Raw genomic sequence first — 553,183 nt, 5'->3', positions numbered from 1 at the left:
AATAGCCACCCAGAACTGAAAGAAATCCACTAATAGTGCTGCAGTACCCTTACAGTCCATATTCTTCAAGCAGTGTGAGGAAAGAAAAGTTTGGTGGTGCTGGTCTAGTGCATTTGAGTGGGACAGGTGTATACACCATGCACACCTTCTTGCTCTGCCTTGTGTGTGAACAAAGCTCAAAAGCAACCCAGTCCTTTCTGTCTGAGTGCACCTGTACCCTGCAGCAACCAGAAAGGAGGGGTGGGTGGATGACCTGATGTACTTGCAAGAGCCTGTCATCTCTGTCTCAGCAAATTTTGGGGCCTGAGTTTGTCATTAGTGGGGAAGCCAAGCCCAGATTTTAACCTCCTTGCAGCTCTGTTTTCCCTGTTTACCAGAGAAAATTATTTAATAAAAATTATTCCAGCGGGTTTACAGTGTAGTTTCTGTGAACTCCTTTAATAGTTAAGTACTGGAGGGGACGTGTATGAACTCTAAGCACAATGCACTTAAACCAAATATACATTTCTGTCTGTAAGACAGCTCTTCATCTTGCATGTAGATGAGCTCCTGGATAACAGGATAATCTATTTTATTTGTGGTTCTCTGTGCAAATATTCACCAATACATTAAGTGAAGAGCATGATGCATGCTCCAACTTTGTTATTCTTCTCAAAAATGGTAATATTGTACAGATAAGAAATGTTATCATTTCCTTACTATTCCATGATACAATAGATATGCCAGCTTACTAACAGGAAAGGGAAAAAAAAGCTTTTTTGTATTTCAAAGACTGTTAGACAACCTGGTGTGCCAAACTGGCTTCCCCAATCTCTGAAGTACACAACAAAATAAGGTTCTACAATGGAGTCTCTACCCCAAGCCACTCGCAGCACCCCTGCAAAGCACATTGTGTGGCTCCATTGGACACCTTCAGGCACAGCAATCCCATCTGTGCTGCACAGGCAGGGAACACACCTTTGCAGGAAAATATACTAGCTAGCAGCTGAGACATGACAGCTTCTTATAGCACCCCTCCACTGGAACAGGCCATAGGAGCATACCTTGTCTCTTCCAGGGAAAGCCAACAGGCTAATGTAAAGCCTCTCACCCAGGGCATACAGTTCACAGGCCATTTAGAAAGCTGTTCCTTTCTGTTTCTCAGCTGTTAGTTAACACCTTCCAGGTGAGACCCAGTAACTGGCTGTGTAAGCACTTCCAGTCAGTTCTAGGGCAAAGTCAAACAAGTTGGTTCAAACCACTGCCAGGTGGCTCAGCTAACTTGTTTTATTTTGTCCTGGAAGGCTCAGGAGTACTCACAGGTCAGGAAGAGTTGAGAGGGAGCTCCAAAATCTTGGATGAATGGAGCTAACTGGCATCCTAAGCATTAGTCCCTTTGAAGGCAAAGCCAAGACAGGTTAGGTTAAACACCTTGCCTTGACACAATCAATTATCAGGAAGACAGTATGCAAAAAGGCAGGAGGCAGCAGTCTTCTCCATCATGTCTCAGTGGTAAATCTTTAGACTAGCAGCCTGGAGATTTTCTCTGGCAGCTGACTTACCCCCTATAACCAAAGAGCTGCTCTGCCCCAGCATCTCGAGTGCAGGCCCACAGCACACTGACACAGCCACGCAGCCATGCCTTAGGCCCCCAGGGAAATCTCCAGGCTCTGCTCCCCCAACCACTGCAAGAGCCTATAGAGCACTCAGCAAGAGCATAGCCAGCAGATCCCAACTGTGGCCACATGATGCTATCAAAATGAAGCAGCAGGTATGGTTTCCAGCAACTTAAACACAATCAGAAACAGAATTCCAGAGCTAATGCCATCAGTAGAACTAATGTTACTTGAAGTCTTTAAAACAGACTATACCTTTTCTATGACCTATGGATCATGGTGATAATGGTTGGCCTGATTCAAGAACAACCTCTATGCCTTCATCTAAATTACAATTGGGCCATACTCAGAAAGTGGGAGAAAACACAGCAGAATGATCTCTGATCCTCTGTCCTTCCTATTTTGCTTCTTCATGTATCAGGCACAGATACTCAAGTGTATTGCACGGCCAACATTGGAACATATTCCAGCCGCCCTCACAGCGATGGCTCACTCCCTCGATGGCATACTATATAAAATTGTGCTTTGTAAATATATGCTGAAGGATTATTAGATTTTTTTTTTTAATGACAACATGAACCCAAACCCAATTCAACAAGACTTTTACTACTACAGTAATTTTAATCTCAAGCTTAGATACCAAACTTTGAGAAACAAGTACTTAAAATAATGAGCACAGGAGGCAATTGTCATCACTTTTACTTTAAAATACTGAGTTACGGATCCAGAGTGCCATCTACCGGGCTTCTCAGAGGATGACAAGAGTTCACAGAAAGGAGGGATATCCGAGTCGTGGTTTTCGTCTCCGATAGGGAACTTGTTTCAGTAGATAAAGGGGAAATGGTAGATATGAACTAATTTTCTCTAAACTAGAGCTTTTAACGCTGCCCAACGTCTCATGTTCATAAGCAAGATAACACGAAATAAGAGCCAAGTGACAATTGTCATGTTACCTGTGTAACCGGTTAAAAAAAAAAAATCCTATCCCTCTCAAGGTAATTATTCACAACACACTGACAAACCAGAAAGAAATTTCAAGGTGGATCCCCTGGAATCTATTCAGGCGCCAATATTATTCATTTTAAGTGACCAAACAGAGACTAAGAATTCATGGCTGCACCAAGCTGAGAGCAATTGCAAATGCAGAAGTGAGGAATAAAATTCAGGATGATCTCAGCTGACTGGTGAAATGGTGTAAAGTCAGGATGCTGATATTCAGCTGAACAAGTGGTGCAAGAAGAAAGAAGGGATCTAGCACACAGATGCAGAATAGGGAAGGACAGTGTAGGTAACAATGCAGAGACAAAAGGACTTGGTGGTACTTTTTCTTCTGAAAAGGATGTGAAACAGGTTATGGTGAACCTCAAACTAAAAGCCTAAGTCAACAGCACAACCATGTCACACACACAAAAAAAAAATGTCCCAAGCTGGGAGAAATGTCACTTGTAAGAAATGGAGGTGACTATTCCAACCCAGTTAGCAGTTGTGATGTATTAGCTTCAATTGTCCAACTTAAGACACCGTCTTCAGAAACTGAAGCCAGTCCTGATGACAGCAATAAGAACAGGATTTAGAAAGCATGTCCTCTGAGGAAAAAAATTAAGAAATCAGGGATGCTTGCAATCTATAAAAGAGGAGACTAAAAGAAGTGTTCCAGCAACTGATAAACCAAAGCATAGTATAGAAAAAATAAGACAGTTTCCCAGTGTCCACTGAGGAAGAAAAGATAGAATTCTGTTAATCACAACAAAGAAAATTTAGATTGGTGATTTAAGAAAAGCTTTTTAGTTGTTATAGTGGTGAAATGTTGAAATACTACAGTGTTGTCAGAGATCTTAAAAAAAAAATGCATAAAACAAATGCTTGTTCTGAAATTGATCATGCTTTCAGGCCCCTTTCACCACTGCATTTCAGTGTACTCTGATAACACACCAATTGTACCAGTGCTTAACTGAAACTAGGTTCTTTCAGTAACCCTGGCTCTAGAAACCTCATTCATCCACAACCTACAAATAGCTCTTTACATAATCTACTTACACTCATCTACTTATGAGCTGTCATTAAATATCTTCGAAGGGGTGATACAATTTGAACATACAATGGCCCACTTCATGTAAGTAGAAATTTAGAAATAGAGTTTTTATACAGATATCTAAGTGTCCAACAGTTCACACCTGATGAATAATTTACCTGAAAGACAGCAAACATTCTGGTCACCGGAGTCTACGTATAAAAGCCTGCTGCTCAAAGGGAGCACTGGTGCAGTGAAGTATCTGGCCCTGGCTTTTCTGTACCTTGCCAAAATACAGCCCTTTATAGACGCTGTGGAGGGAGTTATTAACACTAGGTGAGCCTCTGCTGTGTACAAGACCCACATTCCTCCTAGAAAACCTTGAAACACAGTGATGCTGCCTGAAGAATTTCCTGAGTTTCCTGGGATTCCTTTACTCATGGGATTAAAGTTCCCAGGTCTTGCAGAGGACCATGAAAGAGTGGCATCAGTCAGGCCAATCAGTCAGCCTTACCAACTAAGGCTCTTCCCAATGCCCAACAAATTCAATACATTACAGAATTCAGAAGACATACTTCATTGTCAGAAATAAATCAGAGAGCTTCACGGAAGACCTGATTCTCAGCCTACTTTTCCAATTATCTCATCCAGATGCCCATTCAGCAAGCCTGGAACATACTTTTAAAGCTCAGCCCACTCAGAAGCCCCTGTTGTAAGCCTGATACAAATAGCCATTTGCTAACTCCAGCTCTTGGTTACACTCCTGCCCCTTACTGACATGAAAGGGAGTCTTCCCAAAAACTTGAAACAAAAGGAAGAGACAATCTAAGGTTTTATTATAAACACAGACTTCCCACTGCCATACTGCATGCCACAGGACAGTTTTGGTTAAAGATGGTTGCTGGATTTCTGTGTATAGCCCTGCATTCCCAGCACCCGCACTAAACCTTATGGATCAGTGAAGGAGAACTCCACTTACCCCTTGGCACAGTGTGTTTAAATTCTCCTGGAGAGCACTGCTTTGCTAGGGCAAGGCAGTGGAGGGTGTGAAGGATCTTCATACTTGTTGCTAGAGAATGGCTCACACATTCTGGTTACTCAGCTCTCATGTTACCATTTGGCAAGGTACAAACATAAAAGGACATTATTTATAAATAATATTTGTTGTGAATGAAATTGGTAATAATCAAGGAGGATTATAGAAACACAGGCAACAAATTATCATGATTATATTTAATCATAGGAATTACTTTTACCTGGTTCAGATGCTTAGCTAGTTTGCATGAGCTAATTAGCCTCTTTGACCTATTCCAGAACTGTTCCACACTTGCAGGAACCTTTTTCCTGTTGCCATGATTGCAGAGAAGAGTAGCTACCCAAAAAAGCCACTCTGGACAATTTCCTCCTCTATTGGACTAGAGGAAAAGACTCTGCCTTCCCTTTTCAAATGTACATCCCCCATTTTCTTGTTTAGGTACTGGGGAGTCACACAGGAGTCACACACTAATGAGGCTTCCTCTACTACAGCTTTCTGAAAACACAGAGGTACAATATCATGTTACTAGAAATATAAAGAACACAATTTTTTCCACCTTTATCATATAGACACTGAACATGATAGAGCAAGGTGATGGAGAATGGGATGCTTTCAACAAGTAACTGATCCACCTGCACCTGGCTACATTTAGGGTTGCCTGTCGGGACTCATTCACATTAATGTGGAAAGGCTTCATATGGTTCCATGCCACTGATGTCACCTCCCACTAAATGAACCTTCTTCCTGCTTGTATGCTTGCTCTTAATCCTAATGCCCTACAAGTTTCTGTACTACTACAGAAAGGTGACGAAGCACAGAGTAACAGCAATCCTATTGCAGTGGGACCTCACAGTCCCAAGTCAGCCACCAGCTGTGGGGCTGGCCGAATCCCTCTAACATGGGCTTAACAGAGGGCGCATCCACAAAGGCAGTTCAGACCAGAGTCTCCCATATTTTGTATAGCCGTAACAGGCTTTGCACAGGCACTATTCAACATGGCAAACCTTACTCAAGTTTATTAGCAATTAAGAATCACTTTACAATCTCATTACTCCCCAAATTTCCTTTTGCTAAACCAGTCAGCCCACTGCTTTATTTAAAGCTACACTACAAGATAGTTTATCCTTCCCAGTAACTATTTCCCAGCTGTTGTTTATGGTCATCCCATTACATTCAAAGTTGAATTATGTTTTAACATGTATGGTATGTTTCAGTTGTGTAGGGTTGGTTATCTTTTAAGACAATAGAAATTTCTTTAGATGGACACAAAAATAGAGTAAGACTGGAAAGAACATCTACTATCATGGAGAGTCTTTATATTTCTTTAACCTTGCTCTCTTCCCATACACTTCACATACATTAAAGATCACATTCATTTGAAAACTCAGTTGCAGCATCCCTTCATAAATGGCATATTAAATTCCCTTTATTATTTCTTCCCAAAATACAAAAAACAAACTGCATTGTTTACTTCTCTTTTTTTTAGAGCATGAATAACAATGAATGAAATAAGTGGTTCCAAAACTTTAATAATTTCTGTACATTTCAGAACATGGAGAAAATGAGGACAAAAATAGCAACAAAAGAGAACATGTGCAAGCTTCATTGCAACCTCTCTGTGCAGTTGCTATGCAGCAATTGCCTTCCCACAAAGAACTTTGGCTTTTTTGCTTACTAACATTTCATCATTCAAGTAGATACAGTATGTTCAGATCCAAAACAATTTAAAAGAAGTCTTTGCTCTGAGAGCTGTCTCAGATAACCACTAATTAGAATGTACGTGCCCTCTGACTTGCTCATTTTGGAACTATATTAACAATAGGACAGAATATACAACATAAATAAGCAGCCAACACTGCCACAAAAAGAGAAAAGTCCTCTCTTCACCCTCATGCAAAAAACAGTGAAACAGTCAGGCACTCAGCCTAAAGGGGAACAAAAAAAAAAAAAAAGCAGCATTTTTTGGCAGTTAATGTGGGCAACCTTTGTCACTGCTGGGTTTTCCAACAGGTTTCTGGCCCACTGCTGTTTTATGCTCCTGTGTTTTGCTATGGATGTAGGCATATCGAAAGCTCATGTTGTAAACAGCCACCTGCTTACTCCTTCAGCAATAGTAAAACACTTAAAACTTTGAAAAGGGAAGTCATTTATTATGCACACACTGGGAAAAGAATCAGTAAATCAATGTTCTTTATATGGATTTAGGTAAAGAATTTATCCTCTTTCCTCCTCTTTCCAAGGACAAATGAGAAAAATTAAGTACTCTACAGGGGTCCAGGACTACAATCATAAATTAAGTTACCAGCACAGATTTTCTGGCTGTATCCCCTTGCCCATAACCATTATCCCATACACCATGTACTCAGTCTCATGTGGCAGGGAGAGACTGCACTGCTGCTGCACAGCCACCATTGTCCTCCATCACCAACACAGCTGCACACAACCCCATTTTCCCCACCCTGTTTATTACCCCCACTACCTGCTAACTAGGCTAAACTGCTTACAAGCTTATTGCCTGCACTAGGAAGTACATTCTGGCAGAGATACCACAAAGAAGCACCTACCAGAATAATGCTATGCATCTTGAGAAAAGGACAATCACATACCTTTATCTTCATCTCCCAGGGCAAGGGAACAGGTCCCTTCAAATGGACATTTGTAAGATCCCTACTTGGGTGGGCAGCCAAGGGGTTGTGTCTCCCCTGTCAGAGGACTCAGTCGTGGCCCATGGAGCACACACTGCCCAGCCGGAAAGGCTGCCTATTCCTTCTGGGAACAGCCCCATGCAAAGGCAAGGGCACAGATGCCACCCTCAAGGATGAAACTCACGAAACAGGATCTGGTGCTGAAACCGTAAGGTGTAACAGACAATATCCTGGCCTTGCTGAGCCACAATCAGATGTGTCAGTTCATTAATGTTTCTGCTGCAAAAGGTTTTCTTGGGATGAAGCTGAGATTTCACCCCATGGTTCTCCTGCGCCAGCTCTGTTCTTTTAGCCTTCTTCAAAACGCACCCTATGTCAAAATTCACCTATGTGAACTGGATAGGAAGACAGAATGCTCTTAGGATTCCTCTGCTTTTCTCAGCTTTAATGGTTCGTTGGATACCTCTCCTAAGAATAGTTTTCTGGTGGTTTTCTGTTAGGTTTTTCCTTTCTTATTACCAGTAAAATACTTGAAAACATATAAGTAAAGTCACATAGTTGTGCCTCGTAGCTTTCGGCAAGGAGAAACAATTACAGTACAAAGCATTCATATCAGCAGGCAGAGAGCACACTTGTATGAATACTTAGCATTTTCCCTCACAAAGCCGCCTAAACTGTCCAGAATGTTTTTAAAAAAAAAAAAAAAAATCCTGCAGCTACTGCATGGTTGAGTTGAAGATGATTATTAGAGTTAATTGAATTCTAGTATTAGTTTTCATTGCCCCACAGCCAGCATGCACTGTTCCTCACTAATCAGTGTAAGAGATTTTTATCTTCCACACAATACCATAAAGATTGTACACATATTTCAGAGCAAACCAATATTTCTACCACAGCAAAAGAAACCAAGTGCAGTGTTATCCTTCTAAGTGGTCATTCATTTAACAGAATCTGTGGTTGTTCTGTAAAGGTTAATTGATCCTAAACTTCATTAGACTCTTAGAACTCAGCAATACAGTTAGTAACAAAGTTAGCAACACCGTTTGTTCCCATATTTCTTGATTTTTCTACTTTTTGAATGAAGTTCAATCTATTTTTTTTTTTTGCTTTTACAAAAGAAATAGACTGTCATAGACAACTTTCACGGAGTTAATCATAATGTCCAATAAGACTAGCATGTAGAGACTTTCAGAGGTACTAGAAATTACTTGAGCTGCTACCAGTGAAAAACATAGCTCTGAAACAATCATTTAAACCACTAGAAGAAATACCTAAAACATCAGGTTACTTTTGAACATCTGAAACTTTGTTTCTAGTCTTTGCATTTCCCTGTCTTTAAAAGGATAACAGTAGTACTGTTTACATAGTCCAGAAAGTAATTCTTCTTGTAAAATGCTTCCTTATAAAAAGGACATAGTAATTCAATAAAAGGACATTTTAGAAGTAGTTAGTGAGGCAGTTCATTTAGAAACAACAATTCCACAGAGCGATAGATCAATTTAGGAAACAAGTCTCAGCCCCTGAAAATCAATAAGCCTTTCTATAACAGCAGCAGTATAAAGCAGCTTTATAAAGTAAAATCACTTACGATTATCAGCTTTGTAAGAATAGTCCACTGATTTCCTCAAACAACTCATCAGTTTTCAGGTCATACTTTTCATTCTAAAGTCAAGCAAAATCAGACTGACATCACCACAGAAACTTCCCACCTTCCTTCTCCCATTGATACCATCCCACCACATCCAATTTCCATTACTGTGTTGGTTGCCCCACTGATGCACACTAACTCCTTCCCACACCTCCCAGATACCACATAATCTTCTTACGAAAATTTTCTAACCTGTGCGTTTTCAGAATAGGTCACCCATGTGGGGATCCTCTCTGAAGATAGAGCTGCTCTCAGGAAGGCATTCATCGTGACTTGTAAACAAAGAATAAACCAGGGATTTCCATCAATAAACCCTTGGCTGTTACAGCCTGAGGGAAGAGCCCAGGTTCCCAAGCTACGATTTTGTTTTCTGATTTCATCTGAGAGCAGAGGAGACACCGTCCATTGACACTCTTATGAAGGCAGCTTGTTCACAGAGCAAAAGATTTGTGAATTACTACATGGCATTATTTCCTTACATTTACCTTGGTATTCCTACGTCCTTGCTGCAATGAAGCATCCCAACATTTATGCTCCATCCCCTGTGTGAGGAAAGGAAATATTTATTATTTCCTTAAGTTTGCCAACAGATGACTCCAGCTGCAGCTCATCGACAGCCTGCTGCCTGCCCAGCAAGGCACCTGGGGCAGCGGGGAGGGCTGGGGGGACGCCCTCAGCACCCGCAGGTGCCAAGGGGGCTGGTACACACGCGGGCTGGGGGGGTAACTCCTTTCGGAGGGGTCTGAAACAAAGCGAAGAAACTAACATGAAAAGTAAAGGCAGAAACCAAGCAGTCAGCATTTGGGCATTGCCCTGTTGATCTTAACTCTGCTTGCTTGGCCACACGCTGTCAGTACTGATGACAAGCAATAAAATGTTTTTTCCTTTAAATTATTGCACTACCACAACTAATAAAGCACAACAGTAGGTGGACCACCGCTGAGAAGATTGGTGTGGAGACAGCGCTGTGAAAGTGAGCCCTAAGCGGAGTTAGGTCGGTTGGACACAAAAGTCATGCAAAATGAGCCCTGGGCACGCAGGCTACCTGGGCGCTGGGGCAGACCCTGCTGCCCGACGAACCAGATGACCAAATTGGTCGCTTGGCACTTACCAAACCGTGCTAACTTTGGTGTCGCTGCGGTTGTTTCCCCCCGCTCCCCGGGGGACACGTTTGCAGGTTTCTCGGAGGTGGCTGTCCCGCCCGGCACACGCACCTGGCGCCACACGCAGCCCTCTCGGGCACTGCCGCCCTGCCGGGACCCCCCGCCCGCTCCCCGCAGGCGCCTCTCCTCAGAGAGGCGGCGACGGCCCCGGCACCTTCCCGCCGCCGCCGCGCGCCCCCCAGCTCGGACGCCCCCTCCCACCCCCGGGCCGGGGGCGGCGCATGCGTGCGGCGGCGGCGGCGGGGCAGAGCGGCGGGGGCAGCGATGGCCGGCGGGCAGCATCGCGGCGCGCCCGGCGGCCCCGAGCGGGTGGCGCTGAAGAAGGAGATCGGGCTGGTCAGCGCCTGTGCCATCATCATCGGTAAGGGCCCGCGCCGCCGCCGCCGCCCGGTGTCCCCGCGGGGCAGCGCGTCCCGCCGCTGCGCGCCCTTGGGCAGCGCTGGCAGCCCGTCCCGCAGCCCGTCCCGCAGCCCGTCCCGCTCGGCTGAGCCCCGCGGGGCGCTGGGGCGGGGGCTCGGGGCCGACCGGCGCGGCGAGGAGCGGCGATGCGGCGAGGCACAGCACCCGCGGGCAGGTGCACCGGGGCGACAGCTGCCCACCCGCGACCGGGACCAGGACGGTCACCGGGCGATGTTGCATGGGACGGCGCCTCTCGGCCAGCGGTGAGCTGGGTGGAGGGAGAGAGCGGTGGACGGGACGGTGCTCCATTATCGCCTATAATGCATGGTCCTTCTTGAGGTACCAACAAAATACGAGTAAAAGGCCCCGCTACCCCAGCCGTTCGGCCAAACACAAAATTGTGAGATTTTCTAAAGCGTTTTCCTGACGGCCTTTTGAGCTGTTAAGGCTTTATGTGGCTCTTGTTTCTAAGGCTAAAACAAAAGTTTATTCTTTTATCTGAGATTGGGGTCCTTCAAAGTGAAGGTGGGAGCTTGGGCTTTCAGAAAGCCACCAGATATCACGGGACCCACGATAGCTGTGCGGGAGTTGGCAGCACGGCCATCGGCAGCGATGTGCTCTCCCGCTTCCCGCGCCTGCTGATCGCTGGCAGTGCCTTTTCCAACAAACCTTCTGGTTTGTGTTCCAGAGCTGCCAGCCAGCGGGGCTGAGCCTGCTTCTCACGCTTCTCCCGTAGCGGAGCCTAAACCGATAAATCGAGGCAGGCTGTGCTCAGCACCTTCCCTCAGCGTGCTCTGTCGCTGTGGTGTTTGGGCTAGAGAAGTGGGGGCAAGCCTGGGGAAGGAGCAGTGTCCCAGCTGAGCCTGTACAAACCCAGTGAGCCTCAAAACCCCACGGGAAGACCCAGCCATTGCCTTCTCCACCATGAGCTGTTGGAAAGACTTGCAATGACGGCTGGGGCAAGCTCTGTGGCAGCGCAGGGAGATGGCAGTGGGCACCACAGGAGCTGCTGCATCCGTGGCAATACGCTGTGCAGTAGCAGAATTGGCTGGGACTTCCTCTTGTGTCTGCGCAAATGATGTCCTCAAGCTTGAGGAAAAGGACTTTACTGCATAAATCCTATAGGTTGTCATACTATCCTACTGCAATTTTGTACTATTAGCCCTGTATCCCTTTATGCCCCATTTAGGTGGATTGGGTCTTGCAAAAAAAAAAAAAAAAAAAAAAGAGAGACATTTTAATGCCATTGAACAGGATCTCTTGCATCGTGGGCAAGGCTATTATATAAAAGTATTTCATTCTGTTCCCATAGCGAAATACTAAAATCTAATGGGCAGCTATAACTGCAGTTTGTGGGAAGATGTGTTCTAGGTATACAGACATACCTTTACATTGAATCCCTTGGCATATTTAAGCGGGAAAATCTAGTTTCTGGATCTCAGTGGAACACCGATGACCTTGTGTAAGAGTGGCGTACCTGTGGGTATTCAATGAGGCACAGTGCTGTCAGTAAGGCACTTCCAGGGTTAGGTATCCCCTGAGTTGCTGCTGGCTGTAGGGACAATTTATGGCATCTATGTCATTTGTTCGTCCTGGTATTAGGTAATTGTATCTCGAGACTGCTACCCTGCTCTCTCAGATGACTACTCAGTCAACCTTTCATCAACCTGACTCATTTGCAACATGTTGCAAGCAGAATACGTATATATAACTCTTGTACAAAATAAATCTTGTGAAACAGCCTCTCATCTAATCAAAGACATTTGAGTAGAGAAAAATATTGACATTTATGATAAAGTCTAGTACTGTCAAGCAGTTTAAGTGTTATCGGCATTACCAAATGAAGCCTAAAAATTCTGCTGCAAATTCCATATTTTGATAAAAGAAGTTTGAAAAACAACCCTAGGATCTTATTTTGGGGTTTGATTTGTTAGTGTGCAGGTGGGTGAAATTATATCATGTATCACAAAGTCTTCAGTAACAAACTGATATATAGTAAGAGTATAGTATAGCTTTATAGATGTCACTACATAAAACATGACAGCCTGTAATTAGAGGACACTGTAAATTATACCAAATTAGCTTGCAAGCCATTATCGAGTTAAACAAGAGAAATGTTATTTAAGACTCTTGCAGCAAAAAACTAAACTACTTGATCTGAATTGGTATGAGGCAACCTGTTAGCTCACAAATTTTCTGTATGATAAAATTTAACATAAGGGGAAGACTTCTTTCCAAATGATTCAATGTGGGGAAAAAAATGGGTGCAGTCGGTGTCATAGCCTTCTGACCTGATGACAGACCAGGACTCATGTCATCATGGATTTCCCATTTCTGGGTGAGGGAGACAAGCCCTTTTCCCTTCAAGGGTTTAGACATCAGACTCTGATGTGTCCCATGGCAAAGTTCTTGAGAACACCAAGAAAAAAGAAGATTCCTTTGAAAAAAAACCTGTTCTTGCTCTGCATGGAGCTAAAAGAAGATTATGCTCTCTATGTTTCTTTAAATGTTCCTGTAGGTTATCTTTATGCAAATAGTGTATAAAAGCGCAGACACAAAAAAAATGTAAGAGGATGTTTTTGCATTATCAAATAAAAGTTTGATGCTGTGATCTGCCAGCATTACAGCAAATGCTCTGTTTTAGCTGACTGCTTTACAATTCTAATCAGCTGCAGGATGGATATAGAGAACGATAATCTTCTAGTAATTAGTAACAGGAAGAGGAAACACGAGGGAGTGTTTGGAAAATACTGTAAATATGAGCCTATAAATATGCGATTAATAAGCTCGTGGTTGCCTTCTATACACTAATTCTGCTTGTTTAAAATAAAGCATTATATGATTTGTAGTTGGAAGAAAAAAAAAACAGATCGTCTACTTTGTGCTCCCTAGCATAATGAAATGAGGGGAAAGAGAAGGCTTGGAGGAATGAACACTATTACCTGGTATATTTGAGAGTTTTCCAGTAATGTCAGGGTCTCTCAATATTTCATAGTCCATAAGGACCCCATGAAATTTCATAGTTGCATCTGAGGAAATAAAAACTACCTCTAGATGCAGGTACATCACTTCATCCAGCTTAAACATTACAGGCATCTGGGTGTTAGAGCTAAGGAGATGCTCAGTCTGCCCTGTGAACATGGGGCACGTACTGGTTCGGGGAGCAGTGACTCTGTTACGAGAGGGCAGAGGCAGCCCTCATCCTGCCATCCTGCCAGCTGCCCTGCAGCTGCCGTGGCCTGTGCTAATTCCATGCAGAGCAGGAGTTTCTTTTCCGTCTTCTTTCCATGTTTTGAATTAGAGGACAATTTTCTTACTACGTTTACAACTGAGATATTTGTCAATATAATGAATTGCTATGCCATCTTAATACACTCACAAAACATTCTTTCAAATTTTTATCCTCTGTTTATAGAGGTTTGAAAAGCTTTGCCCTAAGAAATACCAGTTCATCTAACAGAAAATATTCAGAAAAAATAGCAGAACAAATACCAGTTCATCTAACAGAAAATATTGAGAAAAAATAGCAGAACAAAGTACATCAAATTAGGAATAAAATATCCCTGTTTTATATCCACCCCATAGGGTGGTCTCCTGATTTCTCCCAGCAGCCTAGCTTTCTCACCACTCATAAGACTATCCTTCATTACTTTATTTGTTTATTGTTTGCATACAAACAAGCCTACTTAGAGAAGAAAGCTGTTTCCGAAGGTTGTTTCATGTTGAGGCAGAAGACACCTCTTTGGGATATCCTAATGTAAATGCAGGTACTAAATACAAAACCTTTCTATTTTAATGCTAAAAAGAGACTGATACTTAATGACTGTAAAGCTGAACACAGTGTTTAGTAGTAGTAACAAATCTTTTTGGCAATTCATCTCTGCCACAGAATTTTGGAAAGTGCCCGAGACTCACTGGAGGAGCACCCAAACTGCTCTGTGTTAAACATGGCTACGTACAGTGAAAACAAATCTCTCACAGGCTCCAGCTATTAATAATCTTCTAATGTACTCAATTACATTGCAAATTAAGTTTTCCAATACTCAGATGAAGTGATACAGCTTAAAAAGTAGTAACATATGTGCTTTATTATCTACTAAATAATAACTTACAGATACCATCTAATTGCTTGAAAACCCAGTTAGTACTTATTTAGCAGATACAGAAATCTAGGCTATATTTAATTCAACAGTTATTTTATGCACTTTCTACATAGATGGCTTTATATCTTATTTGTAGAGCTATATGATTTTTATTCAGTGCCTTCAATGAGAGTTTTGCCTATGTAGATGAAAAACTAAGTAAGAACCTCCATGACTTGGCTCTGTGTAGTTTCAGCCACATTCCACTGTTCCTTAGAAAAGTACAAGAATTAGAAACAGCAGCCTGATTAAAGTCCGATACCAGCCTGATACTTTTGGTCTGAATAATAAAATTCACCATTCTTGCATTAGAAATGTACATGCAACTATATACACAAATTGCATGTATATGACATTTAACAAGAGATGTTTGACTTTTTTTTAATACAGATCAAGTAATTTTATATAAAACAAATAGTTAAACAGCTCTCAAAACATTTGTTCATACAGCTTGTAAAACTGCATGAAAGTAGCCATAGGGTCGCGCTCATGTTACGAAGTCTGTTGTATACACGTGAATGATTTTATGTCAGGCTATATAAGACCCATTAGAAGACCTATAAATTGATCCACAATAAAATGTCAGCTAAAACTAAATACATCTTATTTTGCTGAGCATAGGCGGTCAAGTTATCTGTGTCAGCTGACTTTGGGTTGCTTAAAAAATGCTTGCAGTGTTTATTCTACTCACACACAAGCTTGGTGTAAGATCCTCTGTAAACAGGTTCCTGATTCAAGTCCAATGACAGTATCAAAACTGTTATCAGATGGCCAGCGAGCAATATGTTCAACTACTTCTGGAATTTGTCTGTTCTTCCATAGCTGATGTCAGTCAGTCACCTTATGGATGGTCTCAGCAGAATGCATGCAGGCTGAAAAGCCCCACTATGGTGGAGATGCTTCCTTATGTCAGAATTGTCCTAACATGTAGTGCAAATTACTGTCCACATCATGATAATCCATCAAGGGAATGACCAAACAAATTTCCTTGGTTGTCATTATACCTGCCTGGCATTGTATTTATTTACTAACAATTCTGTATGCATCTACAGGTAAGTTTTCATTTATATAAATATTACTTCCAAGGGCAGCGCTCCAAGATAACACCAAGTTCAGAGGTATAATTGCACTGGATGTGATTTTTCCTCCTTGCCATTAACAGAAAACTATTTACCAGCCTTCCTTGCCGCTATGTCTCTTGCTCTTCTGATGTGCCCTAAATCCTGCAGATGGTCTTTATAGACAGAAATTTACTACAGGATTCAGTAAGCTGCTAGCTTAACACTGGGGAACAGGAACATATGGAACTGGGAATAGCCTTCATACTCACGTTTTTCATTTAAAAAAAATAATAACTTAAGTGGAATTGGATAGGTATTAATGCCAGCTACTTGGTGAATCCTCTCCGATCACATTTCATACACCACCATTGCTTAAGGAGACTGGTTATTAGTCATGGAGTCAACTGGCACCCATCAGATCCATCTCTATCAAGTACCGTATCAAATCATTAGGAGATCATTCCTAGACAGCCCCAATGGACTTCACTAGAGTAGTACCCAAGTTACAGGACAGCAGCAGAAACAGAGATGTATGAGAAAGAAGAAAAACACCCACATTTCCAGGTGATTTTTTCCAATTTCTATGATCCTACCCAGGGTCACAGAGAATGGTGGTGGTGCAGCAAGAGTCTTCTCCCTCTCTGAATCTGTGAGAGCATTTCACTTTTATAGCTAGCTGAAGTTTCAGGACACATTTTGTTTCCTGACTTGTGAGAGTAATATAGATTACTTCAGTGGTTCTCTCTCTCAAAAAAAAGTGTTTCTAAAAAGAAAGTGTCTTCCTTATCTTTGTTACACACCTTGCTAACTAGTATTTTGAGCATTCAGTTCCACATAGCACTTGCTGACGTAGCACACAAAGTATTTACACGTAGATGACTGATTGTTTTTCAGGACAATAACTCAGGATCTAGCTCTGGACTATAGAGAAATGTAATTCAACATCTTGTTCTCTTATAAATGCAAATTATGGTTAAATAAAGGCAGGAGTAAATTTTTGTTCAAGATAAATGTCATGTCTTCCTTAGTAGCGAGAAACCACAGAGACACCTTTGAGTCACCTTTGTGAAGATTTTTTTCCATACAGTCCAGAGGCTTAGGCTGAGATTCATAACTACTGAAAATTACATGTCTAGGTTCCATATGTACATAAAAGCTGGCAGGTGTCTGTAATTTGGTATGATACCCAGTATGAAAGAGAGGCACATACTACTGAGTAAGGTCAGACCCTACATTTTGAAAGAAAGAAACCTAGGGATGCCCATGCAAAATGTGTTGTGCAAGTTACATTTATGGCATGATACATTTTAGGGATGATACCATGTTCTCGTGTTCTTTGAGGCTGTGCCAACATACAGTTATCCATCAGGATCATCTGGGGTAGCCTTTCACCTGAGTTCAGGGAGCTGAAAACAAGCTGCAGTTTCACTTGCAAGTAAAAACCATGGCAAAGTTCAAATTAGCTTGGTAAAAATCCAGGGAGATCCTGCAGCTTCTCTGGGCTAGCAGCTTACCTCTGAGACTGAGTTTACAGAGAGGCAAAAAGGAGCTCTAATTAGAGGTTCCTGGCAGGGAACAAAAAAAAAAAAAGAGAGAGAAAGAGAAAGAAAAAAGCCTTAACTTTATATTTTTCTTAATTGAGTCTTTCTGGGCATAGAAAACAGTTTTGGTTGTCCACAGATGTGTCTTTCCGCTGCAGTCTGTATCCAGGAGAATTAAGCATGTGAAGTCCCTCATGTACAAGGCAAAGAGCAAGAGCCAAAACAGCAGAAAAAAATAAAAAAAAAATGTCAACACGAACAAATCCTTCCCATGTGATCTTCAGGAACAGCAGTAGGGCATAATGAAGATCTTTTGCAAAAAAAATCAATTTGTACTTTATAAAGTCAGTGATAGTTGAGCAAAACTTGTAATGTTTGTAACACAATTCTGTTTCCAGGTTATTAACTGTCATGTATTCATTGACTGGTGGTTTTGGTTTGGGTGGTTTTAGTTTGGGTGGGTTTTGCTAGTTGTTTTTTTTTCCTTCTTACCTTCTAAAAAAGTAGAAAATTCTGATTGGGGTGCAATGACTCTGATCAGAAGGCCAAAGCGATGGGCTTTCTGCAATGGATGTCAGTAGTTTAGATATCCTGCAACAGAAACTCTCCTTCTTCCTTGATAGATGAAAAAACAAAGGTAGCATCCTTTGGTAGTGTCTCACTCCTGATCTGGCAGTACAGTGCCTGCTTTCAGCAGTGCCATAAATCTCCACTCGTGTTCCCTTTTCCTGTGCCTTGCAGCTCATTTCCTTCTAGCATAATGTAGCCTTTTCTGTTGAGAAAGTCTGTTCTGCTTTGGCAGGCTCACAACAAGCAGAAATGGTTTGGTAGAGGTTTAGCTTTTTTGTGTTTGGAGCTTTTTGTGTGCCAAACTTTTCCTTTCAAGACCCCGTTTTTTGTTGGGCTGCGGGGGGAGTTTCTACTAGCTGCCACACTTTTTTGTCATCTTGATTGCAGCATGATAAAATGAGAAGGCATTTGTCAGTACCAAAGTGCCCCAAATATAAAACATCCTAACAGTGTTGTTTTTTTCTCCTGGTCCTGAAAAACCCAGAAGTCTCCCAAAGAGTTCTTTAGCAGATGTTCCACGGCAAAGAGCAGGGAGCCAGCAATCCAGCATGGACTGAGCATCTCAGCATCCTAATTCCTTTTTAAATGCCTGTATCCCTCTCTGTACAGTGAGAAAGCATAGAGAATATGCAAGCCCTGTTCTCCTGCAGAGGAAAGCCATATATAATGGTAAATACATTTCCTCACATGCCAGCCACCACGAAATCTCTTTATGCAGTATTAGTTTGTTCTCCTGATGTGTTGTCCTGGCACTGGCCTCTGCAAGTCAGCACTGAAAAGCAAGATTAGAGGAGTGGCTGTCTACAAATTGTTCCCGTCCTCAAGAACTTGTAGATTCTGTTTTTCTGATTTCAGGGTAATGAATGGGCCAATCTAGTGTTAGGGTGAGCCGATTAAATTCTTGCTCCTGGACATGGTTCATCATCTCTTTCAGACAAAAGAGACAAATTCCACTGGATCTCAGAGAAATAAAGGTGGAGAGGAGTATACTGGTGATGTTTAAGCTTGAGGAATTTCTGTATCATTGAGTAATGGAATAACCCCCACAGCTGAATTGCTCTGATTCATTTAATACTTTCTTTAGAATACTGCCAAAACTTGCAGAAAAATAAAATCTTTCTGCATCTGAAAATTAAGTTGATATTTTTTATCTGATCCTTAAATACTGTTATAATCACACTTCAAACACAGGGCTTCAAGATCAATAGTGTAAAACATAGCATTAAAAATCAGTAAGACTTCAGAAAGGTTCTGACTCCAAGAAGTAGGTCAGTGATCTGGACGAGTGGCAGTTTTTTCTGCTGTGAAAAACAATAGCTCTTTCATCAATTGCATGGAGCCACATAATCTAGATCAGGCCAAACATCTGAATACAATATACCACAAAAATTATGTTCAGTCAATATAAGGACCTTATCTAGAGTCACAAAAGTCAGGAAAAATCAAGTTAAGGAAGAATCTCATTCTGTTGAATACACTGGGTCAGAGAACTAAAATCCACAATAGTATATGATCTATGACAATGAATGTCACAAGGCTGCCCATCACAAAACCTCTAGTTCACCTGTGACACTGGACAACTCAGACATGTTAATTATGCTACATTAGCTCTGGGTCAGATAATCACACAGGGATGAGCAGTCAGGCTAGAAAAAGTTGCTCTCTTTAAGAATAGAGATGCATTCAGACAGTGGAGCACAGAAGTTGAGCTCTGAATACTGAAATGCCTTCTCTAACTTAAGCAGTTTTGTAAAAAGGTCATTGCACTCGAATACATGTGCATGACGTAATAAGCTACAGGTCTGACAAGAAAAAGCATCATTAGTTGGCTAGTCTCTTGTAGTTCCTAAGTGTCTTCCAACTTTTTGCTGTTACATTGTGCAACCACCATGAGACAAGGAGAAAAAACTATTAGCACATGTCATATATGATGGGGTTTTAAAATAGTCCCATATTGTGCTGTGAGATCTCTCCTACACAGGCCCCATGAGGAACGCTGATGAATCCAGAAGAGCGTTCCTTGCCTCCCTGCCAACCCATGCTTTGGAAAGGATCAATATGTGCTTCTTCATAAACCTGAAGATAACAACTGCCAAGGAATATGAGGACTTACAGCTTTAAGCTGTGTGCTTTTATATCATAAAAATTCATTCTTTTGTACAAAACACCCAAGGGATCAGTTTTTCTTCAGGAGTTGCAAGGAATGGACCAAGAAGAATGAAAATGAGGGGTTGAGTTCCTTCTCTGGATTATTTCAAAATTCTTTAGCAGCTCTCCCGAGAGCTTAATAGAAGAGGGTTTGCTTGCTTGTTTTTAGGGAGGTCATCTCAGACTATATTGAATTTCCATTTCCCCATGACTTTTTTTTTTTTTTCCTCTGCCCAGATTTTGTCCTGTTTTGATAGCAGACATTTCTTTGGTAGTTTGGGTTTCAAGCCTTGGTTTATCACTAATTTAAAACAATGCAGACAGTTCTGATATCCATGAAAGGGAGATGAAACCATTTCAAAAATTGCATTCTAGGACTCCATAAACACAAAAGTTTCATTGTTTCTGGTACTCTGAAATGCAGTCTGAAAACGTGAAAAGCCATATGCTTTGGAAACATAAATAATCAGCTCTTTTTATAAGTGTCTTGAAAATAGTAATAACATTAGTTAGTACAAGAGAGCAGAAAGTCTCCAAGCTTGTTAAGCTTCCAAACACTGTACTTAGACTCAAGTAAATTAAAAAATAGCTGAATCAATATTTTAAATAATAAGGGAAAGAAGTATTTGATTCTGGGTAGTGTCCTCACATGCCTAGCCTTCAGCTTGGAAGGGATTTCTATTTGTATGATAGAATTAAAATATTTGTGATTAAAAAAAGCTGACAAACTACTTTTTTGTACTACTGCTAGTAGATCTTGTTGCAATAAAGCCATTTCTTACAGCGAACTCTGCCAGAAACCAGTAGGACACAACGTCTACATGTTTGTTGGTTGTGGACACGGCCAGTTCCCTAGCAACGCATTAAGATTTAAGCGGACTATTACAAAAGGTACCCAAATCCTGTACGTTACGAGTGCGTACAGAAGGAATAGCTCCCCTTCGCGCACTCAGGCTCCCGACGGAAGATTAAAGACCCTTTTCTTAACAGGTCCCGAGTCCCTAAAATCCTGCTGAAGTCAATGAGAGCCAAGGACTTCACAGCCTCACAGGGTCAGGCCCTAAATTAAATTAAAGCAGCTAGATAAACAGCAGATTAGTCCGTTATTACCCACATAACAGAGTGAGGCTGGCAGTCATGCCGCAGGGAAGTTGGGTGTGAATGCACCGTACTGTGTTCAGGTTGCACAGCTCAGCGGAGAGCGACGGGGACAACTGTAATCTGTTCTTGTTAATTAAAGTTATGGGGGCCCGTCTCACATACTCCTTTTGCCACAAATCTAATAAAAAAATTCTTGTCATTGACCAAACATGGTCAGGGCACAGGAGCTGCTCAGGCAGCCCAGCTGTGCTTTGTAGTGGGTAAGGATCATCGTCTTGATTTCAGAGACAGGGAAAGTAGCACGCAAAGACCAAAAGGAGCAAATTCACTTCCAGCCACCAGCTCACAGGACCTCCCTAAAGACAGGTCTCTGAAAACACCATCTATTGAAATCCCTACATTTCCCTTTGTGGCCTTCTGAGATAGTCCAAGGACTTCCCGGCTGAGATTTAGCTGCTCAAAAGCACCAGAACTGAAAAAAAAAAAAAAAAACAAACCAATGACAAAACTTCTGTAAAGCGATAAAGAACCTACTTCAAGCAGAGGTCTATTGTCTTGTTTTAATTCTTTCCTAGTTACCTAAAACAAGTCAAACATCTCCAATCTGTGGCTGAACTAGAACAGAAAGGGTATTGTAACCAGGGTCCTATACGTTGTGATGGCAGGAGTGTTCAGGTCTGTGTTAATCTGTATTTTGCAGGATTAGCTAATTGAATTCCATATTTCTGTGTAATCAAAACATTTTGTAAACAAGCTTTTCTATCCAGGGGGAAGGAGTGACATTTTTTGGATCACATTTTTATACAGCTGGTCAACTGCTTAGACAAACTTGATATATAAAGACATCAGTGAGCAGCAATTCTGAAGATACTTAATTTCAAGAGATAGTTGTGGTATTTGCTAATACAGGATTCATATGCACAAAAGAAAATTACATAGTAATATTGCTAACTCTTGAGATCATATTACAACAGGTCTGACATTTTCCTTAAATTCCCAGATTATAGATATTTAACAGCTTCAAGAAAAGCTGACATTTCTTTTGGAAATCAAGAAGTTTCTAGTTCTTGTTGGTAAAATTATCTAAATGTATTCTTTAAAAATAAATAAAGTCAAGATTCAAGTCAGCAACAATTTCTAAATACATGATGACAGCAACATGGCATTGCAAGTGATGCCTGTAGAAGTGTATACTAAGCTGGTAAGTATTTGTAAAGTTCATTTAAACTCAGGTTGAGATAGTTACTAGAGTGCACTTAAAATTAGGTGTGAGCTTTAAATCAAATATTGTGCAATAGTTGTGCACACCCCAGGAAACATAGTTAGCCTTTTTTGCCTTTAAATTCCACCTCAGTTCGTTGACCATAGTGAAACATAAGCATATCTTTGTATTCTTTGCCAAAACGGAGACAGAGCCATGTAGAGATGTAATGATTCCATGCTGATAGAGGTAAAACTAACTACACCAGAATTTGCTAACACAGATTTACAACCAGAAGAATGTAAACTTGAGAGCCTGAATGATTTCCGATCAAGGAGCTGTGAAACCTGCAAGAGCAGCAAGCTTTGCTAACGAGCTCATGTCTTGTTTACATCTGCATCCACAGTAAGGTTTATGTAAGATCCCAGGCAGTGGCAGTAGAGCTTATAGGAGATTCTTAATCAATCTTTCTTCCCAATAACGTAACCTGAGCTATAACACAACAGTTGGTGTATTTGGATGGCTTGTTACTGCTATTTTCATATTGCTTCATTTTAAATATGTGTTGCCTGGAATTTCAATTCAGGAAGGTTCTGTCAGCATTTAACTTCTTTACTGTTCAGGACAATGTTGAAGATTAAGCTTTACCCTAATGTTTAACATTCTTAAATTCCCACGATACCCCTTCAGAGATTAAGGATCAAGTGATGTCTCGGTTAGAGATGCTCTTCTTAATGGATCCCAGGTTATAATGTTGTCGCAGGTTTGCGGAAGCTACATAAGCATGGTCAAAAAATTGACCAACTGGCCTGACTCTGAGCACACTTTTGCAGGGCTGATCTTTGTGGGGTCAGAGCAGGATGCATAAAACCTGATAATTTGAGAGAAAACCAGGGGCAAGAGTGGGAATTAAGTTGTGCCTTATTGACAGTTGAGCAAATCAGTTCAAGCCATGTCTTTTCTCCAGACATGCTCATTCCTGTAACGCTGCCCCATGCATCCCGTGTCCCCCCCCCGCGTGTCCCTTTGCTGCTGTAGAGCCCTGGGGCAAACACAGCCCTCGTGCGAGTTCTTGGTAGCCATAGCTGAAGGTTGAAAGGGCCCCAATGCACCCAGAGAGAAAGTTTTAATTCACAGCATTCACTTTGCTGAATGTACATATATTAAAGGACGAACATTTTTCCCCAGCAAAAAGCTGCAGATCAATGCTGCGCGAGGTAAGCAGGGAGGTGCCGCAGCGGCTGGGGAGCAGGGTGGGGGTCAGGGAGATGGTGCTAGCTTCCAGGCTGGTTTCTTCCACAAGAGCCTAGACTCATCTAACAAAAAAGATCCTTCTGTGAACTTGTATTACTGTACTGTATGACTTTTGAAATTACATACAGCCATTTTATTGCATCTTTCTAATTAGGCAAATGATGGTACTTCCATGAGGACTGACAGCTTTCAGTAACGGACAGGAAGAGGCTTTCCCACTGGGCAGCAGTTGCTGATATATTTTCCAGACTGTTCAAGTAATCTGTTTACCATGCTCAGTCACAATGAGCAAGAAGAACAGAGCTAGAGGGAGGAAAAAAAAATAAAAACAAACAAACAAAAAAAACCCACAGCATTTTCCATGAAACAAATTATACTTAAGAAGTGGTGCAAGGGTCCCTGCTGTTGGCATGAGTAGCGCTGAGAGTCTGGGCTGGCAAAAAGCTGTATCACACTGTCCTTGTCTGACCCACAGTGCTCCCCAATACAGCTGAACTCTTTGGCTGTTATTAAAGTTAAGGTGGGGAGCCTTAGAGAAGCATTTTGTAATTGCTTTTCTTCTTGATAGATACTGAAAATCATTGCAGGTGCAGAGGGCACTGTGAGAGCCATCCCAGAGGCACAGCTGTCACTTGCCGGATTTCTCAGCCAAGGGACAAACATTAAATCAGCTGCATGGGCTGGCATCTGCTGCTTAAGCCACTATGGGGGGACCTTGCTCCACTATCAGTTGCTGTCCTTAAAATCAGGATTGATCTGGTAGTAGTCAGTCACACAGTGTCCAAGAGAAGACCCCCACCTCCTCCAGCATGCATGCAGGGCAGGGCATTACGAACTGCTCATTTCTGCATCAGGGGATTAAATGACATTTCTGCCGTTTGCAGGTAAAACTCCAAGTCTGGAGGATATTGAGGTCCAGATTGCACAGAAAGCAGATATCAGACAGATAACAAGGGCTAATACAGCATAAAGCTGCACTATTTATAGAGAGCAGTGTGCAGTGCTGCACTTCTTACCAGGACAACCCAAGGATTTTAGGAACAGTAGAGGGGTTTCATCCACATCCCTCTTACAGCTTCAACACAGGCTGAGCATTTAGTTTCTCTTTGGAAACTAGTGGAAGGGTTGAAGCCTTCTCTAACTCCACAGGAGTGCTTAGCTTCAAGGGTCACAGTAGCTCCTTTATGTGCCAGACTCCCATGGTCAAAGGGGTAGTCTGAGCCCCTGTTCCCCACAGCCCCCTGTGCTGCTGCCAGTGGCGATGCAGTGGGACCCACCAAAAAGGACTGCTCTGCAGCTCTCTCTTGGGGCCCCTCATCTTCACCTGGCAGCACTGCCCTGCCATAAACCCTACTCAAGGTCCCTGGTGCCAGGAAAGAAGGCAGGAAAGGAAGGTGCGATATGAAGGTCAGCAAAGGTGGCTGGTAGTAATCGCCACCTGGGCACACAGCCCTACTACTGCATAGGCTGCTTTCAGTGCGGCAGTGTGCTGGGGCTTGTTCGGTGTTACTCCTTTGAGAATATTCCAAGGAAAACACCACCCAGTCCCTAGGAGAAGGCTTTTCCCAATATTTCTGCCTTATCATTGCAGCATATAGAGAACGGCACAGGAGGCTGAGGTTTGCTCTCTGTGGTAATGAAATGCAGCCCACATATCCCAACACTGGCAAGAGAAGAGGAGAACAAGTCAGAAGTTAAGGAAGTGGAGAAATCAGACCAAGTACAAGAGTCAGAACAGAGGAGCAGGAAATAAAGCAGTGGACTGTGTGCCTGAAAAGAGCAGACAGAGCCTGCAGCCGCTGAAAGGATTAGCAGAATAAAAGGAGTTCTCAATTTAGAACAACAACAAAAATCCTATCATACAGGCTTTAACTTCTCCTTTGATATAAACACATTGCAGCAGCGTTACTCAAATGAAACGGAATAAAACCATGCACTAGCAGACATCCATCTTCTTTATTATTTCACATGCTCCTAAGAGGCGTGATCCCCGGCATCTCCTTACCTTTTATCTGCCTTAGTGCAGGTCTGTCCTCTGCGTGCGTCATCTAAATGTTTGGGATGCCTTTCCAGCGCAGGGAGGCATTACGCAGGTGGGGACCAGCGCTGACCGATGGGGACAACCATGTCTCCTTCCAGGTGCTAAACTGGGCCCTGCAATTTTGAACACACAGATTTGTAAATTAATCTATCGTACCCAGCGTATGCCCGCGTGCATACTCAGGAAAGCATGATGCTTGCAAGTCAGGGAATGGGATCAGAGTTTTTGATGCTGTTTTTGGTTAAGGGACCGTTTGCATTTGACTCTAAGTACTATAGTGATAATGTCCCACATCATAGCTTTTGCAATGAGGTCTTTAGAGTACAGATGTGCCCTTACTACAAGTGCGGTCAGTACCTGCCAATGTAACCTCCTGTTCAAGCAGCAGATTATTTTGTGATGATCATGTTACCAAAACAGAGGCTTAAAAGCTTTCTTGATGAAGTTTCTCTTGGTTAGCCTTCTTCTGTAGAAGAAAAGCAATTGACAAATTGTCACTAATATTTACAAAAAGAAGATAAAACAGCAACCCCTTTCAGAAAGGTAGAAATTTTAAACCGCCACATTTTCTGTTTTTAAGCTTATTGGGTACCTTGGCAGAGGTTGGGCTACTAATGGTCTGAGCATGGTCAGCCTCATACGGCGAGCAGCAGGCTTCAGCTGAACAGCAAAGTACTGCAGTCCCATAAATGCACCTCGCAGGTTTTGCAAGTACTGTTTTCCTCTAAAGCTGCTTTCCACTGCTCGTGGAAAGTGATTCCAAACTAACAGTCGTTATTAAGCAGTTTATACACCTTAAGCCAGAGCCAAATGGGCAGCTTACTACTTTTAAAGAACTATTCAAATGGCCCCAGATATATTAAAGGTCCTGGGAAGACTGAGGTTAGCCGTTCTCACGAATTTGCTTTGATTGCTCTTCTCTAGATTGAATTTTTCATCTGATTGCAACACAGCTGCCTAACACACCCCCAAAATCACCACAATGCAGCTGTCATGTACAAGCAGTATCCACTTGCTAGTTCTGCTCACCAGTGCTCTTTGCAATTTAATCAGTCTTATGTTTTCTTAAAATATCAAAGACAAGAAAACAGAGGTTCTTCTCTCTCAAGGGAAAGATACATGCCACCGTCTTGCAAATAGGTTGTTTATGGTAACACTGGGGAAAACAGCAAACCAAAAATATGATAGCCACAATAATATTCCCTAAAATTCACATTAAGAATGATATTCCATCCACGCTGCAGCTCCCTGAGCTATCCAGATAAAAGACGCTTTCCAGTCCCTCATGTTTCCCAGCTGATGGCACAGCTTGATTTTGCCTTTTTCCTGCCATTTGTGAGCTCCGTTCAGCGGCAGGGCCTGGCCCGGGCTGTGTCTGTGCAGAGGCCAGGGCAATGCCCGGCGTGGCCTGAAGGGGGCAGGGCGGGGCAGGGCGGGGCAGGGCGGGGCAGGGCGGGGCCTTCCTGGCCCCCCCGCCCCCCCCCCCGCACCGCTGCGCCCTGGTTTCCGGAGAAAAGGGAAGGGGTGGAAAAACCAACCAGGTTTCTTTGGGGTTTTACATTCATTGAAGGATTTTTGTTTCTTTGTTTTTTAAGTCAAACAGTTGTGCAGGAAACTGAGCCTGGCTTATTAAATACTCTAGTCAGTAAAAGGCAATACAATAAATTGCAAGCATCCTTGTGAGGATGCTGTGACTCATTTTAATATATAGATATTACATTTAAATATAGAAATATTTAAATGATCGTCAAACCTCCATAGTATATTATGCAATACCAAAATCTAACCCTAGGACTAAAACATCCTCTGTAAGGCCGCATCAGTTATTATTAGTGAAGTTATGCCTGAAATATTTACTTTCCTTTACTGAGTTTTCAGTTCTACCTACACCTTCGTTGTTAGAAAAAGCTGGTTCTTCAGGTCCTCGTGGATTACACCTGTATTTTAGTGCTCAAAGGCAAATATCTTCTTTATAAATCTATGACAAGTTAAAGAAAACACTTTTGTCAGTATTTTCAGTAGCCTAATTTTTAAAATCTTTAAAGTTGAGTGCAGCATAATCAGATTATAAATTCTTAACCCAGTAAAATCCACTTGGAATGCTGGAATTACAGTTTATAATGACTGGTCATGTTCTTACTTGCTAGGAATTTTAACATAAATATTTGAACTGAAGTCAGATTTTAAGATAATTTAATTTTGTTAAATACCAATCCCTGTAGACATTAAATTATCACTGTTATTTTTATAGCCATTTTTCAGTTTTTCTTTTGCAAGCATATTAGCAGAGGAGACATAATTCATTTTCCACTGATACAGTAGTTACATTTTTTACTCGCATATGAAGTTAAATGGCTATTATTTTAATGCCAAGCTCTATAGATTCTTTTATTCTTCATCCATTCTTCACTTAGAGTTTTCTGAACACTATTTAAAAGCCAAGAAGGTCAAGGCCATTACATGAAATAGCTAAAACACTGCCACATAGCCTAACTTCATGCTTGACTAGAGGTTAAGAAAACACACTTGGAGTGTTTGCTGGTTTTAATTCAACAGAATCCCTATATCCTAGTAATTTTGGGGGGTCTGACTGCTTTGTTGTTTCAGAACTTTCACTTAGCCTTTGTATTTTAAGGGGACGGACACACACTTATAATCTCTTGTATTAAATGCTATGCTTCTGTTAATAAACTGGAGAGGAGCAGGGCAAAGGCCAAGCATCACCTTGTGCTCATCCATCCCATTAAGTGCCACAGCACAGCTTTGGTGCACGGCAGCCATCACGCTCCTGGCAGTGCCGGCGCGTGGGTGAGGGCAGAGACCAAGGTCAGTCAGGGCAGAGAGGGGCAAGTTTATGTCCTGGAAATAAATAGAGCCAGTGGGACTGCCTGTGCTGCCACAAGATTCACAGTTAACACCAAAATTATGAGCTACACATGTTACTTCTGGGCTGGTTTTATAGGTGTGTCATGCCCTGAGTTCACAAACAGGCAGTGACAATCAAAACCAGTCACTAATGTCCTCAATTACAAGTGCTTAACTTCTGAAAGCCTGTTAGTAACTGGCAATTACCTGGACTGGAAGCTGCTGAGTTTAGCAGTTTTCTGCTAAATAAATATATAAATAAATATCCACGATGAGTTACATCATCATCAGTAATTGATATAATCCACCTCATTTAATTTGGACTTAAACAATTTGTAAAGCACAATTCCTTTTGACTAAGCTTTTTTTGTTGTTGCTAAACAGTAATCTCAAATCTTTACAATATTTCATACTCAATAAGATACATTTATTAACTCCCTGGCAGGATGCAAAGCTTCAGCACTTGTTTGTAAGACAGCTATTTTAAGCAATGACACAGACTGTCATCCTGTTGGCCTGAACAATGTCTGCTTAGAAGATGTGGGAGTCCTGAGAGGATGAGTAGATTTTTGGTTATTCTTCTGTTCACAGCTATCAGTGAAAACTGTCTTTATCTACTGTTGAGGATAGAGTATACCAATATAGCAAAAGAAAGCTGTAACTGAAACCAGGCTGGTCCCAAACATTTCATTTTAAAAAAACAACACACACACTCATTTTCTACAGCTTCATAAAAAAAAAAAAATGACAAACAATGGCTTACATTCCCCACATCAGCACTGAGAAAGGACGCTGGACTTGCCCTTCGTAGCCGATACCCAGACACATACTCAGACCATCTGTTATGACTGTACCAATGAAGCACCCAATATACAGTTGGGGATATAATCCTTGATGATGCTGACTACTGTCTTCCTAATTCCTACTCTGATTCAATAAGCATGGGACGCACCTCCGCAATGATGCTGAAGGAAGCAGGATGCCCGGGTAATGCAGGCTTTCCCTCTGCCAACCCTACCTGCCAGAGGCTGCCTTCGACCATCCCGTCTCTACATGGCGTTACCTGCAACGTGCCACCGAGTGCTGGGTGACACGCCTTGAGCTTTGGAGTACCATCTCCTGAGGACAATAAACAGCACTCGAGGAAAGCAGGAGTCTGGCAGGATTTATGCCCATGAACCATACACAGTTTTTCAGGACTGTTGCCCGCTGTAATCCTTCACCGAAAAAACTAATCACAAAGTGATTTACCTGACTGTGGCAAAAAAAAAAAAAAAAAAAAAAAAAAGTGCAGAATTTCTTTATTGTTAATATTTCGCTTTGTAGGGGAAAAAGCTGCTTAGACAAATTTCTTGTCCATATTACAGACCCATTCAGAATTTCAGATATATAATGTAGACCTTTAATGAAATGCACAAGCAGTAAAAAAGGCATGAGTGATATTTTTCATCGCTAACCACACAGGAAATTGCTTCATTTTATCAGAAATATGGTCTCTAAATACAATTAGTAAAGCCATTCCTAAAGAACTGCTGAATACTTTCAACAGGCTCCAAGATCCATTATTTTTACAGTCCACATGGATTGTATGCTGCAGATAAATAAAAGATGCCCTAAGGACTTTGTTTGCTAAGTGAATATGCAAAATATTGCTAGGTCCCTTTATTTTCTCACAAGCATGGTGATATTTAGTGTTTTCCTTCAAAGTGCAGTTCTTGAAGTGTTTTAATGAGAATTCGGCTTTTGTTTAAAAGATTAGTTTCAACTCCCATAGTTACATTGAAAAGCATTAAAAGCTGACCCCAAATGCACTCTCATAGTTCAAAAGCCAGAGGTGAACTGAAACCACCGGATTTTTCAGTAAATCCCCATGCCCTAATTTTCAAGGCAGTACCATGGTTCTTGAATGGTTTAGCTCTGCACGAGGCACTGACCTACAAGCAAAACAGTACGCTGCGTGTGTGAGCAGCTGGTCTGGGAAACCCATCCAGGGCCAGGTCTCAACGTCAAAGTTACAAGCACAGAAGATCCCAAACGTAATTAGGTAAAGGACTGGAAATTTGAAAGGACAGGGGTTTGGCATTCTGGTTAGCAAATCCTGGTGTGGGACCCACTAAGTCAGTGGAGTCGGAGTGTGGCTGGTAGCAGACTGAACTTGCTTCACACCCAGTTCACTGCCCTGTCACAACAGCTGGTTTCGGTTCATCCGAGCTGCAGCGGGCTCAGCGGCATCAGCAAGTATACTGGGTCACAGCCGCCCTGGCCATTTGGGCTGCGAGTGCAGCTCACAGAGGCCAGGCTGAGCTCCATTCTCAGATAAAACTCCCCAGCAGCAGGTTACAGCACCGCATACAAAGTGCGCCTAGGAAAAGATTTGTTCAGTCTTAAAAAAAATTAAAAAGCATAAATTCCTATACCATAGGATTTTTTTTATTATCTGCATCCTATTGTCTCACCATAGTCAGTTGCTGGAATATGCACTCTTTTCCATATACAGCACAATATTTTGTCATATCTAGGTGTTTGTTGCCTTTTTTCCCCCCCTTCCACAATAATTCTTGAAGTGGTATTATTCCATAAGAACCTTGGCTTGTGTTTAAAAATTATATTCCTAACCCTTTTGAGTTGTTTTAGAAAATTGTCAAAATCTGAACCATGAAGCCTTAAAAAAAAATATTCCAAAACACAGAAGGCAAGTAAAATAGCCTGAAATACACCACTTCTAAGATCTTATCCAGTGTCTTTTTTTTTTTTTTCTTGGACAATGTTGAGAGTGATTTCCACATCCTAGAAAAATAGGAAAGGAGGGGGAGGGAGGGGGGAAGAAGAAGAAGAAAAAAAAAAAAATGAGGAAGAAATGGCTGTGTCTTTTCACCTCTCCAGTCAAGTAACACATCCAGCAGCACTGCGCAGCTGAGCGAGAGCACCCCAGGGGCTTAGTGAATGTGTGCAACTAGCAGTGTGGGAGCAGATCACCCAAGGTCTCGCTGGCTCTGGCAGTCCTGCCAGGGTCATCTTTTCACACCAATGAGCAGCTCCTGAGCAATTTTATGGGCCAGTTTCTCTAAGTTAAGAACAAAAATGCTTTTCTTTAACATCAAGCAGGCATAGCTGTGAGGTCTACCTTTCTCCTCGTCCCCACCACAGACTACTGTTATTGTGAATAAGCAAAGAAATAAATTCACAGAATTTGTCAAGTTCAAGGCTCTCAAATATCTCTTTTACAAATTCTTGACTGACTAGAGCAGAAAGAGGATTTCGTTCCAGAGGTCAGTATTTTTGCAGAATGTCTCTTCAAGGCTCATTGGTGCTACACAATACAGTGCTGAGTTGGGGACAGCTTCTGTCCTGCATAAAACTGATATTTGATTAAGGTTAAGAATACGAGAGGGCTGAGCATGTGAGTACCATTTTTTTTTTTCCTTTATTATTAGCAGAAACATTTTCACATGCCAAGGGAGCGGGCTTGGGCCAGCAGACAAACGGGCTCATCATTCCACTCTCCCCCGCTTGGCACACTTCACCTGCCCCATTTCACATGGCTCCATCGCTCTCCATCCTCTGCTTTTGTGGCTGGCGTAATGCATTGAGCATCTGCAGTGGGCTTGGGGCACACAGCACCACGACACAAGTATGGATCTACCTTGCCCAGGCAATTGTGCTGTGTGAATGCATCAGTCTCTCCTTAGGCTTGCTCTGGAGGTGGCGAGAACATCACCCACATGGGAAGCTCATAATTTAGCGTTTTTAGATGAGGTGCTGTGTACTGTGATAATTTAGTATGGATTTGTTGGGATTGGTCACACAACTTCCAGTAACTGGCTCATACCTCCCACACAGGCTGTATTATTACCAACAAAAATTTATATCTATAGTTCTAGACAGTCTATTCTGTATTATATTCATAAGATGTGTCCATGGCATGAACATATATGCAATTCAAGCATTAGTTTCCTTTTGGTTCAGAAAGGTACCTTTGTAGCAAGAAACTCTAGTAGAGGCCATGAAGGAACAGAGAAAGTGGCTGTTTTACAAGAAGAAATTAATTTTTTCCATCTATTGACATCTTAGAAAAAAAATAAATGCAGTGAGTATCAGGAGTACCAGCACTAGTAAAGCTGAAACAAATTATCCCTGACATGGTAAGCACAGTAACGAGAGTCTCCCTGAACTGCACAGCCAATTCTTTCTTGCCCTAAAGTTGCTCACTAAATTCCCTCCAGTTCCTGCTGACCGAGGCTTATTTTGAAATACCTATTTGTAGGTAAAGCATCTGCCTTACTGCTAAGTCTCCTGGCCTAAGAGCTTCTGCTAAGGAACATGAGACCTCCTGAAAACTCTGCTTCTGATCAGGCAGTTTCTGACATCTCATTTTCTTGGAGTGTTTCAGCATCTCCACCATATCTATTTTTAAACACGTCCTACACCAAGTGAAGCAAAGGTACTTCCCAGGCACATTTACCACATTCATGGCAGGTTTCCATAAGAACATTTTGTTGTCGGAAAGGGCGTAGCACTTCCACTCCTGCTGATACGGCTTTTACACATGTTGCAAGAGCAAAATAATAGGAAATCCATCATGAGGTTGGAAGAGAATTTTGCCTTATCATATATTTGTTCATGAAGGATATTAGATTTTTAAAAATATGATTAACTACTTAATTTAACAAAAAGAATCCTGTGAATGTTTGTATGAAAGGACCATCCGGAAGGCTGCCTGTTCCTTCTTGTCCTGCTCCTTCAGGTAGCTGCACCCAGAAAGCATTATTCTTAAATTAAAAAAAAAAAAAAAAAAAAACCTAGCTATTTCCAGCTCAATACAGACTTGCACATGAGGAGGACTGCTTTGGCAGCCTTGCCATAACAGGAGGGCGTCACTCCAAGCCACGCTATGCCACGGACGCCTCCTCCTCATGGCAATTTGGGTTTGGCAAATTGGCAGCCCCTCTGCCAATGCCCCTCGCTGCCCAGCACCCGGTCAGCTGGGGACAAGCAGTGCCCTTTCCTAGCGGCAGAAACCCGATGCACAGAGAGATTCAGGGCTGTGACAAAGCCAAATGCAAGCATTTAAAAAACACACCATAGACTTTCTGTCTATGTATCGAGACTACACTTTATCACTGCCGTGCCAGACAGCTGTCGCCACCTTATCTCTGTGGTTGCACCTCACCAGGACTCGTCTCTCTTTTCTACGGGTCCATCACAGCACGACCTGATCACTCTGCTTCCCACGGTGCTGCCGACACTTATCTCCCCATTTCCCCAGCCTTCCCAGTCTGCCAGCAGGTCTGCCCATCACATTGAGGCAGCTGAGCAGGTACAGAAAGGCAGGCACGCAGTCAGCTCTCACCCCCTCACCAGGATATAAGCCATAGCAGCGCTCAGGGGTCGCCCCATCAGCCCCACACAGCACAGGTCTGCAGAGACATCACGCTGTAACATTGCACGTCAGCTTCAACATTTGCTAGATTTCTTGTCCGTTATTGGTTTGGGGGGTGCCATGCTGCGTCTGGATTTTATCCTTTCTCCACATACTGACACAAGGAAAAGGTGACAGAGTGTGGGGGTGGAAGCTCTCACCAAGAGCTTGCTGAAGGATGGGTATTTGCATCTGCTGTTTGCTGCCAAAAATAGCAAACCTGAGCTAAGGTAAAAGAGAGCACTGAGCAGGAGGAGATGGTGTGAGAGGAGCCAGGGGACTCATTTAAGGGTTATTCTGTCTTTGGGCAATTTCTGTTTGTTCAGTACTGGGGTTGCCAGAACAGGAACGAGTACTGTCCCATCTCAAAGAGGCAATTAAAACCTACAGACCTATTGTAATGAAAAGTGGTAAGTCCTAAATTCAGTATGCTCCCCAAAATACCACTGGCTCCTACCAAAACTGCAGTATTTTCAGGTGCATTGATCTGTGAAAAATAAATACACACAGGTATCTATGCTGGCAGGTAGAGGATCATTTTTAAGGGTCCTTTATAACTTAAGGCCTTTCTCCGTATGCACGAGTATGACTGTTACAACTGCAGCACACAGCAGTGCCAGAGACTTTGTCAAGACAGTTTTTAAACTCCTGAGGCAGGTATTTCTTTTTCAACTTAAATGCAAGATTTGTTATAGTTCCCAAACAGGGCACAACCAGTCTTCCAGAAAAAGCTTGTTTGTTTTAAATATGTTGCAATGCTTCAGCCAGCAGGAGAAACTATGACTAAAAAGCCTCATAAATTTTATCAAGTATTATGTATGCTTTAGCAATACATTAACTCCTCATCTATCTTCTTGAAAGTTTTCACCACTCCTCTCCAGCCATGTAGCTTCCCAGTAGGGAAGACCCAGAACAAATCTATTAGCACTATGAATAATATTGTGCAACTCATCCACATCAAAACCCATTCCTTCAGCGCAAGCTGCCATGATTAATGCTGTAGCAGTGGTTAGAGCTCCCTGTGCTAGTTCAGCTAAGGAATAGCTATATTTAATTTTACTGTTATTCTAGTGTGATCTACTTTTGATAACAGCTACATCCCTGATCTGATTTTTTTTTTTTAATGCATAGAAAGTGCTTCTGGTCCCAGAGGATGTCTATCCCACCTGCAGCAGGAGGTCTCAGGTGGGAGATGCCTCTGTGTTCCCCAGGGATTCCCTCCATGGCTAAAGATTTCAACACCGACAAGATTTTTCTAAGCTTTACCATCAACCTCCTCCATCACCATTTAAGCCAGTTATTTCTGGCGTAATCTTATCTGTGCATCACAGACATTAAAAAAAGCAGCCCATGCACACAAAAATGTATTCCTTACAAATAAGTCTGCAAATGTACAGACAATATCTTCTCTTATTCAGCTCCTCTCTAGAGTAAACCCCAGCCCCTCACATCATATTTTAAAGTCTCTGGACAGGGAGCCGCTGAGCTCAACCCAGCCACCGCCCCCGGCTCCAGGCGGGAAGGAGGGAAGAGCGTGGGCAGGCAGGGCTGGCTGTTCCCTTTCCCTTGCTCATCTCCCTGCTCCCACCCATTTTACACCTTCCCATTTCTCCATATGTGAGCCATGGTGCCAAAGGGGTATCCCTGCACCCTGGGCCCCAATTTGGGGTGGAGGGAGGGGATTTGCATGGCTGTCCCCTGTGCCAAAAGGAGAATTATAAATAGCCTTCGAGTTAACCTGTGATCGATTTCCTTGCACATGCAGCTCCTTCCTGAATACAAACCCGCCCCTGCCTTGCGCTTTGCCACTTTTTAAGTGAGCCCCGGGGAGATGGCCCCAGCCTTCATGCACTGCTGCACCCATCTGCATAGGAAGGTGTCAGACATAGCAGGAGGGTCCCCCCCATCACTGGTACAGAGGTACCCCATGGCTCACGCGCCAAAACCTGTCCTCTGTGGGAGCCGGTTGAGCACTGTCACAGACACAGACCAGCCAGCTACAGAAGTTGCTTGCTGAGCCCTTTAACAATACATTAGCAAATAATTTTTCATTTTACATGGCTTTCAGGGATGATATAAGATTTAATAATGTTGCTTTAAAGGCATTATCAAAATTTTGGTGCTATTCAGTATATTTTCTAAAATGGCAAGTGTGGCTTTCAACTTTCATCTAAAAAGAAAAGGACTCTGGCCTGCCCATGTCTGTGGAACAGCTCTTACACAGGGGAACATGGCCAGCTGCAAAGCTTACAAATTAAAACTAAAAGTTGAAAGATTTTTTTCAAGGTCATGCCTTTTTAAAACGCTTTCACAGCTTGTGGGGGGTCTGCATCAGTTTCTTTAATCTGTATCACTATTTCCTTACTGCTGTGCTTGGCCAGCCTTACTTGAAGCCGCTGCACCGCAAATTGAGCTGCCTGGGTGCACTTCGTAACATGGTTCAACTGCACATTGAAAAGCCAGTTTTCACACCGACACAGCCCTCCTATGCAGCACTGCCCTTTCACAAGCTGCCATGCCAGCAAACAGGAAAGGCACAGCCCATGTCCCACCACCCCATCCCAAAAATGTATTTTTGCTGCATTACATATTACTGTATTTAGTCAGATTCTCTGGTTTGCCATTGTGGTGCTATACTAGCACTTTAATGCTCAGGGAATAGCTTCACCTGTGGCAAGACCCTCACGCCACAAGCAGCCCATTGCTCCAAGAAGCCCAAAAGCCTCTGGGCAATCCGGCAGGGATTCGGCAGCAGCAGGGCTTCCCCCGTCACCTTCCACCCTTACGCTCTTGCTGGGAAGCAGGCACCTGCTTATCAGTTGCCAGAGTTGTCTATTTTCTACCTTCCAATTTCGTTTCAAAGCAGAGATAGAGTATCTGCTTCAACACACATGCTGCAAACGCACAGCTACGTACGAGCACAACCAGGGTAGACCAGCTGGATGAGCCGCACTTCCAGAAGATGCTTTAAGAAATGCGAGGACAGAACTGAAGCCAAATGCAGCAAAATTTGGCATAACTAGACATGTTTAGGGAACTTGCTGTACATTGCAACCTGAAAAGCATTTACAAAGCAGAGGGGAGGAAGAGAGCTTAGATTTGATGACGCGCAGGTTCAAAGGCTGCCAAGAAGCTGGTTTAGGTGACAATACCTCATTAACAACCAGTATCCTGTATTTTATTTTCATGTCTACACTGATAAGAAATGCTGTTCAACAGCATAGGCTGAAACTCAGCTTTGTTAGTGAGGATTTTAATACTAACCCATAAAAAAAGAAAGCCCTCAGCAAATACCTACAACAGCAGGGTCTTCACATCCTTTTGGGCAAAGAGTGCTATTCAGGTATTGCTCAAAAAGTCCCAAGATTGGAAAAAAAAAAAATTCTCCTTCCAGACCCTGAGCAGCTATGAAGCGCCTCTTGCAGAGCAGTTCCCGCTCGTCCGGGAGGACAACCATGCCCAGGCCCCACGCGAACAAAGAGCATCTGTGATAACCAGCACTACCCTTCCACACCCAGCACTACCTCAGCTTACACGCTAATTAAACAAAATGAGTAGGACAAAGTCCACATTGTCTGCTATTTCAGTCACCCCACAATATCCCTTTAAAAAAATCTATGGGCAATGACTAAGCAGTGCAGGTATCGCAAATATAAAATATTAATTAATTTCTGATATTTGAGACTTTGAGATGACTTTTCAAGCACAATCTTAAACCTGCCCTGGTGGCAAGAGCACCTCTTGGTCCCTACATTATAGGTAGTGCTACAGAAGGTTTTTTTGACTTCCCACACCCCCTGAAGATGGGCCTTATCTTGTTTAGATTCCTCTCCGGAGGAGATGAAAATCTTCATTACAAAGATACTTCTAACTCCTTTCGATAAAATACTTGGGCATGGTGGGCGACAGCAGCTGTCTGAGTTTATGCCAAAAAACCACTAGTTGCAAACACAGATGCTCACCCAAGTCTCACCATGCTTCAGCAGAGCTGAGCACGCACTTACCGTCCTTGATTTTTGATAAACAGCAACGCTTTCCCCGGGGCGTAATCAGATAAAATACAATCAAGCAAAACCTGGAAGAGAGGGTTTGGTGGGGGGTTCCTATTTGGTTGGATGGGGGCTGCGGGTTTGTTTGTCTTTCGTTAATAAAAAAAGACAATAAAGTGCATTTCTCACTTTCTTTTACCTCACTGCAAACCTTTTGTCCTTTCCAGGTAATATCATTGGTTCTGGGATCTTTATTTCGCCAAAAGGAGTTTTGGAGCACACTGGCTCGGTGGGACTCGCTCTCGTTATTTGGGTGCTTGGCGGCGGGGTGGCCGCCCTTGGCTCGCTATGTTACGCCGAACTGGGAGTCACTATCCCCAAATCGGGAGGGGATTATTCCTACGTCACAGAGATTTTTGGTGGGTTAGCTGGGTAAGTATCCTATTGCCATAAAGTAATTTGGAAACATGTTTATACGAAGTATATTAAGTGTGGAAAAGAGATCTGACTTGGAACAGACAGCGAACATTTGTCAATAAAATGCTTTTGCAAAGTCATTCTTTCTGCTCTCATTAGAAATACCAAATCACCCCTACGCAGAGCTACGGACACTTTCACATCTCTCTCTGACTCAATAAAGTCCGTGAAAAGAAAGAACAGCGCTGTAAATGACGCTGTGTCCAAGTGACATTCCTGCATGACAGCCATAAACGATCAGTACCTTGTACTGAGGAGCTTCATGCATCAGGGAAGCCCAGCTAGAGCTGCTTACCATAACCCAAAGCCCTCCTTTAACTGTAAGTGCAGAAGGCAGCAAATATTTCTATGGCATTACGTTGCGAGACCTTCCTGTAGTAGAATGCAGACAATCACTGGAGAAGGACATTTGCCCACAGAAGCGTCCCAGGCGCAGATGCCCACTTGCAGCACTGCCTCACTTACTGCAACTGTACAAAGTAAGTGTTGTAAAGTCAATAAGGGGGAAATGCTAACTCGGGGAATGATTTCTCTTTGAAAATACCGCGAAAGGAGCAGTGTGGCTAAGGGAGGAAGGGACAAGTGAGAAGAGGTCATCATTTATATTTGACTGTATATTTTATTGTGTCTTCAGTGAGAAAATGAAACCAACAGCCTGTACTCACAGCTCATGAGAGAAGCACCAAAGCTTTCGGGGCAGCTGGCTCATTTGCGAGTAAAGAGGCCATGCCACATGTTGGTGTTTTATTTGTGAAAAATAAACACCATAACTGCAAACTAGAGAAAGAAGAAGGAAAAAAAGAAAATAATATTCCTCCTCATTTGAGATGGAAAACAAGCTCATAGCAGTTGAGCTGGCTGCTGAGCTGGAGTAAATCAGCCCAGACCTAACACCAGCAGGCTGTCCCCCTGTCCCATGGGCTGTCCCCTTGCTTGTGCCTGCCTTGGCTCAGTGCCACCCAGGCACTGGGCACAATCAGCATCTGAAAACATGCTAGGTGACAAGGTAGTTTTCTGATGCTCATCAGACTTAAGCTGTTGCCTTATACTAGTTCTCATGAAAGTCCACGTTTCTTCAGTCAGAGGAATGGAGGAATTGCTCCTCTGAACATTGTCCCACTTTGCACAGAAAATTACACTGGCATCACAGCACAGATTGAGGTAACAACAACATGGGCTTGGTTAGCCAAAAATCTCAACTTGTCTTCACTGAGGTTTGTTCCCTCACGGGGCCAGGAGCTGCACGGGAAAGCCCCTGCTCCCCCAGGATGCTGTGGCAGGCGATCACCAGCTTCCCCCGTCACCTGCTCCCGGGAACAGGGTCTGCAAGCAAGGGCCATGAAAATGACAGAGCATGTAACTGCACAAGCAGCCACAAGTGCTATCCCAGGAATACTGCTGTGAGGGAGGTCAGAAAATATCAGTTTCACAAAACCAAAAGAATTGTACTTTCTAGGGGAAAAAAAGAAACTAATTAGAAATCAAGTACAACTAAACCTGGCTTTAGTTGTTCCTCAGCTCACTCTCTGTGTCATGTTCAGAGAATTTGCATGGTACCAGAAAGCACCAGGCTATGCAACTGCTGTAACAAACCACATACCTGTTCATTGATTTCTACCCAGCATTTACCTGGGGACAGAGCAACGCTCTCACCTCCCAAAGCAGGGAGCTCTGCTGTGGCAGCAGCTCGCTTGGTGTCCAGGCTTGTGATGCACAAGCAATATCAAAAAAGCACAACGTTGTCACCTGAAGGGAAGCAGTACTCCCATTCTCACTTTGCAAAGAGACTTTACCCTTTCTCCCAAGAAGATAAACTGTGTCTTATGTATTACAAAGGGTGGCCTTAGGCAAGAAGCCTCCAGGTAGCTTTTGGTGTTGTCACGGGCCAGCAACTAAGCACCACACAGCCGCTCCCTCACTCACTCACACCCGGGGGGATGGGGGAGAGAATTGGAAGAGTGAAAGCGAGAAAACTCGTGAGCTGAGATAAAGACAGTTCAATAGGGAAAGCAAATGCTGTGCGTGCAAGCAAAGCAAAACAGGGTACTCATTCACTGCTTCCCATTGGCAGGCAGGCGTTCAGCCATCCCCAGGAAAGCAGGGCTCCATCACACCTAACCGTTACTTGGGAAGACAAACGCCATCAGTCCGAACGTCCCCCCCTTCCTCCTTCTTCCCCCAGCTGTATGTGCTGAGCATGACATCATATGGTGTGGGATGTCCCTTTGGTCAGTTGGGGTCAGCTGTCCCAGCTGTGTCCCCTCCCAGCTTCTTGTGCACCCCCAGCCTCCTCGCTGGTGGGGTGGGGTGAGAGGCAGAAAAGGCCTTGACCCTGTGTAAGCACTGCTCAGCAGGAACTAAAACATCCCTGTGTTATCAACACTTTCCAGCACAAATCCAAAACACAGCCCCATACTGGCTACTGTGATGAAAATTAACTCTATCCCAGCCAAAACCAGCACAGGTGTAAAAAGGGGGGGGCTCAGACATGCTTTCCAGTAAGGCCAGGCTGGGATTGTGCCCTGCTGCACTTTGCTGAGCCACTACCTAAAGCCTGCAGCTTTGGGGAGCCCTCACAAACACTTTCAGTATTCGACTTCAGAAGTGCCCATTCCCCTGCTGGCACTTGTGCATGGGGCTCTGAGCTGAAAGGGGCCCTTTGGGAGCCTGCACTGTGCCTCCCCCAAGGAAAAAAAAAAAAACCAAAACACTGCTTCTCTGAAAGTTCAATTTTCTCTTCTGATTTAATCCTTCTACAGCAAGGAACATTAAATTCGGCACACAAATCTGGATGGTTTGGTCTATTCACATGAAGATGTTTTTTATAGGAGCAGGTGCCCTACCCACCCAGATCACGACATTTCCTCTTCACTTCTGTTTTCTTGTCCCTGCTCCCCAAAATCCTGCCTGTTTATTAGGTTTTCCTGCATAGGCACGAGGAACAAAGAAGTACTATTTGATCATAACAGCCATTGGAGTACTACATGCCCCAGCTTCTATGCCTGGCAGCATTGATAGTTGGTTTGTGAATAAAAAAAAAAAAAATCATAACACTGCTAGGTGTGATGTAAGAAGGTGAATGGAATAAGAGAGAGAGAGGCAGGACAGGGCCAACTCCTGAGCTGGCAGAAGCTCTGGCTGCAGAGCAGCAGCCCTGCTCCGAGTCCGAGTCCAACTAAAGGACAGTGCACAAAATGCTGCTGAAAGCAGTGGTGATGGCAAAACTCAGCTGGAGATCACCCTGCAGAAGGGACAACCCGCAGCGGCTCCGGCCAGGGGAGGGGAAACAGGCGAGGGAGGGCTGCTGTTGCACTGGGCTCTGGTCTGGCCAGGGAGCAGACTTCCCGCTTTCCTCTTCATTTAGAAATCGTCTTGGTTTAAAATAACGTTTGTGTATGAGCACGCTAACTCCGGGGAATGTGTCATATCCCATGCTGCTGGAGTCATCTGAGCACAGCTTATCTTACATGCATATGGGCTTGCATGTCTGTACAGGTCATAAAAAGAACATTAGCCAAAATAGTAAATAATAGGTTTAATATGCATTCTTGCAGAAGACAATGAATAAATTCACCTTCATGAAACACCCACTAGTGCATTTCTGATAAATACAACTTCTTCTGAATGCTCAGCAATAACGTTGCAACTAACACAGCTGCTTTACCAGCAGTGACTGATGACTGGGCATACGTCCTTACTAAAAATCAATAGTATTGAAATCAGCAGAAAGCTTTAAGCCAAAGCTTTGGTAAGTGTCACACCAAACCGCAAGTAGAACATGCTTCAAATATACTTCTATGTTTCCTTTTTGTTGCTGTTGTTGCAAAAATCTAAAGTTTCCAAAGGCAGTAATTCTTTCAGGAATGTAGGATAATATTAGTAATCAAACTAGCTCCAACTTGCTTAAACCCGTTCAGCTTTTCCCGTGATATGGTGATCTGTACTACAGCATCTATTTCAAACTGTTTTCTTTTGTTAATGATGCACAAGTAGGGTACACTCCAATTTTCTATTTTCACAGGCTGCTTTGTCTCCATGAGATTTTATATCCAACGTGAGATCCTCTTGGGAGTACAGGCACATCCCAAATACATGTTTGAGAACCAATTTCACCAAGTCCATTAGGCTATTAGAGACCCAGATCAAACCATGCTGTTCATTTCTTTCCACAGGTGAAGAAATTAGTATGCAGAGCTATCTGCAAAAAATTCAGTTTTGGTCCAAGGATGACTGGCACTTCCACATGAATGCCACACCTTCCCAAAAGCAGCATGTCCCACCACAGATTGTCACTTATTCCAGCGTGCTTCTAAAATGGGGAGGAATCTAATTAGAGATATTATCTAATGCACATGCACATTGAAGTTAATCAATGGCTATCCTCCCATCAACGGACTTTGGATCAGACTCAGCAACAAAAAAATGCAGCAGAGGCCGTCCAGCTAGCAGCTATTGATGCTCAGAATACAGGCAGGGAGGTTATTTTACCAACCCTTTCGCCATCAGCACATGCAGGAGCTCAGATTTCCCACACAAATGCCAATGCTCGGGGGGGGGAGGCGGGGGGGGGCCAAGGAGAGAAAAAAAAAAAAAATTACAAGAACAGCTATATTTTCCTTTTTCTCTACATTCAGCTGTCTCCAGCCTGTTTCTAAAGGTCTGATCACTTCTTAGTCAGCAAGGAGAGAAGATTTAACTTCTCAGATTCTTCTAGTGCTGTAAATTACTGAGCAACTGTGAAAGCTTATCAGATGGGGTTCAGCTCCTGACACCCTCAGTGCCACAACTCAGCCCTCGCGGCAGCAATTCCCCCATTTTCCATTTGAAGAGCCAGGCAAAGTAATTCCAGGTGTGCCACGATGACATCTCCCTGCTTTGAGCTGGACTTTGGGCTCCCAGCCCTGGTTATGCTCCCTCTGCACGACTGCCCAGGGCAGAAAGCACACCTCCAGCCCTTCGGCTTGCACCTCAATTGGTCAAATTGCATGCGCCACAATAGGAAGGACATCCAAAACTCAGTTATGTCTGCAGGAAATTTCAGCCCTGTGTCACTTTAATTAATTATAGCTGATCTGGAACAGTTGTTCTTTGCTAAGGAAATTGTACTCTTAACTCTTCCTACACAACAGATGATAAAAGGTGGTGCTTTAAAAGCAAAGACTTCCTAGAAGATTCAGAATGTTGGGTAATCATCTTGGGATGAATTCCTGCCTGCCAGCCACAGCAAACACTACCTCCCCACAAGCAATTTAACTCAAGAACAGCCATCCCCAGCCAGCTGGGCCTCTGGCTCCTGATCCTGCCCCCGGCAGCCGCCGACGGCGCTGCGAGAGCAAGGCAAGTGCTCAGCGGTGCAGCCCGGGCCCCAAGAGCTGAATGTTCAGGGACGTGAACATGATCTGAGTGACCAGCGTGGGTATCTTTTTCTCAGAACCAGCCTTTGGTTAAAACTTACCTGGAAAAACAAGATAGAAGTGGGCCTGCATCATAGGCAAGCTTCCGTCTTATTTTAATGCCATATCTCATTTGAGCTTCCCATTTGACAGTGCAACTTTGTCACCCTCTGCATTTACTTTAATTGGTGTTATCAGTCCTGCACATATTTCAATTTGGCACGAAACAAATTGACTATCAGAAATCTATTGAATTGTTCACATTCCCATTAAACCGTATTCTACCCAATACCAACTGTAACGCACTCCATATTACAACACAGAAGCAAGGGCCAATTTTGCCTGAAATACTGTTTTCAGCGTAATTCTCCCCACTGAACGTTTTTAGCTGAACACAGTTCTCGGCGTACATAAATTGTAAAGGCTAAGATAAACGTGATAGGGAAGGGCTGGTGGCCTCTGCCCACCAAACCCCAGGGCCCCGCAGGTGCGGCTCTGCCCGAGCCCTGGCAGCTGTCAGGGGCACTGCTGGGCACACACAGCTGGGGCTCATGCAGGGGCAATGAGAGTTGAACTTGACCTCACTCAGCACCACCAGCATCCTAAACCTATCCACAAATTATTATTGCAGTCTTTAAGTCATATTTAGTCTTCAGGGGGGACCGGCTGGGTTAACTCACCCAGCAAGCAGGGTCTGCAGAGCTGCCCCAAGCTGGGTACACCACCCACGGCACCAAATAACACAAAGCAATTACTGGAGGAAACTGCTCTGAACCACAATGAAAAACATTAGAAATTGAAAAAAAGAAAAAAGGAGTCACACAACAAAGTTAAGAGAAAGGAAAGAAACCCCCGAGTTTTAAAAACAATAGTGCCATTTCAGAAGGCAGCCAGCTCTTGCATCATGCCAGCTTACCAAATTAACTTTCTGGTAGTTAATAAGAAAAAGGAAGCATCAGATTGCCCCATACTTCTCAGAAACAACAAGGCAAAGTAAAGGATGGGACTGAGAGACACTCACCACCTCGGCCCAAGGAGCATCTGGCAAGCAGCACTCCCTCCCTCCAGGTTAAGGGCACCAGGAGGGACTCCCCCAGCTGTGCCAGATTTAAGGGGCTGACAGCAGGCAGCATGCTGGGAGGGAGCAGCCTTTAAAAGAGCAACTCACGTAAATTAGAAATTATACTGTCTTATTTAGAAATATTTTTTCTAATCCTCATTTGTGCTGGGCACCCCTCCACGTTACATTTATGCATGTATATGAATGAATGTGTATGTATCTGTGTGTGTATCTACATGGCAAGGATTTCGCTTTCTTACAATGACTACTTCTCACTATGGAAATAATACTACTTCAAATATTTTAAAGCACTAACCAGATCCACTGCTGCTTTTATAAGTGTTTTTTTTCCTTTTCCCAGAGCAAGGAACCAAAATATCTCACACTTTACATTTGCAAGGGTACCTCATTTGGTGCAATCACCTTCAGCCACAGCTGGAGGCAGCCAGCCAGCCTGGGTGGACCCCAGCTGAGGGATCACAGAATACTGCAGCACTGAGCTGCCCTGGCCCAGGTCACAGAGCCAACACAAATGGTGACAAGAAGCCCCCCAATGACTGGCGAGCAGCTGGTAGCAGCCCCAAGAGTGCAGCTGGCCTGCAGCTGGGGGCCCTGCCGGAACCCTTCGGAGATGCCTTCAATGTAGGGACTGCTGTCTGCTGCAGTAACATGTCAGCCCAGGAGCAACAAAGATGCTTTCACTTTGACATAGAGAGCTAAATCAAAGCGTGCCCACTGGGCATAATCCTCTCTCTTCCATACGTCCCTAAACCGTGCTTTGCTTAAAAACATTTAATTTAAAATCCAGATTGTGCTGGGAACATGAGAAAAGGGATGAGAGGCACAAGTAGGTGACTGCTAGGTGTGACCGGGACAAAGGTGCTCGGTCCTGATGCCTTGGGAGCCATCCCAAAGCACTGCAACACTGAGCGTGCGTTACCTCCTCCAGCACACCCCAGCGCTGCTTTCTTGTGCTTTTTCTTGTCTTTTCAGGTTTCTGCTGCTGTGGAGCGCGGTGCTTATCATGTACCCGACCAGTCTGGCCGTCATTGCACTGACCTTCTCAAACTATGTCCTGCAGCCCGTCTTCCCTAACTGTATCCCCCCCTATAATGCCTCCAGGATCCTCTCCATGGTGTGTTTACGTGAGTATTTGCTTCTCGTGCACACACAAAGCTTGCCTCGGTTTTACATGGGACCACTCGAGGGGCCGCTCCAGCCAGGCTGGGGTCATGGCCACAACCCAAAAGGCAAGCGGGGAGGTCCCAGGACAGGCACCGTGACCGGTGCGGGATACTCAGTCCCTTCCCACTTGCCCTCAGCAAGCACAATGGGCTGGAGCGGGGCATGACAGTGCCCGAATCCCTGCAGGTCCCAGGGAAAGTAGCTGCAGGTGAGCTTGTGGGATGGGACAGTACTGTGCTCCCTGCAGAGCTATGGGCACCCAGCACAGTGACCCACTGGCTTGGGTGACCCACCAGCAGATTACGCACCACCATTTGAGCCCTTCCTAGTCGTCTTTTACACTCACAAATGCAAGCGTGTAGGAACCGCAGCACGCCACCGGCTCTGCATTAATTACTTACGGAGCTGGCAAAAGCAAACCAGAGCTATGGAGACTGAAGACGTTCACCATTTCCATGAGGCGGTGGCGATCCCTGCACATTGAGCACGACTCAGGCACAGTTACCAGAGTTGGGGGGAGCCCCGACTGGCAGAGCCCAAGGGGAGAAGGCTGCTGGCTGCCAGGGGTGCCCCTGCAGCTGGGAGTCTCCTAGGGCAAGGCAACACTCCTCCTCACCCTCACTCCTGGCCACACTAGAGCTCCCCGCAGGAACGCGCACGTCAGTCTGTGTTTTTCAATGCTTTGACTGTGTGTTCTTAAATAAACATAATTTCATTTCACTGAATTCAGTCTTTTGCTCTCCAGTCCTCCTGACCTGGGTGAACAGCTCCAGTGTTCGATGGGCAACGCGCATTCAGGATATATTTACAGCAGGAAAACTCTTAGCCCTGGCCCTTATCATTATTGTGGGCTTCATACAGATCTTTAAAGGTACTCTGTGACACAGCTCTAACACGGGTATGGTACTGTTGATAGACTTGATTTTTCCCACTTACTGCACTGTTTCCTCCTTACAAACTGACCCGAAGGAGCGCTGGGTTTAGCCAAGCTGCGGGGCCGTATACTCACACAGCCATGGAAAGGATGGCTGTGAAATCAGCTGTGTCCCCTTAAACAAGTCCCTTTCTGGCCTGCCTTGTTGGTTGAGAATGTTTCGGAATAGTTACTGAAATTTTTTCATCATGTGTTGTATGTTCCTTAAATCTGAAGTACTCTGGGTGTAAAATGAATAAGCCATGCCTTGCCCAGGGCAGGAAGACACCTGCCTCATTTTGGGCACTAGTCCAATTTCCTACAAAAAGTCACTTATAAGATTAAAAATAGGTAAAAAAAGTCTCGCTGATTCACCAACTTAACAGAAAGCAGAAAACACAAAAGGCTCACATTGTTTTTGTCTTGTATATGATGAGTCATATAAAGGAAGATGAAATATGACATTCACAGCGAACACAAAACTTGTTTTCTCAGTGGTAATACTCCCACAATCTTGACAAATCTTCCAGCCCCATAGACATTTTATTTTTCAGTATTTCTACTAAACAACACCAAACGCTTGTAAAAGAAAACTGCATTAAGAACAGATAGGAATTTACCCCACCAAGGAGCCATCCTCAGACAGTGCAGGTTGGCAAAGGGTCCCGTGAGTCACAGCGGTGACACCGGGGCCACGGCACAGACGGCAGTGAGGGATGCCCGTGCGTACAGCCCGAGCTGCCTCCCCAGGACGCCGTCCCGCAGAAAGCACTGCAAGTGCAATGCCAGACCATGGTGACATGAAGAGCATGAAGTCCCAAATCCAATAAGGAATAAAGAATAAAAATAAAGAATAAAAAGCAAAAGTTCACCTATTTTCCAATGTCTCTGGTAGGTAGGGGTGGCTTAACCTCTTGCTTGTGCTCTCTGTGCAGGAAACTACAAAGAGCTGACACCAAGCAATGCATTCAATTTTTGGATGACTCCATCCGTGGGGCATTTAGCATTAGCTTTTCTTCAAGGGTCATTTGCATTCAGTGGCTGGAACTTCTTGAACTATGTAACAGAAGAACTGGTTGATCCCCGCAGGCAAGTATCCATTTCCATGTCATCTACATTTTCTTGAAGTGCTGAGATTTTGGAGCCATCTGGTAATATTATTCACGTAATAAGCTGCAGCCATGTCCTTCCATATCTATGGGACCAGTCTTTCTAAAGGAGAGAGAGATTCTTTGTTTAGAACAGATAGCAGGCAAGTTAAAGAAACACTGAAATTAAAAATACATTGCACAAGGCATTAACTGAATCAAACCAGCCTATAGACAAAGCAGTTTCTTTATGGCACTGTTCAATCATACAGTGCTTCTACAGCAGAAAATTAACCGTTGATGAGATGCCACACAAGTATCTATAGGGAGAATCACTTCTGTTAGAAAAACGTTGAATTATGCTGGAAGTTGCTTTGCTTTTTCACCCAAAGTGGATCTTCCACAGACACCTGGAAGAGAAGATTAGAAAGTCATGGTGAAGGCAGCTCCCTGCCCCAGCATGGCTGCGGGCACCTGCCCGCCGGGGCAACCAACGTCGGATCGCTGCTGGTCCTGGGTATGGGAAGGGGCTTGGAAATGCTTTATCATGAGCAGGCTGGGAAAGCTGGAGGGAAAGTGAATTTTAGTTTAGTAAAGCAAAGCTCAAATGTTTCAACATTTCTGAGCTGATGAAGTGGAATGACAAATGCCAAGAGCAGCTCTCGGAGCGTTAGTTGTTTCTGGGCATCCAAAGCACACAGCAATTAAATAAGGAGAAATCTGAGCTATTACACAGCCTGGATGGGAATGAATTCAAGCTGCAGCCTTATGAGTGGCTCTGCACACACCTTCACCCTAGTGACTGGCAAAGTGCATGTCCAGAGATCTTGGCAGGAATAAAGAAAGTGTGGTAATGTGTTCACTCAATAAAACATCAACATTTTAATGGACCACCACAATTTCAAAGCTGAATAATGAAAAGTTATGACTTAAACAAGGCAAATATGGCCTTAGTTGAGAAATAAAGAGAAAAAGGAGTGAATGGCCTTTTTAAAATTATTTTTGCAGTCTCTGAGGGGAAACTAAAATATAAAAAAATAATTGGATAACCAAAAACACTTCCCATTTTTACTACATCTGTTCAAAATCACAAAGGTTAAATATGTTTTTTAAAAACTTTTTTCCAAATCTGACACACAGAGAAAAATGCATTATTGCGCTAGATACAGAATGGTTCAGGTGTCCACCTCTAAGCAGGTCTCTGGATCGGAGGTCAAGTATGTCTGTACTACTGTAAGTTCCCACGGTGTTGTATGACCAGACCAGGTTTACGGCATGGGACAGGCCAAGGCAGCCACCTGAACAACAGGATCCCGTTCCTTTTCAGAGCAGGTGAAGGTAAAGCAAAACAAGGCATTTTATTCCACCACTGGTGCCTGCACATAGGGCTTTTGAGAAGCGGCTATTTCATTTTTCAGCAACACGCTGCCTCTGTCCCAACCAACAGCCCAAAGGGAGCACGTGGTATTTTTGTCCCAGGGAGCTCCCCTGCAGATGTGGCATTTCGTAGCACTTTTAGCCTTCTCCCACCTGCAGCGGGTCAAAGAGACGATGGAAACGCTGCTCTCCTCCAGGAAAACAGCCGATGAACCCACCCAGCTGGGTGACCTCCCCTGGGCCCCGTACACGGTTGTTGTGGTCTCGCTGTGCATGACTGTAATTTCTTACCTACCCTCCTAATTCTTTTATTAGGAACCTACCTCGTGCCATATTCATATCCATCCCATTGGTGACATTTGTGTATACGTTCACCAACATTGCATATTTCACTGCCATGTCACCCCAAGAGCTCTTGTCCTCCAACGCTGTGGCGGTAGTAAGTAAACCATTCCCTGAATGTCTAAAATACACTTTGATTTCGGTTCTGTGCTTTGCAGTGTATTTCAGTTTCTCTGCCTTCTGTTGCTTTAGACATTTGGTGAAAAGTTACTGGGCTATTTTTCCTGGGTTATGCCAGTCTCAGTGGCCCTATCCACATTTGGAGGAATAAATGGATACCTTTTTACCTCATCAAGGTTAGATGGAGTACAATTTTATGAACATTATCTAATTTGGGGAGGGGCTGTTTTAATTTCATTTGCTAAAGAAATGCTAGCTAGACGTTTTGGATGTTGTACAGCATGAGGTCGTTGTTGGGCGTGTTGGATACATTCAGTTATGAATTGCTCTGTTTTGAATCAGCAAATGTAATATTGAATCGTGGAATCTCTTGCAAAATAACCCTGATGAGCTACTGAAAGTGTCTGCAGATGTGCAGTAACTCACAGTAAGAGCCAAACACGGCTTTAGTGTGGAACCAAAGTCATTTTACATCAATAAAGTTCCAGCAGCTACAAGCTAAACTGTGCTTTGCTCAAAGAGGAATTTTAGGGCCTGGTGCTCTTCCCAGTTACATACATTTTCATTCCTGTGCTGGAAAAACTCCTTTCAGGCAAGATGCTTTGCATGCACACTGCTGATAGTGGGGCCAGAATCTGTAAAGTCTATTATGTTGTAGTCTATATGAAATCTATTTATATTAACTGAAGTCTCTGAACATAATTAAAAAGTTATAAAAATTTTTTGCGGAAACGACTCAAGTACCTTGGGAAAGTTATTTATATCTCAGCACTTTCATAAGTATAATGAGATGCAACAAATCTGAGTGCATATGTAAGAGGTTATGCACTTAAAAGTGAAATCTTAAGGCATGTTAAACCTTATCCAAAACCCTTTTGACACTGGCAACATTATCTATGAGGGTTTTTATACCTTGGCTGTGTATGGCTGATCACCACAGAACCTTCACAGTATTCATCCCACCCTGGGTAAGGAGGCAATGCTGGCCAGCAGACAGGAACTGGACAGATTTTGGTCCTCCTCCTCAGAGGTAATTCGGCATCTCAGAGCAGGTCATTTCACAGATTACTTTAGCCGTTAAAGGCCTCGTATACTGAAGGGTCTAGTTTAAATAACTTACGCCAGGTTACACCGGCAGTCTCTAGTCATCTCTCCAGTTGTGACTGGAGTGCGCGGCACTCACAGGCCACAGCTCCCTTCCATGGCAAGACCAATGCGGGCGGTTGAGATTAGAGATGTTATATGACTAGACATTGAAGAGATTGTTGTACACCCAGTGGATTCAGCATTACTATTCTTATTTCCAGGTTATGTTTCTCCGGTGCCCGAGAAGGCCATTTGCCAAGTTTGCTTGCCATGATCCACGTCAAACACTGCACGCCCATCCCTGCCCTGCTCGTCTGTGTAAGTTTTACCGTCCCTGCTCTGCCGCCCTGTAACCTGCTCTTAGAAATACTGAATCACAGAGGGGAGAGCTGGAGAAATCCTCGAGAGGCCATTTTACCCCAGAGGAGCAGAAGCAAGTAGGCCTGGAGTGCTGCTGGTGGGTGCTGGCTGAGCCGCTCCGGTGGCCCCAGAGGAGCAGCCTTCAGCCTCTGAAATACTCTCTCCCACTCCCAACCACCTGTGACACTGGGAGGGTTTCCCTCATACCTAACTTGAGCTGCAATATTATAAGCCCATTACCACTTGTCCTACCCACAGCAGAGGTAGAGACTGGCTTTTGAAACAGAGATACTTCATTTAAGAAAAGATGAGTTCTTTTGACCAATTTTGCCTGCTTTCCACAAACATTTGGAAATCCCCATGGTCACTGCTAATCCCACTTGAGCAGGGCTGGTTTAGATTCCTCCACCAAAGCTAGAGACATGGCAAGTCCCAGGGAGAGGACAAAATGCTCCAAAAGTTACTTACTCTGAACGAGCAAGACATCTTGTGAGGGATGATCAGGCAGTGCTCTGAGGACCGGGGTATTTCTTTTCTGTGGGCCAAAGAATTAAGTAGGGGTGATGATGCCAGTGGCCCTGAATAAAGCATCTGCTGGATGGTACATCAGGCAGACAAGAGGTCACTTGGAAAGATCAGAAACCAAGGGGCCAAGTGTTGGCAGGGCTCGGGGCTGGTCAGGTTGCCAGTGTGCTTCCGCAGGAAGATTTCTCTAACTTTTTATACAGCATAAATGTCCATGATACTAATGACTTACAGAAGTTACTATTTGCAACAAAGAGCTTTTTACAGTTTTACCAATAGTGAAGCTAGAATATGTGATGGGTTTTACTGTGGCACAGAAGATGTTAAAGAGGGAAATGATTCCTGGTGTTGCCGTCCCCGGCTGCATGGCCCAAGCAAGGGAATTCCCCAAAGGGCATTTGCTTGAAATCTTGGCTGCATCAGCGGCTGCCAACTGCAGATTTGCCACTGATATCAAAACAGTGAGGGTTTGACCCTAGCTGCACTAGAAAGGTGCACATTTGTGTGTCCCCCAGCTCTGACAGCAATTCTGGCACAATACACCCAGACCAAATTTCAGCAAATAAGCCTCCTGCACATTCCACTTTTATGACAAAATACCCGTCTAGTTGAGGCTTTATGGCATTCCTGGGGCCTAGTACCCCACCACAAACATTTCACGCGTTGCCTGTGCAGGGTTTCGGGGTAAACCGCTCACAGTCTGCCCTGCCCTGGGCAGCCAGAGAGCACTGGCCCCATCACAGGCTCCTGCCGGGCAGCTCAGCACTGCTGGTGCCGATGAAGCAGAACTCCTGTGTCCTTAAAAATGCATCAGCTGAAATAACACGCTGAGTTTCAGAGGCTGTTTTGCTGTGAAACAGCCCTGACACAAGCAGACTGCCTGAGCCTAGCTGGCCGATCAATCAGGTGTACGCCAGCCCCCCGCTGTGCTCAAGCCATCCCCTTGAATTACAGTGCAAATCACAGAACCAACGCTGCATATCAATTCATCATTTGAAGGAGTTTTAATGCAGCTCAGGATATATCAAATGCTGCTAGGAAATATTAATTTCTTAACAAATAGAAATATAAAAATAATACAGTGTAGGCAGCTACAATAGCAAACTGGGTCAGACTTTAGGCAAACCTAATTAATACATCAGGTTCCTTTTTCCCTTCCAATGAATCACACCTAGCGCTTTGCATGGAGAAAGGTTTCTTTGTACGCGCAGAAAAGCCTTTTTAACACCACCAGTGAGACCTGTATTTTTACTAATCCTTTCAAAAATGAAGGGGCCAAGCTAAACGTAAAATAAACAGACCGGGTTTTTTTTGCAAGACAGTGGGGAGCGGCCGGCTCTCCCGCCTGCTGTGCTGAGGCTGTGGCCAGGCGATGGGGGGAGCAGCACGCCCCTCTGCAGCCTGGTACCACTCGGGGATCACGCCCACGCCGTGAGCAGATCTGACACATCAGTGTCACCTACGCACGAAATCTCACTGCTCCGAGCGGCGTCGCTGCAAAACCTGTTCGTGGCAGGAGAGGGTCGTATGTGTGTACGACACCGCGAGACTGTCAGAGGAAAGCAGGGAACGTGTTATATGACACCGATACACAACATCGTCCTATTTCAAATCCATTCTGTGGTGAGACTGCTCAACGTGTTGAAATCCCCTGTCCCTGCCAAGCCTGTGAGGCTTTGAACAGGGGAACAGGGGGACCGAAGGGTTGTTTGATTGCAGTGGAGCATAACTCCTGGTGCCGGTGGCGCCGAAGCCCTCCCTCCGAGAGGACTTTGCTATTGAAACAGCTAATTAAGAAAAAGGGACATAAGCAAAACAAGAGTCTGGAGTAACACAGCCCCAAATCCTGTGCGCTCTCTGGAGGGATTTGGATATTTAGTTTCTCTCAGGCTCTGGCCACCAGCAGATGATGTTTGTAGGACCAGTACGTGGTGCAGGCAGGGGCTCAGCTCCCGAGGTACCGAGAGGCAGGGGTGCGGGACCCAAGGACCAACCCCCTGGCCCCCGAGCCAGCTCTCCTGGCTTTACAGAGTTATGCAGAAATACAGTACAAACAAGCAAGAGTAGGCATGGAAATTTCCACTATCCATCTGCCAGTTTCCAAACACAAGCAATGCTCAAAAGATTAATGATGCCGGTCATCTGTAGCACGAGCTGTGGGCTGGCGGGGGGAAAGGGCAAAGCTCTCATTCTTTATAATATACAGGGCACCTGCGACAACGTAGTGCACTGACCACAACGTGTTAGTCTGCAAGAAATCCTTCTTTTATCAGAACTCCTCTCCATAGGGTTCAATAGCTTTTAAAACACGCAACAGAAATGGGTGAGTGGGGCCCTGGGGAGCTCTGCCAGTCCTCCCAGCCCTGCCTGCCTGCCACGGGCAGCGGGGCCACCTCTGCCAGCACCCCGGGGTATTTATAAACAGACCCACTGGTCTCGGGCATGCACCAGGTAACCCCGAATCCCCATTCAGTCCCAGCCCTGGAGGCACAGCTCGGGGATAATGCACCAAACTGCAGAAGGGAGCAGACGCCCAGCGAGGGCCATAAACAAAAGGGGTTAACAGCTTTTATGGGTTTTTTGCTTGGTTTTATTGCTTTTAAGCTACCATTTCTAGTAATAACCCAAGTAAGACCATGCTTCTCTCTTTGCAGTGTTTGGCCACTCTTATCATCATGCTCGTGGGAGACACATACACGCTAATCAACTACGTGTCATTTATTAACTACCTCTGCTACGGGGTGACAATTATAGGCCTGATTGTGTTACGGTGGAAGAAACCCAAAATCTTCAGACCTATCAAGGTGACAATGTTAAAGCTCTTGATCACAATAGTGATGCAAAGGGCGGGACAGGCACACCAAGCCCTCTGTCCTCCCATTTTGAAGAACAGTTTCTTTTTTGATGTAGTGATAGTGCTTCAAGGTCCCAAACCATGTCCTAAAGTGCCGTTAGTGGAAAAACAGGAGGCACAGGCAGACCCCTTCTGAACTTGCTGGGATGGGCAGGAGGATGACAGTGGTGGAGGGAAGGGGGGCACGACCCACGGGGGGTCCTGAAGCCGCAGCGCTGCCCGCAGGCCCCCACGTTCCCCTGCCGCTGGTCGGCCACTGCTGTTGCTCTGCACAGTTGTGCTCTGCTCTGCTCTCTCCTGGCAGGTGAACCTCCTCATCCCCATCACTTACCTGGCGTTTTGGGCATTTCTGCTGATCTTCAGCTTATACTCTGAGCCGGTCGTCTGTGGAGTTGGACTCATTATCATTTTAACTGGAGTGCCAGTGTTTTTTCTTGGAGTCTACTGGAGAAATAAACCAAAGTGTGTAAATAGGCTAATAGGTAAGCCAGCGCCGTGGTGCCTCGCTGCGCTCCTGGGGCCGCTGGTTGTGCTCGGGTCTGCAGGGATCTGCTTAACCTCTGATGCATTGGCACTAAACCAGCCAGGGAACCACCCACCCGAGCCCGACCACCGCTCGCAGTCACGGGCAGCCCCTGGGCACACCGTGCCTCTGGGTTCAGCGGTGCTTTTGTGGCCAGACAGCACTTGCCTTTGAGCAACTGCTTTTCTCACTCCTGGGCGTTTGCCTTCTTTCGTGCCCCTGTGCATCTCCCCACCCACTCAGCTTGCTCACGGCAGCCTGTCCCGGAGCAGATGCACAGGGGTGTAACTTCAAGCATATGAAGACTAAATGAGCTATCACAAAAGGATTAATAAATGGCCGAGAGCTTTGCCTCCCTCCTGCCCTGCTTTCCTCCCGCTGTGCCACCAGCACGTCCCGCTGCACAAGCCCCGCGCGGCATGATGAATTATTTCATGCTCAAAAGATAAGAAAGCCTGACTTTATCATGCACGTAAAATTAAAACTGTACCTAAGTCTTCTATGTTTTGGTTGTGTTTGGTTTTTAATTGTTTTGCTCTAAGGTGAGGGCTTTCACAGAAGCAAGCCAGGCCCTTTGCTCAGACTGGATGGTTTCCACCGGCTGTGGCAGGGCTCCGCTGCCAGCAGCTCCCCGAGACCAGCGGTCCCCACCACTGCCGCAGGGCCGACGCAGTGCCAGGAGGGCTGGCAGGCGGCCCGGCCCTGCCAGCCTGCCATGCCCAGCGCTGGGCAGCTCTGCGAGGGGCCGGGGAAGGGCTGTGGGTAGGCATCCCTAAAGCTGCCCAGTCTTAACCTGCCCCTGCTTTGCAAACACTGTTTTGTGGCTGAGCGGGAGATAAAAAGGGTTGGAGGGGGCGGTCAGCTGTGTAGCAGGGTCGAGTGGCCCCGGCTGGGAAGATGCACGTTCGGTCACACGTTGCATCGCCCTGGCATCGCGCTTTTGTTTAGAAGAACTTGAGCATCCCCATTAACCACCCGCACGTTTGCTCTTCACAGAGTCCATGACGTGCTGGGGACAGAAGCTGTGTTTTGTGGTCTACCCTCAGGGGGGAGTTGCCGAGGAGGAGGAGGCACCCTCGGCCCGCTCTCGGCGACTGGCGAGCGAGACAGCCGCGAGGAAATAACGACATGGCCTCCGAGGCTGAAGTGGCTTCTTGTTTACATGCTGATTTTTGCAAAAAGTTTTTCTGTAAAAAAAAAAAAAAAATGTTTCTAGAGCTCCAATAGCGAAGCCCATAAAATGAGCTACACCCTTTATGGCATCTGTAGCTTTTAGTTTTTCCCTAAAAAAATAAGAAAAAAAAAGAGAAAGAAAAAAAAAAAAAGGAAAGAAATAAAATATAAAATAAGGCGCTGGTTGTTTTTTTCTGGCAGTGTACTCGCTCAGCAGGGGAAAGCAGCACAGATACAGCTCTGGAATACTGATTTTAGCAGCCATAAGGGTCCATCAGAGACATATGAATTTAGGCATTTCAAAAGCAGGGCAGCTCCTGACACAAAATCAAAGTGGAGAAATCAAGAGAAAGCAAGGAGACCCTGCGACACCCATCCCAGCGGGAAAATTCCTGTTGCTGTCCCTGGGTGGGGTGAATCCCCACGTAACACATGAGATTTCACAGTTACAATCCAAAAGATCACCCCTCCACATACCTGCAAGAGCACAGCGCATCTGTCCGAGCACCCGAGCACCCACACCATCGCGGCCGGCCGCGCCAGGGGCAGGGTCGTCGCACTGAACATCAACCAGCCTGGGCGGACCTTAGAGTAAAAGGTACAAAATCAACAGTCTGCTTGGGTGTTCAGACATCATTTGGTGACACAGAGAAAAAAATATAGAGAAGTAGTGATAAAATCTCAAGTATCTCAATTTTGAAGCATTTTTGCAAAGGTTGAGCCGGGCTCCTGTATCCCAGATGGGGCCGGAGCTCATCGCACCGCTGGGAGTTCTTGCGTGCAGCTCAGCACGATCCGGGTGCCAGCAGGGGAGGACGGAGATGCGGAGGGGTTTGCAGCGGGCTCAGCAGTGGGATCTCGAGGGAAACACAGGAACGAAGCCCGAGATTTCTCCTTTTTACTGAAGTGTCAGGTGATATCACATTGCTTCAGAGACAAATTCCCCATTTCAACTATGCTCAGCCAAGTAACAAGCCTAAATCTTTCTCACATCAGATGCTCTTTAGAAAGTGTTTTGCATATTTTATTTGTGGCAAACACTAGAAAAAATCTAGTTCACGTATTTAATTAATATACAGAGATTTGCTGCTGTAGCAATATGGCCACTTTCACACCAAAGAATCTTTTGAAAATGCAAAACGCAAGAACAGCTCTGAGCAATATTTTGAATTGCTACTATTCTTTTGCAACTTTTGAAAACAAAAACTATCATGTTCAGTAGCCTTGGTAACAGCCGTGTGAATTTAATTTTAAAAGGATCTTTCTATGCATTACAGGCCTTGGTATAAAAATGAAGGGTTCATTAATCTCTCAGTTTGTCAAGTAACACACGCTCTACAAAGATTTAAGAATAGACTCCAACTAAGGAGCAAGTTCGAGGAATGTATCTTTCCAACACGGTTCATTATTCAGAATTATTTTTTTAAATATCTATCCATCTCTCTCTGAACTTTCAGATGGTAGCCACTAAAAAGAAACACACCTTACATTCTCCTCTTTCTATAAAGCTGTTCATCCTAAGAGACTAAAATATATATTTAGCTAAAGAAACAGGTGTGGGTTTGTATGCACATATGCACACATGTAAAGAGAGATTCCACATTTTAAATAATGTTATGAATATATAAAGTTTGCTAATGAAAATCATATATATTCAGCTTGCCTTTTTTTTTTTTTTCTAAATCCACAGCACACCTCCCCGATTTCTACTGGCCAAGCGGCACCCAAACACTTAACCTGTGTCGGAGGCTCTCATGGCTGAGTCTTATTTTCCATAGTTCAAAATCCACTTTCAGTGGTATAATTTCCAACAGATTAATTTTTTCAATAACGTTACTATCTAGTGGGAAAATTAAATGTATTATAGCACAGGCAATAATGATTGTTTTCAGAACTGCTGAGTTTTATTTTTGTGGTTTTATTTTTGTTTGTTTAAATAATTAAGGTATGGAAATCAGCCAGCACGGAAACTTGGCAGTTCTTGAGACAACAAGTCTGTATGGTAATGAGGAGGAGGAGGAGGAGGAATAATAATAATAATAATAATAATAATAATAATAATAATAATAATAATAATAATAATAATAATAATAATAATAATAATGTGCTGTAACTGCTACCAAGGCTTTCCTTGGCTGTTGTTTAAGGAAATCAAAGGCAAAATTAAAGGACCAATTGCCTCATAGTTGTTAACTGGGTTAGGCTCAAATTTTCCCGGATTATACCGCCATGCTTTAAAACAATCAACATTTGGCCTTAAATCAGAAGGCTGAATTTAGAACAGGACGGTTTAGTAAAGCTTATCTTCGAATTACATGCCAATCCCCAAAAGCTGTTCCATGATGTCTTATTTCATTTTTAGGAACAGCTTCATCTGTGCTCCTAACATCACGTATATTATTTTTTAAAAACTTTGCAAAAGTTAGTTCCTAATGTGTGTAATTTCTAACCATAGAAATCAACGTACAGAACTAGAAAGCTAAATTCATATGCTAAATGAAATTTAGCACCGTGCTCAGCCCCGGGTAAGTGTGATTTTTCCAAAAGATGAAGCAACAGGCCCAAAGCAGACATAATCGCTAGTATTTTAAAGCCCACTGAACAAAAGAAAAACCCTGAGACAGCTGACACTACAAGCATGTCGAGAATATTGTCATACTTGATACAGAAAAGCAAGTTGTTTCCAAAAGAAAGGAGTTTAAAAAAAGCTTTAAAAGCAATGCAATACTATATAAGACTGTATCTTATATGCTAGCATGTAGCATAAAATATTAGAGGCTGCAATGCAGAAGAATCCTCTGTGCTCTTTGGTCTTTTAGCGCTGGCAATAACACAGCATTCAGAGAATTTCAGAGGGAAAAAGAGAATGCGAGTATTAACAAGAGTATATCACCTGTAAGTCAGCTTAATGCAAAGTCAATGAAAGATGTATCGGATTATTCTTATCTGCATTATCACAGTATTGAGAAAAGCAGGAACAGATCACAACGTCGCTGTGCTACGCGCTGTGCAAAACGGAGACGGGGAGATAGTCCCTCTCCCAAATAAGACGACGTTCAATAGGAAACAGGAGCTGGGAGGGCACCGGTGGGAAGCACAGGGAGAACGAGGCAGAGGTGCTGCTGCCGGCCTGGCCGCTCTCGACCATTTTCGTAGACTTGATAAGGAATTGATTGTTTTCAGTTCATGTTAGTACATAAGCCAGAGGAGTTTGACCTCAGCAGGGTCAAGGAAAGAGACTCGTATCAGTTCAGAGCTTTCATCCAACTCAAGGATTGATGAGTCACTGTGTACTTAATAATACATTTGAGTTGGAAGGATCTTTACAAAAAATGTATCCGAAAATATGCAGACAAGATTTCATAGCCACGCTCAATCACTTCTGAAAGCGCAACCCTGACTCAGCCTTCGACCACGGGCCTAGAGCTGGCGGCTCCAGAAGCCCACCACCATCGCCTGGTGACGAGCTGCGGTGCGTTGGGAAGCCCGGGACAGAGCCCGCTGCCGTTGCTTTTCTGTGAACAAGCTAATGCTGTGAAAGCAAACATGCCTCTCCATGAGAAGAGCATGAGCTAAATAAAATGACTCATCTGTGAGGGGAAAGCAAACAAACGAGCACAGAAACAAACAACCCACCCCCAGCAAACGCGCTGTCCCACGCTTCGTTTTCAGAGGCCTTTGTCAAGGTATTTCTCATGTTTCTCTCTCCTATTTGTGAATTCTTGAAACCTTGAAAACAAAACATGTTTGCTTTCCAGCCCCTTCATACCAAGCACCGAATGACAAGAATTTAGCAGTTATTCAGCTGCTGAGGAATTTTATGAGAGATATTGAAGTACATGTCATAAATGAAAATGTAAAAAAAATGAAGCTTGCTTGGAATTTGTTTTTTTCCTAAAGCTTTAGATTTCAGGCGGGTGTGCCCTGCCTCCACCTCTGACTCCAGCTGTGAATACAGGCAAAGCCGCTTTGGTTTTTTACACCTCCCCTCCTCGATCCTTGACACTTCTCACCAGTGCTCTAACTTCAATGAGAAACTTCTACGCTTGGACAAATGAAAAAGGAAAATCCAAGGAAAAGGATTAGAAAGTGACCAAGAGACTCTGAGGCCAAAAAGAAATTTGTCTTAAAGTCCTAAGGTAAGAGGTAGTGACAGAAGGGAGGGAAACCTAGACGGCATCGTAAGACAGGACACGTAGAATGAAGAGGGAATAAAACATAAACCTCTGCCGCTCGCATCGGCCTTGGTCACCATTTAATCCCTGTAGCCAAGAACACGAGAGCTGGAAGCTGAGAAGGGGAGGATGGCCTATGGACCAGAGCTTGCCAGGGTAACAGACCAACGACAGACAGGTGAAGTTTGCTACCTGCGAGGCTCAGGTGACGGGCAGATGGCCATTTGTGCTGGATTTTAAATCCTAACACCTGCCTGGGAGATTAAAACTCAGTTTCCTGCGAAAACCAAAAATCTTAAATAACCAAAAGCAGTTGTTCTTCTCCCTCTCAGAGGAAGGTCGGATTAAAAAAATACATAATTCCCTCAAGGCTTTTCGAGTTAGCTCCTTGGTTTGTCTTAAGACCTATCTATTGCACTGCACAGGCTGTCAACAAACTCTGCTGCGAACGCACAGGTATCGTTTATTACTCTATTTCCATTTTCCGGGCTATATTCATTTCGGCCTCGCTTACATCAGGATATGGTTTGTAGCATTGCTGCTTGTGCCGCTGTCATTGCAGCTGAATCAGCACTTCACGACGAAGCAAAGCAAACTCTTCCTACTAGGTCAGGAGGTACCACCCCTCTGCCTCAAGCTGTGGCCTCCCATCCTTCATGGCCTCGGATAAATCTGGACGACCATAAAGTCTGTCCAGTTCTCTTCAACACAGATAAAGATTTCCAAGTCTGTAGAGTAAATCTCCGTCAACACAAAACAACTTGGCCTCCGCCTTCTACTGAAAACCAGAAGGACAGAGCCAGCGGTACCCTCCAAAGCACAGACCGGGAAGGGGAAGGATCAGCAAAACAAGCTTTGCCCTCAGCGATGGGAATGAGAGGCTATACTTCAGACCTGATTTTTTTTTAACTACTGAGAGAGTCATACACTTCAGGGCTTCTTTTTCTTATTTGAGGTATTTGCATACATCCATTTTAAAGGCAGTTGTATACGACAGTGAATTGCTAGTGGTAAGATTTCCCATGTACAATCTAAAAACGTGATGCACCTCCACAGCTTCAGCTACCAGAAAAAATTTAAAAAAAAAACCAAAAAAACAAAAAAAAACAGAAAAAAAACCCAAAACCCACCCAAAACAACCAAAACACCACCAACAAAAAAACCCACCCTTCGTATTCATGTCAACACGCTGAGCCATGACTTGGCCTATGCAGAGTCAAAGGCTGTGGGAATGCAAGTTAGGCACCCTCAGTCTTTGGTGTTAGAGTGACAGTCAGAAACCCACAGTCTCTGGGCACGTGAATTTTTATTAAAAATTAAGAGATCCAAAGCACGAGCAAAGTATGACGATGCCCAGCATCTTACTTGCTTAGTATCATTGTCCAGGAACCAGCAGACACTGGCAACTATGATGCCATACCTGAACCATAGACCTGTACATATGTTACGGTAAAATGCTCTATCTAAATGAACATATACAACATGTAAATAAAAAAAAAAAAAACAACAAACAAAGCCAAGAACAGAAAAAGAAAACAAGTACATTTGAAGGATGTTACAGAGTCATACACAAGCTGGAAGGTGCCAGAATTTCAAACAGAAGTATTCCCCATGTTTCAATAGCAGTAAGAGAAAACATAAGGGGTCACTTTTCCCTTAATGCTGCCTGTGAGCTTCCATTCTTCTTAAACCAGTGTAGGTATTCTTCTCTATTCAGAGATTTTTTTTTTAGGGAGGTTTTTTTTGGCTGCTTGGACAGGGGAGTTTTGTATCTTAAAAAAACAAAACAAAACGATCTTAAATACTTTGTTTCCCTTCTGTCTACAAAAATCTTTAAAGAGTGCAGAAAAGCATCATTAAAATAACAAAAATCTGAACAAGTTTATTAGCTGATTAATGTTCGGTTGTATAGTCATTGAAGTGCGATATTTTCCACTGAGCAAAGAAATGCACCAACGAGCTTCCTGTTCACACGTCTGGCAGCGTAGCAGTCTTTCACCTTTTTTTTTTTTTTAATTTTAAGAAGTTCTGAATACAAGGAGGCAGCTTACGTGAAACAGAACTTAGGTGTCTTCGAGAATGGTTGACGCACTGCTAAATGCTTACAAGGGCTGGAGGAAGGGCAGACAGACACCAAGGCAGGCTTTGTGGTTTCTTCAGGTATTGACATTCCAGGACACTGCAACACACCTGGCTGTGCTCGCAGCGCAGACACAGAGACTTCTTCTGCAAAATTAACAGTAAATTTGTGACTTGTCCCTCCCAGGAATGAGCTAGGGGAGCCGGGAGAGAATACTGTCTTGCAGAAGACAAAATTCAGGTGCTTACACAGAGCACCAGGCTTCTCTCTCTCAATGCGAGACTCTAAATGCCAGTAGTGACGGCTGTGAACATTTCTGTACACTTCAAGCATCAAATTTTCATTAACCTGGATTTTTGTTAAAGTTTCTACAAATAAAACCTTCTCAATGAAATTTCCACTGAGTTACCAAATGGATCAGTACACAAAATATGTATGATATAGGTAAGAAATTATATGAAGTTAACACATCTTAAAATAAAATACAGTGTTAGCTGTTCAGGGTTGTTCCCAAAATATAGCCGTATTCTGAAGCACATATATTTCAACTTTAAGAGCCTTACAGTGGTGATAGTTTAAGGCATAGTATGATCAACATTATTTTATTATAGAAATATATTTCTGTAACAGAATATACACTTATTTCTAAGGTCCTTCATATCTGCACAATATTAACCTTGAAATATAATCTTCCTCCCAATTATAATTAACTACTTTACACATACAATTCTATGCATTTAAAATTACCTTTAGACAAAAAAAAAAAAAAAAGACACTAAAACCCGTAGCCGTAGATGCAAACAACAACCCTGGCAGTGTAATGACTACAGTACATGGCCTTGCAAAGGTGGAATGTACCTAAAAGGTTTACAAATGCTATAAAAGCCAAGATCTCTTTCAAAACTACATTCCCTTTGATGACATGAATTCTCATCAGAAAAGCACTTGGAAAAAATGAGTGAGCAGTATTTATTTAATGTAACTACAACTCTCACTTGTTGCGCATTTTGCCACAAGCCCTTCCTGCTATTAATGCCCTTCAGGAGTTTGAATCTTCTGCCTCTGGAATGCACAGTATGAAACCAATTTGCAACTGAAGAGGGGGAAAAAAAAAAAAAAAAAAAAAAGATTTCAATTTAATTCTTCCGCGTTACATCTCAGTAAAGCCAAAGTCCTATTCCTTGTTCTTTTTAAGGCAATCCCCCAAAGGGAGTCCTAGTAAAAGGCAAAATATAGCCCATTTAAAGGAAAAAAATCTTTGACACTTTGATGTAAACTTAACTGTTCACTGCGAAAGCCTGTTTGCCTTCACAGCCAGGAGGGTCCAGTGGACAGCAGAGCCCAGGTCCACCTCAAGTTTACAAATTCAGTTAATAACTTTGGGCAACTTGAATTCCTACAGCAATAAAGAGGCTTCAGAGCACTTGGGTATTTACGGAGCAGCAGCATCAACTTCCGTGTTAATTCCTATATAAAGCGTTTTAGTTTATCACTGCGGCACAGGGGAGCGGAAGCAGAGCTCTTGTTAGAGCGTGGGGGAGCCTGGCCAATGCCCCATCCATCGCAACAGTGCCAAGCTATCGCACAGTCACGTTCTGTCATTCTGCACCGAGTCACTCCTGGTTAAGCAATGTCACCCTCCTTCCAGGTAAATAACTTGCTTGCTTTTCATTACACTCTAAAAACCAAAAAGGCACCAGTTTACATTTAAGTGTTGTACAATCCACACAGTGTCAGCTTTGAAAATGGCACTGATCTATTTCAGTTCTTAAAAGAAAAAAATCAAACAAAATCTCTAAAAAATAAAAATTATTTATACATCTGAACCTAGGTAGCAGATTTACAAGCAAACTTGTGAAGCAGGTGTTATTTAAAAATAAAATAGAAGCCTGAACCCGACAGTCACCAAGTGCTCAGTGCTTCCTAGTGCAGCCAACGGGAGCTTTGAAGCCTCAGTATCCTTCAGGGCGCACCCAAAGTGGTATAATCATGAAAGTCCCTGAAAACAGAAGGGAGGAGGGGAAAAAGAGGGTAGGGAAAAAGCAAACAAGTCTTCAACCTTCATAACATCACTGTGAAGAGAACGTAACATACGACAACACAAAAAAGAAATATTACTGCAACTGGGGTTCAATGCACTCCACTTATACCGAACACTGCTAATCTCTTCTTACAAAGCTGTAGCAGATAAGAAACCTGGTATCATTCTGGGTATTCTATACAGAAACTTTGGTTTTAGTGGATGCCTCAAAGTACATATGGCCATCAAAACATTTCTGAAGGAAGCAAAGGAAGTGAACAATTTCTAAAAAGAGGAAGCTACAAAGGATTTTATTTCCTTCTAAGGATTTGTAATTAAAATTATAAATTTTAATTAAATTGTGATGTCTAAAAAGACAGCAATGTTATTTCTAGTTTAGTACTCATAGTTACAATGACTGGTGCCTGCCCCAGGTTCCACCAGAGTCCTCTCTAGTTTCAGTAAGACCACTTGAAAAGCAAAGAAACACTAATTCCCTGAATGCAGAGTGAATAAATGCACAGATGAAATACCAGAGGATGGAGGTGCCTCCAAACTGCAGTGACACATTCTTGCTCTCCTAGCCCCTGACATCGCATACTGGCCTACTTCTGCCCCACTGGAGTTTCAGGAATAGCAACCAAGACAAAAACTCGTCCCATTTAGTCTTGTACTGTACTCCCTGGGGGATTAAAGCACACTGGTTTTAAGAGACGAAGTTGAGAGCACAGACATACCACCTATCATCAAAGTGCACTGTCATACAAACAATGAAGTTACAAAATTTACAGGGCCAAAACAAAAATTTTTATTAGCAAACAAGTAAAGATTCATCATCACTGGTATTGATTTCAGAGAGGGGAGTAGAGGACTCTAACATTGGCACTTCCACAGAATGGCAACAAGCCGCATGAATACCCAAAGGCTCCTCCCGGTATGAATTAGGGCAACATCGGTTTTGTCCATCCACTTGGATATGAACATTCATGGGGCTGTCTGAATAAGCCGACTCCCACTTTTTTAAGGGTAACCTACATGGCTCTTCACTCAGCGGATGACTTCTACTTAAACTACTGCCCTCTGGGACAGTCCTCCTGGATGCTGATCCTCCATGGATCATTTCTGTAACACTTTCAGACAAAGGATCTCTGAAAGCCTTTCCTGAATCCACTTTACTGGACTGCTTAAGCTCACTGCCAGAGGTCTCAGCACCTAAAGATTTATCAGCGTGTCCAGCCTCAGGCTCTGCATGTGCAGCTGTGCAAGTATTTGGTAAGACATCAGAAGGCGATGGCTCTGTGACTTCAGTCTCTGGCTGCAAGCTGCTACATCCAGCTTCTTGTAGGCCCCTGGCTTGGCCATGGGCATCTGCCTCTAACCTAGGTCCTTCAGGGGAAGGTGGAGGACTCTGAATAGTCCCATCAGCACGGTTGATGATTCCATCACCCAGTGTAGTCTGTGAAGTGCGGGCAGGCGTCAGGAGTGGGATCTGTCCTCTCACCCGAGGTCTGTGGAAGAGTCTGTTCCAGAGCCTGCCCAAGCGCCGCCGAGACGAGCTCCGTCTTGATGAGTGTCGTCTCATCTGCCTCCTCATAGCTGTTCGAATGTTCTGCAGCACAGAAGCCTGTAACACAGATGTAACAAACTATGATTTCACACATACTCAAAAGACTCCTCCTAAACCCTGTTCTTTCCACTAATATCTCCACCTTACCAGAATTCTCAGGCTTGATCCCTACACTTCCTTGCTAAATGTGTATTTTCTAATGAACTATTTAAGAATTTTCTAATGAACTATTTAAGAATACCAGAGACAGCTCTGCCTGCACCAAAAGACTCTCCATTAAAGTGTTTCCTTTATGAGTTTAAGCTCTACTTGTCTGCCCAGGAAGATGCTCCACTCGCACGATCAGATCACCACTAAAGAACCAGACTGCAGATCATCGAGCCCTCTACCATCAGCAATAGCAGACGATCCTCAAAAGCTGATGACAACAGCAGAGAAGAAAGGCTGAGGCAAACTACTTCTCCACTTGAGGAACAAACTACAAGAGCTTTATCACACTAGGAACTGTATCACAGTTGGATACTTTCGACAGGGCACAGATTTCTGAGAACTCAGCAATGAAACAGAAAAATGACTTAATGGCTTCCCTGTGTGATGTATTTGTAAATGAAAAATAATCCCAGAATTTCCAAAAAATACTGCTAGAGACCTTACTTTCTTATCGCTTCAGGCACATTTACAGTTTCAGCTTGAAAAGCCTTTTTTCTATTTACTTTCTGACCTTTCTCTCTGTCTCTGTTCATTCTATCTTGATGTACAGCAAAACAGCATGTGCTTATCTCACTGCTGTTCCCTAGCAAACACATTTAATGTGTTAAACTACCCATAGCACCAAGATGTGTAACTGTGGTTCTTCATTTTTATATGACTTCCACATAATTAGCACAGCTACTGAAAGAATACAGTTCCAGATGGATTCTATCTAATTTATAGTAGTTTGGCTGTTGATAGGTTCATTGGCACTCGTGTCTCCATACTTGTGATGCATTGTACACAGGGAAGTCTTCGACTGGGGGGATAAGTCCTTGTGCAATCAGCTGCCCGTAGGAGGGTGGAGCTTCCCGCCGCACAAACTCTGCCTCAAGTCGTGTCATCTGGGTCTCAAACGCTCTGGAAACAGAACCAGAGGGAAAACATGGAAGAGAAGGAACAGTCAGTTTGTCCTGCCTCCCTCACATTAATGTATAAAAGCAGTGCAGAGGGCTTCACGCTAGCAGCAACAATGCAAACCTTCAACTAGGCTCCGTGAAAGTCTTATCAGGATGCTAACATAAACAAAAGGAATAAGAGTAGAGGGTATAAGCATCAGTGAATCAAATCAGCAAACTCTTTGGTGCAGTCCCAGGTTGGACTCTGTGGCAACTGAAGTTTTTTCAATCAGCCAGCATATGCTAGTAACAGTGGTAACTTGTTCAGCAAGGGCCCAAAGGTTATTTTTGGAAAAGACAACATTAAGAACTGGAAACAATCACACAACAGGGGCAGCTTGCAGCTGCAGAGAGCTTTGGCTGTCCTGCCAGAACCAAGGCACCGAGGTTCCCAACATAGCACAGCGGCTGGTTTCCAGCTCCTTAATCATGCAGATTTGATCAGGAGAGAATGTAAAGCACACTGTGCTGAAAACACAAACAGTGTCAGCAGCACGGCACAGAGCTGGTGCACATGACAAGAGATGGGCTTCCGAAAGCCCCTAAAGACTCTCTCCCAAAGGGCAGAACCAGGCTTGCACAAACACACAAAACACAGATGTGGAAACACATGCACTATCCATACAGCAAGGCATACAGGACCGGGAAAAGGGGCACAGCTCACACCAGTGGGAACAGTGGAGGTAAACAACTCCTGCTCGGAACAGGCCCCGCCACTGCAGGACATCACTTTTAGTGGAACTGAGAACTAGAGTATTTGGGGAGGGCAGGGGGAGAGTTACTCAGTTCAGTTATTCAGCAAAGACTTCACTGTAACAATTCAGCATTCAGTTTTTGGCAGTGCAAAGGGTTTGTTGCAGGAGGAGGAGGTGGGAGAGGAAACTGCTCAAAACAGTTTTGATTTAAGTTAGATACAGGTTCTGCCAGGCTGCACGATAAATGTGTATTTCTCATAGATCACAGAAGAGCTGACGTTCCCCTTACTGCTTCCCAAAATCTTAACTACTTTTCTCTAAGCCTAATGCTGTGACTGCTATTTAATTGTCCTCAATTCCTTGGATTGATTTCACAGTATTTTGCAAATTCTCTGGTTAACAATCAACTTTTTCCCCTTTAAACAAAAAGGAAAAATTCCCACAGCTACTAAAGCATCATAGAAGCAAGATGCTTACCTGTATTCCCTGGTCCTCAGAGAATATAATTTAAATGCACAACCCAGTGCTATCACCAGGAGCAAGCCACACACGAGACTCCCTATCAGAGCAGCTGTGATGACCTTCCTGGGAACGATCACCAAGCAGTTATGTTCATCGCTTCCATCCTGGCAGTCTTCTTGGCCGTCACATCGCCAAGTCTCAAAGATGCACAGATTTGTACCACAATGGAAGTTTCCTGGCTGGCAAGTAAAGCAGTTTTTTTCATCCGAGCCATCTGGGCAGTTCTTTTGGTTATTACAGCGGTCAAGTATTGAGTAACAAAGCCCACTGTTTCCTTCACATGGGTATTCGTTCTTCTGGCAAGCGGGACAGTTCTCCTCATCCTTGCCATTTGGACAGTGCCACCAGCCATCACAATGCTGCTTATCTGTGAAACACTCCTCATCGCTTCCACAAGGGTGTTCCCAAGGAAGGCAATAGCCTTTCACCTGATAGGTTGCATTGAACCCATGGCCAATGCTCTTGGAGCGGGCATGATATGAGACAGTGAGCTGGCCCTTTGACGACTCCACGCTCACTGAATGCCTATTGTTGTGGTACGAAAATGTCTGCATTAATTTATCACCTCTCTCTCCGATGCCATCATACACCTTTACATAGTCATTGTAGCCTAACTGCAAATCAAGCTGCAACAGAACATGTCGATTATCTTGTGTGTCCACGTACCATGTGCAACGAAGGTCTGATTTGCTGTGATCAGCACGGAATAAGTCTGGGGAAGCAAAAGATCCATAAAAATTACCCAGCTTTTTACCACAGGAAAGATCAGGACAATTATCTTCGTCCGAACCGTCACTGCAGTCCTTAATGGAATTACATCTCAGCTCATTCATCAAGCACTTGGTGGAGTGGGCTGCACTGCACTGGAACATTCCTGAGGGACAGATGCTGGACGGAGGCTCTGTTGGAGGGACAGTGCAGTTTCTCTCATCCGAGTTATCACCACACTCATCCATGGAATTACACTTCCAAGTACTGGGAATACACTTTCCGTTTGCACAATGGAATTCATCTGACTGGCATACAGCTTGACCTATCTTTCCTGTGAGAGAGGGCAAGGAGAAAAAAGTCAGTCTGATGTCACCTTTTAACGTCTACTACCCTGCATGTCACAAGTCAACTGGTCAGGCCAGCACACTTTAGGAATACTGTTAAAGAGCCAAGTGATAATAATATTAGTATTACCATGCTAACACCTTACAGTCATCGAGACTGGCCCAAGACTCCTGTCAACAAAAAATGTACCATCTTCAAGTTTTGCCAGAAGGAGTGTAAGTGAAGCCACCAAAACTGTAAGGTTTTACCTCTAATATAAGAAAGGCGAAATCCCTGAGCCTGTCCTGAGCTTGATGCATCTGAGTGAAAAAATATCCAAACATGGTCCCTTGCAGAGATGAAAGACGGAGGTATGGAAGATCCACACACTTTGTACTCCTCCCTCTTGGAAGATGGGCCAATCATCAACCAGTCTACTGCACACTTCGGAGAGTCTTCCAAATCAAAGTTCTTAAAACTGTTAGGAACAAAGGAAAACACAAGTTACAAAGAGGATATGCATCTGGAACAAAGCCAAACAGAGAAAAAACAGACTGTAACAGCTGACTTTCTGCACCAAGCAGTGCTGACATAAAGAGATCAAATTCAAAGATAATGAAACACCTACAGTATCTTGAGTACATATAAACAGAGCACTCAAATTCCCCCAATTTCAAAAAGCACCCATCTCACAGGGGTAAACAGCATGCCAAGTAGCTCCAAAAGCTGAAAGGATGATTCCTCTTTTACTCAGACTCCTTAACCAAAACTGCTTCCTAAAATACAGATAAGAGTAAAAGCAAAATTCCAGAATACATTATACAGAAGGCAGATTAATTTCAGCAGTCTTTTCCAACCTTAAAAGCTATGAAACTATGGGATGAGAGGAGAGACTGCTGTCTTGGAAAAAGAACAATAGGGAGCAGTACAAAGAACCCTAAAAGGATAAATATGAGAGACAAAAATCAACTCTTCAAGCTATGGATAGGCAGGGAGAAGGCAAGAAGAGAACAGGATTGCAAGGGGTGGAAATGGAACCTAAAGTCTAACACTACTATTTTTTAATTCAGAGACTAAAATATTCCTTTTCTGTGAATGCAAACGCAGACCAAGCAAGCCTACAACCTTTTACAGTCAAACCTCCAGCCCTTCTGCTGCCCCAAGCCCAGTGATGATTCAATAGGAGCTCACCTAGCGCAAAGAGGTGCCCCAGTTGTTTGCAGAACACTGAACACAAGCAGGTAACACTCCCTAACCTGTAGCTCAGGAAACATGCATTCAGTAATCTGCAATGACAATAGCATTGCACAGAGAAGCACACTCATTAGGAAAGGGCACACTGTTCAGGACACTTAGAAATGAATTCTGGTCCTCTTTCATATAACTCAACTACAGAAAATTAACTTGATAGAAGTTTGCGTGTACCCCATGCAAATACCTAGACAGAAGTTTCAGAAAGGCTGAAAACCTACTACAAAATACAGACCTCCTTCCACAAAGGACTTTTCACAAACACAAAAGACAAATTATTTGAAAAAGATAAACTGAAAGATAATTTTCCAATATCACTGTGTATTTACAAAAGACTGTCAATGCCTGCCAGATCTTGCTGTTTGAAGGTGAAAGGGAAAGAGCAGCAACTACATAAACCAGCCAATTAATTTAAGCAGGAGACCCTGCCTACACACACCTTTAGGTGCTGCCAAACATACTGGCTTAATAAGTCTCAAAAAAAATTATCAGCAAGAGAATGAGAAGTAAGAGAGCACTGAAAGTGTTAAGTTAAAATGGAAACTAAGAGATGTCCAACAACATATGTGCAGGCAAGGACAATCCACCCAGAAATGTGTCCTTCACCTTTTCTAACTCTTTTTCTCCTACCACGCTCTACGTGTCTTCCCTGCTGGGAAGAAATATTCCCACAGCACCTAATTCTCTGCTATAAGCGATCTCATCAAGCGTCTGAAACCAGCATATTTTGCAAGGAAGTTTTAGACAACTGTGCAGTCAGAATGAAAATATTTAAGTATTCAGCCACGCAAAGGTAAACTAAAGAGTATCTGTCCCAGGTGTTCTGCAAAAAACTTTTTAATGACCAAGAAAGTGTATGAACAGGCACTACAGCATGAAAAGGAATTATACAAAGCATCAGTGAAACTATGGGCACCCCCATCAAGTCTGTTGCAAGAGATGTAAGACAGCATTACTGAGCTACCACACTGGTTTTGCTCTCTTTAACTCATTTTGGTACCAGACATCAACAAGGGTTTCTATCATCTACTTGGAGGACTGTTTGTAGGGTTTTCTTGTCATAAAGATTTTTTTGATAAATATTAGAAATACCTATCTGCCCAACAACAAAATTTTTTAAGAAAACGGAACAGTCTCTAAATCAAGAAATGGAAACTCAGAACTGGGAAGGGGTGGGGGCAATGACTAGAAAACTTCTGCTTGTGCGATACAAACAAGATCATTTACTAAATCTTTTGATCTCTTACTTCTGTAGTTATTGTAGAAGTACCAGGACCAACCTTAAAGAGCTAAACAGTTTGTTCTCCTATCCTACCCAGTTCCCAGCACTCCAGCCAAGTCCCACAGCCGCTCATTTTCCCCACTCTGCTGAAAAGAGCTATTTTTGTCTATCAGGTAAATAATTCACCCATAGTGTTGCTACACAACACAGACTGCACACACCCAGGGGAGAATTTGCCTATATAATAAGCTGGCTGCACCAGCATTTCTTTCTAGGAAAAAAAAAAAAAAAAGAAAAAAAAAAGAAAAAATAAAGAAAATATATAATACTTTTAAGATTCCAACAAACAGAAAAATCAGCTACATGCACATGCCTTGTTTACCAACTCTTTTGCAGATGATAGCAATACCTCTGGAGAGCCTGCATTTGTGTATAATTAACAATGTCTTCTACTTGCACCTTAAGAATGTAGTACTGGACATTGCTAATAAAGGGCTTTTTTTGGTTTATTATAAGGAGTGTGGAAGAGGAAGAAACTGTAGTCCCACCTTCCAAAGCAGAAGCACAGGCATACAGACGATAACTGATTTTCCTGAGTATCAGTTGTGGATCTGAAATAGATCCAGAGCAGAATCCCACACTTCTCCACTAAGAAATCCAAGCTTTAGCCACAAAACCAACTGAGTACAAGGGTGATGAAACAGAACAGACTTGCAAGGAAGTATCATCTTTAACAGCCTCCCTAAAAACACCCTGCCTCTCAGGGATGCACGAGCTACTGAAACAAATGCCTTGGTATTCAAAAAAGGGCAATACAGAATATTCACAAGAATGAACTTTTAAAAAACAGTGACCATCTTAATCACAGGTGCCTAGGAGTTTCAAACACCATTGAATAAACACAATTTCCCTGAAAATATATAATAGATACCATAGCAGTTATAAAATTTCTTCTTCTAAGGGCAAAAGCAAAGTCAAAGCAATTATGTTCTACCTCATGCAAACCAATCAACAGACATATTTTGAACAAATTTTGCTTTGGCTAAGGCATTGTCACTCCCCTCCAGCATCCTTTTAAGTTCTATTGTCTCCACTGGAGGCAAATTTTGCCCCATTTAAATTGATGTTGATTTTACTTAAGACGAAAAGCACGATATATTTGAATGAGCCATCAAACCTCACCACACAAAACACGAAAAAATGTGAATACACATGTGTGCATGTATAAATAGATACAGTTGGTTTTCGCTTTGTAACACATGAGGAACAACAAGGTTTTGTGTCAGAAGTTTCTGCCACACTAATCTGACATTAAAGAGCCCACTGATTTATTTTACCTGAGAGTCCTGAATAGTGCATTCAACCTCTGCTACTTCATTTCTTTCATCGTCCGTAATTAGATCTAGCGCTGCTGTTGTTACAGTCTTCTGAAGAATAATTTAATCCTGCTACCCACAAAATAGAGCGCAGGGACATTTACTTATTCAGTTCAACTTTCTTAAATTGGAATGCAAATTTTTCTGTCAAAAGGATTAGCCCAATGGTTGAATGATTGAGGGTATACAGTGGAAATAAGGGACAAAGTCTTGTGCTCCTGCTGCTTGTAGGACTGTAGAAACATCTTACAGTCTTTGGAAAAGTACTGAATGAAGTCTGTAGTTACAGTTCTTGAGGGAGGTCTCAGGCCCTTCGCATCCAAAACCCACGTCATTTTCCATGATTAAAACAAGAAACAGTCATACTGAAACAGAGCGTACTAATGGACAACGTCATCCATACCTCACGCAGCACCAGTCAGTACTGCAGCATTTTTAAACATCTTGGGCAGGGAAGCACAAGGTTTGGGAGGAAAAGTGGGAGAAGGTAGAGAGGCTGCTGGCCCGTTCGGCCACTAATCCACTCCAGCAAACTCCTCCGATGCATCTGAAAGAGCGGGACATGGACCCAGAGGTCCATCCTACCACGCAAGCTGCAGCGCACGGCTGCACTAAACTCCAGCCTTTGCACCTCTCAAATACAGCCTTTCCTACTGTGCTGCAGCTGCTCCTTGGGATGCAAACATCCCCCTTCACCCACAAGCTTCACTTACAGGGCAGCACTCCTCTGTTCTGCCATCTCAGTGCTCGACAGCAAAGGGAAGGAGAGCCCGGCTTTCCTCCAGGCTTTTTTCCTCTCCGCGACCAGAGCGCACAGCCCAAGGTCAGAGGGCAGGGAGAAGAGGAGCACTCAGGCACAATACTGCAGGAGTCAAATGCTGGTGTTTCGAGTACTTAGAACTGCAATATTAACAAAGGGCAACATCCATCACTAAGACACAGAACATCCTTTAAAATGCTTTGGCCCTTAAGCTCTTCTCACTGCTACCTGTGGATCTCCAACCCAACACAGGAATAGAGGAGGAGATTGGTGTAAAAGATCAAAATTATCTGACCAAATTTTGCAGGTTTTCCTTCTTCTGAAAGATGCTATTCAAAAGCACTAACTCCAGTTATCTCGCTTTTGGAACATCTCTTCCACAGCTAATTCCTTTAAAAAAAAACAAAACCTAATTGTATACAAAAGTACAGGAGTTTAATAGGCTATTAAACACTGGAAGCATTCAAACTTTGAGGATCAGAACAACTCAATGTGAATTAAAAAAAACAGCACTAAATCTGTTTTTACAGAATTCTGCAGAAATACGTGAAATAATCTGATTTTTCTTTCAGTGGTATGATACTGAAAAAAGGTTACCTCCAATAGTGAGCAGGACTCCAGCAGCTTACAGAAAATTACAGGATCGGCCATATATATCACATCTTGCCTGTAAAATTACTCAAGTGAAGCAACAGTAGCCTACAATGATATTTTTCTATTAACTGTCAAGTATTTTTATATTGCTGGAAAGAACTTCATTAAACCAGCCTATCATAAATAGTCATTTACACTCTGAAAATATGAGAAATGTGTGCTACCTGCAAAACCAATGCTTAGCAGAGCTCAGCTTTTTGCCATCTGCACTGAAAAGAGCAGTAGCAGCTAGGAAAAAAAAAAAGTACTTTTATAAATAACGTAGGGAATTCCCTACAACCCTCTTAGTAATTTAAGCACGAGCAGCTACAGATTAAAGCAAAAAAAAAAAAAGCATTCTTAATAACTGGAAAAGGACAAACATGGGATGCTCAGGAACACAAACAAAAAAAGGCTAAACTGTTGGAGGCCCAGCAGATGTAAAATCTGAATGAAAGTAATTAGTAAATAAATAATTTTTTTAAATGTCCGATTTGGCCCTCTAAACTCATTAAAAAATAGGAGAATAAATAGTATGGGTAGATCAGTAGAGCACAGTCCCAAAATAAAACAGACCAGCCAATTAAGCAAGAAAAGTTACTTCTATTTGCCAACCTCTCACAGCAAGTGCAGACTGTGAACAACTGATGACTTAATTGGCTCATTAAAAACTTCTGCTTAACCACTGAAGCACAAGGACCTAGAAGTCAGGAAAGCTCTAGTCTATTCCCAGCTCCCAAGCACCGGCTAACTGTGTAACCTTAGGCAAGAGACACAGGGGCTGTGTTTTCAAAAGCTGAGCACATGCAACTGAATGAAATAAAAGGGTATTTATGAGTTTTTTTCTAATTAATGTCAAGTTCTGGAACACTGAGAGTTTGGTAAATAGACTATGAAGCAGTCCCTTTAATTCTTCATACAGTTACAGACCAGCAAGCCTTTACATGAACAGGCCTCAGTTTTACTCAGAAATTGAAACTCAGATGGTATCTCTGACATTTTTTTCAAAGCCAATGACGTGAATCACTGAAGTGAAAGCCAATGAAGGTGATCCTGCCTCAATTAATAAGAGACAGCTTGAGTGGATCACTAAGTAGATCACTTTTCAACACTCCTATCTTGAATTCTGAACACAGAGAACATTTTACTCTCAGTCCCATAAATTCCTATGATAAAATGCAATTCATTTATACTCTTACCACATCAGGCTAATTACAACCATCAGGTAACAGCAACTGCTAAACAAAAACGATTTTGATCTTTTTCTCAGATATGAGGAAACATACACATATAAAGCCTGTAAAGGATGGTACAAAGGCAGTTACTGCATATGGCATCTTTATCTGATCTTACAGGATTTTTATGTAGTCCTCTGCGAAAACAGGCATAAAAATACAGAACATGGGAGGAAAAATCAAGTAGTTTCCAAAACAACAACTAACAGACTGATTACCTGAGTCTATAGTGACACAACATAGTCCTGGAAAACAGTAGCTACACGCTTGTTCCCAGGTCTCAACAGCACCATTTCATCAGACACACAAACTTGGAAGAAAGTATCGAAATGTGCATAATTAACAGAGAGGTATAAGCACAAAGAACATATATTTCCTGTTCTTGTGAAGTCTCCCCCAAGGATTTCTAAAAAGTAAACTATAAAGCAAAACAGTAAGCATGGAAATGTGAGGATATGAAGAAAACCATTACAGACACATAAAAGGTAGGTATTAAGACAAAGCTTCTAAAGGACATGCCCACAGGAGCCAGCATCTTACATCCACATGTAGATCTGGGCACTGTTCTATTGAAAGCTGCTGAATAATAGGTTTATAAAAAACAACTACCGACTGCAAATGTTTTAGAAACCAAAACTACTTTCAATTGCAATTTTATCTCTTAATGACTCCTGCTCTATCTCAAATGTGATGCTTATATAACATTTCTGTCTTACTGTCAATGAGAATTCAAGATCAAAGGAAATGCATTCAGTGTAACATAACACAAACGAGGTGGGTTTTTTTTAAACCTTTCAAAATCCAGATGTTATCACAAGAACTGTGTTTGGTTTTCCTAGGAAAATTAAAAAAGCTACTCTTTTATGCCCTTATCAGCACACTGTTAGGACAAGAAGCATACCCAACTGTTAAGAGGAAAAAATGTTTGTATTTGAACCCTCTTTCCCAGTTTGCCTATGCCATGCTAACCTAGGCAAGTCAGCTGCTTCTTTTATATCCTTGGCATTACGAGGGCTACAACCTTCTAAAGAAATCCTCTGATGCTGTAACATTTCGCATTTCATACACTGGAGTGAGTCATTCCAAGTACATTTATAGTCAGAAATGTAACACCGCAACACTACTCCCTAGGACGTAAACACATAGCTCCCATTGTTTGCATGCGCATAGGAGGGCAGGATGCAGCAGTGACAAACAAACCCATTAAGAAGAAATTTTTCAAATCATATTGCTATGCACACATCTAAACTGTATACACACATTATTACCAGTTTCCTCATCTTACTTTCCTTTATTTCTTTAGCCTCTGTTGCACTCATACGTGCAGAAGAGAATCCTAATTCTAACTGGGAGCTCTGAGACGTTTTCATAGCATATATTGCAGTGCTATTCTCCAGAGCCAAGTCCTGTGTCTCATTTGTATGCTTCCTCAGAGTTTCCAACAATCTCTGCTTTGAAACAAATTCCCCAAGTCCAATACAATTTAATGGGGTTTAAAAGCGTGTTTCTATTTATGGATCTCAAATGCTGGCAGGTATCTACTTCCTTACTTTTGATGAGTAGCTCCTATTTTGAACTACGGATGGTGGAGCCCTCCTATTATTCCATCTGTGGCAGATTTGTTTTTAATTGCTGAGCATCTGCAGTTGAAGAGGTTTGCAGGCCTTTTAAGCAGCTGAGCAAAGAATGAGCAGATGGTGTCAAATACAACAGCACTAAAAACCAAACAAAAAACCCTTTCCTAGGTTTGTTTTTTTTTCATTTTTTAAATAAGAAATTCTTGGTTTGAGAAGGATACTACGATTAGCCCAGAGAAATTAAGCACATTCACAGTATGCTGATATTATAGCCTAAGCATCCTTAACAAACCATTTGTAATATGTTCTAGTCTTTTCTGAATAGTATTTTTACAGAACGAGCAGAAATTGTGCCACAAATGCTAACTATTATTTAATTCTGTTGGAAGTAAGTATTAAGCAGAAAAGCATGTGTCTTTTGGTTAACAAGTAACAATAAGCAATGATTATCTTCAACTGTCAATTAAACATAGCACCATTTCAAGACATTACAGAAAAAGCCATTTTTGCTCTAAGAATTTTACATATCCCACTGAGGCTGTTCCAGGTTTTATAGCCTTCACCTATTCCTATTTATAAGCAATGAAGAAAAGGGGGACTATTTAATGTGAGTAAATATATCAGTGTTTCCCACCTCCCCATCTATCAGAGGTGGATGCAATCTCACACAGGTATTGTGAAGATAAATATATTAAAAGACTACAAGTGACTTGTGTATATAATAATGGATGTCAGAAGTAGCCTACAGAAACAAGACACAGTGGAACATTTCTAAAATGAGAGAGGTACTCAACCTGCAATCATGCTCCAGTGTAATCAACTTCAGCTTCCTTCAACCATTCAGTAGCTCTGACAAACAGCCCCATACTGGTATATCAGATAAGAACTCGCATTTTGTTTCATTTCAGCAAAGCAATCCTTTATCTCCACAGAGTATCAAACCATACCTAATTGTTATCATGTCTCCACGATCTCCTTTAATGTACCAGCTGCAGTTTACAGCTGGAGGGTAGTTCAATGGCCAAGAAGGACTATAGATGACTCCCCGTCTCTCTGTGTGCTCTTCCAGTTTTCCACTGCAAGCAGCTGTTAATAAGGGGGGAAAAAATATTATTGTTAATGCTTTGCCTAATCAACAACTCACATTAGCTACAAGAGCTTTCATCACTTTCTGGGGATTTCAGACAAATGAGAGTCAACAGTTTTATCCTCTTACTGCTTTCTTCCCTGCCCTGGATTTTAATTAAGACACCCACTCTAAGTGTAGATAAGCATAACCTGCATTTCAATGCAGGATCAATCAATAACCTTGTATGAGTCTACCAAAGGCTACAATCAATATTACTGCATGGATCTGCCAGGAGGATATAATACAGACATCCTTCTTACCAGCTTCCCAAAGCCTGGGTACAGCACCCAGCAACTGAAGAAGATCCATATTCAGTGCAAAGCATCTAGAAGCTCATTTTGTTGTAACATGTTCCTGGACACATTGTTTATTCTCCTAACCATACAACAGACCTGCAGAATTTGTAATGGTTAAAAAAAAATCCCCAATAAAAAAGTAAACTGGACTCCGATGTCAAATGTTTTCATTGAACATTACTAAGTACTCTAAATTCCGTCTGAACTCCCATAGATAGGAGAAATTTTCCAGACAGGGAAAGGAGCAAACAGGGCTAAATAAAGCTCAATATTTTCAAAGCAGTTTCAGATCTTCCTATGGAAAGCAGCAGGCCAATTAAGGCTACATGAAATACTTATAATTTGTAATTAAGCAATTCAAAAAATGAAAGTGAAATGTTCCAAGGACAAGTGGGAAAGCTGTTCTGATGGGAAAATGAACTCTCAGCAGACTGCAAGAAGGGAAATTCTGTGTAATCCAATAGCTATTCTGAACATTCTCCAAAAATAGTTTTTAAAATATTTTTGAAAACAAATGACTATCTGGAGCATGACTTGTGGACTGCAGCTGAATATTCCAGTTTTTGACAGAAGCTTACTTTCTCGTAGCTTAAAAAGGTGGCAAGGAAAAATAAGGTTGCCTATGCCTCAAATTTCCTCATACGCATACACATCCAAATATACTGCGTTATAAATCACAGATTTACAGTATTACTTGAAATTCAGCCACATAAATGCATCATTTTCAATTCACAGTCGGGATCAGATTTAGCTGCACTGGCGGGATGAGGTGAAGAAGTGCTGGCAAAGCTGCCTGGCTGCAATCAAGGCAGGTGGCAGGGCTGCCTGCAGAGCTCCTGGCTGGGGCTGGGGCCAGGCCGCAGTATCCCCCCACCAGTAAATCTGTGCCCAGTGCTATTCTGTTTGTTCACAGTAAGCACTTTTGAAGTGAGAGCCACAGGAATATAAAAAGCGTGAAGTGAGTAACTTACCTGAGGCAAAACATATAAAAAGCCATTATTTTTACTCTCCAAGCAGGGCATTCCACTGAAATGTATGCATGTAATTCCTACTAGTTTAAAAGGCCACAAAAGCATAGAGAGTACATAAATACATGAAAACATCTATTTTCCAGACAAATATTTTGCAGTAAAGCAGTTATGAAAGACAAGAACGTTTTTGTTATCACACTTCTAAAACCAGAGAGGGCCCATGCTAGATGCTGGCAAAATATTGAGATGCAGAAGCAATTACAGAATTATAAAAGCAAATGTAAGATCCACAGGACTTTTCAACTCTAGTTCTCAGTTTGTTTGGGTCTATAAATGTGCTCCTCCACACACTTGTCACTGCATCAACGTATCACAGCAGCATAAGAGGACCTAGAGCTAGCAACCACATAAAAGGAGCTGGGAAGACTGCATTTCGTAACTGCCAGATTACTAAAACTTCTCAATGGGAAGGAAACAGAATGCACAAAGCAGAAAGGAAACACACCAGACAACACTAGCCAGAGGCTTCCACCAACAGTTCTGCAAATATTTCTGTTCCCCTTGTACCAAATACTGTTCTGGATTAATATCCCTTATTCATAGTATATGCGTTAGAACACAGAACAGAATCATCATCACACACAGCTTATTTTAGTTGCCATTATGAAGAAGTCCCATTGACATGCTGGTGACTCCGCACGAGCACTTCCACTCGCACATTCATCAGTGCGGTTAAGCAGAGCTTTTATTCTCCCACATGCTTGTTTCTCAGTTTTAGGAAGTATTTACAAAGATCCTGAGCAATAGTTATTTCAAGTATCCCAGCTTTTTTTTGAAGTAACATCACTAGTATTTTTTCTTTTGCAATAATGTATAGTTTCCTAATTTGTAAGCAATGGATCTGATGTAACATGACAGTTCAGGTTCTCAGTGAGAAATGCTTTTTCTTATTAACACTGCAGATCTGCTATGAACGCGGGACATAGAAAGAAGAACAGATAAAAGAAAAAGATTTTCACAGCTACAATTCTTCTGTTAAAATGGAAAATCTAAGGATGTAAGCAAGGTAAGGGCTGCACTGACACTATATGCCATTTTGGGCAGTTCATCTGGCAATGGTCATTGTTGCTCAAGACTTTCCCATGGCTTCACCCCTCTGACACACAACCACCATTTCAGACTTGCCCTACTCAAAATTAAAAAAGACAACTGCTTTGCTCTCACAAAGGCTCCTGATTTGAATGGACCACTAATCTGAATTCATAATGCCAAAACATAATTACACTATTTTAAGGATATGTCCACAGTCCCCTAAACCTACCAGAGGAAACTCAAGGGGGACACCCATCTACCCCCCCAAAATTACTATTGTGTTTACCCAAACCTTACTTAATTGCCTTGTGCTTCTGATGCCTTTCAGTTCCCACCAAAGCTCGTTACTATGGTATTTACAATAAATCAACAGATCTCCTTCCCAACCAGTCATCTGCCTCTTTACTCCTTGAGCGCTGAGTGCCGTGTGGCAGACAAGGTGAAGTTACCTGAGTGCTGCTTTCAGCAGCTGTACTTTCACCTGCATACATTTTGAAAGACAAACCCATACTAAACAAAGCCTCCAGTGCTCACAGCAAAACAGAAAAACCACACAAGGGCACAATTTCGTACTGTTGGCGTTTCAGTGTCAATAAAGGGGCCCCACTTCCCTCCTCAGCTCCTGGCCAAGAAGTTCGCAGGATCACATACCTGCATAAGTATTGTGTTATTAAGTTGCGCTTCAGCATGACAGTGTGATTCCTTAAGGAAAATAAACAAAAGCCTTTTCAAATTGCCAAAACATCTAAAGGAAGGGGAAGTCTCTAAATAGAAAGGTACAGTCCTGGATTCTGAAGGCCTTATCATCAGCAACAACACACAAGAAGAGCGGTGACAATATTTTTTCAACAAGCATTCTATAACTCTCTTTCTGCAGCCTTTCTGCACAAACCCAGAAGAAAAGTGAAGACCCAAAGCCCCAAACGGCTTCCATTTTCCACATTAAGGATTACTGAAGAAACATAAGAGAATACCAGTCCCTGGACTGGCAAACCGACCCACCAAAAATCTTCTGAGATTGTGCTTTTAAAAAAAGATGAATTCTCAAGACAGACAATAATGAATCTTTTATAGATTAAAAAAAAAAAAAACTTTAAACAAATGCCTGAAGAGGTTTGAGTTCAGAGAGTTTCTGTCAAGCAGGTATAAATCTCAATGAAGCTCTTTCTGTAGTAATCAAATGGATTTCTTCTACTGTAAACAGCAGTAGACTCCCCTGCCAGTTAAATATGCCACAAATACTTGCAAGAAAGTTTCCAAAACTTTACATGAATAGTATTACTCCTGTTTTTGCAAAAGCGACTGTAACAGAACATACATCGAGCTCCACCAGAGGACAGCGCTGGGGGCACTAAGCTGTGCAGGAATAAAATTTTCAGATGATCCCAGCAGAAAATAAATCCTGCCGTTTCACACCCTTCTATGACACCCCAGGGTCTGCCCCAGTCCCAAGGGACACATCCCAACCATCTGCTCTGGGATAAAGGATGGTTTGCACCTGCCACAAGGAACCTTCTCTCAAAACTGAACGCTTGGCAATATACAGTTCCTCAGTAGCTATGTCAGGGTCAGCAGGAAACTCTCCCCGAGTTCTTCAAATGCTCCCTCAAGTAGGGCTTGCACACATTGCTTAACGCAGTTCCCTTATGCCTGTGGAGAAAAAAGGACTTAAGGCACCCCTTTGCTTTATCCGGTCTCCAGCAGGCTGTTTCTGCCCCCAATACCAGAACCAGCAAAGGCACAGCCCAAGGGTTCAATTGGCTGACCTGACAAAATCCGAGCTCACACTCCGCTGGATCAACAGGCTGAACTGGCTCACTGCAAGCCCGGGGAAAGGGGGCTCGGGGGAGGACTGGTCCCTGTCAGCAGCAGCAGCTTTTCTGGCTTAAAGTCATTGTACAAATGCAGCCGAGATGGCGGCTCAACCTGCATTCTCCAAAACTCATTATTTCTGCTACTACTTGCTTTCTGAAAAGAAACCGCACTATACCTTATCATAGAGATCAACTCTGTAGTAAGCTGCTTTGTCAGGATATGTTTAGGACAGCAAGCATTCCTCCCAACTTTTATCAGGGCTCCCAAGGAACATCTCCTGCGAGACGATTCCTGGCAGGGTCACCTGCCTTACGACCGTGCTATCCTAACCTGTTATCCTCCAACGCACAGGTAAGAGAAGCTACACATGGATCACACTGCTGCAACAACCTTTTATGATCATTTTTTTCCCCTGCTCCAGTTATGCTGTCAGGAGGCAAAGTAACTCAAAACTATATCAAGACAAGAAAACATGAAGGCTACAATACTCTGAGGTTTTCAGCATACTTGAAAGATTAAAAGCCAAATGTTACAACTTTTTGTTTCTAGCAAAAGAACAGCATTAGAAAGCAGCAAAGCCAACTGGATGAAGTATTACATACTTCAGGCTGAGACAGTATCACCAGTCTAGGCCAGCCACTGTATAATTACTCAAGTGACACTTTGTAAACTCCTATAATTACTCAAGTGACACTTGTAAACTCATATACCATACAGCCAATGGATAGCAAACTCCATCAAAAGCCAAAGAACCATCCAGGCAGAACAGACTAGGACATAGATGACATTCTGGATTTTTTCCAATGAAAGAATGGAAATACTACATCGCAAACAACACATGCCCCATGTGGTTCATCCCCACTTCCCCTAAGCTAAATTTAAGGAAGTTACCTAACCATAAAATTACTACCTTTTCCTGATTTAAACCTTCTCTCAATACCCATGTTGACTTGAACGCTCAAGCTCCTACATTCATCAACCCACTGCTTTAGAATTATTTTTGCGTTTTCCCATTTCCTTTCCTCCTGTTTCCCTTACTTGGTTTTTCTGTTTTAATTTAGGTTGCAACCTCTTTGGGCATAAAGTATGCCTACCAACGTGACTGTGGATTGACAGGCACAAGAGGGCCCTTATCACTAAGAGGACCCTGATTGCAATGTTCCCGTAATGTCAGTAAGTCACAGTACTGCTATAGAGAAGGAAATTACACTAAGTGCTGTGATTCTCGTTGAATTTCGACTTTGACATTCATAAGACATTTTTAACATTCTTGTTTTAGCTCCCCCGGGAATGGGCCACTGTCCCTGGCTTGATATTCCCAGGCATATTTTCTAAACATAGAGTTTTCCCCTGAACATATCAGCACGTACGATGACCTTAGCCTCAAGCTTACGATTTTTTCCTAGCACAGTGACACTAATGGAGCCTATAACCCCAGGAAGACTTACAAGTCCTAAACTTCCTAAAACGTCGTCGTTACTCGCTCTCAAACAAAGGTCATACTGTTTTGTTAAAAGATCTCTTCACATCGGGAAGAAACAGTAACAACTCAAAAGAACAATAAATAAGAAAAGCATGTCTTACCTAATGAGGTAACAGCACTTTCTATTTTCCCAGTCAGGAAGAAATTCACTGTGTAAAGACAGAAAGATAAGGTTGATACAGGTTCCAGTGGCACAGGGCGGCAGTCAGTAGTTAACCATTTCTAGATGTTTCCTGGGGTGTTAATATAAATGCATTGCAATCTTCCAACAAGAACTTTGCTTATCTACACAGGCAAGTCATGTAATCAACTATTATCCTTCACTGTAGCTATAAGAAAAGTCAACGTGCAATGTTTGTTTAATATCTGTCAAATATGCTACCAAAAAAAACAACTGCCAATCTATTTTAGGTTGTCTTCTGCAGGATTTTTTTTTAATTGGGAAAGTCAAAAGAACAATTACACTAAAACATTCATCATCACAGCTAGTCACTTTACCTGCTTAAATGCTGGAAAATAACTAATGAGATTATTACCTTTTATTATGTCTCCTCTGCGTAAAGCAAAGTTTGTTCCTCTCAAGTAAATGTCACCTTGAAAATAAACCGCTAAAGCTAATATGATTACCTTGACTAATCAAAGGCAGTGAAGTTTTCAAAAAGGTCCGCTGGTAAAATCAAAACAGGATGAGGCGGTGCTTGCAACACACATCTGACTTACAAATTAGTTTCCAAATATTGTTCACTTTCTCAGAAGTCTCCTCTCACAGTATATACCGTTAGAGTGATCCGGTAAGAATAGTTATTGCCAAAAAAAAAATTTTCCTGCGTCATTGTTGCTCCAGAGGTCAGCGTTAACACGTAGTCCCATATTAGTTTCCCCATACGTTCTCTAAGGCACTTCTCTAACAATTAGAGCGTATTTCACTACCCGCTCTCATTTTAGCAGTATTCTATAATCTACAAAGACAGCCTATTAATAAAATGACAAATGTTTAATAGAATTAGAAAGTTTTAAAAGGTTACCAAAACCCAATTTACAACATCCCAGCCCAAGCACTCACTTTGGCTTTATTTTGCATGTGTTAAGTCCTAAATCTTTTTATAGTCGATCTGTTGGCAAGCATTTAGTAAAAAACATCATTAAAAAATGAACAATAGGAGAAGAGAGGAAGAGAAACCGTCCCTGTTCCCAACAGTCACTTGGGAAGCTGCTGACAATTAACACTATTTATGTCTCAGAGTAGCGTGTACAAGCGCGGGCCCCCATTGTCTTTAACACCGTCCAAACACATCACAAAACAATGACCCTTGCCCCGACCACCTTCTGGTATAACTTAAACCAGCACAAGAGGAAAAAAGTACCCACCACTAAAGGGGTGGAAACAGAAAAGCTAAAAACGATCCCTTAGCTTGCCAGTTCAAGCCCAGTCACGGTTTTCAGTCAGTGGTGGATCTGAGCTATCGCCAAATCGCAGCAGCCCAGGTGCCTACAGCAGTCCTTCCCTGACTTATGTCTGGATGGCCACAATTCAAGACTTTCTCCTTCCTGACGCCAGAGCTCCAAGGGCTACACGCAGACAGCAATTTTGCCAGGCGCACAGACTGCTACAGACCTCGGGCTGCGGCCAGGCCCTACAAGCCAGAGAGAATGGCCGCTCCTGGCATCATCCATCGCAGAGGACTCCAGGGTACTACCACAAGGGCAAGGGCAGCGACTTCTCGCTCCTTCTAAGCAGTTGCAGGATTAAGCTTTTAGTAACGCGCAAGGGAAGGAGGGCAACTCTAAATGGCAGCGTACCTATGCTGTGGCTTGAGAAGAAACAGGCCTGAGCTGCAGATTTGTGTCAATAAGCATTAACACGATGTTCAAAGGACCTTAACAGCACTGATTTTATTACATAATTAATGTACAGCAACATCTGTTACATGATAATAACACCATGCCATGGAATTATTTCCTTTGTTTCGCAGTGCTAGCTTGCTCGGATAGGTCAGCAAGCGCACCTAGGAGCAACACTACCATCCTGTACCAGGAAACGGCTCGGCTCTGTTAACTCTTGCACTGTGACAGAGCAGCACGTCCGTTTGTGACAAACCTCGGATCACAGCAATAATGGCGACACAACATTTTCTCACACAGTATTAAGGCACCGCTATTCCTGTAACCATAGTAATACAGTCATAAAGACTGAGAAGAAATTAACCAGTGATTAAGTCACAAATTTAATTTCATTAAAATTAAAATTTTTTTTTTTTCTCCAAAGAAAGTACATTAATATACTCTGCATAACTATTATCACCACAACTGAAAGGAGTGTTTGAAGATGCATTGTATGGAAACGTCTATGTCTGTACTACCATTCTACAATCTTTTTTTCATGTTTCCTATCCGAGTCTTCCCGATGGCCATAACAGAACACAAGCTCCCAAGCAGAGGTTCCCTCGCACGGCTGATGAGGGGCCCCTATCCCCTTTAAATGGAAATAAGTAGCATGAAGACAAGGGGCGTGATAGAGCGGAATTAGCCAAGTCAGAGCCACATCACTGTCTTCTCAGGACTGCTACAGACAGCCCTAGTTTGCTACCAGAAGGACAGTTACAGGCAGCTTTGCACACTGGGCCTGGCAGATATCTAAGAAAGACAACCCCCAAAAATGCTCTTTTACCTCTGCAAATGCAAAACGTCTACTGGCTGCTGTTGTTTGCTCTCGTTTTCGAACTCTTTCACACTATGAAGTCAGCAGTCAAGAACAGTTCTTTAAAATAAAGTCTAAGTTTCACATCAGGTACTTTCCCCAGCGACTGAATATGCTTACAGTTTCCAGTATCTGTTTTCCCCGCTCTCCGTCTCACTCAAACCAAACCACAAGAGCGCTGTAGATCAGCATTTTCTGAAGCACTCGGCTCTCAAAACTGTCAGAGGCCCAAAAGAAAGAACAGCCATTCCCTGCTGGTTTTCTTGTCTCTTGTCAAAAGAAAATCTCGTCAAAATAAAAACAGGTGAGAGACGAGGGGTATATTAGAAAGTTTTCTAGATGCTGTTTTTCTTAACTGTTGGGCAGAGTTAAGGGAAAACTAGAAAAAACAGAAGCAGTTCAGTTGGCTTGAACTCCACGTAGGAAACTTACTGTGCCATTCATTTGGATTGCTAAATAATTGTCAGGGTGAGGTTTTCAGCTGGGAAAGCGGTTATTTGGATCAAAAGGGAAATTTGCATCTTGGCACCTCCAAACCAAATGACAGCTACCAGGCTTTTCCCACAGCCAGAAGGAGAGACATCGGCTTCGCTGTTTTAATTACTTCCTATTCGATAACTTTCTATGTCCTCCAGAATTTCTCAAGAATGAAAAACAAAATGGCCTCATGAAAGAACACTTGCAACAAACCCAGTTCCAGTCTTTGGAGCAGCAGTTTACAGGTGGGGTCACGTACAGCAACGCTCAGTGGCAGTGCATTGATACAGACACCAAACACCACATACAGCCTACAGGAAAGCAAAAAGTAAAAGAAAAGACTGGCAAGAAGCAGGAACCAAAAATAATGACGAAAGGAAAGGACAGACAAGCAGGAAGTAAAATACAAAGAAAGTTAAAGCAGCAGCATTATATTCTCATGGGTTCCCTGAAGCAGAGTATCTTACAGGCTTCCCACCTCTCATGTGTCTCAACTTCCACTACTGCCAGCTGTGCAAAGAATAGGAATTCATTCCAGCTGAAAAGAAGAGCCAGACGGTGAAATTCTAGAAGTCATAGAAAGCAGAAATCTACTAAACCGTCAACCTGGCATTACCCACAGCTAAATACAAGAAGTGTTGTCGCTTGAACTCTAGAGTTTACATAGTCTTTTATTATCTTATTAGTCATTTTAATAATAACCGTGCTATTTCTGTGAAATAACAACAGCTTTAACAAAGGTCTGATCAGGCCATGAAAAAAACCCAAGAAATTCAGAGATATGGGGGAAAACTTGTATCTTTCTCTAACTTTCAATAAACAACGCAGCAGACGTTATCCTCGTGCTGTGCACATCTCTGACATCCCTTTAAGTCTCTGCAAAAAAAAGTTGTACTAGCTAGAACGGATGTTCAGACTGTTTTGTAGTTTAGATAGCTTTTTACATTGCACTTCCGCTAATTAAAATAGATACATTTGAAGTAACCAGAGCAGCTTTTAAACTTCAACTTCCTACATTTTTCTAGGCAAGCACTGATGTTAAAAAAACGCTTTTACAAAAATAGAATGAGCAGTCTGGCCACAGATTCTGATCATTTATGTACCGAATGCTAACTGCTACTTGGGATTATTAAAAATGAACTCTAATCCACATTAGTAGCAAACAGCTGTGGTTTTAGCACATTCAAGAGTTTAGCAGATAAGTGTCAGGACAGGTCAGAGCAGCCCCAGCACGGCGAGGCTGCGCGCAGCGCTTCCGACAGCGCTGCTCCATCAGAATCTTCCGGCAGCGCGCAGGAACGGAGCAGTCAGCTTTAATAACTCCCAATTTCTACGTGCCCCTGTTAAATACGCGGGGCCTTTCGCTCGCTTGTTCTAGTCACAGGCGTCAACGCTTCTCCCTAGCAAAAAGCATCTTTCCTGACAGAGAGGACTGACAGACTGGAAACCAGTAATACGCTTCATCACGTTGCCATAACTTAACACCTGCTGCGAAGCAGAGCGGAGAGCAGTCGCTTCAAGCAGAAGGGAGGGAGGAGAGCAGAACATGGCAGGGAAGCGGGAGGGGGGGGGATGTTTCTCCACCCTGCCACTCAGGGAAGTGACAGGCAGGCGGGAGAGGCGACCGAGCGCCGGGCCGGCGAGGCGGCACCGCGGGCAGTTTCGTAGCGGCCGCGGGAGCCGCTGCCCGCATCGCGCCTCGCAGAGTGAAAGTCTGGAGAAGGCACCGACACCATCTAAACTTTTTTTTTTTTTTTTTTTTTTTTTTAAGCGCTATGCGGGGTTACCGCAAAGGTTTCAAAGCCAAGGGCAAAAGGCTGGTTTCAGCAGGGACCGGGCAGAACTCCGCTCGGCCTCCCCGCCGCCGGAGAGCGGCCGGGCACGGCGAGCCGGGCCGGCGCCCTGCGGGACCCGCGGCCGCGCCGCCCCGTTAGAAAGCGGAGAGGCGAGGGGGGGATCCGCCGACCCGGCTGGCGTGTCCTCGCCCCGTCCCGTCCCGTCCCGTCCCGTCCCGCTCCCGCCCCGGTAACTTCCCCTCGCGGAGGAGGGGGCCCGGCCGCCCCGCCGCAGGTGCCCGCGCCCCCCGCCCGCCCCGCCCGGACATGCCCCGCCGCTCGGGGAGCGGCCGGCCCCGCACTCACCCAGGCAGATGGCGGTGAGCGGCACCAGCGCGCCCTGCCGGAGCTCCGCGGCCGCTGCCTTCTCCATGGCGGGTCGCCGCCGCCTGCCCTTCAGCGCGGGGGGAACCACGGCAGCTCCGCGCCCGCCTCGCCTCTACGCCGAGCCGCGGCAGCCGGCGGCGCGGCCGGCCCGCGGTGCCCCCGCAGGCCGGGGGGCCGGGAGTGGCGCGGGCGCCTGCCGCCGCCGCCGCAGCCCCATGGCCGGCCCGCGCTCCCGGCTCCGGGGCAGGTGGAAGAGGACAGACCGCAGCGCCAGCGCCGCCGCTCCGCCGCCGCCGCCCCACGTGACAGGCCCGCCGTGCAGCCGCGGCGGCCGGGCCGGAGGGCGAGGGGAGCGCCGCCCCGCTCCGCGCCGCGCACACCTGAGGGGCCGCCGCCAGCCGGCGCGGGCGGAGCGCGGCCCGGAGCGGAAGGGAAGGCGAGGCGAGGGCCGAGCCCGCCCGCGCAGCGCCGGGCCGCCGGGCTTCCTGTCAGGCACGGGGCGCCCCGCTCCCGCCCCGGCCCCCGCCGCCGCCATGGCGCGCCCCGGGCCCGGCGCCGGGCGGCAGCGCAGCGCCCCGCGGGGGCTGCCCCTCCGCCGGGCGGGCTGCGGGGAGCCCGCGGCCCCATGGCGGGAGGCCGCGCCCAGCGCCGCCGCGGCCCGCCGGCCCCCCCTGCCGGGGGAAGCGGCCCCGCGGCGGGCGGAGCTGCCCCCCGGCCGCCGCAGCCGGGCTGGGGGAGCCCCCGCGGCCCGGCCGGGCCGGTGCGTCCTCTCGTGACGGAGTTGGCTCTGCAGCTGTGCTGCGGGCCCCTGCGCGGCGGCGGGGGCTCGGGAAGGCGGCTGCTGGAGCCGCCGCCTCCGCGGCTCCCGAAAGCGGACGCGTTGAAGGCTTTAAACCAGATGTCATGGGTAACGTGCGCAGGGAGAAGAACCCCCCCGAGAAACTCGGCTGTCCCCGGAGCTCTCCGCTCCCTCCAGAGCGCCCTGCAGGCCCCTCGGCCGAAGGGACGGGACCCAGATCCTTCTGGGCCCGGCCGAGAGTGAAGCAAGTATCTGGTCATGCAAACAGGGCTACGTATCCACAGCAAGTCCACACAATTTGGATCAATATAAGCGATGTAAACCATCCTGTTCCACTAAAAACGGACAAAGTCTCACGTGTTTACAACAAGCAGCAAGATGACAAAGTTAACTGGGAACTGCATGAGCAGAATAGCAAAACAGCGAAAGATGAAAGATAGCCTCCTTCAGGTGACAAACTCCTAAAAGGAACCAGCTCTGCCTCACGTATTTCCTGAACTTTTCGTTGTTTTCCCGTTTGCAGGCGCTCACGTCCTCTCCCAGAAAACCAGTACCAGCTCCTCTGTCGGTGGCACAGCTTCTCTCTTCCAAGGAGCAAAGCCCCGACGACGCTGCCGCACTGCCCTGACAGGAGTGCTGCAGCCTGCTGAGCAGCCGCTTAATCCAGCTACAGATACCAACAATACAAAACTCCATGACAGCACCTTTTCTTAAACTACACAAACGACAGCTGTGCCAGAGGGCACAGTTTGGTCCTCCAGGGCAAAGATGAGGTCTTGCTGCATTTCACTATAAACACAGAAAAATTCCCCTACCTGCTTTAAAAAAATTGCATCTTTGCATTCTGTGGCTGTATCACATGAGAGATACCGGACGCGCAGGCTGTGGCTATTTACAACAGAAACTCTCCAATCACTAAATTAAATATTGCTTGGTAAAATCAACATCACGAAACAATCAATAGCATACGTTGTTGTACCCAGTTTCCCATGAAAGGGATGCAATTCCCGAGTAAAATTCCTATTTCAGGGGTTTCCACCCAACATGAAGGTCTAACTGCGCTAATGACAGGCTGGCCTGCCCTCCAGGGCGAGTTGCGGTAGGTGCAATTCAGTTATAGAAACAGGGACTCGGTTATTCTGTCATCGATGGGCCCAGGTTCAGCTCCTCACTCTGACTAGACCTGCTGGAGCGATCGCATCCGAAGGGCGACATTCCAGGGGAAGAATAAGAAAACCAAGAGACAGCAGTAAGAGGAACTGGGACGCCGAGGTAAAGCTGAGGCGTTTGCTAGCGGTGAACATCACCTTTTAGCAGCACACACGCCACGAGTAAGATGCTCACTAAGGAGATGCAACAACATAAATTACAGTTGCTATGCTCTGCTGAAAGCTTTGTGCTGTTTCAAACTTCTGATTGTCATCTTAAGAGTCATGTTTAGATCGGATACTGCGCAAAACCAGGTTAAAAATAAGCCCGCGCAGGAATGCTAATAGGCTGGTGTAACGACAAAAGCGGACGTGGGGAGGGAAGCGAGCGGCTGGGGGGGAGCTGGGCTTCCGGAGCCCGCGACAGGTCACTCGCCCAGCTGCGACCATCAGCAGGGCTGTCACACTAACGGCCCGTTTGAGGCACGCCCAGGTACATGTTCAGACAGATATTTCAGGTATTTGTTAATTATACGTGCCCCATCAAGGAAAACAGCTGCACAGTTCTAAATGTCTGTTTATATGGTTAAAATATGAGAGAAAAGCATACTTAATTTGCCTGGGGTGCCATGCAGTTTAAAAATATTAATTAGAACTATGACCCTCATTTGCCCATAAGCTCATGAGCGTAATTTTAAACACACAGCTCAGCTAAACAAACGCTTTCAAACGTGTCTACAATAAAACCATTCCACAGAGCTACTCTCATGGCACCGTATCTTGTTTAAAATTAATCCACTCAGCAGAAAGTTTCAGAGTCAGATTTGGCCAGGGAAATAGAGAAAAAGACCAAGTTATAACATGGGAAAGGAAACACCAGATAAGAAAGAAAAGGCAGAAAAGGATGAGAAAATGTCAGGCCAGGCTGAAAATATTTTAGGGCAATGGTGATGACAGATGCTTTCTGGAGCGTCTACGGGAAGCAGATCGCGTTAGATGTAGAGAGCACATTAAAGTTGAAGCACAGACTCAGGTTCCCTTTTGCCGATTCTTATTTGATAGTGAAAAACTCTGGCAGAGTGCTGAAACAGAGGGCTAAGGGCTTTAATGCCTGGAAGCACCACAGTTCACCAAAGGACATCTCTCAGCACACTGAGATACTGCTTTAGGCCTTTTTATTTCAACAATATAAAGTGTGGCTACAGTAATATCTCGGGGGTTCAGGTGATCCTTATCCTCGCTGAGCTACAGGCTTGTGCCTTATCTTAGCAGCCCTTTGATGGAATTAAAATAATTGTAATTCACATTTGTCTATCACTCTGGATCTTAATGGATGCCTAATGGATGATAGGCCTGAGGATCAATAGTATCACATCTTGTCTACTTGGGATGAGAGAACTGGATGTTAAAATAAATACTTCTACTATGCTAAAGATGTAGAAATAATAAGCAGATCAATGCAAACACAGTTTACCCGTAGGTGAAAAGGCCCCGTACGCAGCACAGAGGGGACCGGGCTGTTCTGCAGATGCAGCCTGCTTTACAAGTACACGTGTCTGTGCGCTTTTTAAGTAGCATAAATCACACAACGTTTTCCACAACTAAATCCTTCCTAATCTAACCAGACAATTCTTAAACCTTTAATGGGCCCATGATTGTAAAATCATTTCGTCTGGGTTTTTGAGCAGTAATCTTCAAATTACGGGTCTGTAACAGCAATAATGGAATGTGTCATAAAAGAGTTTTTGCTCAGTGAGTCTATTATTGTAATAAAATAATGTATCTAGTCACCTCTACATTCCGCATTAACCCTTTTTATGGTAATTATGAGTAAAGTGCATCTCTTATTTCCATTAAATAATATCCTTGCATCTCACTGAAACAGTAGACTACATAGGACAAAGCAAAGCGACAGATGCACATTCTTTTTTAGCAGATTCTATCCACGCCACTAACTCGTTGTTAAGATAAAACCCACACAGTTTAAGAATTATTCTTACACTTTGGTGTTCACGTGAGACTACCTTAAAATTCTGAGTCCAGCTTTTCAGTCACACACTTTTGTGTTCACAGAAATATATGTACAAATTAGAAAATTATATATGAAATTACATATACATATGCTCCTGCATCTACTGGCATAGGGGAATTCATGATCATATTACACCATCCCCACAAACACCTTGAGAACATAACCAGCAGAGCCCCTTCTAGGTGCTCTACTTCAGGATGATTTGCGGATCATTTTAAAATTACTTTAAGAGTTGCACCAAGCTAAACCATCGTTGCAAGCCAAGTGTCAAGCCTTCATATCTCATTTCAGAACATGTGATATGGAAATGGCTCTAGGAAATTTCATTAGTAGAAGTTATACATTATATACGCTGGAGCTATAGGCATGTTCGCTCATTTTAATGCTTTTGACAGAATTGGATCACAAAAAAAAAAATCACGTAACATCACCAAAATAAAGTTCTGATAGAGTTTTACCAAGTGTAATCGAAGGATATTACAAGTCATTTTTTAAAATATGCAGTAAAAAGATGAAGACATCATAAAATGATATGCAATGTTGACAAAGAGATTATGGATTTCATCAATATTAGTACTAAGAATGTTAAAATAACTTGGAACCTTATCCTGTCCGTGTGAGTAATCTCTGTCTTAGCCTGACTACATATAATTTTATTGCATTTTCCACATCAATTCCCTCTGTATCTAATTTTTGTAACTCATAAAACCTTATGCTTCTTTTATAAGCATCTCTTTGGATTAATTTGGTTGAGATTTCTTTAAACTAAGACTATAATTTTACCTGTTCCACAAGTTCTTTCTATGCATTTGTCTCTTTTTCACCATAAATCGGTTTGAATGCAAAGGTGGCACGTATGGAGTTGTGTAGATAAGCAAGCCTGCAATCCCATATATTTTAATGACTGCTGTTCTCTTTTGAAACCTGGCATTAAAGAACAGTTGGTTAGAAAACATTAGGTGTGGTAACATGCATTATTTGTCTCAGTCTCACATAGTTTACCACCAGTTTTATTTTTACAAGGGTTCATATTGCACCACCATACAACATTATCTGCCTGGATTTAATAAGGTTTACATTTAGTGACAACTACACTCACCCTGAAAGGGAAGAAAATTCTCAGGGGTACTTCACTGCACCAACTTTAATACTATTCCTGTCTTGGTCTGTTATAGATCATTGCTAAACTTCAGAGTGAACTATTTTCCTTACTCTTCTTCAGGAATTTGTTATTTATGTGTTCCATGAAGAGCTGAAAAAACCCTGTTGTAATTCACATTCATTTTATGAAATGTGATGGGAATAAATATAAGCAACTTGGTATTACAGGAAAGCGAATCCAAATTGTTTGATGGACAAATACTATAAGATCACCAATGTACAGGCATTTTTCCAAAGAGAGTGCAAAGCTGCGATATTCCTCTGTGACACTCAATGTTCAATGAAATCCTGAATTTGTATCAAGCAGACCAGATTATGAGTAGCAATTACATTAGGGTAATTGCTTGAAAAATAAAATCATTCTCTCTTGAAAGGGTTCAGTTGTCTTTGTAACTACTATCAAGGCAGCATTAATTGCATCTTTAATTTTTTTTATACTTATAACTTTGCTCTCTTAACAAAACTGAAGGTCTACACAACCTGCTCCATTAAGTAAATTAGGCCTCGTTTTTATTTAGCAGTGTTATTGAGATCAGAGTTTTGAAGCATGCGGCATAATTACAGAAGAGGATTAGAATTGCCTTCATTTCTAATCCTTACAGAAATAATTTGAGGAAGTTTATCAGGGTTCCTTATCAAAACCGTTAAGCTGCACTTTATCACTAAGCTCCACGGGACAGCAAGTCATTCTGGACACCTGAAAGAGAAAAAGTCAGGCCAAGACCAGCACAGTTTCATTTCTCTCTTAGTTTTGTCTTTAACTATTTTCAGCGTGATTCAGTTTTAAAAGGATAATCTCATGGCGCCGTTTTACGCCAGCAATTATGTCGGTTGTTTCACAAGGCTTTCGTCTGTCCCCTGCAGCACACTCCCCGCCTCTGGTCCCCGGGACCCTTTGAGCACCTTCCCCGTCCCGCTGCGTTGCACAGAGCTTCTGCAGCTTCCATGACTACAATGAGTTCCTACAAATTTAGTTCACTTGTGACTCCACAGTAAAAGGCTATTCAACACCACACCTCCTACCTCCCCAGTGACTTTATCATTTAATAACTGTATTTGGATTGATTTAAACTGTAGTGATGCTAGTTTTTATTATCTGCGTACTGGAAAAGCACTGCAAGAGAACAGTGAGTCCCCTGATCGACTAAGATGCTGAACTGATTTCTTGCTTCTGCCTATTGCTTCGTATCTATTGACGAGCTGAGTTTGGAGGATTTCATTTAGTTTATGATAAATCCTTTTATGTTTCGGTTATGTTAGGGGCTTACTCTCTCTGGTAGCTGGAGTCATTAAAGGATTTACTGTTCTCCTTGACATATGAAATCTTTGGTATACGAGGGCTAAAGTAACTCAGAAGTGAGTCTCTTCTGCTTGTAAATGATAGAAGAGCAATGCGAAAAGAAGGCTGAATCACGTTTTAGGTGTGTAAATGTGTTTTCAGATTCCCTTTCACATACAGAAATTCAGGGAAATAACAGGCTCGGTAAGGCCTGAAGCTGTCTTCTTCTCCACAGAAGAAAATAAAACAAACTATCAATACAGCCTTAGCCAAACATACACTAGCTGCATGAATTACTCCAGACTTATTTTAGAATTTAAGTAGGAGATCGAACAGATTGGAATTAGAAACATGAAAGCTCCTCTAAGTCACAGGACGAACACAGTGAATGTGCATTAAAACTATCTCCTAGGGAGAGAACAAATATTTCGTTTGCTCAGTATGCATATTGTTATCAGAGCAGATGAAAATAGCCACATGAGGTTGCTCAGCAATGTGCTTCCAGCCTCCAGTTCTGTTTAAAAAAACCCAAAGAATAGAAATTAAACAAGGTGTTGCACGCAATCAGGCACCTCTAAAATTGAGCATGCATGGAAAAGCAAAACATATAATTAGGACTGAACAGACACCTTCAAATGAGTTCGGTGACTGGCTTTTGTACTGTGTGGAGAAGGGCTGGACGCCACTGCAACGCAGATGGGGAGGCTGCAGAGCAGCTCCCCTGTCATGCTACCCTGTACAGTTCCCACTGCCAGCCTAGAAAATGCTCTCTGGTGTAACATTACCCATTGGTTGGGAACACTAATAATATTTAGAGCCATCTTCCATTCATTCTCATGACTGGGAAACTTGTGCAAAGACTTCAGACTGATATAAATTAGCCAGAGCATGATGTTCAGCAAGCTGATGCTTGAGGAATGGTGCGGCAAGTAACTCGGAGCTGGTGCTCTGCCAGTGCCGCCTGCAAGCGCTGGGGTAAAAATCACTGCAATACCCACAGTACAATTCCGAACTGGACTCTGAGCACTACAGAGATTCCGCTGTAAACCGAATATAGTTATAGTCTATACTATCCAGTACACTTATTACAGGCTGCCATTTTACTTGCATCCAATTACCAGTTCAGCAGGAAAAGCACAGCAGAGGGTGAGGATAACCAGGCTTCCCATGTTTCATTACCAATTAAATATTTTTTCTTTTTTTTTTTTTCTACTACTCATTGCGTTACCAATACCTAAAATGTAGCTGCTATGGCTACTCTTTTTCATTAAAATTTGGCCCAGATATTTCCTTAGAGGCTTTATTTGGTCCTAAAGAATGTAACTTGTGTTCCACCTGTCCCAGGGGTTGTCGCTAACACTGATTTATGGCTTCATTTCCCTTATTTGTCTACGTAGTTATATTTTTAAAGCTCCAGTGGCATGTTTTTGAGTATAAATTTCTGTTAAACCCACTCGCAGAAAGCATTGCAGTTCTTATTCACTGCAATACCCTGCATAGCTTTAAAGTTCTGATGATTTTACAGTATGAGAGTGTCTTTGGAATCAGCTAAAATCATTATTACTAACAATTCTTTCACATTTTTTTCTGCAAGTTCGCAATACATATTCATAGCGCAGTGATTTCTGGGTTCATAAAAGAGCAAATTACAGCTTATTTCCCAAGTGATTGCAAAGCTCTTCTTAACATGCATAGACAGAAAACACAGCAAAAATTTGGAACTATGCATCAGTGAGGCTGTTCCACAGGAAGAATGAGAAAGGATGTAAAGGAACACGTGAGCTCACCTACAAAATTCTCCCCATTTTTCACAGGGATAATACAGCCAGACTCATAGTACTGCATTAACACGCACATAAGGATGACACTGTATTGGCTCATCAGGACAATAATCTGTTCGGCTAATTTCACTAAAAGCCAAAGCAAGTTTAAAGCACCAGGAAACAGAAATACCAACATGTGCTCACATGTGAATGTCAGATCATTATGCAGACTGTGTGCAAATACCATGAAAAGGACACAGGACATGTTGAGTCCATTGCTACTAAGTCATGAGGTATGTTTCCATGATACAAAAAGCTCTGCTCTCTTTGCTGTGTCACACTGACTAAACAAACAGTGTCTCTGGCACCTCAGTCATTCTACCAACTGTTAGCAGCAACAGCAAGAACGGGTATTTATTGTGTAAACAGTGTCCCAAACAAAATCTGGAAGCACGTCATCAGGGATGGTGGGCTAGTAGCTACAGATGGGAAATTATACCTACCCTGAAGGTGTAATGATTTCATCTCTGTTCCTTGCTGCTTAGGCTACTTTTTCGTATTGAACAGCGTACAAAATCTTTAAAAAGGAAAAGCTGTCTGAAGCGTGCAAGTGAACTCTATGTGATTAATATAAAACCAAATAACATTTTGACAAATCAGCATGCTAATTCGACCACATTACTGAAAGAGGTGAACAAAACAAAAAAGAGGATAAACATAAACCATGGAACAAAACTCATGTCAGAGATTTGCAGAAGAATCAAAGCTGCTTCAGCCTTCAGTGGAGCTTAAAACCATGAAGTCAAATTTTCTTTTGCATAAAGAAAACGCCATAATCCAATGTACCCTTTAACTATGACTCAGTCTGTGCAGCAGAGCTAGGGATGCCAGTTGTACGTTCTGACCAAATCATGTAAATAAAAGAAGAACCTGTAGTAAATGGGCTGAAGAATGTGAAGGGAAAATCATTGCAACAATTGTGTAAGAACCACATCATAAGAAAGTAGCTGAACGAACAAGACAGCAGCCCCGTGGATTCATATATACATAGTCTACAAGTGTGCCTGGAGAGAGGGAGGGGGGGGGAGAAAAAAAAAAAAAAGAGTATGAGGATACCTAGTGATTTAGAGGATCAAAACTGTTTTAACAGAGCATTGGTACTTGTTTTCAGAAAAAAGCTTTCAAGAGATTTTTGAGAAATCCTTCACACAATTTAAGACCTGGACCATGTAACTGTATACATTTTTATAATACACCATCATATGTAAATACAATGCCCAGCAGAGGCAGTAAAATATTTGGCAAAAATTGAAAGACAAAGTCAAGGAAAATATGAGAAAATTCCTGCCCTTGCACTTCCCTTTTTCTGAAGGTAGAGTCATCCGAGATCCTCTTTCATATGCATCAACCTCTCACAGGGGATCAATGGTACTTCTCCCGAGCCGACACTTGTTTATTTATCCTTGAGGGCAACAGTAGCGTGGTTGCATGCACTACTGCCCCAAGATGTCATCCCTTCCCGGAGTTTGTACGTGGCTGTCAAAACATTCCAGTTATTCCCTTAATTGAGTGGGAGATGAAGGTGCCAGACAGAGAAGCCAACTAAATTAATGAAAAATATTATTTTAACAGAAATAAGGAAATAAAATTGAAAAAAGTTGCAATACAACAACTTCAGATAATATCCACCAGTATCTGTAGTAGTAGGCAGATGAACGGGAATGTTACAAAATGGTACCTACTTAAAATCAGAATTATGTGAAGGTAATTTTACCTTTCCTAAATATATAATTTCTGTACAGAGTTCTCAGTCTGGGAAATCTCAAAAGTAAGCACATGTTCCAAAGGGGCTGGGGGGGGGGGGGGGGGGCTTGTGGGGGACGAGAATACTGCAACAGGCAACAATAACAAAAACCAATTTATAGATGGGTTTCTCTAAATTTATACATTACATGTTTATGAATTCTCTTGAACAGAAAGCAGTCAAACTGGTAGACAGAACCAGCAGGGTCACAATTTCTAAATTAAAAGTAGCTAACAGAAAAGTACTTTGATCTTGTATAGATTTGAGAGGAGTTCAGGGTAATGCAATATACATACCACAGAAATTCCCATGATACCCAGACTGGCATATGCATTTACAGCTATCAGTGTTCAAATATCCTTCATTATAGCACTGTTTCCCATGGCAGCATATTCTTGGGTTTGTCCATGTCTGGGGAGGTGCTGTGAAGATTAAATCAGTTTTAAAACCTATTTGAATAAAAATTTGTTTATACTTAAATTTGTATTCACTTTGTCAGAATCATTTATAGACAGGTTGTGTTGATTTTTCAGTTACTAACTCAACCAACCAGTTGCTTTGGGAGTTCACTGTAATTAGCTTTTATGAATCTATCATTATTCACAGACCATCTTGGAACAAATGAACAAAAATAATTTTATGCATTCATGTTGTTGAGCACTGAAAACATGGCAGCTCACATATAATTTTCATGCAACTTCGGAAAACCTATGCATTTTAAAATACTATTCTGCTACAGTAATTTGTCAGCTTTCGTAAGTGACAGTAATTACGATAATTTTTATTTTTTTAATCTTACTTATGCAATGCTCTTCTGCTCTAACTACAAAAAAAATAGTGGTAGTTATGTCCATAAAAATGGCATTGTACTAGCTTGAAAAAAATAGTGATCCAAAGAGATAAAATTTAACACCATTTTTTCATTAGCAAACACGGCATTGATCCATTTCCACAGCCACAGGTGTGTAGCAATCACAAATTCAATTCTTCTTGTCTCCTCTATCTCAAAGAACTCTTGTATACCGATTAGTTCATTCGTTCTCAATCCTACATTCACTGAACTTAATGGCAAAGCAGTGCCCATTGATTGCAATGATACAGAGGTATGAATCACAAAGTCTTCCTATTTCTCAAAAGCGAGGCACACTAGCAAATATTTAACTGCCAAGCGATTTTAAATATTTCATCCCATGTCTATAGATTTACTGAAAGTACAGTAATCCCAGTTGGAAACAATTACAATTACTCACTGCAGTGCCCACATTTAGCTCGGCACAAGTCTAGCTGTATTTGCAGGCAATTTACTTGATGCATTCCAGCACAGAAGGGCTCGGTAGAATGTCTGCAAAGCTCTGTAACGTCCAGAGTTTAGGGGACAACAAGTTAATGCAAAAAAACATTAGCGATACATAAATCTTGATGTGCAAGCATTCACAATTTTAACATAAGCACAATATAACTTTGTTTCAGAAATATTTGTATTTACTGAATAAAGTATGCTGTCTTCCTTATAGGCAATTTTCACTCCAGTGGTCATTACTGAATATTCTTCCTGAAGTTCTTCACAGGGAAGAACAGACACAGAGCAAAGATCTGGATCAATTTCAGATTGTACAGTACCAACCAAGAGCTCTGCAGCCAAATTAGCTATGATCAGTGTCAGGCAGGCCTAAAGCCAGTGGTGCCAAGACAGCCCCCAATCTATTTTTATGCTCTCCTGAGGGCCCCGCGTTCGGAGTTGCTGAAAAATGGAAACCAGCAGCAGCTGCATAATCAATTTATGTGAAATCGTTTGGAAATTATTAAGTCAGAGATTCAACAAGATGGTACAAAAGAAGTGACTAAATCCTTCTCTTATTTCTAGTCACGTAACACTGAATTTGGACCACTGCATCTAAACTACAATGTTATTGGTCTCACTAGCACCTTTTTAAGAGATATACTAACTCATAGCAGCCTTGGGCTCTAATCATTCCAAATTTGTGTTTGCAACTACTAATTCATTAATTCTCCCCTAATCTTCCAGGTTCTGTTTCCACAGACTGCAGCCAGAGAGACTGCCAAAAGAAATGGCAATTGACCTCATGGGAAACAATATTAAAGGAGCACATGAAGTTCATCCTGTTCTTGCTGCTTAGAACGGGGGCAGATTTTGGCCATGGCAACCAAGACTCATTTTGACCAAGTGCCCCAAGTTAACTATTCACCGAATAGTTTATTTTTCTGGGTAGTCAAAGAACTGCAAGACACAGAGACCTGTATATCTTTTCAGCTGGTTAGAGTTGAGAAGTAAAAATCTTGAGCTTTTTTTTTTTTTTTTTCATTCAATATGCAAACCTTACATATTTAGTTTCATTTAAGGAATATGCTAGAAATACCTTGGCTACATTTTCTCAGGCAAAAGAAAAGGATGTCATGTGATAACGGTACCTGAACAGCCTGCATAATCCCAATCTTCATCACATGTGTGTGTGCAGTTACAGTGATTAAGGACACACAGCTCTTACACTTTAAAGGACATTCTATTAGGAAACAAAAGAACAAAGTTTAGAACCCAGCTAATATAGATAATACTGTACAAGGACTGGGTTTGGGTTGCTTTAAAGGTAGGGAAATAATAGGATATTGATACCCTGCTCAATTAAGAAAATGCATCCCAAAGCATTCTATGATATTTATTATATAAACATAAGTCAAATGACCATGAGAAGCACTGAATAAAAGAGCATAATCCATACCAGAGAAAAAACTGAGTGAGTCTGTTTTGCCTGAAAATGACATGCAAATTAAAATGTTAATTAAAAAAAAAAAAAGGTCTAGTACTGAAAATAATAGCCACTTCAGGCTGGCCAAACAGAACTGACTTAACATGTTTTTGACAATTTCTGTTACTGACAGTAAATATTTAGTCTAACAGAAAAGCACTATGTATAATATAATTAATCAGAAATAAACACACAAAGTTAATTAAATAGTTTATATCAGACATTTTTCCAAATATTAACCCAAATCCATAATAACTAGGGACACTGAAATAAATTATTTCTGGGCTATGATGTTCTAGTATGTTCATTCAGCAAGATATGTCAAATGAAATTATAGGTATAAATTATAGGTATATTATTTGCTCTTACGATAGTTTTGACCATTACACTTTGCTGTCACAGGAGAATAAGAGAGAAAGATTTTTAACGTATACAGTATACATACTAAAAAGCACATTTGTTTAAAAAATCATCCAGAAACAATACCTAATCAACCTTTATGTATTAAAAAAGCTGCAATTCAGACAATTTCAAAATACTTCCTGTGTTAAAATATTATCAAGAGATTTTCAGAAAAACTCAGCACTCAGTTTCCATTGACAACAATGAGAGCTCAACACACGCTTTGGTGGGAATAACGTGAGGGCTAATTGTGTTTAGTCGTATGTAAGCAAAGAATAATCACAAATTCTACAGTAGATAAGGACAGACCTTGTTGTTTTGATGGCACTGCACAGTTAATAACACAGGAAAGACTCTGCCCACACAGCTTGGGTTGATTCATCTTTTCCTCCCTTCATTATGAATCAGATTCTTTATTATCTTTTTATTGAATGAAAACCTGACTACAGCACAGTCAGTGGGAGTTCTGCCATTGACGTCAGTGAGGTCAATTCTTCATTACCTCACCAACTAATATTAAAAATATCATTGTATATCTAAACCTTAATTATAGCTTAACTACAGTTTTTTGAAGGAAAGAAAAGACCTGTTGCAAAAAGGAAGAACAGTTGCCTCCCTGTTTCATATACCTCAGGCATTATCTTTCAAATGACTTAAACCAGAGATAAGTTGCTGGCTTTTCTGTTCTTGCTGAACACATTATAACTTGCATGCTGGCCTTTCCAATGCATGAAACAGAAGTTCCCACAACCACGTTAGTAGTATGCATGTGCCTGTGCAATCTTACCTCTCCGGGATTAGAAAAGCAATGTCCTGGAACATGGCTCATGCAGATGAACCCAGAGCAAAGCACTCACCTGCACGGATCGTGCTGCAGGTTCCACAGGTCCATCTGCAACATCTGCACCTCACTACCTTAATCATAATGAGAGATGTGCAGAGACCACAGCCATTAATAAATACCTTCAAAATATACTACATTTCAACCCATTTGAGGACTGAAAGGCTCTTTGGCCAAACAGGAATGGTACACGTATGAAGCCTTAACATTGTAGATTTTATTTCATAGGTGTTAACAACAGTTGCCCTTTGCTCAAGGTAACTGTTTTTAAACTAGTTCTCAAAATGAACAATAAGGCTATATACACGTAACAGAGTTTTAGGCAACATTTTTACAGACATGTATTTATTACTGCAAAGTCCATTTTCACACCACCTGGATCACACTTAGGACATGGGTCTCCTGTGACGTTAGGCTGCATAGCTTTCAAATCTATACCACTCCCACACAAAAACAAGACATAAAAATTAATTTTTATGTATACCCTTTTATTAATCCATTTATACCCTATTGGAATGGAAATAGAAGGTTAAGCTGAAAATAAACTGAATTGTAACGGCTTCACCATCTAATAAAACAAATCCAAATTGCCAAGATAGGCAATATACATTTAAAACATGAGAAGTGAAAACACCTTCAAGAAAAACTTCTCAACACAAGCCAAGCATAGCTAATGAAACTACATTTTTCAGAGTGGTCAAAAAACATCTCCAAAACGGCCTCACTTCTCCCACTGGTCCCACAGAACCCCACATTTTGTTGCCATGGATTTCAGCCACATTTTTTTGAATGAAAAATTCTTCATTTTGCTGCAGGAAGGCACACAATTTGCCATTTTCTAGCTAACCTGTCTCCCTGCTTGAAGAATCTTGGTTTTCACTCTGAACTGAAATACAGCCAAGCGTTTAAAAACATTTTTTTTCTTCTATTCAGGTGTACTTATGAGCTGGGTTGACTGGAGAATGGAGCAACACAGGTCCTAAACGGGAAGAATGTAAATTGCTCAGTGCCCATCTCTTACTCTCTCTGCTGCTGCCCTCTGTTGTGTTTTCTGTCTTTTAAGTGAGACTATGGGATGCCTGCCTCTAAGTTCACAGGCCTGTTTTACCTCCATAACAGTTTGGACTGTAAATATCAATAGCAGAATACATGAGGGACTGATCTGCTGGATGAGGGAGGCAAGTCACTTTCTTCTCAATATGCAGTGACATTAAAATGTCTTATTTTGTAAGAATAGACGATGGAAATCTTACAACGAGCCTGCAAGTAACAGGTATCATTTCTGCAAATTAGTTACAAATTAAACCATCCATCCCAAATTTTTCTACAAGCAGCAAAGTAGTAACTGGAAAGTGTCTTTGTTTTCCAATATGCAGACTACAGTATCCCAAACAGTTGTGTCCGTCATCCCCGTCCCATCCCCCCCTGCCCCCAAAGTTCAGAGCTGACATACTACACTCTGGCAAATCCTTTCATGACACATACATCGCATCACATTATACAGGCATGACACTGTGTAACTGGACATGCCTGTCGAAGCATGACACATCACAGAACAGCGTGTCAGGCGATACGAAAGGGCAGTCTTACAAACTGGGGTTAACAGGCAATGTGGCTTCACTCGATGTTTTCATCAACTGTTTTCACCCAAATCTTTGCGAATAATGTGCAGGCAGCAATGCCAGCTCACAGGCAAACTGGAAAATATCTCCCCCTAAGCCTATAGTCACTGCTGCAATAAACAGCCACTAAACATTTGACTGCCTCTAATATTTTCCTTCTTTAGGCAACTGTCCCTATGATAAAGATGTCTCTGATATGCACATCTGCCTGCAGGAGTCACTTCACTTTTTCCTATTCACAGACACGGAGAAATGAAAAATTAAATTTGATCAGGTCTGTATGCGAGAGTTCAAGACCTGAGCTGGAAATCACCAGAGGCTGGTAGGGTATCCTGGCAAAATATCACTGCATGTTTGCCCTATGCTTATGTTCTGCCCTAGACACGTGCTATTGGCCATGGTCATAGAGAGGACACTGGGCTAGGTGCACCTTTGGTCTGATTCAATTTGAGCATGGTTATTTTCTTATATTAAGTGACACAACGTACTCACCTTCACTGAGTCAGTAGCATGGAGTCACCATGACTGTGACATGTTCTGGATACAATTTCACAGAACAAGCTGGTTATGAAACTCCTAGGAAAATTATTAGTCACAACAGCACAGGAGTTAAAAGATCTTCCAGAGCAATTCCTGCCACTTGGAGAATTCTTTAAAATGTCAGACCCTGGCTTTTTATTTCGCCATTTCACATTATTTTTATATAAATGCTAAGCTGTTGAGATATTACTTCACGTGTTATTCTTCTATAGCACCTTGATAGAATCTCAGCAGCTGATGCTCAAAAACAGGTTAGTTTTGTGCTCCTGATTCAGCTATAAATCAATAATGGGTACAAATTATGGAGTTTTTGCCAACTGTCTAAGATAAAAGATTATTAAAAATACACTTACCAGGATAACTTAAATTTATTACCCTACAGCTCCTTAGAGGTACTGTATATCCTGTGGTTAAGTCAAATAAAGTATGCCAATATATCATCTTTTTCCACCTCTGGTGTACACCTTACACATGCAAGTCAAATATTGAGTGTTCAAATTATGTCAGACACCAAAAGGGAAAAACTGCAGCAGCAGCAGCTGAGAACAAAGCTAGAATCTAAGCTGACACCTCTCAAAATGTAGTTCCTGGGCTTTAAAATTCACTTGGCCCAATCCAGAGCTCTATAAAGCACTGTTACTTCAATAGTTTAGTCTCCTATTTAAAAAATAAATATTCTAATTCAAACGTATTTTCCAGTGATGTAGCTGCTGTTAGAAAACAAAAGGAAACATATTTTATTTGTGAATATACAGGCAGTCGGATTCCTTGTTTCTCTTTCTCACCTCAGTAAATTCACCACCACTGGGATAAAGCATGAAAAGCTGCTAGAACACAAAATTCTCTTCCAATTACATACATAAAAAGATATTTTATTTATTCATCCAAAGTTAATTTTTAAGGCTTTCATAAAAGCCTGGAGCTATGGTCTTTTCTATTACAGATGGAAAGTGTTTCATTCGACTAATTCAAGACAAGGCTTCACTTTCAACTCGTAACACATGAGAACGTTATGTGAAAACCATTAAGCAGGTTCAGGCCAGAGCACTGGAGCCACCTGACCAAGTTCTTTTGGCATGTATTTTGCATGTTTAGTATTTAAACCACACAAGAGCAAGTCAAAGGCAGGCGTCACATAAACAGCCACTGAATATACAGAGGCAACATATTTAATTATAAAAACTCTGCCTTTCTAAACTGAAAATCTTTCTGCGGAGATTGAGACGGCACTGTACTACTTGCATGGGGCTTTCGTTACAGACTACATGTGAACAACCCAGAGCCTCCTGACCTGTTCGTGAATCCACATCTCACATATTTTGTCCTTGCCCACACAAGCTACAGAAATTAAGGTAAACGTGAGTAATGATTAAGAAAACACAGTGCATTCTAGGAACCATTAGGGAAAATCATGGTTAAATTACCTACGTGTAATGTTCAGAGAGAGGACCCAAACAGTTACTGCTCAAGAACTTACACTGTTTACTTCATCCCAAGTTTTCAAAGGCAGGTGGATTTACTCTCCCAGCTTAAATAATAAGACAGTATACTTGCTATTGGCAATTAAATTATTCTTTGGTTCCACCTTAATATGATTTCAGAGATTGATTAGAGCTCTAAAAATGTTAAACACTGTATGCTCTGTGGACCAGAGCACAATTAACAATTCTAGGGATTTGTGTCTATCGCATGAATTGGCCAGGGTCGTATACGAGCTCGTTTAATATGCTTTTACAAAAGGTTCTAGTTTATCATACCTAACTGGCAAGGATTCCCTGTCTTTACCAGCTGTTAATTTGTTCCATTTAAAGGAGGCAGTCATTATGGGAACGTGTCATAAGAAATATGGTATGCATCCTTTCTTACAGATTGTGGCCACTTGGTTGGGTTTGGCATCAAAAAGCAGCATTTTTTACAATTAGAAAGATCTTAAAGTATTTTCTAAATACTCGTCATAAGCTACCTATTGCACTTACCTCTTCTCAGGCAATATCAATCCTATATTGATACAATAATCACACACCTTCATGCAAAATGTTGCAATATTTTGAGAGACTAAAAAAGGAAAAGTCTCTTGACAGAAAAATACTGGCCTGTAAAAACATGTATTACATACATTTCTGTAGGTAAACATAAAATAATCTGAATAGCTAATAAGCACCTTCAACAAAAAGACTAAAACAGTCCTACATACTAAATTTTCAAGGAACACCTTTACTTAAACCCTTCAAAAGTTTTACTTGCAAGCTGATTTTCTACCCCATCAATGAGATTTAGTCAGTCAGGCCCCTTTTCCCAGAAACAGTCCCAATGCATCTGTGAACATTGCCAGCACTATTGAAGAGGCTTAGTACCAGCATGACCTAACTGCAGAAAGACTGAACTTACTGAGAAGAAAAATAAAAACAACGCTTTAATAATATTGATTTTATCCAAAAGCTCAAAGTGCTTCATACAACATTAATTAACTCTCCCAGCAACTCTGTGAGATCACTAAGTATTATTATAATTTTGCAGATGGCAAAAGAGATCAAAAGTTAAGAGCAGCGTGTCCAGAGCTGACCAGCAGCCAAAGAGCAGGTCTCTCGATGCGCTAGGTTGGTCTGACCAGGCTTTCTTCCTTGTTGGCTATTAAACAGATCGCGCTTGATTATATGTGTATTTTCAAATACAAAATTGCAAATACCAGTAGTGTAAGGGCCAGGGGGTCTATGAGCACCACTTGCTGTATTTTAGAGCAGTTGATGACATGATTGTATACAGAGTACAACCACTTTACTTCACTGGTTATTGATGTGACGGTATAACATTTGGGTGGGGAGTAGAAGGAAGCTTATTCAGATCACATTAAAAATAAAAATGCAAATATTTTGCAAAGACAGCTGTTACTACCTGCTACCTGGCAAACCACATATAAGCTTTAATGCAGTTTTAACACTATTGACAAATCTGTACCTACAATCTTACTTTAGATTTAAGTGGCCTTCATCTGGCCTATTCCCACATGTAAACATAAAAGAAAAAACAAAACCAAAAAAACCATACACACTCGACATGCGCACGTAACTTAAGCGTTAGTGATTTGTTTAGTACTTTTAAACTACCTTAGAAACGTATCTTTGTAGAATTTCACATGATAAATAATGCAGAATCTTTTTGACATGACTAGTATTCTGACATTTTAACAGAGGTTTGGGTTTTTATCACATGCATTAAAACACTTTACACAATCTCATTGATGAGTATGTTTCTTGGGTTTCTTGCTCTAGCTCTCAACTTAGGAACTAAATATTACTCGTAACAAAAGAACAGCTAAAGGCCTTAATCCTGCAAAAAACTTCTGTATGGGAGTAGTTTCACTGAAGTTAGCTGGACTGACTGAATAGTCCAGCTGACTACTTCTGCAAGGCACATGAGTGAGGTGATGTAGCGCTCAGCCAAAACTGAGACCAATTTCAACAGGCATAGGCAGCGCTTCCATTTGTGAACTGGAAGCTACCCATATTTCCTGCCTGCAGACACTCAAAAAACTCGACCTTTTTGGAGACAGTTGAATTTTACATGCTCTGTAGACAGCACTTACCCTTCCTCCTTGCAATTGTACACAAAGTACGAAAGGTAGTGCAAAACGTTGGAAAAAGTGAATGAGGAAAGCAGATGGACATATACCTTTTTAGGCTGACATATTACAGTCTGAAAGTATCCAAGGCCCGTCTACAAGGAAAAGGCTGGTGGCAAATCTTGGAAATAACTGAGCACTGAGATATTGTTACTGTCAGGAGAACAGGCACAGCTAAGTGAATTTCATGTTGTTGAATTTCTTATTAATGTTGTTACCCAAATAAGCAATACAGCAAATTGTCCAGCACAGCAGGCCCTTCTCCCATACCCCCTGGGCAGTCAGTGAAAGCTCCGTGGTCAGATGAAGGGATTTCCTGAATACATATTTAAAACATGCAAGTATGAGCCAAAACAAGTAACTTATATGATGTATTTCTATATCACTAAATCTATGCCAAAAAAAAGCAGCCACAGTTCACTCAATTTGCTTATATATTGGCTTAAAATATTACTTCCTGCCTAAGTATGCAGATCATCCTAGAAATCTATTACAGAAACCAGGGGTCTGTATTTGTGACTAATATATAAAAAATGGAGTCAATCTTACAGAATCCAGATGAATCAGGTCTATGCTTGTGAACTGATTCAGATTCCAATTTTGCTCTCCTTCCTTCAACAATTTGAGGGGTTTTTTTTAGGGTGCCCATGTTGAAGTACACAGTGACCAGCCCACTCTGGTGCCATCCTGGCTGGCTCATCATGCCATTCCTGCTGATGCATCAAAAAAAGAGTGTTAACGATTTTGATACAAACTCCTAGATGCTTATTAACATCTCATCTACAAGCTAAAGAACAGAAACTAGATGGAAACTAGCAGAGTAAGAGCACATACAAATATCCAGAATAAAGAACCCCTAAGCTCGCTCTCTCTACGGTGCAAGAGCTGAGAACAAGTCTGTTTGGTCACAAACAGCATGTGCAAAAACTACCAGAGTATTTGTTTTTCTTTGTTCTTATTTGCAGGCACTATTCCCCTAATGCACAAAAAAGCTGCAAGTAGAGGAAGCGGGGCCCTAACAGGAAAGAAAGAGGTGTCCAGCAAATGCTGTCCCAACACCCAAATCCCGAGGAGAGGCTGTGGGGTCCGCGCGCAGGGAGGCCACGGATGCGCCTCTCCCCTACACACCGCCCAGCGCAGCGGCAGGTGCCCCAGCCAACCCTTCCCTCCAGAGCAGAGTTTGGTCCCGTGGTCTCACTGTTCGTGACCACAGGATTTATTTGACACTAAACTGCTGGGTTTTCTTGATACTAAAATTCCACAGGTCCATGGACTCTGCACCTCATCTGTGGCTCAAAATCAGTGCTAGAAAATTATGTGATTTTGTATCAGCTACAAAGGTCAAAGGAACAGAAACATCCTCACAAGATTTTTATTTTCAAAATTCTTGTTTCTTGCAGGATCCAAACTGCCACTGGTTGAGGAGCAGCAGGGGACCTGGCTGACAGTCACTCCAGCTTCTTTTCTCCAAATCTTCCTTAATTTGCACTTTCCAATTGTCTTAAACTCTAGTACTTTTTGTTTTCTTTTAGACAATGCCAATCTATGGGAGGTTAATCCCAAGATACTCCTAATTCTTAAAAAAACATAATTGCAAATTGCAATTATGGTTTACTTGTATTTATCACATATCAAACACTATCTATGTTGTATTTTTACAGTAAAATACTACTCAAAGAAAGATTCCTGCAGGTAAATGTTATAACCAAAGATGCTCATCCCGGGCATTAGACTTACACATTGCATTTGGGGCTACTGACTGCTGTGATTTGGCCGCAGATCTGAGTCCTGAAAACCTGATCCTCCAAATATGCCTCTGAATCCATTTACTCCCATCACTGCTGTGTGAGCCAAAAACAAGGTCCGAGGGTATGGCTGCTAGGCTGGGACTTGCGTTAATAGGTTTTAAGCCTTTCGTCTTCAGATCCGAGGACGAAATCTGCCTTTGTTTACAGTAACACAAATTTGGAACAATTTCACTGAACCTAATTCACAAGCCCAGCAGGACAGGATTTGGCCTTTGATTTTTAAAGATGCCTAGGAAAACCTTCTGTCCCTCTGCTGTGTCACTGATTACATGGAGAACAGCACAGCGCACTCGTTACAGCTTTCACTTGGAAAAGCCAGCCTTTACCTAACAGGAGCACGTAAGAAGAGGTGAGAAGCGGGTCTCGGCGCTGACGGGTGGCCAAAGCCTCAGCATCAGACGCCTAGCCGACAGACACTCAGACTATACGAGAGGGGAAGGGGAGAAAAAAAAAAAAAAAAAAAAAAGAAAGAAAGAACAGCTTCGTTTACCTAACTGAGAGGCTATTGGAGATCTGGCGACAAGAAGAAAGAGAAATTCGAGGGAGGCATTTTCTGGTCCCTCTGTGCACAAGGGCCGGGCGGTTGGGGACGCACGCCCCCCCGTCAGGCGCGCGGGGGGCTGCACAGCCCAGGACGCACAGGGCGCCCGAATGGCGACACCGTGACTTTTGTTGATGTCATGGCTTTTTCCCTCCCGGAGCACCGGAGCCGCCGCGCGCGCCCCCTCCCCGCAGCGCCCGGCCCCGCCCGGCGGCGGTAAAACGGCGCCCGCGGGCAAAAGACGGGACCGCCCCGCGCAGGCACCGCTGGGATTCGAACCCAGGATCTCCTGTTTACTAGACAGGCGCTTTAACCAACTAAGCCACGGCGCCGGGCGATAAACCCCGTCTCCGCGCGGCCCCAATACATCGGCCCCAAGCCCCGCTGCCTGCGCCGGTACCGCCGCCGCGACCGGGCCCGGCCCGGCCCCGCTGCCAGCGCGGCCCCGCGCCGCCCGGAACTGCCCTGGCCGGCCGGGAGCACCGGCCTCCGCTCAGCTCCTGCCACGGTTCCGACCGGCAGCTGCAGCTGAGGGGGGCGAAGAGCGCCTTGTGCTGCGGCCGCGGCCCTGCCAGACTTACCGCTCGGTGCGCGAGTGTAAACGGCGCGCACACGCTAGCGTTTGTTTCGGCACAACACACGCAAAGCCTGAGAGAAAATACATAAATGTCAGCATTTCAAAAAAACATTTAGGCAAGATTGCTTACTGTTAGGCTCCAGTCCTGCCTTATCGCACAGAGTCTCGATTGCCCGAGGCTCACCGCAGAAGACACCAAGGGAAGATCAGGCCTCGATTACACGCTGCGATCACATACAATGAAGGAGAAATTAAACTACGATATGCATACGCACACACTGCTTATGTGCTTTATGATCTGTGCACGCACGTAACACTGGAGCGCCTGGCCGACCACGCACGTGTTCGTACAAGCTCAATAATCAGAAAAAGCACGTTGGGGAGTTTTCTACAGAGCTAATCGGAATTCCTCACACCCAGCCGACGCTGCCGCCCGTCACCCGCACAGGGCAGCAAGGGGGGACGCGCCACAGAACCGGGCGGTGCGACCAGGTGGGAACGGGCCGCCAACACGCGGGGCCTGGCCCACAGCCCGCGCTCATCGGGAAAGGGTCACCCTCGTGAACAGACCTGGCGCGCCATCAGAATCTGCAAAGCGTAGAGATTGCTTTGGCAATTCAACAGGCATCCAAGGCATATTTATGGCCAACTTACAGGTGTTACTCTTCAAATAACTCCTACAGAAGGGCAGCCATGCTGACTTGGTCTAAAACAGTCTTACAAACTTTCTCATCAGGTTAGAACAGCCACCGAGTGAATTAGACTACAGGGGTACAAGAGCCAGAAAAAATGCAGATAAAACTCCATCTGATGAAGGGTCTGTAATTATCACATTCTCCACAAAACCTCTGCTGCATACAAATAGGAGCCTACCGCTGCAGGCGAGATCGGTTCAGGGCTGAAGACAAGCTGACTCCCATGGCACCCAAGCACTAAACAGGTGATGGCAGTGGACAGAAAACAGCAATAAGTAATAAAACTTACTGATTTTATTAAAACCAGAATGTAAGAATGCATTTTGCCTTGGTTATCTCAATTTGGGAAACAGAAAGAGGATGCCTTCAAAAGAAAATTTCCAACTTATTCACATTACAAATGCAAAATGCACCAAGCCTCTATAGAGCAACTGCTTTTTTTCCTGTTTCAGCGGAAAATAATTAGAGCTTTGATTTTTCCAGCTGAAAAGGGTAAAGAAAGAAACAAAGAACACTTTCAATTCTAATACAACATTAATTACTCTAGGACTAATCTTTTCTAACATACAGAAATTAGTTCAGTATTACTAACTACATTAAAGCCAAATTAATTCAACTATAAAACAGGCATATTTTATGTGATCTGTTAAAAAAAAAAAACGAAAACGAGGAGTGTAAACACAGCATTTTCTTTTAGCCCCTGTAACAAAACAATATTTAATTTAACAATAATATTTAATTAAGGAGTGAAGAGGGGAAAAGAACACTGGAAAATAATACAATTTATCACCTAATACTTATTCAAAGCCATAAATCTGTACAAAACATACTATTCCCTAGAAATATTTTTCATTTAACCTTGGATTCAAGTGTAGTTGTTGCTGCACAATTCACATAATTAAACACGGGAAAAAATCTACCTACTTAGATTTCTTCGTATTCTACAGCTTGACTGCATTCCAGGCTGTCACATGCCCAGTTCCAACTATTTTCCCCACTTTAAGTTCCTTTTAGAAAAAAATGTTGAAAAGGTTGGAAACATTATTTTTAGGAATAAGGCTTCCAAACATTTTGAAACCCTTAATCTTTTATTAATTGACATTCTCACATATACTGAATAGATATAATCCTCTCAGGGTTGCTCCTAAGAAAAGGCAGAAAAAAATATCACGCTCCTTGCTGGGGCGAGCCTCTATCACACAGAACTAATTTGTGCTACATCATGTCAGACACGAACCACAACTTACTCTCAACACTTGAAAGCTCCTTTACCAAATTTTTGTAAGGGGGATGACAAGTTAGAAAAAAGTTCATGGTGTTACTCAAAAAACTCTTTCTGGTGTCCACTGACAGCAAAGATGCTTTGCTTGCCATAGTAAAGAAGAATCGTTTATCTAAAGAATGGAAGGAAACCTGCCAATAATTTACATATCCACATACTTTGTTTAGTAAATTGAACTTGGAACTAGTGCATTCATTTAAAATTGTTTAAAGTTTCCCAAAGGACAACTAAGTAATTTTATTCTCTAGTACCATGCAGCATAAATAAGATTTCTGCTCCTGGGGATTTTCTTCTTTACCTGATACGTCACAGCTATTTAACGGATTAGTACAATGTATTTCATTATTCTTCATACAGAATATTACGGTAGAGCAAGGTTAGAGGGAAGTCTTAGCTTTATATGTGTATTACATAAAGATGGACAGACACTCAATTTATACTTAAATGTGTTAACATCCCAAGACTGCAAGATGAATTTAAACATCAGGAGAAACAGAAGGTGGCAATGGCAAAATTTTTCTCACTGGAGAAGACAGATAACAGAATACACACTTGGATATCATCTCAGTCACTACACTGCAGGCATAAGAAAGGTTTTTCAATGTTCTTCACACTGGTGCAAATATAACAAAAATGGCATTTCAGTTAATCATCTGTGACAGATGTGCATCATTTCAACTCATGAAAGTACCGCTCTCTATACACACATGTATCTAGGCCTGATTTTTGAGATGCACTGAGTGTGTATAGCTGTTGTAAACTTGACACAGATAGCGCTGCTCAAAATTCATTCTTGTGCTGAACGGGTTGGAGTTGTTTTCCTGAAAAGAACTATATTTTACGTGAACTGTGATTTTATTTTTTTCAGCTAATACAGTATCATACTTTACTTTTTGGGTGGCTTGATGGATATCCAGTTTTTAGCTGTTCTGTCTTTGTGATAATCACTAGGTGGTTTAGGCCTTTTATTGTTGACTTTTTTTTTTTTACGTGACCATTATCTGACTAAAGGAGAAATGTAGAAAGAAAAATAAAAAAGAAAGGAAAATTGGTACATAACAGTAATTTTAAGTGAACTATTAACCCACCGTAGTTGGTACAAATAAGTATTTCTGCTGACTACACACATACTCGTGAAGTTTAATCCACTTGTATCAGAGTCAACGTAACATTGATTCCCAATTCACTACTTGTGAAACTATTTACAAAAAATTTGAGGCATTTTTCTAGTTGTTTGGTATGCTTTAAGTATTGCTAAAATACACCAAAAAATCCTTTCATGTACCAATTTTAACCATATTCTCAAATTTTTGTTAATTGATACTTTTAGGAACGTATACATTTTCACTGCTGGCACATTTATAAAGCTTATTTAAAAGCTTAAAAAGCTGCACACTGCTTTTGAATACCTGCTATTCAACAAGAAAGTCTGATAAAAATATTATAGAGATAATAAAAAAGTTAGTTCTTTTTCGTGCAGTGTCACTTAATGGTTATTGACAAGGAGAAAAAAATATACACAAGATCTTGCAAATCCACTACCAAAACCGATTGAGGGGCTGTAATAAAAAGCATGTTTCAATAGCATTAAGCTTGTTAATGTTCTTCTTTCTTAACATCTATTTATAGTTAATGTTTTAGAAGTCAGAATACATACAGTCTCACCTTTAAAAAGGCACTCCTCAGAATTCGTATAAGCTGATTTCTGTCCAGGAGCACATGAATATTACCTGCCTTGGTTTAGTAACACTCCTATATAAGTGGCCAATTACTCTGCAGAAGCATCAGGTGTAGAAAACCAAAATATATTTGTTTTTAAAAGTACACATACATGGCTCTGTTTTCTAAAAATAAAAATGCACCTGTATATGAAAACTGGTGTCCTTACCAAAATCAAATTTAAAAAGAACCATTATTACTACATCCCACTCCCAAAAAAGGATTTGACAATCTTTGCAAATAGAGAACAACCACAATCATTTTGTGTTTTCAGCCTAGAAATCTGACAGCTTTCCTTTAACATTCAAATTTTCTTTCTGAATAAAGTATATGAGGTGCGGTTAAAAAACAAAGTGATAGAACCTGAGCAATTTTTGAGCCTCTTGCTTTTCTGCTTTCTATCACTGAAGTAATATGAGCCATTTTTTCAATATGCCACAATCTCAAAGTAGAATCCTGAGAAAAAGATGCAATTATTTTGATGTATTTGCATATTACCAAAAGAGTGATTTACATCATTTCCATAAGGATGAAATCTCATCTCATCTCATCAGATGAGCCCTCTCAATATGAGAGCTAAACTCTCTCACATTTAAATATCATGTCTTTGGAAACGATCTTTAGCAATCCTAAAATTGCCTGCACATTTTAAAATAACCAAAAATAAACATACTTATCAAATTCTTTCAAAGATTTTCTGTAATTACTTGAGGTAAATACTGATTACAACTTAGCACTTTTATGAACAACTTCACCATTGTTAAATTTCATCCAAAAAAAGCTGAAAGCAAGAGATGAGATTTTCACATCCATTTATAAGTTAGCTTCTGCAAGCACATCAAGAATTAGTGATTACCTTTGAGGCTGAAAGAATCCATTTCTTGTTTTTGCTAATCACAACATCTGTCATCCAGTCCCAATGACCCTACAGTAAAGCACAATTTACCTATAACACAAGGAAAACTTTATTATTTTTATTATAATAAAAAAAAAATCTATTTGTACCATAAATCCATTTTGAAATACAGTGAGAAAATTCTTATCTAGAGTGCCTCACGTCCAGTCAAGAAAAAAAATGTTGTTATGAAGTTCATACTTTCCTACACGTACCTGAAAACAGTGACTGTTTCGATCTCTGGAAACAGAGTGGCTGTTTCGATCTCTTCTGAGTTGTAGCACTCAGAAGAATGACAGCTACACAATTACCAGGGGTTTGAGCTCCACTTAAGCATAGGACTTTTCTATTTTTTAAACAGTTTTATAAAGAATTGTAAAAAGAGAGTTGACTTCTAATACTCATTACCTAAAAAAAAAAATCTTGAGGCTGTTTATCATGCGATAAGGTAGCAAAGAGCATTGAGTTGGTGTAAGACTAGAAACAGGTTAAAATCTAAAATGAATTATTTATTCCAGCTAGGGAGGTTATTCAAACATGAATGGTATTAACAGATAAAATTCCTAGAGTTTAGGAACGCATGCTGTCATTTTGATAGACAAATGCCACACCTGAGAAATACAATAAAAAGATCAACGTATATTTTTCCAGCATAGAGAAGTAGTCAAACATGCATACATAAAATGTGGTTTTTATAGCAGAATCTTTAAAACATGTTTTTAAATTTAGTTATGAGCCCAGAATATAATTATACCAAGGCACGGATACTAAACTGGAATTCTCCATAGTTACAAAGATATTAGCATTTAAACCCATGCCTTCTTTTTTATGGGAAACTGAGTTACTTACAGTGATTGCTGTCAACTGGGAAATTTGCAGTAGCTGTATTATGTAAGGCACCGATGCTGGTGGAGAATGTGTCCCGTTACTGCTCAAAAGGCTTAATCAGTACAGTTCCAGTTCCGAAGGGTAGGTAGCTTACATTTAAGGTAACGGGTATGAGGCACAGGCTTATGAGCTCTCCTACATGAAGACGCTATCTTGAATGCGACAGCAGTTGAAAGCTATTTTTAAGCCCAAGGTTTTCAAGGAAAGTGGTCTTTTCTGAGATCATCCAGGTGGGTTTATTCATGAGTTTTTTAACTAAGCCTCGAATAGCGTATGCAGTAAGTAAAAAAGTCTATTAAAATCATATTTTCGTAAGATAGGAAAGAGCCAAAGTTGCAAATCTGAACTCTGACATTGCTTGACTTCTGTGAAATTACCATTTGCAAAATGCATGCACGTAACTTTATGAATACTGGTAATCCTTTTCTATGACTCACATGTCTGACCATTAGTTCAAGTCTTGTGGATTGTTTCCACTAAAATAAGAAACGAATGAAAGGTATTGTAATACAATATGGTATGTTTGCAAAAAATAAAGTCATGATGGCACAAAAAAACCCTAATGAGAGTTGGACTTTTATTTCATGCAGGTATTACTTACCACCCCAAATTTGGGTTGTATTACCATGGATATGGAAGAAAAGAGGAGGCCTAGCTCTAAGCAGGGATAGCTAAATACTGAATAGCTACCTCATTTACAGAATTGTCCATCCTAAAAAGTACTGTAACATGGTGGACCACATCCCCATCACTATAAGCAGTATTGTAAACTATGTAACCTAGGGACTGAGCTAAGCTTGACAACCTCAACACTGATATTTACATTTTTTTTTAATGCTTCCTTTTTAGTATACTGTTTTCTGCGCACATAAGCAAGCATGTAAATGTACAGATATACCAGAGTGTGGCATTTCAAAATGAATATATGCACTATCCAGGCTCTTGTTACTTGCTGGAAGAAACTCCCTCCTAAAACATAGGTACAACTCCATTCAATATAATCCTTAAATGAGCTTGTTCATAAAGAGAAATGTAATAACTTATTAACAACTGACTTGACAAAGGTAATATCTTTGTAGCTAATTGTGTAAGAATAAACTGTTCTAGGAAATTAAATCACACAAATCCAGGAGATATTCCTGCCTGTATCTAAAAAGGACGAGCACAGGTATTTGGCAGACAATGAAATATACAATGCTTTTAAACGAGCAATACATTTTACACCTTCTCATCAAACTAGTGACCAAATAAGAGCTCAGTACCTTTAAGCTTAGCTTTTTATAGCCTGCCTCTGTATCCCATATAGCTATAGTTTCATCATATTCACCAGACAGAACAAGTGATGCTGAAATATAAAATCAGAATACTGTATTTTATCTTTGCTTTGTCATACAGACTTATAAAAGAGGCTCCTTGTAACAGGGAGTCAGACTTTATAAATAAAAATTTAAATAATGAGCTATTAGTCATGCCTTAACGAGATAGCAGAAGTTCCTTTCTGCTACTTGCTGTTAATGTTCTTAATTTTGTAAATATTAATAGATAAATTTAGCAAACACACAACTGAGTGGAAAAAAATATACATGAAAAATTTGTTGACTTAGAAAATTAAGGAGATACCTTGTTTTTAAATTAAAATATAGAGAATACTTTCAGAATTGTTAGGTCAACTGTGACTAAAAACAAAAAAAGTGGAGTTTCGTGTGGAAAGCATGCTTTCAGATTCCAGTATTCATAGGCCTATCTGCATTTGCATGCCTTCAAGCCACAGGTGCATTTTTCCCCACGAAGTTGCTATTTATTTATTTGAGTTGCCTAACTGAGAAGGCACTGTATGAGTACGACTGCAGATTAACCCGCTGTCAGCAGTTCAGGAGTCATCTTTACTGGAGTATTCAGATGTGAAGTTGCAAAAGAAAACAGCTGATTAGATCGTAATGTACAGAAATTCATATTAGTCCATCGCAGTGAGGAGAACACCAGCTGTTTCAGCGCAGCAGCAGTTTGCAGTAACAGTAATTTCATGTTGTGGAGGGACTAGGAGTTGTCTATGATCTAGTGAAAGTAATGGAACTAGGGCAGTAAGAAATACCTCCCTACTACCTCCACTCAGATATAGGTAAACTGGGGAGTCTGTTTCTTCCTCCTATTCTCCTCCTATTCATCCAAGCGTCAAGGAGACATCACGTTCCAGGTGCCAAACTCTCTTGCTATAACTCATACATAGCATCTACTTTGAACATGGTAGTTTATGTGCTCCATCAGTATAGCTGAGAACATCCATGAAGTTTTTCAGAAGTACATTACTAGCATATGTTGTTTGGGCTGTGAAGTAACATTACTTTTGGGGGTACTAACAAAGATATACTCATTTTCTTAATTATTACAGATCAGTACAGTATTTACTGAACATGTTTTTTCAGCTAACTCATGTTAGCAGAGTATCTGCAAGTGCTAAGTTAATCTTCTAACATAGTATTGTGCTTATACTCCATCATAATCTTTTTATTATACCTCTTGATGGGTATATCAATTAAGCAAGTGTTCCAGTTGCCTGGTTAAGACAGAACACAGACCATCAACTTCAATTTACTTATTTACACGGACATAATTTTCTCATAATTAAACATGTTCTCTTGGAAATTATGAGTTAATTACCTACATGATTAGAGTGGTCACTTGTGGTTCATGTGAGATGTCCTATACATAGGCATTGAGATACATCATGCACTAGTATTAAGATAACTCACCATCTTGGCTAAAAAGGCAGGAACTAACAGAACCTTCATGTCCTTGGTTCAAGGAAATGGGTTCATGACACTGGAATTCTCCTGTCTTCATGTCCCATATTTTTAAGCTTTTGTCCCAGCATGCTTTGCACGAGTAATGACCATCAGAGGTAAAGCAGCAATCTGAGGTAGCATTGGTGTGTCCCCTGAAACAGATGAAAAACAGAGGAAGAGTGAGCTTTTGTAACCATTACAAATCTGTCAAAGAACCTCCTGCAACATTGAGCACCCTGTCTCCATCCAGTAAAGCACAATAAGCATATTCTGAATTTTAACCATATGATTAGTTCTGTAAAGTCTTTGGAGCTGCTTACAACCTCACAGCCAGCACGGTCTTAAATCCCTTATTGGATTAGGTCATTTTGTAGGATTGAACCCTACCTGTTAAGTGACAAGTGACCAGCTATTTTTTTCATTGAACACAGCTTAACAAGAAATTGTTTAGCAGCTACAACACAAATGCATTTTACTAAAAGTAAGTTACCAAAAAAAGCCACCCATTTTTCATTAAATAAATAGCATGCATCTATCTCTACATGTAAATTTCAACTCAAACATTCAGAGGAAAAAGACTAAAATTCTAGATTAAAGTCTAATTTTGGAAGCAGTGATACCCATCAGAAAAGGAATCTGGACGTTCCAGAAATGGGTGAGGACCCTAGTGCTTCCTGAAACCTACAGCGTGGAAAGGATTATGAGCATCTCTTACAGGAAACAATGCTGTAGTCACTGCAGTTTAAAGGAAAACATTACAATGTTGCAGATTGAATTTCCCATCCAAAGTAATTCCTAATCCCTCAAAGACAATTTTATTACAGTGTTTAAAGGCAGACTCTCTCTCTGATTATTGTTTTAAGAATTCAAAGCTAAGTTGGTTGAGTTTATTTAAAGCCATTGATATTTTTAATGGTTGATTTGACATTTCTATTGTTGCATATTTCCTTCTTAAAATGATAACAATATCCTAAAGTGACATAATGTTTTTACTGTATTACTGACTTCAGTGAGAGAGAGAAGGGTTTAGCACGTGAAGGCTCAGGAGATCATACTGAGCAAGGCTTCTGGCACTGGGCATGACCTTCTCCAAAAGCATATAAGGAAAAATTATCTGGAAAAATTATCTCTGTACTCAGAGAGTGGCCATAATTGGTTCACTGTGAAAATGGAAGTACATATTGAGCTGGGGTCCACAGCATCTGTCCTGAATCCAGTCCTATTTCATACTTCCATTAACAATGTAGATAATGAGATAAAGAGTACAGATACAAAATGAAGCCAAAGAGGGTCTGCAGTTATCCAAGGGAGAAGATTAAAATTCAAAATTATCTTCACAAATGGAAGAAATAATCAAGAAAATAAAAAAGTTATAACAGCCTCTATAGAAAACAATGCTGTCGTCACTGCAGTGTCTAGGAGTGTTACAGTGTTTAATCAATTATCTAATAGGCATGCTGCCTGATCAGGTCAATTCTGTCAAGTCTGACGTTCTGTAGTAACATACATAACATACATAATCAACCGCACAGATAGGGGGTGTGAACAACGGACTACATCACAGCTCTGCAAAAAAAGGATGCAACAAATATTAACGGCTCTTCACCATCATGCTGTCAAAAAAAGGGTAAACCTCATCCCAGGATCTATGAACAGAGCACATCCACGGAGAAGCACGTAATAATAATTCATCTCTTTTTTTTTTTCCGGTTAGAAGGAATACTGTTTACATTATGGAGCCATGTAATTCAAGAAAAATGTGGGCCAATTGGAAAGATCTGAGATCAACAACAAGAATGATCAGCAAAATAGGAAATAATAATTAAATATTAAATGAATAAGGATGGTTTAATCTACTGAAAAGATGACTTGCCAGACACAATAGAAGTTCTTGTATATATAGAAAACTGCAGAAGAAAACAAGGGAATAATCTGATCTCCAAGTCTGAAGTGGATCTAAACAGAAACACGTGAGCTCAAGCTGCAGCCGAAATAGTCCACCTTAGGAAAATCCTGCTAATGATTAACATAGTAAGGCAATGGAGCAGATTGTTGGGAAGCCTGTGAGGTCTTCACTGGAGCTCATTAGGAGCAGAGTAGATCATCCTGTGGTTGCTCTGAGGCCCATGAATTTTATGAAGAGCCAAGGTGATCTGGCTGCAGCGCAAAACCTAATTATCACAAAATATTCTGTAAGAACTCATGATTAATGACCAATTCCCAGCATCTAGATATATTTTCTCCTTTTCCTCTGTATTATTTTTGCTTCACTCCATAAAGTTTTTAAAGACTTCACTATTCTAAGTAATATTTTATCTCCTCATTTGTGAATGATTATATATTTTTCCTTATTAGTAGAAAGTAGAACAAGTTTACACTGCAGTACCATATTGCATATGCTATCTTCTGCCTCTATACATACCCAAGAACCTAGAAGCTCTAAAAAAAATATCACTAGAAACGCTTACAGTCATCAAAATACAATTTTTCAATTATTTACAGAAGGAAGCTTGAGTGGACCATTTTTTTCATGCTTTCTGTATGTCATTTGCTTGCCTATTACTTTATTTAGTTCAACAATTATTGTTCAATTTCTCTAGTATAAATCTTAGCATAAATCTCACTGATAATTGTGAAAGATGCAAACAATGCCATGCATAATTAACCACAGTATTGTTTCTTACTCATTAGTTGTAATTGAGGTGGATCATAGAATCATACCCCATAGCTTTATGGTCTTATCGTATGATACTGAAGTCACGCATTGGTTATCAGGGTCAAAACAACATCTTGTGACTGTACTTTTGTGATGACCTATACAAAAAACCATCAAGTGAGACTATTAGTTATTTTGAATAATTACATCTGGATCTCAGAACACGGGTCTGAAAGGCAGAACCACCCACAACATCTATGCATCAGTCTATTTCCGTAACACTGTAATTTCAAAACTGCTATTTCACTAGCTAGGACACCTCCTCACCTACCTCTCAATGAAAGAGAGGCCTCATCGTTACTGCAGACAGTAGGAATATGAACCTGTACTCAGGCACTCAACATACACAGTTAACGTAAATTCACATGCTGCCCTGTATTTCTCTGCTCCATTCCTGAAAATAAGTCTGGAAGTGTGGCCCCATAATGGCAATGACAGTTAATTACTCAGACTCTTAAGGAGCACCTAAGCAGGTAATTATACTTTAAGAATGCAAATAGCTCCATTAAAATAATGTAAACAAAATATGTCCTGATAGCGACACCTAACAGAGACAGTTCTAATGAAGCTATTACGATCCATTTGTTGCACTTTTTATTTTTAAACCAAATTGTTTTACCATCAGGCTCTGATTCACAGGAGCATGTTAACCATATGCTAATTTAACATTTGTAAGACTGCTCATATATTTAGAAGCTGATTCTGCAGGAATGGCAGACTCCCTGACCTGCAGTCCTGAGTGGAAGCCTCATGGGACTGAGGTCTGACTGATGAAATTACCTTCAACGGCAAATTCTGCTTCAAAAAAGAATCACTGTTGGTCTAATTTTGGCCCATTATCTCCTTTTTATAAGCTTATTCTGAAAAATACTGGGTTTAATGTCTTACAGATAAGTTTCTTTTGCCTTTCTCAAGTAAGGATCTTTGAACTGAACTGAATTAATTCATTTTCTCTTTTTTTTTGTAAGCAAAAAAAAAAATAATCAAGAGCTGCATAAACAAGATGTAGACGTCATTAAGTCTTACCTTGGATATGTGCCACTACTGTTGCACTTACTGCATCAAAAACATATATAGTAATTTCTTTGTCTGAACCAGATACCACATATCTACCATCACAAGAAATATTACCTGAGGTTGCAAAGCCTTCATGTTCTACTGTCCACTAAAGAGAAAATAAAAGGTTTTAGAAACGTGCTTAAGGGTTAGAGAGAGTTTTACAGCAGACTTTCTATAATCTGTAAGCAGAGTCAGAATGAAGGCTTTTGATATTACTTTGTTTTGGTGAAAGCTGATAGATGTCTTCATATCCAATTTTTCTATTTTTGCATTAGCAATAAAATTAGACAAGGCCACCCTGTTCAAATCCCAAAATGTTAATTTAATCAATCTTACATGTATCTTCTGAGACAGGTTATTATTATCATACCCATTTGTATCTGAAATAACTGAGACATGTTCATCAAGAGACTTATCCAAGATCAAGCAATTATCAGTACCAAAACTAGGACTAAAAATCAAGCCTACCTACCCTAACTATATTGTACTGTGCTAACAAAGAATGTTTTGTTTTCTCATTTATCAATAACAGAGCAATAAATCTGAACTTTACAGTTGTACCTTCTGCAAGATGCATTCAAAAGGATACATACAAGCATTTTTCCTGTTTCCATATCCCAAGCCTTGACAGTGTTATCATATGATGATGTTATCACTCTAAAAATGGTGTTAGTGAAAACAGCAATGTTTTCACTTACAAGAAGGTATTTAAAAAATAAATGACAACATTTAATTCTGACAATGATTTGACATCCTCACACCCACTAATTTAAAACAGATTTTTAAAGGCTACAGCAAAAATTATTCCATAGCTTAGTTGAAAAAAGGATTATTTATATTTCAGATAGAAACTAATAATAAAAATGCCATATGTAATTTTCAGTGCAAGCAGTCAACTCAGTTTTGTTTCATCCGTTACAAGATATTTAATTATTTCTAATGTTAGAATAATTTTAAAGCCATTATGATGTCTTTTCTTTAATGAACGCGAAGTGTTCTTGTCAGTAGGGTTTTCTGGATTTTCAGTGGTTATGTTGCTGGGTAACCCTCTACCACAAATGCTGCTCTGCACAAACACAAAGCCACATCAGACAACAAAGCTATTCAATAAAGTTTACTAAAACTGGCAGGTTTCCATGAAATGGGAGGTCAGAAATTTTTCCCTCACAGTTTTATTAAAATATTCCCAAATATCTGAAGTAATACTTACATTGAATGTCACTGGATGTGACAAATGTTTTTAGTACCATTGTGGCTTTTTATTTTGATAAAGTTCATAAACCGTCACTTTTATACATTTTGCCCAAGAAACTCAATGCATTAAGACTCTAACAACTAAAATACAATTAGATTATTAAAATCTTTTTCTTTTCTCCATATGTGTATGCTTCCCACAACCAGCACAATCTCTGCTCCTAAACTGAAACATGTAACACAAAAGACCACATGAAGTTTATGAACTGGTAGCATTTTTGATTGGAAAGTGGTTTCCAGGGCCATACACAATGGTATTTTACTTGCTGTTGAGCAGTTTTCAACAATATACGCAATTGCAGTAGCCAGCATAGCATGTGTACTATTCAGTGACCAAAAAACTAAACAGTCAACTCTACAATCTGATAAAAATTGATTTAAACTATGGCTTAATGATAAAATATGCCAGAAATAGTACCCCGGAGGCACTGCATGACCTGCTTAACCAGATGTTAATATACGCTGCAGTTGTTTTAATTATTATATCCACAGATTGACACTGGATTAAGATGCATTTCTTCTTTAATTGACAAGGCAGGCTTAATGGAAAGGCTATAGAATATTAATAAACAATAGAGACAGAAGAGAACTTTTATGAAGGTATAAATCTCACTGGCAGATGAACCCCTGAACCTTGGCTAATTCAACATTGCTCTTTTATACAAGTGATATATATTTATATACCCCTTTCAGAACATATGGCAAAGACAGACTTCCAGCCCCATGTAACTCAAAACCAGTATTAGACAAGTCCTTTGCCCTAAAAGAGGCCATAATCTATCATATTATTCCAGCATGCATTTAAGACAATAAAAAGATTCCTGTTTAATTCAGCAGACATCATATGCAAAACAGAAAAGATTGAAGAGCTCCTGTACAAATTGTAGGTGAGAACAAGGTGAGATTTATGGTAGTTCATGTAGATGAAGGAGTCAGGCAGTAAACAGTCTGCTAGCAGAGTATGGACAGCATAAATGAAAGTGCAAGGGTGGACAGAAGCAGGAATTGTGTATGGAGGAAGGGAGATGTAAGACAAAGTTATAACACAATGACTTATTGTGGAGCACAAAAGTAAGCAAAAGAAGTCTGGCTTTGATGCAGTACAAGTTAGGAAACCATAGGAAGGATTTAAAAAGTAACTTATTTGTTCTAAATTTTGTACTAAGTGTTTCCACATGCACTGAAATTGAACCTTGAAATCACAAAAACTATCTTTTTTTTTTTTTTTTTAATAAATTAAGATAGAAAATGGTCACCTTCTGTCACCAGAAGTCAAGTCGCACTCAGAAAGTGGGGTGGTGTGTTCTTCAAAAAACCTGAATAGGAAACCCTTTCTCAACATCCTTGAATAAATCCAAAGGAGTTTGATTAGGAAGTGCTTTGCTAAATTGCAAAAAAAATACAAAGCATCACAAAATAAGGGAAAACAAAACTTGTGAAATCAGTAAAGTTAGCCTTACTTTAGTTACTCTTACAAGCTCAGACTCTCTACTCCTTCTTTTCATTTCAAGACTGACTGAAACAGAGTTCTTCATCTATCGCACACAGACTTCTATTTATCTCCTTCCCATCACAATAGTTTTCACCAGAAATTTCTTGAGAAGAGTTGTCCTTAGACTCTCACATCCATGTCCATGCCTAAATCCTGGCAAATCTTTCTTCCTAAACTAATGTATGGCTTTCCATTTTCATTCACATAGTTAAAACTCACTCTCAAGGCCTGCCACCCCTGCATCAATTATTGCAACATCATTTTCTTCACAAATGCAGTCTCCCCTACTGGTATCCATGTGCAATGCTCATCCACAGATTTCCCTTTACTGTCTGTATTATGTCATTTCCTCTGTTTGTGTTCCTCCATTGATTCCTCGGTCTCAGTCACAAATACAAGCCTCTTGTCTTCAAATACAAAGCTCTCTGTGATTTATCCCCAGACATCATCTCCCTTCTGCGCTACCTTTGACGGCAGCCTTTGTCACTCAGTTGTTAGATTTTCAAAATTTATGAGTTCCTCTTTGCTGTCCTTCATGTTTTGAAGAAGTCACCTATAAATAACTGGAAATCTCTCTCATAATACAAAATTCCTCTTAAATTCCTGTTTTGTGATTCCTACAACAGCAATCAACAGATTGCTGAAGTGCTGAGATGATGACCCATTCTGCATTACTGGTTCATTTATATTACTCCATCATCTTCTATCTACTTAGTCTGTTACACAGAGAGTTTTAAGTGATTTCAGGAAGGGACTATCTTTTTGTCATATGTGTATAATGTTCAAAGCATAGTATAGTACTAACCCATGAGTAAAGCCTTGAGGTTCTTCAGTAATACAAATAAAAATAGGAATAAAGTTTTACAAATGGATCATTTGCCTGACTGTAAACATCAAAAACAAAACAATCAGGAGGACTGCTGACATGCAGAGTAACTCACAGACCACAGTATCACAGGATCAGTCATCATACCTTCATCTAGGTAAATAATCTTCGATTTCCATGATTAACCCAATTATTTCAATTAGATTTTTGTTTGCGTAAGTAGCAAGAGGTTTCAGAATCAGTCTGGAAGTAGGCAACAAACTCCATTCATTGTGTATGTGTTCTTTCATTATATATTCTTCAATATGAGAATAAAATCTTGCACCCCTGACTACTCCTCCCCTTTTTAACATCAACTGTCAAGCTGACGTTAAAAGATCTAGAGCTGCTTCCTTACAAGGCTTTCACTTGAAGGAACGATCCTGCTAACTTGGCAGCTCTCGATAACAAACAAAACTGGAGTGGAAGTAAATTTATTTTTCACTTTTTCACTTATTTTCTGAATGTGTGTCAATGCACTACAGGCCTAACAACTGACACTAGAATCATTAGGAATGTCTCTAAGACCAAAGGCAAAAAAAAAAGATCAAAGTTACTGTATGTTCTTGTTCTATTTTTCCGAGTAAAAAAAGCCTTGCAGTCACAACTGCCCTTCTAGACTTATTTTAGTCTTTGTCTGCTGCGTGCCCTATTAATCTTTGTTTTCCAAAAGATGTGTGGACTGTCAGTGAGATACTGTCTGTTCTCAAGAGGAACTTCAAATGCTTTCTCAGTACACTCAATCATTTGATATCTATTCTTTCAGAGGAAAAAAAAAAAAAGAGAACCCCAAAGTGAAATTGTCAGGGCTGACTGAGGCCTCTGTACTCTCCTGAATTCTAATTGCTTCAGCTTTTCCTGCAGAGGAGGAAATTAGGCTTGTCCAGACAAAATTAAGCTTATCAAAATAAATTAACATAATCTTGCCTATACATTGCTATCAGAAAGTTCCCAATACTCCAGCAAATACTTCAAGATAGATTCTGAAAAATACGTATCACTCAACAAGTGTTGAATAAATCTTTCTTAGATAAAAAATATAAAGATACAATTTCTTAGAAAGATTAGTCCTTCCACACGTCAGGCAAATGGCACATTGTATCCTTTCCAGCAAAAAGAACATTCATATTCTACTGTGCTTTAAAAAATTAATGGATTATATTCTCATTTTTGGGTCTTGATTTCAGTTTGCTTACATGTAAGACAGCTGAATGACATTTCGCTAAAGACAGAAAAATACAAGCTCCAGTTCTGAGTTCAGACAAAGCAGGAAGGTTTGGAACTGTCAATCTCACAGTTATTAAACTCTAAATGTCATGACTAACACGCTGGGGTACACTTATTTTTATTTCTCCTATCTACAGTACTTGCTGAAGATCCCCACATGTTTGTTTACTTTGGAACTGATCATTAAAAGACAGGACTTTTTTCATTCTAGACTTCCTGATCTAGCCATCCACAACTCTTGGATAACATAATGGTGCTAATCTGAAAATCACCTGGACTTTTTACACTTTTGGGGTTCTTGGGTTTTTTTCAGTACATTTGAAAAAAGGCTTGGATTATGGTAGAAACTGCATTGGTAAGAAGTCAACACTTTAGATCCTTTATAAAATTACTTCATTTGTATTTGTATCATATTAAGGCATTACTATAACTCATTACCAATTTTTGAATCGTCATGACTTTAATATATGCCAGATCTTAATGCCTGCAATGTATTTAGCACAGCTACATTGTCATTTGCTTGCATAAAATTCAAGGCCTCACAGAAGTGTATGTCTCCAGCTATCTTTTAAACTAATTTAGATTTGATCACCCAGAATCTGGACACTTCCCCAGTTCAGATCTCGCCACTGCCCTGCCCAGGGTGGCTGGAATTTTAGGGAAACCCCAGCTACCTAGACAAAACTTGGATGAGCAAGAAAATAAAATGGTGCAAATCAAGATTTAAATAAAAGGAAAAAACAATTGACAAGTATGAAAACACCAGGGCCATGCTGATAACAGCTGTGTGATCCCTAACTTCTACATATCCTCCACAAACAGCCATATACATAAACAAGTCAGAAAAAGGAACCTTCAGGAGAAGAGTAAGCTTTGTGTAGCAACTTAGTTTTAAAATATTAATAAACTAGAGCTCCAATTCAGTGTATGCTAGATATGCTTACAAGGGTCACCCTTTAACATCAAAGAGTGTGTTCAAAGTATGAAATAGGAGTTTTACTATTTATCTGTGACTACAAAAACATTTACAGTTGCTATTTTTAAACTTCAGTAAAATATCTTCAGAAGGCTCCTTGATGATTCAGTCAATCTTCATGCCTGTATAACATTCCTTGTTTGATTTCAGGTTTAAGATTTTTTTATTTGTTGTTGTTGCACTCATAACATACCCAGAGCTTCACTGTTCTATCGTAAGAGCATGAAAGTATTTTTGTGTCTTCAAAGCCAAAATGGCAGGAGCTCACAGTATCACCGTGTCCTCTCGGCATTTTAAATTGGATCTGTAAAGGAACAGAGCAAAGTTTAGGAATATTTTTCCTTTAAATTATTTTTGACTGCTTAGTCCACAAGGGGGAGTATGAAAGCAATAACCGGAGGAGAATAAAAACTTTAAGTTCCACTTGTCTGAGAAGAGTTCACATCCTCTCCTTGGTACCAGCTTGGAGTGATTTACCAAATCTGGTCGAGAAAGAAAGGCTGACAGATGAAGATTTTAGTTTTATTTTTCCGGAAGGGAAGGTTTCTTTTGGTTTGGTTTTGTCTCTCAGTTCTTCTTCCCCTCATGAAAAGTAATAATTCATCTTTAAATCTCATGAAGGCTCTCTACAGTCTTGCAAACACTTGTTTCCTTGATGCTGGCCCATCAAAGGGCAGCACATCAAGCTCCGAGGCCACATGTTTTAGCTGAAACCATTACAAATTTTGTCAAAGATATTTTGAAAAGGCTTTTCTGCAGTCATGTAGGAGTTTGCTCATGACTGTCCAGTACGTGTTTGTGCGAACAGAGCTAACAGAAAACCAGCTGCCGCGAGCATTAACCACACGTAAAGTGACACGGAGCTTTCCAACCCTCGGCTTCCAGCAGCCCTCGACTACCCCGGGGCCCGGCCCGCCCCAGCCCTCCCCGCCCGCCAAGGCCGGGCCCTCCCGGCCTACCGGGGGACTCACGGTCGCCCCAACCGCCCTCCGCCGGGGAAGGCTCCGGCTCCGGCTCCGGCCCCAGGCCCAAGAGAGGCCCACGGCTGCTTCCCGCCGCCATCGGGCCCCGCGCGCTACCTCAGGCAGCGGCGGCCGCTCGGCGGGAGAGCGGCGCTGAGGGCCGGGTCCCCGGCCGCCGCGGCTGTCACGGCCGCCGCCAGCACGCCGTCCATGCGTCAGCGGGGCACAAACGCCGCGCAATGCAGTTGCCGCGGTTTTTTTTTTTTCCTCTAAGGGAGGCAACCTCAACGCCCAGTTTCTTGTTTTCCCTTCCATCACTCAAGTTTTCTTGTCGACTTTACATTTAAAACCGCACAATCTGTGTGTCAACACAAGACTATTATATCACTTCGCTCTCATCAAGAGCTGTCACAAAGCTGTGAATACCGAAAAAATGTACTAAATCAGGCCCCAGAGAACTGCCATCTACCACAGTGAATTTCAGTTTAAGGCTTTTGTTCATAGTTTTAAGCAGAAATGTTCTCGGTTTCCCTGTGCAAGACCCTGGAAAGAGAAGTTCTAACAGCCCGATCACTCCAAGAGCAGTGCAGTATTAGTTCACACTTTATATTAAAATAATTCTACAAGATGACAATGGCTTTTTAAATGCAGTGCATGAAACAAAAATAAAAGTGGTATAAACAGTTTCCGTTGTAAGTACATAAAATAAGGCAGGTTGTAATTATAGTACTAATCTTTTAGTACATTAGCCTTAATAATTTGTGTCAAAGTGACAGTTTATTGGTTTAGGTTTGCTATGGTAAATGCTATATACAATTTGGAGATGAAGAAAATAACTCCAAATACAGCCAGATACTGCAAAACTACAATGTGAAATTCTGCATTAGACTCATTAAAAATACTTGCACCCAATACAAATTTTACATTGCTTTAGTTTTTAACTTGCTAACTTAATTCAGACCAAAATTTACTCTCCAGCATTTTAAAGGTCCTAGGCAATGACTTACCACACAAAAATGATTTTTAATACTTAAGTTTATTAAAATATCTTGTTTCATGTTAATTAAAACAGAGCCTGCAGTATTTTAGATTATGCTGCCCAGAAAGGAGTCTTTTCAACATTCCATAATCCATACATTTTGAACATATGAAGCATCACAAAATAAACATATGCACATTTACTTTCAAACAAATTCAATATGAATACAGTATCTACAGTGCTTCGAAGTATACATGATTGATCTACCATCATGGAGGAGATCAAAAATTTGAGATCAAAAGTCACACAGCACTGAAGAAAGCAAGCTACCTCTTCAATACTGAAGTTGTTTTAATCTAAAAGGAAGAGAGAAAAAGAGGTCAGACTGAATAGAAACATGCAACATTAAGAATATTTAATTACTTGAGCAGTTTCTTAAACGTCAGTTTAAGAGACACATCTGAGTCATGTGAGATAAAAACATTTTCTCAGTGATGTAAAGAGAGACATGCAAATGTGAAGACTTCCAAAGTAACTGCTTGTACAAAGAAGTCTCACCATTCTGTGCAAAATGCATAAACCCCTATTTCATCTATTTAGAAATCAAAGGAGTAGTTGTTTGGGTTTTTAATAAGAAAACACCAATACATAACTGAAGCTCAGTTCCAAAGGAATGGAAAGCAGAGTCCTTTGGAATGGCAGCCTTTCCACTGGTACATGTCCGTTCCACTAAACCCCTAGACCCAAATCATTTTGCCACTAGGTCAGCTGGATGTGGTATTTCAACAAATGTGTTGAGAACTCTCCTTCAGCTAATAAGAGACACTAACCAGAAGCCAACACAGTGACTGCTCCATATGGGATGCACTAAAAGTTGACTATGATCTGAACTACAGACAGTTGCTTTTGTTTGTACTTTACTTCAAGTGTGTGAGCAAAATGAAATTGCAAATTGTTCTTTTTTGATTTTCACATTTCTGTTGGCACGATGTCGAAGTCTTTAGTTTATAAAAATGTAACAGCACAGTCTAAATTTAGCAGACATGTACATGACTCAAGCATTGTTCCGCTTGCTTCACTGCTCCCTGCTCCAGCACAGAATTATCTTAAGCATCAGTGCCACACAATGGATCTATTTGAATCAGATCTTTTGCTAATTATCAACAAACCAAAGCAGACTCAAAACATTCTGAAGTAGACAATGTTGCTTTCAGTGTCTCCAAGTAAAGAGAAGTAGACAAAGTAACAGACATATGAATCACCACCTGCACTTTTTCAATTTAATTCCCATTCAAAATGCCTTCCAAAAATATCAGTCATCTTTAACTATAACCTCCATTAACCAGAAGAGTTGTGTATTTAGTGCCCTTTACCTCAAGAGGCTTCTACCCTAAAATTAATTACCCTCTAGCCTAGGATACCTAATATTTGTAATCTTTCCTCACTTTATTAAAAAAAAAAGTGAGCAGTATTTTATAGTCATAGAGGGACTGGCTACATATTTGCTGCAAATAGGTTCACTAGAATGACAACTCATAAATTGAGGTTTTAGTTATCCACTGCAAAATTTGCAAGTGTTTAAGTAAACTTTCTGTTTACCTTCTTAGAAGTTCTTTGGGTGACAAGCCTGTGGTATCTATATCACTAAGGCTGTCACTGCTATCTGCAGTATCTGAGCTGCTGTCTTTTTCTGATTTTTTACTCTTGTGTTTTCCTTTGTTTTTCTGTTTCTTATGTTTCTTTTTCTGTAAAAAGAAGAGAAATAATCCTTTATTTCGTTGTGAAAGACTTGGGTTTTTCTGAAAGGCAACAACAGCAAAAAGTTGATTTCAGTGTAAACTCCAAGCTTAACTGAAACCGAACACTTAACAGTGACTCTTTTCCAATACTCAGGCTGAGCTAAAAAATATGTACCAAAATCACACATTTCATCCTAAACACTCAATCCCCCTAAAATAGAAATATCATTACTATTTGTATAGAAGCCATGAATTATACGCAGTTCTCAGAATATGCCCAACATCTTCAGCATACAACATTAAACTACCCACAATATTGTATCAGTAGTCACATTGTATACATGGAAACAGCAGCACCCTAGTTGGATAGTTTTCTGTTCTGAACTTCAGGTTTCAAGACACCCGAGAAACTCAGCTGCTTAAGTTCTAGTCCCAGTATATCTATTTTCTACAATCTATCACAAATAATAAAAAAATTTGACTGGCAGATCAAGGAATCAATAAACTGTTTATTTAAAATAAATACCTTTTCCTTCTTGTGTTTGTGTTCTCTCTTAGTCTTGTGTTTCTCTCTGTGCTTTCTATGTTTTTCTTTCCTACTAGGCCCAGGAAAACTTGCTGGCACCACTGCTTCTTGTTGCCAAGTAGGCCCTAAAAGCACAAAGCAAATGCAAAAACAAAAACAAAGACCAAAAAAAGGCAATTTTATTATTAAATCCTATATTACTTTTAATCTATAGGATAGTTAAAAAAAATTTAAAAAGCAAACCTAAGCTTTCAAATGGAAATGAAATGTCTAAAACTCCTAACTCCAGCCTTCCTACTGTAATTAAATGCCTTTGCAATCTGTTATTAAAAGAAACTGCAAGACTGGTCCTATATTTTCACTACAATTTTTTATCATTGCCTCTACAGAGCTACAACAAAACTGGTACACAGGCAAAGAGGTTCCTGCTAGTGGATCATAGCGTGGTAAAAAAGCATTTGCTGATGCCAGTTTAACATAATACAGGCCTTAATAGGTAAAGTGCCTATTCACAGATGTTTTTTAAAGAGAAATATCATGTATCTTACATACAACTTCAATGTGCAGAATTTACACACTAGAAGTCTACAGAACCTACCAGAATAAAAAGCTGGAGGCAGCTTTGGTCCAAACTCCTCTGTTGCATCCAGTTCCTGCTTTGAAGTAGGCAACAAAGAAACGCCAGGATCAGTTGTAGCAGCCACATTCTCTATGAAAAAACAAAAACTTCTTTATTTGAAAGGAAAATAAGGTAACACTTTTTCCAAGAAGTGCTGAAGAAAGTTAAAGGAGGCTTTCTAAAAACCTCTAAGAAAGCAAATTGATCAGCATCCTATATCTCTGTGGACTGCTTTGGCTGACTGGATAGCTGACATTCTGAAACATGTCAACATACTGTTGTGTTTTTTTTTTTTTCCTTTTTAATCAAAATTGACCTTTTACACTATACAATTACTAATTAAATTAGTATCAGTGCATGTATTTGTAACACAATACTACTTTTCCATTACTTAGAATGAATAAAAGACTCCACAAGATGTATGAAGTTAATGAACACTAAAAGTTAGATGTTAACAGAACCAACTGTGACAGTAAGTGGACAAAGTATTTCCATTGTAAGGTAAGTATATTGTACATTTTGTTAATTTAATGACATCCTGAAAATGTGGGAACTCTTTAAAGCTTGTTTATTAAATTTTACTAGGAAGTAAAGATTGGTCTTCTCCCTCTCTTGTGGAAGTATTCTCGCAACTTTTATAACTAGAATACAAATAAAATGCAACTTTTTGACATCTTAGAAAAATTATTTCGACATTATATTTTATTGGAATGTCAGTATTTAGAGAGTGAATTTAATTATCAATGAAATGCAAGTTATTTATTTCTGAAGTTGTCAAATATCCACCACAAGACAGTCATAATTTATCAATCTATCCTACAATGTATCATCAGTATAAAAGTTTCCCTGTATTTCTCAGTGACGTATGCTCTAACATTAGAGGTTTTGTTTCCCCTCACAGTTAAACAAGCATATTCCATAGGGCAGTTTGCCTATAAAAATCTACGCAAGACACATGGCAACGTAAACAACACTATAACATGCAAGGCCTTATTCAGTGCTGTATTATTCAGTTTGTACATGCCCAGCTCCACCAATGCCGGAGGATCTGCACAAGGGCATAGCACTGTCCCAGCAGTCCTGGAGTATTTGATTCATAAATGAAGCTTTTACAAGGCATTTATAAAAATGAACATCCATTAAGCACTACCTTGTACATTAGATGAAGAGCTGTCTGGTAGATCATCTTGCTTGGTAGTTTCTGAATCTATTACCGAAGTAGTTGGTTGCTGTTCTTCATCACTCTCTTCTTCAGAGGAAGATGATTTTTCATCTGAGGAACTCACAAAGATGGCCTTAAATAAGTCCATGGATGGTCTGCTTTCTTCTTCCTGATCCTTATCTTCATTAGCTACCTGCAGAACGGCATCATAACAAACTGTGTTTATAAACACTAAAGAAACTAAGAGTCTCTCTCTGAAAAGTAATAACTTCAAATATGCTGACATGTATTTACAAAACACTCAAATATCACAATAGCTGTGAAATACACAATCTTAGGAACTGCTAGTCCAAAATAGTAACACTCTGGAACACTGCTAAACTAAGTCACTGTTCTGTAAAGGGTAGTGCAATTTGTGCTACACAGACAATTGAGAATAGATTCCCATGTATTATAAATTCTAATTCATTAATTCAAACTTCAATTACACACTACTAAATTTTAGCAAAAGGAAAACATCACCTTTCTCCCCAAAGTATGCACCCTCCTCCATTCAAAGCAGAAAAAAACCACATTCTGTGCCTGTGAGCAAAGTGGGTGTAAGGGACTGATTTTAACTCCCAGGCTGCTGTGCTACATTTTATCTTCTCTTAAGCTGCTACTTCAAGTATAGTCATACTTGCTGTCCTTGTATGCTGTAAATGTTTTACATCTCAGTCTTATAACCTCAAAATTCTTCAAAGTACAATCTCACATCTTTGCTTATCCTGAGTTGGCTCTTCTGCAAACTGACCTGTATTAAATCAATTCATACATTACCCAACCTTCTTTCAGGACTGTGAAGGTTTACAGCTATTCCCCTTTAAGTTCAAACACCGTTGTAAACTCACCTCAGTGGTAAGAGTTTCACTCGGCCCAGTTCCACATTCTTCTGCTGCTGGCACTGGTGGCTGCTGCTGAACATCAGCTTTTGATCTAGCAAGACTAATGAATTCACTGATAGAATCTTTTTTCTCCTTCTCTTTATCTGACACATCCCATCTTGAAGGTTTCTTTGATTCTAGAAACGTCCCAAACATTCAAATCAGTTGCATGCCAAATTATCCTGCGTTTCATGGCCTACTCAATTTTAAATTACTCTGCTTCTTCAGTAGTTTGATGTTTTTTGAATCTTTCTAATGAATGTCTGACCTATAAAGGTCTTCTAGGTAGAAGAAATTAGCATAATATCACTGACTTCAGTTTTTATGTCACTGAATTTTTTTCAATTTCTTTGTTTGGGGTTTTTTAATTAAAAAAAAATCAGGTGGATAAGTTCTCCACGACAAAGATAGGCTTTTTCTATACTATTATCTTATTTACAGCTAAATGAATAAAGTAACAACAAACTTACTATTGAGACTGTTATTCTGTTGGATTTTTTCATTTGTTGCTTGAGTTACAGATGTGGTGGGCTCAGGCAGGGTTAAGAAATTAAACACAGAGTACTTGTCTCGTTTCACTTTCGGCAACCCAACAATGGAAGAACTAGAAGGGAAATAAAAATGTTTGTTCATTATTGTTTTCAACACAGAAAAGGCCTCAAATTATCTACAACAAGCTGAAACACCTACAGTAGTCCTTAAAATGTATACTATTTTGACAGAGGTCACCATGTTTAATGAGGCAAATAAAAACATTGGGTAGTTCTATATTACATCTATTATGACATAAAAAGAAAACATCAAGCCAGATTTTCCACAAGCATATGAAAAACTCAGAATTTTCAAAAAGTGTTAAAAATATCAGTATCAATCTTCTTACTCAGGATATGGATCAGGAACATTAAATCTTTTACACAACAGCTTTTCAGGATGCCATTCAAACTTGTCTCTTGTGAGTTTGCCAAACATCTTCATCTTCACAGCAGTTTCCTTATCATCAATATCATTCTGAAAAAGTCAAACATTTATAGCTCTAAATAAGTAACAACTTACGGAATTGACTATTACTGTTGTAAAACTTAAGAACAGGACAGAAACATAAATATTTAAGTGTAGTTTAAGAAATCACTGCTTCCTATGCAGTGAGTGTTTTTCCAAAAGTTTGCTAAACAGAAGGGCAACAAAACATTGACATTATACCTACAAAAGAGTTTTAAAGAAAAAGAATTTTGGAAATCAGGGTTAAGGCAGCAACTGCAGCTCCAAGGTATTAAAAGACTGTAAACAGCATGCACCTCTTGGTCGCGAGGAACTTCAACTTTGTCAACATCATCTTCATATTTAGCCCGGGTAAACCTGGATGACAGTGTTGAATTTGAGGATTTGTAGAACATTGCTGCACGGAAGAACTCCTCTTGCTCTCTTCCTCGTTCCCATTCTGTCATACTTGGGTCTAAATAATGTTCCAATGTATCTACTGTAAGATAAGGAGATAAATGCTTAGCAGAGATTACATCTTACTTAGGTCTGATGCTTTTCAAACAAAAAATAAGATAGTAAGCAAACGTCCTTGCAAGTATTTAATGAGTATTTAGTTTAAGCATAGTATTAATCTCAACTGTAGTTGCTGAGGTAGTTTTTCAAGATAGCAAGAATGACAGCATTTGCTAAATGCAAGATAGGTATTTTAAATAATTTTACTTGTAATGCTGACTCTTTACTCATTGCCCTCTAAGGAATGTTCAAAATACTTAATGCATTTAATAGGTGTTTAAAACAAAAACGTATAAGCCAAAGCTTTCTCAAATAACTAAAACACAGAACAAAAAAGTTAACCAATGAGTAAGCCTGGCCAGGCTCTGGTAACTTCAAGGGGCTTTCTGGTATATAAAGCACCCACTGATAAATACAGAATTTGGACACAGGTTTTTGTAAAAAATACAGACTATGTTTAAAGCAACAGGTTCACATTTGCTCCCAGAAAGAATAGGAAATAACACCAGCCAAGCAAAGACACTCTTACAAACAGGATCTTAATCATTCAAGTTATTTAAATATTTCTGCATGTTCATCATTATGACTAAGGAAGCACTTACAGTCATAAGAGGATACTCAATTTTACACAGGCTAAAACCCAGTCCTGAACAGAGGAATTGTGGGTTCAAAGCTCAAGTAGTCCGTGCCAATGCGGTAACCAGAAGAGGCTACTGACCAGGAAATCTTTTTTCATTAGTGAAAAGGATTATTTAAAAAAATACTATAATAACAAAACAAGCTTTTCTACCTCACAGTATACCCTTTCCTCTGCAAAACTTTGCTGTTGCCCTTTTTCTTCTTCCCCAATAGCCCCTTTGTTTTTAAAATACAAACCAACTTTTTTTTTTTGTTTTATTTTAAGACAATCTAGATTCACCTGCTGCTGCTGATCTCCCTAGATCAGATTTCAGCTTTTTATGCCTTACAGAAAAATCACAGTACTGGGGAACTCACCACAAGGCATCGTAAGTACCTGGTTTAATGTAAGATATACCACAGTATCATTTAATAGCAAAAACCTAAACAATATGGAAGGAGACTGAAACAGCATGAAAAGAACAGATGAAGGGGTTGATGGTTTTTTTTGTTTGTTTTGAGTAAGAGCTCTGCATGTATGCTATGATTTTACAGCCACAAATTTTTCTGAGACGAACATAAGTGACAGTGGCAGTTTGAGTATCCAAAGGACACGTAATACAAGCTTTATCAAGACAAGAGTGAACTACTTCCTCATTTTAGGGTACTTATCTCCTCTGGAAGTGCAGGGTATGGGTTTTCTTTTGATTTTTCCTGTCTTGTGTGGGAAAAGGCAAAAAAATTGCCATTCTACTGTGACCTGATAATCTTTCTGCCTTTATAGGGTCTGTCAGTTTCACTCCTCAAAAGAGAAACAAACTAAATGAAAATGCTTGTTCCATGCATAGTTTATGGTACTGGCCAAAGCTGAAGTCTACTTCGGCCAATGAAAGAAGGGAAGCCTAGAAATACAGGCAATTAAGTAGAACATCCTTGAGAACTTCACTTCTGCTCCAGCATAAAAGTATGAAATGTAATTCCTAAAATCAAGTCTTGCTGACATGTAAATTACTGAGCAGTTTTCCTAAAGTGAACACAATTAAATATCAGTAAAAATTTCTTTAATATTGGCCCTAAAAAGAAGTAGAGGGAGAAATGCTGTGGAATTCAGGAAGAGAATTCATAGCAAACATAAAATGCAACAGGATGAAAAAGGGGAAAAAAAGGAAAAAAAAAAAAAATCAAGAAATATTTTTTCAAAGAAAAATTAAAATGTCAGGATTAATCTCTTCAGTTACCTTTTTCTCCTTGTTTAAGACTTTTCACAAAACTTTCATATCTTTTTTGTTTTTCTGGATTTCTTGCAAATGGTTTGAAGTCACTAGAACCAGCATTTGCTAACTGCCCCCCCAACAACATTTGCCATTTGTGAGAAGCATCATCTGGGGAGGCTGGCTGGAACCTGCTATTTCGTGACTGCTGATGCAACATTTTTGCTTTCATTTGTTGTTCAGATGCTTGTTTCACTTCTTTGAGTCTTTCTCTATCTTTCTCAGACAGATATTCCAAAACAGAAGGAGCTGGACCTAAAACAAAAAAGAAAAGCAGTAAGAGATAAATAGAAATAAAAAACTACCTCAACTATTCCTGCACTTTAGTGGAGGAAAAAAGCCTACCACTATGCATATACATTCAGAGAAAATGCTCTTAAGCATCAATAAACAGTATAACGGCAGAGATAGCAGATTAAAAATTGGCCACTATTGCATCTTTTATGCTATTTACCATATATTTACATATTACTTTGTAAACTTTACTATTGCAGATACAAATGCTAACCACATTTACAAATTACCTTTTTAGGGCATTTGCATGTATTTCAGTGAAACCTCACTTTACAGGGGAAAAAAAAAACCTCACAGCCTACTATATTCTGAATTCATAATAAGGCCACAAAAAAAAGAAAATAAAAACCCAAACAACACAACAAAGCACAATCGCACACATACTTTTCGTCTTTGAAAGATTTAAGTAAATGAAAATACAGGCAGATATGTCAACAATTCACCTGCCGAGATGAAACTGAACAATGACGAGGTATTCTAGCTAATCCAACTAGATTTAATATTTTTATATTACAAAATAGTGTTCAAGGCTGGACCAATTTTTTACTGTTATATAAACAAACAGGGAACCTGAAACACAAGCAAAGGTGCGGTCACATATATCAATACCTTTTAGACCAGTCTCTCCTAGTCGTTCCCTCCTCTGAGACGCATTCAAAGCGTGCCTGCTTTGTTGAGTCGTATCACTCTCAAGTTTTCCAGTCGATTCCTCTAATGCCTTCTGTAAACGGTAGTTTTCATTCCCAGCTGCTATCACAGGTCGGAAGTAATGGACTGGTCTGTAATTTCGTGGCAGGTCAGGTGGTGGATAAATCTTGGCGGGGGGACGACAAAACAAAAATCCACTAAGAGAGAGATACAACTTTGTATTTAACACTTACAAATGTGTTTCAGAAAAAGTCACCTCAATCTAAAAATTCCTCAATTACACCTTAGCAGTAGAAACAGATACTACAAGCTACCGATTCTTTTAGACCCAATCAGTAAGTGGCATCCTAATACAAGCTTCGGGTACAAAACGTTACACCGTTAATATGTAACGATCATGAAAAATAGGAGAACGTGCACTTCAAGCCACAGCAAAATTAACAAGAGTCTTAACATGCATTGCTTTTATTTGAGAAAATGCTCTTGGTATTGCTTAATAATTAATTTTTTTTAAAACAGAAGTCGCATCATTTAATCAATTAATTGAACTACTGAGTACTTCTGTGCTTACTGTATTTTAATATCTTTCAAAGTCCTTTTCCCCCCACATGGTTCATTCAACTTGTTACTTCAAAGGTTATCCCTGTGCCTCCTATACGATGCAATTTTATATACCACGCAAGTGTTCTTCTGTTTCCTTCTTGAGAAAGAGGACCATGTCACACAATTCTGTTTGTCATTCTAATTTATGCAAATATATATATATATGGCATAAATGATGCAAACTTGAGAATAGGGCTAACGAATTAACTTGTCACCAAAATAGTGAAGTGGATGAAGCATGGGGCCTGATTTTTACAGAAAACTGAATGCTACATCTGAAAGATCTAGAAGCAAAAGATGTACATTTTTTTAATTTTGAAGTTAAATAAAACCATTCCTGTAACTTTATGCCAAATAACAGTAGATAGTGCAGAAGGCATTTGTTCAAAGCCAGTACATAGGCAAAGTTTAAATTCATCCAGCAGTCTGACAAATTTTAGGTTTGTACTGAATAGCCTCCAACACTATAATTTTGCTCATTCAGCAATCTTTATTGCTGACCAGAACTTTTATTTCTAAGAACATAAAAACCACTGAGCAACAGTAAAGTCCATAGAGCTCACATGTCAATTTGCTGATGTTACTCTTAATACAAAAATATCAGTATCTGCTTACCTTGCTCGGAGTTGATGATTTTGATGCCAAGGAAAAACCGTCCAAGATTTTGCCTATATATCTAACTTCTCTTTCAGACCCTACAAAACAACCATAGAGTTGGTCAATATTTAAAACATGTATGTTAAGCAAAAAACATTTTTTCTAAATATTTTCCATTTTTCAATACATTTTATGGAGCATTATTGTAGTTCTTTGTCTTCACTGCCTTTTACTTAAAATTCAGGGTTCTGAATCTGGATTAGTATTATACAGCTAAAAAACTACTACCAGAGAGATTGCTGCAAGACCAACATGGCTAATAGTGAGGCAACAGTATCACTACTGTGCGTAGCTAACATTGTGAGTGCCATTAATTGTGTACAACTAACGTCAATAGGTACTCTACAAATCACTACAGTATTTCATGCACTTAAAAGCTGCACTAAAAATAAAGTGGTATCAAGATACAATTTACAAATGTTATTTGAAAATACACAAATATATCTAAAAAAAAAATCCTCTTTGCAAGTATTGGGTCATATTTTGTAGCCATGATTCACTATCATTTGTTTCCTTCAGTGGAATTGAATGCTCTACCTCACAAAGCAGCACATATTGTCCTTTTAAAAATATAATTTGGGGGTTTAATCTGCATTGGGATTAGTGGAGGACTTTGGAAATTATTTCCACATTTGGACACTTCAATATAGACGGAAGACTAGATGAAATTTTGGGTAAGAGGGCCAGAAGATACAAGTCCACTGAAAATTAAAATATTTGGAAAACAGAGACTACACTTACGTCATATTTTTTCCCCAAATACAAGTTATGCTAGCTCTTTAGATAGAACTGCAGTTCTTACTTTTTTTGGATTTATACTGCTTAGGCGCTGTCCAGCCATACAAGCCATCTCCAGGTTCCTCATCTTTTAGAACTGTATCATATTTTGACAGTGTTTCAGTTGCATAAATATCATCGTCTTCTTCCTCTAAAGCTCCTACGCCAAAAGCCTAAGGTATATTTTAAATAATGAGAATTCAAAAGTGTAAAAATAATATTTTTAAGTCACATGTCAGAACACATCTATATGTATATCTGTCCATCTATATTATATAAAATGTCCAGTATACATATATGTACTGGGAAAAATGTACAGCTTCACAAAAAAATGTGCTACCAACTAGTAGGAAAAAAAAACCCTCACTGAACACAAAAGCAAGCGTATTCCACTCCCTTGGCAGGGAGGGACAGTAAGTTTGGTCTGTACAGGATGAGGACAGCAGCCTAATTCCACGAGGTAACATTTGCAGTCTGACTAAGAGCAGGTTAAGTTCTCAAAAGGAAAAAAAAATGTAAGTTGGTCTGAAAATTAAACAAGCATCATTCCCAGAAATATAAATTGACAGAGCTTCTACATAAAAACTACAAATACCATGGAGGGAAGCAAAACCTCCCTAGCTAACAGATTCAACATTACTGAAAGTAAAATTGACAAAAAAATGTAAACTAAAACCATACTGGATATCAACCTTCTCTAACCAAAGTTACACAAGAATTTTCTCCTCCCAGCTATTCAGAGTGAGGTATGTTATAGTTCTCTTTAACAGTATCGATGAGTGAAGGCATTTAAGAGTTCTAAGGATTTGCCCACATCTTCATATTAAGTAAAAAAAACCCAAAAAATCCTGTTCTCAAACCACACTAAAGATTTCTTACAATAACCCTACAATGACTAGGTGCCTTCCACAGAAGAAAAAACAAAATTTATTTAGATTTTACTGCACTAATAATAAAAATGCATTAAAAAATGTCCTTACCTGACCTGTAATACCTAGTTTTCTTCCTTTACTGTGTCTCAAATCACCAAGTAAATTGCTTGTGTCTTCAGAACCATCCGTGAAAAGATTCAGGTGTCCTCTTCCAGATGCACCAAACAAAGCTTGTGAGGGGTCCAAACCCTTATAGCCAAGTCCATGGACATTCTCTTTTGGAGTCAAATCTACAGGCATTACATCTTTCGGCGCAAATGTCACATTCTCTGGCTGGTATTCATCCTCTTCATCCTTGTACAAAATAAAAGTATATAACAGCAAATATGACTAAAAGTTTTGTATGTTGTTGAGCTTTTACAACATTTACTTAATATGAGACTAGGGAAGTTTGCATTTCCTAAATTATATATGAAAATATGTATGAACTACACCTCCTTAAGCAGCAAAAGAATAAATTCAGTTACATTAAAACCTTTCTTCACAATAAGCATAATAAGTATTTAGGAATACTTTTAACAAAACTTGGAACTGCATGTTAAAATGCTGTTCAAAGACATCAAAGAAGTTTGGGGTTTTTTTAATATGTGTTAGCACATATTCTTACATAAGTCAACAAACAACTTTTGCCTGTTCAATACCTCAGAACCCTCAGACAGTCCAGGTGGTAACGCACAACCATATACTTTCACTGCAGGGTCTGTAAGAGACATAATAGTATCATATTCAATTACAACTCCTTATTAAATTTCTCTAAGATCAAAGAAACAGACCAAATAAAACAAGGTTTTAAAATGAACTTTCTAATCAGTCTATGAATGCTAACTTTCTATTAATGAGCTCAGGAACTTCACTGAACTTACCAGGTTTCTGCCTGCGTGGCTTTCTTTTGACTCGCGGTCCAATTCCTTGTCCTTCTTTCCAGCCCATTTTTCGTAACAGTTCAACCCCAACTGTTATTCTAAGGAGAAAACAAAGGGGAAAAAAACACCTCAAACCACATTTTTAATATTTATTGAGGAAATAATATACATATGTACCATTTGAAATTATGTTTTTATACCCCACTTTAAAATCAAATCTGAATGTATCAACATTTGCATATACACTACATCCCCGTTTGTAAATGTTTACCTGATACAAGCCTGCACATATGAAACAAAAATCCAGGCCACCTAGAAAGCATCACACTGCAGATCTTCCAGTCTCTTTCATGGATTACTGTGGTCAAACCTTACTTTTCTAACCAATACAATACTTCTAAGTGAAAGGAATTGTTTGGTTAACTGCTACTTAAATTTACTTACTTTGATGGTCCTATTAAATCATCAAACGTGGTGGTTCCTGGAATGGCAGCAACTACTCCTGCAATCTGTCTAGCTTTCTCTTTTATTCTGTCTTTAGCTTTGGATGCAAAATCATCTGTGGTTGTAATATCTTTTGGTGCTATCCCAAATTCACTAAGATCCTAGAAAATATAGACAAAATGGAAAAATTTAGATTAAAAATATGTTTCCCTTAAATGCTTACTTACTGTAATGGTAAAGGAAAGAAAACAGGATATGACCCTCATATTGGCTAATTTTTTCAAGCCATTTATACAGTTGCTTTTTCAGTAACTTGAATGGTCATATATTAAATAGCTTCAAAGCATTTGTATTTTCTGATAGAGAAAGTGAAAAGGTTGAGTGCCGGGGTTTTTTTAATATTAAGATTACAGGAGCTTCCTAAGTGAACCTATGAAACATCCTACAGGACCTAGCAGTATAACACTGTATATAAGAAGTAATTTTAAAGTTACTTCCATTTTCACTATTTAAGTTCTTTAGAAGATTTCTTTCCCTGAAAACCTGCTGCCATGGCAACTACTTCCAAAAGATTTGTATTCCTTTCTAAATTTACCTCTTCATCCATGAAGTCTTCTGGTCCAAAAATGGTTCTATCTGCTCTCTTCTGCCGTGACGATACAAAAGCTGAAGGAGTCCATCCTTTAAAGGAAGTAAATATCTAAGTAAGGTACTGTAAACTGCAACACAGTATTTGAAAACAATGCGAACATTTCAACCTCACACCTTAAGGATACATCAAGGGAACATTTATAAAATTGCAGTCCAAAAACTCAAGGGGAAATAACTTCAACAATACTGTTTCAACTATTTACAGCATAATGAATAGCAGAAAAAAAATGCTTGATGACAGTTAATTTGTTTTCACTAACATTAAATTATGGTAATCAATTAACCCTTCCCAGAAGACAGAAAAATATCTAACCTTCCTTTGTGCCAACAGTGTTAAAGTAACCAGCAGAGAAACCACCAGTGAATGCTCCATGGAAACGCTGATATCGTCCCTTTGCATCTTTAACAGTCTGTTCTTGAAGAGGAACTGGCTTTTTAATTCGTTCACCTACAATCAGATAAATCAGAAACTAAGTCACAACATTGCATAAGGAATGGACTCTCCACTTGCTCCAGACGCAATTTTCCTCTTTGCAATTAAGAACTGGATCAAATAGTAGCCACCCTGAAGTGGAAAGCATCGGCAGTTTACATTTACTCCCACCCGACTTTAAATATTTGTATACACTGTTGATGCACACTGCTACAGTAAAAGCATTAAGTGTTGAAATAGAAATCCTACATTGTGATGAGTTCTGAGAACATTTTTTTTCCTGTGAGAGGACACTTTTAGTTGTTCAGTATGCAAGACCCCTGACAGGATTTCATCACTTAAGTAATTGTCTTGAAAAATAACACCACATCAGAATTGTCCAAAACTGAAACAAAACACAAAAGCTATCGACTTTGACATAAATATTTGCACTTTTAAAACAATATTCCTGTGAATTAGGTGGCACAGAACCAGGAGTCACAGCTGTACAGAAGTCCTTGGACGATGCTGAGTCTGCCTCACGAATATAAGTGTAGGATGCTCACGTTAGTATAATTGCATACTTGAGATGTTCTATTTGAACGCTACTTTTTTTTTGAGGCTTGGGGAAAGGACAGAAATAAAGACAGGCCCCCAGCTCCAACCAGAACAGTGCCGCACAAACCCTGGGGCACGCCAGAAAGCCAGCGTAGCGCCGAGAGGCCCCTTTGACATGCCCGCCGCGGGGAGCCTGCCCTCCGTTCCCAGGCCGCTTCACCCCGCGGCCCCTCGCCGCGGGCCGGCGCCAGCAGCCCTCTCGCAGGCCAGCGCGGCTGCCGAGGCAGCCCCTAGGCCCCGCGGCAGCAGGAGGGGGAGGCAGGTCTGCGCTGGGCCCACACGGCACAGCTTTCCCGGAGCGAAGGCCGTGAGGAGGCGGACAGCAGCCCCGGACCGGGCCCAGCCGAACGGGGCGGGCCCTCCGGGACACCCCGGCACCTCACGCCGCGCTGCCTCCCGGCCCGCGCTGCTCCCCAGCGCCCTCCGCAAGGCACGACGGAGGTACCGAGGAGGAGCAGGCGAGCTCCCTGGGGGTCCCTTACCCTCCTGCAGGGGCTGCAGCGCGGTCCCATAGCTCACCAAGTCCTCCTCCTCGCTGTCGCTGGACTCCGCCGCCGCCATCTTGCCGCGACGGTGGCTCGCGCGGGACACAGCAGCGTCACGTGAGGGAGGCGGAGCGGGGCCCTCCCCTCAGGGACCGCCCGTGATCCCCGGCTGCTCTGCTCGGCCCGGCCCGGCCCGGCCCGGCCCGGCCCAGCGCTCCGTCCCCGTCGCGGAGGGAGTTCCCTACGGGGAGCTACGGTAGAGCGGGGCGGGCACGGCGGTGACCGGAGCGGGTTAAGAGGTTACGAAGCCCGGCGTTCTCAGTGACTCCGGGCAGCCTTTTGGGCCAGAGAACTCTTGTGAGGAAACGTGGAAAATGCTGCCGTGTGGTGCTCGAAATTAATGGTCCGAAACGTTGTTTGATGTCTTTAAAAAGGAATAACGCTAGAAGATGTCAAGCACTTGATAATCGATGGCCGTCCGATCGGCTGCCTCGAAACGCCTAACGCGCCCCGTCAGCCCCGCCGCGAAACACCTCAGCACCGAGGGCCACGAAAGGGCGGCAAAAATTCCGCGAAAAAGGTTTTGCCCGAATCAAGGTGTAAAGCGAACTCCACTCTGAATCAACAGGACCGAGGGAGGTGCGGATTGAATTGAATTACGGTCTTTAGCAGATACAGGGCAAAATTTGTTTAACCACGGTGTTTTACGAGTTATTGAAAAAGAATGTGCACAGGAATCGGTGCAGAAGTCTGTATTCAAGCCTTTACTAAAAGAGCTTTATCCTGCTATACTTTCAGGTGTCTCTGCACCTGTTTGGGGAGTCTTGTATCGGGAGAGAAACTTTTACTGAATATATTTTATACAAAGACCACATAAGAACCAGTAAGTATTAACCGGTAAGACCCAAGTGTTCAAAATTTGGATTTTAATTTTGTGGCTTTCCACAGTGTTATCGATGAGAAACTCATATGTCGGTTTTGATTAAATTGGTTTCCCAAGCTTACATTTTACCTTAATACTCAGGTTCATTACAAGCACAATATATTATAAATTGAAGGAAAAAAAAATATAAAGAAAAGAAAACCCCAAACCACCGCAAACCCGAACAAAAACCACTGCATTTTGTTCTGAAGATAGATTCCATCAATCCACAACTTTTGTCAGCAAGTATCAGCAGTTTCTTGAAATCCTGAAAATAAATCTCAACACAGTCTTGAGAGACTCTTGCCTTTAACAGATAAGACTTCTGCAAGTTCAGTGGCATATTATCTAATCCAGTATTTGTGTTTGTTTGTATACGCAGAACTGGTTTCTTTCAAAGTGAAACTACCTGAGTTTCATGTGGTTTCAGGTTTCCATAGGAAATATTTACACGGTTTCATGCAAATAGGGAGTACTCCGTTTAATTTAGGTCTCTAATTCTCTTTAAAACAATATAGTAGAAGCCACAGACATTTATCTACATGCATTATCTTTTCTCATGATTACTAAGTAGTAAGCAGTTACCTAGAATATATAGTGGCAAAATGAGTTGTTAGCACAGTTGCTGTTTCTCTTTGTTTAGGAAATAATTGTTCCTGAATAGTCAATTCTATGTGACTTTGATTTAACACACAGGTTTAAATAAACCTTTTTTGCACAATGTTAACAGAAAATCTTTTGAGCGCCTTGTCTGTTATGTTCAAAGGGTTGGGGTAATCAAATATTGAAGTTTTTTTCCCTTTAAGGCTTTTATCAGATTAGAATGACTTTTGCATCCCAGTGGTATTTCCTTCTCCATGGTTAACTCTATCTCCTGTTTACAATTGTTAAACCAGGTGACAATTGCTATTTGTAACTGTTAAACAAGATAGTAATTCCAGTGGCTTTTGGTAATTGTAATGAAACTAAAATATTAGTAGGTCTGGATAGCTTATGTTTAAAATAAAATTTTTACAGTCATTTGGCTGGTAAAAAAAAAATCAACATTTTTGAATGAAAGCTCAAATACTTGCCAGTATATATAAGGCTGAAATTGAGCCCCTAAGACGTAGAAGGACTTCAGGCTTTAGTTTTCCAATTCATTTTCAACATCTGTTTTTGAATTAGTGCATCAAGAGGGTCGACGATGAAAGTGTCTTCCTATGTCTTTTGTTATATTCTTTAAAACCAGTTCCTCAAATAGATAACTTCTTGTTCATTAGTTTTAAGCTATGTGAGTCACTGGAACTTCAGACTAAAAGCAGCATAATCGATATATAAAAGAAGGACGCAAAAATTTGATTCATTTATAGGGGTGTTAGAAACATGTTAAAGAAAAAAGGAAAACATAAGTACAGGAATTATAAAAATATAATATTAAATACACTACCTTTTTATTTTTCAAAACACAGCAAAAAGAGAGACAGCTTGACTTCACCTATGCCTTATCTTGCGTTCAGTGGGAATATTCCCCCTAATATTCTTCCTACTAACACTTGGCTACTGTATCACTTGATGAAAGACACATGAAGTACAGACCCTGAGGCATTGTTTTAGCTTCTATGAAGTGCTAATTTTCATTTTTTAAAACAATGAAAAAAAAAAGAGATAACAAATATTGTCCTTAAGTACACAGATTTTTATCTATGGATCTCGGCTAAAGGCAAGGCATTATCTGGGAAAAGCGGTGATGCTTTTGCCTGTGTTTGGCCTTACCTGCTTAATTCCCACTGAAACTGCAATGTCTCGTTTCCAGTATGATCTAGAACAGGCAAAGCACATTAGCTATTCAACAGTAAATGGGATTTTTTTTTTCAGTGAAGATGAAGCTGCAGTTAACACGTGCCCCACACTTAACTTGAAGAAGCAGCAGTGAAGGGCTGCCCCTAGGGCCAATCCTATCCTGGCCATCCAAAGCCCTTATGCTGAGTGTGTACACCATTTTTATACCATTTTGCCATCACTCAGTAAATTTATTGGTAAGGAAACCTTCTACTGGCACTTCTTACTTGCAGTTCCTGTCTGATCACTTTTCAATTCATCTGTCATAAAACGCAGAAGAACTTCTTTTGTTTATGAGAACACCTTCCCATTCTTTACTCTCAAACTTTTCTAACTTGAAAATATCCTACATCTTGTAAACTTGTAACAGTCTCAAAGCAGATTCACATCACTATTGCTACTGTGCCCCCATGCCCTGTTTTTGCCATTCTCAATTTCTTTTTTTTTCCCCAAATACATATTTGGAAAGGGGGAGGGAATCAACCTGTGACCCCTGTTCCTCTCTCCTCACCTAAAACTTCCCTACAGTAGCCAGACATTTGCTCATTAGGAACTGCAATCTTCAGAAAGAAAGCATGATACTAACTCGCTGCAGTTTAATTCATTGACCATAAAGCTATAGGCTGTCAGGGTTATGGACAAAATCTTTCTGTCTTTCCTCTCAGAACAGAAGTTTAATATTCAGAGCCACAACAATAGGAGAAGAAATACATAACCATGTGTCAGGCTCAGAATTCAAGAATCTACCTTGAGAAACAGCAGGAGTTGATGCATACATCTCCTTTCATGCAGTATCATTCTAAAGTGCTTTTGCTGATGAGCCTCTGTGTCTCTCTGGGACTAAAGCTGTCTCTGAGGCACCTGTTACCATCCTGCAGCCACGAGGTCTGTGAAGATCATAAAAAAGAAACACTTTCCGGAGAGCAGCACCTGTCCTTGCTAAGTCAAAGCGGATTCCTATCTTCAGTATGTAACAGTGCATCAACACACGTCCCAGCAGGAAATTAATTTCCCCAACCGAGACCATTTCCTAGTGCCCAAAGAGAAGACTAAAGACGGAATTTCATATATTCACATATTTTTTCAAGATGGGGGAGGGGAAGAAGGACAGGATTGACTGAGCAAGTGGAGTGATAGAAACATAACAGAAATATGGCACATAATGTGTGCATGTATCATATATGCTATCGAGTGTCTGCAGTAAGGCTATCCAAATTCTGGTCCCTCTTACCTTTACTATTGTGGGACAAAATTTGGGACAATTCAAGCTCTGCCATTCTGTTCCTGTTTTCAGCGTGGTCATTGTCTGGATCACCTGGCTGGTTTATCTGTGAAGATGCACAAAGCCAGAGAGCACCGAGTTCTGTAAAACAAAGAGGGAGATCTGATGCAGAGATAAGATTCATTGCTTTCAATTTCAGTACTTCAGGCACAACATACTGATCTTCTTTGGATGCAAATTCTTAAGCATTTGGTGCTTTCTCAGAGATAGTGACACCAGATCACTGAATTTACTCTCTTCTAATATTAAAGATGAATATCAACCAAACATCTGCATCTATATGCCCCTTTTTCTGAGCGCATGAGTTCCAGATTCCTAGCCTGTTATTACTCAATCTTTACAATGCAGCAAACCAAACCTTCTGATTAATATAATTGTGAGAAACTGAGAAAGTCTGCGGTATGAACCCACGTCTATTTAGGAATTCTAATAGCAACCAAAAAGCTACTGGAGACAAGATGTTTAACCAACGGGTGAGAAGAGCAGGGACATGGTTTTTTGAGGGTAAATCAGGTTTTGGAATGTTCTAAGCTGCAATTTACATTCCAGGGTCAGGGAGCGCTCCTACCCAGTCATTACACAGCTCAGCCCTGGCTACTGAGACTGTACAATTAACGTGTGCCTTTTGCAGAAAAAGCAGATTCACCATATGCAGACAAAACTTACAGTGACTTACTTGAGAAATATGATATCAGTCCTAATGCAGTCATGATGAAGCACCCTTTATCCAAGTGAGGGGAAGGCACAGTCTAATCTGGCAGTTGTGAGAGTGTTGGGCGATACACCCAGGACACTAAAGATGAGGGAGGAAGCCTGTAAGATCAAGCTTGGAGTCTCCTGAATTTGCTGTAGAAATCTGCTGTGTGTAGCGCTGCTGACTTTGTTTTACTCAAAGAATTCGTCAGCAACAAAGAAAGGCTGCATTCTGTCACCAAGATATGTCAGAAGTTATCTTTGGTATTGTACTGTGCAGAAACTTATGCAAAGTTGTGTTTTACACATAACCATGATAATGGGCACTCATCCTGTTGTTAACTGTCTGACCCTTTGGCCTGGCTACAAACTCTTAGGACTTTATTTGGAGTAATAGCTGTAGCCTTTCAATGAGATCAGTTTTCAATAAAAGCAGCGCAAACTCCCAAGACGGTCACATTAATACTGTTTTAATTCCCAGGTTGTATCAGCGTGGCCTATGCTGGCAAATTACTCATTTATCTCTCATTTATGTTAACTTAAACTAATTTATATGTATTGCATTGGAGTTTTACACTGATCTTGCAAGATTTAAATTTTAAAATCCTTTTTAATTTGGCAGGTAAGTACGTTTTCTAATAGCATAAAAATAATTTAAAACATTTTTTACACCCTCTAAATAGAAATTGGAGCAAGTTAAACTACTTTCCCACTTTTACCTATTTCTATTTAACATATAATTGGATACATTTATCCGGTATCTTTAGAATTATTGAAAAAAAGGAAAAAGTACTGGGGCAAGAGTAAACAAAATCAGAAAGAGCAAAATTCAGCTGACTTCAAGAGAGCAGCAGATCTTTGGATCCCAGTTTCTGAGTTGCTGACTCTAGTCTTCTTCCTTAAGAACAGGCAGTTTAACTGGACTGCTCTGCATAACTCTCTGAAGACACCAGCGTTTTCAAAGACCGTTTCAGTTAAGGATGTAATTCCAAAGATATTTTTCCTTTGATAAAGAAACGTTGCCTCTGCAGATTTTTTTTCCTGACACAACTGCACCATACTTCTAAGAAAGATGAAAAAAAGAGAAAAGAAGGGGGGGAGGGAGGACAAGTTTGGTAATACCGATTTAAGAATTTTGCTGTATTGCATCTTGAAATGCTAAATGCCCACATAACTCCGTAGGTTAGGCTGGGCTAGTAATTGGAACCAATATTGGCAATTTCCTTACGCGAGCGTCCAACAACAACATTTGCGAAACCGGTTACACAACGGAATATTTCGAAGACAGGAGGTTTTCAGTGCGAACACTGCAGATTTTTGCAATGCTGAGGTTGATCCCGCAGCAGTTTCCTGGAGCCGGGGCCAGCCCTGCCTTCCACCGAGATAATACCGTTGCCCTTATCAGGGGCCAGGGCCGGAGCCCCTCCAGCTCCGCGGGCTCTGGGATCTCTCCCGGGCTCCTGCCCTCCCCCAGACAAGGGTGCGGGAGCTGGGGTCTCCCCGCGGGCCGGGGGAGAGGCCAGGCTTGCGAGCCGTGCCGGCAGGCACACACGCACCCCCAGCGCCATCGCTGAGGCGCGATGTGGCTGTGCGGGCCCCGGGAACTGTCCCCGGTCAACGCTCCCCGCTGCCAGGGGCACCCCCCGGGCTTGGGGAGCACCTCCCGGAGGAAGGAGCCCCCGCCGAGGAACAGCCGCCCGCGGGAAACCTTATCTCCCCGGGGCGGGCACCGGGCCGGCGGCCCAGCGGTGCCGCGGGGGGGGGGGGCGCCGCCAGGCACGGGGGGAAGCGGCAAGAGGCGAGCGATCCCTCGGGGCGGCCAGCCAGGCTCCGGCGCGCTTCGGCGGGGCGCGGGGCACAGCCGGAGGACCGGGGAGGAGCGGGCTGAGCCGCCGCCGCGCAGCGGGGCGCCGAGCTCCGCTTCCCGTCAGTCACAGCCACCGCCCGTCCCCGGACGAGGGGCACCATCACCGCGCAGGGGCTGCCCGGCCGCGGGGCTGTCGTGGGGAGCGGCCCGGGGACCCCCGCCCGGGCGGCGGAGGGGCAGCGCTGTGGGGCGGGGCGGCTCCTCCCCGCCGCCACCGGAGGCGGAGCCGGGCGGCGCCGTGGGGCAGCGCCGACATTTCCCGCAGGGTCGCGGCTGCCCGCGGTAGCGCTGGCCTGGCAGCGGCGGCGGAGGGACGGCTGGCTCGCCCGGAGATGACGGACGCCCTGCCGCCCCGCGGCTGCCAGGCGGCGGAGCCGGCGGAGGACGGCTACTTTCGGAAGGTGGGAGGCGCGGCGGGCTGTGTCCCCGGTGGGCACTTCGGGCTTGACGGTCCCCTGTCCGCCGCTCGCCGGCTGCTTTCTCCCGGCGGAGCGTCGTGAGCCCCGTCCCGCGGCAGCGGGGAGCTGCCTCTGGCGCAGGGAAGGGAGGCGAGACGGGGACCTGGGCTCTGGCCGGGCGCGCCTGCCGGGCCGGGGGCAGGGGGGCGCCCGGGGCCGGGCTCCGGCTGCGGGGACGCCTTCAGCTGGCGGCGGCGCGGCCGGGGCGCTCTGCGGGGTCCTGGGCGGCCGCAGCCCGACCGCCGCCGGCGCGACCCTCCGCCGTCCCTGGGCCAGGCTTCACCTTGCAGGACTCGTACCTCTACAAAATGGGTGAAATTCCACCTTTTTTTTTTTTTTTTTTCTCCCTGCGCTTTTCCCTGTTCGTTCCTCACTGCGTCTCCTCGCTCGCTCTCTAGTAAATTGCCTTGTGTACCTGTAAGAAAGTTTACTGGAGTAAGGCAGTGAAGTTAACAGACTCGTTAGGAAGTTTTTAATAAACATCTGCCCTAATTACTTTTCAGACTGAGTGGGCGGCTTATGCCATAACCTGCACTTGAGTTCTTTCTGCACAACAGTCGTTGTAGTTAAGTATCGCCTGTAACGCAGCCCTGCGGGCTTCTGTGAACTTCACCCGAGGGGAAGGGCAGTAAGGGCCATTTTTGGGGAGCTCTGATTCAGCCTTGCCTCGCTGTTTTTAAGTTCTCTGCGCCTGTAACTTCTGTTGATGGGGCGTAGGTACACAGGGATTTCAGGGTAGGTTCTGAATCCGAGACCACAAACTGCTTATTCTATGGAGAAAAAAACCAGCCTCATATATCAGGTTGTCGCTGCTCACCTCTGCACAGAAATATCCCTATGATGCACTTCAGCTGCCTCCTGGGTTACGCGGTAAGAGGCACATACGCTTTGCTCCGTTGTCCTCTTTACGGGCTGTCTGGTTTTTGCCCCCCGTAGTCACCAAATTCATAAATCTGCAGGAGCTTAAGCAACAATACTGCCCTTTAGCAAAGGAACTGCTCGCAGCTGAAAAGAGCGAATTTCTACCTGTGCCAGCCATGCTGCAAGGAATCAGTACTGCCGTATGAATAACTAGAGAGACTGAAACAAAACTTTGACCAACTCTTGTCTGGTTTCTTCATTTGAGTAATCCTACTATAATATTTGGTGAGTAATCACTTCTTTCTTAGTAGTCCATAGCAGGAAATCATGAAGTGTGACAAAGTTGTAATTATTTAGAGTTTTCACAGCTATGTTTTCTATAGTGTGGGATGCTCGCAGGCTGCCTTGAGGCATGTTAGTAAAAAAGTTGACTTTTCATGAACTTGTCAAGTTTGTTAAGTTAGATAAATCAACTCTTCCACCTATTTGTTTTTACTAATGGGGACTAACTGAAGTTTAATAGCCAAGCTGTGCTTCCTAAGTCATAAGAGGAGTATATCTTCTGCACTCAGACTTGCTGAAGAGCTGAGTCTATTTTCAGTTAAATTGTTGTATGTTAGGGTTATGTTGACTGAAACAGCATTAGGTCAGTGTAAACCCCATATTCTGGACAGGAATGAAGTTTTTCTCATATATGAAAATACTGTAAGATCAATTTTATACCTAATCATAAGCATCTTTTGCACCTTTGAATTACTTATGTCTTAAAGCAGTAGAAAATGGATGTGAATCTGATATTAAATAAATCTGAATGAGCCAGTGTTGCAGTGGAACATTCTTCCCTCTGTTCACTCAGATCTTTGCAAGGTTCAACCAGTTCATCAGTGTCTTTATTAAAGTTGTAAACTTCAGATCAGGCTAGATGCTCAAAGCCTTCTGTCCCTAAAAGTTAGATGTAAGCAGGAAACCGGTATTCCTTGTTATACATTAGTTGAATGGTCTCAAAAGATCAGAGCTTTCATTCTGACTCAGTTGTTCTAGGAGAAGGGAGGAAGGGAAAAAACCCCACCAAAATAGAGTAAAACCCAAACCAGTCCCACTCCTGGAATCTTGAACAGATATAAGCTGTGAACCCAAGGAGATACTTTGGACGTAGTGTCTTTAGGCCTTACATGTTCATCTGAATGGTATGCTGGGTGACTTCATGTAACTGAAACCAGTGATTGAGCTGCTTGTGTGTGTCCGTGGGTGACCCGCCCCAAGTTCCTTTGTATCACTTTCCCCTCCCTTTTTAAATCACGCTACTTTTTGTTTTACTGAAAGGATTTGAGGGTTGGTTTACTAGCTTTGTTGGTGCAGAAACACATCAATTTCCAAGGCTAGTCCTCATGTTTTTAGATCAAATGACATTTACTTAATTGACCTTTTTATTCTATAAGCTGCCGAGCAAGGTGAAGAGACTTGCTTTGTATCAGTCCTGCTCACAAAAGGGCTTCCAAGTGCTATTTACACAATGAGGTTGTCTTCCATACTTTGCAAGAATATTGTGCACAATGAAATTTTATCATTGAGAAAAACTGAGCAGTTCATACAATAGCCATTTGTTTTAGACTCTTGATATTTTCTTTTGCTAAATGGCTTACTGTGGGAAGTATGCTCCAAGTTTGTATAGTGCCCTTTTGTGTACTATGCTTTTTGAAGTCTTGAATACAGCATACCAGAAGACAACCCTCAGTATCCCCAACATGCAATATGCAAAACAACTTATTTACTTAATTCTTGTTTAGAGCTTTTTTTTTTTCCTGTAGGGAGGAGGCCCTGTAAAACTATGACTGGCTCTATGTAAAGGGCCATGACCAGAAATGGGGAAACGGATGCACAATCCTGTTTCCTGCTTTGACCTCTGTTGTTGCACTAGAAAGCTAGGCTTGCTGTGACACTGCCAGGTGAGTCAGAGACGTGATGGGTGGCAGCTTCTGCAGTCCACTTGCACCATTCCTCAGACTCCCTCTCTCCATTCCCTTCCAGTGACATCAGAGCTGCTCAGTAGGGACCTTTTCCTCTTTCCCATACCCCATCTCTGTCCATTATCTCATTTTTTCCTGTGGGAAAGGCCTGTCATATTTATATAGGCAAAATTAAATTTTCCTTAAACCTATAAGATGCTTTGAGCTGGCTTGGATGCTTCTTTTTTTTTTTTTTTTTTTTTTTTTTTTTTTAAATATCTACTTTTAAGGAAATTACCTGTGCAGCCACACAGGGTATATGCAACTCTGTCAATGTTGCCCCTGCTCCCTTCCCTTTATACCTCCCTTCCAAAACAACCCTCTAACCATTTAATTAGCTGCAACTGAACTTGTGAGAAGGATTTTAGTTTTAAAAAAAAAACCAACAACAACAGCAAAAAAATCCTTGCTGGTGTCCTGAAGAGACAAGGTGGAAGAAACACCTTACTTTCCACCAAAAAGAAGATGGATTTTCTGTCTAGAACTTTTTACTTGTGAAGATAATGCACCAGGAAACTGGTTCTGCTACTGTTTTGTTTATCCCAACCATCACATGTGGATAGCTTAGTTCAGTATGTTCCACGGTACACTGCCAGGGCAAACTGTACCTGTACTTCTGGGTGGTGCGAGTGCTCTTGGACCGTCAGCCTCGTGCCTCGACCTCCTCTGTGCGGAGTTCCACATTCTTTCACTATTACTGGCAGCAACCTGTGAATCAGCCATGCGTATCCTGCATGTCCATCCAAATTTTGCCCCCGGTCTTTCTTCCCTATGAAAGAGTCTGTGGTCAGCAGAAAATAATGACAAAACTAATGATAAGAGCAAAGAACAATTTGTTTTAAAAGTAGAGCAAGGCATTTAGACAGGAAGGATTTTTCAACAGACCGACAGTAATTAAAGCAGGTCTGTCCTCATGTGCTGCTTTGCTTAGGTAAGATGCTTCTCCCACCTCTGGTGAAGTTATTCTTTAAGCCTGACGTGGCTCTGTGGATTGCTTGGCCTCTTGGACCTCTTCCTGGTTTTTTTAGTTACTTTTGAATTCTTGTGGGAGAAACAACTCTCTCTTTCAAGCTGTTCTCCCCTTCTTTTTTTTCTTTTTTTCATTACAGCACAGCACCCCACTAAACCAGTAAGTTTTCAAAAAGTAAATATCCCCAAAACACATCAATATACAGAACTCAGGATATTTATAAAGTAGTATTCATCCAGTCACAGGATCCAATGCTTATGTGGTGATCTATTAGTAGGGCTATGCCTGCCCTGTTTTTTTTTTGTTTGTTTTGTTTTTGTTTTATTTTTCTTTTTGGGTGGGCAGGACCAGAGCAAGGAAGAGATATCTAGCAAGTTCTTTCTACTATATCTTTCCCATCTTGGTTTACTTCTTTGTACTACCTTACGCAGAGTGTAACTTTTCAAATTCCCTAATCAGTCAGGAAGTTGCAATAAACGATAAGAAAAAGCCGTAGTTCACTTTCCAAGGGTACCCTTTCTGTAGCTCTCCAAGCATCTGTTGGTACAGCACAAAGCATCCCATCTTCAATTTGGTTGTTTTGCATAGCAGTCCATTGTGCTACGTAGAGGCAGAGCAGTAGGACAGCTAGCTTAATGACTCTTTAGATTCTGATCAGTTTAATGAAGATGCTTATTTTCTTTTCTCCTCCCATTCTTAAAGCTTTGGTTCCATCTGTGAGACTAGGTGCTTATCATATAGACGAAGCTGATGATTCAGAAAGAAAGTCAGTATATATTAGTCCTCCCTGCCAGGGGAAAAGGCTAAAAACAGAAAACAAGCAGTTCCATGAATGAAGCACCAGGTTGAAAATGATGATAGGTATGGTAACCAGCTCGTGAATCAGCACTTCTCTAATTAACTCTCTCTCCTTCCCCTCCTTAGCTTTTGGGGTTTCTTCTTCAGGGCTGCCCCCCCAACTGTGGTTAATGTATCAGTTTACCAACCTGCTACACCTGTGCTTCCACTGGGTTTTAGCTCATGTGGTTGTTTTCAGTCATTAGTAGCCAGGCAACCATCAACATTAGCATTGACACAGGAATATTTATTTGCCTATTTGTTCTCTTTCTACTTGTCTAGTGGGACAGAAACAATGTTGCGATGATTCATACCCCCTGTCATGCTGTGTCCACTCATTATATAGCAATTCATAAAACCTAAAACTGAAAGTAGGCCTTCATGTGAAACTAAGAATCATCTGAAACTTGGTTAGTCAAGAGACAGACATCTCTGACAAAATTTTAATTTTGCTTAGTGAGCGGTGTGACAAGATAGAATATTGTATAGAAAAAATATGTATTTGGTATTTAATACAATAGTTAGTTCTAAAGCTTTATATTAATCGTTGGTGCCAGGCACTTAGAACTGTAAAACACTTGTTTGTGGCACAAGTAGACCAGGCTCTGGAAGACCAGATTTTCTTCCTCCCTCTCCCCCCCTCTTTTTTTTTTTTTTTTTTTAACTCAGATAAAACTTCTACTATTGAAAGACTTGCAGTATAAATTGCAGCTAAAATTTCAAAATTTAACTAGTAGAAACATGCAAGGAGAAACTTTAATTAATCATAGGAGAAGGTAAGAAAATAAATATAATAATTTAGCAGGACTTAGGATCAGTTCCAGAAATACTGGTGTGAATCATGCTGTTTGTGACAATTGGTGTTACAGCCAAAGAAGTTATGTGCATAAGTTAAATTACATACACGTTTAAATATCTGGAGGATATGGCCATTTGCGTACACTACTGGGCTTGACAAGCAGCACAGGTTGCACTGGCTACAAAGGAATGTTTTATTTTAAGTAAAAAGGCACACCCAGTCTCAACTCTGTGTCACCTTCAGACAGTGTGTGGCTCATCTTAGAAGTTCAAACCACTACTTCATAAATCATATTTATGTTAATTTCAAATGCTTACTGTGATTACTCGTTGTCTGGCAAACAGTCATGATTTTTGTGTCCATCACAACTGGATTTCTGATACTAAAAAATACTTATGTCTTGAAGAAAGAGCTTCCTGGCATTCAAGTTAAATACAACTGCTTCTTTATTTGGGACCCATACTTTTCACAGCTATCTTCCCTCTGTGGTCGGTAATTTCTGAAGGCCTAGAGCCTAAACTTGGAAAACCACAAAGATACTGCCTATACTCCTTAGACTGTGGGATATTAAGGCTTCTTCAGATGGGAGGTAAGCACTGGTGCCTTGTACAGCGGCAAGATACTTTGCCTCCATAGCTAACCTGGAGTACCTGACTGCAGGCTTGCCTAGCTACCCTCTCCGCCCCCATGTAACCTGTAGAATAAAATCTCCCTGGAATCCCATGTGAGTCCTGAACGGTCATTCAGCCACTTCCTAGCTCTACTTGAGCTCCTGCTGATGAGCTGGCTGTGCTTGGTCTGACAGAGGCAGCATCACACTGAGATCCCACAGGCATTCATAATACAACTGTTTGCCAAATAAGTGTGTGGGGGATAATGTTTATAAAATTAAAAATAAAACCCAGTGGGGTATCCTGCCACCTAAGCTCAGGCATTCATTCTAACAAGAGATGAGCAGCAATCCCATTGGAATCTGTTGGCACGCCTTATTAATTAGTCAGAGGATTGCTATCAAACGTGCAGCCCCTGCACAGGCCAGCCTTCATCAGGAGGTGCATGTTTATTTGTCTCATATCAGTGCCTGTTTCTTTCAAGATGTTACCTGACTAGGTATATAAATAACATATGGCAAGAATCCATAACTCTAGTGCAGGTCTTGCCTCTGACGGTGATATATGAAGAACATATCAGCTTCCTGATTCTGCAGTTCAACAATGCTGTTCAACAAAGCAGGAAGAAATAAAGTAACTAGCTAACTGAACTTCAGGTTTTAAAAAGCTTTTACTGGTTCAGGAGCTAAGGATAATAATATTTAAGAACTTTTAAATACTTCTTTATGAAGTACAGCTATGCTCTAAGGGGAAAAAAGGCTCTAAAACTGATACCTGAGTTTACTATTTGAATTGTCTTCACAGCAGACTTACTCTATTTATTTGTCTTATCCCCCCCAGTGCATGCAATGAAAGCTTAAATCATACTCTATACTTGGTCGTTTTTGCAACTTCCTTAGTAATAACTGTTCTTTTGTTGCTATTAATTAACAATTTTACTGATAGTGTATAAGCCAGGGTAAAATCCAGTTCACTCTCCAAGTTGTCTTGGCTCGGCAAAGAAATAAACAGTAATTAAATGAAGCATCTAGCATCCTGTTGACAAGAAATGAAACAGTAGGTGTGGAAACCACTGGGAAGTTTGGCTGCCAGATATTGTAATGAACTGAACATTAACGTTCTTGGGATTGTCCAAATGTGAACCAAGTACAAATGGTGTCTGGGAAAGGGATCTTCTACATGGAAGAAAACAAAATGAAGCACTTTCTTGGACCTATCTGCTAAATAACTTTTTAGTACACAGAATATGTGCTTTACACAAGGGGAAAGTCTTCCCCAGATTGTGTATTTCCTTCCCTGCCCCCCCTCCCCCTTGGTTATTTTCACTGTCCTCTATGCAGACTGCTAGCCATCAGTTTTCTGGCAGTCTGATTGCAATGAAGAGTTTAAGCCTGCAAATGAACACAAACTAGCTAAGTGACCCCATCCCCTGGGCAGGAGATGTAAAAAGCAACATTTTCCAAAAGGTAAAATACGAGTTCCTTATAGGCCTTGAGAAGTAAATGGGAGGTATATGCTTGCAGCAGGGGAGCCTATCCTGAAAACAGACTCCTCTATCCACAAGAAGCCTTTCATCAAGGAGACAAAAGTGCAGCACTTCCAGGCAGACTGGAGGTGATGCGGATGCCTCAGTCTGTCAGTGCCTTGTCCTCTTTGGCCCCAGGACTGTTTTTGCATTGAAGCTTCATACAGAGATTAGTGGCTGGTCCTGAAATGCAGGGAAACGTTTCTGTTGTTTTTTCTCTTTACACAGAGTTTAAGATCATTGTAGTTTTGCACTCATCGTTCAATGGGAGCTTGTTTGATTTCTGGGCTGGAGCTTGATCAAAGGTCCACTGAAATACACCACTTATACTGAGCTTCACGGGCTTGGGAATCAGGCAGTTGATCTTCCTGAAAAATTTCCCAGAAGTAGGGCTGTACAGAAGTATTTGAATGATGTCATGAAACTTGTTTGGCACACAGGAAGGGCAGGGAGTTCTGGAAAGGAGCTGCAGCTTTACAGAGAAAATGAAGACAAGGGCTAGGCAAGGATACATTTAGGGAGGATGCTTGGACTAAGTGGTTGAGAAAGAAGTTGGAAGAAAACATCACAGACCTATACAGGGATATAGAGATGAGAGGCCCAAGACGAGAGTCAAGTATTCAAACTGAATGCAAAAAGCGAGAGAAATAATTGGCAAGGTTCAAATGAAAAACGGCATGGATAGAACAGTAGGAGAGAATACTGAATACCAGTAGCAGAGAAAGATTATACAACACAAAGTGAAGAAAAAGCAAAGTAGGAAAAACAGTGGCGGCCCAGAAGAAACAGGCTAAGAGCAGAAAGCAACTTGTGGATCCAAGGCCATGTTGTACCTTTAGGTGTGCCTTGCTTATGTCTCTGTATGAATGTGTGTAAGGGAGCATAAAGGATTTGGTAGTTAAAGGACTACTTTTAATCTGAGAGGAATGAATGAGTTTGCTACATGTGCATGTCCTCTCCGGTAAGAAGTTCATCTTTTATGTATTGTGCTTGCTGACAGTGATTTCTCAATGAAGAGAGTATATATTGCGCCCCCAAGTTTTGGGCTTTTGCTGTAATTGGTATTTCAATGCAGAAACGCTTCTGCAATAAGACGAATTTGCTGTGGCATGTTTTTGCAAGTTATCTGGCAAACGGTGCTTCTGAAGATGTTTGCACAAGCTTCCTGTCATTTTTGCTATTTATTACAAAATTTTCAAACTAGGGATTTAAAATTAACAATATTAGGCTATGTGCTTTCTCAGCTGAACCAGTGTAATGTGGATTGATCAGCTCATTTCTCTATTGTCAAGTCAATTTGCCTTCACTTGCCAGCCCAAAGAACTGGACTTCAAATAGATGATTAGAACTTCATGTTCTAGTTAAATACTTGCTTTTGTTGTGCTGGTATGTCATTGCCTGACCACTCATAATTGGAGCTTGTTGAGAGACTTTTAAATGGCGTTATGTCAAAACTAAGAGGAAGAGGTCCAAAACAGTGCATCATTCAGTGGCTGGAGTACTTAAGGGAAGACTTGTATCAGACAGATCTGAGCCTCCTTCTTGTGTAATGCACAATCCGGTAGGACCCTGATAAGCTTTGTAAGGATACTCAGCAAGGCCACTCAAAAGGACATGCTTTATTCAAGGGTAAGCCTTAAACCAAAGTGGTCTTATGTGCTTCAGAATCAGTAGTTAAGACTGCAGGGATGTGCTGGTTGGCTATAAATGACTATCAATGTTAAAGACATTTGATGACTATAAATGAGTATTAATAATGAAAGATATATGATGCTTTAAAACGAGGGGGCGGGGCAAAGAATAAAAAAGTGGAAGTGAAACTTTAACCTATTTTAAAAAGGTGTTAAGATTATGTTCCCTTAAAAAAAAAAAAAAGAGAAACAAACATGCAGTCCTATTCATCTATAACAGTTTTAGCTTATCAGTGCTCACCAGAATACAATGGCTCAGTCCTGCTCAAACACAGGTTGCAGTAGTTTGAGTCTTATGTTTGTGTAAGGTATGCACGTACACAGGAACATTCTTGTGAATTCTGGATTTCATGCTTTACTTTTTAAGGGCTTAATTTGATGAGTTACTGAAGGTATAATCATCATTTTACCCTGTCAGGCTTCATTATTCCATATCCCATCTCATATTATTCCATTTCCCATCTTACTTGATGCTACCTATATATAATCTTCGTTTGGCCAACAGGTAACAAGAAGAACTAATGGACGGATAAATCATTGCATCTGGCACTGTGAACATAGATGAAATAACTTATAAAGCTTATTCATATTCCACGTTTTGGTGCAGTATGCAAAGGTGCTCTTGGGTTAGGACATGGTAGACTTAAAGATCCAAGAGCATTTCCTGGGTATGAAGAAGAGCTGTGCAAATAAGCACTACGGTGCCAAAAATAAGTTTGAGATGTGAAGAGAGGAACCTGGGGAAGGAGGGGTAGGAACTGTACTGAAGGTCTGAGCACCAGAAGGAACAAGAGCAGAGATCCTTAGAAAGGTTCTTAAAACTGTGAGCAGTGGTGCCACCGAAGCCTGTTTTCTGATAGAGTTGTATTTCGAGGCTGCGTATATCCCAGTATAGAACTCTGATATTTTGCAAAGGTTCAGCAGAAGCTTTGATAGGAGTTATGGCCTTCCCAGATACTGTTTTTATGAAACTCGTAGAAACTTAATAACACTGACAAATTTGGTTATAATTGGACAATAGCTTCAAAAGATTTCTAGGGGAGAACAGACTGGCTCACACATGTACATAAGCTTTAAAATAAATATTTTCTGCCTGGATTTTAATGTAAAATGCTTTGGTCATGGTGTCTCTTCCGCTTTGAATGACCAAGTTTGAGAAAAGAAACACTGTCAGTCATTCATCACTGATGTCAATGTAGTTAATTTGTATTCATACAGAACCCGTGCCATTAAAGTTCATTCAAATTCAGTGTTACTGCTTTTTCAGAGTCTTTTCCAACAGTAACAAAAAACCTCGTTTCCTTAATTCTAGGGATGTAATCCTCTTGCTGAGACTGGTCGGAGCAAACTGCAAAATCAAAGAGCTCTCCTAAACCAACAGATCTTAAGAGCAGTAAGAATGAGAGCTGGTGCTGAAAATCTTTTAAGGTATGTATCATGACTTCCTAGTTCTCTTGCCTGAGCAACAAAATTACTTTTTTTTTAATTTTTGAAAAGTCTCTTAGCTATTGCTTTTTCCCAGTCTGCCTAACCGCTCCCCTAACATGCTGCATAAATTACTGCTGGCTGCTTTGTGAATCTCCCTGGACTTTTTTAATGCTGCAGCTCTATACAGTTATTACCTGCTATAAAGTGCACTTTCAAAGCTGCTGTGTTGTAGCAAATGAGCTGAATGTTAGACTGTCTTATGTTGCTCTGTTTGATCAGCTTTATTGCTAGTGATAATGGCAAGTGAACCTTGCTGAATATTGTAATGAATCCTTTTTACACCTTAAATCTATAAAGGTATCGTCACTATGCTGTTGCTTTTTCCAAGATCCACTAGATCTGTGCTCTGCAGTGGAAAGGACCATCAATTGCCTTATTTATTCCATGTAGTAGCGATACAGGAGTGGTAGGGTAGCGCACATGTAATTTGAGCTGGGTTACAGTTGCCACCAAATCCTCCTACAGTTTGAGGTAACTGGAAGAGACTTTGCCCTTTATCTATTATATTTTGTCCACCAAATCTCTTTAAGACACAGTTTCTTATGTGGCTGTCCCCATAGGAATAGCCTAATGTTGACCCTGTCTTGAGGCTGTTACATCCTGTGATTAACTGCTTAGCAAACACTCCTGTAGCTTTCCAACAATCCATTCCTCTGTTACACAGAACAACTGAAAATTTCCCCAATACTCATCTGCAGTGGTTTCCTATAGTGTCTGTTTCTCTGCAACTGGAGGAACAATGGGTCTCTGAGAACAAAATAATGAATATACTTCCCTTAGAGAAATGAAAATGCTTGGATAAATTCACTTTTCTTAAACTTGCCATTAATTGATAGGTTGCCCTTTGCTTGTTACCTGCCTTTATCTCCACTCTTGGCAAGCGAGGTGATAGGTCTAGAGCTTATGTAGTTTTAGCCTCTGACTGACTACATTTTGCTTTGTTTTCTGGTAACTGACTTAAGGAGTAAGACTTAGGGTCTTTTGCTACCTGTTGTATGCATAGCAAAATCCTTATCTGCTTTTGAAACTGAAGGCTGTTCATTCAGTAGATGTTTCTGCATGCCAACTCAAGAGTGTTTTGGAAAGGCTAGAGAGACAAGCAATGTCTAATGTGAATACTGGTTACTCTGACATTCAACCTTAAAGGTGTCCTAAAGTTTGGCTCCAGATACCACTATTAACTGCTGAAATACTGAAGTTGCTATTGACAAGAGTGGGAATTAAGCCTATTTGAAAAGTAGAGGATCAGACTTATTTCTAAGTTATTAAAAACCTAAAATGAATTTATACCTGTTAGACTATTAAAACTTGCTAGCTCTTTGAAAGAAGCAATTTTAAAAGTAACCTGACCGCTAGATAGTTCACGACTAGATCTATTTACAGTCTCCTAAGGAAAAACATAAATAAATGAGCTTTATGTTTTCAGATTCTATTTACATTTCATCAGGTTCTAAAAGAAGCAAACCAATTGCTGTCCACTGCAATAGGACTTGAGAAAAAACTGGAAATGCGGGTTTCTTTACTTTTGGCTGAAAGTAAACGCTAGGCTTGAAACAAATGATCCATATAGTGCAAAGACTTTTGTTTTTAGAACTTCTGAAAGTCATTCTCTCCTTTTCATTGTCTTTTCTTCTGGAAGTTCTGAGTTAAAACTGACTTCAGAGTAGACTTATGTGGCTCTCAAGGATATCACATTGCCCCTGTTGCTGTCTTTTGCTGTTTGTCATTACAAAGTGTGTCTACAGTGCAACAACATGTAAAGGGAATCAAATTAACTCTAAATTGGCATGGACGTTGAGAGCAATATAGTCATATTAGAGGAGTTCACCTGGATGGACCATTGGGGTTTCTGAGAAAGATATTAGAATCCGTCCTGTGGAGGGTGGTAAGCTAGACCAAACATGGAGCCTTAATAACATTGTAAGTAAATTGCTGGTAGCGTCAAAGCTTGCCCATAACTGGTGGTGGTGCTGCCTTTATCAAGGAAGATCCACTCCACCCTATATTTGTGTTCAGTTTGGCTTATGCAGGCAGCAGATACTAACATTGCTTAATCTAAGCAATCTCAGGTATTCAATAAAGTACAGCACAGAAAATTCACAGATAACACATACTTACAATATGAAGTACAAGCTTAGAATTTTAGCCTTGGAATAACTAGTTCTTCACCAAGCTGCTCTATAAAACTGGAGGATTGTTCCAAGGGGAGCCTAGATGTATGAGAGGGTTGCTCATAAATATTTGAGGGTGAATTTTATCTTAAAATAAACGTAAATGCAAAATGCTGCAAACTTAAAATAAGTTTATTATTGTCTAATGATTTGGACTCTAATATAGGGGCACAGTATCTTAAGCCTGGCTATGGATCAAGGCCTTTTATCTTAAACTCATACCTGTGGTTATAGATAAAAGTTTAAGTCTCTTGAAAACAGTAATACTGTATGGAGAATCAGGTTAGAAATAGTGATATAATATCCTGAAATACACAAATAAGAAATCACACAGAAATGCTCTGGGGGGCTAAATACTAACATCCACTATGCTAGCAGTTCAAAATGTTGTCATGTAAATGTATAAATGGCAAAGGAAACAAGCAAAGAAAAAAATCCTATTTGCATCTGACAAAAAAAAATAGAGAAAATTGTATTGTATTTAAAAGAAATATCTTCCTACCTGTATATTTGGTTGTAAAACATTCTGTAGTAACAGTTTTATGGGAAAGTTGTTGTCTTTTATTCTTAAGATCAGAAGTCTCAACAGATAATTATTCAATTTATAAAGTGGGGAAGTCTCTTTGGAAAAAATATCTCCTGACTCCCCCCACCTTCACCCGCATATCTTCTTCTAGGAAAAGATCACATAATCCGAAAATGGGATAGCAATTCTGTTTAAGATGCTTTAGTTCTGTTTATTAATGTATCTGAAAATAAGCCTGACCCTTAATCACAGAAAAAAAAATAGCACATAGCAAACCTTCTATGTGTCTGTGTGCTGTTATCTGGAAACTATCCCAGTCTCTCTCTTGACAGAAAAACCTAATAAATTCTGAAACAAGAGGTCTTGCATCACCTCTGAAGGAGATTAAAAAAAAAAAAATATTAAAAATGCTGAGAATGCTAGCAAGGGAGTCAACCAAGCTTATGTACAAAACCTTTTCCTCAGCAATAAAAGAATTATGTCTCTTCTTTCTTCAGAGCAACCACCAACAACAAAGTACGAGAGCAGGTACTCCTGGAACTGAGTTTTGTAAACTCAGACCTGCAGATCTTAAAGGAGGAATTGGAAGGACTTAATATCTCAGTAGAAGTTTATCAAAATACAGAGTAAGTATGAAGCTGTTACTCAATTATTAACAGATCTTCTGTTTACCGCTGGAAACAAAACTGTTTCTAGGTGAATGTGAATACCGGACAATAATTACGTGAAAGAACAGAGAGCTTGATAGGAAGAGAACATATTTGATGGTAGATTTGTTGACTAAGGGTTAGTCTGCCTATTTGTCTTTCACTTGGGAAAGGTATGTACTACTAATCCTTAGATACGGAGCTCCTTCGTGGAGGAGAGTATTACAAGCATTGAAAGCTCTTGGGGCTTTATGGGGAGACACATGGCACCTAGCAGAATTTCCAGTAGTAGAATGGCTAATTGGTTCAGCGCATTCTGGATCGAGAAAACCTAGTGATATAATATCTGTTCTCAAATGCAGTGTGTACAACAGTCCGCTCTTTAGCTGGAGAATAGAAGTCCAACACTGATTTGGAGCTCAGAGCAGACCTGAGGTAATCTTTAAGGTGTGCACTTCAGTGATAGAAATCCATAAATTCGTTGGCTAAAACAGAGAAAGTTTTAGTAGATGAAGTTGGAACTGTTCCAAGATATTTTTCCAACTTTAAAGAGCACACTAAACTTCAAATTGCAATGGATTCCTCAAAGAGAAAACTTCCAAGGTAAAGATTATTCATTGCGTGAATACTACAATGATTTCTGTATCAGTTAGATGTCTTGTTGCTCCTAAAAGTAAACATTTGCTATTTGATTAACATTAGCAGCTCAAGACACAAATGTGCTTCATATGAGGGGGTATAATTTTGAGTCCTGTTTAGCACTATTCTCTGTTAGGTGTTAACTTCCAGGTGGACTACAAGGAATTCTTAATGTAGAAGGACTAAGCACATTTCCAGTGGGGTATCTTTCAACTGAATGCTGACCTGATGCAAAATATCTGTTTCATTTTTCTCAAAAAGAAACTTGTGCTAAAGTTCCTGCCCTCCGCCCCCATGTCAAACTTTGACAACTATTTGATGCGAAAACGTTTTTCATTCAAGATTTTACCAGTCTTCATAGATGCATGTAAGCATAGAGAGCAGTATGAAAGTTATGGCTGTGGGAATGAGAGCAAGACTCCAGAAGTACTATTCCTTCTAGCTAAAGAATATTTGAAATATTTGGATTCTAAATGAAGGGTGAGCAGTAGGTCAGGCCCCAGGGCAGGTAGAAGCCTTGTGGCTGGACAGTAGTATGCTTTTTATTCTCTCCTGATCCTACTTCCCCAGTCTGTTTTGAATGATGTTTTACCTTTCTGATGCTCTTCATTCTAAGCTCTAAATGCTGTTTATGTTCCGTCAGCTAAAATAACTCACTCCCTCTGTAACTGCTCTCCAGCCTTTAATAGCAAATAGCTATTAATAGCTGCTCTCTGAATCTATTGTGCACAGAGTCATCAACACGAGGTCACACCCACATTACTAGGTTACGCTGTATTGTGTTACACCAATCTGAAGGGTTGGCCTTCCCAGTACTTGCACACATCTCAGCTGGATTGAGAAGCATGATGCTATTTCTACTCAGTTCTGGAAATCCAGGATCACCTCCCTAACTGTTCAAAGCCCCCATGGTGGTGACTCCATGGGTGTGGCACCTTAGAAACTTAAAAAATAGAAATTCAGTTCCTTTGAATGACAAATATTGGTGTCTACAGGGACTGTGGGTGGTACTAGAATTCTTTAAATCAGTAAGTTAGGATTTCTTTTGCGTGTGTCTCACTTCCTTTTGGGGAAAAAGTCTTGATATAATCTGTTGTAAAAGTGTTGTGGTTTCTTCTAAAAGCCTCATCAGAGATAAGATAATTTGCACTTCCTGCAGTGGTGTTTTGGCTCTGTATCCTGGAATTCCTTTTCAAGCTAGCAGAGCCACTTTCTGGATTGTTCCAACCAGTTTAAGGACTCTTCCTCTGCTGAGGAAGCTGCACTCCTACTCCCACCTTCCCAAGATGGAATTTTCACCAGTAAGAAAGTGATTTTGCTGGCTTTGCTGATAAGACCATAAATGAATCATACTGGTGGGATTTTGTAGTTGGTAATGGAATGCTCTAAATGATGATTAGACAGTCAATCAGTTGTTCTCAGGAAAAAGGAAAATACCAGATAAACCTTATAATTGCCCAATACTGATCCATTAAACCTACTCAACAAACTATGTATCTGGAAGCAATTCTGATCTTTCTTTTTTATAATTGGGTAATATGCTTAGTGGAAGAGCAATATATGTAGTTTTTGAGGGATAAATGGTGCTCTTTAGCTAATAAGACTATTATGAATTAGTGTTGTTTACTAATATGATCCGGGTTTAAGTCTGTGATACAGATGTGTATTCTCTTGGGGATAAGATTTTTTTTTCCCAGTTCTCATCCTTATTGCCCTTTGATATTTTAGAGGTTGACTTGTTTAGAGGTTAATACCTAGCATTGTCTACAAACTAAGTAGTTCTCAGACTTCCTAGTCTTAGACCTTTCACTGTTAATGTTGGTATACTTTGACCCTGCTTATCCCAGTGTTATATACATCACTTCTACATATGAAACCATTGGTAGCATGTAAAATACTGATGATAACTATTGATGATTACCATAGCTCTTACCGTGGCAGATCTCCTAGCAGCTGTGGAGCTATCTTCTGTCCCTATAACTTCTGCAGGTATATAAAGGTTGAGCTAAATTGCAGTAAGCCAGCCTTTGAGAGTCTCCTTTTCTTCCCTTGAAAGAAAAATGAGCTCAAATGAGGAAAAAAAAAAAAAAAAGGCACAGGCAAGTAGCTTTCCTCAGTCTCTCCTTGAGGAGTCATAGGCCATTAGGCAGACTTTCTTGGGCGGGAAGGAACTGTTATAAACTATGTACCTTTTACCTGAACACCTGTCAGCATACTAACTTTCTGTCATCAAATGAAACAAAAATAATTTATCTTATCAACAGACAAACAGAAAACAAACATTCCTGAATCTTTTTGTTTTTTCCATAGAGAGACTTTCAGCATTCCCTTGGTACCTCTTGGCCTGAAGGAAACCAAAGAAGTAGACTTTACACTCCCCCTCAAGGTAAATTTCAGACACATTTCAGAATGAATAGTTAACAGAAATACTTCTGCTTCTTTAAACAGATGTAAAATGGAAGTAATCTATGTACAGATTATTTTTTGTTTCATTTGCCCTAAAACTGAGATCACCAGGTGTTTAAAAATTAACCACCAATTATTTGGGTTGTTGCTAACATCTAACTAGGACAAGGAGTCAGAAGATGTTGTTATAAGAAATCCAACTTCAGAGACAGTAGAGTTAAACCAAAGAGAATAAAAATTCCTTCTACAGTTTTTGGTTCCAATAAGACTATTGATTACTACTCTAAGGGTGAAAGGAAGTAGTAATGAAGGTTTTACTCAGCATAATGCAGTGATATGCCAACTTGCACTAACCAAGCTAGCTCAGTTGGGAAGCAGTGTTGCAGCATTAACACTGCTTGTTTGTTGGGTAATATATTTTGCTGCCTATTTGAGCCACCTTCTGTATTTTTTGACTACTGTGTATTGTGCAATGTAGACTTTATCTCATGGTAAACCATCTTATATCACCCCAGCATTTGTCTCTGTTTTTCCTTCTGTAGGTTAATCTCCATGGTCAGATTGTGGTACCACTTTATGCCATTGCAGCTTTGTTAATTTAAGTGGAATTGGACTAATATAGCTGACAAGAATTTGGCAGTCTCTTTCTGTTAATAAGTTTTTATGTTCACTTGATTCTCTTGTTACTTTAGCTAACAGGGTTCATTTGTCCCTTTCAAAACCACTAAGTGTTGTTGTTTTAAAACCCAATGGAGTTGATGTAATAGGTGTTTGGTTCCTTTACACCAGACTGAAATTTCTTGTCTCAGATATCAAATCAAATTATTAGTTCTGTTGTCTTTTTGTAGTCTCATTGCTGTATGTTATTATACTATTGACTGGAAGGGAGTAGACAACGTGCAAATCACAACTGAAACAATTTTGTACTGTTTGCAACTGCAGAAAAAAAATAGTTTAGATTCATTTTAGATATTCCAAATTTTTTTTTTTTTTTTAGGACTTTATTCTGGAACATTATAGTGAAGACAGTTCTGAGTATGAAGATGAAATAGCAGATCTCATGGATCTGAGACAAGTAAGTTCAAGTGTGGCATCCCATGAAGTCTTTTAATCTACAGTTGTAAATAACAACAATTTGTATGGAATCAGAATATGCCACTATTACTTATAACTTACCATATTCTTATTGACTTCATTTCTGAGATATGGAACATGAATCTCCGTTGTCCAAGAGTTTTACAATCTGAATAAAGAACAAGTGAAGAAAAGGATGAAGTTATGCAAAGTGATTGAGCTATTGGCACAACTTTGTAAATCTAAGATTTGCCTTATCTACTTTTTTACTTTAAAGTATTTTAAATTTAGCAGGAAGAGTGCTGAAGTGGATGCATCTGGCAAAACATTATAGTAGAATGGTGGTTATTCCTAACTATTGTTTGTTTCCTGTATTATACTAGAAACATAAACTTTCTTTGTAGTTTTCATAAAATACCTACACTCTTCATTAACTCTGAGACTTGCCACACAGATCCCTTTTGCTTCCTTAATTAACTCTGAGACTTGCCAAAGAGATCCTCTTTGCTTCCTTAAAGGTTATGTGCTACTTCTGTGCAGCTGAAAAACTCTTTATTTGGAATGCATCCGTATGGCCTTAAGCTTACTGTTCTCAGATTCCACACATTTCTATGATATGCAGAAGTCCAAAGGAAGCAGAGCTTTATCTTTGGTGCTTCAGTATTCATTCTGTAACTCAACAGAATACACTTCATTTTAATCTATTGTATTTTAAGGCCTGCCGCACTCCTAGCCGAGATGAAGCTGGCATTGAGATGTTGATAAGCTATTTCCTTCAACTTGGTTATGTAGAAAACAGATTTTTCCCACCCACCAGGCACATGGGAGTTTTATTTACATGGTAAGTGTGTAGTTCATGTTTTTCTTTTGTCTTTTTTTTTTTTCAGAACACTGTTAATCATTAACTGTCTTCTGTTTAAATTGAAGCATATCAGTGTGTTTCTCCCCCCCACTCCCTGCAGTGTGTGTTGTCTTTTTTTTTCTTTTTTTCTTTTTTAGTGTTAAGAGTAAACCTCAATACAATACATCCTTTTCATGCTTAGAGTGAAGCCATTGGCTAGATTATGATTTGGGCTACAGGTTAGCACAAGGGAAAAAGAGAGAAAATCTTCATTTTGGACAACTGCAGATGTTTCCTGGACTCTGAACCTTGGTGCACAAAGCAGATGGGGAATGGGCCAGACTTTAATTCCCCTCCTTCAATTTGTTAAGATCATTTGGGTCAGAAGAGAGGAGGAGCGACTTAATTTATTGTAGTGGAGTGTTTACTACATCTATAAGCAAAGTTTGACTCTGAATTCAGAATTTTTATTTTTATGATGAGAAAAGATGACTACCATGTAGCCAAGAGGAACTGTTAAATTTCTAGTCATAACTGCAAGAAGAAACTTTAAAATACAAGCTATAGAGGATCTGACCATGCCAATAGTTGATCTCTGGCAATATCTAAGTATGAGAGCATGGCAGCAGACATGGATACTTCCCCAGTATACTCTCAGCCTCTGTGATGTTTTATTGGCACTTTTGAGTTAGGTGTAATATGCTTATGGAGGCACTGCTGTAAAACCTGCTGAAAACTAAGCCTCAAATAAAGCTGTTCTCTGGCTTGCAGCACTTAATGGTATTTCTGTCCACCTTCATTTTCACTGTAGCAGAACAATTATTAAGAATTCCACTGCTTTTTTGAAAAAACAGAATGAAAATATCTGTTTCAGTGGACTCTGCTAATCTTAACACTTCTTTTGTTTCCCAAGGTATGATTCCTTCACAGGTGTCCCAGTGTGTCAGCAAAATCTGTTGCTTGAAAAAGCTAGCATTTTATTCAACATTGGAGCCCTCTACACCCAGATTGGAACAAGATGCAATCGTCAGACCCAGGCTGGACTTGAAAATGCTGTTGATGCTTTTCAGAGAGCTGCAGGTACAAATATAAAAATATGGGGAAGGTCTTTATGCAAATATTCCTAATCTCATCCTGACATCCTGTGGATTTCTGCATTTCCCACTGACTTCATTACACAAAAAAGGAGGAGCAGGGAAATTTAAGAAGCCTAATGAAAAGCTGAGATGAAGCTTTAATTCAAAACCTGGAACTGTAGTCTGAACATGCAGATAAAGACAGTGAATACCATGGTTAATGATTAATGAACTGCAGTTCAAAGGTCCAAGTAATAGCCCTAATGTTAACCGCTTCATTGTTCATTCTTTGTTTCACTAACAAAGTGAATCAAATATCACTTACCTCCGTGATATTACCTTGGTGTAAAAACCTGTACAAGAAACAATTTAAAGGGTTGATAAAGGGCTTAAAACCTATTTTTCCATATAGTCTCTTCAGAATTAATTTTGCTGTGTTCTCTGGTGAAATTTGCAATTCATTGGACATTGACTACATATTTTCCATAGATTCCAAAGGCAAACAGGCTCAAAATAATCAATCAAACTCTGTCGCAAGCGAAGAACAACACAAATTCTCATAAAGGGAATCATACCCCTTGAACTAACTTGTTATAGAAGCTTTTGTTTTGTGTTTTTCCAAGTAGATTTTCTTATTTTTTCTAAATGTCATCTGTGTTACACATAATGCTTAAAGACATGACCTATGTAATTAATATGTACTGTAAGATTTATTTCTGCACTAACAATCTGTGGCTATTGGTTTCCACTGTATGGGTAGCTTTATCAGCTACAAACTGTGGACCACAGAGCTGGATTGTCATAAAACCCCTGTTTTGAATACAAAGCTATAAAAAAAAATTGATAGTATTTCTTCATGCATTTATTAAATAAATTGTTTTTCAACCTTTGTATTTCATCTAAAGGAAACTTCAATACTTGAGAAATTTCTCCATTTTGCTGCTGCTCTTTGCAAATAAAAACTCACTGCTTTTCACTTCAACGTATTTGCAGAACAGAAATAATTCACAAATTGAAATGCATCGTTTGCTACCACAGTACCTTTGCAGGGCCCCAAAGCAATGTGCTCAGGAGGCATTTCATTGTACCTGTGCATGGCTCCGTAACACTATTCATTATGTTGGTAGAGACATGATATAGAGCATGTATTAACTGTTTCTCTGTGCTGAATGGAAAATGTTGCACAGAGTTTATCCTCAACAAAGCTCTCAGTGTGTATATGCCTACCATATAAGCAGAAATACGTTGGGAATGGGGCAGAAAATACCACACCACACCTCCCACCCCCCATCCTTTCAGTTCCTTTCAGCAGGACACTCCATCAGTACTTGGGATGTGCCTGGCAAGTTTGGGGTTGGTTTGTTTTTTTTTGGTGCAAAAAGGCAGAGATTGCCATAATTCAAATTTGTGTAAGGGCATATTAATAAGTTAAAAGATACAAGTGTAACATAAACAATGAAAAATCTCAGAAACTGGTAACAGGAGAATGCAGCACATGGCCAGAACTGAGTGTTGTGGCAAGAAGTAAGATTACAGAAGCTGGGACACTTAAAAAGCAGAGGTCTTATCGTTACACTTTTGTAGTATTATCAGCAATTAGCAGACTAGTAGAACTCACTAAACCAGTTGGATGACGTGCATGCTGAAGGTTACGCTTCCATCTGTGAAACTGTTACTTAATATTTGCACTACAGTTAGTGTTTGTTTTTAATTTGATAAATGATAGAAATGATTAATATGTTGGTGGAGCCAAATGTCTAGAGCAGAATCTAATTTTACGCTATTAAATACACTGTTCTAGTTTACTTACAGGGATCGAACTAAGCTTTCATTGGGACACACAGTGCACTTAGCAGCATCTGAAAAGGAGATTCATAATTAATTAAGTTTGTACGTTTGTGTTTCTTCCTTCCATCCAAGGGTTCTACTGTCACCTCCTTAGAGTTGCACAGATTTCTTTTTCTTTCCTCTCCTATGTATAAGCTCTAGCCTACCACTCCCACGTACAAGTCACATTCAGTTCAGCACAGCTTTATGGTCAATTTCAAGAATTGTTATAAGCAAATTTGAAGGTATTGCCCTTAAAACGTGCAGCTTCTATTGTTCCTCTGAATTGTAATTTTGAGAACTCTGTCTGGAGATGTTTGATGGGAATGCAGAGCAAAACCTGTAGGTCAGTTTAATTTCATGTGTACTAAGAATCCCTTCAGATTGCTATAGTGCAATACTAAAAGCATGCTTTCAACCTTAATTATTATGGTACATGCTAAAATTAAGTTCATTTGTTTCTCTCTTTGCAATGCTGACAAAACCATTTTGTAATTTCAGGAGTCCTAAGCTACTTAAAGGAGACCTTTACTCACACACCAAGTTATGATATGAGCCCAGCTATGCTGAATGTACTAGTAAAAATGATGCTTGCACAAGCTCAAGAGTGTGTTTTTGAGCAGATTGGTCTTCCTGGAATACGCAATGAGTTTTTCACACTAGTGAAAATGACACAGGAAGTTGCCAAGGTAAAATATAAGACTTAAATTTTAGTCTTTAAAATAACTGTTTACAGTGCTGTGTTACTAGCTACAGCCTCTAGTAATATTAACAGAATTTATTAAACCTAAATGTTAACAACCATTACTGAAAACTAAAAGTAACAAGGGACAGCTCACAAGCTACAAGGAGAATCACAACCTTTCAGAAGATTACAACACAAATAGCTGCAATTTAAATATTATTTTAGAACTGTTATGATTTGGTTTTAATTCATAATTCATGAAGTTTAATAGAAACATGCTGGAACACTTGGGCAGTGAACTGGCCAAAGGATTTTACAAGCTATTTGTCATACTGCTCTTTCAAACAGTACAGAACTTGTCCACAGAACAACATACAAAAGGACAGGGTTGTTTGTGTAGTTCTCTGTTAAGCATTGAACACAACCTGTCTGTTATTTCCCAGCAGCTGGAGGTTATGCAAATCTCAAAAGCTTAAGTCCAAAAGAATACCTAAATTGTAACTGGGGGAAGGACCCTGGTGATCAGAGTCAGATTGGTAGCTGCAGAGCTGTCTTGGGACTTGCCTGAAAAATGGAGAGGCAGATTGTGCCCCAGAAGGTACCGTTCATACTTGATTGAGGTTGTTGACATCAAAAATTGGTTCTGCCAACAAGATATGAATATGCTTTCTGAGCCATTTCAGAGTAGCAGATATATAATTGGTTCCATACTAGATAAATGGGCAAAGCCTTTCCTACCAAACCCGTAAAGCCACCCTGACTTATCTGTAGGATTGATCAGCTGCAGGGAAAAGATTTTTGGATTTTGCCACATGGAGTTGTTTGATCCATTAAAGCAGCATTCACTGCTTAAAAAACTATTTTATTTCCTCTGCATAAAAGATAGTAGCCCAGTTTTAACTAGACCACACAAACCTAAGGCTGGATATGACTGCACAGTTTCAGAAGTGAAGCACAAACCTACTGTATAAGTAATAGGCTTCACCCTTTTTCTCAGCTGAATTAACCTGATGAGATGTATTTGTAAATTAAAACCCATTTATTATATGGTGTTTTTATTGAACTCTGAAGCCATATAGATTGACTGACTTAGTCCAGCTGTTCTTGTACAAAATTTGATTTACTTTTCTTGTACAGGAAAAATCAGAGATGGCATTTCAGATTTTCTCAAAACTTATTTCTAACCCTTTCTAACCATCTCCTCCCGCCCCCCCGCCCTTGATTTGATGCACATGGAATTATCTTAAGGCTGAATATAATATCCCTTACTTGAGCTCCTAATAACTAATGCTAAATTTTCATACTTCAATTCTGTGCTTTATTTTAGGTGGGAGAAGTTTACATGCTGGTTAACACTGCAATGAATCAGGAACCAGTGAAAGAGAATATCCCCTATTCCTGGTCTAAACTGGCACAAATAAAGTCAGACCATTACAAAGCTCTGGCGCATTACTTCATTGCCACCATTCTGTGTGACCATGAATGTAAGAATCGTACATATTCTATATATTCATATAAATAACAACAATAAACTCATAAATAGTTAGAAGTTGGTCTATGAATAAGACTAGGAGCCAGGAACTTTGGGGTTTCAATATATGTTAATCTGTGGCCATTTTCCCATTCAGATATGAGGCCATAGTTTTTTGTCCTTTACAGAAGAATGTGAAAGTTCAATAAACTAACTTTTGCAGAAACAAAAGAAATTTATATCCGTTATATGCTACTAAATTGTTCAATTCTTGTCACTATGTTCTGGCATATAAGTATTACTTGCATACTACAGATAACGAGACTGATAAAAGTCCTAAAAACTTGAAATGGCCATCAATATATATGTAAAAAATATTTGACTGCGTTTGGAGAGAAGGTAGTAATAACTACAGAATGATACACCTAAAGGAACAGGGCACCAAGAGATGTGTAATGGTTAATGTTCTCTATCTGTTATTATAGTGCAGTCTGGTGATGATGAAGATCAGCAGGAGAAAGCCTTCTCCCAGTTGTATGACTACATGCCTGAAGGACTGATGGTTCTCACCGTTTTAAAGGACAAAGTTCAGAGAAAACAATTAGGTAACCGCCAGTTTCACACAGCTACCAGATACAATTTGGAAATTACTTTGTATTTATTGTCTGGGGAGGACAACCAACAGTTTCTACTTTTTTTTCAGGGAAAGCACATTTACGCAAAGCCATTGTTTACCATGAAGAAGCTCTAAGAGTCTGTGGTCTGTGCAAAAAGCTTCGAAACATTGAGGTTCTTCAGGAGGTTCTGACAGCTGCACATAAGCGCTCACTTCTCAAATATGCTCAGCAAGAGACAGAAGATGACTTTCTCAGTCTAATCCAGGCTCCAGATATCCTTCGTAAGTATACACAGCTAGAAGTAAAGGGTATCTAACCATACATGTGTATGCTTTCATGGGGATATGCCTTTATTTTATACGTATGTGTACCTCTATAATACGTATTCATACATAATATAAATAACGTACAGGTTATGTACTGTACATTTGAGTTCAGATTCCTTACATATATTTCCTCAATCACAGACAAATGAATTTTGTTACAGCTGCCTTACAGTGTTTTTTGTCGCTGGCCACATCATTTTCTGGGGTACATAACAATGGTTATTATTTAGAATTCAGCTTTTTTTGGCGACTGTCTTGTGAGCTAGAAAAAATGGGGAAACTTTAAAAGCTAAAATCATACAAGGGAAAACTAATAACTGTTTCTTGTAGCACAACTCTTATACTGGTCTAAGTTGTTAACTTAATTTGACTGCTGTTGGTTCTTCCTACTTTAGTCCAGCTCATCCAGCTCTTTCCTCTTTGGAAGCAGTGGGAAAGAATGAGTGCTGGTTTTTAATTTATTTTTCTTTGAAAAATATTTAAGAGGACAATAGCATAGTTTTGTTTGGATGGATTGTTTTAAGTTTTCTATATTGATACTATGAGCTCTCAAGATATTTTTAAGGCAATTTAGATATTTGTGTTACACATTTCCACAAAAATGAGTTTTTCTACAGCCTGGTAGGAATTTAGGAGAAATTTCTATCTAGCTTGGAATGAAAGCAAAATAAATTTGTATGTCTTTTTAACTAACACTTGAGAGAAAACTAATTTTTTTAATCTTTTTGTTTTAGCTAAAACAGAGCACAAAATAGAAACAATTGCTCCTCAGTTTTCCAAGGTGAAAGTTAAAGACTTCTTTCACAGGCTGGTACGTAACATGCTAATGCCGACCAACCTCTGTCACTTTGCTAGCAAGTATAAATTCACTCTAATGTGAGAGAAGGGACATAAGTATTTTAGCCTGAAAAAATGATCCTGTAGTAACTGGGGTTTTTTTTAGAAGTTATTGGAGAGATCACTCCTAGCTTCAGAGGTATAAGTCAACTTGAGACTAGCAAAGAATAAAAGTGCTATTTGTATATGGCTTTGCACAGGATTCATTCTTGATAACCTTTATAAAAGTCCCATGAAGTTTTAATTGATAATTGCATACAACTTAAAGGCGGGGAGAAACATCTAGTACTTGGAGATGGGAATGGAGAATGTGTAATGCTGCATGCTACAAAGCCAGTCTTTCAGGTGGCTCTGTGTGTATCGGTGGGCAAAGGGAATTGGGAGTTGCGGTTAGGATCAGAATATCTCCTCCAAAATGGAGTAATGTAGGACCTTAGAGCCTGCTGCAGCCAAAAGATTCTGCACACCTTAACAGAGATCTCAGAACAACCTGGCAGTTGCTCTCATCCCACTCTGTTTGCAAGTATCACCTGAACAGTCACGAAGTAGGACTGAGCACTTCAGGGGACACCTTAAACTTCTGGGATAAATCTCACTGTTCCATTTCAATGGAAGTAGCTGGAAGTTAACCTGAGTAAAACCTACATAAGATCAGCTTAAAGCATTATAACTTAGAAAAATAGAAATGCTTACTTAGGAATGACAGTAAACCATAATGTGCCTGCTGCTATGTTACCTCCAGGGCCCACTGACAGTGTTCTCAGCCAAGCAGAGATGGACGGCTCCACGTACCATTCACATCCACCATGAAGCAGGAGAGCTAGGATTCAGTCTTAAAGGAGGTTCGCCAGTACAGATTTATTGTCTTGATCCAGTTTGTTCTGCAGCAGTAAGTACCTTGGAGATAAATTGTTAATATTGCACCAGACTCTAGCATTACAATCTTTTAAATGTAACTCTAGCTTGTTCACACCAGTGTATCGAGTATTTATTGAGTTCCACTATACATCAGGATAGTCAATTCATATAATCTGAACACATTTTCAGTGCTATATACACCTTAGATGTTAGAGTATCCATATCCCTGACATCACATTAAACTAGAGTTGATTTCTTCCTCTGTTCACACTTACTAGATAAAAGGTCCCAAATAATAAAAGCAAATGGTATTCCCCATCTAATTCAGGAAGCTAGCAAGGATGAAGGCTTTAGAAAGTAGCAACAACAATAAAGATGAGGATCAGGAAGGGAAGGCAAGGTAGTATGTGCCCAAGGAAAAAGAGGGGAAAGAACATATTATTGCCTTCTAATATGTTGTTCTTTTGGGGGGGCGGGGAGGAAACAAAGGGATAAAGCAGCATGAGTGATGAGCACAGTTTAGCTCTAGGAGAGGCAGAAACAACCAGAGAAGTACAAATAAAAATACTGAAGAAAGAAGTAAAAACTGGAGAAAATATCTGATGGGGGATGATAGGGTAGCAAAAAACAGGTTTCATTTACTTAAGGAGAAAAGTGAAAAGGACATAAAAAGAGCCAACATTTGAGTATGCCAGAATCACATTTATCAATGGTAACTCAAATAGGTTATTTGTGTACTTGAAAAAGTTGCGTATTTCTATATTATGTATACGCTTTTGTTCCACACATCTGGCTAGACAGTGGTTTTATAGCATCTACGAGGGAAATGCCTTTAGGGCAGATACTGTATGATGACAAAATCATTTTATGCATCTTTATAACTCCAGATAATAACCTGTGCAAAATTTTTTGACAGTCGATGGGCCTAAAAGAAGGTGACTACATTGTTTCAGTTGGTGGCTTGGATTGTAAGTGGCTTGGAGTGAATGAGGTGCTGGAAAAATTCAAGAGCATGGGAGAGCAGCCCATTGAGATTGAGGTTATCAGTTGCCAGGATACAGCAGCGTCTATGGTATGTAATGAGGCAAATATGTTTTGCAGATTGGATATGTGAGGTGTTTTTTTTTCCTCCAGTTTCCTGGCTTCAGTCCCTGATTAATGTTTACTTTCATGTAGTCAGATATCCCGTTCCACCGATGAATATATAAAGCATTCAGGCATGTGTTCAGTCTTAAACAGTCTTTTAAATCATTGTGACTTAGCAAGCTAAAATACAGTTTGTGCGTGTAAGAATGGTTGGGTGGTGGCATTTTTTGGAGTGGAGCTACTTAGATTAATTGCATTATAAATTTCAGGGCACATTTTATTTTCCCCTAACTTATCCCAGAGGATGAAAATACTACCCTGTTCAGCATTGGAAAAGCTACAGTGAAACAATAATGGAATGAAACTGAACATCTAAGACTACATGCTTATTTTCTATGCACTGTTAACATAAATGATCTGTGACTTTTGTATTAGATCACAGATTAATGTATGTATTTTTTTATTTTGGTGGACTTTAACTGTCTAGTCAGTTACTAAGCTGCTGTAGAAGCTTTAGACTAAGGGAAAATGATCACAAGATTAAAAAATGTTAAGCTCTAAATAACTTAAACTTGTTTGTAGTGTGAGAGAACCTGTAGTTCAACTAAATCCACTGCTTCATGCTTCTAACATTCCCTGGCAAGCTTAGGTGCTGAAGTATTGTTGCCTTAGGAGTGATCAAGGTGCTCTTACTCCTGTTAGGTTTTCTTGTTTTGTTTAAAAGTAGTTGCTTTTCCTCATTGAAAATAAGGAGTTGCACACCTGCCATTCCAAACTGCTACTGGAAACAGAAGGCTAGAATACAATCAAATTGCTTCAGGGCACAGCTGAGACAAGACAGAGAAAGCTGTACCTTTCGGGTATCCCAAAAGAATGTCCTACAGTAGCTCTTGTTGTCATAGTTGCAATCAACGTGGAACCTGTCCAAAGACAGCAAAAAGACTCTCCTTCAGAGACCTGTGCAAGAACTACATACTTCAGCTTTGTAGAGAGGTTAGTGTATGTATTGTATAGTTACACTAGAAGCCAGCAAGAGCTAACTATAACACAACCCATGAAAAAGATTCACAAGTCCCTTTATGCTTTGCATAGTATACCCTTGAGTCTACATGGGCAAAACACCAGAACCACAGCACTCTGAAGGGCCTTGTGTTCAGTTAGTATGTCATTAGCACAGAAAGCTTGCTGTAGTCTGCCTTGGAAAACTATGCACAGTAATCCTTTGTTATCTTCAAAATTTTGACCCATTTTGGATGACTGATTCTTATAATGCTTCTCTTTTTCCTACAGCATAGCAAGAGTGCAACTTATTCTGTGGGAATGCAGAAGACATACTCCTTAATCTGCTTAGCCATGGAAGAGGGTAAGATTGATCACACCAAGAAAGCCCCACTGAAACTGCCTTTTCTAAGCTGGGGAACTAAAAATAGACAGAAAGCTGCAAGCACCCTCTGCCTTCCTTCAGCTGTGGCTGGAAGTTCTCAGATTAAGAAGAAGCTTTCTCCCTTCACACTTCTGAATACAGAAAGTTCATTGTACTGAATCTTTCAGAAGGATCTGTTAACATGACATTTTTCTTTATAATGTATATAAAAAATATTGATCAATTTTATCTTTATATATACGTGTGTATAAATTCAGACAAATGCCATTGACTTCATTTACTGTGTATTGAGCCACTATGAAGGTCAGAGGCTGGCAAAAACTGTAAAACTGAAGTATCTGAAGGTTAGAATGAAGTGGTTTGGGAGGTATGCAATAACAAGTTGTAGATGATAAAATTGCTTATATGAGGACTGGATTCCTTTGGAATTTCAAAATACAGTATAATGACTAATTTTTTTATAACTATGATAGATGGGATTTATTTATTACAAACTTGATGCTGCATGCAAAACAATAGGAGACATATTAAAGGATGATTTTGCTGTAAAAGTTGAGAGTCAGTAATAAATCATGTAACACTACTTTAAAGAATTATCTTAACAAACCACAGGTGAGAGAGAATAACATTATTCAGAGAAACTAGCTTTGTGCCAAGGGGCAGTGTCAAGTAGTTGCGGTTTTTACACATAGACATTCTTTTTCTGAGAGTACTAGGTGTATTCTACTGAATAGTTAATTTAATTCTGGAAGAGAATTAGAAGGCTTAGAAGTCAAAAGATCTTTTGAACTACAAAAGGCTTTTACTAGGCTCTTTTTCTGATCCAGGTTATATTTTAAATGCCTGCTGATTCAATTGTTAAAAACAGGCTTTATTCCAAACTTGAAATTATTTAACCTACTTATCAAGACTAATGAGATACAAGTCTTATGATGAAATTGATAGCGGAAACAAATCTCAAAACTGACATATTCCAATATATTGATGAAGAGTGCATAAGTTGTGGCTATGCTTTAAAATACAAGAAAAGAAGTGCTTGTGAGTCTGAGTGGCAGAATACTTATTTACTATTACACCAAGTAAAAAAACAGATATAAAATCCTCCTCCTCCCCTTGGAACAATTAATGAGCAAGTATTGGCTATATATATTAAGGAGGGAGACAAAAAAAATAACTGTGAGCATTTCTTTGCGATTCTTCTATTTTCTGAAATTGAAATTAATTGAAAATTGCTAACACTGTAGTGTTAGTTAACATTGCCATCTACAGAGTAGATATATGCTGTTTGATACTCAAAACTTAAGGGGAAAGTTTGCATCTGGGTGTAAACTTTAAAGTTGTCATTTATTTTTAGTTTCTTATGTAATAGGTGTAAATATGTTGATGACACTTATTTAAGAATAAAAATCAGATGCTGCCATTTAGTAGTAGTTTCTTGATTCTCCTACAGCTTGGATGATACAGCATAATTTACAGGTTGTTACTATCTACTGCATGTTTCTGTAATGTTGCTTACAGAGATCTAAGAAACTGTCTTTCTTAAAAGTTTATGTTGTATAACACAGCAACTTATAATTTATAGTCTAAAACTCGCTTCCTTACAAAGAGTGTTAACATATTTCTAGAGTTTCCCTATAAAGTTTACATAAAAAAAATGTTGTAAATTACTTGTGACTCACCTATCCTTAGTAGTTATTCTTCACATGTATTTGCACTTCTTTTACACACACAAGCAGCAGCAGCAGCCGCCACATACTGATATGTAAGACCCTGCCATACAATATTCCATACAGAAGAGATATACTTTGTGTGTATGGCTAAAATTATGGCTAAATTACTATCCAGCTAATGAAATCTTTAGCAAAGTCACATGAATCATCCTGCCACCTCTTCATTTCTCTTAGCCCACTAGGATAGTCTTCCTGCAAATATCTTCCCCCTTAGCTGCATGATTACCTGCCTTTCCATTCCCATTATCACACTCAGTAGTCCTTGAGGAAAGGTTGGGGTGGGGGTCTTTTTTCATTTAACCACCACCTCCCCCTCTAATTGAAGTCAAAGTCTGGGCTTTTCAAGTGCCATACAAAAATACATACTTACTATCTTCTGTCAGCTAACTAAAGACTCATTCTACACTGAGTGGTAGCCAACAGCTAAATTAAGGCAAGTACTAATTTCACAGCAAGTTAAGTTTTTGCTCAGACCACAGGAATATTTATAAGAAGTTTCTATCCACAAGGAGGTATAGGGCTACTATAAAGCCCTAAAAATAAAGGTTTGCAATAGAAGAGTAGTTCAGCCTAAACTCCATTAGTACTAAGTGTTACTACTTTAATTGAATTTTATTTAATGCACTGAACAGATGGCCACTTGAAGTAGTAAAAAAGTGTTTGCCTTGCAACAACAATGGCCACATACCTTTAGATGTAAAATCTAGTCTCCATAGCGAAGTACCAAAGTCTGAGAGAGGAAATAAAATCTAAACAGATTTATAAAGAAGTTTAAGCATTCCCTAGTTGCAAGAAAGTAGTATCTTGTTCTGTAGTTCTGGAAATTCTGATGCGTATAATACAGTAAATTAAATATTTATGGCCAAGTTATAAATATGTTTTCATCCCAAGTAGGGAATCATTAGCGATAAGGCAAGGGCTAATGTTTTTGAACCTAAAAGAGGGTAGATTCAGACTGGATATAAGGAAGAAATTTTTTTACAAGGGTGGTGAAACACTGGAACAGGTTGCCCAGAGAGGTGGTAGATGCCCCATCTTTGGAAATGTTCAAGGCCAGGCTGGATGGGGCTCTGAGCAACCTGATCTAGTTGAAGATGTCCCTGCCAATTGCAGGGGGGGGTGGACTGGATGACCTTTAAAGGTCCCTTCCATCCCAAAGCATTCCATGATTCTATAATAATGATAATTAATGTGTCAAAATATATTGTAATTGATTATCTCAACCTATGTTCAAAAGCGCAACATGACTTAACCAAGATTTTGGATATTAGACACAAAGGAATAAATTTGATAACACCCTGTGAACTGAAAAAGGAACCAGAGAAATAAATTGGTGTAAAGCCAGAGATGTATTCCAGTAGGACTTTCCAAAGGAACTCCAAAAAGTTATAATCAAAGATACTACTATAAAGCAACATATGCCAACTTTTTTAAAGCACTGTAACTCACATTTCCAGTTACTGAGAAGATAACACCACCCACATATTAACACAGTGTTTATTTCTGGAAAGCAAAAGCAAGCAAGCAAATTGCTTTTCCATTTTTTCCTGTGGATGCTGGAAGAGACAGCTTTCTCTCAGTTTTTTGTACAAGACAGATGCAAAACATTTTACAGCCCTCTTTCCAAGGTAGTTTTCACAGCTCCATCTACATGAGCAGAACAGCTGTGAAGAAGCAGCAGCAGAGTAATATCTAGACAATTAGTCAACACCCTCCAGTTGTTACCAGGATTATAGAAATTACCATAATATGTGATTATTAAAACCAAAATTCTATAATTCACAAGAAACAACCAAACAAAAAGCCTTTGTTTTCCAAAACAGCACTACACATGCATGTCAGGAACATAAAAAACTGTAAATTTGTTGTGCTACCGTTTGTCCAACTACTAGCTCAAGCTCTTTGACAGATGCATTACAAAGCCGGTGGATGCTTCCAAACTGTTGCAGTAAAAGCAGAGCTTTTGTTTTCCCAACTCCTGGAATTTGTTGCACCATCCGAAACACCGATGGCTCTGCCAGCTGAGAGCACTGTTTCCGAAGGAAAGGGTTACTGTTGTGATCCTTACTTTGTTCACGGACCTGAAGCAAAACAAAACCATAAGTGACACTGAGTGCCCTCTGCTGGAGCTCTGCTTTTGGTTTTTAAAATAGTTTCTTTCATCTCAAGAGTTCAATGCAATCACTAGGAAGTTTTTAAAACAAGCTCCCTCCTTAAGTGTGCGCCTTATTAAGGGGTTTAATGCAGATCCACAAAGTCTCACTAGGAAACCAACAGTTTCTGAATATCAACCATGAATTAAAACAATGATTTTGTCATCTTTTTGATGCAATCAGAGAAAGGATAAAGGAAAAAAACAACACAAGAACACAGTTTCCCCAGCCTGAGAGAAAGCAAAATCTCAAGTGGGCTTTGACAGTGAACTTGACGATTGCCTAATGCTATTCAGTGGCATCTCAGTGCAAGATCACATAAAAAAAAATCCAGTATCATATTCTTAAACTTTTTTTCTTTGTTCCCAAATGAGCCCTCTTTCCCCTGAACTATACTACCACATTACTGTTGCAGGATATTTATTCCTTACATTCAAACAACAAAATATGTTGTGTTCTTTTACGATCCCAGGTGTCTTTCTGAAATAAGTGATGATTGCAGGAAATCAGGTAATTCTCCTCATGTCTCATATTTTAAGAAATGTTTGTCCACTAACATAGAAACTTACTAGCTGAGTAATAAGTTGAGAAGCTTCTCCTTGATTTGCCACAGGAAGCAACACCATTCCAAGTTCTAGCACAACAAGCTTTTGTACTGCTAAGAAGTACTGATCACTTATTTGGGTTCTCTCCACGATTACAATTACCTCAAGACTGCTGGTCTGTATTGAAAGGAAAAAAGAAGAAAAGACCTTGTTAATGACAAGCTGATGCAATGCAACAGAGAGCAAACTTCTGTTAAGTATGAGCTGTCTGAAAGCACATCAGAGGAAGAACAGAAGTTGCAGCAACTGTACTGAGGTTTAATACAGCATTATTACACAGCTGCATAATTTTTCAGTTTTTAGGTGGAAATTGTCACAAAAGTTTAGCTCCACTAGAATTTAAAAATAACACAAGAAGAATGTTTTCAGAAGCATGGAATAAACAAATACCAATTTTAAACTTGTCTCTTTATCTAGTATTTACTTACATTTCTCAACCGAACCAATCTTCGCTTGAATTCATCCCCTGCAACCAAATCTGCTTCAGAAATATATAAAATGCAAGTTCTGTTTGAAAGATGAAAATCCACAAGTCCCAAGCCATCTTCAAAGATGAGTCTAATTTTCCCTTAAGGTGAGATTGTTAACAGAAAAAAAATACAGTAGTTAAAAAACCATATATACTAATAATAACTTCACAGCACAACCTTCCTAATGTGTCAGTAATCCTAGTAACTTGACAATAAACTTCACATTCTTTTAAAGCCTTTCTTCTCTTTAAGCAAAACTGGTACAAGCAACCCAAAGTACTGTATGATGCCTTTAGTAATGCCAATTAATAGCACTTTCAACTCTGTAGTTTGAGCTTCTCAGTAAACTCTGGACTTGAACAAAAACATCACATGCTATTCTGAAAGGATCATCTCAATTTAGTTTGCTGTGCCAACAGACAACAGCACAGTCCCAGTAACCATGTAAATTCAAGGGACTTCAGTGGAGGTGCATATTCACAATAGCCCCACTGCTATGGTTCCCAAGAAGCAGATACTTCCGCTTCTTCTCTACAGTGCTCAGCAACTATGCAAATATGACAGAACTGATCACACAGATACAGGATAAACAAACAGGAATTTTCAGCCTGCTAACATAGGCTGTACCACAAATATGGGACCGGTCAGGCACAGAGTAAAGCATATTCCAGCCAATCTTAACAATACTGGTGACAGATGGGAATGCTTTGCCTGAATTGTTCTTCCTCTTCCAATTTGTTTGTGCTTACCTTGTAGCCTTTGGGCTATCTCTGACCCTCTCCACTTCTCATTTCCAATCACATGCCCATAAGGGACAACTATAGACCCTGCCGTCACAGGCAAGTTCGCTTTCGTTGTCATCAGACCTCCTTTAATCTTTACTTCAGTAGCAGTAACACCCTAGAAAGAAATATGGAAGAGATATTAACACATTTCATAAACCTGTTCCAAACTTAATTTTATGATTAAAATTTGTAAGATGGAATACTCTGGAAGAGACACTGTCTCCTCTCTGAAGCTACCTTACAGTTACGGTTAACATATCAAAATCGGTAAGCAACTCTGTTTACTTGAATACAGGCTGTTGGCTTGCAAATTCCACTCCCGACTTTGCCAGCCAATCTGAAAAACACCTGAATTAAGACACACAGATGGTAAAAAAAACCCCACACTGCCTTTTCTATGCCTTCATCCACCCTTGCTGGGAGAAAGTCTGCTTCAATTACAAAGCTGACTCCAGAGGCACCTCCAGCCCTCAGGCTGGCAGAAGTCTCCAGACAGATTATTAGCAGGTAGTTGCTGGGAGAGATTATTTTCAGGTTTGCCAGCTTTATGCGGTGTTCTGACTTTAGGGGGAAGCAGGAGTCTTTGCAGCTAAGGCACGATTTAAGAACCAAAGACGAGCCGGTACCACCGCAAACACCACCCCCCTGAGCCACATCCTGCAGCCCGGCCCGGAGCGAGCTCTCACCGGGGACCTGCTCTGAGAGGAGCGGGGCACGGCCCCAAGGGCGGCGGCCGCCGGCCCACCGCTGACTTGCCCAGAAGAGGCTGAGCTCCGTCCCGGGCGCCCCGACCTTTCGGGGTCGCAGCCTCTCTCTCCTCCGGAGGCCGCACAGGACGCAGCGGAGACCGGACGGGAAAGAGCCGCCGCCACCCGCTCAGGAGAGGCGTCGCCTCACAGCCGACAGACGAACGGCCCGCCTCGGAGTGCGCGCCTGGCTGACAGCCGCGGCCGCAAATAGGAAGCGAGAGCTCCGTCGCCCGTGAGCGAATGAGGAGACGGGATGGGGCGGGCCTCGCCACTGGTAGGTTGCTAAGGCCGGAGGAGGGGTGAGTAAGACGGGTGCAGATTGGGGGAGCGCAAACCCGCAGCAAATCCGCCGCGCCGTTGCTACCAGGCGGGTCGCGACGGGGGACGCGTCCGAAGCGGGGAGAAAGTAGTCGGGAGGCGGTGGCAGAGGCCCGTCCCCTACCCGGTCCCGATGGCGTTCAGTTTCAGGAGAGGCCGGAAGGGCCCCTTCGTGAGTATCGCCCCGTCCAGGGCCGGTCTCCGTCCCCGTGAAGCAGGGCCAGCGGGGGAGGCGGGGGGCTGTGCCCGGGCGGGACGAGCGGGGGCCCCGAGGGAAGGCGGCTGCGCCCTGCGGTTGACGCCGGTGATCGCTGAGCAGTTTGACTGAAGTGAAAAACGGGGAGAAAAACAAATCCTAAGCAAAGAAAAGAAGGTGTCCGGAGGCTGGCGCTGTCCTCTCCTTCAGTCCCGGGCCTGCCCGCCTTCTCTAGATAAAGGCCCGGCTTTGGCGGGGCGGGGGAGGTGTTCCCGCGCCCTTCCCCTCCGCGGGGGCCTGCGGGTGCTGGCGGGGCTGGAGCCCCCGGCGCCGACGTGCAGCTCGCTGCTGCCCGCGCTTGCTGAGGCGATCCTCCAAGCACACGGTCGCTGCCGTAAAGTGAATGAGAAAAGTTCATAGCGAAAGCTTAGAGCAGCCAAGGGGGGCACGATTGTCAGCAATGGCGTGGGTATTATCTTTTAACGTACTTGAAGTAATTGAAGTTTTTTAAATATTAGAATGAAGATAAAGTATTGATCTTCTGCTGTTGTCTTACTTTTACTGTGGGATGACAGCAAGCATCCTTTTGCCTCAGCTATATTTTCCTAGTAGTTATAATAAGACATCTACAGCCAACAGTCTTCAGTAAATAAAACGGCGCATGCCAGACTGACTTCCAGAATTAGGGAGCACTGCATTTGCAAGATAAGACCGAGTAAAAAGACAGTCTTTGTAATGCACCATTTAGTTATTTGATGCGGCTTCCTGGAAAGACAGAAATATTTCCCAGTTCACTTGTTCATTAACCTGTTGGAGAAGACATTTAAAGAATAATTGAAAAAAAAAAATCTCTGTAGCAGAAATAGCAGAAACTTAGCCTGTTTTACTCCATAAAAAAGTATCATCTGCCTGAAGGTGGGGACTTTATTATGACATGGTATTTTCTGATGCTTAGAGAGAGAACAAGAGGCAATGGGCACAAATTCAAACACAGAAAATTCAACTTAAATGTAATAATAATAATAATAAAAATACTGTGAGTGTAGTCCAACACTGGAACAGGTTGCCCAGGGAGGTTGTGGAGTCTCCACCCTTGGAGATACTCAAAACCTGACTGGACAGGACCCCAAGCAACCCTCTCTAGTTGACCCTGCTTTGAGCAGGGACTTGGGCTAGACAATCTCCAGAGCTCACTTCCAACCTCAACCATTATGTGATTCCATTCACAGTACCCTTTGTAGGGAACTCTGGTCCCAGTTTTCCTGAGCGCGTATTTAATGTTATGCTTTTAAAAAAATTGTTGGGTTTGCTGATAAAAACACAGTAGGATTTATTTTTTTTTTTAATTCAGGCTGAACCTTTGACTGCAAGACTTAATGTTTAGTGATAGTTTTTTCTTCCATCTCATACTGCTATGACTGAGGATTACTTCTGACTGACAGACTCTTTCTACAAGAAAGGGACTAATGTTGTTACTGTGAAGCAGGGTTCAAATATTTAAGAAAAAGTTAGTTTCTAGTATTCCTTTTTTCTTGTATATATAGAGGAAAAAACAAACTTGAGTAAGCTAAAATTCTGTTTTTGCAGATTATGATATAGTGGTTGGAGAACCTACATTCATGGGTCTTATATAAATTACATTTCTAACCTTCATTAGCAGCTGTTCATACATGTTAAAAAGTTAAACTTGGAACCATTTCAAGTCTTCTGTTTACATTAATTGCATGTAATTGTTCTTCCCTTTTATATTATTTTGCATTGTTAGTTTTTATGCATGTTCAATTCTGTGTTTTTTCCATTGTGATCCTTAAAGTCATTGTCAACTAATTTTATTTTAAATTGTTTAGAAACATATAGCTCATGGCCTGGTCCCTGCTGCTACCATAGCTCCTAAACCTGCAGTTCCCCGCACCCCTCCCCCTCGTAGTCCAAACCCTTCTCCAGAAAGGCCCAGGTAGGTTTTGAGTTGTTTCTTTTTTTGTTTCATCAACTACAATAGCATACTAGAAAAGCATAATTAGAAAAATTGCATGTCCTTGCTGCAGTATTTACATAAACTTTTTCATAAATACAATACATTTTTAATTGGGGCAGTTCCCTTCTTTGAGCTTTAAAGATATCTATGTTTCTCCCACTCCTAAGCATGCTAAATAATTAGGACAATGACCATTATGAATATGTAACTTATAATAAGTCAGAATCGATTAAAGAAAAATGGACTATTTAAAGTTAGGGCCATTTTTAATTTGGCTGCTAAAGTAGAGTGTAGGACTGTAGCAGGACTGGTACCGTGAGTCAGGAAGTTCTAACTCATTAGAAAAGCATAAATTAAATGTTACTAACGCCGTTTTATTGCATATTAAAAAAATCAGGGACTTAAAAAAACTGGCATGTAAAACCATGTTGGATTAGATTTGAATTCGCTATATAGGCAAGTTACATAAAGAGAAAATACGAATTTATTTTTCTTTTCATTTGTAGTTTCTTACAGTTTTTTTTTTAATGTTTTCTCTATGTTTAGTTCAATTCTGGTTGCTTTCTGTGGTCTTTCTAGTGTCTGTAACATTCCTACTTAATCCTAGCTCATTTTTTCTTCCTTTTGACCTCCAGTTGTCGTCGTTCCTGTTACAGTCCTTGCCATTTCTCTCCTTTAATCTTTCTTCCTACTTGCTTTTTTCTCTTCATCTTACCCTTCTCTACACTCTGCAGCATCTCACAAACAGGCACTTGTATCTACTTAAGCTTGCCCTAGTTCGCAATGTGCCAGCATTTATTAACAGCTTCAGAGTCATCAGTAAAAGGTTCAGAGTAGGGAATAATGGAAACTAGGAAACAAAATAGCAGAACGTGGAACACTTTTTCAGGTAGTATTGTTATGGCTAAAGTGAATGCTAAATACTGTAAATTATTGATGTCAGTTTTGGGAATGTAACTCAGTATATTCCATGATTTTCATGCATGTGATTTGGGAAAACCAATAGGTATTGTACTTTACTCTTAGATAGCTGTGTTATGATAGCTTGCCCAGTTTTGTGCTTTACTTTGGGAGTTAATAGTTTATAACCAGTCCCTTAGTACTTTCAGTGGTGTTTATGCTTGTTAACCGTGAACTTTTTGCTTTGCTTAAATAGTGAAGACATTGCAATGGAAAAAAATATAAAATGTGGAGCACAGAAAAGACATCAGTATTGTTTCATTGCTTTTTTTCTGTTTTCTTCCAGATCTGCTCTAGCAGCAGCTATCCTTGCAACAACACTAACAGGGCGCACTGTTGCTATTCCTCAGCCTCGGCAGCGATCCCTTTCTGAAAGTGATTCCACCTATGTGGAACAAGAATGCTTTGAACCATATGTGACAGTCACAGAGCTCAGAATGGGGTAGTGTATACTTTCTGTTTTGATATATTAGAAATAGAATCTGTCAAAGATACAATTTTATCGAAGAGTTACAGCAAACTAATTTAACTCCTGGTATTATAGCCACTTACTTTTTCCTCACGACATCATAAATTGAGTCTGAAGTATCTACAATCCTTATTCCATTTCTCATAAAGTGATGTCATGCATACAATCTTCAGAGAGGGAGATTTGGATTGTACAGCAGTCACAAGTAAAAACGTGTTATTTCTGCCAAATGACTATCAATTATACAAACAGTTGATCACTGAGGAATCATCTGAATTACATGTCAGATATTTCCTTTGTGCTAAATAATTATTTCAGACTCTTCTTTTGGTAGAATTAGCAACCTTCTATCTCTAATCGGGCATTTTCTTTAACATAGAGAAGAAAATGTAGCTCCAGTGGTAATCATCTATTTTAAAGCATACGCGTAGGCTAGATTCCTTGTTTGCAGCTAACAGAAGCCTAGATGTCTGTGTTGGCTGTTTGGACTTGTTGTGTATATTCTAAGACTGAGGGTTCTACTTTTTTTTTTTTTTTTCTTTTTTTTGGAAGAGTAAGCAACACTGAAACAGGTTTTCAACTCCTTTCTACTTGCAGGCCCAACTGGAAACTTGATGGTAGTGACAGATCTCCTGTACAGTCCCTGGAAATATCAGGCAATTACTGTGAGGATGGGGACATGGATACCTATCGTTCAGATGCTGATAAAGAGGCAGAGTCCAGTTATCAGAGTAATGAGAAAAGGGGAGAAAGCTTTAGCACCAATGCTATTTATGCTGTTCCCTGCAAAAACAAAAAGGTAGGATTTTAAAATGTGTTAATTCCTTTACCACGTTTTAATATGTTAATGCAAATATTAGAAATTTCTAAGGCATTTCATTCTCTTCTTACTCTTTAGACATTAATTCAATTTTTATTTCACATGCTTCTTTTGGTGGTTCATTTACTCCTATACCAGTTAGGCAGGTTTGCTGATCCTCACAGATTCCATATCTCTGATTATTGGGAGCCTTTTCTTATTAGGAAAACACTGGTATCGTGTATAATTATTGTGCATAATTTAGTCTTGTAAAATGTCCAGTATTTTATGTTGAGCGTGATACTTAGATTATTTGTTAAAAGCACTAGGAGCTTTACTTTTACAAATGGTGAAGGCTTAATTATTGATTCAGTATGGTGCTAATGAGCAGAGACCTATATAGAGACAGGGAGATTCAGAATCAAACAAAATAAATTACCTTGTTGTCTTGAAGACTAGTGGAGTTTTCTGTGTAATAGGTTTGGATTGCCTTAACCAGCAATGAGCAGGTTAATACTCCCAAGGCACATTTAAAGTTCAGTTTGCATCTCTGTCCAAAATAATACAAACATTTAACAAACATGAAGAATTAACTGAGTAGTAAAGACGCAATAAAATGCTATATATGTGAAAGAAATCAGAAAAGACCCTTAGGTGAAGAGATAGTAGGCAGTAAGAGGAAGGGGGGGGGAAGGGAGTGAGTGGAATATGTGGGACACTGGCATGCGATCAACAGGGGAAAACCAACAGAGACAATGTTAAAAATTATGTATGAATCTCTCAGTGCTGTGATATAGTAGATGAATGGTTGATCTTTTGTAAAGAGCAAGTTTAGATACAACACAGAACAAGCAAATGTAGGATGATTTCACAGACTCTTGTGACTGAATAAGGTGACAGGGAATATTGGCCCTGTGAACTAAATGACTATCACAGCTTCCTAGCTCCTGTTGATCATTGTAAGGTTTAGATATTATTTACATAGAGCCCTACAACAAAAAAAGTATGTCGTATCATTTATTGTCTTAAAATATTGGAGTACAATTCTGAATGTGACTGGGACATTAGTACACTAAAGGTTTCATGCAGGTATCAAGACACCTGGGCTATTTTAACAGTGTTACCATGATTTAGATAGGCTTGTCTTATTTTTACATAGGAAGAGTTTTCACCATCTCCTAGTACTAATGCTGACAAGAAAGAGGTGCCTTCTCATGAAACTGATTTTCAGGTACTGGTGGATGAGTCAAACGTGCGAATAGAAGGTAAATAAACTTAACCTTAGTCAAAATGCCATACTTTTTAATACCATGGGGAAAAATAATTTTTGAATAAAATAAATTTAATACTATATGATAACAATATATTCCTCTTTTTTTTTTTTTTTTTTTAAAGGGCAATGGAAGAAATGCTACTAAATACTTAGCCATTTCTAGTAGTTACAGAAAATTAAAAACCTGCATAAAGAGGGGAGATTGGTCTATATTCACAGTATAACTGAAACTCCTAAACATCCACTATCAGCCAGTGTAAAAAGAGAGGGGAAAAAAACCCAACTTTGTGAACTCTTGCCTTGTCTAGTACAGTCATTCTCTACTATGTTTCTGTTGATATGTGTGCCAGAATCAATCCAGTTTATACTCTGGAAACTATTGGAGTGTTACTGTGCTCAAAAAATGGAAAAAGTAGAAACTACCAATGTTAAAAAAAAAAAAAAAAAAAAAAAGCTAGAGAGAAGAAAACACTGCTAATCAGTCACTTTTCATGGGTAAAAAAAAGTCATGTCTGAAAATCAGCAGTAAGAACTTTTTTTTTTTTCTTAAATAATCAAATGGTATGATACTGGAATTGTTTATTCTTTCTACAGAAGTTGTATCATTCTTGGTGTCTTTTAAGGTCTGGGCCTTAAAATTGTACATCAGATCACACAGGAAGGTTCTGACAGAAAAGAGAGCTGAACATGATCATCAGTCTCAGGTTATCACCCTAAGCTCTGAGCTGTTAAGCTTCACAAATCATTTTTTTTCAGTAAGTAATTTCATTAGACCAGGGACATTTGGTTCATACCTGGACCTGTCATTAAGCTATTTTCTTGTAACAGTAGAATATCGTGGAGAAAAAAACATGACAAGAGAGCAAGACCAATCTACCTGCATAGGTATTTTATTGTATAATTATCTTGTCCATTTTTTTTAATATCAGGAAAACCGGAAATCAGAATTTGTTCCAGAGCTGCGAAATGCAGTTTTTACAGAGGATGGCAGCACTCTAGTAGCTATTGGATAGGAAAGAGAAAGCAGAACTGAGTCCGTTTTGAAAAATCTGTCTTTCTAAGTTTTATTCATGTTGGATCCCAGTGTTGTTTCAATATTTTTCAGTGGAGTTATTTGAAAAGCTTTACAGAGAACAATATCCAGAAAGAATGGGTTGCTTTGATAAAACCATTTGGGAAGTGGATGCATTAAACTGAAAAGAATAGGATATGTAAACCGTTTCTAATCCCTCTTCTACATAAGTAAGCGTTGCAGATCTTGGAAGCTGTGAGATTTGCACTTGCCTTGTTCAGAGATGCCATAGGATTCAAGCTGAGTAAAATCAATGAAAATATTTCATTTGTCCTTTAGTCAAATTCTAAAAGAATAGTGGAATACAACAATACAACTTCATTTCTTCCATAGTTGCATCTACACAGTATGAGGTAAAGTGAGGTCCCACATCAGTATTGTGATACACCATGAAAGAGATAATGGAGAGTTAGTGATCTAATTTGTGGGTTTGGGAGGACTTTCTTACATTTATTTGCAGTATATAATATGTGTACTGACATATCCATATGAACCCTTATAATTTATGGACTTAAAAATACTTTTGGTTTTAATTGACTGAAAGATCTGTTTTTCTTTAACAGAAGACCAACATCTTAGCTTGAATTTAAAGGTAAGACTTATATGAAGGTTAATTTGTGATGCATTTTGGAAAAAAGGGTGTTATAAAGAGCTGGTAGTTTATAGTCACTTAAAAGAAAACTAATTTACTGCCACTAGGGAATCTTTTTCTTTTGGAGTACAAGAATGGCTAATCATTCCTTTCGAAAAATACCACTATATAGGTAAATAGGCCACATGAAAGTTGGGGGTTTTGTTTGTTTGTTTGTTTAAATATATCTTCTGTAGTTCCTCAGGCAAAAGTAAGAAACTGAGAGTGGGAGACATCATGTTATAGCAAGAGATAGTTCTTACTGATAATTTTCAAATTCTGAGCCTGGCTTCACCAGATTTTATTCTCCTTTTCCAGCTGGGCCCATCTGATTGCTTTCATAAGCTTGAAAAAGAATACCCAAAAGTTTAGTTTCTCAGATCAACCTGTCGGAATATTATTTACAAAAATTGTCAGTTCTTCCAGTGTTAATGTCACTTTTTTTCTTCAAGTTCTTGACCATATATATTTCCTTTTGAAATTGTTCTTCAGTTTTGACTCATTTAGTCATCAGTGTCTTGGTGTATTCAATTACATGGCATCATATCCTTACAGAACTTCTCTGCTGTTTCATAAAAACGTGGAGAAAGTTTGTACATCAATCATGTTCACCTCAAGTAAATACATTAGTATAAATTTGGCCTGTAGTTCTTTGCTGATGAAAGAACCTTCTGAAAATGTAAAGATAGATACTTTTTTTTTTTTTAACAGCAAAGGGAGAACAAAGTTTTTCAAATTGGAGGAACATTTTACATTTTAATTTATTTGCTCATTCCCAGTTAGGGACTGACAGTTCATATCATAATTGACTATTCTAAAGTCATATTTTATACAAACTAACAGGTGGGAGCAATATCCATCCTGTTTGGTCAAGAAACTTTATGTAACTTTTATGTCAGCCATAAAATTGTTTTTAGAACCGTACATCTCTGACAACTAAAGAAAATATTAACAGTTTCAAGGGTCCACAAGTGACTGATGGCAGTGATAAGTGACAAAATGATGTCAAGATGGGTAAACGACAAGTTGTATATTGTCAGTAGTGAATCCAACCTTAAATTTTGTTGATATAAAAGAAACTGTTTCAAAAGTTCTGTTTCCTAAGTTCTCCAACAGTGATGCTGTTCAGAGTACTTCAGAAAGGATAACTGTTAAAGCAAATTGTCTCATTTTTTATTTCTCTGCTAGGAAGAAAAATCATTAGCTGAAAATCTGATATGTGAAAAGCCTCCGCCATCCCCAGGTACTTATAAGACTCTACTACAATTCTTCATTGTAATAATATGCATATGTATATAAAAATATATTTTCCTGCTTGTATTCTCTAAGCCTAATTTGAGATTAGGAGATGAGAAAGTGCTGAGTGCTCTGTGATATGTATAAAAACAATAGTTCCAGGCTTTTTATGTTAGGTGTTTTAGACTTGTTTTTATTTTCCAATCTGAGTGACTTCTTGACATCTTAAGTAAATGATTTTGAAACTATGTAATGAAATCAAAATCATACTGGAACTCTCCAGTCCCTTGTTTCATCTACACTAGAGGATGTCACCATTATTAAGTATCCCATTGCAACTGAAGTGGTAAACATACAGTGATAGGAGATGTGTAGTTTACCTTCAGCTAGTGCCTTATTTGTGTGTTATTGCATCCATGTAACAATTCCAGGCACACCTCTGAACTTTGTGTGTCGCATGGATGGGATATGCGTCTATCATGAGTTCATGGGTTTTTGTGTATTTTGTCTATTTCTGTGCTGTCTAAGTACCTTATGCCTTCTCACAGGAACTTAACAGTGACCATAAACACATGAAGCATGTCATCAGTAACAGAGATAGCTCTGTATTTCAGAACCAATTCTTGGGTTTCATATATATCCCATACTAAGGAACTGTTCTGTACTAAGTTATATTCACACCTGTCTGCTGTTAGATTATGCTGGCTCTTAAAAGTCTGACCATAAGGGTAAAATCTCAGCCTTTGTTTTACTAGGTAAGCTGTTTAGACCATACAGATGAAAAGAAAAATTTGAAAGTGTGATCCATTATTACTGATGCAACAGTATATCCATGTTTTTGCAGATGATCTAAAATTTTACTTTTGTAAGGACTGTTAAGTAACTTCTATTCAGTAACAGATCATTGAAGCATGTTCAGTGGGAAGGAGGGTAAAGCTTTCATTACATAAGTGATTAAAATAAGAAGGGGGCAAGAGGACTGACTAGGCCATGCAGGGCACATATACTTTGCTTGCTGCAGTGGATATTTCTGTCTCACCTCTCTAGTCACCCATGCTGGGGAGAGGGAGATCTGCTGACACTTTCTTTGCCCTTTAAGGAAGGAATGTTTTCCATGTCTGAGAGAAAAGATGGGAATTTGCAGCCACTCCACTATATAGCTCTCTTTCCAAATCCACTTTTTTCTTTCTCTTTGGCTTTATCTTCTGGGAGCCATGAGCTGATTTATACCTTATAAAGTAACATTCATACATAATGCTAATATTAGAAAAAATGGATTATAATTTGCTGAAACTCATATTGGACTCTGAATACCATTTAAATACATTGTACTGTGGCATCACAGATGTGTCTATTCGGGCAAGGCAAGCACGGGAAAATACGACTAAAGAAAAGTTCAGAGAACTAAAACAAGAAAACTGGTCTCTGAACAAGGCATACCAGGCTACCGTCCAACAATTGGAGGGAACAAAACAGCAACTGGAAGAACACCAATTAAAGCTGAAGAGACTAGAACAAGAAAACAGAAGACTTAAAGAAGCTGCAGAGAAGGCACATAGAGAAGGTGGGCGAAACATATAAGCTATTCTGTAGTTATCTTGTTTGATTTTTCCACTTTCTTGCAACCTATTCCTGCAGTAGTAGGTTTCCGCTCATTGATTTGAGCAAGTTTCTATGCAGAAGTAGTTTTTGAACAGTATTTTCTACATTTGTAGAAACTTTGTCAATGAATACTTACATGCTCATGAAAAAAATTACTTAGTTGTTTGAAATGTAATGTGTTTTTGTTAGTAACTTTTCATGGGATTATTCCATTACAGTATTTTGAGAGAAGTTCTCTTATGATTCTAGCTTATTGAGATTTTTTTTTCTCTTGCAATTAACAAATTATTGTGAACATTTCTTGAATTCTGATTGAACTTTCTTGTTGGATATTTGTTTTAATAGAGGAGGCTACAGAATTACTTTCTCTCAGACAACAAGCACAAGAACTGGTAGATGAAAATGATGCTTTGAAAATGACTGTCCATCGTTTAAATGTAGAATTAAGTCGCTATCAAACTAAATTCAGGCCATTGTCCCAAGAAGAGGTGAGACGCTTGGTTATAAAGGCAGTTTGTACTGAAATGTCCCATTGTCCTTTCGTTAATCTTTGAGTTTTAAAGACTGTATTCTCCAGATTTGCCACAAAATTAAAAAATGGCATAGGCTTTTTCTGAAACTTAAAATAAGCATTTATCGTTAAGTCTAACTTTCAGAAGTTGGACTTTCTCCTATATTAGTAAGTTATTGAACTTCCAGTTTTGTTGACTTTGTTGAGTGTGTTACATATGCAACATATATAATTAGAAATGTAAGCTTGTTAGGGGTAATAGTTGTGACTACAGTGGACAGTGGTTGGTGCTTCAAAAAGCAGGAAATAATTTCAGTATCTTTTTAAAAATCTACTTTAGCATCTAAAACTGAAAAGTTTACCCATGAAAGGGCCACCACCACCATGGCTGGTAAGTAAAATAATATTTTCACTTACCTGTTCATTCCTTTCTAAGTAAAGTAGTAGAATTTCTTTACTGGAACCAAAATACTCAGGATATTATTTAGTTACTCAGCTGAACTATCACATACTAGTAAAATATTATAAACATTTATGTTTGTTGCATAAAAAGATGTAGGGCAGAACTTTGCAATGAATGCGTGCAGCTCCAGTTGAATTTACAGTAAGCTACAGACTGCATACAATCACCAACTTTGAACTACTGAATGCAAATTAAGTAGAAGTACTGTTACCCTGAGAACTGTAAATACCATCTTTACTTAGTATTGTCTAGCATATAGGTTACTTCAAGGTCTATTGCTTAATTGTTAATCTTCTGTTGTGATTATTTTTAAGATGATACCAAAAGAAAATAGCATATTTCAGTGATTCTGATGGTAGGAGTGGTCATGGGTCCACTTAGTAGCCTATGAACTTCTGGTAAGGAGAAGGCAAATAGTCTGTGAAATTGAATGCATTTGTAATATGTGAAGCAATTTTTCCTTGAAATGCAAATCAGATCTCAAGTTTTCCTTCCTCATTGTTATTCAGAACTATACAGAAAAAGGAAAGTCCTCCTTCTGCTCTGTCTTTCTGGCTATAATATCAAAGAATCACATATGTATGTATTTAGTTTTAAAGATGCAGGTTTGAGAGCGTAAAAATTCTTTTCCCACTTACTAATAAATCTGGGCTAAATTTGATTAATATTAACTGTATTCACTGCAGTGTTTCAGTTTGGTTTTATATTTATTTGCATCCACATCCTGCTGTGTTACACATACGGATAAGTAACAGCTGCTTCTTAGTGAAGTGTGCAAGTATAGCATCCAGCCTTGTCCCCTCCAAAGCTTGCTCCTAGAGTAGTGCTGTTAAGTGCTTCTGCAGCATCATTTTGCCTATGGTGATCTGCGTGCTTGTATAAGTCCTGCACTTTTGTCTGCAAGGCATATATGAAAACCTTTAATAGCTTTTAAAACTAGCAATATATAGCAGGAGAAGAAGTAAAAAATATTGATGAGATTGTGGTTTGTAATTGATTTATATGGATTGATTTTTTTATTTTTTTTTTAAGTTGGATATGAAGTATTTGTCACCTCTTCTGTTGGCATATGAAGACAGAATAAGAGAAAAGGAAGATTTAAATCTTGAACATGAGGCAAGTTGCCGTTTACAGAAAATATACTTCTACACTAAAGCAGAACTAAATTACTGAATTTTTTTTAAAAGGGATTTGTCAAAGCTGTTTTCTGCCTAAAATGAAAACTGACTGTGTTTTACTTTTTTGTGCATAGTTATTGTGCTATCTTATCCTACTTGGCTTGCTTGTTTTTGTCAGCCTGTTCAGATGTAGAAGCAGGCACTGCACTGAGATGTACAAGAATTGTGCTCTCTGAATAGAGTAAACCGTAAACACAGTCAGTGGTAGAAAGAATTTACTATTGTCATTCATAATGGGGATGTGGTGCCCTATATAGCTGCTCTTCCACTTACGGGCCTGTGGATTTTGTGGTAGAAGAATATTTATTTCTAGGTATTTAAGGAATGGGTACTCTTTTTGTTCTTTAGAATTATTTTTTTGTCATTGAACCTTTGAAAAATGGTGATTTGCTTCAGAGCAGAACTGCCATAGCTTTTCAAAATAATTTATTTCCATTCAAAAAATTAAGCCATAAAACGAGCAGAAAACACCGAGGGTTTTATATTACTGTAAATTCACTGTATTGTCCTACCATATTCAAATTCATGTCATTCATACTGAAAATGTATAGTATCATTAGTAATTTCCAGAATTCAGTTTTTTAAATCCATATTTTAAGGATCTACAGCTTGCTTAATTCAAATGACACTTGGCAAAAATGTGGCACAATTAAAATCAATTATTACTAGACTGATGAAGCAATTTAGAAGTATGCACATCTGAATTAAAGATGAGCAAGTAATGAGATAATATGCTGTTAACAGAAGAATTAGAAGGCACCCAGGCATGTATATTTATAAAAGTTTTTGTTGATGTAAAAATTAAAGCAAAATACTTGCCTCTGAAGAATTTCACGTGGAGTCCTTTGTCTTCCAGGAGGATATGAAGAATTTTAAAGTAAGAGTTGAAGAGTTGGTGAAGGAGAATGAAGACCTGCATGAGCAATTAAATAAAAATAACTTTATTACCCCTACAGAATGGCAAGTTATATTACTAGAAATTAATTGAAAAGCTACTCATCATTTGGCTTCTTGCATGCAAGCTTTTAAGATTACAGATCTTAAGGAAAATTTTGTTCCCCTCAAGCAAATTAAGTTTTTTGCTGAAGAGTTAATAGGGTCATGATTACGTGTTGTTGGAACAATGCTGATCTGCAATGCCTGAAATAATTTTGGAGTAAAGATTAAATAGTGAAGGTGCAGTTTTGCACCTGAAGCCCATGTAATTCTGTGCCAGACCTTGCAGGTTACCTACTCATCACTTCTAGTAATAGTAGGAATGTGCCAATGACATCAGTTTTTCATTAATATAAAATGGTATTGGAGTATGGCATTGGAAGAATTTGATGTTCTTGAGAAGTGAAACAATACAAACATAATGAAATTAAGTAGTATAAAATACATATGAGGCTTAATAACAGTTTACCTAAGTCAAGCATTCATCAGCTGGTAACAGATGGAGAAGAGACTGGTTGTACTGGTTCATCACAAGATGATTGTGTGCTTTTTAGGGCAAGAGCTGTAAAGAAAAAAAAAAAGGCAATATAGTCCTGGGGTATGTTAGAGTAGGTCCTTCTAGTAGAGGTTGGGCATTAACACAATTATATGGAAAACCGGAGAGTCCCAGTCATCCATATTTAAGTACAGAGAAACAAAGCTGAAAGGGTTTGTGGTATAGCCAAAGAAATGGAGGGCCTCTTTTATGTGGAGTTTAGACAGATTGGCCTTTCTCATTTAGCAAAACAAAGGCTGAGCCAGGACAGTGTTGCTTTCTGTAAGCACATCAGGGACAGGAGTCATGGAGTATACAAAGAACTACTTAAGCTGCATTTATAGGACTGAAGGCAGTGTTACTAGAACAACAACTGGGCATTCATTCACCATAAACAAACTTAAAGTGGAAACTGGAAGATGATTCCTAACCAGTGTAACATGTTTTGGAACAGCATCCACTGTGAGTAGTGAACATAAAAATTCTTACTGCACTCATGACACAGGTGGTAATTGTATGGAAGGGATCATGTGGCACAGTGTCTACGCTGGGAGGACTTTATGACTCAGGCCGTGCCTTCCAATCTTAAATCTCTGCAGATTTAACCAGCGACTGACTTTCAATCAGAGGCTCCTCAAGGCGGAACTACAGAAGAATTTAGTTTCTTTATAGATTTGGTTAAGAAGGTTGTTCTAAAGGTATCAAAGTGTTTTATAGATGCTTTAATAAAATACTCTGGATATTTTGTGTATCCTTGGATGCTTATATGCTGTCCACAAATTCCAAAGCACTCTTCATAGAGATGTTTCAGCTTCTTAAATATGAATTTTTGAACTTTTTTTAAAACCTTTGCTTTTAATTTTGCCTCTCTGCAAATGCCTGGGAGAAGTTCGTATCTCTCTGAGCTGTTTCAGGCTGTCTGTAGTCTCTGTCTGGGAGCTGTTTCTTAAGGCTGGGGTTCAGCAAGGCAGGGATGTCAGATTGCCAAGCTTTTGCTTGGTAGCTTCAGTGGCTTCTTCACGCTCAGTGTTGCAGTGCATTACCCCGTTATTTGTATTGACATAACCGCTCATGGGTCAAGCACATAAAGGTGTTGGTGTTGATCAAGCTAATACCTTTTTGTAGCAATTTTAAAAATTTTGTTTCAAAATGTAGCCTCAGGGTGCCAGGCATAGCCCAGGGTGAGGATGTAGCTTGGCAGCGTGGGAGACATTCCTTATGCCTAAACCTGTTGAGGAAATATGATCTTAGTGGTATCGATTTGAAAGTTGCAGTTTTACCTAGAAAATTATTTTATTCTTTGTTTAAAACTGTTACACTTCAAAGACTTGCCCAATAAGATTCACAATCCATTTTCTCAACCTTAACTCCAGCCTAGGTAGTTTTAATGGGAAAAAAACTTCCATTGTTTCTTTCAGCTGGTAGTGCTTAGCATCTTACATCAGCACTGACCTTCCTGTCACTAATAACGAACGTATTTTGTCATTCAGTTTGCATTTCATACTTATCCATTCACATGAAAACATGCAGAGTCTTAAGTGGTTAAACAATATGAACTCTATCTTAGCTATTAACCGATTTGTAAGCGGCTGATGTGCATTTGCTTCCTTCTCCTATGCCCACTGCAGTAAATTTCACTGTAAATTAAGTCATCTAAACTTACAACCTCCTGTGTGGAGAGGTTTTCATGGATACAAGTGTAAGCTGACTTCCATTTCTGTGTTTCCAAAAATCTTCAGGGTTGACTGTTTAAGACTATATTTTTCATCTGCCAGGAAACAAGTGTTAGCTGTATGGTTCAGCTTAAATTTTAGTCAGAATATCATTTGATGGTGGGGGAAATTGTCCATGTCTAGATCTATACACAATAGGATGCATTTTTATCTAGGTCAGGCCACACATGAGCAATGTAGATACATGTCGTGTTAATTACTGTCAGTAGAAATCCTTGGTAACAGTCCATTTTGCTGCTACACTTTCTTTGGGTTTAGGCTACTCTTACTGATTGATGGATGACAACTCTTGAGTTTAAATTCATGTGATATCATCTGATACTTGTACTCTATTTCTACTTGCATTCTGGCTAATACTTCTCAACTTGTTAAGCTATTATTAGAACAGCAAATAGTTTATTAAGCTTTTGTTAACATCAGAAACACTGGTATTGGTTTTCTTGAAAGCAGAATTAATACTAGTTATAAAGCAGAGAGGTAAGTTCTCTGTTCAAGATAGTTCAGTTTAAACACCCATCTTCTTTACAGGCCCATAAAACACACTGGCAGTATTTTTCCAGAGATCAAAGCCAAGTAGATCCAAATCCTTTCTAAGAACTTATTGCATGTTTTGAAAACAAATTTGGTTCAGTTACTAGTTACATAGCTCTCTCCAAGTCATCTGGCACCATTATGTAGCTTTAATTCTGTCATATGAGAAAAGTCAGAGAGATCTGGGGCTGTTTTGCCTAGAAGAAGAGAAGGCTCAGGGGACATCTTATCACTGTATGTAAATGCCTGAAGGGAGGGTGTACAGACGGAGCCAGGCTCTTTTCAGTGGTGCCCTGTGACAGGACAAGAGACAATGAGCACAAACTGAAACACAGGAGGTTCCGTCTGAACATAAGGAAAGAGGTTTTTCACTGTGAGCACTGCAGTAAGCTGTCCAGAGAGGTTGTGGAGTCTCCATCCCTAGGGATATTCAAAAGCCATCAGGACATGGTCCTGGGCAGCTGGCTCTAGGTGCCCTTGCTTGAGCACAGGGGTTGGACCAGATGACCTCCAGAGGTCCCTTCCAACCTCAACCATTCTGTGATGCTACAATTCAAATTTACACATACCTATTTTTCCTTCTTTCTGTAGGGAATTTTTGCTTTAGTTAGTCAAAGATTTTAAACATTATTTAAAATAATTTACATATTGAGGGTTGTGAGTTCATGTCTCTGATAAGTTTACCTTGGGTTCTGACATTGCTTTCAATACGAGTTTTTAAAATTTTTTTTACAGAGGTTCAAATATGATTTTATAAGTTTACACTGTTGGAAGTCAGTTGTGTTTTTTCTTTGGACATAAGTTAATATTTGAATTATGTTTTATTTATACGCTGATTGTCATTGCAGGCAGCAGCTGCAAACTCAGGCCAAGCTGGTCTTGGAAGAAAACGGATTGTTGATGGAGCAACTCGAAATTCAACAAGCTAAAACAAAAGACAGTCACAGACAACATGTTCAAGAAGGTAAAGCATTTGAATTGCTAGTCATTTGAACTACACCAAAGATGGTACTGCAGGTTTGTTTGTTTGCGATTGTGTTTTGTTTTGGTGGGTTGTTTGGGATTTTTTTGCAACTACAAAGCATCGCTGAATGCAGGTAAAACTAATATGAGATCAAGCTCTGGATGTCAACCGATACTGAAAAGAAATGTCAGTATCACCTAGTGACACTATACAGCATACTCCATTTTGACTTGCTGCTTCTGAAAAAGTAACAAGAATCATTAAACAGCAATACATTCATTCTCATAATTTAAGAGCAGTTTAAATTTTACAGGTTGGTATTTGTGAGGTGTTATTTGCTTACTGAAGTGTTCGATTTAGAATTTGTAGGGTTTTTTCATTTTCTGCTTTGTAGCCAATGTTTATTGCTTAATAAAATATAGTTAATCAGTAGGAATATTTGATTTTACACTTCTGTAATTTGATACTGCTTAAATTTACATGCGTCTTCAAGGAATAATCTGTTATCTATTGCTGTTTTATCAGAGGTTTGTATTTGCTTGAATTCAGAACACTTGATATTCCTTGTCTTACTTGTAAATATTATTTCTTGACCAAGATTAATTCTTCTGTTGATAGTTATTTTTTCCATCAGCAGATTCCTCTGGATATTTCTTGTTAATAGCCATCTGACTGGATATTAGAAAGAGAACAAGCATGTTATAGTTTAAAATCCCAAAACTGAAAGTAAGATTTCTTAATGAAATTTAAAAAGCAAGACTGAATCTTAATTCACAGATTAGGATGTTCTGAAAAACATTTAATTATGTGTGATTAACATAAGTAGCTGATGAGAATGGTTTCCTTAAGTGAACCTATATAGCAAAACTCCAACTCTGAAATTTTTTATTTATGGAATTAGGTGGCAAATGAATACTTACCTTTCTGCTTTTAAAGTTTCTGAGTTTCTTGTTTAGAGTTTTATCTCTCTACATCCATCTGCGTTTAGAAGATAATAACTCATCATGTACCAGGCCAAAGGCCAGACAATACCCCAAAATCAGGTGTTCCTCTTTCCAAATCTTAAAATAGCTTGATCTGGTATGAGTTGTCAGAACACCCCTAGTAAACACTGACAGATTTTGTTATCTGTTGCTGGAGTTCTCACAAGGAAATAAGAGCCCTGATCTTCCATTCAGTTTCTACAACTGTTTTGGCAGTGTATCCAGTGATTGAAATACATACTACAGGAAGAACTCGGAGATCAGTGAACAGAAACTAGGCAGTCTCTAGATGTGTGCCTTATCTACTAGGCTACAGAAGTCATGTTCCATTTTAGGTTCTTTTCCTGAATTAGTAAAATCTGAATCAGAGGGTTTTTCAAAGTAAAATGACGTTTCAATGAACAAATAGCTTGTAGCCCTGAAAAGAAGCAGTCTTGAAGTTTTGGCACTTTTCTAAAACAAACTGCTTGAGACAGCAAAAAAAAAAAAAAAATCCAAACTGTTAAAATACAAAACAAACTGACAAATCCACTGTTATATAATACTATGACTAACTAGGAATTAACGTATTACTGGTTTAGTTGGAGTTTCACTAGGTGATTGAGTTAGTTCTGCTGTACCCAGTTGTTTTTTTTTTTTTCTCCCAAAAGCTTCAAAATTGACCAAACAGATAATGATCTTAGAAGGTAAGAAACAGAGTCAAGAAGAAGAGATAGCAGAGTACCAGAAGCAGTTGGAAGCTTTGCGTTCTACTTGCGAAGAGCTGAAAGCCAAACTGGATAGCAGAATAGCAGCAGAGGAGCACTTTGCTCTGGTGAATGATTTAAAAAGGTATGAGTTTACATATGGTGCACAGAGAAACAATCCTGCAAAGCATTCACATGAACAGATCCGCATATGCATCGCTCTGTAGGTAGGAGGCGAGTGGAAACTTATGCTGGTAATCTATTAAGGTGTCTACCAAAGTACAAAGAAAGGTAAAGAAATATTTAAAAAATACTGTCTCGCTTTTCATAGACAAAATTACGGAAGGAAATCCCAGCTCTAGAGACATCGGTAGAAGTGTTTCTACCATAGAGTATGTATTGCTAAATGTACCTTTTTAAATAGCAGAAGAGGAGGCATTTAAAATAGAATTTTTGTCAAATCTAATTACTTCTATCAACACTATGTATAAAATGTTCTCATTCTTTTGTTCCCATCTTTGGGAAAATATCTGAAGGATTCTGAAATTCTAAACTAAAAATATGACCTTTCTCCAGTCTTTACGATATGGAAATAACAGAAAACAACGACACAAAAGTGCTGTCATGCAGCATAGTCTCTAAAGTAATGTTTTTTAAAAGACATTCTGTAAATTTGTTTGCTTTCAAGCCTAGGATAGTGCAAGTTACTGTTTCTTGGTGCAGTGCCTTCCTGAGAAGTTCTCAGACCTTCTTTTTTGGCATTGCTAGTAATGTCTTCAAAAAAAAAAAGAATAGGAAGGGCATACATTTGGACTATATAGGATATTTTTATAATTTAAATTCTATTTCAAGTGCAGTCAGGATGAGTTATTTGAATAATTTTGTTTTTATTAGGCTTCATTCATGATTTGATATGTCATGAGATTGTAGTACCTCTCTGATGTCACCACTGAATATTAAGCGTTCTCACTGTATCTTTTTCATACCTTCAACATGGGTATCTTGCTGTAACTTAGCTTTTTAGTGAAGCAGGTCTATACATGATGCCTGTTCTACACTGTTGGTTTTTGCAGCCATTTACAACAGGAGGAGGAGAAAAAGCGCTGTGAGGTGGAAGATCTAATGGGAAAGATAGCATCACTACAAGCTCAAAACAAGAAACTACTTTTAGAGAAAAATAACTTAATGGCTGACAACAAGATCCTGGAAACTGAGATGGAAATGACACAAAAGACAAACGGGTCATATCACGTTCTCATCTTCTTATGTAGAAATATTTATATTTCTAAAAATAGCAGCAGAAATATCTGTAAAAATATTGTCTGACATCCCACAGTGTGTAATTTCTACCTATTACAAAAAAACCCAAGTTTCCTAAACACATCTTTGTCATATTTAAAGGCCTGGTTGTAAAGTAACTTTGCTAAGCTTTATATGTTTTCATGCACACTTTTCTATGTCTACATTCAAATTAAGAATATGTCTTTAATGCTAGTAGTTAGCTATAGCAATTAATCATTTCTGTACTCACCTGAAAAATAGGGTACTACACTATTTGCAGACCTTGTCATGCACCCGAGTGGTTCAGAGTTGGGCTCACAATACTTTAAAAAGTAAAAACAATATTACTGTTATATTTCTTAAGACATATGAGCTTGTAGCCATTGCAGAAATTGTTCTTTTGAATCATTGTTACTGTTGTTATTCACATAACATATTGTGAAGAAAAACAGCCCCAAAAAGTGGGAAATTATACTTTCAGCATTGCAAATATTTTGATCCAGTGCACCTTAAACAGTATATTTGATTGTTTGAGACTTGTACAAGTTGATTTGCACATGCAGTGCAAGTTCTTTTAACGCCATTATTAATTCCCAATCTGAAGATTTTCTGTTAATTTTATAGGAGATTAAAGAAGAAAATAGGTCTTTTGAAACGGCAGTTGGAGGAAGCAATGGAAAAAGAAGTTGCAGCCCATCACTATCTAACAAACCTTATTGGTTTGGTGGAGAAGATAGCTCAGGAACGTGATCATCTTACTTTTTTGGTAATTACCTTTAAATAATTAATATGACTTAATTGATATTTCACACAATTATCATCCTACTAGCACAATTTATTGTTAATTTGCATTATCAAAAAAGAAAGCTATAATTTCAGTTTAAGGATTTAGCTATTTAAATAGACTTTTGCAAATAGGACAGGAGCAGCAAAAAATTATTTTCTAGAAGAGTGGTTAAAAGCAACTACCCTAATTTCTGCAGATAACATAATTAAGCCTTAACTCACATCAGCATTAGGGTCTGCAATGGTATATATCAAGTTTAAAATAATTTTTTAATCTGATTTTAGAGATTGGCTTCAATTGTTGAAGCTGCAGGTATTGAAAAATAGCACGCAATCATAAATTTTTAATACATGTTTCTGAATCTAAAGGCAAACTGTTATCCTTGAAGTTATCTGTATGGACCTTCTACTTTGGAAGCACATGCATGCTATTGCTCCTTTTTGGTGAGCAGCCGTTTTTGACAGGTTGGTTGAGAGTTTTGGAACAACTTCTGTTTAGTGGAAGTGTCTGGCATGGAAGTTACTGGGCTGTTTATAGGCACACTGTGTTTCCTTTACACGATCTTGGACAAAATTGCAATTTTACAAATTGGTACTCCGTCTTCACATTGGTCCTGGAAACCATTTCACAAAACTTTGTTAAAATAAAGCTTCTTTTGCTTCTCTTGTTCAAGTAGTAGACAAAAGTTGTTATCAGTGTTGGGTAAAAAGATTCTCTAGTGGTTAATTCCTAATTCTAGAAGGGGAACTATGGTGACCCAACTCAAATCCTTGTCCACTGCAAACTGGACTTTAGGATTGTGAAACTAGGCACAATAAATGTCTCCTAGGAATTAGGGGAACTGGTTCTTATCTCTCAGTCTCTGGTATATCTACTTCCAAATATTCAGCATAGCACATTAGAAATACCACAGAGATCCAGAATTACCGGTAGGTACAAGGTGTGGCATTTGACTTAATAATACCCCAGTAGATGTTCAGAATACTTCTAGCAGTAAAAGCCTGTTTCAGAAGGAAAGATGTCTTAACATAACCTTAATCACCACAAGGTGGTGTAAACCCTATCTGTGCAAGTGTGCAGTATTTGACATCATATTCTTCCCGTCTGAAACCTGCACCTGAAAGTACACACTAGAAAATCAAGTTTCATGCACGTGCAAAAAGCTCAGAATAGGTCTGTGGAAAGCAGCCCGAAATGCAGTCAACTATGGCCTGTCTTTCTTTAGACAGCTATAAACTGGTCCAGCAATTAGAAGCCAGTCCTGTCATGCAAAACAGAATTTGTCTCTTCCTTTTCGATCACGTTCTCTTGTGTATGTGTATGAAGATGATACATACTTATTTGCCATCCATTATTTCTCCATTTTGTGGCTTAGATACTAAACAGCGCCCAAGTCTTGCTTTTTTTTTTTTTTATTAATTCACTGTCTGGGCTGACAGCAGAGATACTCTGAGACAAACTTTTCTAATGAAATAATCTAGTATCAGTAAAACCTTTAAATATCCAGTTTACTTTTCTGCCTGGTAGAGCTGAATCAGAACCGACCTATTCCTACTTTTAATCGCTGAACTTAAAACCTACCTTGGCAGAAAGTTAGACTGGAAGTATCTTGTAGTCAGGTAATCTGATAAGGTTGTCTAATAGGAAGGCCTAGAAAACAAAAAAAAATTAATTAGAGCAAGACCATAATCATTATGAAGAGCCACTACTGAGCATGACATGTAATTAAAAATGTATCATCCCCCTCATCTCAAAATTCAATAATGTCAGGCTTATTTGCTCGGTTCAGCTACTGCTATTACCCTAGCCTTATTCTTTTTTAATTCACTACTTGAATTAAAATTCGTTTTATGTAGATTTAATCCAGAAGGACAGGGAGAGCAGAAAGGGTACAGCACTCTAAGAAATTAGCCTATATTCTTCCTTAATGAGGATTTAAAAAAAAAAATCCATAGTAACCACATCTCCACCAAAATAAATGGATAGTCTTAAATTTACTGTTTCCAGGACCAGTGACAGCCTACTGATAAATCCAGTAAGAGTAAAACAGAGCAGCAACAAATTTATTCAAAACAATTTTGATAGTGCAACACTGATGATGAACTGTAATCCTGAGTTAGCAGCTGTCAAAATGATTCTTTTATTGTATTGTATGATTCAGCTATCACAGTAAAAGAAAATGTCACTGAGCACGAAGCTCACAGACTCCAGTAATGCTAGTTAATTTTGACTTCTGTGAAACGAGGTGCGTCTCTGGAGTGATACGGGTAGTTTGAGGTGGTCAGACATTGCTGATCCTAAAACCTGGTTACTTCTCTCTTGAATGCTTTCAGTGGATTTAACAGTTGAAACCTCTTACAGTTTTAAAATTATTTCATTGTTTACAGCTTATGCAGTTTTTGGTTTGTTTACTTTTTATATCTGAGAGAGAATGTAGTGTTTATGAAATGATGGAAACAGGCTGAAGCATTTCGTAAGCCACGTGTCAGATTCCTTGCCTGAACCCCTGCCAATTTCAAGGGCTCTTTTGAGAGCGGACTACTAAATCTGACCCAGGAGGATGAGTCTCATGCATGCAAATGGGACCCCTACATATACATACATAGATCTGTAGAAAAAGATGCAGAATTGGTTGGGTTTACAGTATCAGTAGCTATGACCCTTTTGGAATAGAACTGTTTCAAGGTATTATTTTGTTAGTGAGATAGTATTTGCAGTTAGTTGACAAATTATTAATTAGCCATTATTAGAATAATTTTCAGGATTCTTTTTCCATCTTGGTTCTTCAGACTATTGAAGCTCAAAACAGAATAGCTTTGTCTTCCTCAGTGTATGTATTTTGTCTGTCCTGTCTAAAGTAACGATTACACTGAGTTATGTATACTATATGTTTGCAGGCCAAATGTTTGGAAAATGAGAATCATGGTGTTCTCAACAAAATAGTAGAAGGCAGTCTACGCTTAGGAAGACTGGAAGAAAAAGTTAAGGTAAGCAGTATTTCTAAGCTAAATATTATGTAAAACATTTTGGTTTTTTAATGAGAAAAGTCAGTTGTTAATCTGTGTCAGTGTTTTTATGAGAGACATGGATTATTTTATAAAGAGTTTTTAAAAAGAAAAATAGATTGTCATTATAGTTTTCACAAATACCCTTTTCCATTGTATTTGTACATTGCATATCTGCCATTTACATAATTACCTGGAGAATTATGACTAGTTGTAAAAATAATTAAAAATGATCCTTTATTTGTATTTCATTTTTGCTCTGTAGTGTAGCCCAATTATTCTCTCTCCTACTTTTTTGAGTCACAAAACTTTTTTTAATCCCAATATGTAATGTAGTTCCTCAAACAGGACAGGCCACATTGCACAGACTGCTTTTTCAGGTGCTGCTGATAATTCAGGTGAATGTGGCAATGCAAAAGGATTCTTCACTTGGAAGATACATATTTGCCTTCAGAGTTGATGCACAGTTCTAACCACCATGAAACTTGAACAGCAGCTTACTTTAAGATTACATACTTCCTGCTTAGTTGAATGAGATAGGTTGGAGGTCTCATCAGTCTGATTGGACCAGCTGGAGGAATACTATCAGCTGCTTCAGGAAATCACAAATTGGGTAACTGCTCTGTATGTTGAGTTACAGGATAAACCTCTTATGAGGTATTTAGGTGTAATCTGTCTCCAGTAATAATAGTATTTAAAATGCATTCATTTTTCTGAAAGGATGATATAACTATTGGTTATGTGAACGTTACGCTATTTCTTATCTTAGAAAAGGGTGTTTTGCACTGGCTTTTAGCCATCTTCAGCTATTTCGGCAAGATACAAGATAAGAAATACAAATTACATCCCGTGAATTAGAGCATACAGTCCTTGGGTTATGATGAGAGAAAAGCTTCTAGCCTACGGGTTTGAGTTACTTAGAAATGCCTACAATGTGAGTCTGTATTTTCTACTTTTTAGGCATAACCAGTTATCTTACATTTACCTTTTGGTGAATTTGTTGCCTCGTATCTCAGCAGGCGCAAGCTCATCCAAAACCATGTTACAGGTCAGATGCACCATGTGTGGGTCAAGAGATTCTCTGGGTCTTCTCTTACATCCCCGCAAATGTTATTTGAGGGGAGGAAAGAAGGAAGGCTAGGTGGGACAGCTGTTCTTCACTGGAAACATATGGCAGGTACCCTATGGACAGCGGTCGTTCAAAAAGCTGGCAACTCCATTCCCTTTTAATCACCTCCCTCTGAAGTCAGGTTATCTGTGCTTTGCGCATAAAAGTGGATCTGGTCTTCTGGTCCGGAGTTCTTCCTTTTAGTGAATTCTTTTGGAGAAAGTAAATGAACAAAAGTCCTGTGGTTTTTGTTTTTCATTGAGAAGCCTCAAAATAAATCAAGATCTGGCAGATCTGTTATTAAATGCAGAATCACTAGGAAAGTCTTTAAAGCTAAATAACAGGTTATTGCTAAAATAAACCCCCAAACCAGGCAGATATTTATATACACAGCTTTATTACATATTTTAAACTGTGTATGCTTAAGTTAGGTAGCAAATTAAAAGTGATTCTCTTTATAAATACCCATTTTTAGTTTGGGACTTATCAATTACTGTAAACAAACTTTATAAAGTCATTCACTGTGCAAAATGTTTTGTAGGCTATCAGTACAACCATAGGAAATTCAGAAGATAACAGTAGAGCAGTATCAAATAGGTTGAATACAAATATTCAGAAAAAGAAATTTCTGCGCAGGAACTATGTTAAGGAAACAAAACTTACTTTGGTATTCTAATTTTCAAAACAAATTAGGTTCATTTCTACTTTTATATACTCGTTTACGTCAGATTATTTTTCAGGCATACTGAATCATAAAAAATATTAAAGCTTACTTAAACACTTCTTTAATTGGCCCTTTAAGATTCAGCTACAAGCTGCTTTGTCTTAATTCTCGTAACTCAAAACTTTTCTGAAAAATCCGCTTGCAGAGCAGAATATTTAATGCAACTGTATTTCCCTTTGACATCAGAAAAGATTTTACTCAAGTCTGAGCTAGCTTGTAATGGGACTCCTGGTTTTTTAAACAGGTCACGCCCAGAGCATTTCTGATCTCCCATCTGTTTTTAAAATCACTGACAATGTATTTGATAAAAACAGGGTGTGGGTTGGTTTTTTTCAAATAATAAATAACCTTTAAATATCTGTTCTATTCACAGTTAATGAGATGGTGGTCTAAAACCATCTGTTACTTAAGGAACAGGTGATACTAACCTCCATCTTTTTAGTAAAAGAAAAAACATAACACCATGTTGTCATTTTGCCAGTATTCACGCAAGTTGTTGTGCTTTAGCAAAAATACATATATGTCATACTATACACATTTTTAACAGTCCATAAAGGTTAAAGTCTGTAATTAAGTTGGTTTTATGGTTCAGTTAAAAATTTACCAATTGATAAAACACTCCATATCAGCTTCGTGAAGAGCAGTCACAAATTCCATGGCAGAGGCACTGGCAGAAGCCATACACAAGACATACAGTTAGACTGGAGGGGATGAAACTCACGCACACAACACCTAGGGTCACTTTCTGAATCACTAGTAAATAGATCCCAAGAGGGAGGGAACCGAAGTAAAGAAAGCCAAGCAGCCATACCAGTATTCTGGGTACATGTTTGCATAGGTTTGAAAAGAGATCTTGGCCCAGCTGACTCTGCGAACTTAGAGATACTGACTCAGTGCCATGGTCAGCATAATAATCTGAGGCAGTACTTTGACTGGGAGTCCTTGGGGAGTCTCTTTGTACTTCCATAATTGTAATTACTAAGCAGTTTGATGATCCATGGGAAGAACTTAAGGAAGCCAAGTTTTTTGGTGTTAAAACTACTTCTTTACAGTCACAATTCCATGCTGTTTTGTCTTTTAATATGAGCTTGGACATAATGTTTGTATCATTGGGGAGTCCTTCAACTTCGTCTTCATGCAGCTCTGTCTCATGGCGGCAAAAGGGACAGCTAATGCAGAGAGATCCATCTCCTATATGAAGTATTTTAGTCAAACATCTAGCACAAATTCTGTGAAGACAGTCCAAGATTTTGGGCTTACGACTGTGAACAGTAAATCTCTGATAACAGATTTTGCATTCCAGTTCATCATCGGGCACCTTTCTTTCTCCTTCAGTGCAAGTGTAATTCATCTTTAAATTAGACACACTGTCAAAAAGAAGTAGTCAGATTATAACAAGTAGTTTCATGGATTCTGAATCTCTATTTGATAATAATTTTGTCAGTCATAAGGTTTTAGTAAAAATAGGTAGAAACAATCTTTATAGTGAAGATATCTAGCCTCTCCCACTGTAAATCCCCTCATTTTCATGCAGCTTTACCAAACAGGCTGGCCTTAATTTTTTTTCCCTACCATCTTGTTACATATTGCATTTAGAGTACAAAATTGTTATTGGTGAAGAGAAAGCATTAAAGGTTTGTTCTTAACACTTCCTGAACGTTGAGGAACGGTGTATTTCAGAAATGCCTGTAACCATTGCACAGCTTACTCTCTGTATTCCTGTAAACCAGCTGCACACACCAGCACGTTTGAATGAAATAATTCTTGTTCCCATCAACATTAATCTGGACTTAGAGAAAGGTGCTTTGGGTCCAAGATCAGGAGACCATGGATTTATTTAAGTCTCTCTGCAAACATGTTTTTTTCTGTCCAGAGAGTATTCTACTTTGTTAGAATTTAAATTTTTCCATTTTGGAGCCCTTGAAAATTGAAGGAGCATTGCAGTTCTTGTAATGCAGCCACAGAAGAAACTGCTTCCGTGGCTCTGTCAGTCCTAAAGATGGACCTTAACCACGTGCGATTTGCCCCTTATTTTCACATCAAGTGAAAGTGAATAAAACTCAAAGGGGAAATGTAAAGTGCACTTGAGTCTTTCTCACTTTTCACTGAGATGTTTGAACACCTCAGAACTTGCTGTCATTATTCTAAGCGTATGCCTGGCCCACTGAAATGTTTTCAGTGTCAGTGTGTAGTTTCTTTTGGTTGGCTCTGTAAATCTATCTTCCTGTGTATTTATAAAAAGCAGCATTTCTCCTCTTTTTATATCTACAGACATCAGTTGTGAAAGGCAACTTAATTATTTAACATCTGCTCTCTGTACTTTTTAATAAGACTGGAGTAGAAAGCATTAGAATTGGTTACTTTTTTTTTTTTTTACCCTGTTTTGGCAGTATCCAATCATGGTCCTTCTGGCAGGAAGGGAAGACTGTACTTACTAGTTTGCATCCTGTCCCTGGAGAAGATGCAGCCAAAGAAACTACTGATAAAAACCCATATAAACAATATTGCATTTAGGAGCTGATATGCTATCAGCAATAATTGTAAGAGTCCTTGACACATGAAACGTTTTATGACCGAAATGAGATGATACACTTAGATCTGCTTTTGCATCATCGTTATAGGTCCCTTCCAGCTGAACTATTCTACTCTGTTAAATTAAATATCAAGATAGAACCAGCAAATTACTATGTATAGAGCAGCTTTTATGTACCAAAAGAAAAAAAAAAAGGTTAAAATATATCTTATTTCCTTTCCCCCGCCCCCGACAATTTCAGTATGAAAGGGTAGCGTAGCAATTACTTTTTTGGTGGATTGTTTTGTTGGCTTTTTTTGCATTCAACCTTTAGAAGACATACTTTTTTCTTAATGCCATATTCATTTTGTCATCATAATACATCCATCTAGCCATTTGATACTGTTTGGATTGAGGCTTGTTCTCAGCAGTTATTCAATGCCTACCTACAAAAGGATCCACCTTCCTGGAATTTTTCCATAACCATTTTCTAACCATGCCTGGTCTCAGTCCTGATACAACAATAGACCTAATGAAGCATTGCCACTAGCTTCAGGAGGTCCAGGATGTCACTCATTAACGTGGGGGAACTTGAGGGAGTTTATTTTATTTATTTATTTATTAATTATAAATTTATTCTTTGCATCATGACCATCATATAATAGCACATAATTTTATTTAAACCTTTAAAATTTTATGTCTCTTCTCTAGAGATTGTGATCGTAATTGAAAAAAGGAAGATCGATCTCTGAATCAGAACATGAGAATAGCAGATTAACCCTTCTGCCCTAATTTTTGTCATATACAAAGTTGCCAGAGGAACAGGGGTTAAACTAAGTCCCCCTTGCGCCTATTCATCCCACCCACTGTTATCATCAATATAGGCAGCTGTCTCCTCCTTACAAGCAAACTCTGAGCAAAAGCAACCAACCAACAAACCCCACAGAACTACTTTTTTCCAAGATTATTGAATTATAGGGTAGGATAACATCTGACAGAATATGCACCCATATTTTTGTCCCAAATTACCAACTGGGAAATGCAAGGGCCCAGGTAGTACAGCATATAATACTGCAACACCTATTTTCCCTTCATTCCAGGACACATTCAAGATCTTTCAGACTTTGTGATATTAGCTGAAGTATGCAAAGAATAATCCCTAAATGAGTCTTGTAAGCGTATGTCACTGTTTTGTACACTAGGTAGCTTATTCCCCAGAGTTAACAGTGTTTGCATAGAAAATAGGAATTATAACAAAAATTGAAAGGAAATGCATTCATCTTACTGATATGGAAACCTCATTAGAAACAAGTATTCTTTCTCCCAGGTTTTCTTTTTGCACACCTGAGGTGGTCTATGCGCACAGGAGAGAGACACGTGCCCAAATTTACTCTGGCTTTTGTCTGAAACTGTTCCAGTTTCCTCATACTTTTCTACTCAGTCCTAACTGTGGACTTACAGGTAAATTATTTGCACTGTCTGCCACTCATACCAAAGTACTGCTGCAAATCAGAGAAGAAATGAATATCCCCAGTAATTTTGGCCACGTATCTCAGGCATTCTGAACCACCTGCTAAGTAGAACCTATCTTTCCATCATTGCTACAAAATCATCTATTCCCAAGAGTTCTGCAACGAACCCAGGAAACAAGGTCCTCTTCGGAGACCAGACAGAACAACAGCACAGTGCCTACCCTGTGTGACTCGTGTGGCTTGTTTTGAGCATATGGAGTAGTCCTCCTCTACTAAAAGCTACTGCCTACTAACCTATTTCAGTGTATTAATTTTAGAGGTATTCCCTAATAGGCTTTAGTTAGCAACAGACACTGTCTCTATCGCAGCAGATTAATTTTTCCTTGCTTTATCTAAATCACTGTGCTTAACTCTTGAGTGATGCCTGTGAGGATGACCAGCAGCTAGAAGTCACCGCTGGCCTCCACAGAAACATGCTTTCATCTCTGGCAAGTGGCTTTTGTCTCAGTCAATCCTATTTAAGCAGTGGATGGGAAAGGGAGGAGCACATTATTTTAGCACGTTCTCCGAAGAATCAGAAACAAAAGAGCATAGTTTGCTCTTGCCCTCTCCATCACAGCCAGAACGGACCTCTGGTTTCCAGACATAAATCTTGGCCTATAACTGCAGTACAGAGTCATATAATGGCAACAAACCCCAAAAGTTACCAAACATCCAAAGTTGCAGAAAGTTAACCCCTCTAAGGCTTTTAAGAATTCCCCTACCTATTTCCAGAGTGGAGCAAAGGCATGAGCCCTTAAAAAAAAAAAAAAAAAAACCACCACACTTGTATACTTCTCTTTTTCCCTGTATGCTGTTCTTCAAGGATGATTATTTTAGTTTTTTCTGTTTTGTGTGTTGGTTCCTTAAACCTTCTAAAAAGAACATCCACTCACAGGTAAAGATCCTAAAGGAAAATTTCTTAAGCACAGACAGCAGTTTTATGAACTCAAAGATTCTTCTTTAAAAAAAGTAGTGCTAGGTTCTTGCTAGAATATTTTTGGGGGTTTCCAAGCCAAATAATAAATTTAGATTGACAATTTCAGAATAAGAACAAATGGCCACACCAAGGCCCTCTAAAGTACACTTGGTAGCCAAAATAGTTTGCAGAGAAGCTAGAATCACCTTAGCATTGCAGGTAGAAAATTCCAAATTGGCATCTGGATACCCAAGTGATGAGTTAGATCAAAGCCTCCAATTTGTCACAACAGCAAACTAAAAAGTCACATTTTCTACAGCAGGATTTTGCATAATTACGATTCCTAACAGGAATGTAATTATGGTTGTGTTGTTTTTTGGGTTTTTTTTGTGTGTGTGTGTTTGGTTGTTTTGGTTTTTTAAACAACTCTTCAGTTGTATAATAACAGATATCCCCCCCCCCCCCAGTATTAACCTACCACATCTGAGACCTACTTGTACTTCCTTGGGGCAAAAGAAACTGCATGTATCAGAAAGTTTACCAAGTCACTTTGTTGCTAGAGCTTGAGGAGGAGGAGGCGGCTAGACAGTCTCGGCCAGGAGAATGGTGGCATGTTATAAAGCAATGGAATTAAGAGTAAACGTTTAGCATTAGCACATTTAAGTACCTTTTAGAACTTCAGGTTAAGCCTTTTGAACCATTTAGGATAAACATGCAGTGTAAGAGCAGCAAATATTTCCTCAGCGTTGCCTTGATGCTACAGCCCAATATTTGAGTTGTTCGTCTGTCCTACTATTGTAGCAGCACTCTGTTTCATAAAATGAGTAAAACTACGTCACTTGCTGTGTTGCTCAGAAAATGGAAATTCAGCATTGCCAAATACTCCCTCAGCTCTCAAAAACTTGCTATTACCAGGAAAACTCCCAGTTTCTTAAAAATAAGTTTCTAACCTTCCTGGTTACGGAGATCTTTAACATTTGACAAGTTCAACCTACAAGTTCAAAAACCAGGGGGAAGATTAAGCAAGTAAACTCGAGGCTTCTGTATTTATGCAAGTTCTGTTCTATATGGGAATAGAATACTTCATCATACCCCTCTTTAGGGTAGGAAAAGAGAATTAAGATAGAAATAAGTTAAATAGGTTAAAGAAATAGAATAAGATAAGAATAGGTTAAAGAATAGAGTAAGATAAGACTAAGGAAATATCCTGTATAGTGATTTCTCTAGTGAGCTATTACATTTTAAGATCATTCCAACTTTAAATGTATTTCACAATATTGGATTACTTTGCAAAGTGTTTTACGTTCTTGGTGCTCATGAATAAAGTAAGACTCAAGTAACAGAAATTTCAATTTCCTTTTCTTGTGTCAATTTTATCTTATGGCTCTAAAATAGAAAGTCAGTTCTGTTTATCTAATGCTAGATTATTTTTTGTCAAAGCAGGTCACGTACACACACAACTACCTCACACCTTTGGAGACACAGTTTTAAAGTTTCTCCAGCATAAACAGCTTTTTCCTTTTTAATTGATTTCCCAGCTATTTACCCTTCATCCGTGTGCCAATATCAATCTGCAAAAAAGGAGGCTTCTTTACTGTGGCATGTAATAGCACAACTACAGCTGAACATCATCATCATTTGGTTGGCTTTTGAATTTAAAAGTTTCTACATTTTATCCACATCCTTTTCACAGAGACTGAATAGAGGCTTTAAGAAACAGAAACAAACCCTTAACAGACCAGAAATCTAGTGAGGAAATGTTTTTTCTATTAACACCACCATACTGTCTGACAAAAGACATTCTTTCACTAAACCTTCTGAATACATAGGCTGGTGCTTTTCATCTGTCATATCCAATTTGACTGGGAAGGTTATAGGTATAAACATTGTCCTTGTCTACCACTAAAAAGGGACACCCCCCCCCAATATATGACTTTTTACACAGTCCTGAATATAACTGTGATCTTAATGTATTTTAGAAGTTTTTAGTTGTCACGGGAGACAATTGGCAATGTTGCATAGCACCCAGTAAAAATTTCATCAGGGTTCCCATTACAGGGCTATTCTGTCAGGATCAGAATTATAACACTTTTTATAGAGACAGACAATTTTCTTCAGATGGTACTTTGATTTACCTCTTTTGGAAGGGGCAATACTAATTTTTACCGGTAAAGGACAGGAGAAAAACAGTACATGATTGACAGAAAATAGCTCTGTTGCCTCACCAAGGATCTTGGCACCAGATCGTTAACATGTATCACGGCCAGCAGCCCATGCTTGTAGAAAAAAAAAAAAAAAAAAAAAATCTTTTGTTGGCTCTGTATCCAGAATTCTCCAATTTCCAGTTTGTAATTCACTACACAAGGTGTGAAAGAATTACGGTGCCCAGGAGTATACCTTCCTGAAACTACTTTAGAAGACCATAGATCATGTCTTCTTCAGTACCAGCTGCTGCATCCACGATCATTCCTCATCTTGGGTGCTTCCTGTATACCTGTGACGCCGTGACCTTGGGCAGACCACCCTTTTCAGCTCTAGAGGAAAATATTGCCACTTCCAGCTATGCGTTATCCCCCTCTTCCTTGTTGTCTCTGCCAGTCTGTTTACTGCTGCCTGCTTTACTTCAGAGAAAATTAATAGGAGGTTGTCTTGAGCAATTCAAAGGTGTAGCCTGCTGTGAAGGACCCGTAAGTCCCAGCAGCTGCACGTGTCAGCATGCCCAGAACCACCCTGACCTGGTCTGGCTCCCACAGGCGAGTATGGAGCTGTCTACGCCCTCTTCACCCGTCCTGCTCGAGTTCTGCTGGGATAGCTTATGCATTTTAAATAGACGTCATAGGAGCAAGATCAGAACTATGTATCCCTCATATCTAGTTTCATGCCCTAATCATCAGGTCAGAAAGTGGTGCACTTCTGCCCTTTGTGCCCCATTGATTTTACAGCCATTCTGCACGTGTGACACAGCTTCAGTTGACAAATGAAGAGCAGGCCAACAGAGGCAGCTATGGGATATGTAGGAGCCACAGGCTTGAACCATCTCAGAGTGCAGCTTCAAACACAGACCTCTCGCTAGCTGGATGATCAATGACCACTAGATAAAAAAATGGATTTCACCAATACTATTGGCTGCTTTCTTTATCAGCCTTTTATGTGTTAAAAGAGAGAGGAAGTTCTCTCTAGTTCTCTGAAATAATCATAGGCACCTGCCCTAACGAGAGCATTTCAGGTTTCGGGTCCGGAGCTGGAGGCGGCGTTTACCGACAGAGGTGGAAGCTCAGCTGTTTTCCTGCGCTTGCGCTTCCTCTAGGCTAGTGCTAGCCACCCTCTCCGCAGAGGGAACGTGTTCACCTTTATCCTCCCGTAGCGTTACAAGCACGAGCATCTAACTCTGCATTTTGAAGACTCCTCTGGGAATCTAAAAAGCTGAGTGATGCGACTAGTTAACTTGCAGGCTTCTAGTTCTTTTCTTAGAACTGACAGGGAAAAGCTAGGAAAAAACACTATGGAAGTCAGCCTTAAATATTAATGACTAACCCTCTAGGTAAGTATTATTATTTATCACTGTCTTAACTCCAGAAAATGAAACTCCATCATGACACATGTTACAAGAGCAAAAAAGGAAACAGTTTGTGGAAAGGATTATGTAGCTTGCAGCACATACCTAAAAATGCCTTTTTTTTTTCCTCCTTCAAAAGGCATACTCAAACTTTCTGCTCCGATTCAGATGAAGATAAACCTTAGTGGTTAACACCTTAGATGAAACTTTATATTAGCAAGCCATAAATAGCAGTATTTTCAAAGCTTCACTAAATAGTTTGCAGTTTCATTAAAGGAGGTGCTTCCATCCCAAAACTCTGTCCTATAGCCTATATCAAACATTGCATTCTGCGGAGACAATAACAGTTTAAGCATTCTGCTTGGAATCATGAGAAAAAAGCTAATATTGGATAATACCTGTTGTTTTTGTCGAGAGCAGCAGCATGTAGAAATGTGTAACAATACACAAGCCCTATTTTTCAGTTCCTCGTGTGCTTATGTAATTTAATGGGGAAGGTATTTCAGAAAGCAAGGTCACTTTGTACAAAAATGATTTCTTGTTTTTGAGATTAGACCAATATATTTGGTTATTACTGCCAATAAACAAAAAAATCACTTGTGCTTCACTGAACAGAAGGAACTATTATGTGAAGCAGCAAGATATTTTAAAACATGAAGCCACTCTTTTCTTCCCCTTAAGATTAAAGAGCTAACAGAACACGAACACTTTTTCATGGTATGCACTGATAAATATGACTGTTGGAGAAGCGGTAAGCAACATGTGCTATAAAGTGTAGCTTTGCATCTCAGAAAACAAACCCATTTTTTGCAGCTAATTCTTTTCACTCATAAACCAAACGGTATTCACTGTACACACTGGTTTTACATGCAAAGTACAAGTATCGTACCTTCAAATTAACCAATAGGTAAAAAAACCATAATGCAACCTACCTGACATACTTAAGCAAGGCAGCACTGATGTAAAGATTAAACTGCAAATGAGTATCTCTGGCTATTTCTTTTGGTGGTAGTGAGTTGTCCTTATTTCTCCTATAATCACATTTCTCCTATTATCTTTAACCCTTACAGGTATATAAAAAGAAAGCAGCTGGGAAGCTTGGAGATATCAGTCTCAAGATGACTGAGCAGGAGAAAGAATTTGCCGGGAAGACTGCTCAGTACCAGCAAGAAATGAAGCACCTCCAGTGTCTGCTGCGAGACAAACAGGAAACCCTTGATGAAGTGCTGCAGCAGAAGAGGTAAGTCAGTCACAGGCAGAAGCAATCCAGTTAGATGTGACGGGTAAAAGGGGTGGGGGGAGGCAACTGCACACAGCCACAAGCTCTTGCTTTTCATCAGAGCCTCATATGGTGTATTCCCGGTATCTTTGCACACTCATCTTTTAGCTATACCGAAAATGCTGAGATGTTCCTCTTAATTCCATCCTTCCCAGCTCCAAAAAAGACCCTTTGAAGAAGGAATTTATTCTGGATGATTACTACTGTTCGTAAGACTTCTTCTTAAGAAGAATATCAATCTGAGCCTAGTCTTTGGTGATTTGGGGGGTCTATAAATCATCAAGATATATGTTAATTATTTAATAGCATCTTCTACTAAAGGCTGAACACTTTCCCCTCCGCACCCCTCAACAGTTTTCAGAATAGTAGGAAGTTAAAGGAATCTAATGAGGACACATATGATGGGTTTCCTTTTGAATCTACCTTACTGTTCTGTTAATAAGTGACTTAGATTGGCTACATGCAGAATAAAAAGAGGAAAAGATAACTGAACGGATTTATACAAGTTTATGACTGTTAGTGTTGAAATACCTTTTTAATATAGAGTCCTTTAAAGGTATTTTTCCCCTCTAGTAGTGGAAGGCTTCATAGCACATTCATATTATCAGCATACAGGAAAAACTTTTTACAACTGAAGAGAGGTAATTAAGCAGTCATTTTGCAAGTCGCCTCTGCCGTTGTGAAATAATCAATCTAAAGACAATAGACGAACAGGGCTTGGAATCATCTGCCTTGTATCAGCACAGTTCCTCTTAATTACTTTATGCAGTGCTATTAAACAGGTGTCAGTAGCTGGGAATTATACCATCAACATCCCACTAATCTCTAAAATTTTCATGAGAAAACAGTATTTTGGCTATTCTACATTTCTCTGGAAATAATTATTTAGCATTTTTAACTAATTAAGTGCCTTTCATACCTCTGGGCTCATGTTACAATTTTTTATAGTAGAGAACAGCTAGTTAAATAAAGAGGGTTTTTTTCAATGTAGGATAGAGCATAGTGCAAAGCCCCATAATATGGATCATTCAGAATCTACCTTTCTAGCCCCAAAGTAGGTAAGTGAGATGATGTAACACAGCCATGTCAAATAATTAATTACACTTTCCATACAGTATACTAAATCACTTTTTCCTCTTCAGTCTGAATTGACCCTTTTTTTTTCTTCAGTATGCAAACAAAATTAATACTTGCTACTAACTTTTAAGCAGCAAGGACTGCACCGGGAACTACAACACAGTAGTCCATTCAACAATACGATGACGAAGAAAAACGCTTTATGGAAACAAGCACATGATGAACCTCACAAAGAGATGTCTTGCATTTCTGTAGTCTCCTACATTAATGAACAGTGTAATTGGCGACTGCCTTTTTCTGGTGGTAGTTAAGCCTTAACAGTGTTTATTAGAGTATAATATAATGAACACAACTCTGAAAGTGAAAAATAATTTTTATGTTCATCTTTCAAGTTGTATTTTGGTTCATCTCATCATCCACTATTTTCCTTTGATAACTATATTAAAAGCTCTAGATTAAAGAAATGAAATGGCACTGAGAAGTCAGCTGAATTCTACACCTATGTAAGAAAGAATATATTTTGATTCTTATAAAACAAAATCAATAAAGCCAACTAATACCATGGCTGATGCTGTTCATATAAACTAGTTCCCTTATGTTCCTTTATTCATCTCAAGTATTGTGGTAAGATAAAGTAGTTTCCCAAGGTAATCCAAACACCTATGTACTCTGCTCTGCCTATCTGCCAGAAATCGAACACGTATGTTGGTCAGCTTTGTGTATTTCTGGTGTTAAAGGGCTTATTATTTTCTCTCTCCCTTCCCTCCACACAGTCACAGGAGTAAGGAAGGGAAAGTTATTTGTAGTTTAGATGTTGCTTGTCATCTGTAGCTTGGCAACTGAAGTCACCAGTGCCAGGACAGTACCGAACAGTTATATTTATTTCCACTAGCTCTGTTTCCGAGTAAATTTATAGTCCAGAAAACTGTCTAGCTGATAATGCTTCAATTCAAAATACCTGTATAAACATTAAGGTAAGCACATACAATAAATATATAGTATATTAGATTCTCTAATTTCAGTGTTTAAGTAATGAAAATCAAAGTAGCATGCCACATTTTAAGCAGGAAAGCCAGTTTAATTTAAAATATAGTTGAAGGTATGCTGACTCTTCAGATAACTGATTTTGTATTTTATTAAAGTTACAATTTCTCTTAAGGAAGGCTATAGAACAAATTTAGCTACTTTAAAGGCACTGACCACAGTCAGTCTAGTCAAAAGCACTGTAAGTAGGGGAAGACAGAATACTTTTTCATATAATTGCTTTTGCTCTTACCTTTAGTTTTACGGTAGCGGAGTTAGGAAATCATACCAAGTCTGACTTAGCTACTGACATGAACTTCTTCATCATAAAAGTTTACCATATCTATTGGTGGTGGTAAGTTTTCTTGTAAAACAAGGGAAGATACCACTTCAGGTCTGGAAACAGCACAGTTCTTTCAGCGAGACGCTGCATCAGAGAGAAACAGCCGCACCTTCTTCGTCTGAACAGGACTAGAGCAAACCTGACGGATGGCAGGCCAGCACCCTCTGACCACGGCACATTGCGCAGCGCCAGCGTGCCCAGAGGTAGAGCTGCTGCAGATCACGGCGTGTTCATCAGTAACGTCTGCTGAGACATTTGCACAGTAGCGATACTCACGTGCTTCCTCATTTTTGTTTCTTCTCTCATCATTGTTTTTAACAAGTCTACATCCAAACTAACATGGGCCTCATAAAACAGAACAAAGGTGACCTCCCTTTAAAATTTTCTCCCCTCCTGCATCATCCTTCACCTGATGACAAAAATGAGGGTTTGCGCTACTTACCCATTGCGTTCAAGGGAACAGAATTCTTCCACTTGGTTTTCAAAAAGAAATGCATAGAGATATAATTGTTCTTTTGATAAATAGAAGCTTTTGAAGCTTCTAAAGAGATGCAAATTTTACCTTCCTAGAAGCTGCTGTGTAGAGCCTTCTCTAATTACAGCCTTTGCTAGAGCATATTGGAAATTCACAGCAACCTTTTGCCTAAAGCAACTGACGAGAAAGCAGTATCATTTTCTGCTCTTCAGGCAGCTGATAGTCATTTTTATTGTTTACAAGTAATCTTATGAGTCATCTTTATCACACACCTTTCCTTAAAGGAAATACATTGCATGTTTCAGATATAAACAAAGTTGTTAATATGGTTCTAGGGTAGAAAACCAGGTTCATAAACGCCTCAAGTCTTACCTCACAGGACACTTACCTTTATGAGTTTTCTAGGTCACAAGGCATTTCATAAGCCTTCTGCAGAGGAACAGTACTTTGAGATAGTTACAGCTGCTGCACTTCGGATGTTAAATGCAGGTTTGAAAGCCTTAGTAGTGAAGCTGCCTTAGACTTGTCCACAGAAGAGGGTCAACGGTAGAAAAGCTTCGCAGCTGTGCACAGGCAAGGAAGAGGAGCCGTCTTACCTGTAAGGTTACGTATAAAATTGTAACCATGATAAAAATTGTTGATCTTTGTAATAAGGATTATTTAAATAAACTGTTACAGGATAGATGAAAATTAATTCTTGAGGCAGCAGCCCAAACAAGATTGTCAGAAATTAAGGCTGAATGAATTCAGTTCAGTGAGGGCAGAAAGCTCTGTCTTTTGTAAAGAAGAATCTGCTTCTGTTAACTTTTTCATCATCAAACATCAGTACAGCATTGGCGTTTTGCTTACTCTCAACCACATATAAAACCTTACATTTTGGCTAGGTTAGGGGTTGAATGGAATTTTTATTTATACTCATTTAAGTAACAACAGCCTACGTTTATGAGAAACAAACCTCATGTTTTTTGCCTAAAGACGACTGGAAACAGGATACATTTAGTACTGAGTACTTACCTAGTTTTTAAATGCCAGGTGACAAAGACTTGTATTTGAAGAGTGACCCAGCTGCCATGGGCACAGTGGAACGGCCAGGGTCACATTAGGCTGTGATCTGTATAGAGTAATGTCACAGCAGTCATAGTCAAGGATAGTGATGCTTTGCAGAGCTTGAGGGAATTTCTGGTGAGATCCAGAGAAGTGTGAGAGAAGGGTGGTGAGGGCCATTGCCCAGTGAAGTAGGAGCAAGGAAATTTTGGTGTTGAGAAGAAAGTACAGACCATCAGCAGCTGTGGTAAGCGAGCTGCTATGTAATCCAGGTTCCTAAGACAGCTGAGAGGTTGTGACGACAAGAATAAAGACACCCCCTCCCCAACCCATTCTGCTGAATGTATTTTTAGATTTTGATCGGGTCAGAATTTTAAAACACAAAAACCCCTGTCTAACTACAGCTGGGTCATAACTGCTACTTCTCGGATGCTCACCTGAAGACCAGCTGAACGATAAAAGCAGCACATTCTGCCACGCTGAAAAGACGTGCCTACGACTGCAGCATACTGCGTGCCGAGCCAGGGGCACCTGCAGTGTGCCTCCTTGACAACAACATGCTTTGACTGCTCATTCCAAAGCAAAGTCAGCGAGCACTTTCAGATTCTGCATCTCTCAGCTCTGTTTAAAAATTAATCCTCCAAGAAGAGTTCAGATACACCACTACCTCTAAAGGCATCTGTTCCCTTTCCACTGAAGTAGTTATAACCATGTGGATACTTTCAAAATTAATCTCTTGGAACTATTTTTTCTAAAATCGATGCAGTTGCCATTGAACTGAATGTATGGACTGAAAACGAACATCCCATTTGTCTGGTATGCTGACAGCATTAAACTACAATTCAGAATTCGGTGATCTTTAGTTTCATCATCTTCAAATTTTCTCTGCCTCAAGGTCATACAAGTATTAGCACTGCAATAAACTTTAAAAAATAAGTCTTGGTTTTAGAAATCAGCAGGTGAAATAAAGCCTGAGTAATGTTCTGCACTACAATAAGGGTAAACCAGATTAAGCTCTTGTATATTAATAGTAGGACATGGGAGCGCTGTGCATGCTGCACGCAGACTCCAGTTGGAGGGAACTGGCAACAGAGAACAGGAGCTTGTCCCTATGGAGATATAAGAGTTCATTTAAAAACAAAACAAGATGATGAAAACGTTCCAAGATCACAATACAAAGGGCCAGAAACAACCAATGGTGCAACTCGGGATGGCTTATTGGGGGAGTTCAATCACCTAATTTTACTCTTTGTGCCTCACATCCCCCAAAATGTAAGCTAAGGATAACGATAATTGCCTTTGTAAAGCATTTTGAAGCATATCCTGAGTAACTGGTAGCATTAGACACTCTTCGCACTGGCTCAAGGAGAAATATACTTTGTGAGAACCAAGTCATCTACGGCTTTGGTGTTTCAAAAATGAGAGAGTGCTTCTCAATAGCTTTTTAGAGACTTGGCAGAAACGGAAAGGTCCAACTCATTAACGTGGCTTCTCATGTTCTTGAGCAGAGTCTTGGGCTACTCTTAGTAACTGTACTGCTTTCACCTGCCTTCTTTTGCTGTAATTCCATTCTTAACTCTTCCACTACCAAGAGTTCATTCCAAGCAATGTATACAAGGATAATCTTAAGGCCTTCTCAATAAGGTTGGGGTGTTTTTCCCCATCTTTCATCTATATATCCAGTCATAAAGCGAAACACAAAATGAGCCAGTACTATGTCTGGGCCACTTTTTACCACTTTTTTTTCCTCAGCGTTATTGATCACAAAGGGCTCTGTAAGTCCTCATTACATATTCTCTAGTATACACCTTTTGCCAGAAATGTAGCCTGACAGCATTTAATCTCAACACATTCATGTTTCGCATTGATTTGTCTCTTAATTTTAGAACCTGGTATTCAGAATTTGTGCAAAGGGCTAGCTCTATCAGGTGCTTCAGGTGGTGGCTTGAAGTAACTGAGAGAGAAGTCTATACCATTAAGATTTGTGTGCTCATTTTCTACGCAATAGCTTTCCTTTCCACTTCAAATGATCTTGATTTTCTGATTATTTTGTATTTTGACATTTACTAGAAGCGAGTCAGAGGAAAGCTTAACCTTGACCAAATATAACAGAAGTCTGCTGCTGGAATACATTGCATTATTAAATTATGTTAGCTGCCATGTTTGAAAAATAACCTTTTTCTTGAGAAAAAACATTAAATAATTCATTCATTTATGCTTGGGCAGTCAGAGAAGTCAGGCCGTAAGGTTATAATGCCTTAAGGACTGCCCTTCGCTATCTTTGCCTCCCCTGAAAAAAAAAAAAAAAAACGTTTACACCACTTCTGCTTGACCTCCACAAGAAGGCATTAGCTAAGCACAAAGTCTGACGCTCGGGTTGATCAGACATTTAAAAATTTAGACGTTTAGCCCTGGAGTGGCGAGATGCAGAACTCGGGGCAGCCGGCAGAAGGGACGTACCCGTTACACGAAGCAGAACCGCAGTCCCTGGTTCAGTGGGCAGTGGCAGTCACGATGCTCGGGTCTCACATGCACCGCTCTTGTGTGCGTGTAATGAGCCAACTTATTACACGGGTCCAAATCTTTTTTTCTGATCATATCCTCTCTAGCATTACACTTAGTGGGCTTTTTTTAAAAACAAACCAGGAGCTAATTTCAATCAGGTAATTTCAAGTATCTAAATACATGCAGTTTATAATTTGCTTATCCACAAACTGTAATCACATACTGCTGAACAGCGTTTTTAAAATTAGGATTTCTCTTTTTTTTTTTTTTTCCCCTCTCTCTCTAGGAAAGTGGAGGGGGAACTTGAAATCATTTGGGAGTCCACATCGAAAGAAAACAGGAGAATGAGAGAACTCTTACATAAATCCCTGGGGAAGAACAACATGTGGAGTACTGTCATGGCTGATGAGCCACACTTGGATGAAGTCTCTCAGAAGGACCTAGTTTATGGACATGATTTTAGCTATTGTGATGTGAAACCTTCATCCCCTACTAAAAATGAAATTCAACAAGAATCTTAGCGATAAGAATAAAGATGATTACGCATCTCATCCGAGAAAGAGACCTCAGTGCCTGAATTCGACTTTTTCCAACGCCACAAGATGTAACAGAACATTTACCCTCATCAAAATTACTGTGTATTTTAGTGTCAAAATGACAACAGCATGTTCTCCAGCTGTATCATCAATAGTGTAAATCTAGCCTAAAAACATAACTTTGTTTTTTTGAAGAAAAGGCTATTCCTTAAGGCAGAACGTGATACAGCTCTAAATTAACATAAAGAGAGAAGTATCCAGTTAACAAGATAAACAACTGGCAAGCTTGGTGTTCTGGCACAGACACATACCTTGCCACAAAACAAGCGAACAGCAAGATAGAAAGCCTCCAATATGGTAAATAATCACATATGTTTTAATTAAAAGGTCAAATTTCAATAAATTCTTCCCAATTCACCAAATAAAGTATAGACAGAGTATGGTCAGAGTTGAAAAAAATGTGTTGTCTGTTCTTGTTACTGGTGATGGAGCATCTTGACATCCCGAGATGTCCTTACACCAGATTATCTGCCAAAAATCTTGTCGAGGACAGAGGAAAATTTGACTGTGAATCAGACAAGCCAGACGCATCCTGATGACAGCCGGTGCTGCCTGAACGCCCAGCTGTCCACTAAGGCGATTCACAGGAGCCCAGGCGTCAGCAAGTTCCTACCGTAGTTTTGCCAAGGGGACAAGATGCCAGGAGAGGATGCCGCCCTCCTCCAGATGGTCATCTTCATCCCACTTCAGATTCAGTAGCTTCAGGAGCCACTTCTTTCCCCCAGAGCATTCTCTGCAGCAGTGCCAGCCTTTAGATTATTATGACACGTATTTGTCTTAGCTTTCATAATTGCTGATTTTTCACAGTATTGCACATCAGTGTTGGAGTAGTTATGTGTTGGTATGAAGTGACTTTATTTTGGATTTACATACAACTTGTTGGATCAGCTTTTTGCTTTTGCTTCATTTCCGTAACAAAACCTAAATGGTACCAAAAAACTGTAACCATACAAAAGATCTGTAACTATCGTAGTTGTATAATATTAGAAATGATGAAGAATCTCATTGGCTTTGATCAAAGTTAACAAAAAGAGTAGAAAACAAAGTTAAATCCCCAAAAGAATACATACTGTTCATGCCTAGAAAGTTTCCTGCTTCCCCGAGGTGTTTTCCTTACGGGTGAGGCCACGACTGAGCCGAACAGGGTTATTTAGGAGGGGGGGGGTTAGGGTCACCTCCTGTCACACCACTATATTCAGTGGTGTGTGTATGTACTGTTTTTAAAGCCAGCTTCTGCAATACAGTGGGAAAAGTCAGAGACTCCACAGACTCTCAAAGCGCTTGCAAAAATCTTCGCGCACTCAGTTATCACCCTGATGAGAGACAAAACACCAAGGGAGCTAAGTCATAAATGAGTCCTACAATCAGTGGGATTTTAATATGTACTTTAATTACTTTCCCTTAGCAGGGAATAAAACAAGTGCAACAGCCCTACCAGCTCATCAAGATAAAACTTCAACATGCCACATTAAGACTTGGACTACCAAAACCAGCACTGCTATCTTACAGTCTCCTCCCAGAGACTTCAACAAGAGGTACACCTTCAGATCCTTTCGTTCTCCTGGCTTTTTCAACTAGATTGTTTTAGGACTCAGTGGCTCACAGTAACAACCAAAACATCAGAAACAATTTTTAAGCAGTCTTAAGTAACTTAAGATGTGAAGTTGTCAAGTTTTTTTTGCTAGGTTGGGGGCGGGGGGGGGGGGCGGTCTGTTGCTAAACCAGTCCTGTCTCCTGTCTTCCTTGAATTTGAAAATAATTTGAAATGGAAGGTCTGAAATACCTGTTTCAGACCAGTCATATATAGACTGTATAGACAGACACACTCCCCTAATTTCCATACAAGCTCCAATCTGCATGTACGCTTACAATACTCCTGAAAGAACATCAAGCAAACATGGCTATACCTACATTGTTTTTCATGGTTTTGAAGGCAGGTTTTGAAAGTGAAGTATTTCATGTCATATTTTCAAGATAAGCATCTCTGAGTACGTAAATGCAACCGTGGAACTGCATATGTAAATTATTTACATATTCTTCTCCTCTGTTTTTAATTGCCCTTTTGAATACGTCTCAGGATTTTGTAAAAATAAACAACTTCACAGGGAAAAACCTATCATATTGGTAACTCACTCCTTAGAAATAGAAGCGAGATTTTCAAAACTCTCTCAGTATTGGCTTAACTGTTCTTCCACTTAACTAAACTGGGAACGTCTTAGAACTACACTTCTGCCGCACCTGCTTCCCATTTTCACAGCGCCATTCTGGAGTAGGTTTGACTAGATGGTTCCAAGGACAGCACCTTGACAGGGACACTACCACTGTCTTCAGAAATCACAGAAGCAGTTAGGCTGGAAAAGACCTTTAAGATCATCAAGTCCAACTGTTAACCTAGCACTAAATGCTACGCTTGCTTTTTCATTTGCATATCATTAAAACATTATGTTAAACTTTAAATGAGCTAACATTTAATCATATCCCTGGGAGATTATCCATACTTGGTTTCCACAGCATTTGCAAGAAAACACGATGTCCTATGGATGAAAAAGTCCTTTTGTGGCTCAGGACCACTTTTTTGGCATACCAAGGAATCCTATGGAAAGGTATTTTGAATACGTGTGTACATATCACCCATTTAGCATCCTTGGACAGCAAAATCCTGGAATTGTTTCAGATTAACAAAAGCAAACACATTTGCAAGAGTGTCAAGTACGGTACAAATTGAATTAATGATTAGCCAGGTGCTTCTCTCCAATTCCTTCTGACAGTTAGGAAAGAAACTAATTTTCTCTTCCTACTTTATGAACAACTAAAAGAATTGGTTTTCCCTTAAGTCTGTTTCAGATGAAAGAGAAATCTTAGGCTCCAGATGTTTTTCATCTTGGATAGAAACATACTAAACACAAGTGTTTCAATGTACAAAAAGTACATGAAATAACGTTTATTGTAGACCACCAATTTTAGGATTAGAAAAAGCCATAGAAGACAGGCATTACACATATAGATATTATTTTGAAAAAATCAGTGTTTTTTTTTTATTAACACACACAACATTTAAACACAAAGTAAAAAAAAACCAGAAAAATCCCACTGAAATTACTAACAAAGTTGATAATTTTAAGAGTTAAGATTGCCCAGCAGGCACTACCACTAAAATAATCAAACAAAAATCCAACATCTCAAAAGCTAACTAGAAGAAATAACGTAAAGAGCTTAAAGGATGATCACCATCACTTCTATGCTTAAGAAGCAGTCAAAAATAAAAACAAAATAATTTTCTTTGAGCACTCGAAAAAATCGCGAATGAGCCACTGGAAACCAACCCAGTCAGAGGCATTTTGTATATCTTGGCAGTACTGACTCTTTTCAGCTTCAGAATATTGAAAACTGAGGTAATTCTAGAGGTGTGATTAAGGAGAATTTAACTGCATTATTTGATAACCAAACCCCACAAGGAATCACTACAGGGAGTTTATCAGCACATTTTGTTTTCAAGAAAATCTTTAAAAAGTCCATACATTTTTAATTCATAACATCCACTCCCTCCGACCATACACACACGATATTGAAGTCAACTGCTTGAAAACGCCACCCAAGGAAGGTGCTAAACGCCTGATGCCAGCACCAAGCACAGTTAAGAAGCACTGAGCACTTTTACAACTTACCATTACAGATCAAATTCTACGCAATTACATGCTATTTGAAAATGGGTGTTATAAAAAGTTATGTAGTGGGAAAAGTTCGTTCACACTGGATTCTCAGGCTTTCCCAGTACAGTACAAAATGCAGCGCCCTCTCACAGGCGGTGCCCAACCCCATTTATCACCCAGTTCAAGGGCACCACTAAGGCATTACCTGTTGTCAACCGAAGCTGCCCCTCGGCAGGCTTACACCCGCAGCCGGCCTGACAGAAGTTTTGGTAATGCCTGGGAACTGCGACTGAAGCTGCACAGAACTGTGACAACTGGCCAGAAAACACCTCACTCTCTTAGTCACCAGCAATGCCTGCAGTTTTAGTTCATATGCTTGTGTCTGTTCAGTAAAACCGCTTTTTTCTGCCACTGGGAGAAGAGGTCCTTCAGCCTGTCCTTGGGTTAACAGACCTATAAACACCGTTGCTGTGTTACGTTTTATTACAACTTGGATTAGGGAAATAAACCCATCATGAACCACAGAAAGATGCAATGTAACCAGCACGATGAATGACAGATAGATGGACTGAACGTAACTGTTCTAATACAGAGACCTTTTATTTCACAGACTGAAAATACTCGGAACATACTTTTTTCTATATATTGCCACAGAACACAAGCTTTTATCCAACAGAAGCAACCCTGATTCAAGTCAGGTAACTAAAACAACTTACAGAATACTTTGGTTCCATCTGAAATCAGAAAAAAAAAGTTTTAAATGCGTTAGGTTAGAATTAGGTTAGAATATGGAAGATTGAATTTTTTTTTTTTGTTTATTAATACCAAATACATGCTATCATACAAGATCCATCCTTTTGGAATGAAGAGACAACATTCTCCTCTAGTATTAATTTCTCATTACAAATTAATTCCATAAAGATGCACTACCAATGAAACAACATCCTAACACTAACAACATAATCAGTGAATTAGATGCCAGTGCTGGGAAGTCTAGTCTGTAACATACTTTAAATTATGTTCCAGTCAAGAGATTGACACAAACAGTGTTTCTGAAACTCGTTTTACTTTCTCGAAGGAGCAGGAAAAATAGACAGATAAAATAAAGGGGTATCAGGCAGACAAGTCTAAAGAAACAGATGCATCTCATCATACTGTGAAACAGTAGCTAAAGAATAGAGTGCTCAGCAGTTCTCAGGTGTGGCCACCAAGGACTTCATGCGAAGTGACTAGACAACACACTACTACACCATTTTACTTCAGCTGTCAGACAGGACTCCCTTCCCCTTACCTTTTCCTTTTGTAGCTCTATTAAAAACTCAATTCAAACACACCGCTGCCTTGCGCGCAGTGATTCTTCTCCACAGCCACGTTCTTCTCGCTCTGCTGCGGTACTCCACAGGAAGATAGGAAAGAGAGGTGCTGCAGAAGGCAGAAGCAAACAGGACAAGTTAGGATAGGGCTTGAACCAATAAAAATCAGTTGCTGGTACATGTTCTTCCCTTTAAAACAGTATCAGATTATTGTAAGAGAATGGTGTCATGAAGTCCAATCTAAGTCAATCTAATGTTTAATTAAGGATTAATTGTGGTCTGAAGGTCAAAGGTGAAAAGAAGGGCATCACTTTCACTATAAAGATAGGTCTATCTGAATTTTTCCATCTTTACTGTGGTAATCATTTTGCAAACACATATGTGCAAGTATTCTGAACACTACTTAATACTTATTAGTTCTCCTCCCCACTGGTCACATGATTATAATCATCTTGCCATTCCGAGCAGAAGCACAAACACTTATTTCTCAGATTTTGGTATGAAAAAATTTGTTAGCCTACATAATCTAAAATAACACAGTCAAAAGGACAGTGGATCGAGACAGCATTACAAAAAGCAGCTGAAAATTAATTCTTGTGCTCTGCATTTTAGCAATGCACTAGGGATAGCTCTGCAAGCCTGAAGAAGTAGTTCTAACTAAAACTATTTAGCACAGACACAAGAACTAGAACTGCCTTGTAATCAGCCAGTATAAACAGTTCTGCATTAGCACACCAAAACTTACAGGTGAGATAAAGTATTTCAAAGGGCCAACTTAAAAGCCACACTCGTCAGAGAAACCTTTGGCAATGAAAAATGTACTTCGCAGCACTGCATTTGCTAGGAATCAGATGCAGACTTTTCAACACCATTGCAAACATTTTTTTTTTCCGATACAAAAGCTGACTAAAAGCAACTAAAGAAACTCCTACCCAATTCACAATAAACATGCATGTCCCTACCCAAGGGAAACAAATATTTTTATGATGTTGAACTGTTTGGGTGATAAGATACCAAATCAGGAGAAAACTACATTTGATGGCTTTGATGTAGTTGTACAGTGCATAAACCACAGGACTCTACTCTTACTTCAGGATTGCTGTCACCCTACTTTAAGATATACGAATTGTAACCACAAACATTTTCAGAAGAGGTAGGAATTCAGCTCTTTTTCAAACTTCATATATGAAGCTTTAGTTTTCAGAGAAGAAGTTGCCCTCACGAAGTCTGTGATCCTTATGAACGGAGATTATGACAGTGGTCATAGATCATTAAATGGTCTTTAAGACCAAAGCCATCAGCTTCTAGTACACAGAGCTTCTGTTTACAATAAGATACGCTTAGAAGAGGCCAACAGCATCTAAACTGAGTACTGCTATAAAAAAAAAAAAAAAAGAGAGCAGGAGAAAGCATGTAAAACAGACAAGGGTTACAATACCAAGACAGTAGCTGATCTCGTATGATCTTACCACTTTTGCAAATTTTTGAATTTTTTTTGGTTGCAAGAGATGTTGGGCTTTTACTTAGCGAAAAAGTGCTTACCATGTAACACCGCACCTGACACCTGCTGCTTTTCCATTTACATTGATCAGGCACCAACTGACAGATCATAAAAACCTTCCGCTAGCACCTGCAAAGGGCTGTTCAACTAACCCGTACCAACCCAGTAGAAAGCTCCACATTCACCTTGCTTCAGCTGAGAAATAAATAAAGTAAACAATGCAAAAGAACGAAATGTAAACAATATAGCGCATTTTACTAGAGATAATTCTTTAGGAATTAAGAAATTTAAATATATTATCTCTTACAGTATTAGACATGGCTGCAGTTGACCCCCAATTAACTACTAGGATCTGGTTATCCTACCTTTTCTTCAGAGAGTGAAAGAAGACTTCCCCTGCTACAATTTTTTTTAAAACTCCCTAGCCCTAACATTATACAATACTAGCCATTGACCAATTTAATTGTTTCCACTCCTTGCCACTACATACAAAAATGCAATACTGCTAAACCACAAGAAAGCTAATCATCTGGCAACACGTACTGGAGGTTCATCTTTGGAGGGAGCTTCTGGGAAACACAAAGTTACAGATTCCTTCTCTAACTAGTGTGTGCAAACTAAGGAAGAAACAAAACTTGTAATCATTCTTCACCTTTCTGTTAACATCAAGGATGGAAATAAATTACTTCAAGTAACCTTTGAACCAAGCCACACTAAGTAATGGGATGAAGTTCATGGAAGAAAATAGCATTGGGAAAAAGTACCAAAGGCGCAATCTGAACTGTAGAACGACTGCCTTAAGAAATTCAAAATCCTGAAGCTGACAGAGGCTGCAGAGCTTCCGTCACACACGTTCATGTAGAACCTGTTACCTAGACTCCAAAGTACTACCACGTACTTTGTGGACATTATATGGATATTGTAAACCTTTGAAGCCTGTACCTCCTGCAGCAACCAAATCGACAAGCAAAGGTCTACTTTTCCCTCTCCAGCTGGCATGATTTGCATAGAAATCACTTCGCACATACCAAAGCACATACTGCAAATCCTGCTCAATGTTCACAAGCATGAATTCAAAGCTTTCAGGATGTTTTGTATACACAATGATTAAGCAATCATGAAAGCTTTTCATTCTTCTAACTATTATGTCTTACGAAGCTGGTACATTTGTTCTGATTTGTCTCCTACGCTTGGCATAGTTTTCAGCACACTACAGAAAATCTAGGGTCGCTGAAAAATGCCTTTATAGGAGGATTTACTGGGCCACTACTGGCAGATGCTGGTTTGATCTTTCATTAAAGGTGTGTATGAAGGAGTCCTCCTAACTTCTTTGGGCAATACGTTCTAGCCCTTCACCAGCCCGCTCTCTTACAGCACCCTCCCTATTTTGTGTTGTTCGCAAATTTGTACATTCACAGTATTTTCCGTCAGCTGCAACATAAACACAACCACTGAACAGACCAGACCCGGGACACACTCCTGCAGAACAAACCTTTTCCCAGCCTGACAGTGAGCCACTGCTTCTTTCTGCCTAAGTTTTTCAATTAGTTCTTCATCTACCCGATTACGGATTTTTTTTTTTTTTAAATATATTTTTTTAGACCTTCCCTCCGCAGTTTGCTGATGACAATATAGAGTCACCAATAAAAGCCCTTCCAAAATTTATATATATATTTTATTGTTTCTTCCCCATCCACTTGGCTTATTGAGAAATAAAACCAGCTTATTTTGACATGATGACTGACAAATTCATACTCGCTGCAACTCATTCCTTTTAGTCCAGCGTCTTAGCTATTACTGCTAGGCACTATAGTACTACAAAAAACTAAACAGAATACTCTTCCTGTTTGCACAGGTAACAACTTTTATGCATCTTTAAAGTGCTGAAATGAAGAATTAACTACCCTGTTCCGAGTAAATCATCACCTTGTATTCAGAAACAAGTTCCAAACACGCTCAAGTGTGAATGTGTTGGAATTTTGCATAATCAAGTAAATGAGCCTGGTTAGTACACAGGTATTAAAGAAAACTGTACCTTAAAACCCCAGAACTTAACAAGATTTTTTAAAATCATGTTACTTTCATAGATACTATATGAAATATAGACACCGTACTAAAGAAATGACTTGGCTGTTTTATTCTACTACAAAAACTCTACCTATGCCAATTTATCTTTTTTCTGTTACCCACCTGACGTTAGCAACTCACTATTTTACACAACCGCTGCTGACAAAGCATACCGATTCGGACGTATGCACCTTCCTTCCATTTACAGTATCTTCCAGTCTGTAAATTGAACCAATGATGTAGTTTCAGCTTCCTTTCACAAAACAACATAGAAACAGGGAGTGTTCTTCAATTCCTATCAAGAAACTGAGAAAACAATTCAGAACTTGTGGAACTGTAATCACTTTAAAGTTTCATTGCTGCATTTACAAAGCATATTCTGTCCATGATAACCGAACATAGTTTTCCCTAGAAAAACATTTGGATTAAATAACATGATTATAAATTCAAAAAGCAAACACTGCCACCACCTTTCCAAAACCAAAACAAACCACTGGAGAGTCTGCAATAAACCTCAGTAGTTCCAATTCATTTTCCAATTACTGTTAAAATATACTGGCATCACATACGCTGTGCTTCAGTTGTGTAAATACCAGGGAGATTCTGACACTCGGACACATTAAGATAAGCACGCCCTAACGTCCTGCGAGCTGAGGATCATTATTTTCTAATTTCTAGCCTATCAGAAAACTTCCATCTGCCCATTTAATAAGTCATTTAAACCCCCTTCCTTTCCCCTTCCTCTATTTTTAAGCCAGAAAGATGCTTTTATCTTTCTAGCCAGAGCATTGCTCTTCAACAGCTCAGGAGAGAGCCTCCTAAGATTTTTTTCACCATGAAAAATTCATGCCACTATACTGGCACATTGCATCAGGAGTTCTAAGAGCGATTTTCCTCTGGGACTGCAAATCCTTGGCTGGCTAGTCACAGCTCTTCCATTTAGGGGAGCTCTGAGCACTCATCCTACTCTGCAAATCTCATGTAAATAAATACAGTAAAAATTCTGCAGCATCAATCAACTTGAATCTAGAAGAGCAGATGCACTTTGAAGGCTTCTTTACCTTTAAAAATGTAGTTTCTCAGTGAGATCTCCAGATTTTTTTAGCTCTGAATTTTTTTCCTGTACTAAATTAATTTCAACATATCTATATAAACATACATTCAGATATGAAAGATCTAAAGATATCATACTGTAGTACTTAAAAGTTGTTTTACATATCGAATGTTTCGTTTTGGTAAATTTAAAATTAAACTGAGACTTCAAAAGTAGGTAGCACAGAGCACCATAACCTCTACGGAGTGCTTCAGTATTCACTGCTTTCTTCCCAGCAAGAAATGGGCACACTGAAGACACAGCCTTCCAAAGCCAGTGTTATCTGGTAATCCCTCCTTGATGAAACACCAGCGGAATGCAACCAGAATTTTGGACTCAGAAAGGAGATCAAAGTGAGGCCATCGTTCCTCAAATGGAAAAAGAAGAGGAGCTGGCTGTGTATTAGGGAAATCACTAATTCCAATCAGGCTCTGAAACACTTAAAAACTTTGGCTCCTGAAAGCTCTGAAAAAAACCAATTTGATGTAGTCAAGCTAATTTTCTTCAGAGGCCAGCAAAATTGCTTTAGAATATCCTTGAGAAGAGACTCCTCGATTTTTTTGTGATCTTTTGGATAGAACGACATACCCAGCATTTACAAGTTTATGAAGAGTCTCTGAACAGCTCTGCTTAAAAAAACATAATACAAAAAAAAAAAAATCTTTGTCTTACTAAAAAATGTGCGCTATTCAGGCAGGTCTAGTGCAAATCCTTTAGCAAACCTGAAGATCTTTTCAACAGCGTTATTTGTCACAGGGGCAAAACCAACTACACTGTAACCAAAAATTAAGTAGGGAAAAAAAACGCAGGTATTTAAAAACCATATATGCTATGGGCATTAAGAACTACATAGTCATCTAATGTTTCCTATTGACTCCCACAAGATGCAAAGACCTTGCAATCCAATAGCATAACCCAGCATCGACACAGCTATTTTAAAAAAAGACTGTTTTCTTATATTCCACTTGCAGCATGCCTGCAATTACTCAGAAAAAAAAAAATATGCATTTAAGGACAACAGTAGTGAGATCACTTCTCACAGCACATCTGTTAATGGCAGGATTCAAAGAAGAGCAAGTGCAAGTAAATAGACTGGGCCTCTGATTAAAATTAAGTAACCTGTTAAGTAGCAAGGTTAGAATGGAAAGTAGCCATTCTGAGATACAGCTAAGCTACAATTAAAATCTGCAAGTTCGAATGATCCTTACCATTTGCTTAAGTATTGGTCAAAGCAGAACATGCGAATTACTGAAAGCAATAAATACCAACCCTAACAAACATTAACCTTTATTATTAGTGACTAATGATAATAAAAGGTGTATTTTTACACTGTGCCCTTGCTATTTCCCGAATTAAAGTTGAAAATTACTTTTTACGATTTAATTGGTAAATAGCATTTGAAAAGGTTCAAACTACACTGTTTAGACAGGACCAGCCCACAGAGTGTTTGCTTCTGCAGCCCCTTGGAATTTGAACTCCTTGATCTCTTCATCTATGTATATATTTGAGAGGGAAGGAGTCTTCCCATGGCTGTAAAATGCCATTTCTCTTGTCCATGAAGAGAATAACAGTAGAATCCTTGAACTCAATGTTTATTTCTTCCTTAAGCGGCTGAGGAAAAGAAGGATTGCCGGTAAAACTGCAAATCCTTTAACAAGTTTATAGCATCCCAAGATTAACCCCTAAAACAAAACTAGACAATAAATGAAGATACTTTTCCATTTTTATAAGGAAAGAGGCTAGTTAAGGTCAAGTCACTGGCAGATATTTAAGACACCTATTGAACAGATTTGGAATTCTCCAAATACACATTCCAGCTTGACTAAAGAAACTGGTTGCTTAGGCAAAAGCTCAAATGTTGCCTTTATTTTACCTGAAGAAACAAAGTAGAGTATAGATCTGATACAGAAAGAAGAGACATCTGAAAACATCATGAAACATGTAGGACGTACATCTGCACAAAAAAGTAAAGATTACCTACACTAAATCTAAAAAAAGTTCCTAAGAAAAACTTTACTTAATATTGGATTAAAGATGACATGGTCCATTATCTTTTCATTAAAATTACAAAAGTTTTTTCCCCTGTTTTTGTTGGTCTGGAAATTCCAGGGTAGAGATGATGTGAAACATGGGTCTACTTCACTTTGAGGGAGAAAGTTAGCCCTACAGTATGATTCCCCCACTTCTTTTTTCTTTTCACATTATCTATTTCAATAGTCTCTGTGGAATTTCAGGAAAAAAACATAGGAATGATAAGAAGAGTATGAATCTTAATTTCAAAATTATCAGCTATAGAGAACATAGAAGTACATTACATAATATCTGATCCCAAACGAGGCATCTGCAATTGATGGATATAAAAACATTAGTTTATTTAATCCTACATCACGATTACCATGAAAAATATTTTAAAATCCTTGTAAAAGATGCAGAAAAAGGAATAAGTTGTTCATATCTGGCTTTTCATATGCTTGTAGTAAGACTGTAATTTTAACACTCTTTATTCTCTTTATCTGTAGGAAAAAAAGAACTTTTGTCCAACCATTGTTCAGATAGCAATTTTTGAACAAGAAGTTAGTTAAGATGGAAGAGCTTCTTGTGAAGCTTAACCCTATTTCTCTGAGAATTAAACAAGCAAAACAAAGATAAGAAAGAGTAAGACAGTGAGCATAAAAAAAAAAAATACAGCTTTGGTTTTGTTTTCAGTACTGACATTACTTTGTAACCTCAATCTTGGAGAAGGACATTCACAGCACAGAGTTTGGCTCAACCACCACAAAACATGGCAAATAGAAACCAATTAAGTCTGTTCACATTTTCTTGAGTACATTTTTAGTCACAGATTTACATCAACATTGAAAAAGACAGGAATTTCTGTTGATCAAGGCTGCATGCTTAAACAGAAAGAAAAATAAAAAAAAAACAAACCACAAAAACATCTGTCAAATCATGCCAGGATACAGCTTTGTTGATACTTAGGTCCAACAATTTGGTTTTATTTCCAGTCCTGAACTACTGTTGTTCACGAGGCATTATCTTAACAAGATAACAAATCTTAACATCAGTGAGTCATACCAGTACCTCTTTTAGCTTTTAACAGTAGATGTATATTGAAAAAAGTTAGCTGAAGTTAGATCAGGTTGCTCAAGACTTACTGGTTTGGATGTCATACAGGAAAGGAGCTGTACAACTGCATTGCCAAAAAACAATGAAGTGAAACATGATTAAGGGGTTTTTTACAAGTATTTTAGGGATGACTAGCAGGAATGAAGGAAGCTACCTTACTTCAGCATTCAGGATAACACCACCTTTTTCCTGGATACACAACTGTATAGAAATAGAGAATGGCATTTTTCACTAAAGCAAGATTTTTAAACATTTACAAAAATGAAAAATTAATTGGAACAACAAGCTGCCCACTCAGCTGCCTTCAGGTTAATGAAAAACAAAAGGAAAGATTTCTGCTCACACTTTTCTACATTCTCAAGATAAAAACATCCACTATTTTTATAGGATGCAGCTAACATCTGGATAGATGTTTTTAATGCACCCATAACAGGACAATTACTTCAAGGTTATCTTTCCAAAGTATTTCTAAATTAGAAAGTGCTTGATACAAAATCATCAAAATAGACTCTTCAAATTAGGGTTCACTCTCACTATGTAATATACTACTTAGGTACTGGACAAACATTCTCAAGAATGGAACAAAGACTTTTTTTTTTTTTAAAGATAAACTAATTGGACTATTGGTTTACCTGTGGTTCCTATCTCAAAGCTTCTTGGCTGAGAATGGGTTTAATGATTACCTTTTATAACCTCTGTACTTAAGCTGCTGCTGCTTCTGCGTATTCTGGTTTCAGACATGGACATGTCTTGCTGTCTAACTGGCTGGTAAATCTAACGGGAGAAAAAGAAATATGCTATACAAAGATTCCTGGAGCCTGATTAACACCAAACAAATATAAATAAATAAGGTAAGTGAAAGTATGAATTGCTAAAAGACGATGATTAAAACATTCTGAATACAAGACTTTAAAGAGAGAAGTTGGGCACAAAGCTGTAATAAAATTCAGTGACCCAAGCCCTGCATTCCTTACGTGGGCAATTTTCTATTGTAGGTTTAATCTTAGAAGTTGATGATGATTTCTTTTAAAAATCTTTAATTCAAAACATAAACCAGATGTCTTTATAGCCCAAATATTTCTGAAGACCAGCAGTACTGAGATAGCTGTTCCGTCAATTTAAAATGCTACAATTTTTGTAGCCAAGAATTACTGGATGCTACCTAAGTTGCCTAAACATGACGCATTCTTGAATTACTGTCTGTGAAACTGCAAAATGTTCTTCAACATTCAGATTTAAGTAATTATAGCTGTAGGGTCTGAGGAGAGAAGAGACTTTTGACTGAATCAGCTTTTAAGAATCAGGACCTAACCTGATCAGCTTCCTTCACTATCTCAGGCTGTATTTTATTCCAATACTATGGGAAACAAGCAAAGTCCTCACAAAAAAAATAACAATTCTGAATTTAAATGAGGAAACAAACTGTTCACATTCTAATTCTAAACAGAATAAAACGTTCAGTAGAAGACATTCACCCTGAGGCAACACGGAGAAGACTGGTGACTCTTTGAGGCAAAGAGCTGCTAATCAGACAGTTACAGGAGCCAACGCTTGGTTTAGCAGATACTTGCATCTCCAAGGAACTGAGACAAGGACTAATTTAAAGAAGATCAGAAAGAAGGTCTCCTAGATAAGAAAACAGACTAGCTTTTGGGAGAAAGATTACATCTGTCTGGACCTCTGGAGGAATTCAAAGGAGGGACTAGGTATAAAACCTAGATTGTTCCTGTAAGGAGATCCTCTCAACTGAATGTAACCTGAGACAGAAGATAGGAAGACATTCACTGCCAGGTGGGTATGAGGAAAAGCCACAGCAAGTCAGATGGATGAGGTGAAGCAGACTTAACACCTCTTCAATTTAATCTCCAAGCAGGTAGTTAGATGGAAGTCCTTTGCCTGTGAGTGTGAGTGTGAGTGTGTATGTTTTCTGGCAAAATGTAACTATGCTATTTTGGACCCCTATTTATCAGCAAAACTCAAGCAAACATTAATATGCTAGACTGATATTTTGTTTTTATTTCCTTAGAGATTTCGACAAGTAAACCAAATGGGTGAAGGAAGTTTGAGAAAAAGAAAAGGAGAGGACAACGGAAAAGAGGACGGACAATCCATTCAGAGTCATGAACCCCAAACGATGAACCTACAAAAGGAGGCAAAAAAACCTTTTCCTTTTCCCCCTTCAGTCCCCGTGTGTGTGAGGGGCTGGCAGAGGGAGGCAGCAGGGGGGTACCTGGGCACATGCATCATCCTACAAAAACTGCAACTGCATCCCAATTTAGCAGTGATACACTCATAGCTTGACGGTGTGGTTGGTTTACGTTTTAGGAAACTGCTAATTACCAAATAGCTCCGATATAAACACAATTATAAAGTAAGAATACATATTTTTTAAGTCTTTGAATTATTTTTCTATCTGATCACTTCAAAGTTGATCATGTGAGAGACTTCATAAACTTTACTGTTTCTTTCCACGTGTACTTCTCCGAGGCTGAAGTAGGCTGTTTAGCTCATTGCTTCTGAAAGTTTGTCTTTATGGCTGTAAAACAGCCACTGGTACAGAAAGACAAGTGAAAATTTGTCTCCTCCAGAAAATTACAGATGCTTTAGAAAACAGATGTGCTACTTGCTCTCAGGAGGGAGTGGAATTCCTTTTTAAATTTAAGTAACCTGGAAAAAGATTCTCTCTGGGGTTTTAGTTTGGTGCCAAGACTGGCAAAATATTGATGTTATTAGACTACCCTTAACCAACAGGAAAATTTAAGCAGTTCATGCCACTGTTTTTTTAGGAGATGCCTCAAGTTTTAGTAGTTTCATGTAACACGTAAGTCACTACAGAGTCAGAAAAACATGATCTTTTCACCACTGAGCAGTATCAAGATAATTCCTGTGCACAAATACCTGAAGCAAGGAGAGGAAAACAACTGCTTAAAGAAAAAAAAAAAAAAAAAAAAAAAAAAGACTCCATCCAAGAAAGCAAATTTTTGAAGCTCAGAAAATTCAGAATTCCTCAAGTGCTCATAAAAGAATTTCAGAGTTTAATCAGAGTGGAAAGGGGATGTTCACCTGTACAAGGTTAGATTTGAGACATACATAATCCAAAGGATGGTTTAATAAAGCAAAATACACAGGCAAAGTCCAAATAACTGTACTTTTGGAACAGCAGGAGTATGCCACAGGGGGTGTACGTATCTTGGAAAGAAAAGAGAAGAGAAACTTCATAGTTTAATATATTACTTAGTAAAAGCTATATGTTAAGAGCTGAAAAAATAAATCAGTAATGACAGTTACTATAATTGTATTCAACTGAAAAGTAATTATTGAATTATTAGAAATTACTTTACCAAAACGTCTCCTTTCATTTCAAGGTGGGCCTCATCAGTGGAATCTGTATGATTGTTGGTACAATTATTGGCTCAGGTATCTTTGTTTCTCCAAAATCAGTACTTGCCAATGTTGGAGCTGTGGGTCCTTGTTTAACCATCTGGGCAGCCTGTGGAATTCTTGCGACATTAGGTAAATGAGTCAACAAAGAATCTGAATCTTTGCTTAAACCTTTGTATCTACTGTTTCTGCATACTCCTCTCATTTCATAAATTGGCTAATGGCACCTAGACCAAAATCAATCAGACGCTGATGAGCGTAGTAGCATTCAGGCAAAATTTAACATATGTGCTGTTTATAAAAGATAAATTAAGTTTTTAAAATTGTAAAGCACATTTTTAGGTCATTTTGAAAGCAAGTTTTAGTTCTGCTTACTTAATCCACTAACTGTAACACAGAGAATACTTTTCTACTTAAATCACAGGCAAAATGTGAAATTTACTGGCAGTGAGCTAGATACTTCTGCTATTTTTCCACTTGTGTAATTGTGTAAATCCAATATTCTATAATCTGAAAATTTAGCGCTAAGGACCTCAGAACATTTCAAGAAGTAAAACACAAAGGAGTTCTTTGGGCACTGTGTCAGGTACACAGCATGCACAAAAAACCTTTAAGCAAAACGCCAGATACAGCAATAAATCCAGAAGTATCACTGCACTTTAAAGCTGAGCTTAGTAGACATTTTACTTCAAAATTGTGCAGCAAATCTACTTTTTTTCCCAAGTTTCCAAAAGGTAGGTCAGCCAGTGCAGTTATCACTTAGATGCTTCTTATAGTGTTGGTTTCTTAAAAAGAAATTTAGTATAAAATCAGAATGTTTGTACTTTATTTGCTGAAGTCTTAAACACAAGCAGTAGTAAATTCTGGACTGTAACTTAATAGTTTCAGTATATTTTTTCCAATTGCTCAGAAATAATTACAATTTTATTTCGCATATACAGTAAAATACACTGAAACATGAAAAAAATGATGCATTGTATATACGCATTTATCCTTAACTTTGCTACCTATTAAAAAAAAAAGTATAATCTGCTCTAGCCAGTCATAGTTTAAGAAATGCATGAACTAAATAACCAATAGTAAGTGCTTTTCTTGTTATTCAGGGGCACTTTGTTTTGCTGAGCTTGGTACAATGATCACAAAATCTGGGGGAGAATATCCTTACCTTATGGAAGCATTTGGCCCAATTCCAGCATTTTTGTTTTCTTGGACAAGTTTATTCGTCACAAAACCCAGTTCATTTGCAATCATTTGCCTCAGCTTTGCGGAATATGCATCAGCTCCTTTTTATCCGGGTTGCGATCCACCCCAAGCTGTCATCAAGTGTCTTGCAGCAGCTGCTATTGGTAAGATTCCTACTTTCTTAAGAAAGAGACGAGATCCGTAATTGCACAGTGATTTCCATTCAGCCCCATTAACGAATGCATTTCGGCACAGTAAGACTTCAGCAGGTTAATCTTCATGAAGCCATCCTACACTAAAAGCAACAGAAAACTTTGGAACGCAGTACAGCGAGTCCTTCCCACAATAACTAATTCAACAACATATAAAAAGAATAGGCTTAAAAATGGTTTGTTAGTAGTCTAAGTTTCTTTTATTCTTTATTAAGATAGATACAGCTGTGGAATTAATACTTATCTCTAACAGAAAAGGAAGAAAAATTGTGTAGAGATATTATTTGTTTTTATCAGAATGCTGTTCAACACGAGTATGTATTTTTTTGTTAAATGTACTATAAAAATCTAATTAATAAAACTGTTTTTCCTATTTTAAAAGTTATCCAAACATAATATGTTAAAAAACTGTATGAATAGTATAGACAAACTACAGTGGGAGGAAAAAGCAGTGCAATAAATAAGGGGGGGGAGTTAAGAGACTTTTCTTTCAATTCTGACAAATTCAATGCAGAAATATGAATTTATTTCTTTTAGTGATAATTACAATAGTGAATTCACTGAGTGTGAAGCTGGGAAGCTATCTCCAGAATTTTCTCACAGCTGCTAAAATGATCATTGTCACAATCATTATTGTAAGTGGAATTGTTCTCCTTGCACAAGGTAATTAAATATACTTTACTTGCAAAAACTATTTTAGCTTCTGCTATGACCATTTAAAAATCACCCACTGAGAGAAGTGGCATAACAATAAGGCTCTTTTTGTTCAGTGTTTTAGTTCCAAATCTCTTGGGAATTATGGTATTTTCTTTTAGAGAAGGGGGCGGGTGAGAAATGCAACGCTACAGATCAATTAATAAAAATTTGCATTGATTGACATTAACAGTGAGATGTTTCAAAACATGAAACAGATGTAGGAATGCTTCTTCATCTGGTGGGGATTAAAGGAATTAATTTCAACATTGATCAGTAATCTGTGTCTTATTTGCAGGAAAAACAGAAAACTTTAAGGATTCTTTCAAGGACAGTAAAATTTCTGTTAGCTCTATCAGTCTGGCATTTTATAATGGACTCTGGGCATATGATGGATGGTAAGGTATCTTTACTAGCATTAACAGGTGCATTTTAACAGCCTTTAACTGGCTTACCCTCTCCCCGTAGAACTCAAAGATGCTATCTGAAAAAGCTAACATCTGACTTGTTATTAAAAACCTCTTAATGAGTTCTGGAAGACCACCACCAGTTTGGTTAAAACAAAACAAAAAAAACCAAACCCAAAATCTGGAAGTTACAGTTCGGATTACCCCATCAAATTCCATTTCTTGTGAAATATGTAGCGGTGTTTGATTAGTACAGGAAGACATAAAAAATCACATTAAGAAAAAATTTGAAAGTTGAACCTTATGAATTCTGACACTTATTCAGTTTCATTTGGAATTAATGTAAAAACACTGAAGTCTTCTTCCCTGAGCAGCTTTCAGTTTTAAATCTCCACATCTGTTTATCCATTACCATCTACTATGTTAGATTTAAGAAAACACTTATGTTTGAAAATAATCACAAATACGGATGGATTTAGGCTTACATATATGTTCTACATACAGCATTTATATTTAATACTCAGAGGAGTGCTTTCCAGAATTATTTTCATAAGAATGAACTTATTTACTGGCAGGAATATTTAACTTAACCTCTGCCACAGTCCAGACAACAGCTTACGCGTTTCATTTCCTGAAGCTAAAGGGAACATCAATTGGTCTAGGGCTCTGTTGGCACAAATCTAAGATCAAGGTCTGAGCCCTTAATGCTATTCTTAAATGTTCAAACTGTGAAAGTTTGCACGTACGTCTGCATTTTGGAAGGAATTAAGAATATAAGTCTTCATTTACAACAAAGCAAGTCCCATTTAGGTGCTTAAAACTGAATTTATATTTAAATGGATTATTCTTTCAGGTTCTATTTCCAGCTTTGAGTGTCTCAACTCCGGCATGTATGTCTGCTAATTCAGATATTCAACTAGATTTTTTAAGAGGGCAGGGAAGCTGGTGCCTAAACAATGATTTCAATATGTAACCACCAGGCCGGCACTGACATTTGAAAATTAGCCTGTTGAACTGTAAATACCAACTCCTCACATTTTCAGAACTGGATGAGTAAAAATCTTGTTTCAATCTGGTCTACATGCTCTAGCAAATGTGAGTATTTGGAAATTATAATTCTGATAGGTGTAATCCTTAAAAAGGTTTTCATGCCCGTCTTCTAGACAACAGGACTTACAGAACTATTGTGAAACATCAGCAGACTTGCTCCAGTCCTTGCAGTGGGTATGCTTGCGCTTTTATTTGGAACAACTCAGATATTGCAAAGCTTGAAGTTCAAAGGCAATCTTGTAAATTCGAGATAAATGTCTACCAATTTTTTTTTTTTTTTCTGTTATTCTGGGATATTTTATCCAAGAACAAAGACAATCTCATTTCAAAATCTTGGAGATACCTCTGAAGCTGTGAGGAAGAAAAGATAATGGAGGAAAAGAGTGAATCAAGAGGCTGACATTTGGATAAGAAGCTCACGTAGTTTTTTGTCCTACAGTTTTACCACTTAAAAGATTGGTTGTACCATTAGTTGGGTTTTTTTGTTTGAACTGAAAAAGTAAAAAACAATAACACAAGAAATAACACGTGACTCTATAATATATTACTATTTTAACACCCGACTGCTAATAACATTGTATGAATGTTCTTCTTTCCAGGAATCAACTCAATTACATCACAGAAGAACTTAAAAATCCTTACAGGTAAAACTATGTAGGAAATCAAACACTTCATATTTTTGTAGACGCAGGAATGTATTTTGGTTTGGTTTTAAAAGCAATGGTTATTCAAAGTTTGAACACTAACAGACAGATCTTATTAGCATCTATTACAGGCTTCATAAATTTGCATGAAGTTTTATTTTTCCTTTTTTAAAATCCTGATTTCCATGGCTCTACAATAAAGAAATGTAAACACGCCTAAAGAGCATATGGGGAAAAGTAAGAGTCCACAGTTTACTATGACAACTCTACCAGTGATATAGCAATGCTGATGGAGTCTTACTTTTGCATTCTTTAGAAATCTACCGCTATCTATAATTATTGGAATCCCCTTGGTTACAGTTTGTTACGTTCTGATAAACATTTCATATTTCACCGTAATGACTTCAACAGAACTCCTGCAGTCCCAGGCAGTTGCTGTGGTAAGCCACTTTATTTTGTAATAGAGCATCTGAAGAAGGCTGTGTGCATTAAAGTCCTGAGCAAAAAGGAACCTGTAATTTTTCTTAAGATACAATTAATTTCTGTCTCAGCTGTCAGTGTCACCTTTTTCCCCCCAATATCTACTGTCATTTCTTAATCTAAAATTTATTTCAGTAATGCTTAATTTGAACAGTAGTTCTGTCATATCCCAAGGGGGGGGGGGGAAAAAAAAAAAAAAAAAAAGGGCAAGCAGAAGTAATGCAGCCTTCAGCTAACATTTTGTACTACAGCTCAGAGGTTGACTGTTTCCCATAAGCACCAAAAAGATGGAAGGAAAAATAACACTTGACTGCTGCTCTGCCTTTTTCAGTGTTTCCAGTACTTCCGAGAAACAAGCACATGCAAAATGACAGTAGATCAAAGTTTGTCATTCTGGAGATAACAGCAAGTAGTCCATAATTCGCTTCCTCCTTACTCTTGCTTTTTTTCTTAACAAAGCTAAGGAATAACCTTTTTACATTATTGCAAGACATACTATTACAGACAAAATTAAAATTTATATAAATTTCTAAAATCTTAACAAACACATCTGTCCCTTCAGTTGCACTTGGTAAATCTTCCATGGGACATTTGTCTCTGAGATAACTGTTGAGAGGTCATGCAGCAGTTTTTCCTAATGTTAGTTTTTGGGGAAAACAAACGGTATGTGACATGCATGCAAAATGCAGCGTAGCACAGTGAAGAAGTACACTAATGCAGAAATACTTAGAAATGTTAAAATATATAATCTTTTAAAATGGATAACTTCAGTGCATTACAGCGTCTTGTTTGCACAAAGAGGTACAGCAACATATATCAAGTTATATCTTGTTTAAGAACTAGACCTCTTCAGTATGCCACTAAATTTACAATCCTGTGAACAACGCACATCAGCTAGCGCTAAACTCGGGCTAAATTAACAACGCAATCTCCGAACTGCCACTGAGCAGTACAAAGGCAGCACAGCAAACAGCAAAAGGAGTGCACTGTATAGAGAGGTCTATACATCTGTAAGTAGACTTCTTGCTTAGCACTGATGAGTGTCCTACGCCTGGACAAAGAAACAACACTGATGTTACACTTGTGCAAAACCAGAACTCTTTATGCTTGACTTACTAGAAAGAGTTAACTACCCCCAACTAAAAACCCAAAACCTACCTGTCCAAAAAGTTTGAATTCAAATTAATTTTCAGTAGATCAGTGCACCTACATTAAATCTAATCGATCCTGCAGTAACAACTAACATACCGTGGCACAGGTAAAAACTGAGTGTAGTAAAAAACCATAGCAAGCTTGTCCTTTACTTGTTCGCCCGCAAGGCCTAGATTGTCATGCTGTCGCTACTAGCGTTACTCCTTCTATTAGGCTGAAACCAGCTCGTGTATGCGTGGCTCTCTGCTGCAATGCTATCTTTCTTTTTGTTTTGCAGACACGTCCCCAAACCAGGTGTCTTTAACAGAATTTTATTTCCATGTATTTTTTACATGTCTCCCAATGTTTCCTACAGATGCTGCATCTCAAACGACACCAATACTCCACTCTTTATAGAGCGGCTCATTAATTAACCCAGGTCTTCATTTGGAAAAGCATTCTTTAATAACTACACAAAATATACAACATATGTTTTTATTGGTAATATACCTTAGATACCCATTTACCATACTTTTAAGGAGGCTCCAACATTACTGAATATACCAAATGGTAGTTAAAATGACCAAGTGATTCATTTTAATCCCATATCCCAGACATTTGGAGATAGAGTCCTTTACCCAGCCTCTTGGATAGTTCCTCTCTTTGTGGCCTTTTCTACAATTGGATCTGCCAACGGGACCTGTTTTACTGCAGGCAGGTAAGCTCCCATTCTAAGTATCTTAAAATGAAAATTTTTAAAGGATGGAAATATTTATGTATGCATTTACATATCTATACACATACAGAGATTCTTCTGATCCAAATGTACAAAATGTAATTACAAAGTACCTGCAAATCTATCTGCTGTTTAATTTTCAAAAGCAGCAGTGGCTATGCAGGTTTGCAAAATTAGAAAATGAGGTCTCTCAATCTTAATTCAAAGCAGGTATAGCACAAGAGGTTTTTTTTTCACCTCTCATCAAGTTTAAAGCTAAGAATTAAACGGTTAAAAAAAATTACCAGTAAGTACATGACTACACCAGTAATGATAAAAATAAGAATTGGAAAGAGAACCTATTCCTTTCTATCAATTGTTCAAGGCTTCCATTTACTATTTAAAAATATTTTAAATTTCAAATCCGTCTGAATATGACAGGGCTGTAAAGACCAACTTTTTTGACAGAAGGTTGTCAACGTAGCTTTATAATATGAAGCAAATTAAAAATGAAATATTTAAAAGGGACACAGTATCTAACATTTTTTTCCAACATAATTTTAAATTAAACGTATAAACTAATTATTCTGAAATTAGTTTTGAGTTCACTACTTTACTACTGGTTCAGAATTAGTTTCAAGTTCACTGCTTTAATACGGGTTATTTCCCTTATTTCAGTGTACTATAATATTCCTTAAATCCCATTGCATATCAAAGGAAATACTGATGAAATTATAGTCAGATATAGCCACACAATGAAACAAACCTGAAAATGGTACTAAATATTTTTTTTTTAATAATGCCATTTGAAGTCTAGGTGCCACACTAACTAGACTGCCTTGTTTTTGTTTTGCCAGACTTGTTTATGTTGCAGGTCGTGAAGGGCACATGCTAAAGGTGCTATCTTACATTAGCGTTAAGCGTTTAACACCAGCACCTGCTATCATATTTTACGTAAGTATATATTCTAAGTACAGAAAAACTATCAACAAAAATTCTCAAATAATACATGCTTTCACAATTTCTTACCAGAAGTCTTGACGCATATCTTTGACTATCTAGACAAGAAAATTGCTAAAAACACATTAGGAAAAGACTATATAAAACCCCCCAATTTCTCAATTCGAACAGTTTCATTCTAGAACTAGATTTTAAAATCAAAATGTTTAAGAATCCACAGCATGAAAACAAAATAAAAAAGTTAAATGAATGATTAGTATTAGGCAAATACTTTATTTCACAGGATGCCTGAAAGAAAGCTATCACTACCCTATTTCCTCCCTGTAAGAATGCATTCACAGCTCACTAAAACCAATTCTATTCAGCAATACATTTTAAAATAAATCTAGAATAACTTGTTATTTTTACATATTTTACCCATTTATCTTCTCTTCACGGTAAAACAAGATAAATTCAAAATTCAAGTGCTCTGTCAACTCCTAGTAACTTTAGTAACCTAAAAATATATTTAGTATCTTCACTTCCTCCAAGATACGCACTCAACAACAAAACAGATTAACGCATACGAATTTTAAGTCTTTTGACTTAAAACGGAATTAAGATTGCACACAAAAATAAACACATGTTGGCAGGATGTGGACACTATGTTTAAAGGTGCTGCAATACACTTACACTCACACTCTTGCTTAAACAGCAAAAGCATTCACAGATCACACGAACACCATAAACATATGCTTATACTGACACATAAGTAAAAATTCAGCCTTCTTTTATAATAGACTATACTAATTTTTGTTTTCATTTTTAGGGGGCCATTGCTATTATTTATATTATCCCTGGTGACATTGACACACTCATAAATTATTTTAGTTTCGCAGTCTGGGTGTTTTATGGTTTAACCATACTTGCACTCATTGTCATGAGGTTTACAAGAAAGGAACTCAGGAGACCAATCAGGGTAAGTTCAGCATTCAGTATGGCTTTTCCTCCTCCCATGAATACTGAAACACAAACTCATCCTAAATATTTGGATATTTAAACAACATCCTCAGGCAGACTCCTCCTTGTTTTTTTTCCCCCCCCTTACATGAAACCTAGCCATTTATTTGTAGTTCTCTTTGTTCCAGTTTTGCACTAGGTCAAAGTTTTTAAGGACTTGGAAAAGATTACACAATGTTTATTTTTACTTGCACAGACCACGGGCACAAGCCAGATTTTCAGGGATGGGGAACTGCAGTCAACAGACTACCACTGAAAGAGTATCTGAAACAAGACCCCACATCATTGCACTGGAGTCAGGTCCCAGATTCATCAAAATGCAGAAGTTTTACACGGCAATTTGCAATATAGACAAAGAGATCTTGATCAGTGATTTAGCAGAAAAGCTTTCCATATCCATATTCTTGCTACTCTTTCAATTGCCCCATCTAATTCCAGAAATTTTAAAAGAAAAAACTGCATAAGGCAAAGAAAATATTCTTCTTTCATATATGCAACTTCTGTAAGAACAGCAAAAGAATGAACAAGTAATTTTGTGCTTTGTATCTTGCAGATACCCATCATCATTCCAGTCATAGTGACATTAGTCTCCATTTTACTGGTATTGGCGCCAATCATCAGTGCACCTGAACTGGCCTATTTGTACTGTGTTTTATTTATACTTAGTGGACTTATATTTTATGTACTTTTTGTTCATTTTAAATTCAGCTGGCCCCGAAAAATATCAAGTAAGTATATACCTCAGGCAGGCAGGTCCAAATTCAACAGAATATTGCTAAGCTTTAGATTAAAGTAATTACCATAATGAAGCTCATCGTATGGTCCATCCCATCTAAATCATGAGTGGGGCGTGGAGGGAGGCAATCTTCCAGACGTATAGGGAGGGGCATATAGTAAGCTTTACTAAATATTGTATTTTACTCCTTCCGGGGGGTGGGGGGGGAAGTAATGCCTGACTTCAGGAAAAATGAAACTTAATTCATAAAAAAGCTGTAGTAGTACGGAGAAACTGACTTTTAAAATGAACAGAAATATTTTATCTGGAAAGTTAGTTTTTTCGGTTGTTCATATGTCAAAACATTGCTTTAGCCATTAACTAAAGATTAGCAGACATACATTCTTATGCCACAAAATAATCTGCTTTTAGCTCAGGTTATCAGTTTTGCTGTACTTACTAAAGAAAGTGTTAACAGCATTAAGACCAAAATTAATCACAGTGCTGCTGAGTAAAGTAAAAGCTGCAAGAACTCAGTCTGACCATTCATAAAATGATTTTGCATAGTCTCAAGAGAAACTCTTTGCAGCTATCTCAGGGAAAACAGGATACACAGATATTATTAAAAGGCAAAATGGATCCAGCTGAAGAGGACAGAATGGACAGAATAAGTAGTTCTACACCCATTAAAAAAAAAATCCATCACCTGTCTCTCCTGCTCCCTGGGATTATTAAATGTTAAGTAATTATGCAATTAGCAGCACTGTACTCAAAGCAAGTTTAGAAACCCTGGAATGTTGTAGCTTGGATCTTAGGATTGCTTTTATTCCCCATCCCTTATTTTTTAAGTTTGAGAGATGAATACAGAAAATACAGATAACTACTCACAAGGATAATTTTCTCACTTAAAAAAATAGTGTAAGTCTGAACAGAAATACTGTTCTCTCATAAAGCCTCTAACAACAACTTTTTCCCCCCCCTCAGAGTCCATCACTATGCACCTTCAGATGCTTTTGGAAGTTGTTCCAGCAGAGGAAGTTACTGAATAAAACATTTTGTATGTACCAGCTTGTTTTAAAGTGCTATACTGGTTGAAGGAGATTCAATTTAGTTTGGCACACATTTATACCTTCGAAGTTATGTTCATACTGGTGTATTATTTTTGCAACACTTCAGTACTTGAAAAATGTTAAATATATAAGAATAAAAGATTTCTGAGCCAGATTACAGCATCCAGCAGAGCTGTTTTCATTGTTTGCCAATATGTTACAGTATCTTGTTTTCTGCATTAAAATTACTCAAAATAAACAAGAGGAACTTTTCAATTATGAAGGTGGCAAAACTTACCAGCAACACTATCAAGATGCTTTTGATCACGCTGCTGAAAGAACAAAGCAGCTATCATTTACAGCATCACATTCAACAGGCCACACAGAAAGGACAGAAATAAAGTAAAACCAGAAATTGAGAATGCAGTTAGTCTCAGATGAAACACTAGCTATCAAAAAATTAAAGACTGAGGAAGCAGGAATCAAGTAAAAATGGAAAGCACACTTGACAGGAAGAGGCGAGGCAGGTTTGTTTGGTTTTTTTTAAATTAAAACAAGATAATCAAAGCTTAATTTCTCAGGTATCTGTGTTTTCTCCAACACCATCCAAATTATAGAACAGTGAGCAACTGCCACAGAAATTATCCTCAGCACGAATGTGACTTTACAGAGGTAACTTCACCATCCTAGATACACTCCATTTGGTAGCTGATGAAAAGAAAATATAAAAAATAGATACTACATTAACATACAGATGCAAGCAGCTTTTACTCCACAGAAAAGCTCTTCCTCATGAAGACCCTGATCAAAAATTGCCTGAGGCCAAGAGAATATTCTTGGAACGTACTGCTACATTCTTCACACTGTTCTTCATAAACTGGCTCTTGGCAGCTGCTAAGAATGTATGGGTAAAACCAGCTTTTGCATCTATCTATGAGGTGTCGTACTTTTCAAATAAAGATTACAGATAATTTATGTCTATTAAATAACCCACTAATTTATCTACCAGCAGAAAAATCACCTTACATTCTATTTAGATATCAGACAAGTCAAAGAAGAACGAAACACACAAAGGAAAACATCCTGCCCCATCACTCTTTTTTTTTTTTTCAATTAGGTGATTTGACAGTCTTCTGTTTGCATCACAATGGAGAGCAAGACCAAAATACAGTTAAATAACTTACTTCCTTAAGTACTTTTACAGCAATTACAGCTTTGCAGGTACCTGTACTCAGGTGCAGGTTATAATTAAGCTCAGTTGTAGTCAGGTTCCCAACCGCACTGATTTTTTTAACCATACATTAACAATTACAACCATTTCTGTCACATGGCAGGCAGTTTTCCACTGGCATCACCCATATTCTTAAATATTCAGAAAGAAACAGCTTTACTATATGCTAATACTAGAAAAACTGTAGCTGTCAGCGTAAACATATTAATATCCATATACAGTCCTTCTCCTATTCTTGAAGCAAAGGCATGCCAATGTTTCTTGAAAGAATAATCCCCAGCAAGCAAGTATATTCTTCCTGGTCAAGAATATAACAAAATTTTAGGCTTCTTAAAATAAATCTGTGAAGTTAAGTCTCTATTCTAAATCACCATATAACTACATTGGGGAAACTAGTGTGCTTTAAAATCTACAGATGCAAGGAGATCTATACCAGATTCATTTATTATAAATATCTTTTACACTATCACTTCACTGCAAGATGTTCTGCATGTGCAAAAATGTTACAGAGAAAAATTATTTACTGAAAGATAGTATAGTAAAAGGCAAAGCCTTAGGGCTAAACAGACAAGATTTTATTCATTTACAAAGGCAAAGAGAGTTTTAGATAAATGAGGGGGAATAAGAGCATTCATGAAAACTGAAAACGTCAAACTCAAAACAATACTGAATCTACTACCACAGTGGTTGTTCCACAAAAGCTGTACAGCAGTTAGTTACTACAGTGAGCTGTACTGTACAGTATTTCATACCAAGTCAACATATTTCCAATCAAGTAACAAAAATTGCTTGATGCAGAACGGATAAATGTGATGACCGCCAACAAACTGCATGAATATGAGGCATATGATAGCAACACAATTGACCGATCATCAGCATTTGTGAAACTTCAAAAATTACCAACTATTGCTAACACAGCAAATTCACTTAGATGAGTAAACTAGAAGCTCTGTAATTACTAATAAATTCAACTGCTTCATAACCCAAACTTCAGATTTTACTGTTTTGACAGCACACATACATATGTGCACATCATCATTAAAGCAAATAATTTTAAAGTGAAGGCAATGGAAAACATACATAATGTTCTTCTATGGAGTACTTCTTCAGATTCTCAGCACCCAAAGGAAAGAACTTTGTCCACTATTTCCCTCTTAAAATTAAGGACAGTTCTGCAATCTGTATGCTTAGTTTTATCAATTTTAGTGGAAATCATCATGCAAGAGACACTATTTTGAAGCATAATTCTTATCAGAGGAAAAAGATCTGTCTCCAAATTACTCATCACTTTCTGTTCCACTGTCTTCTGAGGAGTCAACCACTTCTTCGGTTGCAGCAGTGCAATACAATTTTTTAGTACCTAGAAGTAATTAACAAAGCATAACATTTATAAAGCAAGAAAAAGCAAGAGCTTCAGTACAAATATATAGTAGGTATTAAAACAAAACCCAAAACAACAAAACCCCCACACTTTAGACTACAAACTACACCAAAACACTAAAAACTACTTCAAACTGTTGTCTGTGCTATTCCAATAGAAAAATACCCTGCTGCCTACAGTTTGCTATTAAAGGGCCTCATTTGTTTTCAGAGAATTTCAGCAAGCCAGCTAAGTGTCACATATCTGAAGTGAGTATTTCAGATACAGCCCATGCAAAAATGAGGATGCTAGTCATTTTGTGCATTATAAACACCGACTCGTTCATTCCTTACCAACTGGAAAAGGGCTTTTATCTTCAAAATCTTCCCAGTGTTCAAAATCAAAAGACACATGAGGATTCTGTTGACAAAAACATTTTTTGAAACATCTGCACTGACGCACAGTGAATATGTTCAGAACATTCAACAATTCTCCAATTAATTTCCACTTCACCTTGCTCTTCATTAATTTGCACCATGCTCCTTTTTTCTCTTTCACAAGAACAATAATAGTCTCTTTATCCTTAATCACATATGTAGACTTTTCTGCAAGTATATATTGATGCAGCTCCATGTCAGCCAAATAAAATTTGTCTCCTGAACGAGCACTACATCATAAAGAAGTTTAAAAAAATTAAACGTAAGCTGACAGTCAAACATTGTGTTTATTATACTTGAATTTCATAAACCTACCTGAAAACCACCTTCTCCTTAGCGAACTCACATTTACAGTCAGCTACACTTGCTATTTTTACCTTCACTGTAACAGTCTCTTCGTTTTGAAACCATTTTATTTCTGGATAAAAGCTAAAATAAAGAAAGTTTAATTGGATTTTTTCCAAAATAAAAAACAACCAAGTTTTAGACAAGCTGTCTCACATACAGCCAGAATTTTCCCATTAGGTTACAATCAGCTGAGTTTCAGCATCTGTAGGTGTCCTCAACCATAATAATTTGACACTGAATAGCAGTGTCAGGAGAGCATGTGATAGGATGTCAGCCAAGCTTGCTACAAAAGCACTGTGATCTCAGTCTTTGCAGGGGAACATGTGTGTATGTACACATACATCTCACAGCAACAGTAATCTCTCAAGTTCAACAGCGACGTTACAGAATACTTCTACCTGTATTATACCCATTTACTCACAAAACAGATAATCTCAGTAAGGATGACTGTCCTGTTTGGCAGTTCATATTAAAAAAGCAAGCATGGGAACAAATCACTCTGAATTTGTGTACCATTTACGCTGATGCAGGGTAGAGTCTTCTGCCTCCTTAGTTTGAGCTACACCATCTAAAAATAAGAAATCCAGAAAGATCTTTTGTACTTATCTATACTACAGAAACCAGGTACTTCCAGAATATCCCAGTACCATCATAAAAATAACTTGCTAGCAATCAAAATACTACTGCAAGACTATATTTGGCATTTATATTGGGTAATTCTGTTTGGAAAGATTTCATAAAGTTAATAATTCAACCGAAAGTTTTAACTAAAAAGCATATTATAGTTGGTATAAGAAAATAAAAAAAAACCAAAACAAACAAACCACCGCACCAAAAAAGCATGGTTTTCCAGGTCAGGTAAAGGTTTTTCCAGTTTCAAGACATTATTTATTTGAAACCTGAAACATGTAATTTTAGAAATTGACTAAGAGTTTCAGGGATGAAAGAACTAGTATTGATGTCACCATCACAGCTTGAAACATGGCATTACAGTCAGTCTACTACACCAGCAAAAAAAAAAAAAAAAAAAGTCTTCTATGATAAGCACTCCAAGATATTACCTGACTTTTGTCTGCTGCAACTTTTTAATCACTTAGCTTTCATTGCTCCAAACTCACATGCCAACTGCTGCCACATCATCCTCTGTCCTGCTTCTATGACTGACAAAGCCATGTGCTTTTAAGCCTCTACTGACTGAATACCACATCCTTGAGCATTAGATTAAAAAGAAAAGGGGTGGGGGAAGCCATTTTCTACCACCCTGAATCTCAGAAAAAAAATAAACCTCCCAGAGAACAATGCTGTTATTCACCTCATACTTCAACAGATTTCAACTTCCTTAAACCCTATGGTTTTTGACAGCAAAATGCTCGTCCTCTCTACAGGAGAGATTTCCTGCTCATATATTCCATTCAGAGCCAAACAATTCTGAGTCTCTCAAGGACAGAATATTTCCTAAATAGTAATACAGCTGTGTTAATATGGCTGACTCTCACAGCATCTCCAGGCTGCTAACTATAAGGTATTTGTGGCTTATTGTAAATATTAGCTATATGGTGCTATTCTGTATACTCAAAGAAGTCTGCATTTGGTAAAATAACTTTTAGGTTGACACTTAAGCACTTAACTTTAATTAAAGTTTTAAAATTTTTGGAAATTATGAAAAGGTTTACCACATGGATGATTCCCCAAAGTAATTTCAGAGGAATTACAGTTTTCAGTAGCATTTTCTTGTATTGACATATTCTGTGGATTGGACTCATTCTCTGGACCAGCTGTATCTTCCTTTATGCTTCTGAACACAGAAAAAGACATTTTTAAAAGAAAGGGTTTAAATATGTTTAATATTTAAAGGATTCCTAATCCTAGTTGGTGGTAACCTAATCACAGCAGTGCATAATTTTTGAAAGAGAGTCATCTGTCCAAATGAAAAATACTTTCTTCCACTACCTTCAAACACCTAGTGGCATAAGAAGACTGAATCCAGTCTAGTAAGCCATCACCTAATATTTCAGACTGCATAAATAAATACTAACTTTTAAATTAATCCATATTGAAGATTTAGTATTGCATACCTATGCAGTCACCTTTGTTCAGAATTGACACAGCTTACCTTAATTACTTTGTAGGTAAACTAGTAAGACCAAAGTAATTTTAATCATAAGTGAGAGATACCTTTAACCACTTCCACCTTTAAAAAAATGCTTATCATCTTTTCCAAGTAATTCCAACTAAGCAATTCTTTGAGGCTAGGTAAAATACAGCACAGCATGTTCAACTTATAGTATTTTTTAGAAACTATTTCTGAGTTATGTACTTGAAGGAATCAAACACTTTTTTAAAAGTCAAGTCTCCTGTGATTTACTGAATAGCTTTGGAAAGCCGAAGTCTAAGAGAATCTAATCTTACCTTAAAGCAACCAAGGTTCTACAAAAATGTTTAGTTATTCACACACCACATAGAAACCCTAAAAACAGCCACCAAGCAAGGAGGTACCACAGAAGCTGAAGGAGAACTTGAAAGGTAGGGGGCTGAAAACTGGGCAAATAGAGTATGAAGTTAGACAAAAGCTTTGTATACAAAGTCTGCAATGAAGCACGCAAAATCAACACAACCAACATGTAACTGCGTATTCTGCCACAAGGAGAAGATATTCCTGAAAGAAAAAAAAAAAATCCACAAACCACCACACAAACCACTTTTGAACCTAGGCCTAGTACCTCTCCAACTGTGGAAACACTTGCAGAGAAAGACAGCCTGTGTTTCTCGAACACCATCCATTAATCAGAGTGACTGGAGCATTTAGCAAGTCTTCATGGGATGATATCCAAAGATCACATAAAGAGAGACTGAAGGATCTAGTGCTTTGGTTGTTCATTTATTGAACAGTCAACAAGATAGTAAATTAGAGAGATGCCTATGCATTAGAGATGGGCCACAACTTCCTCCTTTATCATCAAAAAGGTCTGGAGAGAAGGCCCAGAGACAGAGTGTCTTTATTCATAACTGATGGATTATCCCAAATCAAGCATACTGCTTGTATCCATAGACCATGTCATCTTGGAGATGACGATGTGAGACATTTTCTTTCCAGGACAAAAATGCTTCTTAAGGCAATTAAGACTGAATTTGATCTTGCTGACAAGTACTGTTTACAAAAAGCTTTCAAAGAATCAACAGCGCAAATGCTGTTCTCAAATACTGATTTTTAAAGTTGGAACAAAATATGGCAAAACCCAAATCCTTTGGTTAAGATTAAATTCTAATACAGTTCTAGCCAGAAATGCAGGAACCTTAATCTAAGATGGAAACGGACTATGGAGGGGGTTAGGCTTCCTCATCTTGTTGACTGGCTAAGTCACAGAAACAACAGCCTTAATTAACTTGCCCAACCCTGAATCAACACATACAGTACCCATGCTGGTATTTCAGGGACCTTTTTTTGTTTATGTAGCAATATTTACTCTCTGAAAGAAAATATTTGAGATTTCTCTCTTCCTTGTAAATATTAAAAAAAACCCTCGGTTGGTCAGACAAAAGCATTTAAATTGTATTTTCAGTGATGGCTTTCCAAAATGAAGAATAAGTAGCTAAAGAAACTCCTGAACAAGGTGCCACACAGAGGCCAGAAGAAAAAAAGCTACAGATGTCTTGCTCATAAGCATTTTAAATCAAGGGTCCTAGGATCCGGGACAGACCACAGAGAGATGTGCCCTTCCACCTTATACAGTATTTATTCAGTTCTAAAACTTTACAAGGCAAGGAAAAAATGTACAGTGCTGTTACTGCAAAAACCATCATGTTGCCATATTCCCTAAGTGTATGGCCCTAATCCTTTTAAAGTAAACTGTTTAAACTTTCTAGCCTGATCTCTGCAGTTGTACAAACACTAACAATAAGCTCTACTGTACTGACTGGTAAGCATTCAAAAAAGCCGCTGATCATAATAAAAGATAACAGAATTTGAATTCAAATTCTGTATTTTTATTATTAACTTGACCATCTGCATCAAATACTAGTTTAACATTTTCTAGAATTGATATTTTTCTTTCCATGATGATTTTGTGGCTAAAGAATAGTTAAAGGAAAGCAGACATATCACAAACACTTTTGTCTCTGTGTTTAAGTGAAAATCACATTCAGTACTATTAATCATGAAAATATCCAGTTAAAATTAAATACTAGATTTTTTTTCCTAGTAAAGTATATGCTGAAAAAAAGTTGTAAACACTTACAAAGGCTCCAATTTCTTTGCATGATTTAATACCTTCACGTGTCCGCACAACTTCTGAAGTTGCGTTATATGTTCTGGATTGTCAGTTCCCAGACCCGTAGACAAAATCTCAGATCGAATGTTGTATTCATTGACAGACATCTTCAAATCTGAAAGCCTGGTAACCCGGACCTTGAATTACAAAACATACTTAATGGAAACCATAGTTCATAAATGGCCTCTCTCCAGCTCTAAGCGGTTCTTTAAGTAAAACTTTAAACGTCTCCCATTTATTTATACCTCTAAGCAATTCATTTTCTCTGACTTTCAAACAGGAACCTACCCATGTTTAATTGTTTTCAAAGTATCACCATCTTTTTCATCATAACAGCTTAAGTAACTAGTAGCTAGCCCCACCTAACAGAACCAAGATGGCAATGAAGTAAAGGATCCTAGCCCCGATTACACAAACTGCAGCCAAAATACAAACCACATAGTTAGAATAATTTCTAGACCCAAATAACAATAAAACCGCTGGGGGGGACACACATACACAGTAAGAAAAACCCTAAACAAAAAAAAGGACAGAAATCAGAGAAAGGTTGACATATGTCATATGGGAAAGGAAGCTACTAAGAGAATCACTTCCAGATCATTTTCTCCTTCCATCTTATTTTTCAGCTGACTGAATGGTCAGATGGAAAACATAGCATGATACATTCCAAAGCACAGGAATAATTTACTGTACTCTTTGGCAGGACCAAGCAGCCACAAGAGGCACATCGCGATCCTGAGGTATAGGGAGGCCCTTCTGATGAACTTGTCCAGACCATTAAAAAAAAAACCCAACATGCCTCACCCCCCAAAAAAACCCCACACCAAAAACCCTTAACTTGCAAGCTACCTTTGATAACAATTCTTCACAGAACTCTTTGCTCATAAAACGAAGTTATTTCTTAACAGACATCATAAAAATGCAACTAGCTTGTTCATGCCATTAGTAAAGGCTTAAAAAGCACCTGATTTTTTTGTCCCTTGATATAACTGTCAGAATAGATTCCTGCCTTTCAAAAAAACTCCTTTCAAGTGAAACACAGCCCTAAGGCAATCCACTACCTGCAAAGTTTTGGGAGAACAGGAGAATACTCAGAGGAAGCATCCTCACATGGATGACAAACTCTCTACCTTGTCCCTAGCTATCACCTTCCAGTCAGCACTACCAACAGGAATACTTGGTTCAGGCCAGTACTGCCTTTCTCACAGGCCAGGGAACTGACAGAAGAACAATACAAACATGGCACTAACCGTAACATTTTAATTTCAGGAAAACCTAAAAAGTAAACTCTGAGAGAACCGATAATTAAAGCACTTTCATCACATGTCTGAAATGACTGCAATGAGAAGATGTAAAAAGAAAAAAAAAAAAAAGAGAAATCTTAATATCTGAAAGGTCAGAATCACAGTCTTCATATCCAATTGATGGTTACACGTCCTCTTTTGAATGCTGACAGAAAGAAATTCAGTTTATGAAGAAAAACTCACAGTACTATGCATTAACACTCCACAAGACCGAGAAGTCTTCTAAATGTTAGTGTAAGTAAATTTGTAAAATATCCAAGAACAAGAGCACCCATGCTTCCTATTCTGATCAAGAAAACTAAGGAAAAAAGCTTAAAAGTGTTTTTTAATTTGCAGAAAAATTTAGAATAAAACTGACTACAAACTAGTGCAAGAACAATAGAAGACAGCAAAGACTTAGAAATATAAACAGAATAAAGTGAGTGTAGTATAAGAGGTCCTATATGTCAGCAAACGATCTTGGAGGATCAAAGTTTCATTCTTTCAGAGTAATGTGTGATGCACTACAGAATAGATTTTACAAGGCAAAACCCAAAAACCTAGTAATTCCAAAATATACTTTTGTTATTAACTTTGTGGAATAGTCTGGACGACATTTATTATTAATTTGGTGCTCTGTTACTGGTGCGTACGCAGCTCTCCAGATTTAAAGTTCAAGTTTTAATCAGTCATGTATTCCATCTATATACAAGCATATATATTTATCACAGAATGGTTGAGGTCGGAAGGGATCTCTGGAGGTCATCTGGTCCAACCGCTCTGCTCAAGCAGGGTCACCTAGAGTCAGCTCCCCAGGACCATATCCTGATTGCTTCTGAGTCTCTCTAAGGATGGAGACTCTAAAACCTCTGAGCAACCTGTTCCAGTACTCAGACACCACAGTAAATTAACCAACAGTATTATACGAATACCACGTAGAGTAAAATTAAAATGGGAACGGACAGAAGGGAAGAGAAGAATGGGTGCTCTTGTTATAAAGGAGTTTAAATACAAATATTTTTTAATGCTACAATTCTATACCTACCATTGGGTCAACCCAAGCTGTATTTCCCAAGGTATGTACTATTTTTGCTTCATGTAGTTTTCCTTTAATTTTGTGATGAATATAATTAGTTACCTAGGAAAAACAAATTTTCACTGCACTTGAGATGTCTACCAACATAACTTTACAGTTATTTTAATTATAATGAAACAATCTTCTGAGCTTAACAATATTCAATAAATAAAAAACGTTTTGAGTAAACTAGTGAAATACTCCAACTTTACTGTAGGTTAAACTAGTACTAGCCTTTAAGGAAGGAGCTTTCCTTAATGGAAGAATACTCAAACACAGGTCAATTTACAGAGGCTGCCCTTCCCTGTTACTCCTCACGGATTCAAAAGCAGCAATAACTTGTTCTGGAAGAAGCCATTTAAATCACAGAAGAAAATCCCATAAATTTCACTTTATTATTTTTGTAGGAAAACAAACAAGAAAACGGACTTCTTAGACTCTGGCCCAATAGCAGATATTTATTGGCAATACTAATAAGCAATGAAATTTGATAACTAAATTTGCAGTTCATAACTGTTCTCTTGTAGAAAATAACACACAGAGAAGTTAAAGAACTAAAAAGGAAATACCATGGAAAACCTGGTAAATATTACCTTTGGGTTCCATTCAATTTCATTATCAATGGGCTTCACTCTACAAACTACAAATTCCACAGCCTGAGGTGGCAGACACTGAAACCTTGCAGGTAAGTGAAGCAGTTGATAGCTCTGAACTTGACTTGTTCTGCCTTCATCTATATATTTAATTTTGATGTTAAAGAACACATTTTCCTCCTCTTTTGGGGAAATCTCTACCACCTGAACCCTTCATACAGCAGGAGAGGAAACACAGAATTATTATTCATATAATCAGTTATAAGAAATTTTTTAATCTACTCTTGTTTAAAAAATTGTATTCTCATAGCAAAATATCTAACTGTGTGCACACGTGGGTAGTCATTCTGTTTTCCATTAAGTAACTTAAAGAGTATGTGATAACTTATTAAAGAATGATTTGAACAGCAGCGATTTTTTGCTGATTTTGGGGGTGGGTTGACTTTTTTTTTTAAAAACAGTGAAAGTTTTAAATTACTTTGTATAAAAAACCCAACATTTTTACCTGTGAAAAAGTGTCTTCTCACACAATCCATAAAACGCTAGCTTTTCCACATTTTTAACAGAAATTTTATTACTAGGTTTCTTAAAATACTCATTAATTTCTTCAGCAAGAATTGTATATTGGTCCTTTTGTTTATCTACTATTCGACCGAAGTAGTTTGTTGCATTTACGATGTGGAGAGGCAGTATCTGAAAGCATAAAATACATTAGAAAAAAGGAAGACCGGATGATTTCTTAAATTAATGAAATGTTAAGTTTTCATATTCAAGATCACCTACCTCTTTCCAGCCCTAAGAGGCGACAGAGCGCTGCTACATACACCCATTTCAGAAGATTATGATTCATATTATTCATAAGACTATGAATAATACTAATTGCCCATAGTCCAGTCAACAGTGGACAGAAATTTATAAAGCAAGAACTGTTAGGTCTCAGTTGGTGGTATTCCACTTAAATGAACACCAGTGAAGTAGACTATTACCTGCCAAGCTACTAACCACTAAGGCATTCCACACCATTCAAGCTTAATTCTAAGTGTTCTCCAACCTTACAGTGAGTTTTAGAAGAACTGAATGGGGAAGCACGAGGCCTTCACTCTTTTTTGCACTAAAATTACTTAAATGAAAAACTATGAATGTACTACTATCAACACCGATGTATAAAATGCTGGGTGTATTCTGTCCAAAAGGATCATGCCAGGCAGAAGTACCGAGGTACAGCTGGGTGTATGAGGCTAGACAGGATAGTAGGGGGACCAGAAAGGTAATTTCCACTTAATAAAAATCCTAAACAAGCACAATGTGACTTGAGGTTCTTAAAGGAAGAAACCATTATACTGGGTTCCAAACAAAAAAGAAAGTGAATACTTAATCAAAGTGATAACTGGTTTATAAGACAGACACCCAGGCTCTGCCGTCAGTAGAAGCAGATGAGGAAATGGAAGAGGCCACAACTGCGGTCTTGAATGCACCACAGGTAAGTGCAAGTTTCTTACAGAAGCGACATGAAATCTGTCAACTAAATGCAGCAAATCCATCCAGCACTAAAACCAGACACACGTAGGTTGTTCAAGGGTTTGAAGTCATACCTACCAACAAAAGCTTATTTATTAGGCAGAAACGGAGTGACACCAAAGAATCCGCCCAGCTGTCCTTATTTTCTATTCTCATAACCTATGACTTTTGCGAATGGATAACACCCATTAACTGCATGACCTGAAGGCACCTGAATTCTGGAAGAGACAGGACAGGAATAAGGTGGAAGAAGCTCATCCAAAAGGAAGGCATGCAGCACTTTTTAGATGCAAGTGCTAACTCTGGAAGGAAGCACCAATGTCTACACACTTGCCCTCAGCAATCAACATCCAACAAGGAGACGAGAGAGACTGTGCAATACTGTTGAATGGGAAGACACTCCAGTATAGAAGTGACAGAAAAGCCAGGTGAAAGGAGCTGGAGACACAAACTCTTACTGGGATGTGGAGAACCACCATAGCAAAGTCAACCCAATAACCATGAACGTTTCATGACTGTGAAACCATTAAAAAAAAAAAGTCCAATCAGAACACCACGCTGTATCAAAATGGTTTTCAAAAAGCATTGACATTTTAGTAGGTATAACTGACAACATCTAGAAGATAAGGGAGGAGCTGTATCCCATTTTCTGTGGCTACTGCAAATGAAAATACTAGTTTCAAACGACAAGACCAGAATACGCTCATTTTTCAGCAAGCTTGCACGAACATGTCAGCTAAGAAAAAATCCTCACTTTCAATGAAACATGCATCATCTTCCACTTCAACTTCTCGTCAGTACAAAAGATTAATTTGTATTTCATCTACAATAAATATAATTGAAGTTTATAGGAACTTTAACCTTTGTTAATTTCAGTATATGGTCTCAATTTATAGCAGGAAGGAACAAACAGAACATAAGCCCTCTTCCCATAGAATGGGAATATTCAATGCAGAGAAAATCTGAGGTAAACTCAGAATCACCTGCAAAACAATTTTAATTCAAGCTCAGGATTATGGGAAAGTCTGGCACACTTATTTATGCAAGGGAGAGACGAAAAAAGCTATAAAATAACAAATATGCAAGAGATATAGTATACGTACTACAGTAACGTTAACGTAATACAAAAAAAGCCAGTAATACGCTAAGTAGCTATTTAAGACCTGTCTTCTTGGTACCCAAACCCAAGGTAAGTAGTAACAACTTACTGTCACACATCCAGGCGTTGGTATAATTTTAGCTGGTACATTCTGGGGCACGTCTATTTGTAAATTAATTTGATGACGATCTGGACACACTGTTCTATTCCTACGTATTAAGAAAATGGTTTCAGAAAAAAGCCCTTTGTTTTCAGTTGTAAACTATTTTGATGTGACTTACGACAGCTTTAACACTAACATTTCATCAGCCCTCAGTATTAAATTTCTGCCTCAAATAGCACCAGTGACTCTGGGGGTTAGACAGAAACAGCCAAAAAGCTCTTGGTGGAAAAGTTTGTACAACAAAACAAAAAGCATCAGAAAACTTGTTTCAGAGTAAAACAAACACTAACATTGAATTTTTTGTTACTTGCAGCAACAGCTATCTACACTAGAAGTCACACCTGAGAGAACTTCAGCTTCTTCCTTCAGGCACTACTTACAATCTGGTTACACACAGCTCATAGAACTCATCATCTACTTACCCATTTTGGAAGGACAGGAGACAATAGGCAAGAGTAAAGCACAACCTTGTGTAATTATGGCTAGAATACTAATCAAAACAATGGCTTAAAGTTGCCTCGAGTACATCTAGGCAGGAGTTATAATTATGCTACTATGTCAGACTACGTAAGATTGGTCTCCGTAACAACATTAATATTTTTGTTTTCATAGAAGTACCTAAGAAGAATGAAACACATGCAACAGTGAACAGAAAAAAAAAAATCATGAGTAAAACCTGGTTTGAATAGAAGTATCCAACAGGATAATTCATCAAGGAAGTAGAAGCAGTCATCATTCAGGGCATACAATGCCTTCCTGCATGAGCATGGGTGTCAAGAAAACTTGGTATTTCCTTACTTGCAAATCCCAAATGTTTTAAGATAAGCACACAGTGGCCTTGAAAATTTCTTATCTTCTTCAGCTTCTAGCATCTTGGCAGCAAACTCATGCAGTTCTGGTGGAATTTCAGCTTCTGCATGCTGCAAATAGCGCAGCATCCCAAGTGCATGACATGCACTGTTTTCTGTTAGTAGAATGACTGACCTTGCCTTTGTATATTCCTGATCTACAGAAGAACCCTAAAAAAAAATATATATATATATTTTTTTTTAAAAGCTTTTATGTGTCCACCACTTAATAATCAATTGTAATATTCACCCATTAAAGATTTACTCAACCTTTATCACATTACAGAAGTTGTCAGACATGCTGTGTAGACGCTGACCAAAGATTCTTGGAGAAGGAAAACTGAAGTGTACCACACAAGTCGCATCCGTAATTCCCAAAGACTGCATGCAGTCATCTGTTAAAACTAAGCACATGTTTTATACATACATAAGATAACTCTAATACTTCAGGCACGTGAAGTATTACACCACATTAGCAATAGCTGTTTCCTTCTCCCCACCCACTGACTTAAGAAAAAGGTCTTTTCCCAATACACTTACATAAGGCATTATATTTCTTCAGTCAATACACTTCATAAGCATATGGCAGACACAGCGTTTCACATTAGCCTCTAATAATCTAGCATAACTCTGTATCTCATATCAGTATCACAGAACAAACAGAATTGCCCACAGCCAAGTACTTCACAAGAATAAGATAGCAAACACTTGAAGTAATGCAGGAATGCTAACACCTTTGTATGAACCTACAAAGCAGATGTAATTAAATCAATCTTGCTTTTGATGTACAAAATGGAAAAAATTAAGTTTGAAACTGGGTAAGAGTCTTCGCTACTGCAAACAACTTGAAAAATAAAACTACCAGAACATATGGGAAATGATTACAGTAAGTCTTTGGAGTTTCTAAATTATTTCAAACTGAAAATATCCTCTGTAGTAGGAAACAATTGTGAAATCACAGAAGTTCTCTGAAAATACTAGTAGTTCTTTTAACTAATGCATCAAAACCCCCCCTCCTTTATGTTCCTTCTAATAAGTAAGGTTTTCCCTTGCAGCAGTTAACATAGGCACCCAGGAACAACAACAACAACAAAAAGAAAAATGACTAGCTGTAGCACTGATGCGTAAAGGGATAACTAGAAAGAATTCATAGGCAACTGACCCTGTAGAAGTGATGAGATAACCTACTATAAATATTTAGCGTAGAACATGAGTCACCATGAAAACATAATCACAAGTAGACAAAAAGAAATACTCACCTAACACAACATGAGTGCCAGAACTATACTTTTTTGTCCACTGCTCTAAGATATACTTGAAATTAAACTCGCTCTCTTTATGCATTTTCAAGGAAAATATTGAATTGCTCTTCAGTGCCTGGATGACAAAGTAAAAAGCTATAAGTTCTTCCAATACAGCAATACTTGCTCTAATGAACTCTAATAAATAGTGTATCTTATTAGTATCTAGCATATCTTAGCTACCGGAAAGACAGTCAAGGGAAAGAGTTGATGAAATTTAGATTGCTTATATGAAAAGAAAAAAAAAAAAGTTGAGATTATCGAGATTAAGTTTATTAATTTCCTGTATAAAAAGAAAACTAAAGCAGCTCAGGTTCCTATGGATTAATACATTAAACAGATGTTTAAGAAAGTACAAATTCCATTTGAAGCTTTTCCCACCATTAAGACGTCCTCTCTATTCTGAGTCGATTCTATCATCTAACAACATGCAGGCTCAAGTTTCAGTCTCAGAAAAAGCACTAAGAACCCCTCACTGATCTACCCATACTTAACTTGCATGACTGCAGTATTCTCAAAAGGCTTTATGTATTTGTCAAGTTCAAGGTTCACAAATTAATCACTACAAAAGCCTTGGTTATTTCGTAAACTGACATGTCTAATGAACTAAGTTAACACTTAAAATATTTTTGTAGACCATTTAAGATATTTGAAGTTCGTGTACACCAGGATTACTACAAACAGTTTCAACGCTGCTTTAACATCAATAAACACTCTTCCTTTAAGCAGTGGTGGGGTTAGTTTCGATATGCTTGAAGAGATTAACCCTCAAATATTCAAGGAAAACATGTTAGAAACTCACAAGATAAAACCAGATTTGTTTCCATTAACAATCGTCAAAGATTAAACATTCCAGATACACTAACATTTACATAAGAATAATCCTTTAAATATCTCGGGATCTATTCCAGCTTCTGGAAGGGAATACATTCCCATATTTCAGGACTGACATATCTCTTCCTATGACATCTGAACAATCCAGCCACAGATCCTTTTGCCATCCCATCCTCGAAGCTATCACTAAAGGTTTTAATTCTAATATCCTCATAGCTGGCCTCCTTTAGCAATATCATCCCCACCATCCGCATCACCCTATCCAGGCTTAACAGAACTGCTGCCCATCTCTTGCTTCCCAGTCAAATCAGATCGCACTCCTCTTACTTCGTGCTGTTGGAGGATGAGCAAAGAGACAATGAAAGTACAGAAGAGATTTTTCTATTGCTTGTTCTATTTTCTATTGTTATTATATATATTCATTGCTATAATATCTGAAGAAAGAACTATTGCAGGAGAACTCAGTCTCCACCTCTGAAATGCTGAGTATACAATCACACAAAAAAGGTGGGAAACTGGAGCATGTTCTATTGCGGATAACTTTGAAGCAGTTTTATGCCAGTTTTTAAGAAAATACATATTAAGCATGCTATCTTCCTGCCCTGCCCTATGGCTTGAAGCTTAACTAAACTGTGGTAGACTTTCACAGGATGACAGAAGATGTTTCTTTCAGATCAGAGAAACAGCCTTCTACAGTTTCAACTACTCCAGAGTAGAAAGCCACAGAACAGAACTTCTTAACACAGTGGCTTAAGTTTTCTCCCTCCATACCACTCCTGGAAACTGTAAAAAATAAAAAAGACTGACAGAACTTTTACCGGAAAAAAGCCAGTTTGATTCAACTAAAAGTTCCAACCTGACAGACAGAACATAATTAAGAATTCAGTAATGAATGTCAGTTAGGCTTTCTTCTAGTTGGCAGAAGAGCAGGGTTGGGGCTATTTTTAGAAGAAATAAGTAACTTCCAAATTCACACTCCTTTATTCTCAGAAGCCAAGATATTTCAGTTTGTCATACCTTAACAATTAAAAAACCCACTTCTTTATGTAAATTTAAATACTTTCTTACCTTATGAACCATTTCTGCTTCATTTACTGAATTAGTGAATACCAGCACCTTCTGAAGATTACTGTGAGTAAAATCCAGTATTTTGAGTAACACAGCAGTTCTCTCGCTGTTTGTGCAACGTCGCACAACCTAGAAGTAGATACAAAGCAGAGGGCTGATAATTCCTGTAATCTATACATATTTTACTACATAATTCTTCCTTTTAATAAGCACTAAACATTGTTATATAATACCAAAGAGAATCAAGTAAATGGTAGCTCCGGTAAGTGGCAGGTCTTCTGTTAAAACTTACAGAAGATACAATTCCCACAAAAGGTATGCATTTAGGACAGCTTCCAGAAGCATAATTAAAATCCCACATTAAGATTTTTCATTCATTTAATTTTAGGTGATTTATCAGTCTTTAAGTTTGGCATTTTCAAGTACCACTAAAAGAGCTTCACACTCCAAAAGCATACTGTACCACCTGAAATACTCTTAATAACTAAAGCATCAAAACACTGACATTTTCAGTCCTGCCAAACCATTAATTAGACTTCTCACAAAAAGTGTTGGTTTTTTCAGTTTTGTGTCAGGCTCAGAATATGTAGTCTTTGAGATTTCCCAACATTCTCAATCCTCAAATTATTACATTTTGAGACACAGAAGAATTCAGATCATACTTAAAACATTTTGTATTATTCTTAAGGGCTACACCACATTGACTGGAAATTAAATGAGAAGACATCTAAGAACATGTAATAACTTTCTGGAAATTTTAGGTCAAATTAAGTTTTGTATTGTGTGGCACACAGCACTAGAACAATTATTTTACTAGCTCTGTCTTGGGATAACTTACCTTGTAGTTCTGCCACTCACAATTAACAGCAGCAAAACCACTCTGATAAAATTCTGGTCTTAAACTATACCATTTGCAAATACATCACATAAAATTCAGATTCATTTGCACTAACAACGAAATACTCGAGGGAGTATCTTCACCTCAGTCCTACAAAGCGAGGTAAAAGACCTTCAGCTCATTCAGTGATTAACTTGCACAGGTCTTCTAAGAGTCACCTCAGTTCATACATGGGAGGTGCACTTGAACAGTCTGAGTTAGGACTGTAGCACTACCCGGTAAATTAAAATAAACCATCAGCAGCTGCATATACTGACCTTGATCAGTACAAACAGCAAAAGATCTGAGTAAAGAAATAGTGGCATCATCCCCAAATTTCTACCTGTTGCACATTTCCGTAGATGGAAGCTTCTTCCATAGCTGTTACCACAATGTAAGGATCGTTCATGAACTCCTTTATCAAGTGTGCTATATGTTTATTCCAACGAGTTCCAACACCAACAATTTGATGCGGTGAATACTCCCGCTCTTCAGAAATAATGGCTTTCTTGTAACAATCTAATATAGTAAAAACCTATAAAGAAAAAAAAGAAATTTTGTTCTATCCTCTTATCCTAGTCTAATGAGTATGTAACAGTGAAAAGTACACTGCTTCAGTACAGTTTTTTTCTAGTCACAAAAACACCCACCACAGCAAAACACAAATTTCACATTCCAAAACAGTGTTTGGTTTGTGCACTTTTATCTTATTATTCAAATGACTTCTGAAGCAAGAAGAAAGCAACTGGACAGCATGAGGGAACAGCATGTGCGTGCACACAGGATCATAATGCAGGATTCTGCCCAGAGAGGATGGAAATCTCAGGAAAAGAATCTGTTCAAATCTGAAAAATACTAAGCCTAGGCAAAAGTAGATCCAAGAGGTCAGAGGCTGTCAGCAAAAACCAGGAGTTAAGAAGAAGATAAGGTCAACCTGCCAATACAGTAATTTAGGAAAAAAAAAAGGGGGGGGGACAGGAGCATTTTGCCATAAAATCATTTATTAAAAATAAAAATCACTAAGACAGAATGAATATATTCCTGATGACATCACCTTACATAAGTGACAAGCAGTCCAGTTGTGGAACAATATCAGGATTTCTGGCAAAGCACTATCATACTAAGAAGTATTCTAGGGCTCCGGCACAGTTGTAAGAGATCTCTCTCAACCTGGCACTAAACTTACCCATAGCAGCAATATTATTAACAATATAACATTTCTGTAACACAATGCTTTAGAAGAGTTACTGTATTCCAGATATTATCAAATGATCACTTCCATCTGAAAGAGCATCTCTTCTTTTTTCTATTCAAGACTGATGCTTTTGAAAAGCTGAGAAGATCCTACAAAAATGGCAGATACATGCACAGTATTTCACAAACTGCCTTTCCCACAATCTTCATAGGGTATCCCTGCACTCTGTCTCAAGACATACAGGAACACAACAGAAAAAAAGGAATATCCCACTGGACAAGGATGACATTTCGTCTAATTTATGACTTAAATGTGCCTTTGTAGCAGCAAATCTCAACAGCTTCACGTACAGCAAATGAGGCAATCTATCTCCACTAAGAAGTTTCTCTAGGTTTTCACAGTTAGAAACATGGCCCTTTAGTCTTACCACCAAATTTTAAACAGGTAATATTAATAAGTTAATGATTTTTAAAAAAATCTATGACAGTGAAAAAAGGTGTGTAAGCTGTTTTTTGCATACTGATGATTTAATATGCTGTAATACTAACAGAAAGCATTTGTCCTACGAAGCCTCAAAGCAGCAATAAAAAAAAAATGGAATTTTCTCAAACTTGAGTTGTAAGTCATCACTTTAAAACTGATACAATATATTAATCCTTGTCAACATGGAACTTAATGCTGTTCCTCTTCCAAGATTCTTTGAGTTGGGATCAGCTTCTCCTTTTGCTTGCACTATCATTTAAGCCCAAGGGAAGTTTTTATAATTGCTTCCAAGACTATTTGATCATTTACTTCTGCCTTTCATTCTACAGAGACTGAGGAGCTTACCAATAAAGACGGTTCTTGAACTGAAGCTGTTCAAACAGCACTGATAAGAGGGAAAAGGAAGTTCCATACAGATGATGCAAGTCTTTAAAGTAGATTAAAGACCCCTACACTGAAACTATTGCTACCAAGTTGAAAAAAAATGCAAGTCCTTGGGAAACCATCTACGGCAAAGGAAGACAGCACAATGGAGCAGGAGCTTAGAACAGGACAAGACCATTTACCTCTTCAGTAGCGTCCGAGAACAGTACCTCAATTTCATCAAGAACAAGATGGCAAAGTCTACAAAATAATAAACTGTGATGTTCAAACAGTCTCAGGAGGCTATACGGTGTAGTCACGATTACTTCACCTACAAGTAGGAAGAAAAGACTGTTAACATTAACTTACAACTTGAAAGAATATTAATAAGACACCACAAGACATGGTAGTTTTATTAAAAAGGCCACATTTGCATTTCAGATGCATCACCTTGAAGTTGTGGGGGCTGTTTTGGTTGGTTTTGGGTGGGGTTTTTCATTATTTATTTATTTTTTAATGGAGAACACTGAACTCCATTTTCTGACTTCTGGTCAACAGTCATTTTTAGTTTGCTTGTACTTTTCTACCCCTGCATGTCTTCAAGAACTGAGTGGGTGAAACTGAGTTTTTGAAAGCGTGAAAGGTCTGAACGTTAACAAGTTTGCAAAGCAGGATGCCGTTTCATTTTGTAAACGGAAGGAGAGATGAGAACTTCAGAACCAGATAGACACAAGGTAAATATTTAAATACATGCAAGAGCAGCCTTTAGAAAAGTTCAGTTTTAAAAACAGAATAAAGCACATATTGCAGCTTAGATATTTACACACATATATGCGTGTGTGTGTGTGTATGTATCTATTTATATAAATAAAAACACACCAATCTTAATCTCTGCAAATATACCAACAGCTCTACCAATAAAAGATCCAAATTCATCCACCAGGCTTTTAAACTTGAATGATGGATGTAAGAATACAAACTGCTGAAATGGAAGTTTTACACAGTCCTTCATAGTTTTATCCATATTTCTTGTTTCCTTGGCAAAAAGAGCCACTTTTAAAAATACAGTTATCAATTAAGGCTTAACAAAAAGACCAAACAAGAATAGTAAAACGAAGTGTTTAAGTAAATACACTTAAGTAGGGCGAGTCTCCCAACAGCTCCTTTACTACTTCTATGCTTCCTCTTCCCTGCATACTACTCTGCATACTGCTGAGGTTATATGCACAAATTACTTAGAATTTATTGCAATAAGCAAGTTGGAAACCACCATTTAAAAAAAAAAATAATTACTTCAACTAAAATTTAAGGTGGACATTTATGCAACTTTGTCTGCAGAGAACTATAACCTCCTTTTTAATCCTTCACTTTCCCAATATTCTTTTTAAACTAATAGTAGAGAAGAATCGTGTTAAGCGTATATAAGCTGTAAAACAGCATCAGACACGTCCCTCAAATTTTTGTCAATTTAAAAAAATAAAAACCATGTACTTGAAATACTTCTATATTTGTTAAAAATATTTTTGAAGAACATACACATATGCATTACTGTGGTGGGCTGACTGAGGCCAGCAACTAGAAGGCACAGAGATGCTCACTCACTGCCCCCCGCCCCCAGTGGGACAGGGGGGAGAACAGGAACTGCCAAAGTGAGAAAACGACAGTGTAATAAGTGAAGGAGGGAGAGGGGGAAGTGATGCAAAGGCAACCACTGACAACATTGCACAGACAGACAGATGCACAGCCACTCACCAGATCATTCCCACCCCTCGAATTTTTATTGCTGAGCATGATACAGTATTGCATATCCCTGTGGTCAGTTTGGGTCAGCTGTCCAGGCTGTGTCCCCTCCCTAGAACTAGATATAAAATCTAGTTCTAAATCAAGAAAGTCCACGATTAATCCTAATTCAGCATGATCTTCACCAAATCCCTACCAGTAATTTGGCTCAAAAATAATTGTTATGGAACTTACAAAAAAGATGATGAAAGTGTAAGTATTTTAACAGCTTTAATACCATTTACTGTTAAATAGCACTACTGAAGCTTCAGGTATCGCTACAGAGCTATAGCATTAAAGAAATAGAAATATCACTTTATAGAACAAAAAAACTTAAGTATAAATTGCTTCTTTCACAATTTCCTGCAATTAAGGCAGCCTACGCTGTTTTCAAGCATAATTAAGAAGATAGAAAGTATTCTTACATCCTCGGATTTTCACATTTCTGGCTTCTTCTTTGTTCTGCCCAAGTATTATCAACATTGGATGAAGCTGTCTGGAGCATCTCTCGTATGCCTTCAGTAGCTCAAAAACAAGTTGTGCCTTCTTCCACCCAGGACATAAAATAAGCGCTAGCGGCTACATGCATATGTACAAAATTTTACACGATAGTATTTGACAAGAGTTCAGAATCTTAAGAATTGTACTACTTCAGCATTTAGAGCAAAACCAAAATCTGCAACGCAGGCCTTTAAATACTTTAAAACTGAAGCTTTTAGTACTATATCACCTTCTAAATGCAGATGTTACAGACCCAAGGAACCATACACCAGGTTACCTGGAGACAAAAAGGATGCATGTAGCAATATACAGTAAAAGGTCCAAAAATTTAACAGAAGCAGGAGCATCTTGTCTTACTTGGGGCTGTACTAGGCAATTTCCAGAGGTCCCTTACAACCTCAATAATTCTATGCTTCGGTGATCTAATACGAGTGTAGAAAGCAAATTACAATATTTAAAAGAGCTAATACAAATATTAATTTAATGACTACGTACAAACCCCTTAAAAACAAAGCTTCATCAAGTATCAAAGTGATGTGATATTAACCACTTGTTAGATATTACTTGATAAATAAGTTTTAGACTCCCACATTCATGCAGTCCATCTCCTCAAGCCTCTATACAGAGGGCTTACACATAGTGGCAAGCATCATTAAGATACACTAAGATCACATTAAATGTATACATTCTAAACATCCACTATCTTCTGGATCATTATTCTACATCTGCACTTTAGAACAGAAAACCTGTTACTACTCTAATATATACATACTCCATTCCTGTTTGGCAAGGCTTTGTAGCAACTTCCCGACTGCAAAAATGTAAGAACTGGTGGAATATATAAAAAAGGATCATTTCCCTGATACGAGATGGCAACTACATCACATCCTCGAGCTACTGGTGGCCAACAGTAAGATTCTGTGAAGTTAGGGCCTAAAAATTTTTTCCGAGTAAGTTCCTACAGAAAGAGAAATTAAGAGTTCCACATGAAAACTGTGTACTTAAACACTAACAAAAGACAAAACAGAACACTGAGTGATTTACAAGCTTTTGACCCACTACATAATAAATGTCCTTAACATGCAATATAAAATAAAGTTTTCTGGGCTGAGTTACATTATTGTATTAAAATTCAAATGCCATGACTTGTGGCAGTGGTTGATATACCAGAAGAAACGTGTACAATTCTTACAGCATCTCTCTGAAGCTTCATTTCCTCCTACGCATTCCGCAATCAAAATTAGGTATCACTATAATATTTAGTATCCAAGGTTGGGGTATGATACTAGCCTTCAAAAGATATTCAGTGTAATGTATTACATTTGCATTACCTTTTTCAGATCACCAAAAAGTGGTGCTGTTTCCAGAACTGATGATGGCTCAATTTTGTTGCTAAGAAAGACAAAGTTTCTTTCTTCACTAAGATTTTGAAAACTCTGAAACTACATGACAAATAGATGACAAAAGCAATACTTAATAAAAGAGTTTTAGCTTACATACGACTCAAAAGCATTTATTGTATTTGAAAAATGGTATTTTGATGAAAAAAACCCAAAGAAATTGTAAATACATTTTAAATATGACTCATACGTATCGATAAGTTACAGAGACCAGTGGTGAGACAAATACTCATTATTAGTATTTCTTAAAGAAAGGTTTATCAAGATTGTCTTAACACAGCTGTCTTAAACCACTTAAGAGAATGCACTAGATGTTGTGTGTACAGCTAGCACTCAGTGACAAGAAAATCAAAATGCAATTAAAAAAGATGACTAGTAAAATTTGCTGTGGTGGGTTGGCCTCGGCTCACAGCCAAGCACCCAGACGGCTACTTACTCACTTACTCTCCCCTTCCAGAGGGATGGGGGAGAAAAATGGGGAGAGTGAGCAAGAAGATTCATGGATCAAAATAGAGACGGGGTGTTATTTAACAGTTACTGATGCAGGCAAATCAGACTCAACTTTAGGTTAACTTAATTTGTTGCCAATTAATATACATGAGTACTGATTTGGTTATTGGGAAACAAAGAAGCAAACATTTACACGCTTCAGAAAAAACACCTTTCCTCTCCCATTCCCAGGCTCAACTTCACTCCAAACTCCTCTGCTCTCCCCTTATAATCAATGCAGGTTACGCTCAGTCCCACCACTGAGGCAATGAGCAGCACAAGGCAGGGACTGCAGTTGGAACATAGCAGTTTCTCTTTGTTGCTCCTTCCCTCTCACTTCTTTCCTCTGCTCCAGTGTGGGTCCTCCACAGACTGAGTCTCTTCAGGTACACCTGCTTCGGCATGGAGCACCTCCTACTCCTCTGACCTTGGCATTGCCTCTGTTTCTCACTTTTTTTTTTTTGTTCCCTCCCCTGCATTTTTTGCCCGTTCTTAAATATGTTTTCACAGAGGCACCACCAACTTTGCTGGCTGGCTCAGCTTCGGCCTGCAGTGAGTCTTGTTGTGGATGCGGCTGGAATCAGCCCCTGACTTCCTTCCACAAAGGCCACACCTGCAGCCCCAACGCTACCAAAACCTTCCACATACACACAAGACATTTGCACAAGAGAAGTTAAATGAAAGTTAATGCCTGAAATACCTGTTGGTCATCTTCAATTACGTGCGTCTTCAGAGGATCAGAATTTAAGAACTGCTGAAGCCTGAGAAACATGCAAATATTAAATCCAACATGAACGCAAAAGTAAAATGTACAAATACCACCAATATTTCTAAAATGTCATGAAGCAATTCACTCGCAAAATATTTCTAATGTATCACCTATGCCAAGGAGGAAAACCCTCGAACATGAAAGAAGAAATAAAGTACCATTTTGATAATAAAATTTAGTATTAGCTTTTAACTATCTGAAAATACTCCTAAGGAAAATTTTTTAACAAAGATAATTGGTAGGTTCCTCAACTTTAGAAGAAAATCAGACTGGATTGTAAGAAAAAGGTTTCTTATATTGTTTCATTTTTTTGAAACTTTATCTTTGCATCAGTTAGAAACAGAATTAAAAACCATTCCTTGGGTTTATTACATATGCATCAACTGACATGCAGCATAGTAGAAGTGTTGCACAACTCAATACATAGTCATATTTCATTAAGTTTGAAAACTTTATAAATCACACTAAGAATAAAATAAAGCAACTTAACATGTTTAGTGTGCAGAAAAAATACTTCCCCATCACTTCCTTGTTGTCAAGCTATTGTTTAGACAGAACTGTTTTTATTGTTGTCTGGGTAAGTATCAGCAGCTTCAAATTACCATCTGCCCCAAAAGCACATGTATGCATATTCTCTTACCCTCCGCCCCTTTTAGCTGCCTAAGAATAGTAACTGGAAACATACTACAGCTCCTAATTATCTGCTTACATAACCATTTAAAATATTTAACATGCTGCACCATACCTGTCTGTGTGAACGGCTGTATTTTCCTTGAAAGGCAAACCTGGAATTGCTTTGACAATCTATCAGGAAAAGACGAACACATTTTTAGCACTAAAATACTGTTTAAGAGCAACGTTTTAGAAAAATTATTTCTTTAGTCCGTCTTGTTTAAAGTGGTTTTCTTACCTAACTCTAGGATTCTCCAAATATTTTGGAGAATTTTTGTACAAATTGTAAGTTTGTCTGAATAAGGCAAAAATTTTGATAAAACAAACTTCAGAAAACTGTCTAACTTATTACAGAACAGTATTTTCTTTACTAAGAATCAAGCATGTGGCAAGAACATTGTGCACACAAAAGAAAAATTAGTTGATGGTCACATCTCAAACTATAGCCATAACTGGGGACCTGAGCTAGTATGAACACATACTGATTTGTTTTTAAACGTTTTTATTTTTAAAACAAAATTAAGAAAAATCACGGAAAGCCCACACACCACAGGCAGGAGGAAAACCAAAAACAGGTTACCCAGATGCACACTTACAAAGACAATGTACATGAACTTAAATTGAAGAACACTGCAAATCCTCCAGGGAGTAACCAGTAGCATATACCGCATCCAGAGTTACTCAAAGCTGACTGGTTCTGAACAGGGGATTTCGTAGCATTCATCATTAGTCACCAGCAGTCAGCAGGCATGATTCAGTCAAAGACTTGCATCACTCAAGTGGCTGGCAAAGGTAATCCAGCTGACTTTGCAGAAGGGTATAAAGGTAATCCTGCTCTGCTTCAGTAACAATCCACACTACTACTTTCATCATCATTCTTTCCAAAATATTTTAATAAGGTATTACAGTTTAAGTTCAGAAGTGGTGGTCATCCTTCAATTCTCAGCAGAGCTAAAAAATAACTTCTGTAAAACTCCTTTTTTCCCCGACCTGACAGAAGTAGTTGTCCCATTGCTGTCATAGAAGCAAATCTGTCCTTTAAAGTATCTAGCAGAAGAGGACATGGAACAGCACACAGGCTCTTCAAAAGAGCAGATTGCATGCCTCCAACAGTGACTATTTGCCTAGAATCTATCGGTTCATTTTCCTTTCCTCCCATGGACATTGTAATAACCTCCAATTGTGCAATTCGCTACACAATTTAACACTCAAGAATGAGCACCGACCTTTTGAAAGTGTTTCAGAAAAGAACAGCAAGAAAAAAAAAAAAAAGGCGAAAATAGCAAGAAACCAGATTAGATATTCGAAGTATTAAACGACTCAACAAATAAGAAGAGACTCCAATGAATGTTTACCATGGTACAGCATAAGGACTATTTTGTTTTCAGGGAAACATTAAAATGTACGTTTTTATCCATTCGCAAAAGCGTGCGGTGTAGACAGCTATCATCTTCCTAAAAGCAAAGGAGTGCAAAAGGAGGCACAACCTTTTTTAATTTAAAAAATTTAAAAAAAACCAAAACAAAAACCTGAAGTAGAATGTTCTTTTTTAACTATATCAAGAATTAGCACAGTCCCCCAGATCTATGTTACATAGAAGAACAAGCCAGATGACTACAGTGTTCCTAATCTGTCCTACGTATGCTTAATTTAGTTCATCTTTCACAATTTAATACAAAATATAATACTTACAGGTGCATTATTTTCATTTAGATCTGTGCTTGACCTTTGGTACGTCTCTTCAAGAAAGGAAGTGCAAACAGCAAGAGCTAGAAAGATAAGTAAAAAATGCAGAAACACATTTCTGGTTATCTGAACACATAAAAAGCCAGTATTTTTATTTACAGGGGGTTGCAACTGACTCAGTTAGTTGCTTGTATCATTTCCTAATGGCAAAAAGAACAGGCAAAAAAATAGTTATTTTTACATAAAGATAACTATGCAGATGAATTGAGTGAACAAGGATGGAGGATGGAAAGTTGCACACTTTTAAAAATAAAGACTTGAATCGCTATTAATGAGACAACTCATGTTAAACACTAGTTTTAAAAGTACCTCTGTTCAAATAAATCCCTCCAAACTCAAAAAACCCAGTAATGCATCACTGATCAACACCCCAAGTAATTTCAATATCTAATGCTACTAAGCGTATCAACAAATGGCTGTGTAACTGACCCTCAGCCGTCCTTTGTCTTATATAGAACAAAAAGCTTTACAGTATTCCTGCATCTGATGACTTGATTGTTTTTTGTTGTCTGACACATAAGCATCGTTTGATAGAAGGATACCATTTGATCCAGTTGTTGGATTCAGAGACAGCAGGCTGATGTTCAATATATCCAATTAAAGACACGAGATGCATTGCACATATGATTGTTTCCAACACACATGGTTCCCACCTGTTTCAACATTTGTTGATACCTTCTCCTGAAACAGCACTGGCCTGAAAGCAAGCGCAGGATTAACAGTTTTCACTGGAAGACACTCAACATTTAATGATGTTTGGTTCTCCTCGTAATCTGCAGAACTCCCTGTATTCTCTTTAGCTTCCTCGAAACGAGCAAAGTTCTTTGAGACAAGATCGTCATTAACGCATACCTAAAAAAACCAAGATCTTTATTGACCAGTATCAACGAGCAATAAGCTACACCACCGCATACTTGTTTAGAATTTATTGAAGCTTTAAACAACAGCAGTAAGACATAAGCAGTATCAGCTTATGAAGAATATTAACTGAATAATATTAACTCCAGGATTGGAAAGTCAGTCATATCTTCCTCTATGTTCTCTAAACAGATGTTAATTAACTGTCAGTTTCATGCTTCTGCCTAAAATTCTGTACTCAAGTCTATGAGCCCTCAAAATTTAAAAAAACCTGTTAGTAAGTCAAGCTGGTTTATTTCTTTTTAATTCAGTGCGCATCAAAACCTGGCAGAAAGAAGTAATATTCAACCTAAAACTTCTTAAACTCCATTGGCTCAGAGATCAGTAACACTATGGCCAATTGGGATTCTGAACTGAGAGAAGATATTCAAATTAACATGTACCTTCAAAGGTAATGTCTATGGCAAAGACCAAAGCTCCAGCGTTAAAAGCCTTGGTAAAGCACTCCAAGTAGAAGCAGTATTCAAATAAATTCACTTGTATCTACCATACAGCTGCTTCAGTCTGACAGTAGCTACAGCGGAGATTTAGCAGAAGTTACACATTTTGGCAAGTGGAACTACGTGGTTTTTTTTTCTTTTTTCCCCAAAGGTTTGAGAACTCAGTCTTATGCAAAATCAAGTGTGAACTTCTATTTATTTTTATAATACTATGCAACTGCCTTATTGAAACATCTTTAAGTACGATACCACAAAAAGGTGCAAAAGTGGACTAAATAATTCACGTAGTTGTCCATTTGAAGTACTTGCTTGACTTCACTTGCTTGTCAATACCTTCCAAAAAGAGGTTCACAGAGAAAAATGGAATTTCTAACTCTTGGAATTCCTCCAGAAGTTTACAAGCAACAGAAATATAAAACAAAACTTATTACAAGTTAATGATTTAGCTTCTACTGTATCTGACAGAAATTACAAAACTCACTTGCAAGTAATCTTTTCAGTCTTAAACTAATAGCAAAGTTATAACTTATGTAGCAAAGTGTACAAATAGGTTTGTAGATATAAAAGTATCTTACCTTTTCATCTTTTATTGTCACATAAAGAAAAACATCAAATATGTTATCTTCTACAGCACATAACTTGGCTTTCATTTGGGTAGTTCCTAGATGTAGTAATAAACATGAGAACAAGTAAAAAGATTAAACCTTTATCAAATTATCAGTATTTTTCACTTGTACTTTCCGAGATAGACAAAAACAGAAATCACAATTAGATGTGTAACCTTTTTCTTTAGAGAAGCTAGTACAAATGTAACAACTTTTAAATTAAACAAGAAAGTAACATGGCAATAAAAACTTAAAGTTACAAAAATGAAGTTGTCCTTAGTCTTTGAAGGAAGATTGAGAGTCGAAACAGATTAATGACCTCTCCACACAAACTACTCTTAGTTCTACACTAAAAGTCTTAGTTTATCTTTTAGGCTCTGACAATCTCTAGTACAAATGCATACTTTCCAAACTTTACATTTACTTTCATTTACTTTTCTTGAAAGAAGTTTATTTGCACATTTGTATAGCTTGGTTAGGCTCTTCATTCAAGCAAACCTAGCTGATTAAAAGTCCGTTTGTAAATTCCCAAGTACTTCTGCATACACTAATGATGTGCTAGCAATTAAAAAAGGATGTATTACTACTTATGGTACAGCCTGAATTTAATTTCATAGATATTCCCAATGTTATTATTGCTCCCTAGTAACTTTTACTTTGCACAGTGACACTTGGGGTGGGGTGGGGGGAGTAAATCGTGAGAAGTGCTATATCCCAGTTAGCGTGTAAAATTATCAGCCTGAAGATCCTTTATTGCCTTCATAAACTCAACCTCTCCTTCCCAAATACCTTTCATCTAGAATTTGTTATACTTGTGAGTAAGCAGGTAGGTAGTTTTTCAGGTAGAAGCATGTAAGCAAGAAGATTAGAAAGTCTCAGTAAAGTGCTGCTTTTTTTAGTAAGACCAAAAGCTGTCTCATACCAAAATAGAAGGCTTGATATGAAGAAGACTGGATGACCTACTGAAACACCAAACATACGAAAGGACAAGAACAGACTGGAGAAAAAGCAGTTCTAGCTTACTAATTAACTACTTAGAGCTCAATCTATTTGTTAACAACTATAATAGATATTCCTCTTCTCAGCTGGTGCTTACATTCTTGTCAAAAAGCAACTGAAAGGGTAAACTCCTAAGCCAGATCTTGCCATCTCTGTACAGAACTAAAAAATACACCTGTGATGCTAATTCAAAGATTTAAGCTAAATACACAGGAAGGCTCCACTGGTCAAAACAAATGTTACACGAGTGCTACCTTATTTAGCCTGTCCAAGAGCCAGATACCATCTAGTCAACTATCAAACTTTATGCAGCATGGAAACCCACAGTACTCAAGGTGCACCTCCACAAATATTTTTGCCTCACTCAGTCCACACAAAAAACCTTATTTAGCTCCTTTATTTTTAATACACAACATTCTTAAATATCAAATATATAAACTCAAGTACTACATTTCTCTAACAGTTGATTTTTCCCCAAAACAAAAGTGCCAATTATGACTCTGGCAGGATGTTTTATTTACCTTTGAGAAGGTTTTGAAAATACCGAGTAGCAGCACTATCCCATCTTTTGGCTGGTCTAGGAAAATAAACACAACCAGTTATCCCACATCATCAAAAATTGAAATGGTAGTTTTTGAAAAACTTTGGATGCATGTAAAGACATTATTTCAAGTCATGCCACATCTTAAGAAGTGCACCAAGTAGACACATTAGCAGAATCTTACTACTTGGAATGTAACTTCAGTCTTGATAATATTGTTTCAGCTTATCAATAAAATGAGCTGATCAAAAAGTACTGGATATTGCTTTGTCAAGGTATGATGGCCTACATCCAACATAAAATATGATGGTTAGAAAAGAAACAGTGTAACAAAAAATAAAGCAAGAATTCACTTGCGGAACATATCAATTAAATAGATATTGAGCAATTTTGAACAAGCACTTAACAAACATTGAAGTGCTGAAGATTGAAAGGTCTGTAGCAGAAAACCAAGTTCACTCTTTATCATCTTCTGCAACTTTAAGTATAAAAGAGAATCAAATGAAGAGCACCATAAACAAAATATGACAATCTACTACTTTATTTGATAATTTGCAATGATGGCCCACTCAAGATTTATGCTATTCCTATCCAAACTATGCTAATACTTATTCTGTCAGAATATTGGAAGTCAAATACTAATTTCTTCCTCCAAACAAGGGTATAAAAAAAAAAAAACCAAAACCCCAAAACCTGCTTGACCACATGTAGTTTTGACTATTCTTTAATGACACAAACCAAAGTAGCTTTCTTGCTGTGGAGCCACATTCCCCAGTGATCTAATCATGCCCCTCTCAAGTTGACATGATCTTTGACAAAAGCATCCTGGAACTCAAGGATACAAAAGCATTTTTCTTTATCGCCAGACCCCAGTGAAAACCTTATTCAAGTCCTTCAAAACTGCAGTGAGAAAAAAACTGACATGAACATAAGGAAAGCACAAAAGGAATCTAAAATATGTCAAGAAAAAAAAAAAAGACTGAATGGGGAAAAACAAAACTACCTATGAACAGCTATAGAACTTCAATTCAGCTAAGCATGTAACTACCACCAAAAAAAAAAAAAAAAAAAAAAAAAAGAGAGAGTATCAGGAGTAAGATGAGCATCTGTAAGAAACAGCACATAAGGATAGATTAATAAAGAAGGTCATGTGCTAGGAATCAATAAACACAGCTCTAGGATGATAGACAAAGGGCAAGAACTGCCAGAAACTTGTCTAAACTTCTGAAGGTTTTTAAATACATATCAAAAGATTCAAACAGGTGAATAATAAAACCCAAATCATTAAGGAAGAATCATTAAGGAAGCAGTTCTGATTAAGAACTGCTCCTCTGAAACAGAAACAGTTCTCCAAATGTGATTTCCTATGTTCTTCTCGAAACATAATCTCTTCTAAAAAAAAAAATTCTGCAATAAAACTTCACATTTGAGAAATGTATGAATAGAATACATTTACTAAAGTCTACTTACACTATTTTTGCAGTATCTTCACAGAAGTCAATACGCAACGTCACTGGCTTTGTCCGATACAGTCTACACTTTTTTGCTCTATATGGGATCTGCATAAATGCTTCCAGTGCAATTCGAATGCTTAAAAACAAAGCAGAAATAATCTCATTTTACAGAGCAGATTTTATTCTCCAGGAGTCACTGGTCTCATACACATCCTTCCGTTACCCTGTATCTGACAACACAGTTCTTCCAGAAGTTTGGCTCCCACTGTGAAACACCCTGGAACCAGTGTTTTATCTTTGTCTCCAAGAGAGATGCTACCAGGAGCAATGAGTGAACAGATTCATTCCAGATATGAATACACTTCCTATTTACTCGAAATCTTCCTGATCCTTCGCCACTACAGTTTGAAGACTTTTCATGATATTTAGCCCTCATACTACCACATATACCACCTGGCACTGCATATTCCATTTTGCAGTTATTACTTCTGTGTGAGAAACCAGGTACGATTAACACCAGCAAGAAGGAAATCTAATAAATACACTAATTCGCATTTGTACTCATTTTCCTAAAGTGAATTTATTCTTTATAAAGGTATCGCTAGAGTGTTAATCTTATCCTTTATACTTGGTTTGGTTGGAGACTTTTAATAACCAGCAAGACAATGTATATAGCAAGCTTTTGAGATCCATACACTTATCACTTCTGTTCAATTTTTTATTTTACAATGAAAAAGCAGTAAATCGCACATTTACTTCTAATTGAACACATTTTAAACTCAGGGCATTGTCAAGTTGTTTTCCAATACAGCAACATTCAATTTTAGAACATTTGACTTGAGATTTATTTTTAAATAAGTTCTCTTCATTTTGTGGAATACTACAAAGAAACATTTGGTAAAGCTTCCTGTACTCAAAGTTGCATATTTTATTAGTGAAACGAACTTTAGATCTAGCTAAGAGCTGGAACAGTTATTTTTTAGAACACATTTTTCAATATTTTAGAAACAGTATGTTTCATAGTGGTTTTATTAAGAACTCGGAACCTGTGAAAACTCACCTTTTTTGCACCATGCCAAGACAGACTGTCAGGTCTTAATAAAGTTAGCAAGCCAGTAAACTGCAGTGGGAAAAACCCACATACTTGTGTCTAGATGTCAAAAGCTGGTGCAGCAAGTGAAACCCTGCTTCCATATAAGCTTTGTGAATGATCTTCGCTGGTTATAATTTTTTACTATATAATCCCTTAATAAGGGAGCAAAGTATATATAAATAATGTTAGCTGGCAATCATACATTTCAGTCATAACAAACTGACATTATTTCTATTTCAAATCTTTAAAAAAAGAAAACCTACAATAGGAAGCATCTTTAAAAATTCATAAAACAAAGACTGGTTTGCATCCACACTTGCAAGTGCCTATCATACGGCTAGCAGTTCCTTGTGGACCCAACCCGCACCTCAATTAAACCAAAGCCTTGTCACTATCAATCTAAATAAATATTAATAGCATCCGTATCCATTAACTAACAAATACATTTCAGTGACAGTGTCGAAAAACCCGAACACTTACTCCTTTGATTTAACAAAAATGTATTTGGCATAATCCACAAGAAAACATTCAGTTTGATAATGATCTGTACAGTACATGATTGACTTAATAACCGCTCTGCACCAGCATTTGAGTTCTTCACTGAAAACCACACAAGTCTGAAAAAGAAAGAACAAGACAGCAGGTTCTGGTAAATGGAGCAAATTACACTCAAAGTCTTTTTAGAGACAAGAATATAGTATTTATTATACAGCCCTCAGTTTTCTTTTTAAAATGCAAGCATTGCAGCTTACATAGTTATGAAGTTTACAGATAAGAAGATGTAACCCACAGATGCCATTATCTACTTTTCTATACAGCAATATTGAAAAAAAAAAAAAAAAAAAAGATTAATGCATATCTGGGATACTTCACCCCCAAACCAATGCAAATAACAGATGATTTCTCTCTATCTGCACAATATAGCAATGATTCTTACCTGGCCTTCTTCTACCATTACTGGTTTTACTTCATCCACATTTTTAGAAGATTTGTCATAGAACTGATTCATTTCAGCATTCAGGATTTTATATTCCATTTCATCGACTACGTAAGGCCCACATCCTTTCACAGTAACCCAAAAGCAACCTGGATTTTCAATCTGGGGCAAGAAGTAGATAACAATAACAAATACTATTAGCTCCTGCTAAAATGATAGGATGTTTTTAAGAACATCTGAGCAGCAATGTAAAAATAAAACTTAAAATCTTTAGTGAGGCACCTTAAAAATTACGGTAACTGATACCTAGCATACAGAACATTAACAAGCAAAACATCTTTCAATTTCAGACCATTAGTTCATTAAATGACTTCTCAGCTTCCAAGTTTCTTCAGCACTGCAACTAATGGCATGTATAGTCTAAAAGGTAGTAGCATTATCTAAAAAGTTGGTTAAACCAAACAGTGGGTAAAGTGCAAAGACAAAGCTTTTTACTTCCATATTGTTCTCAAGAAGTATGTATAAGAAACCCAAAACACACAACAAACCCCACCAATGAACTTTTCTTCAGGCTCAGAAAGCCTGCAAGACAGTTAGTTTCTTTAAAACAGCTTTCTGCTCAGCCTCTGTAAACCTTTATATTGCAGTTTTTCAGCTGATCTGGGATCCCAGTTGTTGTGGGTTAATCCCAATAGGCAGCTAAACACCACACAGCTGCTCCCTCACTCCCCTGCAGTGGGATGACTCAGAGAATTGGAAGAGTAAAAGTGAGAAAACTCATGGGTTGATATAAAAACAGCTGACAGGTAAAGCAAAAGCTGTGCATGCAAGCAAAGCAAGGAATGCATTCACTGTTTCACACTGGCAGGCAGATGTTTAGCCACTTCCAGGAAAACAGGGCTTCATCACATGTAACACTGACTTGGGAAGACAAATTTGATAACCACAGATGTCCCCCTTTCCCCCTCCTTCCCCACAGCTTTTATTGCTGAGCATGACATCATATCGTATGGAATATCCCTTGGGTCAGCTGTCCTGGTTGTATTCTGGGAAAATTATTTTTCCATGATCTCTCATGGAATTCAGTAGAATCTAGTACTCTACTACACTCCATTTAAGATTATGTTGCACATCTTCCATTTTAGATTTTAGCTGCATCCCCAGTGACCTCTTTTGAGATGAAACCAACATAAACACCTAAAAGAAATTACAAAAGATATATAATCCATATATGACCCGACAAGTTTAAGAAAGTGCTACTGAACGGAAACACAGAGGCCTCATCTTATTTGTAAATCTAACTTCCAGAGCATTGCATTGAAATAAACAACAATCCTTCAGGCTTTAAAAAATGCCAGCATACCTCTAATACCAAGACTTCCATGTTTCTCAGCTAGTCTTCCTCAACACTACTGTAAAAGAACAACAAACATTTGATTAACCACTGTTAAAGCTGTCATTTTTTTTGAAGCATATCTAAAGAGCATACATCTAAAGCAAGCCTAAAGATTTTTGCTACTTCTCTCAGGAGTATTAGTCTAGGCAACTGATTTACATGTATCAAAGGGTTCAAACGAGCTGTCTTAATGAGGCACTATGTTAAAGCCTAATTAAGATTTGCCATCCACACTTATTTACATACAACCACATCAATTTTTAGCACACCAAAACACACCTGTTATCCTCAGCCTACTTGCAGTATATCACTGTTTATCTTACATTCAAAGACCAACAGAAACAGGCGGATTGAAGACAAAGGCTGCTACAATCTATCTACATGATCAAATGGACAGAAACACCAGAGAAAAGCTTACATCATTAAAAAAACCCAACAACCTAACACAAAAGAAGAGTTCCAACCTTAGCAAACAATTTTAACATAATGGAGATTTTTACCAGTATTTCACATTACATTCATCTGCAATGGTACATAGGATACTTAGGAATTACAATGGAATAATAAACTACCTATAGACTGAAGTAATTTGCATTTCATTTTGGCACAAACCAGCACATCATGATATCATCGCTACAGTGCCTAGCTTACCACTTATAAGAATTCACACTGGAAATAGGTGCCTAATAAAATGTTTTGGGAGATGGAAGTCAAAACATTGGTCTTCCGCTTCCAAAGCTAGCTGAACAAGTCAGCGCTAAATAAGCAAGCTACACTGTGGTCATAACTAGCAACATGCTTTGCTAAGAGATGGTACTAATTATTCCCAGTTTGAAACTAAATGAAATAACTATTTTAGAAGCTTTGCCTAATAGCATACAACACAAGCATACCATCCAGGTTACACATAAGTCTCTAACACTGCACTATAATATACTATAACATGACATACACAGTACTGCCTTAGACACTTAAAAAACATACACTTTTATTTCAGGAATAACATGTGAAAGGCATAAATAACCTCTCCTAATCTCAGTTTGAGAAGTACAAAATCAATAAATGACTTATCAAAGTATCAAGGAAAAGCACACCCACATAAAAGGCTAGCTCTCCCAACGTATTCCTAATAACAACCTACCTACTTTGTTATTAAGAACTAAATAAGAACACAAACGTTTGCTCAAATCCCATACCCAACGCTAAGGGTATTTACCTTGTAAAGATTCAAGAGATCACCAAACCCCTCACCCCAAACTGCTACCTTAAGAAAACATAACGGGAGAGGGTAAAAAGCTGCCTCTACAGCAACACAAGGCTGATGCAAACGCTCCTGGAAAAAACCACCGACTCGCTTCCCCAGCCTCTCTCCCTCTAGTCAGGCTTACTCCAGCTGAACAACCCACATCTAACAGGCACCGCGCGAGGAAAGAGCACAGCAAAAGGGGAAAGACTGTTAAGAAACTATGCTTTTTGCTTTACTCTCTACCCCCCGTACTCCTTCATATTCTGCCTTAGTTTCGCGCTCTTTCTCATCAAAACCAGCGCCCTAACCTCAGCCTCCGACACCACAGCGGCCCTGAGCGCCCTGCCGCTCCCCTTAGAAGCGCCCAGAAGCAGCCAGGCCTCCCGCCGCCACAATCACGCCCACGCCCACCGCGCATGCGCACGCAGCCGCAGCCGGGCCGTGCGCGCCCTCGGGGCTCCGCCTGGTGTCTGCCGCGCGCGGGCCGTGTGCTGCTGAGGGGATGCCGGGTGCGCGGCCGCGGCGAGGAGCGGGTCGTCGGAGCGGGGTTAGCGAACCGTAAGGGCGCGTTCTCGGCTCTTTAAGTGTGTTGTTGTGGTAAACGAGCCTTGAGTGAGAGTCTTGCCTTGCTGCTGTCCCTGCTCCGGGCTCGGGGGGCGAGGCTCGCCGTGCAGCTCCTCAGGCTGAGGAGGGAAGGGGCCAGACAGGAGCGTGGCGGGGCAGCTGGAAGGCAGCGGGCTGGGGTGGCTCCTGTGGCGGTGCCTTCAGAGGCGGGGTCACATGTTTTTCCCGGAGGCCGCAAAGTCAGAGGCCGAGCGTGCTCTTGAAAGGTGTGTAAAGTTAGGGAGACGGGGAGAAAGAGCACCTGGCACTTCCCTACTGGAGTTCAGCTATGCTACACATCCACAACAGAAAACAGCTATTGTAAATGTCCCATAGCATTTAGGGCTCAAAGAAAACGTTCACTGCCGCATTGCAAGCTCTGTGGTAAAGCAGCTACTTCTTTTTTCTTCTTTTTAATTCATTCTGTTGTACACTACCCTTTCCATTCAGGCTTTAAAAAAAAAAAAGAAAGTGTTTTGGGCCTGTTTTAGTTTGGCACAAGGCTGCATGGACAAGGTGCCAGCCCAAGAGAAGGGGATGAAACATCCAGCTGGGAAAGAAAGCCCACCTCTTTGGGCAGAAGCCTATACTTAAAAGTGGCTCGATATTTTGAAACTACAGCTTTAATCATCAATATTTTTAACTTAATATTAAAAGGTATTTACTGTATGTATATTCTAAGCCATTTATGCTTGCATTTAACGATTGTTATCACTTTCTATGTAAAATAGTATATTTTTGTTACTTTGTTATTTTTTTGTTACTTTTTTTGTCCTTTGTCCTTCAAGCTCCCCCTAGTGGACCATTTTGCTTTTGTTGGTGGAAAAAAAAAGTTACAGGAGACGATCAAAGATCGAGAGGCAGACTGTTCACTTAAGATACGGATTTAGTACTGAAGTAACTGTTTTTGACACACAGCAAAACTTAGATTAGAATTAAAGGGATAATGTACAGCAACACGCAGGTGTGTAAAAACTTCTGGAAGAATCTAACATGTATCTAGGTTGCTGAATAATTTCTTTCCTAAAAATATTTTCTCCTAATAGCTACTTTCTACCACAAAGGGAAACTGGTAGAACAACCATAAGGTACAGAACAATGAAAAATCATCAGGGAAGCTCTCCAGCAACTATGGAAGACTGTATTGCAAAATCAAAGCAGTTGCAGATTATGTAATTTCTTTGGTTTTCTTGTATTTTCTTTTATATATTGTTTTGTATATTTGAATTCATGATCTCGAGGGATATGGGCCAGATGAAGAGTAAAGTGAAGACCCAGAATTTTAGGAGAGTGAACTTTCAGTTGTTTAAGGAACTAGAGGATGGGAGCCCTTGGGAAACTGCTCTCAGCAATAAAGGACCAGAAGAGAGCTGGCAGCTCTTTAAAGATGTTTTTCTTAAAGTACAAAAGCTCTTGATTCCAGTGTGTAAGAAATCAGGCGAGGAAGGCAGGAGACCAGCACAGCTGAGTGTCATGGTTTAGCTGCAGTCAGCAACCAAGCACCACACAGCCGCTCGCTCACCCTCCCCCCTGGTAAGATGGGGGAGAGAATCTGAAGAAGAGAAGTAAGAAAACTCGTGGGTAGAGTTAAGAACAGTTTAACAATTGAAATACAATAATAATAATGATGATGATAATTGAAAATTGTCATGAAAAAGAAAACAACGAGAGAGAGAGAGAGAGAGAAACAAAAACCAGGAAAAACAAGTGATGCAACTGCTCACCACCTGCTGACTGATGCCCAGCCAGTCACTGAGCAGTGATCACGCCCCCTGGACAACTCCCCCCAGTTTATATATTGAGCATGATGTCATATGGTATGGAACAGCCCTTTGGCCAGTCTGAGTCAGCTGTCCTGGCTGTGCCCCCTCCCAGCTTCTTGTGCACCTGGCAGAGCATGGGAAGCTGAAGAAGTCCTTGACTCATGTAAACACTACTTAGCAACAACTAAAACATCCGTGTGTTACCAACATTATTCTCACACTAAATCCAAACCACAGCACTATACCAGCTACTGGGAAGAAAATTAACTCTATCCCAGCTGAAATCAGGACACTGAGTAAGGCCTTTCTGGTCAAACTGAAGTGCAAGAAAGAAAGGCATAGGCACTGGAAGCAGGAATATGTATCCATAGGGAAGAATATAGGGATACTGCCTGGGTGTATAGGAATGGGATCAGGAGAGCTAAGGCACAGCTGGAGCTGAATTTGGCAAGGGATGTGAAGAGTAATAATAAGGGCTCCTGCAAGTATGTTGGTCAGAAAAGGAGGACTTAAGAAAATGTATATACCCCCACCCCCCTGATAAATAAGATGGGACATCTAGTGACAACCCACATGCAGAAGGCTGAGGTACTCCACGATTTTTTTGCCTCAGTTTTCACTGGCAGTCCCTCTTCCCACATCTCTCAAGTCCCTGAATCTCAAGGTGGGGGAATAAAGTATTTTCCAACATAGGAGAAGACCAAGTTCAAGACCATTTGAAGAACCTGAACATAGACAAGTCCACGGGACCTGACAAGATGCATCCCAGGGCCCTGAGGGAACTGACACGTGCAGTTGCCAAGCCACTCTCCATTGTATTTGAAAAGTTGTGACAGTCAGGCAAAGTCTCCAGTGACTGGAGAATAGGGAATATCACACGCATTTTTAAAAAGGGTAAAAAGGAGAACGCTGGGAACCTCAGACCAGTCAGCATCACCTCTGTGCCTGGTAAGATCATGTAACAGATCTTGTGAAAGATATGTTGAAGCATATGGAAAACAGGGAGGTGATTTGAGACAGCCCACATGGTTTCAGCAAGGGCAAACAGTGCCTGACTAGTCTAGTGGCCTTCTACAATGGAGTGACTACATCAGTGGACAAGGGAAGAGTAACCTGGACTTCTGTAAGGCCTTTGACATGGTCCCCCCCCAAATTCTTGCTTCTAAATTGGATAGAGATGGATTTGATGGATGGGCTATTAGATGGATAAGGAATTAGCTGTATGGTCACATCCAAAGAGTTACAGTCAATGGCTCCATGTCTAAATGGAAACCAGTAACAAGTGGTGTCCCTCAAGGGTCCATGCTGAGACCAATACTGTTTAATATCTTCGTTGATGACATAGATAGCAATTTTGCAGATGATACTAAGCGGAGTGGTGCAGTTGGCACGCTAGATGTAAGGGATGCCATCTGGAGGACCTTGACAGGTATCAGAAGTGGGCCCATGTGAAACTTGTGAAGTTAAACAAGGCCAAGTGCAAGCTCCTGTACCTGGGTTGGGGTTATCACCAGTATCAGTACAGACTGGGTGATGAAGGGATTGAGAGCAGCCCTGCAGAGAAGGAATTGGGGGTACTGGTTGATGAAAAATTGGACATGAGCTGGCAATGTGTGCTCGCAGCCCAGAAAGCCTATTGTATCCTGGGCTGCATCAAAAGGAGCACAGCCAACAGATTGAGGGAGGCGATTCTCCCCTTCTGTTCTGCTCTTGTGAGACCCCACCTGGAGCACTGCATTCAGCTCTGGAGTCCCCTGTACAAGAAAGACATGGACCTGCTTGGGTGGATCCAGAGGTGGGCCATGAAAATCATCAGAGGGCTGGAGCACCTCTCCTGTGAAGAAAGCCTGAGTGAGTTGGGGTTATTCAGCCTGAAGAAGAGAAGGCTCTGGGGAAACCTTATTGTTGCCTTTCAATACTTAAAGGGGGGCTTATAAGATGGAGAGAGGCTTTTTACCAGGGCTTGTAGTGAGTGCACAAGGGGTAATGGTTTTAAACTGAAAGAGAGTATGTTTAGATTGGATACATGGAAGAAATTTTTTACAGTGAGGGTAGTGAGACATGGGAACAGGTTGCCCAGAGAAGTTGTGGATGTCCCGTCACTGGAAGTGTTCAAGGTCAGGTTGGACAGGGCTTTGAGCAACCTGATCTAGTGAAAGATGTTCTTGCCCACGTCGGGAGTCTTGGGTTAGATGATGTTTAAAAGGTCCCTTCCAAACCAAACCATTCTACGATTCTATTACCAATTATCACGGATAGGGTATTTTTTTTTAAGCCTCTGTCTGCAGGAACAGAAGAGAGTAGTTTACTGTTGTTGCTACACAACAACAATCAAATTGAAATAGTTTTGCAAGTGTTTCTCTGTCCCCCTTCCCTGGGCTGACAGAATAACTTTAATTTGCTGCATTACTGTCTACCAGCTCAAAATAAGGAATCTTGGTTCTACGCAGAAAGTGAGAGCCCAACCAATACCACATCTTTATCAATGCTGTATCTTGTTAATTTGTGTATGTTCTCACTGTAACTTATAAAACAACCTAGCAATTACTTGGATGAGTTATTTTGCCCATTATGAATAAATAACTGAATCATTTTGAAGCCAAGATATTTGTTAGTAAAGATGCCACAAATATGATTGTAAGCATGCCTTTCCCTCGTGTCTTCCTAGTACTACAGTGTCCAGTGTTAATCTCAAAAAGCTAAAAATCCCGTAAGACAGCCATACAGGGTACTTTCTTTGCTTCCTCTACTCTCCCTTTTAATTATCCTGTTGTCTTCATGTTCAGAAGAGTTAGCCAGAATATTCTGAAGGCGATATTATACTGCATAATATACAGTATACATAATGTACTGCTTCACATGATCCATGTTTAGCAGAGGTACACGAATTTCAACAAGGTCTGCAAAATCAAGAACAGTGTGAGCATGTTCAGAGAGAAGAGAAGGACACGCATTTTTTTTTCCAATCCAAATGAGTGCTACAAAGCAATTCAATTTAATGAAAATGTTGCAGAAGGTTTTAATTGAAATACAGAACAAAAGCTGAAACAAAGCCTTCTGAACAACTTTACTGGCTGATCTCAAGTCATCATTCATTCTTCTTCCAGGTAAAGAAGAACTTACATCACTGCTCCATTTTCTCCACTTATTGCACAAAAAAAGACAAAACCAAAAAAACAAAAATCCAGAACAAAAAAGCAAGCAGCAATCCTTCCTCTGAAGTTCTTAAATCTCAGATATATTTAGCAGAATAGTTGAGAAGCAAAATGTGGGATGTTGAAATATGGAAGTGGGTGTTTCCAAGGTAGTACGTTATTCCCTGAAGTTGTTGGTATCTCTTTGGAGCTAAATGATTTATTTTTCTATTTTTTTAAATTGCTAACAACTTGAAGATAAAAATTATCATGAATAAAAAATGGTGAGAACACACTCAATCTGATAGATGACTTAGTTTATCTAAATTATCTCTACCTTTGAAAATGGTAAAGTTTTGCATAGATTACCATTAGTAGAAAGGATTTAGGTATATCGAATATAAGCATTAACTTTATAGTAATTTTTTTAAAAAGTGAATTTCAGCTAATAAATCTATATATACACATATACACTGTTTTTCCCCAAAATTAAAGAGAATAGACTGGGAGATGTCAGCAGATATGGAATGGGAGATTTCATTCATTCCTAGGCACACATTACAGTTGTCTAATGGATAACTTTGGGAAGCATAGTAAAAGAATTCTTCAACTCGAAACATACTTGTTCTGAACATGGTATACGCTTAAATTTTCAGTGAGAAAAGGATCTGCGTGACCCACCAGACCAGCGTTGCAGCATATTCTGCAATTAGTATGTAAGTAGAATAAGGTGGTAATGGCTCAGTATATTTACCATTGAACTGTATTTAAGTTAATCAATAATTAAGTTGACCGTTACGTTAAGTTTTCAGTAGCCTCTAAACATCGTAACTGGCACAACTGTGCTGTTTCAAAGACTCAAAGAATTAGGTACACATAAATCTCAAACCACGCACACACAGAATGCTTTGGCAGCACAAAGGAATGTTTTCCTGACTATTTGGCAATGGTTAGAAAGGACCAAAACCACAGTGCATATGTATGTATGTAAAAATATTCTAGCTTTAAACCAAACAGATACTATAATCTGCTATTGTAATCTGGACAATCAGAGTTTATCATCAATGGATTCATATGTTTATATTTTGCTTGAATATTAACATAGACAGCAAAATCGTTGATGTTTTTTATTACTATCCTGTGAAATACACTACCCTCTTTCATGAGATCTTCAACCTTCTTATCTGTTGACATGATTATTTTCTTTTCTCCTGTATAATCTGGATCTTCTGGATATAACTCATCTCCTGGGGGCAGAAAAAAAGTTTTAGTTATACATTGCCTACCTTATTTTTCAGCCTTTTGATCAAGTGACGCTAGCAATTTTTTAATCTTTATCAGGACATGAAACTCAGTGGAATGTATTTCACAACAAAAAAGTAAATTGCCTCTAAACATCTTCAGATTTAAAGATACAGCCATAAATTTCTGAAGTGTCTGTCAGTGACGCGGCAGCGCACATTTGAGGTGTTGATCTGAATGGTCCAGTGTTCCCGGTAATACCAATATGCTATAATCACAGCCTATATGAATTTATATAATAGATGGTGGACAAGACAACTACTTTTCCAAGAGTATAAAGATAGGCTACAGTAGGACTAAGAATAGAAACTATTTGGTTCTGTTTTGTTGAAGAAAACAGTGTTTTGCCATATAAATGCATGTTACTCTTGTGCAAGAATGCTAATATACTCCAAATACAGAATTTCTAGAGGTCAATAGTGACAAAAAAAACCCAGGAGAAAGCATAATGAAAAGCAAACTAAAGAAGCAGAAAATAAGAAATAGTAGATGCAGCTTTTCTTAAGGAGAAGGCAAAAATGTACATGATTGAAATGAGAGACTTAAGTAGAAAGGACAGGAGGAAAACGAACGAGTGTATCTTTTTAGATCACTGCCCTATCACTGCAATGGTGAAGACTGATACCGCAGCTATGCTTGATCCACTTGCCCTTACAAAGACAAACGAGTAACTGAAGTAAATGAGAATTCCCACTGAAAAGGACTAAATAGGAAGAGTTCTAATACGCCCTTCAGATTAAAAAAAAAGTTGAAATGCTAGAATTTCTTCATAAACAAACATATTAATGGCAACCATATGAGACAATGAGATGATGAGTAAGTACAGAAATAACTGTGCTGTCTGTCTGATTCAGTAGCTTATCTCTGACAATAGCCATTATCAACTGTATCAAAGAAGGAAACCAATCAGTAGAAAAAGCAAGCAGTAACTTGACTTAAAAGAATATTTTCTTTACAGTTATAGATGGATTTATGTCATGTGGCTTCAGTATGTATTAATTCCCAAGTTTTTTAATATTTAAAAGAACCTTCATCTCTTTTCTTACCTGGCAATAGCTGAATGTAGCCATCTGAAGCAGTTAACACCACAGACATCCAACGTTCACATCCCTCTAGAGCTCGATCAGAGCTGAACTTGTGTAACTCATGAAGTGAAGAGAAGTTGCACAGCCTACACAATTCATAGAACTGAGGTGGAGCAAACCATATTTCTTGAGATTTAAAGCGTTCAATGGCTTCTGGAGGTGATGACCACTGTAAGATGAAAACAAGCCTTGAAGTAATAGTTTCAGCAGCAGATAGAAAGTATCAGTAACTTTAAAAGCCATCAGCAAGGAAGTCTTTACAGAAAAAGAGCTTGAAACAGTCCAAATTTGCTGAAAACAATAAAACCCATGTATAAACTATACCAAAATAACAACAAAAAGAAATTTTAAAAAATTGAAAAAACATAATAAAAGCAATCTATAAAAATTACTCTTTTTCCTATAAAAATAAATAAGTGTTTATTTTACACATAAGCATGCCAAGTTTGGAAACTAAAATTGAGACTTGTTTTAGGGGCCTGACAAAGTCTACTAAAACCAACAGAAAACCTTAAACTCAATGTGAACTCAGTTAGCAGAAGCTGCTACTGATGCTTCACGAATGAAAAGGACCTTTAAACATCTGCTTCCTATGCACATTGTTTTCAGAGCATGAACACCCAGCTATTCGTGCTTCAGCCTTGCGTTGTTCTGCATGTTTAAACTATTAGTAATCTTCATTTCATCTCACATGGTGAATTTGATAATATAAATGTGTACATAAGCATTTGCAGTAGATTTATGCTGTTATTAAAAAAAATATAACAAACTCTTTTGAAGATAAGATCTCAGGTACTTTTAAATTTCTGTAGCAAGAGCTGTTCAAAAAACAAATATAGAAACATCAGTAATACCAAAATCGTTAGGTTAAATTTCACAGAACTGCCTGGTTTCTCATCTACTTCTAACTTGCTTTCAAACTTTTCAGAATTCTAGAAAAACTTAAAGATCCTCCACGTACCTGACGCTGAGCTGTCTTAAGAAGTTTCTCCATGAAGTTATTTACTCTTCTAACCCCCCAATTAAAAAAGCTACAAAAATCAATATAGCTCCAAAAATCATAGAATCATTAAGGTTGGAAAAGACCCTTAAGATCATCAAGCCCAACCGTTAACCTAGTACGGCCAAGTCCGCCATTAAACCATGTCCCTAAGCACCACATCCACCCATCTTTTAAATACCTCCAGGGATGGAGACTCAACCACTTCCCTGGGCAGCCTGGTCCAATGCCAAAAATGTTCCAAAAAATTGTTCCAAAAAACTGTTCCAAAAATTTTTTTAATAATACGCTAATTCGACAAGTTTGTATGTTACTTAAAATATTTCAAGTGACTACAAAAGACAAAAATTACTAGCAGCTCTTGTAGCCCTGGAGCACTTCGTACATACCACATGGATCTCCCCAAGCATGCTGAACGTTAGGGTATGACGGCAATACTCCACTGATACTGCACGAGTGAATGTATAGAGTGATTACTTGTCATCCGCCTTTGAAAGGTACAGTAATGCAAGGTGAAAATGATCTGATGTGACACGCATCCTATGCCGTTGTCCTGGTTTCGGCTGGGATAGAGTTAGTTTTCTTCCTTGCAGCTGGTATAGTGCTGTGGCTGGGGTTTAGTGTGAGGCTGATGGGGATAACACACGGATGTTTTAGTTGTTGCTAATTAGTGCTTACACCAGTTAAGGACTTTTCAGCTTCCCATGCTCTGCCGGGTGCACCAGAAGCCAGGAGGGGGCAGAGCGGGGACAGCTGACCCAGCCCGGCCCAAGGGCTGTTCCATACCGTATGGCATCGTGCTCCTATAGACGCCGGGGGGAGCGATCGCTGCTCAGGGTCGGGCTGGGCATTGGTCGGTGGGTGGTGAGCAACTGCACTGTGCATCACTTGTTTTGTGTATTCTTTTATTTCTTATTATTTTCTCTTCCTTTGCTGTCCTATTAAACTGTCTTTATCTCAACCCACAGGTTTTAATTTTTTTTTTTTTTCCGATTCTCTCCCCCATCCCCCCGGGGAGGGAGGGGAGGGTGAGCGAGCAGCTGTGCAGTGCTTGGTTGCTGGCTGGGGTTAAACCACGACAGCCATAAAACTTCGTGTAAAATGACCTTCACGAAACACCCTCTTCTGCCAGCAGTTACAGCTGCGCGTCCGATTAAGGTGGGCAGCGGCAGTTACTGATTGGAAGGAGGATGCACAAGGGAGAGGATAACCATGAAAGCTGCCTTCCCTTGTCTGGCGCCGTAAGGCAGCGTTACCAGGAGGGCCAGAGAGCTAGACCTTTGGACGACTGCTTGGTCGCCTTTTCCGCCGGACTGTAGCGCACACAGGCCAGAGGCCGGGCGGCTTCCCCGAGGCGGGCGGCGGAGGGCCGTACGGGGCAGCAGCAGGGCCGCTCCCGCTCGTTGCCGGGGGAGCGCGGGGAAGCCCAGGCGCCTCCTCCTGCGCCAGCCCGCGGCCGGGCCGGCGCCGCGCTTACCAGGAAGGCTGTCACCTCTTGGTCGTCCTGCGAGGCGTGGGGCGGCCGCTTCTCCAGGCAGCACAGGTAGAACGCCGTGTCGTAGCGCCGGCCGCCGCGACCAGCCCGGCCCACAGGGGTCAGCCAGTTGCTCCACTCCTGCAGCGCCCAAATATTGGGGACGCAGCCCAGGTGCCGGCACAGGTGCAAGAAGCAGGCCGGGTCCTCCTGCACCCGGCGCCGCCACTCGCCCAGCTCCGCGGCGGGGGGCAGGCGCTCCGCTGGCAGCGGGGGGGCCGGGCCGCTGCCCGCCGCCGGCCCGCGCCCCGGGACCAGCAGCAGGATCCCCGCCTCCTCGAAAGTTTCCCTGATAGCGCAGATGCGGAAGGCGACTTCCCCCGGCAGCGGCGAGCCCAGCCGCTCCCGGTCGGTGGCGAAGAGCGGGGCCCGGCTGCTGCCGAGAGGCGGCGGCTTGACGAGGCCCAGCCCGCAGCGAGGCGAGGCGGGCAGCAGCCCCAGCCAGTCAGCGGAGAAGTCCGCCGCCTCCACCAGGCCCCCTGGGAAGACGTGGGCGCGGGGCATGAAGCCGCTGCGGGAGCTCCGCTGCAGCAGCAGCAGCTCATAGTCAAAGGGGCCGAGCGGGGAGCGCGGCGGCCGCGCCGGCGTGCCCGCCGCCAGCAGCAGCGTGGCCGCTTCCCTCCAGTGCCGCAGCCGCGAGTTCATCTTGAGGGGAGGAGGAGGCCGCGGCCGCCGTCGGGCTGCGGGGCCGCCCGGGCGCCACCGCCGCCTGGGCGCCCGGAGGAGCCACTGCAGCCGTCGGCAGCGGGCGGGAAAGGCCGGCGGGCCTCGGCCGCGGCGGCGGTCGGCGCGCACCCACCCCCGCCGAGGGAAGGCTCGGCCCGCCCAGGGACGTGGTGGGATGGAGGCCTGCCAGAAGCAGTCGGTAATGCCTCAGTCCCGACCAGCCTTAAGCCGGTAAGTAGTGCCCTCAAAGGGCAGAAGCTTAAGGAAATAACAGAGGGTTTACGGGCACGGGGCGAATGGCTGAGAGAAACGAGGCGATGGCTCTCAATTTACTGGAAAAACTTTGGCTTGGAGTAGTTTGCACTTCCTGAGGTTTCATAGCACTGAGTGTATTTACAGCGTGACAAGATGTAGATGTTGAATAGCTACCTTGGACCCCAGAGTCTTCCCGAGTCCTGCTGAAGGGCCTGTAGATACAGCCCCGGGAATCAGCACAGGGTCAGGAGCCCAGGACTCGGATTTGTCATCGTAATGCTGCTGCTGGCCCGCCAGCTGGCCTCAGAGAAATCTCCTTATCTCAATTCCACATCAAGGCATGTTGATAACAAAAAATTACTTTAGGTCTTTAATTAAACATGTCATGCTCCAAGTTGTTTGAATTACTTCTAGTAGACTTCAAAGGGGAGGAGTATGTAGAATTTTAATTAGTTTTTATTACAGAGCTCTTCTGTTCTGAGGCTTTTAAGTACCTTGTTACCTGAAAAAAATATATATTCAGGCAAGACGGCAAAACCTTGAAAAAGTCCTTTGAACGGACATTTTGCTTTAGGAAACATTTTATTATGTTAATGTAACGTTCGATTTTGATTCCTTAATTTAATCATAGATTGTTTTTTTGAATTTGTAAGGAGTTTAAGCAGAAGAAAGCTGATGACACAGGTTGAGAAATTTTTTTAAGAATGATAGTTGCATGCAAGATGGAGAATCCTCCTCCTATTGATAATCCTTCTCTTGCTAGATTCTGTTTGGCAAATACCCACATACCTGCACATGCTTCTGACAACTTCTCTGTTTTATTTTCTATTTGAGCATGTACTTAATGCCTGTGAGATGTGGCTCACCATAACTGAAATAATGTTTAGAGGCAATTAAACCAGTGGGATGCTGGAATATGTCAACTGACAAAGCCAAAAATTCAGTCAAGGCCTACACAGACACAGCTGGGCCATAACTTCATCCTGATGCTGGGCTGCAGTCGGCAGAGAATAGGTCAGCCAGCCAGCTGATTATACTAAAACTGGGGCAGAACACCAGCTGTGGCATAGCCAGACCATACACAAGTCTGCCCTCCCTCTCCTTTCCTTCCTCATGACCAAATATACAAGCAAAACCGGGACATCTTGTAACTCTAGCCTCCTTTTTCATACTAATTTAATCATTATTGCTCATCAGTGATTACCATCTCAGGCAATGGAAGCATAAGGTCCACTAATGTGCCTGTTTCCTAGTAGCAGGCAGTTCGAACCTAAAATCATGATGTTCACCTTGTATTTGTTTGCCTTTTGCACTCTTAGTATAATTACCTATTTTATTGTGTTAAGTATGCATCTTGTAAGGAACGTGCTTTCCCTGAAAGTTGCTTTACTGGTGAAATATTAATAAACTATGGAGGTTTTTCAAGATTTAACGTCCAATGAACTTGATGGCTGATCAAAAAGATTTAGGGTCCATTATGTCAGGTAATTTCCGCATAAAGGCATTTTAAGTAGAAAGTACTCATGTACCAATAACAAACAGCATCATTTTCAAATCAGTTGTAATACCAGTTGTAATATACAAAACTGTCTTACTATGGCAAAAACACCGTGTCTGATATCCATGGAATGTTATTTCAGAACACCTTTAGGAAAATCTGATAATAGGGAATAGTGCAGATTATATTGTTATCTTAAGTTTTTAAATGGGATGTTTTTATATTTTTTTTACCTAGCGCACTCTAAAGTCTCACAAGCGCTAGTATGTAAAGCAGGAATATCCTGGGAAACAATTCCTCTGGTTTCACTGGTATCCACTGGTATTAAATTTAGCAGATCTAATTTCATAGGCTTTCTTGCATGGGGGGTGGAAATGGAATGGCTGGCATATACACAGCTGTTTGCACCCTCAAACACAAGCAGATTACCAGGGCTGTCGGTAGAGAAACAGTTGTGTGGTTGTAGCACTGTTCATGACTGTTCTTAGCATCTGAACAGTCCTTTGGGACCAAAGACGGACAAGCGCAAGTGCAAGTTAAGGCAAACATTATTCTCTACTCCAGTTGCTGTACTTTTCCACACAGTCCTGGGGTATGTAAGGCACCTCTTCCCCCTAAGAAGGATGACATTCCTTACCCAAGGGTCAGCATATTCACCCTATTCGTGGCAATTTTTTTTAACTTCCTTTCAGTAGAGTAGTTCAATATCATGAGTAGTTCAATAGAGTAGTTCATGACAAAGCTGAAGTCATCTCATGCAAAATTCCAAGAGCAGATGAGTCTTTAATTGACCCAGTTATCAGGACTGGAGGTAGCAGGAGGTTCTAAGGATGAACACTCAGAAACTCTGGGAGCAAAGATCAAGGGTGCAAAGGGATGTTTTACCCCCTTCCAGTTTTCTACTAAGAAACGCAAAAGCTAAGCACTGTGAGCGTGCCTGTATCTGCTCTCTTAAAGCTATAGCTAACTTGCTGGAGATCGCGCAAGTGAATATAGAAAATGTCTTACAGCCAAACTAGATGTAAGGTTATCCATAAAGCATGTTTCATTTCTTCATCTCTGACTTAGATGACTTCTTTTTTCAATATATTCTGTTAAAATGCAGAGCTCATCTCACTTGTACTTAAAATTTGTATAGCGTTACGAGTGATTTCAGAAAGAATGGAAAATCTGAGAAAATCTATTACTCGGGAATGCCAATCCTAAACCAAGCATACTAGTTTATGCCATTACTGTAGTAAAAGCGTTCCAGCACAAGGGCATTTTACATTCAGCTGGGCTCTGGCATTGTGCTTCAAGGGCCAGTATGTAGGCTGGGAATACAGGAGATTTTAGTTTGGAGAAAAGCCTTCCCATAGCAAGAATTAGCTAGAGATATGCGTGACACTCAGTAAGATGTAAGAGAGAAGGCTGGATGGAGAGTCAGAGGTCCCCTCCAGATTAAATGACTTAAAGAAAAGTATTTTTGCTAAAAAATTAAGAACTTGACTGCCTTTCATGCCTCTTGTATGCCAGAACATACAATTGTTAACCTAATAGACCCCAAAAACTTTTGTATTTCAGGTTGTTTTCAAAAACAGATTGTGCTGTATTGAAAAATAAAGCCTTCTGAAGTGATGCAAAAGTTACATCAAGTGAAACACTGTAAGCTTGTTGCACTGACAATAATTCTTTGTGGGATCGTATTTCAGCAATGTGGAGCTTACTTCAACATTTTTCTTTCCACTTCAGTTACTGCTTATGAGAAAAAGAAAACATTAGTTTGTTAAAGAAAAAAGATTCAAGTCACTAGATATATAGAAATGATTGTAAAATTAGCTTTCTGGGTTTTTTTGTGTGTGATTAGAATACTTATCAATAGAACGACTTCATTACTTTTTGTCACATCATTGCATAAATTATTTTGCACATACAGATCAGTGCAGATGACATCACTGTAATAATTAATTTCAGATTAAAAACAAGGTCCACCATTATTTCACAATTTAATTTGGCTTACATGCCATCCTGTGAGTTGGTGATGATTATACTAAGTCAGTTCTGGCTTTAATTAAATTAACATGTAACATGCATCTGGTAAAAGCTTTGTCCCCGTGCAGATGTAGTATCTACTATATCAAACAAATTGTTAAAACCTCAAGTATCAAAAAATTAAGAGATTTCACTGAGCATGTCTACTGCTTCTTCAACTGGCTTATTTCAAAATGACATTCTAAAGCTTTTAGATTGCTTAGCTCATACGATATCAATGAATAGGCAGACAACGAATCATATAAAAAGTAAATAGATTATTCGCTGTATAGTTTTCCAAGTATTGTGTCCAAAATGTGAATAAATGTCAAATCTAGGAAATGCGGGTTTATGATTATAGCACCATTATGAAGATTGACTAAAAATAAAAAATATAGCTACCTTCACTCAAAACAATATTCCAACAAATCAAAGCAGATCAGAAAACTAGGTTACAGATAGTATTAACAACTGGAAATGTTCTACTTCCAACAGACGCATAATGGATTACATGTCTTATGCAAACTGAAATTATGGTTCTAATTCTGCAGCTTTTAATTACATGAATAGTCTTCACACATGTAATTTCTCACTAAACCGAGTAGTGATGGCTTATATGAGTAATGATTCAGACCTCTCCCTTTAGGACCCAGAACTCAAGTGTATATTTATATATAAAGTTACACATGCAATTAGCATATTGGATTAAGTTGCTAAGGGAGTATCATGTTTGGTGTGTCAGGTACTCCTCAGTCATTTTATATGGTATAAATAGTTAAATATTTTATTCTGTCTTCTTTTCTCATTTCTACCTTTCTCACTTGTTTTTCCCCTAAGGTTTATGCTATTTATATATAGGTTCTTCAAGACCATACAAAGGGATTGCATTTGAATTTCTGATTTTTTTTTTTTTCTCCTCAAGACAATTATACATGGCTGTATGACCTGATGTTTGCTATCCTTACAAAAACCCCATGATTTTTGAAGTCATGTTTTAGGCTATGTAATTCCTTAATGCTGTGACACATCAGTGAGTTCGACTGTATATGTTCTTTGAACATTTGCGTGCAAGAGACAGACTTGACTGATCATAGACTTCAGTGATTATTTTAATGCATAGTGGAAAACTGACCAAAATAACAGACCACACATGCTATGATTGTGACTTCCATTTCTGTGCACTTGAATTAGAGCTACCTTTTGGGCGGATTTGTTAGTTTGTTTAATTTGGTGGAGATGTCATTAGTAAGTATATGATAAATAATGTCACACAATACAGTGTAAATAAAAGAAAACCTACAGTTCAATCAAACAAAACAAAGCAAAAAAACCCACCTGATGCTGCAGAGGCTTTGGAATGCAATTTCTGACACTTGGGAAAACCACAGTAGATATTCTGACAAAATGACTGGAACTGAGCAATAAACATAATGGCTTTTGCTAACTAGCCTCTGTGGGTGACAGATTTTCAGAGATGCTGTAATTTCATTTGTGTTTGCCTACATGGCTTCTAGTCACATTGCTTCCAGCATGAAATGCTTGTGCCTGGCTGTATAAGAAGATGCAGGAGAGCCTTCATGCTGGTTAAATGCCATGTGACTTCTCACCTTTCCACAGGTTTAATCAGTGGTAGCCGATTAAGCTACATTTCCAACTGCATCACAGTACTGCAGCAGCAAGCTGTGGGGATGGATGGCGGAATCCAGCCTTCTGGGACCACCTTCTTCCAATAGAGAGACCCTTGTAGTGTGAAACAGGGAGAAAAGGGTTGTCTTCTGTAAAACTGGTATCAACATGTAGCAAATCAAAATATTTTTACTCTTTTTCTGTATTGAGTTAATCAGAGAATGGGTAGTCAGTTCCACTTGGGGATATTTTATGTCCTTTGTCCTACTGGATATAAGATACTACCTTCTTATAGAGAAGTTGTAGTTCAACGTTGTGATGCTATTATATCATAGTTAACAAAAAACATACTTTGCTAACAAAAGGTGAAGACATATTTACATACATCCGTCTCCTTCCTTTTCTTGTCCTTCCTTCGACACATGCAGGTAATTTTATATGAAAGACATTATTTTCTAATCCCACTTCTATTGTATGCTTTCCATAGCAAATGCTGCTCACGTGTAGACTACTGTTTTGTCCAGATCTCTTCCTGCATTAAAAGACTTACATAATCGTATTGAGAGAAAGCACTTAGAGATCTATAATCCACTGGTCTTACTGAATGACTTTTTACATAATGAAAATCTGTGAAGGGTAAATATGTTGACTAGGAGTTCCATTAGCACTTAAATATAAGGTATTTCTGGAAAATGTACATGAACAACACAAACGTAAGAGAAGGAAAAGAAAGCCCATAACCAATCTTTTCAGACTACAGAAAATAAGCACGTGCCTAATTTTTAACCTGAAAGCTAATGACATCAGTCGTTCAGTATGTTTTTAAATAATTGCATTCATGTTAAAAATACTTTTGGATTTACATGAAGAATTTTGAGACTAATTTTATTTCATATTCATAATGCTGAAGTTTGATGTAACATTGTTTGCTACATAAGGAGAATCACTTTAATTATGGTTCTGTGTTCATTTTGTTAGTAAACTAAGAAACAGTTTAGAGGGCTTTTATGCTGATAGACTGGAAGTCCTGGAATAAAATTACAAATTGCTGCATTTAACAGACTCAGTTCTGATAGTTTGATACCACTGTTGATGATTGTCGCTATCAATACCACAGGACCAAATTTCACGCTCCTTAGGTTGTATAAATCTTTTGCTAAAGTAAATGCAAGCATTGCTGGCTGAAAGGGGGCAGAATTTGGATCCTAACACAGTGAGGATCTAATACGTTAGTCTAGTCTAATATGTTCTCTAGTTTTCAGTTGCCCAAGCCAATGGTTCCGTACTTTACTCAACAACGCTGAACAAGCAGTGCTGAAGGCAATGTCATCCCTGTTATCCTAAATGTTATTGTAGCTGCTTCCTAAGGCAGAGATTCCTTGACTTTTCAGACTGCTGATTCCCTTGCAGTATAAATCACTATGTTCAACTTTGGGAGCTTGAGAAGGGTGCATTTATGTAAAGAAAACTGTAATGAGAGGGCTTAGCATGTTACTTTTATTCCTGTGATTGAAATAGGAACTTTTTGTTTAGAAGAGATTACTAACAAGCTGTATTAATATTCCAGTTTTTGTTTGCTTTTAATTACTGCTATAAGCCAACCAGTAAGTTAGAAGAATGTACTTTATTTTAAGTTAAATAAATAGTGACAGTAACAAGTTTGAATTATTCAAAGTGTAGAAAATACCACCCATGCACAGGCAAAACCAGTGTAATTCAAGTCAGGAATAAGATACAGTAAATGAAATGTGTGTATCCTGTGAATAAAGACAAAAGAACTGAAGTAGAACAACATTAAAATTAAGCAATGACCATCATCTTTTTCATCATCTGAAAACACAATAACATTCTCATTCAATGATCAGCATGAGAGTATTTGTATTTTCATCATGCTATTGAAATATAGAGTATTTTGAAGTTTGACTTCCCATTTTTCACTTAGAAAAATAGCATTTCCAGTCTCCTTCCAGTTGCATTCCAGTGGGGAAAAAAAATGAAGACTGCAAATCTACAATGTCTCTTTATTCCTTAATTTAAAAGAAGCATCGGTACTTTTGGGCAATGGTGGTTTCATCTTGTTTTGATTGTGTGCTGTTGTGCCTGAACTCTGTCACACTGAGTGCACACTTGTATCAAGTGTAGGAGATTAATGGCAGGAACATTATCCATTTAGATGGTGCCAATCCTCTGTTAGAATTCTACTTAATCTTTTCATTTCAGATAGCCTAAATATAAGATGATACAGATTTTTAGGAACAAAATAATGATGAATAAATCTGCAGCCAGCTTTGTCTTAAGATTTGAAAAGACATTATTTTTCCAAGGTCCAATCCTTTAAATACTAATTGTGTGCATATTCATAATGAAGCAAGACTTAGGTAATTACAGGCTACTTATATTAATTCTTTTGAGTCCTGTATCCAAAAATCCAAATTCAAAAAAATGCAACGGACTGAAAATTTACAATTTACCGACTCACTGAGTCTTGCTTTTGAAGATGAGATTACCTATTCTTAAAAATTCCTCTACACAACTAACCGTGGATAAACAGTATGCCCACTTCAGGATACCAAGATAATGAATGCTGTAGGTGTTACCATTCACTTTTCCACCAGAAACCAGACTTGCATTACTTGGGTTTTCAGAACATGTGGTTAAACGATCTGATTTCAAAAGGAACATGGACTTTTCAAGAAGCACAGAATAGAGTCCAACTTCTTATCCACCTTCCTGTGAACTAAGGAGAGTGCAAAGAGTGAAAATACCGACAAAGCCTTAGTGACTAGTGGTGGCAATCCAAATGTGTACATTCTCCTGCAGCTTTTGCTGTATTTTCCATAAATATATTTACTCAATATGATTGTGAAGGAGATCATCTCATTTAAGTCAACACACAGCAATTACACCTTGTCTAGACAGACTGAAACAGTAGCACCGATAAATACAGGCTTGACTTTGTTAGAATGCTGCTGGGGATCTCTACGAACCTAGATTAACTACATATAAAACACATCCTATGGAATGAGTGAAATACAATAGAACGGAATGTGGAGTTGTCTTATAAAACTGTGCATTCCCACAAGAACGGAGCTAGACTGGATCAATGTGCAGAACTCGTGTTATCCTTCAACGTAATGGTAGTCTATAGCCTTTAATTGAGGCCTCCACTTACTGTTTTTCCTCACCTATGTTATTTTTTTTCTCACCTACAAGTGACCAGATTCAAATTTGTCACACGCTTTTCCTCCCCAAATCCAGTTCTCTTAAATTTTAAAGAATAAACTGTTTGCTGCTGTTTTTCAAAGTATTTTTAGTTCTTAACTCAAAAATATTAGCTGTTTATGAGTGTTGTCAATGTAATTTTATTTAACAAGCATGAAGAGTATTGTCCAGTAACTTCACAAAACATGTCCGATCGTTACTTTTTGATAATGTGTCCATAATAATCAATGCACAAGAATAATAACTTACTAAAACCCCAATGTTACAGGGTCTTTATATTTGCCCGTGGAGTGCCTCATACACCTGTGGCACTATAAAGTACGTACCAAGCATTCTTGAACAGATAGTGTGTGCTCACAGCAACAGACAATATTTCCAGAGTTACATAATAAATACCATAATACATAGGTCCTTTTACAAAACACTGTATTATAGAGCTTCTCTGCAAAGGTAGTGTTTGTCCCCCCGATTTTACATTTCAATGTTGACAATTTCATAGGGAAGCACTGGAAAGTTTTATGCTGCTCTCGCATTTACCTCCCAAAATTACAGTGTATCGAACTGGACCAATCCTACAGGCTTCCTGTTTCCCAAATGATTAATCGGACGTGAATGAGAGATGAAACCCAGCCACATTTTTAGCTTTCTCTGGATTTCTCCAAAGAATTCAGGAGCTTGCAGAAATGTGACTGTAGATATACAGGCATCAGTCCCTGCCTGTCAACATGAGAGGGGATCTCTTTTTGGATTATTAGAAAGGTCTGCTTTAACTCCGCATCATTTTTGTTTGCCAAAATCTATTTCAAAAATTACTGCTTCTTCATTGCTCCTGTTTTCATAGTTAATTGTGAAGTGCAAACTGTTTGCTTCTACAGAAAGAAAAATTTGAACCAGTGGCAAGAATCAGCCTTTCTGCAGGGGAGGACAAAATCGTGGTACATGTGGATGAGAACCACGAGGCTTGCTAGTAGTTTTCTGAATGTGCAACTCTCCCTTTTTTTCCTCTCTGGATTTGGAAAGCCATTAGTCATTCGTGTATGCTCTGCCAACCCATGCAACTGGGTTCTGTACAATCCAGTCTAAATCAACAACCAGTATTTGGTATCAAACATTGCTTGTTCTGTTTTCTCCATCCTCCTCCACACCTCCCCCCTCCCCAACCATTTAACTAATCTGAAATAGAGGTTGCTTACATTCTTTAATTGGGGTTTGCATCCTTCCCCTTTTCCTCCACTGAAACAACATTTTGTGTATTTGATGAAAAAAAAAACCAACGTATTCTGCCTACTTTGTCGGACAAAACGCCTGTGTTAGCCTCCAAATTTGTATGACTCGCAAATACTGTAAACAGTGACCAGCAGCAAACACCAGAGCCTATTCAAGAACAAAAAATCCAGGCTTCTGAGAACAGTGATCTATTAATAGCAGACAAATCCCTGTTATAGCCAGGAGTGATAATACCCTGATACTTCACAGTTAACCGTTACAGGTCCAGCAGATGAAGACATCCTATTCTGCAGGCTGATTTGCATCTCTCTCCTTCAAAAAGCAAGAAGAAACAAATCGTGCATTTTAGGATATTGAGAGGCAAAAGTTTTGCTTTGTTTTTTCAAGTGCTAGGTTTAAATTCTCATCCAAGTGACCCGTTTTGAAATGAAAGGTGAGGCGTGACACACTCCAGGGACAGGCTGGAGAGGGAGCCTGCAGCGCCCTAAGAGAGTTTTACCACGCACACTGCCAGGACAATAGCGATAATGAGCACAGCGGAGAAAATAATCCCAGCTAGGACTTTGCTGATATCGCAGAAGGATTTATTTTCCTCCACAGAGATCATGCCAATAGAAGAAGCGCCCACGCTGATGGTGGATTTTAGTTCAGCACCTGGGTCTTGCTTAGCCTCTACTGTCCACTGGGGGACATTGACCTTCATTTCCATCTCGTACATCATCTCCCCTACCTGGTTGATTTCGTTCTCGAGGTCCTTCAAATCCACCACGTCTATATTGTGCTCAGCCTCGTATTTCATGTTCTGGACGCTCATCGCTCTGGCGGCCACGCCAGAGGTTCCCCCGCTCATGCCCGTCTGGATCAGGTGCTTTTTGGGGACGTTTAGCGGGAACTCGTGGCCCAGCTCCAGGGCTCGCCTCATGTCGATCTCCAGGATCTCTAGGCACGTGGAGAAAATCACCCATAGCCTCTCGAACTCGGCTTTATCTTCCTTACTCACGGTTTTGTCCTTCAGGACCGCGGTGAGCTTGTTCCTGTTGGCCACCGCTAGCTCCTGGGCTTTCTGCCGCGTTTTCTTGAGCTCCTCCCGCAGGTTCTGGGAGTCCGAGGTGCCGCCGATGGTCAGCACCATGTGCCGGTAGCAGGCGGTCACCTTGTTGAGGGCGTCCAGCAGCGCTTTGCACTCCTCCTTCATCATGATCCCGGCGGCGGCGCGGGGCTGCGTCCCCGCCGCTCCGCCCTGCAGCCGCGCCGCCCCGCTCACCCGGCGCCGGGACCGGGGAGCTGCCGGAGCCGGGCGCTGCCCGCACGCATGGCGGGTGGTCACGCAGGCGTTCGGCGCCCTTCACCCGCCTCGCGTCCCCGCCGCCTCCTCAGGCGGCGCCGGCGCCTCCGGGAGCCCGGGCGGGCTGCGGGGAGCCCCGGGGGGCGGGCGGCATCGCCCCCCGCCTGCTACTGCCACCCCGCAGCGGGAGCGGGGCGGCTCATTCCGCACCGCGCCGAACGGCGGCCGGGGCTTCCCACGATCGGGCGCCGCTTTTTGAAAAGTGCCGAACACCGAGGAGGGGAAAAAAAAAATCGGCGAAGGACAAAGCTGTCGCGAAGGGAGGCCGGGGAGCCGGCGGTCCCCGTCGGCCGGGGCCGGGGCCCCGCCGCCGCCACTCGCCCTGAACTCGTCCCAGCTGGGCGCCCGCGGCGTCACATGGCGCGGCGCGGGGAGCGCCCGCGGCCTCCCGGGCGCGGCCCGGCCCGGCCCTATAAGCCCTCGCAGGCTCCGCCTCCGCAGGCTCCGACCCCGCGGCGCCCGCCCGGCTCCTCGCTCGCTCCCCGCCGGCGCCCGGCCATTGGCTTCGCGCGGCGCCGCCGCCGCGCCGGGCCCGCCCTGGACCCCGGTAGGGCTTGGCTGAGGCGCGGAGCGGCGGGGGGGTGGGCCGCCAGCGGCCGGGGAGGAAGGGGCCGATGCTGTCGGTGTAAGTAGCGCTCCCGCCTGGGTGCCCCCGGGCCGCGCCCCGGACGGCTTCCCGCCGCGCCGAGGGGAGCGCGCGGCTGCGGGACCTGCTCGAGGGAGCCGCCCGGCCCGGCCCGGCCCGCGGGGCAGCCGCCGCCCTGCCGCCGGCGTGGTCCCGGCCGGGCCCTCCCGCCCCTCCGTGATGGGGGAGAGGGCAGGGCGCGCCCGCCCTCGCCTGCCGTGCGCCGGGAGCGGCTCGGCCGCGGCCTGGCCGCCGTGGGGTGGGCGGGGGCTCCGCCGGCCTGGGCCGCGGCCTGCTCCCGGGATGGGGCTGCGGCGCCGGCCCCGCGGGGGCCTGCGGCCGTGGCGGGGGCCGGGCCGTGCTTGGTCCCGTGCCCTTCGGGCGCCCGCCGCCGCCGGCCTGGTGGCACCCCCGGCCGCACGACCGGACGGCACTTGTCAGTGCCCGGGCTCTCGCTGGCACCTGCCTACCGTCCCGCTCCTTCACCACGGTAAAGCGGCAGAAATGTTTAATGTGCTGTTGAACTTCATGTAACCCCAGCTATATAGGTTATTTACGCCAGGTTGGTGCTGTCAGGCTCCAGCCAGACTTCACAGCGGTGCGGCGGGTGTCTCGATGCGTTGCAGGCACTGCAGGGCAGTGCTGGGGGAAAGAGCCCGTGGCGTCGTCACCTTTCGCACGGGGTGTTGAAGAAGGCCAATGGGAAGCGCGGGTGCGCGACCCAGAACGTCTGCAGTTAGCTCAAGTCGAGCAATTCCACATCAGAAGGTGCAGGGAACACACCAGTTCCTCGCTAGCAGAAACAAAGCTTCACAGACTACCTTTGTGAATGCGCTGAAGTACAATATAGGGATTAGCGATGGGCTCTAGGCTGCGTTTATAGATACATCTGAACCTTCTAGAAGAACAGAATTGATGACGTTGCGTGCTACGTAGTAAATTAAGCTATGTTGTCTCTAGCACGTAATGTGTCTTTGCTAAAGCGGACTTCTGGAGAACTCGCTTATCGTAACATGTGCTACTACACATGCCCCAACGTTTGTGGGTAACTGAGTGGTTTTCTGATACAGTAACTTGAAAAAGATGTGAAGGCATACTCCTGTGAGAAGGGGGAGCATGACCTTTCCCTTGTCATGGCACCCCTGTAGCGCAGTGTGTGCTGTGAGCAAGATAACTTGCTATGAGGAGCAGAGTCCAGGCAGACGGGCTTTCTGGTGCTGAGCCCAGCCTCAACAGTCTTGTCTAGACTATGTTCCTTCTTCTGGATCTTGGTAGCTTGGACTCCACTGACTGTTTTCTGTTGTTCTACCTTAATTTTGGCCCTAATTCTAAGCCAGATGTAGCTTCTGCTGCAGGTTGCCACCTGTGGAAAAAACTGCCTTTTACCTTGTGTAGATTGCCAAGTTACTACAGAGTAAACTGAGTAGCTCTCTACCAATTTGTGTGTTGGTAGCCTAGAAGCAGTGAATCAATAATGCCTGTTTCCTTGTAGGAAAAAAGAAACACAGGATGATTTTGACCTGATTATAAGTGAAGTCTTATAATTGCTTAATCATTGTCAGGTGGAAAAAGGATTAGCTCTGGGTTTGAATCTGGAGTCCTGTGTGACTTGAGTGTTAAGCTTATTGCGAACTAAATTATCCATATTTGTGCATGTGTATAGTAGCTGTGTTTGAAGTCTGCCGCATATTGCTGAAGTTACTGTACTGTTCATTGTGGCACATCAGAATCTTGAAACTGTGTCTCTGAAAGCAGCTGAAAAGGGGAGGGAGGGGGTATTGTTTTGGGAGCATGTGACTACTTAAACCTGAAGGTAGCAGCAGTTATAATCTGTATCAGATAATGCCTAAATACATCTTCAGGTGTGTCATGTGGGAAGAAAGTAGCTGTTATTAGATTAGTTCTAAATTAAGTTCAGCTGCATGCAATTATCCAATTCAGGTAGATTGTGGAAACTCTTAAAATTAAGTTGTAGTTTGTCAGACAGGTGTAATGTTCTGAAAATCCAAACCTTGATACTGCTTTCAAAGAAGATGCTGCCTAGCTGAAGTATTTTCCTGGGTAAACTATTAGGATGGAGTGTAAAAATCCTTACAAGTGAGTTAGGAAGCAGCATAATGGTAGGAGGAGAAATATATTTCCTGGTTCTGTGGAAAGGCTTTCTTGCAATAGATGTTAATGACCATATTCTTCCTATTCCAGTAACCTTAAAAATGTTCGCAAAGTATTCTGTGATGCTTCTTGAACATCACTGCTTGTTAAATGCTATATCCTTGTTTTAATAGACTTCTAAGTAGAATTTTAGGTAAATACAAGTCTGTTTTTTGTTTAAATGGTTGGTAAGCCTTGCCTGATGGGCTTACTTTTGGAGTGAGCTTATATACTGAATTTGGTCTGTAGAATGCTGTGGCCTGGTAAAGGTTGAAGCCGCTGTGAGATAAGGAGGGAGAATAAGGATGGGATACAGTGAAAATGTAACATGACATCAACCCCTCTCTCCCCCTGATAACACTACGCAACTTCCTTCAATAACTATTCTATGGTTTGCTTTCTGCTAAGCATTTTGCTGGTAAAGTGGCTTGAGGATTTGATCCATAGCAAGAATCTTAATTTATATCATGGAAGAATGTTAGACTGGTGTGTCTGTGTCATGGCATTTACTGTCAGGAAGCTCTTAATTATCTCAGGCTGGTGTATGGTGCATTATGTAGCATCAAAACACCAGTGGTTGTTAAAATAATTTATTTTGCTAGTTAGAAGAACCTATCTGCTGAAGTGTGTTCCAACTTTCCTTACCCTTGCTCTGCTCCCGAAAGGAGGGAACTAGTGTAATTCTACAACGTTTTTCATAACTAGATATTCTAGTAATGGTCTGATGTTTAAGTTTCTTGCAATGATGAGGTAAGACTTGGTGCTGGCCTGCAAGGACTTGGTTTTCCTATTGAGATGCACAGAGAATGGATTAAATTCCTGTCCAGTTGTCTGGTCTAAGGACAACCCAAACTAAGGTAAATGGGGTACAGGGTTGCTGGCTTCAGTTCCCTTGTATTTGTGGGTGGCCTGTGCTGGGTCTGACCCTGTGTACTTGGTTTCTTTGCAGACTTGCTGCTGGTTGTGGAGTTGATAATTGATATCAACCTTATGTGGTCTGCTGTGAACGGTGGTGGTCTGTAACTCTGTGGTCAAGAAATGGTGTTAGCTTCTGTGGCCCACGTCTCAGCAGTACAGTGTTCTGTGCAGTACACTGCACCCTCAATGTACAGGCTGGGGAATTATACCACTGTCTTGCCTCTACCTAAAGGGATCAACATAATTGGCTTAAATAAAACAGTGTTTATCCTTGTATTTCAACTCTATTTTTTGTTTCCCTCTCCAAAAAAGTGCATGTGCTGACACCTCTGCAAGCCTGAGGAGGTGGCCCTAAATACACCTCACTAATATTTGGAGGAAGCATCCTTGTTTGAGAAGCTGTTTTGGGAACTTTGTACTTTCTGTTAATGTTTTTCCTCTAAACATGTTCCATGTAATTGTTTGTGGTTCACTGATCACTCTCTGCACTCTGTTCCAGGGCTTGCTTGTGAGTAGCTCAGGGCTCCCCATCTGAGAATTTAATGCAGCTTTAATAGTGGTAAGCCAAAGAATGAAAATTCTTTGCATCTACTCTGGTGGATTTCTAAACCTGCAAGAATTGAGAATTGGGAATCTAATCCCTGTTCTGCTATGAAGGGGAGAATGCAGCTTGTTGCTAATACTTGGCTAATGACAAGTAAGATTATCTCAAAAATCAGTGGAAGTGACTGGGTAAAAGTGGAAAGCCTGCCTGTTGAAGGATGAGCCACTCGTATTAAAATGTACTTTCTCTGGAGGAAAGAAATAGTGACTGTGGAGAGTCAAGCCAGTATGTTCTTTGGCCTCAAGTCTGAGACAAGTAAGAATGTGTCCACATCAAACTATGGTGCAAAAACACTGTTAAAATGCAAAGGGTGAACCTTCTTACTGCTTTTTAAGAACGAGCTCAGTTTTAGAGCTTATGAGGCGGAGCTCACAATGAAAAGCTGCATGAGGAGCTGACAGAAACGGATCTGCACAGTGCTCCCCTGTTGCTGGCAGGTGCTGTAGGGTCTCTGGGGGAGGCCTGTCTGGGAAGGATGGGAGCAGGGGTAGGAGAGCCAGAGTTTTTAGGCCTAAAAAGGGCTTGGGGGGTGTTGAGCAGAGACAAAACAAAAATCATGAGATCCTGTGCCAGCTCTTAACCCTGCACTGAAAGAAATATGTGTTTGAAGGGGAGATGCTGAGAGAAATGAGCATCTTCCTGGAATGCTGCTGACCCTTCCTTTCCAGACCCTGTTCCATTGCTATCAGACTGATATTCTGCGATCATAAAACTTGGTTTTCCCCTGGTTGATAGGAAGCCTTGAGCTGACTGATGCAAATTCACCACTATAATCTGATACTTCAGAGGTGTTATTCTGACATTCACTTTCACAAAATCAGTACAAGCTGCAGCTGAATCTAAAAGGGGTAGGAATAAATTGTTTCCTCCTTCGCTCCCTTGTGGTGAGCAAGGTGCACTGGAACATCTCTCTCAGCTGTTTTTCATAAGATGCTCAGTGTTCACCCCTTAGGAGAGGGAGCAAGGTTTCTTTTGTGCTCAGAACCAGAGAAAGGATCTTTTTATTTTTAAGTGAATGCTGATTTGAGGGCTCAAGTCCAGATTGTAACCTTTTCCTGGAAGTGGAGTAAATATGAGGAGTAATAGTGCAGGTAAAACAGTGGCTGAAGTGGTACCTAGATTTTTATTTGGACTGACACTAGTTAAATTCCACTGTTAAATTCCTGTTTGCTTGCAGAGTGCTTTAAGATATGCTTAGCTTCAACTGTTCTTGCTAACAAGTGGTGGTCTTAAAGAGCATCTTTCCTTTTTTTTTTTTTTACAGAAAAAAAAATTTAAGGCATTTAGAACTGTGGAACAATTGCTTCCTCTTTTTTTTTGCAGAGCTCTACAGTTTGCTAGTGTGCTAAATATGTAGACAAACTTTATCAGAAATGTCTGTCTGCTACTCTGAGCTAAACATCTTTTGAGTAATAAGTTGCTGCTTGTTCTGATTTTTCTCATTATTTTGAGCCTTTCAGCAAGTGGTATTCTAGTTACTGGTTTACTACGCCTTTGTTGTAGAGTCTGCAAGCTGAGATGAAATCGATGTCACCACGTGAAACTAAGGAGGAGTGAAACTTCACAGTATTGCTATGCAAGTAAAATTCAGTGAATTCATGCTTCTTGAATGTGACAATGCTAATGGATCTGGTGTTAAAGATTTTGGAGAACATGGCATTCTGCTTCTTTGTAGCTGGACTTTTGTGGAGAGGACACTGATGTACTTGATATTAGCATCCCTTTGTAATATCCTAACTTGCTCTTCTGGAGAGATTTCAGGTTATTGAACTAGGCTAATAATTTTTACTGACTTTGGTAGCTGTTTTACTGTCTTTGCTCTGCCAAAGTATTATTAAAATGCCTTAGTGAAAACACAAAATCTTATACTGTTCAACATCGAATATGAGGTGTTTGTATACGGAATCCCTAATTCTGTTATGAAAGGCATTTTCTCTGTGCTGTGTTTTGTTAAGTCTTTAATAGTGGTATAGCAGGACATTCAGAAGATGATGTGCCTAAGAATTGAGTAAGAAGTGTAAAACTTGAATGTGGACATGCTGTAACTACCAAGTAACAATGCAAAGACAATGACATCTTCTACTTTAATGGCTGTTTTTCTAAATTTCAAAATGCTTCTTAAAAGGAACTGAAACCTAATAGGTCTGTAAAAGGTACCTCATTTGACCATCTCTAAAGGAAAACACCATCAATGACAAAATAAACTGTCATAGTTAAATCCTACTTATTTTAAGTACCAAAAGTCATAAGACTTTTTTCCAGTATTTTGGAGAAAACAGTGATGTGCTTAGATTCCATGGGATATTTTTCACTTTAGCTATCCCTTGTATCATTAGTTGTATCATTAGAATTATCACTCTGCTCTTAACCTTAAAACAGCCAAATCCTTTCTAGATTATGGTTATGGGTTTTTTAAAACAGTAACATAACACTTATTAGATTCTCTGATCAGCTAGCTTCTGTTCTTCCAGCAATTTGAGCTATTTATGTGTGTACAGGCATGAAGCCACACACTTAAGTGATTCCATTTAAACCTTTTATATAACATTAGTACTTGTGTATTGCTTTACAGCTCAGCATGATAGAATTTAATAAACTTCACAGTGAATATGGCTTATGACAATTTTTAGTGGGCTTTCTGTTAAGCATTAAACAGTTCTGGTAATGTATATAAGGCTTTGTACATTTCCTGCTTTTGTAATGTTAGTAAATCTAAAGCTGTCCAAGATGCAACTAGAAAAATAAGTCTGTATGCCCCCTGGCACTGCCCCCCCAAGTTAAATTAGGTTGAAGTTGGATGTTGTGTTCTGCCAACAAACTCTCAATGGAGTATTCTAATGCATTCCTAGAATTACAGCAATGCATTAGCCAGTATTTTCAGATGCATTTAACTTTTGGGGTGGAAAGAAATTGACTTAATCTCAAAAATGTCTGAGCCAAAATTTGGGGAAGCTTTAATGTACTCTTTTGATTCTGTAGACTTAATCTATTTAAGTTTAGTATAAAGTCCCTTGTTTTTCTGTAATTACTTAAATTGTAGATGGTTTATACATCCACGCTTCTGTCTCTCTGAAGAATGCTGTGGATAGGTGAAGGAGGTCCAAGTGAATATAGTAACTTACCTGTTTCAGTTAAGTATTCCACCCTTTTCTTTTTCATACCCACATTTTAATCGGATGTGATAGCTATCCACTGCTGTAGCACTAAGGGTAAGGGAGAGAGAAGAGGGAAGGAAATTCAGAATTGTGATTCTCAAAACAGTACTAATTTGGCTTGTGGTGATTTCCTGCTGTGTAGGAGCATGCATGTGGTGAGCAGTTCAGAGTTTGCAGTCTGCTTCTGCTCAAAGTGGGGGACAAATACCCATACGAGCTACAAGTTATAGCTTCCTTATTGGGCTACAGCATGTTGATGGCATCTTATTGCACTGAAGTAGCTAAAGTGCCAGAATTCAATGTTTGAATGCAGTTTCTTTCCACTTCTTGCTGGAGCTCGCAAGTGCAATTCAACGCTGTCAGTAGTTCTATAGTAAAAGAATCTACGTGGCTGCTGCTAAGTGTTTTAAAACTAGTTATTTGTGGTGTGTAACTCATGAACCAGGAACTGAAGATTATAATTTCAAGCTCTTCCTGTGATGATCTGTCAACTGAAATAATTCTTAAAGTACTCTAGTTGCTTGTGTTTTTTTCAGGTGCAGGCAGTGATTTAAGAGCTACATCAGTCATGTAGACAGTAAGCTCCATAAGCTCAGGTTTTCTGTGGGAGCTGCTCTCCTCCCATAAATCTCTTCCACCTGTTTTGCCAGGGAATGAAATGTTGGTTTTGGTTTTAATTCCTTTCTAGACCAAGCTTATCAGTTTTTTGATGGTGAGATACAGGTTTCTGGATGAGGAAGATTTGTGGAATGTGTTCTCTGCCCCTTCCTATTACAGGAAGAACTCTTTGGACTTAAAGATTTGCTAAGCTGAAAAAGTGGCAATATAGCTATAGCAATTGGAAACACTTGTGCACTGCAGTTTTGTCTCTGCAGTCTCATGCTTGGTTGCCTTCTTGTGTCAATGTGCTCTTTTCCCTGACACAGCACATGGCATGCTAATATCTTCTCCATCACTGTCCTGGGGAGGGTCATGGCAGTCTTATCTACTGCTTGACCAGACGCTGAGCATGAATTCACCAAATAAAAAGGCAGATGAAGATGCCTCAGTGGGCCAACTACATTAATAAAAGCTTGATTTGGAAAGTGCCTTCAGAAACAATGTAATCTAGCTTCCTAGCCTCACAATGTCCATTATCACCTCTGGTGCAGGTTTGTCTAACAGGTTCTTAAAGATTTACAACACAAGAGACTTGATAGCTTTGCCAAACAATCTAAAATGTGTTTATCTTCCCTTTTGAAAGGTGTTCCTGATCTGTAATCTGTTTTCTTCAGCTAAGGCTTATTTCTTCTACAGATGTGGAAAAGATGCCCTTCACTGAGAGCTTGATCCATCTGGGGAAAAAAACCTCTTACCTGTTTCATGCAGTCTCTTCAGCATAAACAACAACACTGCATTTCATGTTTTGGATCCTGCTTTCAGGGCTTTCTTGCCTTTCCACTTCAGATTCTATGACAGTTCATCTCCTCTGAAGTGCAGCACCCAAAAAAGGATGTAGGACTCCAAAATAAGTGTTGCTGTGGCAGACTATTTTGCAGGCTGCGCATGTGTGTACATACAACCCTGTTTGGTGCTTGACCTATTCTATATAATAAATTGTCACTGATTCACGTTTGAGCTGTGAGCTGCAGTAATTTAAGATCTTACTGGGAATTGTGGCCTAGCCAGCTGTTCAGCTGTCAGGGGTTTTTTTTTGTAGCTAACTAGTCCTGCTTATTAAGCTCTGTCTTAGCCTTGATATTGTATGGATCAGTGATGAGATACCTGCGTTCCTGCAGCAGACCTGCCACTGGGCTTGCGTTGCCTTTTCTTCTTCCCCCACCACTGGCTGAGGAAGCCTGCAGCTTCAACTGGGATTGCAGCTGCCTGCCAGGAAGTGTTTATGGCAATCATCAGCTGTGGAATTACTGGTCATCATCCTGTTTACCAAGGCACTGTGGTAGGACAGATCTTGTGCAAAGCTGTACTTCTAGGTTTGAAGTCTTGTAATTACTGAACTGGGCCAGCCTTTTGAAGGTGTCAATGAGCAAACATTTTCTTCCCCTTTGTGTAAGCAAACTTCAGATCTGTGCTTCAAACAACAATGTTTTGGAACCACTGAATTAGTTTTCTTTCATAGAAGCTGTTAGTTTTATTGTATGTTTTGAAAGCAGATGAATCATTTTATCTGGAACTTCACAGGAATACTCTGCTTGAGGCAGTTATCTGCGCCACTGCCAGACTTCAGTGGTTCAGGCTGAGGTTGTCCAAGCTGTAAGTAACTAGCGATAACTACAGTGGAAATGGCTTGCAGCTTTAGCTGATCATGTTTGTGTTTAGCTCTCTAAGGGAGCCCTCCTTGTGCCTAGTTATAAGGAGGGACCAGAATGTAGATCAGTTAACAGACTATAGATCAGTTAACAGCATAGCTGAAGGGCTATCTAAAAATCTGTGGGAGTTGGGTGTATGTTTTTCCACTCTATTAAACTGCCATACAATGGTTTCATGTCTCTTCCATGATCTACAGAGAAAGGCCTTTTTAGTACTAGTACAGCATTAGGTAGTAAGATACTACAAGTGCTACAGAAAAAGCATAAGAAGCTCACACTGAGCAAATAATGTGCTAGGTATAATTCTACATTTAAGAAAACAGGGGAATACGGATTGTGTAATGGTGGCTTGCTCAAATTAAAGTTCTGCTGCTGCTCTTACCCTCTCCTAGGACATATAGCTGAAATTGCGTGAGGAAATCGTGCAACTTCTTTTGATGCCTAAGGGAAGCTGGATGAGGGGAAAAGACACAGAACGGAGTAGTTAATTAAGCACTTGTAAGCCTGTTAATTGTTCTGAATAAAATAATTCTGAGGTTATTCCAGAAGGGACCTGTTAGGGTTTTTCCTGCCCTTGTGTCTAGGATGTGTCATAGTTTTTTATAGAGAATTAGAATCGAGGAAGCAGGCAGCTGAGGGTCTAGTGCCTCTAGAGATCATCTTTTCCCTGTGACACGCCTTGTGATAGCTTTTCCAGTGCCTACAGGCTGGGTTTTCTGTCTCCAGTCACTTTTTTGCTCACCGTTTTGCCAAATGTTATGCATCAGCCTGACCTCAGATCACTGAGTCTTTTTCCATGGGAGAAGAGATGACCACAAATGATGCATTTCACAGTGACTTTAATTATGATGTGGATATTCATATCTCCCTTGATGTACCTCTTTCCTATAACTTTCCCTGGAAAGTTGAGGATTGCCTTACACAAGGGTTCCTGTTACGCTATCTGTCTCGTTGATGTGTGTCAGTCAGTAATCCTTACACAGGTGAGTCTTAAGACTTACATGAGCATACTGCAAAAGCGTCAATGTCCTGTGATGCAGTAGAATCTACTGTAAAGAAGCTGTTAATTCCGGTCTCTTGGCTTGTTTTAGACCTTAGCAGTGCAAGTTAGCTTGTATAGGAAAGTGGTAATAATGTAGATCTTAACTTCTCATCTCCTAAATTTTCTCCAAATATATCAGTGTTGTTAGACTCTGACACCTGGAAGGCCTAAGCAGACATTATGAGGATGACTATGTAATTGGAAATGGATATTCATGGCAAATAATCTGAGTGATTATAGTTACCTTCTTATTAGTTAAGCATGCCATTGGCTGCTTACATCAAGACCTGAAACTGCTTTTTCCTTTTAGACAAGAGGAATCAAACTGTCCCCGAGGTATTCCCAAATATTATGCTTTAACAGATACCATGTATGATACATTAACCATTCTCCATACGTATTTTAGAAAATCTCCTTGGAATATCTGAAGTCCATATGGCTATGTATGATGAAGATATCTTGAAAAATCCCTTTTATTTGGCCATTCAGAAGCGGCGTCCTGACCTATGCAGCAAAGTTGCAGAGCTCCATGGTATTGTAAGTATAAATAAATACATTATAAAGCCGCTTATTAAATAGTAGCTATATGTATTTACATCATATGCCTGTTATGACACATGTAAAGATTAGTGCAAGCCCACAAAACTTTGAAGTGAGCCAGAGCAACTTTTAGTTTAAGTTGCTTGTTATTTACTAATACAGGCCTCTTGATATATTGCATGGTAGTAAAAGGTCAAAGTTGGCGTTGTTTCTAAACTTTACAGGAAGCTTATTTTCTTTGCTGTGGACTAAAGTTACATATTCTCCCAGTTGTAAGTTAAAATTGGATTGACCTTTTGAAATCCCTGGTGGATGGACAACCACTTGTTTCTGACAGCATTTTACATAGCAAAATAAAACCATTAAACTGAGCTGGAATAAAAACTCCAGTCCTTAAGGATTCTAATCTGGGTATTCTGCAAGTAGTTTTCATCCAAAATTAAGTATGTGGCGACTCTGTGAAACTCGAGTTATTGTTACCTGCTTATAAAATTAAGCCTTAAATTGGACAGTGTTCTTTCAATCGTGTATTACTTAAGATGGTGATGTAATCAGTTCACCCGTTCAGTCTGTATTCTAACACCATTTCTGAAAGCTGAGTACTGAAAGAACCACTTCTGCTTATTTCTTCCTTGACAACAAGATATATTTCTTTTCATGATGTATACAGTGTTTGTTGTATTCATAATGTGTTGCTTTCTAATTAAGAATTTGCCTTAAATTGCCAACCTGTTGGTGTGCAGTAAACCCAAGATATTTCTTATATTAGATTTTTTTCTTCTTTCTGATGGATTTTCACTTTAGTTTGAAAATATTCTTCACTTCTACTAGCTGCCTAATTAAGTCATTCAGGTGACTGTGCTAAGTAACTTTAAGATTAATCTCCTTCTCTTAGTATTCTTTGCTTCGGCTACATCTGTCATCCTTTTTCAGGTAAGTCACTAAGTGAAACTTCTAGGTTAATCACTGGACTGTGTGTCTATCAATGACCTTTCCTTTTTATTTATTTAAACAAAAGCACCTATAGTTGTTATACATTTGCTAGTAAATGTCTGTAACCCAGATTCAATTGCTTGCCTCTGAAGGGCAAAAGCTATTGGTGTTTAGCTGGTGATACATGGCATTTCTCTCTAAAGCATGATATAACTTCTTTAGGTGTTGGTCCCGTGCAAAGGAAGCCTTTCAAGCAACACTCTTTCTACCTGCCAGTTTGAATCTTATGTTCTGAAGCCACTAGAAGAAAACTTTCAGACCTTAAATGGAAAGGTATTTCTGTTTTCATATCTGAATGTAGCTTGGGGACACTCCAATAAATGATTCACTGCAGTTGATGACTGATTGTGTGAACTAATGGTTACAGGAGAGGTAGCTAGGAGTTAGAGCTAACTGGCAATAGTGTGTTGGCCATCGAACCCAAAGTTCCCAGGGACATACTGCTTTCTAGCAAAAACTGTATTTTGGCATGTACACAAGAACAGTTGTTGTGTTCAGATGGTAACACTGCCTCTGATTTCAGCTTACTACTTTGGTAAAGCAGCTTTTGCCAATTTATCTGTGTCTTGTGGCTGTTAGGAATTCTGTTGTGTGGCAGAAGGGCCTTTATCACTTAGTTAAGAACTCTCTCTCTAGCTTTCTGGCAAATAGTAGCCTGCCTATATTGTATGCAAATGCAAGTTCACCAAGGCTTGAGACAAAATTATGGTGGTATAGAGTTGTATCTGAGGCCTGATGTATTAATTCAGTTCAGTAAGTAGAGCAGAATCTGACTAATGTAGCAGCATGCCATGGTAACCAGTACTAACACTGCATAGGATCACATTTTTTTTTTCACTTGTAGCTTTGCAGTATAGTCTGAGATCTTGCATGTACTTGCAGGCTGTCATCTAGATCTTCCTACTGGAGTTGCTTGAGAAGATAAAGCTGAGCATGAGAAATGTAGATAAGATGTGTGGTGTTTTTCTGAAGCTGGACTTAGGCCCCAATTCTAAGTTGTTTTTCAATTTCCCTTCTACTACAAGTGCTCTAAAATCTGCAAATAGTCACTTAGACCTTGGACATTGTCTGAAACCTCCTTTAGTAGTAGACTTGTAAGGAAAGTAGGTATAAGCAAGGTTTAGCTAGCCATTGTAGACTGAAGGAGTCTTTGTTTCAGTGTCTACACAGCATGAGAATATGAAATCTCTTCAATCTGGGGCTTTCTTGTCTTGCAAGACTCTCTTCTTTTCCTGGAAATGTAACTATGCAATGGAGAAACCAAAAAGTAATTTTCTTCTGATGGAGTTTTACACTTGATCTGTGTGTTTTTTTGTTTTTTGTTTTTTTTTTGTTTGTTTCAGGAGATCTTCATACAAGGAAACCTCATCATTTTAGGAACTGGTTTTAATTATCATCTCTCAGTACCTGTTCTTTTTGAGGAAACATTTTACAATGAAAAAGAAGAAAGCTTTAGTATATTGTGCATAGCTCATCCATTGGAAAAAACAGAAAGCTCAAGTATGTATTGAAGTGTTAACTTGGTGGTCTCATTTGCACAGTGAGCAAGTTAGTATGTTTGATATGCTTAATACATTTCCTTCATTCTGAAAAGCGTTGGCTTGGTTGAAAGCTCTTAGCATTTATTAGCCTGCTGGGGTGGATGTTGGTATGCTGCTGGAGAGAAATATTAAGTTGCTGCCAGGCAAACCTAATTCTGTAAGGGTCTATGCCCCAGTCTCAGCACTAAAAATCATCTGCGGAATACTTGATCCAGCATGATTTTTTTAGCAATGCTTAGTTTAGTGCTGAATGCTTAAAAAAGGGATTTAGTCTTAAATATGACACCTGTCTTGAGATGCAAGGTGGATGCACAAAAAAATGGAGAGGTAAATTCTTTCATGACCACTTCATCAGTAGCTAGAGGTTGTACGGCATAGTTACGTAGCAGCTCTTCTGGTGGTGGTCTGTCTCATTAAATTGAATGTGTTAATTTTTGTCCTAGTACTGAAAGTGCCCTTGATAAGGCTGGAACACTATTTCCAAGGCTACTATTAAAGCTGTGAATGTAATGGGATTTCCTTATGAATTTTTATAACAATCTGTGTTTAATAATTAAAAGGAACAGAAGCTTCTTAAAACATATGCTTTTTCTGAAATAAAAACATCTAGTCGTCTTAAATACATAAGAATATCTATTTGAAACAAATGATGATGAAGTGAAGTAATACCAGGGTAGTGTGAAACTAGTACTGTGAGGGAAGTATGAAAGTTGTTCTGAAAAAAAAAAAAATAGCTGGCATACATATAGGCTTAAATTCTGTAAATATTAATCTAAATACAAAAAATTATTCTTGTGCGTTCCTTTTTTGGCCATTACTTATTGTAGTTGTATAGCAGTCTTTCAGAAATGAGGTAATTTGTAATTTCAAAAGCAATTTGAAATGGATGAGATCTAAGCCTGTTATTAGTTGGCTGCCTTTGATTGCAAATGAAAGACTTGCCTAGAAAAAAATTTTTGGAAAAGCAATATGAATTTTAAGTGAGGGATCCAATTGTCTTATTCAGAAGGAAGGTGGATTTGGTTTAATGTTTACATGAAGTGACTTTGCTCTCCCATTCAAAGAAAGTGTGCCTAAATAAAGAATAGGTTATGTAAAAACCCAAGATGGAATTTTTACAGCGCTCTTAGAGCACACTGACTTCCTGCATGGACATTCAGTCAATACTGTAATGTGCTTTTCTACTTTCAAGCTTGACTTGCACCCAGATTATAAGTTGTGTATGTGGCAATAGACTCCCCCAGGGTAAAAAAGTGTGTGAAATCAGTTTTCGTTATTCCAAATAAATACTTGACATAAAAAGCAAGAGAGCCTACTCTAAATGTGATGTATAAAATTCTTTCAAGTAAACGCAATACTTTCAGTTAAAGGTATAGTAAGCTGAATTAATGTTTCATTGCACACAAGTTGACTGTGTATGTAGGGACAGAAAGTACTTCGCCATGCATACATATTAAACCTATGTGTTAATTCTTGGCTTTCATTTTAGGTGAATCTACAGCTTCGTCAAACTCTTATTGTCTTAAAAATATTGAAGATGTTAGAGAATTCTTGGGAAGGCACTGTGAGAGATTTGATAAATACATAGGATCTTTCTATAGAACATTTAAAGAACATGAAAGGAAAAGCCTCCGCCACTACATAGTCAGTATCTTGCTTCTTGATGTTTAATTTACTAAATATAATTCACTTCACTGCTTTGGATATCTTTGTCTTAGTGAGCTTTTCTATGTCAGAGTAGTCTAGAGTTGAGAAGGTGGGAAGGGAGAAAGTAGAATTCTTAATTATGAATTACCACATCTTAACTATTAGGTAAAAGCAATTTTTCTATCTAAAAATTTTACCATAGTACCCACTTCTAAGGCAGGGAAGACTTCCTTTCTTTGCTTATTTATGCTTTGTTGCTTCAAGTCATATAACCTGAATCTGAATGCTTTTTTTTTTTCTCTTCTCCTCTGCCAGGATTCTGTCAATGCACTTTATACCAAATGTCTCCAGCATCTTTTGAGAGATTCGCACTTGGTAAACACTTACTCCACTAAATACATAGTCCATATTGTTACTTAAGCAATAAATCATCTAACTTTCACTGACTGTTTGTATGGCTTTCCTTTTCTAGAAGATGCTTGCAAAGCAAGAAGAGCAGATGAATCTGATTAAACAAGCAGTTGAAGTAAGCATCTGAAATGAAGGAAAGTAATTAGCAAGCTATTTTTAACTCTCCCTTTCATGCCTAAAGTACTGTGTTTTTTTTTTCTACAGATGTATATCCACCATGCTATTTATGATCTAGTCTTTAAATATGTGGGGACTATTGAGGCAAGTGAGGTAAGTTTGTTTGATTGCTGAAGATTAGTTACACTAATCAATGCATTTTAAAAAACTGTTGCCTTTCTATTGGTTAGGATGCTGCTTTTAACAAAATCACGAGGAGCCTTCAAGACCTGCAGCAGAAAGACATTGGAGTGAAGCCTGAGTTCAGGTGAGAGAGATGATTGTGGACTCTTTGAGGAGTCACTGAGATCCTCTCTTAAAGAGGTCTCAGGCCAGCCAAAAAGTGTCTTCCTTCAGACAACAGCAAGTTTTCTTATACTTCATTCCTTGGAGGTGGAAAAGTAAAGCTTTGCAAGTGTAATTTTAGGGCAGTCTTTGCATTGATAGTTATCTCCTTTGTTATGTTCTTAGGCTTCACTCTCCATGTGCAGAGTACAGAAATGCAAGTGTACTTGGAGTAGAGGTGGAAATATTTTAATACCATTCTTCATTTCAGCTCTGAATAAGTTAAAACTTAGGTTTTGGACATGCTGCACAGGAACTCTGTATGCTAACCGTTTCTTTCAAATTATTTTGTAGTTTTAATATACCACGTGCAAAGCGAGAACTGGGTCAGTTGAACAAATGCACTTCTCCTCAACAGAAGCTACTTTGTCTACGAAAAGTGGTACAAATTATTATGCAATCTCCTAGCCAAAGAGGTCAGTAATTAGTGAATTAATAACTTATTTTTAAACTTTTTTCTTAACCAGTACACACAAAGCACTTTGATATATAAACAGCTGTTTGAATAGCACTTGTGGATTAAACACAATTAGACTGGGGTCTGCTGTGCAGGTCTCTAAACAAAGCAAAATGGAGGCAAGATAGACACTTCAGCATTGTTTCTAATGGGGTGAGGTGGTGGTACTTGGTTAGCTTATATATGTTTTAGCTAGAGCATGTGAGAAGCTTGCATGTGCTAGGACACTTTCTCATGCAGAAGAATTGAGAGTGATCCATTTTAAACACTGAGGATCACTGCTAGATCATTCTTCTCTATTGGTCCATGCTCCTTCATAATTTTGAAATTGGTACTTTTGAGATGTGTATTTTGCAAAATGTGGTGTGCATGGTGGACAAACAAACCTATATGCTGCATTCAAAGTGCTACCATGGATTACAGAAATGATTCTGTGGTAGGAAAGCATGGGCCTCTTAACCTGGTGTTTATTTTATCTAGCCTGGAGAGAGAAGATACTTCCACTAAGCAAATGGAGTAGTACAGTGAACTTATGCTTTCCCTACTTCATCTCTTCCTTTCTTCAGGAAGACTCCTGGGTTATGGAAAAGTGTATCAACTTAGAGGGTAGTTTTTGCCCTGAAGAATTTCAGAAGTCTTGAGCTAGTGGTCTGGCCCTTTCTGTACAGGAAGGGAGGGGATGCTAGGAAAATATTTAAATTTGTATAGTACAAACTGTGTGTGTTTGGCTCCTGGCAGCCTATTTTAGAGGGAGATTGAGAACATTGGAAGGGCTCCTTTTGGTCACTCAATGTATTCTCTACTAGTAAGAGCTGGCCCTTAGTCTTACGAGGCAGAACTCCATTTATAGGTATTGCTCTTGATTTGAACCATGACATGACTAACATCAGATGTAAATTCTCTTTTTAGTTAACATGGAAACCATGTGTGCAGATGATCTTCTCTCTGTTTTGCTGTATTTACTTGTAAAAACAGAAATCCCAAACTGGTATGTAAATATATTTTGGCTATACAGAGCTCCATCATATCATCTTACATGTATGTAATGCTGCTGTAGGGGAAAATGTTTCTGAACATGCAGTAATAACTTACTGAAAGTGTAAGAGGGGCTGATGTAATGCAGAAAACTATTTAGTAGGACAAACAGTAGAGATGTATTACAGGTGTGACCGAGTTAAGGACCTGTCAGAAATTCAAGTGCTGTGTCTTTTCTGTTTTGATTCTCAACCTAGAAAAAAGTTGTAATGGAAGGCCATCTCTATACCAAATTTGCATGTCAATACAGACTTCACAGACCGGTCCTTCCTCATCTGTGTTTGGAGCTGTGAAACCTTCATGCAGCTTTGAGATGTTTGACACATTTCATATAGAGAAACTAGATTTGAATGCTTAATTGCTTGCTGTGAGCCTATACCATTGTGTTTCTCTCCCCACTCTCAGTAAAATATTTAAACCTTCTACCTGTACCTGAACTGAATTTTAGCGTTGGTGTATCCTGTATCTTAGAGATTAGCATTTTTCCTTTAAGCAGCAGTGTAAAGTGACAGCTACATATTATGGTGCTTGAAACATTAACATGTTTGAAATGTGTGAAACAATATTCTGCTGCTGTCCTTATGCTGTCCTTCCTATTCCTTGTATCCAATTAATAACTTTTCATTGAATAGTTAAGAGATAAGTAGAGTTCTGATCCATCTACAGAGCTCAGAACAGCCATAGTATTGCTAGCCTAACAATCCTACTAGAAGCTTTTTCTTAACCCACACCTATGTCTGCCTGGATTGCCTAAGATGGGTTGTAGTATTAAGATGTGTCATGCTAGTGTTCTCTTATTTTTGGTGGTTCATGGTTTTAACTTTTTATTTCAGGATGGCCAACTTGAGTTACATAAAGAACTTCAGGCTTTGCAGTTCAGTGAAGGATGAATTGGGATACTGTCTAACCTCAATTGAAGCTGCAATAGAATATATACGACAAGGCAACCTCTCTGACAGATCAACAGTAAGCTACTCTTAAAGTCTGACAAATGTGTATTTGATAAGCTTGTAGGACTGTACCACTGTGGGAGTAAATTCAGTCAGGTGATACAAACAGTTAATATAAGAGTTCCTTTTTTGCACTGAAAGAAAAGATTTGAGGTAACTATACCTGAAGAAAAAGCTGAAATGATCTAAATTATTACAATGAAGTTCTAATCATGTAGCAATGCTTGTTGCTCATTGTATACTCCTTGAGGAAGTAGTTAAATGTCAAGTCTGCCTCTTCATATGATTAGAGGAAAAATGGCAGCACTATTTTCAACAGCTGAGTCTTCAGTAAGTTTAATATCTCCTGTTTGTACTATTTCTATCATGGTTGTGAAAGCAATGCAGTACTTGAGAGTAGGCGTAGCTTACAGATTTTTCTTTAATTTTAAAAAGCTTAGCTATGCTAGCAGAATGAAGATTGCAGTGTAACTTAGAATTATTCAGTAAATCTTCATACTCTAAAAATTCAATGTGTTTGCAGTGCAGATTACTATGTTACACCAAGTTGATAGTTTAATGGGAGTGCAGGACTATGATAAGGTGGTGTTTGAAGGTCAAATTTTGCTCTCAGATCTCTAACCTAGCAGGGGCAGGAAGTTTGTGGATGCATGAGTTCTTTCCTACTGGGCAACCAGACCTTCTGTCAATCAGGTCAAATCCGTGCAGGCCAGTCAAGGATGATATTGATGTGACTTTAGAAACTTCTATGATTTAAGAACTTTGTAGCTTATTTAGTAAAGGAATCCAGTCTTACTGCTTCTGTAAAACTTTCTACTGTTGCAAAATTAGGTTTTCCTGATCTGATGCAGAAATCAAAAGGAGTGAACTTGGAACCAGAGTGAATTCAACGTGTCTCAGTCTGCCCAACTGCAAAGCACTGGAATATAATGCAGGGGCCAGAATAATGGCTCAGTGTGCAGGGCTTGGGATGGGACAACCTGGGGCACAATCTTAAATAAGAAGCACTTAAAGTAACATTTTAGCCCTTTGTTATTTTTGGTTTTGTTCTTTTCTGGGATCTTTCCATGAACCTGTCATGCATAGGTTTGTTTTGTACACTCAAAAAAAAAAAAAAAGCACTCTTTCATTTTGTGTAAAGAGACTGGTTTTTCTTGTCTGTAATGCTGCATGGAATTATGTTTAAAAAAAAATAAAAATAAAAATGTTAGTTTAAAAGGAAAACAGCCTGCCAAACAACTTTGCTTCTTGCAGTCACTTGGCTATCACTAATAATCAATATACAAATAGCAATGCTGGTGGTCTGGATGGAGAACTGGAACCAAACTAGAATTGTCTTCCACGACAATGCCGGCAAGCTGAAAAAAATATACTGCTCTTAAATTTCTAGAATAAAAACCTGTTTCCTGTTAAATGCCTGGTCCTATCCCTCCTTATATAGCTAAGGATAGCAGGTTTTTATAATCACTTCAAGGGCAATCCCAGTGTAACTTAAGTGCCACTGCCATTAAGAGACTATATTTCTTTGGGAGGCTGGAAAGATGAACTGCATCTGTGAGAAGGCTAAATGAGGGCAGTCTCATACTGCTTATGTTAGTGTCTGCACAAGTATAAGAGCAAGCAATTAGTGTTTTCTGTCCAAACTGCAGCTGGATCAGCTCCAGACCTAGAGTGCTAGCCTCTAACTTTCTCACTTCAGTGTGCGTACGCTGAGGGTGCAACAGTGTGTATTTCTTCTACATTGCCTTTCATAGGAGTCAACAGGGCTTGAAGGCAGCACCCTGAGATGAGATGGAAACCAGCAGAACCTTGAAGACAAGGAAATAGGTGACCCCCTGCCCTCTAGCACAGCTGAAAAGGAAAGAGCTAGACCACCCTTTTCTTTAGGGTAGGGGAGAAGAAAGTGGCACACAATGAAGAAGAAACTAGGTAGTAGCTGCTTGAGAGGAATTGAAAAAGGGTAGTGAGGAGGTGGAGGAATATGGTAGGAACTTCTGATAGCATTGCTCTCCCTTCATGAGTTTGTCAGTTGAGATATTTCCTTTATTCTCTGGTAAAGGAGATCAACTTTCTGTTTAAAGCAGCAGCAGCTGTCATGTTGATGCCACATGGTTTCCTTTTCCAGATTGTGCTGGAAGGGGTTGTGGGATTTAAGTGAGCAGGAATGTTGTTGTGTCCTGGGGGTTCATTACAGCCCTTCATGTGGCTACACTTAATTTTATAGCTGGCTTCAGATGGAGCTCCTGGCAGCTGAGTAATGCTGTTGTCCAATCCCTAATGAAGCTAACTACATAAAGAAAACTCAGCAGGGAACTAATGTACCCTGTGGGATAATGGGCATATTATCACCCTCCTGTCAGTAAGAAAATTGCACTTAGGAGACACCTGCCAAATCCCTTCACCCAAGGTCGTGCAAGTCTGGGAGGTTGTCAGGAATTAGAGGAGCATGGAAGATTCCATTTTATTTTCTGGGAGTTGTCAACCTTATTTAATTAGAGTTCCAGTTAATAAATATTGGACTTTAGTTATGTTCCTATGCACAGCTAAGACCATCTAGTTCAGAGGGTTGAAGTAAGGTATATGGGGGGAGTTAGAGCCAGCCACTAGGGAATAGGCAGCATTTTGGTTCCTGTATGGAAAGAGCTGTAGGTGGCAGTGAAGTTGGCATAGAGGAAATGTAGGTGAGAAACGCCAGGAAAGGAAGACTTGAACACAAGCTGAGGCTAATAAAGTGTTTGGGGGTGAGGGAGAGTGGAGATAATTTCCCCATGTCATCAGCTGTAATCTGTGAAAGTCACCTTGGATAGGTCATTATACAGGTAGACCCTCACAGGTAAAAATATTTCATTAGTATAGAGAGTAGTGTTAGATAAAAAGGTCATTAACGTTTGGATGTGTATTTTCTAGACTATAGATTTAAAATACCTGGGACTCCTACTCAAAGCAATCTTTTTTTTTTTTTTTCTCCTTTAAATTCCTGGAGTGCAAGTAAAGCTGACCCAAGCTTGCTTAATACTTCAACAACTACCTGATTCTTCTGCCATTCCGTATTTCACCTTTGAAGACGTGTATTTTTACCTGGGATGGACTCTTTTCTGATTTATGTAATAAATAAGATAATACCCCTACCTAAGGATTGCTGTCTCAAGTGACTCGTCAAAATAATTATTCCACTTGGGGAACACTTACTGTAAAACACATTATGGAAGGAACAGTACTAAAACTAGAGTAGGTTTTGCTAGTGGTTACTTGGATTCTCTGCAGTGAAAGCATAAAGCTGTCTGTGAGCATTCATATTAGAAATTCTGATTAGACTTCAGAAACTTGTATCAGCAGTAAAGCTTTAACATTTTTTTTCTAGTTAATAAAATTTTTGATCAAATATTTAGGGAAGTTATTCCTGATCACACTGAAGAATCTACCCAAGGAGATGAGTGTTATGTGCCTTGTAATTCTGAAAACATATGCTTGAGTATCTTTAGCTAAAGTACCTAGGCTTGGAAAGATTGGTGAATATTTGTCATCTTCACATATCTAAATACAGACAACTTACTGTGAAGTACAGATCTGAACTTTATCTCTAGACTTTACAAACATGTTTTTATCTATATTATTTGCTATACAATGGAGGTTTTTTTAGACAGCCTTATGAGAGGCATCTGTGTTAATTTGAAACTTGAGTGATCAAATTTCTAGAAAATCTGAACTCTATTTTTGGTGTTCAGGTAATCTTGTTTATTTGCAGTTCACTAGTTTCTTAAACTTCATGCTGACTTACTAATGTTAAGAGTCAGACTTTTTTTACTCATATCTGGTCTTTACAGACTTCTGGCAGAAGCTATAGTTGGGATCCTAAACCATCAAAGTTTATCTGATACATGGGGGTCTATCTTAAATGCAGTGGTCTTCAGTTTGATGGATGCTGGGAATCTTTCCGTTTCTCAGGAGATAGTCATTATCCAAAAATAACATTCAAAGAAATGATATTCACTGGCAGCCATGAGCAGTGGTTGATTGGAATCAACTATGTGCAAGTCTACTTTTTCTAAGAAAGTGTTTTCTCTAGAGTGTTGTTTTATTTCATGTGAGGTTCAATGTTGCTATTTCAAAATCTGACTCTACTTAAGAATTTTCACCTGGTTTTGGAAGCATATATATTCTTTAGTGCATCCTGAAGCGTATCTTCAGATTTCTCAGAAAATGGGAAGTATGGATGTGAGAGTCGCACTACACGTCTGCTTAGCTCAATCTCCAATTTTCAAGTGGCTGGTAGGAAACACTATATGAATGAGTCTGCTACAGAGCAATGCTTCACCTGGTACAATCTTTCATTTTCCAGCAAGTAGCAGAGAGTTCAGCAGAGTCTTTGAGTCAGGGTTGTATCTAGGTCTTTTTTTTTAATAGCTACCAGTAGACATGTCTGTCTTGAATTTGTCTAATGCCTTTTTGAGTCCATTTATGCTTCTGATTTTTGCAGTATCTTATGGCAATGAGTTCTACAATAAGAGAACATTTTTTCTTCTCTCTCTTCTCCCCACTCCCTCTCCAGACCATGTGTGATGATTTTGTTGGGCATCTCAGTTCTTATATTTTGAGGAACAGCGATATTCATTCTTTGCATGTTTTCTTTGGACTTTTTGTGATTTTTATAGACCACTGTAGCACAGTCAAATCTTTTCCAGAGTGAAGAATCCTAATTTCTCCCTGTAAGAAAGCAGCATTGCGCCTCTTACAGTTCTTGATGTCTTTTTTACGTCTTTTCTAGTTTTGCTGTGTTCTTTTTAGATGGTACAACCATAATTTCATCAATGCTCAGTTAGGTCATGGAGAATTACAGTAAAGGAATATTCTGGTGAGCATCTAGTTATTATTTCTTTGAACAGCAGGTGTGTGGTCTTTTAAGTCTTGGAATCCTAAATGTGAAACTGATTTAGGTTTTACATGCATCTGATAATTCGTAAGTGGTAAATACAGTGTTTAATATTTTTAAAAGTTAATTCTACTGTTAAGGTACTTTACTTTTGCCTCTAAATGAGTATATAGATAATCTGTATATTTTATTTTCAGGAATCTGAGAGACTGTGTGACAGGCTGCTTTTAAGACAAAGGATGAACTTGTCCCAGATGTCTGATACTCCGATAGACTACTTATTTAAGGTTCATAACTTTTATGGCAGAATATGTATGTACTTACGTATTGCACGTTTATATCCCTTCCTTTCTGCGATTTTCTGAAATGTAATGCAGTGTTAATTACGTTAGTATTGTAAAATGTGTTTTAGTAGATGCTAGAAGTGTGCTTTGAATCTAGTGCATTTCTGTGCCAAAACGTTACCAAGTTAATATAATCTTATGAATTTCAGCACATGTCGTAAGAAATATGGAAGCAAACGAGGATGAAATTCTACTGCTGTTGGTATTGATTGGCCCATTTAATGCACGGATGTGATATTATTATCTGGTTGTCTCTCACAGCTTTTAGTGCTTGAAATTGAAAGAGTTTTCTGAAATAATTTAAATGTGGTCACCTGACAGCTACTTCATATTATTTGTTAATCTCATATTGTCATTCTAAAAGAATTTTGCCTATACAAGGACACAAAGTAGAGCTTCTAATTATATGGGTTCACAGCTTATGGCTAGAGAATTAGTAATTTTATAGAAATGTTTTTGCACAGAGGGAACTCAATTTCGTGACTGAGCGTAAAGAGAACAATAGGAATTGTTTTAATTTTTTATAGAAAGTGAAGTAAGCCAAGAACAGACTCTCTTTAATACTAAATGCCCATTAGGGGGTTTTGTGCAGTGACATTGTTCATTTCTGCTTTCTAATGCTTGAATACGTGTCTTTTATAATCGTTTTCTTTCGTTTTGTGCTTCAGTAAATTGCTCCTATTTTTTGTGTGATTTTTTTTTTTTTCCCTTAAAAGGAGGCTTTTTATGTTGATTCCTCATTCTCTTTCTTCTCTTGGCTTTTTGTAGCATATTGCTTCAGGTAATCAGGAGGAAGTGGAGCGATTACTAAGTCAAGGTGACAGTGATAAGGATACTGTACAGAAAATGTGTCATCCGCTCTGTTACTGTGACAAATGTGAGAAGCTAGTTTCTGGGTAAGCACTTTTCATCTCCACAAATACACAAAAAGCTATGTAAAAGTCTTCATCTAAGATTTACTTTAGAAAGTATGCTGCTTTTGATTATAGAGGAAGTTGGTAGCACTTCAGCAGGTAGTAGAGAGCATAAGTTTGTGTAGTTTGAAAAAGCAGAAGAAATTTTAGGAGAATACCGAATGCCTTGGAACCAGCCAATTTTGTGATGGAGGCAGTATAGGCTTTGATAAACGTGGTGTGAAATGTTTCTTCTCTTGAACCTAATTTACACATCTTGGACAAAACAACATCTCTTAACGAAACGTAAAACTCTGTATAGAATTTGTCAGTGTGAAAGGATAAAGGATAAAAAGTTCCAAAATCAGTTTTTTGTCGGCCTTGCCAAGTTTTCTCTTTCTCTCCTCCTTAGCACTGCTGTATAGGTAACTCAGCTGCTTTTAAACCATTGTGTTTTAAAGGAAACTGAATGATCCTTCCATTATCACTCCATTTTCCCGAGATGACCGGGGATATACACCGCTTCATATAGCTGCCATTTGTGGTGAGTATTGTTGGTTTTCTTCACTAGTGTTTTCTACTCCTTATGTTCCTTATCTTTGTTAGCATGTTTTCCAACTTTGCGTTAGAGTGAATTTTGCATTAAATTGTTTTCTGCTTATTTGCTATGGAACCTGGTATCTTGGCACAGGCTGAAGTTATTGTATATTCTTTTAAGCTCAGTTTCTTACGGCTAAGTTATTGTTTGTTTGCTGCTGTTTACTTTTACTTTTGCCTTAGTGGTTACTACAGTAGTTATTTCTTCAGCTGTGAAAAAAGTAAAAATGTGTCATCAGAAACCAGTCTTGTTTTAAAGAACTGGTAGACTGAGAAATTAATTTTTTCTCTCTCCTGCAGCTGGCTATGCATGGTAGCTCTGTACCATCTCCTGTCTTGCAATGTTCATTATGCTATTGATCTCACATTTATTAGAGGATGTATTAATTTTCTTAGTGAGGTTTTTTTTTATAAATAATTACCTTTTTTAATATTATCTTGAATCCCACTAGAGTGCTTTGTGTAACATGGCTTTATTTTCTATTCTTTTCTTACTCATAAGTTACAAGCATAGCTTGCTTTTAGCTGAAGGTTCTTTTATGGTGCTTTGACCTTTGAGTAATCTGCAACAAAAAAAGCAAATATCAAGGAAATGAATATACAGTATGTAGACACATAGTATGCAGAAATGCAGGGTTATCTTTGTTTATAGTTTATGTTTGAATTTGAAAAGTAGCAATCTTCTTGTACAAAATTTCTTTATTTTAACATCTGCATATTTTTCAAGGGCAAACATCATTAGTGGATTTACTAGTAGCCAAAGGAGCCGTTGTCAATGCTACAGATTACCATGGTTCAACTCCACTTCACCTTGCCTGTCAGAAGGGGTATCAAAATGTTACAGTAAGCACCAAAAGGCTTAATTAGAAATAAAAAGGAATGCTTAACCTAAATAATAAATATATGACTCTTACTAAGCTGTTCTACTGTTACTGTCATTTAGGCCTTCTGAGAAGCTTTTACCAGAACTGTGTATGCTGTCAGAATTGAGGATCTGTTATCATTGTAGTTTGCATGATACTTCATTTTTTTCCTATACTTGCAAGGTTTTCAACCATTTGTAATAACCAAGCAATTGACAGCTATGCATGCCTGATAATTCATCCATTTTACTAATACAAATCTCTAATACATAGTACAAATGGAGAGCCTGTTAACATCTCTGCTCTTGATTAAGACAGAAGCAGCATTGCAGTCATTGGAATGAATTAAATGACTTCACATTGTGTTTAGGATAGACTGTGTAACTACATTAATTATTGTGTACTTGAATTTTATATATGTGAGATTCTTCAGTTAGCGTTGTTGAAATTAAGCTGTGTCTTTACTTACATAGGCACTTAAAATATAGGATAAATTATCATGTAGTATATGTATTGCAGTGTTTGCTGCAGTAGATAATTCATTTTTTCAATGACAGCTCTGAATATGTAAAAAGCAGCTTTTATTTGGTTCTTAGGGTAGAGCAAAAACAGTACTGTAATGCCAAGAGGGTAGTGTCTGAAACAGGAGAGACATAGCTAGTTTTTCCTGAAGTGCTTCATCATGCTAGAAACCTAAAGGAATCTACAGAGCAAAAATTGTTTGTCCATTAATTTTTTAGTTAGTTAAATGTCTACTTTTATTTCTCTTTTAAGCTTCTCTTATTGCACTATAAGGCAAGTACTGATATTCAGGACAATAATGGAAATACTCCACTTCATTTAGCCTGCACTTATGGTCATGAGGATGTAAGTAATTGTTTTGTAACAAACTAAATTGACATTCTGATGGAATGGAATTAAACTGTGATGTGAATTTGCGCTAAACTTACATATTTTTAAAAGTAATTAAAAAAGATTTGGAAGCTAACTCTTTTAACGGTGTAAATTAGGACTTTATTCGGTACTTCATAGCAATTTTTATTATGCATTCTCATTAAAGATAGTAGTATTGTGCAAATTTAGTTATTTAACTCCTTGTTTAATGATACTGAACCATAAAAGCCTACCCTTTAGGCAATACATTATATAAGCAGCAATGAAAAAAGTCTTTTTAGGATTGCACGTTATGTGAATTGAGAGACAATACTATAATTTATTGATAGCTTTCCTTTTCTTTCCAGTGCGTCAAAGCTTTAGTCTACTATGATGTGCATTCCTGTAGACTAGATATTGGTAATGAAAAGGGAGATACTCCTCTCCATATAGCTGCTCGTTGGGGCTATCAAGGGATCATAGAAGTGCTTTTGCAAAATGGGGCAAATCCAGAAATTCAAAACCGGATGAAAGAGACTTCCCTACAGTGTGCATTAAATTCCAAGGTATTCCTCTTTATCTTCTAGCTTGATTTCTTTCTGATGCAGTTCCACGGAGGTGTAGATGCTTACCAGCTAATAGGATTTTGTGGTCTGGTACTATTAAACAGAAAATGTATGTTTGCCTTTTAGGAAGAAGGGTCACATTTTAAATCTAATAGCATGAATACAGTCTGTGGTATAGAGCATAAACTTGTAAATGGGTACTTTTAATCTGCTCAGTCATAATCTGTTACTAATATTAGGTTGCTGGCTAATTTGTGTTTCAGTCAGTAGATTCCTCTTTAAGTGGAGTTACATTGGTTCTTTTAATATTTTTATGCAGATTTTGTCATTGATGGAATTAAACTGTCTAACATTTGAAAGAGGACAGAGTGCTTCTGAGGTAACAACCAATGCAAGTTGCTAAACTTTTTTTTGCCTATGTTTAACCTGGTTAATCTGATGTGTAACTTTTTCTGTTTGTTTTTTGTTTTGGTTTGTTTTTTTTTTTTCCTTTCCAACTTTAAGTCACCGCTTAGGTCTCCTCAGCGCTCAACAGAAACTTTCAGCAGGGGATCATCTGTCTCAAGCTTGTCATCAGCGTCAACTGACATAAGGCAAGAAGAAGTAAAAAATAGTTACAAAGAGGTAAGACTGAGGTATAAGTTTTGTCAATAAGCAAAGTGAAGGAAGCTAGAGGAGTGATGTTTTGCAACACTGTTTTAAACTGCTTCTTCAGGAAGTGTGCTGTCTGGTTTGGAAAATTACATGCTGCTATCCTCAGGTGCTTGTCATCTCAGTATCTAAGCACTTATTCTTGTATGGTATCAACTGCTCTGCTGGTTATTTCTGGGAAAAAATTGAAAGCGTATTTGGAATAGTTGTTCAGATTTACTGCAGTTAACTACATAATTTGAGAATTTGTTGAGGTTTAGAAAATTATAAGTGTCCCAAGGACCTTGCTGTCCTGTCCAGGAATTAAATGCCATTGTTAGCTTACAAAATCTGTTAGGAAAAAGAGACTAGTACAGGCATGCTGGCAAATAACTTAACTAACTAGAATGTTAAGATAAGCTTTCAAAATAGGCGTAGGAAATCAATTTTGTAACATAAAGAAGTACACATTATGTAATAAATATCTTGCACATATGCGTTTGCTGATTTTGGTCTGTCCACACCAACCAAGATGCTGTCCTCTGAATTTTTTCATGTGGGACCTCAGATCCATACTTTCCATTTATTCCCTGCTACGACTGTCATATCACCACTCCTTCTGATGCTTCTCTCTTTATTTTTTTTCCCAGTCCTCCTGTTCCATTTTTTTCCAAATTGACCTCCTTAATATTTTTGTTTCTCTCCATATCATCTCTACATTCAAATTCTTCCTTTTCCTGCTATTAAAAGGTTCTTCTCTTGCCAAAAGTTTCTGTTTTCTAAAAATGGTCAAGAAACTCAAAGATGTAAAGTTTGACTGGACAATATTACTTCACACTTCATTATCAGTTACTCTATGAGAGCCTCAATGTAGGAGTGTACCTCCCTGTTTGTACAGAGTCAAGCACTCTAAATAAGGTCTAATGTACGTAGAAGTTCACCTCATAGATTGAGGATTTGTTTTTCCTTAAAGGAACAAATTTATCACACGCAAGAGCTAAGACTGTAGTTCAAACCAGGGAAGAAGATTACAAGCAGCTTACACCTTAGATTCTTGGGGTTAATGACCTCCTCCTGTAATCCAGCTTTAGCTCATTTCTCTTTGCCAAGTTTCGCATGGGCTCTTATTCTTCCTAAGCAAAGAGGCAGGGGCCTAATCTTGAGAGAGCTCCATGAAGGGAACGCCAGTGGAAGTAATGGGAAGCTGATAAGGCCAGTTTTCCAGACTTTAAGGCTTAGACCATGGATTAAGGGGATGCAGTTAGACCTTTATTAATCAATACTGCTGGTGAATTAAACTCTTCGCTTAAATGAGCCAGTCATGGTGTATGTCTTGTATGTGGCTTGTTTACAACTTACAAAAGAGAGAGTAAAAGAGACAGGTATGTAAATTTGGAACTTCCTCTGTTGGAATTAATAAATCCTTGCACAATTTCTGTTCAGCAACAGAAAAACTGACCATGCGAGTGAATTGCAGTAGATTTGTTTCACCTATTTTTACATTTAAAGGAAGGCATTTCTGTTCTATGGAGGAGAGAGAAAGCAAACTGAAAAGATGGGGAAATGCATGTAGTAGACATTTTGCCCTAAGTACTCTTAATAAATTATCTATAAGTTGCATAACAGATGTTATATGCTTCTCCACTGCTAGGGCCTGCGGCAGTTTTTAGAACGGTAAGGAAGTTGTTATTTTTGGAAAGAAATTATCAGAGCTTGTGGGTCACTTGCTATTACTGTTAGGTGTCTTGTATGTGCTAAGACTGGCTCCTGAAAATCATCAAGATCTTTACATTCTCCAGTGACATTTTGCTATATGATTACGGGAAATTTATGGGAGGTACAGATCTCCCTAGTATATATAGTCCATTTTAGATGTGTATGTGTAGAAACTGGGATTCAGCTCACCTAACTTCAGATGTCTGAAAGACAATTGTCTTAACTTTAGACATCTATTTTCCCTCCTTAGTCAGTGGAGAGAAATCGGTACCTCCAGAGAGGAGTTAATCTCAGACATGCTTAGTTTGACCCAGGTTACACTCAAGCGTCGTTTGTTGGCTGCATTCTGTTCTGTATTTACCAGAGAGGGAGTTTAAATGACTGGCTTAGATTTAGACAGCTAACTTTTAGACATTCAAAGCTAGGCAAGACAAATCCTGCCTTGAGTGCCTAGTGCGTGACTTCAAGGAGCTTCACCTTGTATTGGAAGGGTAGTAATAAAATAAAATTTAGCAGCTTTCATAAAAAGAGATAAAAATGGATGGAGAGATTTAATCTAGCCTCTGATCTTTCACCTGTAGGTGTGTCCTGTTCTTCTGCTAAAGCCCCGAAGAAAGAGGTCAGACCAGTAAAACTCAACTTCCTTTTAGTCTCATTCTTCCTTGTTTGCTTTACCAAACACTGCTGTCACAGTCCGCAAGACAGTAATTTCTAGATAAAGATTGAAATGTGACTGTAGCTGTTACTCTATGACATCTTCAACTTGCAAGATGCTTCTTAATATTGAAACAGCTTTCTTTACACAGCAGCATCTTTGGTGATGATGGCACAGTGCTAGAATAATTTGTTATAATGCTGAAACAGACTTTCACAAAGCTTATTAAATGATTCTTCAGCAATCTGCAGAGGCCGGACAAGTTGCCTATTGATAGTACTAATGGACTCTCCCTGCCCTTTTACTGGCACCTATCCCATTTCTGTCAGGTTAGATCTCGACTCCTTCATGTGAGAGTAGAGAATCAGAGGAGAAGCGGGGAGACAAGTGCATCTCATTCTCCTGCTTTCACAAGCAATTGGAGGGATCGGGGGAATGGCATCGGTGCACTGCAGAGCACCTTCCATCTCTTCTTCCCCCCAGTTGCCTCTTTCCCCCCTGCAGAGCTCAGAAACAGGAGAATACCTACACCAAGCAGTCGTGCTCAGACATTAGCTGGCCTGAGCATACACATACTTAATTGGTCTAATGCTGGTCCCCTGGAATAACTCTCGGAGTTGAAGAGGCCTGGCTTTTGCTAATGCATGCCCTTTGATATTTATATCTTTTCAGATTTTAAGTGAGAAAACAAATTTCATACTTAGGATCAAGTTAGATTTGTAAATGTTTGGTTTTTAACATAGGAATAAACCAGTAATCAGCAGATGTGAAGCGAACAATTGGAAAGCATCTTTTTCGTCTTAAACTGTTGTTTTTCAAATAGCAGAATAAAACCTGCCATCCTTTGTGTCTCTGGTAGCATATAGTAGCTCAGCAAGAGTCCAAACAGTACTAGTGTTTATCAGGGTAGAAATTTGTCTTGAGTAGAGATATTTAATGTTAGGTTCACAACAGAAATGCATGGTCAGCTGCTGCTGAAGCAGCATAATAATGTGTATCAGCTTACATGGCTTTGTTTATGTGTGGACTACATATCCTCTATTTAGGTAAGTACTGTTTATCTTTAACTAAGCAAGTCAGAGATCATCAAATGGCCATAGGCCTTGCACAGCTTTTGTATTTCATAAAGGAAGAAGATTTTTCCTTTAAAACTTTATCAACAAATATGAAATGGGCCAGCAGTAATCCTACCACATGAGCTTAGGGGGGTTAGTAAAGGACACAGGATTTTCTGTGTACAGCTTAATAACAATACTAACAAAGCAAATAAATTGTTTTCTTCATGCATAGGTGGAAAAACTCCTAAGAGCAGTTGCTGATGGAGATCTGGAAATGGTGAGTCTTAGCATGGCTCTTGAATATTATTGAATTCCAATTTACCTCATTCAAATTGAGGAAGTTAGTTGTAAATAATATGAAGAATGCTTTGGGTAATACCTTCTTTCAGCAACAATTAATCAAATTCAACTCGTTTTCTGCAAAGAACATTCACTCCATATCCCCAAATTATTTTACCTACAGTGCTTTAAGGCCCATTATTTTGACATTTCCATGACCTCTTGCACTAAAGAAATTACTTTAAATTGACTAATTCCTTTGTGAAGGCCTGTCATTTAAAAACATATGCATAGTCACCTCTAGGACATGCAAAGAACTTGGGAAGAGCAACATTCAGGGCAGGCATGTTGAAAAGAAATATTGTGGGAAAGAGCTATTTATTTGCTTGCAGGTGCTCAAGCTGCACTGTCAAATGCTGCTGTTAGATGGGGAGCATGGTGCATTGCAGAACTGTAAAAAGATATGTATACTGAGGTCACAATATTGGATTGGATACGCAGTCAGCACAAAACAAAAAAAAAAGGCAAAATAGATGAGTTTTCAGGTAAACCTGATTTTTGACAGCAAATCCAATAGAAAGTGTTATTATTCCCAGCTGCTTGTTCCTGTGTCACAGAAGTACATCGTATCTTTTCCCATATGTGAACTGAGGCACGTGCTCGAGTAGCAGTGCGGTGCACCAGTTCTGGAAATTGAATGGTGGGATTTACAGTTTGCAGTTTTTTGACTTAGGAAGCATTCCAGTAATACAGTGTTTTTAAATCCACAAATGCTTTTTGATTCCTAAATTGCCAGGTTCTCTAATGCTTTGAATATTTTCTACTCTTTATTGTGTGTTTACTGCATGTAATAATTGTGCATAGGTACTATAAATGAAAACTTTTGTTTGTTGTGTTACCTTTCATACAGAGAGGAAATTTAGGTGACACCAGTCAGTACAGAGAAGTTATCTCCGGGGCATACAACTTTCCTGTGGTTTGGATTTCACTTCAAATAGATAGCTGATAGCTCTGATAATACCAGTTTCAGAGTTGATGTTCTGTAATTTGTGATACTTGCCACCTGTCTTGACATATTTTTTAGTTACTGTTGCCCTTTATTCCTGAAAATTTGAACAATAAGGTGCTTCCAATGTCATTCTACTGAAAAATTGAAGATGACACAGAAATCTTTAGAAGTTTTGTCTTTGGAAAGATGTATAAGATGGTTGAGTCCCCACCCCTGGAGGTACTTAAAAGACGGCTAGACGTGGTGCTTGAGGACATGGTTTAGGGGTGGACTTGGCAGTGTTAGGTTAATGGTTGGACTCGATGATCTTAAGGGTCTTTTCCAACCTTAACAATTCTATGATTCTATGATAAGGCTGTACATTTCTGAATTGTTTTGTAGTTCACAGAACAAAATCATGAACCCATGTGAGAATGCAGGGTTTCTCTGCTGGATACATGTTCTGAAAAATTTGTTTAGGTAATATGTACCAGGAGCTACAGATGCTAATGAAGCATCACACAGTTATAATAAAATAGGTAATCTGCATCACAAAATACATACCATGTTAATCTTGATTCGCTCATGTTTTATTCCAGTTGGAGGATAGAAACAAATTAATTTATCAACTGATAGAGGAAAGAACTGTTCAGTTGTTAAGTAAATATCATCATCCTAGTTTACAGTGTAACTTAATCTTAGTGATTATTTCCAGGTCATCCTTTAAGTAATTTCAAGAAGCAGCAATACATATAATGGTGATACTTACCATCTTCCCGGCAAGTAGTAAACATGAATGTATTACAATTAACTTTTCACGGACTTTGTGAAAATCTAAACTGCATCATGAAAATACTTAAGGAAAATTAAATATAGTGCTATAATTTGCTGGAAAATTAGTATCTAGCACTGCTTAGCAGATAGCAGCAATGAAAAGCATATAGAAATCTAATCTATGCATTCAGATGACAGAATCACCTTATTTTTTGTGCCTTTACTTTCCACATTATTCAAGTTCATGTAGAACTGTTCATTATAAAGAGAATTGTCCAATTGGATGGCAAAGGTTACAGCTTGCATATCTATTAAAAAACCACAGTTATTTAAAAACTCTTATCTTGTTCTCACAGCCTGAGGTCTGTCTCCATAGGAACAGAAGCAGCAGTAGGGTCATTAGTGCTGTTGTGGATTTCTGCTGTGACAGCCAATTGAGCTTTGCAAGAGGAGGCATTAAAAAAAGTGCTGTGAAACGGGAAGATTTTTATCAAAAATATTATGCTGTGATTGTTCAGAAAGCCAGAAAACAACCTTTGTCATCATCATAGCACCTGCAAACTTCAAAAGCAAGTATGCTTTAGATTGGAGATAATGATGTTAATCAATGACAGTTATTTCAATTAGCTGACTCAATGGCAACTAATTCTACATTTTGAAAATAAAATTTAGCCCACTTTGGTAAATTTTCTGTTGTCTGTATTGAGAAAGATATTTTGGGACAGTATGGAGGGAATATCTGTATAGAAAGGATTAAGCTTTATTCCCGAAATATATTTCAGAGTTATGCAGCAGCTTTTTTGGGGAGGTTCTCAAACTGTACTTTTTACGTGTTTAGTGATTGCTGAATTGGTAGAAAATTATTTTAGCTCCATTATTGGTGGAGGCTGTGAAGAGTTGTCTTAGCCCATTGTATACTGCTTGGAACAAAGCCTTTATATGGCTCTAAGTCAGTGAAGTATGGTGTGGAAGTAGTCGGTACTGCTTAACGTGAATTTTCGGTCTCTCATTCTTAGTGATTGGATTTGGTGGTCAGGTGTGTGCCATGGCTCCTTAGTGATGGATGAACCGTTCAGCTTTCAACAAAGATACTTAGATTTAAAAAACCAAGCAAATAAAAAAAAAACCCTTTTATTATTAGAGTGGGAGAACACTAGAACAGACCTGGGAGGTTAAAGAACCTCTTCTGTTAAAAGTATTTGAGAAGAGATTTGTCAAACTTCTGTCAGCGGTATTAAGGAAGAATTGACTTTGTCTCAGCATAGACTACTGGATTAGGCACTCTTCTGAAGTTCCTTCCACTCAGCTAGTCTTCACTCTTCTGGTGCAATGGATATGTGCAAATCCACTACAAAAAAAAGCAAATCTCTTGTATAAAATCTTGTGGAGCAGCTAAAAGCCTGGCATACAGGGTACAGTGCCCCTGGAGTGCTCTGCTAAATATTCCAGGAAGTGTGTTACTCTGCAACGTAAAGAAGGTTTTAGATGACAAGTTAACTGGCAAAGGGAAATTATGGACAATTTCCTGAGACACTTCAGTATGTCTGCTTAAAAGTACATTGAACCTTTTGACCAAAAAAAATTTAAATAACAACAACAAAAAAAGGCTCTTCCACGGTAATTATAAAGAGGTATTCATGGGAGTAGCATGTTCAGATTTTGGTGAGACACTGGTATTAGTCTATTGAGAGCTGCATATTTGGATAATGAGAGCAGCAGTATTGAGTTGCAGTAGAAGGAGAAGGTGTCAGTTGTGAGAGTCTTGGTCAGTCTGCAGGGAAAGGGGGAAGTGAAGTGACAGTAATAATTATTTTAGACGTGTACAAATGTAGCAAATAGTAAACCTTCACTGATCTGGCCTTCTGTAAACGGACAAGCTTGAGAGAAGATTTCTTTTTATTCCAGAGAACAACATGGAATTTGCAGGGGAAGTAATATTCCCTGTGAAAAACATCTCTTTTCTGTCTCAATTACGTTATCATTCAGAATCAGGTATGTGGCCCTTACTAGTTGTCCTAGGATTTATTCTAGCTGCATCTGTTGAAGTGGATAGGTTATTAATGTGTGGTTTCCCAGAGCTACCTTAACGGTAAGAATCAGAAGTTGCTGACAAGTGTGAGAGTAAATACAGTGGGAGAAACCTGTAGTAAATTCCTTTCTCCCCATTCTCTTCTTGACTAGCACCTGTAGAGCTCTTGGATTTGTCCAGTTCTGTGGCATCAAACCCAACCCACGAATCCAGAAAGATGCTTCTGTCTCAGTTTTAGCAGAAAGTGGTTCCTCGATTTTGCTCCATGCCACTGTTCAGTGGGAGGCAGAGGGCTAATCTTTCTTCATGGTGACAAGACAATGATAAATCTTTTGACAGCTCTCTTAAAAGCTGCTAAAAAAAAAAAGAGTAAAAGGAAAGCCCTTCACAAGATGACATGTATTACAGCTTCATGCCCACTATGTAATCCTGTAACTTGCTGTGTCTGGGAGGTCCCAGAAGATCTGCAGGAGCTCTGAGAGGTCTAGCCTCCACACACTAGCGCCCTGATCTTCCTTCTGTCTTGGTTTTTGAGTGCTGTGATGTTAGCCCTTTTCATGCACCTAGAAGAAGGTGACTGTTAATGTATTATCTTTTGCATTACGAGACCAATTTAATTCCCACTTCTGTCTTGAGTTTCTGAAAGACTTGCCTCATTGAGCATAATACAAACTCAGAATGATACACTAGATAGATGTCAGGCTTAACATTGCCAGATGGTGTAATAATGGAGACTTAATACAGTCACTGCTAATTCTAAGATGTCTTTAGTTTACAGTGGATTAATGAATTTCAAGGTAAAAATGTATTTCTTAAACAGCTTTTTTTTTTTTTGTATAAAATTTAGTGTAAAATTAACATGCAGTAAGCATCACTGTGTGCAAATTGCACGAGTGCTCTGAGTCCTGAGACCATCTTCACTGAAGGGCCTCTCTTCCTCAAAAATGAGGCATTGTACATTGAAGAAAAAGTGACACTTTCAAGCTCCTGGGAAGAGACAGACCTAAGAAAAGTCAGTGCCCCTGCAAAGTTTTGGTTATCAGTTAAATGTCATCATCCTTGTCACTTCTTAGGTTCATTTTTATGAAAAGATGAAAACAAAATTCGCATTGGTATGAGTTGGCACAAATCATCTGAGCTAAAAGGATTTGGAGGGTTTGAGAATAGGTGAACACTGAAGTCTTGATTAGGCAGCAGGAAGTCATTTGTAATTCACTTCACTGCTGTACTTGGTGAACTTTCAAGCTGCTTTGTCAACAAGAACATTTGTTTTTTTAATTTGGTCTGTGGGCAGCTGATGCCAGGGGATAGCTGTATAGTCTCCCTGAGATACTCACAAGTGTATGTTTGTGAAATCTTACTTGTCTACATAAGAAAATTTATTAGGACATGGAACCTTTGGACTCTGTAAAGGAGGACTTGCTTTTTGTGCCAGGTACGTTATCTCTTGGAATGGGTGGAAGACGACTTAGAAGATGAGGACGACACAGTCAGTACATCAAAACCAGAATTCTGCCATCCATTATGCCAGTGCTCAAAATGTGGACCAGCACAAAAGGTTGGAATACTCATTCTGTAAAAAGAATAATTTATATTCTTGTAATGTAACTTTTAGCTCTAGGGAAGTAGCATTCATGCTGGCCAACACCTCTGTATCTCTGTCTAAAAAGCAATTAAATATATACAGATCTTAACAGAGTTCATCTGATGTCATGAAATTGTTCTCTCTTTAATTGAACTGTAGAAAATTTTGGATACAGGAACAGTGTTCAAAGACTTGCTCACTACCTAATGGAGTGAAAAAGCTTTGCAGTTGGCTTTTAGAATGTGTGCACTGCTGTGATTAAGGTTTGGACAACTTTGAATAAATGGGAAAAAACTTCTTCTAAGCCTCAGTTTCTCCTGGCTCTCTTTTGTAGGTTACGTTGCTAACTGTCAGAGAGTATCTACTTATCTCTTAGTAATCAGTTTAGCAAGGAATACCTGCTAATCCTATAATCAATGTAATGCTGATAAAGTCTTTTTTTAATTGCATGATATCTTTCATACAAGCTATATCTAAAACCTCTTCAGAGATTAAATATAATCGCGAAGACTTCCTTTCCCCTCATTTATCACGGACTGTAGAGTAGAATCAGGCTTTAGAATACGTCTTTTATTTATTTATTTATTTATTTATTATTTAAATAAGGAATGATCCCAGCTTCTTGGAAATAGAAAACAATTACTTGCCTTTCAGGAAGAAAATGCATTACTATGTCTGATGGTATACATAACTGGATAAGTCATTGCAAAATAAACCAAAGTATAAATTTTCAGTGTGTTGGCTATTTTGAGGTAACAGTATCCATATCACTTAACTGAGAAAATGTGAGATGGCTTAACTTAACTTCTAAATTTCTCACTGCTACCTTGTGTTTATTTTGTGGAGGCTAAGAGTATGCTAGTTGTCCTTAAATGCTTCACATTCACACCGTGCTTTATTCTCTGTTAACGTGTGTCCGTGTATCCTGAGTACAGAGATCATGTGCTAAAGATTCCAGAGCCTGAGACCATAAAGTTTGTTTTATTGATAACGGGGGAAGGAATGGCATTTGCTGTGGAATTTACTCGCCTACTGAATCAAAAGTAGAAGGAACTTGTTAACTAATCTTAAGCACTGTATTAGGTAGGCACACATTTCAAAGTACACTGTGGACAGGCAGAATGAAAGATTGTCTACCACTGTAAATGTTAGGCACCTACACAGTTTGCAAGAGGAGTAAAAAAGGTTGTTCTGTACTGCTGTGTGAGCTGTCTTCCAGGTAGTTTCCTTATCTTGACTCCCCATGGGAGTCTGTTCTCTGGGCCAGTGTTACGTACACACGAATAATGTTAGTTTTTATCCTTATTACCTTGAGCTTCATGTAGTAGTAAAACAAGTGTGTAGTGTCTGTCTCCAAGAGCATAAATGTCTGTATAAATGAAAGTAACTGATAATATTAACACTTACTCGCCATATGTATGAGCATCCCAAAAAACCTAAAACTGTAAGTTTTACTTCTGTCTCAACCTGTGCTGCTTTAGCCTCTTTTTAATATCATGAATACTTTGCCTGGAATTTCTCTATATGAAGCTATCCTGTTGGAAGAAAAGAGAGAAAAATAAAACTCACTGTTCTGTTGAAAAATACTACCAAGCTGCTCTGGTTTACTAACTCTTTTCCTCAAGGTCTTAAATTAGGCTCTGTAACAGAAGTTCTTGTAATGTCTGTCTACCTGTTTTGTATATACTTAGCAGGTATTTGGTTGCTTTTTGGTCCACGGAAAGTAGCATGATTAGTTATATAGTTTTGTTGTGTATTTTCCTCAACAGAAATTTGCAAGGATCTCTGCTAACGGACTTGGAGTAAACGTTTCAAACCAAGATGGTTTTACGCCATTGCATATGGCTGCACTGCATGGACACTCTGAACTTGTCTCTCTCCTGTTGAAACATGGAGCCAGTATCAGTGCCAAGAATGCAAAACATGCAGTTCCTCTTCACCTAGCCTGCCAGAAAGGTCACTTCCAGGTAACTGAGCCTCTTCATAAATGCAAGGTATTTAACACTTAACCGCCAACAAAAAGCTGTTTTGTGAAATTATCAACAAGACTAAAGCAGTAACAGTGAAAAATAGTTTGGTGATTCTGTTTTTCCTTTGTGTCTAAAATCTCCAGGCGGAAAGGGGATCTTTCAACTGAAACAGTTTCCGTAGGCACCTTTTCTTTCTAAATGACCTAAAATAATGGTTTAATGAAAGTGCTATGAATAGCTGCTGTCATACATCAAACACTTTAAAAATACCTTGTGCAGCTGAATCTTTCTATGTATTTTCTCTCTCTCCCTTCAGTTCAAGGAGGTTATGTGTACATCTGTTGATGCAATGGACTTGGTATCTTCAATAGCCACAGTATTAAATATTTACTGTATCTTCAACTCATTTAAGTAGATTATGAGCCAAGTGGAGCTCCGAGGGTAGCAGAAAACCTCATCCCTGACTTCAAGTCAGGGAAGCATAAGCACTGAAGGAGACGCATGAGCTAGTGAGGGGAAGATATTAATACAAGAGGGAAAGTAAATGAGAGGGGAAAAATAATGATCACGAAAAAGCAGGTGCAGACAGGCAAATGGGAATATGCAGAAAAGTGGAAGACTAGGGTTTTAAGAATAAGGAACTGAGGACTGCAAGAGGAAAAATAATTGAGAGAATTGTGAAGATGGTGCGGAGACAAAGCACTAGGGAAGCAAGAAGAAAACGAGAATACAACTCAAACTTGTAGGTTAATGAAGGTTAGTTCATGGGGTATTTACAACATAAAGAACTCCTCCCAAGTGTTCTGATGAGTTTGGAAAGGGGGAAAGGATACTGTTCCTGTGGTGGTTTGGTTTTGATGTTTCGTTAAGTTATTGATTATGTATGTTTTTCACATACCTTGAGTTTTATTTTCTGGCCTTCATTTCAGTTGCTTAAGGTTTTTTTTTAAGTGTGTGGTAAAATATGAAAATTAGTATGATAGGAGGAGATGCTTGTGGTTATCGTCTGTTTGGCAAAGATGAGACTTGTTTTCTCCATCCTTTTTTCTTCCATTTCCTTTTTCATTCTAGATTTCAAACTTTTTTTTTTTTTTTTAAAAAAGAGGAGGGAGGGCTTTCACTGCATGATTGTGGTTAGCTGGTATTGTAAATTAAAGAGTTGTTACTTCTTTCAATAGGTGGTAAAGTGTCTGATGGATTACAGTGCTAAACAAAATAAAAAGGATATATATGGAAATACTCCTTTAATTTATGCATGCTTGAATGGTCAGTATGAGACTACTGCCTTGTTGTTACAGGTAAGATCACTGAAAACAGAATGTTTAGAATAGTGTTTCTTACGTGATATCTGTGCTTATCCCAGTAGTCAGGATCAGTACTTTTAGTTACGCGTTTCTCTGTCAAAACTACTTGGGGAAGAAATAAGACTATTTGTTATGTCACTCCTTTCAATCTCTTCCCTTCATGGTTTTTTATTAGATAAATATTACTTCACTGTTGTACAGCTAGCTGTTTTTATGGAACTTTTTTGTGGCAGGTGTTAGGTTTTCTTGCTTATGATTCTATTGCATAGGGTTTTTTGCCCTTTTTTTTTTAATATCTCTTAAACTTGGAATATGTGGTAGATACATACAAAAATGAAATGAGCTGATCCATTATATTGTGGCTATGAGAGAGAAGGAAATAATATGATCAGGTGGCTTATTGTTGAACCGGTGATTGCTAGTGTATGCTTTCTGTGTTTGTATACAGCTACACAGCTTCTGTTGCGTTGTTTTCATTCATTCATTCAAAATAAAGGGAGAGAAAAACAGAATAGTAATGTGCTATCTCCATTTCCTGCTGCTCTGTCTTTATAACTTGAATTTTATCTTGCTGTCCAGCATGGAGCTTCCGTTAACCTTTGTAATGCCAAAGGCAATACAGCACTGCACGTGGCCGTGATAGGAAAGAACGAAGCCCTGGTAGACTTGCTACTTCAGAATGGTGCAATGACACACATAAGGAACGAAAGGAACTGTACCCCTGCAGACTGTGCTGAGCCGGTGAGTGCAGAAAGCTCATTTCTAAGGTTGTATTTTCCTAAAGTTCCATATGCATAATGTAGGAAAGAAAACAAATATAACTGTTTGTCACGATAATATTTGCCAAGACTTCTGTATTTAACAATTATGTGTGATACAAAGACTAAGATGCCTGTTTATTGTACAACGTACAATATGATACTTGTGGTATATGAAACCTGTTGTGTTTCTAAAATAAGTTATCCTAGACAAAAAGGATGAATCTAGAAAGAGTGAAAGCACATATGTGAATGAAAATGACATTAAAATCTATGCTAGTAATGGCAGAGAGAGACGAAGAAATGTTAAATGTAGGAAAATGAACAGCTTTCACTAATCAGTTACACTGCTAGCAATATTCCTTGTTCCACCCAGCATCTTTTGTCCTTCATGCCTTATGATACCTTTTATCTTGTCATCGATAACTCTGACCTTCCCCTTTATTAATACCAATAACATAATATGTAATATTAAATTATAAAGAATTATTTCACTCTTTAAATGATTTGATGCATGGTCCCTATCTTTATGTGCTTAAATAGCCTCTGAGATGTAGCATAATGACCACAAAATTCTGTACTGAATCAATTTTAGTCTGTGTATTACCATTTAAACTGAAATTAGCTTAACCATAAATAATACAGTTTAAAATAATAGGTCAAGACTACAAAATTGTCACTCTGGTACGGTGCAATTTGTGGAACACTGATTTTGTCCCTACTCAAAATGATACAATTTAAAGTTTGTATTTATAATGAGGGGGTTTTTTTGCGCATTACATTCATTTTGGCAGCAATTAATTAACACACTCTGCATAGACTAGAATCCTAAATTGTACTGATGTTTTTCTTTTTCTTTAATAATGGTGAAAATGGAAACTTTTAAAATTAAGAATTCAAATATCATTAAGTTGCTGGAAACAGCACCAAGCTATGTACCTACATCAGCAGAGAGAGAAAAGGAGTGTGAGCAGCATGCTACTATCAAGATAAGAAAAAAAGGTACATGTCATATTTCCACTGGTATGAATAAAAAGGGATTTAGGAATTCATGTGCAACTACAACAAATATTTTATATAATTGATTTACCTGTAACTAAAGAATAGACAACTATTTTGTGTATTTATTACAGGTAACACCTAAAATACTCTAACTACATGCAGCAGACTTTGTGTTATATTCATGACATCGCTGCAAACGCAGTTTTCACTTTTTTGGTGCGTGGGAGGGAATTTTACATAAAAACATTTAAAGTTAAAAACCATGCCACATTTGAGATTACATAATTAACCATGTAATAATTGTCCATTTCAGTGCAAAGTAAACCAGATTAATTTAAATCACCTCTAGTTGTCATTTACATTGCCCTTAAACAGGTTAAGGACCCTTCCGTTAGTTACTGTCTCTCTCATTATGGGATAGAAATAAGAGCTACAAAGGTAACTGTCTAAACCATTAAGCACGGTTTGCAAAATAATGTCTTCCAGTAAATGGCAGCATATAGTACAGTCTAAGCAAATGTGTTGAGACACACAGTACAGTTTGACAAGACAGCTGAGCTGATGTCATGGCTTATTGCCACTTAAAAGAGGTGATGTTATTGGACACCTCACCTCTTCCCTCTCGCCCTCAGCTTCTGGTCTTCCTTATCCACTACTTTCCTTACGCTGGCTCAGAAGTTTTTCAGATTGATTTTCAAGCTGATGCAGTTTACTAACCTCTGGGGCAAAGGGTGTAACAAGTTTTGTGGTGAGCTAGACGACTCAGCCTGGTGAAGGACCTGCTGCCACCAGAACTGTGGAAAGAAGAGAGCGAGGCTGCATGAGCAGGAATTAGGGAAGATGAGGAGCAGGAGTGCCCGTTTCCACATCCATGAGTTTTAGTTAGGCTTTTCCAAATAACTCTTGCTTGCTTCCCTAGGAAAGATTGTGAATGTTTCCTTAATACAAAACCAAAATTAATCACAGTATGCTGATACCAAAAATGGATACAGTCCTTTCAAATATTGTGAGAATAGTTCTAAAAGAACAATAGAAGACATGAGTAGGTAATATTAATGAAGAGGTGGTATAGCATCTGTGTATTAATTAATTCAGGTTTATAAAAATTTGAATTAAGGGCCTCAAAGTCCAGAATTACATGGTCTCTTCAGTAGCTTGGCCAGTCATGCTAATCTGATGAAGAATGCTTACTCCTGCGATTTAAAACGCTTTAAAATTTTCAAAGATGAATTGCAACTCTGATTCAAGTTATTACTATTATAGTTTTACTGTAGAATTTTAAATCTACTGTCAATAGATACCACTTTTCATTCAGAACTGTGTTTTTTTTAATTCTTAAGTGTGACTCAGTTGTAATTTTAGCTGCCTGTTCTTTTAAACCCCTAGTGAATTCTAAGCCATGTGAGAAAGCCGATGATCGCATAAGCAGACAACTTCAACTGGTCCAATCAATTAACAGATTTAACAAGTAAGCATAGAAGCTTCCTCAGAAGTACGTTTATTGTTTCCATAAGCGAACAAGAAATACAACTGTTAAAGCCCAAAAGTGGGTCAAGCATCGTTACACGTCACGTGTGACTAATCTGACAGTCGATGTCAGTCCTCCGAGGCATGCATGTTCGTATCTCCAGACCAGACGTTCTGGGCATGACAGACGCGTCGGTGGTGAACAGCAGCGATGCGCCATGCGGCAGGAGGGAAAAGCTGGCTGGCGAGGGAGCGCTTGCAAACGTATTTAAAATTGTTTTTGCACTGATACTTGGTGTACCATAAATGAAGAATTTCAGAGCCAGACTGCTTTAAAAATATTATCTTAGAGCTTCACTCAATGGTTGGTTTTTGCCTATGATCTTTTTAAACGTTAATGTATATTCTGTGATAAAATACAGGAAATACTGGTAGACTGTCATTTTGAGAAGAGGTCGGATAGTAGCCTTTCCATGTTGAGATAGTGCCACCTTGTGGATTTTCTGTGATCGGACTTTTGTGGAAAGACACGTACTTAAATTTAATTTCTTTAAAATATTTTTTAGAGCAAAACATTTACGGAGAACAATAACAAGAGATAAAAGTGTCCCTAATTTTGACTATCAGTTACTGCATCAGGTAAGTGGAAATACTTGTTTGAATTATTTGTATAATACAGCAAATCTGTTTGTTTTGTCTGCTATTGATGTAGATACATATAACAGGAAAGCTTTTTTACTAGTGGTGGTTGGTGAATCCCAAAAGTTCTGACCTGTTTGCTAAATTGCTAATGTTTTATCATTGTTCATACTTCAATGGTGCTTCTATAACACCTCTTAAACATTTTATTCTTACTTTTAAACCTCTTAAGCCTCTTATTGCAGGCTTCATCTCTGTATTGTTTTCTGTGTCATGTGTAGCAAAATCAAGGTAGTACCAAGGCTTGAAAAACTCCTACAGCTTATCAGAGCTGTAGCCAAGCAGAGATGCTATTTACAAGAGAGAAATTTTTCAGTAGGTTAAAATTGGGGGTTGCATGATAGGTCTGCTTGTAGGAGGAGATTGTTTGCAAGGGTGATAGCAAACTGCATGTTGCATTGTCAGCTGTGACACAAATATATGTAATCAATTCATCTGTGGCTGGGGGTACCATGGCACCCTACGCCAGTCTGACTGTTGGATGGTGCCCTCCACCCAGAGCACGTGCTCCCTTGTCCTCCTTTACACTGGCTTTGACTCTCGTTGGACCTTCTGCTGAGCCATTTCAGCATACTAAATCAAGAGAAAAACTAACCTGTTCAAAAGAAAACAGTTTTCTACCAGGTTAGTTCAGTAGCTGCCCATTATTAGATTGACATAGCCTTGGAAATGCCGCTCATCTCCGTGTAGAAAATGGAGTACTGTTCTACTTCATAGAGCCTTTATGAGAGTAAACATTTGCAAAGAGCCTTGAGAATGCCAAATTAATGCATAAATAATGCAAAATAATGTAATATTTTGTTAATTCTTTCTAGTATTAATGATAATATCCCACTATTTAATTAAACGTGGGATTTAGACTTTATAATTGTGGATTGCTGAAGGCTGTATGTCATGCAAGTACAGCAGGTATCAAAAAACTAATGTTACCATGATACATAGCACTTTAACCATTTGCGACTGTCATGGCTTTGTGAATTTACAGGTTATACAGCTTTAAATTGTTAGTGGGTTTAAACATGTATCATCTCCATCTGAAGCATTTTCAAAATTGTTGTCATTATTTTAGTAAAAGAGTATCATAATTAACGTCTGCCTTTAGTTATCTTAGAAAATCTGTCATTAGCATGCTTGGATTCTCTTTTTTTCTCTTAGTTATTTTAACATTTGCAGAGTGGCCAGTAATCAAGGAGAGCCATCCACTCTGAAAAGGAAAAATCAGGAGCAGATATGGAAATGGAAGATAAGAATAGCTGGAATGACCAAAAAGAGTCTTTAAGGGGGGTGGGGAGGGTGGGTGTCTCTTCCCTGACAGGTACGATCCGGAGGCAGGGAGTTTTTGCCTTTGCCTTTAGCAGTGCCTGGTTGAGCCTGTCTGTATTACTACTTACACGTTTCTTAATGGTGAAAGAAATGGCTGTTACTTTCAAGTACCTTGAGGCTTGCATTACAAAAGGTGTTTAGAGGAGTTAGGATGATACTGGGATAGTGCAGTGAAAATAAGTTTTGGAATGCCTTCATTATCTTTTCAGTTCTGGTACTGATGTATGTGTAGCCTGGGGCAGGGTGACCTCTTCTTGTTTTCTCGCATGTAGACCAAATATAATCATTGTCCTACAAAGTGTAGTATTTTTAATCCTTGGCTGTGTTCTCAGTATAAAGAATACCATTAAAATAATGTGATAATTACATTCAAGAAACCCTATATTCATTTTACTTCCTTGTAATGAAGAAAGTAGGCAATGCTTTTAACATACCATTTTTCTATCCTCACAGTTAGCTATTAAAAACTTCGATAAAACCAAGTTAAAATCTGTTGAAACGCTGGACCAGAGCAAAGTTAAGATTATTGACTCAGGATGCAGTGGCGAGTTTGTGAAACACGATGACATGATAGAAGTTCCTCACCGGAGTAAATTAATGCACCGAAGACACACTGTTAATGTGCCACTTTCAGTAGAGAATGTCAACGATAATAGTTTATCCAGCCCTAGAAATTCAAGTATTTCACAATCAAGAGACTGCTGTGATGACCTGCTTTCAAAACATTGACAAGGAAGCGCGAATTTGATGTCAAAAGCTGAGGAACTAGGTGGTGTTAATTTCAAAAACCCTCCGCTGTATATCAAAGAATTCAGTGACGCTTGCAAGCCTGCCTTCAGAAGAGAATACAAGGATGACTCTTCAGCAGAAACAGAATGTTCCTAGCACTTTCGAAGATTGAATCATCTGTTTATGTTGGAGGGAACTACGCAGCCAGATCATTACTGATCTCAACAAACAGGGACGTACCGAGATGTAGACAGCAAATTTACTTTCCTATTCTACTTAGCACTTATTAAAAAATTATGTGTAACAGTAAACCAAACCAAACCCGGTATTGTATTTTTCAGCCACCCACTTTGTTTTTAAAAGTCTTTGAATAATTTTTGCGTTTTCAGTTTTTATCACTACATTGGATAAGTATATATAAATATAAATATATATATTTATATATATATAAAGATATATTGGATAACAAGGTATTTATTGCCAGAGGTAATTGAAATGTTTCTATTTTTATTGTAATGCTGCAAACCATTATAGTATATATTTCTGTATATTTTAGTAGCTGGAAAAACAATAGTCCGTAACACCTGCGATGCCACATTAGAAATTTATACATGCTATTAATGTGAAGGGATGGAATGCTTGCTAATTTCTTTGCAACGCTCCCCTGTATTGGAGCTGAAAGATGAAGTTATACAGGAGCCGAGATACTGGGAAAACGTAGAGAGCCCTCAACAAAGCTAAACTTCAGACTCGCTGTTCACAGCCTAATAAAAAAAAAATATGCAGAAGCAAGCATGTATAAGGACACACAAAATTGGTTTAAGTTGCTTTTGTTTTTTTTTTTTCCCCCCTTCCTCTCAAGTGATTCATGCAAAAATGCACGGATACTTAGGATTCTGAAGCTGGGTGACATCTGCAGACAAAACTGCTGCTTAGGACCCTGCTCTGGACTGCTCTTTAAAAAGGTGAAATTGCAGTTATGACAGGTACTTCTCACATCAGTAAGCATTTGTTGGAATAGGCCAAATATTATCCCATTCCTAGAGGTGATCACTGAAGAACTGAAAGCTGGCAAGTGACTGTGAGATGGCTGCTTAGATTTGGACTTCATTTTCTACCATTTTGGTTATGATAGCAGAATGTGTAAATAGCACAAGCCAGGTTTCTAAGTGCAGTATTTTTTATTCTTTGCTCATCACACCCAGCTTGCATTTTATTTCATAAACTATTTGGATGAATAATTCTTTCTTTTAACTGTGGTATGAGTAAACTGCCTGGCAAAGTACAAAGCTGGAAGACATACTGGTGATTTTTTCAAATAACTTTTTAATCTAAGAGGTAAAATGTGCAATAAGTGCACATATGGACATGTGGAGATGGGGTCATGTGTTTATTTTTCTAATAATTTATGAGTTAATCTGATTTTCTAATGTGCCTTGGATTTGTGCCAAATGATGGAAAGAAAAAAACTAGTAAAATAACTCTCGGAAATGCTGTTTTCTTTGTGTGCGTTTCTCGAAGCATTGAGTCTTTCACACAGATTTCCTTGCTTTTGTAGGCATTTGAAGAGTTCACCTTGCGTCTATGTGTACATTGAGGGATCTGTTGGCATTTACTCTCAAGTTCAATATGACCTTCTTTTCTCCTACATTCATGGATTACTACTATTAAGTTGCGTGGTTTTGGATTTAAGGCATAGAGGTGAACAATATAGAATTGTTAGTGAAACTGAACGTTTTCACATAACTTCCTTCTCTAGCTTTACATTCCCATAAAAAAAAAAAAGGTAGGATGGATGTTCAGCTATTACAAGGCAAAAGACCAAGAGGAAAGAGATATGAACTAGTTTTTTTCTTCTTGTGACACTATAAAGATGACCTAGAGTAAGTCACTTGTCCTTACCTGTAGCAAAAATAACCTAGATATTACTTCCAAAGTTTAAGATACAAGTAAACTTTCGCAGATCTGATTTCCAAACGACATAGTGAGAATTTCGCTTGTGGTTTAATTATACTACGCATTTAACTAAATGATTCTTGTCTTAAGACTTCTTGACTATCAATGAGAAAAATCAGTTTATTAGCTCTTTAATACTGGTGATACTATGCTACAGAGTACAAGTACAGAATATACTGCTGTAACTACTGAAGATGAGTTAGCACAATGACACTAAGTTCAGTATCAAGTCTTTTTTCTCAGTCCTTAATAGTAAGTATAGTGTGGTTGAATAGCTTTGGAAGCAGGTTTTAAGATCGCTTATTAAACAACTTTGAAAAGGGTTAGAGATAAATATCAGAGGATGTGAACTCTGAATTTAGTTACTTGCTTTTTTTTCTATTAAAAACAAATTTTGAATACAACAGGTTATGGAAAACAACTTGTTCAATACTATTATATCTTAAGCATTAAGTATTTTGTTGTATTCTATGCAAGCAATGAAACAGCTGCGACACTCCCAAGTTTCAGCCATATGAATGGTTATATAGTTATTGGTTAATTTTACTCTTAGAATTTAAGAATTGGCCAAGTGTTGAAGTAGCGTTTGCCTTTGAAAAACTGTCCCCCCAAATGAAATATAAAATTTGCAAGGAAAAAAAACATAGTAGCTTACTAAGGCAACTTAATGCGGACTTGGTTGCGTATTACCTACTGTATTTTTTAACAAAAATCTGTATTTTAAGACATCTAACAGGAGAATATATTTTTTTCTTTAGAGTTTTATAGAAAATGTACAAATTTATTAGAATTAACCTGAGTTTTCTTTTCTATTACAGTATCAGAACAGTTGTCCTTGTGAACCTGAGGCTACTCAAGTGACCGAGCCATGCTTCAGTTTTATTCAGTGCTCAGTCTAGGATAAAGCTTATTTCCAGGCATTTTGGATGTATAGCGTATGTTTAAAAAAAGCACTTAAATGCCAAACAGTTCCACTATAATCTACATGATGGAAAGATAATGACTAACAAATCATTTAGGTAAATGAAATAGTTTGCAAGTTTCCTTTGACATGCTTAACCAAGCTTGTAATTAAAAAATACCTTGATATTCAAAGATGCGATGATCAAAGGCTGAACTGTAATAGGATTTGAAGGGAGAAGCCCTGGAAGCTTCCCCTAGCGATCTGTAGTGCAAATAGACTGAAGTTAACTTCATGACACTTATGATTTGTCTGCAAAGCATGTTATCGTACAGTCCAGTTTAATCTCCAAAAGGTTGTAAGTTAAAATAAATCCAAGGCATTACTTCATTTTGACAACTGAGATTCTGGAACAGCCGTTTTAGAAGAACAGCAAGGCAAGGAAGCTTATGTTACTATAAGTGGAATTAGATAAACTTAGGAATGGGAATGTGAAGCGTGGATGCTTAGGATGTATCTGTAGCCCTAATGGGGAAACTTTCAAACCATCTATCACCACACCTTGGCTTGAAACTCTTCAAGCTGTTTAAAAAGAGTCATTAGCCTGAAGAAATTTAGCATATACCCACGATTTTACTGAAGTTAAGGAATCCTAATTAGAAACATAGACAAGCAAAATGTCCAGTCTAGTCCAAATGAAACAAAGATAACAACTGTTTAAATACTTTTTAACTGCATTCACACAAGATGAAAAACACCCACTGGTGGTCACTTTAAAGAATTTTATTCTGTTCCAAAAACCATTGCAGTTGGGATCATACATGTTCCTGTTAAATTATGTCAGAAAAGGGTTTTGTGGTGGTAGAGTGTTTATCAGCACATTACAGTATTTATCCTACATATTTCCATAACCATATTTTTGAGTAAATGTACAGCACAAGTTCAGTTTTACTTTATGCATGCAGGAGTTGCAGAAAGTTGAGGAAAACGGTCTTTTTTTCAAGGTAAGAAACACTCCAGCCATTTGATAAAAATGGAGGTAGTTTTAAGAATATACGATACCAAGTGTCTGAACAGTGCTGTATTACACAGTTAACTTGCTTTTTTCGAGATAGCTTGACTGTTTCATAGGGGAACAGTTCAGTTGTATGCTGGTTACAATTCCTTTACACAAATTGCCTGATATGAAGTCCTTTGATCCAAACACTACTTTGATACGTTCACTTTATTTTATAAATTCCCAGTAAGGACTTGAGAGCCAGTGAGCTGCTGGACAGGCTTCCTTCAGGGGCTCAGGAAATCTCGTTTCTTACACTTCTGTGATATGGAGCCTGGAGGTAAGTCCTTAAACTCCTAGAGGGAGGGGCTGTTCCCAGCTTTACACTCAGCTCCTCCTCATGTTATGGTATCTCCAATAGCAGCAAGTTAAGTGTGTGCAGTTGCTGAAAGCATAGCTTACACACTGAGTAGGGGGCAACAAAATGTTCATGCTAATGAAGCAGTGGGGAACCCCACACTGCTCAGGCCTCTTATACTACAAAAATTTAAGTTACAAAATCCCCTTCTCAGATTTATTTTACAAGACAAGTTCATTTGTTGGCCTTTTTATAAAAAAAAAAAAAAAAAGTAAAGAAGCGTAAACATTTTCAGATCTTGCATTCTGCCTGATAACAGTATCTTGCCTTTTTCCAGGCCTTTTGTTTGGCAGACAGTCTTACAGTAGTATTAATAATCATCCTCTTCGTCAGAATCCAATACTTTCCTTCTGTTGAACTAAAATGAAACATATGAAGTGAAAATAGAAGGGTCACAGTAAATCCAACATAGAGCAAGCTTTTCAAACTCAACGCATTTGACAATGAATACATTACATGGGAGCCGAACATTCACCCCATCACAACCCACACCCCCTGCCCACATCCCCGCCTGGCGTGATGGTACAGGATGGACGCGGGGCAGCCTGTCCTCAACAGTACGCTCCTATCCCAGCGCCAATATCTGCAAATTATACCATGGATAAGGACGGCTATGATTTAGTCCCAATACTTATCAGTGGAGGCAAGCAAGGTGGTAAATACAAAGTTAAGTTCTACCCTGAACTGAAATGGTCCAATACATGCAATTTTCTGCTCTATTTTATAACAAATTAAAATTCTATTTAGGAACTGAAGCTTACCTTTACTGTTGTTTTCTTTTCTGTTTGCTGACTCACTTTTTCAAGTATTTCTATCAAACCTTGTTCTGATACCTAGGAAAGCGACAGAAAAGCCATATAAACACATTCTGAGAGATGCTTAGTATCAAACAACTGAATCACACTTTCCCTTCTTATAAAAGGTGTTTGATGGAATCATATAATAGTATTTAGAAGCTCTCAATTGCCTTTTACAGTTATTTAATTTACAGATATTAAAAATGTCCAATTTTTTTTTTAGAGTGAATTAGGTTTGGAAATGAATATATGCAAGGAAGACTTAGAAAAACATAACTCACCTTCCCAGCTAGCTGTCCAAATCTTGCCATCTGTATAAGATAATTCTCTACTGCTTTTGCTTTGTCTGGTTTCACAAGTGCTAAATTGCTTACTGCAACAAAAACAGACTCTGTTCATTGTGTTTTAAAACATACTCGAGTACCTTCACTAGTAACTACAAAGTGACAAATGTCCCTATGAAACAATTTTCTTCATGTCAGGGTCATGAAATAAATTGAAAAAGGCATTTTCATTTATGTAAAATAAAGATAGAAGATAGTTATATTTCTTACTTTAAAATATTTGTTCCTAATTAGATTAACGAACTTTGACTCTCACTGCAATTCCTACTATTAGTTAAAAAAAGAAACTTGATTAACATCATTCAGATGTCAGTTAACCCCTCCCCTCCAATCACTGATATCCCACACTGAAAAGCTGTAATAGTTTTATCTTCCCATCAACAACATTTTTCTAGTCTGGCCTCTATCCAAGTACATATGTGCTTGATTTGAGCAGCAGCGGAGTGCACTAGATGAGAATTTTTTTATTAGAAAGTTACTTGGATACTTACATCTTGCACGAGCTGCTTGATCAAGAACTTGAGCTAAAATAGTATTTCTTATCTCTGCTTCCCTGTAATGAAAAATTAACCACGCATTAAAAGTGGGATTTCAAATACCTAAAATAACATGCACAAAATGGCAAACTACAGAAGACTTTCGATTCATGTAAGTGACTTCTTGAGGTCCCTTCAAACCTCATATTTACATGATTTCTCTTACAGCGTTTTCTGTCATGAGTAGCTCTGTGTACGTTGATAAAGTTACATAGCTGACAACATCTTCTAGGAAATGGAGTTTACTACTTACACCTTATTACTGTTTATTATTACATCTTAAAGACAAAAGCCATGCTACCCACTGTAAAGATTCTGCTTCCAGTTCCATGTGGAATTTCACCAAAGGCAGTGTATGGTAGAGCAGGCATAAGGAATAGTCCATGCAATTGCAAGACAGAACCAAACCTCCTTACTTAGAATTCTTCAGTAAGTCTTCATATACTCACAATATTTGACTAAGTATTTGTAAAACTGGCATTTTAGTTTATGCATTTCAGTTAATACAAACTTTGACCGTGTGCAAAGTCTAGCTCTTTAAACACTTCTTTTCAGTTTTCTCCTTAGAGCAAATACTAAATGCTGTTTCCGCACTAAGCTCTGACGTGAATAGTTCTGTTTCATATTTTTAACTGCATTAGATGTCCCAGAAAAATCAAATCAACTAGGAAAGCATGTTCCCATTGCACTAACAGAGCCAAACCCAAACTTGTCACTCAGACAAAACTCCAGTTTGGGAAGAGTTCTGCCAGCCTTCAAGATTTTCTAATGACTAATTCTCACCAACCATGAAAAGCGAAGGTTTCTCAGTTCCAGAAGCAGATGACAATGGGAATGATGATGCTTCCCAAAAACATCTTACTATATCACTAAGGGTCACGAGGTTACTGCACTCAGCTGAGTCCCAAAGTGAAAATGGGCTGCTACTGCTGTTTTCCTCCATGCCCTCCCACCCCAGCCAGGGTTCAGACTGCCTGACGGCTCTGTTGTAGATCATCCAGTATAGTCGTGGCCTGGGAGCCACACTTGGATCAATCCCATTTTAGCTATCCTTGGATTAGATCTTTGACATTTCAGCTTCTTGGTGGTGGTTCTTCCAACAACAAAAATAATTCAGCTGAGTATTCCAAAATATTAAATACTCAAAAAAGGAAGTAAAAAGTTCAAAACGATTAGATTTAAGACTGTAAGTCAATAGTTCTCATTTATACCTCTGTTTTGCTTCCTGTTGCGATGGATCACCAGAAGGATCCTAAAGAATGAAATCAGAATAAATATGATCATCCAAACACTTTCCACACAGGACAGTAAGTTTAAATATTCCAGCAGAGTCAATGTAAGCTAAACCTGCCTGCTAAACCCGCCTGACCATGGACGAGATCCTGAAAATAAGAATCTGCTGCCCTAGCAAATAAATATGCCATACTATGCTTTCCTCACAAAGCAGTAATGCGAACTAGTGTGATGACTAGTGCTACTGGATCTATCCACAAACTGTTGTAGGTTTGGACATGAAAAGGCCTTCCCATTAGGTCTAAGATAATAAACGTTCCCAAAGTCCAGAAAACAGATAAAAGCATTTCAAACCCATTAAAGCAAGTTAAGGACAAATGAAACTGAATTTAACATTTTGTATTTATCAATACAGAAGAAACCAGAATCCTAGCATGGTATTTTGGGACTCATATAGGCAGCTGAGACAACTACTCAGAAGCAAATGTGCTTTATGTTGGATCTGCACCTCAAACTTTATAGGTAACATCTCAAAGTGTGAAAGCAGAATGGGAAACCATACAGAGAAGAAATGAGGCTGATCGTAGGTATGGCAGATCCCTTCACAGGAAGAGCGGCACAGACTGATACACTTCAGCTCTGAAAACGGAGACGACTGAAACGACTGATGATGGGAATCCCTAAAATTGTGAGCGGCATGGAAAACGGTCGGGGGAGGGAAAGGTGGTGTGCTGAACCTTCCAAGGCAGCAGCCAGGGCACCCGAGGCAGGCGGTAGGAGGCAGGCCCAAAGCGCCCCGAAGGCGACGACTGCTCAAGCAGCAGCAGCAGAGGCGGCGGCCCCGGGGGCCCGGCCGGTCCCCGCCCCCCCACCCCCCGCCGGCCGCCAGTCACCGCGGCCGCAGTCGGCGACGTTTCCAGCCAAAGCACCGAGCGCGGCCGGGCCGCTTCCCGCTCCCCCCGCGGCCCGCAACCGAAGCCTTTACGCGCTCAGAGGCCTCAAGGCGCGCCCCCTCCTCTCCCCCGTTCCCTCTCCTGCGGTCCTGAGAGGCGGCCGCCACACGGCTGCTGGGGAGGCTCGGGCGGAGGGACAAGCCCTGCCGCACCCGGCGAGCGCCCGCCTGCCCCCAGCCCGGCGGCGGAGAGCGGGGACGCGGCGGGGAGGCGGCGGGGCGGGCGCCCCCGCGCCTTACCCCGTGCTTGGCCTGCAGCTCTGCCAGCCGCTGCTGCCGGAGCGCCTCCAGCTCCTCGTCCGCCATGGCTGAGGGGGGGCCGCGCAGCCACTGCGCCTGCGCCGCCACGCCAGGCGCTACCAATCCACCGTCGAAGGCGCTGCCGAGCGGGGGAGCGCGGGGGCGGGGCTTCCCGCAGGGCGGTGGTTCTGGGCGTGGCCTCGCCTCACGCCGCTGCCGCCGCTCGCTGTCGAGGCGGCCGCCGCCTGCCGGGCCCGGGCCGCCGGGGCGGGCCGCGTGGAAACGGCGGTGGTTGTCCGTGCTCCCCTGGGGCTGGGTCGCTCTGCCCTGACCCCCAGCGCTCCGCAGCCCCGCTCCGTGCAGTAGTTCACAGCGTTGCCCAAACTCCTGGTCCAGGAGCGTGCAGTTCCCCGGCCTGTCAGGCCGCCGAGCCCGCGCGCCGTTTCATTTCTCTAGCGCAGTGATGGTAGCTGTAGCAGCAGTGATTCTGTGAAGAGAAAGGAGGGGAAATTACAGCCCCTTTTTTGAGAGCTGCAGGCATAAGGAGCCCGAATCAGGCTAGGTCAGGCCTGCTTGTTCTCTGGCTCCCTTTCTGTGAGGACGCAGTGCAGAATGGTTACGTTATGCCAGGTAAGCTGCTACTAGGCTGACAGAAACAGTGTTGGTTTGGTATGTCCATGTGCCTGTATCATGGTAGTCTGCTACCGTTACCATAGCCACTGACCTTGGATTGCTTGCACTTTGGCTGTCTCTCCTGCAGGTCCTCTGATTTCCTCAAAAAAAAAAGGTGGGGGGGGCAGGTTTGGTTAAGCTTCCCACATGTGCAACACGGACTGATATTTCCCCAAGATCTCTGCAGCTGTGACTTCCCAAGAAATAACTTACTGTGCTGCGACGACTGCTTCCAAGTTCAATCCACAGTTGGCAATTGGGACTAAAAAAAGTGTGAAATGATACGGCTTCCTGCCCCTCAGCTACGAGGTCTGGCCCTGCCTCTGGAATCTTAAGAGTGTAGAAAGCTGACAAAAGGTACTGGCCTTGGTCAGACTTGGTATGAAGTCACTCTAACATCAATTCATAGCGACTGTTGTCAACACACTCACTTGATAGCTTCAATCATGTTAAATGAGTAACTTTGACATCTCAAATTTTGGCTTTTAATATTGATCAATCACCCATTCTTATTAAAGGCTGTATGGTTTTTCACTCATACTTTTAAGATTTAATTCAACCAAAGAAGCAACTTGAACACCAAAAGCTGTTCTAACAGGATAAATAAGCCACAACTTCCTAAAAATAGAGGTTTCTGTAAAGATATATTGCCAAATATTTCTGGTTTAGTTTTCAAAAGCAACAAAAAGTATCAAGTGCTTGTTTCATTAGTACGTTTAATCGCAAACTCCTGCGGTGAATGCAGACACAATTAGCGGAGCAGATTTAATTTTCTTTGGAGCTTTCCATGCTGCATGCTCTGAATGGATAACATGAGCCTGTCAGTCCTACCTGAAAACCGTGCAGCCATCCACATAGCCTGAGAAGCGTGTTTATATCTTGATAAACGCAAAATCGGGGTCTATTTCAGGAGTACATTTTTAGTGGATTTCAAGGTCTTGTTTTTTACTTCCCTGTTAGCAGCAGAGGGAGCCCTAGTTCCACAAAAGAGTATTTGTTGCTCGTCGTGCCGTAAACCAGAAACCACAAAAATTGTTGTCTTTTTTGCGGTGCAGTATGTTCTCACAGATGAAGCTTTAATCTATATCGTACATCTCTGTTGCTGTAAATTCATGCTCCATTATACCACCATATGCTTTGCTTCAGTCAGAGAAAGCTGCAGTAATCCTAATACTTCATCTAGCTTTATAGATATTCGTGTTGCGTGTTTGATTGCGTATTGTTTGCTCCCACACTTAAAGGTTATGTCTTAATAAGTTGTTTTAAATGAGTTTGTTAGCAGCGAGCTGGCAGTTGATGAGTTTTTATGTTTTGAGTAGGTATCATTGTAGTTATTGTCAATTACAATATGAGATTCAGGAAGCAAAAAAGGAGAGTCTGGTTCATTAAAAAAAATCTGGAGGCATGTAGCACAGTGCTTTAGGTTGTATTTCATGTTTGGCTAGTCAGCTGCCTAGTTTCTTTTTCATCTGCTTAGAGGTATATATCATTACCTCTGCAAACTGGACAGCTCTTAATGTGAAAACACGGAAGAATAGATACAAGTTTTTCAATACTGGTTGAGTTGCTTTATAGTGTTGAGGACTTTTAATTGTGATGCAGAAATAGTGGATTTCTGAAAGTTTTATACACATTTGATATGTCCACAGAGTCCTGTGTGTCATTTATATTGATGAAGAATGGTAAACAGAAAAGAAATGCTTTAGAAAGACTTTTTTCTACTTTTTAAACTTCTTTCCTGATAACTGTGCATCTCTTAGAGTGCAACCTAGTACATATTATATACTATATGTAATATAAGTACTATATAGTTATGTTGACTGCAATACGTAACAAACATCCTGTGTGTAGAATAGAAAATGTTACATATTGCTAACTAATCTCTCTGTACAATATAAATATATTTTTAAATACAAATGTAGAGTGTATAATTTTAAAAAATATATTTTAAGAGCCTTATTTTGGTATATCCTGTTTTGAGGCACTTCAACAGACATAATTTTCCAGTGCAAACTGGGCTATTGAATGCCCCTAAGTTGAATGATGTTTGAAAACTTAGGCTCTGTTGCTTGGCCAGTTGGGGCTTAAAAGGCAAAGAATAGGATTTTGTTGTGTTAGTTAAGTTTTATATAGTATTGTGTGGCTATGATTTTGTTCTACCTGCGGCATCAGGTCAAATTTCACAGATAGGAATATCAGCAAATTCAACAGGAGTTAAAATTCATGTGATTGAAAGGTGAGCTTGATTTAAACACAACTGATGTGGTATCAATTCTAGTATTTTTATAGCATCTTTTAAAGATACCGAACCATCTCAAGCTGTTTATTAACATGACGTGCATTGCTCTAGAAATACTGCATCTTACATATTCTCATATACTAATAGTATTAATTCTTCCCCTTCTCAGTCACATCAAACCTTGCTAAATAACACGAGATTGGTTGTTATCTTATAAGCTTAGACTGGTGTAGCTATACTGAGCTCACCTAAATAATACTCAGTGCTCATCAGCTAGATTTTGTCTGTCTTGTATTGTTCTTAGCACATCAAGTAATTTTTGCTGAATGCTCACAACGTCTGGTACTAGCAGTTATTACATATACTCTTGGTGTAAGGCTGTTGGGGTTAATAAGCAGGTAAAGATTACAGACAAGATACAGGGCAGAAAATGGAAAGACTAAGCATGACGAGGAAGACAGTTGATGTGTGAACCGAGACCCTTCATAAAAGTGGTAACGCAGGGATTTTTGAGACTGGGAAACTGGAAATGTTCATACTTGAGTGTATGTCTGTATGTGTGATCTACCCCATTTGAAAATTCAGGTTCTGATCATGCATGTAATATTCAGGCTAATGTTTTAGGAAAGAGGACAGTTCCCTAAAGGAAACATTTTGTTATGCTGTTTGTTACTGTGATTCATTCTTTTTTTAATTATAACTATGTAATTTAGTGAAATTAATCTAAAAATGAATGCCTAAAGTCTTCTAGCAGAATATATTTTTTAAATGGATGAAAAATAGTTCACTCTGGCACTAAAATAATAATATTTTTATAATGACTGGAGAAAAATAATATTTTGGAGGGGAATGCTCTAAGAATGCATTTGTCAGCTGTGAAAGGTGCTCAGTATCAGTTGGGTTGCAAGTCATAATGCACTACACGTACATGAGTAATTCAGTAGTGTCAGAAAAGTTATCAGTACTATTTGAGATATGTAAAAATCTCACGGGGATTAATTTTGATAAGCAGGTTCCTTCCCAAGCCCTTTGAGACTTAATTTCAAACACTAGAGGGCTCAAGAAATGTTTCTGATTTTTTCCCACAAGGTTTTAATCGCTATAAATAGTGTGTCTCTCTCAGTGATGCTTACATTAACCTCATAATCTTCCTTAAAATGACACCAAATTATAGTAATAACAGAAGAATGGCAAGCATGAATAAGCTAATGAACAAAACATCTCCTTCCTCAAGCAACTGTAAATAAAATAAAATACCTACAGCCATGACAACACTCTGCAAACTCTATATTTAGTACTTCTGATTGGAAAATACACTGGAATTCCTTGCTTGATGAAATCCTTGCTTAGTCATCTCTGGCCTAAATTAAAATTTTGGTAAAATTTAACCACATAAACATCACTATTGTAATTTAAAAGAAAATTAGCAAACATTGCAATACCTTCAAAATAAGCATTGCAAGATTTTTCCACCTTACAGAAACAGAAGTAAGACACTTTTTTAAAAAAGTAATATTTAAAAAAAAAAGAAAACTGAATTCAGTATTGGATGGGAGAGAAATGAAGAAAAAGTTACATTAACAGTGAAAACGAAATATATAATCTTAAATTATTAACAGTAAATTTTAACCATTTCATTAGTTATTATATGATCGCATTGTGCCTATTCCAAAGCTTACTGAAGCCATAGAAAATTTCCCCTTTAATTTCCATCATTCTATAAACAAACACACTAGGGCTAATAAGGATTATTTGCAATGCAACAGTTTGAATGGGTGCCTCAGTAGTGGGCTCTAAATAAATAAATACAGTCTTGAGAAACATTGTGCCCAGTCTGGGTCATGGGTTTACAAAGATTTGTATGCGATAATATAAAAGTACAGTAGAATAGATTTGGAAATGGAATGACGTTGACATGTGAGTCAGATGTGAGTAGAGCTCAGATTGTAAAAGACAGGAGTGAAAAAAGCAAAAATATTATTCATTACATTTTTGTAGATAGACTTTTTTGTTACATTTTATTTCAAAGAATAAACAGCAAATGTTTTTCAGGAATATAATCCATATAGTGCCATCAAATCTGCGAAGCACACTCAAATGTTTTCTTATGCTATATATATGTATATATTTAAAGTCTGATACTGAAGCTGTGAAGTCGATGATAGTATCTTACAGATTTCAGTAGGAACTGAATCAGGGCTTAAGTCCAACACTTGCAAAGTACTTGAGTTCATGTGTGACTTTCAGCCCATGGGAAAATCCAGTGAAATTAATATATATATATATATAATTCCTACTTTAGGATTGTCATCACTCATGGATTTGCTCTGCTACAGAAGTGCCAATAGTTACTTTAACCTGTCTGAAGCCATTAATATGATTTTTATTGCTTTATATGCTTTGATGCCTTTTAAACATTTACATGATATATTATGATACCTTTTAAACATCTGCACTAAATGTTTTTTCTTTTGCTTTATCAAGAATTAGAGCATGAATGCCTTTGGTTTTTTTGGCTAAAATCTTATACCTTGGATTGTTCATGCTCTTTCTGGGTAATGTGTTTGTGCCCATATGCAGCAGCTGTGTTTAATGAGCTGGCGCACAACAAAGCCAATAAGACATGAACTCTGCATTATCAGCACATATATGAAGTGAGGGGTGGACTATAGATTAAAACAACTTTCTGCTTTTTTCTTTTGGAATTGTAATATATCATCATATTCTTCTATAATAGTATTTACTGTATTGTTAAATTTCTACAAGGTGAAGCACTTAGTCACTTATTTGTTGGTTTGATTAATGACAAATGTTGACTATATTGTCTTACTGTCCCTTCTTAAGGACTTCCTTACCATATTTCAGATTCAAATTAGGAATTAATTTGAATGGAACAACTGTATTAACAGTCTAGAACCATTGCATTCAGCCTAACTGAGCAGGTTAAGCACTTCTGGTAAGAGAAGGTCAGGATTGTGTGCTTCTTCATTAGCTGTATTTGCAGCTGAACATTGCTTGTTCTGAAACACATGTTCCACAGCTTCCAAGTAAATCACTGGGCTATGAATAATAGGGAATAGACGATTTAGAAATATCCCTTTAAGTCAAAGTAAAGCTATTGTAGTTGCCAGTAGTATTGTTTTATGCAATAAAATTAGATACTCTCACTTTTCTAGAAGTGTTAATTTAGGAGTTTTAAAACTCTTGCTACATTTAGATATGGTAGTATACCCTTGTTGTCCAGCAAAATTAATTTTTGCTTAAAAAAAACCAAAACAAAACAACCCCAAACAAACCTTTCCATATCCTTTGAATTTGACAAATTCCAAGTGTGGCTCTATTAAAAGATGCTACCATGTAAAAATCAAATGTATTAACCTTGCAGTTCTCTCCTGTGTATTGAGGATCAGCTTTCTTTAGTAACAAACTGTTGCTATTCTTTTACTTGCTTTTGGAAATGACACAGGTACAAGAAGTGCACTAGATTTGCTTTTTTTATTTTTTCATCGTTAAGAGAAGTATTTATTACATAACTATTAAATTTTGCTCTAGCTTATGGAAGAGAATCTACTTTAAATGGTATGGAGCAATATTGGTTCTAATCATTTATTAAATTAAGAGCCCATGGAATAGAAGATGCATGTTAAAAACGTTTAAGTTAACCCACTTTAACTCACTGTCCATTACCCTTTCAGGTTGATGTTTCATAAATAAGAGATGAAAAGAGAGACAGAAGGAGGCCACATTGCACAGAATGCTGCAGAGGAAGGTGATCAAAAGACTAGAGCTGGGAAAGGAAAGGTGAGACTGGGATAAAAAGTAGTGCTTGCTCCTTTTTTACTTTTGTCATTTACTGTTGCTTAGGTCAGGGTATGGTGAGAAAATCTGAGCTGACCCCTGCAGCGTTTTAGATATTCCACACGCATGTGAGTCAGCAGCTGTTCTAAGAAAGGGTTGTGGAAGCAGGACAAAATCGAATATTAAAACTGTATTATAAGGAAAGCAGGAGATCTCCTGCCTGAGCAGTCTTTCACCTGGAATTATTTACAACAGAATTAAATAAGAGGTAGACTGACTGCCTTCAGCTTGTCTCACATCTTTGTATAACATGAAGGAAGATGATGAATCCGTCATGGAGACATCATTCCTTACTGATTCCTTGGGCTGTAGAAGCAAGAACATTTTCTCTGTATTCCCTTGTATAGGTTTTCCGTATGCCCTGATTGCAGCCATAAGCTTTGGTTTCTAAATTGCCAATGATAATATGCATGAGTATTTTAACATGTAAGAACATGAAGTGGAAGTTAGTCAAATTAAAATACTAGTTTACGTTTGTATCACTGAAAAGCTTCTTTAATTTCCAAAGGTGAAGATGAGCTAATTACTTTAAAACGTTAAAGGTAGTTTCTGCCTTTGTAGGTAGTGTATTATTCTTTATTACTCACTAAACCTGCATATTTCTTAGAATAATTGTCAATCTGACACAGATGCTAATTCTGATGTACAGTATAAGACACCTCAGATGAGCCCAGACACCAGTGTTTGGTACTGTCACACTGTTCATAGTTATTTAAACAAACGTTATCTTCAAAGGATACTCTGTATAAACCTGTTGTAAGTACTTTTTTGTTAAATGTGCTGATATGCGTATTTAAAAATTTGGTTCATACCGCTTAGGAGCAAACCCCTCTCAAATCTAGAAAATCTCTATGAAAGAGTGTCACATTGGATCTAGGTCAGTCCATCTGTGGCCTCCAGAGCTACTGACCTTGGCAGATGGGGGCTCCCTGATTTTGTAGCAGTTGTCTGCTCCAGACCCTGGAGGCCTTAACATCCCAAGCCATAGGGCTGCAGTCCATATGATGTGCTGCCCAGAACTGCAGAATCTGGAAGGCCACGTTTCTCAACAGCCCTGCTGGCAGGATGCTGAGAGGCTCACCAGAAACCTGCCTGGCTTCAGCTGGAACCTGGGCAGAATTGAATCAGACATGTTTTTCTTGCCAAATCTGCAAATTCTGACAATGTAAATTGTGTTCTTCTGATTGGTTCTGCTGAGGTGAAAAGAGTTTGGGATTCTGAAACACAGAGAAATGGGATGACCAAAACAAAACGTATTGAAGTTTTGGAGAATTATGCTTATAAATAGGAAATACAAGCCAGAATGAATTGATTCTTTCTGTTTACTGCATGTATACAAACAATTGAAAAATACTCTAAGCAAGGTTTACTAAGATTTAGTGTCAGACATACGCATTCATTGTGTTTTAGATATTGAATGCAAAACCAGCAATCTGCTTCTCACATAGACATTTTATTAAGGCAGTTATAGGGATGATGCATAGTTTTCAGAAAAATGGATGTTTAGAGAGTAGTATGAAGTCATTTACAACAGTCGTTATTTAAAAAAAAGTGAAATGACTCTTTCTATGTCAGTCACATGAGTAAAAATTCTGATACATAGAAAAACTTCATCATGTGAAAACCTAGGATTTTTAAGAAAAGCTTTTCTATAAAGATTTTCAAGCTGTTTACTGAGAATATTAATAATGTAATTAATTTGGTAAGTAGTAAGGCACCAGCCAGGGAAAACAGAATATGCCACTAGAGTGTTATTCAGTGAGAATTTATTGTTGCTGTATTGTCTGATTTCAACACACCTCAGATTTCACTTTTTTTATATGTATGTATAGCTCATTTAATTTGATTATAAGTTAGTAGGAGGTGTTTCTGACAAGTATGTCCATTTATATAGATTATTGTAATTAGAACATTTATTCTAACCTTCTTGGTCTCGTATATAGCACGCTATGCTTAACAGCAGAAAGGGTCTTCCAGCTGGTTGAAATAAACTGGAAATTAATTGTTATAAAATACTGAAAGATACTGAAAATGTAATCAGTTTTTCAGTTTTGGAGGGAGAGTTCTTCTCTTAGCATGACAGAAGGTGTTTCTTGCACTCATTCGACTGCTAGATTCCAAGAAAAAATTGTGAAGTATAGTGAGAAAGCTGCATAAAGAGCTAGCAAGGATTAGACAACAGCAGCTGTACTTCTGAATAATTTAGGTTTAGTTTGCAAAATTATACAGGAAAGGATTATCACTTACACTTGCATTTGAGAAAATGGAGCTACAAATGTTGTTATAAAAAGTGACAATGTACAAACCATCTAAAATAGCACAGGGACTATCTTGTCACTTTGGGCTAGATCCTGCAGAGCCGCGTGCCAAGACACTTGCACAATCATGAATGGTAAATAGTGTAGGAAGAGCTTCCTTTGTCTAGACATGCAGCAGGGCAGAACCCTTCCCGAGAGTTTAAACTAGCGCTTGAGAGTAATGTCTGCCAGGTGTACCAGGTGCCATATATATCAGATTGCTCCCGAGGGGTATATTAATTCTCTTATTGATATATATTTATAGTTATTTATACTAAAAGATCCTAGGGGACTTCCAGCCCCTTTCTCCCCTTTGAAAGCTGGCTACTGAGTAGGTGGCAGTCAAGAGCATTCGCTGCTTCAGGCATATTTGCCTTTTGTTCAAAAGCAAAGTAAATTGTGCCACTTTTCCCTAAGCCATCCTGCCCTTCAGCTACAAGGTATATGTAAAACAGGAAGAATGATTAGCATCATTCTTCTCTCCTGCCTCAGTATTCACGGTGCAGTTCCATGAGGTTAAGGCAAGATTTTCCTCAGAATGTTTCCTGTTCATATTTTAAAGGAAATCTAATTTGTAAAATGCAAATTCTGCCTCAAATACTTGGCATGATGTTTCTTTAAAAATTTACATTAATATTATAAATTGGTAAGTTACAAAGACTATAATTCACTCATCTTCAAACATGAATTAATCCTTTTTGACAGAGATTATGGTTTTGTCTTGGCCTTGTCATCACCTGATCACAGAGGTGAACCTCAGTAACCAGCAGGTTGGTGGTGCTTGATGCTGTGTGTGACCACAAGATGTCTTTGGTCATGTGAGATCTCTGGAAACTCTGCTTAACCTTGCACTCCAGGCTTGCAAGCTAGCAATATGTACAGCCTGTGAGCCCAGTTAGGAGCCTTGTTCTGAGGTATGTCGGTGTACCCTTAGAGTTCTAAGTCCTGGCTTCTACAGAGAAAAAAGAGGGAAACTTCTAATTACTGAGGCACACAGGTAATTCAAGGCAAGAGCAAGAAAAGAATTCTTGTGTCAGTGTGAGAACTGGTGCTTCTTAACTGTCAAATCCAAAATGAGAGCTGGCAGAAATAGAGGGTGCTGCTATAAATGGGAGGATGGTCTGGAACGTTGAGAGAACCCTGACGTAACCTCAGAGAGCGCTGTTGAACAGTCAGGAAAAGGAAGCAAACGACGTGTAAAGTTTTTTATACTTTCTAGACCTGCTCTCAGTAAATTTGTGAACCAGCAGCATTGAGGAGCTTGTATTGTAAAGTCAGGACTTGTGGAGATGGGCTGAAGTCAGAAAGATTCTGACTGTACAAGTCTCCAGGGCACCCATTTAGATTCCCACTAATTTGCAGAGTTAGTAGTAGAATCAGAGTCTCAAGTATTTGTCTATGATTACCGTAGGGCAGTAAACTATAAAAATCAACAACCTTTTATTTTTTAACAAACAACAGTATAAAGTCTCTATTTTCCTAAAAAAAGCTTGTGCAATCTCTGAGTTTTCTGTCTACATCCTGATTAAAATACTGTAGGTTGAATTCTGCATTTGAAACCATGGATGAGGCTCATTTTTAAAGTCAGTTAGAACCACATTTGTGTCTAAATCAATGAAAATGCCCATTGAATTTTTGATGCAGAAATGAAAGACCTTTCAAAATGTAGTTCTGTTCCTGGTATATTTTCACAGGTTTTTACAGAGAGAAATCCTAGTGGATGGAGAAAACAGAACTCACTAAAATGATCCCACAAAATGGTTTGATCAAATTTTGATCAAATATTAGTTGTGGATTCTTCATAGCATCCTACTAGTTAGGGAACTGTTGGAGAAGTTCCTTTTATTTTGGAGCCATATAAATCTTTGTGACCAAGTTATGGGTTCTTCCCATCCCAATCTGTTTTGCCTTTTGCTCTGTACACAGTCCATAGACATCAAAAATTTTATTTTTCTAAGACAAAAAAAAAAAGAAGCCACCACAAAAGCACTGAAGATAACATCATGCCACATCGGAGAGTGCTTTCACACAGAAATTTCAAGGCCATTTTAACTCTGTGAGGAAAACTTCTCCTAAGAATTTGCATTATCTCAACTTTCTACATCAATACAAATGTAATATTTTCCATTTTTTTAAAGAAGGTATATTCATTATTATTATTGCTAATTATAATGAAGATTGAATTCTGTTAGAGAAATGGATGAAAGATTGACCCATTTATTATTTCATCCTAATCAAGACATCCATGCCTGCATGGGAATTCAGATATAGCAGCTTCTTACGCTACGGGTTTTATGCCAAAGTAGAATTGAAAATGCTTGAAACCTCAGGCACGTTTGAGGCTTGGGAGAAACAATTCCTATTTAGCGCTCTAGATGAATTTATTCTGTGTCAGGTAAATGGTTCTGCCTTTCCGATGGGCCACCAGGGCTTTATCAGTAGCACTGTCCTACCTCAGATGGCATTTCCTCAGCCTGTGTTCCCCTCTTCTGTGCTTCAGTGCATGTTAGGGATAGATGTTGTATTTTTGCACCTATTCCATTCTGTGGGCGAATAGAAGAGTAATCCTGCCCTGAACCCCGAAGAAATTTGTCAGTCTGAAATGGCAGCTGGCTGTTGGTGTGAAGGGGGAGGAAGGGAAGGTGAGCACAGCCACTCTACGCCTGACAGTAGCGTGCTGCTTGGCTGAAAGAGGCGGCAGTACGAGGCATAAATGGAGATAACGGATTAATGTATGAAGCTGATGATTTGTGTCTCCTTACTTACTTGCAGGATGAAACGGAGAAGGTCGCTCCTGTCGTAATAGTAGAGCACTTAGATCTTTCATTCTGAGTCTCCTATAGTCTTCCTACTTGATCCTGGTCTCCCATTTCCCCATAAGGGCAACCAGTTTCTCTAAAATTGTATCAGGAAGGTACAACATTGTGTTTCTAAAGTTTTCCACAGTCTTGGGTGGGAAGTATAAGGAAAATGCACTGTCTATTTTATAAGAAAAGTAACCATTATTCACAGTCTTGTAAAATTTGAGTGATATGACTAATACAGAGTATCTTTTATTTTTTTGCTTTCCTTCAATCTCAGAATGATTCTTAAGATTAAATAAGTGATTTATGTGCTACATAAATATAGCTAACGCCTGCTTTGTATTGTGTTTGACTTTATTCTTGAAAACACCATTCTGTTTTGAAGAGGAACTGCTTAACGCAGTAACTTTTTCTGCAACATTATCCGATTTATGGGGTCAGTTAACTTTAATGGTGAAATTTAGCTGTATTGGGTTTTTAGTTTTATTCAGTTATGCCAAAAATCCAACACAGTTAAACAGATGTTGGATTCTATTTCTTTCTGTTTATTATCAGAAACGTTCTCTAGTTAAGCTACATTTCTTCTAAAAAATTTGTTTTACCTTTACAAATCCGGAGGTATTAGGGAGCTGATTAATTGTGACGGAAGATGGAACTTTAGGCCAGTGATGTTGCTCAAGTACAAGCTGAGGGCAAAACTGGGATTTTTATAATACGTAGCTATCTAGACATCAACGAGGAAATGTTTTCAGCAGACAGCCCAGCGCTGGGCGAGCCCGTTGGGCACCTGGGCCAGCCTGCAGGGCATCGCCCCTGGGCGAGGAACGTGGCTCCGGGGGAGGCGGGGGCTCGGGAGGTGAAGCAAGCGGCGGGGCCGCTGCACAAGAAGGACAAGTGGGGCTGGCGGGGGGGGACAGTTGATCCTGCACGGCCCGGGACGCGCACGGCTGCCGGCTGGAGGCGGGCGCTGCCCCGACGCCGGCAGAGCCTCCCGGCACGGCCCCGGCCCCGGCCCCGGCCCCGGGCGGGGGGCGGGCGCGGCGATTGGCCGGCCGAGCCCCGCGGGCGCGGGCTGCGGTCCCCGCGGCCCCGGCCCCTCCCCGCCCGCCCACTCGCCGCGCCGCTGCGGGGAGCGGCGGGCAGCGCCGCGGAGCCCGCCCGGCAGCCATGGGCCCCCGCCGAGTCGCCGGCTGCCTGCTGCTCTGCTGGGCGCTGGCCGCCGCCCGCGCCGCCCCGCGGAGGAGACCCTCGTTCGGCGGCCACGTCGCGGAGAACCGGCCGGCGGGCACGCGCGTGCGCGGGCTGAGCATCCCCCTGACGCGGCTGGGGCCCGAGCCCTGGTGCGCCAAGGTGCAGGGGCGCCGCTGGCGGCTGCAGCTGCTGGGCGAGGGCCACTCGCACTTCCAGGTGTCGCTGCACGCCCGCACCGCCCGCGTCTGGCTGCGCACCCGCCGCCCGCTGGACCGCGAGGCGCGGGCGCTCTACTCCTTCCGCCTGGGCTTGTGCTGCAAGCGCTGCCTGCCCCGCGCCGCCGCCGCCGCCGCCGAGCTGGCCGCCCTCACCGTCCGCGTGCTGGACGACAACGACAACGCGCCGCGCTTCCCGGGGGGGCCGCGCCCTGGCGTCACGCAGCTGCGCGTGGAGGAGACGCTGGCGCTCGGGTCCCAGGTGTGGCAGGCGCGCGCCGAGGACGCGGACGCGGGCGCCAACGCGGAGCTGCGCTACTTCGCCCTCCCGCGCAGCGCCCACTTCTTCGTGGTGCCGCGCAGCGGGCGCGTGCTGCTGGTGCGCTCCCTGCTCCACCTGCGCGCGCCCCTCCCGCTGCGCCTCTACGCGCGGGACCGCGGGCGGCCGGCGCTGCTCAGCGAGCCCCTGGAGCTGGAGGTGCTGCCGCAGGCCCAGCGCCTGCCGCCGCCCCGCCCCGCCCGCCGCCGCCGGGCCGTCCTGCCGCCCGCCGCGCCCCTGGCGCTCTCCCTGCCCGAGGACGCCCGCCCCGGCTGCCGCCTGGCCGCGCTGGCCCCGGCGCGCTTCGCCGCCGCCTGGTTCGAGCTGCTGTCGCCGCCCGTCGAGGAGTCGCCGGTGCGCGTCGGGCGGGAGAGCGGCGAGGTGACGCTGGCCGCCCGCCTGGACAGGGAGGCGGCGGCCGCCTGGGAGCTCGTCGTCCGCGTCCAGGAGCGCCGAGGTAGGTGCGGGCCTGGGGGCGCGGGCTCGCCCCCGCGGCTGCAGCCGCGAGAAAAGTCGCGCCGTGGACGGGGCGGTGGCCTCGGCCCGTCAGCAAGGCGGCGGACGGTCTGGCTCCTAAGGAGCAAAAGGTCCCCCCGTGGCAACAAGCACGTAAGGATGGGTCAGCATCAGGTGTCATCCGCTGTTCTGTTCTGTCGTGGAATGCGGTTTTGATCTTCTAAACTACTAAAACGCCGTAGGTGACGAGAAGCATTACATAGTTGAGTGAACGTGGACTGCACAGCTGTGTAAAAATGCTGGGAGCAGCAAAGTGGTTATCAGCATTTAACTATTTCACCTGTTAAAATTCTTCGTCATTAATGAGCAGCATGGAAAACGTGTTGTGTAACCAGAGAGTGTTACTTACGTTATACACGCATTGAGACAAAGCATGTTAGGTGTGCCACGCTTCTACACACCAGTCTTCTCTATTAAAATGCTTCCCATAGCTCTGATCCTGTAAATGCTTAACTTGAAGCACGAAGCTGAAGTCATTGAGTTTTGAGTAGTTACTGAAGTTAGGCATGTTTCACTGAAAAGCACGATGTGAGTTTTTGCAAGATTGGTGCCTTTTTGTTTATGTGGCTGCTCTTTTTTTAAAAATCCGAGGAGTCCAGTGTGCACCATTAAAATGGCACCTTTGTGATTTAAATTGTCGTCACTATTCACGGGGTCTTGCTCAAGTTAAATAGAACAGCTCATTTCATTTATCTCTGGCTGATTACATCTACCACTTTTTTAAATTCTTTTTTAGTTTTGAGTTGTCATCTTGGTTAGTATTTTTCACCTATGAAAACACAGCTTAGTTTAAGAACATTTTTAATTCACCGGATGGTGGATATCCGTGTACCTTCACCATGCCTCTTGTTATTTTCGTGTTACTTGTGACCATAACAATGTTCCGAAGATTGGCTAGAATGTGAGTATTCTGGAGAAAATTGTATCAGCAGCAGTGAGTTGGTTGGCTTGATTTCATCTTGGAAAGGTTTAGAAAGGGTTTTGTATTATGTGACTCCTAGCGCTTGTGAAAACTGTTAACTTCTCAGCAGTGCAACTGCTCAGAGAAACTTCTGTTAGCCCCAGAGCAGCGCAGGCGGGAGACATGAAAAGCTTCCCACGCTATTCCTTTTCCCTCGTCTCTTCTGTTTTCCGACTAAGGGGCAGCCTGTAGGAGTGAGAGGCGGTTTATTCCTTGGTGTCTATTAAATCCCTGAGGATGCCTGCAGGGATTCTAATTAGTGCTGACAGTTTCAGTGACATGGATACTTCCCCCTGGGAAGCAGGCCATCTATCACCAACTCATTTCACTCAGGTCCTGAGGAACAACTCTCAGATCCATCTCTCCTTCTCGCTTGGTTTTTGTCATGCCTGTCGCTGTAGCGTATCGATGTCAGTCACTTGTACTGGCTTTGCGCTGTGTTCCAGCTTGGGCTTTGGCTGCTAACCAAGGGGTTGATAGACCAATTTCCAAAACACAAACGCTTTCTGTGTCCTATCTTCACTACTCAATCTTGATCAAGGCTACAAGCCAAAGGGCATGTCATTACTCAGAGGCAGTGACAAAATCTCGCGGGTCAATCTGAGTATGCTTCTGGGATGTTCACCCACTCTGTCATGTAGCTCAAGTTTCAGCCCTTCGTTGGTGTCACAGCTCCCTCTGTCAGGATCAAGAAGATGTTGTTAGAAAAGCGGTAGCTAACCTTGCCCCCGGTTACTGCTAGTCTCACCTTTGTGATTGTTTTTGCTCTTATCTAGTCTGACTATAGAAGAAGTCTGAGATTGCTTGGAACAAAGCTTGTCACTCTGTCACGCCAGAGATTTCGTTTCCAAACCAATGCTTGCTAACGCAGTTAGAAAAACCCGAACCAACCTTAACTTATTTTCAGGGATTTTTTTTCTCCATCTTCTAGTTTTACTGAAGAGTTTGGAGTGTTTTCCACTAGCCTTATATATTACTGCTAGTAGTATTAAGTAGTACGATAATAATGTCTGAGCAATATGTGGTACTAGATTCTGACTCTCAGAGACTAGGTAGATGGCAGTTAATTGTGGCAGTACAAATGGTGTACTTTAGATGCTAGTAACTTTAAGTTTCTTAGTTTAAAGGAGCCTAAATTAAAAAATACACCTTTATTAGTACTAGTTTTTTCATCAGACAAAGCTTAATAATGACTTGACACCTTTCAAACTCTTTTAAGTTGCAGAATGCTTACATTCTCATTTTACAGGAGTTAAAATACATAGGTATTTGAAACAGATTTAGAAAGTTACGTCTCTTTCCTTACTTGCAATCCAAACTTCAGTAATGTGAGAAAAGATAACCAAAAGGATGGGATAGGAGAGGGAGAAAGATGGCTAGCAGAACTAGATGTTTTAATTAGTCTGAAATAAGGAAGGTACAGAAGATTGCAAAAGCTCCAGGGAAAAACCCAGTATTTATGGAAGTGAACTCTCCGGATGTATTAAAGCATGGAGATGGTTACACTGAACTTTGTTGTGAATAAAAGTGTAAGTTCAGGTTCTTTCTCCAGTTTGTTTGCTTTGCTTTTAGCATTTGTGCTGGCTTATTTTACATTGTTCATAACCATAAATATTGCAGCAGCTACTACAGTTTCCTAGTATTAGAGCTTATGGTATCAGATGTTGATTTATGTTCAAGTGGTATAAAGTTGTATTAATTCCTTTAATATATTTTTCATTTTCTACACCCCTAATTCTTGCTGCCTGGTAGCCGACAGTTGAAAATTAACCAATAATTAATTTTGGCATTAGTCTCTTCTTCAACCCAGGCAATGATGTCAAGGTTCAGACAAGATTTTTAGATGCTTTAGCATATAAAGTCTACCCTCTTTGTCCTTTATCTTTTCAATGTAGTTTATTATTCATTTGTAATGTGCACTTCATTACCTAAAGTAGTAAAGAATGCTTAAAAGCATTGTGGCACAGGTGGTCCTAATACAGCCCTAGGAAGAAAAACTGATTTTTTTTAAATTTTTTTTTTTTTTTTGGCTGATGGAGCATTCTCAAAATATTAGCAAGACAACTGGTATATGGTAATAAGGCAACATTCAGCAGCATTTCTTCCTAGTTTAGTTTATGTGACAGCCCTCATCCTTTTGTTCATAAATGGGACTGTGTAGGAGATGTCCCGAATTAATTTTTATTCAGAGGAGCACAAAGGATATGTAACAGGCTGCACGTTTGTTTATTTTTTTTTCCTTCAGGTAAAACAGAATTTAAATACTTTTCTGTTTGCTTCCCCTCAATTCTATCCTGGATAATCAACACGCCAGTGTGTCCAGGGCTGGTGTTCCATTGAAGTAAATACTGTTCCAGATGCAACCAGACCTTTAGCATCTCAATATCCAGATAATCTTCTGCGTGTTCATAGAAGACGAAGGGTTTTCTCACTCTGAGTTGCAGCTTGTTGAAGGTGTGAGCTAACCTAGCTCACTCCACTCGGGATGGGAAGTAGCTACCAATGTAGCAGATTCACTCCTCACTACGTGGAGTATTTCTTAGTAGAACCGTATGGTGTGCCCATAGGATTGGTGCTGGTGGTAGCTTTGAGAGGCATTTGCAGTATGAACAGCTCTTTGGCACGCAGGGTTGGGTTTTTTGGCAAAGCTGCAGTTGAGCTCTAAGATTTATTGTAGTGATGTGGACAAATCACTAGTATCACTATTGTCATTACCAGTGCAGCTACATGCTGTAGTTACTTTTTGACTGGACATATTTTGGTTATAAATGTAATGTTTTTTTTTTTTTTTAATGTAGATGGCAAAAAAAAAATCCATAATTTGTTTGGTATTCTTTGAAATAATAAATATTTTATGTATTTCAGTGCTACAGTAAAATTAACTGCAATCCGTAGAGGAAATAGTACATTACTAGTTCTGTTTATTCACTGTATATCTTTTTGTGGCCATTTGGTAGTTTGTAGTTAGTTTTCGCATAGTTTATATGTTTTCTGGAAGCCGTAGTCACTAGAAAGCGGTAACAGGGAAATCTGGACCTCTAGTCCTAAGTGCCTTTTTTTACAGTGTGGGTCCTGCTGTGGAGGAGTAATAATTCCAGGCCCTGGACAAGAGAGGAGATACTGTCTTGTTTGGTAGGTCGAGTTCCTCGCATGAATTCTTAGAAGGAAGGTTTAAAAACAGGCAGAAGTCAATTTTAAGAAAAAGAGAAGAGATCACAGGTTAGTCAAGCCTGATAGTTTTTATAGATTGGTAGGATGTTACCTGTCAGATCCCGGCTGACCTGTCCAACATGATTGTCAGGTCTTGGAGTGCAGTAACAGGTCCTGCAGCTCCCTGCTCCCTGGGTTTGGCTGCCCACGTTCAACGGCAGCTCTGACACGATGCAGCCGGCTAACGGTGGATCAGACAGGTCGTTGTCACAACCTTGTCTGTGGCCTCTGCCCTATGGCTCAGGAGCTGCACTTAAGCTCAGGTCCTTTCCCGAGCTGTAGCTGGCTCTGCATCTTGTTGACCCTGATGCTGCCTTGCTGAGTTGGCTTCCCGCTGGACCTGAGACACACCTGATCACAGCATATTTGTCTGGTGAGCACTGGACTGTTGGGTGAACCAGGTTTATATCACGGGACCTGCTCTGCTCCTCTTGCTCAGTGACAGTGAGGTCCCTGCCTGCCTTGCTGTCACCCTTGACTCCCGTTTGACCTTACCCTGCAGAGCAGTGTGTCCTTGCTGCTCCTTGGCACTTAAATTATGCAACTTCAGCAGCAGTGTGTGTGCATTTGTATAAAATATTCTCTGCACCCTGACTACACTGAAAGCTTAAATTGCTCTGCCTGGACGTTGGACAGAAAATTTAGTATTAAGAGAGCTGAAACCACTCATTGAAATTGAAATACGGCCCAACAATATTTACATTTTTCATAATTTTACAAAACGTTGGCCAAAAGAGAAACAAACAAACCCCACAACCCCAAACCGTACATTAGTTTGAGCAACAAGATGCTGAACAGAATTGCAAAATTTCAGGCCTTAACTTCATGAGCATGTTTTTTGGCACATGGTCCTTGGTGAGCAAATTTCTTTAGTGACCCCACTGATCACCCAGCCCTGAGCTATAGTCTTCAGTTAACCCTGCCTGGAAGGAGTGCTGGTTATGCTCATGTTTTCTGTAGCATTTCAGATTTTATCCCATTTCATTTACTGGGACACAATTTATTTAGTCTTCACAAAAGTGTAATTAATTTTTTACCCAGTGAACAGAAGGTAAAATTTCTTAGACTGTCATACACATTAATATTTTAACATAGAGCTAGCATTTAATTTGGGAAGGAGCCATTATTATTCCATTAATGCTTGGGGGAAGTGCATGAAAGATCCCGTCTCTCTAATCCTCTGCCGTCTCAAGCTCCTTTGACCTTACTTCGTCCATGGGCATTAGCTTTGTAATCCCCTGTCGTTGATTTTTTTCTTATCAGAGGATTTACTAAGGGTGATGTTTGACATGCCTTCCAAATAGTTAACAGCAGTCACTTATATTTTAAGTGTATTTGTCCTGTTTAAATTGGGCATATAGAGTGGAGATACCAATTTTAGTGATATATATATTTCAAACTTTGAAGGTTTTCCTGCTTGGAAGCCAAGGATCATCTGTGTCAATTTTATCTGAGGTCTTAGTCCGTTATTAGCTGTATTGATTCTGTGTGGATCATCCCTAAGAATTAAGTAGCTTCTGGGTGATGTTTTGTCTTTTACAATTCTGGTTACCTCTTTTAAGAATTACAACCATGTTAACGGTTACACGTCAAGCTGGGCTTAAGTTGAAATCGTCATCTATCATCCAGCAGATGTATTTTCTTAAACTGCAACGGGTTTCATGCTATTAAGTCAAAAGAAGACATACGTTCTGTATGCATTCAGGACAACTATGGGTGTTTACAGGTTTGGAATGTTACTTATTTGTGGTAGAAAGGAATGACTGGGGAAGCTTCAGACCACCACGTTGATGTCAGTCTGAATGTTTTGGTACTATATGCTTTCTACTCCAAGCAGTCAGATTAAAAATATCTTTATGAGACTACTGGGACTTGAACACCGAAGCTGTTCAGATCTTCTGGCTGTTTATCATTTCAAACATTCAGTTTCTGCAAAAGAAAGGAGCTTTTTTTTTTTAAAGATCTAACTAAATTTCAGCACAAATCTGTTAATCTGATGGAAGCAGTAAATTATGGAACATACGGATAGGATCTTCCTCAAAGCTGCTTTATAGCATCTCCAACTGGGTGTTGATTCTCTGACTGACATGGCAATTATGTTACACTTTATTTGATTATGAAATTGTTTTATTTCGGTTCTTCCTAACTTCTCTTTTTTTTCAGTTAGTCTCAGAAGTGTAGTATCCAGATTTGTAGATAGAATATCTTTAAACCTTCTTGGTATGTTTGAGTTTAGGTTTTAGAATGAAAGAGAGACTGAGACTTAGCCCACAGTAATTTTTCCTTTGACTTCAAAGTGTTCTGGTGTAAACAGGGGACAAATTCAGTATTTTGATTCACTTAATAATATACAGTATTTAATAATACACAGTGTTTCAGACATAAACTCCACTTTTGGTTTTCCTTTTTTCTGATAAAAGAGGTCATAATTTCTTAAATAGGAAATTTGATTGCCTTAGATGATTAATCTTATGCATATGAACAAAATATGTTTTACTTCTTTAAATGGGAGTTGCACATAGAAGTCAGTGTTAAGGAAGTGCCAGCTTTACGATAAGGACAGTTGGGGGCGATAGAGCAGAAGAGGGTTGAAATAGATAAGGAAGGCTTTGTCCATATGACAGCTTACTCCTCAGCACAGTTTGAAATGGAAACTCAGATTTGTCAGTCTGTCTTCCCTGCTGCAAAAAAATGTTTGTGGAGTCTCACAGCCTAGTGTCCTTTCTCCCTGTAATAACAGTGCATGTAACAGCAGATACCAGTTTATTGCTTTTTCCTAGCCCTAACGACAAGAGTTCTATGTGGTACGAGTAGGCTTCAGTTTACTGATGATGCATATAAATGTTGCTACGTGGTGTGCCATGGTCAGGTTTCTCTTTTTCATTTTCTTTTTCTGGAAAATTAAAATGAATAATGAGTTCCTGTCTTTCATGTGTTTAGGTTTGCAGTCCGGATAATGCTAGTTCAAAAGACTTTCTGTGCATAATGATACAAAGAAGTACAGCAGGCTGTGTTGGTGAGGTTACCGATTGTGTGGCTTTCCACCCCCCCCCGCCCTTGCACATGATGGGCTACAGAGAAACAAACCATATTCTCCCCAAGAAATGCTAAGGAAAATTTAAAGAGAACTTCCCATCTTACAGTGGTACAGTAGCTGCTACCTCTTTAGCTAGGTTCTCTCCTTATGATAATGCTTTTTGGCAATCAATAATCATTTATTAAGACACATGATTTGTTATTTAAGGATGTCTGTTGTGATTATTAATTTGTAGTAATTTATTTCACATCTGGGCATGCTTGGTTTTTCTATCTGCCACTCTCAGCAGATGGATACCACCCTGGGGAGTCCCTGATAACATGGTTATCGCTTTACTCTCTTTTAGTTGGTAATTTATATTAAGATCCCCTCTGCCACGATCATTTAGCTCCTCTGATGCTTTCTTTACTTTTGTACTTTTGTTTTCTGGTTTGTTTAACTTCTATTTTAAAAGCCAGATGAGGGTAAGGAACAGAGACATGACAGACTGTCATGATTCGATCTGCAAAAAAGATAAGGCATATTAGGAGGGAATGTGGGCTGTCTACAGCTTGAGCCCATCAAAGTTATCTCTTTAGAAGGTTTATGTCTTATGAATGAGCAAACTACTTTACTTAAAAGTAGCTCATCACATACTTCCTGAATTTTCAGAAATGACAGTAGAGAAATGTTTTTGCATAATTGTCATATTTTTTGAAGGGTGTACAGTAGGACTGGGTACAATAACCAGTAGCTGTTCTCTCATGGTATGAAAATGTGAACAGAGATTTCTCCTGATTGCAGCTAGAGGCTTAGGACATTAAGATTTTATTTCCGGAAATGTATCTTCCCAAACTTTAAGTCAGTAGATGTTTTACATGAAGAGATATTATAAGAGTGAGGTGTTAAAAGAGTTCAGTATGATATTTGCAAAGCCTTGTCAAAACAATAACGTGCTCTCAACCAAACCCAAAATATTTCACTTGCAGTAACCCAAACAAATAACAAAACTCTGACTTTTCAAAAAACATTTGTCTGTTTAAGGTAAAAGTCTTAGAAGTTGGAGCAACTTGAAAAACAAAAAATACTAACTTGAATACTTAATTTGCTGATAGATGTAGACCAGAATGTAATAGTGATATTGACCTAAAGGCTTGCAAGACTTAACATTCTCATAATCTCCTCTTAAAAATAAATTGAAATGACCTAAAAATGCCAGGAGGAACGTACCTTCTCACCCATTATTGTTTAATCACAATAATATAATACCTCTAACCCAGTACATTCAAGGAATGGATAATATTTGTCCACAATTGTGAAGACGTGTTCAGTCAAGTACATATTCTATACTGTCAGGTTTTTTAAATCAGAATGTCTGGCATTATCAGTTTTATCAATTACACTGAAGCAGAGAAACCTACGTTTTTAACGAATACAAGGATTTTATTTTCAAGTCTCGTTTTATAGTAGTATCCGTTGGATTTTTGAGATAAGACAGTCATATAATCCTAATGAAATCAGAAGTCTGAAAATATGTTGGATTTCACAGATTGACAGCATCTTTTATAATTTGACATGGTGAAAAGAGATGGGTTTAGAGGCAACTCCAACCTACAGTGTTTGAAATTGCAAACTGTTTTAGCATGCATGATTTTCAAGGCTTGGTTTAACCAGTGTAACATTCAAAAGTTGTTGACTGAATGATTAGGTATTAAAGCCCTCTCTTCCTTCCTGCCACCCTTGGTGTAAAAATACAGGTAGGTGGGGTAGTATCAACTTTTTTTCAGTTGCTGTATGAAAGGACAGGATTTATTAGTTTGCAGTATCTGTGTGCAATCCAATGAGTCTTTATAACCCAACTTGGATATCAGGTTGGAAGAGCTGGTTCATGTTACTTTACGTTGAAACCCTTTCCTAGAAAATTAATGGTGAACACCACGAAAGAGTTTTTTCAGGTAAACCTGGATTTGGTAGAGCCATAAAGACCTAGTGGAGAACCTAAACAAGAAAGGAACCATTATCCAACCAAGATATTTGCTTGCTTCGTGCAATTTTCAGTATGTTCTTCAATTTTGACAAGTCTTTAACTTGGACTCGCCTAGATATTCATGGTTTTGAGAGGGCTTTCTGTTCCTTCTAAGTACCGAGTCCTTCTATATGTCTTAAATTTGATGTGAAAAATTACTAATTGTTTTACAAGGTTGAGACACTCTTATTTATTAGAAATCTTCCTGAGTTTTTTGGACAAAGTATGTAACCCAGTCTTCATAGTATATGAGTATTAAGGATTTTTACTCTTGTGTTTGGTTTTTTTTGTTTTGTTTTTTAATAAAAACAGTTTATTTTATTATACAAATGTGGTTTATATATCATCAGAGGATCAAATTTCTAACTTTGAATAGTTAATTTAAAATGCTATGCTTTCTCCTATATATTTAATTCTGCCTTTATTAAAGCTTCTCTATCTTAACAACTGTGCTTAATGAGGTACTGTCTGCCTTTTGATCATGGAGGTTTGGGAAAAGGAATCTAGCGAGGAGGCTGACAGCAGACACTGTCCTTGACCTGCACTGCTGTTTTCTGAAAGGCGTTTGAATAAGGGATTTTCATGCTTTTTCTTGAAGTGACTTCCTTTCAAAAAAGGGAATTTTGTCTTAAACTAGGAAGATTTTAGATATTGCACAAATCCTATCTGTATTATGGCTTGGACCTTGTGGGCTTGAAGAAATATTGTTGGATGTACAGTAATTCTGATTTTACTAAATCAGGTTCCTTAGCTGAGGTGGCCTATGTTTTTTACATCTATTGAAAGGTTAAATAGGTTTAGCGCTAAAATTAGTCCAACATGAAATGATAAAAGTCTTAACACCTAGGGACATTATGTAGATAAATTGAGACGTTCTTTGAAATGCTTCTGCTATAGAAACCAACAGTTGGATTATGTTGATGTAATTCTTACTTGGGGTACGTTGGTAGAGAACTGATTTCGTTAGCTGTGTGGATCTAGAAATTTGCCTACAGGCAGGCTTAAAGAAAGATATTTTAGAGACTCTTTCTCTAATTTTTTTTTTTAGTTAGTTTTTGCTGATTTTAAAGAACATTTTTGCTATGGTTAAACATCCCAGCAAGTTAGTTAATATTTTGCTCATGTATTTTTTTTTTCAAAGGATGAAAATTGTGAGTCATGGCATATCATATATTTCCTGTGAGCAGACACTTGGCCCAGCTAGTGTATTGTGTTACCTAATGTAGTTTGAATTCAGAATAAGGCAGTATAATAAATCCTTCTCTTTATCAGTTTTCAACCACAGAAAGGCATGAAAAATAAGCAATTATAGATAGATACCTGTGATGAGGTTTCAGCAGTGGATTACGAAGATTGATTTTGGTGATAGGGAATGAATTTCGGTGCTGCAGCTTTTGTCGGTAATATTAAGTTAAAAGGAAGTAATTCCAACTGGAGGGAATATCGGAGAAAAAGCAGACTTCAGGATGAGCTGCCCTAAGATGGATTTTTGATGATACACGAATTGACTCTAATAGGGAATTAAGCAGCTAAAGTAGGAAAAACCTCCAGACTAGATTTTATACTTCTAGTTTTAATTTTTTATATAAATTGAAAAGACAGCTGTAGAGAGGGCTTAGTTTTGATATTGCAAAGGGCAAATAAGTGGTGTTTGCAAATATGTGGGAAAAGCAATCTGCTTGCAGAATCTGTTTTCATTAGTTTCCGTAGTGAAGAAAAATAAGAAAAAGATAAGAAAAAATAGGAAAAAATACTTTCTGATCAAATAAAAAGATGATTTTACTCTTTTGAATATGAATTATTATTTTCTATATGACACTTAAAAATACTGATTTTTAATGTCAGATGTCCCAGTGTTACGGTACTGTCACGTTTATGTGCAGCAAGAGCCATATTGAGTTTTTTCTCTTGTTGCGCAGTATCTGTGAGGAAGCCATTAAATTTTTCTGTTGTCTGAAGCTAGGGAGGAAAATCTGTCAAATGCAAAATCTGCATGTGTGCCAACAATTTAATTAGCAGAACTATTCTTTTAGTAGGATTTTTTTGAATGGATGACATTGTGTAAGATATCTACGGTGTGCCTGGCTTGAAAGTCAAGTACCTAGTGTTCAATATTGAGGGAATTCTTACTGGTAGTGTGTTACAAAACAGTTTGAAAGTTGTTTTAGGGATAATTAAGCCTGTGTCAGATTCTTGCCTTAGGATCTCAGTAGTGGATTGACTTATACTGCTGAATATAGTTGCGGGTATCTCCCCTTGTTGTTGGGGCCTGGTATTCGGAGCAGATAATTTAAGTAGAACCTGTCTGTGTGTTTGTAGGACTTAACCCAAATCCACAGAGGATTACCAGTTTTAAGCTGTTCCTGCTAAGATTTTGAGTGGAATTGTAACATATTATTTCTCCCATAACGTAGCTATACTACTGCACATGTACTACTTCTATGCTACTAATAAACTACTATTAATCATAATATACAAATGCAGATCATAATAATGTACTACTACTATTAATATATTGATGTACATGTATAACTAATATATCTGCAAGATATATATGTGGGTGTGTTTTAATGGAAGGAGGCATTGAGATACCTTAACTATCAAGAGATGTATGTTTCTAAAATTTCCTTCCTTTCGCTGTCTTGAAGCAGAAAATCATTTTCATAAATAGGGGAGAAAAAGAATTTTTTGTACCTTATTAAAAATCAGTTAAAGGTCTGGTTTAAGCTTCATTCTGTGGGAAAGCAGCTATGTCAGTTACAAAATATAAGAGACTGCATTTTGTAATGTATATGTAATGATAATTACAACAAATGAAAAATTTTTAAGTATTTGCTGCTCTCATTAGAATTTGCAGTTATGCTTTAAGAAAATCACATTCATGAACATACACTTTGAAATTCTTAATGTGTTGTCCTGCTAGACATACATATATTACACGTTATTGTCCATGTCAGTCTCTTCATCACACCCGTTGTCCTCTGGCCAGTCCTTGTCCAATCATGCTTCATTGGACACCCTGATGTTGTTTCTGCAAGTTGTCAGGTCACATTTGTAGGTCTCTGTGCAGAGAAGTACAGCCCCGTTTGGTATTTCTGTTACAGTTTTTGCTTTGATATATGGTATGCGGTCAAGGGAAAACTTGCTTACAGTCATTTGCCTCCAGACTGCCTTTATCTGAAAGTGAAATCATGATGATTTATTTAGTATTTTTGCTTGTGAATCAGATTGCCTATGGTTGATGGAAGAAGGTAACATACCAATAAGATCTGTAAGGTCATATGCAGTGGTTACATATACTGGTCAAGAGAGGCACTTACGCCTGTCTCTTTGATGATGTGCATTGCAGTTCCTGCTGACTATCCTAACAACATTCTTAAGAATATTCAGATGTTTCAGAGGTAACCAACATATTGCTGAAAGCTTTGATCTTGCCAAGATGTCAAATGACATCAAGGTCTCTTAACTATTAAAACACAAGTAGCTGGAGGAACATGTCCAAGTTCCTTTAGTTTTTGATTAATAAAGTTTGCTAGGGCATGTGAGGATTAATCTCAGTCCTGATGCAGTTTTCCACAGTTTTCTTAAGAGGTATTTCTCAGTTATAATTATGTACTAAGTACCAGCATATTAACGTTCAGTGAACTGACAATCAGAAAGTGGCAAGAGTGGAATTTGTATCCAGGTTTATTACTTCTTGTTCAATAAAAATCAGTTATTCTTCACTTACGACTTATTTTTGGGTAGAGGAATACATGCGTGTTAAGAACTTCAGCAGAACTTGAACCAGAATGAGTTCACGGGTTGATTAGGATATTGATTTCCAGACTCTGGAGAGACAAAAATCAGTAACCTTTCTACTCTTGGCAGGGTTACCAAGTGGCACTCAAATCCTCAATAGATCTTGCTGTTATAGAGGCAGATTTTCAAAGGGTCTTAACTCAGCTTCTAATTTAGTGCTTGCTATTTTAAGCCTGCAGTATGCCCAGGCCAACTAAGCTAATAGTGGCTATTTACAAACTTGTGTCAGCTTCCACGTGACCTGTTGTTTTGAGAAGAGACAGGCAATTTTGACGCTAACTTCTCCCTTTTGCACTCACTCTTTTCGGACAACCTTTTAATTAAAATCTTCGGAGCGTTCAAGGAGACACTGATCTCATTTGGCGCTTCTCATTTAGAACTCGCCCTGTTGCGGGTCGCCGTGGTGTGTTTCAGCCTCAGCCTCAGATCAGCTTCTAATGAGTTCCCTGCTCTGCAGTTTCTTCGGGTGCCTCGGACTGGCTGCCCTGGGACTTTTGGAGTGCACATTCTGACATGAAACACATCTGGTTCTATTTAGTATGGTAGTGGGAAATAATATCCATGCTGCTACTTTTTACATCGTGATTTTTGGATGTTTTTTTGATGCTCTTTCTGGCTGCTTTTGTGCTGTGCAGTTTAACAGCATCTGCAAGCAGAGGAGAAAGCACGCAGCTGCTTTCACGGAGTCTGTCTAAATGTTGAAGAGAATTATACCTGGGTGACTACGAGGACAGTGTAATAGCAGTGTGGGCTACAGTAGTCTCACCTCAGTGTCAGTCTCTTTTGTAATGAAACAATTCGAGTTTATCTTTGGAAACTTTGACTTTGCATGCAATGTTCTAAAGAACATTCGGCTAGAGAAGCCGAACTGAGCATCCTTACACCAGGCCTCCCAACGCTTCTGACTGCAGAAGTGCAATACATAGCACACAGAATTCATCTCAGTTAGAGTCAAGAAGACTTTGTAAGACTTGGATGTACATGGTAACTGAGAATTTTTCCATGAAAATGTGGAAATGCATGTCATATGTACTCATGTTCTATGATGGTGCAAGGCACGTTTAAGTTTTTTTTTCAGGAAACTGATCGCTTCTGTGATTTACTGTTTGATAAATTAGAAGCTTGGTTTTGCTGTAGCCTCTGTTTTTTCATATGTGCTATCTTAAGCTAATACTATATTCCCTGGAACATTAGATTCTGAGTACAGAATATAATTACAAAGAAATTAATTTGGATTTAACAAGTTACTGTCAATACACTTCTTGTTGCTCTTTAGAGAAAGAAAAAAAGCGCGATGTATTCATCATTACAGTTCTAAAATTCAGATGAATTAACACAGTTTTACAAGTTTAACTAAGAAGAACTTCTGTGATTATCTTGGGTGAATGCTGATTTTTCTGTTAAGAGAATTTTCTGGGTAAGAACAGAAAGTACTCAAAGGTCATGATGGATTAAGTCTCAGGAATCTAAACTAAGAAACTTACATTTGAATTTGTTAATCACAGCACCAACGAGTTTTCTTTACGACAATCCACTTACTGGTTGTTTATAGATTGCAGATTATGATACGGTGTGCTAAATATGCCACTTGCCATCAGACAGAGGTTCATCATGAAAAGCTGAAGCTTGCAAGAGACTGATGTGAAAGATGTATTAGTACTGCTGTGGGAGTGAAGGGATAACATCGATAAATGCATACATCAGACAAAAGTGTTGTATTTTAGTTGGACTATGGATGTTGTTGGAGAGGGATGTAATGCTGCAATTAAGGAATTGGAGAGGGAGAGAGAGCACAGCTGTTGAGCCTAAGCGGCACACTTTCCTGGGAGACTATTCCTCCTTAGCAAGATAACACTCTTTACAAGATCAGACATTTTGGCAACACTTCGTATTTAGAGTCTTAAATACGAAGTTCTTTGTATGATTAATTAGATTTAAATTAAAACTGATAATTTTAGATGTTCCTCTTTGTATGTTGCTTCAGTTCCTGTAAAGCTATTTTGAAAATAAATGCATGTGTGTGTAGATATGTTTTCATGTATGTAGACATAATAAGTACACACTGAAATCAAGTATTAACACTAACAACTTGAAAAACTCTGGCTTTACATCCCTTATTAAACTTGTGGATAAATCGTGCTGTAAAAGTAGACAGGCCTTTTTACCTGGACCACATTGCCTTTCACTTCCCCAGGCTTGTTAGCTGGGGAATAGTGCCATGTCAGTGCAGTTGTAGTGCGTTCAGGTCAGTCAGGGTGTGCATACACCGCTTTCCTGTAGCCAGAGGCATTAAATATGGAGTGCTGGAACACTCAAGTTGGCTTCTGTAGCAAAACCTTTTACAAGTTCAGTGCCAGTCCACTTGGAGCCACGCTGGCCAAAAGGCCCAAGTTATGTTTATACGGTGCTCCTTGATGTTACTGATAAATATTACCAGTTACAAAAAAAATAGTCACTTTGTCACAGTCTTGTGTTACCCCAGCTAAGTTGCTTCAAAATCTGAGCTAGCTGTGTGTGATTGAAGTAAGCATTTTTTTCAGTTAAAAGTATATATAAAATTATTAAGGAGAAAATGGCTTTCTGTCTTCTGTATCACTTTGCTTTCTTTGGAACGTGAAGATTTTAATCCTATCCTTTGGTCTTGTGTTCAGAAACTTTCTTCACCCAGGATACTTTCCCACACTTTGGTCCTTTAACAGGAATGCTTAACTCCATTGCTGGACATTGCAGAGCAGTTTCTTCAGTCTGACATTTTTCCTTTCTGTCACCTTTTCAGCAATACCTGCCTGCTAGTTACTACTTGTTTAGGAGCTCTACTGTCTTCACTGGTTGATTTGATAATGGCAGATGTATAACAAATACTTTCTCCTCAGTTTTTAAGGATCTTCTTTGTCTGTTTTTGGGGAACCGAATAGTTCCATCCTGTGGTGGTTTGTTTTGGGGGGTTTGTTTGTTTGTTTGTTTAACAGCATTTAATCTTTAACAGAAGCAAAAACCATGTTAGGATTTAAGCGAACTTTCTAACCAGGAAAATCATTAGTTAGGTAGATCGGTTAGATTTTTTTGGCAACAAATATTTAATTTTCAAAATTCAGAGTTGCTGTAATCATTGCATAAACAAAATTTTTCTTGATACTTTTTTTTCTTCAGCAAAAAAAAGTTTTCAGAAAACATGTATTCAAATTCTGAAAATTTAAGAATGTGTGCTCTTTCCTAAAAAGAGCTATTTGTAGAATGTAATATGTGTGGCCCCGATCTTGCAGTTCAGCAGTACTTGTGCTGGTTATTGTTTTTTTCCCCATTGTGCCTGGATGCTGTTGATTGCAGAAGAGCCTTAAAAACTAAGTTTTTCTGGATTACATGTCAACAATATTGCAGGTAATACATACACAGGAGCTGATACATATTTCTGTTACTCTGAGTGCCATTAAGTATTTCTTCATTTTTCTGTGACCATTAGGAAAGGATTGGTACTTGGTGCACTTGTCACTTACTGTGACAGACGTGAATGACAACGTACCTGAATGGGCCATGGAGCCCTTCCCGTTCTTGGCTGTGGTTTCCCCTGAAGCTGCAGGAGGCACTGAAGTATACAAGCTGCTTGCTGTGGATGCAGATGAAGGGATCCATGGAACTGTAGAATATTTTCTCTTGGAAGGTAAATTTTAACCCTCTCATTCCCTCTGTATTAGGCTTCACTGTTGTGACTTTTTTGTCTTTCATCCTCAGTGTTGTTAGTGAAAGATCTTCCCTTCCTCCTGCAAGAGGTTTGTAAGCCTTCAGCTCTGTGTGAGAAAAATCAACTTTTATTGAGGGTACGGACAGATTTTCCAGATTTGAAGTGTGTTATCCTTGCAAAGTTGGGTTCCTGCCCAGATCGTCCCCAGGTGGATGACAGGGGCTGGAGCAGTCAGTACTCCTCAGGGCTTTGGCAAGAGGGTGGCAATGGCAGCAGTAGTCAGCACCTTGCTGCTGGACTGCCTGTTTATGAGATAGGGCACTATGTGGAGCACAGTTTGTTGGGTGGAGAGGGTTAATGTTCCTTCTCCCTTGCAGGAGCTGTGCTTCTGGTTCATTTCTAACAAATTTCTAAGGGTCTGGGTTGTGCCTTAGCTTTGCAAAGCTAGTACAGACTCATTAATAATTTTTTTTGTGGGGCTCTTAAAAGAAACTTCTGTAATAGTTCAAAACTGTCTTAAGAGGAGTAGCAGTACTGCTCCAAAGGTGAATTTGTTCCTCTTGGCCAGGACTCTAGCAGGGTATTTTCTGGTAAGGGATATTTAGGGTCAAACAACAGCAACGTATTGGAGGATAAAGAAGAGTAATAATTGTCCAGAGAAGTAAAATGCAACTTAGAAATGTAATCATGAATGTGATTACTGATTTCTAAGTTCTAAACAAACTTTTGAATTTTTGTGTGCATGCTGATTCTAAGCCAAAACCAACTTGGGAATTGATACTGTATTCTCCTCTTAATCAAGTAAAAATGTTGTTGCTGACAATAATTTGTGGATCTGTTCTTTTTAGGTGGTGAAGACAGATTTGAAGTTGAGAAGGACACTGGTTGGGTTAAAACGACAGGTTTGCCATTGGTCAGGGACAAGGAGTATTTACTGACTGTACTAGCAGCAGATAAACTTGGAAGCAGAGGGGCTCCAGCCTCTGTTTCTGTAATTGCTGGATTTCGACCACCACAGTTCACCAACATGTCATACTTTGTTTATGTACCTGAAAGTATGCCGCAAGGAAAATCGTAAGTAACAGTTAAAAATAATGCAGTGAGATTGTGTTCCTAGTTTAACTTCTGTTTGATCTCCCCAAAGCCTCAGTATTGTTCGTGAATCATAAATAGATACTGTGAGTAGCAATTCAGATATCTTAATAGAAGTGATCAAGGTACAGTTTGATGTATTTTTTAGTCACCCTTTTATACAGAAAAGCGATATTGAATAATTACAGTTTCTTGCTTTTTTAAATGATATGGAAAGTATTAGCAGATGTTGGTTGTGTCTTCATTTTCAAACAAAATGCAGAATACAAATTAAACTGTTACATCATGAAGAAAGATATCCTGGTGCGAAAGAAGATATTAATTTTCTTTGTCAAATTTGGAGAAATGCCTTCTCCATCATGTGAAAACCAGAAGAAACAAAAGACTGTCTTTGCTGTCTTCATCAGTCACAGTGACAAACTGAGCAAAAATGAAGATGCCACAAAACTTGTCATTTTATTTTTCCATCCTTTGTCTAACCATGTGGATCTAAGTATCACAGAAAATGCTAGTAACGTAGGTCCACCTGAATACTCAGTTCTGCCTGTCCCAGACTGTTTTGGTTTTAGGGCAAACTCTTCCAGTTGAATCGCGAACACTTTTATCCAGTAAACGTCTTCCTTGTGTGGCCCTTCAACTGTTACTATATTATCTGTAGTTCTGTATTTTACTGTTCAGTCTACAACATTCAGTTTTGGTGTCCAAATAACCAAGGTGTGTTAAGATTACAAAAAAATTAGCAACTGTTAATAGTAGATAACCAGGTTTTTCTTTAAAACTGCAATAAATTTAAATAGCACAGGCATAAAAGAAATGCAAGAACTGCGAAATGCTACAATACCTAACAAGTACCTGCCATCTTGGGTTCAATAATGTTTAGGATTAAAAAGAATGCAATTCTTTGTAACTATTTTTTATCACTATTTAAAAATAGGTTTGTACACCTAATATGATGGTAGATGAGTCAGTTTGTCAAATTACTTGGTAATATCCGAAAGGAATGAAGTATTTAATGCGGTTATTATTATGTTAGAAGAGGTTTGAATATCCATAATGTGCCCAGTGAAAGTGGTTTCCCATTGTGTGTTGACCAGGAATAGTAATGAAAATCCCTGTAGAATCCTAAAGTTCTGATATTCAAATTGGACCAATTGCACAAGTATGCAGGAAAACAGAGTTGCTGTTATGCGCTGCATTTAGGATTTCACAATTGTAGGCTGATTTAAGACTGCTGCTGAGCAGAGGAGCGTTACTAAATCTTCCTCTTCCTTTGGTCTGCCACTAGTGCTAATACGCTAGCTGCATGGGTGGGCCGATCCGATGAAAGACAAAGCCAAAAAAAGAAAAAAAAGTTTTAAGTTGGGTTGTTAAATGTGCTCACAGCATGGCCTTGTGATTTCTAGTGCTGACAGGAGAGGCGAGGTGGTGTGAACATGCAGCCAGGGTTCGGAGTTAGAAGCAGGGCAAAATAATTCCTGTTGGCAGGAACATGGTTGTGCGCTGGCTGAAACTCACTGTGAGACCACATCACAGGAAAATACAGAAAAAGACTGAAGTGAGATAATGACCTACAGCGTCCTTTTCCGTTGTTTCAGTAGCGCACCTGAGGGAAGTGAGAAGACAGCAGCATGGAAATACATCAGGGAACAAATTTGGACAAACTGAGTTTCGTCTCTTTGATTGTAGTTGTCACTGGATCATACGTGTTGGTGGGTTCTCCTGGGAGACAGAATTCTTTTTCCTAAGAAACCTGCATAATAAGGCAACAAACACTTGAGGAATTCGTGTTCTGTTTTAAACCCTTTAAAAATATTTATTTTTTTAATTTCTTATTTTACTTCATACTGCAAGTGTTTTTGCCACTTGAAGACTTTAAACACATTGGACTTCAGTGGAAAAAAGATAGTGCCAGACAAGAGCTAAAAACATGTCCTGTATAACCTGTAACATGCACGCTGTTAGTGACTGGAACTTAGCCTTTTGCAGTTATCTGTTGAAACTTTAGGATGGTGTGACTGCAGCAGCAATCTTACCATGCTGTTACTAAAATGAATCTTTTGCATCTCGCTGTATCTTCTAGTTTCCTGCCTGAAAACCATCGCTACCATAGAAGAAATTTAGAGTAGGCAAATTCAGTTGCAGCAAAAATGAAATGCTCTGTTCCTGTGTTTTTAATCCTTAGTGTGTTCTGCTTCCAAGAATCCTATCTTTATCTGGATGATAGAACTACAGTATAACAAAATGTTTGAATTTGGTGTTTAGGTACAGCTGTCACTGACTTCAATGAGTATTGTTCTGATCAGACCTACAGGATTGCACCATCATTTCTGATATCTATCATTTTTGTGATATTTTTCAGTATGTTGTATGCGCTTAAGAGTCCTCTTTTTTTCTCTTTCAATTGCAGCTTTCTTACAGTCACTGCTGTATCATATCAAAAGAAATCCCTGAGCTACAGTTTACTAACTAATCCTAGTGGTTTATTCAGTATTGACTGGGCAACAGGAGATATCAGTTTAACTCGGAGTGTGGATTATGAGAGTGACCAACACCAGTATCTTCTTTTGGTCAGAGCAGAGGAAAATGAGGAACCGTTCAGTAGTGCAGCTGAGGTAGGTGTTCGCTTGTGGCAGTCTGTATGTATTTCCATTTTCCTTCAGCCTTTCCAGATTTCTGTACAGATTTGCTAGGGGCTCCCATTTCCCCAGCTCATGCTGTCTCTTCTACTGTCCATTTTAAAATTCTTTCTGTCTATGGGTGGCTGTTGAGGGCTGGTTTACGTATTCTTGGAGCTCACTCTTGCAGATGCTGAAAAGGCTATTTCTGATGGATCAATATGCCATCCCATCATAGGTCCTAGGCCTTACCTGGGAAGATACGGAAATGGATACGGCCAAGCCAGATATGAGGTTTTGTCTTACTCTAAACCTTCATAAAGTATGATGTATCTTTGAGATTATTCCAATTTAAAACAAAGGCAGAACAGAAAATGATTTGTTTCATATCAAGAACACAAAGTGAACTTGTAAAGAGAGAAAGTAATAAAAACTGCACTGATATTAAAAGATGATGGTTCATGGTGTTCTAGAAAGCTGTTTGACAGCAAAAATATTTCTAAATACAGTTATTACAGTTGTTTGAATTCAAGGATTCACTGAGCTAGGAAATGCATGCAATATAACAGTTTGTTCCTGCTGCAGGAAACAAGATGTACACTATAGAGGGAACAGGAGGCAGAACTATTAGGAACAAGTGTTGAGGACACAGAGAGACAGTGGAACAGTATGTCAGTGTAACAAACAGTGGCTGTAGCACACCAGAGACTGGTAATTTCTAGTGACCCTTTTATGTACTACAAGATGAGTGGTAGAATATGACTTGAAAGAGGATTATGAGATGATTTTACAAATACATTTAGCCTAAATGTAGTTTAACTTGTACCTGCTTTACACTGGTACAACCTCAATAGTTAGGAGAGAGCAACTCACAGTTTATATGAACTTATGTAAGGGTAGATGGAGTATACATCTGTCTGTTGCACTGTGGTGCAGAATATCTCAACCAGCTTCAGACAGTCTGAAATATAGCAGTATGAACTGCCGTAAAGGTTAATTTAACACACTCCTTACTGTTTGGATTGTAAACAGTGCAACTGTGGACTCATATTTGACACAGGAATAAGAAAACATTTTTAAAGATGTTAGAAGCAGAATTGTATTTCTTACTTGTTTTACCATAATCAGTTCCATTTATGTCTGATTTACACTGCTGTAATTGAATTCAGAACTTGATCTTGGAGATTTATGGTGCTGAAATGAAATATGCTTGGCAGTAGAATTTTTAGTGTTACAAATCACAGAAGTGTTGGAAGATAAGATAATGGAAAAAGGATGCTTGGAAAGCAGATGGTCCATTTTCCTTTAAATTAGCGGTAGGGAATAATCAGTGGAGACGAAGGGCGAATGGAGAATGTTGCTGCAAGGGACTGGGACTTGGCAATTCCTGGTATTTTGGAATCTAATATTTTGACGGTTCTCAGCAGGAACAGAGCAATCTAAGAAAAATGGCTTATCCTATGTGCTATAGCTTCTGAAGTCCTCAGGGATGTTTTGGGGAAATTCTTCCATCCAATATTTCTAGAGCAGTGGAGTCATTGCCTTGATTCACTTTGCTGTTTAACATTCCCTTCTTCTCCATTAAGGTTTTGGTTGTAATCACAGATGTGAATGATTGCGCCCCTGAATTTCATCAGTCAATTTACAGCAAAGTTGGTGTTCCTGAAACAGTTACTATGACAACTGCGCTTCTACAAGGTTAGTACTTCTGAAACGATTTGTTACATTCAGTAGGAGTATTTTTTTTTCATCCCGCTAATTAGAATTCCGTTCAGAAGGCAAAATTACCTGCCCCGGCGTGGATAGTTGCAACTCTGAAGGCAAATGGCACCTTGTAGAATTGGGTCATAATTATTTACTACTGCCACAACCCAAGCAATTTTGGGGGATGGGAGACAAAGGAAACAAATCTTCTTTGTAGGATTTTGAAGGAACAGGACTTCAGTTGTGGTTGGTATTATAGCAGCAGACTTACAGTAGCAATCTTGCAACGTTTCTTTTTTTGAAGGAAGAGTGTGATGTTGGATCAGAAATTATGGACACATCAGCTCATCTTCTCTGCCCATCTTTAAGAGTCCTATGTGGACTTGCTGTAGAGAATACTGCTCTTTTGCATTAAAAGCCTCTTCTATGGTTTAACTTTTACGTGAGGTTTTGTTTGGATGCTTGAGAAAAAGACTTCACTTATTCTCAATGTAACCAATAACTTAAGCTTTAAATGATGATGCTCTGTAAATTATGTAAATTTTGATTTTGTAAACCACAAAAATCTTATATTGAAAATGTTTATACAGAAATGAGCAGGTCCTGGCAATAAAACAAATTCATGTCAACTAAGCAGTTGTAGAAGGGCCTTATATTAGTCTTTAACCCTTACACAAACTTCTTATAAATCTTGAGAGGAAAAAGGAAATTAAACTACAGGAAAATTGCTATTCCCTTCTAAATAGGATTTTATAACGTCCTACTGTTCTACTTAGTGATTTATCCTGTACTAATGGTAGTCTGTCAGTTACTATTCTGGTAACTGCGCTTTTAGCATAGGTTTTTATAGGTTATGGGTAGGATCTGACAAACGCATAACTTGCATCAGTTGAATAATATATGTAAATATTTTGTCTTTAATAATGCAGGGTGTGAACCATCTGAGTGATCTTAAGTCAGCAGTATAGATCAGGTGGAGCTGCGAATATACGTCTCTGTGTGGGAATATGTTCTTGGTAGTACAGGGCTCTTTAAATCCAGCAGGCAAAGGCAAGATCTAGTATCGGAATTCAACCAGGGACTTAACTTTTTTTCTTTTTTTTTTTTTTTAAAAACAACTTATTTTCAAGTAAGGGTTAGTTCAATTAAATGCACAGGGGATAGCACAGTTTTATACATTATTTCAAGCACCACATGCCCAGGTAAATGCTATTACAGTTTTACACTACACACCAATTCTCTTGTTAAAGCACTTAACATTCCAATTCACGAACTGATCTACACAATGTCTTTCTCTTCTTTTTTAATAGTGACAGCCACTGACTGCGATTCAAAAGAGAATGCCGAATTACTATATTACACTTTGAGTCAAGACTTTAGTATTACTTCTCACGGTACTATTTTTCCAGCAACACGGTTGGACTATGAGCGACCTAACCATCTTTATGAGTTCATAATTATGGCTGTAGATAAAGGAGAAGAACCGAAGACTGGGACAGCAACTGTTAGGATCCATGTTTCAAATGTGAATGATGAAGCACCTGAGTTTTCCCAGACAATGTAAATACATATTCCTTCTAGCCATTTGTTTAAATAGATTTATAGTCCAGTGTAAACTTATGATTCCTTGCTACGAGCTTTCTTTCATCACAGTTATTCTTTATCTCAGCTACAAAATGCTTAAGGCTACCACTCTGTTTCATTTTGTCAGTTTTTACTTTCTCCTTTTTAAGAGACCTCTTCTGATGACTTGATCTCTTCTGTCCGTATATTTCATGTTCAAAATTGTCAGAATTACTGTTCATTTGCTTTCCAGATGCAGAATTAAGACGGTGTCCAGAGGGTTGCGACTGAGCTAAACCAGAATAATTTATTTGTCTTACTTCACTGTGTATTAAATTGGGGGAAGAAAAAAACCTGTTTCTACAAAGGTTTTGATGAAAACACATATATCTAGACAACAAAAGCTAAGGGAGAGGTTTTCTGTGCATCCATTTTCTTTGATTTTTTTTCCTATTCTCAGCATATGGAGAGTGGGTCCATAAGCACTCTGAACCCAGTGGTACATATGTATTTTATCTATATTGTTGGATACAGACAGCTGTAGTTCATTCTTATGGCTGAGCTTTGGGATATCTACTGTGGACAGGTCTGCAGTATGCTTAGTCTGGCCTATGCTCAATCCAGTCAGATGAAATAATATTTGGGACTTTACTAAAGCAGGGGGCTTTTCTACTCCAGAGGGCATTAAGCTTAGGCTGATAATGCCTCTTAAGAGCTTACAATGTCAGTGATGTGTCTGAACTTGAGAAGAGATTTTTGTAAAACTGACATTATGTGCATATCTTCCAGATTTGATTCTCATCTTAGTCATGCCGGTGCAAAGACTACACTGAAAGCGTTTTGAGAGCTTGTGTCAGAAAGCGTGCTATAACAAGCAATGCTTTAACTTAGGAAATGTTTGCTTTGATTCAGTGAATCATGCAACTCATTTTTTTTAAATTTAAAAAAAAAAAAAGTGAATTCTGCATTTAGCCCAAGTCCTGTTGCAAAGCTAAGCTTCAGAACTTCAATACTGCTGAAAGTTTGCAATGGAAGTCTATGGGAGGTAACAACAGACCTGAATGATTGGATAGATCATCAATACTATCATTTCACTCGTCAACAAAGAAACATCTTATCAGTGTAATTGTATTAATAAATTACAAATCTCTGCAGTACCCTTTTTACAGGTAGTCAGTAGGCATTGGAAAGCATAGTTCTGTATATATTATTTCCTGTCTAAATTAATAAATGTATTGCCATAATTTCTTTTAACAGCTACAGGAGTTTTGTTTCTGAAGATGCGGGCCCAAACACACTGATAGCTACAGTTAATGCTGTTGACCCTGATGGAGATGGTGTGACGTATGATATTCTGTCTGGGAATCAACAAGGAAACTTTGTTATTGGTCCTAAGGAAGGTAATAATATACTAGCTCTTTGCTGCTGCAGTCATAATGTTGATTCTGATGTGATGCAGCTTGAATTTGGTCTTCATTAGGTAGCAATTATAAAAACTGAATAGCATATACTATTTTTGAAGCTAATACTAACCTTGTTTTAAAAAGTATAGGAAAAAGATGCAATTGTTCTAGAATTTCTTATAATGTCAAAAAAATCGTATCATTTTCCTAAAAGTTTTGTATAATTGACCTTACTTGCTCATTGTTTGCTTTCAGTCAGTAACTTAATAGAGAGCATTGTAGGTAACAGGTAACTTAATAGACAGTAACTTAATAGAGAATGTTATTGTTGATAACAGTGACATTCCAAAATGTCAAACAAGGATTTGAATAACATTTAGTCTAGGAGACTAGTTTCAAAGTTGTAGCAAGAAAGGGCTACTCTGCAGGGTGAGGTGAAATAGGAGTTGAGGGTGACAGCAAGGCAGGCAGGGGCAGGGACCTCACAGCCACAGAGCACCATCCTGAGCAAGAAGAGGAAAGCAGGTCCTGTGATATAAACCTGGTTTATCAACAGTCCAGTGCTCACCAGACAGATTTGCAGTGATGAGGCAGGTCTCCGGTCAAGCTGGGAAGCCAAGTCAGCAAGGCAGTGTCAGCGTCAGCAATATACATGGCCAGGTACAGCACAACCCTGGGGGAGCTCAGGAAAAGACCTGAGCTTAAGTGCAGCTCCTGAGCCATAGGGCAGAGGCCACAGACAAGGTTGTGACAATGAGCTGTCTGATCCACGGTTAGCCAGCTGCATGGTGTCAGAGCTGGCCTTGGACACGGGCAGCCAAACCCAGGGAGCAGGAGGAAGAGTTTGCAAGGCCTGTCGGTGCACTCAAAGCTTGGCACCTACCTGCTGCGATTAGCCAAAGATACTGGTAGCAATCAAATAGCCATGTGAGAAAAAAAAGCAATAGGATGACAGTTCTGAATGGAGCAGTTTTCTTTGTGCAACTTTTTCAGTAACTCAGTTTTAACTGGTTTAAAGTGGGCATTTGGGTTTTTAGATGAGGCTTTTTTTCCCCATGCTTATGTCTATGTCCTAATGATGCATGTGTGAGCAGACACGTCTTAACCGAGTTTACTTGTGTTGTACTGATGCAAAATGGTGCATTTGTAGGTGGAATGAGACTACTACTGTTTTATTTCAATGAAGGCAAAAGTATATAAAATATGAACTCAGTAAGTATATTTTTCATTTAAGGACAAAATCATTCATGTGAGCAGTGTTACTTAGCCAAGAATACTACACGCATAAAAAAAAAACGTGTGGAGAATACTTTGCAGTTTAAGTCATTTGTTCTGAAATACCAGTTTTTACATCTTTTAAAATTCTTTTTAGCAGTCGCATATTTTTAAAACCCCAAAGGAAAAAATCCCGCAACACTGGTGTCTTCATTTAAAAAAAAATTTGAAAGAAAATGCACGAACACACATCTGGGTAGGCTGGCATATCCCTTTAAATTAATAGGATCTATATGCTGTTCATTGCTTGAAAAAACGAAAGAGGATGTTTTGAGAGAGAAACAGGCAACGAAATTGAAATCCCTTGATGGACTGAAGTAACTTAATTAACTTCAGTTAAACTACTTTATATTTAACCTGTTTTGAACTGCAATCAAAATCTGAACTTATATTTTTCAAAGCGCAAGTGCTGAATATATAGGAAGGAGTAAGCTGCCCTAAGTTATTCCTTCTCTTTATTTCCTAGAGTTCACTTAACATGGAATTTTAATTTCAATGCAAACCATGTTTTTGCAATATTAATGTTAGATTCTGAAATGTTCCCAAAAATACGGTCTGCAGGTAACTTGCAAGTGTTGAAGTGTGATCCTGAATTTACTGAGAGCTCCTTTTATCCTTTCTGACTTACAAATAGAGTCGTAGGTTCCAAGAGTTAAATTTCTAGTGATACTTTGGCACCTAAAGAGAAACAATGGTTTTAAAAGTGTCTGCTTGCCACAGGGGGGTAGTGTATCTGATGCTTCTGAAAATCTTTATTGTAAGTGCTCAAAGAATCTTAACATTTGATTGATAGCATCTCTTAGGATTAGCTTCATAGTTTTTAATATAGATAATCATGTATATGTACTTTTATACTTTTTTACCAATTTTTATAGTTGTTGAAACTTAATTTTAGAAACATCATTTTTTTTAAAACACTATTGGGCTTTTGTTGCTTAATAAACCAATAAAGGTTTATACAGTGGCTTGCAGCAGTTTCTTTTCAGAAGTGATGTCAGGGGAATAGTCTGTACCCCCTTGTCACAGAAATGCCAAGGTAAAATGGAAATGTGTCAAAAATAAGTGCTGCAGCTAAGCCAATACATTTGCAAGCAAATTGAGTGACATTTGTGCTGTGACAATACACTGTTGTAATGACAATTGCTGTTAGGTCTGATGAATAATAGAGCTGATGGATGGATGATGGAGCAAAAGAATGACAGATTCTTACTGCGTGGTCTCAGCTGTAGTCTCTTTTGCTTTTGTAGCAAATCTTTCATAGATCTTTCTCTGACAGTGCCTTTATGTCCCATCCAGCAGGGTGTATCATTTGGGTGACTTGGGAGAGTAGCAAAATACAGGTTTCTGAGGATATGTCTATATAGCTAAACGCTGCTATGATTGTGCTGCAGGAAGGTAAACTGGTACTAGTTTGAGTTGAGCGAGCATGGGTAGCTACAGCTGTAGACATGGTGACACATGCTTCATTGCAATAATGATACAGGAACATAGCCAGGCTTGCCGGTGGGGCTGGTGCAGGTTAAACAGAAGTCTGCCACGATGTTTCTCTGGATTTTTTTGTTTTGTTTTGTTTTTTTCGGCAGTAGATAGATTAAAGCTAACATGTGCAGGTCAGCTGAGTTGTAGCTGTTGTCTCATTTAGCTCTGTAGACGTACCTGCAGACAAACCAACCTGTTGAGCTGTCTTAGTTTTGTTTTAATATCAGACTGCAGTAAAAATACCATAGTTAAATTCAGCTCTAGCAGCCTTGTGGTTTATTGGTGAATGGGTAAACCAGAATGGTTTGTTGTTGTGCGTATTAGTGAGAAGACTAACAGTAATTGCTTAATGTAGTAAAAAAATAAAAAACCACTACCTATTGTTGTTTTTATAGGGCTAGTTAGACTTCGTTCAAGTCCGTTTCCTAAGCTGCAGGGGACAGAATATGTACTTAATGTCACAGCTACTGATGATAACGCCTCTGGAGGGCCCCGTTCTCTTACAAGTACTGCCCAGGTTGTTGTGAAAATTGATGATGTCAACAATAACAAACCTGTCTTTCAGAAGGTAAATATATGAGGCTCGGTCATTTGTATTAGACTGTGTGGTAAATGTTTAAGACTGTGTTGTCACTGCAAGTGATGCAGCAGATGAGCTATTCAAGAAGTGGTCTGCTTTCGTCTCTCTTTGAGTCCTGATGCTGCTGTCCTCTCCATCTTTTCCATCCCTCTCCTAAGGTTTGTTCTCCTCTTGTGGCAGAACAGCTCCTTCGAGCAGTGTCTCTTCCCTGAACCACATCTCATCTCTGGCATTTTAGAAGATAAGGTTGAGTGAATAACTTTTGGAGGTTCAGTGTGACATACGTGATGAGGATTCGATAGGTATAGCTATCTATGCAGTGGACTAATATTCCAAAATACCTCTCTAAATTCCATAGGCTTCTTTTGATGATTGTATGTCTGGAACTGATGAAAGAGAAGAATGAAAGTGTTTTAGCTTAATTTGTAAAGTACTGTAAAAAATAAAGGCTTGAATATGTTTTCAGAATGTTAATTCATATTACAGATTCGTTGTCTAAAAATTTCAAGTTTGATGCTGATGGCAAAAATGTTGACGGGCGATGTTGCATACTTTGAAAAGTCAGTGACTGTTAATGTCAGTGTTGGAAATTCTCAGTAATCTGTCCTTGACAAAGTTTCTTTGTGTAGAAATCCCTTTTTGACCAGAGCAACTCTGTGGTTTGGGCAAGCGTATGCCCTCTTTTTTATAAGACTTTTGCTAATATAGAAAAATATTTGCATTTGGAAGTACGTGCAACTGTAGCTTTTCCTCCAAATATTTTCACTAGTTGGAGATGCTCAGTGGCCTCATGTTGTGTGTTGTTCATATAACCAGAAAATAGCAAGTGAAGTCTGTAAATTAATCACGGTACAGATAAAACATTGACATCAGTGCACGTGAATGGAAATGTAGCTAAATGTGTTTTTTTCATTTTTTTCCCTCTAGTATATCTTGAAATCAAATGGCATGGTAAGTCTTTGATTTTTCTTTTTTTTTTTTCCCCCCTCCCCTCTCTTAGTGTCAGTATTATCGGGAACATGCTTCTGTATTGGAAAACCAGCCTTCAGGGACAGTTGTACTGCAGGTTGAAGCCACTGATGCTGATGAAGGAGCCAATGGTATAGTGAAATATGGCTTGATGCACAGAGGTGGTGTCCTACCAGCATTTAGTATTCATCCTGACACAGGTAAAGCAAATATCAGAACTGATAGCGGCATATAGAAACCACTTTGTTACACTGATGGAAAAAAAGCTTAAATAAAATCAGACTTTGTGCTTTTTTATTGAGTTTTTTGATAGCAGAAAAAATATAAACTGTACTAACTGCATGAACAGATATTCTCCCTTTTAATACATGTCCATTACTGAATTAGAACTCATGTTTTCCCTGAAATGTTGGAAGTTCTGCTGTGTGAAATAACTTCTGTGGTTTTGTAACTAGATTTTAAAAAACCACCATATTTTCAGTGCACATTATCTTTCAGTGTTGCTAATGGCATATAAATGATTTATCCGAATGATAGTAGTCTTAAAAACAGCAAAGAAACTAAGTCTTAGAAGGCCAAAACTAAATTCAGGCCAGACTTTTGGAGCATAAAAGACATGAAACATGCCTTTACCCTGTACTTACTGCTTTTCAAAAGACATGTTTTTTATAAACTCATTCTCTTACAGTTAGTTTGGTACTTACCTGTTTTCTAAATTTAAGTTCAATTGTGTGTAGATGTAAGTGTATATGAAGTTTGTATCTGCCTGAGCAGTACAGTTTAAGCTGATGAAATTTGTTAAATCTTGTGATTGGATCCTTGAACCTGATGTTCACATTATAGGTGTATTTAACCTATTGCATTGTATCTCAATGTATTGACAGACAAATAAACATCTAAATGTGGAATATTGTCAAATGCATAGTATTCTAACTCTCCGGTATTTAATTTGTTTTCAGGAGTTCTGACAACTGTTCAGGTATTTGATCGAGAAAAACAGAGGGAATATCCTATCACTGTGACAGCAACAGATCAGGCAGCGGAACCACTCATTGGAATATGTCAGATAAATATTGTCATCCTGGACCAAAATGACAATGATCCCCGATTTGAAAACACCCACTATGAATGTAATTGAGAGTCATTGGATAGTTTCGGTGCCCTGACCGTGAGCTTACCTGATGTCCAAGATTTCTGGATTTTGTCTTTCCTGGCAGTAGATCTTGTGAACGACTGGGTGAACAACTGGGTGATTGCAGCCAGAGATGCACTTACTTTAATTAATTGCAGAATTTTTATTCTGTGTAATGTGCAATGTAACAAGTACAGTCTTGACTCGTAGGTCTTCCTGAGTGTCGTTACAGGAAAATTCCTTGAAACAATAGCTATGTCAATATCTTTCCTTATCTGAGTATCCCAAATGTCTGTGGTACTACACAGAGATATGCAAGTTGTAATAAGCATGTGAGTGTTCAGTGCTGAGCGCTGTATCCTTTGTTTTCTGATCAATAGATTTTTGTCATAACTTTTGATTACATACTTCTCCCATTTGAATTTCATCATTCTTCATTGTTTGTTGTTTTACCTTTCCTTCTTGGTTCCTCAAAAAGCCCTTCCTGTTTATGGCTAAATACACAGAGGCATGCGTAATATTAATAAAAAAATGAAGACTGTTAATTCTCCATTAGTTATACTACGGAAATCCTAGAAAGTAGTTTCTCACAATGTGATCATTTTCTTCTGGTTCTGTGCAATAAATTAAAATTTCATTTATGTGTATTTCATACAGAGCGATTAGTCCCTTAGTAAAAATACAAGACAAAAAAAGAAGGTAGTATCTTATGAGCAATAAGAATTCCAGGTTATGAATGTGATAATACGAAGTTCAAATGTGATCCATAGCTCTGGAGAGATAGCAGCTCTTTCATTTTGAATTTTATGGCCATTGTTCCAAGGAAGATAAAGTTGTAGCTTCCATACATTATTACTTTAGTATTTCTTCATTTCTTAGTAAGATGTTCATGATACTTTAGTGAACTAATGGTCAGTTTGAAATATCCTTTCCTTACATTAGATTTCCTAAGAGAGGACACAAGAGTTGGGACCAGCTTTCTTCGTGTTGCAGCCCATGATGATGACTACAGCTCAAATGCTGCCATTACATATTCAATAGCAAATGAAGAATCAAATTATCTTCAAATTAATCCTACTACAGGCTGGGTGTTTGTGAACCAACCCCTATCTCAGGTATGACGCTTGCTTTCCTTTTTAAGCTGTCTATCTCAATATATCATAGGAGGGACTGAGGTCATGAGTTTGTCCTTACCTCCATGTTACCCCTTCACATTAAAGGATCAATACGTCATGTTTAAATTAAATATGAGTCTAACGCTTTTAGCTGATGAGTTCATTGACTGTGAATTGCACATAAGCCGGCCCTGCTTTCAGCTGGAAAGCTGACAGCACTGCCTCTGAGAACTTCCCATTTCATTAGCTTTGGCATACTAATACCAAGGACTGGAGGGCTGAGACCGTAAGCAGGGGAGCAAGAAACCAGGTGTAGGACTTCACTATGTTAACAGGCAATGAGTTACGACACAAACCTGAATGTGAAAGAGTGTGAAGTTTTGCTTCTGATACAGATTCCCAACTTGATACAAGTTAGTCATGGTGGACTAAGCATAGCTATCCCTCAAGAAGGTGAAGGCATAATGAACAAAATTGTTGCATGGTGTTATCTAAAATTCACCGGTTTCAGCCATTTCTAGGTACCTACGTAAGCAGTTTGATATTTTCAGAGCAGTAATTTGTGTTGAAAAGAAAATATTGTTGTGGATGTCAATCTTTAAATACCTAGTAGATATTTTTAATATTATGTCCTGTTTTCAGCTGGAATAGAGTTAATTTTCTTCCTAGTAGCTGGTATAGTGCTGTGTTTTGGATTTAGGATGAGAATAATGTTGATACCACACTGATGTTTTAGTTGTTGCTAAGCAGTGTTTACACTAAGTCAAGGACTTCAGCTTCTCGCACTGCACTACCAGCGAGGAGGCTGGAGGTGCACAAGAAGCTGGGAGGGGACACAGCCAGGACAGCTGACCCCGACTGGCCAAAGGGCTATTCCATATCATATGACATCATGCTCGGTATAGAAACTAGGGACCACTGCTTGGGGCATCAGTTGGTGGTGAGCAATTGTTTTTCATTTGCATCACTTGTCTTTCTTGGGTTTTATTTCTTTCTCTTTTTGTTGTTTTCCTTTTAGTTACAATTTTTAAAATTATTATTATTATTATTATTAATAATATTATTACTGTTGTTATTATAATATTTTATTTCAAGCATTAAACTGTTCTTAACCCACAAGGTTAGTCAATTTTACTCTTCGATTCTATCCCCCATCCCACCAGGGAGCGGGGAGTGAGCGAGCGGCTGTGTGGTGCTTGGTTGCTGGGAGGGGTTAAACCACGACATACTGAAGTTTAACTTCTAAGTAACTGACACACAAAGCTTTGGTGAAGGTGTATCCTTTTATAGATTTTCTTTATTGAATCTAAGAATCCTACAGACCTAATAACAAAAACTGTTGATAGGTAAGCTTAAGAACTCAGGGGCTCCACAAGGTGGGGTTTTTTGGTTTTGTTTTAAACTTCATGTGAAATTTGCTAAGATTTATTGAGACAAATAGCAGCATTTTCCAACAATCTTAAGTAAAGCAAATGGCAGAATTTTCATCAACCTTGCACCTACTTCATATTCTGAGCTCAGTATTCTGCAGTTGTGGATGTTTTTCTTCTGTGCAGGTTTTTTTAAGTGTGCCTTTAATTTTACTTATTCATTTATTTTGCGGAAAAAAACCCCAAACATTGGAGCCCTGATCAAAACCCTCTGTCATTAAACCTTTTTTACTCTTCAGAGGTCATCTATAATTCGAGAGATAATTGCTACAGATGGAGGTAATAGGAGCAGTAAAGTTGAGCTTGCGGTAACTATTACCAGTGCAAAAAACCAGCCTCCACAGTGGGAAAGAGACAGCTATGAAGTTGTTATTCCAGAGAATACTACACGAGATGCATCAATTTTGGTAAGGTTGGGACAGACTTGTTTGTCTGTAGCTCTAAGGCTATAGAGTAACTGAACGTTGCTTATTTGTTTAAATATAGTGAGCTTTTGTAACATGATCTGCTATCAGCTTTCTTTCAGAAATGCTAATAGTAACCAGCATTTTTGCGCTAATATATATGTGTGCAGCCACTATTTAATTTCCTTCCCGTTTGGACAACACTGTAGGTGTTCCGACATTTTTGAATGCTGCTGTGTTACCTGAGGTGATTATTGGGCTTAAAGTACTTAGAGTTGTTCGGTTTGATTGCTTGAAAGGAGTAATTGGAACAGCTTTATGAAGTAACTCCAAAATACCTATTTTTAGGATAAAAGCATGAGTAACCAAACATGCAATGACTGGTAACCTTTGGCTGCAGCTGTTTGCAGCCTGGAGACGTATCAGGCAGGGTTAAGTTTTGGTATCGGGAATTACTTGTCCTAGTGTTTTCAGTTGAGAGCTGAAGATCTGGGAGAGTCAATACACAAAAGCTTTTAGAAATGTTGCTGTACTTACAAAAGTGTTGATTATGCAAACTTTTTGAACTGTGCAGACAATCAAAGCAACTTCTCCTCTTGGTGATCCGCGTGTGACGTACAACCTAGAAGAGGGACTTGTTCCGGAGACCAACATGCCAGTTCGTTTCTACCTGACTCCAAACAGACATGATGGTTCTGCTTCAATCCTGGTAGCTGAGCCACTAGATTATGAAACAACAAAGAGCTTTCTGCTGAGGGTTAGAGCACAGAACGTTGCTGCAGTTCCTCTGGCAGCATTTGCTACGATCTATATTAATGTAACAGGTGTGTAAGCTGTTCAGTGATGTTATAGTATAATCATAATACTTTTTTTTTTCTTTCAATTTTTGTAGTTTTCTCTTTATGTACTCTTTTTGATGTTTTAGATGTCAATGACAATGTCCCATTCTTCACTTCATCTATTTATGAAGCCTCAGTAACGGAGGGAGCTGGTGTTGGGACATTTGTCGTTCAGGTGTCTGCTGCCGACCTTGACCTTGGTCAGAATGGTGAGGTAAGCAAGTGGGGACCTACATCTTCTGTGATGAAAGGTATGGAATAACTTCTGTATGAACAATGGCTAAATAGACTAGAAGTCTTCAACCTAGAAAAGGGATGACTAATAGGGAAACACGAGATGAAATAAAGTAGTTAATTACATGTTTCTCTGTCTTGCTGTGTGAAAAATGCAACTAAAACTAGTAGGTGTGAGACAGAAAACAAAGAAATACTTATACAACTTGTGGTTCAGGTGAAAAACTTGCTATAGAGTGCTCTGGTTTGGAAAGGTCTGCATAGACATAAAATGTGATTGGAAAATTAATGGACGAAAAAAATGTGTTAAAAGCTTCTGAGAGTTGTAAATCATTGGGTGTACTGAAACCTGAATCCTTACAAAATATGTCAAGTTAACACCAAAAGTGGATGTATTCGTTACTGATTTTAAAAATCGAAAGTAGGTATATCCTTAGAACAAGAGTGCAAGCTGAAGCCAAGTGCACGAAAACATATATAAATATATAATAGAGACTAGAACATGGTCCATGATACTGAGCAAATTCAAATTCAGCTCACCTGTGGCTATTCTATTAGTACCTGGGATCTTTAGCTGAGTTTGAGTGCTGTTGCACAAGCACTGTGCAAATGTGAACTAGCGAACTTGGGAACTGATTAGACAAGACAAATTTATTTACATTTACGGATTGGCAGTCAACATGCAAGGAAGTTAATTGACTTTAAACTACATTGCTAAAGCTGGCAGTTTTACTCAGCTTTCTTGGCCCTGATCAAGTTCTCAAACACAAGACTGTTCTTCCTCTCTTTATTTAGTTGTGAACTACCAACAAAAGGAAATTACAAAGTTCTTTTTAATCCTTTAGATAACTTACTCCCTGTTACATGACAGTGGCAGAGACTACACATATTTTGGCTTGGACTCACAGACAGGCTCAATATACACTGCCTCAGTGTTTGACAGAGAGAAGAAGGGGTCTTATCTTCTAGAAGTCAAGTCAGTAGATGGCTCTGAATCAGCTCGACCTGGAAAACATGGGAAGCCAAACTCTGGTAAGAGACAGATGTCTCTGACAAGTGTAATTTTACCTGGATTGGTCTCTGAAAACAGAAGCTCTGAAATGCAAGATTAAATATTAATTTCCTTTTTTTCAAGCGTAATTGTGAAAGCGTGTCCATTGTTTTGGTTTGGGTTTTTTTTTTTGTTTGTTTGTGTAACAGTTGTGTCAGAGTTGGAAGAGGTATTTTATATGATGATCAGGCAAGTTTTTTGTTCTGAAATTAAAAGAAAAGTAGGGCTTCATAGTTAGAGTTTAGAGAGTATTTCCTAGCTAGCAAAGATGCACCCATTATCCATAGGATGTAGATCTTTGGGTAGTGGAAGTGTTTCTCAAAGCACTGCACATGGTACTGTATTCAGTCAAAAGTAATTATGAAGTATGAAGCGGGAAAGTTCAAGATAGAAAATCCCCTTCTCAACTGAAGGCTGTGCTTAAATAAAGACTTAAAATTTGGCTTTTGTGGCTTCAGGACAAGAAGTTATGACTAAAAACTGTACAATTGCCGTATCAGGCATCAATTATTCACATATTATCTGTTTAAATGAACTGGATGTGGCATTTATTTGATATCCAAGTGGTTGTGAGTAACGTTGGTATATATATTGTCCACAACCCTAAGGGTTTGTTTCTGTATTGTCTGCATATTCATCTTCATTTAATGTGCAGCTAGACAGTTTAAGGAATTGTAGCTGACAGAAGTGGCACAGCTGAGTATTTTAATCTCTTGTTTCTTGTCTCTCTAGACACGGCCTACGTGCGCATTTTTATCAGTGATGTGAATGATAACAAGCCTGTCTTTACTCAAAGTGTCTATGAAGTAAATGTGGACGAAGACCAGGATGTGGGCTCGACTATCATTACAGTCAGTGCTAATGATGAAGATGAAGGTGAAGTATTGGAATTCCCCATAGTTGTGTCTAAAATATTAATGAGTTAATTTCAGCACACCAAGGCATATTTAGTGGTGTTAGAAAGGAAAATGTCTTTTTGTCTCTAGATTTTAAAACTTCTTTAAGTGTGAACTGATCGGGCATGAACATTAGCTCATAATGGAGCTGTGAGGCATAAGTCAAATAACTCTTACTTCGGGAGGCAATGCATTAATGTGGGATGATGGGGAATAATTTCTGTGCCAGCAAATACAAATTTATTATAGATCATACCATTTTCTTACAAATGGGTGCCAATAAAAATGTCCTGGTTAACTAGAATGAATCAGACTTGATTTCAGTGAGATTCATTTGCTTTCTCTGTGGACAGTATAGTTGCCTTGTTCTTTGTTTTTTTGGTATGCATTCTCATATTTGAAACTAGACTTTCTAAATGCATACGATGGGTCTTAGCTATATTGCTTTATCTACAGATCAGTCAGGAATTCAGCCATAAGTCATGAAAAAATAAGTACGTAACCAGTTTTTAGTTTGTTACTTAGGCTGCCTGTAAATCTGCTCTATAGTGTTGGATCAGGGGACCTGATGTGATGGGTATATGGCATTTAATTTCTGTCCTCTTAATAAAGTAAATTATTAAAGATGTAGCTATGAAAGAAAGGAAGAAGAATAGTAATGTGAAGGTAGAGCTTGCAGAAAGGCTAAAAGTCTTTACTTGATCCAAAACCACTGGCAAATTAGTACTGCATCTGAAATTTTGAGAAGTTCTGTTAGGACTGTCTCCTCTGGCTTGATACATAATTATCCTGTTTGTTGGTAAAGTCTATGCATAAATGAATATGAGTGCAGAATGGTTCTATGGTATGAAGTATTTTATGATAACTCATTCTTACATGCTGGGTGTTGGCAAATAAGAATTTGTCTTTTTGGTCCCATAGCCTTGGCCAGTCACATTGATCCTTCAGTGAATTCGAGGGATCATAAGTAAAAGCAGAATTAATACTTCATTGCACAGACACATTTTATAGTTAAACACAAATTACAGTTCGACATACCAGAATTGAAAATGCTGATAAGTAATCTGACATAGCTGCATGTTTTAAAAGATCACAAAAACATAATACCAAAAATCAGTTAGCGTATGGTTTGTACTTGATCTTAACATGCCATGTTTTCATCTGCTTCTAGAAATGCGTATTTTCTGACATTGTTGGTAATTGACAGGAACAAATGCTAAATTACGGTATCAGATCACAGCTGGAAACACAGGAGGAGTACTTGATGTAGAACCAGAAACAGGAGCCATTTTTATTGCCCAACCACTGGATTATGAAGAAACAAAAATGTATGAGATTCACTTGTTGGCCTCTGACGGGAAATGGGAAGATTATGCAGTTGCCATCATCAATGTCATGAATAAAAATGATGAGACTCCAGTTTTCTCTATCAGTGAATACTATGGAAGTATAATTGAGGAACTGGATGGCTTACCAGTCTTTGTACTTCAGGTAGTGTATGCAGTTTCGGAGATTATAATATTTCAATGAAAGTGCACAGATTACTCTGGTACAATTACGTTAATAATAATCCAGCACAGATATATTAATGAAATTTACTTTTACTGAGGTTTTTTGTCAGTGGAAGAAGAGAAGTGGACTTTTATGGAAAAATAATTACAAAGGTAGTAAGTAGTATAAGCAGGATGGATCATTCATGATCCTAAAAAGCAAATCATTAACGTTTTAAAGCTATCAGAATAGCGCAGTTAAATTACCTCTACAAATATGAAAAAATAAAATATTATTTTAGTATTAGAATATCTACATTGTTATTGTAGTGCAAAGCATATTTACCTACTCTGAATTGTCCCTCAGCCACTCTCATTTGCCGTTCATCTGGCATGCACATATTAATAGCATGTCATACATATTGCTTGGACTCCCTTAGACTGTAGCAGTGTATAGGATAAAATACGCAGTGATTGCATTGTATAATTTCTATGTCTTTGTTTTCAAAACTTTTGTAGGTTACGGCAAGTGATCCTGATAATAATGCGGATGAAGGAGATTTGAGATACTCATTGCATGGGCATGGTGCAGCTGATATTTTCACAATAGATGAGATAACGGGCAGCATTTACTCACACAAGGTGCTGGATCGGGAAGAGAGAGCACTGTGGAGATTTGTTGTATTGGCTACTGATGAAGGTGGAGAAGGACTTACAGGATTTGCTGATGTAATTATTAATGTGTGGGATATAAATGACAATGCACCCATGTTCACATGCATGCCTGATGATTGCAACGGGAGCGTCTTTGAAAATTCTCCTGCAGACACGTTAGTCATGGAAATGGGTGCTGTTGATCGTGATGATCCAAATGTAGGTCTTAATGCTGTCCTGACTTACAGGATAACAGAGAATGTAAAAAATGAGTTTGGTACTGACATGTTTAATATCAATCCCAATACTGGTACAATCCATGTAGCAGGAGGAATGCTAGACAGAGAAAGGACTGAATATTATTTTCTTACTGTTGAAGCAAGAGATGGGGGAGGGCTAACAGGAACTGGCACTGCCACTATTTGGATTGCAGATGTCAATGATCATGTACCTAAATTCACAAAAAAGATGTGGCAGGCAGCAATTCCTGAAAACAGTGCCATCGACTCAGAAGTTCTGCAAGTGTGTGCTACAGATGCAGATGTTGGGGAGAATGCTGACTTAATATTCAGTATCACTGGGGGAGACCCAGATCAGAAGTTTTATACTGAGAATGGCAAAGAATGGCAGTGTGCCACTATTCGACTGAAAAAAAAATTGGATTTTGAGAATGCACGTGAAAGGCAGTTTAATCTTACTATTATGGTGGCAGATCTTGATTTTTCTAGTATTGCAGCGTGCCTGATTGAAGTTGAAGACTCTAATGACCACAGCCCAGTTTTCCTTTCTCAGTTTATTCGGACAAGCCCTTTCTTCGAAAACATGCCTGTAGGTACTACAGTAACCACAGCGAGAGCTACAGACAAGGATTCTGGTTTGAATGGGAACATTATATATTCTATAAAGTCAACTTCGGATCCTATGAGACAGTTTGTGGTTGACCAACATGGTCACGTGATTGTGGCAAATACACTAGATCGTGAAGTCATGCAGAAATACAGTTTAGTTGTACAAGCTTCAGATCAAGGGACACCTGCCCGCACTGGAAGCGTTACAATTCTGATTAACGTGCTTGATGTTAATGACAATGGGCCAAGGTTTGAGGCACCATACATGCCTGTAGTTTGGGAAAACATATTGAAGCCTGAAATAGTGTATATGAACCATACATCAAAACTGCTTCATGCATTTGATCCAGACAGTGAAGAAAATGGGCCACCCTTTACATTTTCATTGCCACCAGATTATCAGAATTCTTTGGATTTTTCTCTTATTGACAACAGAAATAACACAGCAACTGTAACTGCTTTGAGGTCCTTTGACAGAGAAAAGCGGAAGGTGTTTCATCTGCCAATAGTTATAACAGATAGCGGGTTTCCAGCTATGAGCTCTACAAACACCCTAACTATAACAATTGGTGATGAAAATGACAACTGCCATGAATCCGGCCATAAGGAAATCCATGTGTTCAGTTACAAAGGTAAGTGCTATCTGGATACTATATCAGATTCATGAATATAGCACAGTTTTACACATAATTTCTGTCTTGCAGTTCTTAATTTTTTTTTTTAAATGGCTTACATATTTTGAAACTGAAACTCCAATGCTGTAAACTACTAAATAAAGTGGAACGAGTAAAGTATATTTGCAAAGCTCAAACCCTAGTGTGTAACAGATCTGCAAGCAAGTATATATTGCATTTGCAGAAAAAGCAGTATTTTTATAAACCAATAAAATCTATTTTCCGTTGACTAGTTTTCACTTACACAGAGGGAAAGTTTTTTGTGTGTGCACATGTGATTTGGAAAGTACCTGATGCTGAGAGATCTGGAGATGAGAATGGCAGAACTGAAGCGACTTAGAGAAACAGAGGCTCATAAATGAGCCCTACCCAGAAATTGTAGACCAGTCCCACCTCCGCTGTGACAGCCACTGTGTGGCTGAGCGGGATACAAATCTTGAGGAGGGAGGTTTTCTGCTGGCAAGAAAGGATCCGAGGGAAAGCTGGGTCAGTGATTTTTTTAAGAAAAGAATAATCTTTGGGGTGCAATAAGTGACTGCTTCCTAGAACATGTAGTCTTTGAACTGAAAAAAAAAGATGCTGTTCTGGATGTGTCCTTGTACTAGGAGGAGAGCTGCTCTGGGATAGCAGCCACAGTACTGTGAGGTTTAGCATTGTAGTGGGAGAGAGCAGAGCAAATGCATCCATTGCATTTTCTCATCAGGGTGGTTTAGCAGAGGATGAACAGTTTAATCATATTTTTAAAAATTTCTCTTGAATTACTGTGTTTTTTCCTGAAATTACCTGTAACACTTGACCTTAAACTAGTCCTGGTGGCCCTTATTAAGCATGGTTTATTACACCTTTCCTCAAATATTCCATTCCAGATAGACTTGGCTGTATCTCAGTTATCATTGCAATGGTAGAATTTTTGATAAATATTAGAGAAGATTAATCTACAAGAAGGTATTTTTGCAATGAGTTATTTTTTCTGAATTCAGTACGTCTAAATTAGAAAAAGATATGACCAGATCCTACCGTGAAATGAGAGAATGAAGTTTCTCGGGTGGATTGGCTCCAGATTTGAACCTTAAAAATTTCCCATGTTGCTGGATCTTGGCTGTGGAATTCAAAGGTCTCCTCCTCTGGAGTTGCTCCTTTTGCTATTTTAGAACAGCTGCTTGGATGTTCCACTTCTGTGACAGCCCACGGGGGGCTGAAAAAAGGGCCAAGAACTGGCACAGCTTGGTGGCTTCTTGCCCATTTTCTTTTCTCAGTCATGTCCTTCTCTCCCAGCTGCACCCCACAAGATGCTCTCCCTCTTTGCTGGATTCCACTGGCGTGCCATTTGAAATAGTAGAGTAGCAATGAAACATTTGGGGATTAGCTCCTGGTGTGGTGATTTTTTTTTTTTTTTTTTGTCTGAGAATTTTATATAGAGTTGTATTTATATATCATTCTGTTGTTGTTTTGTGTTGTTTTCAGCTTCTCTTCTTTCGTGTGAGATCCATAGTGTACTCACCTTTCCAGAACTGGCAGAAATCATATCACAGGCTATGCATTATTTTAAGAATCTTGGATCATAACCATCACCAAATTGAGCAGGAATCTGAAAATAATAAATGCAGTAATGAATGCGGCAGAAAATAAAGTACGCTGAAAAGCAAAAATTAAATGCAGATTTATTATAATTTATCTCAACAGGAAAATGGTCAACAACAGTGCTTGGGGAAGTGTTTGCACCAGATCAAGATGACTGGGACAATAAAACATTTGTCTCTGAAGGAAAACTGCTCAAGTGAGGATTGTATTTGTGTCAAAATGAGTAATATTTATGCTTGTGTAATGATTTTACTCACCATGTATTTCTCTGTTCAGGATGTGCATAAAGCCAGGGTTATTGAGTGTATTAAGGAATGTACCTTCTGAATGCTCTTTTTCTTTTTTACTTGGGTAACTATGTATTAAGAAATTAATCTATGAAATATTTTCTCCAGGAGAATGCAGGATCACACCATGATGTTGATTTTTAGTCAGATGTCATCATTAATTTATTTAAAAATGTTCATTCTGTAAGATCTAATTTGAAAACAGGCAGAGCTTTTAATACTTGCCCTAAAACGTTAGAGTTGATGGAATACAAATCCCAAATTTAAAGGGGCGGAATGGAATAATTTCCTCAAAAATGGAAGGGAATTTGGTGATATCCGTTGATGGCTAAGTTTACAATTGTGTGCAAAAACCATGACTCTTGGATTAGTGGAGTTTTTTCTGTTAATTGAAATGTTGAATTGGATCCTTAATTCCTACTTACACATTATTTGTTCATATCATAAAGTGAGATGGCATATAGCGTAATTGTATGCTGTTCAAAATACAGAAAGCGGATGTGAAAATGAATGTGAATTTTTGTTTCCGCTGTGAATAAGAGTTTATAAGCTTTATGTAACCCAAAAGTAAAGACTGACTTTCTGTCCGTCAGCAGCCCCTGGGCCTGTTTCCATATTAAGAGGTTACTGTTCCATAATGGTGATCATGGATTATTTCCATAATTACTGCTTACTGTCCCTTTGAGGTGGCAAATGAAGATGATATCAGAGATTTCATACAGGCTTCATCATGTTCCAGATGAATAAATGAGCATCTGGAACGACTTTGTGTGGTTTTGTTACTTTCTATTACTTATCTCATAGACCTGTCCACGATGACTATGTTGAACCCCATGGTTCAACTATACACTGCTTTTATTCAGGATTGGTAAAGTCTGGGGATTTGGGAGTGGCAGAAACATCTTCTTATAAGCTCTGCAGATTGTCATTTCTGAAATAAGGTGTTTCTGAGGTTGGTTGCTAATTCCCATAAGTTTTGATCCTATAACCTTCATAGTAACGTTTAAAGCCTTCTGAATTATGTTTAATGAATAAAGTTCTCAATTTCTTAATTAAGGTTTCTTAATTGAAGGTTTATGTCCAGGTCTTTCAGATTAAATCAGAGGACTGGTTCTTTGATGATGGTGGATAACACTCCTCAAGGAATATACAACTTAAAAGTTAGAGTTTCTGATGGAGTTTGTCCTGATGTTATATCTACAGTACAAATCCATGTCGAAGAGCTGGAAAATGAAGCCATACAAAACTCAGCCACTGTGCGTCTATCAGGTTAGTTTTATTTGCTGGTGAGAGTTTAGATCAGCTGCTTCTATAACTGAATGATTATGTGATGTAGGTATTATTATATCAATACTTGATTTACTTGTCACTGTAGGGCACTTTCCAGTATGTTTCCATATTGTTAAACAAGAAAAAATTGTGAAATTAACCTGTGGTCTCCCAGTATTTCATGTTTATCTATTTTTGAATCCCAAACTCAGATGTCACAGCAGAGGAGTTCATAAGGAGAGATGAACACGGCAAAACAAGACACGACAAGTTCAAGGAATTACTAGCAAAAATGTTACCTGCTAAGCTTAGTGATATCATTGTCTTCAGTGTGATGAACATTGATGGAAAACAGACAGATATAAGATTTGCAGTCCGTGGTGGCTCGGCATATTACAGACCTGAGAAACTGCATGCTGAGATGGCAGCGTTTAAAAATGAGGTATATTCTTTAGGGTTATCATGCATCTATGTAATTCACCCACATACTGAGTTTGCAAGGTATATATCCCAAACCTCAGTGAAAGAATATGCTACATCTACAGATAAGGTTTTTTTTACTTCACTCAGGACAAACACACTTGTCAAGCAAGTGCTTAATTCAAGCTTTCTCCCTTCTCCTTAGTCCATACATACAATTATTATATGGTTGTACTAACTTCTGGGTCAATAAATATAACCACTCTTTAGTCGCAGAAAGATGATTCTCCATTCCCATCATGGTACAGTTAACTGTGTTTCCTGCAGTCAGTGTTTCATTGTGTAATCTATCAGACTTTTGCATATGAAATCAGAAGAATCCCTAGAAGCCAAAGTGGTACCATAGTACAAAGAATGTCTTGAAAATGACAGCTTTTTTGGATGCTCCAGATGCTGATGGAAATACCCAAATCATCAGCTTGTGGTTAGACACTTATAGTAGAGGCTTGATGCCACCAAGATGGAAATTCTACTGTACAAAGAGATGACAGTCCATAGAAAAAAATCCTGCTGGAAGGAATATGCAGGTTAGAAGAACAGTTAAAACAGATAAGTGGGGTGGAGGCAGCCGATTTTGTGACTGTATTTAACTTACCAAAGGACAACTTTAAATACAAAGTGACACCCTCCCTTAACTTTTTTTACTGTTATAAGGGGAAAATAATTTTTCAATGTGAGATGTTTTCTTCTACTTCCTGATGTTCCCTAACTGTCCCTGCTCTCTTACCAGATCCTGCATGCCCTCTAACTCCGTTGTCCAGACACAGTCTGTCTTGGCCCCACTCTTATTTTCTGTAGTCCTCCAGATTTTGGCTTTGCTGAAGTCCTGCAGATGCTGCTGAGTAGACACTAAAGCTGCTGCCTTGAACAAAGGCAAGATGCCACTGCTGGGTTTGTAACTTGCCCTGGACAAGGCAGCACTTCCCGACATGTCATTTGTGGCTACGGGGGCATATTTGAGTTTAATACTTGGTACATCTTATGGAGGGTTTTTCCTGAAGAGAAAAGAGCACTTCCCATTTGTGCAAATACGGTAGGGTCTGCCTGATTCTGGGAACCAAACGGGAGTATCTTAACTTAGCACCTGCCTACATCTAACTGTATCTTAAATAGTTGTGTGCGTTATGAGACTCTGAAGAGTGACCAAGTAGGAAATACCAGAGACAGATAGTATTCATGAAGCATAATGACTGCTTCTTTTGCATATTCATTGAATTACTGCAACAATAATATAGAAAATTGCATAGATTTCAAATATTCTGTGCCATAATGTATGACAGGTGAATTCATCAAAGTGGAAACAAGGGGATTGCTTCACATATTTTAATGAAAAAATATGTTTGTATTAATTATATATCACCTTTCAATATTTAATGAATAGTTCCAGTGAGTAATCGCCAATAGTTTACAGAAAACCAATCTTAGCTGGAGAATTTCTCCAGTAGTTTTTATACGTGTGTTTTAACTATAAATATAGAAAATAAGTAATTAGCACTGGACTTATTCATTGAATTGCTAAATAAACAATACGTTTGCAGTACCTTCTTGGTAACCCCTCCTAATACTGTAAAGGAGCCAAGATTGTTTATATACGCTATGTTTTTCTGCAACAGTATTACATATCTGTCTAAATGTGCATTATAGACTCTCCACTAATGGTGATAGATGTGGGCAGCAGGCACGAAACTGCATTAACAGGATACATCATGTTGTTATAAAGTATATTTTATGCCTTTGGGGACATGTTTTTCAATATGTTATGATATTTGAGGATATACTGACAATTGATTGTAAGGGTCAAAGTTTTTACAGTGGTGAATTGAGATGACTGCACAAGTTAAAAAAAATAGAAGTGCCTTAGTATTTATGTATTTGTTTTGGTCTTTTCAAAGCTTATTTTTAAAATATTTGTCATTTTATCATTTGAAAAAATACCTATTAAATGTATAAATAGAGAGAGTCTAAGCCTGATCTGATGTTGTTAGTTTTACATTTGTATACCTCAGTGTATACTACTGTGAGAGTAGTGAGGTCTCTTGTATTCAGGTTTGGGCACTAAATACACATAATTTTAATGTATTCAAATTACCAAATACAAATCAAATTCTGAAGCTTTATAGGCACCTGTGCAAAATCCGCAAACAAGTAGGAGGAAGAAATCTGTTGTGCCAGGGAACAAACTTAGCGGTAACTTAGTCCAGTGTGTAGGCTCCTGGCTGAAGTACAAAAGGTCTGAAATAATGGCAGGCCTGTTACTGTCCTCAGGCCTATTGCGAACAGCTTGCTTCCCTTCTTTGTGCTTTCTGCTGGTTATTCTTTGGTCTGTTTGGATTAGAAGTTGCAAACTGCAGGGACACTTACTACGTTTCAAGACCTATATATACAGTGAGGCTCTTCTCTTTATTTGGGTATTTGGGCTTTCAGGTCCAACCCCAATTAATGATAAAAACAATGAACTAGCAAAGGTTAATGTAGAATAGAATATAGTATTCAGTATGCTGAGTCGATTGCATTTTGTTTCAGACAGTTTGACAGTAAATGTAAGTTTATGGGGCGTGAATCAGTAGGCTGAATCCTAATTGCTATAGAGTGGTCATCAGACCACTGTCTGTGGACATTATTATTGAATGCAGCTCAGCCCTGCATTTTCCTGTGTCTGTATCCTTATATGTGAGAGAACATAAGAAATAGTATCTGGGTGTAACTCATGAGGAAGAATTTTTATCGTGGCTTGAGCTAAAACATGCCTGTTGCTGTCAGGGCGCAGAAAAGTGTGACGCAGACAATGCAGCTGGGAAGGTGGAGTGTCACTGCTCTCCCAGCTTTGGTCCTTGGAAGTAATGTTGGTAGGCCGGTACAGATGTAATATGTGCATAGTCAGTCATGTCAATGATTTAAGTTTTTAGGAAATACTGCTAGTGTAAATTTTTAAAAATTTTTCCTGTCTTTTTCAAATCATTTTGCTTGCCTGTATAGTCAGGGATGTTACTAATTAGTACTCAAGAAACTAAAGCATTCCATTAAGTCTATGATGGCTTAGATTTTTCAGAAATTAAGGAGTAAGTAAAAGCAATCATTAGGAAGAGACTGGTGATGTGTTAAACTGTATTTTCTCTTAGATCCAGTCAGCTTTACAATTGAACATTTCACAGATCGATGTAGATGAATGCAGGAGTGCAAATTGTAGTGAGGGCAACGGTTGTACAAACCACCTCGCCGTGAGTGACATCCCAACAGTGATGGATACTGGAAGCGTGTCGTTTGTCTCGGTAACAACCACCATCAATGCGGTCTGCACCTGTTCAGCCAGGGACCGAGTTCATCAGTCTTGTTCCTCCTACCCTCGAAGCCCTTGTCTCAATGGTGGGATGTGTATTGACACTTTGAATGGTTACAGGTGAGGAAACTTGTGTCACAGATTCTCTTACTTTTTTTCCTTCTATTTTTAAAGTGTCGAGTGGAGCTTACAAGACACAGGTCTAAAAAAATCATAAATGTACTTCTGACTGAAGGATAAACAAAAAACCCATGAGTGCACTGGAGTGTAAATCTAATGATAGCAGAATCTTTGCTAACGGCCCAATAATGGTGCTGTAGTCCTGAGAGTGGTGGAAATAGTGTGTGAGTAAGAAAGAAAACCCTGGGGAAAAAAGAGTAGTATAATTAACGTGTCATTTTTTAAGAGCACCTAATTCAGTATGAAGGAATGGGAATTGTGCTCTGTTTTTTTTTTTTTTTTTTTCTTATCTGGAAGAGTAGTAATAAAGGTGAATACCAGTGGTAGCAGCAGGGATGTAGGGGGAGTGAAATGTAGTTTAAACAATGAGTAATAAGGAGTTTAGAAAACATTAGATAGGAAACTTGCTGTATTATAGCATTACCTGGCGCACACCAGTATTCCTTTAGTGAAATTATACAGGTTTATTCTAGCTAGGAATTAACCTCCCTGAGTTTTCTCTGTAGTAAATTGACCAATTGATGTTCGGTGTTCTATGTTACTTATTTAATGAAATAATTCATCATTCTCAAAAACATGGCCTTGAAAATACTTTTTTTTTTTTTTGATGGAGATAGTGTAGTGGGTAAATGTGCTTTGTACTGTTAAAAGTATTTTAATAATTGCCAAGCACCCCTGAGACTCTGCTAAAATCTTTATTGTTTCACTGCTGTTTTTTTACTGTGATTTACATGCTACATTTGTTGCATGTAAAGCCAAAAAAAGTTGAACATTGGGGAATTTTGACTCGTTTTTTGTGTTTGTGCTCTTTCAGATGTCTTTGTCCTGCTTCGTTTCATGGACCAGACTGCCAGCAGACTAAGCACAGTTTCCATGGAAATGGTTATGCATGGTTTCATCCCATCAGGCCTTGTTTTGAAAGCTCACTCTCTCTCGAGTTTATTACTGTGGTTCCAGATGGACTTTTACTATACAGTGGTCCTTTATCAAATCCAGAACCCGGGAGTACAGAAAACTTTATTGCAATAGGTACTTCTGCAAAAGTGTGTGAAAAAATTAAATGCCTTTTGGGAATGGGTTGCCTGTGAACAGTGTAGTAGTTAGAGTATGAATTCTGTCTTTCCATCTTATGAGATAATTTATTTTCTGGTTTGAAGATATTTTGAAACATTTCCTAGTACATCTTTCTTCTTTGATATCTATTTTTGTAGCCTGCACCTATGGCTTTAAGTCCATCGCAGACTTGTAGAAATCAAGGGGAAAGCAAATTAGACAGATTGATACATGTAAAAAAGTAATCCCCTTAGGAAAACTGTAGTGCTATAAAGGAATTTAGGTACTTTGAAGATAGGTATTACATGATTAATGCAGTCTTAGTTGCATGTCATTCTTATCTAGTTTAGTGAGAAAAGAAATCCACTTAAACTGCTTTCAGTCTCGGAATGTTTTTGCACTTTTTTTAAACAGGCAATGATTTGATGGATGAATCCAGCCCCAGTGTGCCACTGTAGGAAAATTTATACACAAGTAGAACTGATTGCTTTATGTTGACACATATGTAAAAGGTTACTACTGCTTGTTTTTTGTGAATTATTATACAAGATGCACAGTATGCTTGGTACTTTATATTTTCCTAATTAATTGAAAGGTAAAATTGTTGGATGTCATTAATCATTAACCTCTTTTTTGCTTTGTTTTGCAGTTACTTGTAAATTTGAGTAGAAGATGGGAGGGAGTAAAACCTGCACGTGTTAATTGTTTTAGAGCATTACAAAATTGCAGATTGCTTATCAGGAATTAGTTGCAGTTTTGACAAAGAAGTGGCACAATCTAAAGTATAAAAATAAATACTATATTCAACGAGTATTTCTGCATAATAGAAGTCATAGAATATAATGCCAGTTATTTCTGTAGTGAACCCCACTTTATGTGACTAGCAATAACTGTTAAATTAGTACATTCACTAACTGCTAAAATATCCAAAATGGAAAGATTCTCGTAGCTGAATTTAATTTCTTTTTCATGTTGTATTAGAACTCTCTGGTGGTATTCCTGTGCTGAAGATGAGCCATGGCTCAGATTTCGTGATGCTGCAGTTTCCAAGTCACCTGAATGTAGCAGACAAAAAATGGCATCAACTAGAAGTCAGAACCAATGGTCAGGTCAGTTTTTTGATTTTTTTTTTTTTTTCCCCCCATCAGGATATTTGTATTTCCAATAGTATTTGCCTGTGCAGAAACAGGAGAGTAGAAAAAACAGACTGAGTAATTACATGCATTATTCTAACTATGCTTGTAGATTTGATGAATAATACGAATTTTGGGAAGACAGCATTGTCAATTCCAAATATACCTATGTTGTAATCCATATTCTGGGATGAGAGGAATCTTTCCTGTTCTTAAGCTCTGCAACACATGTGGAATGCGCATAAAGGCTTAGTTGTAATTTGCACATTCAGTGTACACGTTTGGACGCTGAAATCAATTACCTATGCACAAAAAGCAGATAATTATTTATTTGCAAATGCAGTTACAGTTTTTGTGAAAGTGGTTAAACTACTCAGAAGCATAAATTAAATGCAGAGTTAAGTGCCTTCTTTGTTAAATGGTTCCATTTTGGCTTTACTGTTTATTACAAGATGGAAAACAGAGCAGGAAAAAGCCCCATCCCTTTTGCTTGATGGTATGCAAAAAGAAAAAGATGAAAATTTGGTATAACTTGTTTATGGAATTTTACAGAAATTCTTAATTCAATAATCCTGTTTTGGTGTAGGATGTTCGATTCACTTTGGATCATTGCAGTGCAGCTGCTGTTTCAGAGAGAGAAGGAGTAGGCAAATGGCTGTCCGCTGAAGATCGTACAAATTGTGAAGTCTTTGGGTCTGTTCCACGAAGAGCAAGGTATGTTTCTGGAAATTCACTGAAAGACAGTTTATTCTAAGCCCTTTGAACATTTTACCTATCAAATTGAAGTGAAGTTATTAATGACTGGGAGCATAAAAGCATTTGCTTTTCTCTAAGACCTTCTGGGCCAAGTCTGGACCTTAAAGCACTAAACAAATTTTAAGGAACCAGTCTTCCTCCGAGTAGGTTTGCAATACTAAATGACAATCCCGGAACACTACGTGGCTAGTACTGGAGCTTTTGTGGGTACTGTGTACCATTCCTTACCCACAGGGTTTCTCTCACTTTATTTATCAAGCCACTGTTCTTGAAAACCTCACGAAATTAGGCCAGTTGACTTTTTAATGGCAATAACTCTGGATCCTCAACCCGTCTTACTATCTGATTGGTGTAAGTGTGAGGGCTCCTACTGACAACGCTTGGCAAACATATTAAGGCAGACTAACACATCAGGGTCTCCAGTTGATCCAAGGTTCCTGCCTTTATAGCAGAGTCGGAGGAAATGCACCTGTATCCATACTTCAGCTGTTCACTTCACAGCCTGGTGTACTTGTATAAACTGCCGATTAAAGTAGGCTGGTGCTGGTGTCCCTGATTGTGGGCTGCGACATCTCATATTGAGACATCCAGTCCACCTGTCTTTGTTTTCCAGCAAAGCAATACAGCCAAGGTGCGGTAATGACTCTGGTGGTTTAAATTGCTTGTACTGTTGGGTCAGCCCTTATCCTCGGTTAAAACTGAAAAAGTTGGAAAATCTTATTCAAAAAGCAATTATTACATTCAAAGCAGAAGGATGTGTAAGGGTTGGGATTCAGTATAATTCAATCCTTTGGACTGATGCTTCTTGTCCTTGCTGATGACACCAAGCTGGGAGAAATGACCAGTATGTTGGAGGGCATGGCTTGGTATTAAAAATCATCTCAGCTAACTGAAAATAGGACCTGGAAATATACTGTATTTTTCCATTATGACAAAGGGTCAAGTGCTGCACGTAAGCAGAAATAACCAGCCTCCCAAATACAGAGAAGGGAACAACTGCTAAGTATCAGTAAAAGATAACGGATGGTAGTCAGAAAGTGAGTCAGCAATGGCACATTAACAGGAAAAAGGCAAGCACAGTAATACCTCAACATGTATAGATCTCTAAGATATGGAAGGTAATTCTTCCACTCTGGTTAGCAGTGTTGGGCCTCAGCTGGAGTCCTGGGTCCAGTTTGTGCACCAGAGTGCAGGATAGAAGATGTGTACCAACTGGGTATAGTCCAGAGAAGAGCAATGACTGTAATCAGCTTGCCTTGAGAATAAGACCTATCAAGAATGAAGGGATTGAAGTCACTTAACTGAAAGAAGGGAAAACTGAGGAGAGATATGGTAAGTCTTGGTGTATATTAAAGAATACTACAAAGAGGATTTAGACAATCTCTTCTGTACAGGGCCTTAAGTTACAGTGAGGAATATTCAGGTTATATTTTAGGGAAACCTTTGTACTAATGAAGATACTTGAGCTGTGGAATAGATAGTCCCAGCAAGTGTGCTGATTAGCATTGGGATTAAGCCTTGTCAGCAGATGCATGGAGCCCTCCTGGTCATGAAAGGAGCACACAAAAAAGGGAAAAATATAAGAACAAATGAAAATAAAAAATTGAGTTGGTAACTCAGGGAAAAAGAAACTCTGAGAGGACTAAAATATGTGGAATTCTTTGGCTCAGAGAGATGACTGGGGGACACTGCAGAGCCTGGATGTGTGTGCTGTACCTTTTAGACGACACTGACTCAACTTTTAGGTTTCTGGCCTTTATCATACACAAAACAGTTTTTGTTGTAGTATTCCTACAGTATAGGATGAATGTGCACACACAGAAGCACTTGAAGGAGAATATAGTGTCTAGAATATCACAGCTGTTCCTGACTTGAACACAAACATACCTGAATTGTAATGGCATCCCACAGTTAAACTCCCAATAGACTTCACTGTCATGTTTAAAAAATAAATTACCCTTTATTTTAAACGGCTGGCTTCTGCTCACTGACTGTATTTCAGAGAAAGAAGTAGATAAAATAGTTGCATTCTTTTGTTATTTTATAAAGCCTCTATTATTTGGAAACGTAGTGTAGATGTTTATTTATCTGCCTTATTATATAATGCCTATGTTTGAAGGTAAATTCCATCCATTTTTATTATTCATATAATTTTAAAGGTATTTGAATGTGAACCATGTTCTACAGCTGGGTGGTGTAAAAGAATCGTTACCGTATTCCTACCCACAATTGCTACACAAACACTTTTCTGGTTGTTTGCGCAATTTCATCCTGGATACTCAGGTAAGAGAAGTGGAACATTTTGCTTTAGCAAAGAAGTAAACTTCTTTATTAAATTTTGGGGAGATTTGTATTGTACCTGAAACTTCTGCTTGCATTAATCTATTCAATGCCCATATGCGTCAGTGTAAAATACAAGAAAATTCTGGATTTTTCTGTCATACGTAGAACAACTACCTTGAAAAGTGATTTCTCAATTGCAAACAGATGTATTTGTGAGCCAGAAACTGTGCCTTTGTTTATCCCCTACTTCATGCAGCTGTCTTCCAAGCTTCTTTGCGCATTCAGGGAACTTCTGAATGGCAATTATATAATGGTATATTTATGCCAGCTGTCTGCTTTGTTAGGAAATATTAGGGGTTTTTTGCTTTCATAGTCAGTTGAGTTTATTGAAAGGCAAAATGTGGTCTTGATAAAATAAGTTGAAATCTGGATGTCAAAAAGCAAACTTGGCATCTTAAGCAATGCAGATGAAGAACAGACTGTTGTGTGGTGTAGCTATTTCTGTTTAAGAATGAAGTATAAGTGTTTCTTAAACAATATTTCGATGTCATATAATTTTCTCTTGAAGGTATATGACCTTCAGTCTCCTGCAGAGTCCCTGAATAGCTTCCCTGGCTGCACACTTACGGATGGGAGCTGTGAGACCATGGGGTCTCCTTCCTGTATTCATGGGAGGTGTCTTGGAGACTGGGGCTCATTTGCTTGTCATTGTTTGCCGGGTTACTATGGCTATCGATGTGATAAAGGTGAAGTCTGTTTTTCTGTTACATTATTGATAGGCTGGTAAATTTTATAATACAGAAAACTTAAAATGTTTGGAGGTAGTGATTGCTGAGGTGGTTTCTGATGTTCACATTGTGTAAAGCCATGTTTCAGTGTAGTTGCTTGCAGTTTTTAACAATTTCTTTTCTAATTCCCTTTGAGAAATTACTTTCTCAGTATCAGATAACTTCTTTAGTCCTGAGGGTGTTTGTGCAATAACTGTATATTGGAGACTGCATGACAAAAGAATTGTGAACAAAATTATTTGTTCTCGTCACAATTTTTTGAATCTGCATCTTTCTACACTTTCAGAAATACCTAATAACCTAAAACTTAAATGTGAGTGTGCCAGTACCACTAACTGTGCAGAATTACAACTACACAACTGGAATTAGAAACTCCAACTGCTCTGTTGGTGTCTGGAAGAGACTCTATTGGCTTAAGGGTCTGTGCTTTCGGTATGGTAGGATCTTTTCTTTAGCCCTCATGGAGCCAAAGTTTGCAGCAAAAAGACAGCTATAAAATAGCAGGTAGTGAAAATCGGTTGTGGTGCTTAATACTTTGTTTGCAGTCTCTTCTTTTGTCTTGGTCAGAGCTTCTGCTTTCCTGCTGTCATCCTGCGTGAGCGTTGTGAGAAGCATGAGCAGGATCAAGTCAAGAGGGAGATCACCACTTTACAGAGGCAGATGAAGTGGGAGAGTGACTGGGGAGGTTCTGGAAATAAAGGGACATGTCCCAAAGGACAAGTTATGTCTTCTGGATCCATGCTGTGCATTACAATTTTTTCTTTTACTTTCAACTTTTATTGTGAAAATAACGGAAACAATAATATTTCCCTCTCCCTACAAAATGGTTTAAAGGTCTTTATCCTGTCTTTTTAGTTGCCAAAGAATATACATTTGGGCCAGGAAGTCACATTCGCTATCAGCTTCCTGTCAGTGTGCCTGCCCGCAGGACGCTGTTTGAAGCCATGATTAGGACACGGCAGTCTGACAGCGTCATCACAAGCATGTTGTCTCGAAATAAGGATGAACACATCACCTTGCAGGTGAGCAAGGCAACCCAGACAGTAATAGCATAAAGTTAAATCAATGCCAGTGAATAGTTAGCCCAGAGAAACATTAGCTTCAGAGTTGGAAAAGCTAACCGAAAACCTTACGCTAGGCACAAAAACTTCGGAATTCATTTTATGGACACTTACAGATCTGATCCTTCACTTAAGATATTGAGCGCACAACCATGGTATCCCATTGGATTTCAAAGGAATTTATTGCCGGTTACAGTGAATTATAGTTTGCTATGTGGAATAGGCTGAGCAGTGTGTCTCCTTCAGCTGTGGTCAGGGGTGGCCGATTCTGCATAGTTCAGACCCTGCCAAGAAAGGTGCCTGTAGCAGTTCTAAGGATGTCAGCCTCTCAAAATGACCACCTGTTCATTTTATACATACCACTGAATGAGGCACCTCTTCAGCCAAGTTGGTTTGAGCTGTCAGTGTAGAAGTGATACACCAGATTCTCAACCCCATAAATTTGTCCAAGAGAGAAGTAGGGTAAAATTACTCCGAGTGAATGACATACTGCTGTGAGTACACCGCTACCAGTGTTTAGTTTAGTTCAGTAGCACCTGAAGTATCTTCATATGACACTGTATGTGCACTGTAAACAAATGCTTTAAGACTGGTGATTAAGTACAAGTCTTAGTGCAAGTAATGTGACAGTTACAGGTCAATACCAAATGTCAGGTGATGACTTTTCTTTTCTTTCTTACTACTTTGTTAATTATCCACAAGGTTGTTCAGGGATTCTTAGTGGTCTCATATAATCTGGGTGATGGAGACTATTCTGTAAGCCTTCCCTCCTACCGCATTGATAATGGTGAATGGCATCATATCACACTGGAGAGAAATGAAAATGAATTTACTCTTCGCCTTTATGAAGGAGGTGGGAAGAGAGAAATTCTGAAAGCAGCAGGAAAATACAAAGAGATCGTGATTGACCCCAGCAGCTTGGTCCTTGGAAACACCTACCCGTTCAATCAAAACAAGAGTTTTCAAGGTGAGGACTTCTTGATCTCAGTGTTCAGAATACGGACCTGTAAAAATGAAGGTTTATTGGTACTACGTGGGCATACTGTGAGAAGCATTCCTGTTTATGTAGAGCCCAAATTAAACAGATGTCTTGCAAAAGAGACAAATAAACTGTTTTGACTAGGAAAAAGGTACAGCAGGGAATTATGTGCAAATACTGTTAGCCACTGGACTTGGAACAAAGATGGTAACTGCTTCACAGGACTGTGCGTAGAGTATTTGTAAGTGGAGATCCACAAGCTTCTCCCAGGTGGACTGTGGATGGCTCATTGCATTAGATACACAGAACTGGTTCATTGCACAGTTCTATCCAGTCCATTCGGCAGCTCTCCTTCCCTACCAGATACGACTGTCTCTATGCTGAAAGGAGTATTTCCGCTTTATACGTGCATTGCATAGCACACAACAAACTCTGGGTTATTACCTTTATGCACTGCCTTTGCATTATTGGATTTTACAGTCACTCAGTTGAAGCATTAACTAAAATTAGAAATGGTTTATTGAATTAGAGCTAACAATTTAAATTTTTAAAATTGTTAAAAAACAGATCAGTTTTCAGCCTGGAAGCGGAATAGTTACACAAAGGAGAAATATAGAGAAACGTAAGGTTGAGATACCCATAACAGCTTTTTACTCTGTCCTCAGTTGGCAGCTCACCCTTCACCTAAAATCCAAGTTTAAGTAATGCACAGATACACAGCAAATCTTTTATATTGACAAGGAAAAAACACACCATTACATGTGTAATGTAATTCTGGTAAATCCATTTGAAACAAGGTGGTAATGTTCTCACCAGATAAAAGTATTGCAGTGAATAACAGAAAAGTGTGAGGAGAAAACGTATAAAATGTATATGCATTAAATAGAATAACAACTTACAGCATAAGCGTATCAAATTATTTAGAAAAAGGTTGTTTTCTATTGTTTCACTAGAAGTATTCCAATAACTAAAGTTTATGCTGAGAACTAGGGACTGTATTTTTAATTTTTATTTATGGGAGTAATAGTATTTGTTTTTAAGTAAACAGATTAAAGAAGTCAAATGGTTACATGAAGATAATTTTAATTAGGACAATTAATGTTGCTGTTAAGCAGCTGAAACTTCAACGGCTTTGAAGTTACAAAATGTACTTAATTCTTCAAGGTATATGCTTTTATGCTGAGGCATCTCGTGCATACGAAATTAATGCCGCACATCTTCAGTACAAAATTTCGATCAGTGACCCAAGGCTGTTTCACCATTATTTGTGGTTTACTCTTCTTTAAAGTTAAGTTGTAAACTACAATTAAAAATCAACCAATCACAATTTATACTGGTACACGTTGAAGAATATAACAGATTTCCACATATAACAGATTTCCCACAATATTTGGACTTTTCTATTGAAAACATAGTAAAGGGGTACATGTTCCACTCTCTTGAGCACAAGCAGATAGGGGCCTGCAGCAGCACTTGGTTCTTGTGGAAAACATTGGGAATCTTGATCAAAACTTTAACAAATTCAGTCAAAAAACAGAGAACAGTGCTATGAAAGTTGAGGTAAATTCAGTGCTAGATTTAAACTTTGGTAGCCTGTGTCCTTTGTTAAACATAAACTGCCAAATCTGACAGCTGATTCAAATCATTCTTGCTGAATGGCTTTTAAAACAGTCTCTTTGTGCCTTGCTTCAGGATGTATGAAGGATGTCAGATTTAATAACTACAGGATCCCCCTGGATACTCACGTGAAGGAGCTGGTGTCAGTATTAAGTGCCCAAGGCGTCAAAGAAGGCTGTTCTTCAGAGGCTTGTAGGAATAACCCTTGTAACCAGGAATTTATTTGTATTGATTTGTGGATGATGCATGAATGCAGGTAATTGGTGGAAATACAAGCACAAAACCCTCCAGATTCAGGTGGGAAAGGGTGGATGCTGAAGGAGTGTGCAACTTGAAGGCTGCCACTGGCAATCTCATCAAATCATTGAACCACAGTGAAACACTAAGATGCCTGTATAGGCATCAGGTTACTCAGAGAACACTGTCCTTTTAGGTACTACCCCTAGCTGATGTAAATCAGCGTATCTCCATTCATTCAGTAACAACTTCAGCTGCCTGTCTTAATTGAAAACGTTTAAAGAATAGGAGCAAATGCAGAATGTTTGTAAACCCTGAAAACCAGGGAAAGAGGGCGTGTTAGCTCGAGCGGAGTGGAACACTAGCATGGCTAGCTGTCTCGTGAAGCTCGTGCTGTGCAATGTCGATGTGCTTTCTTTTGTTAGTGTCTGACTGCCCATACTGTCTTAAGCTGTGACCTCTGCTCCCTTACAGGCCACTCGAGTGGCATTAGAAGCACCGCGTCATTAAGCTCAGAGTTCTTGTGTGTGGCTGGGGCTGAGGTTAGGCCAACACTACTTCGCGTTAGTTGTGCTGTGCAAACGTACACTTCAAGCATTACTGACTGCCGCTGTCCACACAAACAGAGTTTTCTAGAGATGTATTTTTTTCTGGAAATTCACTGTGATGGAAACGCGAAGAACATAGCATAGCTTGTCCTGCCTAGACAGAACTAATCCAGTTATTTTTCACATGGGTAATCTTGCAGAACCTGAGTTCTGAAAGCCCCAGATGTAAGGGTTTAAAGTTGTGGAGCTCGTTGTTGTATGACTGCTTTAGAAAAGACTACAATCCTGTAATTATTCTAAATAACTTACTTGTAGTAGCTACTTCATAAACTGTATGTAGAGTGTCATCAAAGACTGTTTTAAGATCCTAAATGCTGTGTTTCATGCCTACTTTTCTCAAAGTTTAATGGTTTCATTTTGCCTTTGCCTTTTCAGTTGCCCTCCAGGACACATGATGATGGAGAATGCCACTGGTAGACAGTGTGTCTACACTGCGTGTGCTAAAAGGCCCTGTAACTATGGTACCTGCACCTCACAGTCACCAACCAAGTTCCAGTGTCACTGCCCTGACGGCTATGCTGGGCCTAACTGTGAAATCACACTGGCCATCTTTCACAAGGATACAGGCCTGAGCTTTAGTTCCATGTTTGCCATCTGCATTTGCTTTTTGGCGCTGTTAGGTAGTTATGGCAACTACATCTTGTATTACCTTTGGTGAACTCCTTTATCCATCTTGTCTTGACTAGCCATCATCTCATCCTCCTGCTGAAAAACGCAGTTTCCTAATGGAGACTTGACTCTCCCTTCATGTCTTTGCCATGGTCTCAGCTCCATCAGAAACTTACTTTTCATCCCCATGTGCACATATTGCTAAGTGAATTAACAGTTGTGAGCGACGGAAAGTCTTTGCAGTTTCGTTTTCTGCACATTTTCACTTCATTGCTAAGGAACTGTTCAGATGCATAATTGGAAGCAAATTGCATTGAACAGCAAGTGTGGAAATTGCTACCAGATAAGCGTTGTTTAAAATACTACTGAGCATGAAGCAGGTTTTTCAGTCTAGGAGAAATGTGCTGCCCGATAGGAATACACGCGGTCAGTCAGGAGCAGTCTCTTGCATCTTACCGCTTGTGTCACAGCCCCTAACAGCTGCTTTTGGCTTCCTCAGCCATTTTCAGGCTTAGGCATTGGGTCTCAAAAAGAAGAGGAAAGGCAAAGAAGGATTTCACTAGCGAGGAAGGATCACATCTTTGAGTCCTTCTTGTTTATTCAGATTTCAGGAAAGTTTGCCTGAGTAAGGACATAGGGTTTTTCTCATGGCTTTTACAGTGTTAATGAAGTTTCATTCAGAAGTCCTAGTAAGGGTATGAAAATGTGTCGCGGACTATTTTGCATCCATCTTGTAGCTACCTGAAATACCATCGTTTTCCTCAACTCTGCTGGATACTACGTTTGCCATGCGAATACGAACAGCAAAGAACGTGGGAAGCTACCTGGTTTCACAGCTTTTGGAATCCCAGTTAGTGGAAGCTGAGATCTTTATGTTAAAGGAGGGGGGTTTTGCTGTGTCAGAGCAGTTGTACTGTGAGCTGACTTTGCGTTGCTGCCTGTGCTTGACTGAACTTGACTGAAAAAACAACAGCATCTTTTACCTAATAATCCTGCTCATCTTCCAGGTCTAAATTACGAGTTAGAAACAGTTGGTTTTAACCAAGTGGTGTGCATGGCTGTGAAAATTTTAGTAGATGTGGATAACAATGGTATTATCACACAACTGTAACTTTTGTTAGGAGAATTTTTAATAAAATTCCTTCTTCTCAAGATTTTAGATGCCCCTTCCTTACACAGCCTCCAGAAAGCGGTAAGGCACTTAAAAGTGATTAATTCATGCAATTTTAATTATAAATTTATGAATTTCCAATAGATAAGAAAAGCTGCTTTTCTGACATCTGATTACATCTTCTAAATTCAAATATGGAACTGTTTTGCAAGTAAATCAGTACCAGGATGGCTTCACGTTGGTTCGATATCTCATGAACCTTCCCCACCCCTCTCTGCCAGGAGGAGACTTCAGCTCATTTTGTTCAGTTCAAGACACAGTGATACTTCGGAGCTTGCAGCTGCTCTAACACTAACGCTATGGATCAAAGGAACAATATACTTCATAGAATGCTTTTAATGACAGCACCGTTGAGTGACAGAAAACCGGGCCGGAGCTTACACTGTTGGTATCTGTCTGGAAGAGAGACTGTCTTCAATGGGGGTACTTCTGGTCTGCACTCCTGTTACGCTCTTGGGACGTGGGCTATATTCATTTTAAGTATTGCTTTTTTATTAGCAGTCAGAGCAAAAGAATAGGAGAGATGTAGACCATTTAAAAGGCTTCTAGAATATCTCAAAATCAGCTCAGCTAAAAAATTACTTTGCCAAGAAGTTAACCGCCTGTGAAAATCTGTGTGACACGTTTCTGTAAATTTGGGGGATGGGGGGAGGAAAGGTAAACATAGATCTCGAACGCATTGATTCAGCTTGAAGGGTCTGGCTACCCAGCCCAGTGCAGGGCATAGACCGCCCTGTGCACCCGTTTCAGTCCCAAGGTCATCTAGGTGCTGCTCCGCAGAGCTGCCCTCTGCCACGTAGCTATTCTGTAAGAGATTCCCGTCTCTTTAATTCACTGCGGTGTTAGTTTATGGTATCCAGTGGTTTGAGGTCTTACTATGAGCTTCTATAAATTTGTATAGAGTTGGTGACACAGTGGTACACAAATCTCTATTTACATAATGTTCGGTATCTGATGTTGAAGCTTTACAACTGTCAGTGTGTAAAACGCACCTAAGCATTTAAGAAAAATGTTTAAATTCATGGATGCTAAGGCAAAATGTGCCTGATTTTTTTCCTAGTAAAATGTATAAGTCATTTCCTCTTTTGTCTCCTGTCTTCTTGTGCTTCATTTGTGTGTCGTTGTATCTGTTACTGTCACTGCACTTACTGAAGTGCTACCCCTTTGTATACCTTTTCTCTGACAAAGTTTAACTGAATACATTAAATAGATAGGTCTCTGAACAGCACTTGGGTCATTCAGTTCTTCAGTTAGTTATGCTTTTAACAACGTCAGAGTTATACTTCAAAGGCTATTTCAAAATGCTCTTTAAAGGCCTTTTCTTCTGTCTTTGATGTTCACTTGTAACTACATTGAAGAATGCGAAAATCAAACATTTGCTGAGAAACACAAAACTGCGGCCCGGCTGGCTGTGACTGCAAAGCGCTGCTGCGGTACTCGTATGGAACGGCTGCTCTCTAAGCCATCCTGCAGCACTTGTGTCGAGAGATGTTTTATTTGTTTCTGAATTATGTTCTGTTTTGCTCTTGTGTGTTTACACAGCCCTGTTCAGCGCTGTATTCTTGTGGGCTCGCCGGAAGAGTCACGAAGGTCTGAACGGAGAAGTTTACCACGTATCTGCCCATCACGAGGATTTGGAGGACGTCAGAGAAAACATCCTCAACTATAATGAAGAAGGGGGTGGGGAACAAGATCAAGTAAGGATCATTCATTGTGCTACGTTACAATTAAGAGGGGACTGGTGGCTCACCATGCTAATGAAAATATATTTTATGCTTCTCCTTTATAACTGAGGGCCTTAGCCTTTGTTCTGCTGATCCGTTACTGCAGTTGGTAGATGAATTATTTGCAAGGTTATGTACACAAGGGTGCATGTTTCTTAAGCGGAGATAAGTGCCTATCAATTTTTAATTTGTCTTAAAGCAAGTGATCCTATGTGCATATTTAAAAATGCTTGTAGAGTGAGTTTAGCAGTAAAGAAATAACGGCTGATGGCGTGAGTTTCATGGCTCAAGAGCCGCCGAGGTTCTCAGTGGTAATTACTGCTGTGGCACTGAGGGCTTGAAAGAGCCTGACGTGAACTGCTCGTTACGGACAGTCTCTTTCTGGAGACTGCTCGTAACAGCAGCTATTCAGACTTGTTAAGAAACCGAGGCACTGCATTTGTTCCTCTTAAGCCCTAAAGCACGTGGTGGCTGTGGAAGAACTTCTCTGCGTTTTTCTGTTTTGGAGAGATATACACTAGTGAACACAAGCCATGTTTACACTTACAATAGACCAGATTATACCCAAAACAGGTAATATTAACATTTCTGCTAGCTGTTTTAAGGATTTCTACATGTCAGTTTAAGCCAGAACTTTGAAAGAAAACTGCAGGTACTTTAGATGAGTAATTTAAATAGATTATTTGCTGACCCACGGCCGTTTGCTATGTTTAAAAAAGGTAAGGAACTTCATTGCTGCCTTTGAAGCTGTTCATTTCATGGATTCAGAAGGTGGTGTGACTCTGCAGAGGTGGTAATAGTCCGGGCACTAATGTGATGGATCAAAAAAAGCCAGTGATTTAAAAAAAAAAAAAAATTAAATGTGACCTGTCCCAAAATTCCAAATATCTTCAAGAATTTTTAGTTATAAAATATAGAGAGTGTTTTACAAGGCCTCCTGAGAAGATATTCTTGCTTGTAGAGTGTCCTTAATTTCTTGATGAATTACTGTGAACATAGTAAATGCAGGGACATTTTCCATGTGGTAACATAAGACAGCTATATGCATAAACCCTGTTTTCCTTAATAAGATTAACTTCCTCTGCAATACTTTGCAATTTTACACCCAGAAGGTCTACAGACTGAGGAAATCCACAGCTACTGTATGACACGTTTAATTACTTTTGGAGAGTTCTTAAAATACACTTCTTATTTTAAGCAGTGGAAGCAAATTAGTGACTTGATCTTCATCTGAGGCTGTTACTCTGTCTTGAAGAAATGCTGCTTGGAGTGAAGCCTCTACAGGTTCTGTATGCTGTTCCTAAATTATTCAGATTTTACAGTTGCTGGGATTGCAGCTAAAACTTGCCAGTATTATTTTTAATACCTAATTGTTTGTCTAGATTTAAAAAAACCCTAAATATCCAGAATTACAATACCTTAATTGTACTCTAATGTTACCTTAAGAAAAGGATGATGAGGGTGCTTGGACAAGAGACTTTTGTCTTTGTATTATTAGCAGAGGGTAGGACTACGGGGACAAGAGGCTGTCTTACTAAGGAGTTTCTGCACCTGAAATAAATAAAACTATCCCTCAGAGAAATTAGGAGTTCATAAAAATTGTAGTAGATTAGTGCACTGTTGAGCATGTACTTAACGCAACTACACACCAAATGTTGTTAAAAGCCGGCTTCAAAGCTGGAGGCGAGGATCGACTGGGTTTGTAGAGTGCCAACTAGGAATGGTCTATAATCAGGAGAAATGTGTCATTTTAATGAACAACTAATGGCAGTGAAGGACGATTTTAATATCACCTAGTAGACTGAAGGGATGGTCCTTAAATCTGCGTTTGGACAAACGCCCATTGAAGTTTTGTACGACTAAAAGTCGCCATGTTTTATTGATTATATTGGTAGCCATGCTGTTATAAAATGCTTATAGGGGGATCGTACTGTAGCTTATGCTTGCCTCGAGCATGCCTAAGACAGGCAACTGCGCTGTCAGGCTCACGTTGTTCATCACTAACAGTATTTAGTCTCTGGATGAATAGAAATAAGCAGCTGTTCTGTGTTGCAGCCCCGTCCCAAACCCTGGTCTTGCCACTTCTGTGGCCTCTTGATTGCAGGTGGGGTTTTTTTTGCAGCAGTTCTTTGTCTCAGATTGAAATTCAGCAGAGGCTCACCAAGATTAACTAGGATAATCTCTTATGAAATGGTTCGGCACAACTCAGCATGCAAGGGAGTAAGTGTAATCTTTTGGAAGGTGCTGATTTGACGGCTCTGTCATTGACGGCTGCTATTCAGAGCAATTGCACGAGCAATACAAATAACGACTTGTTTGCTCTAATGAATTCTGTCTCGCACAGCCTGTCAACATTCTTCTTTTGCCTGTAAGTAAGTCCCGAGGCACGGCCTTTGGGCTGTAGGAAGGTGAAGGATGCTGTGGGACAACGCTTCTTTCTTTCAGCCGGCATAGAGATTCTGATCAGTTAATGCAGTTAACAGTGAGGTGCTGGTAGCTTTAGTGACAGAAGCTGCGCTTCAGGTGCTGCGGCACAGTGCTCAGACGGCAGTAACTGCTGCTTTGCTAGAAGGGAAAGTTTTGTTTAATAGGCAGTTACTTGGCTTTCACAATTGTGCCGCTTCCATCTAACATAACTAGCAATTATTCTACAGATTGAATAAATCTTAACAGAAATCACAGTAGATGTTTGAACTACTAATGAGAGAGATTTCTCTTTAACATGCTATTTGTGAATATCCCTTCTCACCTTTGTTGCCAGACTTGGTATGTGTTTAATGATGAAAAAATATTCAGATCTGAATTTCAGAACAAAAACTGGGGCATCTCTGTCATTTTTGTTTAGCTTCTAATATGAAATTAGACTTGATTTTGAACCTGACTGTAGCAGTGCAGGCTGCACCCGTGTTCCTCGTGCATTCTCGGCTGCGTGGTGGGTTTGGCTTGCTTAGGCGCGTGGTAGGTGCCAGAGTTGGTTGAACAAGCCAGTCCTTCACGTGTTCGCACCGAACGGACTGCCTCGGGATTGTTCCTGCTTTATTTCCACTAGAACGTCACATTTTGGGACCTACAGAGCATACTAATTTAACGTGAACGGTTTCTCGCTCCAGGATGCGTACAACATGGCAGAACTGCAGGTGTCTGTTCGAACCAGCCCAGCCTATTCCCTCCACAAGAAGAAAGGAAACCCGACAAAACTGACCTGTTTCTTCAGTGGTGCGTCCCCAGGCCTGCAGCAGCAGACCAAACCATCAGCGACTACAGCAGCCTCTCTTACCAGCGGAGACTTCGGTCGGTACGTGTCAGAGGTGGTCAGAGATGCTGACCGTCGTGCCCAGGCTGTGCCCCAAGACTCGCTGCAGGTGTTCTGCACGGAAGGAGAAGGCTCGGTTGCCAGCAGCCTGAGTACCCTGAGCTCCGCCGGGCCGGAGGAGGCTGCAGGGTATGATGACATTAAAGAGTGGGGACCAAAGTTTGAGAAACTGAGGGAACTGTACTCACAGGCGGGTGCAGAAGACCTGTAGCTTACCAAGTCTACCATTTTCAAAGTTTTGGAAGCAAGGGCGAAGGACAGTTTTTCATGCCCTTGCTATGTACGGTCCCCCTCCCCCCCTTTTTTTTCCCGTTATGAGAGGCAGTCACATTCCCACTAACGAGCCACAGTTTGCATCTAACTGAAAAATTTAGGAGCTAGTCTTGGGATGTTCTAGGCGTCTACGCTTGGGGATACAAACTTACTGGAAAGAATAAAGGGAGAACTGGTGGTACTTAGTCATTCACATACAGTGCTTAAGAAATAGATTTTTTTTTTTTGGTCACTAAGGTAATAAAGGACTCTTGGAGAGATCCGATGTACATAAGCTGAGATGGTGCTCGAAGCATGCTGGGTGTACTGTTGTCAGTAGGAGCTTTAGCAGTTATTCGAAGAAAAAAAGCACATTGTCTTTTTCTTGTGGAAATAAAGTCCATGTTGTGTTACATCCATCTCGTTTCCCTGACTGAGGCTCAGTTACAGCACCTGCTCCCTGAATGCAGTGCCGATGAGAGTCCATGGATCCAGGCAAAGGCATGAAGCAGCACGGATGGTGATCTTTAACTTTGGTTATAACTTAATGAAGCCCCTTTATGCTGTCATATAAATGCAGAAACTGAATTTAGGCACAACACATCAAATCAGCTGCTTGCAACTAAATACTTTTCTTAATTAAAAGGCCAGGTTTTCTAAGGTACGAGCCTCAAAGGTCACTAGTTAGGAATTTCAGTAGCAAACACCACAGTTCATCATAATCTTTCTTTCCTAATGGGCTACTAAACTGAGTCTAAGCTAAGGACCAGCCGGGACCACCTAATTTGCATCTACAGTCCTGTCCCTCGTGTTTTGCTAAACCTCCTTTCATAGAAGCATTGCACGAATGAGGATTGAGAGGCTGGAGAGTGACTGTTGTAGCAGAAGCACTGACCAGCTGCAGTTGTGGCCAGGTAATGCCTTGGGAAGAGCTGGCGGGGGACGCGGGTGCGTTTTCAGTGAAGAAGAAACCCAGCGTCCCCTGGATGTTGGCAGAATACCTGGTGTCTTTAGGATGGCAGAGGCCCGAAGGGCTTTCCTAGATCCAAAAAAGAACTTCACCCGCCACTGGGACTTCTAAAACTAAAATCCTGTGATCAACAAAACCCTGCCAAAAGTCTAATAATTCAAAGATGGTCATTTTCCAAAACCCATGCATGACAGCACATAGTAATACCGGCCTCCTTCAGGTACATTTTAGTAGAAAATCATGATGAATTGGGGACAGAGAAACACAGGGAAAAACTAACAGCGGGTGCAGGGGGTGGAATATTATGCTCTAAATTCTCAGTCCCTTTTTCAGACAGTTTCATGTCTGTATTCTGGATTTTTTTTTTTCAAACTCAACAATATTTGGAAGAGAGAAGGCTCCATAAAAATCAGTTTTGTTTTTTTTTTAATTGAGAGCACTTGTCTATATAAATGGAGTAAAGTGCAGCAAGAACACAATCTCATTTTGTGCTGTTTCTTTATATATTATAATATGTAAATTATATATCAGCTGATAATATGAACATATCATATAGATTCTAAGATAATTTGTTTCATTAAAACAAAGTATAAACCACTGTAACCTTTGCTTACAGTTGCATCAGTAGCTTGCTTTGGGAGGTCTGGCTTTTATTTTTATATATATATATTAAAAAAACCCATAAACAAATGGGTCAGTGCAGTCTGCAGGCTGGATTCCTTTGCACCTTTCCCAGAGGAGAACTGGTCACACGATACCTTGTTCTTGCGCGCAGTTGTGACACACTGGAAAATCTCGAGCCACAACCAGCTAATGGTTGCACACTGCAGACAACGTGGCATTTTCAGCGGGAAAGGCTAAACGCCATTTTTACCCACGCGTAAGAGTTCTGATTGACGGATGGTACATAGTCTGTAATTTTGTAATTTCACTGATAGATTTACCTGTGAGAAGACATAGGCTACAATATCTTGCAGCCTTTGCGGGTCAGGTACGTCAGCTTCTGTATTTCATGATCGTAGCGGTCACAAGCAGGATACAGAAAATGAAGGAAATCTGTATTGTGCACAAAAATCTATTCCTTCCCCAAAGAGCAGTAGCTTTGCCTGCATACCTTCTGTTCTTTCCGTAACTATGGATATGCTGTCGTTTTGGCTGAATTTCATTTAGCTTGTAAGCTCCTTGGGGCCAGGACTGGATTTGCCTGTGAAGGGTCATGCACATCTAAGGCACCGTATAAATAATAAATAAGCCTTCTGTATACGATGTCTCTTCCTTGCATATATTTAAGGTTGCCTGAAGCTTGGGCTCCGTTGAATGATTTCTCTTTCAGCCTTGATCAGATGCTTCCGCAGACGAGCCACGCATGCTGTTCTCTCTGAAAAACCGAGGGCAGCGGCAGTTGCTCCTCGTTGATGCCTGGACTCGAGCTCTCGTTACAGACGTGGAAGACGTTGCCATTTCTGAGATTCCAGAGTGCTGCAGCTGCCTGGGACCACAGAGCAGCACGCTTCTCAGATACCCCAGTGCTTTTTGCATCTAGCGGGGTCCCGGTTTTTGCAACAGAGAGACAATGAGTCTCAGAAGGAGGAAATCCTTAACTTCACAGTCAAGAGCATTGCTCAAGTTGTGCTTCCCTATGCTGGGATTTTAGGCGCCGAGAAGCAGCTGACCTGGAGGATGCGCGCTGCGATCCTTACTACAGCTATGGCACTGATTTGTAAACAAACATAAATAATAACAACCACAGCCTCAGAGCTGCTTGCGTAATTGCAGTTAGACACACGCTTTACAGAATATACAGTATAAGACAAAAGGTCAGAAAACATTTTAAAACTGCTATAGGAACTTGTGTCGATACAGTCTCAGTAATAGGACATACATACTCATTTGCAGCTGTCGTGCCCTATTAAACCCTATTTTTCCTTTCTAGGGATTACTAATTCATTTAATTTATCCGTTTTCATTTGCATGCTGCTCTTTTAATTACGGTGCAATTTCTGAAATCCTGTCTTCACTTGTTCCACGTTTACCCCGGCACACACAAACATTTCAGTACCGCTCACCACAGCACGGTACTGACGCTGCCCAAGAACAGGGACAGCTGGCTTGGCAACAGAAAGCTTTGCCGTGGGTGAGGGGGGAAGGAAAAAAAAAGGAATAAAAAAAAAAAAATCACTGTGTCCCTAGGTAGTGGGATTTTCAGTAATCTGGTACTTCTATTAATCTTCTTCCACGTTCTTTACAGACCTTAAACATGTAGTAAGAACATTTTATTTAGTATAAAATATTTGTAAAGGCCTGAAATTTAAATAAGCGTGTGGATATTACTATTTAATCTGTCTGCCTGTCAACTACATTAATCTTTGTGGTTTTTCCCCTTTTAAAATAACATTCCAAGTACATGACATGTAGCCAAGTCATGTGAAAGCTGATTGTCCTTAGGTCTGACCTACCGGCTGGGACCAGCAGGTTTAGAAGGGAAACCGTGGCTGTAGAAGGAGCAGGATTAAAGTTGAGCATTTTCTTAATTATAGAAATGATAAAAACCGTGGTCATTTCCTGGGGATTTAAATACAAGCTTGCACCACACTATTGGTAACTGAGTTACCAATTGATGAATGAGGAGGTTTTGAGAAACCTGGTTCTCTGGCACCCAGAATCCCCCGATACGAGCATACCGTGGGCTGACAACAGTCCATTAATTCAATGAATCTTATAGAAGTCCTGTCTCTACCTAATTAACATTGGTGCCAAAACTCCCCAACAGCTCACGTTAAGGGCAGTACTACACATGTGAAGATGTGACTGCACTCGGGCACCACAAATGAGAAGGCGACGTGCCGGGCGGTTGTACGTGCAGCTCTGCACATCCCGCGTCTCCCTGCCGCAAGAGCGCCTAGCCTTTTAAAAGCCTACCTGTATCAGGACATCCTAATTCAACCAAAGCGCTTGGTACACGTCATTTTTCTCGCAAAGAATGCATGTTTCTTTTCATCAAGTAAGAATACTAACGCTTGAGCTGCAATGTGGAAACGAGCAGATTCCTGTTGGTCAAAGCAAATGACATTGACTTAACCAGAGTAACTGCCTCAGCCTGCTGACCTTGCTACAGCTGACGTGTGTTGGGGGATGACTGGTAAAATCATGGCTGATGATACACCTTCAACTTGTAACAAAGGAAGGAAGCCCAGCAAGCTGTTAAAACACAAAGAGGATTCCGAAAGTCAGTGATGTATGCAATGTAACAAGCCTGAGAAAAGCCAAACCTTCCTGCTGAAAAACACTTTGCTTTCCTCCACAGGGACTAAACCAGAGCTCAATCCCTAACTGCACCTCTCTCAACCCATCCTGACATAAAACTAACCAAAAAGTGATTTTCAAATTACACAATTTATTTAGTATACAATAGTCATTACATCTCCTTACAACAACATATTATAAAATAACTATGTTAGATCGCACCGGCAGAACTTTGTAACAAGAAATGAAAATATACTTATGGATCTCAAAGGCTTTTCTCCCCTAAAAACATTCCGGCTGCTTGGTAACATTTTGCCTCTGTGATCTAAAAAGAAGTCATTCAACCACAGTGCCACTGATAACGCGCAGCTTAAAAGTCCCTGCAGACAACAAGTACCGTACACAAGAAGTCACGATGGTGCCACTCCCGTTGCTAGGTCTTCGTAAGACTTCGGTAAATGCGCTGCCGCGAGGGTTGTTCCTGGGGGTGGATCGTACGTCATACGATGAACCAGTGACGCCACAGCAGCCACTTGGAAATAAGGTGCATCAGGATGTAGCTCAGGAATAGGTAAAGTTATTTTTAAAAAAATGGCACATTTTCAATGCAGTGAATATAGCTTACAGCAAGACAGCAGAAGTAGAGAAAATAATTACCATCAGCCAAGTCAAACACCACCTACCTCTGAGGAGTCTCGGACTCTGACACCCAACCTCTAGGGGCAGGGAACGCCGCCCTTTCTACCACCAGCCCCACGCCTCAGCGGCACTGCCTGCTCCCCGCTGCTGCCGCTGCCCCAGCATGCCCTGCTCTGGCGGGCAAGCCTTTAAATCAGGGCAGGGAAGCAGCTGCTCCTGCTCTGCAGGTGCTGTGTTGATGCGTGCATTGCTTTCCTCTGTGCTGGTAAGTGGTTTTGTCCCTTGGCATTTTCTATTTTACTATTTTAAGGAGCTTGGTCTTCCGAACGCTGTGCTACGTAGTCACTGAAAGACACCCTTCCCTTCAGTATTAAGTCTTTCCGATAGAGGAACTGTTGGAGTTGTTTCAAAGTGTCACAAGCTACCTCAGCTCTGAAGACTAGGAGCTGCGAGAGTTAGTTAAGCAATCTCCAAAATACTTTGTATCTACTACTTCAAATTTCTGGTGTGCTAGCCTGGGGGGTGTCTGTGTTGCGAGAAGAAACTATGTTACTGTGGTGGTGCTGGACCACAGCCCTCGGGTTTTCTGCTTCCCCAAGACCTACGGTAGCTCGGGGTCTATTTTGTTTAAAACAAAAACAAAACAAAACAAATTGCACTTGGTGGTTTCTACAAAAAGGTTAAGTTTCTCCTTTGGCAACATCAGAGACTGTGTTTTTGAAAAAAATCTATTTAAAAATAACTACTGTTACAGCCAGGACTTCTTAGTCTCAGCTGTTACCTCCAAGTAAATTCTGAAAATGACAGGGTACCACTGGATCTTGGAATCTCTCATTTCCATCAGAGGAAAGTTACTGCACCTTTAAAGAAAGATACAACCACATTTTAAAATAAGACGATACAGCCGAGACATAATTTACCTTACGTGTGCTTGTTTTCAATTACTGTAAGGCACTCATTGAGGAATTCACTGACCCATGCTTTCAGCAAGAACGGGCATGCATCATTACAGGCCTAATTAAAGTTTTAATACTGATTAAAATGTTTTATTACGGTATTATGTGAAACTGCAGTGGTCTCCAACCTCATTAAGGGATACAGGCTAGAAATTACGCAGGAGTTTCAGTTGCTCAGTTTAACAACCTAGCTACTGTCAGCGTTTGATTTAAACACTGTCTGATTAAAGCACACTTTCCTTTTGTGTTAGCATGAAAGTGCAGAAAGATGTTGAACATTGTTTAATGAGTATTTACCGAATATAAAATTGTTTGAGCATGTGACATTTCCATCTCTTCAGTAATTTACCTTAGTACAACTGAAAAGGGAAAACATTTAAATCATTTGGAATTGGAACACAGCTCAGTTGTGAAAGCTAATCTCATTACACATCTTGATTAAATTAAATGTGGAGTTTACTATCAGTAGCACTTTAAGTTTCCCATCATTAGAAATTAATTGCAGTGGTAATTATTATAACTGAGTTATTTGCACAGGCCACAAACACTCTTACAGGTGTCCAAATGTTAATTCAACATTGGCCTAGAGGCACTTGGTTATTACAATTCTGTTTTTCATAAGAAACAAATGATCCTAGTAGATGTCTAATTAAAGTTGGAGAATACTGTTAGACTTTCAATCAGACTTAATCTCTAATTTCAATATAAAACCAAAGCAGCGCTAAAACACAGCAAAAGGCGTGTGGTATCTACATAGCACTTAGAAAGTCAGTACGATTCACAAAGTTCTAGCCGGTAAAAAGACAACGGGTACAAACAAATCACAAAATTCTCAGGATTGAGGCCTGTCTTCACTTAATCTTCCAAGTCAATTTAAAATCACTGTAGTCTGGTTTTTAGGATAAAGAGCAAGGACACGACGACTTTGTGCTAAAACACATAGCTTTCTGTCTGAAGTAACGGAAAGCAAAGCTCTAATACCTGAATGTATTTTAAGTACCTAAGTTTCCTGCTGATTTTAGAGATGAATTTTTCTTTTGTAAGGTTGGCAGTGTTCAATTTTGGTATCCTACTCCTGGAATTCACACGGGGAGAAAAAGGACCCCCTGTAGTTCAGAAAGCAAATACAGAAAATGGTGGTGTGAGAATCCAAGCTGAGAAATTTGTTTTTTTGTTTGTTCTGAGCATTTTACAAGGATACAAACATGCAACATGTATCAAGCATGCTCCAGCCTTTATTCTCATTAGAAACACGTAACACTCCATCATTAAATGCTTAACCTTATAAAACAGTACGTTTCTGTATCACTAAAAATGCTGGACAATGATTGAAGTTTTACTCTTCAAACTTGTTTGCCGATTCTGCACTCACTGATTCTGCAATCACACTCACAAGCTTGGAAACTCATCCGCATACATTCCCAAGGAATTAAAAAAAGAGGCACTGAAAGAGCACAAGGATCTGTCAAAGAGGATCAGATTATAAGACAAAACCTAATTTTTGTGACTATTTTAAGGATACACAGAGATAATGCATACTGAGTATAGGAGTAGCGTGGCCTGCCTTCATTGAATTTCTGTCATTTTATAGTAAAAATCCGAACTGCTGAGCAGAACTCCATAGGCTAGCTCTTCTGCAGTGGGCACGCGGGCTGCTCATTTCGTGTGTCTTCCCATCAGTTAAAACTGGAAAGCGATTATACCCTAGGTATTCAGAAGGTCAGACTTGATAATCAAAATGGTCCCTGCTAGCATTTATTTATGAATCTATGAAAATTTTGGCAACATCGAGCATGTTATGAAAACTAAACTGTCTGAAAAATAAGAATCACAGTAATTAAACAAGAAACCATCAATGTAAAATGTCTTACAAATGTAACATGTTTGTAAACTTCTTCTGCATCTTCTAATGTGGGTCCTAGCATTAAAATACTGAACTTGAAGCCATGGTTGGAAACATTATTTATGCTTAGCAAGTTTGTAAACATGGAATGTTTTGTTTTGAAACACTCTAGTGAAGTGTATGGTATAGGAAGGCAGGTTTTTTTTAATTTCCTCACAGAAGCGAGGATACAACGAAGGTTTCAAATCAGGTTCATTCTCTCCCAAACCATCCATGATCTGTAATGAAATTGAACAGATTTGTGAAATATCCTCAGCCAATTCACAGTTACAGGCAATAACAAGAAACTAAAAACAACCTCGCCGATACGTTCAGAGTCAGGCTGGCTGGATTTGTTAACAGGGACTGTATGAAACAAGGGGGAGTTTAAAACAGTAAGGTGTGTAGTATCGTTGTCTCTGTTCTGGGCAAAGCTGACTTGTCAGGGGTACGTCTCTCCTTTGGGTTATGCGGCCTGCTGTGGTTCCGCGTCAGCCCCAGAAATGCTTGAAACCTCCCCTGACACAATGGAGTAATGCAACCTTCCGCTGGTCCCGAGGGGACTGAAGCTGTGAAGCGATTTACGCTCTGAAAGGGAACGCTATTTGTGTACTGCTAAACTGGAGCTCATCAGGAAGCGATTACTTATTTTGCCCAGGCTGAGTGCCTCCCTTCTTCAGTATCAAATACCATTAAAAGCAAGCAGTGTTCAATTTGGTGATTTTGAGAATGTCTAAAGGCTCCATTAGATTTTACTTCCCACACTTACGATGAAGTGGAAATAACCCAAGCTACTTCAGATTGTAATTGTATTTCAAAAAGAAGTTAAGGAAAATGTATTTTCTTTATAAATCTTGTACATAATACTTACATGGCCATTAGCTACATCAAGTAAGTCACGTAACCGACAGCCTCTGCTGTGTCTTCTTTCGTAACAAATGCTGTCTTCTAGGATCACGTAGTCTGTGCCAAAGGATCGCAGTATTCTGTAAACATCTTCAGGAGATCTCTTGGCATAGATCTGATAAATCTATAAAAGAAGAAAACTAAGCTATAAGACATAATGCATCACCACTCTTTCTTTGTTTGCTCTTTCACGATTCCTTTATCTTGAACCAGAGAAAGAATTGAGATTGATAATCCATGTGATTTGAATTAAATATTTTTAAAAAATGCTTTATTCGGTAGCCACTTAGAGTTTCTATGTTATGGCTGCTACGATGCACAATAGTACTGCCGCTGACTACAAGAACACTGGATGGTGCTGCTGTCTCCAGAGAGGCCTTGGTAGATGCCTGTAAAACTTTCAGAATGTCTAAATTATAGGAAAGGATAGTTTAAAACAATCTCCTCAGCTTTGTGTGGGGTTTGTAGGTACAGTTATGCAGACATACACCAGCTGCCAGAAGTGAGTTAGCAGATGCCCAAAGTGCTACGAGATTCACACAAGAAGTTAAATTCTGGAACTGTATCTGAAAATAAGTTAGTTCAATGAGTAAAGCAGGTGATGTCATTTGCAACGTGCCATTCGAGATGGCGTGTGTTTTCTGGAATGGAGCCACTGACATGGATAAGAATTAGCTTAAACAATTGGAATACTCTTACCTGTTTTGTTCTCTCTCTCAGATTCTTATCCTCATAATGGGGGTGATTAGTTAAGGTCCGTCCAGTGCACAGTTTGACTCCTGCTAATAGCTGCATGCTCCCAGCAAACACTGCTGTGTTTGGAGTGTTTGACCTAAACAAACGTCGATAAGTCTGAGGAAGTCTCTGTAGGGGCATTTCTGCATTGCTTGTTACAGATCAGAAGGAAAAAAAAGACTGAAAAAATATTTTTCTGCCTCTCCTCTATTCAGGGAGCAAACTGTTCAAGCAACTGTGTTTTCTTCAAATATGAAGCGGATAAATCACGATAATACTCTCTAACTGCAAATAAAAAATTTACTATGCACTATGAGGAAATTTAGGGAAAACATAATCCTGAAAATTTCAAACTACTTCCATATTTCATATATTTCTTGGGTTCATATGGCCTCTGAATATTTGTAAGTCTCTATATCCTAATTCTTTTAATATTTCAAGAAACTTATTGTAACTTAGATTTGTGTCTGATATATAAGGTATTCTGTGTAAAAGGGATTATTTAATCTGAATGCTAAAACTTCTTGTAACTGTCCTGGCATTCACCATTCACTTGGAATGAAAACTTTGTTATGCGAGACATTAATCCTCCTATTTTGACAACTGTGGGAGAGAAATGATGAAAAAAGACACCCCAGCTGCAAAAAGCGGGGGGGGGGAGGGATGCAGAAGATGCCAGACAGAAATGCTGTCAATTATCGGTAGTGATCTCATCTGAAATTCAAAGCCAACGTCTAGAATTGTTATCTAAATAACAGTCTTGGTATCTCAGGATTGTATTGTTTAAATACCCATAATGAGAAATGACTTTTTGCTCACCTTCCCCCCAACAAGTTTACAATCTAAAATATATGTCAAGACACAACAGAAGGGCATAGCAAAAAGATAAAGTAAAAATGCCAGGCAACAGAGACTACTATAATTAGGCTAATTAAAAATGGTCATAGTATGCTTAAGTGTTTTCTAGCGCTTAGTAGGCATATAACCGTGAAAAGTTCCATGAAGACTAAAACAACAGAAAGAAGCATACATCAAATCAAGTAAAATGAAATTAGCAAGGAATGCGAATAGTTGCCTAACACCCACATACATGCACATACGGCACCTACAGCAGTCAAATAACTGTGACACTTTGGGGTGCACTTTAGGGAGCCTTTTGAAGCTGCAGCTATGAATTCAGTCTTCTTTAAGCTCCATGATCGGCTTGAAAATGTTAAGAGACAAGTATTAAATTTTACTATCGCCTTTCAAGAGATGACGCTTAGCAAATGAATTAATAATTACAAACGCTTCCTAAAAAATCCTGCACTGGTACATTAATCTCATCTAGGAAGGAGAGAGAGAGAGTATTTTTAATAGGCCAGTTCAACTTTACTGATAGACTAGTTTTCCAGCAGTTTATAAAACCAGTTTCATTTTAAAGTCTGAAAATATTTAATCTCTTCTAAAAATTTCTTTTTTACTTAAAATATTCAAAGCCACAAGTGTCATCAAGTAAATGTTTCGTTAAAAGAAGTGAATTTGTCTTAGAATTTGATTTTATGCAAATGGAATGGCCCTGACAGGCTGTCAGCTAGGACTCATCCCTGCATCTGCAGGAAAGCACAATTCTTTAGACTAAGCTGAAAAGAAGATTCACAGAGGGACTTGGTAGCGCTTTGACACCTCAAGGAAAATGATGATTCTCAAAGCACCTTCAACGTGTTTCTGTGTTTATGCCTGGGCTGGGGAACTTCCAGCAGGAAAAGTCTGTTTCTGTGTTCAAGATCCATTCAAATTTTATAACGCTCTGCAGTACGTATCTCCTGACTTCGCCTTGTCAAGTCAATCCTGCACCTCTCATTCCTAAAAAGCCCAATATAATGCAAACTTGCAGAATCAAACTTTCTTAAAAAACCCCCACAACGAGTACCAAAGGCAAAAACCACAGGAAAACAACAATAACAAAAAATTCCCAAGAAACAAGCTCTTCTGAAGCTCTTTTCTTACAAAAGAAAGCTAGAGAAAATGGTGATAGTGTCTGTTTTCCGTAACTTACTGGTAAAGATCCTTGTCAAAAATGTAGAAGATGCAGGGTTCGATTCCTCCCCTTTCTAAAAGCATTCATGCTTGCCCAGAAGGCGTGAAATATAGCTGAGTGCATTCTTTATTTATCAGGTATTAAGAGTTTTGCCAGCACTTCCTCCTCTTCCTATACCTTAAAAGTAATCCGGTGACACTCGCTTGCTTTTCAAAAACTGGCTTAGGTGCCTTGGTCCTGGATGGAGTTCAAAATCAGGTATTCCAGGTAAAGGCAGATGTTTCCTTGACTTACATGTTTGAAGTCCTAGAAAATTATATGCCTTAAGACATATCACTGCCCATATCTTAGTGGGGCCAGCTCAGACGGTTCCCAGAGCAACATGTGCTACTGCCAGAGCCATTGGAGGCACTCTTTTCCCGTGTGTTACCGGAGGCAGTGCCGAGAACACAAACCTGGCAGTGGCTTTCACTGCTGTGGGCTGACACTTGGAAGCTGGGAGGTGATGCTGAGCTTCATGCAATGTCTGCCCTGCTTAACTACATCTTAAAGAACTTCAGCTGGTGGCCGTTACTGAGCGTTTATCTTCCAAAACAGCCACCAGAGGGAGATACGACAATTAACTAATATTTTTCAGGTACAGGATGATTTCTACATTTCATGCGAGCGTCTTTCTCTAATACTCCTACCTGAGTCAGACACTAACTGCTGTGGTCTGTATCCAAGGCAGCTAATGTGCTTCAAACCACTGAATGACACTTCTCTATTATAGAAAAACAAAGCAATTTTTACAAATGTCTGAACAAATGATGTATAAAATGAAAGGATAATTTGTTTTTATAGCTTTCTGCCAAGCTCCGTACCACGCTGCCCAACCTGCAAACAATTTATTCTGTACGAAATGTCACTAAATAATGACAAGGACTTACAGGTCAAACTGATTTACATTATATAATTTAAATGTCATTCCAAGCAGACCCGATGGAATTTTGAACAAATAATCTCATTTATTTTTGAAGCTCTAAGCTTTCAACAAGTTAATTACAGCTGAACTAATGGGTAAACTAAGCACTATAATACGTCGTATGAAGCTTTTCTTTACTTACACTTAAGAACTTAGACAATTATGTAAACATTGAAGAACAACTCATTAAAAATAAAAGGGTTTTACAGGAACTACAGGTCTATGCCTAACTTGCACAGACTCTAGAAGTGGTAGTAATTCGTTCTCTTATAAGGTGCTATAGAATTATTGTCAGTTGGTTTTAAGGAAGCCCTACAGAAATGGCCAATGCTGCAATTATAGGTTACATCATTAGAAATAAAATGGCTGTTTCTATTAAAAGTCCTCCAGAGTTGAACTCTGTACTTGGCTTTCAAAGCCATAAAATCTGATAAATCTCAGATTATTCCTTTACTAGCGCCTGGGTGCAATATGAATCTACAAAGCAAAGGAGTTTGAGAAACGGAGAGTCTAAAAAGGGGTTCTTGAATATGCCATGTTAGATTTTTTTTTTCTTTAAAAGAAAGTATTTTTATTTGCAGAATGCTATATTAAAATATTACAGGTTTAGCTGCAAATGATAGGCAGTAAAGCACATTCAGTCAAACTGTCATGGTTCTTTTTTTTCCCTCTGGTTTGGAAAGACTGAGAATCGCAAAAATGGAAAATGACAGCCACAAAGAAAGAGCAACAAGATGCATTTTTGTTAGTCCCAGCCTCAATTTTATGCATGCATATTTTGTTCACATAAATGAGTGCACCTACACAGTTGGTATAAACCTAGTTCTCAGGCACTATCAAGTTCACGCCTGAATTTTACTGACAAATCAATGACAAAGGATAAGCCCAAGAATTTAAGAACAATAATTAAAAAAAAACAAAAACAAAACCCCAAAAGTGTAATATTGCCTTTAAAGTCTGGAATATGTGTTGATTTCAGTGTGATTATCCTTGAAAATCAGGCATGTAAGTAAGAGTGAAGAGTTAAAATTTATAGCTGGCTTGAAATTAAAATATAGCCATTAATATAAATTACTAAATGAAAGAATCACCATTGAAACATAGGTATTCCATTTCTGTAACCTTAGGAGCTTTTTGGAAATTTGTGGGGTTTCCACTAATACAAAAATTTGCCTGCTTGTCCCCCACACCTGATTCAAATACAGTTGACATACAGCTATGCTCTGCCAAATCTCAGTCTCGGTTAACTTTTCCACTGTTTTGGCTGTTGTCTGAGATTTCTAAGAAGCTTTTCTATGATTTTTGGTAACTGCTTATGAAATATTCCACAATTCTAGACAGGTTTCCCCTTTAAAGGCAGAAGACATTGCTTCTTAAACACTTACCAGAAGTAAACAGAGTAGGGAAGTTCACGCTATTGATTTGCTCATTCTACTGATATTCTTCCCCATCTCACAAATGAGCATGTTGTTCCTGTTGTCTTAGGGAGAAAGACCAAAACTAAGAATTTTAATATACCTCCCATCTGGGAACACAGCTGTGAACTATCCCTGGGTCACTGGCAGGAGCTTCTTGACCTTTTTTTTTTTTTTTTTTTTTAAAAAGAAAGCTAAGAAAATGAGGTAGTGGGTAGGAAAAAGCAAGGGACTGGGATATGCACGATCATTATGTAAAAAATTGCACTCTGCAACAGATGCAGTCCAATACAGTGACTTTATTGTAAAGATACAAACCAGTATATCTTCCTGAAAACGTTATGGTAATTTTAGTAAGGGGAAGAGTAAAAAATACATCTGCAGACACTTCACAGTGGACAGACTAATAGGTGGCTATTATTCAGATTGTATATTTGGACAAGTTAATATGCATTTAGGTCTAAGCAGATAGAAGGGTTTTCTTGTTGTGGAGAGATTGCAGGACAGATGAGTTATCCCTAATTCACTGCTATACATGATAAATTAGAGCTGCTCATACTGAGTTTTAATAATGAATGATTAGTTCCTGACACCAACCTTGACAGATCATTAACTACAGCAGAACTATCAAGTGTTAGTATAGTAAAATATTTTTCTTACACATCAAAACATAAGAAAATCTGTCCCACTTTGAGAAACTTACCATAAATTTTGTTGACTTGTATTTAAAGCACAGATAATTAACTCTTCTTTACATGAATAATATTTCTAAACACAATAAATTCTAAGTAGAAAATTTCCCTCTGTAATTGTCTGTCATGACTTAAAATGAAAAGAGGACAGGCACCAGTTTAGCATTCTCAGCACTAAGAACATATGAAAAATTATTCTCACCGGATCCAGTCAAATCCAGTTCGTGGCTGGGAATAACTCCACATGCATATTTTATGTATAAATCTATATATAGCTCCATTTATTGTACACAGGAGACCTGAACTATCATACATTTACCATCTTTTAATAAAACAGTAGTGCTAAATGGAACTGGCTGGTAAACATTAGTCACGAAAACATGTCAATATGGCTGCAAAGACTCTAAATGATGGAAAAAAACATGGCCTGCTTTCAAAATAAGTCAGTGAAGGCTTGTAATATATTTTCCTTCTAAATTACTCCTTCTAGTTTATGGATTAAAGAAATACAACATTATGGAGCGTAAATATGTTGCTATGGGTAGAATAGGCTGGGCGACTGGTTTCGCTGAAGTTCATTGCATATGAAAACACAAGGCTCCAAGGAAATACTTCAAATAGTTCAATGTGAAATGTAGTAAATTCAGATTTACTCTCAGAATGTTTTCCTCCAGAACATGAAAGTGATTTTTTTTTTTTTAATCTTTGACAGAGTTCCAAATAAATACAAATCCCAGGAATTCCTCTGTTCAGAACTTAACCTGAAAGTTTTTAGTGGTTACTGTATGTTAATGGAGAACATATCCCTTAAATTCACAGTCCTCCAGAGAACATCCTACCCAACCCTTTTTCTCAGGATCTTCTACATGCAGTATTCAAAACTGTTTCCACCTAAAAAATACCTTCCCATGCTCTGTGAGAAAGCAGAAGTGACGAGGTGGGGTTGAAACGATTAACTCATACTCCTGAAAGAGACTTTGCACCTATGCTTAGCTGTGGCAAGTTCTAGTTCAATTACAAATATTTTGTTTACAGTTTAGAACACATATTGGGATTAATTCTAATAAATATAAAAAATTTAGGTTATTTTAAAGTTCAAGAAACAGGCTGTAAACTACAGATTTTCCAGCCCTACAACCGTACATCCATGCTTTTTAAAATTATAAAGTTGAAAAGAGAAGGACACCAGCTTGGGGGGAAAAAGTAAAAAATAAAATTATTTCACTGCAAAGATCTATTAATGTGACGAGGTAGCTATAATACGATGGAAGAAGCTTGACACCTCCAAACTGACCTCTTTCAGCTAGGAAAACTGTGTGCTTATGGGGGCAAATGGACTCAACTGGTTCCCTTATGCGCATGCAATACAGCAGGGTGATACTGAACCAGGGCAAAGCAGCCTGGGGGACCTTGCATATAGCTGTTCTCCACAGCCGTTAATATGCTAACCTCTTGATAGCCCATTCATCCTTAACTATCTCCATGGGTCACCAGAGTTCACTGATGAGCTGTGACAAATAAGGAGAACACTATAACTAAGAACATTAGATCTACACAAATAGCATTTAACTTAAATAGAGAAAAAATCCTCTTACTTAATCCAGTTCATCAGCTCCACAGTGTCTGGGTCATAGAATTCTCTCAGCTCTGACAGTTCATCCATTATTCCTGGCCAGAACTGTAATGAAAACAAAATAAAACAAACTGAAGACAGAATGAACAAAACAAGTTCTGGATGTTGAAACATATTATTTCCTCTTAGCTGGTACCCGATCTTGTCCAGCTCATGGGTAAGTTCCAAAACATAAGCATATCTACCCTTCTTAGGAAGGACAGGTGGCTGCAGTACAAATACAGAGTTTGACTTTAACATCTGCAGCTCCTGCCAGATGATGAAAAGGAACAGAATTACCCGTTGTGGTGAGCCCAAGAACAGCTTTTCTTGGATGCACATCTCACTGGAGGTTTCCAGAACTCTATTAGTTAAGATCAGTTTGTATCTTAAAATCGATAGGAAAATAAAAGTTGCCACTAAATGTGACTGTCGTGCATTGTATCTACTTTACAAACGAAACATTTCAGTTCCCTGGTGTACAGATGAATGTTAATGTTTTAAGTTATTTCTTGACAAACCAAGCTTAAAGAAAAGGAACAAGATAAAGAGGCATCATGTAACAGTTCAATATGTAACAGCCAAGCTATTAATAATGGCTATGATTACAGGAGAAGGAAAGGCCTCAGGAATTAACATCATTAAGTTTGGAAAGACAACTTACAACTAAATAAAAAAACCGTAGGAAATCTGTATCAGAAGTTAAAATCATTAGATGTGGATGGTGGATGCCATTAATAGCACTTCAGAAATTTGAATTAGAAGAGAACCACTGAAGGAAAAAAGTAAAGTGTGACTGAACGGCAACATTCAATAGACTATCGGAGAGAAAGCATTTCAAAATTTACTGAAGACATAAATCAAATTTGGAGGAAAGAAATAAGGATTGAAATTGATACTGAAAAGCTTAACCCTCACCCCCCCAAAAGCTAACAGAACAAGATTTATTTAAGGGTTTCTTGTTGTTTAAGCTAGTGAATATTCAAGGTCAAAATGGAGCAATTAAGAAAGATAATGACAATGCTAATGACTAACTGATTGCTTTGCATCATTCTTTACTACAGAGGGTGTTGTGGTGAAACCTATTCCAAACCTGCTTTCTTTAGATAATAAGGATTGCTAGCTTGCAAAGTGAAATGTCACAGGAAAAAGTGCAAGAAAACCTGCCTGATAATCTAAAAAGCCATAAATCATCCAATTTAGATAATATTCATCCAAGAGTTCAGAAGGAATCTGAATGTGATGCTGCTGAGCTACTTAGCAAAAATATGCATTCTTTCACTAAAACTGTAATTATGTAGGAGGACTGGGGAGCAGGAGATATAATTGGGCCAATTAAGACACTAGTTTAACTGCTTACTTGATACATTTGTTAAAGTAATACTGACTGGTAGACTGAGAAACATCTAAAAGATAGTTATGGCAGTATCACAACCTTAGAGTTTTGGGAAGTACAGTAGTATTATAATAGACATATTTCTGCTCTTCAGAAGATCTCTCCAGAGATTAGTAAATAAATTAAGCAGTTGTGAAATGAGGCTGAGGAGTCTCATAATGAATCAAAATTTCCTCTCTTCATTGCTGAACTACCCTGGATAGCTAAACATTTTGAGAGCTTTGAGTCCTTCAGGCTGGAGACAGAAGGAAATGGGCTCTGCTTTGCTTCTAGATTGTGCTGCAAGCCTGCCTTGCAATCTACTGAGAATCTAATGACGCTGTGCTATCTACTGAATGCTGGGACTATTATATGGCATTAACTAATCTAGATGATAGGTTTTTCAAGCCACAGTGTCATACTACTGCGACTTTTGAGTGAGTACAAGCAGTTTTCACTGGAAGAAAATTTTGGTAGTGGGGCTCGCTATTATTGAATTGAAAAAGATAATTCTGAGGTAGCAAAATTTTCAGGTAATATTACATTTAATTAGTCAAGCCAAGAGAAAACTGAGGAACTTCAGGAGTTCCAAATACAATAGAATAACAATGACAAAGTAAATAAAAAGTAAAGCATATGAAAATATGGACCAATAACACTGATAGAACAACTTTGTCTTGTAAATCAAGCATATGTCAGATTGAGAAAAAATGTCTTGTGACACAAAGAATGGATAAAAAGAACAGATGCAGTATATCAGATATTTTAGATTAGTAAAGGGGGATGCAACAAACTGTTCAGAATAATGAGTGGTATGTAAAAGAGGTTTCCAGCTTGTAACACACTGATCTCTGGGGTCAAAGTCTTCAGGAAAAGAAGTCTGTTGTCAAGTGGCTTAAATTAGCAAAACAGGGATTTTGTTCTGGACTGGAAAAATCTTAAGGACTTGGAATTTCCAGTAGGCTTAAAAAAACACTTGCATAGGAAAAGGTAATATGACATGTTATTGCTGACTTGCGTCAAAACCAAAAAGAAAGCTAAGAAAACAGAAAGGTGGCATACTCTAAACTGATAATGGGGGATATTTTTCCTAAGGTATGTAATTACTCATTGAAAAAATATCACCAAGACCTAGAATCTACAAAAATAAATGAAATAATAAACTCTGAACTTGATGACATGACTATAGAAAGAAGTTGAATTATTAGGAGAATTAGGTACTAAAGTTGTTGTTTGTTCCCCCACTCTAGCTCCTTGGTGGATGTAAGACAATTTTTAACTTTCAGGAGTAGAATTAAATCATTTGTGAGTGAAAACATTATCCCAACTCCCTATACTGTAGAAAGATTTCGGCTTTCTCTTTCACATTTGTTATCCTTCTGGCTCATGATCATGGATTTCATCCAGTATATCAATGCTTAAGTTTCTTATTGAATGTCTGGGGTGCTTTGGCTTTTCAGTGTACTTTGATTTATTAAGAGTTACTATCCCCAAATATATATACTGAAGATATACACTTGACAATTTTTAACTCAATGGCTGTGATAAGAACCCAGAGATTTTTTAAAAGCTTGCAGCTTTTCCCCACAAACAACCTATCTTTTTCATTCTAGCTAGAAAGTCCAGAGTTAGACAATTGTGCTAGCCACAAACTTGGAGGTGCTGAACAGTCCACTGATGATTATGGGAGTTCAGTAATTCTCAAATACAAGGACACTTATTTTGAATTCAAAAAGTATAAGCATTAATTCTTTGGCCTCTGAGTGTAAGTGAAAAGCAAGTACTACTACATTATTTATAGTTACTGTTGGCCTAAGAATGAAAATTAAGAATCTCAGTCTCCTTAGAGTAACAGGATTAGATATTATGAACAGAAATAAACATGACATTTGCTTTTGTCATTTCTTCTACAGACTGTCAAGCTTGCAAACTTTAGGTTTAAAGGATAAATACATACAGTACATACAGGGAGCTCTTCAGTATAGCTGAAGATTGCTCAGATCATTGGAATATGTTGCGCTATGGGCTGCAATAAATGTATACGTTTGGAGCAAAAGGACTTGGCCATGATGAAGATAAAAAACACAGTTTGAGAAATTACATGAATGGATAGCTTACTAGCAAATAAAAATCAAGATTATTTGGCAAAACCAGAAACTATAAACTTGCTGAAGCTCAGGAACTAATTTTAAGTACCAACAATTTATTTAGGAACGACTGACGTACAAACGCAAATTGATGGGTATTATTCTGTTGAGAAGTTAAATGCAATGGACACAGATACAGCTGAAATCTACCTATAAAGAGTATGAACTGAAACATAAATAATATTTAGTACTGCATTATATACATGTTGCATTATCTGCAGCACAGCTAAAGTATGTATGGAAATACTTCAGCACTTTCACTTTATGTAAAAGATGTTTGCCTATGCTAATGAAGAAAATGTGTGTAAATAGAAATATAGATGTCTTATAGGTCTCAAAACATACCGTGCCTAAAATCTGAAAGATAGCTAGCATTGTAGCTGCGTCTGTATCAACAAATTATTGTTCAAGTGATCTATTTGGGACTGTAGTAACCACATGCCTCCAAAGAGGCTTTCATTAGCTTATTCAGGATTAGGTTAATAATCCCATAAAACTCCTATTTTGAGGAATGGCATTAAAGAATAGTTCTTCTGACAAACGTAACCATAAGAGGCAATGAAATACAAAACTGCCCTACTACTAGTTCAAGAAAACTAGCCATGATAACCAGTTAACTTTCTGGTGAACATGCAAGCTGCTCATGCAATCTGAGCAGTCACAGTGCGTGAACAGATAAATACTTATCTCTGTCCTTTCCAGATAAGGAAGTCTCTGTTATCAAAATCTACTTGCACTGTCGGTTTGTTTCTAAAGGTTTTAGAGAGAGAATATATAAACCCATTCTCACAGAAGCAATGGATGCTTTTTGGATCTCCCTCTGTAACAATTTTTATTCTGACCATTGGCAGGGAATCTGGTGACAAGTTTTATCTGTCTGTCAGGTAGGCTTCTTTCTTGAAGGCTCACTAACTCCTACAGCTTTGCAGAAAAGACACATGCACAAAGATATCTACTCCTTTTGTAGCTGCAAGAACTGACTTAAGACAAAAAATACTGAGAGGTGATGTATTTCTTTAATCCCACTGAGCACTTTGAAAAATTATATTTTTAATGTCAATAAAAAGTATTTCCTATATTTCAAAAAAACACAAAAGTGATGTTTTTCAGGCAGACTGAGCACAACTAATGACTGATCTAAAGCCTATGAAAATCAGTGACTTCTGCTGACTTCAGAACTGAATCTGACAGGATTTAGGAACTTCACATCTGCTCATAAAGAGTGGGAGGAAAATTATTCCTAATTGATCGGTCACATTAGACCGTCTATTAGAATAATGTCATGCTCTTGGCATCACCCATGTCAAAAGAAATGGCATTATTTCTATCACGGATGATGAAAATGGTAAATGACTTCCCTAACCAGCATACCAATGGAAAAAAAAAACCCTGAGAAGTCTTCTAGCAGAATAATAAGAAAATTTAAGTGGAATACATCAGTGTAACTTTACTAAACAAACTGTTACAGTCTTTTTTGACTTTTTGTTTCACTGTTTTAAAGGGGGAACAGACTTCCAGAGTGAATGCCAAAACATTAAGAAAAAATTTCTTACCTTGTATGAAATGTATAGTAATGTAATTATTGGTATAGAATACTTGATCACATGCATCTAAGAGAAATTGCAAAAAAAAAAAAATTGGTTATTCTGATGATACATTTATTTGGATAGACTTAATTTTTAATGTATTGATATCTGACATATTTATCATGTGGTGGAATTTACAGAGTTTGAATTTTAAGACCATATTCTGATTTTGTTTTCAAGTAAAACCCTTATTACAGACCCATCACAAATGATGGATATATATCTATATACTTAAATCTATCTTCTACAAAGTGGAAAACACTGTATCATTCAGTATAATAGTCTGTAACAGTCTTCTCAGACTGCTGATGATTTCTTAATATGGTGACTAAGACTTTTTTAGTAAAATTGTGGTTATTTTTCATAGCCACATCTATATTGCCATCTAGTGTATTCAAATGGAATTGTTTAATATAGAAACCACTAGAAAACACATTTGACTTCCTCAATTTCTACAAATACGCTTCAGAGATATCCAGTTTAAGAGGACTACAAACAATATTCATGTCAGATTTCTTATAATTCTGAGTCTTGGTTTGGTTTAGATATGGAGCAAAAACAAATTTCATTGAAATGCTGTTAAGTATAGTGCTAACCCTCTGTGATGTGTAGAGATGAATACACTTCAGGATAAGTTTCCATACTTCTGTACTGCACAGGCCAAAAGAGGCAAATACACACATGTGGGATGTCCAGAGGTACTTCATTCTGAAAGAATACAGACAAGTTTTTGCTGATCATCTGGAGCTCTGCTAAGCCGTGTTGATGAGAGCAGTTAGAAATTCTGAACACAGTTTTGTTGGACTTTCAGGACTCTGAAATAACTGAGTAAAAGACTGACTTTGCTATGTGCTCTTGAGAACACCTCTGCTCCCAAACTTCCAAATATTCTTTTTGGCAGAATTTTGGGAAATGCCTCAGTCTACAAGCAGAAACACACCAGGGAGAGAAAGAAGGTTCATGATCCTATCAGTTTGTGGTCAGCATATTTTACACTCTTATAAAAATATACTCAATTGTCTAAAAAAGTCTTTAGTAGAATTAAAAAAAAATATACCTCATTGTGCTTAATGCCAGACATCCAAAAAGAACTGTGTGCATTAAGTTGTAAGCAGCATCAGGCTTCAGTGTTATTGTGCATTCTTCCATTTTTTCCATGAACTGGACTTGATTTGAACCACTGATTAAACAGAAGACATAACAAATGTTATATTCAGTTCTGTAACATATTTCATATGGTTGTCTGTATTTTAAAAAGCATTTAATCCTTCTAATGCTAAAGAGCAACACTGCTGCTATCAGTCCTCAATCTTCTATTGTATCTATGATATAATTAAGCCTGATAGCATCAACGTGATGCAGCATCAGGTATTTACTTTCATGTCTAGTCTTCTGGAAATGCAATGGGTTTAAATGAACTGGTTTAGAATGAGATAAAATTGTTTACAGAAAGGCATGCTTGCTTTATTGCTTGAAGCAGCTACTCCCACAGGGTTCACAGGGCTTTTGATGAGAGTGAAGAACTTAACTGTGTTTTGTGGGGTTGTGCTGGTATATCTGGATGCTACCAAAGCCATAGATTGGAAGTAAATTTACAGAAAAGAAGTGCTGAAAGGACTGGTTATTTCTTGATGTGGCTAGTCTTGTGAATGTATGTGGAGGGCTGATCAAAAAAAAAGAAGCTGCTTAAATGTGTGGGGTTTTTCCCTGTTTTTTCAGGTGGGGATAACTGAGATAACTGGGCAGTGTTAAAAATTAGGGTAATGTTTGGGATTACATTTAGGATTACAGAAAATAAGCGCTGCAGTCTTTGCTTTTAAAATTGATTGATGCAGTAAGTTTTTTAAGATGCTGGTTGAATAGTACCAAAATGCCTTACAGATGACTATGACTTCACAATTATCATAACATAGTTTCGGAATGTCTCAGATCCTCTTCCTCCCCCCCTTCTTCTTTTACCCTGTTTTCCATAAAATCTACGATGAATGGCATTAGTTATGTGAGCACTCCTTGAATTTTTGCTTAATCAAGTTTTATATCATCCCTTCTAACTTTTGCCCAGGTTGCAAATGTAAAATTGAGAGGTTTATAATGAACCATTTTTTTTTTTAAATAGCAGTTCAGTATTAATTTTCTTCTAGTGTTCTGTAAATACGTCCAAATCCTACAGGTTAGCTACAGGAACTGGCAGCAGTGATGCACTGTTGCAGTCTACCACTCCTGCATCTTCACACAGATCATAGCAAGTTCAGCACAGACTATCCTTGCACATTTCTGGGCAGTTTGAGGATCCCACCAGGGAAATCTTTGATTGGGAGTGCTTTGCACAGGGAAAATGGGATGAACTAAAGAAACTAACATTGTTTTCCATAAAGATGCCCTTCCCCTGCTTTGCCTTCCCCCACCCCCCCCCACCCCGAAAAACCCTCAACCAAATCTACACATACTACAAAACTTCAACAGCAAACAAAAGAGCTTGAAGGAATCTGGGGAAGAATGTTCCTTTGTCTAGGCTCGTTACATCCTTTACGTTTTTAGCTTTAATAGGAAGTTACTCATTTTGCTGGATCTCTCTATTATATGTCCTACTGTTTCCTTAGTACCTGTGGAAAGTAATACTGTATGCTGCTGTATTCAACTGTCAGTTCCTTAGCCTGTTGAAGAAGAGAAAATTGATAAAAATGTGAATTATTTTAAAAACATATTTTACCTGAGGTTCCGAAAGGCAACAATTACAGCTGCTACTGTCATAAGGGAGAGAACAAATACGTAGACGTAAAAAAGTAACGTATCCGAGAGTCTTGAAAAAGTATTTAATGGTAGTAAACCAAAAGCTTCTTCGCAAAGATATAGGTTAGCATCAAAATCTCTAAAGAAAAAAGAATAATCCTTGTCATCATGTATTTCATAAATTGATGTAAAAAAGGATCGAAGTTTCCTTTTTTTCCCAAGAAATTATAAAGCCATAGTTGTGCACATTATTATGAAGGAAAATATATGACATAAACATGAGGTAGAAATCTCTTGTTTATCACCAAGATTTTAAGTGAGAACAACCTGCAGGTGTCGCTTAAGGAAGTCATACAAAAAAAGCAAAATTGCAGATAAACCATACCTTGTTGCCCCAAATCCAAATTTTGCTTTCAGGAATTTGAATATATGTTCATCTGACTCAAGATTAAGAATTTTCTACAAAGGGGGGGGAAAGAAAGGAAAGTATATTTTAAGTATCAAAAAACTAAGCTTCAGTATCAGAATGCAGTATAAATCTACACTTGTTATAAAATTACAGGTGACCTTCAAGTTACAAATAGGTATTCCATTATTTGGTGTTAATTTATGGTTTTAAGAGTATGTTTTAAAATCTATATACCAAAAAGATTAGCAAAATGATCTTTCATTTCTAAAATGCAGTCTCTGAAATGCAGTGAAATCTCATTGCAATTTTTATTTAATGATATTACTGTAGATGGTTAACAAATAGCTTTTAACGTAATATGTTTTGTAAGTTTCTATATTAAAAGTTATTTGCTTACCTTGATGAATTTATTTATTAGGAGAGTCAAGCACAAGACTAATAGTACATGGAGGATAAGCTTCCCAAGCCTGTTAAGCAACCCGCCCTTTTTTAGGTTTTTCTAGAAAGAAGAATATATTAGTATTTCAGTACTTTTTTGTATGTATTTGGAACAAAATATTAGTATTTCAGTACACTTGTATGTCTTTGGAACAGAAGCAACACAGAGTATTTGAAACAGCTTATCTGGTAGGCCTGATTAGGATCAAACTTGTATTAGGTTCCTGTAAGCAAAAATGTATACATAACCAAGTATCCAGAATAAAGATATTTCTTCCACAAAACTGAAGGGACAATATCATAAAAACTCCCCAGTGTATTGATCTGGCAGCGTTTTGTAACTAGCCAAACAGCCTTCCTTCAGAGGTGGCCCCATTATATTTATGTAACTGCTGGCACCCAGTGCAACTGTGGTTGTGTTCCAAGATTCCCCTAATTTCAATAGTATTGTGTGCCTTCTGAAATATCTATTGATTAGACCTTCCACCTAAATATGACAAAGGTGTCTTCTGGCTCTAACTGTCAGTTGGTAGGATTTTGAGCAATTTTCCAGTTCAAAGCTCCAGATCTGAGAATGGTTCTTTGGCTGCTCACAGGCAACTTGGAATAGGTGCAGACATTGTCTAACTGTAAAAAACAGTCCTGATTTTAAAAGGTCACGAGTGAGAGACAGCAGGAATGGCCCTGTAAGTTCATATATTCTGGTTAAAGGCTGTCATCAATGCCAGTATCAGAAAAAAGAGAATTGTAAATACAGGAAAAAAATCCTAATCTTTGAAAGAAACAATATATTTCAGTAAGCTGAATTTGACATGTGCCTGGTTCTCACAGAATATTTTGTTGAAGGCAGATCCATAAATGCAAGACAAGTCCTGCTGAAACAGGTGTAAGGTCCGTTTATGGAATTTTTTTGCAGAATCCAAACTGCAGCTTGCACAATCATAAATGTTAATAGCAATCACAGAATTATGGTGTCTGATGTGCTTGGTTATGCTGTAGTTAGTGTAATTGAATTCATTATTTGATCATGCAATGTTTTTGTTGCTTTACGCTATAGTAATTCCTCTAATTAGTATTAGTAATTTAAGATTATAATGCATATAAATTACTCATTTAACTATATATATCACACTCTTTAGTACTACAAAAATATTTCTGTACCTACCTGGATTGTTCTTGCTATCAAGACAGAAGCATTAAAACTTATAAGTAATGATCCAAGAATCATAGAATTAAAGAACTGTAGGACACAGACTAGCAGTAATCCCGAAATCTGAATGATATAGAGCCACGTAACCTGTAACAATAATGATATTTTTATGCCTACAAAACTTTACAGTCATAGCTGCTTTTCTTTGAATATGTTTTATAATTTATTTCAACATCAGTTATTTTTACAAAAAAATGCATCATCTTGCACTAAATCATTACACTTAAAGCTATTACTATATCCTTTCTACATGTATGTCCTGAACTAGTCAGGTTAATATTTTATATCTACTTTAGACCTAGGGAAGCCTGATGCTATAATAAAGCAGATAAGTTAAACAATTGCAGAGTGAAGAAAATATTAATTACTTAATATTTGGAAGATGTTTTGTATTTTCTTTAGTCAAAGAAGTGTTTCTGTAGCCTCTCTAATGTCTTTACGACTAAAGAGTTATGGCTCAGTGCAGTTCAGCAATCAAACATCAGCTGATTTCTTTAATTTTTTTGCAATAGTTTAGTATAGTCCTTTCTGAGCTATGCTAAACTATTATGAATGTTCAGCTGAATGCAAACACTAAAAACCAGCTGATTTTCTGATACAGTGGTACCAAAACATAAATTTTACCTGACACAAAGATCCTGAGTTCAGTCTTGTATTACAGCGGTGGTGCAAGTCAGTATCAAATGGCCCAACAAACTCCAACAGTTTTTAGTAGCACTTTTTGGAAAACTAATAGGGAATGAGTGGTGCAGTAAGTCCATTTTAGTGTAATTCAGGATGAAGCTGGCAATTTGCCAACTTTTAAGGTAGCTGATTAGTCACATTAATTGCTAACTTCAGCTTACATTTGCAGACATAATGAAGAGTTCAGAAACTGTTAAATAAACCACATTTATTTTGGTATGCAGCCACCATGCTAATTTTCAGTTAAATTAATACAATCACTAATATTCAAGTCTGCTTCAAATTTAAAATGAAATTAACATGAATTACTCTTCATTCTACTGTAACCTTCCTTAAAGTAAAGTTAGAACCTTTTCAACTAGTGTAAGCTTTCACAAGGGGTAAAATCATCTCAGTAGAATTTCACAGCGACATTAAATTCAAAGACAATATTTTCATCTTCTACAGTACATTTCTATTTCCTAAGATTGACTGTAAATGATCCCGTATCTTCCTAGTAACACTTGTTTTACTCTTTGGCTCATTCAGTTCAGCAACATCGTAGCAACAATGTTGTTATTCTGTGGTGAATTTCAACCTACAGAAGATAACTGCTTCTCTTGAGCAATCTGGTCTATCTTCTTCCTTCTCTTTGTGGTACAGTGCCTACACCTAACTTTCAAACAATGATGCACAACACTTGAGGCAAAATTCATACATTGTTATGACTTCAGCTTAGGCAAAGATTTCTTGTGCTACTTTTTTTTTTTCCTGGCCACTTCCAGAGGACATGCTTAAGCTGCGGTATTAGATCAACTGTTATGATGGTGTTTAAAAGCAATCCCGTAATAGTGTCAAAACATAGCTGTGTCTAAACAAAACTAAACAAAAATTAAACAACAGAAGTGAATTACATAAAGTGAAATAAAATCAGCTGGAAAAAAAAACAAATGGTGGTGATTTGATTATTCATTTTTACACTTGCAGTATATACACTGTGATTACTTAAAAGCACAAAGCAGCACAGTGTATAATCGGTATTATTTTGGACATCCAGGCCACTGGTTAGTAAAATACCTCCAAAACCGTTAGCTTCATGATAGAAAAGAAAAAAAAAATTATTATTTCCAAACATAATCTTACCTTTGCTGTGGGAAGCATGTCCAAGCAATCCAGTATGAATAATGCCAATGCTTGTATCAGCATCATAAACTGATTAAATTGCCAAGTCAGGCTGAAGAGAAACGTTGCTATGAATACAGCCATAAGTGTCCATCTCTGGAAGGAGGGAATGAAGTTTTATTTAACTTTATAGTTTCCTTCATTAAAAAACAAAACAAACAAACAACAAAAAAAACCACAAACAAACAACAAAACCAACCAAAACCCACCTCAATTTGGTTTTATTTTAAATCCATTTTAAAAACATTAATATAAGGTTTTCTAACTGCGATACCTGCTTGGAGGATAATGAACATTTTTTTTAGAGTTACAGGTTCTTGTATTTGTGCCTGTATTTTACCATTGTAATACCACTTGCAAGAAAATGGTGAGATCTCAAATAGTTTCAGCCCATAGATTAGCATGCAATACGTGTTTTATTATGCTATAAATAGCAGTTATTTGATCAAATTGAGGAGTAATAACTTAAGAACTGTTTGTCAAAGAAACTGTATCACCAATTTGCTTTTATTCTTGCAGACGAGGACATCTTAAATTTGTAAAACAAATGAAATCAAAAGAAAATCTTTAATCCTTGTGCTTTACAAGCTTTTCTCCTGCCCACTTTGTGTTACTTTCATGTTTTCTTAAATACACAGTACTGTTATCTCATACTCTTTAGAGCTTACCTTTATTTTTTTTCAATGCTGAGCATATGTATTCCTTTGTATTTCAACTACATCTAAATTAACAGAAGGCTCATCTGATTGTTTTCAATGTTCTAAGTGATTTGTGTGTGTATATATCCAGTGCTATAAACTATCCACTGCTATATGAAGCATTTTGTCCTAACTTTTATAGACAGTTTTCTGATACTAATTTTACTGTGTCATACTTGTTAGAAATACTCACTTCTCGAACAGGCTGTAAATGAGTTCTGAGCAGGTATGTGATGGCTGCTATTTGAACAGCAAAGAACGGTAGGGCCCAGTTCTCTCTTAAAGGAATGGTGAATTCTACTCTTGTAGTATCTATTCTGTACAAAACAAATGGAGTTTCATAAATTTAAAACAAATAAAACACCAACTTGGTGACAGAGAGGTTGCAATGACAGGCATCTCTGTGGTATTTTAACTACTTATTGATAAAAATGGAGGCTCTACTCTCTAGTTCCTTCAACGTGCCTGGCTCTGAAAAAGCATCATTATGAAAGTTCTGCAAGTCATCCATTGTTTCTGTACCTCAAATGTTGTACTTTAGCTTCACTTACTGTTAAAAAACTTATGCTATGGATTAAATCTTACTTATGAAGCACAGCTTGGGTAATTTAAAAATGAAAAAACAAACAAACCCCAAAACAAAATCACTCCAAAAATCCAGCATGTGGACTTTTCACGCCACAGATAATTTTACTTCATTTTTTGGTTTGCAAAAAGCACATATAAGAATAAATTTCTTCACTGTGATCCCAGTGCATTGGATTTGAATACCACTAAACAGGTTAGGAACTCCTGGTCATTTTTTGAATGTTCTAGTACAAAAAGGACATGATGGAAGTTAGTAAAAGTTCCCCAAAGGGCAGTCATTTACAAAACCTGAATTAAAAGTCAAAACCAAAACATAATTCCCTTTTTTCTTGTGTAGAGAAAATGTTTGCTAAAAAGGAAAGTAAGCAACACATCTGAGACATGCTTAGTTGGATGGAAAAAATGTCTAAAATGGAGTCAGTTACTCAGCAGCCTCAGATGTACTTCATCTGGACAGAAAGTCTTTATCCAAATCAATTCCATGTACTTATTCTATTTGCATAGAGGATAACAAGCTTCCATTGTTCATGAATTATTAGAAAGATGGACAAAACAAATCTGCTCCAATATTCTGTAAATGGAAAAGATGACCTCATGAAATGAACATGTGAACTACTGCACATTGCATGTATTTTTTAATTACTTTAATCTTTGGAGAAAGAAACGTTTTACCACTATATACCTATAATTATTCTGTAATGGACATGCTTGCAGATAAACTTCTTTACAGCTGCTGATTAACATATCAAACAATTTTGACAGATGTGACACTGTACTTTTATTTTCTTGATTAATTTACAGATAACAGCCTATGTCACCAGTCTTAGCTTCATGCCAGCAGCTTACTGCTGGCATAAAGCCAGTTCTTTAGATTTTCTCTCCAAATTGAGAATTCTTCAACTGATAAAGCACTAGAACAGCTCAATTACCATCTTTTTTCTCTGAGTCTTAGTGCAGGAGATGTCTACAGGAATAAGGGAACAGAAAAGCTGAACTTCTGATGATCTTAGGTTGTTGAAGGAATCCCTGGAGGTTGGGTGTGGGGCAGTGAGGAGAGACCTGAAGAGCATATATGCAGGTGTCTTTAACACCTAAGGGATCCTAGGCTGGAGAAGACAGGGTACATCATCTAGAGATCCAGACACATCTGAAAGATGTAGTCCACTTTCAGAGACCAATTTAAGCCAAAATTTTCTACTCAAACTTCTTGAAACTTTAAAATCCTACTCTGCAATGTCAGCTCATATCTGATGATTTTCTAATTATTTTATATTACTTAAACATCTTCTTCCATTTTCTGGCTAATCTGGAGAGAGGCCTTATTTCATTTTTTGTCCAATTAATCGTACATTTGAAGGTTTAATACCTTACCTTTGCAATGAAGTACAATTTTAGAAAGATTGAATGTTTAATCTCACTTACCTGTTTGTAATATACCAGCAAGCTGCCAACAACCCTGAAAGCCATGTTCCACTAAGAAGCCAGCTTGTTACATACAGAGCAATGACATAAACTGCCTGAAGTCCAAACAAAGTGTAGATATAAAAATAAACGGGCTCTAGGTATTGCTGTAAAACACAAGAATACTGATGTTGACATAAAACACTCATGGGGGGGACTATACTTAATATGAATTAGATTTTGCTTTTACAAATTAAAAAGATATCAGGAATATTTCTAATTAGAAAATAACTAGAAAGGGGAGCTATGATTCACTGCGCAATCTTCATAATGTACTTACAATCTAAAGCCATAAATAAATGCCTACCTGAATTGGAAGAATCCTATACAGAATGCTGAGAAACACCTCCTGGTAAACATTCATTCTTTCAAGTATGTTAATTGTCCTCACAGATTCAGTTTTATTGTCATATACTAAACCATGTAAACCTTAACGATAAAGAGAAATTGAAATAGGAGATTGTCATTTTCCCCCTCCATCTTTATTTGAACAGTGAACAACTTTTTCAAAGGTATTTTAGGCGCTCTCATCAAAAACTGCAAACTTTCAGTCAAGGATTCAGATCACATTACCTCTGAATCAACAGGACCTGCTGAGGTCTTCAGCTTCCCTGCTTTGAATGTGACTCAGAGTGCTAATTCAAGTACTATGTATTTAGTAACGTATAAAACATTTATTTTTACACTTACATTCCTAGCACAGAATCTGTGGTACATACTGGATCTTGAGAACCATTCTTGTCACTACTTTGAATGCAGGTGATGTTAATATTGACAAATGTGTAGTGTAAGCAAAATTGCTAGGGAGCAACAGTTAAGTGTCTAGAAAACATGAGACTGTCACAGAAAACCCCATCATCGTATATGATTTCCTTGGAAGCTGCTCATTGCGTCACTTACTGTCCTGGCATACAACAAAAAAATTGCCCCTTCCCACAAAAAGCTCATAATTCAAATTAAACAACAGAAGAATAAAAATGAAAGTAGTATATTGAATAAACCAGCAAGGCTGAAACCTTAACAGATATGAAAGTTGTCCCTCAAAGTGACTGCCATCATCAGAATGTGAAGGTGTGGCACAGAAGCCAATGTATCATTGTGAAATTTATTATGTCCATAACTTAGTGGCTCCCTGGCGTATGGACAGAATAAATCTGTCTCCAGTACAATTGTTACATTATCTTTCGGAGTTATGGTATTCCTTGTTCTCAACTTGATTTGAAAAAATATTAAAAACAGTCAGCTGGCAACACGAAGTAAAACTTACTTTACAGTTTACAATACCTTGCTGGATGGAAGCAGCCTGAATCATCTGTTTGTAGTAGGAATAATAAAGTCCACATTCTGTTCTGAATGAAATTTCTCTTTCGACCTCCTGCAAGTGAAAATTCAATAGTAAATGCACTTTCCATTTGCTTTTCACAATCATACGAAGCTGCCTTCAACTCAATTCTTGCTGCACCAGGGAAATTGATCTATACAGTGGCTTGAGTCTTTGGGTTCATGCATTCTATGCAACTTAATTCAAATAAAGGTAAAATACATGGACAAATTAGGGTGAGAAGCAAATGGCTGAGGTGTGTGCCTCTCTTAACTGGGGAAATGTATATGCCTTTGTGATTCTGATATGCCGTTCGGAAACATTTTGGATCTTTTACTTTTTTTTTGTAACATTCAATGTTTAGATAGGTGCAGTGGCCAACAGCTGGACTTAAAACTGCATATGCTTGCTCCACGCATTTAACCTTTTCTTCCAGATGTAGATATCCCAGAGTGTTCCATGGCTTTGCCACCTTAAGGCTCAATTAATTCAGTGTGCTGTACTTGGGACTGCACCATAATGCCACTCTGGCGTAACGCTGGCAGGGTATGCTGCTGCCCACTTGTTTAAATGCTGTTTCTTGCAGGAAGCCAGCTGTTACAACTCTCATACTTAAAATTATAGGTTTCTTTAATATAAAGGAAAAACGATTCTTTACTTGTTTTTAGGTGTAGGTAAAGTTGTTATTTTTAATTTTAAAATGTTCAAATTATTTAAACTAGGTACACTTCAAACTATGCCTCTTTCTTGGCTGATATTGCAGCAGGTGGAGTCTAGTGAGATATGAAAGCTCTCCTAGAGAAAACTGCTCTTAGTACAGGATCTTTCCTTTGGAATTCACCTCCTTTTGTTAACGCATTAGTTGTGAAGACCTAATGAAATTTAACAAATTCAGAGCCTTGGGCAACCACATTTAAACAAAATAAGACTGCATGAACAACCAATCTGAAGAGAAATAATAGGCATCTTATACAAAATTGTTTTATTACTAGTGATCTTTTTAGTAGTTTATGTAAAAACATCCCAGCAAATACCTCTCACAAGCAGTCAGTTAGAAAAGGTTTATATCCAGATTTGAAAATCCAGTGAGATTCCTGTATGTGGTGTATGCAAGTCATTGAAAAGTTAAGTGAGATTTCTAAAAATAATCTTATTAATTCAGCTTTCTTTACAAAAGAACATTACTGAAATAACAGAATGTTACTGTTTTCTGAGATTTTTACGAATGCCATTCTGGTTAATGCAACCTTGCATAGAATCCCAAGACTTCGATCTTTCTTACACAGTCCCCTCTCTTTTGCTGGAACCGAATCAATACTATTTCAGAGCTAACATAAAGCTAGACAAAAAATCATGTTCCTCCCTCCTCTACTGCCCAGTATAGAATCTTAGCTCAAAACATGTGTTTTATTGAAGTCAACTGTTGACAAACTAAACCAATATTAGTTCTGGTCTGAGAAAAATCAACAGATAAAACCGCATCTGATTCAATGTAAGTTCACAATTAAACTCTCCAGCTGCTCTACAACATACAAATCATTATAATACCAGCAGAAGAAACTCACTTTGGCACTAAGTACTAAAAGCCACACACTTAGCAAAATGAGAATGCTGGATTTTGAACGAGATCTAGTTTCAAATTCATCACTACCGAAAAGTTTTCTAATACTGAAAAGTGGCTGATTCTAAGTGCTCATAAAAAAAAAAAGAAAGACGGAATGTTAACATTTGGAATTTATTAAGGGGGAGAGAGTAGTCACAGAGGGGGATCTAATTAGCCAAAATGCATTCAAACATGATTAATTTGTAATCCTGGCACCAGCTGTATTCAACCAAATGCTATACTTTATGAGACAAACACTAGTGAGTTTTACATCTGTTTCATGCTAAGATAACATCTGTTTTATTCACTCACAATACTTTTCCAGTTCTACAGCAATTTATATTTTTCCTAATATTCCACGTCAATAAAAACATACAGACTTATGGGTAAGCATTATAAGAGCACATGTTTATCTTTCTGTATATTCAATTTGTGAGTCTTTAACAAAGAAGTTATCACTGTTCCAAGGAAAAAAAAAAAAGAACACTATCCTCCAGGATATGTACAGAGTTGCATATGATTTCAATTTATGGAACTGTATCCTAATAATATTAAGCATTCAAAACAAAATACAAAGGACTTCCTCTCAAGGGCAGTGCAAAATTCTGGAGCTTAGGTTTCCTCAAACTCCTTAGCCAAGTCATTCAGAATACTGAGCAAGCAGCCAGAGTCTGAGTTCAGTTTTTCTATAAATGAAGAGCATAAGCAAAGCTCCAATACTTTTCTTTTTTGACAAAGGTAAAACACAATTTGTGTAATTGAAAATATTTTTAGTCTTTCAATTTAAGATCAGAAAGATTTGAAAATCATCTCAACCATACAAGTGGCAACTCAATACAGACAGCTGCTATCAGTGTTCCCAATTGAGAACCATGCCTTCAGCAATCGTATTTAATCCTTGTACATGGTCTCTTGGCTGGTTAACCTTATGCCCATCTGTAGGAATGGCACGGTTCCTACTCAGATCAGATTTTTGATCCAGAGTAAAAGTACCCATAACAACTCAACAGGTACTTCTTTGGAAAAGTACCACCAAAGTACTGAACTACCTTCCTTCTCTTCATGGCTTACGCATTCACTTTATAGAGTTCTAATGAGCTGGCTACCCATTTCCCCGCTTTTTTTCATCTTTCTCTTCTATTCAAAATGTAAAAAGGGAAAAATATAAGCACTTCAGAGAATCCCAGGATTCTTATCCTGCATGTCTGGAAGATTTAAAATTTGGTATTTTTATTCCCGACTTCTTGCAGGCAGCAAATTTATTAAAGGAAAATTCAATAGTAGTCTAAATGCTTACTCAGAAGGGATGAAGAACAAATGAAAGCTCTGAAGTTTACCTTTTTGTGTTAGAGTATTAATTTACTATGCGGCCTTGGCTCATTGCTGTTCAAAGTTTCTTCAGAGTTTGCATTTGAACAAGCAATACAACAGCTGACAGGAGAGGTGATGCAATTCTCTCCCCTGCCCCCCCCATTTTGTTACTTTCATAGTAGATCCTATTCTCACATGATACTATACTTGAGGAGCAGTCACTAAACCGCTATTGAAAATCACTGAAAATAGACTAGCCATTTTCTATGTGTCATGCCAGAAAGTTTTCAGAAAACAGAAAAGATTTTTGGATAAGAAATCTGTTTTGGCTTTCACCATCATAAACAGAAATCTTTGCTGGTTTAATGCATATGAGAAGAGATTAGATTTTTTTTCTTCAAAATTGTTTGGTCAAGATAAGTGATTATAACCTTCTGTGATCGCTGATGGAAGTGTACAGAAACACAGCTTCTGACTATGTGACATGGTATTCTGCGTTCACATCTTTTTTTTGATGTTCTTTCAGGAAGTCTTGGAATAAAAAAAAAAGAATACCAATCATGTACATCTTTCATAGCATAGACCACTTTTCAAGATCTGCATTTCCAGTTTTTCTGATAAGAAAACAATTTTACATCTTTCTTAAATGACCATGGCAAATTTATAATAGCAGGCATATTTATTAGCAAATAAGAACAAGATTCATACATACTGCAGCAGCTGAAATCAATGCACTGTTGAAAGTCATATTCAAAATAGAACAAAACAGTATAACAACCACAGAACGGTTTTTCTAGTTGGGTGAACCATTACTGGAAGACACCCAAAACTGAACTGGCTCTCTATGAATTGCAACTGAAATTACAGAAAGGCAATCACTACAAGTGTATGTGCAAGTTGTGACTTCAATTATTTAGAAGTTAAGAATCATGACTTTGCATAATGAACTCTCTTTATTTTCAGTTTTTAGGGTTGAATACAATTGGCAAACTGCACAATTTTGTAACTACGCAATCATTATGTTCATATATCAATGGGGTCTTCGGAACAAGAATTCCACCTTCTGTACCTAAGTGGTGTATGTAAAAACATCTGTCTAGTTTAGTGTGAAAGTGTCAGATAAACACTACAGACCTCCTTCTACAAGGTACAAAGAGAGGAGTACCTTCATGTAAAAGAAAAAAATGAGAAAACAAGTCTCCTGTTACATCTCATTATATTAGTTTAGTGGCCATACATACCCTTTCGTGTATGAATGCTTACCATCTGACTAATTGTAGCTTATTGGAAGAAAGGAATAAAGTTCAGGGGGATGGTATGTTGTTATATAATTTTTATATCAGAGTTCAGTAACATAAAATCTCCAAATTTGTACTGTTTACAGCCAATTCAGAGTGACTGAAGTTACTAGTTTAAAATGTATGGAAATATAACTGATTCAGAATTTATTTTCTTTTCTATGTTTCAGAGCAATGGTGATGCACTACTATATTTCATAGGCATGGGGGTTAATGAAACACTGGATGTGTATTAGTCACGTGTCCATTTATTCTATACGTAAAGTTTAATAAAAATAAAACAAAATAACCTCTGCACTTCATTAAGCAAGGCATGCCATAATTGTGGACCAAGGATTAGACTACAGTCCTCCCTTCTGCGAATTCAGACTGGGGTATGCGTTAGAAAAAAAAACCTTACTCTTTCAAAATTTTTAGAAAATTCAGTCAATACATGCAAAAATATGTGCTTTGGCCAAACTATAAAATGTTAGAGGAAAAACAAATTTTCCATTTATTTTCAACAAAATTTGAGTATCTCTGATTGTTTCACAATGTATTTTATTCTGGTCTTTTATTAGTATATGGTATGTGCTGTAATCACAAGATTAGCCAATTCCGAAATGCTGGAAAACATGTACATGCTACAATACTACAATGTCCACTCATACACATAGGCACAGAGATGTCTATATACTGTTTTACAGATGTTAGGATGAGCCTTCCTGTCTCAGCTTTGCAGGAAATTTCACAGGCTCTTCATGTGTAGTCTTCTCTTCCCGTACTACTCATAAAACAGTGTTTTGTTTAAAAGTTTCTCTCATCCATGTATTCTGCTTAGTTAAGAGAAAGTGTAACAAAATATAGAGTTTAGATTTCTTATCTTGCTATTCTCACTTGTGGCCACAAAATGCTCTGATATGGATTCTGGCAAGAAAACAAGTCTAGAAGATACTTAAGTTAACAGTAAAACCTTGGAAAGCTTTGTGTTAATCAAAGTGAAAGCACAGTCAGAGTCTGACTTGGCAGACAATTGCAGAAAATTTGATTAGACTTGACTCATCCCCAACCTTCTTCGTATTTGCAAATAAACTGCAGGGGATACTACCTGTTTGGTCTCAACCTGCAATAAATAATTTGAGGACAAAGATTTAAAAGTACCTTTGAATCTCGCTTGGGATGTAGGTGTTTACAAAATAAATTGCATTTGTCTGATCAATCAAGTTAGAGCTATAGCCTTCTGTTTGGGAAGATGTCCTTAGAAACAATACAAGTTGAGAGCGCGTACATGAAAAACACGAGCAGTATAACCTCACTGAACACATACCTCCAAGCCGCAGGAGTATGTATGAAGCCTGATCGCTTTTGGCTCTATGTTACAACTGGTTATTTTATCTCTAATAATATGTGAAATCTCAGTAAAGCTTTTCCTGTTGTTATCAGTTTAAAATTAGCACTGTAGCCACATGCGTTCTCTGGTGGAGTTCACATCTTACTGAAGAAGGTATAATGTGAGATCAGAGAACATCTGCATCTCTTTCTCTTTTAACCTGCTGGTAGATTAACTTAATCCTTTTTAGAATCTTTCCATCAAATTGGCTAAAATTGCTTCTGTTTCAATGTTACTACTAGTTATCATATCAACTCCATAGGATGATATGAGAGCTACAGAACCCAGACTAGAAATATCTAGAGGGTTTTATTTCAGTTTTGATAGCTAATGGCATTCTAGTGTACTTAAAATGAAAACAATAATTATCAAATAAAATGAGCATTTCATCCATTGGGGCGCAACTTAACTGCAACTACAGACTTGCTTCTCTTAGTGAACTTTGTGTCCCTCTGTATCAGTTCAACAGAATAAAAATGTTGTATCCGTTATGTTCATACATCATCATAAGTCCATGCCTGTTTGTACTTCAAAATATAGAATACCTGTCAAATTAATCAATGCTTGCTTTTGGAAGGAAAAGGAAAACCTAAGGCGTACCTTCAATATGCACACAATCTATCTACATATCCAAAGAAAGATGAGCGTGGGTACAAAACAGTATTATATGTATAACACAACAGCAATTGTTTCAGTAAGTGCCAACTATTTTTATTACGGGAATATAGATGTGACTGGGACAGAAAAAGCGTGTAGTATAGGAAAGACATATTGCGATGCAAGTATTCCCATTAAATATACGCACTCTTTGCATAACGTAATACACAGACCTAACAGAGTGAATTTTAGGCATCTAAAAGGAAAATGACTCACCTGTTTCTTTTCTCTGGTTAAATTTAGATATGCGTACAGCTGCATTATTTTCCCATGCAATGATTCTAGGAAAAAACTAGTCAGTCCTGGATCTTGGGAATGGTTGGTTTTACATTGGTGAATGTCTGAAATATGTTTTGAGGTTTGCACATTTAGGATAACATTATATAAAACTAGTATTGAATAGTAAGCGAGTGTGCCTAAACTGTATTACAACATCACAGTATAAATACAATTAAAGAACTGTGTGCCACGATTTTGCATATTGTTTCTTTTCACTGTTTCTTGTTTGGTTTTGGATTGCTTTGGATAAAGAGCAACATATGTTCTAGATAATGATCAGTGCTTGGAAGAACCACAGCTACAACTCGGGCAGGAGCTGTGTAGCAATGTTTTTAGAGAAAAACTGGGGAAAGGTATTGATAGAAATGATCAAGTATTTAAAAAGTGGTGGGAAGGGAATCACAGCTCTTTTAAAATTAAATAAAAAATTTAAATATTCTATGTTTTTGACCAAGTTACAAGACAAATACATAAATAAATGAAATTTCAACTATCACTCATATTAATGCTCTATGAAAGCACTGATGAAACTATGAAAATGACTGTTACCTTAATATTGGAAAACCACAGGTCATTTTCATGCAGTGTAGCAACATAAACAGAAGTAAGAAGTCCAAGAGAGATGGCAACAATTCCACCAACAGTTATTGAGAGTATGTTCCACAGCTTTCCACCTGCATGACCTTGGAAGAAAAATATTTCGGTCTGTAATTGCAAAACACGTAATTCAACTTAAAGGAATTTTGGAAACTCATTTATACATTGCCTGTGCTAGTAGAGTTTACATTCTGTAGGTAACAGGACACTTGGTTTTAAGAGGTCTTTATGGAGATGTGTTTTTTATTTTCTTGTATAGCAAACTCAGAGTATTTTATTTACATGCAAAGTGAAATAAGGTGTGCCTTAATTGGTAAAACGTAGCTATAGTTTAAGAATGCCACGATCCTATACAAATCTAGATAAATACCATATCTAATTTGTAAATCTAAATTGAAATATCCTCCAGGGCAACTTTTTTAATTAAGGCAACACAGGATGACTGCTAGATCACAAAGTAGGAAATTAAAATCTTCACATCTTAAAATGGCTGCCTATTTTTTGGGGGTTTGCTTGGTTTTTGTAAAAAACCACACTGAAGGTTCTGAAGTCTCACTAAACACATACAAAGAGACTGAACAGCCGCCAAAGCAGCCTTTGATAATGGTGTCATGCTTTGAATTGCAGATGACCTCCTGCTGACATCCGACTAAGATTATAGGTACAATGATGGGAAAGAAAGGTTGCATTTCTAGGTAGCTCAATCAATTTATGGTACACTTACGTTCCTGGGTTTTTTTAGTTTTGGTTTTTTTTTTAATGTTGATATAAGGCTTAATATGGATCTTAGAATTATATCTTTGAAATAGCTATTTCATACTGTTTGGGACGCGTACATAACAGGTACCAAATACGCAATTCAACAGAACTGAGGGCTGGGCGAGAACTATGATCACTTTCCCATTTTGTACATAGCCTAAGTGTACTTGTATAGAAGCAACAATGTAACTTTCTTTTCATCTACCCAAATAACACATACAGAAACATTTGGAATTTAGATCAAAACATCCCTTAAAATAAGTTAATTCAAAAGACAACAAACTTTGCCAACTCTAAAGTTATAATTCCAAACAAAAACATTGTCAGTATTTCATTACTTAAACAGATCCTTGAATTAAGACACTTAATGTCTCTCTTTTAAATTTACCTAGCTAATCTCTCCTATGGTCAAAAAGCAAGGGTTTGCAGTTAAATTCGAGTTTCATGTGCAATCTGCTTATATTTAAGTACAAGTCATCAGAGGTCTTCAAATCCTTTTATGTTACCAATGATTTGAACTGTTTAAGAACCTACAATGGCTATATGAAATCTGATAGTGTCTCACTGATACTAAATTGAAAAAAAATGTTCTCACCAATTTAAATTAGGATTTTAAAAGAGATGAGATTGACATGCTCTCTGTCTCATCCAATTAATTTTGGTGATAGATATTTGAGTATGAAAATGCATTTGGTACATACCTAGTTCTAACCTGTGCTTAGGATAGATACCAAAAGCTAAACTACTAAAAGCCATGTTACAATCCTTTTCATTACCCACCAGACAGAATTTTCCCATCAGGCTTCACATTCTTCTCCTCTGAAGGCCGATCTTCAGCTGCTTCTGTGCCTTTTTCAACCCTTCTCTGTCTTATGGTTGTCATGATGTCAGTCACTTTAATTCATTATTCTTCAGTCTGACTCCTAAATGGACACATACAGGCAATGCATCTTCCTACCCAAACATTCACTTAATACTGTACCAAATATCTGAAAACCGAACCATATTTTACTGCCCTCAGAAACTTTGACTTACAGAACTATACTGTAGTTGAAGTGTACCTTACAAAAATGCAAGATTTTTTAAAATTTATACAAGTCAGAGTGCAAATTAAAGTATAGAAAACATTACCTTAAATTTGTAAAGACTTAAGTTCACAATTTTACATACTCTTGACCAAGTTTTCAGAATGATTCATTATTTTGACTGCCCTCACCTTTGGCCCTTGACTCAAAATGCACACCAGGCTCCACTTCCCTGAAAAAGCGTAAGCCCTTCAAAGAAAAATTAGTCCTTTTAAGGTATTATTTTAGTTGGGCACCTAAATTAGAAAGCCAGTTGTTTAAATCTTGGCTTTCAGGAAATCCCAAAAAAGGGGGCCATAAGACGCAAAAGTGGTGCCAGAGAACACGCGCTATAAAAAGCTAAAGACAGCATTAAAAAAAATCCTTGATGTTTTATACTATTAAAGCACCATAAAATTTGAGAACATTACAAAAAAGACAAAAAGAAGAGCAGCTAGTCGTTCCCCTGTTAATTCCTAGGTGCTGGCTGCTCTGTGAGCATGGTCCATACGTAAAACTGCTTCAACCTGCCATTCTACATTTGAAAATCAATGATGTCCCATCCTGAATGCAAAAATCTGCTACCATTCCCAGAGCGCAAACACCGATATTTGTGTTACCACCGGTGTAACTGACTGGTAATGCTCAAAGAAATACGCCTCAACCGCACAACTTTGTTGTTTTAAAGCTTTTGCAGTGGATTAGCTTCCTCTCTTTCCCTCATGCCCGGGAAAACACGTGGAGGGAGCTGTGTGAGCATGTATCTAAATTGTTTTTAAATAGCTGGTTTGTAGAAAACCTGACAATTAATTAATACAGGCAAGGCGGTCGTCATAACCATGCTCTTTCCTTGCACTGCCAGTCTCATCCAGCTTTCCTCAACGCCTTATGCCGAAGGGAAGGGTTTTGGCCGGCACACGCGGGAAAGCCTCGACAGGGCGCCGGGAAGGGAACGTCCCGCCTCCATCCCCACAGCTGCCGGAGGTGAGGGGAGGCCTGGGGCAGCGGGGCGGGGGCAGGCCCTGCGGGGGCAGGCCGGGCCCGGGGGGTACGAAGGGGAGCCCGGGCAAGGCCGTCGGTCGTGGCGGCGGACAGGCGAGAGGGCGGCTGAGGGAGAGAACGCCTGAGCCGCCGCGGGCCGGCGAGAAGAGGGAAGCGGCCCCAGGGGCTGGGCAAGGGCGGGAAGGGGAGGCAGGAGGGCCGGGCCTGGGGCCGCGGCTCCCCCGGCGGCCGGGGCGGGCCCCGCGGGGCGCGGGCAGCTCCACACAGCGCCGCCTTTCCGCCGCCGGCGGCGCGGCTCCCTGCGGCCTGCGCGGCCCGGCCCGGCGCGGCCTGCTTGGCGGCGGCTCCGCCGTCCCCCCGTCTCCTCCCCTTCCCCTCCGCATCCCGCCTGGCGGGGCCGATACCTGCCGGCGTTCCGAGGGCCGCGGGTCGCTGCAGCGGGGCGGCGGCTTCTCCTGCCGGCGCTGCCTGCGCGGAACAGCCCGGGCCCCGCCGCCAGGAGGGGAAGGGGCGGGGGTGGGGGCGGACGCGGCGCCTTTTGTTCGCCCCTGCCAGGCGGCGCGGAGGGGCTGCGGCAGCCGGGGCGCGGGGCTCGGCGGCGGGCTGGGCGCGCCGGTGGGCAGGCGGCCGCCGCCGGACGGGGGAGGCCTGTGCGGGGAGGAGCTGCGGGCTGTGGGGAGTGGGCGGGCTGAGGGCCGGGGCCGGGCTGCGGGTGGGGCGGCCTGTCCGCGCCCTGCGGCGGGGCGCGGGGCGGCACTTCGCGGGCACCGTCGGCTTCCTCTGCTCCTCTCGGGCTCTGCGAAAGAAAGTACGGCGGGGACAAGGTTCTCTGCCAAAGCAGAGAGAGGCAAGATCGCCCCGGTCTCAAACTCGTCCCTCCCCACTCCGAAAGGGTTTTAAGTCGTTTAAATTCCAAAAGGCGGGCTTGCGGCGAGTGCCTGCCCGGGCTGCCGCCGCGCCGGGCTGTGACGATCCGGTCCGGGAGGCCGGGGTGATGTCGGGCGGTGCGGACCCCCTGCGCGGCCGGGCCGGGGTCGGGCTCCCTCCTGGCGGGAGCAGTGGGTGCCCTGGTCCTGCCGCCCCGCTGGGCTTGCAACTGGCGTGGGACGTCCTGGTCTAAAATAGTGACGTAGGATTTATATTTAGTCGTTTTTTTCCAAATGGATGTAGTTCCAGATACATGTGAAGCGATCTTTTAATTTAAATTAGAATCCTGAACAGTAGAGGTGTATTTTGTATTCAGTTCATTATAAACTCCACTGTATTTCTTGATCAACTGCAGCATAAACATGCAAGGCGGGAAAAGACCTTCATCTCTGTAGCAGAAAAATAACGGTAACACCAGACTTTTTCCTACTTCACACGTACAACCTACCCTTACAAAAATTCTTTATTGTAAATTTTATTTGCAGTGTCTTTAAAGATAGTTATCATAGAAAAAAAAATTCCCCTTACAGCCTTTACCAACATGCCAACTCCCAGATCCTGTCACAGAAAGCAGATTTCCCAGTAATCCATACAAATTTTGTGGAACAGACAGGGATAGAGTTCACTTCTTCAGGACAATATTCAGTTGATTTTTAATCATCATTTTACAGTCCAGCAATACTTACGTCTTTTTTTCTTTTTCATTCCACAACTGTGGTTCATTGGCAAAGTCAGTATTTTGAGCAAAAAGAGGCATGAAATTCATAGAAAACATGCTCAGAGATGCCAAGCAAACTGTGTAACTAGTAATCATCCTGGTAATTCAGAGCTTTGAAGCCATCGACTCAGGACATTAAAAACCAGGAAATTTTTCAGTATCTGTCTTTGCACGCTTAGTAGGTTTTATAAGTATTTTTTAGAACAAACAGAATAATTTCTCTTACTTCCTCTGATTAAGCTCTCCAAATAGTTAAACATTTCTACTGTAAGTCAATTAACAACAGACTAGCCATACTGCTCTTATTTTTTTGAGCAATCAGGCAGGTGGGGAATGCTTAGACTAAGAATATGGAAACTGAAGAATTATGTTTTATGAAGCATATGAATTATGCTTTACAATGGACCTTAGATTTACCTTATTTTTATCACTAATAGCATCACTGCTACATCATACATGTCAGGTGTTTGTTAAAATGAACATATTGTATACAGGTCATACAAGTGATTTTACAGTGTAAATAAAGAAAAAAATACCTTGAATGTGTGTATGGTTTTGTGTAAAGGAGGTCAGATAATGTACTTAAATTCCTAAGAAAGGGAATGGTGTGGAAGATGTTTCCTAGAATGGAAATTCTGTTTATCCGCTACCTGTAAAGAGGCCAACGCAAAGTAAAATCTACACAGAACAAGAAGTTGCAGAACTGGTTTAGGAAACATAATCATTTAAGAGCTTTAGGAATTCTGTAATTATTCATGTTCAATAAATTTGGGACCACGAAAAGCCTGTTCTCTGTAGAACCAAGACCTGGGGAGCTGTTATCTCAAATTAAACGACAGGCTGTGTAGTGTGGTTGCCAACAGGCAGTAGCACTGAGAAGAGGGGGAGTTACAGTCGTCTTAATTCTACTGTGTTTTATGACACTGTGCATATATGTAATGTATTTGTATGTGATAAAGAAGTTCCTGTGGTCAGTTGAAGAAGTTTTCCGTTTTGTGGAAATGTTTGCAGATTACCAGCAGTACAAATGCCACTGACATTCCCAAACTACTAATGCAATCTACACTGTAAAATAGTGTTACCCGAAAACAGTTTGTGTAATAGAAAAGCATTACATAGTGGTTAATGTATCTAAGAGTACAGGTTACCTTTAAGTCATTTTGGAATAACTAATCAGCTATAGCCATCGCTTTGAAATATTAACACCTGTTGTTCAAGTTTCAAATAGCAGAAGATTAGACAGTAGGGAAAATTAAAAATGTGGTTTTTTCCCAATTCTATATAATATTTTAACAAGTCATATTTCCTGTTACACTAAGTATTTGGGTGTAGCACTAGAAAAAATGGAGCGAGAGAAAAGCCCTCTGGCCTGATCCGCTGTCTGGAAGTACTCACTACAGATGAATCTGATGCTGTTTTGCCTAATATTCTGGGGACAACACCTGAAATACAGTAATAGCTGGAAAGTATCACACTACAGCATTCTTTACTGCCTCTTTTTGCCAGGGACTAGAGCAATCTAAGTGTAAAAAGAAAAAGTCCTGTTTCATGAGGGAGCTACACCTGAGAGTTATTATTCAAATATTTTCACTGAAACAATGTATTAGTTAGGCAACATGTCCATTGATAATGAGATTTACTGTTTTAAGTTGCAAGTATACAGAAAAACTAAAGAACCTCTAGACTGATATGAATCTCTGAAAATTGTATTATAAAATTTAAATTAAAATACATCAAACTGTAGCAAGCTATCAGTAATACTGTATTATTGTATTACTGTATTATTATTATTATAATACTCTAAGACTGGCTCTATACTTGCCAAAGCAGCAAGAGGATATTATTTATCAATATCCTCATTGCTCATTGTGTTCCAACTAGATCATATGGTAGCAAAATCTTCATGTTAGTACCAAGTTACACATAATCCCAACGAAAGTTAGTCAAACATCTACCAACCATAGTGTACAGGAAATGCTTGAATGAAACTTTGAATTCAATTTCTTTATACTATTTACATTTGTGTTTTATTTTGGATTGTCACGTTCAATACTGTAGAAAGAGCTACTGTGAACTAGAAACACAGGAGGACTCAAATTCTGCCAAAGTAAATTTTGAGTCTAAACCTGCAGTCTTTTTAGTTGCTCTTCAGCAGCCGTGTGATATGCTGCAAGCATGTCAAATTTCTAGGTTCTCTCTTTTTTCAGCTTCTGAAGTTTGTCAGGTGCCTGAAGTTTCGCTTTTGGGGAAAAGCATCTTAGTTTTACCAATTCTGAGGGGTTTTTTTAGCTAGTTATTATTAAGTAAGTCAGTATTAATGGCGTTTCACTTTCTGAGCCGCTCAGTGTGACAGCTCTTTTCCAAATATGCTTAGAAGGGACTGCAAAAAAAGAACAGTAGCATGGTGCATTAACTTCTCTGCAATAATTCTGACCGTAAATCCTTGCCAAAGATACAGGGCAGAGTGATTCAAGTCCCACTGATGTGTGGCCGGGCTCTAACCCATTTTCTCCTAATTCCCAGGAGCGTTACGACCATCAGACGTCAGGTCAGTGCAGCCCTATCCCAACAGTGTGTGTGCAGTCCCATTTCTGCAAAAGCTGCAACGTTCGGTAGCAAGCACGGTGCCCTTTCTTCTGCCAGCAGCAGCCCTGCTCTGGGTTGGCCAGCGCTAGTGAGGAGGGAAGGTGTCCGATAAGACATGTGCTTCACAGCAGATAAGGTGTCTTGGGATACCAGTTGGATCACACAAGACCAGGCTATTTATGGGGGGAAGTAACTTCTGATGAGGCTCTTCTGCTTTATGAAGCTGAAGTGAGCAAGGTATTCTAGTCCAGTGAATAGGATAATACTCGGATGCCACATTCTACTACAGAAACTTTTTTTTCCTGAGTTTTGCATTACAGAAAATGCGAAAAAGCTGCGAGACACAGCATTCTGTAGCATTGCATCTAAACCCATTTGTAGCTCCAGCTTTTTTTACTTCAACGTATTTGGCCCAGGGCCATAATAGTAACAACAAAATGAAATAAGATAGCCTGTTTATGTAAATGTAAACCATGAGAATACCAGCAATGGCTGCTCTGGCAGAACTGTCTCTTTTCTCTCCTTGGCCAGCAACAGCAACTGAGTTAGACTTTTATTTTTTTTCTGAAAAAGCGCGGAAGAAAAGCTCCAGCAAGGCCAAGAAATATGCTGTATATTTAAAGTTAGGTTGCAAGGTATGTTTTAGCTTATGTGATGGATAAGCAAGAGTCAATCACTTACCTGAAAAAAGCTGCATAAGGCTTTCACTCCACTGAAATTAGGGAAAAAACGCCCACTAGCTTCATTATGAATTTTGAAAGCGCAGTTCTGTCCTTCAGCATTGTCCCATTATAACTGCATGCAGTCTTACAACTATTTTGACTTAGTAGTCTCATATTTCATTACTACAGTTACTTTTAGAAAACTTGTATTAACAGTATTAAAACTGTAATAACTTGACACAAGAGTGAGAAATGGCAGTAAAGTATTTCAAATACTTTCTCATGTAAACAGATTCCCATCACTCTAAACACTGGTTCAGTGTTTGAAATTTCCATATTCTTATTTCATACAGGTCAAATAAAAGTGACTAGAGTGTTTAACAAAAAAAGTTTATTACCAAAATACAATATTAAAGTCAATACGTGACAAACTCCTGTAAAGCAAAATAAATTATTCTAACATTGTACAGTATTTCAGAAGGTAGTTAAAGTAGTACTACAGACTTTGCTTCATAGTTCCAAACAGTCATCTATCAGGAACACAATCCTAGAGAGAGCTTAAGGCATGCAGCTTAATGTGCTGGATAATTTTATAAAATGAAAGTCATCCTATTTAATAAGATACAGTATCAGAATTAACTGCAGTCTTTACATGTCAGTTTTCTAAATTTTTTTATACTTTGGCTATAAAAGCAGTGCCATAGTGTTACAATACCTTTTCTTAAAAAAATACATGTACCCATGTCCATGAATATCAAATGCAAATGTAAATTTCTATTAAATATATCTTAACAAATGTTACTTTGAGCACCAACTGTACATTTTTAAAAATGATTAAATAAGTGCTTCTGAAAGAGGAAAATACAGTAACTCTGACTGAATCCCACTCTATTTTTCCAGGCCAAGCATAAATTGGAAAGATGAAATATGCACCTATTTATCAGTATAGTCTAGTATGAAGGAAGTTTTCTCTTTAGTAGAAGTATAGGCATTTAAAACAAAGCTGCAAGTTATAGTTCATATCACAGAATAAAATCTAATTTAAACAAACAGCAAGTGAATAGCTGATCATCTGATAGTGCTGTGACAGAAGATCTGAAAATATTTTAAAAGCTTAAAGAAAGGGGAAGACCGCAGCGTTGGTGACTTTGAAATGTGCTTAAAAACCCTTACATAACATGCAACCAAGCCAACCATACACTTTCTAAAGCAGATAACCTGAGGAATAATTTGCTTTCAGAAAAACTAGGTCTATAATTACTTCACATGCAGAACTTCTGATAAAGTCCATGGGAATTGTGAGTGGGTAACTAATGGCAAGCAGCATGGAGACAGTTAAAAAAAATGCATCTCTGTGCATACGGGAAAGAATTATTTGTTGGCGTTTGCTAGGATTGATAATGGTTTTTAGAGGGTTTTAGAGGGAACAAACTTCCTACTATTTTATAGGAACACACGGTCAAAAAGAAAAAAGCAACAAGATGGCATAGACGCATCCTGCTTAGTAATCCCATTATAATGATAATACTCAATGCTGCAAGTGTGGCTTGCACACACACCAAAATTGTTAATTTTGATTCAAGGTTACTTGCTTTTTAAGTCTTGGTTCACTGCCATCTCCTTCTTAGTTTATGAATGCAAGGTTTTCACCTTTTTATCTTTCACCAGCTGAGCAACTTTAAAATAATTATCCCTTTACACAGAAATAACAATATGGCAAAATATTGTTTCTGTGAATACTGACTTGTAGTTTAGCATTACTACGGATCTCTTTGTATCATTAATTTTTTCAACAAATGGGATATCTGAAGCAGAAAGTTGAGATGTATTCCAGATAATGTACTATTTTCACATGAATTCTATATTGAAGGTAAAATATTGGTGTCAATAAGACAGTATGAATATCCCATTAAAAGTTTACTATCTCTAATTGAATTTGAGATCATGTAAATAAATTATATTTTTCAAATGTAAAATCCATCTGTAGGAATATGAAAAATAATTTTTAACTGAAAATAATGTATACTTACTTCACATATGTATTTAAACATCTTAAATACCTGACACAAAAATGCTTTGACATATCCTGACCAATTTTTCAAGTAAAATGTGTACTTTCTGCTATCTATCTCATTTATAAAGGAAATAATAGATATTTAACCCAAAAAGAACAAGTCAAAATGAGGAAATCACTTGAAAACAAAAATCATCAAATGTACTTGGAATCTTAGTGCCTTTATCCTGGCCTTTAGATTTTGTGCTGCTTCATAAATTCGTAACAAGACTTGTTGTTTTCTTTTCCTGTTTGCCATTTCTAGTCAGCAATAGTGCAATAGACTGTACACTACATATGCCACCTTCTTAGATTTACAGTTGTAGCTTATTTCTGCTAGCAGAAATGTATAAATAGGAAGTAACCATAAAATACGATTTTTCTAAGAGTAAGTAATTTTTTAAGTAATGAGCTACTAAAAATCAGGTAACTGCATCCCCATGTCAGGAACTAGGCATGCTTCTGTGCGTCTGCCATTCATTAAAAGCAAAAATACATGCCCAAACGAGAAAGTTTAAATCTGGCTGCTAAAGGGCTCCTTTGGAAGTGCTACTACTTCACCTGATTGAAGCATATATTTCAAACAATTTAAGTAGCCAACTTTATAAATAACTTCAACAAAGTTGCCAGGTAATTAGCCAGTATAATAATATTCCAAACTGATACATAGGTGAATGTCTTCTACTGCAAACTGCTGTAACTGTAAAAAAAAAAAAAAGGCACTGTAATTTTAGAAGCTAAAGGCTTTAAAAGGGAGAGATTTCTATGTGTTTCTTAGAAAACAAAGTAATCCCTAATTCCCTTTATGAATCCATATTATATGCACTAGTAAAATTTATTCTACAAGTGACTGGAGACAGTTTTTGCTTAAAATACTGTTTGCCTTTTTTTTTTTAAAATATGATTTTCTACAGGAAGATTACTCTTATCTTTCACTGAATATTTCTACAGTTACAGCTCTGCCAGACAAATGGGAAATTTAGACAGCCAGTGGGATTTCAAAAAACTCCAAAGCATGTAGGCATTTCTCAAAGTCCCACTTTGTGCTCACCTACAGCTTTAGGAATCTACATAGGTTTAATCTACATCTCTTTGTGGCAATTGTTGTTAGTATCTTGTTCTCATTAAAAAACATTGCTCATACATACTGCAAAGTAATCACCACAAATTAAAAGTGACATAAGATAAGCTTTTTTTTTTTAAAAAAATAGTTCTGCTGAATGTGTCAAGAAAACCATTAAGAAACAGTAGGTCATTATTCTAAAGGAACTTTTACACACTATCAATTCAAAACATAGCAGTTTTTTAGTTAGGATCCAATCAGAAAAATAGATATTAGCAAAATGCTCTAGGCTCTTCAGCTCCTACTGCTCTAAATCAATAGAAAGGATAGCAGTCTTTGTTGAAGGACAACTTAGGAGTTTGTAAGGCCTTAAAAATAGACTGGAAGAAATGAAATGCCTATGCATGCATGCAAGCACACACATGCCCTCACCCACGTCCTTCTCCCTACCTTCCAGAATCCAGGCAGTGGGGCTTATGAGATCGTATTGTAAAATCTGTATTTGGTCTGTTGCCAGTTTCAAAAATGTAGGTAAAAAAGTTCTTTGCTGAAATACTTGGAAAACAACAAACAGGGAGGAAGAAAAAAGCTTCTCAATTGATACAAAGCTTTCATACCTTTGGGTTTCAACATACTGTACTAATTCATTATTACTGACTAGTACCTGACAGTAAAAGAAAAAAAACCCAACAATCCTACATTCTTGGCACCATAGAGAGAAATAACAGGTTCAAATGGATCGTTCTGTTCCCCACTCCTTATACTTATCTCTTAAATGATTCATCGATCCCTGGTTAAAATACTGAACTCCTACTGAAACAAGGACTCAGGATGTTCAAATCAAGTTTTGCTTGCAATTCTTCTCTTTAGCAAGTTTCTCAGGCAAAAATTAGCAAAGAAAGAAAATATTCACTCTAGGAAACCCTCTCCTTAACTTACTGCTTCACCTAGTTTGTGCTCTGAGTTGTGCCGTGGTCCTTATTTAGAATGATGTTTATGATTTCACCCTCATGTTCTTTCATATGATCCAGCAGATTTTCTTTGTTGGTAGACTCAAAACCACAAATGCAGCAGCAGAAGAGAAGAACACAATATTCTGTGCCAAGATGGGGTAGAGTGGAGTTCTTTTCTAAACTGCATGAGGTATTCATCAAGTTAGGTTTTTCATTTTCATCAGAACCTGAAATTTCATTCGTAGTCTGGTTAATAGACTCTGTAAAAGACACCAAGTTGTCTGAACTTCCTAGTATAGGTACTGTACTTTCATCTGTGCCTTCCAATAAGGTTTTGTCAGGAAGTTGTCCTTGAAACCTGAAATAATAATAAAAAACGAAAAAAATATCAAAAGGTACAGTTGTTGCTTTTTGACGGGAACTTTATTTTGGATCAGAGTTGGGTCCTTTGAAAATTCTAGATGATAGGGCTTGAAAGTAAATCAGACATACCTGCTGCTTTGTGAAATTGCATCATTAATAGCCTTGTTCACTTGTTCATAGTTATAATTTTGGTCACTTGCATGTTTCCACATGTGGGACTTCAGGGATGGAGGATGGCTACATACATATCCACAGAGAGAACACCTAGGAAAAAAAAAGTGGAGAAAGAAAAAGAGAAACATTTAGAAGTTAAATTTTATTAGTTTAGTAATAGATTAGTTCTTCCAAAAGGATGAGTAAACAGAGAGATACACAATTTCAAGAGGAAATGGCCTCAAGTTGCGCCAAGGGAGGTTTAGGTTGGATATTAGGAAAAATTTCTTCCCTGGAAGGGTTGTCAAGCACTGGACCAGACTGCCCAGGGAAGTGGTTGAGTCCCCATCCCTGGAGGTATTTAAAAGAAGGGTAGACGTGGTGCTTGAGGACATGGTTTAGTGGTGGACTTGGCAGTGTTAGGTTAATGGTTGGACTCGATCTTAAGGGTCTTTTCCAACCTAAACGATTCAATGATTCTATGTCAATTCTCTCCTCAGTCCCCCTTTTCAGTTTCATAACTAGGTCAAGCTAGTTTACCAAGTTTCATTTTGAAAGGTAAGACTATTTTTAGGGTCTGAGAATTTAAGTTTGCTTTTTCTGACTTCTTAAACAACTGAATTAAAATCTTATCTGTTTCGCCTGTTAAAACTGTTGAAATACTGCAAAAATGCAATAGTTATGATGACTGCAGAAACATGGAGTACATTGGTGTGGTATCTGGCAGGCTGGTAGTGAGCTCTCTTTGCCATTGGTCTGAACCAAGCAGAAGCTGTGTAATTAGCACTGATAATTTAAACTGAACTAATAAATCCTTTCCTGGTGTAGCATAGATCAGTTTATTTAAGTATCACAGAATTGTTGAAGTTGGAAGGGACCTCTTGAGATCACCTAGTCCAATCCACCTGCTCAAGCAGGTTCAGCTAGAGCAGGTTGCCGAGGACGGTGTCCAGTCAGATTTTGAATATATTCACAGGTCGAGATTCAGACAGGTGACAATTTGTCCATAGAGTGTTTCCATCGGCTCGGGCACCACAAGACTAAATTTTCTATTTCCCTATGAGACGCTGTCTTATACAGTAAAGAACAAAACCCTGAAGAATAAATCCTATTTACATAGAGATGTAGCGTATATTTATGGACACAAATAACCCAAGACTGATCAAATCCCACAGGACTTTCTTCATACATAAACACACAACAGAGGAGTTTTTTTACAAGTGTTTTCTAACATGATAGATTAGTCATCTCAGCATGAAGGAGATGAGTGATACTGCATGACATCACTCCAGAGCAGAAGACTACTCATGGTAAAGACGACATAGCTCCTTGTCTTTTGGACAAGGAAGCTACTTTGCTTAGCTACCCCTTAGACTTACTTTGGAAGTCTTCAGTTTCTCAAATCACACAGAAAAGACCAGGATCAATCAAAGGCAACCTCGTTCCAATAAACTGCAGCTAGGAATGCATCTTAGTCTATCTCATTCCTCAATGAGAGTAAAATGTTTTCTGCTCAAGCAGTGTGATCCCAGTATGTCACACTATGGTGAGTCTGTTAAAATGACCACTATACTAGGAAGTTTTTGTAAATTTTTAAGACCTTTTCAGAAATATAACCTGGAAACACAAGAAGGCCTACATAAAACCATGTTACATGCTACAATTCAGTAAAGTTTTACCACTTCTTTTAATGACAGTAGGATATAATCCTTAAATGCCTTGCAAATAATCATATACAGGAAACTATTTCTGCTCAGCAGAAGATTGTGGAGAACAGCAAAAATCTCACAAGTTAGGTGAAGGCATGGTACATTACCTTGCTTATGTAGCAAGATAATTCTGTCCTGCTGGGGAACAACAGGCATGTCCTTCCAGCTCACTTTATTACTTGATTTGGAATGTACTAGCCTATGTTTCTCTTTTCCTTCTAATTTGAAGCCTTATAAAGAAAATGGATGCTTTCAAATATAGGCAAGTTCACTCTCAGGTTGAAAATCTTAATATTTCTAATAAGGCTGTTACAAAATAATGGCATCATTAAAAATAGGATAAAAGGCAGACCTTATAGTTAATTTATAGATAAAATTAGGCCAAAATAATTTTTTGCAGAACACAAAGATCAACAAATAATCTTAATTCCATCCACATGTATTCCACTAGTCTTATTATATATATGATTTTTCTCTGCCACTAACACAGCTTGGTCAGTGGGTTGGTAACACAGCGAATGAAGCAACAGTTCAGTGTTTGTTTTTATCCCCTTTGAATTACAGTCTCATTGTTTGAAGTACATTAATTTACTCAGGTGATTTACTAATCAGATTTATGTTGCAGAGAACAATATCATAAGCCAAATGCTGTTGACTGCTTTAACATCAAAGACACAGAAACTCAACAGCTTTTAGCCTGATGCACTACACTTTATGATCGTATACTTAATGTATAGTTACAGTATATGCAAGACATTCCCAGAGAAATAAAATTATTTTACCATTGAGTTTAGTAGTAGAACCCTACTGGTTGACCTATGTTGAATTACTAAACTTTACTGTTCAAGTGTATCCTAAATTGATCTAGTGAGGAAACGATTATCTTGCAGCTTTTGATAAGACTATTTCCATGGGGATGCATGGGGACCAAAGTGTGGAGGTTTTCAGTAATCTCCTAGTAGTACTAAGAGCACTCAGCAATACTGTATGAAGTGTGACCACAGACCAAATAGAACTTAATGCTACTAGGAACGTTTTGGGGAAAAAATGAAGTGGAAGGACTTTGAAGTTGTAGAAGCAGATTTTCTTGAGAAGCAACCCTTATGTGAATGTGATTTATTTGGATTCTTCCTATTGCCTTTAAAGTCTTCCACTAAGAAATGTTCAGAATATACCTGATTTTCTTTCCTTTCCCAGCTTTTATTTTTTGTTGCAAGTTAGTAGTAAATGATTGCACATATTTGTGCCAACTTTCTCATATATATATATATATATATAAACCACATATATCTATAGACAAACTATAAAGGACACTCATCAATTAAACATAATGACTATTCATATTAATTCTTAACTAGGGCAGCGTGATCCCAATCTGGATTCTAACTAACACATATATGCAAAGGCTGTGCCTAGACTAGGATATTAAATGAAGCCTGAGAACATTCCTGGGTACCAGAATTTAACAATCTGTCCTGGGTTTGGCTGGGGTAGAGTTAATTTTCTTCCTAGTAGCTGGTACAGTGCTGTGTTTTGGATTTAGCATGAGAATAATGTGATATCACGCTGATGTTTTAGTTGTTGCTAAGCAGCGTTTACACTTAAGTCAAGGACTTTTCAACTTTCCGTACTCTGCCAGCGAGGAGGTGCACAAGAAGCTGGGAGGGAGCATAGCCAGAACAGCTGACCCAAACTGGCCAAAGGGCTATTCCATACCATATGACGTCATTCTCAGTAGGGGGAGTTGGCTGGGGACAGGCTGGGCATCAGTCGGTGGGTGCTGAGCGGCTGCATCACTTGTTTTTCCTGGGTTTTGTTTCCTTCTCTCTCTCTCTCTCTCTCATTGTTTTCCTTTTCATTATTACTATTATTATTATCATCATCATTATTATATTTCAATTATTAAACCGTTCTTGTCTCAACCCATGAGCTTTATCTTACTTTTGCTCTTCAGATTCTCTCCCCTAGTCCAGAGGGGTGGGGAGGGGAGCGAGCGGCCATGTGGTGCTTGGTTGCCAAGTGGGGTTAAACCATGACACAATCTATAATGTTTAATGTTAGAAGTGTCCCTGGCATGGTTTTGGCACATGCATTCTCCCATACAGTTCCATGCATGCTTTGGTAATTAACAGGGTCCAGAAACTACTTGCAATAGGCAGTTTATATGCAACCACCCCATTCTGGAAAGAAAAAGCTGAATACTGTACCAGAGGGAGGTCATGGACATGTTTAATTAGCCAGCGTAAACATCACCTGGGAATGCCACATCGAATCTCTTTCTCTCTCAAAAAAAAAACCAAACCAAAAAGTCACTGGAACAAAGAATGAATCTAGGAGGGAAAATAACAGGATCTGAAGTCTGCTTTGTATCTTCACATAACAAAATCACTACTATCACAGCTTTTTGCCAAATTAGAACTGTTACATACTTGTACTGTTCCATTAGCTGCACTGCCTGATGCTCCTGGGGGTGGCGCCTCATATGGCATTTCAAGCTATTCATATTTGTGGTGGCGAAGTCACATACTCGACATCTAAAGAGACAACAACAAGTAAACTAATCTGACAATTAACTGCTAACACTATTCCAGAAATAAAAATCTATAAGAAAGCAAAGGTATCTGGAAAGACTACAGTTAAAGACTAACAATATTTACAGAAGTCCAAGTGATGACATTAACTTTCAATTTTTGGACTGTGAGAATCTTTTGCAGCCCAAAAAAGCCTCTACCTTTGAGCAAGAATCATAAGGCATATGGACGATGTTCCTTCCTGACATCTGTCTTGTGCACCTCTACTGAAGTTGGTAAGCACCATGAAGTATAAGGGAGATGTAGATGCAAGGTGCTTGGCTATGTTATGCGAAGGCAAAATATGACCATAAGAGCTATAAGGGACATAGTCTATTTAGAAGTGAGTCTTGTTCCTCAAGAACATGTGTTCTACTTAAAGGAACAGCCATGTTTCTCATGACATTTTAAAAGCCAAACTATCTATTTAGTAATAAAACGTCTACGTTTCAGAGCATTATATCTGAAAGAGAAGTTTATTTAGATTCAAGTGCCCTAAGACAAGTGTGTCACATCATGGTGTCTAAATTATTATTTTTTTACTTCTGTCACAAATTCTTCGTATAAAAACAATATATAAACCAGTCTGGATCTAGATTTAGATCCCTGGATTTAGATTATCACACAAAATACTATGCTATTCACAAATATCAATATACTACCACACAAGCTTCCTGTATACAACATATTGAAACGGAAGCCATCAAGCTCAGCTAAAACTCTCTGTATTTATCAGGACTTCAGTTGTTTCTTGTTTTGAAATGGCAAAATGTCCAATATTTACTAAGTCTGGTCTATAGTGTGAAACAGTTTGAGACTGCAGGATACTTAACTTGAGATTACTCACTTTATTTTTGAAAGGACTTAATTGTGCAGTATTAAAATCCAGAAGCTATCAAATCTACAAAAATGTATCATTGGAGGCTACACAGTTTAATTTCCAGCAATTTTTGTCAAACAAATAATAAATTATATTTACAGTTATAAAAATGGCAGCAATATAGTAGGTTGCTATCTGATACTATGAAAGGCTTGAGGAATACATGTTTCAGAAGGAGAAATACCATAAATACTGGATCTTCATGGTTTTTAGGCTGCGGCTTAAGTATCCTACCAGGTCTGCAGATTTGTCTAAGGGGTTTATGAAAAAATAATAAGAAAAGCAAGCCAAATCAGTAGGCTTAAATTTAGTACGCAGCAGTCTATATCACCAATGGAAAATTTTCAAGGGTTCCTAAATCAAACAGGCTGGCTAACACCAATTCAGAAAACTACCACATACAAGCCACTCTACAGTATCTGCTTTCCAACCCCACTAACAAACAAATAATGGCAACAGGGAAGATTCTGAGGAGAAAAAAAAAAATCTATTTGTATTCCACATTTGCTCTCTGAGCAAACATCTTGCAAATTTTTGCTAGTGTTCTGGGATATCATTATAATGCACAAATCAAAATACAACACGTCTTCCGGGTTTGTTTATCCAAAAGAGAAAGTCCTTGGCTGAGCTCAGCATTTCAAGGTGTTGAGTTTCCAGAATTTGTATTAAAAAGATAGAAGTATATTAGCTCAAAAATTCTATTAACTCGGATCTATTTTCTAGCCACTAGAGAGGGACAGAGATCCACAATGAATGAGCATAGATTGAATTTGCAGGAATTTATGCAGCAACCAACAGAAAAATGCATGATTTATTTTTCTGCTGGGGACCTGAACTATAGTATTACAGGTGATTTTAGATATCAAAGTTTCGATATAAATCCATATAACATCCTTGTAGAAAAGTTATAAATTCTGATCCTAAGTGAGTGTGTTAATATTGTTTGAAACCTGTGAAAAAGATGAGGGGATTGGCAACAAGACAAAGGGCAGAATTTTGCCACACTCTGTAGAAGCCAGTGTGCAAAGTAGCAATATGACAATGGAGAACACTTTGCAATATAGCAAATCCGAAATGAACTTGAAGTGTGGAAGGAGTTCAAGAAATATATTATTACTATTCGCCAAAGTTCAATATTACAATGTTATTATTTCCCTTTCCACATCTGAATGCTTTAAACTGAAAACATGCAGTAGTCTGCTATAGCAAAAGAAGCATCCTGGAAAAGTTAGCAAATCTTAATTACACAGCATGAGTCGACCAGCAAGTGTGGCTTCTTCAAATCTGCAGTAAAATTATGTAACTGAAATTCTTTAACAATATCTTCAAAATTGCATGAGCAATTAAGTAACCTTTTTAGTTAAAACAAGTAAACCAGGCAAGTGGCATTCGCCAGCAATAACTGAGACACTTACCTATATGGCTTATCGGAGTTATGAATTCGTCTGTGATTTCGGACACCAACGTAAGTGGTGCTTGTGTAGTCACATACATCACATCTATACAGTTTCTGAACTGAAGACTTATTTCCTATATGAAACAAAATCCATTATTTTAGGGAGTTGCATTCAGCATTGTAAGGAGTTCTTAGATGATAATTTCAGCACAATTGAATTACGAAACATGAATAGACATTTTAAAGTAATACTTTTAAATATCTATAAATATTTAATACTTTTAAAGTATCTGGAGCAAACTGGCAATGGACACAAAGATAATAAAGGTATAGTTTATTTACCATGCTGTTCTGCATTCGCCCTACCATTTACTGGAATTATTAAAATTTTAGGAAAACACATTCTTTCTCTCTACGCGGACACTTCTCTTCTTCCTGCAGCTGGGTTAAAATCCTGTGTTACAGCAAAAGGTGACAAAATGTGGGAACTGCTGAACCCGGCAGTTTCACTGCTTTGCAGAATGGATCAAATCAAGGGAAAAGATGGGCATTGAGAAAGGACAAGTTTTAAACTGGCGAACATACAAAAGAAAAGCAAAAGGTCTCCCTGAAGCATCTAAATCCTCTTTATCATCCACATACACTCACACTTGCAGAAGGATCTGAGATGATTAAAAAAAATAGATATTGACCAGATGTGTTAAGAAATAATTTGGAACTTCTCCAAATTACTAAAAAGCAGTTGTAACAAAAATCATTTTTTCTTTCCAGAATGAAAGAGACTCTTGAAAAATTAATGGTTGCAGAGACAAGGGCTAATGACTAATTTAACATAGGAAAATGTGTGCCTGCAAGCACACAGTTTGAATATTTTTGAGATGTCAGTGTGTAGACTTAAACAGCCCTATCCCTGCTCCCTCACTGAATAATGGAACTGATTTGGGTTAAAATATTAACATTCGGGAAGAGGGATGGTATTTTTTATGCAGGTCATTTTCCCATTCCAGCCTATTGTGCAGCCTTCACGCACTCCCCAAATGAGGGAACAGCAGAAACATGAAAGAACACCAATGCTGGAGCTGTTTAAATCAGCACTACTGCCAAAAGAAACATCGAACTAAAATCAAAGGGTTTTCTTTCTGCATCTAACCTCTTCACTAGCCTAAGTAATTCTACTTCTTTTTTTTCCCCTAAGTGCAAGTAAGGTGCTCAAGTTCATTTTGTCTTTACACCAAATTCTTATTAGCTGGCTGAACGGTCAAGCCACTGCTCTCAGTTACGTACATGGGCTTTGAAGAAACTCCGATAAAGATCCTTAGAGGATTTCTCTGGTGGGTAAAGATCATTACTAAAGTACACCCCCAAACCAAAATAAATATAAGATTCAATAAATAATGTGTGGGAGACAAAGTAAAGCTCAAATCTTGCAAGAACAGAATTCAGAAACTCTTCATACTCATATGAAGCACATCTCCAGAACAAACAAATCATTACTTTGTGTTGTGAAGGGGTTTACTACTAGTAGGATACACCAGAAGATCCTAAGCGGAACAGAAAAGGGTGTATTAGCTGGATGTTTTTTAGTAGATATTGCCTTAAGAACTCTGATAATATCAGCAGGTGATCCGCTTCCCAGGCTGCCCAGCTCCTCCCCAAACCAAAAATAACTCCCCTCCCTGAAAAATGTAAGTTCTGATTTCCCACATGGGATCACTCTATTCTGAATCCTGAAGAATTTTGTTGAAGGCTTGTCAGGGTCAAGAGCCCTGAAAGTCCACGTCACACTGAGAGGAGGGTCTGTCCGCCACTGTTCCAACTTGCAGTTTGAAAAGACAGACAAGCTTGAAATTTGAAATAAGTGACTGTCCAAAAAGATGGAAAGTAGACTTTTTAGACACGTCTCTGCTTAAGTCCAAATACCACGAACTTCTCTCCAGTTTGGAGTAATAAAAACTGACCAAACCCCCCTCCTTTATCACCTCCTGAATTTCAATTCCTTTTAGCTAAAAGGGAGAGAGGAGAGGAATGAGACAAGCAGATTGAACTCAGGAGGAACTGTAGAGTTTATTGTGAAAACAGAAGTTCCGTCCCTGAGTCCAAAATATTGAACAGATTTTGTAACGATAATTTTGTTCTTGAGTTTCTTCTTGATGATGCTGGACTCCAATAACCCAGGCTGAATCTTTTCATTATCAAAGCAACAATTAAGAATCTTTATGTTAAAACTCTTTAAGGAGACACTGCAGAATAAACCAGTAGAACGAGTCATCCAAAATGGAAGTTCAACTTTTCACTTTGATTTTTTTTTTCCATAGGTGGGCACTGAATTATGTCAAGAAAAGTTTTAGATATATTATTCTGAGAGATACAGTCACACAGCTAACTTAAACAGTAATGGAAAATTACCACTAATTAAACTTTAACTCCTAAATCCAGCACTTTTGGTTCAAGATGCAAAGTAATTAGGCAGGGCTGATAATCCCAGAGGGTTATTCTGAAGAATATATAGTATGTCATATAAAATAAAATAGCAATCTGAATACAAAGACAGTCTGAAATAAAATTTGAATAATTCTGTGTATCAAGATAACAGAAAAAAATATTTTATATTTTCTACTTTAAAACATGACACAGTGCCCACTCTTCTAGCTTTCTTATAAAAAATAATATGGAATATATAACATGCACTCTTTGCAAGTCAAACTTAAAGCAAAATATATCAGAATTTTTCCTACAATATGCTCATATAGTAAAATTTATTAGTTTTTTTTAATGTAAGTTATCAAAACCATCTTAATTATATACCGGGAGACTTTGGAATTTGTATTTCTACAATTATACTTTTATGAATGCACATTTATGTAGAAGACCTCAAATGAATACGAAGACACTTACTGGGCTGCAGATCTATGGGAAAGCAGGGATTGTGTGAAAGTTAAGCTATTGCATGCTCTACTTGAATGGGTTTTCCATCTTAAATTCTGCAGCTTTAGAATAAACTGCTTCCAAATGTATTTTCTGTTATGAATTTGGTATTTTATTGGGCAGGCAGCTTAAAACAAACAGTATCTAATGACATTTTTAAAGCATTATGCAAACATATTATCCATTGCATAGTTATAAGTGGCTAACCACCCAGTAGCGCACACTTAGGAGCACTTATTTATACCAATCACTACTTTATATTTATTCCTTCAACAAAATGCACATAAATTATAATACATCATATAATCTCTCACTGTTGCAAAGTAGCAGTTGTGTCCCCCTCCCCCTCCCACTGGCTTATTTCTTGTGGGTTTGGGGCCTTTTTTGCTTTCTGGATGGAGGGTATCAGGTCTCTTAAAAGCGAACATGGAAACGACAGATCTTTGTTCTAGCAGCAGTAACAGGTGCTCCTGTAATGCTGCTTATTACCCTATTCCTTCATTATTAGACATTTACAATCCGATCATATCCAGTGTCATAATGCTCCCTTTTAATTTATTGTACAACCATGATGAATAAAGAGACTTTTAGGACCAACTATTTCATAAACAAGATATGAAACTGTTCCAGCTCAGGCATCTTTCACACGAGCAGATGCTTTGCCATAAACTTCTTTGTTTTGTGTCGCTTTATAGGGATGACATCTGTTTGACAAGAGATTGCTGTACTGCAGTGGTGTTGCAATTTGATTATAAATTGGTTCTGAAATAATGTAAGCATTCCACAGTATGAGTTAATAAAAGTTTAAAAGTAGAACTGTTTTCATTCAAGCCACATTACTAAATTTCATGTGGGGCAAACAATTAATTAAAGTGCATGGCGGTAACACTTTTATAAGACAATAATGAGCAAAAAATATTTAAAAAAAATCTCTAAAGTAATTAAATTGAAAGCAGGCAGTTTTCTCGAACAGGAGCTCCTCTTTCATGGAAGTTAAGTTACAAGATCAGGATATAAACTCTAAAACCACCTGATTAAAACATACTATTTTCAAAAGCAGATAGGCATCTTGTTTTTCAGTTACCTTAACAGGACTTTAGCTCAAAAGGTACAGTATTGCCCAAAATCTGACATGTTTCAGGCGTTGCAAGGTAGTTATTCCTGTACCATGACATTTTAAAAAATCCTGGTTTAAAACAAACAAAACGGCGTCAGAAGTAATAGTCCAAGCTGTGCTCATAGATATTTCTAGCCAGCTAAACTAACAATGTTTTCTTTCCTATCACTTCCATTAAAACATTTATGCTATTTCTTCTGAAGAAAAAACCCCCACTACCTAATGGGGAACGTTCCCACTACCAGCAGACCCTCCCTAGCCTTTTTCCTGTCTCCCCCCGACTTCAGATGGCTCTCTCGGGCTTAGGTCTTAGGGATGTACTAAGCACTACAGATCAATTTCCTGAATTGAAATGCCTTCTGCGTTGATGAGAGCAAAAAGGAGTTGGGAAGAGTCATTTTACCTGAGGCTGATAAGGTAATTAACTTTTAAGTTTCTAACTTGTATACTGAGAGCCAGAAAAAGAGGCAGCGTGATGTAAGACAACAGAAGTCAAGAGTTAAGGATCTCAGTTTATTCTGACATGTACCGTGTTGCTTTGGACAACTCATTAATGGTTCAAGCCATCCACCCTGGCTCATGCTGGTTGGTACCTTTTTTCACAAGTAGCTGCATTAATTTCAATGAGTACTTTCACACTCACTGGTCAGCTGTAGAAGTGAGAGTAGAACCCAGATATTTCAACCGCAATCTAAGTACTATTATAGTGCACATTTTGCTATCTAAACAAACAAGAGGCCACAGTTAGGACAAAAAAGAGCTATGTGCACAAAATGGAAATACTTCAGCCCACAGTTGTTCAGAGGTAATATAATTACTAGTATTTTTCCACAGTGCTCTAGAATTGCAAAATACTAATAATTACAGTGTTGCCTTCAGAATAAAAATGCTGTAAGTATTTTCAGTAACTTTAACTCACCAGAGAAGATGCTGCATTCAAAGACTTTAAGACCACATTTTCTCCTAAACTTCAAAATTTGGCTATTTTTTCCTGTTTCACTACTTTAACACACCAAGGGTTTGGGTTTTTGTTGTTGTTGTTATTAAAACAAACACTATTAAATTATAAGCAGATACACAGTTAAACAAACATTTAGAAAATGTATACCTACTGTTACCCTGGCAACTATTACAGATACAGGTTGCATTTTTAGAATGCCTTACGTTTCCCTCTCTAGGGCTAAAACAAATGACTCATTTTGGACATTACCATAATTAAACAGAAATTTCTAAACACAGAAAGGACATTATTGTATGTATATCCTGACAGCAAAGTACATTACTACAGTAAGTTTAAAAAAAGGCTTTCTTTTGTTTACTGTAGGTGATTTGGAAAATACCGTAGCTGCTGAAGGAAGGAAAAAAAGATTTTTTTCTTAAAAATTCGGAGTAATACTCCATATCAGTTGTTTTTAATAAGAAGAAATACAAGGTCTAATTACAGGGGCCAAAAATGTGTTACCTACCAATAATGTCAGTAAGGTATCTCAAAACTGACTGTGGTAAGTTTTGCACACTGAAAAGAACATACATATAAGGTTACGAACAGGCATGAAGACATTTCAGCAAGAACGAGATCTTAAAACCAGTTTTATACAAACAGAAGTAATGTTATGAGTGACTTTTTGTAATTTCAGGCGTAAATATAAACAGTACCTTCTCTTTCATCTACTTCGTTGGAAACTATTAGTTTGTTAGATGTAGCTGTTGAAAAGATATCTGGAAGACTGTGTTGTTCTCTTTCATGATTTCGCAGTTGGCTCTGAAAAAACAATTTCCCACATTTAAATAGACACTACAAACGTACACTAGTCACTTCAAATATTGCAATAATTTGTGACATCATTACTCAAGTTTTAATGACAACTGTTATAAAATGTATGTTAACATATATACAGATTATCCCTCAGGTAATTTTACTAGAAACAAAACAAAGTAAATAACATTAATTAATAACGTAAAGGATTGATGAGAGTGACTGAGAGGATTATATAATTTGTGTTCATTTAGAAAATTAATTTCCTTCTTCCTCCATTCCCATAGACAAGTGGCAAACAGTTCTTCCTCCAGAATCATTATACTCCAAAAGCAATATTAAATTAGAGGTTAGAGGGTGGCTTGTGTGAAAATTGACTCAGTTTTCGTATAGCCTAGTGACTTAAGAATATGTTATTCCTGTTTCTACTTGCTTGGGGAGGAGAGGGGAGAGAGAACCTTTTACTACCTTACCCGTACATTTTTTCAAACTAGGACCAAACAATGGTAAATATGGGAAAATTTACAATACCAGTGCCTACAGTTTCAGTTGTACAGCTAGATACTGATGCTATCTATTCTATATTCCTGAGTACTGAACTGAGTACATAGGAACACATTCACCAGCACTAATACTTGAAATAAGGATTATATAAATGGCAGAAGTACATTATTCTGTTCTGCTGTGTAATCTTTCAGATCTAAGTTCTACAGAACATCCAGCCCAACACAACAACAGAGGAAAAAAGAAAAGAGTTTCTGCTTCAAAGTGTCTCATGTTACCCCCAAATGCCACGATTACTTTTGCACACACTCACAACTAGCGGGCACATTTGAGCATTCCGTTAAAGTTTCAACTATTAAATTCTCTGATGCTTCTATTTCTTCCTATAGTTGCTACATGTGGGCAGAAAAACAACATATTAATACATCCATAAGATGGTTCTCAGGAAAATAACTTATGTGAGGAAGCAAGTTTACTTCAGTGGGTAAGGCAGAATAATTATAGCTGAATTATATATTCAGAAAGTGCTGCTGGCAGTAATCCCCAATTGTAATGACAAAGAAGCCAGGGTGTCAGACTGAATTAAGTTAGAAAGAGGGATCACGAGTTATTAAAAAAGTAGCAAAATAGGTTATTTAGCTATTATAGACAGGCACAGGAAAGAACTTTACCTTATAATGAAAGGATTCTTCACATTGCTTGCACTGGTACATTCTTGTTTTGCAGTGGTTGATCATGTGGCTCTCTAAATCCTTACTATTGTCAGCAATGTGTTCACAGATAGGACACTGGTATGGCTGCCTCTGACGATGGACTCTCAAGTGTTGTTTTATGTAGCCCTTATTACCACTGCTATAATGGCAGAGGCGACAGCGGTAGGGTCGATCTACATTAGGTATATATTCTACTAGGTTACTTCCAGGAATATTTGCATCATTTGCACTTTGGCATTGTGCGTTGTCTTGTAATTCTTTCAAAATGTCATCATCAGAAGCATTCTGATCTGTCCTCTCCTTCAGTTTTTCAATGACAGTGAGCAGTGACATACTGATGCCCATTTTAATTGGTGCTTCCGATAACTCTGGCCTTTCTTTCTGTATCTCAACTATTGCACATTCATTTTGGTTTAAGCCACTAAACTCTTCTGAAGGATTCTTAACTGAGGATACCACTTTAGAATGAGCCACACATGGGCCATCAGCTTCTCCCTGCCCTGCACCTGCATCCACCGCATCTTCTCCAGTCAGAGTCCTGAAGCTAGACCTTGTTAGTTCTGCAGCTCTGATAGGCATTGTAACAAGAGCTTCTGCAGCTAATGAGTGTAGGCGCAAAGACTCTGAATTTGTCCTTCTTCGTGCAGGAGGCACATTTTCATCAGTTGTTACGTTTTTATTAGAGCTTAATTCATTATCTTTCTTCTCGGTATTATTCCATCCTATTATCACTTCTTGAATTTCATCCGAACGATAAACTTCACCAGGTTCTTCACAACTAACATGGGACTCCTCAGAGATTAATTTTTTTTCTGTTTCAATGTCAGTGTTCATCAAGAAAGGCTTTTGTAAGACACTTTCTTCAGCACCTGGCAAACGCTCTACTATTACATTAACATGACCCTTTTTATTTGGACTACAATTGATGATTTTCTGTGCTGATGAAAGTAGGCTATCAGTTACCATATTATCCTGTTCTGTATCTGATACAGTCTCCTCTAAAACCTCTGTAGCAGGAGAATGCACTAGAGACTGATTTAACATCTCTTCCTCTTTTAAATTTGTTCCTACTGGCAATTTACATGACAGTTGCTCAGAATTGCAAATCTGAAGTTGAAGAGAAGGTTCACTATGGATATCAAGTTCATTGTTTTCCAAAGAAAGAACAACTGTATCCATGCTATGAGGTGTGTGAGTTACAACTGTCTCTGACAAGCTGGTAGTTTCATTTTCTTCCTCAAAGATAGGATAGGAGCAATCGACCTCGCCCGCATGTTTCCAAGCATGCGTTTTCAACATTCTTTGCTGACCACAGGTGTACCGACAAATTAAACACCGGTACATGCCATACTGCTCGTAAGTATACCATTTTCTCCTACCCATTTCAGGCACATGAGTAGACTGATTTATATCTTTACATTCCAGATTTCCTGTCTGATCAGTCCCTGATTTGATACTTCCTTCCACTGGCCCTTGCAAAAATGAACTAGCGACATTTACGCATTGCTGCACTTTTGTCTGGATGCTCTTTTTATCATCATTCTCATGGTAATTTTGGAAGTGGGATTCAAGTTCTTCTTGGCTTTTGGAAGCAAAATGACATTCTGAGCACATTAATATCACTTCATTTTTCTGCCCATGTTGTTTTATATGTTCTTGTAGTGTTAAGAGAGAAGGTGATAGAAACTTACATAGACTGCACTGGTAGCACGTCACCTTTTTTTTGCTTTGTGGAAGACATTCAGTCACAAAATAACCTGCTTGTAACTCTTCAGTCTTTTTAGTAGCAATAACAGATAGCTCAATCGTTTTAGCTGGGATTTCACAAAGATCGTCTGCATCAAAGGGCTGTGCAGAAGCATTAGGATGGGAACGTTTTTTCCCTATTAAAAGGCATCTTTGTGACTTCTCACTTTCAACTATTTTGCTTAGTTTCTGGATAACATGGATTAGTGGATCAGTTTTACATTTTCTCTGATCTTCACTGTTCTGCAGTGTTGGGCCAATGACTGTTTCAGAAATCAGCACAGCTTCCTGTTCCCCAATATTTGGCATCAATAGTGCAACGCTGCTTCCTTCTTCCATAATACCTAGGAGAAAGGGTTTTATAAAAAAATTAAAATTTATACATGCAGAACAATAAAAATACAACCCAGTACTATTCAGATTTCTCCCTCTCCTAAATATGGAAGCCTAATGCCACTGACTTAATAAAAACTTTCAGGATGGCTATATAAATAGCCAAAGATTTTGAGGACATTTAGTGGACAGCGTAGATGCTATTCAATACAGCTGGACAGAACAATTCCAAGAGAGCCTATCACTGCCTGCCTCCAAGTTGTACAAGGGCAGGATAAATATTTTTCAAGTATAGGCTGATTAGCATTGTTACAGCTGTTGTCTTTTTCTTTACAAGGACTACGCATTTGAATACTAGACACTTAAATATACCGATCAATAGTAACTGGCATATTTATGTTTAAAAGCCACGATATGACATGAGAATGTATTCCTAACATACTTACTCTGATACACTGATGTCTCCTAAAGCAAACAACAATTTGCAAGAACACAATTTACAAAAATAAGCATTTTTTTTCCTTGAAATGTTAGGAAAAGAAAGTAGTTCTGGTATTTACTTGCATCAGTCATTTCGCTATGACTGTACGAAAGATCATTCAAATGTCAAATCATACTTCTTATTATAAATGTAATTTTCTAGAAAAGCTACTAATTGTAGCTTTTTCTACAATTCCTTAATTGTGCGGAAAATCAATAGGTACTAAAATTATGAAGAGTAATTGTTTTCTGTTTTGAGGGGAAGCTAAAGGCAATAACTATTTCCACGTACACTTCCTTTAAACATTTCTAACCATAAACCACAGTGTTGTGGTTTAACCCCAGCCAGCAACTAAGCACCACACAGCCCCTCGCTCACTCCCCTCTGGTGGGATGGGAGAGAGAATCGAAAGGGTAAAAATGAGAAAATTCCTGGGTTGAGATAAAGACAGTTTAATAGGTAAAGCAAAAGTTGTGCATGCAAGCAAAGCAAAGCAAGGAATTCATTCACTGCTTCCCCTCGGCAGACAGGTGTTCAGCCATCTCCAGGAGCGCAGGGCTCCATCACGCATGACAGCTACTTGTGAGGACAAACGCCATCACCCCGAACATCCCCCGCTTCCTCCTTCTTCCCCTAGCTGTATGTGCTGAGCATGACATCATATGGTGTGGGATGTCCCTTTGGTCAGTTGGGGTCAGCTGTCCCAGCTGTGTCCCCTCCCAGCTTCTTGTGCACCCCCAGCCTCCTCGGTGGGGTGGGTGAGAAGCAGAAAAGGCCTTGACTCTCTGTAAGCACTGCTCAGCAATAACTAAAACATCGCTGGATTATCAATACTGTTTCCAGCACAAATCCAAAACATAGCCCCATACTGGCTACTGTGATGAAAATTAACTCTATCCCAGCCAAAACGAGCACATTCTAACAACATCAGTGTGTTATGAACATTATTCTCATCCTAAATCCAAAATACCGTACTATACCATCTACTAGGAAGAAAATTAACTCTATCCCAGCCAAAACCAGCACACACAGGCAACAATGTGGTACTGTTGGAGGTTAAATTAGAAGCCAATATGTATAAATTTACATGAAAACATACTTTGTGATGTGGGCAAAGCTGTGGGGTAAGGGGTGGAGGAGCCAGACAGAAAGACTTATAGTGGAATTTAATCCTGAAAAAATGTCTAAAAATAACCTATTCAAGTTCCACTATATATACACACATATATTTTATACACAATATATATTTCTATGTACTATATATAAAATTTAGAACATAAAGAGATGCCAGATATTTCTTTTATCAGTCATCCTTGAAAACTTATCCCAGGTTCTTTCATGTGGATTCCCTCCTCCCCCCCCCCCCCCCCCGAAACATACACAGGCCAAGCCAGAACTTCCAGAACTGGTCCTAAAGAGTCATGAAATCCACTCTTTTCTGCTTATGGCTTTAGTATACAGCATTATAATGAGCAGACATATGAGAATGGGTTCTGTGGTGCCCCTTTCCCACTACAGAAAAATTCTGGGCAGAACTATTCAAGTTACCTTTATTTGCCATTCAACTTACAATTCGGGAACTATCAGTATAAGCAATGTTAATATCGTTCACACTTCATATGCTCATGTAAAATATTTCAAGTTGAAAATGCAGCAATATTTGTCAATTCTGAATCATTAAGAAAGACAAGACTACTCTCTACAGTGTTACTATTTTTCAGTGTTAATTTGAAAAATATTTACTTGGTAGTGGCTAAAATCTACATTAAAATTGAAAAATTAATAAAATAATAACTAATTAAATAAATAAATAAAGCCATAGGGCAACTGGATCCATGATAACTAGAAAACTAAGCAACTTAAGGCCTTACGCCTTTAGCTGGATCTTTGTAAGCAGATTAAAAATTATCAATACTGCACTGCAATCGTAGATAAATTGTAGGAGATAGAAATTAAAAAATAAATATATTTGAAACAAACAAGGGTCATTTTACATAAGTGTATACCAAATAGCCTGCTTATTTAATTCAAGTTCAGTATCATCCTATTAACAGGAATCAATGTGCGTATCCACAGAGTTACTACTAAACTGAAACATCCAAGTATTTTACTTTTTTAATATAAAACAGTAGATGTCTTCATGTGCATTTTCTGCTTCAATTTCTATTATCTGCTTGGTGCAGTATATTGAATGACTAACTCTTGTCTATGTGGCCAGGAAAAATTTTATCCATTTCACATATCTCCAATTATATATTAACTTAAAAAAAGTTTAAGGTTATTATTTGAAAACCATTCTATTTAGTTGTACAAAAATACCTTGTTGTTTGTTTCATACTGGCTGTAATACGTTTAAAAACCGTTATGAAAAGTAAACAAATGCGCTTTTCCCCCTGAAAGCAGATTTAACATTACATGAAGTGCTCAAAGGAATAATGTCTACTTGAAATATTTTCAATTTGAGAATGAGTTAAATAAAATTATAAGCACATGGTGCTACTCTAAATTATACTCGGTACTTTTAAAACTTTGTAAGTAATGCTAAATAGGCAAATATTTTCCCTTTCACTAAGAACAAAGATGATTCAATCTCCCATGGCATAAAACTTCAGTCTGGCAAATTGCTCTGCCAGCACGTACCCTTTGCACAACGCACCCGGTAATTAAAATACGGGGTCTGGGGATGACAAAGGGGCCCGAAGGGGAAGATCCAGACCAGAGGAAAGCGCCTCTGCGCTGGAGCTGCCGGTTCCACTTGTGTCAAACACCCGCTCGAGAGCCCGGCAGAGACAGGGTGAAATGCCTCCAGGACTAGAAAAAGCCAACCACCGCTTTGCACAACCGCCGCACTCGAGAGGCCGGACTGATCACACCGCGGCTCCTGCGGGCAGGGAAACTTCATCAGCGGGAGCTCTTTGCTGCCAACTGCCGCCCCCGGACAGCGGAGCCCCTGCCCCGGGACTGCGGCTCGGGGACGTCTGGCCGCGGATCCGCGACACCCTCCTGCGGGACCCCCCTGCCCCTCCGCGCCCTCGGCCGGCCGCCCCCGCACCTGCCGCCACTCCCCGGGCGGCCCCCGCTTTATATCGCGCAGGTGCCGCCGGCGCGGCCCTCAAGCAGCGGGCCCGGCGCCCCAGGGCGGGCGAGGAGCGGCGCCTGCCGCTCCGGCGGCCTGAGCCGCGGGGAGCTGGCCCGCCGGGGAGGCGATGCGGTGAGGTGAGGAGGGGAGGAGAGGAAGGCGGCCGCGGCCTGGGCCCGGCCCGGGGAAGGCACCGCCGGGAGCCGCAGCCGCCCGCGGCTCCGCACATGGGCTGCGGCGCGCCGCGCCGCCCCGCGGCCGGCCGGCCTGACTGCCTGCCCGCCCGCCCGGCGCCGCGCCTTGCGCCCTACCTGCCGGCCGCCGGCGCTGCCCGCTCGCCCCGGCGGCGGCGAGGGCCCGCCCCGCTCGGTACCTGGGCTTTAATGAAGGGAGAAAAGAAAAATTTTTTCCTCACCCCCGGCCACCGCTTCAAGATGGCGACGATGGGGACCGTATCACGTGACCGGCGGGTCCGGGTCAGGTGACCGGCGGGTGGACGCTGCCGCCGCGCCGCCGCCGCCTCCTCGCCGTTGCCACGGAGACGAGCGCGGGCCCAGCCGCGGCCGCGCCCGCGCCCCGCCTCCTCGCCGCCGGGTGCGGCAGGGCGCGTCCGGCGGGCGCGTCCGGCGGGCGCGGGGGCGCGCGGGGGCGGGCGGGCGGGCTGCCGGGCGGCCTCCCCGCCGCCGGCCCCTCGCCGCCGCCCCGGCTCCGCCCCCGCTCCGTCCCCACAGCGCGGTGCAGCCGCGTCGCGCTGCGGTTGCGCTCCTCTGGCCCGCTCCGCAGAGCGCTGCCGCCGGGCTCTTGCACGGGCGGTGTCGCTGGCTCCATCGATACGTGAATCATCCCGACTTCAGCTTCCGCTCAGCGCGGAGACGCGACAGCAGTGCACAGCCACTGGCGATGGCCCCGTGCGGCTGAGCTGGTGGTTTTATTCAGAGGCTCAAAATCATTGGTGTTTCCCTTGCAGTTCCTGTGCCTAGGTCACCTCCTGGCTCTCGCCTTTGTCAGTCAGGAGTCCGTCAATATTCCAGTACGCAGTGCCAAGGCAGCGCGATGCGCTTCAAGAAATGGTATTCTCGAAAGGTATTTTCTTTCAGCACAGTTTTCAAATGATAAACACCTGTAGATAAAAAAAAAACCAACCCAACACAACACAGCACAGCACCCTCCACGTTTTGAGTCTAAAAATGGCAAGTCGATGCAAACGTTGCCATGTGTAAACTGCAGAGAACGGACAAAAAGGTTTGGCAATTTAAGCTAGCAGGAATACGGAGTTGAAAGCGTACACCGGGTGTCAGGGGCAACCTTAGAGCTGCCTACCAGAAATGTTGCGTGCTGTGAATTTATGGCTTATTTCGTGTAAACTGAAAAGTCTGGGGAATAACGAGTTTCAGAAGTGGCTCATGGCTAGGTGATGGCAAGTAAAATCTAATGTTCATTTCTGCAACGGGGCTTGAAGTGTATTGATGTGGATGGCTCTACAGTTGGATTTGGGGGGAACCTGGTAAAATTGTAGCAAACTTTTGCAAGTTCACTTTGTCCCTTGGCCTGGAGTTTTGTTAACGATTGTATATTGTTCCACAGGGATAGGAGATGCATTTGAAATATTGGCAAATCGGGTGTTCAAGAGATGGATTTAGCCATCCTTTCAATAGGCATTATTTCATCTCTAATTTTACTTTGTTATTTTGATTTCTTGAATTATGAAGCTCTGTTTAATTGTGTGAAGTTTTAAGACACTTCAAACCTTATCTCACAGTCTGTGGCTTGGTAAGATTTTGGTAAGACTTTTTTTTAAAAGAAATTGCTGTGGGGAAAATGCAAGGATACAACCTTTCTTATATTTCATTAAAAAAAAAAATTGGAGCTGCACAGTATTCACAATGTCAAATGTAGTAGTAGTAATAATAATAGCAGCTTGTTTCAGCTTTTTCTGCCGTACTGAATGGAGTCTTTTCATAGAAATGTGATTATTTTTCATGGACCCTGTTCCTTTAAAAGCTGAGTTTCCACTTCTGTATTTGTCATAGTTTAATTAACCAGTTATCTGAAGTGAATCACTCTTGTAGATACAGAACTCTCACCCTCCTTTTTCCAATCAAAATATGCTAGGATCTGATACGTCTGGATTAAAAATACTGGGTTGATAATGAGTAGTAGTCTCCGTAGACTCTGTTATTCTTCTCTATTGTAATTAAAGCTGGACTAAGTTAAAGATTTCATTCTCTGTGTAAGTATGATTGTACAACAAAAACAGATTTAGATTTTACACTTTTACATTAATTTGAAAGGCTTCTTAATTCACGAAGTTTTTTTTCGTATTTTTCATTTTCATTGCTTTCCAGTTGAAGGAGACATGAAATCAAATGAAATTTGGCTAAGGCAACTGTCCCTGAGTGGTAGAGATGACACACTTGTATTGAGCTTAATATGTTCAGAATGTTGATGTTTTTGTAAAAATTTATACAAAATTGCTTCGTAATTACTCTAAATATGTACAGAATGTCAGTGGCATGAGTTTTATAGTAAACATTATAAGCTTAATTTAAAAGAGTAATCCATAGTCTAGAAACACCAAGTAAATTTAGAGCTACATCAGCAAAGATGCTATCTTGAAGTAAATACATGCAAAGTATACACACTTTTTTGTGTACGCTTTTAAAATAAGAGAAATCTACTTATAGTAACTTGCCTATAAGGTGTCTGTTTATTCTTTCTGGCCTCAGTCTCAAACTCTTTTCAGTCATCAAGATTAATGCCTAGGCTTATTTTCATTAATGACTCGTACAGCAATGAGTTATATAGTTGTCAATAAGAAATTCAATTTAGCCCATGAGTTTTCTACACTTTCGTGCCTGGCTGTTCCAAAACCACTCCAAAGGCTTTATAATTTTCACATTATTATAATGTATTATATAAATGGTGTCCCTGAATCTCCTGAATGGAGATTAAACAAACTGCTTCATACCTCTACGTACAACAGAGGTGAATCTTGCGTGGAGCGCTGGTTGGAATGGAGGCCTTGGCTTGTACACCTCTTCCTGCGTGAACACTGACCAAGACCACTGTGGAAGCGCTTTGAATGGCACGTGAAGAAGTAGGTTTTTTTTCTTTTCTATTTTGCTGAAGTTTTAGGTCTTGGCAGCCTGGAGGTGGCCTTTGCCTATCATAAGGTAGATCCACCATAAAAAAGTGAAATTTGCAGTAGCATTGCAACACTGTTGGCAACTAGACATTTTTCTGTCATCTTTGTAGACTAATTGCAACACATGAGCCTGGACTTATTTTTCTTATTCTTTTTGGATGACAGAATCTGTTTCATATTGTCTGTATCTGCATACTAGGTTTATCTGCTCATAACTGTTCTGTTTCTGGGAAAAAAAGTGCGGAGTGCATAAAATACAATTGATTATTGTACGAAAAATAAAGTTTTGGGAATTTCTCAGTTAGAAAATGGTGGAAGAATTTGCATATATTTACATAGGTGCATATGTATTGGCTACTTTGATTTATCACGCTGGCATCTTGGGAGTTCTTACTGTGAAATGGAGCCTCACGCAGGGGACATACTGATCCTGTAAATATAGAAGTTTGCAAACCTGGTGTGTAATGTATGAAAATACAGAGAGTAAGAGAAGAGTGGTAAGAACACGGTAGAGGAAAAAATTATACTGTTATTCGCTTATGACATAGGACTATATTATATTCTGAGAGAAAATATTGCAGACAGATTAAGAATTATTAGAAGTACTGAAAAATTATACAGGGAAGAATGAACACTGCATTGCTTCCTTTAGAGAGACAATACAACAGAACATGATAGATATATAAGGATAATAAATAGTATGAAGAAAATAAATTACACTTTAAATATGCTTCTCCTACCGTTAGACTAATGAGATACTCAGTGAAGTTGAATGGTTGCATTTTCAAAACAGGTAAGGCAAGTTTTAGATTTTTTTTTTATATATATATATATATATATGTGTGTGTGTGTAATTACCCTCTGGAACTTGTTTTCTACAATATCTTGTAGCAACAAAAACTTTGTAAGAGTTTAAAAAAAAAAAAGTTAAATTTTCATATATAGAGAGAGAACATGTACAGCTGTTCCAGATAGAATCAGAGATGTGTTAACAATATGAAATGTCAATGTTTTTAGTACTGAGGCAAACATTGATAGGAGTTACGAAGAATCTTCCCCTGTGAAAGGGGTGTATTGATGTTTTAAGCAATGGGGTTTAGATTGCAATGTCCTTTGAGGTGATTGAGCTTACCTGCTGTCAGAACCCGAATGTCGTATACAACCCTTTGGTGTAGTTAGAGTTAGTTATCTTTTTTGTTATAGCCTCAGAGGTCTTTGTGCTTTGGCACTGAGGCATTAAAACTGAGTAGAATTTATATTACTTAGATGGTTTATTTTGCATTACACAGCCTTTTCTACTACAGAATTGGGAAAGTTCTGTATTAAGTGATATTTCAGCTGCAACAATGACATCTAGGGGCTGATTTATATTAATTTAATTTAGATACGTATCTCCTATTTTTTGAGAAGATGGTTACTAATATGTTTACTAAATCTAAATTATTAGTATTTGCTAAAAAGCTGTAAATCTGATATGTTGTATATTCAGAGAATAGCCATCACATTTTTAACTTCTTATTTTTTGTGTTTTGTTTTTCCTTGATCTGTCTTTTAATTACTTTAGTACTGCTAACACTGCAAATCAGTGGATCTCCCTCATTCCTTTAGACCTTGTATTTTTTCATGACATGTTATCAAATGATGAGAGTTTTTTCACTCTATACTTTATGTATACTTTTCTGTGAATTAAAGGGAAATCTCTTTGGCTCTGCTTTCTTATATGACTTATTCTGTCTCCTAAAATCACATCTATTTTATTTTGTACAGGAAATGAGACCAAAAATCCCTACATTCAATCCCCTGCTTCCCCCAGCTTTATGGGTGTGTAGATACAGGCTGGACTCCAGATTTAAATGCTATGATTCAGGGCCACCTCTAAGCTATACGTAAATCCAGTTTTATGTGTGCAAGTAAGTGTATACGTAAAATACGTAATTGCAATTTAGAGATGATTTAACAGCATCTGTCCTATTATTTGCAAACTTACTTTCTTTCCCTTGAATCTTAGTTATTTGACCGTAAGTCACTTACTTGGAATTGCTTTTTACAGAAAAAAAAAATCTGTATTTCCTTCTCATCATCTTCTTCACTTATATTTACAACTTTTTCTCAGGAATAAGAGAATATAATTTTTTGCAAAATTCCCATTGTGCCATTCTGTGGAATACATTGTACCATCTTTAACATACTGACTTTTCATTGGTATTGAGAAGAGACCTGAATAAGAACTCGAGTGTAAGAATCCTTAGATATTTCATGTTTGTGGTTTTGGGAGAGTGTTACCGAAGAGAATTTTGAGTCATAGAATTTATATAGCTGGAGAAAAGAGAACCAAACAGAACTGAAAAAAGCAAAATTAAACTCTAAATATTAGATGCTCTAAAATGTAAAACTTATAGCTATATTTTCATAGAACCTGCCAGTCAGTTGTTAGGAGGCACTCAATTTAAGCGAATGAAAAATCACTTGACATGAGATTGCTGGTGATCTACTAAGAGTAGAAGCTAGGGTAAGCTAACTTCCTTCCGTTGTGGTTTAACGCAGCAGGCAGCTAAACACCACACAGCCGTTCACTCGCTCTCCCCCAGTGAGATGGGGAAGAGAATCAACAAAAAGGTAAAACTCATGGGTTGCGATAAGACAATTTAATAGGACAGAAAAGGAAGGGAAAATAATAATAATGATAAAAGGATATACAAAACAAGTGATGCACAGTGCACTTGCTCACCACCTGCTGACAGGTGCCCAGCCATTTCTGGAGCAGGTGCCCCCCTCCCCGGCTAACTCCCCCCAGTTTTTTGTTCAGCATGATGTCATATGGTATGGAATATCCCTTTGGCCAGTTTGGCTGTGTCCCCTCCTAGCTGCTTGTGCATCTCCAGCCTCCTCGCTGGCAGGGCAGTATGAGAAGCTGAAAAGTCCTTGACTTGGTGTAAGCACTGCTCAGCAACAACTAAAACATCAGTGTATTATCAACATTATTCTCATCCTAAATCCAAAACACAGCACTATACCAGCTACTAGGAAGAAAATTTAACTCTATCCCAGCTGAAACCAGGATACCTGCATAGCTTTTCTGGTATATATGAGACACTACAACCAGCTGAGCTGAAAATAGTGAGACATTATGGAAAGCTTCACCTTGAGTCAAATCAAGGTACTGAAATGTTCTCTACAATAAATAAAGGTGTTTTTCTGATACACCTATACCAACAGGAACTTTTTCATATAGAAGTTATACTGGCACAGCAATTCTTTTCGCAGCTGCTTTATCTGCTGGTTTCATCTGTGAATTAAATGAAAGCTTATTTCTGTCAGTGATATTGGCAAAACATAATTATAACTGCATTCTATATTAAACCTTACATAAAAATGTCACCAAAAATCACATCCCTAACTACTATTAGTATGTTAGTAGGTGATTTTTACAGACTTGGTCAAAGTATCACAATGGACATATTTGCCTCAGTGGAAGGTCTGCAGTGAGTGTAAAGCAGAAGATAGATCTGAGCTGTAGTTGAGTGTGAATAGGACTGGAGGAAGGAAAAAACAGGAGAGAAAGATTTATAAAATTCTTAAAAAATAAGTAACAATTCTTTTAATCTTTATTTTTGCCTATATAACAGTCATTTTATGATTCTGTATTGAAAATGAGTGGGTTTGCAATGGTGACTGAAGGTAGCAAGGATGCATTACGAGTTGAAGAAACTCTTCAAACACCAGTGTTCTCCTGCCTTTGAAAAAGTGCATTTAAAAAATAACCCAATCATGCCATATTCTACTTAATTCATATTTCGAGGTAAAATATGGAATCAAGAGCATTGGATCCTCTGAAATCAGGGCACTGCAGGAGAAATTGTTAGGGGATGAGCTACAGTTTGTTGAGTCTTTGGACTCAACTCTCCAGTGAGGTAGGGCAGTGAAAGCCTCAGAGTCAACAGAATCTGACTTTCCAGTTAGCCTCTGCCTTTACCAGTTTAAAGTTTTCTACAGTAGTGGGAATGATATTGCCCACTGGTAGGTGACAGCTGGGCCTTACAGCCATCTTTTTCTTTTTTTGGGGAAATGGTAAATTAGTAGGTGTGATTCTTAAGAGGTGTTTTGCCATTGTCTTCAAAAGACCCAGGGCTTCTCCTAGCCCTTAGAATATGCAATTTTCTTATGTCTGTGTTAATATGAAGGCAGTGTGGTCTGTGTACACGTACTGAGGACAGATCTGTTTTAAATTAGTGAAAATCATAAGGAAAGTTTGGATTGGTTTTTACTGCTGAATTGGCCATGGGAAAACTCCACTTAGGACAGGGACAAAAATTATTTAGCTATGCAGGAAATATCAAGGCAGTTCATAGAGACTTGCCACATGATGTACTGTATTTTAATGTCCATTATTATTTTCCCTTTTTATTACTTTGCATAGATACTAATATTTTTGCCAGCTCTTACTCCAAACAGTGCTTTCTTAGGTATGTAATCCAATTAAAGGAGTGTAGAATGTGATTTATTACTGGCTGTTGTAGCAGGGGGAGTCATATGCACAAAAGACTCCTACATCAATGACAGCAAACTACCACTCTTTTTTTCTTGTTACAGTCAGTGAAAATACAGAAGTGTCCTTTGCATTCTTAAGAGAAATCAGCGGTATGTGAAGTGTTGCATTATAGCAGGTACATACCGATCCCAGTTGTTACATTTGCCATTCATATATGTCCCAGTGACTGTCCTCGGTGTGTTTTACACATTCAAGAGAATTAATTTGTGAATGATAAGCTGCAGTAAGACTGGAATCAGATCCTACATTACATAAATTAGTATTTCATGTGTAAAAGGAGATCCCCTAAAAAGAACTGGACTCCCTGGAGTTCTAATATAGCTAATATTCCTGTAATTGATTTAATTGCTAATTTTTTTTTTACAGTTGTAGTTAAAAGGCATTACTTTTTCCTCCTTGTTAAATCAGTCATCGTAGACTAAAATACTCTGATTTCTGGTGCAAGAAAGACCTTCTAGAGTATGGACTATATGCTAGCTCCCAAAGGATAAAATACCACAAAAAATTTGTAAATCCAGTCAGATGTGAAATGCTGGTATATCTGTGACTTAATTTCAGTATCAATTATGAATATAGGCCAGAATAAAAGTATTAAGGTTTCCTGCTCAGCATGGAAACTGGATAACTTAAATAAAAAAATAACAAGTGCTTTTGAGTACTTCTCATATCATTAAAGTAGACCAGTCCTCTGTCCTTCAGTGAATGGTCTGGCTACTCCAGGCAACTTTCCTTGTGTTCCATAGATTGATCTCCTCCTGCAGACTTTATTTGAAGTGCAATCTGGTTTTTGCCAAATGGGATCAGGTAGGGTTTTTTAATCAAGCACATAGGTGCTTGAGATGGGTTTTAAGCAGTAGATTGTAATTTTAGAGTGTGACATTTTTCAGGTAAGTTCAGTGTAACAGTCACATTAACCTAACCTTGATAAATTTTGCAAAATTTATATAGCTGACCACGTATTTGTCATGTGTATGATAGTGTGAGGCTTCTGTTATAGTCCTGTAGAGCTTTTAGGGGTACAAACGTAGGTACTTTCTGAGCATCCATACAAACACACAACACTGCAGATATTTCATAGTACCTAATAAATACATTGTTCCAGTTTTCTTCATTAAAATATTTATTTGGCCTCTAAAATCTTAAATAAGAAAATTTACACAACTTTTCTATCTGTGCTGCAGAACTTATTGTGCACTTGTTCCCTCAAAATATATATTAAAATACTAACATAAATGTGACAAACTGGAGTTCTCCATCCTACTGTGATTTTCATCTGAAAGTTTAAAAAAAGTAACAAACAAACAAACAAAACCCCTGGAAAGGTACCAGATGAATTTTTTTTAATTCCCTTTTCAATTTTACTAAGTCAAATTCTTGTTCGTGAGTGGCTCATTTCACGAACATTCCTTGACATCCAAAAATTTTTTTCTCTAACCCTTAGCACTGTGCGTGTACGCACGTCTGCAGGTGCATGTGTATGCGCTTCCATGTACACAGAGACATAAAAGTACATTTTCATTGCAAATATGCATGTGGAATCTGCACACAGTGAGCATTGAAGAAGTACATGAAAACAAAGGAGTCTGTTCATTTTTAGTTATTGAATCTTGCTATTGTTTATTAGATAGGAGTAGACTGAAATGAACCATCACACTTTTCTGTAGTGACCTTGAGGTGGCAGCAGCATTACATTCAATTCTGCCACACACCAAGTCCATTAAAGGTGAAAGTAAAATTTGCAATAAATCAAAATAATACTGATTGTTATAATTTTATTACCAGAGCATTAAGTCAATAAAACTTATCTGAAATGTCGTTTGCATTGTATACAATTTTTACTAGTTATCAAGTATGTTTTAAAAGCATGTTTAAAGCAACCAAATGAAGAAATCGGTCATAAATTGTTGGAAAGCTGGGACTTGTCTAACGGTGTAGTAAAACTAAAGTCTGTTTTGATCTCTTGTATTGTAAAAGACTGTTTCTGAAAGCATTTGTTAGTACAATAATGTCTTGTGTCTTGACTAACTATATTTAATGTCCTAATGTCTGATTAAATATTTTCCTGCAAGCTGTCAGGTCCTTTTTCATTCATGATTTTATGTAGGAAGGTCATCTCATTATATGACACCCTTTCAGTGAAGGAGAATGTGTTTGTTTCTTTTAATAATGAGGAATAATGAAACTTATTTATGTTGGAAGTCAGGGAAATTTATTGGAGAATTACAACATGAGAAACATGAAAATTAAAAAAAACACCTTTTAATAGCATATTCATCACCAAGAAGCTTGCAGGTAATGAAACAGTTGTATGAAAGCCTCTGTATTGGGTGATATAACATTGCTCATGTCAGGTTTCAGGACATGGTTATTATGCATTTCTATGTTGTCAATTACTATTAGGTTACTAAATTATTATTAGCTAATTAGGCAAAACAGGAGGCACTAGAAGAAAAGGTTAAAAGCATGTGTTTTTACAAACTTCTAAAACAACTTCTGGCTGGGAAGCCAACTGGTGTGTAGTAATACTCCACAACTATGTTGCTGTGTGGGTTGCGCTGCCGCTCGGGTATTGCTGTTCTGTAAGACTAACGCAAGTTTGGACTAGAAGTCAAAAGAGATACCCATTATACACCCTAATGATGTTGAAGAAACAACATTCAAAAGTAGTCACCCTAACAAATGCAGAAAAATAATGTTAGTGATGTGTTCACACATCAGTTAAACACTGATCTGAAGGAAACCCTATATGCAATTGCTGCTAAAGGAGTCCCAATAACTGATTAAAGATGGCTTATGTAATAGTTAAAATAATTAAGTGGTAATTGAATGAAAAATAAGGTTATATTGATTATTTAAGTTTTGGGTTTATTTAATCTTTAGGGTTTTATGTTTATACTAAGATATGATATTTAGACCTGTTTACCCTTATATTCTTTACCCATGTCTCACTTGTTTTGTTTGTTGACCATTTGTACCTTTTTCAACTCCTCATGAAATACGAATATTAAATATATACAAGTACAGAAGTATCTAAACAAAAATATAAATGTAAGTTGAATTACAGCTTCAGAATGATGTGTTATTAGATTTAAAGCAGGTAGAGAATCACAAACCACAAGCCAAATGGAGATTACAAGGCATGAATGCTGTTTGGGCCGTGCCACTGGTTACTAAAGCCAATGCAAATACTCTTACTTCACTAAGACATAGATCCGGTCTTTTACTACTTCTGATCTGTACTGTAGTTTTCTCTTTGTCACACTTTGCTGTTTCTTAAGCTAATTTCTATGAGTTTACAACATTTCCAAAGGTATGAATGCAGTGAGTGACAAAGCACCAGAATAACTGAGGTAACAACAGTATTCATGTGAGGAATGTAATTCACTGTGATTCTCTTTCTTCTTTCTTTCTGATTTTAACCTTATGGCTCTTTATCATCAAAATATAGTTACCTCAGAAATAAAAGTAAGGCAACAATATATATGAGCTGAACATAATTAACATGGAAACTAATTTCTTAGAAATATATATAATATATAGAAATATATAGAATTATATATATATTATATAAAAATAATTATATATAAATATAATATAGCATATTATTATTTTATATTATATATTATATATTTATTATATAATTATTATATAAATACATAATATTATATATAAATATTATATACAAAATATATTATATTTTATATATAATACATAGAAATATATAGAAATATATAGAAATATATAGAAATGAGGTTTAGAGGGTACCCCTCATCTCTGTAGATCAGGAACCTAGATTATCAGTATCTCAAAAGCAGAGATGTGCTTTTTATTTGTCTTTAGAGCACCAGAAACACACATTTTGTTGGAGAAACAAAAAAATGACAATTGTCACAGTGGGGGCTCTTTGTAAATATACAAAACTCAAATAAATAGGTTGTCCTCAACTTCAGTGTGAGAAGAATCTATTATAGATGTTGCAGAATATTGCAGAGATTTTGACCTGGAGCCAGAATTTTAGGATTTATTCAAGTGTTAGTTTAGCATTTGCTTAATGTTTGTGCACTAATATTAAGTGAGACCTTGTTGTAAGACCTGGTTGTCCTGCAATCGCAACACTGCTGTCTTAAAAGTACCGTTGTCATACTGAAATCGAAGGTACCTGATGCGATCTGTCTCTTTCGGTTAAGCCGTGTAGTGTCTGATAAAGGGTATTTTATTATTTTGTGGAATAATTTGTATAGCAAAGAATATATTGCACACTGTGCAGTTAGCAATACGACTGTTTGGTAAAATCACATTACCTAGAACATTAAAACAATCATTCTGAAACATGATTTATAATGATTGGAACATGTTTGTAAAAAATAGATGACCATTGTACATTTACAGTTGACACAGAGGTCCCTAATGTCAAGAAAGCACTCTTGACCTTGATGGGTAGTTGCAATTCCATTTAAATCAATTGCCAATACAAGTCAAATGAAGTTCTTATGGCTGTCTAGTGTGCACTTCCCCGTTCTTCTGACATTATTGTTCTACTCCGAGTCATTCTTCAATCTTTTAACAGCTGAAAGGGACCTGCATTCTGCAGCTTTATGGGAAAACAGCACTAAGTTGTACTTCTCTGTGTTTTGAAAGCTTCTGCTCTTTTTCACTGACTTTATATCCAAGCTAACTGAGCAAACCACATCCTTTTCTACATAGAGTACTTGGTCTGTTGCTGGCAAAGCCAAATATTTCACTATTACAGTGACTACAGAATGCATTTTCTGTGCCTACAATTTTACTGGTCATTCATTTAATTTGATAAAAAAGAAACTGATCTTTTAACTCTGAAAACTGGAGATCTCATTGTTAGTTTAGCCTTATTAAAAGCTTTCACTATATTAAATATGATATATTCTAAACATCATTTACGTTAAAAATGATGGTGAATACAATTATTGGGGTGTTTTGCGGGGTGGAAGAGAAAGGTACACAGCAACCCAGAAAATAACTTGAAAATTTATCCTGTGTTTGTGCATGTTTGGACACTTATTTCTTCCAAGGATTTTGCTAGAATTGGAGATGAATATAAAAAAAGTAATATGAATTTGGTAAACATTTTGCACAAAAGAGAGAATTCGTGGATATACAGCACTTTCTAAAAATATCTTTTTTTTTTTTTTTTAAGTTACTGGTAATGGTTTCACTCTTCTAAGTGAATTTAAGCGTCTACCTTTTGAGAAGTGGGAATATTAAAAGGTCATATCATGTCACAGAGTTTACAAGACTGGAAATACCTAAGTACAGATACTTTCTCAAAGACAGACAATACAAACTATGGCTAATCCTCTCCAGCCCCCCCCCCCCCCCCCTTTCATAAGTAGTCCAACCTTTCAAACGATCCTGTATTAATGAGAGCAATAGGAAAACTCAATTTGGCTAATATGTTAGCATTAAATACGTACAACAACTAATAAGAATTGGTAATGAAAAAAGTGTTTCTGGTTGCCAGTGGAACCTGGCTGGGATAGTATTAACAGGTTGCTGCAATTAATGCAAAACTAATCACCAGTCCTCCATGGAGAAATGCAAATTGCAAGTTGTTAGAAGGCCTGTTCTGTTCAATAGGATTTGTATCGCAGCTAATCCACTTGGCAGCATCTCATGTTTCTCTGTTGAGGTGTTTTTTTTTTAGGAAGTAATGAAGTGTTATTCCTTTCTAGAGATTCTATGGATTTCTTTAGTTTCTATATTTTGACTGGTCTGTTTTTACTAAATATGGAAGTGTGTTTGCCTGTTCTTTCCTTCCCATTCCCATGGGCTCAGATCAAAGTAAGTGGCCCTATTTTGCTCATTTTCTTAAGCCCCTGGAAACTGTATTATATGAAGCTATAGCTATAGAATTGACCACTTGATGTACAGGAAGTGTGTTACGTATCCTGTCCTCATCTGTGCAACTGAAATTCAAAGATTCTGCTGTATCTTATGTTCCAGCCGTCTGCTGGTGGGCAAGAACGGCTGCATAAAACCTGCATTTCGTTACCTCTCTTTCAGTGTTAAACACAACATGAAACAAACCTTTGTGCTTTGTGTTTTGTTTAATTCATCCATTTAAAAGTAGTCATAGACAACATTGTTTTTTTAAATGGTCTTTTACTCCTCCTTCCGGTGCATATGCTTACCAGCAGTATCAGCTATGGGTGGGTCTGTTCCTCAACAAAGAAACTTGTCCCTAAGCCTGGGTATTCAAATACTGCGACTTAATTTCTGAAGAGAGTAGCTATGCTGAACGGAGAGAGGTAGAATGTGTCCTTACGACATTGGTGGTATCCTAGGAAGACACGTTTGAAGGAAGACACTGCATCCCATTTACCTCCCATTGAAACAAATGACAAAATCGTAACATTCGTCTTTACTGGAAAACCAAGTTCAGGCTTAGCATAGAAATGAAGAACATTGGAACACAAATGCTTGATCTTCCAAACCCAGTTTTGACGGCAGTGTAAATATCATTGCTTTTAATTAATTATAAAGGGATAATTCCTTTCAGAGCAAGTGTAGCGTGTGTTATAAGTAAATTTTGTATATAAAACAGCAATGTTACTAAAATGGAATGTTTGGCAAATACTTTGTCCGAAAGTACACACAAGTTGGTCAATGTTTGTTTTTTCACCAAGTGTTACGTTTTGTTGCCACTTTGAAGCTAAAGAGCCACAACATAAAAGGTTATGAAATCTTCTGTACACCGTTGAACGTTTGACCTTTTATCGTAAAATATAGTCTTTTCATACATTGAAGATTTTGATCCAGATATGCAACCAAACAAGAACAACTTCCAGAAAAAGAAATAATTTTGGTTTGTGCAGCCTTTTCCTCTGACATGAAAGCCATTTCTAGAAAAAAGGCATCTGCTACTTTATTGTTTGATATCAGCAGCAGAATAATGTCCGATTTTAATATCATACTGCTTGGCTATGTACTGCACTAATTTGTTCTGTGACATCAATGAATCAAAGTAGAGCTCCTGATAGAAGAACATCAAAAGGAAATTAATCTGCCTGTGATAGTATTAATAATTGCAGAATGGACGTGTTTTGCTCAGTTGTAACCATTGAAAGCTGTGTTTGTGTGGACTGTTAGATCAATATCAGAACTGCTACACAAACCGAGTGTGGTAAGAACGAGACCGGTACTCTTCAGTAGCCAGTCAGGAGTGTCGTTACTGATGGACGAGAAGTTTACTGAACATTCTTGGTTGAATTTTATGGTTATTTAAGGAAAGTAGACATGGAGGTGTGAAATTGGTGGGGAAGAGGGGAAGCTGTCTGGGAAAAAAAAAAAAAAAGTCACTTTTCAATATGTTGGGGAAGATGGTGGGCCTGGTAGTACAGGTAGCGTCAGCAGAGCTTGTAACCAGAAATTAACTGTGTGATACTGGAAGAAATTTAGTGCAAATGGAGGCTAATTGATAATAAATTTCAGGGCTACTAGATGCATCTCAGGAAAAGATATGTGCAAAAGTATAGCATACTGGAGGTGTCATAATATGTATTCAGCATATATCTCCTGAAAATGCTGTGGGTTTTTAAAAGTATGTTATTAGTTTCCTTTTTTTTTTTGTTTTATATATAATCCTTGTCAGATAAATGTAATGTTTATTAGAAAGCATGTTTCCTTATGTAGCCTTCTCAAATATCCATAAGTTTCATTCACATCTTTCCTTACAAATAGATACAGATATATAAAAGATTTGACACAATAAAAGAAATTGAGCATTTGTAGATATAGATCCTTCCAAGTGCTTACACAATTCAAGAGCAGAAGAAAGGGTTACTATGGCAAAGCATGCCTGTTGTAGCTGCACAGCATGATACCCACGGACAGACTAGGACTATATTTAGGGTTCCAGTTGTATGCTGAGAATAGAACTAAACGAGTACAGAGGCCCAAATGTGTCACTGAAATATTGACAGTATGGATGCGTGATCAAAATATATAAATATGTCAGAGACTGACTGCAGAACTTAAAGTCAATAATAATCCAGGTAGGGATAAGATTTCAAATAAATATAATATTCCCTTCTTTTTATATTTACTGCCTTAACTTTGCCCCCTTTTTTGTCACGTTCCCTCATCCATAGTGTTCATCAGCCTGTGGATGTGGCGGGTTGACCTTGGACTGCAGCCAGCCGCACACCCAGCTCTCTCTTATCTCCCTCCTCCACAGGACAGGGAGAAAATAAGATGAAAAAGCTTGTGGGTCAAGATAAAGACTGGGAGATCACTTACCAATTACCAGTATGGGCAGATCAGACTTGACTTGGGGAAAATTAATTTAATTTATTGCCAAATAAAATAGATTTGGGTGGTGAGAAACAAAGACAAAATTAAAACAACACCTTCCTGCCCTCCCCTCCCCTCCTCTTCTTCCCAGGCTCAACTTCACTCCTTCCTTCCTGGCTCCTCTACCCACCCCAGCCCCAACCAGGGCAGGGGCTTGGGAATGGCAGGGTGTGGTCAGTCGATAACCGTTCATCTCTGCTGCTCCCTCCTCCTCCTCACGCTTTTCCCCTGCTTCAGTGGGGGTCTCTCCACAGGCAGCAGTTCCTTTAGGAAACACCTGCCGCCTCTGGCATGGGGCCCTCCACGGGCTGCAGTTTGGGCGCTACCCCGTCGTTCTCCACAGGCTGCAGGGGAATTCCTGCTCTGGCTCCTGGAGCACCTCCTCCACCCCACATCTCCTCCCAGCTTGGCACTGGCAGGGCTGTTCCTCACGCTTTTCCTCACACCTGCCCCTCGCTGCCGGGCAGCGTTTTGCCCTTTCTCAAGTGCGCTTCCGCACCGGCGCCAGCAGCGTCGCTGAGGCGCTCGGCGGCGCCCTGCGCTGGGGCGGCTGCAGAACCGGCGGGAACCGGCTGTGTTTCGGCGCGCGGCAGCCCCGACGCCTGCTGACAGAGCCCTCCCCTGCAGCCAGCCGCGAGGAAACGTGGGCGCCGGCACCCAGCGCAGCGTACTAATAATCTCTTAATTTCTTTATTCATGTAAGACTGCCACTGATATTAATAAGCTTGGTTTTTGTCTAGGAAGATGCAATGACTTTTTTTTTTATTTTATTCCATAAAATTCCTAACAAGGCTGACATACTTTCTTCTAGATCAGCACTGTGAGAATGAGGGCTTTTTTCCGCATTGACGGAGATAAAATCAGGTGCTTTTACAAGCTCTCTCCACCTGATATACTGTAATAATATCTTGTATTAAAGGCAGTAGATGGGTGAGCAGGTATGGTGGAAGGGCTTCCACTGAATGTCAGCAGAAACCTTAGGAAGATCAATACAAATCTAACCATCAGCATCTCCATTCTGCTTCTTCTTCAGCACCTCCTTTGCTTTCCCTCCTGCCCAAGCTAGAGTTTTCAAAGGGTAACCAACTTAAAAGGCGTTTGACAGTATGACATTTGAAGGAACTGCTTCACAACAGTCATAGACTGACAGTGCACCATTTGGACCACTGCAAATGTGCTGTTTGGCTGTCCCCGCCTGTTTCAAGGGTAACGAAGAAAGCGATGACAGGAAAACTGTGAAGTAATCCTCCTGTAAGCATTGAATAAAAGCTTGTTCCCAACTGCTGTCATGGAAATTAAAGGAAACCTTCCTATGCTAGGGGATGGCAAGTTTGTCTCTTTGTGGTTTTGCACACAAATCGCAAGGACCCACTCTATCTGCAGAAGTCAGATTTTTTTTTTTTAAATATTTTTTTTTCAAATTTTTTTTTTTCTTTTTCTACACATGCATGTTCTAAATAGTATAGACCTTTGGCAAATTATCAGATTGAGAGATGATGTCCCCACAGCAGTCTTGGGAAGCGATTCAGAAAGATGCCCTTCACATACCATGGTCTTTGTTCCTCTCCCCCAGGAAGCACACTGATAATGCGCTTTCAGAGGACAAACACCCCCTTCCTCTGGAAGCCTAGTTCAGAAAACCTCCCGCTTCTCCAACTTTTAAATAACTTCAAATCTGGAAAGCATTGAACTCTAAATATGTCTTTAAATGAAGGAATATGTAAACAGTATTTGTGAGCTTGGAAACAGTATCTGTATTTAGGGCTAATAGCTTATCTTCTTTACAAGAGCAGGTAAAGATCGTGCTACATATAAGCATGTGGACTTAATGTCCATTTAGGTTTACTAAAAAACTGCACTGTCTACTGGAAAATTTAGGTTATTAAATACATAATGCATTGTGACTATATGTGCAATGGCTATCTGTTTACTCGCTCTCTGCTTTTCTAAATTCCTTCCACAAAATATTTTTTTAGAAAGATACAACATGCCGTGTTTCGATGGAGTCCTGCAGGGAGAGATGCAATTAAGAATGTTGTGCAACAATACATTCTTTTTCTTACACATAATGTATTTGTGAGCATCATACATGCAGGCAAAAGGGCTGAGCTCAGTAATTCAGGTCTTTGCACCTCTGTACCATATTGGCTGCTTTAGCAGTTTTAGCACAAAGGTAGTAGTTCCAAAAACAGTATTAATGATAAGAAATAGAAAAGAGTTAATTAATTTTTTGTACAATAATAATGAGCATGTTACTATCTAAAGGTTTGCCAGATGTTAGTTACATTTTTCCGTTTTAATAGAGATGGCTTATATCTGAAGAATTCTCTAAAAGAGTGGTGATGAAGCAGAAATAGGCTTGATTTTTGACAGTCAAATGCGATGTTGTTGTCAGTTAATACTTTTTCATAAATTATGAAAAATAATGATGAGAAAAACCTATCTGGTTACCAGTTATTTTCCTTTTCTTAAAGCTGGACTTCGCATTTCTTGTCTTTTTCTAGGTTTTCTTTAAGTTTCCCAGATGTTGGACTTCCTGAACAATCTTTTGGTGGATTTTCTGCAGTTGCATAAATGTAAGATGAAGAAAATATTTTTAAAATATTTACCCTCAATTTTTTTTTTCTAACGATAACATAACTTCTGCTCTCTTCTCACTAACATTCACAAGAATTCCATTTTCCTTTCTCCAAAACCAGATCACCTAATTAAAATAAAAAGGTGAAAAGCTTGCTTTATGATACCAAATGCAGTAGTTCAGTAGGAAAAAAAATCCAGTGAATGAGGTTTTAATACTCTGATAAATCATAGCAGGACCTTTTATTGCCCAATTAATTTACTACTATATACTGTAAATAATAATAATTAATAGCAGTGCTGTTTTCCTGACTTGGCTGGAGTTACCATCGTGACCCTTGGTAATGCTGCAATAAAAGATTAAACCTTTTGAACTGTAGATGTGGGTGAATGTCTTTTATGTGAAGTAACACAAAGTTTCAGAAGCTACATTATTCATCTTTTGTGAATTAAACTTGAACCTGTTAGGTAACTGTGAAAGCTTTAAAAACCAATACTTGATAATGGAGCAAATACATTTTGCTATGTATGTAAGAGTTTATTGTATTGTACTTTTAAGAAAAAATGGAGAGAACTGAATGTATTCAGTTATAGGAATTTGTGTCTTATTATGCATAAATGTTCTGCAGACATGTCTAAATTAAAACCGTGAGGCAATGAAAAGTAATAATTTTCCCCTTACGTTTACTTTTTGGAACTTACAAGTGATGAGACTAACGTCACAGAGTAATTACAAAACATTTTTCTCATATTGACACATTGGGTATCTGTGGTGATACATTCCTGAGTGCTCACTGACACATTTATTTGAGTTCTGGTAGTGGTTTGCTTTCTATGTTTTAAAGCAAAAAAATGGATTCCACCTTTGCATCTAATCCAGAAGGCAAGGGTAACCCTGTTTTTTTCGGTTTCTCTATTTTGTAGATGCCAGACAGGGCACAAATTCAGCAGTAGATTGCTAGGGAATACTGTTATGTCAGCTACAGCTGTAGTCAGGTAATGTATGACTGCTGAAATACTTGCTTGTGATTATGAATTAAAATTATGATTAATTTTAGACTACCTGTAATCTGCTTACAGTGTTATGGAAGTCAAACTCAGTGGTATGATTAGTAAATTTCTTTTCATGTTAAGTCTTCTAAAACAGAAGTTTTCGGTCACTGTGGTGAGTATGTGCAGAACTCCAGTAATGTCAGCTACTTGTAATCTTTATTACAGAAAAATGCTATTCAATATGAGAAATGTCAATATTGGTGTCATGCTGGTATCTTTACACTCTCTATTTTTTAAAAATTTATATTTTCTCATACAGTGTTAATGACTGTTTAAGAGCTACATATTTCTGTGTCAAAGAATCATATGAATACCTTGATTTCAATAAACTTCATGTTCTGTAGTTTATATATTTGTTTGCAATACCTAAAGGAAGTGAAGTGCAATGTCAGTTTTGAAGGAAATAATTCATTTAAAATATATATTTTATTCATTGGACCCAAAAAATTAGTGTTTAATGAGCAGGTATGTCATATCTGCTCTTTATACATATATATTAAATATATTCACTTATTAAAATATTTTGAGATTATTGTTTCTAAGGAATGAACTGCATGATTTTAAGGCTCTTTAATATAAAAAACTCAGTGGAACTTTTCAGTTGGAAAACTACAAGAGTTTCTCTATTTCTATTCAGAAAATACTTTGTTACCTATACAGTGCATGTTTAGGAAAAAATGTAGACATTTTAGAAATAGAAAATATCTGTGAAGGGTTGACTGAGAGAAAAAAGATTCTAAGGTGTAGAATGTTTAGTTTCATGTAGACTTTTTAATATACGGGTGATTCATTTATTCCCTGAGTGACTCAATGAATTTAAAAGATCTATAAAAATCCCTCTTGTGTATGTATAGTAAAATTCTCTTCAGTTTGTCTTTTTGTGATATCTGTACTTCATGAACCAGCTTTTTACTACTGATGAGTCATTTTAGGAAGTACTAGTAGTATGTTGTTAGTTGGTGGCTTGTTTATAATCTCTTGGTGTAAGATCTCATGTTGATCTTCTAGTCTTATGTTCAAGTTGTTTGGTACGAGTATGTTCGTTTCCTTGGTACACCTCTACGTGAAGAACATGTAACCATGAATTCCTTAAGGCTAGTTATCTGCTCTTTTTAACACTGCTTCTTGTGTGATGTACTCTTTGATATTAATTTGCAATAGATATAACATTAGTAAGCAAGCTTCTATTCGAAAATTGCCAGTTCTCTGATGAACTATACTGCAATCACTTCTTCCCAAGAAGAGTGATCAGTAAACTATATGTGAAGACTGCCTCTATTCCTGTGGAAATTTCACCGAGCCAGGGCAGAAAACTCAGTCAAAAACCTTCAGGTGAATATTGTGACTGGAAAGATACTAACTAGAATAATAGAAGGAATTAATAAATCCCCCCCCCCCCCGATATATTCTAGAAAGATTTACCATAAGCTGATTGCTGTGGTTTAACCCCAACCAGCAACTAAGCACCACACAGCCCCTCGCTCACTCCCCTCTGGTGGGATGGGGGAGAGAATCGAAAGGGTAAAAATGAGAAAATTCCTGGGTTGAGATAAAGACAGTTTAATAGGTAACGCAAAAGTTGTGCATGCAAGCAAAGCAAAGCAAAGCAAAGCAAAGCAAAGCAAAGCAAAGCAAAGGAATTCATTCACTGCTTCCCATCGGCAGGCAGGTGTTCAGCCATCTCCAGGAAAGCAGGGCTCCATCACGCGTAACAGTGACTTGGGAAGACAAACGCCATCACTCCGAGCATTCCCCCCTTCCTTCTTCTTCCCCCAGCTGTATGTGCTGAGCATGACATCATATGGTGTGGGATGTCCCTTTGGTCAGTTGGGGTCAGCTGTCCCAGCTGTGTCCCCTCCCAGCTTCTTGTGCACCCCCAGCCTCCTCGGTGGGGTGGGTGAGAGGCAGAAAAGGCCTTGACTCTGTGTAAGCACTGCTCATCAGTAATGAAAACATCCTTGTGTTATCAACACTGTTGGCAGCACAAATCCAAAACATAGCCCCATACTGGCTACTGTGAAGAAAATTCACTCTATCCCAGCCAAAACCAGCACACGGATAAAATAGACTTTCAGCTGAGTCAACACTATTGTGCTGTGCAGGATCCATGTCTCAAAATTCTGAATAAGTTATAACTTTTAATGTGGTTATTAACATTTACGTGGTTGGAAGCTGACATAGCTATAGGAGCTGAACAGGATAGTAGTATGGGTGATGATCTTTCTAAGGAAACAGTGACTCCACCTTCTGGCTGAAAAGAAACTTAAGAATTTTTGATTGAGATTTGAGGACCAAACTAGGAAATACTAAAAGGCGTTCTCAGAATTAGCAGTCAGAAAATGAAATGCAAATACCAGTAGCAAATAAATATTCCATTAGTTCCTCCCTTATTATTTTTTTTTTTTTTGACTGCAACAAGTTTCATATGCTAGGATAAAGTATATTGTAAGTACATCTGGAAAAGGAAATCTTTATTACATTCATGTTACATAGGAAAAGTTGGTTCAAATAATTTTTTGAGAACAATGATGTTATCTTGAAAGCAGGTTAGAAATTTTCTTGATACTATGGATTATTGATTGACACCAGACAGCAGTGTAGCAGGTGTATTTACCTGGTAATGAACAAATGTTAGTTTATGAGACATATGGTTAAAATTTGTATGAAGGCATTTAGGAGCCTAGTTCACTTCTTCTAGATTATTTAGTCACTCCAGAAAATATTATCCTTTTGTTAGGAATTTACTTGTATCAGGAAGATCTGTGATAATAAAAGGTGGGCTGAATTCTGCAAGTTAATTCCTTACTCACTCAAATGAGTTGCTGCAGAGAATGAAGAAGCCTGCAGACTATCCGAGGTAAGCAAAGCTGTCCTTTCCATTCCTTCCTCATCTCTTTGTTGAGTCCAGCTTTAGTGCAGAGAGGAAACATCCCAGTTTATTTTGTGATGTTCTAATTTCAGTTTAGTATCTTAGCTGGAAGTGCCTATTTCACCATGTGGAGGCACAACATAAAGTTGAGAGTTTTCTGTGAATTGTTTTTACTCTGGATTTATACTCAAGTAAATCTTAAGGAGACGCCTCTTTCAAGATGTGCTTGCCCCCTGAGTGCATGAGAATATCAACACTGGTGATCTCAAAATCACATAAGATTTGAAAAAAATATGAGAAAACTAAATGATCAAAGAAAGTCCACATTTAGACTTTTTTTATAGAGATGATTTTGCAAATAATTTGTTATTTTAGTTCACATCAATTTTTAAGAGAATTGGGATGTCTGTAGCAAAGTAAAATTACCAAATTATATTGTAGCAGTATACCAGTTTCAATGGATCTAGAATGTGACAGTAAAGATTATTTGTATGCATTGAGCTTTATGTACATGTCTAAACAACAACCCTATTTATGGTAGCTTGTAACCTATGTGTACAGTTGGATAAACAGTTTAACTATTCATGTGCATTATTTTTATATGATGGAGTGCAGTACAGTAAGTACACCCAAAAGGATAATACTGTTCACTCCTCTTGTGCTGGAGAGACCAGCAGGGACTGGCCATTTAGGGCTATCAGTAAACCAATACTGTGCTAGGGTGAAAGGAAGCATATGAATCATAAATGTAGCATGCTTCACCTGTTTTGTTGCTAGCTTTATGATTTCATGCTGCTTAAGCATTATGATTTTGTGATTGAACTGTCTGTTTTCCTCCCTTGCAGTGTAATAAGATGACATTGAAGAAAACCCTCCTCTTTGGGTTATAGCGTGTTTAAATATATCAACATTCGATCTGAATTCCTGAAATAGCCCTGATTTGCCCTCTATTCTTTTCAGTTTCTGAGTCTGCACTCTATTCTAAATTACTGCATGGATACTTCAAAGAGAAGAATAAGAAGAGTCAAGAAGTTTTCTTCAGTTTGAGAGTGTTTGAATCCCATTTTATTGTTTGCTTTTTCTTCCATGTCATCTTCTGTATATATTTCATGCTTGTTATACAGTTAATAGAAAGAAGGATAAAATGGCTGTAACATCTTTCCTGCCAGTTTAAATCCACATGTCAGTACGAAATGTTATATTAAATATCCATATTTAGGAATACTTCCTTTTAAAAGAACACCCACATTTCCAATGAAGAGCTTTGTGCTACCTGCTTATTACTTCAGCCAAGGAACAGATAAATCTGAAGGCTTTTGAATAGAGGATACTATCTCACTCCAGAATATCTTTCTGTGCTTTTTCAAAGGAAAAGATGAAAGTTTTTTTTTTTTAATTCAGAGGAAGCAATAACAAACTCTCAGTCAGTTTAGACATAAGAAATGAACAAAGGGATTTGACACAATAACATGTCATTTAGATTGTTCAGGTTACACATTTATTTGAGAGTTTTCTCCTCTTCTTCTGAATAATTTATTTATTTTTTTATCAATGTAATGTTTTATGCCTTGGATTTTTATAGTACATTTGCATTTCTGATGCTGCTATTAGACAGGAGCAATAGAGTTTGATAACAGTAGAGAGGTCGACACAAACGTGTTAGAAGGAGAAGTTACAGAGATGAAAGTTCTCTACTGTCACTGTAGCTTTAGAGCCATTACTTACAGGAACATTAAAGACCAATGACCACTGCATTTCAGATAAAAAAGTGACATTGGTTTAAAACATTTTTTTAAAACAATTTACTTCAAGTTCTTTTTGTTTCCTTTAGTATTCTGAAACTTTTGGGTTTGAGCTTGCAGTGTTTTCTCATCATTGCTGAATGTTAGAGATTTTTTTATATAATAATACAACTGTGGGAGTGGTTAGATGAGAAGGAATACCAAGTAACAGGAGACTTGTGATGAAATCGTGAGTGTTGCCAGCACAGTAACAAGTAAGAGAGAGATATAAATCAAAATAAGCATCCATTGTGTTCTGTTTAGACATTTTCCCATTCACTTTCCTGGAAGATTATACTATTATGTTTCCATTCTGGTGGATTCTTCCATTTACATTGCTAACTGAACTGAAATCAGAATACTAGACCAAATACAGAAGTCATTTGTTACAAAACAGCAGTTCTTAAGTTCTCAAAACTGTGCTGCCTTAATCAGTGGTGGGTTTGTCTTCTGCTTTTCCCTTGAGATGAGATGACCCTACATATTATTTCTTTAGGAACCTGTTCATTGGGCTTCTTGATAGTGACTTACTTCTTCTGGCTGAATATTCATATTACTAACTGGTAAGCCTACTAAACTGGTAAACAAGCGTTATCAGCAGTATAAGAAAGGCCTACAGGAAAAGTATGCCTCAGACTCAATTCAACCCAAACTTTGACATATTCTGCCATTTGAGACATCTTGGTGGTCTCTAAGGCATTTTCAATGGGTTGATACCCTCTTGATCTCTGCACCATTTTCAGGAGCTGGCAACCTAGGGTGTCTGAAAGAGAAACATGTAATAAGCCCACTTAGTAAGATGGTAAAAGTTGGTAAAAGAAGCTGTCAGTGGGAATAAAAAGGTAGGTGAAAAATAAACTCAGAGCCTTGGAATATATATCCCCCCCACTCCCCAGTTGTTAGAGGAAGATGAATGAATTCTAGAAATACAGTAGAACAGGAGGAAATGGTATTTCTTTTTTAAATTGTATTTTAAATAATGCGAAAGCTCCTGTTAAATCCTCTCAACTTTGAGCTATATCATATGATGAATTGTGCCTCTGTGCAAATTCTGTCTCCTGAAGGCTGAAGACAATATTGTTCCGGACCTCTGCTGAGGAGTACCACACAGATGTTCAAAGATCATGATGTTCTATTTTCCATTGATCAATAACTGTCATCTGTCCCCTGAAGAAGCTATCCTCTGTGTTTAGAAAAAGAGCTGTCTCTGGGAGAACTGAGGAAGCACACGTTTTAGTGGTGTGTTCAAGATTATATGAGAAGTTCGCAGCAAAGCTAGGAATAAACCCCAGAATTGATCTCTGTTCTTTAACTACAAGACTGTGTTTTCTCTTTGGCAAACCCTGCTTTCAATTCTGCTCATACCTCATCCATCTGGATATGTTAGTACTTTCTGTAACATAGTTAAGTTTCTGAAGATGGAAGTAGTTTAGGAAAAATAGCTTGCATGGTAAGATCCCCCGTGCAAAATACATTTCAAAGTAGGTGTTTAACTCAAGTGAACACCTTGAAATCTTGAATCAAGATAGGACTACATATAACAGTTTACATGCTGTAATAATTGGAAAGTAAGGAATAGAAAATTAAAAGGTATTATAAAACTAGAAGTTTTAGGTAGAACTGCCAGACTTGCAGGTGAAATAATGATTATCCTGATTTTTTTTTTTCTCATGGTAAAACATAGAAGAGTCTTTATTCTCTGTATGTGTTAACTGCTAATCCAAATGCCCATACCTGCCTGCATAGGTCCTATATGAGAAAAGGAACCTGAATGCCTGACCATTGCAATAGCTCTAGTTGCTGAAAGGTTCCATTCACAAAGAAGCTGTTTATGTTAAAAAAGCCAAAAAATCCAAAAGGAAAAAAACCCACACAATTAGATCAGGTACAGAAGAATTCAGTTCTGTATTCTTGAGCCTTTCATCAGCAGAATGCCATTTGGTGTATATGCTATTAGATAATCTCAAGCGTTCCTTTAATCCTTCAATTGCTACTAAAATGAGTTTATAAGGTGGTGAGACTCAAATGATGCCTTCTGTATATATTGTGCTTTCTTGAGATAAAAATAATATTTTAATTATATATTTCAATAAAAGTAATCATATCTGTGTAACTACTGCATAGATGCATGATTGAAATAGAAATGGCAGGGGAAAAAAAAGAAGAATAGAAAAGAAAGGAGAAACAAAAAGAGGCAAGGCAGCTGCTTACAACTACCTGAAAGAAAGATTATCTCTTATTCCAGTTTCCTCTTGCTGAATAAAATGTGATGTGATCAGGTCACTGCATGTAAAATGCTATAAGAATGTGATCTGTACTTCATCATTATAAAATTCAAACATTCTTGAACCTTTTATTCCACCCATTTCATATTTATCTTTTTGGTCCTGCCTTCATCGGGTACCACATTTGTATTGATAAATTGTAGGTACTTGGAGATGTATTGATGGGCTGAAGACAGTTCAAAATGTAGAGTGCTGTGGCTTTGCATATCATTACACCTAGCTCGCTCTTTGCCTCTTGAAAGCTGTCGATTTGTGCATTATTGCTATTCAGGCTGATAAATGACAGTAATTGTTCTTAAGTTGAAGAGCTGGCTTAATGTGCTGACTTGCTTGGGAATTCTGAGCACCAGGGTTAAACTAGTGCTCCACTGGTTCTAACAAAATGGTCTTTTCCAGCTCAGAATAGATACTTAATTGAATTACTTTAGTTTTCATGCATTTTGCAGCTTTGCATTTGAAGAAAAAATATTCATAACAAGATCAGGGAATTCAGAGCTGTTCATAGGGAGGTCAGGCTCGGTATGTGCCCCTACTTCAAGGCACCTGCTCCCAGTGGTGCTACCACAATTAAAAAAAAAAAAAAAAAAAAGTGGAGAGGGAGAATATGTTAGTCCTACAGTGGCACTGAGAAAGACATAAAAAATTAGATGGAGATGTATCCATATTCTTTTTTCCACTGTCCTAGTGGTGGAACTTAGTAAGACACATTTATAAAGATGAAATACAGCTCATTTTGTGAGGTTTTTTTAAACAGTGTTTTTCCATGTGTAGTGGCACTGATTTTTCTGTATATTTGGTTTAGGAGTGATGTCTTAAAGCCTCTGTTAATTCTAAAAAAAGACAGATTTTTTCAGGTATAAGTCAAGAAGAATTCCTCCTGAAATTTGGATTTTTTCTTGAATATTGCCCACAGAATTCAAAGCAAGAATTCAAAATTTTCAGAAGTTGAGTGTGACTTGTATTGAATTGGTCACATTCGGCACTGCTTATGTGTGCTGCAGTACAAATTCAGGCTCACAATTGGAAAGATTGGGTGTCTCAGCCTTCCTTGCTTCAGCCAATTGTCTTTGTTTTAAACAGTCTCTGTATAGTTCTTTTGGGTAACAGCTATGCACTTCCACTTTCCACATTGATGCAAAAAAAAAAATTTCAAATCAGATATTGAAAAAATTGAGCTGTTAAAGAAGAAAATAACAGGATTCAGAGTGAAATTTATTTATGTCATTGTGATTCTCTATGATGACTTGTTTCATGTATAAATATTGAGTGGGATCAGTCCCTTTCACATGAGGTACAAAAAGTGTTTCCTTTTACCTGCAAAGATAATATATTTATTAATGGTCTTCTTTAGTTCCAAGCATGATACTTTGGATTTCCTGGGTCAGCATCATAAAGATATTGGTTGTTCATTCAGGGAGAATTTTAGTCACAACCTTACTGCAAGATTCTTGTTTTCTTATTTATAACTTCTGTAGCTTCAGTGTATAATGTATATATGCCAACAAATACTTGTGTGTTTCCTGTGCTAGAATTCATTGAAGATACTAGTTAATTCCTATTTCTTCCATTCCATGCCTCAAATACATTTCCTAGTACGAAAAGACTGATTACCTGACTAGAATAGTCTGGAAAATACAGATTTTCCTCAAGCTGCCTTTTTACTAATTTTTCCTCACTTATCTGCTTTAAAATTAAACAAATAATAGTCATTTCTTACTTTTATAATAGGAAAACAGCATGAACTGAGTTCATAGGAAGGTGGACTTCTTAGGCCTTGTGCGGATACTGTATTTCTTCTAAATTTTGTTCAACCACTTCTCTTGACTGAGCTCATTTTTTGTTATTTATGAAACCTAAAGCCATTGCAGCATAAACCTTAATGGATGCTATCATCTTTCACATGCTATCTTCACATGCCCATTTTTCTTGTTGGGTCTCTGATAGAAAGTTAATATTGTGGCTCAAGCATATATTTTATTTTTCTTAATCTACTCTTCTCTGGTTCTTTAAATTTTTGCTGTTCAAGTCAGGATAAAGAAGAAAGTATGAAAGTTCAGCTCATAGGAGAACTTTGGAAATACATAATTCAGAAATTTTATGCTATTGGGCACATTTCATATCTGTCCAGAAGTTTTATATAATTGCTAATACTTTTTTTTGCAGAAATTAATTTTTATTTTGAAGAAAAATGCTTAATCTTTTTAGTTCCAGGAGAACTTTGAAAACATAGACCTCTTGTTGTTATAGATTTGTTTCTGGCAACGTTAATAGTATATTGTATGCACTTTTCAAGCACAGAATATCTCTCTGCTGAAGACAAACAGTTGTTGTCTTTCTGAATGTATGGACTGAAATAACATTTGTGAACTGTTTTATTCAGCCAGTTGGTATTATGACTATTTTAAATTTAGTAATCTATGAGTGATTGCTTTTAAGGTCTTATGATTTAGAGGCAAAGTCAGGTATTATGGAGTCCAAACTACA

The 553,183-nt window shown here is 39.0% G+C and overlaps 16 protein-coding genes, 2 long non-coding RNA genes and 2 other non-coding genes across 76 annotated transcripts; 7 read left to right on the top strand and 13 right to left on the bottom strand.

The window, feature by feature from the left end:
- The first annotated feature begins 10,338 nt into the window (after positions 1–10,338).
- Positions 10,339–56,358, top strand: SLC7A10 (solute carrier family 7 member 10). The gene is made up of 11 exons (XM_087739266.1): positions 10,339–10,459; positions 38,057–38,261; positions 45,753–45,904; positions 46,690–46,815; positions 47,793–47,946; positions 49,638–49,761; positions 49,857–49,960; positions 51,092–51,188; positions 54,410–54,559; positions 54,914–55,091; positions 56,129–56,358. Exons 1-11 carry the CDS (start codon positions 10,363–10,365, stop codon positions 56,254–56,256), a joined length of 1,515 nt encoding a protein of 504 aa, XP_087595392.1. The 5' UTR covers positions 10,339–10,362; the 3' UTR covers positions 56,257–56,358.
- Positions 47,952–57,088, bottom strand: LOC148051037 (uncharacterized). Its single transcript, XR_015700447.1, has 3 exons — positions 56,783–57,088; positions 54,941–55,053; positions 47,952–48,069 (listed from the first exon to the last, which is right to left on the bottom strand). It is a non-coding gene; the product is annotated as an uncharacterized LOC148051037 (long non-coding RNA).
- Positions 57,089–61,769: 4,681 nt separating this feature from the next.
- LRP3 (LDL receptor related protein 3) lies at positions 61,770–90,331 on the bottom strand. Of its 4 annotated transcripts, XM_087739262.1 has the most exons (7): positions 89,704–90,331; positions 84,489–84,536; positions 78,549–78,687; positions 69,817–70,025; positions 68,468–69,554; positions 67,125–67,257; positions 61,770–66,204 (listed from the first exon to the last, which is right to left on the bottom strand). In XM_087739262.1, the coding sequence occupies exons 1-7, from the start codon at positions 89,768–89,770 to the stop codon at positions 65,392–65,394; spliced, it is 2,496 nt and encodes an 831-aa protein (XP_087595388.1). In that variant the 5' UTR covers positions 89,771–90,331; the 3' UTR covers positions 61,770–65,391. The 4 variants fall into 4 exon arrangements, with proteins under 4 accessions (XP_087595388.1, XP_087595389.1, XP_087595391.1 ...); XM_087739263.1 differs by lacking the exon at positions 84,489–84,536; XM_087739265.1 differs by lacking the exons at positions 78,549–78,687; positions 84,489–84,536 and having other exon boundaries at positions 89,704–90,330.
- An 8,700-nt stretch (positions 90,332–99,031) lies between these two features.
- LOC104013300 (uncharacterized) lies at positions 99,032–130,582 on the bottom strand. 3 transcript variants are annotated; one of them, XR_015700626.1, is made up of 8 exons: positions 130,470–130,582; positions 126,973–127,059; positions 120,655–120,839; positions 116,978–117,067; positions 102,141–102,232; positions 100,961–101,062; positions 100,007–100,132; positions 99,032–99,508 (listed from the first exon to the last, which is right to left on the bottom strand). It is a non-coding gene; the product is annotated as an uncharacterized LOC104013300 (transcript). The 3 variants fall into 3 exon arrangements; XR_015700627.1 differs by having other exon boundaries at positions 99,032–99,442; XR_015700628.1 differs by lacking the exons at positions 120,655–120,839; positions 126,973–127,059; positions 130,470–130,582 and adding an exon at positions 117,866–117,996.
- On the bottom strand, positions 112,107–112,180 carry TRNAT-AGU (transfer RNA threonine (anticodon AGU)). The gene has a single exon. It is a non-coding gene; the product is annotated as a tRNA-Thr (tRNA).
- A 1,614-nt stretch (positions 130,583–132,196) lies between the features above and the next one.
- On the bottom strand, positions 132,197–148,122 carry GPATCH1 (G-patch domain containing 1). Of its 3 annotated transcripts, none has more exons than XM_009465754.2 (20): positions 147,951–148,080; positions 146,752–146,886; positions 146,383–146,468; positions 145,788–145,948; positions 145,344–145,441; positions 145,122–145,180; positions 144,529–144,774; positions 143,574–143,721; positions 142,730–142,809; positions 141,473–141,677; positions 140,537–140,824; positions 138,482–138,663; positions 138,067–138,194; positions 137,657–137,790; positions 137,154–137,323; positions 136,252–136,456; positions 135,081–135,191; positions 134,483–134,607; positions 133,817–133,962; positions 132,197–132,573 (listed from the first exon to the last, which is right to left on the bottom strand). In XM_009465754.2, exons 1-20 carry the CDS (start codon positions 148,027–148,029, stop codon positions 132,552–132,554), a joined length of 2,808 nt encoding a protein of 935 aa, XP_009464029.2. In that variant the 5' UTR covers positions 148,030–148,080; the 3' UTR covers positions 132,197–132,551. The 3 variants fall into 3 exon arrangements, 2 of the variants coding, with proteins under 2 accessions (XP_009464029.2, XP_087596537.1); XM_087740411.1 differs by having other exon boundaries at positions 132,198–132,573; positions 147,988–148,122; XR_015700714.1 differs by lacking the exons at positions 132,197–132,573; positions 133,817–133,962 and having other exon boundaries at positions 135,081–135,189; positions 147,951–148,058.
- Positions 148,123–148,232: 110 nt separating this feature from the next.
- Positions 148,233–152,761, top strand: LOC148051035 (uncharacterized). The gene is made up of 3 exons (XR_015700715.1): positions 148,233–148,592; positions 148,752–148,836; positions 151,362–152,761. It is a non-coding gene; the product is annotated as an uncharacterized LOC148051035 (long non-coding RNA).
- Positions 152,762–154,544: 1,783 nt separating this feature from the next.
- On the top strand, positions 154,545–185,675 carry RHPN2 (rhophilin Rho GTPase binding protein 2). Of its 4 annotated transcripts, none has more exons than XM_087740626.1 (16): positions 154,545–154,939; positions 165,609–165,724; positions 168,979–169,107; positions 172,078–172,153; positions 173,171–173,248; positions 173,964–174,088; positions 175,002–175,168; positions 177,493–177,680; positions 179,004–179,160; positions 179,633–179,752; positions 179,851–180,045; positions 180,825–180,901; positions 181,670–181,816; positions 182,702–182,857; positions 183,774–183,864; positions 184,162–184,299. In XM_087740626.1, the coding sequence occupies exons 1-15, from the start codon at positions 154,871–154,873 to the stop codon at positions 183,858–183,860; spliced, it is 1,887 nt and encodes a 628-aa protein (XP_087596752.1). In that variant the 5' UTR covers positions 154,545–154,870; the 3' UTR covers positions 183,861–183,864; positions 184,162–184,299. The 4 variants fall into 4 exon arrangements, with proteins under 4 accessions (XP_087596752.1, XP_087596749.1, XP_087596750.1 ...); XM_087740624.1 differs by lacking the exon at positions 183,774–183,864 and adding an exon at positions 155,956–156,142 and having other exon boundaries at positions 154,789–154,939; positions 184,162–185,675; XM_087740625.1 differs by lacking the exons at positions 154,545–154,939; positions 183,774–183,864 and adding exons at positions 155,374–155,866; positions 155,956–156,142 and having other exon boundaries at positions 184,162–185,675.
- A 143-nt stretch (positions 185,676–185,818) lies between these two features.
- Positions 185,819–190,807, bottom strand: FAAP24 (FA core complex associated protein 24). Its single transcript, XM_009465788.2, has 5 exons — positions 190,685–190,807; positions 189,963–190,113; positions 189,172–189,311; positions 188,708–188,860; positions 185,819–188,066 (listed from the first exon to the last, which is right to left on the bottom strand). Exons 2-5 carry the CDS (start codon positions 190,072–190,074, stop codon positions 187,824–187,826), a joined length of 648 nt encoding a protein of 215 aa, XP_009464063.1. The 5' UTR covers positions 190,075–190,113; positions 190,685–190,807; the 3' UTR covers positions 185,819–187,823.
- An 80-nt stretch (positions 190,808–190,887) lies between these two features.
- CEP89 (centrosomal protein 89) lies at positions 190,888–234,903 on the top strand. 10 transcript variants are annotated; one of them, XM_087740616.1, is made up of 20 exons: positions 191,068–191,237; positions 193,109–193,215; positions 194,483–194,638; positions 195,263–195,464; positions 196,624–196,729; positions 198,373–198,401; positions 199,629–199,683; positions 201,022–201,240; positions 201,624–201,766; positions 202,130–202,180; positions 203,285–203,368; positions 204,287–204,394; positions 208,018–208,129; positions 209,763–209,943; positions 210,872–211,039; positions 211,704–211,845; positions 214,764–214,853; positions 226,272–226,441; positions 228,975–229,126; positions 233,234–233,433. In XM_087740616.1, the coding sequence occupies exons 1-20, from the start codon at positions 191,199–191,201 to the stop codon at positions 233,293–233,295; spliced, it is 2,376 nt and encodes a 791-aa protein (XP_087596742.1). In that variant the 5' UTR covers positions 191,068–191,198; the 3' UTR covers positions 233,296–233,433. The 10 variants fall into 10 exon arrangements, 8 of the variants coding, with proteins under 8 accessions (XP_087596741.1, XP_087596742.1, XP_009464030.1 ...); XM_087740615.1 differs by lacking the exons at positions 191,068–191,237; positions 228,975–229,126 and adding an exon at positions 190,888–191,021 and having other exon boundaries at positions 233,234–233,473; XR_015700756.1 differs by lacking the exons at positions 228,975–229,126; positions 233,234–233,433 and adding an exon at positions 220,543–220,676 and having other exon boundaries at positions 226,272–226,396.
- LOC148051034 (E3 ubiquitin-protein ligase RNF182-like) lies at positions 217,315–220,509 on the bottom strand. Its single transcript, XM_087740629.1, has one exon. It carries the CDS (start codon positions 218,052–218,054, stop codon positions 217,329–217,331), a length of 726 nt encoding a protein of 241 aa, XP_087596755.1. The 5' UTR covers positions 218,055–220,509; the 3' UTR covers positions 217,315–217,328.
- Positions 234,904–247,048: 12,145 nt separating the features above from the next.
- On the top strand, positions 247,049–260,103 carry SLC7A9 (solute carrier family 7 member 9). Of its 3 annotated transcripts, none has more exons than XM_009465756.2 (13): positions 247,049–247,144; positions 248,320–248,445; positions 249,659–249,806; positions 250,778–251,020; positions 251,606–251,731; positions 252,060–252,159; positions 253,818–253,862; positions 254,179–254,302; positions 256,088–256,191; positions 257,046–257,142; positions 257,957–258,106; positions 258,701–258,875; positions 259,847–260,103. In XM_009465756.2, the coding sequence occupies exons 2-13, from the start codon at positions 248,341–248,343 to the stop codon at positions 259,909–259,911; spliced, it is 1,482 nt and encodes a 493-aa protein (XP_009464031.1). In that variant the 5' UTR covers positions 247,049–247,144; positions 248,320–248,340; the 3' UTR covers positions 259,912–260,103. The 3 variants fall into 3 exon arrangements, with proteins under 3 accessions (XP_009464031.1, XP_087596753.1, XP_087596754.1); XM_087740627.1 differs by lacking the exon at positions 247,049–247,144 and adding an exon at positions 247,943–248,084; XM_087740628.1 differs by lacking the exons at positions 247,049–247,144; positions 248,320–248,445 and adding an exon at positions 248,612–248,664.
- Positions 260,104–261,612: 1,509 nt separating this feature from the next.
- On the bottom strand, positions 261,613–297,626 carry TDRD12 (tudor domain containing 12). 4 transcript variants are annotated; one of them, XM_087740613.1, is made up of 31 exons: positions 297,549–297,626; positions 295,962–296,010; positions 294,599–294,760; positions 294,142–294,278; positions 292,585–292,704; positions 291,095–291,150; positions 289,545–289,630; positions 288,265–288,463; positions 287,558–287,634; positions 285,939–285,997; positions 285,125–285,185; positions 283,867–283,977; positions 283,308–283,493; positions 282,460–282,613; positions 280,459–280,586; positions 278,558–278,749; positions 277,338–277,466; positions 275,394–275,511; positions 274,405–274,538; positions 274,085–274,305; positions 273,233–273,332; positions 271,012–271,199; positions 270,507–270,717; positions 269,884–269,976; positions 267,523–267,692; positions 264,961–265,082; positions 263,801–263,855; positions 263,255–263,368; positions 263,016–263,169; positions 262,856–262,922; positions 262,287–262,502 (listed from the first exon to the last, which is right to left on the bottom strand). In XM_087740613.1, exons 2-31 carry the CDS (start codon positions 295,980–295,982, stop codon positions 262,420–262,422), a joined length of 3,708 nt encoding a protein of 1,235 aa, XP_087596739.1. In that variant the 5' UTR covers positions 295,983–296,010; positions 297,549–297,626; the 3' UTR covers positions 262,287–262,419. The 4 variants fall into 4 exon arrangements, 2 of the variants coding, with proteins under 2 accessions (XP_087596738.1, XP_087596739.1); XM_087740612.1 differs by lacking the exon at positions 263,016–263,169 and having other exon boundaries at positions 261,613–262,502; XR_015700754.1 differs by lacking the exons at positions 262,287–262,502; positions 263,016–263,169; positions 263,801–263,855 and having other exon boundaries at positions 262,887–262,922.
- Positions 297,627–302,543: 4,917 nt separating this feature from the next.
- Positions 302,544–308,306, bottom strand: NUDT19 (nudix hydrolase 19). Its single transcript, XM_009465789.2, has 3 exons — positions 307,605–308,306; positions 305,089–305,296; positions 302,544–303,987 (listed from the first exon to the last, which is right to left on the bottom strand). Exons 1-3 carry the CDS (start codon positions 308,304–308,306, stop codon positions 303,761–303,763), a joined length of 1,137 nt encoding a protein of 378 aa, XP_009464064.2. The 3' UTR covers positions 302,544–303,760.
- Positions 308,307–308,420: 114 nt separating this feature from the next.
- ANKRD27 (ankyrin repeat domain 27) lies at positions 308,421–369,188 on the top strand. 8 transcript variants are annotated; one of them, XM_087738623.1, is made up of 29 exons: positions 308,421–308,558; positions 330,721–330,851; positions 332,010–332,120; positions 333,191–333,347; positions 334,878–335,032; positions 335,351–335,410; positions 335,508–335,561; positions 335,651–335,716; positions 335,794–335,870; positions 336,242–336,363; positions 337,314–337,392; positions 338,273–338,405; positions 343,457–343,546; positions 344,372–344,499; positions 344,958–345,040; positions 345,821–345,936; positions 346,731–346,823; positions 347,198–347,395; positions 347,715–347,774; positions 347,900–348,019; positions 351,687–351,731; positions 356,960–357,082; positions 358,879–359,103; positions 360,258–360,377; positions 360,963–361,124; positions 362,035–362,143; positions 363,530–363,611; positions 364,177–364,249; positions 366,086–367,876. In XM_087738623.1, the coding sequence occupies exons 2-29, from the start codon at positions 330,750–330,752 to the stop codon at positions 366,359–366,361; spliced, it is 3,219 nt and encodes a 1,072-aa protein (XP_087594749.1). In that variant the 5' UTR covers positions 308,421–308,558; positions 330,721–330,749; the 3' UTR covers positions 366,362–367,876. The 8 variants fall into 8 exon arrangements, 7 of the variants coding, with proteins under 7 accessions (XP_087594749.1, XP_087594748.1, XP_087594750.1 ...); XM_087738622.1 differs by lacking the exon at positions 308,421–308,558 and adding an exon at positions 319,954–320,057; XM_087738624.1 differs by lacking the exon at positions 308,421–308,558 and adding an exon at positions 319,997–320,135.
- RGS9BP (regulator of G protein signaling 9 binding protein) lies at positions 315,322–319,882 on the bottom strand. The gene has a single exon (XM_087738628.1). The coding sequence runs from the start codon at positions 319,361–319,363 to the stop codon at positions 318,650–318,652; it is 714 nt and encodes a 237-aa protein (XP_087594754.1). The 5' UTR covers positions 319,364–319,882; the 3' UTR covers positions 315,322–318,649.
- Positions 369,189–369,353: 165 nt separating the features above from the next.
- PDCD5 (programmed cell death 5) lies at positions 369,354–374,849 on the bottom strand. Of its 2 annotated transcripts, XM_087738631.1 has the most exons (7): positions 374,736–374,849; positions 373,522–373,562; positions 372,266–372,327; positions 371,712–371,803; positions 371,395–371,466; positions 370,901–370,991; positions 369,354–369,482 (listed from the first exon to the last, which is right to left on the bottom strand). In XM_087738631.1, exons 1-6 carry the CDS (start codon positions 374,799–374,801, stop codon positions 370,944–370,946), a joined length of 381 nt encoding a protein of 126 aa, XP_087594757.1. In that variant the 5' UTR covers positions 374,802–374,849; the 3' UTR covers positions 369,354–369,482; positions 370,901–370,943. The 2 variants fall into 2 exon arrangements, with proteins under 2 accessions (XP_087594757.1, XP_087594756.1); XM_087738630.1 differs by lacking the exon at positions 369,354–369,482 and having other exon boundaries at positions 369,987–370,991.
- Positions 374,850–387,347: 12,498 nt separating this feature from the next.
- Positions 387,348–455,875, top strand: LOC104013305 (neural-cadherin). The gene is made up of 35 exons (XM_087739887.1): positions 387,348–387,461; positions 387,956–388,489; positions 388,589–388,787; positions 405,321–405,518; positions 406,388–406,613; positions 409,039–409,243; positions 410,833–410,944; positions 412,261–412,510; positions 413,771–413,913; positions 417,066–417,238; positions 418,251–418,419; positions 419,179–419,349; positions 420,294–420,466; positions 422,136–422,303; positions 422,875–423,124; positions 423,226–423,353; positions 424,219–424,405; positions 425,157–425,300; positions 426,528–426,811; positions 427,330–428,944; positions 430,670–430,763; positions 431,939–432,123; positions 432,336–432,565; positions 435,723–436,000; positions 436,875–437,089; positions 438,095–438,222; positions 438,833–438,960; positions 441,162–441,285; positions 441,854–442,031; positions 442,929–443,095; positions 443,837–444,101; positions 445,806–445,986; positions 446,951–447,195; positions 449,898–450,052; positions 453,190–455,875. Exons 1-35 carry the CDS (start codon positions 387,348–387,350, stop codon positions 453,601–453,603), a joined length of 8,430 nt encoding a protein of 2,809 aa, XP_087596013.1. The 3' UTR covers positions 453,604–455,875.
- On the bottom strand, positions 455,260–497,555 carry DPY19L3 (dpy-19 like C-mannosyltransferase 3). 18 transcript variants are annotated; one of them, XR_015700323.1, is made up of 21 exons: positions 495,830–497,552; positions 494,140–494,282; positions 492,553–492,686; positions 485,450–485,540; positions 484,473–484,594; positions 484,127–484,272; positions 482,310–482,433; positions 481,380–481,514; positions 479,529–479,660; positions 478,323–478,424; positions 477,902–477,975; positions 477,497–477,655; positions 475,844–475,966; positions 475,383–475,494; positions 474,754–474,810; positions 469,662–469,744; positions 462,940–463,126; positions 462,206–462,364; positions 458,255–461,573; positions 457,720–457,812; positions 455,260–456,327 (listed from the first exon to the last, which is right to left on the bottom strand). XR_015700323.1 is itself a non-coding variant. In XM_087738701.1 (19 exons), the coding sequence occupies exons 2-19, from the start codon at positions 494,240–494,242 to the stop codon at positions 460,535–460,537; spliced, it is 2,067 nt and encodes a 688-aa protein (XP_087594827.1). In that variant the 5' UTR covers positions 494,243–494,282; positions 495,830–497,555; the 3' UTR covers positions 457,870–460,534. The 18 variants fall into 18 exon arrangements, 10 of the variants coding, with proteins under 10 accessions (XP_087594827.1, XP_087594826.1, XP_087594824.1 ...); XR_015700325.1 differs by having other exon boundaries at positions 455,260–456,153; XR_015700322.1 differs by having other exon boundaries at positions 458,260–461,573.
- Positions 497,556–500,676: 3,121 nt separating this feature from the next.
- On the bottom strand, positions 500,677–524,679 carry ZNF507 (zinc finger protein 507). 8 transcript variants are annotated; one of them, XM_087740005.1, is made up of 8 exons: positions 524,424–524,679; positions 523,690–523,914; positions 518,432–520,563; positions 517,157–517,262; positions 511,478–511,592; positions 509,042–509,146; positions 504,880–505,014; positions 500,677–504,745 (listed from the first exon to the last, which is right to left on the bottom strand). In XM_087740005.1, exons 3-8 carry the CDS (start codon positions 520,556–520,558, stop codon positions 504,382–504,384), a joined length of 2,952 nt encoding a protein of 983 aa, XP_087596131.1. In that variant the 5' UTR covers positions 520,559–520,563; positions 523,690–523,914; positions 524,424–524,679; the 3' UTR covers positions 500,677–504,381. The 8 variants fall into 8 exon arrangements, with proteins under 8 accessions (XP_087596131.1, XP_087596135.1, XP_087596132.1 ...); XM_087740009.1 differs by having other exon boundaries at positions 523,674–523,914; positions 524,528–524,653; XM_087740006.1 differs by having other exon boundaries at positions 524,528–524,653.
- Positions 524,680–553,183: the final 28,504 nt, after the last annotated feature.

The sequence above is a fragment of the Nipponia nippon genome, unplaced genomic scaffold (assembly GCF_047370975.1).
Source record: "Nipponia nippon isolate SJK-2023a ecotype South Korea unplaced genomic scaffold, ASM4737097v1 scaffold_7, whole genome shotgun sequence".
Lineage (NCBI taxonomy): Eukaryota > Metazoa > Chordata > Aves > Pelecaniformes > Threskiornithidae > Nipponia > Nipponia nippon.
This window is presented reverse-complemented; position numbering and strand designations above follow the sequence as displayed.

Excerpts from the sequence above, each read along its gene's own strand:
- SLC7A10 (XM_087739266.1), top strand. The coding sequence starts at position 10,363 with ATGGCCGGCGGGCAGCATCGCGGCGCGCCCGGCGGCCCCGAGCGGGTG. Across the intron at positions 45,905-46,689 it reads CCTCTCCATGGTGTGTTTAC|TCCTCCTGACCTGGGTGAAC; the intron begins GTGAGTATTTGC and ends TTTGCTCTCCAG. Across the intron at positions 49,961-51,091 it reads TACCTTTTTACCTCATCAAG|GTTATGTTTCTCCGGTGCCC; the intron begins GTTAGATGGAGT and ends TCTTATTTCCAG.
- LRP3 (XM_087739262.1), bottom strand. The coding sequence starts at position 89,770 with ATGGAGAAGGCAGCGGCCGCGGAGCTCCGGCAGGGCGCGCTGGTGCCG. Across the intron at positions 70,026-78,548 it reads GGAGACATGATAACAATTAG|TTTTAAGAACTTTGATTTGG; the intron begins GTATGGTTTGAT and ends TGTTCCTAACAG. Across the intron at positions 69,555-69,816 it reads TCGCCTTTCTTATATTAGAG|GAAAGATAGGTCAAGCTGTA; the intron begins GTAAAACCTTAC and ends CCTCTCTCACAG.
- GPATCH1 (XM_009465754.2), bottom strand. The coding sequence starts at position 148,029 with ATGGCGGCGGCGGAGTCCAGCGACAGCGAGGAGGAGGACTTGGTGAGC. Across the intron at positions 138,195-138,481 it reads AAGTTCCTCGCGACCAAGAG|AATGATATTGATGATAAGGA; the intron begins GTGCATGCTGTT and ends TGACTTTTTCAG. Across the intron at positions 134,608-135,080 it reads GCCTCCAGCTTTTTATTCTG|GGCCTACTTGGCAACAAGAA; the intron begins GTAGGTTCTGTA and ends TTGTGCTTTTAG.
- RHPN2 (XM_087740623.1), top strand. The coding sequence starts at position 154,871 with ATGACGGACGCCCTGCCGCCCCGCGGCTGCCAGGCGGCGGAGCCGGCG. Across the intron at positions 175,169-177,492 it reads TGCTTTTCAGAGAGCTGCAG|GAGTCCTAAGCTACTTAAAG; the intron begins GTACAAATATAA and ends TTGTAATTTCAG. Across the intron at positions 179,753-179,850 it reads AGTTCAGAGAAAACAATTAG|GGAAAGCACATTTACGCAAA; the intron begins GTAACCGCCAGT and ends CTTTTTTTTCAG.
- FAAP24 (XM_009465788.2), bottom strand. The coding sequence starts at position 190,074 with ATGACAACGAAAGCGAACTTGCCTGTGACGGCAGGGTCTATAGTTGTC. Across the intron at positions 188,861-189,171 it reads GATTGGTTCGGTTGAGAAAT|ACCAGCAGTCTTGAGGTAAT; the intron begins GTAAGTAAATAC and ends CTTTCAATACAG. Across the intron at positions 188,067-188,707 it reads CTCAACTTATTACTCAGCTA|GTCCGTGAACAAAGTAAGGA; the intron begins GTAAGTTTCTAT and ends GTTTTGCTTCAG.
- CEP89 (XM_009465755.2), top strand. The coding sequence starts at position 191,199 with ATGGCGTTCAGTTTCAGGAGAGGCCGGAAGGGCCCCTTC. Across the intron at positions 202,181-203,284 it reads GGCCACCACCACCATGGCTG|TTGGATATGAAGTATTTGTC; the intron begins GTAAGTAAAATA and ends TTTTTTTTTAAG. Across the intron at positions 211,040-211,703 it reads ATGACACAAAAGACAAACGG|GAGATTAAAGAAGAAAATAG; the intron begins GTCATATCACGT and ends TTAATTTTATAG.
- LOC148051034 (XM_087740629.1), bottom strand. The coding sequence starts at position 218,054 with ATGAATTACACTTGCACTGAAGGAGAAAGAAAGGTGCCCGATGATGAA.
- SLC7A9 (XM_009465756.2), top strand. The coding sequence starts at position 248,341 with ATGGGTGAAGGAAGTTTGAGAAAAAGAAAAGGAGAGGACAACGGAAAA. Across the intron at positions 253,863-254,178 it reads GAACTTAAAAATCCTTACAG|AAATCTACCGCTATCTATAA; the intron begins GTAAAACTATGT and ends TGCATTCTTTAG. Across the intron at positions 256,192-257,045 it reads ACCTGTTTTACTGCAGGCAG|ACTTGTTTATGTTGCAGGTC; the intron begins GTAAGCTCCCAT and ends TTGTTTTGCCAG.
- TDRD12 (XM_087740612.1), bottom strand. The coding sequence starts at position 295,982 with ATGGAAGTCTTGGTATTAGAG. Across the intron at positions 294,761-295,961 it reads TGGAAGTCTTGGTATTAGAG|ATTGAAAATCCAGGTTGCTT; the intron begins GTATGCTGGCAT and ends TTCTTGCCCCAG. Across the intron at positions 271,200-273,232 it reads CAACGCCTGGATGTGTGACA|ATACTGCCTCTCCACATCGT; the intron begins GTAAGTTGTTAC and ends TTATGCTTTCAG.
- NUDT19 (XM_009465789.2), bottom strand. The coding sequence starts at position 308,306 with ATGAACTCGCGGCTGCGGCACTGGAGGGAAGCGGCCACGCTGCTGCTG. Across the intron at positions 305,297-307,604 it reads AAGAGGTGACAGCCTTCCTG|TGGTCATCACCTCCAGAAGC; the intron begins GTAAGCGCGGCG and ends TTCATCTTACAG. Across the intron at positions 303,988-305,088 it reads CTACATTCAGCTATTGCCAG|GAGATGAGTTATATCCAGAA; the intron begins GTAAGAAAAGAG and ends TTCTGCCCCCAG.
- RGS9BP (XM_087738628.1), bottom strand. The coding sequence starts at position 319,363 with ATGATGAAGGAGGAGTGCAAAGCGCTGCTGGACGCCCTCAACAAGGTG.
- ANKRD27 (XM_087738623.1), top strand. The coding sequence starts at position 330,750 with ATGGCTATGTATGATGAAGATATCTTGAAAAATCCCTTTTATTTGGCC. Across the intron at positions 348,020-351,686 it reads TAAAAAATAGTTACAAAGAG|GTGGAAAAACTCCTAAGAGC; the intron begins GTAAGACTGAGG and ends CTTCATGCATAG. Across the intron at positions 359,104-360,257 it reads AGCCTCTTCATAAATGCAAG|GTGGTAAAGTGTCTGATGGA; the intron begins GTATTTAACACT and ends TTCTTTCAATAG.
- PDCD5 (XM_087738631.1), bottom strand. The coding sequence starts at position 374,801 with ATGGCGGACGAGGAGCTGGAGGCGCTCCGGCAGCAGCGGCTGGCAGAG. Across the intron at positions 371,804-372,265 it reads TCAAGCAGCTCGTGCAAGAT|TAAGCAATTTAGCACTTGTG; the intron begins GTAAGTATCCAA and ends TTTTTGTTGCAG. Across the intron at positions 371,467-371,711 it reads TTGGACAGCTAGCTGGGAAG|GTATCAGAACAAGGTTTGAT; the intron begins GTGAGTTATGTT and ends TCGCTTTCCTAG.
- LOC104013305 (XM_087739887.1), top strand. The coding sequence starts at position 387,348 with ATGTTTTCAGCAGACAGCCCAGCGCTGGGCGAGCCCGTTGGGCACCTG. Across the intron at positions 443,096-443,836 it reads ATGAACACATCACCTTGCAG|GTTGTTCAGGGATTCTTAGT; the intron begins GTGAGCAAGGCA and ends ATTATCCACAAG. Across the intron at positions 445,987-446,950 it reads TGGATGATGCATGAATGCAG|TTGCCCTCCAGGACACATGA; the intron begins GTAATTGGTGGA and ends TTGCCTTTTCAG.
- DPY19L3 (XM_087738695.1), bottom strand. The coding sequence starts at position 494,242 with ATGACAACCATAAGACAGAGAAGGGTTGAAAAAGGCACAGAAGCAGCT. Across the intron at positions 477,656-477,901 it reads TTTGGATTTGGGGCAACAAG|AGATTTTGATGCTAACCTAT; the intron begins GTATGGTTTATC and ends TTTTTTCTTTAG. Across the intron at positions 463,127-469,661 it reads GAGCTGATGAACTGGATTAA|CAATGCAGAAATGCCCCTAC; the intron begins GTAAGAGGATTT and ends ATCTGTAACAAG.
- ZNF507 (XM_087740002.1), bottom strand. The coding sequence starts at position 523,935 with ATGAAGTTTCCCTGCCCGCAGGAGCCGCGGTGTGATCAGTCCGGCCTC. Across the intron at positions 517,263-518,431 it reads AAGAATCCTTTCATTATAAG|AGCCAACTGCGAAATCATGA; the intron begins GTAAAGTTCTTT and ends TTGTTTTTTCAG. Across the intron at positions 505,015-509,041 it reads CAGCTAATGGAACAGTACAA|GTGTTCTCTCTGTGGATATG; the intron begins GTATGTAACAGT and ends TTTTTTTCCTAG.